Source organism: Sciurus carolinensis, chromosome 1, assembly GCF_902686445.1.
Source record: "Sciurus carolinensis chromosome 1, mSciCar1.2, whole genome shotgun sequence".
NCBI classification, from domain to species: Eukaryota; Metazoa; Chordata; class Mammalia; order Rodentia; family Sciuridae; genus Sciurus; species Sciurus carolinensis.
The window spans coordinates 206,953,498-207,512,225 of record NC_062213.1 but is presented as its reverse complement, the minus strand read 5'-3'; the positions used below and the strand labels follow the sequence as shown (position 1 = coordinate 207,512,225).

Genomic DNA, 558,728 nt, shown 5'->3' with positions numbered 1-558,728 from the left:
GCACCTCCTCCTTCAGGAACGAGGTCCTCCTTTCTGCTGATGTAGGGATACCCCTGTGGGGACCTGGGGGCCTCAGGACGACTCTCTAGTGGGGGTACTGGTGGGCGTTCCACGCTGGGCCAGATGACGGGGATCCGGCTTTGTCCCTCTGGGCACCTCCTACACCCCTGCGGGGGTGAACCCAGCTGCCAGCTGCTCCAGATGGGTTCCCTCTGTGCCTCCCAGGCCAGCCTCCCTGCCCTGGACGGAGCTTGGGGGAACAGGTAGGGTCAGAGCACACCCCTGACTGGCCCGAGCAGCCTGGGGGCTTACGCTGGGTCAGACCCGAGTGAACCTTTGCTTTCGAGGGCAGGGTAACCAACCTGAGCAGCCTGCCCTGTTCTCTTCAGTCTTCTTGTGTGTGTGTGTGTGTGTATGTGTACGCGCGCACACTTGTTTTCAGTGCTCGGGGCTTACAGACGAGACACCTATGGAGGCTGGAGTCGGAGCCTGGGAGCTGACTCCTGCGTCTCTCAGAACCATCTTCCCCGAGTCCTCAGGAGCGGGGAGAGCTGGGTGCTGGTGTTTCGTGTGAATAGATGAATAGTTTGCATGTAGGTGCAAACGTCAGTGTGTGTGTGTGCTAGCAAGTGTGTGTCAGCATGTGCACATGTTGATGTGTCAGGCACACATGCCAAGCGTTGGGGTCCTGCTCATATGTGTTAGTGTGTGCGTGTGTGCTGGTATGCGCACACACGTGTCAGTGCACATGTCTCTTTGTGTGTTTGGTGTGAGTCTTTTCCCATGGGCGACTCTTTACAACTGGCCCAGGCTCCCGACTATGCTTTGCCAGGACAGAGGAGCTGTGGCCAGTGTCAGGGAAATTTGGAACGAGAGACTCACCAGCAGATGCCCGGAGTCTGATAACCTGGCTCGAATAAAACCTTAATAGCTGCATAAAAGGCATTCACATTTCCCCCTAAGCTCGGCAAGTGCTTTGCAGGGAAAACGTGGCGTGTGCCTCTGCGGAGACATGAAAGGGCTTGGCCTTTGGCTCCTGTGGGCAGCGGTCAGGGACTTGAGGAGCTGTAGGCCCAGGCCTGTTTGGGAGTGACCTGGCTCCCACACGGCCAGCTTCTGGCTGACCCTGCCCATTCAGGGCAGTTGACCTTGAGTCAGGGTCCCTGACCAGCATCGGTTGGGAAAGCCATCTATCCGCCCTCAGATACCCATCCAAAGGGTAGGGGTCTGCATGGGGTGAGTCTTCCAGGTGCCTGGGGCAAGCACTCAGCCATATGGGGATTCAAGGCCTCACCCCAGATGAAAAGCCAGATTCTGGGGCTGACCAGGGACAATTTCAGATCTGTCCACCACTGCACAAGTGCCAGGGCTCCTTTGGCATCCATCAAGAAATGCCCAGGCCTGCCACACCCCATCCCCCCGCCCTCACACCCCAGCCTCTGCAGCACCTTCGGGTCTACGGAGCCATGTGCCCCTCCAACTGAGGTCCTGGTAGAGTAGACGGGTCCCCTGGCCACTCCCACATTGTTCTCTGACCACAAGAACCCAACTGGACACATTGTTAAGGAATTTTTTTGAACAACATCCTTTAAAAAATTGTGCAGACATACAAAAGAGTCCCCCAAACATCCAAAGTCAAGCCAAGTTACATGAGGAAAGGCCAGATCTCTGTCCAGCCTCCTACCTGGAGTCTGCCACGTGGTGGGCGGTCAGACGTTTCTGTTGTATTTTCAAAACTGAGCAGCTCCGTACACCTTTTCTGGACGGGGGTCCTTCGCTTGTGCACACTGAAGGCCTATGGCACCTGGACACACCCTGCAGGAGGGAATTGTTGCTCTCAGGTGTGCTGGAAGGCGATTTGTGTCCTCAGGCAGGCCACAGAAGAAACCCCTGGAGTTGGGAAAGGCTCAGTTCCTGGGTGAGGCCACAGACTCAGCACTTGGGTCTCCTGGGAATCCAGGTATGGAGGTGACACTCTGGGCAGGATGTGGATGGCCTGGTGCAGCCCACAGCCCAGTCGTGGCCCCTTGCCACCCTCAGGCCCTGGTTCCACTGCCTCGGGTCACTGCTCAGCCCTCTGCATAACCCCAGAGGGGCGGGTGCAGCGGCCACAGCTTCTGTTTCTGATAGAGCCCTGGGCACCGAGGTTTAATGGATTAGTTAAAATGATGTGAAAAAATGGATCTGATTTATGACCTGCAAGTTTTTGCTGACTGCGGCGTGTTTTTTCCAAGGCCTGCATTTTAAAATCTCGGGAGCTTAAGGGTGAGGCTGTTTCTCCACTGCCCTCCGGCCTCATCTTGGACCCTTTGCCCAAGGCCCCACCAGACCTTTAAACCAGGAAGTTTAATTTTATAGAATTAAAAAAGAGAAAACGGTACTTAATTACCTGGCTGTGAAACAGCACTGCCCTTTCTTAATTTTAGTAGCTAATAAAATGCCGTGCCTGGAGTTAACTACTTCTGGTCCGAATGCCCTCCAACTTGGGCTATTTGGATAGAATATTTTATGAACTGTTATATATTGCACTACGGTTTTTAAGCTCTGCTATGACATATTTCTCTCAAGATTTATTAGGATTTTTTATTTAAAACAATATATTAAATAGGGGAGAAAAAGTAATCTTAGGTAAAATTCAAATATTAGCAGAACACAGCGCAGCCCGAAGCCTCTCATTGAAGTTCTGCTCCCGCCCGCGCCCTCCCCGCCCGCTCTGCTCATAAAAGCGGGACTGGGAGCAGCCCAGCTGCGTCATTGATTCAATATGTCTGCCAACCCGACTCCAATCAGGGGAGCAATCTCAAGGCCAGTTGCCACTTGAGTGACTTTATGGAACCAGAGCCCTGCGAGGGAGGCCTGAGCACTAGGCCAGGAGCCCCAGGCACCTCCGGGGTCCCGGCAGCCTCTGAGGAAGGTCACGCAGGCCACACGGGCACGCACCCCAGGGCCCCACCAGGGGCCTGGCCCCTCAGTTGGCCTCTCAGGAGCCACACCTGTGCCTGCCCGGTTCCCAGCGGACACCAGTCCACCTGGGGTGGTCTGTTCTCTCCTGTCCTCCAGGCGACTCTTCCTCCTTACTGCGGACCCACTATGTGTGAGTGCAGGAGATTCCACCTGGTGAAGTTCATCCTCAGGGGTGGCAGCCTGAGGCTGGCTGGACCTCAGGCCCCAGGACGGTGGTCGAGAACCCCTGTACCCGGGAGGCGGGAGGTGGGACTCGGGAGCCCAGGCTGTTGCTGCAGGGCTGCACTCAGGCTGCGGGGACAGGTGTTGGCGTTGAGACTGAGGCGAAGTATGTGGAGTGTCACACTCGGTGGCTGCAGGCCTGCGTTTGTCTTGTGCTTCCGGAGGAGAAAGCCCAGGGAGGGTTGGCAGAGTCAGGTGCAGGGAAGCCTTGGAGCTGGAGGAGATGGGCCCTGGCAGGACAGAGTAGTCCCTGCCAGCCCATGTGCAGGTGGGGCAGGCTTGCCATCCCAGGACCTCCCGCCTGCACCCTCTGCCCACCCAGTGGCGGTTCCTTCAGCAGTAGCCAGGAGCGGGGCTGAAGATGGCCAGGGAGCAGACAGGACAGGCCCTCCCTCAGGGCTTGGACAGTGGACAGTTGACATAAAGCAGCACAGTGTCGGAAGCCAGCAGTTAGGCATGGTCAGGAAAATGAGCAGGGTCACAAGGTGTGGTCACCATGGGATCCCTGGCCTGAGGCCCAGGGTCACCTCTGACCAGGGAGCGCCCCTGCAGAGGTTCCAGTCTCCTCCGGGCTGGAGACCCAGCCATAGCACATGTGAAGACCTGGGGGGCAAGGGGCAAGGAGGCAGAGCCTCTGAGGGGGGAGGCCGGCTGGGGTCTTGCAGGGGCTTCAGGCTCAGCCCCTCCAGGGCCAGCAGGAGAGGCCTCCCGCCAGTCGGCCTTTGTGAGGAAGCTCTCGTTGTTGGCAGATGGCCACCCTGGAGGGCATCTGCTGTCTCTCTGGGTCACGTTGTGCGGGGGAACGCAGGGCCTGCCCACACCTCCCAGCTGAGGGCAGTCAGGCAGGAAATCCCCGTCACCAGGGACGGCCATTGGCGCATTTGAGAAGGCCCTCCCGTTGTGGGCCTACCTAGCCATGTGCAGTCGCTGATTTGTGGCCATCCAGGGCTTCAAGCAAGTATCAATAGCTAGGGCCATAAGGGCCCCTCACATCCATCCACCAGGTTTTATTGGACCCCCGCCCCTGCCTGCCCGGGTCAGCCCGGTGCACCGTCTGCACGCTGCCGTTTAATAGGCAGCAACAAGGCCGTCTTTGTGTGTCAGGGCAGGTGATGGCAGCTCTGGATGGGGACTGGGCTGCAAGGTCAGGCAGCCTCCTGCCTGGGGGAGGGCACTGGGCACAGAGTGGGCCACACCTGTGCTGAGGGGGCCATTCTAGAACCTCCGTAGGCCTGAGGACTTCCAGAGCCATAGCGACCACTCTGCTTGGCCACTGAGGCATGTTAAGAACCAAGAGGAAGGAGGGTCATTTTGGCTGGTCCCCCACACCAGTACCCTTGTCCAGTGACTCCAATGCCTGCAAACCCGGCGGCCTCTCTCTTTCCTTTCACCCGTCCACGTCTTCCCTGAAGACAACCCTGAGCCACGAAAGCCAGGACATCCCCTCTCTGGGAAGAGCCGAGCATAGTCAAGCCTTGCTCCCACGGCGGGGCCGGGCTGGCAGCAGCACCAGAGCACATGGCTCCCCTGGGGGGTGAGCAGCATCCCCTCAAAATGCCGGTCCACTTAGAACCTCAGAACCGGGCCTCACTGGGAACCTGGGTCTTTGCAGATGTGACCAGTTAAGATGGGGTCAGAGCGGATTAGGATGACTCCTAAATCCAGTGACAGGGTCCTTCTAGTGAGTGGACGCAGAGCCAGACTAGGAAAGAAGAAAGTGCTCAGCCATGCTGGAGGCAGAGAGCGGCCGGAGGCAGCCACAAGCTGAGACTGGTCTGCAGCCACCAGAAGCTAGAAGCAGGAAGGATCCTCCTGACTCTGGAGTGTGTGGCTCCAAATCCAGACTCCCTCTGGGCTTTTCAAATCTACTTGAACATGATCTGCATTTTATTGCAAAGGAGGAGTGGACCCTCCCTGGAACTTCAAGTGCAATCCCCAGGACACCCCTCCTGGGGCGCCCGTGGGCTCTGACCCTCCAGCCCAGGCCCCGGGTCGCACGGGCTTCTGCAAGCCCAGCAGCGTGCACATCTGAGCTCATGGCTTTCCTCTTGGGCAGAGCTGCCGCCCTCCCTGCCTGCGGCTGGGGTTCTCCCCTCCCACAGGCTGCCAGGAGCGTGAGACCAGCTCACCATAAAGACAGTGGCACAGGGCCTGGTGCCTAGACAGGCCACTGACTGTTCTGCCCCAGGAACAAGAAAACCTGGCCCCAAGCCCACGTAGGCAGCCCTGCCCATCACCTCTCATCCCCCGGGGGATGAGAATCTCAAGGAGCTGTCCAGAGGTCGGGTGGCAGGGAGAGCCCTGCAGTTATACATGGTTTCTGTTGTGCCATGGGGTCCTTGGGCCTCCGGGTTTGGGGGCTGGGAACTTACCTGGCTAACCGGTTGCTGGAGGAGGAGGAGGGCTGAGGACTTGTCCCCAGGAGGAAACACATGCAGAGAGGAGAGGGGGAGCAGAGTGGGACCTGGAGGAGGCAGCTGCAGGGCTGGGGAGCAGCCGGGTGAGGGAGGACCAACCTGAGCCTTCCTGGGCTCCCGCAGCATCCAGGGGACGCCTGGAGAGAGGAGCCCCCAGCAGCCAGTATGAGGCAGCTCCCACACATCCTGGCACTGAGAGGGCTCCCCTTTCCTGCCTAAGTGCCCCCATGCTCTCCCCGACCCCCAGGGATTCCCCCCAAATCTCAGTAAGCGCTGTGCTTTGTTTGGGCCATGCTTGGGGTGGGTTTGCGGTTCATCCACGTCAGCTTGGCCATCTTAGCAGGTAAATGGAGCCTTTCAACATCTATTTCGGGTGACCTCTGGGCTGAAAAATCCTTCTGGGTGATAAAAGCCTCGTGGCGAGTCCTTTAATGCCGTCTTCAAAGGCGGAATTGGAATGGAAATAGGATCCGCCACCCTGTGCGGGGTGGGCAGAAGGAGCAGGCCCTTAGCATGAAGTGAGGAAGACAGACCAGAGCAACTGGGGCTGGAATTCTGACTGCGGGAGAAGCCGAGGCCCAGAAGTGTCCCCTGAGATTAGGAGTTTGCAGAGAAATCAAGGCAGCTGTGGAAAAGTGTGCTTGGCTGGCCCCTGCTGGCTCCTCCACCAAGATCGGCCTGTCGGATGGGAGGGCGAGTGGGCTGGGCAGGAGCGGGGCCTGTGGAGGCGGGGTGGGGCCTGGAAAGCAGGGAGTGAGGGGCTGAGTGGGCTATTTGTAGCCATGAGCTGCAGACAGGCCCAGGAGGAAGAGCTCCGGGCCCCAGAGTCCTCCGCGTGCCCCACGGTCGTGTCGAGAGCAGCTGAGAGGTGTGCGGGGCAGTTACAGTGGAGATGCAGCCGTGTCAAACCCACATGGAGGTCATCACTGGCCCAGGGAAGCTGGATTGGGACTTGAGTATTCACGGTGACACTCCTATGGCTCTGAGGGTTGGGGCGGGGTGGGGGAGGATCGAGTGGGAAATGACTGAGGCTGGTCAGGAGCCCCAACGAAGCCCAGGGTCCAGGCCCAGCCTGGACAGAGACCGGGGCTCAGGGGAGAGGAATTCTCTATCCTGGGTGCCCAGGATGCAGGGTCTAGTCAGTGAGGTCAGATGCCCTGAGCAGAAAAGGATAGGGACTCAGCAAACAGAGACACCTGGAGTCCACCTGTCCAAACCTTGCGGTGTATGTGGCCTTGCCGTCCCTCTGCCCCCTCCCTCCCTGGTTCTGGTTCCTCCTCCCACACCTCTCCCGCTCTAGACCTCCCTGCCTCCTTACTCAGCTTCCCTGACCCATCCCATCTTTTCCTCAACCTCCACTGTGCCTTTGACTGTTCCCTCCCTCTGCTTGTCTCTCTCTCTCTCCTCCTTTCCCCTAAGCCCCCTTCCATCCCCACAACCGTGACATTCAGACAGGCATCTACTGATGACCACGGGATTATGGACAGGAAGGCTGCAGCAGTGGAAGGTCGGAGTGAACGGCTCCAGACACGAGAGGCTCTCCTCCACGTGCCACTTCTTTCCACCGGAGTCCAGGGTAGGCTCCTGACCTCCCTGACCCTTCCCAGTGGTGTCACGAGGCCTGGACCTGGAAGGATTGTCGTCCTTCATCATCCAGCAGTCCCTCCGGCTTTCAGACCACGCCTTGGGCTTCACGTCTTTTGTGTCTCTGCCCCAGGAAGTGAAAAATAGACAAGAGAATGTATGATAATGACAAAGTAGATAATTCAGATCAGCTCATCTCCTGAGGACAACTAGGAAAGACGGAGAGAACCAACTTGAAAAAAATGCAATAAGGAAGTAAAGATTTAGAGAGGAGCAAGACAGAAGATCAAGGCCGAGAGAAGGGAACTGAGGATGGTTTTTTCCCTAAGTGCATCCACTAATTCTGGAGGCATCACCTGTCTCATCTGAGTGAAGCACCATTTCCACGCCTTAAACCAGGTGTAGGTGGTCCTTAGTTACTGGGGTTTCCGTCTGAGTGCCAGAAGCAATGTAACTCTTCTCTGTACAGTATTAACACAATTCTTAGCTTCAGATTGTTTTTGTATATTTTTAAAGTGATATATGATGTCTGGCTCTCAATAAAAAAATAACTAGGTATACAAGGAGATAAGATGATGTAAGTGAAAACAAAGAAAGAAGAAAATACATGCAGACCTAAGGAACCCCAAATAATGGACTCATCAAACCCAGGCATTAAAATACCTGTGATTACTGTGTTCAAGGATATAAAACAAATGCATTAGAATTCCAACAGAAAACTGGAAAATGTAAAAAAATACCTAATGGAAAGTCAAGAACTGAATAATTTAATAATCAAAATTAAGTATTTAGTAGATATGTTACTCAACAAAGTAGACATAGATGGAGAGAAAATTAAAGAATTGGAAGATTGGTCAGAAACAAATCCAGACTGAAGTATGGTGAATGGAAACTATGGAAAGCACAGAGGAGAACTTGAGACTTATAAGGGGTAAGGTGGAAATTTCTACAGACTTCTAGAACCACAATAAAGAAGAGAAAGAAGACCTAGAAGAAGCAATAGTCACATAGGTAATGGCTGAAATCATTCTAAAATTGATGAAATACTTCCAACCTGAGGTTCAAGAAATCCTACAAATTCCAAAGAGGCCTGTGGATGTTGGGGTGCAAACGGGAGAAGGCTAGAGGAGGAGGGAGAGAGGAGTCGTGGTGACGAGGACCATTTCTTACGCAGGTTCACTGGGCGAACGCTGCCTTCCCCAGCTCTCTACTCTTCTCTGTCTCCTAGCTCCTCTCTCCTGGGTCATCATAGTAAACTGCTGAAAACCAAAAGACAAGAGGACAAAGTCAAACAACCAGAAGGCAAGAACCCTGACTTTCGAAGGAGCTACAATCAGACTTAAACCACGTCCGCAGACGGAAGCCAGAAGACAATGAAATAATTCCTTTACGCTCTTAAATAAAGTAGCTGTGTAGAACTCTCAGACCACGGAAGTATATTTCAAGAAAGAAGATGAGAAAAAGGCATTTCTGGACAACAAAGTCTGAGAGGCTCCCATCGGCAGATGCCCACTGACCATCGAGAGCTTCAAAGAAAGAAAAGTTGAAGGAAGGCCAAAGATGCACGTACAGTTTGGGTGCAAGGGGTCCCCAAAAGCTCATGAGTGAGACACGCAGGCAGGCTTTGAGGTGAAATGACTGGTTATGAAAGCCCTAACCCAATCAGTGCATTAACCCCCTGACAGGGATTAATGTGTGGAGTGCGGCTGGGGGGGGCCCTGTGCCTTTGGGATCTGCATTTTGTCCTTGTGTGGAAGTCTCTCTCTGCCTCCTGATGTGGTGTCCTGAGCTGCTTTCCTGCACCACAGCCTTCCGCCACGACGTTCTGTGTCACCTCAAGCCCTGAGGAATGGAGCCCGCTGTCTGTGGACTGAGATCTCCAAAATCCTGAGCCCCCAAATTAGCTTTTCCTTCTCCAACCTTGTTCTTGTCAGGTCTTTTAGTCACAGTGGTGAAAAGCCAACTAAAACAACGCGGCAGGGACACATGATAAACACAGATGCAGCACACATAATAAACACGTGCTTCAGTTTATATGAAAACGACTCAAAGGAAAGTTTTCAAAGGGTCTAAAATATATATATACCATTAAGATAGATAACATCAATAGTACGTATAAACTGGGGGCATCAAGTGAATGAAGGTGCTCTAACATACGTGCATCGTGGCAGAAGAGACTGGAAGTACCAAATAGCATCACATTCTGTTAAGACAAGAATGCACAGTGTCTAAATGAGTAGAAATATACATGTAACTGAATTTGTATAGATAATGGGGGTAGAGTAATAACACATGGACCCAATCCAGAAAAAACAAGAGTGGGAAGGAAAAGAACATAGACTATAAAGACCGAATAGAAAATAGATAGATTTAAGTCCAAATATGCCACTGATAATAGTAAATGTAAGTAGAGCAAATGATTTAATTAGAGACAAGGATTTCAGGCTCAATAATGATGAAATCCAAATACATTTTATTTATAAAAGCTGGACAAACAAAACCCACGTGTACATTCCTTATAAAACTGACAATCTAAGCATAAAGGTAGAGAAAAGTTGCAAGAAGAGAATGGGAAAGATGGCAGTGGAAAGCAGCTACACGGAGATGAGATCAAGAAAACCCCGAGGCCGAAAACAGGCTGAAGATAGGTACTGCACGCGGCGAGTGTCCGCCTCACCCCGAAGCCGCCTGAGCCCGGGTGCATGTGCGCCCAGGAGGCCTTGAAGTCCATACAGTGCAAAGTGACAGGAATTTTAGAATTGACAGGTGCACAAGGACAGTGAACGATTTCCAACACAAATTTCTCAATGACCAATAGGACAGGTAGACAAAAGGCCATTGAGGATGTGGAAGATTTAAACAGCACCATCTGCAACTGGACCTGACGGACGCAGATGATGTATTCCAGAATGGCAAAAGTTCTTTAAAAATAAAACCACACATTTACAAAATCAAACCTATACAGGGCCATTAATCAAGTTCCAAACATTTCCAAATATTGAAATCATAAAGAGTTTGTGGTCTGATCATGGGAAAGTAAGTTAGAAATAAAAACAGATAACATTCACAACAGAAATCTCACAAGTTTGGAACTGAAGAAAGGTATTTTCAAATAGCATAAATCAAAGAAAGCAATCATTTTGGAAATAAAAATATTTTAAATTTAGATAATAAAATCACTTCATACCAAAATAGGTGGGATGAAGCTCAAATATTGTGAAAAAATTATTAAATGCACTAAAATTAAACTATTAAATGCACTAAAAAAAGGAAAAAGACTAAAAATAAATTATAGAGACAATTATCTCAAGAAGTCATTTAAAAACATCAAAGAAAGTAAAAAGAAGAAAATGAGAAAAAGAATAAATAGGTTAAAAATAGTGATTTTATAACTATTAAAAAATCAGTTTGAATGAAAATCTTTCCCATAAAGAAAACTTTGGGTTCAGATGAACTTTTTGGGTTAAGTCTATTGAGCATTTGAGAAATCACACAAATAGCCCACAAATTCTTTCAGAGACTGGAAAAAGAGGTCACTCTTTCTGATTTGGCTTAGGAACCCAGCATAATCTTGATATCAAAATATGATGTAGACATTCCCAGAAATTTCATACAACCAACCTGTTCACCACTTCTGAATAGAGATGCAAAGACCCTACATAAAATACAGACAGATCAAAAAATCATCAATACACCAAGAGAATATCAAATAAGGTTGATGTATTCCAAGAATGCAAGATTAGGCCAGCATTCTTAAAATTAATCAAAGTGGTTAACCCCCTACAGATGAGCATAAAATTATGTGATGATATCAACAGGTTCAACAAATGTGTTTGGAGAGAACATTTATTCTTAGTAAAAACATCAAACAAACATTTAGTGAAGTAGGAATACAAGGCAGTCTCCTTAATCTGACAAAGTAAATGTACAAAAACCTACAGTAAGTATCACACATGATAGTGAATGACTATTATTATTATTATTATTATTACTATTCTTTGGTACTGGGGATTGAACCCAGGGCGCTTAACCACTGACCATATCCCCGGCCCTTTTTGTATTTTATTTAGAGACAGGGTCTCACTGAGTTGCTTAGGGCCTGGCTAAGTTGCTGAGGCTGGTTTTGAACTTGTGATCCTCCTACCTCAGCCTCCCAAGCCACTGGGATTACTGGTGTGAGCCTCTACCCCCAGCCAATAGTGAATTATTAATCGTTCTCTGAAGTGGGCCACTGCACGTTCCATTCGTCCTTCCAGCAGAGACCCCAGCCAATGCAATGATGTAAGAAAAAGTAGCAGAAGTCATAACTGAGAAAAAGAAGAAGAAATACTATTGTTATGATTTACAGATGATAAGATTATTATAAGTAAAATACGCAAAAGAACCTACAAATCTATTATAATAAATATACAAATTTATTATAATTAATAATAAATTTATTATTAAAATGGGTAAGTTTAGCAAATATTTATATTTATTAGCAAGAAACAAGTAATTAAATCTACCATTTACATTGGCATCAAAATAACAAATGATCAATAATGAATCTAGTGAAAAGTATACAGACTAATGATAGAAAAATTTAAAACTTTAGAGAAATAAAACATAAATAAAGAGGTATCCCGTATTCACAGATTGGGAGATCCAGTTATGCAAAGATATCAGTCCTTTACAGATTGATCTATAGAGTTAATGCAGTCCTAATTAAAATCCCATGTAGTTTTCTCTGGGACTCATAGGCTAATGTTGAAATTTATGAAAAATCAATGGATCTGGAAGAGCCAATCCATTCTTAAAGAACAAAGAGGTAATTCTTGTTACACAGATAAATGTCTTACAAAGCTGTGGTAATTAAACAGTGTGGTATTGGCATAAAAACAGACAAAAGGACAAATGTCGGAGTAGAGAAACAAAGTCACATTGGATGGACACGTGGTGTGTGGCACCATCCTTGGATCCTGGGACCCGGGGGAGGAGACCCTGGTCTGTCTACACTGTGGTAGGGGACGCGCTTGCATCTCCAACACTGCGTCCGGTGTGTGGTTGGGTGAGACGGGGTTGGACACAGCACTGGCACTTCATGTTGATCCTGGGGTAACTTGTGGGCTTGAACCTGCTGGAGAGAAGCTGTCCTTCCCAGGGGATGCCCCCAAATGGCACTGTCACCTGCCCTCGGGGAGGCCATCTACTGAATTGTAAGAGGCGCCTCTGCCACACACTTGGCTCTGCTGCCCGTCTTCCAGGGAGCGCTGACACATACAGCGTCATGGTAGGCCTGGCACCCAACCGCCGGGCCCAGGCCCAGGCTAGCCCTCTGGGGGAGGACTGGACCCAGAGAATGGCCAGGTGGGTCTGTGGGCAGTGCTGGGCCTCCCGTAGGAAGCGCCCTCCTGGATACCTTCCGCTCTATTCAGGGGTGGTCACCGCGGGAGTGCTGGCTTGAGAGGGTGCTGGCTCTGGGGACTGAAGCCTGGAGAGGGTGAGCAGGAGTGGTGTCCCCTTGTCCCCAGTGGCTGGTGTCCCAGGTGAGCAGGAAGAACTGCATGTGGCGGCTCCTGCGCCCCAGGTGAGAGTGGCCGGGGGGACCCTCCGGGGAGCAGAGGGAAACCCACCTAGAACCCTGGGGACAACCTACCACCACGGGACTTTCCTACCTTAACACGAGAGAAAATGCTGGTTAACAAACATTCCTCAAAGGTAGGATGACGGGCCAGGTGACCCGAGGTGGGGAGCGGCCCCAGCAGGAGCCCCGTGCACACCTTGCCACGGCCGGGGAGAAGCCCTGCAGCGCCCCTTCCCAACCGCCCAGGACCTCAGAACAGAACTGAATTTGGAGACAGGGTCTTTGTGGAGCTACTTAAATTAAAAAGAAACCCTTACAAGAAGAGACCAGGACACCCACACAAAGAGGGACGACCCTGTGAGGACACAGGGAGAGGACGGAGTCTGCAGCTCAGGAAGAGCAACCTGCGGCACCTGGACCTGGGACTGCAGCCTCCCGGTCACGGGAAGTCAATGGCTACTGTCTGGGCCCCAGTCCGAGGTGCCCAGTGGACAGATACCGCCCTCCCGGCTGGACCCGGCAGAGGGTGTCCTGATGCTGGGGCTCTGGCTGCTCAGCATGGCTGTGGCGGGCGCCTGGGGAGGCCAGCAATGGTGTTGAGTAAACGGGTCCCAGACACGTTTACTGGTCGAACAAATATTTGCTCAGAACTTTCTAAAGGTGAGCAGCACAAACACGGCCCCTGGCCGTCGAGCCAACGGGCTATTAGTGGAATTAACAGTCACTTAGAGAAGCTCCCGCGAGCATCTGTGATTGTTTGCACTGCTGCTCATGTTTACGCCCGCCTCCCGAGGCCTGGGCCACCGCCCTGCCGTGCACCTCGGCTGTGGCACTGGGACTTCTCTGGCCAAGGGGATGTTGGTGACTTGACAAGATTAGAGTCCTGCTGCCTACTGGGGATGTCCCCTGACTGGAGTCCTGCAGCCCAAGCCGCAGCTCACAGCTGGGCAACCATGGGGCAGTCACGGCCATAGGCAGAGCCACCGGGGCAGCTGGGGCCATCCAGGGCCAGCCAGCCCTCCACCTGCTGACCCTGGTGGGAGGACCAAGGCCTTTGAAGGGAGGCTCATGGGAGCGCTGTGGCAGGGGCAGGCTGAACAAGACACAAGTGATTGTAATTTCAACCAGGAAAGGGGACGGCAGGAGGGGACGTGGGCAGCATGAGAATCTGCAGGTTGCTTGGAGTGTAGCAGGTGCACATTGCCACGTGGCAGATCATGGGATGGCGACGGATGCTTCCCGGGGATGCTTCAACCTGCAGGTGCCCCCAGCACAGTTCTGAATGGGCTGAGGGCTAAGCGTAGTTTATGTTTTCAAGAGGTTGGAAAGAAAGTCAAAGCCGAGCACGTGAACTGATGTGGAATATGGTCCCAGTGTCCACACGGTGCTGTTGGCCTGCCGCCACCCTCGGCCCCGCAGTCTGTGGCCACCTTCATGTGGTGGCAGAGGAGGTGAGCTCAGGCCCAGGGACCCTGCACTGGCCCTCCTGGGCCTTCTGCAGTAGTGTGCCCCCTCCTCAAGAAGTCTCAGAGCAAAACACAAAGTGTCCCCTTGCACAGTGCACAGTGGGGTGGCTACCCTGGGGAGGAGCAGATTGGGCTCCAGGGCCTCTGCTGCACCTTGTGTCTGGGGCCTCCCATGTGCCAGCTATGAGCAGATGCCCTTCATGGCACGAGGAAGCAGCAGACTCCACACCTCTTGTCAGGGAGGATGGAACCTTTCCCTCAGCCTTTACCCAGGGGCCATCCCTGGCCAACTCACCCGCTGTGCACCCTCCTTCCCTTCACTCACCATTCCCTTAGCACCTTCCAGGGGCAGCCTTACGTGCTGAGCATGAAGACGTAGAACTGAGTAAGACAGTTGTCCATCGTTCTGTCCATCCTTCCATCCATCCATCCATCCACTTGCTATCTGTCATTAATCTACTCACCACTCACTCATCCTTCCATCTTTCATTCATCTGTCCATCCCCCACCCACTACAGTCACTCATCATCCATGCATCCCTTCCCCCACCCATCTTCCATTCATTCACTTACTGTCTACTCACCATCAATTTACCCACCATTCACCCATCCCCACCCACCCATCCACTTGTCCATCTACCCATCCATTAACTGCATCCATCTATCCATCCACCCTTCCATCCATCCACCCATCCCTCCACTTACCCTTCCATCTATCCACCCATCCATCTCCCTGTCTGTCCATCCATCCACATGTCCATCCATCCATCCACCTATCTAGTCATCCACTCATCCTTCCACATGTTTATTCAATGAGTATTTCCCAAGGGTCCATTTGCCTAGTGCCATGTTGGCTCAGAGACACGGTGGTGAAGCAACACCTCAGTCTGGACCTCTGTGGAATGCACCGTCTTGTGAGGATAGAAACAAACGAACGTATTGTCTCAACCTCTGAGGAGAAGAGGGAAAATGGGCAAGGGTCCTTGTGGCTGCAGTGGAGGTGGTCTTCCTGAGGAGAAGGCGTTGAGCCAGGACCGGGAGAGGAGAGGACGTGAAGACGTGAAGGCTGAGGCAGAGGGAGTGGCGTGTCCACAGGCCCAGCCTTTCAGAAGCCCCCCAAGCTAGGGGAGAGGAAGGGGCTCCCTGGGCCCTCGGAGGGAGCATGGGTCTGCTGCCCTTCTGGTCTCCAGGACTGAGAGAGGACAAATTTTCTTTGTTCAAAGCATCCAGTTTGCAGGTGCTTGCGAGGGCAGCCCCAGGAAAGCCCTGGCCGGCCTCCCTGTCCTGAGCTGCAGGTCCACGTGCCTTGAACACCTTGGTGCTGGCTCAGGACACAGCGGCCCACAGAGCAGGGAAGTTCTTGTCTCCCACCCCAGCGTCTCACCTTGAGGCTGAGCAGCAGCCCTTGGGGCCCCGCACCCGCCTGGCACTTCCTGGTTCGCCGGCTGCTCCGTTTCACGGGAAACAAGGACACGCTCACCTTTCCACTTTCCACATCTGCCCTCAGGGCTCCGGGCCACGCTCCGCCCTGCAGGCCAGCAGCCCTGGGTCCCCACATGGGGTCATGAGGACTCGCCTTCACCACGTGTGGAAATGACAAGTCCCTGCACAAGACATCCGGATGCTTTGGGGCTGAGACTTGGGCGGAATTCGGCTTCCCAGTCCCAGGGAGATGATTTGTAAGAGGTTCGAGGGCCAAGGCGGTGCGCCTGGAATGCCGGCTAGACAAAATAATTCATCAGAGAATTCCAAGTGGCCGTCTGTAATGGCCAGAACGCCGCCTGGCGCGGGCCTTTCCCAGCTGGGACAGACCCTGGGGGCCGCCCTCAGGCTGGGTCTGCCCAGCTGCACCCCCTGGTGGCCCTGGCTCTGGTTTGGCCCAGAGCTGAGCAGGTGACGGGACAGCAGCGTGTTGTCTTGGTGTGGCCACCACTTCCACAGTCTGGAGGCACCTGCCCTTCAGGACGTCTCACCTCATGCCCACCTGTCCTACCTCTCAGGCCTGGGGCAGTGGGACACCGTGGGGAGGGGCCGACAGAGAGCAGCCCCTCATCCTGGGGAGACGGGGACGCCTGGGCAGCGGACTGTGGCCAGCCGTGGCGGCATCTCCAAGAGGCAAGTGGGACTGACTCCCAGGATGGCCAGGCTGTGAACAGACGCAGGCAAAGGGGACGCCCTCGTCAAACCCTCTGATGACTGGCCTGAGACCGAGGCAGCTGGAACCCGCAGGCTGCCTCCGAGGCTCTGAGTGGCCATCTCTGGGTGGCGAGGCTGCCACCTTACTGGGTGCTTCATGAAATGACCCAGGGCACAGCTCAGCTTGCTTCCTCCTGCCCGAACCAGCCCAGACCACGGCCACGCAGCAGAGAGGCCTCAACCTTGGGGCCTCCTGGGCATCCAGGCCACTTTTGGATTCAGGATAGGAGCTGGGATAAGTGTGGTTGCGTCGGTGACCTGCACCCCGGGGATCTGGGAGACTTTCTGATAAAATGGGACGGCAGAGGGTGGGCCATCCCCGGGGGAGCCATCTACGTAGCCCTGTGCAAGTGGACACTGATCACACTCAAGGTCAGGGGGCTGACTGAGCCCATGACAACCCAGGGACAGGTCTCGTGGGCATCCAAGGGACCCCGCTGCTGCCCTCTGAGGGCAGGGAGCTGACCTCACTGCAGAAAAAAGTGAGCACGTTGTCCCTGCCCCACTGGGATACTCTGACATGGACGCTGACTTGGAAACCACCCGAGCAAGACGGGTGGAAGTTTCGGTTTAGGAAACAGGGCTGTTTCTTCTCTGCACGAGTCTCCCTCAGAGCGTGGAGAGATGGCCAGGCGGTTCTTATCTTTGAACCCCATGTACTTAACGCTTATTAAAATCAATACCATCCATTAGCCAGCAACGTTTCCATTTTTAATCATCTATTGATATACGGCCTGTGCTTTTATAGGACTAAACAAATTTCCGCTCCCTGCCCCTCTGCAGCCCGGGGGCAGGCGGTGCGCGGCCGCGGGACGTGAATGTTTATTTACGGCCTGCTTCCTGATTGAGAACATACCTGGTCCACGGCTTCAGATGGCTTTTACACGGGGGACTTAGGGCCACTTCCTGTTCTCCAGACACAACGCCGTTTTTAAGGAGTGTAATGAATGCGAGGTATTGTGGGCGCAATCAGGGCCCGGCCAGCCCGAACGGGAGGCAGCCGGACGGGCAGGGCTCATTATTTGCTTACTCACTCGCTCCTTTCTGGGGGGCAGGGTGAGCTGGTCGCAGCTGCGGCTGCCAACACCTCTCTGTGTTTCTGCTGCTCCCTCCTGAGCTCTGCCAGGTTCCTGTCCTGTGCACATTTGTCTGGGAAAGGGAGGTGAGCCCCAGCAGGGCCAGGGGTTCTGCATGGCCCTGGAGACCGGGCAGGGGACGGGAGGGGAGGTGACGCCCACCTCCTCTCTTCCCGCCTTCCCTTGGCACACTCGCCAGGGCCTTGTCCTGTTTGCAGCACTGATTTCGTTGAGCTTTGGTGGCCAAGAGGCAGAGCTGCGGCTGTCTGCAAACACCTCTTCAGCCCAGGCGCTCTTGGGCACCAGACTCAAGGGGTCTGCAGGGATTTCTCAGGAGCCGCCCAGGGGCGGGGGAGGCTGTCCCGCGGAAGGTCCGTCGAGGGTGCTCTCCTCCTGCCCTCCTTTCACGGCTCCTTTGAGACGCAGACCTTGCTGTCTGAACGCTCCCGGGGGCAGGTGCGCCTGCCTCGACCTGCCCTGCAGGCGGTGGCTTCCCATCCTGCAGACAGCACTCGCCGGTTCGTCACCGCGGCTGGGCATGGGCTCAGGTGCCGGGGGTGGCTCAGAGGACACGTGGAAGGTGCATCTCGGAAGCTGGGCTTCCAGTCTCTGGGATGAGTCCCTCCTCCTGTGGGCCCCTCAGCCCGGAAGCCCGAGCTCTGGCAGGACACCCAGTCCACCTGCTGGCACCCAGGTGCCTGAGGCTGACCACAAGACAGGGCCGGTGCATCCTCAGTGTGACAGAGGTGGGGTGGGGTGGGCAGGGCACGGCGGCATGTTCGGCACCTACAGAATCAGCTTTGTTTCCGCCTTTTGGGGTTTGTTCTCACACTTTGTGGTTTGCGGGAAAACAGAGCTCCTGCTAAGACAAACCAGGAAGCACTTGTCGATTGAGCTGTCCCACCCGGAGGCTGGGCCCAGAGGAGGCGGGATGCCCTCAGGCCCCGGCTTCCCGCATGCAGTGCCCAGGTCCCAGCCCTGCCTGCCATGGGGTGTCAGGTACAGGCGTCATGGCAGCCCCTCTATGGACGCAGTGGAAGAACACCGCTGGCCACCTGCACAGGACACCAGGCCCCAGCAGGCGCGGTCGCGGGTTGGACGCGCATCTGTGATGGGAGGCTTCATAAAACGCCTTCTAATGAGACTAGCGCAGCGGAGGCGGGGGCGCGGGACGAGGGCTGCGTGGGGAGAACGCGCTTGTTAAAACGTGTAATGAGAGACAGAGCAAATCCCCAATATCGGGCAAGGCTGTCGTTAAAGCCCTTAATGATAGTGGTATTTTCTCTGGTGCGCCGCACGGTTGGTTATAAAGCCTTTGGCATGGCGGGTGGGGGGGTGGGTTGAGAGTGTGGAGTGAGGGGCTGTAAGGGTCCTTCCTGGAGGCTGAGACCGGGGTCTGACCTCGCCTTCCGTCCCCAGTCCTGCCCTGGCGGGTGCCCTGGGCTCTCCTGGGCCCCCACCAGGCAGGATGCGGTGCAGCCCGTGGTCCTCAGAGCTGCATTGCTTGGTCCCCTCTGGGGCTCACCGAGCACCTGCTGGGCACTGGGTGCTGGCCTGGCCCTGGGGTTGTCCTGGGCTTTCCCTTGTGGTTGCTCAGAGGGTGTCCAAGGGACCTGCTCAGAGAGGGTTCAGATAGGGCTTGAGAATTAGTTGCGACCAGAGATGCCCTGCCCAGAGTGCCCCATTTGGCAAAGGCTCTCCTGGAGGGTGCTGGCCATGGGCTGCAGGTTGGGGATGATCAAGTGTCCCACGGAGGCCAATGGCTACGGTGTGGGTAGAGGTTCGAACCTTGTGGGTCAGTGCGGTGTCCAGTCTCTGAAGCCCACTTTATCTACTATCATGACGTGTCTTCAGGGCTGTTCAGGTTCTAGGAGATCTGGGGGGAGGCGGGGGGCCCACGACCAGCCTTTTGGGGTGGGGGCTGGAAGGCCTGGGGGCTTGAGGGCCGTGACCTTGAGTACACGCAGCCTCTTCCTCCAGCATGTTTCTGCCCCTGGGCAGGGCCCCGTGCCCTGGGGGGTCACCCCTGCCCATGCCCTGTCCCGTGTCTCCGCCCTCACCCCTAGGGGCAGAGGCCAGCCCTCCAGAATTCTGGGCAGAGCAGGGGCAGCCAGGGCCAGCCAGGGCCAGCCTGCTGCCACCGGAGCGCAGGTGGAGGAGGGGAGCAGAGAGCAGAGCCTCGTGTGGCCCAGAGCCGCACTCTGGAGTGGGCCCTGCCTCGGCTGCTCTGCGTGCTGGTTGGCGCGGGCTGGTTTCAGCTGCTGGAGCAGCTGCTGTCTCTTGCCATCCCGGGAATGCCCCTCACCTGCGGGGAAGCTCCTCCCTGACAGCTCTGAGGGACAGGCTTTCCTGGGGCGACGCTGGACCCCTGAGGACTGGCTGAGGCGGTGTCTCCAGACCAACAACCCCCCCGAAGGAGCCCACCGTCTCCTGAGCCCTGGGACAAACCCCAGGCCCTGGTGGTTTCAGGCGTCGAGTGCCTGTCAGAGGGCCAGACCTGGTCTTGCTGGGCAGCCGCATGGTCACAACTCAGGGACTGATCTCTGGCCAAGCTGGACCACTGCAGCTGGCCCTCGCCCAGAGGCCACTGTCTGGCCTGGAGAATGGCGTCCCTCGGCTGTGTGCCTGGGAAAGTGGGTCCTCCTCCTGGGGGCGCTGGGGTCCAGGGCCACCAGAAGTCTTTGCTTTGCTTGTTTGTGAGGTGGGGTCCCCAGCTCAGGGGCCAGAGTCCTCCAACTCTGGAGGGCACTGCTCTCTTCTGGGCCCTGGACTGGAGTTGCCCAGGGGTGTTAGGCCGCGGGGTGCCCTACTCCCACTCCGTCCCCAAGAAGTTCCCATCGACACCTTTTTATTCACCTAGAGAGTAAAGCCACCCACAGGCTCAGTCTCCTGAGATTCAGGGCCTGGTGTTCAGACAGCAGGCAGCCCCAGAGAAAGGGTCTCCATCCCCCTAAAGATCTCTCCTGGGGACCAGGTGGCTCTGGGATGCACTGGCTGACTTCTGGGGACCCCGCCTGGATGTGTGGGACCTGGTGTCCTGGCCCCAGGGCTGCCACCCAGCAATGGCCCCACAGACCCCAGGGCTTAGATCTCTCCAGGTGGAGTAGCAGCAAAATCCTCCTGGCGGGGGGCCAAGGCAGGACCCCAGAGGCCACATTCCAAAATCTGCAGAGGAAGTTCGGGGGCCGAGCCCTGACGGTCACTGTGAGGGGAAGGTCAGGCCAGCCGAGACGGCCCTCCCCTGAGGGTGGGGTGTGGCTGCCTCTGGCACCTCAGTTTCCCTGCTTGAAGGGTGGTATGAAGGGCAACGGGTCCCTCGGGCCACCGAGCAGGCGGGAGGCGCAGGGCCAGCTGATGTTCTGCGAGGGTCTTGTTGATCTGGAGCTCACGAGGACAGGCGGTGGCAGGGCCACTGCGGGGCCCCTTGGTGTCCATACCAGTCACCTTTCCAGGAAGACTGACTCAGCTGAAGCTCTGCAGCAGACGCCCCAAGGCTTCCCCAGAGCGACTGGGGTCACAGCCCCACCCCAAGGACAAAGAGACCCTCTCTGTGACCTGGGTCCGCTGCAGTAGGTGAGTCAGGACGCAGGGTCCCGGGGAGACAAGCAGTGGCTAAGACCTGCCCTTTGTCCATCTGTGGTGGGGTCGGGTCCCTGTGGAGAGTGTCCCCTGGCAATGCAGGACACCCCAGCCATCCTGGAATGGCCAGCGACGCCTGAAGCCTGCGCTCGCCTCAGCTGTCTTGGTGACCCTGGGGGGCCTGGGGGTGGGCATCCTTGCTCAAGCCCGCGAGCACCAGCGGAAGGCTGAGGCCATGCTGGTGGCAGAGGAAGAGACGGTGGCAGGGCCAGGCAGGTGTGGGGCGGGCATACCCTGGCAGGCACAAGCAGCCCTTGGCTGGTCTCTGTGCCCAGGGCAGTGGTTAAATGGCCGCCAAGGGCCCAGGTGTGGATATTTTTAATAGTCTGTGACCTGCCATCCACTCTTGGCTGGGTGTTAATGGCCAAATGTTTTGCAAGTAAATTACCAGAAAGAATTATTCCTGAGAGGCGGGGATTTGTGAGAAGGTGTTAGAAAACCGGACAACCGGCAGGCTTGCCTTTGGCACAGAGGGCTGGCCAGCCACGGCCAGGGGGCCAGCTTTCAGGCTGGGGCGAGGTGGGGGCTGAGAAGGAAGGGCGGTGGTGCGCGGAGCTCCCGCTGCAGGAGCCGCTTCCTCCGAGGGGACCTGGGTGAGGACGGGACCTGGGGCTTCCTCGGGGGCTCCTTGAGGTGGGCCGGCCACAGCCAGGCTTGGAGTGGGACAGCTGTCCTGCTATCCAGTTCCATCCCCAGAAGAGTCCTCTGACCACACCTTAGAGAATGGCCAGGAGAGCCTGTTTGGCCTCCCTGGAGCTGCCGAGGCTGCCCAGATAGGCCCCCAGGACCCCAGAGGCAGGAGCTGACAGGATGAGGGGTGTGCCTGGAACCGGGCTCCCCTGGGGGGACAGTCAAGAGGGAGCGACGTTCCACTCAGCCCAGTGCACACTGTGCCCAGACGGCCAGGGCAGCAGCCCTGGGCTGGGGGTGCCTGGCTCCTATGGGACACGTGGGAGCCCCGAGAGCCAAGGTGGGGCTGCAAGGCAGCCGAGGCACTGCCCTGGGAGAAGGCCCTCTGAGGGCCAGCAGCCCACCCCGTTCTTGAATGTCAACAAGGCTTTGTCCCTGGCCGGGAAGGAGGAGAGCAGTAGGCCCGGGGCTTTCAGCTGGGGATGGCAAGGACACCTGGTACTCTCTCGGGTGGGGTGGCACCGGGGCTCCTGGCCAGGCACAGTGCTGGCACCCAGCTGGCACAGTAGCCCGTGACCTGTCACGGCTGGCTGGGCTGTGAGAGCCTCCACGGATGCCCCAGAGAGTGGTCACCCGTCCCGAGAGCTGCAGCAGGGAAGCCCCCTCCCGGGCACTGGGTCCCCACCTGTGCCGCACCCAGGAGCCCTGCTCCTCCCAACTTTCAGGCCCAGCCACAGCGGCCCAAGTGGTGAGGCCAGCCCTGACACCTCCTGCCTGGGCTCTGGGTCTCCACTCAGCTCTGGTCTGCTGCCCCTGCAAAGGAAAGCCAGGCGTCCTGCCAACCCAAACCCAGGGCCCACAGGGGAGCCCAGACCGGGCTCTGCAGATGGGCTCCACGTGCCCGGTCAGGCGAGCCTTGGCAAGGCCTTCCATTTGGGGCCACCCTGTGTTGCCAACTGTGAAATGGGCAGCACCCACCCCAGAGTTTAAGCTCCAGGACCCCCATGGGACTGCCCCAGGGCCAGCTCCCTTTGGTGCCCTGGTGCTCTTGGGGGCCAGGACTCAACACACCTTGGGGGTCTCTTCTGGGGAGATGCATGCAGGCCCTGGGACTGGACAGTGGGCATCATGGCCATCCACTGGGGGAGCACTGGGCCCTGGGGTGAGGGTGCCTGAAGGGTGCCTGGGCCATGGGGCAGGAGAGGGGGTGTGGGAGGGAGCAGCTGCGAGGCGCTTTGAACAAACCCTCTGCCCTCTGGACGCGGCTCTGTGTCTTTAAGACACTAATGGGCCCTCTTAAAAAGTGACAGTTTGCTCTGCACACTCACAGGTTCCCGTCTGACATCAGCAGGGAATCAAAGATATTTTATTATTTGGAAACTCCATATAGGGAAAGCAGCCTTGAGGGTCTGTCATGGCTCCAAAACCCACACCTCCCCAGGGAGTTAATTATTTTCTTAAAATGCAACTTGCACTGTTAGTCTAAAACATTCCAACTGTGTTCACACTCTTTAAATCTTCAGTAAACCTTAGAGTTTAAATCACTTGCAGATAAGAGTAATTCTGTTGGGGAGAGAGGAGAGCCAGTGCTCGGCAGAAGTGGGATCGGATGAAAAGAAAAGGCCATTGATCGTGGGATCCTCGGGCACCTCCCGCCTCGCCCCTCGGGACGCGGCAGCTGCAGACGGAAACCTGGCACGGCCTGGACCCTGGTGCCCTGGCCAGGACTGCCCACCACCCTCTTGGAAGGCTGGACATAGGCCCTTTGGGTTGGAACGGGGACAGCTGTGAAATGGCCAAGACTGGGCCATCTTTGGGGGAGCTGGGCACTTGCCTTGGTGAGGGGGAACCTCTGGCCTCCAGGCTGGAAAGTTCCTGGGGCCCAGTGCCACTTGAGTCCTAGTGCCTACCTGTGGCTTAATGTCCACCTAGGTGCTAGGTGTCCCCTGGGGCCTTGATGTACACTGAGGCTTAGGTGTCCACTGGAGCTTGGATATCCACGTAGGGCCTGGTCTGTACTTGTGGCTTGTTGTCCACCTGGGGCCTGGATGTCCACCTAAGCTCTGATGTCCTCTGGAATCTGAGCACCCACCTGGAGTCTAGGTGTCCACCTGGGGTCTGGGCATCCACTGGGGTCTGGATGTACAAAAAGCCTACTGTCTCCCTGGATCCTGGGTGTCTACCTGGGGCCCGAGTGGGTACCTGAGCTCCAAAGTCCCCTGGGGCCAGAGTGTCTACTTGGAGTTTGGGCTTCTACCTGGAACCTTGGTGTCTACTGGGACTTGAATGTCCACCTGAAGCCTCGATGTCCACCAGGGGTCTTGGTATCTCCTGGGATCTGGGTGTTTACCTGAGGCCTGGTGTCTTCCTGGAAGCTGGGAGTCTCCCAGGGACTCAGAGTCTGCCTGTGCTCTGATGAACCCTGTCTCCCGGGTGTCCACTTGGGGTTGGGGTGCTCAGTTGTGGGGTCAGCACAGGCTCCCCTCTTATTGCCCCCAGCCCTTGAGGCTAGCCTTTGCCTCTGGGCACCTGGCTGGGGTCAAGACCTCTGGGTCATGATTGGGGAGCAGCTTTCCCTCCAAAGGACCCCCTGAGGTAAAGAAAGCAAGGTGGCAATGAGCCCGGGAGAGCGTGAGCCTGGGTCAGGGGTCCTGCCTGCACTCCCCTCCCAAAGCCCCTGGACATCTAAGGGCCCCAACTCCCATTGCTTCCCCGTCAAAGTCAGACCCCACCTCTGGCTCAGGGCTGTCCACTGTGCTCAGGGTGAGCTGTGGGTGGGCGGTCACCCCAGCCCTGAATCCTTCCCTCACCACCAGGCCCTGCCCAGGAGGATGTGTGGTGGGGCTGCTTCTCTCCAGAGTCATCCCCCACCCGTGCAGGACCAAGCAGAGGTGTCCGGGCCCCCCAGGTCCTGCACGAGCCAGGCCGTGGAGGTTGGGGTATCAGGTATGCTTCTCAAAGGAGCCACCCAGGTGTGGGAGGGCAGTGAGGGGCTGAGTCCAGTGCCCCCTGCTTGACAGGCTCCTTGAGGTGGGTGAGAAGGTCTGAGCACACCGGGGGGCGGCAGGCCCTGGTCAGACCCTGTCTGGCCTGGGTGAGACTCAGGTACCATCCACCACCCGAGGGCATCCCTAACCCACCTTGTCAGGGACGTCACTGGGCAGCAGGGGTGGAGGACTGGGCCGCCAAGTAGGCTGGGAAGGAAGGAGGTGCAGAAGTTCAGCCTGTGTCTCGGGGCTTGCTGGGTCCCCTGGACTCCTCAGGCCCCGGCCTGAAGCCCTGGGCTGACCTTTCTACCTGAGTCAGGGCAGATGAGAGCAGGGTCTTTGGGCCTCCACTGCCTGCGTCCTCCCTGGGGTTCCCAGCCCCTTTGCCTCTATTGTGGAAGAGGATGATGAAGCAGGAAGGTCAGCCAAGGAAAGGGTGTAGTGACCACCGAGGCCCCAAACACGCCTGTCTGAGTGTGGAGGGCTGCTGGGTGAAGGTGGGTGCCCCTGGGTGTGCTAGTGAGTGGGCGGCACCCACACCTCCTGTCCTGCACCTGCTGGGGTGTCCAGGCTGGACGGGGCAGGCCTGTCCAGAAGCCACGGGCTTCCCGGCCTCTCCTGGCCACGCTCAGCGGATCTGGCTGCCTGACCTTCCTCGCTCCTCGCCACACACAGGGTTCTCGGGAGCCCCGGCCCCCTCCCACCTCTGCTTGCAAACGCTTCGCGCCCCATTTCCAGCAGCTTTGCAGCTACTTTGGGGCAGGGACGTGCTGGTACTCTGCTGCTGGCCCGTGTCCCTCCGTTGGCCACTCACGGTGTCCCCTGCCTTCTGGGGTGTGGTAACGCTCTGGCTGCCCCCTCCTCATCTGGGGGCCACACTGGACCTCTCCCGGGAGAAAGATGGTCCATGGAGGCAGACTTCTCACAGTGCCAGAGTGTGCCCCACGGTGGACACGTTCTGCACACACAGCCAGGGAAACAGGCCGCCTCGGGAGCGGCAGCCATCGCTGGACACCAGGGACCTTCACCAGCTGGCTCTGCCTACTGGTGCTCCAGGCTGGGATGTGTAGGGCCACATCCTGCCTGCCTCCCTCCTGGGAGGGTCTGTCTCAAGGAGGCTGTCTTGGGGGGCCATCGGGAGTGTTAGCCAGCCTCCTGTCTCCCCTGTCTTCTCAAACTGGGGGCTGGACTGGACTTGGGCTCCAGCTGAGGAGGCAGGATCCAAACTCCAGGACCTCTGAAATTCCTGATGGGAAGAGGGACCCCAGCAGAGCTGCCCGCGGCGGGGGTCAGCTCCACAGAGGGCATCACCCCGTATGTCCTTTTGAGGGAACCCCTGGCCAACCTGCCCAGCCCTTCTGGACAGACTCAGGAGGTGCCCTTGGTCTGGTCCTGCTCTCGCGAAATAGCATTTTGATGAGTTAAGTGTGAGAGAATTAAAAACAACCCGATTGAATTTCCTTTATAAGTGCACGTGGGCTTGGGGCTCAGGGAAAGCAGCTCCGGCTAATGAACGCCGCGTGCACTTTCCCCGCAAGTGCCGGGGAGGGTGGGGCGTGTCCTCAGAGCCGGATGCCCCTCGCTCCTCCCCGGCCACACCGAGCTGACCTCGGGCTGAGTCTGAGGACAGCCCTGGCCTGCAGACCCTGCCTCTCTCCCCGCACCACCCCAACCACAGCTGTGTCCACACCTGGCCAAGGCCAAGGCGCAGTGCAGGAGGGAAACCGAGGCAGGGGTTGCCCAGCCAGCTGAGCGGCTGCAGCAGCCCTGCTCTCTCCCCTGCACTGAGCCCTCGTCACCCTGCCATCACCGAACCACTGCTCAGACGCCAGGGAGCAGCTGGGTGCAGAGGGGACCCTGGGCCTTACGCCTCCCTGCCTGCGGTCTGGGCTGGGGGAGGAGAGCCGGTGGCTGGGCACACCCGCGGGGGGAGGGGTCCGGCCGTGGAAATTTGAGGTCATTGGAAAGGCAAACAGAATCATTAACAGCTTCCAAAAATAACCCGGCAGGAGTGTGGTTCCCAGGAGGCTCTTCAGACAGCGGGCTTGGACGGGGGCACCGCGGAGGGAGCTCTTGGCGGGCAGGTCCAGGGCAGGCCTGGGGTAGGCCAGGCTCCTGCCTCAGGCTGCCTGAGCTTCACTGCAGGATCCTGCGGAGGAGGAAGCTCTCCCACCACCCATTCCTGGATCCACCCCTTCCTGGAAGTGTCTTCACAGCGACTGACTGAGTCCCTGTGGATCAGGCACTGACGTCTGATCTCTTTCTAACAACTCAATCGGGTATGGATGGCACACAAGGGAGGGCATCACTGAAGCGTGCTGTCTGGAGGGTGGGGTGTGGCTCGGCGGTAGAGCGTGTGCTTAGCGTGGCAGGGCCCTGGGCTCCATCCCAGCACCCTCCTCCACAGAACAGTTCACACCGCAGTGACCAAAACACCTGACAAGAACAACTTAGAGGAGAAAATCTACCTGAGATTCAGTTTCAGAAGTTCATCCCATGGCTGGCCGGCCGCATCACTCTGGGCCTGAGGTGAGCGGAACGTCCTGGTGGAGGAGAACTGCTCAGCTCCTGGCAGCCAGGAAGCAGAGAGAGAGAGGAAGGGACCAGGGACAGAGTGGTCCCCAAACCATGCCCCCAGAGACCTGTTTCCTTTGGCCACACCCCGCCTGTTTACAGTCTCCACCTCCCAGTAGTCCATTCAAATGATCGAAGCATCAAATGGATTAATCCACTGACGAGGCCAGAGCCCTCCTGATCCAAGCATCTCTTTCTCTGCGTGGCCCTGGGGGCTGGACCCAGGGCTCAGCATGCTAGGCTTTATCACAAGCTACTTCCCCAGCCCGTGATCCAATCGTTGGTTAAAAACCCCTAAATCTGGCCACATTGGGAACCATGCTTTCTACACGAGTTTCTGGGGCCTGTCCACATCCAACCACAACAGTGTGCCGTTGGGTGACTGGGCAGAGCATTTGCCTGCCAGGCCCGCACTGTAGTCGAGTTGTGAGCACATCCACTGCCCCCCAGGCCTTCTCCTGCTAACGCTTCTTCTCGATTTTCCACAACCCAGGGCAACCAGGAATCCGTTTTCTGTTGCTAAAGATTAGTTTTCATTTCCCAGACTTTATAGAAATGGGCTCAGCTGTCCTTCCCCCTCTATCCATCAGGGACATGCTCCAAGACGCCCAGTGCATGCCTGAAGCCACAGAGAGCACCAAGCCATGTTCATACATGTTCTCCTGTGTGTATGTACCTATGACACACTTTAGTTTATAAATTAGGCAGTAAGAGATTAATAACTAATAATAAACTATGACAAATATACCAGTGTACACTGCAATAAAAATGAAGTCAAAGTGGTCTCTCTCTCAGAGTGTCTTATTGGACTCAGCTTTTCGCCTAGAGAAAGCACTTCGTGGCTTCTCTTTGGCATAAGCAAATTGCACACACTATTCTCGCACTTCAGGGCTGTTATTAAGTAAAATGAAGATTACTTAAACTCAGGACTGTGATACAGCAGCTGTTGATCTGGTAACTGAGATAGCTTCTGTGTGACCAACGGGTGCATAGTACATATGACATGGACGCATAGGACAAAGGGATGACTAACTCCTAGGAAGGGCAGAGGGGGTGGCAAGGGATTTCACCATGCTGCTCAGAGTGGCCTGCAACTTGAAACTCACGCACTGTCAGAGAATCAACATGGCGAACCTGAGGCTCCTCTGTGGTTTGGAAGGAAAGCAGCAAGAGAACAGCTGATCATCAAGGTGGCGACAGAGGGAGCGCAGGGAGACGGAATATTAGGCTGTCTAATGGAGACTGGGAGAGACTCGGGGAATTCTGGTCGCAGAACAGAAGGCAGAGGGGAGCTCCTCAGCCCTGGCCCTGCACCTAAAGCTTGGGAGCAGGTCTGGAGGGAGGATTGACAAAGAGAGAAAGAAAGAAGCCAAGCTGAGGAGCTCGCTTCAGACACAGGCGGAGAGCCAGGCGGACCGCTTGATATGAGCAGGAGCTGCAGAGCAAGCTGGGGTGTGCGAGGGGCTCCCGTTCTCGCCAGTCATTGGTGGAGAACTTGGCGGGAGCCATTCTGCAGAGACCACGCCTACGTTGGCAGCTCTGGGAAGTATTAAGTCCCCACCACTCCCTCACCTACAGACACCAGCAACTATCACCACAGGGAAGCCACCGCGGGCAACAGAGCTGAGCAGGACAGAGCGCACGACACAGCCCAGCAGCGTGGCGCCCAGGAGTGAGCTTCCGCCGTGGGCTGTAATGCACCGGAAGCTGCATGTGAGAGCACAGACCTGCCACAGCCCAACACGGCTTATCCTCCCTATGCAGGTGGATCTCGAGCACTGGGATTCATCATGGAATGGTCACCAGGGGAGGGAAGGCCTGTTTTGATAGCCCTGGATGTGTGGTGTTGTCAGATGAGCACCGAGGCTGCAGTCCCCGTCAGGGAGAGAGCTGGCTGCTGGTCACTGAAAATCAAGGGCCATCCCCTCTGACCATTCGGAAGGCTCTTAGGTACCCAGGCACACCAAAGAACTTCAGGGACCCCTAGTTCATGCCAGAGGTGGGCAGGATGAGGCCTGTGGATAGGCACCGGGGCCTCGGTCTGCACAGGTTTTGAAGAAGAAAGCGGAGCCGGACAGGGGAAAACAAAATATACAGTTCTCCAACCCAGCATGGAGTCAGTTGATGACATCCAGAGAAACTTAGAGGACAAACCGAGGAAGGGTGGGCATTGAGTTTGCCTCCAATACCTAATGGAATCCAAGTCTGGAAAGCCCAGTAAGAAATCTCTCCAGCTCAAACACCTCAACAAGGAGAGATTTTAGGCTCTTCAGTGTTAGTTTTTTATTTCACTGGTATTGTTTTCTGTGTTGATTTGATAGGTCACCCCATTATTTGATATTATATACTCTAATCAAATTTTACATATTTTAAAGTTTTGATGTGTTAATTGGATTTATTCTTTCCCCCTCTTTCTCATATTTAATCATTTCTCCTGTTTTTTCTCTCTTGCTCTCCTCACATTTCTGCTTCTTCCCTCCTTTTGACTTCTTCTTTGCTTTTTATTTTTATACTCTATGTAGTTAATAGAAATTTTACTTTATTTGATACCTAAATCTCAGCCTATTCTAGAGTAGTACTCCCATTATCCACTTTTGAACTAAAAAAGTATTTCCAATATTTTTATGATTTTTATTAGTACATAGTTTACTCTCAGGGGTCACAGTTATGGGTGATTATTATTTTCTCTCAGAGTGGTAATAGAGATTGATCATGGTAGGTGCTTTGACACTCATATATACCCCCTATCTAAGGGCACAAAGTAAGAAGAAAGGAGCTCACTACAAACACTGTCACATAACAGTGGGAGAGACATCCATCCCAGCAGATGTGCAAATCTCAACATAGAACTATAGGAAACATGATTAAAAAGGTAATAGATGCCTCAGAAAGTTCATAACATTCCAATAACTGAGTCCATAGATATCAAAATAGAGGAAATGCTGGCCAAAGTATTCAAAATTTTGGTTATTAGAATGATCAATGAGTTAAAGAAAGATCTAAGGAATGATTTAATGAAGAAAATATAGAATATGGAAGAGCATTTCAGTAGAGATAGAGATTCTGAAAAAGAACCAAAGTGAAATCTTAGAAATAAAAAGCTCAATTAATAAAGTAAAAAATTCAGTGGAGAGTCTGACCAACAGACTAGATAAAGCAGAAGAAAAAATATCAAGGCTCAAAGACAATGTCAGGGGATTAGGGCATTTGGTAATAAAGAAAAAAGGAACTATAAACAGAATGTACAGTGCTCAGGGACATTAAAAGACCAAATTTAACACAAAAGATCTTGAGGGAGGAGGGCAGATGCAGACTAGTGATGCAAAAAAACTTATTCAGTGAAGTAATAGCAGAAAAATTCGCTAATCTTGGGAATGAGATGGACGTGCAGGTAGGAAGCATTTAGAACTCCAAATAGAATAAAAAAAGAACTCTCCATGACATATAATAGTTAAAATGTTAAAAATTCAGAATGAAGAAAGACTTTTAAAAACTGTAAGAGAGAAGCACCACGTCACTAATAAAGGCAAATCCAGTAGAAAAACAACAGGTTTCTTAGCAGAAACTTTTAAGAGCTAGGAAGGCATAGAATGATGTTTCGAACCCTGAAACAACTGTCAACCTATAATACTATAACCAGCAAGGCTATCCTTCAGAATCAAGGTAGAAATAAAAAGCTTCCAAGATAAGCATAAATGACAAGAATTCATGATCACTAACCCTGAATCAAAGATAATACTTACAGGAATCCTACACACAAAAGAGGAAAATAAGCACAACCAAACTAGCACGAAAAAAAGAATAAATATCATTAGAAGAACAGATAAACAAATGAGAATTAAGAATGAATCAAACAGAAAATTAACAAAATGACAGGAATTAGTAAATGCCTTACTGTAATAATCCTAATGTGAATTCTCCAATTAAAAAATACAGACTGGCAGAATGGATTAATGAAACAAGACTCATATCTCACAGGCAAAGACATTCACAGACTGAGAGTGAAAGTATGGGACAGGAGGTTCCATGCAAATGGAACCTACAAGTCAGCAAGAGAAGTCAATCTCATACCAGACCAAGCAAACTCAAACCAGAATCAATCAAAGACAAGAAGGGTATTATACATTGGTAAAGGGAGTAATCCAACAAGATACAGCAACTGTAAATGTTTATGTTCCAAATGTCAATGTGCCTAATCTCATAAAAATAAGCATTACTTGACATAAAGGAGATGACAATCCCTAATACGATCATAGAGGAGGGACTTCAATACATCGCTCTCACTGATATAAAGTTATCCAGAGAGAAAATCAACAAAGACACATCAGATTTAAATTATATGATAGATAAAATGGACTTAATAGACATCTGCAGAATATTTTATCCAACAACAGCTGAATATACTTTCTTTTCAGCCAGTCATGGATCTTTTTCCAAAATTAATCATATATTAGGCCACAAAGTAAGTCTCAGCAAATACAGAAAATATTTGAATGTTCTCTTGAATATTGTAATATCATAATGGAATGAAATTAGAAATCAACAGTAAGAGAAACTACAAAACGATATAAATACATGGAGATTGAACAATACACTTTTGAATGATGAGTGGGTCATTGAAGAAATCAGAAGAAATTTAAAACTTCTTAGAATCAAATCTAAAAAGTAATAAACACAATCTGTGGGATACAGTGAAGGCTGTTCTAAGAGGGGAGTTTATAGTAATGAGGCTGACATCAAAACAAACAAACAAACCAAAAGATCTCACATAAATTAATGATGAATCTTAAAGTCTTAGAGAAACAAGAACAAAACAAGTAGAAAAAGAAGTAATAAAGATCAGAGATGAAATTAAATAGAGACTAAGAGAACAATACAAAGGATTAATGAAACAAAGAGTTGGTTCTTTGTAAAGATAGAAAAGATTGATTAACCCTTAGCTAAACTAACTAAAAGAGAGAGAGAGAATACCCAAATTAATAAAGATACAGTCAAAAATGAAAGATTAAAATGGACACAACTGAAAACTGGAGGCTCTGTAGGGACTATTTTGAAAACTTACATTCCAAATAAATTGGAAAATGTAGAAGAAACAGGTAAATCTCTAGCTATATATGATTTACAAAAATGGAGCGATAGATAAAATGTAAACAGACCAATATCAAGCAATGTGATTGAAGCAGTAATAAGAGCCTCTCAACAAAGAAAGTTCATTACTAGATGGATTCACAGCTGAATTCTACCAGATCTTCACAAATCTTCAAAGAAGAACAAATGAAAATGCTATTCAAATGATTCCTTGATATATAAAAGGGGTAACACTCATTTTATGAAGCCAGTAAGACCCTGATACCAAAATCAGAAAAGACACTACAAGAAAAGAAAAAGATAAATACATATACCTGATGAATATAGATGCAAAAATCCTTCCAAAAATATTAGCAAATTAAATTCAACGACACTTTACAAAAATCATACACCATGATCAAGTTGGTTTCATTCCAGGGATGCAAGGATGGTTCGACATAAGGGAATCATTAAAAGTAATACCCTACATAATTAGGATGATCGCAAAAACCACATAGTCATCTCAATAGATGCAGAGAAGTCAGAGAAACTAGGGATAGAAGGAAGCTAATCAACATCACAAGTGTTATATGCGCCAAACCCAAAGCCAACATCATATGGAGTGGAGGAAAAACTCAAAGAATTTCCTGTGAAGTTAGGAACAAGACAAGGATGTTCATTCTCACCATTCCTATGCAATATGGTATTTGAAATTTTAGCCAGAGCAATTAGACAAGAGAAAGAAATAAAAGAGATACAAGTAGGAAAGGAAGAAGTCAAATTATTCCTGTTTGCAGATGATATGATCCTACAATTAGAAGGCCCTAAAGGTTCCACGAAAAGACTTTTAGAGCTGATGAACAAATTCTGCGTGGTTGCAGGATACAGAATCAACATGTAAATATCAATGGCTTGTCTATACACCAATAATGGACCACTGAGAAAGAAAATAGGAAAACAATTACATTCATAATAGCTTAAAGACCTGAACTGAATATAACCAAGGAGGTGGAAGAACTCTACAAGGAAAATTACAGAATGCTTGAAAAAGAAACTGAAGAAGACACTTGAAGATGTAAACACCTCCTGCCATGTTCTTGGACAGGTGGAATTAATATTGCTAAAGTGATCATATTGCTAAAAGTGAGCTACAGATTCAATGCAATCTCCAACAAAATCCCAATGACATTCTTCACAGAACTAGAAGAAACAATCTTAAAGTTCATATGGAAGAACAAAGACCCAGAATAAATAGCCAAAGCGATCCTGAGCAAAAAGAGGCCTTAAAATTCTTGACTTCAGATTTTGCTGCAGAGTCATAGTTCAGAAGACAGCACAGTCCTGGCACAAACACGGATCCACAGGACCAGTGGAAGAGAAGAGCAGACACAGAGACAGGCTCACAGCTGCAGTTGTCTGATTCTGGATGAAGGGGCCAAAAACATTCTGTTTAAAGTTTTTGTTGGTGCTGGGGATTGAACCCAGGGCCTTATGCATGCAAGGCAAGCCCTCTACCAACCGAGCTACATCCCAGCCCAAGATCTAGGCTTAAGCCCAGAAACCTTGCCACTGTTAGAAGGAGACGTGGAGGAAAACCTCCAGCAGGAACAGGTGGCTGTGGGTTAGGGAATAAGAGCAAGACCCAAACTGGGGCATCAAATCCTACAGGAAGCGGCTAACAGTGAGGCACAGCCTCTGGAGGAAATCTGCGCCAGGCGCTTTTCCGATGGAGAGTGTACACATATCCAGATTACACTTGGTGCAGCCTGGACACACACGCCTGTAACCCCAGCGACAGGGGAGGCTGAGGCAGGAGGGTGGCCCTGAGGGCGGAGGGGAGCTGGTGGGAGCCTCCAGGTTCACAGCAAGGCCACCTGCAGACTGGAGGCCTGCGGGGTGGCTGGCCCTCCAAGTAGCCAATCTGTGCAGACGTTTTTAGTTTTTACACTGATGTTCTCTTCGGCTCAAAGTCTTTCCCTCTCTGTGTCTGGTCATTCTGCTGGCCTGGTCAGGTTGCTGGACAGAGGTCCCACAGTATTTATGTGTAAAGATTCAGAGCCAGGCTGATGCCCAGTGGGGCCCCCACAGACTGGATCCCCTCCCCTTCCTGGCTCCCTCTAGCCTAGGGGCTGGAGAGATAAGCCCAGGGCCATCAAGGCGAGCAGGACTCCTGGACTGTGTCCCAGGCAGGGAAGCCTGGTGGTCAGGCACCACCTGCTCCGCCCTCTTGCCTGAGCTTGTGGGGTGAGCTCTCACCTGCTCCTGTGTCTCTGAGCCCGTGCAGGTATTGTGTGACCCAGCAGGTGTGCAGCTGAGAGCAGACTGTGAAGAGGGACCTGCAGGCCCCCATGCTTCTGGAGCGTCCAAGGCCTCCAGCCCCCTCACTGGGTGCTTCCAGAAGGTCAGTGCCACTCTGGACACACAGGGCAGGGTCGGGTCTGCTCTGGGCACACAGGGAGTCCTGGCCCTGAGGGACAGTCTCTGCACAAGGGACCTTGAGGCCAAGCTGGTTCTTTACGCTAGAGTGCCTTCACAGACCTGCCTGGTGTGGGCACTGGGTGGGCAGAGGTCCGAAGCCCAATGAGGGGCAACTGCAAGGTCAGGTGGCCAGGTCGGCTCCCACGCCCCTTTCTCCATGACCTGTCACTCACCAGGGCCAGAGTGGTTGCCCTCCTGCCAGCCCGATTGGCAGCTCTGGGAGAGCACAGAGGCTTCCTCTGGCTGCGTTTCCTTGCCGCCCTGCTGGCCCTGTTCCGGGGGCTGCGAGCGCAGAGGCTGGACCTGAGAGGCATCTTTGTTTCCTTACTTTTGCACGTTGGAAAACTCCAGTATTAATATTTATGAGAAATGACCTAATATCCACGCCGCCTGCCGTGTGTTTGCTTAACATATTTAATGTGATTTGGGGGCTGCGTTGGCTTTTAACTGCCCAGCCAGGGGGGCCAGACCTATCTCCTCCCCTCCCCGGCCATCGGGAAAATGCGAGGTCCTCCCCGCGGCCTCCACGTTTTTAATGGTTTCAGGAGGGTCCCTGGGCTCCCTGCTCACCTCTGCCCTGGACAGGCGGCTCTGCTGGGGGCCCGGGTTCCGCAGATGGGCCACCCGAACCCCCGCCGGCACACACAGGGCGGGGTGAAGGTGCATTTCTGAGGGAAAGGAAGGAAAAAAACATTTGAATGGTTTCTGAAAATAGCTCCTTGTGTAGTTGTAAGACAGCAATTTAAATAAGTGCTTTCTCCCGTTTCTCTTGAACATAAGGTAATTGTTTTTGCCCTGAAATAGATGGCCAGTTCTCCTGCAAATCCATCTCTCCTAGCATCCCTCCGTACCCCGCCTTGGCTAATGCCCTGTGGCAGGCCAGCCCCTGCCTTGCGGCTGGCCTAGGCCTGTGTCCGCCCCTAGGAGGCCGCAGGCTGGGCAGGAAGGGCCGCCAGGGAAAGGCCTGCTTGAGTCTCAGCACCGCGGTCTGGGGCTGTGTGACTAGGAGCATGTGCCTTACCTCTCTGAGCCACGGCTGCCCCGGGGGTGACCTGAGACTGGGAACGACAGCACTTTCTAGGTGAGGAAATGTAACCGGCCCGTGCTCGACCCTCCTGCAGGCAGCCGGCCCAGCCGGGGCGCAGCGCGGCACCCCTGCGGTACCCAGGGTGCCTCGACCTCCTGACCAAGCAGAGGTTGCTCTGGGCTCAGCCACCACAGCCACCAGTCACTGGGAGACCGGGAGGCGAAGGACGCTGAGGACTCTGGGCTCCGAGGAGCGTCGCCAGGCCAGGCGTCACCCAGCACCCCAAGGTGGCAGGTGACGCGCGCGCCACCTCTGGGGCTCTCCCTCCGTGGGGGGCTTGGCCGCAGCAAGGCGTCCACACATCGTTCTGGCCAGGAGACCCCGGCACAGAGAACTCGAGAACTATCAACAGGACTGAGGCGAACAGCTGTGTCCCATCGCAAGGGGCCGCGCCCCAGAGACAACACGGCCCTCCCACGGTCCTAGAGGTCCCCACGCAGCCTGAGAGCCGCCAGATATGGGGCTGTGTCTGGCCATCGGGAGCCCTGGCCGTCCTCTCCTGGTCCAGCAGCGAGCTGGGCACACGCGAGGCCTCCCTGGGAGTGTCGCTGCCTGGCCTGCAGTGGCAGCCCGAGGCTGAGGGACGGAGCTGCTGAGCCAGGGTCGCCCTGGGTGTGGCCAGCCTGCCCTGGCCTCTCCTCTCGGATGGAGATCTGGCCCTGATGGCAGGACATCTGACAGCCAGAGGTGCAGCCTGACCCCTCAGGGGTCCAGTCCAGCCTCGCTCCCAGGCCGCCGGCCCCCAGCCCTCTCCACCTCTCTTCCCTGAGAAGGGGCAACAACTGCAGCCCACCCAGGAGGCCAGGCAGGGCCGGAGGCTCCTGGAAAGGGAGCCTGCACACGCGTCTGCTCTGGGGACCCGGCAGGCTCTTCAGAAACGTGACACCCACGGCGGATCGCCCGGCTCTGCCCCGCGGGACGGAGACGCGACTCCCAGGCTGAGCACTGGTGAGAGACGCGACCAGCTGCCTTCTCGCAGGCCCCTGGCCTCCTGGGAGAGGACGCCAGCGGAGGGATCAATCAGCCCCACTTTCCCCACGCGCCGCTCGAGTTACACGCCACAGGGGTGACGTCATGGCGGTCACGGCCTGAGCCGCAGAAGAAAGAGGCCCCTCTGTTCCAGGCCCCGGAGCCGGGACAGGCCGGCTTCTCGGGCTTCGGAATTCCTCTCCCCCAGCTTCGGGAGGACAGGGCTCATGCTGAGCCCTTCTTCTCCCCGGATTTTGGAGACTGTGTGTGCTTACTGTAGAGGATTGAGAAAACACCGAGGAGCAAGAAGAAACAGAAAACATTTAAAATGCTTCCCGATCGTATTTTCTTCTAGTATTTTCCTATCACATATCTCTACTTACACACTCAGCAGCTTAGCCCTCCATCCACCCTTGTTCCTCTCTGTCCTTCCTTCCAACCGCCCTCCCATCCACCCAGCCAGCCTTCATTATTCACCTCTCCTTCTCTTCTTTCCTTCCTCCTTCCTTCCATCCATCTACCATCCATATAGCTCTCCAGTCAAGTCATGTGCAATCGCTGATATTTCAAAATGGAGTTTTAATAAGGCTTATTATCTGTTCTATTCGTCCTTTGTTTTTGAAAAATTGGGGTGTCATACGCATTAGTGCCGTCATACCCTGCCTCTGCCTGTAACAATGTTTCTATGGCAATCCGAGGACCTTGGACTTGGAACCATGAAGTGCCCGTCTGGCAGCCAGGTGGGTGTGAGGGTCCCAGTGGGTCAGCAGCGTTCAACCCGAAGCCACTGCCACAGAGCATGGTCATGGAGGAAGCAGTGTCCACACATGCTGTCACTTCCTCGCTGCCGGGAGTGCCCGCACCTTGGCAGCAGGGTGGCTGCAGGGAGCACTGCTTCCAGTGTTTCACAGTGACAGGAAGAGTAACTTGTACGAGGAGTGACCTGACAGCCCAGGACACCTAGGAATCCAGAGCTGGGACTGATGTTGATGGATGGAGGTGGACTCTCCCTTGGGCACATCCTGCTGTGCAGTTGAGGGTGAATGACTCAACCTCTCTGGGCCTCTGTGTGCTCGGCAGTGAACAGAAGCCATAGGAGGCAGCCACCTCCCAGGGGAGAACAGGTGTGCAGCACAGGCTGGGGTTCTCAGTGTGGGTGGTCAAGGAGAGCTCTGTACTTCTTGCTTTCTCCACCAGAGGGGCAAAAATCACGGCCAGTCAGCTGGAGGAGGACAGAGCCCAGGCGCCCTCCCACTCCCGGGGCCTGCCAAGCTTGCTGCAGGTAGGTGCAGGCGGAGAAGCCCAGTGCCAGGGAGCACTCAGCTGAGCCTCGTGCAGGCACTCTGCGACTCAGCAGGGTCACTGGCAGGTGGGAAGGTCAGGAATGGTCGCCTCGAGCCCTGGGCTGTCGTCCGCTGCGAGGACCCAGGGAAGTCCTGGGGCTTGCCTCAGCTCCGTCCTCGGGCAGAACACCCAGGGAAGACCTGGGGCTTGCCTCAGCTCTGTCCTCTGTGAGGACCCAGGGAAGTCCCAGGGCTTGCCTCAGCTCTGTCCTCTGTGAGGACCCAGGGAAGTCCCGGGGCTTGCCTCAGCTCCGTCCTCTGTGAGGACCCAGGGAAGTCCTGGGGCTTGCCTCAGCTCCGTCCTCTGTGAGGACCCAGGGAAGTCCTGGGGCTTGCCTCAGCTCCGTCCTCTGTGAGGACCCAGGGAAGTCCTGGGGCTTGCCTCAGCTCTGTCCTCTGTGAGGACCCAGGGAAGTCCTGGGGCTTGCCTCAGCTCTGTCCTCTGTGAGGACCCAGGGAAGTCCTGGGGCTTGCCTCAGCTCTGTCCTCTGTGAGGACCCAGGGAAGTCCTGGGGCTTGCCTCAGCTCTGTCCTCTGTGAGGACCCAGGGAAGTCCTGGGGCTTGCCTCAGCTCTGTCCTCTGTGAGGACCCAGGGAAGTCCCGGGGCTTGCCTCAGCTCTGTCCTCTGTGAGGACCCAGGGAAGTCCTGGGGCTTGCCTCAGCTCTGTCCTCTGTGAGGACCCAGGGAAGTCCTGGGGCTTGCCTCAGCTCTGTCCTCCGGCAGAACACCCAGGGAAGTCCTGGGGCTTGCCTCAGCTCTGTCCTCTGTGAGGACCCAGGGAAGTCCTGGGGCTTGCCTCAGCTCCGTCCTCCGGCAGAACACCCTGGGAGGCACAGTGGGGGCCATGCCGATGCTGCCTCTGCACACCTGAATCCTCATTTCCAGGCAATGGCTCTTGGACCTGATGATCAGGGGCAACTGTGGCTGGACCCAGGGACCAGGCCTTGCCTGTCTGCACACGTCCCTAGGCTGGGCAGTGGAGCAGGGAAGAGGCAGATGTAAGGAAATGTGCTCCTCATGGGGATGTGCACGTGTGTGTATGTGGGCATGTGCATGTGAGAGTGCACGTGTGTGTGTCTAAGTGTGTGCACCTGTGAGTGTGCAAGTGCGGGTGTGCCTGAGTGTATGCATGAAAGTGTGTACCTGTGAGTGTGCAAGTGTGGGTGTGTCTGAGTGCATGAAAATGTGTACCTGTGAGTGTGCCTGAGGGTGTGTTGAGTGTGTGTGTACCTCTTAGTGTGCAGATATGGGTATGTCTGAGTGTATGCATGAAAGTGTATATCTGTGAGTGTGCAAGTGTGGGCGAGTCTGAGTATGTGCATGAAAGTGTGTGCCTGTGAGTGTGCAAGTGTGGGTGTGTCTGAGGGGTGCATGAATGTGTATGTACCTCTGAGTGTGCAAGTGTGGGTGTGTCTGAGGGGTGCATGAATGTGTATGTACCTCTGAGTGTGCAAGTGTGGGTGTGTCTGAGGGTGTGCATGAATATATGTGTACCAGTGAATGTGCAGATGTGGGTGTGTCTGAGTGTGTGCATGGTGTGTGTACTTGAGTGCAGATGTGGGTATGTCTGAGTGTGTGCATGAATGTGTGTATATATGTGTACCAGTGAATGTGCAGATGTGGGTGTGTCTGAGTGTGTGCATGGTGTGTGTACCTGAGTGTGTGCATTGATGTGTGTATACATGTGTGTACTTTGAACGTGTGTGTGCATGAATGTATGTGGGCACATGTGAGTGCCTGATTGTGCAAGCGTGGGTGTGTCTGAGGGTGTGCATGAATATGTGTGTACCAGTGAGTGTGCAGATGTGGGTGTACCTGAGTGTGTGCATTGATGTGTGTGTACATGTGTGTACTTTGAACATGCATGTGCATGAATGTATGTGGGCACATGTGAGTGCCTGATTGTGCAAGCGGGTGTGTCTGTGTGTGTACTCCTGTGGGTGGGGCAACCTTGGTGGGTGTGGCTGGCAGGCGTGGGTGTGAGCCCAGCCTAAGCCCCTCCTGCCACACCAGTGCTGGGCCCCACAGGCCGCTGCCCCTTCCCACTTGGCCACTGTGCTTGGGCAGTGGGCGCCTCAAGATGGATGAACCTCGTCCTGGCTAGTCCGGGGCTGGGACCGGCCTGCTGAGGCCGCGCTCCCACACATGGAGTGAGTTAGCCGCCCTCCCCCGCCCCGCGTCCACACAGCACTGTGCCCTGGTGGTCAGCCCCCGCCCCCACCTCCAGCCCACCTCCACTTCTAATTGGGCCGCAAAGCCATTTAATGGTGTCTGGTGCGTCTGCAGGACTGCTGGGGCAGAACAATGCCCTATTCATGTCCCAAACAGAACGCTAGTGATCGGGCTAATATCTTCAAGCTAAAAAACAAGACTTAATTGGGACAGATGCTGCAAATTCCAGTGCCAAAGGCCAGCCCAGTGTGATCTAAACCAGGTATGTGCCAGGGCTTCGATTTTAATAGCGGCTCTTATTTTTTTATTGGCATATACAAAACTCGCTAATACTCCGCACAACAGGCCAGTGGCGGTCTCTGTGGGAACTCCATGTGCGCAGGCCTGCAGAGCCCGTGGTCGCCCTGTTTGGGTGACAAGGAAAAGGTGCCCCCCACGTGGCCAGCAGTTTTGCCATGGATGATGGTCTCTTCCCCTCTGGGACTGAGGCCTTTGAAGCCTCTCCAGAACCTAGGCACTGAGCCCCCTCCCTGGTGAATCTGCTGACCTGTTCTGCAGCTGCTGGTCCTCGTGGACATGGCTGTCCTTGTCAGGAAGCTCCCACCGCTGGTCCGCCCCCACAGGTTCTCCTGCTGTGGACAGGCCACTGCCTGCGTTTCGCCCTGAATTATTTAATCTATGAGCCCAGGCCTCCGGCCTTCCGAGGGGCTCGCCATGCTTCGTGCATGACGTCTTCTACATCGCTGGACAAAACGGACCTCCTTCCCACCTTCCACATATTCAGAGTCACTGGTACCTGGAAGCAGCCCTGCCCAATCCAAAGCCCACTGAAGTTAATGCCTTTGGCCCTGGTTACTGAGGCCTGGAAAGTGCCTCAGGTACCTAAGAACATTGCTGCTTTTGCAAATGGTAAAAGGAGTATGTTTTTCTGGCCAGCAAGGGAGCTCATCTGCTATAACTCCTGCGCCCTCAAGAGAACTGGTGGCAGGATTTATCAGAATAATAAGTACTTTGGTGAGAACCTCAGATCCAGGGGCAACCCATTGCCCACCATTCATTCATCCTGCATTCTTTCATCCATCCATCCATCTATCCATTATTTATCCATCCATCCACCCACACACTTATCTCCCTATCTATCCATCCACCATTCATTCATCTGTTCATACACCTGTCCATCATCTACCCATCTGTCCATCCATTCATCCACTCATCCATCATCCACCCATCCATTTGTCCTTCCACCCGTGTATCTCCCTAATTATTTATCCGTCCACTATTCTTCCAGCCATTCATCATCTACTCTTCTGTCCATCCACTCATCCACCCAACCATTTTCCACTCATTCACCCAAGTATCCATTCATCCATCATCTGCCCCTCCATCTATCATCAATCATCCATCTGCCCATCATATATCCACCCAACGATCCATCATCCATCCATCCATCACCCATCTATCCATCCATCCATCCATCCATCATCATCTATCAGCCTCTGCTAAGTGCCCGCCTATTCAGGGACAGTCTTTCCTCCTGATATGCAGCTGCACATATTTTGTGGGCTGTTAGAAGGACTCTGGAACAGGCTGGGGGCCTGAGCAAATAGCAGAGGTCCTGGGGAGGAGGGAGGAGGGCTGGGAAGTTGGGGATAAACTTTGCTCATGGTCTGGAACCACACCTAGCACCTGGAGAGTTCCTGCGGAAAAGGCTTTCCTTGCACAACTTCAATTCTCTCAAACACCCTTCGGGGCTCTTGATGACTAACGGGCAGGAGTGGGGAGCTTAGCACCAGGGAAGTAAGAGTCAGGGTCCATTAACTGGGGCAGGCTGCCCTCGCGTGTCCTTCTGGGTGACCAGGTGCCTCTCTCCTGCCCTCCACCAGCACCACAGGCTAGGGGAAGGTGGAGGCCCTCCCTTGATCCCTACCTGTGGTCCTCGATGCCAGAATCTGGGCCAGGCATCCCACAGGCTGCCACCAGTGCAAAATGTGTCCAGGGGCACAAGAAGCCATGGCCCTTGGTCCAGCCGAATGAGATCTCAAGACCCCAGCCCTTCAGGCCAGCAACCCTTGATGGTGGGCAGCAGATGGCCCAAGCCGGTCTCCAGCAGGGCCTGTACACTCTGCCTGCTTGACTCTGTGGAGTCTCTCAGTGGTGGCAATCGGGAGGGCTTTGGGTAATTGCTGGAAGCTAGCATGTGGTTCATGGGGCTGGGATCAGAGCTCAGGTGTGTCCCTCTCCAGCCAAGAAGTTCCCCAAGGAAGAGAGACCCACAGTTTATGCCACACAGAGGTGGCAACAGACATGGCCAGTTGCCATGGTCCTGAGTGATTACAGACCCCGAGGCTGGAGGCTCAGGGCCCCTGTGGGATGTGAAGGGAGGACAGGGCAACAGATGGAGCCATGCTGGCTCTTGGGTCACTCAGGCTCCTGAGCCTGTGGCCTTCTTTGAGGGACTTTTATGAACTTGGAACTTTTGATCCTGGAGACAAACATGGGGAATGACCAGCGGGTTGCTTGTGGACTCCTACCCACTTGTCAGTCATCATGTGAGATGGTAGTTGTCCTCCTCTGCTCCCCCTGGAACCGCCACCTTTGGGGTCTGCGATGTTCCTCCTGGTCTCCGTTCCTCCGTGCTGGGGTGCTGTGAGGGCCTCCTTCCTGTGGCTTCGTGCATCCTGCTCTGCACCGAGTTGACCTGCGGTCATTCAGCTCTGCACAGGTGCGACATCCAGCCTGGCGAGAGCTGGGACTGGCCTTCCTGACGCTGGACGCTTGGGGCCTTGTGGGTGTCTGCTGCTGCAGTCCCCGTCTTTCCTGTGTGTGGGTGAGGGGCTTCTCAGGGACAGGCTCAAGCAGGCTGTGGCTGGGGCATCTCCCCTGGCGGAACGTGCCCCATGACAGGAAGAGGTCATGCCAGTTCTATTGTCCCTGCCCAGGGCAGTGAGGTGGCCATCACTCTGTAGGAGGCCTGTGAGGCATAGGCTTCCCTTGCAGAGCTTCCCTCCAGCAGGTGACCCCTGGGCTCTGCAGGTGTGGGGCATTTGTGTCCCCGCCCCTGTGAAGCTCCCCTTACACATCCACCTGTCTTTCCACTGGGATGCTCCCTCCTCTGTTTTTCTTACTGTGGTCTATCTGTTTTGAACGAACATTGTGTTAAAAGACAACACGTGTACACAAAACATGTGACAGTGGCAGGTGGGCAGTGGGTGACTTGTCACAGGAAGGCCACACCCACCCGTCCAGCACTGAGCTCGAGACGTCCTCAGGTTCTCCCCATTTGCTCTCCTGCCTTGTGTTAGGCTGCTTTTTTTGCTATGATTGAAACACCTGAAGAGAGCAACGTAGAGGAGAAAAGGTTTATTTGGGATCGTTTTCAGGGTGCAGTTGATGGTGGCCTCATTGCTCCAGGCCTGAGAGGTGGGGCATCATGGCGGAAGGGCATGGTGGAGGAGAGCTGCGCAGCTCACAGAGGCCAGTGGACAGGAGAAGGGGGAAAGAAAGGAGCCAGAGCCAACATATACACCCCGAACTCACGCCACAGTGACCCCTGCCTCCAGCCTCGCCCCGCCTGCCTGTGGCTACCACCCAGTAGTCCACTGGAGTTATTAGTCGATTGATTAATCCAGGCTTGGATATAGCTCCCGTGGTCCAATTGCTTCGCTCTGAGCACCCTGCTCTGATGCAGGAGTGTTTTCGAGGGACACCCCTTATCTGAGCCACAACCCTAGTGATCCCGCAGTCTCCTTGGGCATCTGCGAACCTCACGTGGGCAGAATCCCACGTGCGCTCTGCGGAACTGCTGGTCCTTCTTGCTCCTCCATGATGCCCCCTGTGGACGGGCCTGTTCCACTCACCTTTCTAAGGTCCAGGGACCTTGCTCTGATCATAGGTCTGCAGGACAGACAGTTTTAGAGGTGCCTTCAAAGCCCCTGGGCCACTTCTGCTGAGTTCCCATCCAGATGGACTTCCTGGCCACGGGCACTCTGGATTTGCAGGTGAGATTCCCCACGTGTCTGCTCCAGGAGCACCTCTTGCAGTCCCTAGCTGCTCACGGCTCCTCGCTCCTGCCTCCCGAGACTTGCCAGGCTCTCAAATGTAGCCAGCGGATGTGGTGGCAGCTCAGGAGGCCCTCACTGCCTTTCCTGGGCACCTGTGTGGCGGGGTCTCTTCCCACGTGTGCCCACTTGGCTCTCTCCACGAGAAGCCTGGTGGAGACTTCTGATCTGCTCCCGGTGCCGGCGCTCCCCAGACCCTGTCTCCTGCTGCACATTGCTGCCAGGTCCCCACCCACACTCTGGTTGGCTTTCTTCTCTCATCACGATGGTTTTAGTGGGTACGATCCATTCATTGCCTCGTAGCTTGATGTGTTACCTTAGCCTTGTTGGTGCTTTTGTGAGTCATTTAAAGTCTTGGGGGCCCCAGGTCACGAGTATCCATGCTCAGCGGGCAGCTGTGCCCCTTTCCTCCCACATTTGGAGCCACAATCCATCTGGAATGTGGTTTCTGCCTGCGGGGAGGTCAGGGTGATGTTCTGACCCTTCCTGCGTCTGTGCAGTGGACCCAGGAGGACTTACGAAAAGCACTGTTATTTCCCAGGTACTTTGCCCTGCAGCCTTTGGTGGAATCCATGTGTGGGTGCACCTGCTCTTGGATTTGGTTCTGTCCTGCCTCTGGAAGGACAGGCCCAGCTTGGAGGAGCCGATCAGCTGTGAGTACAGAGAAATGAGCTGGTCTCCATGCTGCCTAACAAGCCGCCCCGCGCTGCACAGCTTGGCAGCCGTCGCCATCATTTCACGGTTTCTGTGGCTCAGGAATCTGGCTACCTTCTTGGCTCAGCATCTCCAGGGGTTGCAATTAAAATGTCAGCTGGCTAGTGTCCCTTTCTGAATTTCAGGATCCTCTTTCAAGCTTGGGTGGCTGTTGGCAGAAACCAGTTCCTTGTGGTTGTAGAACTAAGGCCTTCAATTCTTGCTGACTGTTGGCCAGCTCTGTTCTTAGCTCCTAAACTGTTCTCAGGGCCTTGACATACGGTCTCTTCCATCTTCAAGGCCAGCAGGAAAAAGGCTATCTCTCATGTCTTCTCTCTCCTACTCCAGATCTCTTCTGCACCTCCACCCTAAAGGCTCATCTGCTTAGGTGAGACCTACCAAGGACATTCTTCCTATCAACTGATTGGGCACCTTGAGGGCATCTGCAAAGACTTTCCGGTTCCTCTTCCCACTGCCATGTGCTAGATGAGTTGGGGTGGATAACTCTTCCGCTGGTCTGCAGAGAGCCATTTCCAGATCCTGGGGGACCATAGACTCTGAAATAGCTAGATGGAAATTCATTCTCTCAGAGCAATAGAAGCTCTGGCCATGAGCTCAGTCTATGGTCATCCAGAATAAGCCCACAGCCCAGCCCTAGAGAAAAACTATTTTTAGTCTCCTCACTCTCTAGCATCACAAGATGTTCCAGGTTCTGCTGGCAGCTGGTGTGCTTATGCTGAGAAGTTGGCCACCCGGGGACAGGAAGTGCACAATTCCTCACCTGTGTGCGTCTTGCTGTGTGCTCCAAACTTTCTTGATGCCCGTCCTACATACTGACATAAGGCTGTAGTTGTAGAGCATCTTGGAGCAGACAGCTGGGGGTCACCACCCAAAGGCAGTGAGGATAAAACAGGAAGGAGTTGGCTCCTCGAATGACTTCCTGAGTAGGGCACCATACTAGGCAGGGGGCCTGTCCGATGTGCTAGGTGAGGGAGAGTGAGACCTCATGTGTTTAGGCCATTCAACTTCCCCTGTCAACTGTCTTCAAACTAAAGTTAATAGTTCAAACTATAGTTAATACATATGGTCAATGACCTGAACCAAACTTTCCAGGATCAAACTATCCTTGCATTACTCTGATAAACCCATTTTGGTCATGCTTTATTGTGTGTGTGTGTGTGTTTCCATGTTTCACATTCCTGGATTTAATTTTTAGCTGTTGTATTTATGACTTCAAAAAAAAATCTATGGCCAAGAATAAGGTTAACATGTGATCTCCCCTTTTTGTTTGACCTTTCCTAATCTGAACATCAAGGTGATTTTAGCATCATTAAGTGATTTGGGAGCATTTCCTTCTTTGTAGTCTTTGAAATGGTGGGTACAGTTGGGATTTTATACTTGTTAAATATTTTAGAGACTAATGGTTTAGATGTGAGGTGTCCCCCAAAAGCTCATGTGTGAGGCAATGCAAGAAAGTGTAGAGGTAAGATGCCTGGGTTATGAGAGCCTTAACTTAATTGGAGCATTAAAAGAATTGACTGAATGGTAACTGTAGGCAGATGGGGTGTGGCTGGAGGAGGAGGGTCCCTGGGGGAGTGTCTTTTGGGTTTATTTTGTCCTTGCTGAGCAGAGATCTCTCTCTGTTTCCTGGTACCATGTCCTGAGCTGCTTTTCTTCTCCACACCCTTCTTCCATGATGTTCTGCTTCATTTCAGGCCCTGAGTAATGGTGATGGCTATCTATGGACTTGGACCTCTGAAACCATGAGCCCCCAAATAAACTTTTCCACCTTTAAAATTGTTCCTGTGGGATCTTTTAATCACAGGGGCAAAAAAAGCTAACTAAAATAGAGACTATCCTCTAGAATGTGCTGAGTTTGAAGGGGTATATTTGGAATCATCTCTAAAAAAAAAAAATTTCCAGATATTTAGATTTTTTTTTTTTAGTCAATTCTTTTGAACAAAATCATGAACTTTGCAGAAATGTCTTCAGCTTTCCACTGACGTGCTTCTCTTCCAGGGTGTTTGGTCATCACTTCCTCCCAGTCCCTACCATCTGAGGCAGCAGCTCTTCAGTCTGTCCTCACTGTTGATGTACCCACATTTCTGAAGACCACAGGACAGGGGCATAAACCTGAGTCTGCTACGTTTTTCTCACGAAAAGGTCATGGTATGAACTTGGGCAAGAATGCCTCAGAGCCCGGGATCATATCTCACTCAGATCTCGTACTGGCGGGTTGACACCAACCCTCGAGGGTGGTGTCCCCCAGGATTGTCTGACATAGCACTGGGGCCATTCAAGTATCCAGTTTCCCATTAAACGTCTACTCAGTAATCAGAGTGTTCATCAGTGGATATCGCCCGCAGCAATGATCACTGTGGTGATTTAAAATTGCCCATCAATTTATTTTACATGTATTAGGTTGAAATGTTTCTGTACAAAAGAATTGCTCATTCTCCCAAATTTACTTATTCATAATTTACTTGTGGAGTGTTTGATATCTTTCTCCTCTGAGTTTTAGTCCAATATTATCAATATTTAATTACTCCAATTTTCCAGCTTTGACCAGTGAAAACCCCTTCTGATTGGTTCCTGGGTCCTTCAGTCATGCTCTCCCCATTAAAGAGAAGAACTATTTTTATTCTCCTCACTCTCTAGCATCACAAGATGTTCCAGGTCATTTTATATGTCCCCTATCTGGTCCCAGAAGAAGCCACTTTTCCAAAAAAAAAAGAAAACTTCCCTTGACTGATGTTTCCATAGGCTGAGGACTTATATCACTATGGCTTGAAAGGCTGTGTGCTGGAATCTTGGTCCACAGAGTGAGTATTGGGAGGCGGTGGGCCTTTAAGAGGTTGGCCTGTTGGAAGGTCTTTGGGCCAGGGGCTGCATGCCCATGGAAGGGGTTGAGGTGCTGCTCATGAGCCCCTGGTTGGTCCTCAGGAGAGGGTTGCATAAAAGCCTGAGCCAGGCTTTTACTCTCTGGCTTCTTGCTAGGAGGCGTGAGCCTTCTTCCTGTCTGGGCCCCACCATCTGCCACCAGGTCTTCATCTGTGCCAAGTCCTTGTCCTTGGTCATCCTAAACTGTTTGCTAAGTAATCTCTTTTCTTGGTAAAGTGGGCCACCTCAGATGTTTTGTTAATTTGTTTTCATATGTTGGAGAAGCCCTCATACATTCTTGAATAAATTCCACTTGGTCAAGATGTATGAGCTTTTTATGTTATTGAATTTGAATCATTAGTATTTTTGAGGACTTTGGCATCAACACTGTTAAAGGATTCTGACTGGAGCTTTTTCCCCTTTAGAATGACTTGGTCCAGATGCCAGGATGAAATTGCCTTCACAGAATGAGTCCCTCTACTTTCATCTCTCTGTGTTTGCCTGTTGACAAGTCGACTGTGAAGCACTCAGGTGTGGACCTCTTGGGTTTATTCTATTGGACGTTCATTGAGCTTCTTGATTAGTAGATTAATGTTTCTCATCAAGTCCGGGCAGGTTGGGTCTCATTTTACCCAGCTTCAAGTTCACCAGTCTGCTGTGGGTTCAGATATGTTCCTAAACTCTCTATCAGGTTTTTCATTTCAGTTATTGTGCTTTTCAACTCCAGAATTCCTATGTGATTTCTTTTGATTTCTGTGACTCTCTGATATTCTCTGCCTGGCAAGACATCGTTCTCACACCTTCCTTTGTGGTTCTTTGAGCAAACATTTAATGGCTGATTTGAAGTGTGTATAATTAAGTCCAGCACTGGGCTTCTTGCAAGGGGCGGTTTTTACTGACTTCTTTAAAATCTTATGAATGTGCTACACAAAATTTCTTTGCATATTTTGTACTTTATTTTAAATTTTTTTGACTGTACTGGGAATTCAACTCACGGTTGCTCTGCCATTGAGCTATATCTCCAGTTCTTTTTTTTTGAGACAGGGTCTTGCTAAGTGCCCAAGCTGGCCTTAAGCTTGCAGTCCTCCTGACTCAGCCTCCCATCACTGGGATCACATGCATGCATCATCATGTCTGGCTCATATGTCTTGTAGACATTTTGAGTGATATAAAGGTGGTGACTTTGGAACTTAGATTCCCCTCCTCCACTCAGAGTTTTTGCTGCTGTTATTTGTTTTTCTGCCTTTTGTTTATTCAGTGAATTTTATTAACTCTTCCTGTAAAGTCTGTATTCTTTACAGTGTGGCCACAGAAGTCTCTGCTCAGCTTGCTTCGTGGTCAGCTAATGTCTAGAAAGAGATTTCCTTGAACCAAGAAATCTCCCAAATTTTGCTGAAGGAGACTTCGATATTCCCACAGTCAGGTTGCAACTCTGCCTTGGCCTTGGATTCCTGCTTTTGCAGTCTCCAGGTCAGCCAGAGCGGGGAGCTTGGGCCTTGGTGGGTCTTTCCTGGGCATGTGCATGGCCCTGCGCATGCATGACCTTCTAGAGTCCCAGGAATACGTTGGAACTTCCCTGCCATGGTCCTTAGTGTGTGTTTTCACAGCTCTCGTGATGAACGGGCTGTTGGTTTTCAAGGTCACTAGGCAACTGGGGAGAGTGGGAGGGTTGGGACAGGGACTGCCACAGAGCTCTCTGTTACTGAAATTCAAACTGCTCAGTTTTTAACAACTTCTCTTCAAATCGTTGGAAGCTTTCTATGACTTACCAGAGTTGTAGAAGAGTTGATTTGGACAAGTTCTTTCCAGTGTCCTTCCTGCTTTTCTAGAAAAGTAAAATTTGGAGATCCTTACTTCTTTGTTATGGAGATGCTTCTTGTCAGCAATGAAAAGGAGAAACTTTCAAAGTTTCCTTTTGCCTTAGTCAGCTTTGTATTACAAAAACAAAACACTCTGACAACAGTGCGATAAATAGGAGTGGTTGGTTTGGTTCTTCAGTCCAGGTCGGGGCAGCCCCTGGGCTTGGACTCTGGTCAGTGCACTAGATACAATTGCAGGACCGTATGTGAGAGCAAGCAGTCACATCCTGGCTCAGGATCGGGGGAGGCTGAGCCCAGGTCCCACAGTCTCTTTGGAGAGCAGGTTCCCAGTGGCCCAATGAACTTCCACCGGGGAGGGGTCCTAAAGGTCCACCTCACCTCCCAAGACCACCACCTTGGGGACCAAGCCTGTGCTTGGAGCCTGGGGGAACACCAAATCACACCCAAACTGCAGCCTCACCTCCATCCAGACCCACACAGGAGCGTCCCTGCGCCACCCGAGCAGGTGGGCTGGTCTGTTTATAGACGTTCCTCTTGCTGAGGCCATAGCAGGAGCCTGGCTTTATGCAGAAGGCTCACCTTTGACTCTCACCCCTTTGGGGTCACAGGGCGTCAGTCCCTGTCCTGGGAACCCCTTCCAGGCCCCTGGTGTTGAGGTGGCTGACCGGGAGCCAGCCCGGCAGCACGGTTTGCCTGGCCACAGTGACCACTTTGGAGGGTATAGATTTCCACTACTCTTCCGCAAGCTCAGCCCTGCCTTTAAAGGAAATGCATCTACTTCACCTGGCATTTCAAGACTTTTCTTTTCTAACCAGGAATGTTCTTAGGTTGTCTTGATCACAGTATTCCTGGTAAAAGGAGGCCGCTTTCTGTCTACCCAAAAACACGTAGCCACCGCCAAGATGCACACAGAGGAGCAGGAAACATCAAGCACGGCGAGGTTCTGTATCTGGGTTCACCGTAGGAGAGCCTGACCCAGGTCCGGGGTCTCCAGGCACTGCCTCATCTACTGAACGGCACGGCTGGGGTGTTAGGGCTGCTGCCAACGTCCAGAGCCAAGGGAGCTGCTGCGGTCCCAGAGCCTTGGCCGCCTGGGTAGGGGCCTGTGCTTCACCATGAGTAGCAGGGGGGTCCACCAGCGTGCAGAGGGCGAGGTTCACAGACCAGACCCAAGGCTCGATGGGGAGACGGCTGGCCCAGGGCCGCAGGGCCAGGAGAGTCCATTAGAAGGAGGGGTGCTGGAGAGGACCCCAGGAGCAGGCCTGTTTCTCTGAGAAGTTTCTGAGCTGGGAGTAAGGGTGGGGCAGGAGGGCAGTGCCCAGGGACTCCCAGTGTGGTGTGAAAGGAGTGTGTCCCTCCGACGGGGTTCATCAGGTAGCCCAGGGACAGAACGGGTGGGGTTCCCAGCTCTGGGGTGCTGGTGCCACCTCTCACTCCGTCGGTGCTGAGCATGGTCACCCTCCTGCGTCTGTTGGTGGCACAGCTCTGCCCTGCTTCCTCTCCTGCTTTCTGAGCTTTCTGAGTCAGTTTCTCAGCTGTAACCCTAGCCGCAGTTTGACGGAGACAAAGCTTCAGGCCTCCAGGTGACAGCGGCCCTGTTTGTGCTGACACCTGATGGCTGGAAAGCCTGGTGGGGAGTGCAGTGCCGGAACACATTCCCCACCCCCACGTCACTGTGGCCACCAGGGCACCTTCTCCGAGCACGTCCCCTGGCAGGCCCGGCCCAGGAGCTTCACGGCACCAAGCCGTCAGCCCCTGGGGTCCCTCCGCTCCCTGTCCTTTACAAAAGATGGATCTCAGAGGTTGGGCAGAGGCCTGCGTGGGTCCTGGAGCTGCCAGGGTGAAGACGTGGTGTGCGCACAGGGCCTCATTGCTCTGGATCCAGTGTGGCTGATTTCAAGTTTGTCCCCATGTCCTGCTTGGAGGGGACATTCCAGGCATCTGACCGACAGCGAGGATCTATGCTCCAGACCCAGGGTGTGGGTGCAGGTCTTGTGCCCAGGGTAAGACCAAGAGGGAGGCCCCCGGGGAGGAGGTGAAGCAGGAGAAGGAGGACTCCCGAGCATCGTGACCCGCGTCAGCAGAGGCCGGCCGGGTGTCAGACTGCTTTGGAAAGGTGGCTAGCCGTCCAGTGAGTCCGTGATGTGACACCCTGCTCTGGAGCCGGTGGGCCCTCGTCTGTGGGGGCCTCCTGTCCTCCCAAGCTTGGCCTGCTGGGCAAGGGCTGAGAGGCTGCTCAGACCTCCTCCCCAGTGTCCCTGGGCGCTCTTTCTGGCCTTGGTCCCCACTTGGCAGTAGCAGGTGTCCCTGGACCTGGTCAGCGGGCCAGCTCGTGCTGCTGCAGAAGCCTTTCCTGGAGAGCACGGCAGGCTGCCGAGCCTGCGTTTCCTCCTTAGTGGCAGAAAACCCAACACCCAATAGCTGGATGGGGTTGCCTGACTTGACTGCTCCCCTGGCAGCCATGGGCCTCCATGGGGCACGCAGACTGTCGCCATTTTGACTTGCTAGCTTCATCTGCATGCAGCTGGAACAGACCAGACCAGCAGGATGCTCTGCAGAACTTCAGGCTGCTCAGGTGCCCGCGATCTAGTCAAGCCAAAGAGCAGAAGGGTTGCGTATGCTATTGTCCCCCCACGTGACTGGGAACTGCTCTGAGCCTCACCTTGGGATGGACGTGTAAACAGACTCGCTCCTGGGACTGACGACAGAGTGTGCAGCTGAGGCCGTGCCTCCAGGCCCTGGTGAGAGGCCCCTGCTGCTTCCCGCTGCCCCTGGGGCTCTGGCCTCTGTCGCTCCCCACGTCATGCTTCCAGGCCCGCCTGGTGAGACGGGGCTCTGCTGGGCTTGTGCAGGTGGTCATGCCCCCTGCTCTGGATGGGAAAGGACAGCTCAGAAACTGCAGGTCCCGCCCTGTCCTTGACCAGCTGAGTGAGACCTGTGGTGGAAGCAGGGCCACGTGGAAGCTGTTGGAAGAGCCGCCCAGGCCTGCCCTGCCAGGGCCAGCAAGCTACAACAGAGGAAGCCCTGCAGGGCCTGGAGGGGCCAGAGCCCCTGTGCAGGAACTGAGGGTCGCACGCAGGAGGCCCTCTGCAGCCAGCAGCAGTCAGCGTGAACTCGGACTGCGCTTCAGCAAGGGAATGGAGATGTGGGGTGCAGTGGAGTCTCCAGCGTGAAGTGGGGCTAAGAGAAGCTCTGACCCCGGAAGCCCACCCGCGGGACACTGTACAAGCTCTGGTCTCCCCCGAGGAAAGTTACGTGCTCCTAGGAGGCAGAACTGACCACCCAAACCAGTTCCACCCAGGGAAGACCCTGCAGGGGCTGTCATATAGCCAAGGCTCTCCCGGCCCCGGGCAGGCAGGTGTCCACCAGGAGATTCCACGTGGGGACATGCAGCTCCCCTCCAGCTTGGCCTGACTATATAGCCACAGTAAGGAGTAGCCAGAGGCTCATAAACCTTGTTCCTGAGCTGGGTGGGACCCAGGCCAAGGTGGGGACCACTTGATAAAGTGGCAGGCCATCTGCCATCACAGAGGGGCCGGGCCTCTCTGGGGGAAGGTCCTCTTCCCTGGAGCCCCCTCCATGCCCCAGGCTATGCCACCGTGCTCTGGTGTCAGGACTGCACTGTGGCTGCACAATGGGCAGCAGGAGGAAGGGTCACAGAGTGCGGGGACCTGTGCCCTCCGTGTGGGTGGCAGCAGGGCCTGGGCACTGAGCTTGCCCTGACCAGGGCATCTGTAATACCCTGGGTCCAGACTGTCCAGAGAACACCCCAAACCAGAGAGGCCGTCTTGAGAGGGGCGGACCACCGGGGCTTGTCATCCTCCCTGCCCAGGACCTCGGCCCGGGCGTGCTGGAATGTGCCTGCCTGGCACCTGCCTGTCCCTGGGGCTCTGCTCGGTGGGGAACCTGGGGATAAGACTGGCGCATGGGTGACTTTACCCTCCGCGTGTGAGAATCGCAAGGCGCTGAGAAGGCTGCCGTTTCTGCCAGCCAGTTCTCCAGCGGCCCCTCTCCTGGGAGTCTGGGCCGCGGGGCGGGAGCATGGGAGAAGGAGGCCCGTCTCCATTTTTAGGTTGGAGAAAACTCCAGGCCTACCTTGGCACAGACACAGGGAGGGCAGTGGAGCCCCAGGCCCAGCGGGGCCCATCGGTGATGACATCTCCCCATGGAGCTCCTCTTCCTTGAGGGTGTCCTTCAGCCCAGGGTGGGGGAGCAGCAACCTGGCTGCCCAGCGACCTGTCCTTACACACCCGTGTTTGGAAGGCATCGCCTGTGTGGACCGACGTCATGGTGCCCATGGCGTTGCAGAGGGGTTTGGGGGCCAGGCCCACGCGGGTGCACCGGGGAGCGGGCAGGGGCGATGCCCAGTCAAGCTGGCTTCCAGACGTTGGAGGACGGCTGAGGCACAGGCACGCCCCATGGCACCGGGTGAGCCCAGAATTCTCCCAGGCCCTCCGCGGTTCCTAGGCAGCAGGCTCTGACCAATGGAGTGAGCAGCATCCTCCATGTCCTCTCGGTGTGAGGTCCTTGCAGGTGGCCAGCGTGGCTGCTCCAGCCTCCTCCCCCTGGGGACTCTGCATCTCTCACGAAACCCCAAACCCACCCCCTCAGGAGGCAGAGCCATGGCCTCCAGGGATGGCTGGCCTCGAGGGCCCACAGGGAGTCCTGAAATGTCCTGCTCTACCTCCTGAGCCCAGTGGTATCCTTGTCCTAGAGAGCACGCACCCTGCTCCTCTGGGTCCTAAAGCTGCTGCGATTTTCCAGAATCTGGAAACCCAGCTCTGACACCGACGGGCACCCTCTGAGACCTCACTGGGGAGGCCGCTCTGGATGCTGCCTCCTCTGTGGGCGCCCCCAGGCCTTCCGAGGCCTGTCGCCCACACAGCAATAGACTCTGAAGTCAGATGTCACCTTTGTGGTCCTTCTAGGAGAAGGTCCTGCAGAGTCTCCTAAAAAGGAAAAGAGGACCCCCAGGAGGGAGGATGCACGGGAGTGGAAGGGGGGCTGGATGTGCTCTCCTCCCAGAGAGGCTGCAGGGGAGCCTGAGGCAGAAGTGGGGCTCCAGGGCCTCCCAGGGGCAGCTCACAGGGAGATGCTGCCCATCGCCATTGAGCTGTCTGCACCTGCTGACCAGCAGAGGCCTGTGCAGCCTGGAGCCCAGCTGTCCTGGGAATCTGAGGACACACATGCTCCTTTCCCGAGGCTTCGTAACTGCGCCACAGCTGGGCAGCTTAGGACATGGAAATCTGTCTCTCACAGTCTGGAGGCCAAAAGCCCCAAATCAAGGTGTTGGCAGGATGGTGCCCGCTTGAGGGCTCTGGATGAGTGGCTCCTGCCTCTGCAGCATCTGGTGGCAGCTGGCGACACTTGATGCCCCTGGGCACAGCCGCATGGCCCATTCTGGCCCCCTTCTCAGGTGGCCTCTTCTCCATGGGTCTCCTCTGAGGACCTGATCATCGATTTTGGGACCCACTCTAATCTGGTGTGACCTCATCTTAATTTACCAAATTACACCAGCGAAGATGCTATTTCCACATGAAGTCACTCCCGAGGTTCCCAGTGGGCGTGCGCGACCCTGTAGGTGCAGGCTTGCGAGCCTTGGGAACGGAGCGTGGACCCTCAGCCAGAACCAGCTGCAGGCCTGGCTCAGGCCCCAGCCCGTCCGCATCTGGGAAGCGCAGGCAGGAAGGGCAACCTCTGCACGGATGGCCCTGCAATGTGTGGCGTCTGGTGGCCCTGGGGCCGGCCCCAGTCCTCTAGGAGGGGGCAGAGCACGCACAGCCTTGTCCTGGGCACGGCCGAGGGCCTGCTGTGAACCTTCTGCATCCGGCACTCCTACCTAGAACCCCAAGGCTTCCGGGGCCTCCAGGAGGGTGCTGGCCGGCAGCTCCCGCCCCTCCAGGCCCCGGGCTTGTCAGGCAGCCACCCTGCCATGGACAAGTCTTTCCACCTGAAGCGAACTCCACGCAGATGATCCATCTCCCGGCATCTGGCTTGCAGAAGGTGCTGCCGTTCATAACACGCAGCGCGCCGGCGTGCTGGCTGGAAGCGGCGGCACGTGGTGAGGAGGTGACTTCTCATACCTCACCCGAACACAAAGCCTTTTCTTTCTCCAGCTGGAAGCGCGTACAGCCCATGAATGCAAAGAGCTCTTTCAACATTAGACTTTAAATTATTTGAATTAAATCTGGAATCCTTCCGGGCCCTGCGCTCTCTCGGTTATTTATCACTGGCTAAGTGTGGAAGTCTGTTCGGCATCTCCAGGGACTGCCCCGACTTCGAAGCCGCATCTGAAATGCTATAAACTATTTAAAACCAAAAGCTGAGCTGTGTCCGGTTGGAGGGAGCGCATTAGCACGCGGCTTGGAGGAGGCTCTGTGGGGAGCGGCCGCTGGCCGGCTGCAGGCTGGCTCGCGGGTGTGCTGGGGCTTTCCTCTGGGTAATCACTGTAATACACTTGAAAATAAACCTCTCCCCACTGAGGCAGGGTGGCTCTCCCCCCTTATTTAGCAAACATTGATTTCCCCCTGCTCTGGTGTCCTATCTCACTGTGAAATTAACAAGTAGCTCCCGTCCCAACACTGCACCCCAACCCTGCCCCGGTGGCAGTTCTGCCTGGGCGCCAGCAGGGGGCGGGAAGTGCTCTTTGTTGAGGGCCACACAGTGGTGATCCCTGGACTGGCCTGGGATCTGGGGCTCAGCCTTTCTGACGGTCCCCCGCCCCGCCCCAGTTCAGGATGGGTGGACTCCCCTGGAGACTCCAGGGCTTTGCTCCCCAGATGCCAAGGAGAGGAAAGCCCCAGTTTGTTTGGGATACCTTAGGTCAGAACATAACATCTCAGAGAACTCAGAACTGGGCAGCTGTCGTGGTTTAACTAGGGGCCACAGGAGGGCCTCAGAGACCAGAGGCAGCTGAGCCCAGCCAGGGGCCCCTGCAGCTGACCTGTGCTCAGGGCCAGACTCCGGAAGACTGTGCTCTCCTCTCAGACTCAGGGGTGCCCTGGCCCTGGCAGACGGGCTCTTCCTGAAGACAGCAGAGGAAGCCGAAGCCCAGAGTGGCTCTGAGTGGGTTGGGGTGCTTGGAGGGACCCTCTGCCCCCATCCTGTTGCCCCACCGAGGTGGCCCCTCCTTCCTACATAGCCCCTCCCCCCTTCTGGCAAATAAACTGCACAAGCAACGGGAGGTCCCTTTCCGTCAGGTGAGGAAGCACACGGCCGCCCTGGTGGTTCTTTCTCTCTTAGGTTGCTGAGGTCAAGGTAAGCCAGCCGCCACATGTGAGGCCCTTGCAGAGCCTCACACGGAAGGGACCCAGTTTGGAGGCTGACTCCCCCTTGCCTCCTGTGGAGCCTGCAGAGACCCCCACCCCTTCCAGCAGCTGAACCACAGCCTGAGCAGAGACCTGAGCCAGGACACCCTGAGGGCTGTGCCAGATTCCAGACCCTCAGAACCTCCAGACAATAGCTCTTGTTGTCAGCTGCTTAATCCGGGGGCGACTCTGTGCAGCAACCGAGAGTGCACCCCAGTTCTGCAAGAGAGCAGGCTTCTCCTGCGGTCCTGCTGGGCTTCGCCGTCTTCAAGAGGCCACGCTGGGGCTGGGAGCTGGAGTCGGAGCCCTCGGCCTGGGCACACTGGTGCAGCTGCCCCCGGGCAGGTGTCGGGACGGAGTCCTGCGGAGGACCTCGCCCCAGCGCCTGTGCCTGCCGTCTTATTTGGAAACAGGGTCTCAAGCTAAGATGAGGTCATCAGGGTGGGTCCTAATCCTGGAAGACTGGTGTCCAGTGAAGAGGGGACATTCACACAGACAAGACCATGGGAAGAACACAGGAAGAGACTGGAGCCATGTGACCACAAGCCCAGAAGGTGCCAGGCACCAGGGGAGATGCGGGGACAGACCTCCCTGTCTACACCTTGACTTGGGACTCTGGCCTCCAGACTGTGGGAGAATAAGTCCCGTGGTTGAATTTACTGTTTGTGGTGTTTGTCACAGCAGCCCCGGAGGCTGACACCACGGGCCCTGCAAGTCTACGCCCCGCAGTGTTTCACTTGGAGGTTTCCTGACAACTAGAAAGGAAAGAGACCCTGAGCAGTTGGCTGTGACCCTCCAAGAGGGGGTGTCAGATGCTGGGGAGGGAAGGAGGAGATGGAAAGGTGTTTTGTCACCAGGGAATGGTGGTCTCTGGCTCTCTGCCTCCACCCCTGGAGGAGCAGGGTCCGGGGCAGCTCAGCGGTGTCTGGACTCACTCCCAGCTCCCTGCGCTCAGGGTCAGACTCACCTGACACTGGCCAGCAGTCAGGCTCTGAGCCACCACCAGGCCTGGCCCGTGGTGGACTCAGCCAGGGAGTTGCACTCTGGTCCCTGCCATGGGTATGGGGAAAGGTCAGTTCCTTGGACTGATCCTGTGTCCTCAGTAGATCCCTAGGTTGAGGCCCGACGCTCAGTGCGATGGTATTTGGAAGTGGGCCTGGGGTCAGTAGGTGATGAGGGTGGTGCCTCACGGAGGAGCAGACTGGAGCGTCCTCTCCCTTTGCCATGTGAGGACACAGCAGGAAGACAGCTTGGCCCAGGACCTGACCATGCTGGCATGCTGACCTTAGATGTCCGGCCCTGGCCTGTGGTCCACTCCACCTGTAGTCAGCAGCCCGAGCTGGCTGACACTGTCCACACCCTGCTGGCAGCAGCTGGGGTCCTGGGCCAGCACGTGGACGGTCCCCACCCACTGTCTATGCTGTGGCTGCATTTGTGCGAGGGGCTTGCCTACCGTGTCTGACACCCACCCCCACAAGGAGAGGACCCCAGGGGTGCGTGTCCCAGCCTGCAGGCCGTCAGGGGCCCGAGCCGAGGCACAGAGCCCTGAGCCCTGCTGCCAGACCCGTCTTGCTGGCATCTGGAACCTGGGACCTCAAAGCCCAGTGCCATGGTTCCAGCCACATCCATCCCAGGCAGGGTCTACCCTTCGTCCTGGAGCCTCCACTCCTGCCAGACCTCGGAGCAGTTCCTCGAGGTGCTGATTCACACTCCCAAAAGCAAACAACGGATGACAGGCTAGACCCAACCCCCTGGGGGGACGCCACGGGCGGGGGAACTGGGGTGCCCTGCTGATACTGTAACAGGTGCTCCTGCACCCAGGCCACACCGGCAAGTGAAGGGCCTGTTCTTGCCTGTCCACATGGTAGAGACCGCAGCCCCCAGGGGAAATGGAGCGGTACAGAGAGGGTGGGACAGCAGGAGCGCGCAGTCACCGCAGGACACCTCTGGAGGGGTCAGTGGCCCTGTCCTTCCAGGGTGGTGAGGGCCAGGAAGGTGCTGGGCACACAGCAGCAGGGTACTCGAGCAAAGGAAAAGATTCCCAAGAGCGTGGGATAAAGGGCAAGGAAAGCAGAGCTAGCCTCAGACCACCTCTCTCCAAACAGGCCTGCTTCCCTTTGCCCACCCGGGGCCTCTGCAGAGCCACGTGGGCATTTGGACAGCCTCCCCAAGGGCCGTGGCTCCCCAGTAGGTCAACCCTGTGCCAAGCACTGCCTCCTGGTCCTGGAGGCTGGTTTGTTGGCTTAAGGGGGTCAGGCCTGCCCCATCTAGGCCCATGTCATGAGCCTGCCTCGGGAGGCTGAGGATGTGTGCCTGAGGTGTCACCCCTGACACACTAGCTGAGGAGGAGCTTCAGAACAGCGGGTCTCTTGGGTGCTGTGTTGGCAGATGTGGTTACCCCACAGACCCTGCTGGGGCTGGAAGGTTCCCAAGGAAGGAGAGGGAGGGAGACAAGAGGGGACAATCACTTCAGTCATGAAGGGAGGAAGAAGGAGAGAGGAAAGGAAGGAAGAGTGAGAGGATAGAAATGGATAGATGGATATAGTTGTAGGTGAATGGATAGGTGGGTGGATGGGTGGATGGGTGAATGAATGGATGGGTGGGTGGATAGATAGGTGGGTGGATGGATGGATAGATGAATAGGTAAATGAATAAGTGGGTGGATGGGTGGATGGATAGTTGGATAAATGGATGGATGGATATTTGGGTGGATGATGGGTGGATGGGTGGATGGATGGGTGGATGGATAAGTGGGTGGATGGATAGGTAGATGAATGGATAAGTGGGTAGATGGGTGGATGGATAAATGGGTGGATGGATAAGTAGATGAATGGATGAATGGATGGATGGGTGGATGGATGGGTGGATGGATAGATGGATGAATGTATGGTTGGATAGGTGGGTGGATAGATGGATAGCTAGATGGGTGGATGGATAGGTGGGTGGATGGATGGGCGGGTGGGTGTAGGGATATCTGAATGAGTAGATGAATGAATGGGCGAGCAGGTGAGTGGATGGGTGGATAGATGGGTAGGTGGGTGGATGGATGGATGGATGGATGGATGGATGATTAGGTGAGTGGATAGATGGGCAGGCGGGTGTGGGGGTGCACAATGTTACAAGTTCCACCTCAGAGATTCAAGGGCCAAGCTGCCAGGGAACTCAATCAAGAGCTTGGTTTCCTGTAGGGTGACTGGAGCAGAAAGGCACAAGAGCTGCCACCACAGAGGGTGTCCTGCAAGAAGTTATTGCCTTCAGACTCCCCCTGAGTCTCCTTCAGACTTGCACCCATTCTCTCTCTTGCAAGGACAGTACACATCCTGCCCTCTGAATGGTCTCTCTCTTCCTGTGGGCTGCCAACAGCTGGACCAGACCCTCAGCAAGAGGATGCAGCTACCTGGTGTTGGCAAGCACTAATGAGCCCAGTCTGCTGGTCACTAATTGACTGAGGCTCTGGGTACCAGTGACAGAATCAGAGATGATGGGACAGATAGGCCCGGCCAGACCTTTGGGACCTAGACACTCCAAGCCAGCCAGTGTCCAGCAGACCCAGGGCTACCCATTCCCAAGTCCATATGTATGGCAACTTCCCTAGGGACCCATTTCCCTGTCTAAACTTGAAGAAATTCATGAAGCGTGGCAGCTGGGGGCAGGCAGAGGAGAGGGCCCAGGCTTGGTGGCCACACACCTCCTATGACTGCTCCCGGTGACCGTGTGTCTGCCCAGCTGCCAGTGTTTCTGTGGGGCTGAGCTTCGCATCCACAAAGCAATGGGGAAGGCCTCAGCTGCACTGAGATGCACGTGGCCCCTCCAGGCTGCCAGAGGGTGGGCATTTCCGCAAAGGAGCTCCCTGTCCCATGTGGAGGACTTGGCAGAGGACTGAGGCGGCTCCCGGCACCTGAGGACCATGGGTGGGTTTTCCTCAGGTAAGGAGCTTGGGACGTCATGTCAGCCATGGCTCAAAGGCCCACTCAACTCTCCCGACATCCCCGTGGCGTCTGCCCCAGGGAACACCTATGGGCTGGGGGGGTCCTCAGAACCCTTCCTGCTTCTTTGGCCTCTAACTGTGCACTGAACGGTCTGTGGGCCCAATTTGACACTTGGCAATCAGGGTGGGCTCTGAGCTGTACCTTGCTGGGGAGGCTCTGGGTTCCCTTGGTAGATCCAGAAAGGACGGTCTGGAGCCAGCCTCATCCCCGTGTCCCAGACTCCCATTAAGTGCCACAGCTGGTGGCTAACTGCTTCCCCAAGTGGAGGAGAGATGTGGTAGCGGCCCCTGGGGCCACTCTGCCAGGCACTCAGTGTCCCAACCGCAACAACCTCAGGTTGTCCGGACGGGGTGGGAAGAGCAGGGCAAGGCCGGCCCCTCTCCTGGGAAAAGGACCAGGGACGCCCAGGCAGCTTCACTCAGGGCCACAGGCCAATGCCCGGATGGTGGCCTGTTTCCCCAACTGCCAATTCCAGGGAGGGCTGATTCCTGAAAGCAGGGTCTAGCGGGAGTCGGGAAGGGACCAAGAGCAGCCAGCGACAGGTGGAAAGGCCCCAGGCCTAACGGGGAGGCTGTGGGAAGCAGACCGAGGGTGTCTTGGGAGCCCTGCACTTGCCTAGGTAAGTGGCAACCCCTGGGACCCCGGGCTGGGTGTTGTTACAGCAATGAGGCACCTCACACAGAGAAAGGCAGTCCAAGGTTTGAAATCTAAGCTTTCTCTCCGTCACTACCGCACATGCCAAAAGCTTCAGCAGGCCCAGGGCCACAGGGACACGCCATGTGCCCTGACCCAGAGCCCTCTGCACCGGCATTGTGGTATCAGGGCCGCTGTGCATCAGGTCAGATCGAGGGCCCTCGGTGCACACTTCCCATCCAGCCCGAGCGTTGGGCAACGGCGGGAAAGGCTGGCGACGCCCGAGAGGGGAGCACGGGGCCCCGGGTGACGGGAGCAGCTGGAACCCACCGTCCAGCACGTGCTCTGCACCCCTCTCCCCACGGCAGCCTGCCTGACACACTCCCCCGAGGTGGACGCCCGCTCGGGCGGCAGGTGCGGCACGTGGGCCGAGCAGAGCCACGGTTGCCCCACCACCGTGCAAGGCACGGCCCCTCTGCCGGGCGCAGAGCAGAGGCTCAGCCAGCAGGGGCTGCTGTCCTGAACGGGTGCTGGCCCTGGTCATCATGGTGTCCCTCAGAGCCCCTCCTAAACACGTGCGGCGTGCTGGCAGCGTGGCCGCGCCCCTCAGCAGTGCTCTGGTGCAGGACTCGGGGCTGGCCGTGTGCAGCACAGGTCACGACGCGGGCTCTTTAGGACAATGGGGATGGGCTTGCTCTGGCCACCCCAGCTTCCAGGGCTGTTGCTGGCTGCCTCTGGTCTCCCGTCCCGGCCTTGCAGGTGGGGCACTCCAGGGGACTCCTGCAGGGCTGCTGTTGTGACCAGGGCTGATCCAGAGGCCGGACAAGTGTTTGGGAACAACTTGGCCTCAGAGCCAGAGACCGTGCCTGGGAACTCAAGGACACAATGCCCTCTGTCAACACGTGCTTCCCCAAGCTCCCCAGGTCTTGCTCCCTGCTCCTGAGCAGAGGTGGCCAGGCCCTGGGCCCACAGGATGACCTTGCCTGCCTGCACTCTCACTCTGGGCGGCAGCCCCCATGGGAGCCCCCTGCTCCAGGGCCTGGGTCCACCGGTCCTGAAGAGGGTCCAGTCCCAGCACCCCAGGGCACGCCGTGTGTCAGCACCTCTGTTCACATGGCCCTGGCCTCTTTGGTGGACTGTGGGTGACCAAGAGGGACCACAACGTGCTTGCTGGGGTTGAGCAGTGATCACCCATGGTTTCCGTGGGCAGCAAGGAAGTCAAGCTTGTTATCAAGCCCACCCTGTGTCCGAATGGGCTTCCTCCTGGGGGTCCTTTTGAGCAAAAGCCTCCGATAACGACCACATTTTCATTGACTTCCCAGGGCTTAGTGGAGCCCACAAAGCCCTGTGTCGGGGCCTCACACTTTTAGCATGCGTCCACGCAGCCAGTCCATAGCCCGTGTCCACAGCGAGTCTATAGGACACATCGCACCAGGCACCTGCTCCTCAGGCCCACACCACTCGTCTCAGGCCTGCTGGTGGAGCAGAAGGTCAGCAGAACCCAGAGAGGACCGTAGCCTCAGGAGCCCAGGGGCTGCAGCGACGGGGAAGGACACTCTGAGGGGGCGGAGCTGGCCTGCAGGGTGGCTTCGGACACAGCAGAAGGGGAATGTCAGAGGGGCCCCTTTCCCCATGGCCACGCCACCCAAGGAGCAGGGCCTCTGTGCCCTGGTCCGTCTCTCCTACTTCCTTCCCAGTGGAACACCATGGCAGGGCCCAGGGCTCTGTGCGTGCTGCTGTGGGTCCTCCAAGAGGCCAGGGCCAGCGCCTCTCAGCCTGGCCCTGAGCCACCTTCCTGCCTTGCCCTCGGGCTTCATCCTGAATGCCTGGCCTCTCCTGGATGTCCCTCAGTGGGCTCGGCCTACTGTGCAAAGGTCCCTCCACACACAGTTGTCCCAGGCTCCCTGGGGACCAGGTCTTCCAGGTCGCTGGGGCTTCCAATCCTGGGTGCCACTGAACTTGGCTCTGTGCCCGTGCCTCAGGGCTGACCTGAGTCAGAGCAGGGACAAGTGTGCCTGGACAGATTCAGTAGGCCCGGAGCATTTGCTAGGTGTCTGCCACAGAGAGCAAGAGCCACTGAGATGGAGGGAGGGGACTTCCCTGAAGGAGTTTGCATTACAAAAGGATGTTCTGGGGGCCCAATGGCCACAGTATAATCCCAGCCACTCAGGAGGTTGAGGCAGGAGGATCAGAAGTTCAAGACCAGTGTGGGCAACTTAGCAAGACCCTCTCAAAATAAAAAAATGAAATAAAAAGAGTTGGGGATGCAACTCAGTGGTAGAATGCTCCTGGGTTTAATCCCTAGTGCCAAAAAGAAAGGAAAGGAAGAGAGGGAGGAGGAAGGGAGGGAGGGAGGGAGGGGAGAAAGAAAGGAAGGAAGGAAGGAAGGGAGGGAGGGAGGGAGGGAGGAGGGAAGAAAGGAAGGAAGGAAGGAAGGAAGGGAGGGAGGGGAGAAAGAAAGGACAGAAGGAAGAGGGAGGGAGGAGGAAGGGAAGAAATATTCTGCGTTCCTGGAAGGGAGAGCTGCCAGGCCACACACTGACTCAGGGCGGGAGGAGGCCTGAGCTCCGGGGCTGGGCCCTTTGCTGGCTTGGAGGCGAGGCCTCTGCCGCAGGTCCAGGGCTTAAAGACCGGCCCAGGCCCACCTGCCCCTTCCCCGGGGTCCGCCCTGCAGCAGGCCCCGCCCCCGCCCCGCCCCCCGCCCCGCCCCCAGGCTCTGCCGCTGCCAGGGCGATTGTTACCTTGGCCTGATTGTTACCTAAGCCACAGGTTCCTGAAAGGGCCCAGCAGGCGGGCCCCTTAGTGGGAAAGCAGGCGCAGTGGAGGATGGAGGTCCCTTGGGCTCTGTGGGTGACTTGCTAGCCCTGCTGGGAGGTGGCCCAGAAACGGTGGGATCCTGGGAACTTCCGGAAAACCTGCTGAGACTCCAAGAGGCCCCTGAAGGTCCTGTCTTTATTTTGGTGACGCCCAGAAGAGAATGCTGCAGACATGTTTAACCCACACATATTAGATTCTCCGGCCGTTATTTTCGACAATGGATCCGGGCTCTGCAAAGCAGGGCTGTCCGGGGAGATCGGGCCCCGTCACGTCATCAGCTCCATGGTGGGGCACCCGAAATTCAAGACGCCCAACCCAGGAGCCAATCAGAAGAAGTACTTTGTGGGGGAGGAAGCCCTGTACAAGCACGAGACCTTGCACCTGCACTCCCCCATCGAGCGGGGCCTGATCACGGGCTGGGACGACATGGAGAAGCTCTGGAGGCACCTCTTCGAGTGGGAGCTGGGGGTGAAGCCCAGCGACCAGCCGGTGCTCATGACGGAGCCCTCCTTGAACCCCAGGGAGAATCGAGAGAAGATGGCCGAGGTGATGTTCGAGAGCTTCAGCGTGCCCGCCTTCTACCTGTCTGACCAGGCTGTGCTGGCGCTCTACGCCTCGGCCTGCGTCACGGGCCTGGTGGTGGACAGCGGGGATGGGGTCACCTGCACCGTGCCCATCTTTGAGGGCTACTCCCTGCCTCATGCGGTCACCAAGCTCTATGTGGCAGGCAGGGACGTCACAGAGCTCCTCACCCGGCTCCTCCTGGCCAGCGGACGGACCTTCCCATGCCTGCTGGACAAGGCCCTGGTGGACGACATCAAAGAGAAGTTGTGCTACGTTGCCTTAGAGCCAGAGAAGGAGCTGTGCCGGCGGCCCGAGGAGGTCCTGAGGGAGTACAAGCTCCCGGACGGGAACGTCATCTACATCGGGGACCAGCTGTACCAGGCGCCCGAGGCCTTGTTCTCGCCTGAGCAACTGGGCACCCAAAACCCGGGGCTGGCCAAGATGGTTTCTAGCAGCATCACCAAGTGTGACGGAGACATCCAGAAGACACTCTTCGGGGAGATCGTGCTGTCCGGAGGCACCACGCTGTTCCAGGGGCTGGATGACCGGCTGCTGAGGGAGCTAGAGCAGCTGGCTTCCAAAGGCACCCCCATCAAGATCACGGCTCCCCCCGACCGCTGGTTCTCCACATGGATCGGGGCCTCCATCGTCACTTCTCTGAGCAGCTTCAAGCAAATGTGGGTCACCGCTGCAGACTTCAAGGAGTTCGGGACATCCGTGGTCCAGAGAAGATGCTTCTGAAGGGCCTTGCGCGTCAGGCGGCCGGGGCCGCTGGCGGGACACTCCTGGGAAGTGAGCTGGCCTGCGGCCTGAGCAGGATGTCCAATAAAAGACACAATGTGGATGTTTGGCTGTGTCGGCTCTGTTCATTCTCAGCGGCAAGGGGTCCTCCTGCCCCAGGGGTTGGGCTGTCAAGTTGGTCTGTCCACGTCCCCTCCCTCCCTCCCGAGAAGGCCCAGGGTTGTCGGTTGGGGCTAGAAACACCTGCAGAGTTTGTTCTGAACGTGGGGCTAGAGCTTGAGCCGGTGGTTTTGCACCAGGGTCTCAGGCGGGTCCGAGAGATGGGGCAGGGGGCAAGGGACAGGCAGGAACGCTGCTCCACCTGAGGTCTCCATGAGCCCTCACCTGGGTGGGCCCTAAACTGATGGCTGTCCCTCCTGCCAAGGACCCAACTGCACCCTGCTTCGCCGCCTGGCCTTGTGAACGCAGAGCACGCACCCAGGGCGCTCAGTCCCTCTGTGGGTGACTGTAGTTTTTCAGTTTGTTTCTACTCTCAAGGATATTTATAGGATTCTTGTTGGGGGACAAAATACTGGGGACAAAGCCAATGGTTGAATAATGGATGCACGAAGGGAAAATTTCCACATGGACTCGAGGCAATTCTCCCAAAATATTATTGGAAGAGAAATGGAAAACTCAGAGGAGTCCTTAAACGATATTCTCCTATAGTCTCCTCCTTTATTTTGGTTAAAAAAGAAAAGGCCCTTCGCCAGATGCTGTAGAGGGAGGCTTGTTTGAGTGCACGTGTTTAGAGAAATGACGTGCGTGGTGTGGAGACGAGAAGGGAGGCACTCACCTTGAGTGCTGCACCCATCTATCCACTGGAGGGAGGGAACGAATAGGACTTTGGTCCAGGAGTGGGGCTCCAAGGGCACGAACCCTCTGTCTGCTCCTGGGTGTTCGTATTTCCTGAGCGTCCAGGTTTTCACATCATTTCCCGTCCCACCTGCGTTGTAGTTGAATTGAGCCTTTGGGGATCTGAAGGCAGCACATAGTTGGGTGGTTTTTCAATCCGCTCTTGGTCTCCGTCTTTGACCTAGTGTATTCAGGGAGCCTACGATCCTCTGAAATGTCAAAAGTGGAATCTTCCTGCCACCGCTTTGTTTGCTTCGTCTCTCATTCCTGTTTCTCTCTTTCCTGTGGGTCATAAACCTTTTTTAGTAGTCCTCGCGATTGACTTCTGGTGTTTTTGAGTGTTTTGCTCGGTATTGTGGGGGGCCCTGCCTAGGTATCTTGATGCATGCAGGTATGTGCGTAAATAGATGGCCCCAGCATCTGCAGGGAGTGACATTTTATCACGAGTAAAATCCCACTCTTTTTAGGACACTGATGCCTCCTCATTTTAAGTCCCATCCTCTTGTTTTCTGTGTGTACACTGAGCACAGCCTCAGCAGTGTTAGTATTTTTCTTCAACCACTAAACATGATTAAAGAAACTCATGAGAACAGTCTATTTACCTCTCTCTAACCCAAGCTGATGTTCTTCTGTCCTTTCTGAAGTTCCAAGCCTCCTTCTGCTCTTATTTCCTTTGTGTTTAGAGAACTTCCATCAGCCCTCCTTCAAGGGTAGCTTTGCTAGTGACAAATTCCCTTGGTTTTTCTTGTCTTCTCCATCCTGGAAGGACATATTTGCTGAAGACTGAGGGTCTTACTGAGGGTAAGCCAGAAGGGTGATCGTTTACCCTTGCCCATGTATTTGCAGCTAACACCTTTCTCTCAGCATTTGAAAAATGCTTTGCCGGTTCCTTCTGGCTTGTGCGGTTTCAGATAGAAAATCCTCTGTCATTCCATCCGTGTTCCCCTGCAGGTAATATGTCATTTTTCCTTCTGCTTTCAAGTTTTTCACATCTTTAGCTTTCAGAGTTTCAATTATGACATGGATTTCTTTGAGTTTATCCTGTTACCATCTTGTAGCTCACTACGGGGTGGGGCTGAGGAACAGCTAAGGACCCTGGCCACGTGGCTTTGTCCGGTCTCATTGCAGTGGCTGGGATGGGGTTATAGTGGGGTGTTGGTTCGGCTTTCCACGGCACTTGGCTTGAGAAGGGAGGGTAAGCCAGAAGGGTGATCGTTTACCCTTGCCCACGTGTTCCCAGCCTTTCCCAGTGGGAATGGGCTTTTCTTGGCACTTTTCTGGTCTACCCTGGTTGGAAATCTTGGGTTAGAGGCTTCTGAGCTCTACGTGGAAAACTACGGGAGAACCAGGGAACTCCCGAGGCTCTGGGTCCCCGGGTGCTGCCTGCCTGTCACCGCTCAGTCTTCCTGCTTGCTGGGTCACATCCAGAGCGGTTAGGTGGTAAGAGGGAGAACTTGGGACTGGGATTCTTGAGTGATGATTTTGTGTTCTCTGTAATGCCTGAAGGTTACAAGGGGACTTAGGGCCGGCAAGTGCTGTCAGGGCCACTGAGTTTTATGGAAAGTGGGACTTTCCAAGGCTCATGGGTGAGTTTAGAGCAGAGCTCAGCTCAGAGTTCCAGATCAGGACTCTCTCCTTCATGTTCCTTTACCCTTCTCTGCCTGAGATTGTGCCCATGTTACTGAATTACACTGCCAATAAATGGTGCCTAAGACCTTTTGTTTCTAGATACTCTACTCTTATGCTGGCTGCTGCTCTGGCTTCTACCGCTATGGTGATGGTTTCGGTGGTGATTGTGATGATGATGGTGATGTCGATGGTGATGGTGATCATGGGAGTGGTGGTGAGGCAGTGTTCGTCCTCAGCACTGTCCTTCTCAGGATGTGCCACATGCAGTCCTCACGTGCCCAGCAGAGTCCATGTAGGAGCATTGTGACTAAGCTGCCTGCTGATTCTGGCTTCCTGGAAAAGGAGGAAGTCCCAGAGAGTGTCTGGCAGGTTGGGCTATTGCTAGTGAGGGGAAGAAAGCATCAGGAGCTGTGGGGTCATCCCTCACATCTGCAGCTTGACCCTGCTTTAGCCTGGGGGTCTCTAATGTGAAGGACCAGGGTTGGGGCTTGACTGGGTTAAATCTGGGAAAAGAGAGAAAAGCCGCCTCTGGCTTTGAACTACTCCAACCTTGCCTGCAACAATCCACAGGAACTCCTGGAGCCCATCTCCCCACTCCCAAGGAAGGGACTCCCAAACCCAAAGCCATCCCACACCTCCTATCCCTCTGGTCCTTCCCAGCATCTTTCTGTGAAGCAACATTTGGCTGCTTTTAGACCATGAGCTTCGCTTGAGAGATTCTTGGCTCAAAATTAAACTCAAGGGCAAGAAAAGGAAGAACAGCCAGGCAAGGTGGCACACCCCTGTAATTCTAGTGCCTCAGGCAGCTGAGGCAGGAGAATCTCAAGTTCAAAGCCAGCCTCAGCAATTTAGTAAGGCCCCAAGCAATTTAGCAATAAATTGTAACAAGGGCTAGGGATGTTGCTCAGTGGTTAAGTGCCCATGGGTTCAATCCCTGGAAAGAAAGAAAGAAAGAAGGAAGGAAGGAAGGAAGGAAGGAAGGAAGGAAGGAAGGAAGGAAGGAAAGAAGGAAGGGAGGGAAGGGGAGGGAGGAAGGAAGGAAGGAAAGAAAGGAAAGACAAGACATAGAGAACAGAGCCAGAGAACCCAAGACTATGGTGGAGTCCAGGTCCCTTCATGGTTCATAGAGAGTGTCCACTGCTACCCCAACCCCACACTCTATATGTCCCCTGCACTGGGGCTTGGCTTTACCCACTCCCAAATCCCTGCTACCATTCTGGACAATGGCTGAGGTTTCTGTACCACAGACTCTCAGGAGCAGATTCCATGAGAGACCTCAGAAGTCCTGCCTCATGCCAGGGACCAGACACAGGAGGTGTTACGTTGAAGCCGGCCTCAGGACACCTCACAGGCTACCCCCCGGCACGGCCACCTCTAAGACATCATAGAAGAACCCTGAAGGCACCTCCACCACAAGGGCTCCCACGCCTCTGCCCTTGACGGAGTGCCCCTGAGAATGGTCCTGTGATGACGGAGTTCCTGGAGGACCTGGCGCTTCAGGGCCCTAGACACTTCCAACCAAACCCCAACCTCACTGTGGGAGACCACTCTGGCCACTGTGCATGTCCGTGAGGGCACTACTTGCCCCATGGCACATCTGGAGTCAAAAGGCAAGATGTCACCTGGCTTCTGTGAGAACAGGGACCCTCCCAGGGGGCTCCATGCTCTTCTCAGCCCTGAGGATAAACATGGGCAGGTTCAGAGGTGCCCTAGTGCTGTGTGTCTCTGCTCAGCTGTTGTCCACCTTCCCAGGAGATGGCTCATCTGTCCACTGCAGGGAATCCAGAGCAGTTCCAGGAGGCATTGGCAACTCTGTGATCAAAGTTCAGGAGGTCCTTGATTCTTTGGGTGCTGCTGAGAATGAGGTGGTCCTGACTACCTAAGGAGGGTGGAGGCCAGAAGAGTTGATGGCACCTGTGTTGCTCTGGGACTGTCCTCCCTCTACCACTCCACAACTTCCTGAGATGCTAACACCCAGCCCCAGATTCAAAAGGAGACTAGAGAGGACAGGTCTCCTGCCATCCCACCAGAGCAGAACTGGGGATGCCTAGCTGCAGATGCCAGGTCCTAGAGACCAGGGCCAGGGCAGCCTGCATGCGAACACTCAGGGGCACTGCATGAGGACCAAGACAGACACAGAGAGGAGAACAGCTGACTGCCTACAGCCATTGAAAGCTGTATGAGGCACGATCTTTCCCTGCACCTCCAGAGGGAGTGGGGCCTTGCTGACATGGTGACCCCGGACTTCAGCTTCCAGACTGTGAGGGGTCAATTCCTGCTGCTTTAAGCACCTGGTGTGTGGCTCTTGGTTTTGGCAGCCCTTGGAACTCACCTGTCCCTCCTTCCCTAAGGATAACCCTCTGACTCTGGGAACTTCATTCTCCCAGACTCTGCAGACCAGGAATCCCAGTACCCACAGCACTCATTGACTCTCTCGCTCACCCACTCACTCACTCACTCTCTCACTCACTCACTCACTCACTCATTTACCCACTCATTGACTCACTCACTCACTCATTCATTGAATCACCCACCCACTCACTCACTCACTCACTCATTCATTGAATCACCCACTCACTCACTCACTCATTTACCCACTCATTGAATCACTCACTCACTCATTGACTCACTCACTCACTCACTCACTCACCCATTCACTCACTCATCCACTCACTCACTCATCCACTCACTCACTCATTCACTCACTCACTCATTCACTCACTCACTCATTTATTCACCCATTTATTCACTCACTCACTCACTCACTCACTCACTCATTGACTCATTGACTCATTCACTCACTCACTCTTTCACTCATTCACTCACCCATTCCCTCACTCACTCATTCATTGACTCATTGACTCATTCACTCACTCACTCACTCATTCACTCACCCATTCCCTCACTCACTCATTCATTGACTCATTCACTCACTCATTGACTCACTCACTCACTCTTTCACTCATTCACTCACCCATTCCCTCACTCACTCATTCATTGACTCATTGATTCATTCACTCCCTCACTCTTTCACTCATTCACTCCACCCATTCCCTCACTCACTCATTCATTGACTCATTGACTCATTCACTCACTCACTCATTCACTCACTTGCTCATTGACTCCCTCATTCATCCACTCACTCACTCACTCATCAGGTATTTGCAGACACACAGCTGGAAGGACAAGACACTGTTCAGTTGTCCCTGGTCTCCCTTGACTCTGTCCTGAGGTTTGAAGATCTGAACAGGATGCTCCCCAGGGAAAAGGGGTTGTCCATGCGAACTCCAGGGAAGGCGGTCAGCAGGATAGAAACTGAGCTTGCAGCCTGTCCTTCCCCCACATGAGCTGGGTGTCAGCAGCAGGACAGCACACAACCAGGGGATGGAGCTCTCCCCTGGAGCTAGTGGGCAGGGCGAGCCTCCAGGCCTGAACCCCATCTACAACCCCCCTTACAACTCCCTCAGGCCCCACCCTCTGTCTCCAAGATGGCAATGGCAGGGTGGGCCCCTCCAGGGACACTTAGGACCCAGCCCTGTGTCACCCTGGGAATGTTGTAAGCGTCCCAGTTACACAATGTGCAGCTGGCCCTGAGAACCTGGACTGCTGCTTCATGACCCAGCACAGACGAGGCCAGGAACTGCTTGCCCAGCCCACCTCACCTGGGGAGAGCTCTGGGCCCAGCACTAGGCCCAGCACAGTCCGTCCTGGCCACCTCTGCCACTCCACTCTGACTCAGAGGTGACGGCTGTGACTTCTGAAGGCACGGGCACTTCGAGGTTCCCTGCTTCTCCTAGCTGGTAGTCGGGGCCCTCGGAGCAGAATGGGCACTGCAGACAGACCAAGAGGACCTCACGTTCCTTACCGAGTGACTCTTTCTAAGACTACTCAGGTGAGGAGGGAATGACGGGGGATCCCTGGATGCGAGGGGACCGGGGCCCCATCCAGGCTGTGCCCCTCCCAGCCCCAGGTGTACGAGGGGGAACCAGGTGGCCCCCCCACTAACTCCGAGGTGGGGACCCCACCCTGCTGCAAGATTGTCTTTCCTCAGGGCAAGACCTGGGCAGCAGGCCTGTTCTTGCCCTAAGGACAGCCCCTGAGGCAAGCCCAGCACCCCTCGGGAAGGAACCAGCCCGCCCGGGCCAGGTGAGGAAAGTTGAGCTGGTTCCAGCCCAGGTTTTGTAAGAGGGGAAACCGCCACACCCCTAAGCCAGCGGGCCAGGAGCCCCAGGGCCCCTTCCTGCTGGCCGCTACTGAGGCAGGCAAGGCTATCACCAGGTCGTTTGTGCAGGACCATCAGCCACAAGTGGAGATTCCCTCCTCCCACCCGCTTCCCGGCTGGCTCCGCCTCTGTCTTCCCTGTGGATGTCCAGGTCCAGCCGTGCTGCTAATCCGTGCAGTTTGTCGCAGGGCGTCCTGGACGCTGTCATCCGATGACAATGCCCGGGCACGGGGAACAATGTGGGTATTGTCACGCCAGCCCTGGCTCAGAGCAGGGAAATGTAAGACGTCCCCAGTTATCGCACCCGTGGGGAGCGGGGCTGGCCTCTGGCTCGCACGAAGACATAATAATTTCCCCCATTATTCAAATCTCCTGTTTCTCTCGCCCCGCCTTTTGGCCACAGCCACTGGAGGGAGGGCCGCTGGGCCGCAGGTCCAGACCCTGGGACATCTTCTCACCTGGGCCAGCTGGGTCACGTCCAGAGGCCCACGGGATCCAGGGAGCTGGGCACTGCTCCCAAAGGTGCCTCCAGGGGCCTGGGCATGAACAAGGGCACCCAGCAGGCCATTTCCTGTGGCTTCCCTCCCCGTGGCTGCCTCTTGACCTGAGGCCACAACACTCTGGCAGGGCCAGGGATGACGCTGACACTGGGGAGAGATGTAATCAGAGGGTGGAGGCAGCCCCTCGCCCGCCTACGCCTGAGAGGGCCAACTCTGGACAGAGGTGGCCGCTCCTGGCTCCCAGAGACTGAGGCTACGTGTGCCACAGTCAGCCTGCCCGGTCAGGAGCCACGAGAGAGCCACCCCAGGCCTGGCAGGGCTGGTGCCCCCAGAGGGGCTGTTCCGCCCGCTCGGGTCTTGCTGTGAGGCGCGAGCCAGCGTAAGCAGATACCTCACGGTTGTGCAACCCGGCCTGTGAGGATGTGCCGGCCGGGGCCCAGCCAAAACAAGCACCGAGGGGCTGCAGAATGTGAAACCCTCAGGCCAATTACCAGGAGGTTCAGGGAGGCGGGCGGGGGCTGGACACGCACCGAAGCCTTCCCGGGACGGGCAGTGTGCCCGGAGCCTGGCCCACTCTGAATCTGGCTGTCCCCTTCCACACAGCTACCCCAGTGCACTGGGGAGGACAGGAGGACACGTCCAGAGCCTTCTCCCTTTTCCCCACTTAGGCCGGACGTTTCACACACACACCCCATGGAGAGACTTTTGCTCTGCTTCCGTGTCTGCAGGGCTGGCGGGGACTGACCAGCAGGGGACACTGCCGGGGGCAGGTCCCTCAGATCCCCAAGGCACCTGGGCAGATCCACAGGTGCTCCCAGCCTGGTGGTCTCTGGGCATCTGTAATGCAAAGTTGAAGCCATGCACATTAGGAAGACTGACCCAGTCACCCCACTGGCTGGGGCATCCTGGGGCCAGCCAGGGCTGGAATGGTGTGGACACCCCTGAGTACTGGGGACAGGAAGGACCAAGCAGGAGTGTCCCCGCTGCCATGAGGTGCTGGCCCAGGCCTTGGGGGAGAAGTGGATGGGGAGGCATGGCCGGGAAGCAGAGCATGACGCTCTGTAAGGTGGAGTAGGGGACGCGAGGCCTCCCAGCAAGGAAGTGCTCACCTCCCTGGAGCGCAGAGATGGCTTCACATGAAACTCATCCGGTCGCGGCAGAGGGGCAGTGGGACCCACGAATACCTTAAAACTCTGACCTTGGCCTGCGTGAGCGAGGCTGGGACCTTGGCAGGAGGACCTGCTTACTGGGCCTGGGGTGTGAGGGAGCCACTCGTGTGCTGAGCCTGCCTGTGGACACTCGGGCCCGCTCTACTGCTCGGGAACCAGGGATGGGGCCACAGAGCCTTAGCCGCTGAGGTTCTTGCCCTAGAGCTATGGCCTCCCTGAAGCCCCAACCAGTCGCTGGTGGGGAGGGGCTCAGGGCAGAGCAGCAGCTGCTCCCAGGCAGAGCCCTCCCAGCAGGGGACAGATGGGCAGAGGGCTCTGATCCACCACAGGCAAAAGCCCTCCCAAGAAGAGCAGCCTGGCCCAAGGTCACACTGCCCCAGGCCCTGCGACCTGTGTTCATGGATGGCAGCCGAGGCAACCCTGCTCCCGGGAGCCACCAGGCGCCACGGCCACAGCATGCACTCCCCCAGAGTCCTTGATGTCTTCCTGAAACTCCTGCTGTGCGGCACAGCCCACAGGGCCCTCAGGATCATCTTCACCTCATGTGGGCAGATCTGCAGGGACGGGGGGGCTTACTTCCAGTTTCGGTGGAATGTGGTCTAGATGTTGCTTTGGAGGTACTTGTTAGTTGTGGTCACCACTTAGATCAGTGGGCTTTGAGAAAGCAGTGGTGGCCTCAGCCATCAGCGGAAGGTCTTAAGGGAACAGGCCCCTCAAAGAGGAGAGGACTTCCCCTCCAGGCTCAAGACCACAGCATTAGGCCTTCCTGGGTCTCTGGCCCATCAAACTTGCTGGTCCCCTCAGTCCTGTGACTTAACGAGCATGCGTGCACACCAGGACGGTGTCTCTAGATCCCAGCCCGTGTCCTGTGGGTTCTGTTTGCTAGAAAACCAGCTTGCTGTTCCAGAAATGGGTGGATAAAAGGTCAGAGTCGAGCTTTCAGAATACAAATACGCATTTTTAAATCCCCGTGCTGAAATCACAGCACAGCCCAGACGTAGGAAAAGGCATCACTTCCTGGCCAGTCCTGAGCCTGCAAGGTGTGAGTCAAGGAGCCAGCGCGGGGCCAAGAGGGCTCCTGATCCCAAGTCCCTGTCCCTGGGGTCACTGCCTGCGTCTTAGGGACACTCTGGAGGTGCGCAGAGATGCAGGGCAGGCCTGGAGCAGACATGTCGCCAGGCACACGCACACCTCTTCCATGTGCACACACACGCACACACCAATGTGCACACAGACACACACACACACCAATGTGCACGCATATGCACACACAAAGACACACAACACAGACACACACACACCAATGTGCACACAGACACACACACAGAGACACACAACAGACACACACACGCACACACGCACACACAAAGACACACAACACAGACAGACACACACACATACACCAAAGTGCATGCACATGCACACACTCAGACACGTACACACCTGTGTGCACACACATACACAGACACACATAGACACATACACACCTGTGCGCACACACCCACCCATGTGCATGCACACACACATACCCTCATGCACACACATGCACGTGCACACAGCAAACACACGTGTAGGTGCATACAAGCTGAGTGAGGCACCACAACCTGCTCTGAGACAAGCTGCCAAACCGCCCAGCTCTGCCCAGCTCCGTCCCGCCCCCAGGACAGCCACTTCTCATGTGCAAGAGCCAGAGGCCTCAGGGAAGTCTCCTACCAGAGCATCCAGTGACAGCAAATATGGAGGCCTTGGCCTGCACTGACCCTGCAGAACTGGGGTCTCCTGGACAAGCCCTGTGTGGGACGGGGCTGCCTGGGGCGGGAGGAGAGAGGCTCCTGCGAGGGAGGAGGCCAGCTCTGCCTCTCCTTGCTGCCCCCAGAACAGAGCACGTGCACAGCCCTGTCCCATCCGGGTCATGCCCTGGGGAGGAGCCCGTCCTTGCTCCCCATGCCCAGGTGTCCCCCAGGAGACTGACAGGGGACTCGACTGCATGTTCCCTGCTCAAACGGCCCAGGTGCAGAGATGCCAGGAGGGCGGGGGGGGGTGTGGTGCCGATGGACAGCCACGCCCGTGCTTCAGTGGGGACAGGGAGCTGCTCCGGGAAAGAGGACCCCAGGTGACCTCCCGCAGCCGTGAACACCAGGAAGCTGTAATCCGACAGGGACCTGCTCTGCAGGTGGAGGGGATGTCAGCCATTCCCAGCCGGACCCTGGACTCCTGGCAGGAAGCAGCTCCCCATGGCCAGGCCAGGCAGGAACACGGCAGTGAAGACAGGCAGACCCCTGCTGTCTATTCTCTCGCCTCCAAATGTTCCGGGAGGCGACTGGAAAAAGGCATGGGTTCTTGTGACAGATGCAGAGAGTGCTGAGCCTGGGCTGGACGCTGCTCCTGACCCCAGCCAGCATGTGCCCCATGGGCAACTCCCCTCAAAGATCTGAAGAGGAGAGTCCCAGTCCCTCCACCTTGCAAAGAGCATCTCCTCCTCGGCAGGGCCTACGTGCAGCCTGGTTGGCAGGGTCCAGGGTGTGGCCTCCCTCCTGACCCTGACTGGCATCCAGAGCCACGCAGGTGCCAGGAGCAGGCTTCTCTGCACACTCCTGCTGTTCCCGAGAGGCCAGGGGACTCACTTCCAGGAGCCACCTACGTAGATGGGAGAGAAAGGGGCAGGCCTGCCCCGTGAGACTCTTGGCGCTTGGTTCCTCTGCAGCCTCCTTGGTCTTCTGCTCCTGCTCCCGCCCCCCACAACGTGGCCCCCGCGGAGTCTGAGGTGGCCACAGCACTTCTGCTGGGGTCTGCGAAACCCGGATCACTCTTTGCACAGGATCACTTTTACTTAAGTATTTCCCCTGTTATGGGGATAAGAGAGACCTTCTGCCCCTTGCCCAGACGACAAGAGGGGTCCTTTCTCAGGATGAAGCCAAGGCACAGATGAAGCCTGCCCCGTCCCTGAGGGACTGTTGGTCTCCCCATGGGGCCCTGAGGAGCTGCAAGAACTGGATGTGGGTCTGTCCCTCTGCAAGGAGGCTGAGTTCTCAGTGCCAGGGTGTCTAGGGGGCAGGAGCACAGAATGCAGGCAGAGTGTGTCCAGGTGGTCAGCAGCCAGGGATGGACAGAGGTGGCTGGTCGGCCATCCGCACAACTCTCTGGGCCCTGGGCGACGCTCGCTCCAGGCAGCCTGGGTGAGCACCCGAGTGGACAGGGCAAAGTGAGGTTCAGGCTCTTTGGAGGAACAGGAAAACCACCCGCTGTGGGACCAGAGGCCTGGGCAGAGGGGTGTCAGCTGTTTGTGGTGTGGCCAGTCAGGCGTCCCACTGCCCTGGGTCTTAGCAGGACCAGGTCTAGGGTCTCTTCCTGGGTGGGGAGGGAAGCACTGAGGGGCCCCTGAGCCTGGTTCTGTGGAGCATTCTAGGCCATGGTCGGAGTTGGTCCCCCCCTGCGGACGAGGGCTCTGTCCTTGGCAAACTGACTTGGCCCCTGAGCCCCCAGCCTGTGACCCTGGCTGCTGAACCTCGTTTTCCCAGAACCCACGGGGCAGTTCAATGAGTGCGGTGGTTTGAGCTTGGTTAGTCCCCCTGAAACTCACGTCCAGACTCGGTGCCCTGTGTGGGGCGTTGGGAGGGCCAGGAGGCCAGGCCTTAGAGGTGGAGCGATGCCTCTCTCCAAGAGTGAGGCCCCACTCAGGACTGGACGAGCTGCCGCGCCGCAGGTTGAGAGACCCAGACAACCCCTAGTGCTCTGTCCCTGGCACCCGTCACTTTCCACCCTGGGCAGGAGCAACGTGAGGGCCTCGCCAGAAGCCAGGCAGATGCTGGTGCCACGCTCTGGACTTTGGGCCTTCAGAACCCTGAGTCAAACAAGCCTTGATTCTTTCTGAATCACCAGTCTCAGGCAACCTGTTCCAGCAGCAGAAGTGGAGCAGGAATCCCCAGCCCTCCCCCTAACTGGCTCTGCCTGGTGGTCTCCACCAGTGCCTGTCCTGCCCGCCCCTGTGAGCACCTTGGGGAGGAGCCGCTCCCTGCTGCAGGAGCTCCTGCCCTGTTTTCCATAAGTGTGCTGCTGATCCTCTTTGGCGTCACCCAGAGCCTGTCCCTGTACACCTCTCACCCAAGGCAGCAGGGTCCAGGGCACCTGCTGACTGTCCCCGAGGGTCAAGCCTCCTTCCAGTCCTGAGTTCACCAGGATGGTGACCCTGGCATCCACACCCTGCCATGATGAATCGCCTGGTGTGACCCTTACTCATTCCTGCCCTCATTCACCTGCTTACAGGAGGTGCTCGGGGGGCAGGCGGGGCTCAGACTCTAAGGCCGGTCCACTTGACCTCAAACCCACCCTGCCCTTCCCTTGACCAAATAATGATAAGGACAATGATGATGAGAATAGTGATGGTGATGATGGTGAAGGTGATGATTGGTGGTAATGGTAAAGGTGATGTTGATGGTGATGATGATGATGGTGAAGGTGAAGATGAAGGTGATGATGGTGAAGGTGATGTTGATGTTGATGGTGATAAGGGTGAAGGTGAATGTAATGGTGATGATGGTGGTGGTGATGATGGTAGTAATGGTAAAGGTGATGGTGATGGTGATGATGGTGATGGTGATGATGATGATGATGGTGATGGTGATGGTGATGGTGATGGTGGTGATGGTGATGGTGATGATGGTGAAGGTGAAGGTGATGGTGATGATGGAGATGGTGATGATGGTGATGGTGATAATGGTGGTAATGGTAGGTGATGGTGATGGTGATGATGATGGTGAAGGTGAAGGTGATGGTGGTGAAGGTGATGGTGATGGTGATGATGGTGAAGGTGATGGTGATGGTGATGATGGTGAAGGTGATGGTGATGGTGATGGTGATAATGGTGAAGGTGAAGGTGATGGTGATGATGGTGGTAATGGTAAAGGTGATGGTGATGGTGATGGAGATGATGGTGATGGTGATGGTGATGGTGATGATGGTGAAGGTGATGGTGATGGTGATGGTGATGATGGTGAAGGTGATGGTGATGGTGATGATGGTGAAGGTGATGGTGATAATGGTGAAGGTGAAGGTGATGGTGATGATGGTGGTGATGGTAAAGGTGATGCTGATGGTGATGGTGATGATGATGATGGTGGTGGTGATGGTGGTGATGGTGATGATGATGATGGTGGTGATGGTGATGATGGTGATGGTAAAGGTGATGCTGATGGTGATGGTGATGATGATGATGGTGGTGGTGATGGTGATGATGGTGATGGTGATGATGATGGTGATGGAGATGGTGATGGTGATGATGGTGATGGTGATGATGGTGAAGGTGAAGGTGATAGTGATGATGGAGATGGTGATGATGGTGATGGTGATAATGGTGGTGGTGATGGTGATGATGGTGATGGTGATGGTGATGGTGATGATGGTGAAGGTGAAGATGATGGTGATGATGGAGATGGTGATGGTGATGATGATGATGGTGGTGGTGATGGTGATGATGGTGATGGTGATGATGATGGTGATGGAGATGGTGATGGTGATGATGGTGATGGTGATGATGGTGAAGGTGAAGGTGATGGTGATGATGGAGATGGTGATGATGGTGATGGTGATAATGGTGGTGGTGATGGTGATGATGGTGATGGTGATGGTGATGGTGATGATGGTGAAGGTGAAGATGATGGTGATGATGGAGATGGTGATGGTGATGATGATGATGGTGGTGGTGATGGTGATGATGGTGATGGTGATGGTGATGATGGTAATGGTGAAGGTGATGGTGATGATGGTGAAGGTGATGGTGATCATGGTGAAGGTGAAGGTGATGGTGATGATGGTGAAGGTGAAGATGATGGTGATGATGGAGATGGTGATGGTGATGATGATGATGGTGGTGGTGATGGTGATGATGGTGATGGTGATGGTGATGGTGATGATGGTGAAGGTGATGGTGATGATGGTGATGGTGATGATGGTGATGATGGTGAAGGTGAAGGTGATGGTGATGATGGAGATGGTGCCTGTGAGGGTTGTGGAGAAGCTGGCTGAGCTCAGACCTCCATTTCTTCTTTAGCATGATGGGAGCAGTGATAGCTTCTCTCTCCCCTGGGCCACAAGGTGTGTAGCCTGCAGCAGGCAGTCTGTCCTCCACCCTCGCCATCCCCCCGGCACACAGTGGAGAGGAACACACATGCCTGCCTTCCCAGGGCCTTCCCTATGGTCAGGGTGGGCAGGATGACCAGGGTTCACCCAAGGTAATGGCTGCAGTCATAGGTGTCATGGAGGAGAGGTTCAGGGACACGGGAGCCTGTCAGGAGCAACTCTAGCTTCGAAATGGGCAGAGATGTCTGGGTGTTTTCAGGGCTGCTGCTGGGTAGGCCTTCCTGGCTTATCTGGACAGTGGTCCACACCTTTCCTTGTCATGAGCTCTTTCTTAACCCTGTCATTTGTAGGAGATGGACAGTGGTACCCAGGAGTCTTGCCCTGGAGGGGCAGGGATCACTGTCCAGAGGCTGTGGTCGACCGTCACCATGGGTACCCCCTGTGCTGCCTCTGCAGCAAATCCCTCTTAGAGCTCCTAGCTGTCTACAAAACGTGACTTGACTGAATTCTCCTTCAGTTAGTTTCTTACACTCTACTGGTTCCTGCACATATTGATGAATTAAATAAGATTGTTGGCCTGCATTTAAAAAAATATTTGTCTCAGAATATTCCCTCGGGCAGGGAGAACCAAGCTGCGGACAGGGACAAACAGGAGCCCTCTAGGTGACAAGCAGAGACAGTGCATTTGCCAAGGGCCTCAGCCTGGGGACAGTCTGGGGTCCACCAAGCCGGAAGCCTGGCCAAGTCTCCACACATTTCCTCCGCCTTGGCCTACACTTCAGCGAGTCCTGTCCTTGTGTCCTGGCAGTGACCTGGCTCCTGAGAGCCTGTCCCCTACTCCAGGCAACCGAGAGGGTCCAGCCATCACGGCAGAGCAGTGGCCAGCCTTGGTTCGCAGTTAGCTCCAGCTGTGATCTCTGCACAGTCCTGCTTGGGGAACTGGGCTCAGGCCGGCAACCTGGTCAGGCAGGGGAGGCGAGCATGGGCCCACTGTGGACAAGGCGAGGGGCAGCCTCCCCACTGTGGAAGCTGCCCGCCACTCAGCAGGGGCTGGAGTCTGCCAGGGACCAGAGCGGGCATCAGAGCAGGATGGAGTACAGAGTGGAGGCAAAGTCCCCTCCCACAGCTCTGACCCGAACTGTCCTGCTGAGATACCGCTGGGATCAGTGGCCTCAGGCACTCGTCTGCTGCTGCATGCTGCCAGCCTGGAGGGCACCGTGCTGCCGAGCCGCTGGTCCCTCCAGCTCCGCTGCCAGGGACTGGCCCCCTGGGCAGGCTGCGCTCTACTCAGCCGGACCCCATGGACAGCCACACCAGGTGGAGGACATCAAGTTGCTCAGGAGCTAGCGGCCACCCACGCGATAGTCAAGTGCTTTGGCAAGTCCTCCCGTGACCCCCACCCAGGTCCTCCCTGGCAGAGGAGCCCGGGAAAGTGAGTCCACCTCTCCCAGGGCCTCTGTGGCCTGTGGCTGTCTTGCCCCTTCTTGCTCTGTGATGTTTTGTGGTTCCTCCCCTTGCATGGTGGGAGGGGCTTTGAGAAAGGTGCTGCTGGCCACTGCCACGGGGTGGCAGCTCACATGGTGTCACCTGATACCCTGGGGAGCTTGGTGCTTCCTGCACCTGACTCCAGGGTGTAAAGTTATTTGTCCCTGGATCCCAGGAGTACTGGAAGGACTGGGGTGATTGCTGTTGGCAGTGGGTGTGTGTGTGGGTGTGACTGTGTGCTGTGTGTGCACACTATGTGTGTGCATACGTGTTCTCTGTGTTTGGGTGCACATGCATGTTCTGGGTGTGTGTTTTGCAGGTGTTCATGTGCGTTGCGTGTGTGCATGTTGTGTCTGCGTGTGTCTGACTTGCCCCCGTGCTCTGGCTTCACACCATTGCCAGTGCTGTTCCCTGGGCCAGGAGTTCTTCAGACCTGTCCACCTGGCAGTGCTGGCCCCCAGGCCTTGCTTCTCACTGCTGCATGGTGTGTGTGCCACACTCTGCCCACCCAGGCAGAGCCCCGTGCCCCACCTGCGCAGGGGCGTCTGGGCCAGGCCCTCTGGCCTGCCTGCCTGACTTGGGGGCGGGTGGTGACAGGAAGCTGGGTGAGCTCCACCCAGCTCTGCAGGGTCCTCTCCAGTGCCTGGAGAGGGAGGGACCCGCTTCCCCAGTTCACCATTATTATTTGACTTTCAATTTTTTGCAGATTGGTTGGGTGTGAGGTGGAAAATCATCTCTTACACGTGCACGTCTCTGGTTGCTGTCCAGGTTGGCGGTCTCGTGTGAGTGTTGGCCACAGGGTGACCCTGCTCTGGTTGTTTCAGGGGTCCCTTATCTTCTGAGTTGTCATGAGTAGTTTCTGTGGACATGTCCCCTGTAAGTCTGCAGAGTCCTGGTGAGTGGACATCTCTATTCTGACCTCGCCAGGCCGTTGACCTCCAAGACAGGGATAGCGTCAGGGACGCGTCGGGTCCTCCTCGGGAAGCTCTGGCCTACTCCAGGATTGCAGGGATGCCCCCCACGCTTTCTTCCCTCAAAAACCATTGTGGTTTATCCTTCATGCCTAGCCTTCATCCAAAGTTCATTGGTGCAAAGAATTGATTTGTTGTTTTTTAAAGAGCAAGTCTGTCTTCCAAACAGACACTGAACCACCTCCGGCTCTTCTTTTTCTAGGGGCAAAACCTCCACTTCTTTCTGAACTCTGTTCTCTGCTCTGCAGCTTCTTGGGGGTCTAGTGCTTAGGCTGAGCCTCAGCTTTGCTCTTCTCTTCAAAAGGTCTCATCCGTTGGCCAGCTTTGTCAGCAAGCAAATGCAGAAATAAGCTAATTACCATCCCTAAAGCGCCGACGGGATTGTGATTGGAAGTGAGTGACTGTTCGGTGAAGAACTGCACTAATTTAAATGTTACCTAGGTGGTGTCTTTCCTTCCGTCCATCTTGTTTCGCGTTCTCTGACAGAGGTAAGCCTGCTCACGAAAGGCTTCGCAAGTTCTCTGACGGATGGATTCTTATCATTTTAGCTGTGTGACGACATGAACACCGCCGGACCCTCCCCAAGGGGCGTGGGTGAGGACATACCTGCTTTTTGTGCACAGTAGGCAGCACCTGCTCTGTCTGATGACAGTTGCTGAGGTAGAGGAACGCTCACGTTTCTGAAGTTGATCTTTCCTCCAGAATCACGCTGACCCCTCCCAGGATGACCGAGCTGCTGCGGTTGGTCTGTTACTCACCTGGGATGTTTGTAAGGGTGACCACACTTCCTCGCCACAAGGGAGAGGCTGATTCCCCCTTTCCCTCCAGGCGGCTTTTGTCCTGCTGTGCATCCGGCTGGGGCGCTGCCATCCCGCTTTGCTGGACAGCTGTGGGGCAGTGGATCCCCCCTCCTGAGCTCCACGAGAAGCTTCCAGACTCGAGTGAGTGACAGGCCTGACCTGGGTTTGTTGAAGATCACGCTTCCCAGGGTAAGGAAGTTTCTTATCCTAGTTTTTTGAGAACTTCTAGAAAGATAGTAAACACTAAGCTTTATCGAATTATTTTTCTGTGCCAATTTAATTTTTTCTTAATCTGCTAGTGTGGATTCTTGAATTTTTTGAATTTGAAACATCTCAGCACTCCGAGGATAAACCACATTCGATCATGATGCATCTTTCCCCAATGCTTTCTTATAAAAAATTCAAACATAAAGAAAAACTTGAAGAATTTTACAGTGAACACCCACACATAATCCCACTGTCTAAATAAATTGATTGCTAATAAAATTGACTAGTATTTCTCTCATTTACATTAACATTCCACTAACCATGCCATACTGCATATGCATATCCACCCATCCATCCATCACCTCCATTCATCAATCTCCTCCATCCCTCCATCCCTCACCTCCATCACCTCCACCCATCTATCCATCACCTCACTCCATCCCTCACCTTCATCCATCACTTCCATCCATCCACTCATCACCCCCATTCATCTATCACCTCCATCCCTCCATCTCTCACCTCCATCCATCACTTCCATCCCTCTGTCCATCACGTCCCTTCATCCCTCACCTTCATCCATCACTTCCATCCCTCCATCCCTCACCTCCATCCATCACTTCCATCCCTCTGTCCATCACCTCCCTCCATCCATCCCTCAACTCGATTCATCCACCAATTCCATCTATCTGTCCATCACTTCCATCCCTCTGTCCATCACCTCCCTCCATCCATTACCTCCATCCCTCCTCCATCCCTCACCTCCATCCATCCATCACTTTCATCTCTCCATCCATCACCTTCCTCCATCCTTCACCTCCCTCCATCCATTACCTCCATCCCTCCATCCATCACGTCCATCCATTCATCGCCTCCATCTGTCTGTCCAGTCATCCTTTTTTAAAGGCATATAGAGGTGAATTGTAATAAACTCATTTTCTCTAAATATTTCACTAACTACATTTCAATATTTCTGTACCATTTTGTTTGAGGTAAAATTTATATACTGCGAGAAGTCCAGGTCTTCAGTGGCCGTGCGAAGAGCTTTGGCGAGGTGCACACTCTGGGTTCCACCCCAGTCGAGGTGAGGACGTTCACTCCAGAAGCTGCCCCCAGCCCTCCCAGCCCCCACCTTCCCGGGGTAAGCACGGTTCTATTATCTCCCCACTCTAAACTAGTCTGTCTGTTCTAGAACTTCATGTGGTTTGGATTACATGGCCTGTACCTTTTTGTGTCTGACTTCTGTCAGTCGACATAAAGATCTTGAGATTCAGCCATGTCTTCGTGAGGGTCAGCAGTCAGATACTCTCATTGTATGCGGTTTTGATTGGCTCATGCCGCAATAAGAAAACACCTCAGACAGGGCCACTGGAGAACAACAGAAATTTCCTGCTCACAGTTCTGGAGTCTGGGGAGTCTAAGATCAAGCGCTGGCAGACTGGGTGTCTCGTGAGGGCTGCTTTCTGCTTCCAAGATGGCCCTTCTCAACCTGACCTCTCGTGGCGGAAGGGGTCAAGGAGCTTGCTAGGGCCTCTCTAGCAAGGGCACTGACCTCTCATGAGGTGCAGCTCATGATTTAACCACTTCCTACCTTTTAATCTATCAAGCTGGGCTTTAGGTACCAACATATGAATCTGGGGAAGACATAAACCTCAAGACCACAGAACATGCCATTGCATGAACAGACCAGTTTGATAATCCATTTTCTATTGATTGACAAGTAGACTGTTTCCATTTTTAAAAAATATTATGAATAAAACTGTTATGAACATTCTTGCCATTTTCTGGACATAACATTTTTATTTCTCTTGTGTAAACATCTTGGAATGGTATTGCTGGGTCATGGGGTAGTTGAATGATTAGATTTATAATAAAACACCAAATCTTTTCCAAAATACTCTACCAACACCAACGTAGGGAAAGTGCTTGTTACCCTACGTTCCTGCCACCGTTTGGAGTTTTTAAATCTGAGCTGTTGGCCAGGAATGGTGGCACCTGTCATCCCAGGGACGTGGGAGCCGAAGGTCAGAGGATTAAAAATTTGAGGCCAACCTTGCCACTTAGCGAGACTCTGTCTCAAAATAGAAAATAGAAAGGGCTGGGATGTGGCTCTGTGGAGGAGCACCCAGCGCCACAACCAACAACAAAAACCCCAACGCTTGTTCAAGACTTTCCTATCAATGTCCATAAAAAAATGGGCTATGCTTTTTTTTCCTTCTCTTTCTTTTTTTTCTAACCCTTATCTGGATTTGGAACTGATATGATCCCAGTCTTTTAAGGTGAAACTGGGCTTTTCCCGTTCCGTGATGCCACAGGAAGTCCTGCCCGAGGTCAGCAGATTGTGCCTTCGCCAGCTCACCTGCAGACTGTGTGGCCATGGGGTTCTATGCAGAAGGGTGAGGTTTTCCACTTCCGTTTCTTACACACTTGCGTTTTCTATTTCCTCTTGGGCCAGATTTACCACTTTGTATTTTTCCAGAAATTTCTGGGAATCTTTCATCTCAAAGTCTTCCTTAATGTCCTTACCTGTCAGATAAAGATAGACCTGGGGGTTCCCCAGGGACCAGAAGACCCAGGGGATATCTCCAGAAGCCAGACAGGCAGCGGAAGCCAGCACCTGACCCCAGGAAGCAGGGGGTCTGGGGCTCGGAGTGCAGGATCCAGGGCACCTCCACATGCTCCTTCTTCCGCCAGAATTGGAGGCTCTGACCTGATTGCAGAAATGGGTGGGCAAGTTTCCCTGGGGGGAAGCTCCATGAGACATTTGCACTAGTAACTCTGAGATCTGTGTGAACACTGCAGGGTGGGGGGGAACTTAACCTGGGGAGTGGGTAGGACATACCTGCTTCAGGTGTGTGTCCAGTATGGCAGCACCTGCCTCAGGCTGTAGAGGATGCAGTGAATGCGGAACCTGCCTCAGGTAGAGGATGGAGTGAGGGGTACCTGCCTCAGGTGTGGAGGATGGAGTGAGAGGATACCCGCCTCAGGTGTGGAGGATGGAGTAAGGGGTACCTGCCTCAGGTGTGGAGGATGGAGTGAGGGGTACCTGCCTCAGGTGTGGAGGATGGAGTGAGGGGTACCTGCCTGAGGTGTGGAGGATGTAGTGAGGGGTACCTGCCTCAGGTGGAGAGGATGGAGTGAGGGGGAACTGCCTCAGGCGTGGAGGATGGAGTGAGGGGTACCTGCCTGAGGTGTGGAGGATGGAGTGAGGGGTACCTGCCTCAGGCGTGGAGGATGGAGTGAGGGGGTACCTGCCTGAGGTGGAGAGGATGGAGTGAGGGGTACCTGCCTCAGGTGTGGAGGATGGAGTGAGGGGTACCTGCCTCAGGTGTGGAGGATGGAGTGAGGGGGACCTGCCTCAGGTGGAGAGGATGGAGTGAGGGGTACCTGCCTCAGGTGTGGAGGATGGAGTGAGGGGTACCTGCCTGAGGTGGAGAGGATGGAGTGAGGGGTACCTGCCTCAGGTGTGGAGGATGGAGTGAGGGGTACCTGCCTCAGGTGTGGAGGATGGAGTGAGGGGTACCTGCCTCAGGTGGAGAGGATGGAGTGAGGGGTACCTGCCTGAGGTGTGGAGGATGGAGTGAGGGGTACCTGCCTCAGGTGTGGAGGACGGAGTGAGGGGGACCTGCCTGAGGCGTGGAGGATGGAGTGAGGGGGTACCTGCCTGAGGTGTGGAGGATGGAGTGAGGGGTACCTGCCTGAGGTGTGGAGGATGGAGTGAGGGGTACCTGCCTCAGGTGTGGAGGATGGAGTGAGGGGTACCTGCCTGAGGTGGAGAGGATGGAGTGAGGGGTACCTGCCTCAGGTGTGGAGGATGGAGTGAGGGGGACCTGCCTGAGGCGTGGAGGATGGAGTGAGGGGTACCTGCCTCAGGTGGGGAGGATGGAGTGAGGGGGACCTGCCTCAGGTGTGGAGGATGGAGTGAGGGGTACCTGCCTCAGGTGTGGAGGATGGAGTGAGGGGTACCTGCCTCAGGTGTGGAGGATGGAGTGAGGGGTACCTGCCTGAGGTGTGGAGGATGGAGTGAGGGGTACCTGCCTCACGTGTGGAGGATGGAGTGAGGGGTACCTGTCTCAGGTGTGGAGGATGGAGTGAGGGGTACCTGCCTGAGGCGTGGAGGATGGAGTGAGGGGGTACCTGCCTGAGGTGTGGAGGATGGAGTGAGGGGTACCTGCCTGAGGTGTGGAGGATGGAGTGAGGGGTACCTGCCTCAGGTGTGGAGGATGGAGTGAGGGGTACCTGCCTGAGGTGTGGAGGATGGAGTGAGGGGTACCTGCCTCAGGTGTGGAGGATGGAGTGAGGGGTACCTGCCTGAGGTGTGGAGGATGGAGTAAGGGGGTACCTGCCTGAGGTGTGGAGGATGGAGTGAGGGGTACCTGCCTGAGGTGTGGAGGATGGAGTGAGGGGTACCTGCCTGAGGTGTGGAGGATGGAGTGAGGGGTACCTGCCTCAGGTGTGGAGGATGGAGTGAGGGGGACCTGCCTGAGGTGTGGAGGATGGAGTGAGGGGTACCTGCCTGAGGTGTGGAGGATGGAGTGAGGGGTACCTGCCTGAGGTGTGGAGGATGGAGTGAGGGGTACCTGCCTCAGGTGTGGAGGATGGAGTGAGGGGTACCTGCCTGAGGCGTGGAGGATGGAGTGAGGGGGACCTGCCTCAGGTGTGTACTGGCGACCTGATGGATCGTGGGTCGCTGGTGCTCCATCAACATTTGTTTCCTGCCATGCTTCCCTGGGAAACGTGAGGTCTTGACGGCCATGCTCCTCCTGTCGAGCAGTCGAGCAGAGCGAGGCCGTGTGATCCTGGCGGACGGGCTCACCTGGAGCTTGTGGGTGTCCTTCAAAATCACAGAGGTGTGGGCCGGCCAGCAGGCCTGGGGCTTGGGACCCAGCCTGCCCGGCATGCAGCCCCTCCTCCCTTCCTGGCCCTGCTCTGGAGCTGGAGAGCCTCTGGGTGCCGTGCAGGGAGAGCTGCCTGGTGGGAGCCCGGAGCTCTCAGCGCCAGGAGGAGAGCGGGTCCAGAGTCCCGCGGGGCTTCACAGCGAGTGGAGGTCAGATGGTGGACCAGTCAGTGACATTGTGCTAGTGTTGATTCCCCGGCCTCCGCAATGGTGAGAGGGTTCGTGAGAAGTTGGCATTCGCAGCAGCTGAGGGAAGCACCTCAGCCTCAGCGTGCTCCTCGCCAAGGGCAAGTGCGAAGTCATCACCGGACTTAGAGAGAGGAAGCAGGAGCCTCCGCCTCACAGCCAAGAGGAACACCATGGTTAGAAACAGATCCAGCAACGACACCAACGCGTGAATGACAGAATACAAGAAGAGATGGCACAGCAGCTCTTACAAGTCTAGTCCATGTCATCAAAAAGCCGGAGGAAAACAAAAATCCCTTGAGGAGAGAAACAGAAGACATTTTAAAAGACCCCAAATGACCTTTTTAAAAAATTTTTTTCGACAAATATTGTTCATTTTAATGAAACTAGTACAGACAATGTCCATTTCAAACTGTGGGTTTTAAACCAGGACAAAAGTACAAAAGGATCAAAGGAGCGCTGTTCTGATGTGAACCCTGCAGGAATGACTTTAACTGCTAATGAAAATTAGGGCCTTTCTGGGATCTTTGGACAAGATTTTTTTTCCCATCTTCAAATGTTTTCTCTTCGGTGAAGCCATCTTTGGAGTTAGTCATTACTCTCACCATGTCTATGTCTGGACTCCGAAGCTGCTATCCCTCCTCTTTTGGTCCAGATTTTAAAAGTAGCATCAAGGTAAGGAAAGGTCATTTTCCCACAGTTCAGTTCTCTGAAAAACTTCCATCTCCCACTGAAGTCAGAGTCCAGGGGTGAAGCAGTCACATGGTAGAACTTCAGGGCCAACTACAGTCATGAGTCCTTGGTCGATCTCATCCCAAAAGCCTGAAAGTGCACAGTCCTGGAAAGGGTGCCTCTCTGTGCACACATGTAATTTTTTAAAAGGAGAGGGCAACAGGAAGGGAGCTGAGGTTTGAGCACCAAAAAGTCACACAATGAAAACAAGCGATCATGAGTAACAAGTGCTAGAATTCAAATCACCAGACGTTTTAAAGAGGTGAATGCCAGTTTCCAATTCCATTTGAACACCACATTACAGAGGAACTCATTTTAAAAATAAAAAAGGATAAAGAAAAAAAAATCTAAACCATTGAATGACCCCATTTGTTCCTGATAAACTTCAATCACATCTTCTTCCTTCATTCCCAGTTCTTTTGGAGTATGATTATGAGCAGTTCTCGAGAACCCGGAGTGAATTCATTGGAACTCTGTCTTTGACAGTGTGAATCTTTGAGTTTCTTTTTTTTTTTTTCTTAATTTATTTTTATTGTAAACAAATGGGATACATCTTGTTTCTTTGGTTGTACATGAAGTAACAGCATACCATTTGTGTAACCATACATTTACATAGAGTGATGGTGTTTGATTCATTCTGTTATTTTTTCCTCCCCCCCACCCCTCCCACCCCTCTTTTCCCTCTATACAGCCCCTCCTTCCTCCATTCTTGCCCCCCTCCCACTCCCCATTATGTGTCATCATCTGCTTATCAGCGAGATCATTCATCCTTTGGATTTTTGAAATTGGCTTATCTCACTTAGCATAATATTCTCCAATTTCATTCATTTGCCTGCAAATGCCATAATTTTATTATTCTTTATGGCTGAGTAATATTCCATTGTATATATATATATACCACAGTTTCTTTATCCATTCATCAATTGAAGGGCATCTAAGTTGGTTCCACAATCTGGCTATTGTGAATTAAGCAGCTATGAACATTATGTGGCTGCATCTCTGTAGAATGCTGATTTTAAGTACTTTGGGTATAGGCCAAGGAGTGGGATAGCTGGGTCAAATGGCGGTTCCATTCCAAGCTTTCTGAGGAATCTCCACACTGCTTTCCAGAGTGACTGCACTAATTCGCAGCCCCACCAGCATTGTATAAGTGTACCTTTTTCCCCACATCCTCTCCAACACCTATTGTTGCTTGTATTCTTGATAATTGCCATTCTAATTGGGATGAGATGGAATCTTAGGGTAGTTTTGATTTGCATTTCTCTTATTACTAAAGATGGTGAACATTTTTTCATATGTTTGTTGATTGCTTGTAGATCTTCTTCTGTGAAGTGTCTGTTCATATCCTTAGCCCATTTGTTGATTGGGTTATTTGTATTCTTGGTGTAGAGTTTTTTGAGTTCTTTATATATTCTGGAAATTAGTGCTCTATCTGAAGTATGAGTGGCAAAGATTTTCTCCCACTCTGTAGGTTCTCTCTTCGCATTGCTGATAGTTTCCTTTGCTGAGAGAAAGCTACTTAGTTTGAATCTATCCCAGTTGTTGATTCTTGCTTTTATTTCTTGTGCTATGGGAGTCCTGTTGAGGAACTCTGGTCCTAAGCCGACATGTTGAAGATCTTTGAGTTTCTTGAGATTGTGTTGCCATTTGCACTTTGCAGTAAGTCTCACTGCATCCTGCCTGATGATGCTGAGTTTAAAGTATTCTCCTTCTTTCTTATCCCCCAAATCCTTGGTTGAAGGTTTCGCCTCCACCCAGGGGCTTCCACAGCAGCCGCCTCAGGTAGGCAGAACCTGGCTCCGCGGTTTACGAATCCATCTCCCTTACCCACAGCACACTGTGGCTACAGCGACTTCCGCTATGCCCTGCAAGTGAACTTCTTAAGATTAAAAAAAAATCACCTTATCTGAAATGAAAATACATGGAATGGGGTTAACAGCAAAATAGACACTGAAGAAAATAAAGAAATATCAATGGGCTTTAAGATGGCCATAGAAATTATCCAAAATGATATGCAAGGAGAAAACTGAAAAAAACGAACAGAACGGCAGGAATCAGGACATACAAAGCAATCCTGCACACCTCAGGGACCCCTGCGGGAAAGCCAAGAACAAACAGTGAAGTCTGCGAAGACACACTTGGTGAAATGGTTCTAAATTTGATGAAACTGTAAAATAATAGATAATAATAGATCCAAGGATCTCGATGAACCCTAAGCAGGAAAAAAGTAGAAAAATCACGCTGCATATGTTGTATACAAAGGAACAAAGATAAGTAGAGTCCTCATTTGGGACATGCAAGCCAGAGGACAGAGGAGACACTCAGGTATGAAAGAGGAAAACTGTCAACCTAGATCTCCATACCTAACAAAAACTGTCTCTCAAAAATAAAGACAAATAAACTTTTCAGAGAAAGAACAGGTGAGAGAATTTATGGTCAGTAGAACAACAACTATAATAAATACTAAATAACATTCTTCATGCAGAAGGAAAATTATAGCAGGTGAATAGAGAAATGAAGAAAACTGGAAATGACAAAGAGGTGGGTAAATGAGAAGCACTTAAATTAATTTTTAAAAAGTTAAAACACAATTAACCTCTCAAGGGAAAGATATAACAGTGTACTAAAAGGTCATAACATACGAGGAAGTGATACTTATGACAACAGCCTGAAGGACAGAGAGGAGAGAGGAGCATGCTCTTGAAAGGTCTTCACCCTGGATGGGAAACAGCCTATTGTTTGAAGGCATGTCATTCTGCACAGTTACTACATTGTACAGAAATATAGTGACTCTACAGAAACCACTAACGGGAACGCATATAGCTAATAAGTCCATGATTCAATCATACCTATAATCAATGTAAATGTCCAGAGCCCAAACATCATAATTAAAAGGCAGAAATTGTCAAATTGGATATAAAAAAAATCAAGGTCCAACTATATGCTGTGTACAAGAAATGCATTTTAACTACAAAAACACAGACAGGTTGAAAGTAAAGGGATGAAAGAAGATATACCACGTAAACACTCATCTTTAAAAAGCTGGATTTGCTGCACTAACACCAGTAAGGATGGATTTCAGAATAAGAAATGTTACCATGGGTAAAGAAGGATACATCACAAAGACCAAGGGGTCAATTCTTTAAGAGGATATAGTGATCATGAACGTGCATGTGCCAACAACTGCAGAACATAGTCTTTCTAAGTAGACATAGAACTGTCTCCAAGAGAGACTGTGTTCTGAACCACAAAACAAGCCCAAATATATGTAAAAGGATGGAAATCATTCCAAGTGTGGCATAGCTAGATTGTGGAACCAACCTAGATGCCCTTCAATAGATGAATGGATAAAAAAAAAAAAAAAAAAAAAAAAACTGGTACATATACACAATGGAATATTATTCAGCCATAAAGAAGAATAAAATTATGGCATTTGCAGGTAAATGGATGGAGTTGGAGAATATTATGCTAAGTGAAATAAGTCAATCCCAAAAAACCAAAGGTTGAATGATTTCTCTGATAGTTGGAAGATGATTACATAACAGGGGTGAAGGGAGAGGGGGTAAGGGAAGAATGGAGGAAGGATGGATTGTGTAGAGGGAAATGAGGGCTGGGGAGGAGGCAGGGGGAAGCAAAGACAATGGAATGAGACAAACATCATTACCCTATGTATGTGTATGATTATACAAATGGTGTGACTCTACTTTGTGTACAACCAGAGAAATGAAAGTTGTTCCCCATTTGCATACAATAAATCAAAAAGAAAAAAAGAGAAATTAATAACAGAATGATAACTGGATATCCTCATCTAAAAACTAACCAACACACTCCTAAATAATTTATGGGTCAAAAAATAAATCACAATATGTTTTTACCTGAATAAAAATGAAAACAGTATTTTGAGACTTGTGGGATGCAGTTAAGCAGTGCTTAAAAAAAATTGTAATGTTAAATTCTTATGTTACACTTTAATATACTTTTATATTAGAGAACTACAAAATGAAAAAGTAAGCCCAAAGTAAGCAAAATTATAAAGGTAAGAGCAAAAGTGAAAAAAAAAAAAGAAAAGAAAACAGAAAAATAAGAAGAATCAATAAAACCAAAACCTAATTCTTAAAAAGTTCATTGATAAACTTCTAGCCAGATTAATCAAGAAAGAAAGAAAGAGGACCGAGTCACCCATGTCAGAAATGAAGGAGATATTACTACCAACCCTACAGACAATGGAACTATGGCAGAGAAATGGCATGAGTATCCCACTAAAAGATGGGATACATTTCCTGAAATACACAAGCTATCAATGCTCCCTCTAGAAGAAGCAGGTGAAGATAATGTATATTTTTATGTAAAACAAAACAAAATAAAAAACCCCAACCCCAAAGAATTACAAAAAGCTACAAGAACTAATAAGGGAGTTTAGCAAGATAGAAGGTTAATGTAAAAATATTAATTGGACTTGTGTCTGCTAGCCATAAACAATTGGAAACTAAAATTTAAAAGAAAAAAAATCATGACATATTTAGTGGTCAATTTAAACAAAGAAATGTGTAAGGCTCATTTCATACATGTAAAAATAACAAATATCACCAATGCACAAATTAAAGGATAAGGATACTTAAATAAATCGGGAGATATACTATGTTCATGGACTAGAATGTTCTCTATCATTAGAATGGCAACTCTCCTAAAATTATGTAGAGATTCAATGTAAAAACAATAGAAATATCCCAGAATGCTCTCTTAAAGAAGTTGACAGGTTAGTCTTCATGTTGACATAGAATGAAAAGGACCTAGAATTGCCTGAAAATTTTTGAAAAGACAGCAAAAATTGGAAGATATACAATGTTCCCGAGTTTATTGTTCAAGCAATAGTGATTAGGACACTTTGTTATTGTTGAAAGGATAGATACAAAAATTGAAGGAACTGAGGCAGTTCAGTGGGAAAATCCCAGACTTGCATCAAATGATCCTAAAACAAGTGAACACAGACCTCAGGTGCCATATGAAAAACTAGCTCAAAATAGATCCTTGCTCTGGTTTTTAAAGCTGGCGCCTTGCTGTGTTGTCCAGGCTGGCCCTGAACACATGGCCTCGGGTGGGCCTCCTGCCTCAGCCTCCTGGGCAGCTGAGACTAGCTCTAAATACAAATCTGTAACGTTTTGGAAAAATCATAGTAAAAAATTTTGGTGACCTTAAGTTAGGCAAAGATTTTTTTAAACAGGAAGAAAACAAAAGCATGAATCCTAAGTGAAAAATTGCAAGACGTTGCTAAAATATGACTGCTTGTTCCTCAGAAGACACTGTCAAGAAAATACAAAGGCAGGCTGGGCTGCAGCTCAGCGGTAGGGTCCTTGTGTAGCACAGTGAGACCTGGATTAGATTCCCAGAACCCTGGGGCTGTGAGGGGCAGGGGGCAAAGCAAGGTGTCTGCACACCACAGGCCTGGGAGCCCCGGTGACCCAGAGCCTGGGGAGGGAAGCCGCCTGGCCCTCTCTGGCTGCTCAATGCAGGATTCTGCTGTGTCCTGAGCACAGCTTCCTCTCTTAATGAATCCCGCTTCCAGACCTTCAGCTTCTCCAGGCAGGTCCTTGCTGGGCTGGGCTGCCCTCCCTGGGCCATGCTCATCCGTGGGGAAGGGCCCTGCCCCCCGAGGCGGGTGGTCAGCTCCTCTGTGGTTTGCAGACCTCACCGTGCACCCTGACCTCCAGATGTACCACCAGCTGGAGGTCTTAGAGGGGCTCTGCTGCCCGTGGCTGCCCGGGGCTGGCTGGGGGGCAGCTGGACCCAAACCAGAGGTGCCTTTTGGAAGAAATCCACCTTCAAGGCAACAGGGCGACCGGTCGCGGTGTGGTCATGTTGGCAGGAATGGGAGAAAAATAAAACTGCCTTTGTAAGGGACTCAGCTGGCCGTTTTCATTCTTCCCCAAATCGACTAAGCCATTTTCACAACATAAAATGAGCAAAAAATGTAATTATTTCAAGGTGTCCTTCACCTCGAACTCACTCAAGGCCCACAGCTAAGGGGTTTTTAAAAATACATATATTTAAAGCAAATATTATTGCAAATGACTACTCTGTAATTTGGATTAATTGCTTTTGGTTTTTTCTGGAATAAAATCTTTAAGGCAAACCCATAAAAACCCTGGAGCCCAGACCAGCTGTTCCTGCAACGGCTTGTTTGCAGGGAGTCCAGTGCCACCCCACAGGCAGCCGCGGTGGGTCAGAGTCAGCTGTTGCGCCAAAGACGCACACTGGGCAGAGGCCACACCACGGAAGCCCCGGCCTTCCTGTCGCACCTGGCTGGAGTCAGCCTGCACCTCGGGTGACCTCAGCCCCCATCCCAGGGGTCTAGGAAGGGCCTCCCAAATGCACGAGTTTCCCTCTGTAGGATGAGGTCAGTGGCTCGGCCTCAGGGACCCACCTGAGGGAGAACCAGTGCTGGGCTAGGAGAGCCACCCTGGCTGTGACCCAACTCACTGTGAGGCTCAGCAGGGGGCGGAGAAGCAGGCGGGCGGGAGCCCCCTGGCTCCAGGCAGTTGTCCTGGGGCGTCCCGCCCTCCCTGGGCCTCCAGGGCTTGAGCCCTTCCTGGGCTGGCCTGGCCTGAGCATGGCGAGACCCGAGACCCGGTTGCAGGAGGGGCCTCGGGGGCTCCGTCCTCAGGACCCTGCTGCATTAGCAGGTGCAGTGCAGCAGGGGACATGCAGATGCCTCTGGGGACCCTAGGGAGCCACTTCAGCAAGAGGGCCATGGGCAGAGTGTCCGGCAGGGGCCGGCACGTTGTCAGCAGCCCACCGTTCTCCCGATTCCATGAGCTCATACTTGTTCCGTGTGGCGGTGGGCGTCATGCTCCCATGTGGCCAGGGAGTGACCGCAGGGAGCCTCCCACAGCGAGGTGAATGGGAGCGTGAGGACATCCCACCCCTGAGCTCCACCCTGGTCGCAGACTCTGCCAGACCGCTGGCCACGGCAAAGCCACCACTGCCGGTACTCCACACAGAGGTCAGGGATTGGGAGTCCTGGGCCAGCTCTGTCCCCTGTGTGCATGCAAGCTGGAATGATCTCCATCCCTAACTAGGCCTTGGTCTCACCATCAATGAATGGGGTCGCAACCAACCACCCCTCCACCCACCCACCCGTCCATCAACCATCCGTCTGTCATCCTTCATTAATGTGTACACCCCCCATGCATCTATCACCACCTGTCTTAGGCAGCTTTTTCACTGCTGTGACCAAAGGACATGACAAGAACAATTTTAAGGAGGAAAAGTTTATTTGGGGGTTCACGGTTTCAGAGGTCTCAGTCCATGGAAGGCCGGCTCCATTCCTAGGGGCTCAAGGGGAGGCTGAACATCATGGCAGGAGAGGGTGGAGGAGGGAAGCAGCTCACATCATGGTGATCAGGAAGCAGAGAGAGACTCCACTCTCCATATACGAAGTACAAACCCCCCAGCCAGGCCCAGGTTCCCACCTCCCCCAGCCACACCCTACCACTTCAATTAGTCCCATGGGGATGAATTCACTGATTGGTTTAAGACTCTACAACCCAATCATGTCTCCTCTGAACCTTCCTGCATTGTCTCGCAGGTAAGCTTTTGGGGGACACCTCACATCCAAGCCATACATCATCCATCCACCATCCACCTATTGTCCACCTATCCACCCACCACCCAGGTACATCCATCCATCTGCTACCCAGCCACCCAGCCAGCAGGTACTGGAATGAAGGAAATCAAAACAAGCATGAAGCCCACCCCTGGGCGACACCCCGAGGGTGTATATGGGGGACATTCAAGGATCAGTCACCCTGGAGACCCCCTGCCCCTCGTGGTGGGGTGGAATGCTTGCATCCTGGAGCCCCCACCAGACCATGCAAAGGGGCAGGGGGCAGAGTCAGCTCACCCTGGTGTGGGAGGCGAGGCTGACCTGGTTGGCCCATACCTGCCGAGAACCAGGAGTGTCAGGTCCCTGCGGGCTGCAGGGACAGCGGAGCCCCCAGAGCCTCACCCTGGAGGAGACGGAGAGCCAAGGTACACCCCAGGGGAGTCTGCAGGGAGGTCACAGTGACCCCAAACATGTCCCAGGCGGGCTGGGGGCAGGAAACTCATTCAGCCCCCAGCCGCCCCCTCCAGCCCACCTCCAGAGATGCTCAACTTCGGGGTGCGAAGAGGTGGCTGGGGGAGCCGCGTGGGTGTGCTTCTGCACACAGGGCCCTTCTGACCACGTAACTCCACATGGGGGTGCTTGCTGCTGCCCCTCCTCTGTGCTGTGACTGCAGTCCACATGGGTCCTGGGGACACAGAGCGAGGGGGAAATTCCACTGTGCTGGAGAGGGATGGGGCAGTTCCTGGAGAAGGTCACCTTGCAGCTGTGACAAACTCCCCTCCCTCCATGCCTGAGTGGCCACCCCTCCAGGTCCAGTGGGGGAGGGCTCCCCTTGTGGATTGGAAGGAGCGGGAAGGTGGGGCTTTCCTGGATTCATGACAGAGCTCCCTGAAACTCAGGATCGGCCATAAGAAGAGCCCTGCGGCCAGGGGTGGGGGTGGCTCCCATCAGGAGCCAGAGTCGAAGACGCCCTCCCCTGCTGGGACGGCTGCTCCTCTCCCAGGCCAGCAGAAGTCTCAAGGTTTGCTCCCTGGGCGCAGAGCTGCCAGCAGAGACCCTGCCTTCAACCCCAGCGTGGCTCCCGGACGTCCCCCTGGCTCTCTGGGAGCCTCCTGGGGGACCCAGCCAAGGCTCTGCAGATCCTGGTGTCCAGGGCTTCCAGCATCACCCGTGCTGCGTCTCAGGCATCAGGCCTCCTCCTGGGATCCTCCAGTCATTTCCTGGGAACAGGTAGGAACCAGCAGTCCACGCCCGCAGGTGTCCGTGGAAAGAGAAAGACCAGAAAGAACAGAAGGCGTCCGCTGAGGGGACGCACAGACTACCTGGAAGAAGAAAGTCACCAACCAAGTGTTTCAAGAAAACTGCCCAGAGCTGACAGCTCCAGGTCACACCCTTGTGAAACACTGGAACCCTCCGGACAAAGAAACGATTCTTTTCTCAAGTCGGAAGAGGGCAAATGAGTGATCTCCCCCGTATTTTTATCGGTGCCTCATAATTGCACGCGATGGTGGGATCGCTGTTACGTATTCATGTGCACACAGGACACAGCGGCGTGGCTCATCCAACGTCACTCTGCAGCCCTCCCCCTTCCTTCCCACCTCCCCCCTGGTCCTTTCCTCCTCTCTACCCAGGTCCCTTTGGTTTTCATGAGATCCACCCCCCCACGTTCTTCTCCCTTTTCTAACTTCTTCATATGAAAGAAAACACATGACCCTTGACCTTCTGAGTTTGGTTTATTTCACTTAACATCATGTTCTCCTGTTCCATCTATTGTCCTTCAAATGACATGATTTCATTTTTCTTTATGGCTGAATAAAACCCTTGAGGGATTAGGAGTGCGGCTCAGTGGCAGGTGCTTGCCTCGCATGCTGGAGGCCCTGGGTTTGTATGTGAAGCATAACAACAACAATAACAAAACAAAAAATGAGGTAGATACCTCATTTTTAAAAATGCTTCATCCACTGATGGACACCTGAGCAGGTTCCACGGTCTGGCTGCTGTGGACAAAGAGAAGAGTCTATAAGATTCTAAGGGGAAGAAGCCAAAAGCAACAGAATCTCCCCCCAACTTTTAAACAGATGCCCTGGAACCAAGAAGGCGATGGGCCAACGCTTGCAAAACTGAACGACAAAAAAGAAATCCCCTCTCGTTGAGGACTCTCTACCCAGCCCCTCGTCCTTCCACAAAGGTGGGAGAATAAAGGCATTTCCAAGTCCTGGACAATGTAGGTCCCACGCATTCTTTATCAGAAGTTAGCACAAAATGCACTCCAAAGCATGAGGGAGGAAACCCAGAAAATACACACTGAAGGCGGGAGGAGAGCCGTGGGACCTCCCGGAGGGCAGACCACCGGCGTCTGCAGTGGTGGCCACAGATGTGATGCAGAGCAGCCCGGCCCTGTGCAAGCAGGTGAGCAAGGATGCCATCGCCTGCCTCTCTGCAGTCATTTCTGTCCCTTGTTTTCATTTTGGGTTGACTCCAGTTCCGAGCTTGCCTGACTGATCTGCACCCTGTGCAGACCAAGTTCCTGTTTCCTCTCTGTATGAGTTCCCCGTGGCTGCTGTAACAAATGGCCACAAATCCAGTGACTCCACACAACACACGTCTAGGTTTACAGTTCTGCAGGCCCAAAGTCCAGATGGGTCTCCGGGCTCTAGTCAAGGGGTTGCCTCTAGAGTACATTTGTCTTGTGTTCCAGTTCCTAGAGACTTCCCGTGTTCCGTGACTCACGGCCGCTCCCTACTCCAAAGCCTGCAGGTTGGTGGGACCCCCTCATGTCTCTTCATTTCCACACGGACTGCTCAGCCTGCCTCCACCACACGTAAGGTCCCTTGTGATTATGCTGGGCCACCCAGAAAATTCGGGTGACACTCCCCACTTTAGATCAACTGATAAGAAACCCTAATTCCTCTTAGCAGAATTTGCCCCACTGCCCTTCTACCCTCAGTTACTCTTCTTCTCCAACCTTTGCTCCAACTGAGGCGGCCACTTCTACCTCAGGGCCTTTGCACTGCTATTCCCTCTATCTGAATGCTGCTCCTTAGACCAGCACTGGCTCTCTCCTCACTCATTCATGTCTCTGCTCGAATGTCACCAGCCCAGGGAGGCCTCGCTTGAACACTAGCAGGGAAGCCTGCTGGAAACTGAGTTCTTGACGCTCTGTGCCAGTGGCACTTAGATTCTTCTAGGCTGCCTGCAATGATAAGTTTAGCTGGTGCTGCCTCCACCATGAGCATTGGCTCAAGGGGCAGGAGAGGCTTTGGTCTGGTTTGCTCCCTGCTGCCTGCTTGGGGCCCATGGCCATGCCTGGCACAGAGTAGGTATGCAATCACTCTGCGTCTCTTGAACAAGTAAGGCTCACACTGCACCTCGGCAGGGTCAGCTGATTCCCGCTGGCTCCATCGACTCTCCAGTGGGTGCAGGGGAGACTCACCTGCCAGACTCTGGCTCACCCACCAAGATGCCTGCCTTTCCTTCCACCAACCGACAGCACCAACCTGAGTCTGCCACATGGGTCTGCCAGTGGTGGACATTTCATAATTCCACACAGTGCGTGGCCTCTGTTTCTGGCTCCCTCCACTCAGCAAGGTCTTTCCAAGGTTAGCTCTCAGGGCAGCGGGTAGAAGCTTCCTTCCCTTTAAGGCTGAGTGATGCTCCGTGCTGGCTGGGACACATTTCACCTACCAAAGGGGCTGCAATGCTCAGTGGCTAGGCTCGCAGCCTTAGGGGTCTGTCTGTGTGAGGCAACAGGACTGGAAGGCAAAGGAAGGGAGCGGTTGACCCAACACCTCCCCAGGGGGGTGCGCTTGTGGGAGGCGCATGCACGTGGGGGGCGGTCGCACGGAGAGCTTCCAGGACTTCAATGGCCGGCCCTCGCTGAGCGGCCACGGCGCCGCGTGCACACTTGACTCGTTTGCGGGTTCAAAAGTTAGAAGACTTTGAAGACTTTTGAAATGTGAATGCTGAGTAGTGCTCTTTAAACAGCCGCTTCCTCGGGATCTAACTCCGTGTGACGACCTCCGCCTTCATTCAAGGATGGAGGCTGTGGTGCTCAGTGCGCTCGCCACTTCTGGAACATTTCATCACAAGGAACCCAGGCAGCAGGCATCCCCTGCCCGCCCCCGCCCCCAGCCCCCACCCCCAGCAACATCAGTCTCTTTTCTGTACCTGGGCATTTTGTGATGGGAATCCTATAAGACGTGGCCTTGGATGACGGGTCTTGTCCACTTGGCCTCATGTCCTCTGGGTTCACCCGAGCAGAGTGTGTGCCAGAGCTCCATTCCCATCTGTGGCCACACGAGTCTCCCTTGCGCCTGCCTGTCCCTTCATGATGTGATGCTCCTCACTCGCTCCTTCGTGGGATTCAGCTCCTGCGGAGGAGTTGGGGGCATGGGCTCCTGCCGGGCGCTTCCGGAACTCTGAGGGTGGGTTTCGCAGTCTGCCAACCTCAGGCTGACCTTCAGAAGCAAGGGCTTTGGAGGCAGGCTGCAGCGAAAGCCAGTCCTCGCCACTGAGGCCGGCTCAGCCCAGGGCAAGGCCTCTCTGAGGTCTTGGGACAAGACAGAAAAGCAGCCTGGATTCCAGAGCGGGTGTTCTTCCTTAGCAGAAAGCTCACACACACAGGGAACGCTGACCTGATGGAGAAGCAGCCTTCAATGAATGACATCATCCAGAGAACATAAATCTTGGTTTGTACGATTTATTTATGTTAAGAAAGCCGCATACAATGCTGAGTTTTCAATGGCTTTGTTTAAGTGATAGTTTTGCCTCTTTAGTGAAAGTTGGAGCGATGATAAACAGCTCCAGCTGTAAAAATTAAAGGCGGAGGGGAAGTCAAGGTGATTACAGGAAAATGCTGAGTGGGGAGGGGACTTGGCCCTTCCATCCTCTAAAAATTACTCTGCACCACGACGCGCCACGAACAATTACCTGCTGTTTATCAATTAACCTCTTTAAAAGTGCCACGTTCCGAGGAGGAGCTGTTATTTTTCTGATGTGAAAACGGACTTATTCGTATTTATTAGAACAACATTGTCCCTTGTGGTCCAGGCTTCACGGACACTTAACAGACACTTATTTTTTTTAATGACACCTTTTAAGGTTGGAAATGTGTTACTAGAAGCTCAGATACTGAGTGTGACCTTCACATGTGTTAGTGAGCCCCCCAAACGAGCCCCAAACCACTGGCCAGGGTATGGGACCTCCCCTTGCCCCCAGGGAGCCACAGCCCAGTCCTGGGGAAGTGTGGGGAAGAGGGGGACTCAGGAAGCACAGACCCCAAATGGCTGAGTCTGTCTGGACCCGGGTGAACACACTGGCATCCAAGATGCCCTGGGACCAGACTCAGGGTCTCACGGCAGAGGAGCCAGGAAAAGGTCCTGGGCAGAGACCCCTCTGCGGCAGTGGTGCACAGCGGCTCAGGAGGCCCGGGTCTTGCAGGTCCTTGTAGCTAAGTCCCTGGGACGAGAGCTTTGCAGTCGGGAGCTCTCCGTGGGAATCCCACTCTTGCCTCCGAGGACAGATCCTTGCGTAGGGTGCTGAGGTCGGCAATCTTCAGGGTCTCCACCTGTGAGGTGGGAATAGCGCATCCCTTGTCACGTGGGATCCTTGTGATGGCCATGCAGCACCGCGCTGCAACCCAGGAGTGGGAGGCTGGCCAGCACCTCCCAGGACAGCAGCTGGCCCCGGGCTCCCCATCCGGACCTGGGTCTCCCTCCCAGGACGTTCTTTCTGCCCAGCTTCTCACCCCTGCTCTCCTGCTGAGCTCCACACTGGCAAGCCGGAGGCCCTTTCTGCTGGGCCCTGGTGACTTGCTCCCTGCTGGATCCCCAGTCACATGTGCTGGATGCTGGGCAGCCAGTGAGAGCCAAAGCAGAAAAGGGAGAAAGGGCTCAGCCTCCGCATGCGGAGGTGCCCTCCTTTCCCGTCTTTCTCTGGCTGCCCCTGCTGGTGGACCCAGGAGTCGTGCTCACTCAGGACCTGACACACTCACTCACCACTCACTCCTCCACTCACTGAGCACCAAGCACAGCTCCAGCCTGGGCCAGGTGCCAGGGCTTTGGAGGTGGCAAGATGCCCTGGACATTCCAGGTTGGGAGGAGGAGACACCCTCACCCGGACAGGAGCCTTCAGACTGCGCTGTAGGACCCTCTGCCCTGCAGGGTCCGCTCAGAGGTGGATGACAGAGCCCTGGGCCTGAGGCTGAGCTAGACCTATGAGGAGCATGGAGTGCAGCTGCCAGGAGACCCCTGGTCCTGATGGCAGCTAAGGGCAGCTCCAGAGGGCTCCAGACTCTCAGACCTCAGGGGCAGGGGACCAGAGGAAACTCGAGCTCCCAGCAGGCGGGTCCTGAAGACTGGCCTGTTTTGCCCTCTCTTGTCCAGCCAGGCAAGCCTTGGGGAGTGGCGTTGGTTCTGGAAGAGGAAGGTTTGAGGGAAAGGCCTCCCTCCCCTGCAGGCCTCCGCCGCAGTGGTGTTCTCCCAGGTTTTCTAGGGAATGGGAGCTCGGAGGGGCCCACCAGGGTCTCAGCAGAAGTGTACCAAGGCTGGTCTGACTAGGGAAGGAGCCTGCCCGCCCCCAGTCAGGCTGCTTGACTCTGACTGAGCAAGGGCAGCCCCGGCTCTGGGAAGGGAGGAGCCAACCTCCTTGGCAGACTACCTGGGTCCTCCCTGTTGCCCACCAGCAGCTGTGTTCCCATTATGAGTCACTGGTGTCACAGGAGGTGTCTCCCTGTGAGTGACAGCTGCTTCAGGCTACACCCTGCCATCTCCACCCCATCTCAAGGGTCCCAGCACGTAGTAGGCCCTCATTGAGGTAACCTATGGGGACGTCAGGGGCACCATGTGGAGTGCAGTTGTGTCCCTTGCCACTGGGCTACCTTCCTTTCTTGGTGGGAGGGAAGGGGGCAGCTTCAGGACTCTGGGATACAGGAGGGAAGGATGCCCCATGAGCTCAGGTCCTGAAGCTGAGAAGGGTCCGGAGTCCTGCAACCACCTGTGACCTGCTGGATTTTTCGAGCCCCCGGCTGTGGGCGCCAGAGCCCTGTTGGGGGGCAGGGCGCCTGTCATGGAGGACACTCTGCCTGACTCTATCACCTTGGGGTCACTCTGCAGAACTGGTCATTTTTTCCCTGCCTGGGGATGTCCTGGTCTCTGGCTTTTTTTGCTGGCTCGGCTCAGGGAGCCGCATCTCCACCGCCAGCCTGCGAATATTGGTTTAGTTGAAAGCAGAGAGGGAGGGCAGTCTGACTGGGTGTCCCCATGGCTGCCCTAGTCTCTTCTCTTCCCCTCCGACTCCCACTGTTCTGCTCAGAGGGTGCGGGTTGGAAGTTTTGCTCAGGCCCAGTTCCTCCCCCCTCTGTTTTCCCACCTCCACCTTCCCCTGAAAGGCAGCCGACTCCACAGTCAAGCTTCGGGACCCAGCGCAGACATGCCCTACGCCCACACCCAGAAGACAGAAGTCCCTAACACCGGGAGCAGGAGGGGTAGTGTGGAGGTGTTCCTCCCTAGGACCTTAGCTGGGTCCCGGTCTCCATTGCCAGCTCTTCCTCCCCCCTGTTCAAGCCTATTGTGTGATATTTCCTGCGGAGCCCCAAAGGAACCTGAGAAAACAGCCCAGGACAGGCGAAACCTGCCCAAGGGTGGAGGAGACCCCCACGCTCCACCCTGCTGAGGAAGAGGTGGGGGAGGGGGGAGGGTCAGGGAGGAGGGAGCAGGCAAGGGACAGGGTGGGCAGAGAGTGCCCCCCAAGCAACCCTGGGATTCAGGGCACTGCCTCTGATCTACACCCAGAATCCTGGACCAAAGGGCGCAGCGCTGGGCCTCCTGCTTGGCTGAGCCTGGCACGCTCCCTCCTGGCAACCCCACAATAAACCCGATAGAACAGGTGTGGCTGGCCCCGTGTTACCCAGGGGAAACCGAGTCGGCGCGGCGGAATCCACCTGGTTCCTCCTCGACCTGCCGGGTACAGAGCCCACAGACAGAATCTGGTTCCCAAACGAAGAGGGTGGGCGTGGTGGGACGGGTCCTCGGCCGGGAGTCTCGGCGACTTCGGACAATGTGAATTCCAGCGTGAGTTGATTTGGAATCAGCTGGGTGACCCGCTGCCCAGCCGCGCGCTCCACTATGGGCTTCTGGGGACGCGGAGGGCGAGCTCCGGGAGCGGGTCCCCGGGAGCGACGCGACGCGCCGTTTTCGTTGCTGCCACGGCCCTGCCCGCGCGCTGACACCGAGCGCAGGCGGCGGCCGCGTCTACGCGGTCAGCGATCTCCAGCGCCGCCTGGACCGCTCGGTCGCGCGCAGCCTTGCGAGCGCCGCAGGCCAGGGGGCCGCGGGGAACGAAGTTCCTCCTGGCAAGCGCGGGCGGGAGGCCCTGGGGATGCGGGCGGCGGGAGGGGACCTCCTGCTCCGCAGCTCGAGAGCACACGCAGCGCAAACCAGACAGCGGAATTCGTTGACGGATTTTTAAAGGTTCTGGGAACGAGAGAAAAACCTGGGGAAACAAATTCCGTTCATGGCTCCCTGCAGCCAGAGCCTGTGGCGGTTGCTGGAGGCCCGCGGCTTCTCCGCCCTTCGGCCTATTCTACTGAACTCAGCTTGCGGGAAGGAGGCGCTGGGATCTTCCAGCATCTTCTGGAGAGCCGCTTTGGGCGGGATGTAGGAGCCAATCCCCTCCAGGGCTCCAACCGGGAGAGGACCGCAGAGTTCAGACCCAGTTTCGATCTTATCCCTTAAAACAAAAGCACTCCCTGCCGGACCTCAGTGTGCACGGTGGCAAGGGCCAACACAGGTGGCTCACCCACGCATCTACACTCTGGAAAGCCAATCACCTGCAAGGACTGGAGGACCCCAGAATGCCAGGCCGCCAGGCAGCCACAGCACAGGAGCCTGGAGCCTGCAGATCGCCCAGCAAGGCCCGCCCTGGAGGCAGCCCATTGCCCGGACAACCATTCTTCTGTGCTCCTAAGACGTCGGTTTCTGAGCATCGGGGTTTGTTCGAAATCAGCTCCGTTCACATTCCTGGGAGGTCTTGGGGAGCATCCTGACTCTCCTGGCAACCCACTCTGGAACAGGGTATTGGTGCTGAGAGTGCCGACTGCATAGCATAGGGGAAAGCCTGGGCTGGAAATTGGGAATTGTGTCCTTTGGTCCTCAAAATCATTCAGGTCACTGCAAAGTTCCCTGGGGAGGGAAGAGGGGGAAAGGGACCTGAGATACTAGTCTCAGTGTTGGGGACTTCTGTGACCCCAGTGTAGAGCTGAGGCATGGGCTGGGAGGCACTCACTTTGGGTAGGGGAAATAGCCCTTCAGATCTGTTCTTCACCCCAATCACGTTAGACTGAACTCACCGGCGGGCCAGCCTCCCGCCCCAGGTCCCCTGAGTCCCCACTGGGGTTGATCCCAGCAGACCACCTCCATTTTCCCTTCTGTGTAGTGAGAAACAAATTGGCTCATCCCCAAGGACTCCTTGTGGCCTCCAGACCGCTGTTGATTAAATCTGAGACACGTTTCCACCAAGGGTGGAGCAGAGGACACACCTAGAGAGCAAGACCCTAATGTCACTCACTCTTGGCTCACATGTTGGGGTGGGGTCAGGTCTGTCAGTCTCAGTCCAGGGTCAGGGGAGACCCCTCCCGCTGCAGTTCCAGACTGTGGGTGGGGGAAGCTCTATGTATTTTATTTTCTACCCAGACAGGAATCAGAGGGTGAGCAAAACTTGGAATTCCATAGAGGCCAGAGACTGAGTGCCCAAAGGCACTGGCCAACTTTGGCAGGCACGGAGGAACAGGGAGGGAAGGGGCAAGAAACTGGCAGGTCAACGCATCTGGCCAGGCAGCCTTTTCCTTCCCAGCACATGGGCTGCAAGAGGGGACCCTGGGGCCTGAGGGTCTGGAAGGGGCAGCGGGGCCAGCTTTGACCCCACGCCTCCATGCACTGCCACTGCTGGCCTCCTCCCCAGAGACCTGCCTTTCCCGGGAGGTGGGGGCACAAGGCCAGCGTGTGTGTGTGTGTGTGTGTGTGTGTGTGTGTGTGTGACCGCCAGGAGAGCAGGCTTCCTGGGGACCCTCCTCTCTGGCTGTCTGCTCTGATGCTCACTCCAGCACTACAGGAGCAGCTTTCCTCGTCCCCCCACAGGCACACCCCCCCCATGTCTCCAGCTGTACCTCTTGGCTTGCTGGAAAGGCAGGGTGTCCATGAACTCCTTCCCTGCCCCAAGGGAGCGCAGTGAAGGTTGCTGCCCTCCTCCCTTCTCTAGCCCCCAGACCCAGCTATGAAACTGGTTCCAGAGCTTGACAGAAACCTGCAGTTGTCTAGGGTACAGATGCCCTTCAGCCCACCCACACTGGGCTGCCCTCTGACAGCTAGAGGAGGTCATTGGGGTCGGAGTGGGCAGCACTTCCACCCCCAATGTGGGGTCCCCAGGTCAAGATTCATCCCCCAAGCTCAGAACTTGGCTCAGATTGAAAATTGCCTTTGAACTTTTCAGTAGCAACCTTTCCCCCCTGGGGCCCCCACTTGCCCCTAAGTCCCTAAAGTTCCCTAAAAGTCTTTGCCAGGCTGAGATACAGAAGGCCTCGGGCCTCCAGGGCCTCTGGGGTGGAGCCACATCTGACTTTTCCTGCGTCACCCTTTCTCAATGCTTGCCCTGCTTTCCGCTTCTAAGTCTGGCCACGCGGGGGCAGGGCCTGGCCAGGCCAGGACCCAACCCCAGCCAGGGCCATGGCCTTGGGGATAGTCTGCCTGGGCCCCTCCAGCGTACTGGGGAGACACTGCACCTCAGCATCTGGGGGCACCCAGCAGCTTAGCCATCTCACTGGTCAGCCTTGGTCCCCAGATCCCCAGGCAAGCCCATAGTGTCCCTCTCCCACCCCCAAGGACTCTGAAAGAGGACAGGGAAGAGAGACAACCTTGCCTACTCCCTACACCTCCTGCCAGCAAGGGTCAGCCCCAGGGATGGCTGTCCTAGGTCAGCCTGGCCAGAGTTCTGACACCCCTCCGGAGCTGAAAAAGGAGGAAGGAAGAGGGCTCTGGTGAGCTGGGGCACCCAAGAAAAAGGCCAGGCCTTCCTAACCTTGGGGCCTGCTGGCTGCCTCCAGGCAGGGGAAGAGGCCAGTGCTGCGGTGGGATGGATGGGGAAGGGCGGCTACTTCCTCCAGGTGAGAGCACATCACAGGTTCCATCCTGGCTCCCCAGGCTGCACGCCAAACATCCTGAGGAGCTCCAGGCAGGCAAGGGACACCTGGGCTGCGTAGTGAGGGGGTGACCTTGAGTCCTCTGGCTAGCAGCCCCAACCAGGTTAGGTTCTGGGTCTGGAGCCTGCCCTTGGGCCAAGGCTAGGCAGCACAGCACGTGTGATACTGGGCTTCAGCACACCACATCCCCATGGTTGTGAACAGGTTCAGCGGCTGCACGGATAATCAGAACTAAAACAGTGCCCTAGCCTGCCACAGGAACTCCCCACCCAGACCTACAGAACCTGGCCCTGTAAGCCGAGCGTTTCTGTGGCCCAGTCCAGGGGACAGGTAGTCAGTGTGGGGAGGGTGAGTAATGGGCTGATAGACCCTCTGCAGAACCTCAGGGAAAGGGCTTCCCAGCCACACTCACCTAAGGCCAGAAAGAGCACAGGGGACTGTGGCCAGTGAGCACTTCCTCCATGTCAGGCAGAGAGTGGGGTGCAGGACTGGGCAACCCCTGAGCCCTGGAAAAGGGGCAGGAAGCCCAGCAACTGGGGACTGCAGAGACTGGAAGATGGAAGGCCCAGCACATCACCCAGGCTGGGTCCGCTGGGCTTTTCCTTTGGGGTAATATGGGCCTGTGTGCCTACGCACCCTCCCCCCATCGGGGTGTCGCTGCTAGGGCCCCCAGCTCTTGGCTTATCTCTCCAGCGGTGGCCAATTTAACGCAAAGGGCACAGACGCAGATTTCCGTGTGGAGGTCTCGGTGCAACCGATACTGGTTTCATTGCACAACAAAGAGGGGGGTGGGCATGGGCAGGAGCCCCACCCTGGGCAGCAGAGAGACCTGGAACCGCCGGCACGACCCCTGCCCCGGGCTCGGGTGACGCAGTGACATCTCCAAGTCTTGCTGCCTGGCGGAACCTTGATACTCTGGAAGGGCGAGAGGGGCAGCGAACCAGTCAGGGTAGCGCCTCTGTCGGCTTCCAATTCACTTCTCGAATCCAAGCCATACTTGAATGAGGAATCCGCACTCACTCCATCAGGCCCCGGGGCTGGGACCACCCGGCGGGTGCCCAGTCGGACCCCTCCGCCACCGCGCCTCAGTTCGAGGGCTGCAGGGGCAGAAGCAGCGCCTGGTCGGCTCTCGCCCGCACTCCTCCACCTGTGCCGCTGGGACGCATCTGGGCCCCCGAGAGGCCAGCGGGGTCCGCAGAGGCCCCGGGGCCCCGAAAGTGTCTCAGCTCTGGCGCTCGCGCACCAGGGTACTCACCTGGGGCCGCGGCGGCAGTCGAGCAGGGGAGCGGAGGCAGGAGCGCGCGGATGCGCCCCCGGGGCGGCGAGGTGCCGGACGGGACGCCGGGGGACGCGGGGCGGAGGACGCCTGGTGTTCGCACGGCTGCCCCCAAGCCGCCCCCAACGCAGAGTGCGCTGCCCTCGGTCGCTGGGCGCCGTACCGAGACGGCGGGTCCGAGGCAGCCCGCCGGCCGGGGCAGTGGCGGAGCGCGGAGCTGGCGGCGCCTCGGCTGTTGTTTTTGAGCCGAGGAGCCCGAGCAGCAGCCGGTTGGGTGGGGGCGAGGGGGAGGGGCGGGGGCCCGGAGGCCCGAGGGCGGCGGCGGGGCTCCGAGGGGCTTCGGAGGAGCCGGGATCTGGCGCGCGGGCCCGGCGCCCCCTGAGCGGCCGCGGGGCGGAGGCGGGGGCCGAGGGCAGAGTCGGGAGAAGAGCGGGCTGCGGACGGCGAACGCAAGCTTTTTAATTAGTAATAAAATGCAATAAAACGAAGCGAGATCAGCCCGGACCCGCGTCCGAACTATCCGCGCGTTTGCCCCGAGATCTAAGGAAGTCGCGCGAAAAACCGCAGCCGCCACCCCATCTTCGGCCCGGCTGGGGCGGGAGCTGCAGCGCGACGCGACGCAGGGGCAGGGCGGGGGGACGGTCACCTCGCCTCCAGGGCCACCTGGGTCCTTTTAAAGTGTCCGGGGTGCGGGCCCCGGGCGGGAGCGCAGATCACGGAATGTTTTCTTAAAGGGCCAGTTCCGAGCTGCGCTGAAAAAGGGGGGGGGAGGGGGCAGAGAGAAGTGAGGTGAAGACCGAGAAGGCCGAGGAGAGCCCCCCAATCCCGCGCCGAGGCGGCGGCGGCGGCGGCGGCGGCGCGACGATGAGGATGATGAATACATTGCAAAGTTTTTTTGGCCCCGGCGAGGGGTGTCAGATTGAGTGCTCTGTGCGCATGTGCGAAGGTGTCCAAACTGACAATGCTGGGGAGATGAAGATAGTGTGTAGCTGCTTCTGGGCTCAAGGAGGAGGAGAGAGATTCCGCGAGCCGACACCATGCGATCCAAGGCGAGGGCGAGGAAGCTAGCCAAAAGTAAGTCTCCCGCGCTCAGCCGCGCCGCGCTGCCGGGCCCGGGCCGCGGGGCCCGGGTGCCCAGGCCAGGGGTGCGCGTCGGGGCGCGGTCGGCGCGCCTGCCGCTCCGGCCCCCGGCTCGGCCGCGCGGCCCGGGGGCTGCTCCGCCTCCCGCGCTCCGGGGCGGCCGGGCTCGGCGCGGAGGCTCGGGGCGCCCGGGCCGCGCGCTCCCCGAAGGCGCCGGCCCCCTCCCCGCCGAACCCCCTCCCCCCCACAGTGTCAGGCGCTTGGGCCCGGGAACCCGAGGCGCGCGGTGGGGGCCGGGGAGGGGGGCGGAGGGGGAGGGCCAGGGGTGGAGGGGAGAGAAAAGCGAAAGTTAGCGAAAAGTTGACGAAAGGGGAGAGCAACTTTTCCTCCTCGCTCGCGCTCTCCCTCTCTCTCTCCGAGTGGCTCTCAGTCCTGGTCAAATCATATTCCGGGCTTTTGAAATAGTGGGCGCTAGAGCACCGCCTTTGGCGTCCGCCAGCCGGGCGCAGAGGAGGGAGACCCCGAGCCGGGGAGGGGGCGGAGGAGGGGGCGCGGGCCGGCGCCCACCCGGCTCTCCCGGCGCAAGAGCAGGGGTGGCAAAGGCAAGACGGCCGCAGCCACTTGGGGAGCAAAATGGAGACTTTCTTTGAGCTTGGAACTGTGGTCGTGAAGTTTATTCCCAAGTGGTGCCCCGCGTGGTGGCGGGCGCTCCTCTGTGACTCCAGCAGCCCGCGCGGGCCGCCGCGGCGCCGGTGCCTCAGGCAGCAGAGTCCCCACCGGCCGCCTTCCGACTCGCCGCGGCCGCCCTCGGTCTCGCAGACCCTCCAGCACTCACTCTCCTGGCACAGCCGCGAGGCCCTGGGGGATGGAACTGCCCCGGCAAGGCTGCCGGGTCCCGGGTCTTACTTTCTCTTTCGCTCCGCCTCGGGCCGAGGCCGGGGTTCCGCGCGCAGCCTGCGGTCGGCCGGTCCTTGCCGCGGGCGTGTGCTCCCGCCGCCCGCGCCGCGGCCGCCGCGCCTCCGAGCCACCCGTGCGCCCTCTGCGCCCGGCCGCCGGCGCCATCCCCCGACAGGCCAGCGGGCCAGGGGCTGCGGCCCTCGCGGCTCCGCAGCGGGCAGGTGGGGACCGGCGGCGCCGCGGCCGGGCCAGCGCAGCTCCCGCAGCCGGCCGCGGCCCGGCTACAGCGAAGCAGTGAGCGCCGCGCGGAGCAGAACCCCGCGCCGCCTGCTCCTGCCGCCCCCTCCTCCGCTGGCCGCCAGCTCGCGGAAGGGGCGCCCCGGCCCGCCGGGCTAGAGATTCCCGCCCGATCATCAGGCTGTTCCGTCCGCGCCTCCGGCCCGATCCGGCCGGCCGGCTTCGCAGCACCCAGGGACAAGCCCTCAAGCGTGAGCCCAGTGGGCACGGGACTCGCAGCAGTTTTCAGAAAAAGCTCTGTTCTTTCGGCTCGGGACCCGACCGAGCTCGGTCCCGCTGCGGCAGCCGTAGGCCGCGCACCCAGCCTGCAGGGAAAAGCAGCTCCCACCTTCTGCCACAAGCCCCTGGGCTCCTCCGTTGGTCGATCGTGGCTCCTCCTGAGGCGCCCCCTTCCCGCTGGGCTCCTCTGCGGGCTGCCCTTGGCCTCGGCCTGCCGGGCCGCCCATGACCTCTGACCCCTCTTGGTGCGAACAAGGCCAGACAGACGTTTTGCAGCGGGCATGAAGGAATTGTGTGCGCGCTGCGTGCCTGTCCTCGGCGCGTGGAGCGTGTGTGTTGTGTACGCTTTTGGGTCTGTGTGCAGGCCTTCTGCGAGTGTGGACCCTGGCTGCAGGCCGCGCTGATCAGGCCCTCACAGAGGAAGGGCCCAAAGCAGGAGCTAAAAAGAGTAAAGCTGCTGCGCTGGCTTGGCCTTCGCTGGAAGCGAGAGGCTGGTTTAGCGCACCCCTGCGCTGCCCCGGAAACTTCCCAGAGGCCCGCCCCGTCCAGGCGCCTGCCTGGCCTCAGCCCTCAGACTTCTCCTCAGTCAGGTGGGTAAGGTTGCCTGGACCCCGGTTCTGCCCAGGACTCAGAAAGGGTGCCTGGCAGCTGATCTGAGGCCTGGCATGGAGGCCAGAGAAGCGGAGGAGCTATCCGATGGGAGCACAGCATGTAGGCATCTCCTCTACTTGGGCACCCTGAGTGCCAATCAGCGCAGGTGATTTTCAGGCCTGGCGGAGCCCAAACTGGGACCAGCTCCTGGACCCCCTCCAGGCTCCACTGCTGGGGTCACTGCCCCATCCTTCCCCAGGAAGGTGGCTTAGGCAGGTTCAGGAAAGCCCTGCCTGCCCCACGCTGCACAGGATCTGCTGAGGAATTTCATTTCATTGGACAATATTTTAAGCAGATGTGAAAGTCCCCTGGGACCTGACTCCATTACCTGAATCTGAGCAGCCTGACCAGCACTCTCAAGCCAACAGAGCGTCTTTCTCCCTACCACATCCGGACCAGCATCAGGTGCTGGGGAGGGAGCGGGTCATGGTCATTCAGGGCTCACCTTGCCCGTGCATTTGGGCCCTGGGCTGTGTCTGAAAGTGCACAGGGGACAGTAGGACAGCCAAGCTAGTGGATGTGACCTTGTGATTCCAGCTTGGAGGGGCCACCCCTGAGGGTACATCTGGGGCTATAATTTCGTTTGTGTTTCCCTGGGACCCTCCTCCAGGACCCAGTCCAGGTGGTTTGCTTTGGCTGTGCTTTGCTAGGTGGCTTAGTTGGTAGCACTTTGGGGGACCTGTAGTGGAGGCTTGGGTTTAACTTCTTAGGCAAAGGACAGTGAGGCACCTTAGGCCAGGGCTGATGAGAAATCTGAGCCCAGGGACCAGGGGTTAGAGTGGGGATGGTCAGGGAGTTCCCCTTACTCAAGCTGGTCCAGTTTTGGCTATTGGGGATGGGGGCTGTCCTGGCCCACATTTAAAAATTAAATTCCTAACAATAGCTTATTGTTTTTGCCACTGCTGTGAGCCAGGTGGGCAGGTCGGGGATAGCACAAGCAAGATGCCCTCTTGACCTCCACCTTCCTTGCAGCACCGCTGGGGACCTTTTGGCAGGAGTGATATGCCCTGAGAGACTGCAGCCAGGGCCCCCACCAGGGCTGCCCTTTGAGGCCTGATCCCTATGCAGGTGAAAGAGCCCCACAGTCCTAGAAACCATGTATCCCAGGACTGGAGTATCCTCACAACCACCATGTAGCCCCTGGGGTAGGAGCTGCTACCCTGCTAGCTATGAAACTCTGCGTGTGCACGTGTGTGTGCATGTGTGCTACACGGTTAAGGTAATGTGTGTGTAGAAGGTATGTGTGAGACAGGGTGGGGGTGAGCAGACCTGGAGGCTCTGCTCTCAGCCTGGTTCCTTCTTTCCACTATGTCCCCTGCCCTTCCCCCACTCTCCCCAGGGAAGTCTGACCCTCCCTGGCTGCTCTACCCCGAGCCTGCAGGGCAGCCCTTTCTTGGGACAGCGGTTAGGGCGGGCAACACCAGGCACTCTCCGCCAAGAGTCCAGCGTCTTGCCCCGCTTTGGGCGAAAATTCAGAGGGGCGGGGTGTAGGGCTGCCAGCCAGGGCCTAGTGCCCCGCCTCACTGTGCAGTGTGCCCACCAGCCCTTGGTCCGACCCTGGCTGGAGGGCGTGCTGGTGCTGAGGCCTGCTGCAGGGGGCTGACTGTGGGTCCCCTGGAGGGGAGCTTCCCAGGAAGGCACGGGACGGGTCCCACCTGGACAGTCCTGCTCCCAGGCCTGGGAATTGCCTTGGGGAGCAGGTGCAGCCAGACCTCCTGGCCCCTCCCACCCCAGGCTCCTGCCACTCTGAATCCCTCCTAGGCAGTGCTGGGTCAGGGGACAAGGTCCCGCTCCTGGGCGAGGCTGCTGGGGCATCTCCCCGTGGCTCCTCCAGGGAGGCACAGCCAGCTACAGCTTGCTGGGCCGTGGTGGGCTCGATTAGCCCCCTGTTTTATTCAATTAGGAGGCAATTAGGGATCCTTGGGGGGCTGTACTGGTAATTAAGGTGATGTATAATTAGAGTTTCAACAAAAATTATCCAGGATTAAAAATCTTTTGAATAATTTCGTTTAAAATTTTCAAATAGCCCTAAATACAATTTATCAGGTTTTGAATCAAACCCGTGTATCAAGTGTTGGAAGCTGCAGCTCACGTAGCAGGCGCCGGAGGACAAGGAGCGGCCGCGGCGCCTTCCCGGTGCGGGAAAGAAACTTCGCGATGAGGAGGGAGCCTGCCGCGGTGCAGCGCTCTGCCGCGGGCGCAGAGTCGCTACCTGGGGGCCAGTAGGCGCGCGCCCGCCGGGTCGCGGGGCGAGGGGACTCCGGCCCCGCCGGTGGTCGCCGAGGCTCCTTGTCCTCCGCACACAACATCGCAGCCGCTACAGCCCTTGGGATAGCGCCCGCGTCTACAGGGCGCAGCCCGGCATCGCTGACCCCGACCCAGCAGAGCGGTGCCCTTCTCCTTCGGGTCCCTGGTCTTGAGCCCCAAGCTCCCCACCTCCTGGCTTCCGGGGTGGAATAGGACCGTGTCTGCGCTTGAATCCCCAGACCTTCGCCCCCGGCCCAGACTCTTCGGGTGCCAGTCCCGCTCCAGGGCTCCCTTCCCTGCCGCTTAGCGGACTTGTGCCCAGAGAACGCGGGAGTGCGTGCAACCTGGTCCGAGTCAGGCCGTGGGGGTCGACATGGTCCAGGGAAACTGTGAGGGGCAGGGGTCGGGCTTTTGAGGATTCAGGAGGATCGAGGAGGATCGAGGATCGTCCTGGGCCCTCCGCCCTTCTGAACGTGATCCTGAGAGATCCGGGAGCCCAGGTTCAGCCCAGGTGGTGCGTGTGCTGCAACTTGAGCCCCTACTCCTGCCTGGGGCAGCTTAGCAGGCGGATCAGGGTCCCTGTAGGGGCGCCCCAGGTACATTACTCCACTCCCCCTTCTTTGATTCTGGGAAGCATGGAGCAGCTGGCTCATCTTTTAGGGGTAAAAACACAGGCACAGGAGAGAGTAACTCGGGCAGCTCCACAGCAAGTTCAGGGTTCAAGAGGTCATTTCTGTGAGGACCTCCAGGTCTTCTTGTGCAGCACCCCAGCCCACAGGGTGCCAAAGATTGTAGTTAATTCCATAGGTGTTTTTAATTTTTTAAGAAAATTGTGTGTCCGGATCTAAGGATTTTCTTTCAAGTCTGGTGCTCAGTTAACAGGTCTGTTTAAAAGGCAAGACAGACGTCCATGTGCTACTGCTTGTGAATGCCGCGGGAGTGAGCTCCTATCTCTGCAGGTTGGATTATTTGCTCAGGGCTGGACTCTCTGCTCCAGGAAACCGTGACCCAGCCTCTCCTGGCCTGGCTGTGGTGCCCTCTCCCAAGGGCAGCTGCAAAGCAGCCAAAGTGTTGATCAGGGAGGGCATTCTCTGCCCCCCATCATCTGCCTTCGGCCCAGAGCAAGCCCAGGAGGCTGTGCCCTGCCCAGGAGGTGTGGGAACCTGTCTGCTCCCCCCACCCAACCTGGAGGGAAATAATCAACCTTCCCCTGCTCCAGGCAATCAGGGAGACTTGGAGTGGCTGCTGCTTCTAACGCCAGCTGCTGCTGCTTCTGCTGCCACCACTGTGGCTGCGTGGACCTGAGCGGCAGGGCCAGAGTGAGGTAGCTGGGCCAGCTTGGAACCAGCCGTTGTTCCTCAAGTCTGTGACCTCATGGGACCACAGTGTCCATCGTAGGCCGAGTTCCCCAGCTCTAACAGCCCGAGCAAGAGAGGGCTGGCCTCTTCCTGCTCCACTGTTGTTCCCTTCTCCGGGTTTCAACACCAAATCCTTGCCGCCTGGAGGTGCCCTGGCTGGCCCACGGGCCAGCCTCTCCTGACTCTGAGGAACAATGCAGGGGCTGGAAGACAGGAGAGTCGACCACTCGAGATACATATTTGTTTAATAGTTAAGATTTTGTGCAAAAAAGGAGGGAAGTCGGATTCTGGTGAGGGCTTTGCTTATTTTATATCCACTATAACTATTTCTGTCCATGAAAATTGGCTTAATTATATCAATGGAATGTTTCTTTTTCAATTCTGTATGCAATTAGTCCATCTTGCCGGCTGCAATTTATTTTAATAAAAAAATAAACCAGTGGTGTGTTCAGTTCCTCGTCCCCTGGGGACAAATGCGATTGGTGTGTTTAATTTCATTAACTACAATGCGGCCTACTGGAAAAATGTATAAAATCAGCTTTATACAGCTTAAACACTGGCATTTGAAACAAATCATTATTGCATTAGCTGTCACACTGGTAATTCTAGAATCTAAGGAAAAAAATATATTATGGCTGTTTTTATAACCCTTTGCAAATGCACTGTTAAAATAATTTATAATCATTTTAAAACATGGCTCAGTCCTGGTGAATATTTCATCTCCTCTAAATAAGGCTCTGTATTATCCCATGCACAGTCTACATACGGAGGCTGTGTGTTTCCTCTCATTGCCCATCTCTCAAGGTGGAGGCCACGGAGTCTGTCTTTAAGTAAACCTGATGAAAGATGGGGCTTCACTTTCATTCTGGCCTGAGCCCTGCTCTTGAGAGGATAAGGTGCAGCTATAGAGTCATTTTAAACCCACTATGGGTCAGAGGGGACCCCCAGAGGCCAGTGCCATGGAGCTCTTAGATCGCCAGTCTTCCTGCTCAGGTGGGAGGAAGAACTGTCGAACGTCTGCTCCGGGCTTTGCAGACTTGCAGCAAACCACCCCATGCACAGTGTTCTTGAGCTCAAAGCTGGGGATCCAATACGCAGTCCTTATTTTGCTAACCCTGAAGCCCTGCTTAGGAAAGTGAAGCCTCCGAGGTCCTCACACATCAGCTTTCTAAACTCAGGGCCCAGATCCTGCAGGATGAACTCAGAAAAGCCACCTGACTCTTGCTGATTCTGGGTGGAGAACGTGTGTCAGGGAGTGTTGTCCACCTCCTGTCTGTACTCCAGTGAGCGTGAGTGTGAGGAGGGTGTCCAGTCCTGTGTGTGTCTGTGAGATCCACGTTGCCTGGGGAAGTACTGGCTGTCTCAGCTGAGTTTGCAGTTGCTGGGGGGACTGAGGGAGGCTGCTGGCCCTCATTCTAGCCGGTGAATAGTGAAGGACCATCAGGCCGACCTGCAGGGAGGGGTGGTAGGCAGGGAAAGGCGCCCTGGATTCTGAGATACACTCTGAGGAGACCTGAGCTCTGCTGGGCACTCCCCTGCCAGTGGTTGCTGCTCTTTCCAGTGTGGAGGTGACTCAGGGAACAGGTCTGGGTGTGAAGGAACGGGTGGGCCTCAGTGTGCCTCAACACCACTGGGAGAAATAAGGAAGTTTGCCTTCTTATGGGGTGTCTCCTTCTTGCCCCCAGGAAGTGCCAGGAGGCAGTGTCAGGAAGAAAAGACCTCAGACCACTCAGGTGGAGACCAGGGCCCTGGGCTGCTGGGAGGACAGGGTTTCCCAGGTTCTACTGGGGTTCTTGGGTAATTTCAGAAATCCATGTGGGCTGTCCTGGGCACATTAAGAACTGTTTTCTCTTCCTTCTTAGACTTCTGACTTCCCTGGATGGGTTTAAGTCATTTATTTTTCTCCTTCGGACTCAATTCATGTTCTAGATGAATTTCAGTGCTGGATGATAAGGAGGCATCTGAGGGGGACACAGGCATACCCAAGCATGGGTCACCTGGTGGGGCTAGGTTGGGGGTCTGGGTCCGTTCTCCCCAGAGCCCTGGCTCTCTATGTCTGCAATTTGCTTTCCATTTGGTGTACTGTCGGGTTGAGAAATAAGTGGCTTTGTCTACTCTCCTACTTTAGCGAGAATAACGAGCTCAGTGCTCCTGCGAATAAGAAGCCTGGGCCACAGGCACCCTGGAGGCTGCCTGTGTGGGGGCACAGGCTTGGGGGGCATGGCTGGGGCACCCTTCTCTCCAACTTTGTGCTGTGCCCACAGCGGCTGTTCCTTGATCCTTAAGCGGCTGTAGCTTGACCTGCCAGTACGGAGACCCTCACCTGGCCCGGGTAAAGGTGAGGGTGTTGTGGAGAATGAAAGTGAGTTTGAACTTGGTCCAGCTGTTGCATTATTCACATGGGTGGGAGTCTGTTCCCCACTCACTTCCGTCCCTGACCTCAAGCAGGGGAGGCTGCACAGAGGATCTGGAAGAATCCGGCCTGGTGTTTGTGGTGCTTCTGCATGGAAGCAGGGGTCCTGGAGCTGCTGGGTGCAGAGTGACTCTCCAGTCAGACAGGCTATCGGAGCTGCTTGCTCTCCATCTCCTTGGCCTGTTTGGAAAACTGCCCCATCCATCTCCAGCCTCCCACCCTCTGTGGGGGTAGAGGAGGAGTGTGTGGCTCACCAGGAGCTCAACGTGGCTGTAGGTGATGTGTCACAAAGCCCTGCCTACCATGGGCCTCTCCTCTGCCCCAGCAAAGACCAATTTTGATGACTGCCACGTAGCTCTGTCCTGAAATAAAATGCATGCCTGATCATTAGTCGGCTATTTTATTTCCAAACTCTGGGGTGCCGGGGTCTGGTCTGTTGTGGCCCTGTGTGTACCGCGGAGGCTCTTCATGCTCAAAGCTGGCCACACCCCCTGCCGCCTTCCCACCCTCCAGCCAAGCGGGCGTTTTCCACCCTTGCACCTGTCTTTGGGGCTGAAACAGCTGTTGGCATCTGCCAGCTCTCTTCTTATCAGAGGCCTCCCAGTTCCTGCAGGGCTGGGGTCTTTTGCTTGCTTTGGCGGCTTCATTCCCATGGGTCTGCTCATCTTTCCCTGGAGCCCAGCACATTCTCCATGGGCCCACTGCATGCCAGGCTCTGGGTCATGCTCATCTGGGGGCAGAGACTCCCCGCAGCTGCAGGATGCTGCCCAGGAGAGTCCACCCGGAGGAGGATGTGGTGCCTGAGCTCTGGGGGCGGGGTGGCTGTCTCCAGCTATACTCTGTCAGTGGCTACAGAAAGTGGGGTTAGCTGATACCCACAGACTCTGCATCCTTGCTGGGAGCAGGCCCTTGCTCTGGGCCTCTGTGTTCAAACTGCTCAGATGGGGACAAAACCCGAGTCGGACCCTCAGCCCACCAATGGCAGTGGTCTTGCACACCCTGCCTTGCCCTGGCGCCAGACCCCAGCTCTGTTGCACACTAGAAAGGAGAGAGAAGGAGAGAGAGAGGGGCTGGGAGGATTCCACAGCCTCTTTCTTTTTTACATTTGGTGGTTCACATGAAATCTGTTTCCCTAGTACCTGCGGCAGGCAGGGGCCACTGTGCTTTAGCAGAGGGATGAAAACACTGGGCTGGCCATGAGGAATGGGCCCTGGTACTCTTTCCTGTGACGTGGTTTAATCCCATATCTATATTCAGAAGCTGGCAGTCAATATTATACCAAAATATGGATTTACATAATGGACTCCGATCGCTGCTGCTGGCGGGTCTCTGGGGGAGAGCGGTGTGCTAAGGAAAGTGCTCACACATCCATGTCTGCCCAGGGGCTGGAACGGCCTCCTTGGAAGGAGGTCCATAAGACATTTAAACAAAGACTGAAGATCGTGCTCACCAGAGGAGCCCGATGATGACAGGGAAGGTGGCAGAGGGTCCCTGGGCAGGAGGCAGAACTGTCCTGGAAGGCACTAAGCACTAAGCACTGATCCTCACTCCACTGCCTCCTCCCTGCCTGGGAAGTCCCCCTGGGAGTCTCCGGGGAAGGCCAAAGTCATTCACTATATTGAAAATCCTCGGCTTTGACCTGATGGTCACCGCAGCCCACACCCAGAGTGCCGTTGGCCCTGGCTGCCTAGCTGCCCAGCCCCAGGGGTCTTTGGGCCACAGCACACAGGTGCATTATCTGGGGTGTCAGCATGCAGGAAAGGCCCAAGCTGGCTACAGATTCCAGGGTCCCTTTTGGAGGAAAGCCACAAAACAGGACCCCTAGTGACCAATAATATTGTGACTCCAGGCAGCAGCAGCAGCGGGGAGTGTGGCCTGGCTTGGGGGCTGTGCCCTGTCCCTTTGCCACCTGCGTGTCTGAGGAGATGGCTCCCTGGAAAGCTTCTGGCGCTCCTTGCGAATCACTGGCTGCCTTATTCCTGGAGTAGCCGACGCTACTTGAATATTCAGCTACTTGAAGACCAGAGGGTGTGTCGCCTGGAGCTGACACTGCTGGGGAGAGAACTGGCCCCTAACGGACCCTCTGCCTGCCCATCCCCTGGAGCTTATCTCCTTGGAGCGGGCAGGTGTGTCCCTGTGTGCGCCGTGTGCTGCGTGGGCACCTGCGTGCAGCCCAGTCTGACATCTGTGTCACCTTCGCCCCTGAGCAGTTTGGGCTGGTGACGTGGAACAGTAGTGCTTTGAAAGCCACTCCATTTCTTGGGACCCTGTGCCCTTAGCTCTACATGGTGTCAGAGACGGTTGCCATTAGCAGCCGGTGCCAGGCCGGGCCTGGAGCTGTCTTGCAGCTGGTTGTGGTAGGAGAAGGGACCCGGCAAGTTCCGAGGTGGAGAGGTGGCGGCAGTCCGCGAGCGCTCCTCTGCACGCCTGTAACCCCCGAGAGGAAACAAAGAGGAGACGGGGCTGTTTAGACAATCCTGGGCCCTGGTGCTCACATTTAGAAAAATTAGACCTCTTGAAAAATTACAGAATTATGCTGCCAGTGTCAGGTTGCGAGATAACGATGTGTCTGTGTGTGAAAATATTAAATTGCAATAACACGCCGGGCGAGTGCCTCTCTGAATGGGGTATTCAGTTCCCAGTCGGGCTGCACATAAGCTAGTGACTGACAGAATACGAATGGTGTCCTAAGCGGGGGGCGGGGGTTACAGCCGTCCTCGGCCTTTCTGATCCGTCTCCCTGCCTGGGCCCACCTAGCCATCCTTTTCTTTAATGAAAAGGTGGTGTGGCTAATTATTTATTTATCACATTAGCAGGAGGAAAAGCTATCAGAGACGGATCAATTTTTCCCTGAAAGTGATTTGACATGACTTTAAAAATAAGGCCTCCTTCGCTGCACTGGGCAGTGTCCTCAGACCCCCAGAGCTCGTCCCAACAGTGCTGCTTACAGTCCATTTTGTGAAAAAGGGAGAGCTGTTCCCAAGCCTGCAGTCTGCACGGGCAGACCCGCTCTCTGGCTGGAGGACGCGTCGTAGATTCCGATTCTGAGCGTCGGAGCGCCCGGGATGGCTTCTTCCAGGCGAGTGAAATCTGAGCAGCAACAAGTAAACGTGGACGATGGGAGACGTTTAGTGACTGCAGACCCACAGAGGCTCGGCATCTCTGCTGTGAACCCACGTGAGAAGCGCGTCCCGGTCCTGAACACGCGGGCTCTGCAGCGGTTCTGTGCACAAGGCTGTTGGAGATGTGGGTCGTGGGGATGTGGTCTGGTGGCTGCGTGTTTGGCCGAGGGTCTTTAAGAACAAAAGTCCCTTTAAAAAAAAAAAAAAAATCTGGAAAGTAAGAGAGCTCAAAAGTCCTGGGGCCAGATAGCAGGCCCCAGGAGGAGCGCTCTGGTTTCAGGTCTGGGAATCAGAATTGCAAAGCAGAGAGCCCCCGAGTTTTAACTTTCTCTCCATCGAAGGTGTTAATCTTACCTTCCAAAGGTTAGATAAAGCTGCTGAAAGCAGCTGTTTGTTATTGAATCTCATCTACTAATTACGCCAGCGCTGGGACTTGGGTTCGAGGCCCCTCTCCCCACGCCGGGGCTCCTGGTGGGGGCTGCTGCGATAAGGAGCCATTCTTTGCTCCTGCCCAAGTCCTCTCTCTGCCCAGGGTTTTAGGTTGCCTCGATCCTGACAGACTACCCTGGTTCAAAGGGGAACAGGGGGCTGGCAGCCACAGGGGTGTGAGAAGCCCACGCTCGAAGCCTGGACCTGTGGCCCTGGGATGTGCCCTCCCTGGCCACCGAGGCATGGCAGTGTAAAAAAAAGGGCCGAGACTGGAAGAAAGCCACCCGTCAGCCTTCAGCAGGACCTAGATGAGAGTGTGCACCCACGCTCGGCCGGGAGGGGAGGCAAATGGTCCCGCTTAGGTAAGAAGGAGGATGAGCCAAGGACAGTAGCATGAGCCTGCAGTGGACATAGCAGGACACCTGGGCCTTAGGCACCCTGGCCACACAGCTGGTTCTAATCACCTGGTGTTGTTCACTGGGGAGTGAGTGCAGCTTGGCCCTGGCCACAAGAAGGGACACTTTGGGGCCAAGGACATTCATGGCAGGTCAGACAGGCTACCTCCCTGCAACCCCTGGTGTTCCACTGAACCTGGGCAAGCAAACCTGAGAGGTCCCCTTCCCTGCTGCCACAAGGCCCTCCAGGCCTGTGGGAGAACCTGGGGATGGAACCAAGCCCCGGTACCTGATGGTGCTGCTGGAGCCTCCGTGAGTGCCACCCCAACTCTGGAGCCACCGCCATCCCTGTGGCACCTCTGAGGTGAACATGCCAGCTCCTGGCCTTCACTTCTGGGTCAGGTGGGCTCCAGTACCTGGCCTGACCTTGGAACATACCACAGGAACTAGATGGGCAAGGGCTGGACCCGGCTCTGCATGACCTAGGTGGGGCCTGTTGAAGGCCCCAGAGCCTGATTCCCGGGTGGCCAGGCTAGCCTCTGGGGGCCTGTAGGGCCTGTCCTCAGGGGAATTTCCTGTTCTCAGTGACCTTCAGGAGTGGGCAGCTCTAGTCAGAGCCCCTATGGACTGACTTGCCCAGTGTGTATGGGGCCCACCTTGATCCAATTTGGGACCCAGGATGCCTGGACCTCAGCCTCCATTCCTGAAGAGGCCTCAGGCTGGGGCTGGATCCAGCAATTAGAGATGGGGGCCCTGAGGACATATCCTTTATGCTGACAGGGCTGAGCAGGGGACATGCTTGTCATGGTCACCAGTCGCCGGGCCCTGGACCTTGCAGATCAGCTCCTGCATGGAGTCAGGTCAGAGCAAGAGGCCAGTGACCAGTGCCAAGCATCTCCTTCCCCAGCACCCTGAGCTGGGCCTTCCAGACGGAAGGAGCTGGGGCCCCTCTGTTCCTGCAGGCCACCAGGGCTTGAGGGCCTGCCTCCACTCAGCTGGTGCCAGGCACCAGTGTGGTCAGGGACGGCGTGAGGGCTGCGTGACGGAGCTGCCCGGGCTCCCGGTGGAGTGAGCAGCGAGTCCCCAGCTGCCATGGCCCACTCTCTACTTCCTCCCCTCCGGAGCAGGATGCCCCTCTGCACCTCCTGACCCGACATCGCTGAACGATGCCGAGGAGACAGAGGAAGCGGCCAAGCTCCGTGGGGGAGTGAACACAGCCCAGCCAGGCCCTGCTGGGAAAGCCACCCAGAACTCTAGCTTGTGGCCATTACTATTGCTATTATTGTCTCAGGATCGAGGTTGTTATTGTTAGGAGTTATTTTGGGTTTCTGGAACTTTCTCTGGCTGAGGGCAGATTTATGTGTGAGCGAGGAGAGCCAGGCAGTCTCCCCTGGGGGTCCCTGGATGCAGCCTCCAGTCCGCAAGCTGGTCTGAATCGATTGGAGGGGTGGAGGCAGGACCCAGCTCTGCTCCACCGGCTGGCACGGGGTGAGCTTCGCTCTAGGGTCAGTGCTGTCCCGGTGTGGAGGGGAGTGGTTGCCTCGGAGGCTGCCGTCTGGGCTGTGGACAGCAAGGCACGTCCCTCTCCATGGGGTGTGCAGGGGCAGCATGGTGTCCAGGTTTTCCACAAGTTCCCATGAGAAGAGCCACAGGGATGTTGGGGGTGCCCAGCTGCCTGCGGACACCTGCGAGGGTCAGAGGTGACATGGTGTGCAAAGGCAGGGGCCCTGCGGGGAGGGGTGGGCAGAGCTCTGGGTTCTCTGCTCCCGTGTTCCAGGGGCTGGGGGTGCCGCTTACTTGAGCAGAAGTTTCTCCCTGCTCTGCCGTCACCCGCGCTACGCTCAGACCTGAGTGTGCGCCTCTGATGTCACTGAGTGGACACGCTCCGGGCTGGCTTGGGAACTGCAGGAGGACGAGCCATCAGGCTATCCTCACACACTGCACGTACGTGTGCCCAGGCACGTGCTCGCACACAGGCACTGAGCACACACCCATGCACACACGTGGGGCGCGCCTGTGCACACGCATGCACACAGCACTCTGCTCACACAGATGTGACCGCGCGAGCTGGACCTGGCATGGTGGCAGACTGGTTTGGAGACTGGGAGACATGCTCTCTTTTTTGTGTGTGGTCTGGGGATTGAGCCCAGGAACACTTTGTCACCGAGCCACATTCCCAGCCCTTTTCTGTTTTAGTTTGAGACAGGTTCTCGCTATGTCGTGGGGCTGGCCTTGAACTTGCAATCCTCCTGTCTTGGCCTCCAAAGTTGCTGGGATTACAAGCGTGCACCCCTGTGCCCAGCTTGGGAGACCATCTTGTCAGGACAAGACCCTGTCCAGGAGCTGTCCCCGGGTCTCTCCGGGCCTGGAGGCTTGTGGTGGGAGCAAGAGGGGAAGGAAGACAGGGACGGTGGAGTGCCCAGGCTAGTGGAGGGCCGTGCAGGAGGGACCGTGAGCATCGTTAGGCTGTGCTATGGGCCTTTCCCTCCTCGTCCCTCTTCTCCTCACCGGGGACTGTGGTCCTGGCAGGCCCTAGGGTGTCAGAGGGCCGTCCCCCTCAGCTGGGGCAGGACAGGCTGGAGCCCCCTGGATCTGGTGTCAGACAGACCCAGAGCAGGGCACAGGGGCTGCCTCTGGCCCTTTCAAAGGGACATTCGATCTGAACACTGGGGCCCAGTAAGAAGATTCTGGGGAACCTGAAAGCACTTTCCAATGTCCGGACTCTGGCACGAGGCCCTTTGTGGGATTATCTGCCCCCCTGGGAGGCACGGAATGCTGGGGGTGAGGGGCCACAGCAATATAGAGCTCTCACAGGCTGCCGATAAAACGGGCTGCTTTCTGTGGCCGCTCTGTCGCCGAAATTTGAGGTGCAGCCCCAGAATGGAGGCTGCTGTCTCAGGACATTTGAGCCAGGGAGGCACCGTCCATTCTGCACTTGCCCTTGAGAATTTGATTCTAAGCCACATCTGCCTGTACCTAGAGCTCCTGCTGCTCAGGAAAACAAAGTGGGGTAGAGAGACATGCAGAGGGACTGGCCAGCACCTCACTTCCCCACCGGCTCTCTTGGGTGTGCTGTGGCGCACACGGGCTGGGCTCAGTGGCCAGTGTGGCTGGGCAGCCTGTCCCTGAGCTGGTGGCCTATGTGTCCTGCTGGAGGCCATCGGGGAGCTGTGGCTCGTGGGCCAGTGTGCATCAGGCTGCAGGTGCTGACGTGCTCAGGGTTTGTTCCCAGAAGCTGGACAGTTGCCACACAGCGTCCAGCCCTTTCCTTCCACCTTTTGGTCTCCAAATTGGACCCACCTTTGTCAGTGGATATCTTAAGGGCACATCCAGCTGCTCTGGGGGCTGGTGCCCAGGACCTGCCTGACCTTCCAGAAGGTGCATCCAGGTGGGAGCTGGGCAGAAGCCACATGCTGGTGGCACTGCAGTGAGAAAACAGACGTCGCTGAGGCTGCCTGTGACCAGGTGGGGTGCCTGGGAGGGCCTCAGGGTCTCCTGAGGCCGCAGCAGCTGAGGTCCCCTGCAGAATCATCCTGCAGCTAGGAACCAAGCTTCTCCCTACCCCAGGGCCTGGAGGACCACAGAGGCATCAGGTTCTTCCCCGCTGAATCTCTGTAAGCCACTCCGGGGAGCAGAGCAGCGCAGGACTCCCCTCAAGTACTGGCCCTCCTGTGCAGCATTGCTTCCACGCTCTGTTAGTGGGCTGCACAGGCTTCGGGCCCAGACAGATCCAGAGGCTGAGTCCCCTCTGGTTCGTACACACTAGGTCCATCCCTTCCCCTGATGGCGGGACAGGTGGGATCGGTGCCTCCTCGGGGCTTGGGTACTTGGTCTTTTTAAAGCTGTGTTTCCTGCCTGGGTGAGGCTTCATTCTGACTGTCCCAGCCAGGGCATAGCTGAGCCTGGCCCCAACTCTGGGTGGGACCCCATGCTCTCTGTCCATGTGCAGCCAGGGAGGGAGGGGCTCTGACTTTCTGGGGCTGCTGCCTGCATACCCTCAGGACCTGCACCAGAGAACGCCAAGGGGGACAACCAGAGACGCTGGTCTGGTTGCAACCTCCCTTGGCCCCAGGCCTCCCCGCTGCATTACATTTCCATCTGGATATTTCCCTGGGCTTAGCTTGCAGAGCTGCGGTAGTTCTGATTGAACCCAGGGCCTCCCACGGTGCTAGTGTGCATGTGGTGGGTGTCTGCTGACCCCAGGCCCAGGCCCAGCACCCCTGCCTCCACCTGTGGCCTCCTGGGTGAAGCTTTTACTGAGCTTTCTGCAGTGGTTTTCTTTTTGGGTGAAGGAATGACTTTGGTTTAATCTGTTGGTGATTGCCTTCTTTATTTTTTATGAAGTAGGCCATTAATTAGGCTGAAGAGCTGCAGAAATGTGCTAGGGCCTGGAGATCTCCAGGAACAAGATGAGAAGCTTCTTGAAGTTTCTAGTAGCGAAGCAACGGGTGGAATTCCACAATCTAGACAGTGTCAGTCACCGCCAACAGAAGTTTAGAGAGATGGAGGAAGAAAGGAGAGAAAGAAAAAAGAGAGAAGCTGAAGTCCAGGGACTGGTCATTCTCAGGCCAGGACTGAGAAGTTTATGGTTTAAGTGGAAGTCCACCACTGGAGACTCCACTCACGTTTCTGTCCCTCTTCTTGGAAGTCCCAGTGCCTTCTAGATGGAGCGGCTGGAACACTGGTACTGTGGTCAGCCCCCCTTCTGGGACCAGAGCTGGGGCAGGGGCAGGTGCAGAGAGAAAGACTGGGCTGGCAGCGGAAGGTGCCAGAACCTGGGCTTCCCCAACCTGCAGCAGAAAGAGACCCCTGCCCGCCAGGGCTGGAGGAGCGTGTGAGGAGAGGAGGCGCAGAGGGCCTGGGCTTCACCTCCTGCCACAGCTGATCCTGGTGAGCCAGGGCTTGTCAGCAAACTGCTTCCCACAGTAGGTCAGGTTAGGGGACAACCCAACCCGAATGAGGAAGTGCATGCTTCTCGGGTTTGTCAGAGGGAGTTTTTAGGTCGCGGGAGGGAATTTAGATGGATTTTGATTTCTTTGTCTGCAGACACAGCCTTTGTCTGAAGTGCCTCATGTGCCCCGTTTCCTTGGACCCCGTGCACCTGACATTTCCAGATTGTCAGCCTGGGCGCTGCTTGGACCACGTCAGAAATCACTTCTCGATCGTGTGCACCCACGCCGGGTTGTTTCCATCTTGACTTTTTTTTAAATCAGCCTCAGATGCCTTTGGACAAGCGCCCAGTTATTGCAGATCAACCCTCCGTGAGGCAGAGGTGTCTCTGTGTGCAGCTGGGTGCCACCTCCCGCTCCGGGTTGGGGAGGTTGGACTCAGCCTCCCAGTGCCTGCTCTCCAGCGTCCCCCACGTCCCTCTGGGCCCCTGCCGCTCGCTGTCCTTTGCTCCTCCTTCCCTTCCTGATGCTGTTCCTCTCACCTTCCAAAGCCAGTCGCAGCATGGTGGAGATTTATGAGCTCTGAGTTCCTACCCGGACGGTCCGTTGCGTACATTCTCCCTGCTGCTCCGCCGTGTGACCTCAGCCATGGCTCTGGGCGCAACATGTACATGCTGGGGTTTGGTTTGACTGAGAAATCTCCTTCAGGAGGAGGCGAAGGCAGGGCTCAGTTGGGGCGCAGGGGCCGGAATCCCTGGGCATCAATACCCAAACCCCAAACCGGCTTTCCCTTCTTTTGCATTAAGAGGGTAAGGGCTGGGGCCGAATCTCTGTGGCAGAGCACGTGCCTGGTGCATGCAAGGCCCTGGGCTCCATCCCCAGCTCCACAGAAAAAGAGAAAAGCAATCAGAGCTTGGGGCTTGGTCACTGAGAACAACCCCCAAGCCAGTAACAAAGTCAGGCACTCCTTTGGTGTCCCTGCGTGTTTGAATAAGCCTAAAGCTGGGCCCTGTCAGGTGGCTGGGAGCAGGAGGTAAAATGCCTTTCTAGAACCTCCTTCCCTCCACATGGTGTTGTCTGTCCCCCTGCTGAGGACCAACACGGTCAAGGTTTGCCTGGAAGCAATGGAGGTGTCTGTTGGCTTCCAAGGCCGGGGCCAGGGTTGGGGTTGCTCACCAGGAGAGGCTCCGTGGCCTTGCCTTCTGCCCTCTCCCCACTGCCAGGGGTCCATTTCCACTTCAGAACCCCAGGCCCACTGCACAAGGACCCCCAGAAATGCCTGGGAGGTGCAGGTGCTTCTGAGAGCAGCTTGCCCCCCCTGCCCTCCCACTGTGAGGGAATCTGCGGGCTGTGGATGGAGGTGGGCACCAGCAGTGCCCCCTTCCCGGAGAAGAGGTGTGTGGACCCCAGAGCCCTTGGCACTCCAGCTGCCTGCATGCTGGCACCTGGCTGGAGCCAAGGCCGAGCACAGATTTCTCAAAGGTGTGGGCCCTGGGACTGTCCCACCCAGCCCTGGGTTCGTGCCTACCCCAGCCACTTCCTCTGGGTCTGGGCTACTGCCACAGAGAGAAGTGGCTTCTGTGCTGGGAGGGACAGAGCTCAGCAGCTTGTTCATCTTCCTGTTCCAGAAAACTGAACCGTGTCAGGGCTTCTCCGGGCCACAGCACATGTATGGTCCCATCGCCTCTTCAGGCAATTTCTTAGTTTAAACAGAAATGCCCCTGCTGGGCAGGGGGTCCCCACCTGCTCCACCTGGGGCATTCCCCTTCCTGATAACCTGCAAGGGAGCCCCCCGGCCTCCCTCCGCTGGTCCTTGCAAATTCCCCTTCTGCCTGCTTCTGCTGGGGCCTGAGCCTAACGCAGGACGGTTCCCTGAGGTCCGAGTTTGCACACTCCCCCTGACATTTCTTTTGATTTAGTGACAATAGGGACACCAAATTTGTTGACATTGTCCCCCAGTAGACCCATCAACGGGAGGTTGGCTCATCCTATTGCCTGACCCACTGGTCAACATCACTCTCTCTGCCTTGGGCTGTGCCAGCTGCCACGGAGAACTCCGAGAAGCTCAGTTTCAGCTTTCCGGGTGCTCCTGGTCCAACTGTGAATGGACATCAACATCTCGACTCAATAGCCACTTGGCGGCAGGTGAGCCCAGGATCTGGCAGCGTAAGTGCTACCCTGGCGTGCCACAGACCTGTGAGAACCCAGACTTTGCACCCCTGGGCCTGGGTCCCACCAGCTGCTGCACTCCTGAGCGACTCTGATCACATCACATAACCCTCCTCATCCGTTGCACAGGGCGGGAGTAAAGGTTAGTGAGCTTCCTGACATTCAGAAAGCCACCCAAATGTCATCACCCAAGGGGACATGGGGATCCAAACTGTGCTCAGAACAGCCAGGCAGGGTGACCGCAGCAATCACTTGCCCCAGAAGCCGCCAGCCTTGGGATGGAGTTCAGCCAGAGGACTTGAGTGCTGTACCTTGCCCTGCGAGAAGCACCAGGCTGGGTGGGGAGCTTCCTGGAGCTCCTGAGACCTTCTGCACACCCACTGGGCCCGAGGTCCCCAGGGCACAGGATGCAGAAACTCAGGGGCGGAGTGGCTGCTTTCAGCCAAACAGAATCAGAGTCCAGACTCCTGTGCTCCCCTCAGAGATGCTCCCCTGTGGGAACGGACCGTGTGCCCACCCTGGGGACTGCTCACCACTGTGACTCAGCCCCATGCTGTGACAGAAGCAGCCTTCGGAGACCCCAGACCCAGCTGCTGCTCCCAGCGCTGATCACACCCCAGCTCCCGCTGGAACCCGAGGCCTCTCGACTTCAACGCCGGCGGTGTGCTTCCAGAGCGCCCTGAGAGAAGGGAAGGTCATTTCTCAGAGCACTGTTCCGTGGAGAGTAAGTGGCTGCAAGATTCAGGTTTCCAGAAGTGCATCTGGGTGGTGGCCCCAGACCCTCTGCTCTGAGCCTCCAGGCCAGCTGAGAGCAGGACGTCTGGACCTGCCCGAGGCTAACGGGAGGGGCTCCCACCAGGCCCCTCGTGTGATGCTGTGGCGAGACACTGAGAAGGCGTGGCCCTCAGGGGGCTTCCAGAGGCACAGTCCGTGCTGGCTGCTGGCCACCCCAGCGGAGCCCACAGGTGCCCTGCAGCAGCACAGCACATCTGGAGTGGAGATGCTCTGCCCTTCGTCTTCCCTGGAGACCCACAGTGGCAAGCCGACCCCGCACTCCTGCTCTGGGCCAGGATGGGGACTTCTCTAAATGCCAGACACTGCCCAGAGACTTGAGTAGGAAGAGGAAGGACTGTGAGCTGTGACCTCCAGTGCAGCCCAGGAGGCGGCTGAGGTGGGCCTTCCATAGCTGGGGCCAGACAAGCACTAGGACCCTGTGACTGGGGAGACCTAGGCCCCAGGGCAGGATGGCGGGGAGTGGGGTCACGGGACGCCACCCCTGCCCAGCAGCGCCCAGCTTCTCCTCCTCCTTCCAGGGCCAGCGCCGTGGGGCTTTCCAGATAGCCTCAGCACCTGTGGGAGTTGCTGAGAAGGACCAGGCTTGAGCCGAGTCCACGCCTCTCCCCGTGCCCCACTCACCCTGTTCCTATGGGATGGCCTACGACCCTCCCAGGCTCCAGGAGTCAGAGAAGGAGCTGGTGGCCTCACAGCCTTTTTGGTATTCCATTCTGCAGCACCATGGGACTGTCCCTGCTGTGGAGGGCACAATTGTCCTGCAGAGGAATCAGCCCCCACAGGGTCCCTGGACAGGGTGCAACTGGCCCTCACTGGGCACTCACTAGGACCAGGAATTCATCCCACAGACCCAGGGAGAGAGGACAGCAATGGCCCCACTGTGGACACACAGTGCCCACAGGTAGTGCCCCTGCTGTGGACACACAGGGAACCTGAGGGAAGAACTACCTGCTCTCCATGGACCTGAATGGCCACCATGGTGTGAGCCACAGAGACCCAGCTGTGGGCAAGCTGTCCTGAGGGGCCACCTTCTCCCTGGAGGGCACATTACAGACAAGTAGCCAGGTGGGAGAGAATTCAGACCACAGAAACTGAGAGAAAGTCCAGTGCTGAGGGTGGGCTGTCCCTCAAGATGTGCTGACCAGGGTGGCCTCCTGAGGAGGGGTCCAGACTGGGACCTGAGGATGAGACTGAGCCGACCATGCAGGACGCTCCCCTTAGCCCCACAGTGAGGCCAATGGCGGATGCACCTTCTGCCTGCAGAGGAGGACACAGGCTCAGAGAGCACCCGGGACTGTGTCAGGGCTCCAAAGAGCAAGTCGCATTGTGTGGCCCTGGGTTCAGACCTGAGGGGATCAGGGAGTGGCCCCAGGGGAGGGCCTTGGTCCTGAGGCAGGGCTGCTGTGGGCTCCTCAGGGGCTGCTCCTGACCTTGCGCTGAGCTCTGTCATGCACATCCACACCCTGTGAGTCCAAGGTGTGTGGCCAGCCCCGCCATCCAGGCCCAGAGCAGGGCAGGCACGGAGGTGCTAGGAGCCTTGGCTCTCTTCTCATTTCCGTGGTCAGTGCACTGTTTGGTATAGAGTCCAACACCAACTATAAGCAGCTGGGGATGCAAACCTGTCCCACCAGGCGCTGGCAGCCCTCTCTGAGCCACCAGGCGGGGCTGCTGCACCCTGGGGCCTCCATTGCACCAGTTGGGGGCCTGGGCTGGGCTGGGTGCTTCTCAGTTGTCTCAAGGGGGCTGTGAGGTCTCAAGGCAGAACTTTCCGGACCCAGGAAAGGTGGTCAGCCAGGAAAGCTGGTTTTACAGCCGCGAGCTGACGGGAGGACTGGTAGTAGCGGCCAGAGGTTCTGCTCAGCAGGCCTCCCCTCCTGGGACCTACTGCAGGGTCCCTCTGGATATGGCCAGCGGGCTCCTTGGTCCCACATCAGGTGAGACATAGCCTAGACAAGGGCTGGGGGCTGGGGCTGCTGCTAGCCCCCAGGAGTCTCCTGGAACAGCTGCTTGTGCTGGCTGGCTGGACAGAGGATTGTCACCCCCAGCCCTCCCAGGGCCTAGGTGAGGCCGAAGTCAGGGGTAGGGCCCAGGCGGCTCTTGTGACCGAGGCAGAGCCCAGGCCAGCCTGCCTGGGGTCTGAGTCCAGCACTGTCCAACAGGGTTGTCTGAAAGCTCAGGGCAGATGCCACTGTCCTCCTCACCTGCTCAGCCCACCTGCAGGGCGAGCAGACCAAGTCTGTCCTGGCCAACACCAGCTGCCCCGCACTGTCTGCTCTTCTTCGGTGATTTCTTCTTGCTCCTTGGGATTTGGGGACTCTGAGTGAAGTGGGGTAGGCAGCCAGAGTGCTGCAGGGTGCGTGTCCGCTGCCTTGGCGCCTTGGACCCTGGCATGTCTGCTGGTGGACAAGCCACTCCCAGAGACCTGTGCAGCCTGCAGCCTGCAACTGAGCCTGTGTCGGCTGAGCCACCAGTGTTGGCTCTTACCTGGCCATGGATAAGCAGTGGCCAGTGGCCCCAGAGTGCAGGAGAGGACTGGGAATGTGGGCGGCAGGCCTGTGCACCCTGACCTACCTAAGTGGACAGCAGGTGAGACCAGGAAGGAGTTCCTGGCAAATTTCCCTGAGCTCTGGAAATTTTCTAGAAGTCACCTCAGGCGTGTGGACCTCTGCGACTTTGCGGTCAGGCTACCGTGTTTCAGGAAGTGCCAAGCAGAAGTGGTGACTTTGGCCATGACCTTGGTCTAGGGAAAGCAGTGGCTGTAGCCAGTGTGGTCTGCGGCTGCCGCCGGTGACCCAGAAACAAACCCCTGGGTGCACAGGGCGGGGAGGCACCTTGCTGGGCAGAGCTGGCCACAGGACAGTGGTGCTGGCTGTGCAGGGGCCAGCAGCAGGCCCCAGAGGCAGGCCGTGGGCAGCCAGGACAGCCGGAGCACTGTGGGGAGGAGGAGGAGCATGCACCAGGATTCCAAGCTGCCTAACAGGGTCTCTCCAACTTCCACACGGCCCCAGGCCCCCTGCCTTCTCAGGTGGAGCGACTCAAACATGAATCCGAGGTCAGCCCAGCCATGTGGCCGTGCGGAGCGGGGCTCATGTGGACCCGTCCCTGCCCTCTGGCTACTGTGCCATCCTGCTCAAGTGGGCCTGCATTGGACAGATGCTCCCAACTTCCCTGGGGAGGCTTGTCCCTGTCACTGGCACCAGGGACTTCAGGTGACGCCCCAGCCCTGGGGCCCAGGTGGGAGGCAGGGGCTCCCCTTTTGTGGATGGAGCTGCAGAGGCCCGAGACTCTGGGCTTATGACCCAATGTCCTTCCACTGCAACACGGGAAGCTCCCACGTCAAGCGAGACAGCCTAGCCAGGGCTGGGGGCGGGGCTCCGCTACCTGGCCTCCACAGACCCCTCCACAGCCCTCCACGCCACCACACACGGCTGCCCACCACGTCTGCTGCCCTCACCCATTCTCCAGATGTGGGGACTTGATGACCTCAGGGCCATGGGGTCCAGGCTCCTTCTAACAGGGCATGGACCAGAGTGCTGTGGGTGTTGATGCGCGGCCAAGGTCCTCCACCCTGCCTGCCCGCCAGAGAAGAGAGGCCCTGCTCTCTCTCAGGACATGAAAGACCAGGCCATGCCCAGCACTCCTGACCACGCAGTTTAAAATGTGACCAGCTCTTTACTGGTAGGATCTGTCCAGCAGAGCTGCAAACTGGGTCAAAGTGGTCTGAAAATTCCCTTCTTCCCACCACCCAGGACTGTCCGGAGAGGCAACACACAGGAGGCCTGAAGTTTGCAGAAAAGAGGGAATAATTAAGTCCCAAGCCTACTTACAGTGGTTTGGGGTGTGGAGCAGTGTGCAGCTGAGGTCTCCCCTGCGCTGACTCAGCCCATCCTCTGCGCCCTTTCCCTCTGGGCAAATGCAGGGATGGTCCTGTCCCCTTGTAGGAGAGCACACCTAAGGTAGAGAATCCTGAGCAAACCAGAGCCCGTGCTCAAGAGAGCCAGCTCTGTCCTCCAGGGAGACTGGAGGTGACAGGTCAGAGAGATGGTGGGAGATGACACAAGGTGGGGGCTGGCCCTGCTGGTGGACTATGGGGTTGACCAGGATGACCATCATGGTCCTGCTTGCTGCCAAGCTCCAGGGTGACAAGGCAGCAGGTGCATTCTGGACGATGGGTTGGGTCTGGCCTGGTGCAGACAGCCCTGGGACTCCCGTGGGCTGTGAGCAGCCTTGGACTGAGGCAGGAGAGCAGGAGGTAAGGCGGCAGGACCGTGTGGGGCCGGCTCTGGGTCAGGGGTGACTTGTGGGAGCAGGTCTGCCACCCAGGGCCTCTCTGGGGTCTGCTCAGGGCCTCCCTGGGCACATTCCCGGTGCACATCCATGGTTTGAAGTGATGCCTTGTCACCCCATAGCATGGACCCGGTGGGAGCCGCAGGGTGCCTGAGAGGGGCCCAGAGCCATGGGGCCCCCTCCCTCCTTCCCTCGTCTTCTCCCCACCCTGCAGATGGCCTAGTGATCCCGGCCCAGGATGTCCCCGTCCTGCGAAGCCCTGGAGACCTGCCCTCCTACTTGGCTCATCTGTGCATGGGTGGCCGTCCATCTGGAGTGTGGCACAGACCCCCTGGGAAAGCCCAGGGGCCCCTGGAACCACCCAAAGGGAGGGAAAGTGGCTTTCCCCCTCCTTTTCCCAAACTGGACTCCTTGGGTTCCCGCAGTAGCCCTGCCTGGACGTTCCCAGGCTGCCACCTCCTCTTGGTCCTCTTGCAGGTCCACCTCCTCTTGCAGCCCAGACCACAAGCCTCTGTCCTGGTCTCCCCCTCCGGGCGTCCCAGGGCCACCTAACTGCCTGCATTTTGGCGCCCTCCCTGGGTGCGTTGGAGGCACAGGGAGTGAACGAGGTCATGGAAGGAGCGGCCAGGCCTGCGCAGGCCAGAGGCCTATCTTCAGAGCCCACCCCTCTCCTGCTGAAAGCAGCCCAGGCCCTTCGCTTCCCCTCCTGCAGCCTCTTCCTCTTTTGTGGCACAGGCCCCTTCCCTGCCCAGCCCGGGCCTCGGGCTGCCGGCCCTCAGTCCGTTGCTGCTTCTGCTTGGAGCGTCCTGGCTGGCACACCCGGACTGCCTCCGCTCTTCATCCCAGGGCTGGCTGGCCCCTGGAACTTTGGGGCCAGGATGATGGGTGAGTGGACAATATCTCCAGGCAGGAGCCGGGTGGGCGTGCTGGGCCTTCCTCCTTGGCCTCCTGGGCAGCCTTTCCTTGGAGCAGTCAGGAGGCTGCTGGCTTCTGCTCTGGGTCCCTTGCCCCTCCACTAGCTGAGGTGGCCACCATCACTGTGGGAATGGAGGGCCAGCAGGCTATGCTGATGATGCTGTGTCTCATAAGTGCCAAGAGGCTGTCCCCTGCCACTGGCCCATTTTTCAGACTTTCCTGTTGGGATCCCTGCTCCCTCCAGGTTCTTCCTTCCAAGAAGGGCCTTTGGGTGCCATGGTCGGGTGTGGGGGGTGCACCTGCTCCTTGGGGACACCAGTCGGGGGTCAAGAACATTGCCAGTCCCCCAGGTAGGGAATGAGCAATTCGGAGAATTCTTGCCCAAGCTGCCAAGGTCACGGGAAGGTTAAGGGCAGGGCTGGGCCCTCCCTAGGTGTGGGGCAGAGTGAGGCTGTGGGTCCACGGGTCCTTCACTGGTGTGTGATCTCGGGCACATCCTGGCCTCTCAGAGTCCATTCCCTCCTCTCTAGAGCAAGCATGGTGATGGCCACATGGCAGTGAGCCAGCCATCCTTAAAACAATCCATCATGGCGGCCAGGCTCCCTCTCCATGGCCTGGCCTGGGTCTCCATAGTTCAGTGTTTGTAGGAGCTGGTCCAGCACAGTCATCGGAGACGCCAGAGCCGGAGCAGCCCACTCCACAGCCAAGTGCTCCTGAGCCTGTGCTCTTCCTCCACATCTCATTCACGCTGGGCACTGTGCTGCCTGGCCCTGGCCTCCCCTCTCCAGCCCGAGATTCCTGCCCCAGGGCCCCCAGGCCTGGCCAAGTGTCCTCTGCCCTGGAAGGGAGAGCCACGGTGTCAGTGGGGCTGCAGCGCCTCGTGCTTGGCCCCTAGTCCTGAGATCCTTCAGGAGGCCAGGCACACTTCTCCAGGGAAGCGGGCAGGTGTACCGGAGCCCACCTGGGTCAGGTGGCATGGGGCCTTGGGGAAGAGCCGGGAGGCAGATGGAGGTTCCTGCAGCACCAGGGCCCGGGCCCCCTCATGCCATCGTGTCCATGCAGAAACCCTGCCTGCAGCGGAGTTACTACCCCCGTCCCTGCCTCCAAGGCAGGGGCTGACCAGGTCCCCCAGGCCCCCGGCAGCGTTGGAAACTGCACCCTGCCTCAACCACCTATGGGAAAGGGCTTCACTGCAGCTCAGGGTCCTCCCGGGACTGGGTGTGACCGCACCGGGGTTGGTCTGTCCTGAGCTGGTGGGAGCAGCAGCCCTGTCTGCCCAGGGTCTCCCAGTGGTTCCAGCATCCTGGTCCCTGACTGGTTTCCCGAGCCAGATCTGCCAGCCTGGCCGGGGAGATCCCTTTCTCAGGCCCTGCCCCTGCCTGGGCCCTCAGGGCTGGTGTTGCCCTGAGATGGAGCAGGGCTTGCTCTGCTGTGTTCAGCTTGGGGCTCTGTCTTTGTGCAAGGTCACCCCCTCTGCCAGCTGGAAGCTCCATCAATGCCTGTTGGGCTTGGGCCAGGGTCTGTTGGTTGACCCACTTCCACTTCTGCCCAGGCACCTCCCCGAGACCCTCTGCTACTGGAACATGGGGGTCCTGGGATGGGAGCAGCGTGGGTGCCTCCACCTTCCCAGGGTCAAGACCACTTCTGAGCTTCATGACAGCCCCCGACTTCATCCTGGGTGAGTGGCCAGGCTCCCACCTGCTCAGGCCGCTAGAGTGATGCTGCAGGGCTGGGCTTCCCAGGCGTGGGACACGTGCAGGCCCACAGTGGGGAGGTGCCTGCCCAGGACAGGAGCCCATGTTTGCAGCCCACCCTGTAAAAATTAATCTGATTTTTGAGGCAGTGAAATCCCTTCTCCCAAGCTTTTGGCAGGTGCTATTAATCTAAAAGACACAGGACTTCCCAGTCCCAGGGCAGGATGGGAGCTTCCCTGCCAGCCCCTGGCAAAGTTGGCCACTCCCGCTGACTCCTGGGCCCTGCGCACTTGCTGGGGATGGGAGAAGCTGAGCTAGGTTAGTGTCCTGCCCCTGCTAGCCCTGTGGTCCTGGAGGGCGGGTCTGTGTCAGTGCTGACCTTGCCAACGCCCCAGGACCTGGCAGAGAGAGCTCAGCAAATGCTTGTTTGAGGGCTGAGGGACCTCATGTGGGGAGAGCAGAGGGGACCCGCCGTTCGCTGATGAGCGTGCTTGGTCTGGCCCACCCTTCCTGAGCCCCAGCAAGCAGCCCCAGAAGCCCTGGGACGTGGAGTGCCAGCTACTCTGGTAGTCAAAGCCACCTGTGAAGGGAAATCCAAAACGGGATTTCTCATGGTTTCTTCATGGCCCCGGCAGGAGGCAGCACACGTAGCCCTGCAGCATGTGGACCCCATCCGGTGTCTGGGTGGGGCCCAACCTGGCTCTGCCACTTTCCCCTGTGCGGCCCCACATTCTGAGTTTCCATAAAATGCAGATGCTGATGCCCAGTCCAGGCTGCCCAGGAATCCAAGATGCGTGAAGGCGTTTGGCTTTGGTCACATGCAGCCCCAGGAGACTGGCGGGGCTGGCTCTGGGTCCACACACCCACGCAGAACCTGGAGCCCATTCACTTGGTGCTGGGTCCCCAGCACGACCAGAGGTGGATGGGCATCTGGCTGTCAGCTCCCAGCCACTGTGGCTGGTGTCAGGGCGTGGAACCTGTGTCGTGGCTCTGCTCACTCCGCTTCCCTGGATGTTTGGGGTGCCCGAAATGTCCCATGTGCATCCCAGAGAGGGGCTTCTCCAGACGGAGTGCTGAGCCGGAACAGGGGCCCAGAGACGGCTGGCAAGCTCTGACTCAGGCAGGAAGGGCCTTTCTCTGCCACCTTGGTGCTCTCTGACCAGGAGGCTGGGCTGCTCCTGGGAAGGGGTTCCCAGCCTCACTGCCTCCTTGTCTCCTAGTTGCTCCCCTTAGGGGTGCAGCCAGAGGCCGCTCTGCTCCCAGGCCATCCCCAGACCCCGACGGCCCAGTGTTTATCAAATATTCTTGGAGAGAGACGTGGGGCGGAGGGACCCCGATGGCCTCACTCTCTGGTGGGAGCAGGGCAGCACAGCTCTGTCTGCTCCATGACCGGGCCTCCATGCTTTCCCTGGGGGTGGCACAGGTGGACGTGCCCAGCCAGTATCTTTACAGTGGAGTTCCGGGCAGCAGCTCTTACCTCCTGGGGGTCTCTGGGCATGATCTGGGGCTCGCAGGGCTGCTCTGCTGGCCCGACTGGCCTGTGGTTGGGGCTGCACCCAGGGCTGATCACACTCCCCCCCGCTGCCACGTGCCCCAGTTTTTCTCTTCATCAGTCGGATCCCATGGCTGTGCCACTTGCTCTGTGCCGGGCAGGAGCCCAGATGCCCTGAGTCAGGTACCCCAGCCTGGGGACTGATCAGCTTGCAGGGAGCCCTGCTGCCCCAGTGGAAGAGATGGGCTGCAATGGGGTGTGGGGGCCCAGAGGACCTGAACCCCAGCCTGGAGGGCAGGGGACCTCAGGGGAGCTGTGCCAAGCTGCATCTGCTAGGGAGGGGGAAGCTGGCCATAGGCAGGTGGCCGTGGGGACAGCAGTACCCCTTTCTCCATGCCATAAAACTGGGCTTAGTCCTGACCAGCAATGGTCAGTAATGATCACTGTTTTCTTGACTCATTTCTTTAGTTCAAAAGCAATTTACCTTTAAAAGAGAAGAAGTTCCCATTTCCCAGAAAATTTACACTTTCCATACAAAACTACCACCCTTTGCATTTCTACCCTGTCTCATGCTTTTAGATTTTAAACTGAAATGAACCCCCCACGTGGTCATGTAGGATGGCAGAATCAAAGGCTTCTCTGTCCTGCAGGGTGGGGATTGGTGCTGATGCCCGCCTTCGGTTTGGGCATAGGTGGCAGGGAAGTGGGTCCCGTTGTGGGTGCAAACCAGTTAGAATGCTTGGACTTGGTGTCGAAAAGGGGTGTGCAGGGCAGGGCTGTTCCACGTGGGGTGAGCCCACGTCTGGGAGGTGGGGAGTTCCCTGAGGCTTCAGGCAAGGTGGGGAGAGGAAGGAGGGTCAGTGGCAAGTGGTGGACTCAGGGACCCGTCGGCCCCCGGGGGAGCACGTCCTGCTGACACCCTTTGGAGTCCAGAGCCTGTGCTAACAAAGAGCTACTTCGGTGACCGTCCTCCCGCCTGCTGCTGGGTGCCTGCTGGCTGGTCCCCACCTCAGGTCACCCTGCCTTCCTGGTCCTGGGTGTGGTCTGGGAGGTGCCCGAGTTAGCAGAGTGGGCCGGGGGCAGAGGGCTGTCCTCTGCAGAGCCGTGCTCCCTGGGTCACATGGAATCTGGAGGAGCTCCCACCAGGGCTCTGTGCAGGGCCAGGGCAGGGGCAGCCTGGTGCCCCATGAGGCCTGACTCCGAGAGGCCCAAGGGCTTGTTGGCCTTGAGGTTGAGGCCCTGGGTCCAAAGAGAGTGGGTGCCAAGGACTGCAGCCCAGGGAGGTCAGGTGAGGAGGGAGCCCCAGGGGCCCCAGGTGAGGAGCCCCAGTCTCCCAGGTAGTGGGTGAGGACAGCGGCTGCTTCGATTCCGGGCCGCTCCCTGACTCCAGGCACTTCCGTGAAGGGTGACGGAAGCTCGGCCCTCACCGGGGTGGCAGGTGCCCTGCAGACCCCACCGCCCCCTGCCTCCGAGGATGGGGCTTTCCTCAGGGCAGCGGAAGCGTCCTGTGGAGGACCCGCCCCCTGCAGCCGGCTCTTCTGGCAGGGCGCTGCCTTCTCACGGTGCCCTGCGGCTGGGGCCCACCCGTCCCTCTAACTTAGGGAGAAGGTGCCCCTCCTAAAGTTCCCATATGGGAGAAGGTGCCAGCACATGTCCACGTGGGACGCAGCCGTCTCAGGAGCCTGGGGGTGTGGCGACCCCCAGAGTGGCCCTGAGCAGTGGCACGTGGAGAAGGAAGAGTCAGCCTCCCTGAAGGGGAGAAGTGTCCCGAGCCGTGAGGACTGCGCTGACATCCCGCCTCAGCGTGAGGCCTGTGCGGGGAGGCCCCAGGGGAGCTTGCTTCCAGTGACCACGGTCACCTGGTCACTCGGCTGCCATTCTGGCTCGGGGCCTGGAGGAGGGGGCGTCCGCCAGGGCAGGTGTTGCCTAGGGAGAGTGTGTCGGGTGGGCAGGGCTGTCCCCCTCGGGGTGGTGGGTGTGGGCGGGGACGCGGCCTCCTCAGGTGCGGCCAGCCAGCCGCTGGCACCTGGAGGGCTGCACGGTAGCCTCTCCACGAGCCCCGTGGGTTGGTGCGTAGAGATGGGCCCAGAGCTCAGCTTTCTCTCCTCCTCCCGCCAGCCCTGGGCAGCCGAGCAAACACTCTTCCTTGAGAGATAGTGGCTCCCATCCAATGTACCTCGGCTAATCAGCAGCCATCGTGGGAAAGCCGAGATGAGGGCCGGGAGGCAGCGCATTGTCTGGTGAGATTAGAGCCCCAGGGCTGTATTGTCTGGCCAGGGGATAAACCTTCGCGCTGTCACTCAGGCGCTGAATTAAACTCCCCCTCGATTCTAAAGGGGCTTATCTGTGCTGAATGGCCGGCGCACCACGAGCTCCAGCGGACGTCCCCGCACCTTCGCATTGGGCCAGGGAGGCAGCGGCGGACAGGAAGGGGCCACAGGGAGCCCGGGGAGCGGAGGCCACCCTGTGAAGGAGGCGGGCCGGCCTGAGCCCCGTGCCTCCGTCTGCCCCTCTGAACGCACGTGAGGAGGCCAGGAACGTGGGTCTCCACTCCAGGCCTGCAGAGCCGGAAGTGGCCCAAGGGAGGGGCCCAGAGGGCACAGCACTTGGCCGGCCAGAGGGTGAGCACAAGCCCTCGGGGCAGCTTGAGGCCAGAAAGGAATGCTGGCCCAGCGCACAGAAACGATCTGGAACTTTCTATGTGGGGCAGCGTCAGTGCCAGGGCAGAGCTGGGGAAACCACCCCAGCCCTGTCCCCTTCAAGCTCCCATGTCCTGGCTGGACCGGCGTGGGAGACCTGTGCTGGGCACAGTGGCTGCTGGCTGGGTGCCCTCTGGGAAGACAGCTCTCCCTGGGGTGCTGCTCCTTGCCCACCCGCTTCCCCCGGGGAAGGAGGAGTTTCCGGGGTGGTTTTTCAAGGCTTCTAGCAACAGGACGCCTTTTCCATCCCAAACTGGTCTACAGAACAGAGGAAGGCAGAGCTGGGAGGACCCCCAGCATGCAGCCTTACCCAGGGTCCCCAGCTCAGGGGATAGGCAGCGATTCCAGGCCGCACAGGTAGTGGGCCAGGAAGGCAGGGAGGGTGTCAGCACCGCCTGCCTTTGGCTGTCCCCGGGTTCGCTGGGGAGCTCGGACCAGGCCAGCTGCTCCCAGAGCAGGCTCTAGGATGGACGGATGCCCAGACGTGGGCAGAGCAGAGTGTCGCGGGATGACTGGTGGGCAGCAGGCTGGGCCCTGCGGTGTGGCCTGGGTTGAAGGTGTTGGGTGAGAACCCTCAAAGCCCCACCCCAGCTCTGACCAGCCGGGGACGTCTCCTCCCCACTCTGAACTGTTGGATTCAAAATGCCCTGGATTTTGGCCTTGGGACGTTCTGGGGGGTGCTTGTAGTGTCAGATAATTTCTGTGCTATGTGCGGAGTTTCCTCTGGTTGGTGGGGTTCACCCCATTTTCTGGGGGGGGTGCTCCTAGGGTCAGATAATTTCTGTGCCGTGTGCGGAGTTTCCTCTGGTTGGTGGTGTTCACTCCATTTTTGTGGAAATCTCTGTTTCTACACATACCTCTAGTTATTCTCCTGAAGGACCCAAACTGCTGCTGGATCTGGGAGACTTGTGCCTGCTGTCGGAGTCTTAGTACGTCCAGGGTGGAGCAAAAGCTTGACAGAGTGCCGAGGGTGCCACACCCCCACCCGGGACCCCGTGGGACCCTCTGGAGGGTCAGGACTCAGCCCCGTGCTGTCCGACTTTCTGCCTGGCTTCGTGGCCACCAGCAGGACCTGAATGTGTGCCTGTGGGGTGAGATCAGAGCAGCGGGTCCGTGTGGACGTGAGGACACGCGACCACCTGCATCCCGGTCTGGGACGTGAACTGCTCGCCAGCCTGACCTGGGCTGCAGCAGGGTGGTGTTGAGAACAGAGCCTCCTTCGTGCCTCCACGCCTGGGCGAGGGCCGCCACAGCACAGCCCCACAGCCCGGCGGCCTCAGCACAGGAATTACCGCCAGTCCTGGAGGCGGGAAGTCAGAGGGAGGGGCAGCCGGTCCTCCTGAGGCCTGTCCTTGGCTTGCCGGTGCCATCTTCCACTAGTCTTCCTAGGGCCGTCCCTCTGGGCCTGTCTGTGTCCTTTGGGATTTGGGTGTGCCCTAACATCTCATTTGAACTTAATCACCTCTCTAAAATCCCTGTCCCCAAACACGGCACATCTGAGGACCTGGGGTTAAGGTTTCAGCACAGGACTTTGGGGGTCCGGGGGAGTCCTGACAGCCCCCTTGCTGCTGCCTGCACTGGCCTGTGACTGCACCTCCTTTTGGCCCTCGGAGCATCCTTGTCTGTGACAGTCCAATGCACTCCCTGAAACCCGATGACCGAGGGGCCCTGAGGAGAGGTGCAGAAGCACCTGGGTGTCCTGCACACAGATCCCCACAGCTTCCCTGGGGCAGGCGTGTCCGGTGCACAGGGGCAAGAGGCCTGCAGTTGGCACCAGGGCCCCTTTCTGCTTGGCTGCTGGGCTTAACCTGAGCCCTTGAGCCTGGGAGCGTCCATGGAAATCAGGGCTATGCTGGAGTGCACAATTTTTTCCCATTTTTGTGGGGTTGATCCTTTTCAATAAGGTTTCAAGAGAATACAATCAACAGGCCCCAGGAAATTTGCATACGGCTACTTAACATCAATTCTGTATTTTTTTTAAAAGAAATAAACACATCCACAAACTTCCCCATCCGCAGGGCGGTACTACCCTGGGAGTTAACGGTTCAAACCTTTACAATTTTTTAAAACCCAACAGCTTTCCATAACAAAGGGCAAAATTCACAAACAAATTGCCTTCCTCCTGAAGTCCCCGCTCCGCGGCCTGGGTAAAGGCGTGTTGATAACACACAGTTCCTCAGGCCACCACTGAATGGCGGATTCCCACGGAGACAGGGTCCCCCAAGGTCTGCAGAGAACAGCGTGGTTCAGAACCTAAGTGCACACTCCCCTTCAGTCTTTTCAAACTCCAGCTAGCAAGCAGCATTGTGGGGCCCCGGGGTGGGGGGCAGACCCAGAGGGCTGTGCAGCTGTGCAGAGGCCGCTGACGGGCTGCTGTCCCTACTGGAAGGGTCTGGAAGGGTCTGGAAGGTAGTCTCCTCCATGCACAGAGACTCCTGTAGAAGTTCCTGTGTGTACTGTCCCTGTGTGGCCAGCCCGAAGGGGACAGGGTGCTGGGACAGAGTCGGGGTCTCCAGCAGTGGGGACACTCCAGAGGCCGCCTCATTGTCATGGGGAGATGCCCAAGCTGGCCCTCAAGAGGTCTAGTGGGGGAGAGAAACCAGCAGCCCTGGCCAGGTGAGAGGAGCCATGCTGCAGGTTCAAGGTTCCCAGAACTGGTCCTGTGAGCTGCCTGCCCAGCTGGGGACATGAGCTCAGGTCTCCCTCTGCCTCCTGGGTTCTGGGCTGTGGCCTCCCTCTCTTCCTGGCTCCCTGACCCTGGCAAAGCCTTCCTCCGAGCCCCTCATGTGTCGCCCTCTCCCTGGCTGGGCATTTCCTGGCAGTATCTGGTACCCAGCAGGCACTCAATAAGTGCTCACTGAACATGTGAGAGACGCCGGTCCATCAAGATGGGAGGGGGGTCTCGGAGGACAGTGCCCTCAGAGGCGACTCTTCCAGACCAGAGGCTCCCGCAGGGCTGGCCACAAGTGCCTGCAAGGGCAGAGAGGCAGCCCCAGCCCTGCCCAGCAGAGTGAGGAGGGCTCACGCTGCCCTGAGGAGGGGGCCTCCGCTGCCTGCCTGGCTGTGGAGGCCTCCACAAGAAGGCACTTTCCTGCCCACTGACCTCCCTGAGCCTCAAGGTCAAGGGCCCCTCTAGACCTGTTCAACAATCCAGGTCATGGTGGCTGGCCTGCATCCTTCAGGCCCTGGCCCTGAGCATTGTCCTGGCTCTGACCGTTGTCCTGGCTGTTCACCTCTGGCCTGGACCACTGTCTCTTGTATTCCCTCTTGTGGGGACCACCGTCAAAGGCCAGGGCCCTCCCCCCTCCAATGGCGGGTCAGCGAGCTCCTCTGGAAGCACAGTGGCAGACCTGGTGCTTGTACCCAACCACTGGGAATGGGCCCTGAGATGGTCACCACACTGGACCCCAAAGGGTTAAGGAGCAAGTGCCGGGGGCTTTGTTCGCGGGCATCTCATCAGATGTTAACCTACAGCCCAGATCCTTCCTTATGACTGTGATTAGGATTGCGGAGATGAATAGGCCAGCAGATTCCTATGGTAACCTTCAAAATGCATTCCTTGGGCAGGCTCTGCCTCCTGCAGTAATTACATTCCTCCTCGGCCCACAGACAGCATGCTAATTAGCCGCTCAGGAGCTCTGGCTTCGTTCCCTCTGAGAAAGGGGCCAGAGGGGGCCACTTCTGTTTACAGCCCCTGCCCTCCTCTTCCTCACCCAGGACAGGACACTGGGAGATGCCAGGGCCGTGGGGCCCAGGTGGCCCAGGGCGGGTCTTTAGGGGGTGCAGAGCCCCAAAGCCTCTCCGGACCCTCGTGAGGCTGTGCTTGGTGAACCCAGGCCCCCTGTGCTCCCAACTTAACTAGGGCAGCAGGGAGGGCCCCGCAAGCCCCGCCAGGCCTCCAGGAGTTGCTGTCCCCAGTTTCCTGTTGACAGACCCCTGGGTGCAGGACCCAGGGCCAAGAAGGGGCTGGGGTAGAGCCTTCTCTCCCCGAGTTGTCCCTGTTCAAAGGATGCCAGCCCTGTTCCTCCCTTAGCCCTTCAGGGTGGGCCAGGGCTGCCGGGAGCTCATCTTCCAGGGAGAGCAGCCCCAGGGCACAGGTGACCAGTTGCCACTGCTCATGTGCCAGAGGTGTCACGGTCTGTGCAGAGAACAGCTGGGCTCCTTGTGGGGGACGTCCAAACTAGAGCATGAAGGAGGGACTCGGCCACGAGAGGCAGAGACGCCGGGCGAGTGGGTGGGGCTCAGCCTGACACCGAGAGGTCCTGCTGCACCCAGACCAGGGCACTGGAGTGGAGGCCAGAGAGCAGGACTGAGGGCAAGGGCCAGCTTGGAGGGGCAGTGGCCACGCAAGGGTACAGGCTTTGCTCCAGGTACACGGAGGGCGCTCCGTGAGGGAGGAACGCCAGCCCCACTTTCCAAAGATCATCCAGGTGCCGGGCTGGAAAAGACTCGGATGTGCCTGAGTGGAGCAGGTGGGGCCCCTGCCAAGCCTGGAGGGCGGGGCCAGGGGGAGGCTGGGAGGTGGAGGGAGACGGCATACCTGGAGGGGGAGCTTGCAGGGTGTGATGGATTGCGAGAGGAGTTTAGGATGTGGGACACCCCCAAGTCTCTGTCCTGAACACCTAGGCCAGTGGCCATTTGGCCAGGGCCAACGCAGGGGGAGCTGATGCCACTGGACTGCCGTCAGGTGGGCGTCAGGGAGACTGTGCTTGGTTGGCACAGGTGGGCAGCAAGGGTGTGGTGTGCTGGTCCTGGCTCAGCACTGTCTCCTGCGGTGCTTGTTCCTGGGGCCCATGGAGAATGCTCACATGCTGTCAGGTGGGGACAGTAGGTGCCATGTGCATGTCTTGTTCTGCTGTCTGGCCCTAGGGGAGGCCCAGGACCCAGGCTGCCTGTCCTCAGGCCTGGGAAGGGCAGCCTTGAGTTGACTCTGTGCCCAAGGGCCACACTGCTCACCACGAACCTCACCGTGCCCACGTCTCCACCCTGCTGATATCAGGGGACCAAGTTGGTAAAACACAGTTCTGCCTGTGTCCATGTGGTGGGGACTGTGGCTTCTCTGCAGGACAGGCTGGGCCTAGAGGGGCCCAGGCTCGTGACTCTGCGCCCAGGTGGTTTAGCTTGTGGGCTCAGGAAGGGATTACGAGGCCCAGGATTTGGAAGCCAGCAGTTCCTTGGTGTCAGTGGCACAGCTAATTCTAATGTAAATAGAGCAACCCCCTAAGCAGATATCACTCCCTGCTCCACAGGGAGCACACAGACCTCCCCAACAGCAGCCTCCTCTCAACACACCTGCTGGTCAACTTTCCTGGTCTCAGCCCACTTCCTGGTGGCCTGTGTTTGTGGTGAGCCCTGTGAGGCTATCATGGTAATTATGGAAAGCATCTTGGGTAGATTCTCATCCCCCATTGTCCTCCCTACTGGACTAACACCTCAGAACCACCTCCCCTTTTCAGGGAAGACACATGATCCCTGAGAATTCTGCTGGCAAAGGAGGCCACCTCCCCAGGTGCCTGCCCTGGGCCCAGGTCCTGGGTAACTTCAGTCCCAGGCCTTAACCTTGCTCCACTAGCTGTCCCCAAGCCCCCCTTCAGTGGTTGCTGGATGTCCAGCACAGGGCTGTGTTCTCCTGAGTGGCCCTAAGCAGAACACAGTGTGGGTCCTGCCCAGCGGGAACCCGACAGTCAGGGAGCGGCCTCAGTGTTGCTGGTGTCGGGGACCCTGGCTCCATGCCTGGACCAGGTACGCTTGCTCCTAGGGCCAGACGAACCTGTGAGTGGGGGTTTTCACCATCCTGGTTCTACAGCCTGGGAGACAGTCTCACTGAGCTTCAATTTGAAATCTTAAATTTGTGGGATGAGAGGAACACAAATAGCCAGGAGCGATCTGTCTTGTCTTTTGTCCTTGGTGCTTTCATGTCATATTTAGTAAGTTCTTCCCAATCCCTAGGCCGTATTCTCCTATGATTCCTCCTTGAGATTTTGAAGTTTTGCTTTTCACGATTAAATCTCTTAATCCTCCTATTATGAATTCAGGTTTTTGGTGAGAGGTAGTGATCTAACTTTGTGAATCTGTGTGTTTGATGTGAGGTAGGGATCTAATTTTGTGGATCTGTGTGAGGTAGGGATCTAACTTTGTGAATCTGTGTGTTTGATGTGAGGTAGGGATCTAATTTTGTGAATCTGTGTGAGATAGGGATCTAACTTTGTGAATCTGTGTGTTTGATGTGAGGTAGGGATCTAATTTTGTGAATCTGTGTGAGATAAGGATCTAACTTGGTGGATCTATGTGTTTGGTGTGAGGAATTAATCTAACTTTATCTCATGCACCACACAGGTAGCCATGATCCCATGATTTACCAAAAGGAAGTGCTGGCCTTTTTTATCTGAAATGTCACCAAGTGATCTGCACTGTTGCGTCTGTGATGGTCCAAGTTACATACGATTGAGGGTTTGTTTCTGGGTTGCTCTGACCTCCCCCAGCAAGTTGACCCATGCCTGGGCCAGGACTGCAGTGCCTGGCACAGCCGTCGCACTACCCGCCACAGGTGTTACCTGTGGGTTTGCACTGTGCCCTGGAAGGACAGTAGAGGAGACCAACGTACAGAGAGTTCATGGCGCTGCCTGAGACTGGAACCCAGAATGATACGCAGCCTCACTGAACTCTCGCCCACCTGCAAGCCAAGACACATTTGGGAGCTGCTCAGGCCAAGACCCAGGAGAAGGCCCGGCTGCCACCAGACTTGGGACAGGGTGTAAGACACCAGTTTTCTGTGTATACCTCACAGCCTCTTGCAGCTCCAAGATGACCCCTTCCAGAGGGTGTTGGGAAGCTTAAAAAATACTGTGAAACAAAGTCATGTCGAGCAGGTGTGTGTCGCGTGGGGGACTTTGCTGGTCGCTGGGTGTTGTGGGGTCCTTGTCCGGGGGCTGAGTGTGCTTATCTTCGTGGTGGGCAAGCTGCCGGCTCCTTCTTGACTGAGTGCTCTGGATTCTAGCTTGTGTTCACGGTCCTTGTTCTACCAATGGCCAGGGACCGCACCCTTCCCGGAGGCTCCGGCATCCACAGAGCCCCCGGGTAGCGGCTGGAACGTCCTCCTGTGCCTGCAGCTCAGGCGGCAACCTGCACAGATGCTAAATGGCTCCTCTCTGCGGAGCTCCGGAGTCAACTGTCTTTTAATAACTGTCTAATACTTAGCGCTCCCGGGAGGCCCTAGTGAAGCATCACAAACCATTAGCCAGGGGCTGTGGCCAAGAGTTAACGAGCAGCCGTCAGGGACAGCTTCATGTTCGAGCAGGGAACGCAGGCTGTCGGGGAACGGCATCCAGGTTATCTTGGGAGCCAGGTGGGGAGAATTTCCATCCAGAGTGAAGGAAGCCTGGGGTCCTGGCTCTGGGCAGGCCTCAATCCACCCTGTGTCCTGGCCCTGGAGCCAGGGGAGTGGCGGTCATGTGGCCAGTAACAGTGCGCCCCTCCTGCCTTGAAGGAGGACCCTGCAGGAGTCTAGCCACTTGTCACAGCCCAGGACTTACAGGTGAGTTAGGGGACTGCCCAGATGTGACCTGCTGACAGGCTGCTGGACAGGCGCTGGGGGCCCAGGCCTGGCTGGAGCCCCCACAGCTTCCCAGTGGCATCAAGGGCTGCCTGTTCCTCCAATGGTCAGCCTTTCCTTTCCCCTTACTCTGGTCAGGGCCCCAGGGAATGCAGACACCCATGTCCAGCTTCTGTCCTCAGGGCTATGAAGCCTGGCAGCCTCAGAGATCATGATCCAGTCCCCTTCAAATCTGGCTGTGGGCAGCAGGTGGTGCAGAGGACCACCTCTGGGCCCTGGTCTTCAAGATCCTGGCTTCCCTAAGAACATCTGGCTCCAGGTCCCCTGTGGGGCGAGTCCAGGGGTGCAGGGCAGGATGGGATATGCTAGAGTCCTCTCAGGGAGCATGCATGTGCTGGTGCCCTGGACAGCTGTGTCCCTGGTGTCTTTTAAGGATCAAAGTCCTATCTGCAGTGCGTCTTCTCAGAAGTGCTTGTGCATCAGCGTCTGAGGCGTGGCGTACTTCTGCTGGTGTCAGGACCCACTGGTGCCAAGCTCTTTCCGCCGGCCTCCTCTGCAAAGGGTCTCTGCAGGGCACAGGGGGCAGTGGAGGGCACGCCTGGGCGGGAGCTTGCAGGTGGAAGCAGGTTGCTCTTCCCACAGGAGTGCATGGTGCCTCACTTCTGCTGGTGTTGGGGGTCTGGGGAGCAGGAAACCAGACTGACCAGGTCTGAGTGAGATGGGAGGGCAGCCGGTGCCAGGCTGGCATGGGGGCTGAGAGGACAGGCATGTGCAGAGCATTCGGGGAGGGAGACCCCTGCTGCCTGGTTTGTTGGGGTCTGGGCCCTCCTGGGAAGACCACCTGGGCCTATGTCCTTGTACCTCCAACTCCTGTTGGACCCCAACACTCCTCTGGTGGCCCAGCCAGGCACTCGTGCCCATGATCCCAGTCTACCCTGCCACGTATCCCCCAGAGGCACAGAGGAAGGGAAGGGCTTTGTCGTGTGCCACCCCCTCAGTGGGGGTGGGTCTGCACAGGTCTCTGTGCTCCCTGTCCTCAGGGGTGTGACAGAGAAGAGTGTCCCTCTTGGAGGGAGAGGCTGCTACTGAGGGAGGATTCCACACACAGAGGTGAATTCTTATGGAGATCCAGGCACTGGTGAGGGATCCAGGGTGCAGGGATTCTGTGGAGAAAGGAGGAGGGCGGGGAGGAGGGGGAAGAGAGACAGGGAGAGGAGAAGGGGAGGAGGAGGAGGAAGAGGAATAGAGGAGGGGAGGAGGAGGAGGAGGAAGGAGAGGAGGAGGAAGAGAGGATGGGAGAGGGAGGAGGAGGAGGGGAGATGGAGGAGGAGGAGGAGGGGAGAGGGAGGAGGAGGAGGGGAGAAGGAGGAGGAGGAGGGAGAGGAGGAAGGCCAGGAGGAAGAGGAGGAGAGGAGGAAGGGGAGGAGGAGAAAGAGAGAAAGAAGGAAGAGAGGAGGGGAGAGGGAGAGGAGGAGGAGGAGAGGAGGAGAAGGGGGAAGGAGGGGAAGAAGGGGAGGAGTAGAGAGAGGAGGAGGAGGAGGAAGAAGAAAGCAGGACAGGAAGGAGGGGAGGAGGAGGAGGAGGCAGGGGAGGAGGGGGACCAGGAGGAAGGGGAGAGGGAGGAGAAGAGGAGGAGGCAGGGAAGACAGGGGTCAGGGGAGGCGGAGGCCAGCTAGTGGGGCAGCGGCCTGGCTGGGCCCACACCCCCGGGCAGGGCCGGTCCGGCTTTCAGGTGCGGCCTTTTGTCTGCTGCCCCGAGCTCGCCTGTCAGCCCGCTGTCAGAGGCCTAATCTTTTTTTCTTCCGGGCTGAAAAGGCCCAGCATCACATCAGGCGACCCACGGCTGCCTATTCTCCTTCCCCACGGAACCCAATCACTGGACAGCGCCGCTATAATTCACTCCCAGCCCGCCCTTTGAAAAGGTGGGCCGCCTCGGAGCTGCTCCCCAGCAAGATAAATCATGTGCTCGAAATTAACTTCCATTGAGAGGGAGGGCAGGCAGAAAGGCTGATGGCCCCGCGCGGGCGGCGCGGGTGACGGGCGTTGATAAATGTCAGCGCGGATAATTTGGGGGCTGTGATTAAGATCTTATCTAGGTGGGAAGTAAGTAGAAAAGACTTGAATAAAACTCCTGTGCTTCCCAACTCGAGAAGTTCCTTTCTTCCTGTGTTTTTTGGGTACATTTAGAAAGGAAGAGCAAAAGCGTCCAGCTGGAGAAGTTGGGTTCAGCATTGGGCCAAGGATGGGACAGCCCTGGAGAGGCCCCGTGTCTCTCCCCTGGGGACGCAGGGCAGAGGAGCTGAATGAAGCACCTCTTTGTCTGCGAGTTCCCGCTCATGACAAATGTTGAAGATCCCTCACTGGGCACCCATAGAACCCCCGGCCCAGGGACCAGCCTCCTGCCTCTGCATTGGCTCCTCTGCTCACAGATGCGAGTTCGCGATGTTTCCCTCACACAAAGCAGCACCACCCACCCTCCTGCCCTGCCTGCAGACAGGGTCTGCTCCTAAGCGCGGGAGGTGCACTCTGGAGCCTCGCTTTATAGGCCTAGCCCTGTGGCTTCGCTGGGGTGTTTATCTTTGTCACTAACAGTTCCAGCAGCCCAGCTGAGCTTACTCCAGGAGGGTGTGTCCCTGGGGCCCGACCCAGCAACTGCAGTGGTGTCAGGGGCCCCGTATGGAGCAGATGCTGCCAGCCTCGGGAGGGCAGAGGGGTGGGCAGCTCACCCTCCCATGGAGCGAAGTCAAGAGCCAGGCCTTCCCCATGAGCAGAACCTGGGCCAGACGAATCACACACGCAGAGGGTCCAGCACTTGTTGGGAACTGGGCCATCTCAAGACCTGGGCAGCATCAGCCCTGGTCACCCAGCACCGGGAGTGCTGCCTGGACATGGGAGCCAGTGTGCTCTGTGCCATTGGAGGGAAATGTCTCAGGCATGCTTCACGCGATGCCCGCAGGGCTGAGGTGTTGGAGGGTGTGGGAGACCCCAAGAGAGTCTGGTGTCCCGACCCCACAGAGGGGCCACATGTGGAGCACCTGGGGGGTTCTCCTCTGAGCGTAGCCAGCTGATTCTCATGGTCCTGCTGTGGACTGGTGGACCAAGGTTGGGCAGGGCCTGGGAAGAGGCTATGACTCAGCTCTGTGCCAGAGGGCTTGGGGCTCCCGATCTGGTACCGAGTTGGCTCAATCAGCGTGTGTGAGGAAGAAGGAATGGAGGGGGCAGGGTCCCCTGAGGACCAAGGTGAGAGCCAGGCTGCCCTGGGGGCAGCACTGCATTTACAAGCAGGGTTTCTCGGCCTTGGCTTCATTGACAGTTTGTTCTGGAGAATTCCTTGTCCTGGTCAGGGCAGGATGTTGAGCTGCATCCCTGGCTTATGCACCAGCTGCCACTGGCATCCCCACAGTGGTGACGATCACAGATGTCTCCAGACACCTCCAGAGCCCCCAGGAGTCCCTGGTCTGCAGGTGCAGAGGCCAACGCTACCAGGCTGCCCTGGTGCTGTGAGCACCAAGGTCCCAGAAGCAGAGCAGAGCATTTCCTTGAGGCTGTTTCCCATTTGTCCTGTTTAGAGACGACCCCTTGTTTGTTCTCTTTAGAAACAGCTCAGGATGGGGACAGGTGCTGGAGCAGTCCCGTTCATCTGCCAATGTCGCATTTGACTGCTTTAAGCTACCAGTAGTGGGGGAACTTCAGGGGCAAAACTCACATCTTTTCAAATGTGGGTTCGCGTTTTGCTGCGTGTTCGTTTGCAATGCCCTGTTGCTGCGTTAACCTGTGTGTGTGCAGACAGCAAGCCGCCCTCTCACTGTGGCCAGAGGTCAGGTGCAGCCCGGAGAGAAGCCCACACCCCGAGCCCCACTGACCAGACACCGCTTGCAGCCCCACTGGAAGCAGCCCCCATCCAGCCCTGGGGACGCTCTGCCGTCTGAGGTGTTGGCTGGAGTCTCTGCAGAGAGGCCAGACTAGGCCCTGGGCCTCCCTTCCACACAGCCTGGCTGCACCCCCGTTCCAGTGCCTGCCCTCCAGCACCGGCCTGGGGATGTCCTCCCGCCTCAGGACGTAGCCTTGGAGTCCAGTGCATTTGATTTTCAACCCCAGCCTGAGTGCATCCCCTCTGTGGGACCTTGAGTGAGATGCCAGCCCTCCCTGTGCCTGCCTGCTCACTCCAGTAACTGGACGTGCTTGGTTGAGTGGTCAGGGGGATCCTTGCCTTGGATTGTCACAGCACCCAGCCTGCTGGGCCCTGGTAAAGTGGAGCTCACAGGACCCTGGGGCAGAGGCCCCTGCTCGCCAGCTTGAGGGTGCAGGGACTGTGGAGTGAGGGGACTGCGGGGGCCTCGGGAAGTGGCAGGCAAAGCAAACACATCTCCTGACAAGCCCAGCTGGGCTGGGAAGGTGACAGGTGATAGGATTGTGTCAGCCCAGAGCAGACCAGCCAACCTGTGCTGGACTTTGCACTCTGGATCGATACTCCTCCGTGCAGGGGAGCCGCCTGCTGAACAGCGTGCACATGGGCCAAGGGGGAATCTTCCATCTTCCATGCACACCCGTCCCATGGCGCCGGCCTCTCCTCTGAGCTGGCATCCTCCAAGGGGTGGGAGCAAAGGTCCAGCTGACCCAGGGCTGTGTCCAGCCCCGGGTCTGCCCCTGCCCACAGATGTGTCCCCAACGTGGCTGCGGGGTTTTAGGCTGAGGGGCGCTTGGGCAGCTGACACGGTTTGGGATTGTGTCCCACAAAGCTGTGGCTGCTCCACCTGCCTGCCTGCCTCTTCCCCTCCTCTCCAGCTGCCTCCTAGTGGGGAGGCTGAGCCTATGGCCTCTTTCCCTGTGTCGGCACCTGGAACAGCCTTCCTGCAGGACCCCAAGCAGCTCCTGTCACCCCTGCAGCCCTTGGGGACTGAAGGTGTTAGCTCCAGACAGGTGCTGGGGGCACTCACACAGAGAGCCAGGTAGGTCCTCCTCAGGGGCCAGGGAGGACAGGGCTGTGCCTGACCGAGGCGGCCAGAGCTATGGGTCCTGGTGGCCACCTGGCCACACAGCTGATGGTGTCGTAAGGGGTGGAGAAGGAAAGCAGATGACTTTCAATGCAGGGGACGGCCCAAGGCCCCAGGGTGCCATATTTGGGGATGGAAGGGATGGCAGTCTGGTCCACCTGCTGCCTCCATGGCTCAAGCCCTGAACACCTGCTCTGTACACGACCAGAATCCAGCATAGACGATGCAGGTGCAGGACTGCCCCACGGGGCCAGTGACCCTGGCTGTGATCACAGGCACCATGTGGCCTGTCCACCCAGTGTCTGTGCCCTAGCTCTGGCCATATAATGGTCAGGGTCTCCTTGGTATGAGGCCAAGCAAGGTAGGAGTGAGAGACCAGAAGCCACGGCTTGCCAACTCTGGCGTGCTGCCCAGGCCTTACACCCCAGCTGACTTCTGCTGGTGGATATGCCCTAGCCGGTGACCCTGCCGAAGGCTGTGGACCTCAGTGGGCTTCACCTCGGAGCCCAGGAAAGACCCACTTGTCCTCCACCAGGTCATACACACACAGTGACCAGCAACCCTCAGCACCCGGGCCCAAGCTCCCTGTGTCCAGGGCACTCGCACCCAGGGGGGACCAGGAGTCCCAGGTCCGCGTCTCTCCTGAGGTTCAGAAAACGGGCGAGGAGCCGCCACCCCCGAATGCTGGCCCTGGGGTGGCAGGTGGGCACAGCTTCCCTGGCACACACGGAGACCATGCCTGGGGGCTGCTGTGGGGGCACGGCGTCCGTGGGGCAGACCCCCCAGCCCCTGCTCTAAGTTTCTTAGCTACGGCTTTTTTAGCGAACATCCTCTGGAATAATTCATTCCTGGTTTCTGGTCTCCACTCCCGCCTAGGAGAGCTGCCCCGGGCTGGCCCAGGTTCAAGGGCACTTTAAATACAAGTATGGCAAGCAGGGGCCAGGGGCACCGGCACAGCATTCCAGCGGTCACGGCCACGGCCCTCGTTAGGAGTAGGAAATCGGATCAGACCGTGCAGGAACAGGCCAATTGAAACCAGGGTCTGAGGGCTGCACAGAGGGGTCAGGGTGGCTGGTGCACGTGGAGGGAATGAACCTCCTTCCTGCTCTGGCCGCTCCCTCGTCCCAGGAAAGCTGGTGAGACACCGGCCCAGGGGATCTGTCTGGAGCGCAGGTGGAGAGGGTGCCTTGACACCCCCAGTCACCGAACGGGCCCTGCCTGTGTCACGTCATCTCCTGGGCTTCTCCTGTGTGACTCCAGGAAGTGACCTCTGCCCCCAGGGCCTGTCTCCGGTGTGTGGAGCAGGGCTTGGGGTGAGGGCACCTGACGGAGCCCCGTGCTCTTGCTTAGCCTGGGGTGGGTCTCAGTTCACCTGGTTCTGACCACCAAGGCTGAGCCGCTGCCCAGTAGCCACTCTGTCCTGTGTGTGAGCTCTACGGCTCTCTTGCCAGAGGGACCTCAGACCCTGGGTGAGGGGTTCATTCCTCCTCAAACACAGGAGGAAGGGCCTGGGTCCAGGTGGTGCCACAGAGCCCTCAGCCCCTCCCGATTCACGTTTGGAAGGATGGTTCCTGCGAGAATGCACACGTGTGCACACACGCACACCCGTGCACAGCCCTCTCCCTATCCCCGTGAAAACAGGGATTCCAGAAAGGTCTCTTCAGACTTGCTCAGAGAGCAGGAGACTAAGACTCTTCCAGAGGAAACTGGAAGTCCCAGGGGCCCTGAGGGCAGCTTACACTGCTGTCCCCGCCTGGCCCTGAGAGAGAGCAATAGTCCTTCTCAGGCCATGCTGTCATGGGGCAGATCTGGACCAGAGGAGGCCAGATAAGGAGACCTCCCCAGCCTGATGGCATCTGCCCCCAGGTCATGGGCCAGGCCTCTGCCAAGAGATGAGCCTCCACCAGAGGATGGGGAGGTGCAGCCTCTGCCACAGGCCCATGATCCTGGAGTGACAAGGAAGGCGATCGGGAACCCTGGAGCCAACCCGACCTCAGCCTGGGGCGCTGCAGACCCAGGCCCGCACGCACGGGGCTCTGCTGGCTTGCTGGGTGTGTGAGCACAAATGTGCCCCTGTTAGCAGACCCGGGGACTCGAGGGCCGGGTCACTGAAGGCTCCCATGACAGCAGAGGCCCCTTCCGACCTCCTGAGACACGTGCACAGGGGCCAGGGTGTGGGATCCCAGGTGAGGGATCACTTGGCCTCCAGGGAGGGGCCCACTGCAGTCCAGGGGCAGCCCAGGTGGGTCAGGGTCCTCAAGCTCTCATGGTCCACCTCCCCCTGCCTCTGTGCCGCCTGCAAGCGGAGGGCCTTTGTGGTCAAACTCTGCTGGCCTGTGACTTCTGGCTGGACCGGGGACTGGTGCGGACGCCCCTGCTGGAGACCCTGGCTGTTGGCTGTAGGAGCGGCCCACCTGCACCACCTCTCTCTGCTGTGATGGGGCTTCTTCGCGGGGCCTGGTGGAGGAGAGGTGTCACCTGCCTCACAGCTGTGCTGCAGTGAGGTGACCCAGCCTGGCCCAGGGGTGGCTTTTTGTGTGGCCAGGCAGGTGACCCACCCACAGGCACGGCCCTCTGGGGTCCAGTTAATTACCTCTCTCCAGACCCAGTGTGGAAAGTCATTTCCCTGAAAGGCTGTGGAGGGGCCCTCAGGGTCCCGGCCTCCCCTGCTGGGGAACAGGAGTCTGAGTGTTCTCGGCATAGCGTCTGCGGACTCGGAACTTGGCCCCGGGCTGGGGCCACTCTAGGGTCCCCTCCCTGTGGCTGGTGTCCAGGAGGAGTGGGGGCACTGCTTCCCGTTTCCCCCCACTCGGGCTGGGGTTGACTGGGCTGGGCCAGCACACTGGCGAGAGGGTTCTTGACGGCTGTCCGCGGGCCGGTAGGAAACTGGGGGCTGAGCAGGGCGTGGGAGCAGGGCTGGGGGTGCCACGTTTCTGCATAATGATATTTTTGTGACAGATCCTTTTTCTTCACGTAAGTCAGGGAGTTAAATGTTTGGAAACCACTACAGAAGCTGAGAAGGCCCAGCCTCTGCCCCGATGGATGAGACGCAGCGGCTGGCGTGACCCATCTGTAGAACAAATGGGGTGTGGAGAAGGCAGTGGGGGCAGCCTCGAATCTTTGCAGCCCTCCCCAGGCCCTTTCCTGCCCAGAGGCCATTTCTGGAGAAGGCAGAGGGCAGGGGTCCCCACTTCCCCTGGCTGGGCAGCTTTGCACCTATGTGGAGAATCTGAGTCCCCCAGGTGGTGGATCTGACTGGTCCGTTCCAAGGGCTGAGACCCAGGGATGGGCCAGGGTGCTGGGCCTCGTTGCTCAGGGGCAGGTGAAGGTGACCAACGTGCCCACCTTGGGTTCTGGTTCTGCAGGTGGCCCTGGGGCTTCTGTGGGGAAGGGTAGGAAGGGACTGGGGGGCCCCAGCTACAGTGCTGTTGTCAGTTTGCAGCTTGAAATCCAAATAATTAAGGGGCCAGAGCAAATCCATAGGGTGCCTCTGCTCTGGGCCCCGTGTTGTGTTGTCCCACAAATACCACGTGCCCCTCAGGGACCCGTCTCCTGCACCACCCCGTCCCCTGTTCAGCAGCTGCTGCTCCTCAGGACTGGAAGCTTCCAGGGACGCAGCTGGCTCACTCTGGCCTGGTGAGGGTTGCTACGCCATGATCTAACTGCCAGGAAGTGGGGGCGCACGGAGAAAGCCCAGGGTGTCTCTCCATGTGCAGTGGCACCCGCACTGCCCGGGGCTCGGACTGGAGACTTCAGGGGGGCTGTTCTTAAAATGGGGGAGTGTCACACACAAAATGACCATTTCAAGTACGCACCTGGTCATCTACTCGAGGAGCCCCAAAGGGCATGCCACCAGCCTTCAAAACTCCCCCTGACCAGAGGAGCCCAGGAGGCCCTGCCCGCCCTGGCCCGCAGGCCTCGGTGAGGAAAGGCAGAGAGTGTAGGGGTGGAGGGGTCTGGAGCAGGGGGCCTCGGGGAGTGACCCCAGCAGGCAGAGCCCAAGCCCTGGGCAGCCAGGAGAGCAGAGTCCCAGCCAGGAGGAGGGCGGCTGCGGGGGAGAGCCGTTGGAGGCTCACTTCCCACTCGGCACAGAGCCCCCGCTGTGCTCAGCTCAGAACAGGATATCATGAACTTGTCAGCACGTCAGAGCCTAGTGTTGGGGCGACATAGTGGGTGTTTTCTCCTCTTTTCTTTCTGTCGCACAGGAAAATGCTACAATTAGTGCCCAGCTCTGAAGCAGGGCCGGGGAGATGAGGCGGCAGAGCCGGGGAGGCCTTGCCCTCCAGATGCCACTGGCCACAGGGCTGGTCGGGGCCCTCCCGCCTGTGGGGTCAGCTGGCCTGGGCAGGATGGGGCCACCTTCCAGCACGGCCTGGGGACAACAGGGGCTCAGTGCCAGGGACTACCGTGACAGTGGTTCTGGGGGTGGCGGGAGGGGACATCATTGTGCTTTAGAGCAGTTTCTCTGTACTCAGCCTTCTGTCCGCTGCTCTGTGCAGGCTGGACTCAGGGAGGACCAGCCCTGACTGAGACAAGCACAGGAGGGGCAGCAGAGCACATAGGTGCCAAGTACCCAGCAGGACGGCCTTGCCTGGGAGACCCTAGCAGCTCGAGCTGCAGCCCACGAGGCCTGTGGCTTTGGCCAGGACGGGGAAGCGTGGGACAAAGGGCAGCATGAGAAATGAACAGGCTTCCGAATGCAGAGAAACAGATGTGAGCCCGCGCCCACAGTGGGCAGACAGGGAGCTGACGCGGGGTCCCAGGCAGGGCCAAGTGCAGCCTCGCAGCCCCAGAGGCCGGTGGCCCTGCTGGCTCTATTCTTGCTGCCTGGTTCTGTTCTGCGTCCTTCCCGGAGGGCCTTGCTGCAGCCAGCACCCCTTCTGAGGGGGTGAGACCCCTGGAATGTGTGGCCAGGGTGGGACGTGGAGGGGAGGAGGGGCTGCAGCCACGTCAATAACCTCAGTGATGTAGTGAGTGAAACATCATGAAAAATGAAAGCAAATCCTGCTCTAATCTCCTTGAACAAAGGCTTTTCAGTTGGACCGGAGCGCCGGGTGCGGGCGGTGGGTATCGCCAGATCTTTTATATTAAATGTGCACCGGGCGGAGTATGGATCTTATTAGGGACCACGCTGCCCGAGAGTCCCTTTCCTGCTCACAGTGTCTGGGAGGTCAGGCGGGAGAGGCCCGAATCCCTGCCGCAGCCCAGCCACAGGCAGCCCGAGCTTGGCATGGCCAGGACCGCCTGCCAGAAGCCTCCTCCTGCCAACCTGCCAGTCCCCTCCCAGCCTCTCCATCCACTGATCCCGAGGGATCCCGGCCGAGCACCCCTGTGCAGACAGCCCCCTTTCCTAATGCTGCAGCAGCGTGTCCTCCAGGCAGTGGCCGGGACTCCTGGCCTCAGGGAGCCGGAAGCCATCCACCCCGGAAGAGACAGGCCTAGCAGGTGTTCTCACAGGGTGGCCATCTGACCAGAGGGCTGGCTGTCCTCTGTGTCTTTAAGTTTGTCACGCCTGACATCTTTTAAGGACTCAGTCTGAGGCCGTGGGCTGCTCCTGTGAGGAGGTTTGGGGTTTGGGCAGAATAAACAAAGCTCAAGACTCTGAGGGGAAGAGAGGATCATTACAGGAGCGGAAAAAAGGAACCTGCTGAGCTGACAGGCATCAGGCCCTGCCCTTCCCTAGGCTCAGCCCCCACGCCAACGCGGACCAGCAAAGGAAATCGAATTTTGGGTTTTCCTTACTGGCCAGAATTTTTAATTTAATAAGGGGTGGAGAGACGCTGTTGTATTTTATTTTATTTCTACTTTGAACAGGTTGAATCTTCCCGTAGGGCCCTAGGAAGGCGGCTGCCTGGGAATGAAAACCAGCCCCAGCCTTGCAAATTTGAACCAGGGCTTGGAGAGTGAGACGGGCACGTCTGAGAAAGAGGGGTGCAGGCAGACAGCCCCTCGCAGGGAGCGCAGGGCCTGGGTGCTCCAGGCAGCGGGCAAAAAGCGCCCGGTGGGTGGGAAGTAGATGCCCCTTGCGGACCCTCTCCATTACACAGTGGCCTCTGCTCCTGGTGCTGAGGCGGCCCCGCAGCTGCGCCCCATTCCGCGGCAGAGGGTCCCCGAGTCTCTGGAGCGCCCCTTCTCTGCCACCCAGAACCGGCATCTCTTGACTCAGGCCTGCCCTTGGGCCTGGGCTCTGTGGCCCTCACACAGGGCACTACCAGGTCCCTGGGAATGTGAGTCTTGGCAGAGGACAGGCCCCAGGGAAGCTGGCCTGATGGTGGTAGGAGGCCGTCCTCCGTGGAGGCCGAAGCAACGCACCTCTGGGCAGCTGCCTCGCTCAAAGCCCCAGGAGAGAGCCGTGTCCAGTGGGGAGTGAGGCCAGAGAAAATGCTTTCCCCAGATGCAGGTGGGGAGAGACTGCCCGCCGCAGCCTGGAGGCCACCAGGCCTTCCTGGGGCCACTCTGAATAGACAGCCCCTTAGTCCCTGCAGGGCAGAGCATGGACGCTCACCCCAGCTGTGGGGACCCAGGTTCTCAGGTAAGGCCAGAGCTGGGGACCCTGGAGGCCAGGGAGGGGAGACTGGAGGGTGAGCCGCCTGCCCTCTGCTCCCATTCACCACTCGGACGGCCCTGGGGGGCGATGACAGCCTGAGGGCCTCGTCCAGGTGGCCAGGACTGTGGGTCAGAGGCCCAACCCCGAGGGTATGAGCCGCCCACACAGGATCATCGGCCTGTCCTTGTCCTGTGAAGATCGTGTCTCTGGGCCTGGTGTGGGCCATCTGGCCACTGAGGAGGCTTGTCTGGAGGTGCCCAGTGCCCCTGGTCCCGTGTGACAGGGCCTCGGGCCCTCCTCTTCCAGGCTGTTTTGGTCCCGAGGATGGGGGACTCTGCCATCTTAAATAGGCCCCGTGTCCTCTGAGAACGGCCCAAACGTGGGGGCTCAGGAGGCAAGAGCCAGCCTCGGCCAGCACAGGACTGGGGCAGGGGTGGGAGGAGGCGTGGACTCCTGGTCAGGCTGGGCAGGGCCCTGCGAGCCTGGCCCATCATCCAGCACCCAGCAGTGGGCAGGGCAGCAGCTGCCCACCACGTTCCAGGCCTGGTCACTCAGGCCTCTTCAGCTCTCCTGCTGGACCCTGGAGAAGGTGGAGCTGGGTGGGGTCAGCCTGGTAGCAGAGCTGGATGGGGGACCCTCCCAACCTGGGGGTTCCAGCACAGTGGGTGACCTCACTGCCCTTGAGGCAGATGCAAGGGCTCGTGGAGGGACATGCCCAACTCAAGGCCAGGAAATGTCCTTGACCCCAGCCTCCTTCCTCCTCCGACGGACAGGCCCTGCGGGGACCCAGGCCTGAGGCAGAGCCCCGGATCTTGGGGATGGCTGAGGAGGCCGCAGTGGCCTGGGGGCACCACCTCTCCTTGGTGCTCTGGAGAAACCCGCTCAGTCTGCCCAAGCCAAACTCACTTAGGCCGAGTTTCTCTGCCTGGTGCTCCGACATTTCTGCCTCGCCATGGTTGGCCAGCGCCAAGGGCGACGCCTCCTGGGATGAGCGCGTCCGGCAGCTGTGTCTGCCTGAGAAGGCCTGGCCCTCCTCATGTCCTCCAGCCAAGCCCAGCGTCCTGCCACGCAGCCCTGCGCCTGGCAGAGTTGGCTGGGCCTGGTGGGAGGGAGGACGGTGCCGGGATGGGGTGCCCTCCTGTGGTCCCCAGGCTCGGCCTTCCCAGTGTGACCCTAGTGCAGGCATCTGCTAAGCCCCTCTTGCCTCCTCCGAACCCCCTTCCCCAAGTTACCCGCTGTCATTGACAGGTCGCCCGGGGAAACTGAGGTGCAGAGGCACGACAGCTCGCTCTGGGCGGCTCAGCTGCTGCCCTGGGTCTCGGCGGCTGAGCAGCTGTGCGCCAGGCCAGACGCCTGCTCTGGAGATGCAGGCGACCGGGTGCTGCCGCTCTGGCTGCTGTCTGCCCAGGTTCCGGAGGAGCCCTGAGTTCAGGAAGCGGTTGTTGGGTCCTTCGCCCCGGCTCCGCCGCTTTTCTAAGGGAAGAAAGAAAGGGCCCTTTTCCTCAGAGCTTGGCCACTTGCTGTCCGTCATGGCAGGCTGGGGCATTTGTAACGTGCTTGGTCCGCTGGAGGGGCACTGACCCCACTGTGCCTGGCCCCTCGGAGCAGAGCGCAGCGCAGGCGAGGCGCAGGGCCAAGGGGAGCGGTGTCCCCGCGCTGCCCCGATTCATTAAGGGCTCGGCTCCTTTGTGGGCCCCGAGCTCAGGCCCATTGCTGTCAGGCGGGCTGTTACAAGCATAATGACAGGGGCATTGGAGGCCCGGGAGCAATTAACAGGCTGCTTAATTAGCACGAGGAATGAGAGTGTGAGCCCCGATCTTCCCGTGAAGCCGGGCGGAGCGCGGGCAGTTATCTGATTATGCATTGATCGCCGGGCTAACCTCGTCCTTAGGTAATCGTCTCCGTCTTGCAATCTGTGAATATACAACTGTTTAAATATTCCAAACTGAACTGTCTCAATAAATAAGGGGAGAAAGGGGCCATTGTGGGCCCGGGCGCCGCTGGCCTCCCTTCCCGGCCCAGCTCCTCTGGCTTGCAGAGGCGGCGACGGTCCCTGCAGCCCTCGCTGCTGCCCTGCTGTCCACCAGCTGCACCTGGGAAAACGTCTGTGGGCCGTGGCACCCTCGCCGGCCCTCGCCTTGCCTGGCAGCTCCATCGCTCCTGTGTTCTGGAGGCAGGCAGGACAGACCCAGTGTACAGATGGACATGGTGAGGCCTGAGAGGCCGTTGGCAGCCACACAGCCAGTGCCGGCCTCTGGGTCCAGGCGGCAGGGCCGCGAGGGGCCGCGAGGGGCCGTGAGCAGCGTATTCATGGCTCCTTCAGAAACCGGCTGGTGCGGCACCTGCTGGGCTTTCTGAAAGGTCCCACACTGTGGGGCAGATGCTGTGGCCCAGATGATGGGCTGACAGGCAGAGGCAGAGCTGGGCTCCGGCAGCGGGAGGAGCACACGCATGGGCACAGGGCAGGCGGAGTTCCAAAGGGCCTGGGTTCCAGGTCGTGCGTGCCCAGGGCAAGGTGGTGCGTGGGCCCTGATGTCAGGGCCAGACACTCTGCAGGCTCAGATCTGCTTCCTCAGGCTCAGCCAGGAGGCCCTGGGCAGGCCTGTCAGTCCCTCATGCCCAGGAGCCAGGCAGGACTGCCACTCGGGCCTGGCCATGTTTGCTGGGTCCTCCTTCCCACCAGGCTTGGCCCAGCCTGGGTGGAGCTGGAGGCTGGTGGTGGGAACATGCTTTAGATGCTAGTTTTAAAACGAAAAGGGAAAGGCCCAAGTTAAAAGAGAGAGAGAGAGAGAGAGAGAGAGAGAGAGAGAGAGAGAGAGGGGCCCAGACAGTCTCTTGTTTTGCAAAACTCAAAATAGATTTCAGCACTGGGCTTTTTAGAGACAGATCTTTGCACTCTTCTGTGGTCCTCGCTTGACCTAGCCCAGTTCCTGGCAGGGGACCCTGTTGTGATTTGGCATGGAGTTGCTTTGATGCATGGCGGGTGTGCACGCTGCGCCAGAAGCTGATGTGCGTTGGTGCCGTGAACTTTGCCTGTCTTGTTTGCTACTTCTGATATCATCTTACTCAGACGACGCCCTCCCGAGATAGGCCCCCACCCTCCTACTCTGTGGGTGCAGCCAATGTGGTTCGTTTTGGCGCTTGCACGATCCATGCGTCTGGGGAGAAAGGAAACGGGCTACCCGCGGCCCAGTCCCGGCTTCCCCGGGCACTTGGGGAATCTTTATCGAGCTCGCATGATTAGACCTGGTTTCTGGTTTCATTTTGGAAGACCGGCTGCTGAGCAGATCCCTTCGGCCTGTAAAACGATCCAGATGCTCTGGGCTGCCGGGCTCCCTCGGTGCTGGGACAGTAGGCCGGGGGTCGGCAGACGGCCCTTGGCCATGCCACTGCGGGGCAGAGGTCACGCCTGCGTCGTGAGCAGGAGGCCAGTTTGCCCATGTGTGTGGAGGTTGAAGGGTCTGTGGAGGCAAGTGCAGAGGAACGGGGGAGGGGCCTGCCACAAGCTCAGGGCAGGGACCCCAGGCCCTGGCTGCCTAGAGCGGAAAGCAGGGTGGTATAGCTGTAGGGGCAGCGCCATTGGGGAGGAGTGCCCAGGGTCAGCCCCGGATATGGAGAGGCACCTGGTGCCTGGGTACACTCCTGAGCCTCCAACCAAGTGGCCAATTCCTGAGCAAGGGGCCAACACGTTTCCCTCCACTTCAAGTCTTGAAGGGAAGTCTGTCCCCAGGCAGCCTCACCACTGGAGTGTCACCTCCCTGTTCCATCGAGAGACCCCTTGCCAGTGTTTTGTCAGTCCGAATACGTGCTCTGCTTCGCTCTGCACAGGTCATCTTCTGTGAAAGGGAAGCAGAGCAGGAAGTCTGAGGAGGACCCTTCTGGCAAGGAGGACGTGCTGCTGCTTCAGCCCTGGGCACCTGGTCCTAGGAGCCTGGGGCTCAGGAAGTCTGTCCTGGTTTTCTATTTCGCCCGTGCAGCGTGGGTAGGAAATGTTGGGGGTTGCTCCTGGACCCCTTTAGTTTGGATGTGATGTGCCACTCACGCCCTCAGAAGCTGAAAACCAGAGTTTCAGGTCCCCAGCCCTGCAGGTGGCCCCGGTGTGGTGACTTCTCTCCCAGTGGGCCTTGCACAGGGCCAGGGCTGTGGGGTCGCCTGCATGTGGGGAGCTGGCCGTGAGAGGGAGCGTGCTGGCCATCCTGAAGCTGCACAGGTCAGCTGTGTGGAGGGTCTGGCTGGTGTGGGGGCAACGTGTGGTGTGCACAGGCGTGCCCAACCGCTCAGGAGAACCCCTGTGGCACAGAAGACACCCACAAGCCCGGGGGCCTTGCTTACAAGCTGAGCCCCGGCCTCCTCCAGGGCCTCCATCTGATGTGATGGGGACACCAGAGTCTAACCCCGAGCTTGGATCTCTGGGCTGACGGATGCCACCAAGGTGGCAGATGTGATCAGGGAGGAAGGCCCTTACGGCCACTCCCGTGGACGGTCCTCTGGGCCAAGCATCCAGAGGAGAGGGAAGCACCTGCTGTGGCCCACAGCTTCCCCAGGATCATCTGAGATAAGAGCTCAGGTACCTGCAGGTCCTGGCTGTGTGCCCATCACCAGGTATCTTCGGGGAGCCCAGGATCTTAGGGTGGGTGCTCATGAGGCTGCTGTTCTCAGTGAGATGCCAGCAGATCCCTCTGTCCCTGTCCTGCATCTGGCCTGGTTCTGAGGGCTAGGCGTGAGCAGGTGTCCCTGGCAGGGAATGAGGTGGCATGTGGGCCTTGGGGTCTCAACCTCCAGGAGGCCTGGCCAGCCGGGTCCTAAGAAGAAAGGGGGACTCTGGAGCCGGTGGCAGCTGGGCCTCTCCACAGAGGCCACAAAGGGCCAGTCTGGACCCGCCATTGTGCCCCACATCCCAGGGTTGCACACAGCCCCAACCCCACAGTGACGGGCGGGCCCGGGAGGGGCGGCTCCCGGCCTGCGTGGCCAGGTTCTTCCTGCGCGGCTCCCTCTGGCCGCTGAAGCTGCCTTCCTCCAGCCTCCTTGGAGCCGTTCACCCGTTTGCTCCTGGGGCGGCTGAATTTCCTCTGGCCCCTTTATCTCAGGGCCAGGGCCCTCTCCTTTTCTCGGGGGACTGTGTTGTGATGCGGGGGCCTTTCCTGCACTGGGTGGAGGGAGGGCCCAGGTGGTTCTTCTGGACCTGAGCTGGGGAGCGAGTGCTCTGGGGGTCCCGGCCCCTCTCCTTCCAGGACGCCACCCTGTGTGGTGCCTGGGGCGGGACTCAGCTGCCCCCCCCACCGTCACTTATTTCTGTCTTTATTATCTTGTATCTTGTGCTCCGCGGCAGGTATCTGAATTCGGGGGGAAGGCAAGGGCCCTTCTCTCTCTGAAACATTCCTCCTTGTTGTCTGGTTTCATTTTTTTCCCCTTCGAGAAAAACTTGGAAGTCTTTTTTTTTAGTTCCAGGGGAGAAGATGTTCGTGGCTGACGGTTTTGGATTTCTAGGTTACAACTGGGGACAGGGGACATTGTCGTTTTAATTCTTGAAGGAATTGTCTTTAATTCCTTTAAGGAATGTGATCTCTCTCTCCAGTTAATCAAGATTTAAAAAAAAAAAACAAAACAAAACAGTTTTCACTGAAATTTTGTACTTCTATTCATACAGATTCAACACATTTTTCAGTGAGTTTTACCTTAAAGGATTTCTTTTTAAGCAGGAAAGGAAAAGAGAGAAATGTTTAAATGGAAATGATTAAAACTCTTACGTCCCTCTCCCTGAATGCCTGCAATATAGGGACAAAATTTTAATGTGACAATTCTAGAGACAATAAGGAAATATGCCCAGGCCTCTGGAAAGGTGAGGGTCCTGGCTTGTCCTGCGCTGGCTCCCGCGTGTCAAGACAAGTCCTCTCGTCAGGCCCGGGACCGTGGGCTCTGCTGGGCTGCGCTCTCAAGTCCACAGCCCCACCGGGCGGCTGCTGCCCGCGCCTGGGCCTGAGCTCTCTGGAGCTGCCTGCTCCTCCTGCAGGCAAGGCCCCTGCGCTCCGCCCTGCCTTCCTCCTCTCCCTCCCGGCCTATGTCCTAGATAAGCTGTTAAATTAGCCCCATAATACTTAAAATGCAAGTCCGTTTAATATGTAAACAATGACAATTTTTTTTCAAAGGGTTTAGGATTTAAATTAGTTTTTTAAAAACCCAATTACTGCCATTTAATTCGGAGGAGAGAGTTCTTTATGTGCTAATTATATAGTTGGGAAGTGGGCAATCAAGGGCACAATGGGGCATTAAGGGCACTTTTTAAAGGTCTAAACTTATTTATCTGAGTTTGGTGTTTGGAGGGTGAGTTCTGGTCTCTGCAGCCAGGATGCAGGCAGGGCGGGGAGGGCGGGTCCTGAACCCGGGCGAGAGGCTGCACGGCAGAGAAGGAAATGTGGTTCTTATAGGGTCTTATTATTTTTATGGTGTCTGGGCAGAGGAGAGGAGGCTGCAGGGTGGAGGAACACTGGGACTTGGGCCTTGCCAGCCCCTAAGGGGCTCACCACATGGAACCCTCCAGAGCCTTCTGGAACCTTCTGGGACTTTAGAGAAGCTTGAAGAGGGAGCACAGTTGTTATGCTAAGTGGTTGAACTGCAGGAAATGGTCTCACCCCAGGTAGCTCACCATCCCAAACCCTGGGGGCTGGAAGGACTTGTGGGGTAGGGTTCTTCAAACTGCTTACAAGCTCCCTCCTCCTTTGCTCCTCCCTCCCCTCATACATTACCTCAACAGATCCGGAGCCCACACGAGGCCTGGAAGGTTCTAGAGCCACGCTGACTACACTGTTGCCTGGAGAAGTCAATTCCTCTAGTTCCCGAGAGAGTGGACAATTTGTGTGAACCAAAGCGACCCTTGTTTGGTCCAGACTGCTTTGAGTCCGTCTGTTTGGGAATTCTGGAGTTGGGATTGGAGTCCCGGGTTTTGCCAGGGCTGCCCAGCTAGGCCTACTCCCCGACCCGGGCGCCAGGCCCCTGTGGTCAGCGTCTGTGCTTCTTCCCCGACATGGAAAACAGGCCCGCATGGACACCACACTGTGGCTGACTCTGGGTTGCAATGCTTGCAGGCAACACCCGTGGGGTTGGTGTTGGACGGGTTCCTGTGGCAGGTACACAGCGTGCTGGCTGGCAAGTGGGCCTGTGTCTGACAGGGGGGACAGTCACTGCTGGTGACTTGGGTAGGTGAAGTGGCCCTGGGTCCCAGACGTCATGTGGTACATATCGTCCACCCAGCCAGGGGCTCCATGGAAGACTGACGCCCGAGGCCCCGTGTGGTGCCCACTCAAGAGGTTTTCAGCTGCGTCTTGCAGTGGGCAGAGCAATGTGGCTTGGTCTCTTGCAGACACTGTCCCCAAGCACCTGGTTGTCAAACCAGACCTTCCCTGTCCCCACAGTGGTTCTTGAGTGGCAGGGTTGTCTGCAGCGTCTCTGTGGTCGTCGGGGCAGGACTCTCCAGAACCGGTCCCCCAGGCACCATCCACCAGCAACAGAAGTGAGTCTCAGCGGCCTTCCCCACCCTCACAAGGCCCGCCCGCAGGCCCTGGGCAGCGCGTGGGAGTGTCTCATTTCTTCAAAACACCCGTGCGGAGTACTCCGGCCCCAGGTCACTCAGCCTAGGGCTCGCAAAGCCAGCCAGACAAAGCCAGCCAGACACCGTGTCCCCGGGGCAGAGGGAGAAGCCCCCTGGAGGAGGAGGCGATGCTGCCCGCTGGGGTCAAGGGTGTCCGGCCCGCGCTCCCGTGGGGGAATTTGCAGTTACTTTGCACCAGCCGATCGCTGCCTCCTCCCCTGTGTGCAGGCCGCCCCCAAGCTCCCTGCGGGAGGAGGGGGTGGGCCCAACTGCGGGGGAGGCCGGAGGGCCACTGTTCCCTGGGGAGCCAGAGCCCGGGTCCCCAGGATCAAGGTGTCCCTCCCAGTCCTGTGGGGTGGACGCTGAGTGAGGAAGGCAGCCTCTGTCAGAAGGTCCTGGAGGGCAGGAATCCTGCGGACTGGGCCTCAGCTGGGGAAGCCTGGGAGTCAGAAAGGGGCCTGGAATGTGGCACTCGTCTCGAGTTCCGAAGGGCGGAATTGGCCAGCGGCAGAGGGGCTGGCCCATCAGAGCGTGCTGGTGGCGGGCGTGGAGCGAGCCTGGGCCCGGGCCTGGAGGAGGGCTGGGCTGGGAAGGGTCCTGAGACGGCCCCTCCTCTCCACGCCTCCCAGGGCGGCAGCAGGCTCCCTGTGCACCGAGAAGTCAGGTCCACTCTGAGGTCAACTGCACAGGCGTGTGGGGGCCTGCCGGACCCGCCTCCCTGGGTGAGGAAGCAGACCAAGAAGAGTGGAAAGGCCGGGAGTCCAGGCCCGCCTTGGAAAACCTTGACCTGAGTGGTCCTGCCCGTCAGCACCAGCACCTAGAGTGTTCGAAGAAGCCGAGATTAGGCTTAAAGCGATTAGACAACTTACTTTTCTTTTTCAAGACATTAGCTGGTCAAAAATGACAAAAATGTCCTTAAGCCCAGACTAGGCAGAGGCAGGAACAGGCGGCCTTTTGTTTGACCAAGGGGCCTGACCACCAGAGCCTGTGTGGGGCACCCAGGAACCCACCTCCCCGCGAGCCAGCAGAGGGAATCGCCAGGAATTAGCTGGGGATTAGCCGGCCAAGCTGCCAGTGTGGCTGGGGAGCCACTGGCCACCCACAGGTCGGGCCTGGGAGGCTGGGACCTGTGTGCTGGCTGCCCCTGGGCCAGGGCTTCCTGGGGAAAGGACATCTTTCTCATAGTGCTGGCTGCGGTATCCCTGGAAGCCTGTGAGGAGGCCCCAAGAGGCCTGGTCAGATCCCCTGGGAATGGGGCAGAGAATCCAGCCGGCCCTGGCGGGGCCTGGCTCTCGGTGTGGGAAGGGTGGGCCTCACCAGCTCTTCCTGTCTTGCAGACGCCATCTACGGCGCGACATTTTCTCAAGGAAAGAAAACACATGAGCCCACATTTCTTATCTGAGGGCAAACAATGAGATCCCGCCGTCCCGGGAAGGGGCTCCACAGCAAGACCTAAGCACCAGGAGCCCTGCTCCACTGCCAAGGCCAGACAGGGCCCTGCCCAGCCTCACAGCTCTGCTGCCCCAGGGCTGCCACGGAGCCTGCTCTCTGTGCGGGCAGGTGACACACCAGCTGTGAGCCTGGAAACCTGAGCCCAGGGACTCAGTGCACCCGGCGTGGCAATGACAATTAAAGGGTCTCCTCACCCGACTCCCAAGCATGGCATTGTGGGCCCAGCACACCCTCCTGGGGCTTAGGCATAATTACAGGGTCCGGTTACCCAGAGAAACAGGTATTCACATTGTTCAGCCCAAACCTCTACCCAGCTGGACCCTGGCGTCCACACCCGCCCTTCCTGTCCCTGCTGCCTCGGGGCTACATCTCCCTTGCCCTTCCCTGCACCCCTCCCTGGTGCCCCTTCTCAGCCTCCCCCTGTCTTGGACTGGGACTGTGGGGCCTAGGGAAGGGTAGGGCCACCCTGTGGAGTGCAGGGGCTGAGCTTGGGGGGCCAGGGCATCTGCTTCGATGTCCCCAACAGCTGACAGTAGAAGGTCCAGGTGCGGGAGATTGTTTTGCTTGCATTGTCCAGAGCCACAGGACACCAGGCAGGGGGCGGGGCAGGTCCTGAGATCCGCCCCACCGGGGGAGAGAACAGGGTCCTTACGGCCTAGCTATGGACCGCCCACCCCGGGGGCCTTCCCACTGTGCCCAGTGCAGGGGCCATATAAGCCTGCTGATGGATTTGGGGACCCAGGGAAACTATCCCTCAAGATGCAGCCCCAGCGAGGGCAGCAGGAGGCAGAGGAAGGCCTGGAGGCCACCAGCTGAGTGGTGTAGAGGTTCTCCACACGAGGAAGGCCACGAGGGAGGCTCTGCAGTCCATTTGACAGGCAGGAAGTGGAGACCCAGGAGGAGGATGGAGAGGCTCGGAAGTAGCTAAGCCGGTGCTTGGACCCAGGCCTAACCACATCCAAGGCCCTGGCCGGTCACCCTTTCCCTGACTGGAGAGCAGGGGAAAAGCAAATTTGGAGGCACAACAATCCCCCAAGTCCTCGTGTCCACCAGTGCTACTGGGGTAGCTCTGGGACCTCTGAGGGCATGTGACTTCCCTTGGGGAAGGGGAGTTTCTCCTACCCTTGACTCTGGCTTCCAGGTGTGCTCAGAGAAGGGGTTTATCAGGCAGGTCCTGCATAGCCCCACCTCTCTGCTCTCTAGAGACCACAGCCTCCTCCCTAGCATGCCCCCCCATCCATATTTTATCTGTCCCTTGCTGGGTGATTGGGGTGACCCAGGATCTGGGATGCTGGGAGCTGACCTTGCTACAGTCCCCAGCCCCTGAGGGGCCTGCAGGAACTCTGGGCTGGGGAGAGGCTGCCGTGGAAGGAGGTCTCAGCTCTGGGGAGCTTATCCTTGGGATTGGTCACCAGACACTTGGGGTGGACACGGAGGGCTGGTGGAAGGAGGCTTTTCCCACTTTACAGATAAGGAAGCTGAGTCGGAGAGAGGCAGTGTGGAAGGCAGCATTCCACCCGGCCTGGCTGTCTGCACAGCGCCTTCCTGGCCCACGTGTCCAGGGCACCAAGGGCAGGGTGAGTCCAGCAGCAGTGCCCTCAGGCAGCCCCGTGCCTCCCCACCCCTGGCTGCCGCCTGGCCTGAGCAAGCATGTGAAGTGGGTCACACGGTGCAGATTAGACGCAAGCCGGTCGTGTCTGAGAGCCGGATGGGAAGTCACCCATGCTCCTTCCCGCAAAGCCTCTTCATGTGCGTAGGAGAAATTCTAGGGACAGTGGCCAGTGCCGTCCTCAGCGTGCGCCTGTCCCTGGAGCCCAGGGCCTGCTAGCAGGGAGAGCAGGGTTCAGACTACATGTGACCAGGTCTGAAGGCCACCTGAGAGGATCCCCTAGGGGAGGCGTGTCCGTGTGGATGGTGGAGGGTGGAGGCAGCCTCTCACAGTAAACCCCAGTTCCCTTCGCCCCTGGTAGCTGGGGACCAGGGTTCCCACCAGAGGGCTAATGAAATGCCTGGATGCTAGAATCCTGCTCTGAGTTCCTAATCGTCCTTCCCGTGAGCCCAGCTCCAACCAGAGGGGCTGCAGCACTGGTCATAGGGAGGACTGGCTTGTCCAGAAGTCCGACCACGCGGGCCAACCCTCCTCTTCCCCTGCCTGCTGGTTTCAGCCTCTCTGCCTGCAACCAAGTGCCCCAGGACCCCTGTGGAACCAGCTCACAGTGGCTGTCCCTGGGCCACATGGGAGGGACTAAAATCCATGTGCTGATCCGGCCGGGGCAGTGGGGAGCCTGCCGGGACTCGGGGTCCCCCCGAAGGTCACCCCAAGCCTCCGCCCCTGTCCCGTGAAGGCTTACACTGCTCACAATAAAGGATCTGTCGCTCGTGGGGAAGGGAGGGGGCCGACCCTCTTTTCACATAACTTTTTACGTCCCTTGCCATTGCTTGCTGCGGCCTGCCACCCGGTCCTCTGCATCGTGAGCGTTGGGGAGGAACAGGGGAGCACACGCAGCCCATCAAGACCACTGGGTATCACTCCGTGTGAAAACGAAAGGCTGGCTCTAAGTTCCACTTCTGACATTGAAGCCTTTTGCATCTGTCTCTGAGCGAGTTGGAGCGAAACCCACCAATTAGATACAAAAGCTGGCAGCCAGGTCTTAAAGGGGCAGGTCCGGGGACTGCCAGCTAGTGGAGGTGCGTCTGGGGCTGGGCCAGAGCCAGTGCCGAGGACTGGGACCCCGTGCACCCCCACCCTGGTGTCACCTCTGCGTCTGCAGTGCCAGCTGGGGGTGCCTGTGCCCGCTTCCTGAAGGTTTACTCCCAGTGCCTGTGGTTGAGTCCTCCGCCCCTGCTGCGGAAAGCAGACTCACTCACTCACTCACTCACTCACTTCCAGTACTGGGGGATGCTCAGGAGTGATGGGCTAAGTTTGGCTAGAAAGGGACCAGCACTGCAGTGAGTGGGAGAATATGGTCCTGGAAAGATCCGGAAAGTTCCCGAAGGCTTTTGCCGGCCCAGTGGGTGCCCAGGCCCAGGCCTACCCGCTGTGGTGGAGTTAGGCACGAGTTGCTTCTGTCAGGAGCTGGCTGTGGTGCCAAGCACACCTTCCCTGGGCCTGGGGTTGACTGGCAGATTTGAGAGCCGCCTGGTTTGGATGCCGGTTTCGGGATGCGTGAGTAGGAGCGTGAGGACCTTGCTCGGGCTGCACGCTCACCTCCCCCTCGGCCGGTTTTCCCATGTGCTGCGGGCGTTCAACTTCGCCCTTTGGGATGAGATAATGAGGCTTCTGTTGGTGGCGGAGGTCTGAGTGAGGGCTTCGGAGCCCAGCCCTGAGAGATCGTTTCTCTGTGACTTTTCTGTGCAGATACAATGAAACTCAGACGCCCTCTTACTTTTTTGCGTGGTCTTGGAGGTGTGGGGCACAGCTGGCTGTGTGGTTGGGTGGATGGACCCAGCTGGGTGTCCGTTGCCCCCTGTGGAGCGTGCCCACGCCCCAGGGCCCAGCGTGTTAGAAACAGCACACAGGAATCCTTCCAGCCTCGCGCTGATCCGTGCCTGCCTCGCTCCCAGGAGAGCCGGGCGTTTGCATGAGGACCTGGAAGCCGCAGGGCTGGAGGCGCTCTCCGTGACCCTGGGGTGTGGGGACCCATGTTTAAATAATGAACCACGTGCCCCTTTGCCCAAAGCGGGTAGTAGATTGATGTAGGCCTCTTGCATTTGTGAATGCCGATCACCCACAGGAGAGCCCCTGGATGGAGCAGCTAGCAGGGACAGGGGCCAGCTGGGGCTCCAGACACCCAATATCCCACAGGGGCTGGGCCAGCAGTGCTGTGTTTTGGGGGCACTCAGTATTGCCAGCTCACTGCCTTTATGATGCCTTTGCAAATAACAGTGAGCTGCTATCTGCCTGGCTGCCGCGCTTCCTATCTAGGCTGAGCAATGTCCTCACCTCTGTATGCAGAATAACTTGAGAGGTGGGGCCTGCTGGCCACCAGCACACCCACCTCTGAAGTGCGGGCACTTGGTCCTTTTCCCCGCTGTCTCTGGTTCAATCGATGGAGGACCGAAGGCTTCGGCCACCTCTCCTTCCTCATCCTGGCTCTCAGAGCTGTCCCCTCTTCTGCCCCAGCCTGCCTCCAGCCCTGACAGCCCACTTTCAATCACATCTGCTGGTCGAACAGGTCAGTCTCGAGTTACTACCATCAGCCCCGCCGTGACTCTCCCTCCGAGATGGACTGTCGGGCTCTGTCTTAAAGTCATCATGGAGACGGCATTTCAGAGCAGTGCGTTAGGACCGCAAGGCCCTGGGAGCTGATTATTTCTTTTATTTCAAACCTGACATTGGCAGCACCCAAAGTGGCCGCTCTCTTGGCGGATGCAGTCTCCGGATGGCCGCGTTGGCCATATATCTTTGTTTAGGAACCTGGTTTTTATTAAATTTAATTGCTTCCTTTTCTGGCCTTAAATCAAGGGTGGCCTCAAAACAGGGACAGCATCAATTTAATTTAATTACTCTGCACTGCAGCCTCCTGAGCCGAGATGTGGCTACTGGGGTCTCACACAGGGCCCCAAACTCAGGACGAGCCCAAAGGCCTGGACAGGGCTGGGGGAGAGGTTTGAGCCCTCAGGGAGGGTGAAGGAGAGGGGTCTGGGCTCAGAGCCCCAATCTCTCTGACCCCCACTGGTCCCTGCCGAGGATGGGCCCTGGACCCCAGATCTCTTGCTTATTGATGTGTTTACTTTCCACTTGCCATTAAGGCCATGTTGGTCCCTAATCAGGGGCAATTCATTAAAGGCCATTTATCTTTTGCAGCTGTATTTTACACTCAGAGCCCAGCTCAGGACTGTAAAACACGGGGCAGCCTAGCCACTGGGCAGCTCCTGAGGCTCGCCACCTCCAGCGTCTCGTAAGGCCCCCACAGCCAGTGCCTGGCCTCGGCACGGCTGAGCTCAACAATGACCCCCACGGAGGAAGAGTGGGTGCATCTGTGCAGGCTACTGGCAAAGTGGTCAGCCTGAGCCTGCAGCCCGGGTCGGCTCCCCTCCCAGCACAGATCCCTTTTCCCAGAGTGGCCGTCCTGCGGCAAGGGCAGCCCGGCAGCCGTCTCCGGCAAGTTCCACCAGACATCTCTCGGGCAGCAAGATCCATCCTGCCCGTAGGCTCCCCGGAACTCCGAGGAAAAACACTGGAAATTATTAAGATGATTTGTTAAATAATAGAAAATGTTTTTCATTTCCCAATTCCCAGCTCTTGCTAAACCATCCTCCAGCTGCCTGCTTCTCATTCCTTAATATTTAGACTTATGGGCCAATTTGAGGGCATTTTCTCTTTCTGCCGTGATTAATGCTTCTATGAGGTAATGTCATCACAAGTCACCCACCTGCCCTGTCAGCTCGGCATCAATCTCGCTGGGCTGGGCGGTAATTTATGACTGGTGCCGGCAATTTGCAAACCTAATGGGGAGGAGGGTACGGGCACCGGCTCGGAGCGCTGTCTGCGGCCTCGTCAGTCTCCCCCCCATTAGCAGAACAAATGGCGCAGAGATCAGACATCATCTCCAAGGCTCGATAAATATTTTATCAGCCATAATGGAAATTGTCAAATTGATCTAATTGTACGATACGTTATCAGTGAGATATCAAAGGCGGCCTGGCCTCTGCCCGGACCCTCTCCGGCTGCCCGAGCGGCAGGGATGGGAGTGGGAAGGAGCCGGCCACCGCTCCTGGCATGGTGTGAATAATGCCCTGGCCACAGCGGCCCGTTAAGGGGATGATAAATTTTGTGGAAATAAATGGCTTTCTTCTGTGAGCTTTGCCAGGCTTGGTTTTTGAGAGAGAGGAACAGAGAGAAATAGAGAAGGTGAGACAAACTCGGAACTTTCCAGAAACACTGGATCCATCCCACCCTCTTAGCTGGGGACCCGGGGGACACACAGCCCTTCAGTTGCTCACGTGGACGCAGATGCCAAGCAAAGACCCGCCTGACCCAGGCCGTCCTGTGCGGAAGCGTGTGCGCCGGCGGACGGGATTTCCTTTCAGGCCCTCAGGGTCCGGTGGCCCTCGGGCTGAGGGGGACCCGAGCGTCTGGTCGCACACACGGTGCTTCCTTAAAGCGTGGGGTCACGTCGTGCACTGCCACCCGTGGGGCACACGCAGTGGCCGAGCCGGGCGCAAACCTCCCGCTGCAGGAGCTGCCAGTGCCTCGTAAAGCTGAGCTTAGAGAAACCGAAAGCGCCGCGGCGCCCCCTCCTCCGCGGGGCTCCTGGGGTCTGGGCCTCCAGCAAGGGCGGGGGAGGCTGGGCCCCGGTCAAGCGTGTTTCACAGCCAGGCAAGACCTTTTGATTTCTAGAACAAACAGCCATGTATTAGGCCTGGAGCAGATTTGCAAAACCGAGTGAAAACATCTGGGCGCGTTAATGACGAGCGGCCCAGCTGAACGCAGGAGCCCTGTCCCCGAGCTGGGGCAGGGGCTGGCTCTCCTGGCTCCGGACAGAGAGAGGCCTGCACGGTGGACCTCCTGCCGCGTCTTGTGCTGCTCTAATAAAGCCTTTATCTCACTTGCAAAATCGCTTGTGTCTTGGGGTGGGTTCAGTTTAGGGAATGCGTACAGACACCCGATGCTTCTCGCTCCTCTTCCGGGCAGACACTCAGGCCATGTCTAGAGGTGAGGGGCTCCCAACCTGGAGGGTGTGGGGAGTTGGGACAAGCAGCCTCCGTGGGTCTTGTGTCCCCCGCGTGAGCACGCAGCCAGAGGCGTCCGGATTCCCACGCTCCCCTGCGAGAGGATATTCTCCTGGCGCAGCCTCATGAGCGAGGAGGCCCAGGAAGTTCATGGCAGCACCTGCCAGCCGAGCCGTGGTGAGCAGGGAGCCTCCAAAGGGTAAAGGGTTCCAAGCAGAGGAGACTGCTTTAGCTCCTGCTGGGACACTGGACGTTGTGTGTGGACAGGCTTAGCCCAGGGCACAGGACCGGATAGCTGCTAGGGCCCGAGCGGACTCTGCCTGCCGCCCCACACACTCCCCAGGTGGGTTTCCTCCATGGGCCCTGAGGCGGGACGCAGACCCTGAGGAGCAGCTCTTGGGTTGGGGTCCTCAGCGTTTCCTGGGAGGCAGGCGTTCCTCACTGGTCACACGGGGCTGGTGAGCACACTCAGAGCTTGCCGGTCCCAGGGCCTGTCGTTTTAAGTACTTGGAAGGGACAGTCGTGCCAGGGTGCCCTGTGGGGTGTCCTCCTTCAGCGTCCACCAGAGCCGGGGCCTGGGCGTTTGGCTGAGGCGCTCAGTCGTGCTGGTTGGCCTTCCACCTACGGGCAGTGTGGGTGGCGTGGACGTGGGTCTGGGCTCAGGGCTCAGGTGCTGCACTGCTGACCCAGCAGGGCATCAGGACCCACAGCCTCGAGGTCCTGGGTCTCCTCTGTCTTCTTAGAAAAGAAAAAAACTAATAATGTGTGAAACTATGTTTTATTGTCTTTTTGACACATGAGTCCACGGAAAGAACTGGGCCGTGTCCTCACCTGTGTCCCCGGCCCAGCCTGGTCTTCACCCTGGGGAGCTGAGACCTGGTCCTGCCTCACAGGTGTCCCGGCCCAGCCTGGTCTTCACCCTGGGGAGCTGAGACCTGGTCCTGCCTCACAGGTGTCCCGGCCCAGCCTGGTCTTCACCCTGGGGAGCTGAGACCTGGTCCTGCCTCACAGGTGTCCCTGGCCCAGCCTGGTCTTCACCCTGGGGAGCTGAGACCTGGTCTGAGCAGAGTCTGTGTGTCTGGGCTTCTCCACGTGCGTCAGCTGGAGGAGAGGAGCCAGAGGCCCTCCAGACTCTGCTCGAGGACCAACACTGCCCCCCTGGATTCTCACCCCCCACCTGGCCCTCTCTCCGCCCCCACTGTATTGCTCCTGTTTCCTCACCGGGGTCCTCTGGGCTCCCTCCCATGGCTTGGCAGGCCTCTGTGTACCCTGCCCTGTGGAGGATGGTCCCCTTCTGTCCCTGGGCCCATGCATGGTGGGAGGGAGTCTGGGAGAACCAGCTGCAAAAGTTGGCCTCCACTGCCCATGGAGGAAGGCCCTGGGCCTTGAGCCACTGTGGCCACCCTGCGCAGTAAGTGGGAGGGAGCCAGGCCCTGGCCGCCCGTGGAATGGGTGCAGGTCTGGGCTCCTACGTGAGTGCCCACTCTGCAGGGTGACTTTGGGGATGCCTCTCCCCGCCTGCCCCACCCCACACGGGGGGCCACAGTGTCCACGGCCTCCGCTCCTTCAGGCAGCGCTGCCTGCATGGCCTGGCCCCAGGGCAGAGCCAGACTTCTCCTTCCCAGACTGTGTCAGGACACAATGGACAGACCAGCGTGAGGGGAGGTGTCCACTAAGGGTGGACAGGTGGTGCGTGAACTGAGACCCGCCATCACCGTGCCAGATCCTTGGCACCAGCCAGCGCCCGTGTGACCTCCCACCCTCAGAAGAGGAAACCAAGACACGGAGGGGCTGGGGCTGGGATTCTCGCTGGCCCTGGCTGCCCCCAGCAAAGGACATTTTTTGTTCCCCAAATGTCATAGCCCCAAGGCTATGCCCGGGACCAGAAGGCTGAGCCTCAATGTGTCTGCGTCACCTTGGGTCCAGGCGTGCATTCTGCAGGCGGCACGGTGAAGGGAGGGCCAGCAGGGAACCCAGGACACCAGCCCTCCTGGCATCTCCTCTGATGAGCTCGGGTCAACCCCTCTGTGACATTCCTGTCACCAGCTGCACACGTACTGGGCCGCCTGCCCACCAATACTTCCTGTCTTGGAAGGAGCTACCCGGAGCCCTGCCCTTGGACTCCGGGGCTGACCTCGCAGGACTCTCCCTACCACTCTGCAGATGACAGTGCTCTGCAGCACAGAGCTGGGCCCAGAGCCCGTGGCTGGCCCTCCCAGGCGTGTTTCCACCATGGCCCTGGGGCTGGAGCAGTGGCTTGTGGCCATGGGCCCACCTGGGTGAAGTGGCCAGGCTGTGTTTCCTGGGTGACTCGCCAGCCTGGGCTGGGATCTGCAGGAAAGGCCCCGGGCTGTTCTGGGACTTCTCCTGCTGGAACAGTGAAATTCTGGTGAACGGAAACCTCTGACCTCTGTGGGAAGCCACATGTCCTGGGCCACTGTGGGCTCAGGAGGGGCTCCAAAGCAAGCCCCTCACTGCTCCCTATCTTCCAACTCCACCGCATGAAAAAGAGATCTTATCAGTGGGGCCGTGCGACTGTCACCAGGTCTCCAGGCCAACAGCAGCGCTGGCCAGACAGGGACTCGTCCTTGCCGGCTTGGCTCTGGGCTACACAGACGGTGAGGTCATTGCTGCCCACTGAGGGCCCCTGATAACCTCATTAAGAAAGTGCAATTTATCTAGCTGGATTCCATTTAATTATCTAATTTGTCTGAGTGACCCTAGCTCCCGATCGCCCCAGCGTGTGGCAGCCCATCATCCGGGGGTCAGGCTACTGTCCTCCTGGTCCCCAGGCGTCCCCGTGGGTGGGTGCCACAAATCGTCAAGGTGTGAGAACGACCTGGGGGGACTCACGTGCCTCCCCCCAGCATTGAGGGCCCCGGGGCCCTCTTAGGAACACCCCACAGAATGGGTGTGGCCTGCTTTAGAGAAGGTGGAACTGAGACACCCCCACCGTCACGCCACCTCCGGTGTCCCGGGATTCTGGGCTGCACGTTCTCCCATTCCTGCTCTGTGTGTGTCCACTCCACTCCTGCTCTCCCACCCTCCTCTGGTGGACACTGGGCGTCCACTAAGCAGTGAACATTACTGACTTCATGTGGAGTCCAGAGCCTCTCCCAGGTACCTCCACATTCTCTGCAGAAGATGACCGTCTGTGAGACAATGGCCTAAGTCACTCAAGCATCCACCTGGAAGTGATCCACAGAAGTGAGCTGCTCCAGCGTCGCAGGCCTGGCTGCTGCCTGTTGTGGGGGAGAGCCCGTGCGTGTGCGTTGACTTCCAGCAGCGACCTGAGTGTGCACGGAGCTAGTTTCAGACCTGGAAGGAAGAGAAGACCTTGCATACTGGTGCCAGGGACGTAGGTGCATCTGGCTGCTTATGTCCCCGCTGTCCGTTTCTCCAGCAAATTGTCCTCAGGCAGAACTGAGAATTACACAGGAGAACCTTGGAGCCAGATGCTGCTGGATCAAGAGCATTACTGATGGCTGCTCGCGCCCAGGGTCAGGTGACCAGGGGCTGCACCTGAGCGGCAGGCTCCGAGGCCGGGCTGCCTGTGTGTGGGTGGTGGCACTGCGCTTGCTTCCGCTGTCCTCTCTGCTGTCCTCTGGTTGAGAAACTGGCCCTCGTTGTCCTATGGTGCCTTACAGCGTGAGGGTGAGAACCCAAACCTAGAGCTCGGGCTCATCACATGACACAGCACTGCTTCTAAGCCGGGCCAGCGGGTATGGAGAGCCGGGTCCCCTGAGCGGCAGGCTCCTCGGTCCTCACCCGTGAACCTGGGGCAGGGGCAGAAGCCAGCAAGGGGCTTTTCACAGACAGGATCGAGGTTTTCCGGGCAGCGGACAGGCAGGGTGCCCGTGCTGGTCTGGCTCCTTCCCAGGCCACTCAGGTGCACCCGGGTCCTTGAGTCCCAGCTGGGTGGTGTTGCAGCCTGCCCTCTGGGCCTCCCCTGGCCCTGTCCTCCTGGGCGTTTAACGTGGATCCGTGTGGTTGGAGCCTGTGAGCCTGGACGCTGCCTGGGAGTGGCCTGTGGGACTCAAGGACCTGTGGAAATGTGGCGTCCGTTTCCAGGCCCATGGCGAACATGCTGTGGCTGGCACCACTGGGGGAACCGGTGGGCTAGGCGTGGCCTCTGTCAAAGAAATGGGGAGACAGGGGTTTGTGGGAAGAGGTGGGGGCAGGCCAGGTGGTGTTGGAGGCCGCAGGGAGGGCCGGATGCACCCCGGGAGTGGCCTTCCCTCCCTCACTCTTCGTGACCCTCATGGACGTTGGGGCCTTCAGCTCTGAGGCAGCTGCCCACAGGGTCATGTATGGAGCAGCTCTTGGTGATGTCATGAGGTCCTCAGGTTTTCCTGTCCCTACACAGGGGCTGTGGGAAGGGTGGACAGGGGCAGTCTGGGTTGGCCGCAGTGTGACAGAGTGTGGGGTAGGGTGGGCTCCCTGCAGTAGCCTGCAGCCTCATCTCAGCCAGAGGCTGCGCGGGCAGCTGACGGCAAAGTGGGCGAGGTGGCCCCTGGTCTCAGGTGTGCCCGGGCTCCCGGAGGAGGCGGGGCTGCCTTGGGCAGTGTGGCTCTCAGGCTGCTCCTTCCCTTCAGGACGCACTTCCTCGAGGTAAGGCTGGCTGCCGTGCTCGCTGGTTTACAACCCCGTCTGTGTCCACGGAGTGATGCAGGTGGTCTGGAGGAGGCGCTGACTGATGGGAATTCCAGGCCTCTGTCCCTCTCGTAGGTGTTCTGACGAGTAGTTCCGAAGGGTTCCGCGTTGGGTGCTGGGGATAGCAGGCTCTGTGAGGGCTGCCGTGGCCACCAGGGACTGCCCAGAAGTTCCACCCCCCGGGAGTGTCCCCAGCCTTCTTCCCTGGCTTCCAGTAGTGGCCCAGATGGCTTTGAGAGGCAGAAGGGCCGCTCATCTGGCCCGCATGAGCAGGAGGGCCTGTGTGTGGCTTCACTGCTGGCACGATGGCTGTGAATGACCTTGGAGGCTTCGGTAGGAAGGGGTGGCCTGGGATCTGGGGCCCCGGCACCGGAACGTGTGCCCCTGCGGAGGGCACCCCGGTTCCTGGGGCTCGGCCAGGTGGCCTGCTCTAGGTGGCTTCTCTCCAGAGACTCTGAGCTCGGTTCCCAGAGGCTGGAGCGCCTAGGACGGCAGCAGCCGGAGGTCTGACTCTCCCGCTCTATTTTCGTCTGTGACCGTGAGTGCGGAGCCTCGTCATCCGGCCGAGCGTGTCTGTTGGTGGTGGCTCATATTTGGGAATGTTCTGGCTTCTGCTGTGGGATGATGTGACCCTTGAGAGGCAGGAAGGAGCTGCCGCCCATTTCTTCAGAAGCAGACTGGTTGGGGCAGGGCCACCAGAGGAGTTGGTGGCACTGTCTCTGCACACCCAAGTGGCCTCACAGGATCTTGCCCCGTGAGCCCAGCAGGCCTGCTGTCCTTGGCACGGTCTGGCCAGCTCTGTCTTCTGGCCAGCACACAGCAGAGCCTGGGGGACTCATCCTGCTGTGGTGCAGAGGTGGTTCTGGGCCTCTGGGCAACCACTCACAGGAAGCCATGGAGACCCTCACTCCCTGCCGCTTCCCGAGATGCCAGGGTCCAGCCCTGCTACCTAACTCGGGCGAAAGTCCTCTGGAAGGCTGGGCCTTGCTTGGTGTATCTCCTTAGCCAGTGGGCGTCAGGAGCACCAGTGGGGGGCTTGATGCTACAGAAACAGCTTGGGTTTGGGTCCAGTGGGAAAGGACTTCAGCCCCAGCTCTGCTGGCATTTGGGGGCCACTCTAGTCCTTGGCATGTGAATCCCTCCTTGCGAGACTGGCGGGGAGTCGGGGATAGGAGGGTGGGGAGGGTGAGAGTGGCAGAGGGCTGCGTGGGGGTGGCTTGTGGCGAGGAGCAGAGGAGGATGCTGCCAGTCTCACCTTGAGGTCCAGGTGCGGGGATGGCCTCTCGGGACAGAGAAATGGGTGAGAGTCAAAGGCCAGAACCTGGGTGAAGCTGGCTAGATCCCTGGCCAGAAAGGATGGCTTCCAGTGGACTCAGTGAGCCCCCAAACAGGCTGGAGATGGAGCCAGAGCCCAGGCAGAGAACAGAGCCTGCAGAGGCACAGACAGCCCAGGGCCCACTCAGGGGTGGCCAGTTGGGTGCTGGGTTGCCCTGGAGCCTGGCTGAAGAACCTTGCTCACGGGAAGGTGTGTGGGCACCTGGATGACTTGGTTGGTGTGTGTGACTCACCAACCAAGAGCCTCAGCTGGACTCTGGGCACCTAAGGGAGCATCCCTTTGTGCCTAGTCCTTGCTGGATGCTATTTCACTAGAGAGACACTCACACATCCACTCACAGAAGTTTTCATCCACCATGGTGGATGGAGAGGGAGGGAGGTCCCAGGCTGATTCAGAAGCTCCAAGGTAGAGTGGCTTTTCTGAGATGCCACTCTTTGTTCCCTGGGACCTGGCACAGGTGCTCCTCCCTGCCACCAGGGAAGCCGGGAACCCAGGCATTTTCTAGGCTCTGCTCCTGTGGTGGACGAGGAGGCCAGAGCAGGTTGAGGCTGTGCTGGACAGGGAGAAGCCAGACGGAGCTAGCCAGATCCACTGGCCAGCCAGGCAGCAAGGACAGTGCCCAGTCTCCATGCCCACATGGGATTCCCCCACATGATTCTGCCCCAGAGTGAGCACAGGCACCGACAGCCTCTCTAAACCTGCAAGGACTCAGTGCTACAGGAAGACGCAAGCTGGACAAGGCTTGGGTGCCACACTGGGAGAGTGGCTTAGGGAGAACCACAGAAACTTCCAGAACTTGTTTCTTTATTTGTAATGAAAACCTGGATCTGGACATGGCCCCTGGCTGTGCAAAGAGACAGGCTTAACTCTCTAGCCCCTCAGCACACAGTGCCTGGACTGACAGTTCCCGCTTCAACTTCTCTCACCAGAGGGTACAGCGCAGGGAAATACTCTGTATGCTGTCCCACCTGGACCTGGGCACAGGTCAGTGAAAAGGACGGGATCTAACTGCAGACCCCTGTCCTGGGGGCCACCACGGAACAGGCTCAGCCAGCTCGTCTGAGCAGCAAGTTATGCATTGTACCAGAGCCGTCTCACCGAAGGTGGCTTGCACTCCTCAGTCCCAGGGAAGAGACAGCCCAGCTGTGTGGGCTGTGCGTGAGCTTCACCCGGGCAACGTGCTTTCACAGGCCAGAAGTCAGGTTATCCCCCCGCTCTGCCTCTAGAGAGTCTGCTATGTGACCCACTGTGGCTTTTAAAAACCTTAGAAAAAGGAACATGGCTTGGATCCAAGATGCCCCACTCTTGGAGAGAAAGTCTGGGTTTGTGAGAGTCTCCTCTTCTCTCCTGGCTTCCCCCTCGACCCAATGAGGAAGGCTTCATCCTCTCTGCAGGAAATCAAAGCAAGGCCAGATCCAGACTGTGTGTGGACTCTGGGTTCGAGTCCTCTCTCAAGCTGGGAGGGCCACTGTGTGGGTGCAGGAGAGGAAGGCAAGGGATTCTTGAGGATCTCTAACAGAATCTGGGACAATGTTGTGTTGGACTCTTGTAACCAAATAAGCAAGTCCTTTGAGCTGGACGGCATGTTTATCCATCCATCCCTCCATCCCTCCATCCCTCCATCCCTCCATTCATGTGTCCATCCATCCATTTATCCGTCTATCCACCCATCCACCCATCCATCCATTTGTCAATCCACCTATCCACTTACCCATCCATTTGTCTATCCATTAATCCATCCATCCATCCATCCATCCATCCATTCATTCATTCATTCGTCAACCCACCATCCATCTACCCACCCATCCATTTGTCCATCCACTGGCCACCCACCCATCCGTCCATCCGTCCATCCACAGAGGTGTGCCTTAGCCTGCGAGGTTCTGTCTGTGCTTGGCTTGCTGGTCCTCTGAGCCTGCCCTGTTCATTAGCTGCTCATCTTTCAGTAAAGGTAGGCTCAGGAGAGCCATGGCCTTTCCCAGGGCACCTACTGTGCTGCCTCTAGGGCGCTGAGCACATTTCTCTAAAATGCTGCACTTCCTCCTAGGATCTCGGCCTGGGCTCTTGAGCACAGTACCGTGCTGCTACCCACCTGCCTTGGACCTTGGAGGCTGCAAGAACTCAGTCCAGACTGACACCACCTCAGCGAGGGCAGGGATCCTGTCCTCAGAGAGGAGGGCTTTACCAGAGGCTGACCCTGCCTTTCTGCCGGGCTCCCTTTGCCCCTTCCACCCTAGGACTGGAAGACAGATGGGCGATTTCCGAAGGGTCTCTATCAGGGAGGTGTAAAGGGAGCTAGCCAGTGGTCCTGAGGCCAGTGACCAGCAGGCCAGAGTCAGCTTCCAGAGGCGCTGGAATCTGCTTCTCTTCTTCCGAGGGGAGAAGGGGCTGGTCCGCCCCAGGACTTTCCCTGTGGCCTGCTGTGCCTGCCTTCTCCTTCCTCCTGTCTGTGCAACTACACGTTCATGGGTGGGGGGCAGTGGAGGCTGAGGGTCATGCTGGGAGGGTTGAGGCTGGGCCGACAGTAGGCCCCTGGGTTCTGGGCTGGTCGCGTGCACATGTGCCCTGTGTTGGTAAGCAGGCAGGTGTGCGTGTGTACACGTGTGTGTGCAAGGTCGCGTGCACATGTGCCCTGTGTTGGTAAGCAGGCAGGTGTGCGTGTGTACACGTGTGTGTGCATGGAGGCTATGTTGGTGCTGTGCCTGTCCCGCCGCCCTTGTGGGGAGCATGGCCCATGCGTGGCTGAAGGCATGCTTGCTGTCCAGGGAGCGGAAGCTACATGTGCCCTTGCTGGCTCCTTTACATGGTGGCACCAGGCTGGACCAGACTGGGGCTGGTGTGGGAGTGGCCCTCACCCGCGGGGAAACGGGGCAGGAAAGTTCCCGAGCGTCCGTTTGGAGGCCGCTCGTCAGTGCTGGCAACGGCTTCTCGCGCTACCGTTTGGTCCCGGAGAGCCCCGATTCACCCTTCCGGAAAAGGCAGTCCTGTTTGGATCAAAAAATAATTAGCTGGGCCTTAAGTGGGGGTTTCAAGTACACATTTAATTTACTCTGATTAACAGTCGTCTGCTCTGTAAACACCAGCTGAACGTTACACGCGTACCACGGAGCAGCACGGGCGCGAAGTGATGCCGGCAACGCCGTCAAGGCTCCGTCCCTGCAACTGGCAATTATATTAATAACACGCAGCACTTGTCTTACAAAATCCAAATTAATACGTGCACATCCACCTCTCGATCCGGACCCGGCAGCTTTGGATTCGGCGTGTTACCGGGGAGTCTCCCTCTGCAAGCTCCGCTTTACAGGAACCCACAGCTTCTGAAGCAATTAGGCTGATGAGTGAAGCACAGAGTAGATCCACCCCGGGACTCCTCTTCCGTTCCCCCGCCATCCTGAGCCCTTTTGTCTGTGACTTTCTGATTTAGAGCCGCGGGTCCCCCTGGGCCCTGCCACTGTTTTCCCGTGTGTGCCGCTGGGCTGTCACCAGGACCTGCCAGGGCCAGGCCTGTGATGAGTCATTAGGAGCTGCACGGCGAGCCACCACCGAGTCCCTAAATGGACTGGCGGGGTTGTCACTGCAGGCTGGCGCACCCTCCCTCAGGGAGGATGGACACTGTGGGGCGGGGGAGCTCATACCAACCCCTGGTCGGGGGGGTCAGAGCTGTCTGCTGCCTGGGGGTCTTTCTCATGCTCTGGGCATGGCCTGGAGCCTTGCGGGGAAAGATGCTGGCCAGGGTGACATCAGAATCAGGTGGGGCTGAGAGCAGCTGTGGGCATGGCTCTGCCCGGCTCCGGGCGGCCCCCATGCCCCAATCCCCCCACCCGTGGGTCCAGCCCTAGGTGGCTTGCAGGGGCCTTCCTCCCACTTCCCTCTCCCCTGTGGCCCTGTGGCCCTGACGGTGCTCCTCTGTGCTCTAGAGGCCCGCAGCTCGGCCCCCCAACAGCGTCCTGTGACCACTGGCCATTCCCCAGGATGACCTCGGGGCCTGGGAGAGGAGGAAGGCTCAAGTCCAGGTTAGGTGGTGCACAGACCCCTGCTGGCCCCCAGGCCACCCCTGGACATGCAGGGGACGAGCATGGTTGGGGAGCCTGCCAGGGCAGTGTGGCACTTAGAGAGACGGCCGGGGGAATGGTCTTGCCTCACACGAGGGGAAGTCAGTCTGGGCGGAAGAAAAAGAAACCAAGTTCTGTCTCAGAAAACAAAACACACCCCAGAACCAGGCCTTTCATTGGTGCTGGTGAGTGGAGCCTCCGAGTCGCTCCTCCATCCCTCCTGGACATTGCGCTGCTTCTTCCTGGACCCTGGAGCCCAAGGGGTCTCCTGTGACCCTCAGCAGTGGTCCCTGCACTGCTCCAGAGCCCTCGGGCCAGGCCTGACACCCCCAGCCTCTCGGGGGCTCCTGGCTCTTCCCCAGGGACCCCCAACCGGTGGGATGCTGCCGTCCCTCCGGATTTCCCAAGGGAGGTCCCTGGGAGAGACTTCCGGAGCTGGCTCGGTCCCACCGACAGCTCCCCAGCCAGCCAAGGCAGGCAGGTGCTGGGACCCGGGGCCCACGGCTCCTTTCTTGGAGGGTTTTGAAAGAAAAGAAAATAGGGGGAAAGGAAATCCAGGCTGCGGGCTTGGCCAGGCTGCGGCTGGGCTGCTCCTGATTAGCGTCGTCTCTGCGGGGACCTCGGGCTCAGGTTGGCAGCATGAGCGCCTGTTTTCTGTGCTGTTGTGGTCGGGCAGCACTCGGAGGGACGCGGAAGCAAAGGGCCCTCTCCACTGTCCCGGCGCCCCCGCTCCTGCGCAGCCCCTCATCCACCGTGCTCCCTCCTTCCTCCACGGGAGCAGCGCTTCCTCTTCTCTCGCTGGGGAGTTCGAAGGAGGAACCCGGCTCCCCGGCACCTTCGGGGCCTTGCCTTCGCAGTTCCTGAAAAATGAGATCATCTCAAACCCGGGGCTTCCCACGTCGAGGACTGTGCGTGCGTTGGGGCAGACGTTTTGTCCTTCGCGTGGATCTCGGTGACGGGAGGGACTCCGTGGGAGCCAGCGACCTCCGCTAGGGCGACGCTGACTTTGCCTTTCCTTTCTCCGACCCTCGGCGGAAGCCATTCCCGCGCCACCCTGGTCTTCCTCTTCAGAGCTGCTGGGTGTAATGGACTTCTTTAAATTAATAATGCGTAGAGGGAGATTTACAATACGTTGCTAAAATATTGTCTTTGCCTTTTATTCATGCATTTGTCACCGTGGCCTCTAATCGAGGTGTGCAGGGAAGGGGTAAATAATGAAGAGAGAAAACAGCTGTCATAATCCAGGACCATTTGCAAATTCATCACCAAGATTCTTGGGGAAGGAAGGACAGAGGGGATGACAAATATCCCACAGCACCAATCTATCTCCTTGATTTCCTCTTCCATTTATTCCGAGAGCCTACTTGCAGTGTGACAGAGTGCGGCCCCGGCTGCCCCGGGCAGCTCACGGCCTGGGCTGCAGGCTCCCAGGCAGCAGGGCCTGCCAGGCACTTGGTCACAGCCCTGAGGGTTTTTACTGTGGCCAGTTTGATTTTAGGTAAACTTTGGGGGAGAGGATTCTGGGGGGCTGAGATGATCGGAGGTGACTCCTCCAGCAGCCCCCTCTCTGTAGAAGCGGCCACTGCTTCGTTTTCCTGGCTGGATTTGTATGTCAGTGGCCATCGTTCAAAGATGTGTTGGCTCAAATCCAAATCAATCCCCCAAAAGAAGGACAAAATGTCCTTCTAGTTTGGAAAGGTTTTGGGCTGGCGACCCCTCCTCCTGGTGACGGCAGGGACTATGCCTCTCTCTCTCTCTCTCTCTCTCTCTCTCTCTCTCTCTCTCTCTCTGGTTGGTTTTTAACTGACAGGAACTGGAAGGGAAAAATACCAGTCTGCTTTTGGAATTTTGTTTTCCCCCCTCCTGAATCATTGAACGAAGCCTCGTTCCTTCAGCTGTGGGCAGGGCTCACGGCTGGGGCTCCTGCCTGGCGCAAGCTGGGGCAGCACCGGGGACTAGATCCTCAGGGCCTGCTCGCAGCGTCAGGCTTGGCACGAGCCCTCGGAGGGACGCAGAGAAGGTGGCTTCTGTCTGCGTCTCTGCATCAGCACCTGTCCTCCAGGACCCAGATGGAGTCAGCTCTGGGGAGACCTCCCGTGTAGCCAGCCGGGAGTCCCACTGGTGCCTCCCCAGTGTTGTGGGGGAGCTAAGGAGATGTGGGGTGTGCACAGCATTGTGGGACTGGTCTATGGGTATCCGGACAGAACCTGGAGTTAGGGATGAGCAGGAGACCCAGTGCTGGCCATAGTGCCCAGTCCCCCATCAGGGGCTCTGGCACCTGGTTGGCTGGGCCTGCTGTGCCCACAGGGCAGGACGTGGAGAAGGAGGGTCTGCTGGCAATGGCTGGGTCGGAGCAAGCTCAGACCTCAGGGAGGGCGGTCAGGGCACCGATTCACATCTGAACTCCGGGCGAATAACCAAGAGTCTTTCAGTATGCATTCATCCCCCAAATGACCCTCGTTCTATTGTATTTATTGCACTTACTCAATTTTATTGATCGTATTCATGGCATTTTTACCTAGCTGCCGTGTTTCTAAGCTCCTGTCCTTTTTAACCCACTTGGGGAAAAACACCCAGACTTCTTTGTGGGGCTCTGACCTCCCCTGGGAAGCACATCAGGCTGGTTCAGTTTGGTAGGATAAGGTCCTGGACAGAGAAGGGACTGTAGATGAGAGAACAGGCTGCAGGTGCAGAGAAGTCTCGGGTCCAGGATCACTGAGGACGTGGGCGGGTTGGGCCATGCAACAGGAGGCCGGAGCAGACTCCTGGCCACTCTAGGCATGTCCTGCAGGACAGGGACTGTGGTCAGCCCTGCCTCCCTACAGGGGGCTGTGTTGGCTGGCCGGGACCTCAAGGACACAGGGATGGGGCCAGTCCCTGAGCTGGTGGTGCTGCTGGGAGGTCCGGGGACTCCTGGGGCCGTGCCCGGCTCCTGACAGATGCAGCCCACCCTGTGGACACATCAACCCCAGCTCCTGGACTCCTGTGCTCCATGAGCACCTTTCCTCGACACGGCGTAACTGACACACGCTGGGAAGGGAAAAAGTATAATACAGAAGTAACAGCCACCCTGTTCTGAGAACGAGCTCACGTCTGAGTCAAGAGGCAATGCCGGGCACGCTTTGGGGTCTGTGTGTGTCTCACACGCACATAAAGACGTCTTCTTTCCCGGAAGAGCTGCCAATCCACACGGAAACCTGGGTGGCAGCTCCACTGCCCACCCCCACCTCCAGTCGCGGTTCCGGTTGGGATCAGTGGCCCCCTTGCCTTGATCAGCCCAGGTCCTCTGTGGACAAACTGGACGGTGGGCAAGATGAAACCCCGCCTGGATTGCAGGTCTTGCTCTCGGGAAGTCTTTTTCCAAAGGGATTCAGACCTGATTTGAATTCCAGAACGCGTCTTCGGTCCAACACAGGCTGCGATTATTTAAATTAGAAGCACCTAAACTTTGTTTACGTCTCTTTCTCCACCGACACCGAAGCCCCTGATATTTCTTACAGTGCTGAGTCATGTGACTTTCATAACTGGCATTTTCTATAAATGCCAGGAAGGTGGCTCCGTTCTCAGGAGGTCTGGAGGAAGCCCCGGCTTTGCAATCTGATCGTAAGGGGTCCACTGACTTCCATTGTGGAGGGAGAGGGGCCCTGGCTGAGGGTTTGTGGAATAGTTTTCCTTAAAAAGTTGCCCCCCCCCCCCCACAGGGCCCCTGGGGCAGCCCCAGCCTGGGGCCAGAGTCGAACTAAAGGCCGAGCAGGCAGGAGGTGAGAGGCGGGGTGATAAAAGCCCAAGCCAGCTCCCGTTTCCTACCTCCAACACGGTGCGGATGCTGCGTGCCAGGCTCTGCACCAGGCCGCTGTCGGAGCCTTTGGTGGCTGCCACCAAGTGCCCCAGAGGAGCATGTTGAAGAGCACTCTATTTGTCCTCCAGAGGCCTCCGAGGTCAAGGTGGCAGTTCCGTTCTGCTGAGGCCTGGCCTGGGCTTGCAGATGGAGTCTTCCCTGTGTCTGATGTGGTCACTCCCCCATGTGTGTCCGAGTCCTGCTGTCCTCTTCTTTTAAGGATGCCAGTCACGTTGGAGCAGGGCCCAACCCAGTGACCTCACATTACCTCTTTAAAGACTCCATTTCCAAACAGAGTGGCAGTCTAAGGCTTTGGGCTGGAATCCGGCATGGGTTCCCGGAGGACGCCATCAGCCCGGACACTGGGTGGGGGAAGAACTTGACCCAGAGTCTGTGGCTGTGACCCACTGTCCAGGAGGGGTCTCATCAAGGTTGAATGCTGGCTACGGGGTCAGCAGGGGCTCCGAGACAGCTCAGAGGGCCGGGGAGAGCATCGAGACAGGCTACCAGGTGAGAGGCAGGCCCGGTTACAAAAGTCTCAGATGAGCTGCAACTACTTTTTGAGACTTTCACACACCCTGTGCGGGACACGCTTATGGTAAACAATTCTTTGTTGCTTTTCAGAAATTCAGAACTAACAGGTGCCTATCTCTTTATTTCCCAACCTGCTGCCCAGTCTGGAGAATCCACATACTCAGCGCCAGGTGTGTTTGGGGGGCCCTGGCCGAGGGCATCCCTGTGTGTCCGTGTTCCTGTGGCGGAAGCTCCTGCCTGTGGCACACAGAGCCGGTGGGTCCTGCAGGGGTGGCTCCTGGGGACCCCCAGGTGAGACCTCCTCCTTGCCCTGGCTCCTTTTGGAGAGGTCAGGAAGGCAGGATGGGGTGGAAAGAGGACGTGAGGCCAGCCAGCCCAGGAGCAGCCCTCGGAACCACCCCCAGGGAGTGCTGGGCCCTGGGGCCCTCCAGTCTGATGGTGTCAGCCTGAGATGCCACCCCACCCACCCCTCTTCATGAGCACAGTTCACCGGGTGCCCACTGTGTGCCCAGCAGCTGCTTGACATTGTGGAGGAAAGGAAGGGACAGTGAACTCTGGGGGCTGCTCTCCTCCCTTGTCCAGGGCAAGGACAACATGAGGACAGGACACAGAGAGCCACTGGGGACCCAGGAGTGAAGAGGGCCCACGTTTCCTGGGCAGGAGCTGCAGGGGGCACCCCTGGACAGCACTGTAGGCTCATTGGCATGTGAGGGCCACTCCCCAATCCTCCGCAGATGACAGCACCCTGGTCGTGCTGGTCAGCCTTGACCCCCAAGGGTTTTGCCCAGGTGTCATACCAAGACGACCCAGGAACGCCTGTTCTCCTCTCCCAGTGCGCTGAATGGGGCAGCTTCCCTCCTGGACCTGCAGGTGGCACAGCTGAGACTCAGAGAGGTTAAGTACCTTGCCTAAGGCCACACAGTATGAAAGGCTGGGTCTGGCTCTGAGCCCCAGGGTGCCATTTCTGGGACAAGATGCCCCACGGATCTGTGGCTATCCTTCTTTGCCTTCCCTGTCCCTTGACTGTACTGGCCATCTGTTTTGCCTTACAGTCCCAGAAAAGTGCAGAGAAAATGTAGAGAAGGTCGTGGCTCCGGAGGGGCCGGAGTGCTGCTGGTGTGGACTTCTGTCATTTAAACAGAGCCCCCTCCCTGGTTCTTTGCTGTTCATAGGCTGACAGTGGTTTGCAAGAACAGCTGACAGGTGAGGGCAGGCGTCAGGACAGAGGCCAGGGCGGAATGTTCCGGCAGAACAGAGCAGCGTTCAGAGTTTTTCAAAAGCCGGCAGAGTAGCGCTCAGATCTCACCAGAAAACACACAAAAACACGCTCGAGAGTGCTCAGGGAAGAGTTTACTTGAGACTTGGCCCCGGAGCAGGCCAGGGTTCTTTGTTTGCTGGTCACAGCCGCACGGAGTACCAATCGAGGTGGTTTCCCACATCTTGTCAAAGGATGGCATTTCCTCTTTGCTTTCTCCTCGAGCTGATTAGCGGGTCGGGCAATGGCGTGAGGAGATGTTGGGGGTAGGAAAATGGGGGTCATTTTGGAAAACCTCTTTGTGGATGGGTCGGGAATGGGGAGAAAATGAATAGTTATAAGCTCATTTCCATAGAAACTGTCTCATTATCATGCTGCTGCCCGCTGGACGAGGCAGGGCTTTCTGCCAGCAAACGGGCTCCACAATTAAGTGTCCCCTGCCCGCCCGGCTGCGGGAGAAGCCGGTCAGCAAGGATGGCCCCCACTCCAGCTCGCCCCAGGCAAGGAGGGACGGGACCGGTTCTGGAAACGTCGGGCATCTGTGTGGGTTTCTACCCAGCAAGAGGTGATAAGCAGGGCCTCTCCTTTCCGGCGAGCTCAGCCGTTGGGCTCCTGTTTACGAGGCCGGCTGTGTCCGCCTGAGCACGGATTTTTGCCGAGTTCCCTGTGAGCAGATCTCCCAGGAGCCCTAAAGACGTTTAACAAAAGAAATGGGAACAATTAGGTTTGAAACCGCTTCCCTGGCAGCGCCCTCTTTGTTCCGAGTGACACGCTCGGGCCCCTCTCGGGAGGCACTTTGTCACAAGCCGCTGGAGCACGCGGGGTCTCTGCCAGCCGCCCCCTTTCTGTCCTCCTGAGGCCCCAAGACCCCAGCCCACGCGGGAGACCTTCCTTTCCTGGGCAAAGTCACTCTGTGCCGTACTCGTCACCAGGAATGAGTGTGGCTGGGGCGGGGAGAGCATGTGACCCGAGCAGGGAAAAGGTGACCCTTAGAGGAGACGGTAGGGCATTGGCGGCAGGGGGGAGCCTGTCCCCAGCACCGGCTCGTGTCTTTCTGAGTGGCGGTAAAATGCGCGTGGCGCGTGGTGCGCGGCACTCGGCGCTGTGAGTGCTGTGACCCTCCCCGTCCCCGGCGTGGAGTTGTGGGAGGGGTCCTGCGGCCATTACTGCTGTCTGCACCACACTTTTTTGTTCCCAGCAAAACCTCAGTACCCCTGAGCTGCGACCCCAGCCACCCCTGCCTGGCAGGCTCCATTCTACTTTGTCTTAACGGACTTCCTGGCGTGTGTTTTTGGATGGAAAAACTTATCTCAGGGCAGCCAGCTGATCTGACCCCAGCCCCTGTGCCTGGCAGCCTGGAGCTCCCTCGTGCCCCGTCCTCTGGTCCAGATCACAGACCTGGGATGCTCACTGCTCTGGGCTTGTGAAATGCCCCTTTCCCCTGACTCTGTGAATGGCCTGGTTTGGAAAATGACCCTGCTGGTGGGAGGCGAGTGACCCAGGATGACAGCAGCCAGCCAAGCAGGAGGCACACAACAGAAATGTGTTCTCCCAAAGTTCTGAAGGCTGGAAGTCCAAAGTCAAGGTGCGGACAGGGCCACGGGCCCCCTGAGGCCTCGAGAATCTGCGCCTGGCCCCCCTCCTGCCTCACTGCGGTCTCTGGCGCTCCTTGGCCTTGCAGAAACCTCACCCGGCCCTGGCCTTTTATTCAGCTGGGTTTCTACCTTGGTACCTGTATTCACGTTTCTCTTTCTGGAAGAACACGGCCACATGGGATTAGTGGCCACCCTACCACAGTATGATCTCAGCTTACTGCCTTCAAGGCCCTGCTTCCACATATGCTCATGTTTGGAGGTGCTGGGGAACGGAACTCTAATATATAAATCTGGGGGAGCAGAATTCAGCCCTTGACAGTGAATGAGCAGTCTTCCATGTTCATTGCTCAGGGTAGGATCATCCCAGGGAGACTGGGGAGGTGCCCACTTCCAGGCCATGGCGTCCACTGTCCAGGCAGATGTTGTGGCCAGCATGGGCCATTTGTGGGCATGCTTGCTCCCTCCCAGCTCTCCTGCCCTTCTGGAGCAGGTTGTTCCTGGCTGGACCACCGGCCGTGAGACCCTAAAGCCCAACACAAACTTTAAAAAACCATTGCCTGGTGAGTTACATGCTTCACAGACGTCCGGCCAGAGGCTTAAGTATAATGTGTGATAAACAGAGGAGCTCATTCCGTTTTCGTGGTTTTCCGAGGTTCGAAAAGTGATTTAAAATAATTCTAGGCTGTCTGGGGTTGGCGAATAGCGTAACGGGCAATTTGAGAAGACAGATTCTGTAGACAGAGGGTCAGTCTCTTCGTTTTCAGGAGCGCAAGGGGGTGTGGGTCTGCGGGGCTGGGCTGACCGCTTCCAGGAGAGCCTCCTGCGTCCTCAGTGGTGGCCGTGGCCGGCTTGGGCACCGCTGCTGACCCTGGCTGAGCCAGGATGGCCTCACCTCTCAGGCGCTGCTGTCTGGACAGAAAGCTTCCCCTGTGCGTGTGGGTCTGGAGACAGGGCTTGGCAGCCTGAGGGATTGCTCACTAAGTGCGGGCGGCAGGCGAGTGGCCTGCGAGAGGCACGGCCAAGCGAGTTGACCCGTGAGGGAATGAGGTCAGGCTTGCCTGATCATGGGATGAGGGTGAGGTGGTGTTTCCAGGGAGGGGGCTGTGTTGGGTGGGCAGCTGGGAAAAGGGTTCCTGGGGTCCTGCCCACTGAGCCCCGAGTGGCCTCTGCTCCCAGATGGGCACTTGGCTCCTGTGGGGCACTTTAGCTGGTGGGGCTGATTCCCTCCCCCAGGTGCTTTGGGCCACGTGCCTATTCCCCAAGGCATGACCTCCTCCACCCTGTGTGGTCCCCTGTGCTCATTCCCCTCCACTATTAGTGGGCACCTCTGTCAGGTGACCCAGCACTTGGGGACCTGCTCAACAGACCAGTTCCAATCGATCATGGAAGCTCCCGCCCATTCTCCGCCTGGCCTTCCCGGCATGCACACCTGCCTGCATGAGGGACGTAGAGCCACCTGGGCTTGGGGACAGGCACCCAGTCTTCTTTCCCAGGGCCTCCCCACCCATGCTGTCAAATGCTCATCAAAACAGCAGCTGAGCCAATGCCTCAGAAAGGGGCAGCTGCGTTGTAGCAGGCTGGCAGGATGGTGGGCGAGACCCTCGGGCCCCTGCTCCTGCCTGTACCTGGCTCTGAGGGCTCAGGTGCAGCCCCTTGCTCTCTGCTTGCCTGAAATTCATTCCCTGCTAGGAAATCGTGGGTTTCCAGACCCAGCTTTTCCCAGAGCCTCCCCTCAATGGAGAACTGCAGGCGAGGCTGAGGAGCAGCCCAGCCCAGGCACGGCCCCACAGAGGCTGCCAGGTGCCGTGACCAGCGTCTGGCTGTGGAGCAGTGCTCTAGGGCTAGGGTAGCCCCAGGCCCTCAGTCACCCCAGAAGGGAGAGGAGTTTCTGAAAAAGAGCCACTCAGAGTCTGGGCAAGAACCGCTCTGCTAACCCTCCTGGTCCACGTGCCCTTTAAATGGTCCTTCCCAGGACACAGCCCCAGCCACGGGAGGAGGTCCACTGGCAGCCTCAAAAGAGAGGACTCATGAAGTGGACACTCCTGGAGCATCCCCAGTGACCACAGCCTGCTCCTGTCTGGCCCAGGCCCAGCACCCCCACCCGTCACTAGCACCTCCCGAAGTTGAAGCGAGGTGGGAAGAAGCTGGAGGTCTGACTTGGGCTGTGCTCCTTGCCCCCTGGGTGAGCCCACACTCACCGTGGAGTGGCCTTGTCCTGAGCTGACCCATTCTGGGGCTGGCTCCGTGTCAGGTGGTTGGAAGCCTTTCATCCTCCTGGAAGCCTGCTGCACGGATGCCACTCTGAGGCCCACAGACCTCGAGGCCCTTGCCTGTGGACACAGACCTGGACCCCGCAGGGAAGGGGGAATGCTCACCTTCAAGTGCCCTTGGTCCTGCCTCCCCATCCCCCATAAGGACTCCTGGGAGACACAGCGGCCAGTGCAGGGGAGACCCGGGCTCCTGGTGCATAGCGAGGGCTTGCCTGTTGCTCGTCCACCCTGCCGATGCCACCGCCAACAAGCTTGAGAAAGAGACCCTTCCAACAACACTGCGGAGGAAACAAGGGGGCAGGAGGGGAGGGCATCGGCTGCCAGCCTGTGCACAGGCCCCAAAGTCACCTGGAAGGGAGAGGAATCTGAAAAAGAGCCACTCAAAGTCCCCCCCAAACTGGCAACTAGTAAAGCCCCAGGCTGCTCCCAGTTCCCTGTGAATTCAGGCCCCAAGACAGATGTAGGCCACGGGTGCAGGGCAGGGAGCCTTCGGAGGTCGGGATGCTGGCCGTCAGGGTCACACGGACATGCGGGTGTGGCCCATGCGTGGTCTCCGTCTCGAAGGCCCCGGGGACCTCTGGTCCCCAGAGGACCCTGCATCACCCTGATTCCCGGAAACTCAGTGCAAGCACCACATGGTCAGCGCGTGGCCATTGCCAAGCTCACGGCATCCTGGTGGGAGGAACAGGTGGAAGGTCGTGGGGACCGGCGAACGAGTTGCTAATGAGGGAAATTGGGAAATGTGCTGAGGCATAAAAAATGAGAAGTTTAGAAGAAGACAAATGGGTGGGAGTTGCCCACCCGCCCCTCGCTCTTTCAGACTCTGGTTTAGACCAGACTGCAGTGCGGATCTGGTGACTGGGTTAATGTGAAGAAATTGGTTTAAAATGTAGAGATGATTAATTGGATTAATGTGCAAAAAAAATGTTGAAGGTATGTCAGGGAGGAGTGGCCAGGACGACACTCGCCGAGCCCCCTGCCCGCTGCCCGCTGTGGCAAGTCTCTGCTGACGTCATTCCAGAGTCCTTGGAGGAACCCCGCAGGGGGCTCTGCCCCTCCCTTCCCAGGGTGAGGAGCGGTGGCGTCCAGCAGCAGCTCCTGCCTGCAGCTTTTCCTTCTGCAGCTGGCCCTGGCCACACCCAGGATGCAGGTTCAGGGCCAGCACAGGGGGACATGGGTCTGCAGCCTGGAAAGAGTTTCCAGAGGTCAGTTCCCATTCCTGTGAGACAGGAGCCCTGGACCCAGCCTGCGAGGCGGGGGCTGGTGTCTCCCTTGGGAGGGCCTGGGCTGGCCTGGTGCCGGGCCTGTCACACCCCCCCACCCCTCACTGGGCCCTGAGAGAGGGGCTGTGCAGGGCACAGTGTGAGGGACCCTGTGCTCTTTCTCCAGCAAAACCCCTGGTTGGGGCCTGGAGACCAAAGGTCCAGGGTTGAAGGGCAGCGATGGCCTCACTGTTTGACAGCCCAGCACCTCCTGCCTCCTCTGTGCCTTGGTTTCCCCGTCTGTAAAACAGGGTGACAACAGGCCTTTCTCCACAGTTGGGTGCTGAGGAAGAGATGAGGTGAGAGGTCTCACGACCTGAACAGGGAGGGCCGACAGCAACTCAAAGAAAACGGAGCCTGCCGTCCCTGTGGCACGGGACCTGGGCCGCTGGCCGGTGCGATCTGGGGACCGGCACCGGAGGCCCCAGGCAGCCCCTGGCGCCTCCTCCGCGGCTCGGCCTCTCCCCTGGCTGCTGTGTCCGCAGGCCGAGCTCGGGTCAGTGGCGAGCTAACGCCTTTGTCAGGGTGATTAATAGTGGTGGGGACTGTCGTTAATTCACTGCCTAATGACTGGGGCCGGCGCGCTCCGAGTAATCGGGTGATGTATGTGGGGAGCGCGCACCTCGTGGCAGAGGTGAAAATCATTTCGACAAGTCAAATATTGTCACAGGGAACAAATGGCTCTCCCTGTTAATAAAAATTAATGAATTTTTTTCTTTCTCTCTTTTTTCCTCTCGCCACTGGCCTGCTAAATGAAGCTGCAGAGCGGTGGGCAGGGAAGCTCGGTGGAGTTAAGCACTTTATTTGATGGTTAAAACTATAAACGTCTTTATTAGGGCAGAATGTGGCCAGAGGGCCGGGGCGGCTGCTCACCCACAGCCATTCCTGGGCAGCGGCGGAGCTGTGAGCTGGAGGAGCGGACGCGCCCAGCCCTGAGTGGGAGAGGCTCCTAGGCAGGGGCTGTGGTGGGCAGGAGGCAGGGGGCACCCCCAGGCTGACTCCACTCCTGGGAACAGCCCACACTGACTGCAGCCCCTGGGCAGCACGGGGGAGGGAGTCCAGTGAACGAGGAGCAGCTGCCCCTGGACAGTGCATCTACCCGGGACGGCCTTCCTGGACCCCAAGAGCCAGGTCACAAGGGGGCACCACTTTCCTGTGGAGCATCTTGGTGGTCCCCGGTCCGGGCTGCAAAGGGGCAGACTGTCGTGCTTCAGAGGGGCTCAGCCACTGTAGCCCTCACCCCCAGTTTGGTGGGAGGACAGGGCAGGGCAGGGAGCCAGCAGCCTGGTGCCCAGAGGAGGTGGAGCCTGGGAGGGGGCGGAGGGCCGAGGACCCGAGTCCGCCAGGGCAACAAAGCCACTCTGGCCTCGCCCCATCTCCACGGCTGGGAGCACATGACAGGGTCGATCCCTCCTCTCCCCCCGCCACAGACCCCAGCCTCATTCAAAGCAGCCAGAGCCGTCTGGGAGCTGGAGTCCTGCTCCGTCTGCAGAGGAGGCAGCAGCAGGAAAGGCTCAGGCAGCGTGGCCTCCCTCTGCCCACCCTGCCCAGGGAGCCTGCCCCTCCTCGCTGCAGCCCCTGACAGGCGCCAGGGCAAGGGCGACCCAGTTCCAGCAGGACCCCCGTGCCCCAGCCTCCCACAGGAAACTGGGCCTTCCAGGGTTGGGGACTGGCCACCAGGCTGCTCTTCCTCCTGAAGTTTTTGTTTGGGGGCGACATTGGTTTGCGCCTCGGTGTGCCTCGCTCTTGCCTGTGAACCACAGCCACAGGCCCTGCCGGCTGGTAGGAGCTACAGAGATAAATATGTCTATAAATAGTGTGGCGGGTTGTCACCGTGCTGGCTCAGCATTTAACCCCTCGCTCCTCCGAGCACTGCCCGGCAGAGGGAGGGGAGACAAAGGGGAGAACAGAAATCACAGCAGGCACTTTCTCTTCTGAATGTACCCTGGTGGATCACGCTTTGTCCTTGGGCAGCCTGGTCTGCAGAAACTCCTGCAGGGTCCTTCCACAGACAGATGTGGCCCTCCGGGGCAGGGAAGCTTGTCTGCCTTGGCCTGTGCCCTCTGAGCCCCCTGAAAGCCTCTGGATTTGCAGAAACACAGGTGGGTGGGACGTGGAAGGGGCACTCTTTCAGATCCACCCTGGCCATGCCCAAGGCTAGCCTGCCCCCTTCAGCCCCAGCAAGCCCGCGTCCTTCCAGCTCTGGTTGGCTCCACAGGAGCCTTGCTCTCCTCCCTTTGAAAGGATCCAAGGACTCCGAAATGCCTAAGCAAGTCTGACTGAGCCTCTGAGGGGACCAGAGGAAGCCTGGAATTGGAGAGATGCCCTAAGGTGGGGCCCGCAGGTCCTGCCCAGCTGGAACCTCCTGAAGCCCAGGTTGGATCAGGGGCCCCTTGGGCACAAAATCCAATAGCTTCTCGGTCCCAGAGAGCAAAGTCTGGCTTCCTAGGGTCCTCCAGGGCCCTGCCCTCCACCAGAGCACAGGGGCCTTGCTCCTGCAGAATGTGTGCCCCTCGTTCAGGGGTGCACCTTGGCAGCGAGCGAGGCTGGAGGCTGGACGAGGGCATTGCCCAGAGCTGCAGTGGTCCTGCCTGAATCACAAGTGCGGGCTCCTGGCAGACTTGGTGACAGCAGCACCAAGAACAGTCACTCCAATGCCAGGGCATCGCAGCTCTGAACGTCCTGAGAGTCGTCAAGGCTGGGTTGGTTCCTGTTTGCAGAGGGGTGTGCAAGGGCCCCCCCAGGCCCCACGCTCTGTGTCTATGTGGTCAGCTGGAGGGAGGCAGCTCCACCTGTAGGAAACGAGAGTCAGCCAGGGGTGAGGGGAGGGCAACCTCGCCTGCTTCCAGAGGCCCTGGCTCTGGGCAGCAGGCTGTTGGGGGGACCTGGATTTCACTTTGTTGAGCAGCTGGTAAGGACCCTCCTCCTGGAGCAGGGTGGTGTGTTGAGGCTGCAACACGCTGGGGATAGGAGGAGGCTGCACCCCCTGCCCATCACAGATCACTCACCCAGCCTGCAGGAGCAGTGTGTCCGTCAGCAGATGAACAGGCAGAACGTGACTTGTGTACAAGGGAATATTAGTCAGCCTTAAAAAGGGATGAAGTTCCAACAAATGCCACATCAACTGCCTTGAGGGTGAGATGCCCAGTGACAAGCCTCTGGCCACAGGGCAAATTCTGTGGCTCCACTTCTATCAGGTTCTTAGAGGAGGCAAAGTCCCACAGACGGACAGGACTGAGGGTCCAGGGACTGAGGAGGGAAGATGGAAGTCACCGTTTAGGGGAGAGCTTCAAGGTGGGGAGAGGAGAGTTCAGGAGATGGACGGCGGGACTCTGTGTAGCAGGGCTCACCGCCCGGGAAACGTGCACCTAGAAACCACTAAAGCCGTCGAGGGATCTTGCGTGGGTCTCACGGCAGTCGCTTCTTGTACTCGGGGCGGAACCCATACTCACGGGGCCACACCAGCCCCACCGAGTGCTACTGGGCACTACCCTGCTGGGGGGGCACGGAGCCAGTGCCTGGAGCCCCCACCCCACACGCATTCGAGGGATCTGGCACGTTGACAGTTCAGGAGGCAAGGAGTTAAGGACGCCCCCGCTCAGCCTGCCCTCAGATAGTGCTTAGCGGGGCCGGGGAGCCTCTGTGTGATTTAGAAGAAAAACAGTGAGATTTGAACAATCTGTGGGCTACCTCGCTGCCCCCGGGGCTCGGGGAAGTGGGATATTAACCAAGGAATAAAGGAGAGGAAGAAAAAGGCCAAATCACATCTCTCTGAAACAAAGAGGCTTTTTACCAGGAACAAGCCTTGATAAAAATTACAGAGGCACCGCAAGTCATTCAGTGCCTGCCCGGGGCGATGGAGGCGGCCAGGAAATGGAAGATGCGGGCCTGCAGTCGGGGCTGGCTGTCCCCAGGGCACTGCAGGACAAATAATCGTCTTAGAATAATGCATCAGCTTTAAGTAGGGCCAGGTGGCGGACCAGAGCCTGCCATGATCCTAGGCAAGTGCCCATTCGGCTAACTGGACACAGGACCTGGGGTTGGAGGGGGCATTAGCTGGCCATGAGCCCCTGGACCCAGCAGGCCTCGGTGGCCTGGGCTGCGTGGACTGGAGAGAAGGCTGGGGCTGCTGCCCTGTCCCCTCTGGATGACTGAGCCACGACTGGTCCCTGGGGGGGGGGGGTGACCTGGCCTTGAAGTAGACTGAGGGTGGGCCAGTGAGGGGCTCAGAGGCAGGCACTGCTCCGTGGTCAGCAAGGGGCTCGTCTGGCCTCTCGTCCTCTTGGTGCATGGATTCTTCATCTGTGAAATGGGTCGACCAACCTCCTGCTTCAGGGCACTGTGGGCAGACAGGACGAGGGGCAGGCTCCCACCAGGACCTACCATCGCGGCCTTTGCGGAAGTGTCCTGGACTGCCGAAGGACACATCATACGCCGATGGTTTGAGACGATAGGAGCATGGTGTCACAGCTCAAGAAGTGTCGGATCAAGGTGTCCTCAGGGCGTGCTCCCTCCCAGGGCACTGGGGAGCGTCCCTCCTGCCTCTCCTAGCTCCTGGTGCCCCCAGACATTCCTTGGCTTGTGACTACGTCACTCCAGCTGCTGCGTCTGTCCTCAGATGGCTCTCTTCTCCCTCTGTGGCCTCTTTGAAGGACATCAGATAGGAGTGGGGACACCTAATATCTTGGTTCAACTTGTTAGGTCTGGAAAGAACGAAATTCCAAGTAAGACCACACTGCCAGGCACTGGGGCGAGGACTTGAGCTCATCGGGGGGCAGTCACGGGAACTCAGGATGGAGGAGGCCAAAGGAACAAGCAGAGACTGCCTCGAGCCAGAGGCTGCACCTGCCACCAGGAGGTCGCTCTGACCCCTCCCTTCATCCACAAAGAGGAGGCGAGCTGTGGGCTGTCCTGTGCCCCTGGGTGTTCATGGAAAAGATGGGCATGCGTGTGGGGTGACCAGTGGCTGCGTCTGGCCTCGGGGACCGGGGAAGCAGCAGTGACTTGGTCAGTGTGGTCAGCCACAGTGAGGCACCCTCCCAGGTCCCCCAGGGCTCCATCGGCCCTGCAGCCGGGGCCGTCTCTGTGGACCAGGTCCCTGGCACAGGTTTGGGAATATAAACGGCAACTGATTACATGAGTACTTAGCATGTTTGTGGAATCTTCTTTCCTCAGTGCTATTAGCCTGCTGTTAATAACAGGCAGGCTCTGTCGGGGCCCAGGGCTCCACCAGGGGAATGCCCATGAGTCGCAGTGCTGAGGGCGCCTGCAGCCCCGGAAGCCCTGTCAGGAGGTGGCAGCCCCAGTGCCTCCCTTGCAGGGGCATCCGTGGCAGTCACAGCTGCCCTAATGCCGTCGAGGTCCAGACCCAGGGCGGCGAGGATGCCAGCATCTATGTGGTGTTGGTGTTTCAGAAGGTCACAAACAAGATGGCGCTGCTCAAAGCTGCTTCCCTCTAGCAAACCGTTCTTTGCAGGAAGCAGGTCTCCAGGAAGGCCCTTGTAGCCCAGGAACCCCTCCACTGAGGGGGTTCCTCCTTGCCAGGTCACAACCACAACAGCGTGGCTTTGCAGAGATCCTCCATTTGAAACAATAACGGCTTGCTTTTCTCTAGGAATTGCCTGTGTGTCTGCTCCCAAACCAGCTCTGTAGACCTGGTGAAAGACAGCGCACCTCTCTCTCCCTCCATCTGCCCCTGTGGATGAGCGGGTCCCAAGATACCCGCAACTCTTGTGGATTTATAGGCACTGAGGCAGAGAATGTCCTGGGGTCCTGAGGGAGCCCGTGGGCAGCACACTGTCCGACTTGGCTCTGGGAGGGAAGAGGGCTGGGGGATGGAGAACCAAATCCTGTGTCTTTTCTTCAAAAGGCTCCGGTGGGGCAAAACTCCCTGTGAGAGTCTGGCAGGCCTTGGGCTGAACCCCAGAATTCAAAAGACATGATCACCCTGTCCTGGGAACGCTGCAACAGGCAAGCCACCCCACGTGGGGGAAGGAGGACAGCAGAGGGCTGACCCTGAAGGAGAAGCAGAGAAATCCAAGGGGTGGGGCTGGGCTGAGAGAGCCTCAGGACCTCCCCAGATTAAGCACTTGGAGTCAAAAGAGCAGGAGAGCTGTTAACAGGGATTCTTCCCTAGGGAAGGAATGTCAGGAGGGGCAGTGAGAATTCTGAATTCCTGTTTTCCTGTTGTGAATTGCCCTTAGGTTGCTCTTACCACTGTTCACCAACCTGTCCCCTCATCCACTCACCCAACCACTGATTCATCTATCCAGCAATTTCTCCATCCATCCTCCCTCTACTCATATAATCATCCATTCACTAATCCATCCATTCACCTACCTGTTCACCTATCCATCCATCCATTCAAACTAATCCGTCCACCCACCATCCATCATCCATCCATCATCCATCCATCCATCCATCCATCCATCCATCCATGCATCATCCATTCATCATCCATCTATCCATGATCCACCTATGCATTCACCTATCCATCATATTCATGTTCATATATCTATAACCATCCATTCATCCATCCGTCCATCTACCCATCTATCCATCCATCCATTCATCCATCACCCATCCACCCATCATTTGCCTATCCATCTATCCATTCATACTCGTCTATCCACAACAATCCATCCACCCATTCACCTATCCATGTGTTCATTTACACCTATCTATCCATCCACCCATCTATCCATTCATTCATCCATCTCCTACCCAATCACCTATCCATCCACACCCACCCCCCACCCATACTCCATCTGTCTGTTCACCTATCCATCTACTCATTCACACCTACCCATTCATCTGTCCATCCATCTGGCTATCCGGCTACCCTTCACTTATCTACTCTTCCTCCCAGGTCCTACCCCTCTTCTGCTGGACAAGAAGAAGGCTATCAATAAACATCAGGTCACTCTTTCTGATGGCTTCCCACTGGGATTGTTAGGATGGCACTGGATTGTTAGAATGAGGGCTGTCTGAACAATTCCCAGGGGGGCCCAACTAAGACCTTGAATAAGTTGTTCGTTGCTCAGGCTTCATGTCCTTGATGTATAGGGTGAAGTCACACGCTGCCAGCCTTGTGGCTACTGGGGGAATTCAATCAAGTGCAGCGCCGGCCACATGTTCTGTGGGCCCAGTCAGGACCCAGCGGCATCTAGTCCTTGAAAAAGCAAGCCCACCTTGGCGTACAGCCAGGCTCATGCAGACTTGCACAACCAAGGAGAGAGCCCCCTCTAGACTCTGGCCAGACACCTGCCCCAACTCTGGCTGATTACAGAGTTCTAAAATTGAACTCACTGCTGGTAGGCACTGACTGTGCCCCCAAGCTCAGGGACTGTTTCCTCAAAGTCTCAGAGTGACCGAGGGCTCTCTGTCCTGCAGTGTGCAGCCACATGTGTTGTAGAAACCAAACTGAATGATCAATAGGTTTTAAATACAGCTTTGAACACACTGATGAAATTCAAGGCTACAGCAGGCAAGGAAGGAGTCTTGAGTTGTCTTTGGGGAGGGGTGCCCCTGCTTGGTCCTGCTGCTCAGGAGAGCTCGGGGTGGGAGTCTTTGAGGCTGCTTTGCATGGTGGAGACTTTGGACCACCACAGACCATGGAGCAGAAACTCTTCTGGAAGACACGGGGCTCGTGGTGTTGGACAGCCTCTATGTTGGAGGTTTGAGAGGCTGGGCTAGGCCCAGGTTTTCTGGAAACATAATGCAGTATTTTGTGGAGGGAAATGCAGGTCCCTTCCCTGCCTGCGGTATGGGGAGCAGGAGGAACCCTGTAGACGTGGCAGGCTCTGGATTCCTCCTGCAGAGAGCTCCTTCAGTGACACAGACCTGGAGACTGTGGAGGCCTGTCCATTCAGCCGGGCAGGGGAGACTGGCCCAGGGCCCTCTGCAGTGCCTGGAGCATCTGCCCCATGTCACGTCCACCCTCAGAAGCTGCCCGTACTGCAGCCCAGCCTCTCCCGGTCTGAGGTAGAGAATGAGCAGGAGCAGCACCCAGCTCTGCAGAGACCAGCCGTGACACCTTCAGCAGTGACAGTTCTTCACATGGCCCCTGTGAGAACGGCCCCCGCTCCTCTTCTCGTCCTGGAGAGCAGGGCTGTTGGGGCACGCTGGCCGTCCACTGCTGTTTTTCTCTGGATGAATGGCGAATTTGCATATTTACCTGAAATACATCAGGGCCCATTTTGGTGCCCATCCAGGCTTTCGGGATATCCTTTGGATGTTTGGGGGCTCTGGGCCCCTTCTTCCCTTATCACCTTTTCACTCGCTGCTTCCTGACATGGCTTGGCTGGTCAGCGGTAGCAGTGGTTCCAGCTCTAGGGCACTGACTTGGGGCGGAGCCCACGAACGGCAGCTCATGCCTGTCCCTAGGGGTGTGACACTGCTAGCTCAGGGACCCAGATCAAACTGCTGAGCGACAAGGGTAAATGTACCCTAAACCCCCAACACAGCCTCATGGTCCACATTACCTCTAAGCCTCATGGGTGGCCTCACCTCTAAGCCTCACCATCCCTTTGCCCAGGACATGTCTTTCCTGTCCTCCCCTCACCTGGAGAGTGGCCCTCTGGGAAATCAGGTCCACCCCAGGACTTGGGGCGGTGGGGCCTGAGCCGCTTGTGCTGTACTGTGGTGTTGGCCTCGGATGAGCTCAGACAAGCCCCGGCTGTGGCGCTTCCCCTGCGAACTGCAGCCCTGCCATCCCCTCGGGTCACCTCCTGTGCCTCCCAACGACCTTGGCCTGCCCTAGTGGTGCTGGCCTGCCCTGCACAGGGCATCCTGCTCCTCCTAGGAACCTGCTGGGCCTTACACAGACCGCACTAGCCGGTGGCGTGGACGCTTGGAGAACTGGCCGACCGTTGGTCAGGGTGGCGTTCTGGGGCCAGCTTGGCTGTGGCCAGCAGACACAGGCTCCTCACGCTCTCTGGTGTGGGGCTCCCAGAGCAGGCGCCTGACCCACAGCTGGGCAGCCCCTGGCCAGGGGCTTGGTGGCCATGCCAGTGCAGGGGTGCTAGACTCCTAAACACACCGCTGTCTTCAGACCAGAGCTCCCGGTTCAGTGCAAGGTGACTGGTTCTCTTTGTCCTGCAAGTTCTGTTTAGCACCGGCCCTACGTCCTTGGGGTGGCACAGACCAGGGGCTGCCGCCTCACCCTGCAGGGGCAGGTCACCCACGAGGCCTTGCAGCCCTCTGAGAGGCACAGCCGTAAGCTCTGTGACAGAGGATGGGTAGGTCACTGGGCGCAGAGCTGCTGCCAGCTGGGGGCACCTGTGGTACCTCACGGGGTGCAAGGCGGGGTGGCTCGCATGCTGTGGCTCGGAGACAGGAAGGGCCAGGTGTCTGCTGCTTCCTTCAGCCCAGAGGCGTCCCTGGTGGGGGCGGGAGGGCGGTCTGAGCAGCTGGGAGCTCTGAGGGAGCCAGGGAGCTGGGCCTGGCCGTCACAGCCCTGCGTGGATCCAGGGTGGCAAGTTGGTCACCATTGTACAGTGGACGTGAGCTCAGCAGAGCCTGGCCCCCTCCCAGGGTCACTGCCAGGCTGCCAGGAGTCCTCCACGGATGGACAAGAGGGAGGCTCCATCCACCCTGCCCCCTCCACTGCACCTGCAGGGTCTGAGACAATAGGTGACGTTGGGGGCTCCATTCTACGGGGTGCACTGGGACAGTGTCCTTTCAGGGTCTCCTCAGCTACAGGCTTACAAGGGGCTGCCAGGGTGGGGTGTGGTCTGCCTGCATGTCCGAGTGGACAGTGAGCTGGCTTGCTAGGCCTGGGTAGGGCTGGGACTTTGCCCTGCCCCGCAGGCGCCCAGCAGGCCTAGCTCAGGCCTAGCTCAGGCCTAGCTCAGCCCCACAGGGGGTCGAGACGGTGTGCCACGGAAGCCCACCCGCAGCTGCTGCGTGCATTCTGGGGTCACAAGTCCCTCTGCTGCCTTCCAATGTTCCCTTCTCCTCCTTGTTGGGGGACAGCTGTACCCACTCAGGGTCCACATCCAGTCAGCTGAGGACAGTTGCGGTTGAGCCTCAAGCCTTGGGACAGGGCCAGCTGAGGACAGTTGCGGTTGAGCCTCAAGCCTTGGGACAGGGCCAGCTGGACCATGACTGGGTGGGCTCAGGCTGCCTCATCCCCCTTCACCCCCGCCAGCCTGTGGCCCTATGGGACCCTCAGGGGCACTGTCCCCTCTGCTGACCTATGGCCACCTGCTTGTTTCTAGTGCTGAAAGATGGGGTGAGCACAATAGGACCAGAGGAGAAAGCCCAGTCGAGGGCCTGCTTTGTCTGCCCAAAGGCCACCTGAGGGGCTGGGGGCACGTGTCAGGTGGGGCAGCGCACCTACCTGTGATCGCTGAGCTGTCGGGCAGCCCCGTCTGCTCACCCAACGTCCTGCTGGGAGGGGGACTGCAGGCACTGGTCAGCACTTCCCCAGCCTCGGCATGAAGGGCAGAGTCTCTGGACGCTCGGGCCATGTGTGGCAGGTGGGCAGGGGCCTGGAGCCTCATGGGCCAGAGTGGGCTGTGCCTTGGGATGGGGACCGGCAGTGTTGGGTCTTCCCCAGGAGAGTCGGCGGTATCGGGGGTGGGCCCCAGGAGACTCCCCGAGCTCTGGGAGGGACGTGCTGCTTCAGGCTTCAGGGGGCTCTGAGGAGTGTGGTCCAGCAGGACTGAGTCCCCCATCTGCGGCATCAGCGTGTCCCCGGGGGCCCCCAGGGCCCTGCTGGGCACATCGTAGGGGCTGCCCGGAAACAGCTCTTCCTCCCAAGGGACCTCCTCTCCCCGAAGCCTGTGACGGTGCCTTCGGCGTACTTTTGGGCTCCCAACGGCCCCTCTGCCACACCGCAGACCCACTTCCACACTCCCATCGTCTCCTCTCTCTCTCACACACACACACCCCCCTGGGGCCACGGTCCTTGGCGCCCACCCCCCTGGTGTTCAGACCCTCACCTCACCTGCAGTCCATGGCACTCACGCTGGGCTCAGAGCCCATGAGGAGGCAGCACTTGACCCTCTGCCTGGGCCTGGGGCCAGTGGCCCCTCCCTGGAACCTTACCACCTGCCAGACACCGACGACCGAAGGTTCCCCAGTCTCCCTCTGGCCTCCCATTGGGGCTCCCATCCAGGTGACAGCAGCCGGGAGCTCGGTCTTCAGGAGAGGACCTGGGGGGGCGCGGCCCTGGTGATTGCCTGCCCACCACAGGGCCAGAGTGTAGTGGGCAGGAGGGAGGCCCTCCAGCCCTTCAGTCCCTGCCACCCTCTCAGCACAGTGGTCCTAATTCAGGCCTCCCCACCTGGTCTCTCCAGACCCCAGAATCCTGCCATGGGTTTGCTTTCTTGGTGGGGGTCTCTGAGAGATGGTAGGGGCTTTGCTCAGGAAGCCGTCCCCACAATCTGGGTGAGAAGGGGCAAAAGCCTCCCTTTGTGAAGCTAGGACGCAGTCCTAAACTAAGGGTTGGGTGGATCTGGGGACAGAGAGGCCCGAGGACACGGTGGCTCCCAGCCAGTGCCTCCAGGCCCGGGAGCAGCTGGTTTCTTCACAAGTGACCAGGCTCACAGGTTCACACCGCGACCCAGCGAGTCCCACCCAGTCCTGTGTGAAGTTCTCCAGGAACAGGCCCAGTGGGGACCCAGTGGTTCCAGCAGGTAGCTCTGCAGAGTGTGAGGCCTTGGCTCTGACAGAGGCTCCGCTCATGGGTGGCTGAGACCAGGCAGGGTCCCCTCCTCCTGGACCTCTGTGCACCCTCCCCTCCTGGCTTCCATTGTTTTGGTAGCTATCCCAAAAAGAGTTTGGGGAAGATGGCCCCAGTCATGAGCCCCTAGCATGAGACCACCACAAAACCCAAATAAAGCATCTGGGGCTCCCAATAAGTCAGTGGCACACATGTTCACAGCCAAAGTCACAAAGAACTTGTGTTCTTGGCACCAATTCCTACCTGCCAGAGGTCAGCAGCTGAAATCGAGGCCACTGTCACGGAGACCTGGGCTGGGCCAGGCCTGAGTGGAGCAATGTTGGCTTCAGAACATGCCTATTGGGCACGGGCAGAGGGACCTGGCTGCTCCCTGCCTGGGCTGACCATCCCAGGGGGCATCCTTGTGGCCGAGGAGAGCTGATCTTTGAATCCAGGCCTCGGGTTGCCCGGGACCCGGGGAGCAGAGCCCTTTGTGCTTGGCTCCCAGGGCTCTGGGCTCTGCCAGCAGGCCTCTGCCTTCTCTAGGGCCATCAGGGCTGCTCCTGGCCCTTCTTTTCTCAAAATGTTTTCTGCACCCTAATTAGGCCTCTGCGAGGAGCTCTCCCCTGGGCAACGGGGACATTGAAGCAGAGAGCTGGGCTCTTCCCAGAGGCTGCAGGCAATCATTTAACCCCGGTGACCGGCGGGGACTGGAGGCTGGCCAGTGCACAGACCTGCCTCTAAGCAGCAGGAAACACTACCCTCCTCTCCTGGACGTCTGCCGTCCCAGGGTTCAGAACGCCCGCGAGCCTTGATTTCCTCCTGGGGGTGAGGGGTTTGGGCGAGCAGAGTTCAAACAGGAAAAAAAATTCACGAAGGGCCTGAGGCTCACTGGACAAGGGCCTCCCCCGCGTGGGGTGCCCTCAGCACCACGGGGAGCCAGCCTTGCCGGCTTGCTGGCCCTGCCATGGACAGCGGCAGCCCCGCCCGAAGGAGTTAAGGAACAGCTCGGGGACCTGGGCTTCCAAGGCGATTTTGTTTGTGAGCTCTGCGCTGTTACCAGTTCCAAATAATAAGGTGGCATGTTAATCGCCCCCCTTCTAATTTACCGTCATGCCGCACACAGTCAGCGGGAAGGTTTACGGGGGTGTTCTTTCAAACCTAAACAGCGTCGGGCCTTGGGGTGGGGGACAACGGCTGGAGTTCTGCTGCTGAATTTCTGAAAGGATCCTACCAGCCAATTAAAAAGGAACCGTTGGCCACTTAAGACATAATCATTACTTCTGTGAATGCTGCTAAATTAAATAAGTGTTATCCGCATGACTTTTTTTTTTTTTCCGAGACTTTGGTTTCTTTTGAAAGAAAACATTTTGTTACTTCTCGAGCGGATCTGTTTGCAACCAGCGTGAGGAATCTGAAATCGGTTTTCTTGTGCTTCAAAGGCCCCCGAGGCCTCCACTTCACCCGCCGTCGTCAGGGAGCAGGGAGGCCGCACCGCCTGCCCGCCGTCACTTTCACGGGGTTCAGACTGTCGGCAGAAGAGGGCCGGGCCGCAGGCGCCGAGCCCCAGGTCTCCCACCTTGGCCTCTGCCGCCGGGCTCTTTCCTGACACTTGACCAGGTGATGCTCACGTTGACACGAGAGCCACCACTTCAAAGTGAGCACCTCAGGGCACTCGGCACAGTCACCAGGCCCCTCAGCCACTGCCTCCACTGGCAGCCTCCAGTCTGTGTGCCCCGGGACCGTCTCTTCTGGCAGAGAGGGAAACGGGCAGGGGTCGGCTTCTCCTGCTTTGCTTTTTCACTCTGCATAATATTTTTTTAAAAAAAATTCTTAACGGGTAGATAATGATCGTCACATTTACAGGACACAGCGGGAAGCGTCCGCACGCACCAGCTTGGGGAGACCACATTGGGTCTCGGGCAGAGCCGCTGCCTCGGGGGAGGGGCCAGGTGCCCACAGGAGGACCAGGCTCTGGCGCGCTGTGGCGTGGCAGGATCCCTGCCATTCCTGGTCGCGCCTTGTGTGTTTCCAAGCAGCTGCTGGAGCCTGTGGCCTGCTCTGACCCTGCACAAGGCCCTGGGGTCAGTCCAGGTGGCGACATGTCCATGCGTCCCTCCTTCTTGGAGGACCCTGTTCCCCGCACAGATGGACTGCGGTGTTTATTGGCTTCTCCGCTGAGCGGCGCTTGGGCTGGCTCTGCCTTTTGGCTGCTGTGAAAACTCCGAGTCCCTGTTTTCGGTGCAGGAAAGGGGTTGCTTTCTCTGCTACCAACCTCCTCCTCACCCTCCTGGGCTCCTCGTGCCCACGGGGCCTCAGTCTGCCTCTACAGACTTCCGGTGGCACTAACCCTCTCTTAGGGTGGACCTGAGCCCTGCCAGAGCCCAGCCAACCCCAGTGGGATGTCCAGAGTGGCCCACCTGTCGCAGCAGCAGCTCTGAGCAAATTGCATGTGAACCCAAATTGTGAGTCCTCCCACGACTCAGGCTGCTCCTCCATTACTGAGTCTCCCCACGACTCAGGCCACTCCTCCATTACTGAGTCCTCCCACGACCCAGGCTGCTCCTCCGTTACTGAGTCCTCCCACAACTCAGGCTGCTCCTCCATTACTGAGTCCTCCCACGACTTAGGCCGCTCCTCCGTTACTGAGTCCTCCCATGACTCAGGCTGCTCCTCCGTTACTGAGTCCTCCCACAACTTAGGCAGCTCCTCTGTTACTGAGTCCTCCCACGACTTAGGCCGCTCCTCCGTTACTGAGTCCTCCCACGACCCAGGCTGCTCCTCCGTTACTGAGTCCTCCCACAACTTAGGCAGCTCCTCTGTTACTGAGTCCTCCCACGACTTAGGCCGCTCCTCCGTTACTGAGTCCTCCCACGACTTAGGCAGCTCCTCTGTTAACTGAGTCCTCCCACAACTTAGGCAGCTCCTCTGTTACTGAGTCCTCCCACAACTTAGGCAGCTCCTCTGTTAACTGAGTCCTCCCATGACTTAGGCCACTCCTCCGTTACTGAGTCCTCCCACGACTTAGGCAGCTCCTCTGTTACCCAGTTTCTGGTTCCAAGAACCACGAGGGTCTGCAGCAATTATCCCGTCATCCTCTCTGGATAGGCCACTGCACTTGAGGGCTTCTCCCACTGTCCCCAGAACAGTGGGGGCAGTGTCCCTTCCCTGCTCCCCTGAAGCAGGAACAGTCATCGTGTCCCCGGGGGGCCGTGGGGGCCTTGGGCCACCAGGGAGAACATCAGCCCTTCAAGGAAACTGGTGGAATCTTCCCAGAGCCAACTGCTTGGTTCAGGACGGTGTAGAGGAGGCGTGGGCCGGACAAGGGGTGGCAGCCAGGGCCTGGAGGGCCTCTGGTGCCCCAGGTTCCTCTGAGGGCCCATGTCACTGGGAGTCCCTTTGCTGAGGAGGTTGACACTGCATTATTTCCTTTAGGTGACGGTGACGTTGTAAATAATATGTATGAACCCGACCCGGACCTGCTGGCTGGCCAGAGTGCTGAGGAGGAGACCGAGGACAGCATTCTGTCTCCCATCCCCATGGGGCCACCGTCCCCCTTCCCCACCAGCGAGGACTTCACCCCCAAGGAGGGCTCGCCCTACGAGGCTCCTGTCTACATTCCCGAAGACATTCCGATCCCACCAGACTTCGAGCTGCGGGAGTCCTCCATCCCCGGGGCCGGCCTGGGGATCTGGGCCAAGAGGAAGATGGAGGCCGGGGAGCGGCTCGGCCCCTGCGTGGTGGCGCCCCGGGCGGCGCTGAAGGAGGCCGACTTTGGATGGGAGGTGAGCATTCTGAGTCTGAGCATGATGGATCACGGCCATTTATCTTGTGTTCAATCTATTTATAAAGCCGGGGAGCAGCCACTGCCCGAGGCGGGAGGCTCGGCGGGTCAGAGAGAGTGTTCGAATGTCGCATTTCCCAGGGTTACTTCACCCTGAGCTTTCATGACGCGACTCGGAAAACATCGCTGTCCTCGTGGAGGCCGGTCAGCCCCCGTGGGCCGCAGCGCTCTCTGCCCGGAAATGTGTCTTTCGTGAGCTCATGTCTTGACACATCCCATGCCTCCCGCCAGACCATAGGTGCTGATGTGCCACTGTGGCAGCAGGGCACGTGGACCCAACGTCCCAGAAAAGCCAGCTTGGCTCTGGGGCCTCACCCCAGCCCAGCAGCCGGGGTCGCTCCCCAGACATCTGGGGTCGTGCATGTCCATCTCTGCCCACGTCTGTGCCCAGGGCCTGCCGCCCAGTTCTCAGAAGGGGTGGGTTCGCAGGCCCAGAGCCATTGCCTCTTCCTGCCAGGGAAGCCATCCTGCTCTTTAGATTTCCCTCCCTTGCTCGCTGGCCTGGATGGTACCCTCTGGGCGAGTCAAAAGCAGAGGGTGCGTTGGGTGAGACCGTGTGGATGGTCTCCCACAGCATCGCCGGGCTGTCTGAGCCGGAGCATCCCAAGGTGTCCTGCTCAGGCCACGGGGGACACTGAGCCCTCTTTTGGGGGCTCTCCAGGTGGGCTCGTGGGAGCTAGAGAGCTGCAGTAGCAGAATCCTCATGAGCCCTGGCCGGTTTTGTGGGGTGTTTTTGTCAGGGATGCTGCAGATCCAGGTCCCTCTGGTGTCCACCACCTGCACAGGTGCTTAGGCTGAGGCTGTGTGGGAGCAGTGGACGTCAGGTGGCAGGGCTCTGCACACTGTGCCCGCCCTCTGGGGACTTGGAGAGTTTTCCACCCTGACCTGCACCTCAGAGGTCTCTGCAGGGTGAGGGAAGACTTTGGCCTGAAGTTTTTCTTTCCCGTGACCCTTGTGCTCCCAGACGTGCCCAGAGACTCCACCTGCACAGTGCCCTCTTCTGGCCCTCTCCCCTGGGCCTGCAGCACTCAAAGCCCCTGCTAAGGACATCGAGGAAACCTGTGTGCTGATGTGCTGGGGTGGTGGCTCGTGGCTGCCCGCATGGCCCCAGAACTGAGGGGTGGGTTCTCCTCACTGTCCTGCAGGCAGGTGGGAGGTGACCCTGCCAGCACAGGATCGCGTGGGGCCCGTTGTTGTGGACCCTGGGACCAGGCAGGGGCCACCTGCCCATCCGCCTAAGTCCCCACCACTAGAGGGCTTTCAGGTTGCAGGAGGGGGTCAGGTTGATGGAGGGATGGCGTGCTGGGCGCCCACCTGTTGGGGATGTGGCCCAGGAGGCTGGTGAGGGGGGCCGTGCGTTGCGGACACTGGCTTCCTCAGGGGGGTCACCTTCAGGGTTAACTGGCCAGGGGCCAGGAGCAAGGTGGGCAGAGGGGAGGGAGTTTGAAGTCACAGCCACGTGGGTGGGCGGTATACCTGGTGGTGACCCACAGGCCGGTCCTTCTGGGCCAGGACAGCCAGTTCCACAGAGCGTGCAGTGATGTTTGGGCTGTGGTTGGGCGTGGCCTTGCAGGGAGGGGTCCCAGGGTATTTGTCTGACATTCTTAAAAGGCCTGGCTGTTTAATCAGGAGGCGGCTTTCAGGTGCTCGAGGGTCAGCTGCCCTGCAGGTAGCTCTTTGGATGACCTTGAGGTGACTTTGTTCTTGTCTGCTCTGATACGAGTTCTATTTGCTTTATTTGAAGAAATGGCCTGTATCGCAGTGACCTGTGGGGCCAGGGCACACAGGCTGTCCCTGTCTCCTGCCAGCGCCTGTTGTCGCTGCAGTGTTTGCTCTTCGAGTAGGTGAGGGAGCCTTCCTGCTCGCCGTCCTCCCCCCTCTGCAGAGAGCCCTGTGCCCCGCCGTGACCCCACAGCCTCCTTTCATGACAGTGCTTGGGGAGATCTGCCCTCAGCCCCCGTCCTCACAGGGTCTTCCTGTCGCCGTCCTGTCTTCCTGTCGACCTTGATTTCTGGTAGCTCAGGCACCCATTGCTGGGCGCACCGATCCTCCCTGGCCTTCCCTGCCTTCCACCAGCGACTGAGCATGGTCTGTGTCATTGATACCGATGGCAGAAGTGCACGGGGGGCCACTGTCTCCCTCCTCCCGGGAAGGAAGGAGGAGGAAACCAGCTGCTGAGGCTCAGGGCAACCCACCGTCCCCCCGAATCAAGGGGGACACTAGAGCCGGCTTCTTTCTAGCTCCCCAATCTCAGCTGGGCCGAGGTGGGAAAGCTACCCTGCCCCCTGGGCAGCCCGACTAGGATCTTCCCTGCATGTCCTGAAGCGGTTGGTGGCTGCTTTGCTGCCTCCTTGTCTTTCTGGAGGTCTGCAGGGCTCAGGAGAGACCAGCCCCTGATTGCTCGGCTCCCGTGCCTTATCTCCCAATTGCTGGGAACAGGGACAGAAAACCTGGGACCCAGTGCCGGGTCTGTGTGGTTCCAGCAGCAGAGAGGCGTCCTATCAGCCACCCACTGCTCCACACCAGGCGGCCCTGACCTGCTGGCTGCTCTGTCCCGTGCTTCTGCAGATGGAGGAGGTGGACAATATGGGGACGTGTCTGTGTGTGAGTGGGCACCCGCAGGGAAGCCAGGGCAGGCCCCGACGGTGCCAGGCACGCGAAGGCCGATCCCACGATGATCCAGACTAAACGTGACTGCTCACACGCTGGCTGGGCCTTAAGTTTTGTGAATCAGCGTAATCGAGTTTTACCCCTGTTGACGCGGTGTTCATCCACTAAAAAAGAGTAAGTAACATTGTAGCAAAGATGACGACAACCCCTGAAAAAGAGTAAGTAACATTGTAGCAAAGATGACGACAACTGGAAGCCAAGGAGGACCAAGATGGCTGTGTCCCCAAAGGGTGGCCAGTAGCGCAGGATGGTGGCCAGTCTGAGCCATCGAGAGACACAGGGCCAGTCGACGTGAGGTTTTGGGGTGACTCAGACCCAGGTGGAGGTTCTCCTCTCGCCAGGTGGCAGGGGCACCTTCCTTCAGCAGAGCAGGGTGCAGCAGAGCGGGGCCGGCCTCTCCTCCCATCAGTCGCCTGCTCTCCCAGGCCCCCCCTTCCCTCCAAAGCTGGCCCCTGAAGCTGTATCCCTCCTTCCCTCTCCACCCGTGTATGAGGGACATTTGGTGAATCTAGGGACCCCCCCAGGACATGACTCCTTGCCATTTTGGAAGGAAACACGCCCGTGTGGGAAGCCCCTGCCTGACCTGGCGGGCCTGTGCCTGTGTGGGATTGGGTGCCTGGAAGTGTTCCCTGGGCTCTTCCCCATAGTGGGGCGTCTGTCGGGAAGGTGCCCACTTCCCATTCCCCTGCCGCAGGATGCGCCGGACTCAGCCGCCTTCCCGCCGCTGACACAGCCCACCGTTCACCCTCCCAGAATAAATCACCCCATGATTGCGTTTTATTGCCCTGGGGTCTGCAGAAACAATGATCTTGATCATCTGTTGAGTAAATCGTGACATTTATCATCGTGCTGTTTATTTTGCTAATTAAGAGAGGGCTGCAGTGACAGCCCAGAGGGAGCCGGTTGCGGATGGGCTGCCGAGAGGCCACCTGCCCCAGGCAGGGTCTGCAGCTGCGCCAGCCCGCTTGGGCAGGGAACGTGGGCTGGACACCAGGGCAGGCACTTGGGCAGGTGTCCCCCAGACCTCGGCCACGGTCTCTCCCAAGTCCTGCGGGATGCCTGCTGTGGGTACCCCAAAAGCGCCTCTCAGGGCCTCCCGGTGCCTGCTGTAATTGGCACTTGAGCGTCTTCTGCTGAAGGAGGGCGTCTGCCTGTGTTACTGTAAACCAATGGGGTTTCAATTATCTGGAGAACTTACTCAAGTGGACCACCACATCCCCTGGCGCGAATGACTGAATATTAATAGACATGTTCGTTTGTTCAATCAACAAACAAGCTGGGCCTGGGCCAAGGCCCATGGGAAGCTGCAGGGTTCCTGGGAAAGCAGCTTGGAGCCTTTGGGCTTCCCCAGTTCCCCAGTACCACAATCTCAGGGGCTCCTCTAGGGTCCTTAGGGCCCACACTGATCTTCAACAAGGGTCAAGACCCGTCGGTCACCCCCGGGAACCCCAGGTTACTCTGATGGCCAGAGATGCTAGGGCTGGGCATGACACCATGGGCAAAAGCTACGCCAGCCCCGTCCTCTGAGATTCTGAGAAACTTCTGCAAATGTAACGTGAAGCCGTTATTGAGAACACCAGCCTCCGGGGGTGGGCTGGAGAGGAAGTCCCACCCAGGGCTCCCGCGCCTCGGCTCGTTCTCAGAAAAGCAGGGCTCTCCTGCTCCTCAGAGGGCAGGGTGGGGATGGAGGCCCAGTCAGCCTCCGGCTCCGGGAAGGCAGGTGTCTGGCAGGGTGGCTCAGCCGGCAACTCCCCAGATGCAGGTCCTCCAGCAGACGGCTAAAGGCAGCGTGGCTTCGCGCCGGACAGCCTGGAGGGCCACTTCTCCAAGCACCAGCAGCATATCTGAGTGGCCAAGGGCTACAGCCAAATCCAGTCTGATGGCAGGTGGGCAGGTGGGGCGCCAGTCCTGGTCAGAGTGGGTCTTGGCCTCAGCTCCAGGCCCGGGGGCAGCAGGGCCTCCTTTCCTCTCTTCTGGGACCTCACACACCCTCACCACAAGCTCAGCGTGTTCCTCCTCCCTGAAGGTCTTCCGCCTGCCACACTGGTGGGGACGGGGTACCCCGTTGGCAAGGCCTCCACCACTCACGGGTGCAACCTCCCCCTGAGATTTGCCTCTGCCTCCCAGGACAGGGCCTCCCATGCCTCTGCCCTGCCTGGGCTTGGGGGTTTGGGGAGCAGCCTCAGCGCTGGTTGTGTGGGGTGACTGTGCTTCCTCTGAGCTCTGAGAGGATCCTGAAGAGAACTTCAGCCTGTCACCAGGGACTCAGGGCCTTAGAGGAAACCCTGAGGAGACGCCGCTCCCCCTGGACCTGGGCCCCGTCCAGAGCTTCATGCCGGGCCTGCACGTTCAGATGGGGCTGTCCCTTGTTGCAAGTGGGGCGTTGGGTGAGGGTGCAGGGTCAGAGGTGGAAGACATGTTCAAGGCTGCCCCTTTGCCACAGTCCTCTCAGGCGGGGTCTAGGTGCTGGGGCGGGTCCTACCCAGAGCCTCTGTGCACTCAGGCCTGGGGGTGCCGGCCAGGTGAGTTTTGTTGCAGGTCTGTGCTGGGGCAGAGGCGAGCCCCATGCACTTCCTTGGCTCCTAGGAACCTGCTTCTTCTTTTGGACCACAAGGGAAATAAAGGTCAGCCAGAAACACACTGGCGGGTGACACATGGCCATGCAACCCTGGAGGCTCAGTGTGGTCCTCCAGCTGGCTTCCCATCCCTGAAGGCTTGCTAGAAATGAGGACTCTCAGCCCTTGTACATCTGGACAAGATCCCTGTTGTGTGCTCAGGAGCCTTGGAAGGACAGGCCAGAGAGTGAATGCCCAACAGACATGGTCAGCTTGGGAAACGGGCAGTCTCAGGGCTTGTTGACAGCACACAGGTCATTGGACGTTCCCCTGGTGGCCCAGGAGGAAGGAGATGCCTCCCCAGCTCCTGGCCCAAAGGGGCTGGGCAGCAGCTCCAAGCCCGTAGTCTTAGCCATCCAGGAATCCCCAGGCTGCCCCAAGCAGAACAGAGCTCTTGTGTCCAGGGCCTGCTGGTCAGCAGGCCGGGGTGCTTCCTCTGAGCCCATGGAGCCTTCCACAGCCACAGGGCCTCCACCTGATGCTCACCCAGCTCTGGGGGACCTGCAGGGGCCCCAGGATGGTGGAAGGGAGCTGACTTGGGACTTCCTGCTCGTGCGAGTCCACACAGCCTGGAGAAGGTCCAAACCCATGACCCTGACAATGTCAGCCAAGTTTGCTGAGAAGATGGAAGGGTACCGCACCCACAAGTGTCTGTGTGCTTGAGGGTCAGAAACGTTCCGTAGGGTGACTCCTTGGTATCTGAGCTGAGGCTGTGTTCTGGGGCCACAGCTCTCCCCTGGCCAGTGCTGGTGACTGCCCGGGGATGCCAGAAGGGCCAAGCTGGGGGCACCCATGTTTGCCCAGGAGTATGCAGGCTCCGGGCTCAAAGCCCTAGAAGACCTGCCTAGGCACCAGGCTATGACAGCGCCCAGGAGATTCGGTCTGGAGTCAGCGTCCAGAACAACCGACTGGAGTGAAGGATCGTCCTCCACACCTCGACCCAGGCCCGGGGTCCAGGCACGGGGGGGCCAGGCATGGGGGCCAGGCACGGGGTCCAGGCACAGGGGCTCAGGTACGGGGGGCCAGGCACAGGGGTCCAGGCATGGGGGGCCAGGCATGGTAACCCAGGCATGGGGGGCCAGGCACAGGATCCAGGCCCAGGGTCCAGGCATGGGGGCCCAGGCACGGGGGGCCAGGCATGGGGGCCCAGGCATGGGGGCCAGGCACAGGGGCCCAGGTATGGGGGCCAGGCACAGGGGCCCAGGTATGGGGGCCTAGGCACGGGGGGCCAGGCATGGGGGGCCAGGCACAGGATCCGGGCCCGGGGTCCAGGTACGGGGGCCCAGGCACAGGGGGCCAGATATGGGGGGCCAGGCATGGGGGCCCAGGCACAGGGGGTCAGGCACAGGGGGCCAGGCATGGGGGCCAGGCCCAGGGGCCCAGGTATGGGGGGCCAGGCACAGGGGGTCCAGGCACAGGGGGCCCAGGCACAGGGGGCCAGGCACAGGGGCCCAGGTATGGGGGCCCAGGCACAGGGGACCAGGCATGGGGGGCCAGGCACGAGGGGCCAGGCACAGGGGGCTAGGCATGGGGGCCAGGCCCAGGGGCCCAGGTATGGGGGGCCAGGCATGGGGGGCCCAGGTACAGAGGGCCAGGCACGGGGACCCAGGCACAGGGGGCCAGGCATGGGGGGCCCAGGTACAGAGGGCCAGGCACGGGGACCCAGGCACAGGGGGCCAGGCATGGGGGGCCCAGGTACAGAGGGCCAGGCACGGGGACCCAGGCACAGGGGGCCAGGCATGGGGGGCCCAGGTGCAGAGGGCCAGGCATGGGGACCCAGGCACGAGCAGAGCAGGGCTGAGGGTGAAGGTGGCCCCGAGAAGCCCGAGTGCGGTCAGTTCCATCCACTGCAGGCTGGGGTGTCCCCAACGACTGGTCCGCATGGACACAGGTCCGCTGCCCCCAGGAGCCCCTGGAGGGCCTGGGTGCTAGCGTGCTTGCTCCGGTCACAGGCAGACACACACAGGTGCACACACAGGTGCACACACCGGCTCACGCTCCTTGGCTCTCGGACCCACGCACGCCCTGGCGATGCACTGGCGCCCGCGTGCTCACGCCCCGCCCGTGCGCGCCCTCAGGCCCCGGCTCCGGGCTCGTCCCCTCTCCGGCCCTCCGCCCGCCGTGGCAGCATCCTGTTCTTCCCTCAGCTCTCAGGCCGGCTTGTGAAGTTTTACCTTTAGCCTCTGGCAGTGGAGAGGGGCAGCCTGGGTGGGACCAGGCAGACCCGCTGCCCACGAACCACCCGCTGCGTTGGAGCCTGGATCCTTGGTGCCCAATCCCATTTTCTAGACGGAAGCTGACCCTGGTGGTACCTCTCTCAGTGGCTCTGGGTACGCGCTTGGTCCTGGGGCCCAGAAGGCCAGGCTCAGAGCAAGCTCAGCTCAGATCTCACAGGGCTGACCCTCCTCTGCCCCCATGGCTGGGGTACCCTTGACCCTGGGGGGCAAGGTCTCTGGTTGTCAGGGGAATTTTTTTAGGGCAGAGAAGCATGGTGGGGCTTTTCCCCGATGATGTCTGAAGGTATCTGTGGAGGCATAACGGTACACAAAGCGTCCAAAACTGTTAGGCGTGCCCCTCGGCAACAGTGATGGTTCACCGGGCGGCCGCCCCTCGACAGCACCCAGTGACACTACAGTGGGTTTAGGACACTCTTTGGGGGCCGTCATCTGGAACGTAGGTTCCAGGAGGGCCGCGTTCTGCCGGAATGAGCTGGCCTGGAGACACAGACGCTCTCGGGAGAAGCCCACCCACCGCCCCGTGTCCCCAGGGTGGCTGAAGGAATCCATCAAAACCCTGTCCCCTTTCTCCCAAGCACCCTGACACCAGCCCAGACGCTTTTAGCTCAAGAATGCCACGAAATCCTGCACTATCTTGGGCCCGGCTCTGAGGCCGGGTATAAAAGGAATTTCAGAAAAAGGGGAGAGGATGACTAAGAATACCTCCCAGTGGCTCTCCTTTACTTCCTTAAGGGGTAATAACTCAGGCGCAACCCGGCAGAGGGCACTTTCTTTAAATAGAGCTTTCTGATTCACAGGCGAAAAAGGGAAATAAATGTTTTCTCTTCATATTTGAGAGAGGGCTCGAATGCCAACTTCTTCAGTGGCATTTCACCACCGCGACCCTCACAGCCCGGTGACGGGCAGACCCATCCTCCTCCAGGACGGCGCTCCCCTGGGGCCCGGCTCCGCCTGCAGGTCAGCCCGGCCCCTTCTTCCTCCCCGCTCAGTCTTTCTTTTTCCCTTAAGGAAAATAAGGACTATCACTCAGAATCTACCGAGTCCCCGGGCCCGCCGTGCTGCAGCCCGGTGAGCCACCCGGCCGTCGCCTCGCCAGTGACCGAGGGGCCCTGGCTGGAGGAAAGGCCCGGCCCTGGCTGGGCACCTGCCAAGGTCTGCTCCACAGTCTTCCCAGCAGCGCTGCCACGACGCGGCCATCCTCACTTGGCCGGAGGAGACTGAGCTGAGGCGGGCAGGATTGGGACACTGCGGTCAGGAAGGCTGTGCTCAGCGAGCGGGCAGCTTGCTGTCTCTCCCCGCGAGCCTCCACCTCTGCTCCTGTACCTGAGCCCGCCCCGGGGACAGGAAGCCATGACACAATGACATCAGTGGAGAAAGGAAGCCAGGTGTGCTGACCGTGTGGACACGTGGTGCTGGGCTCTGGGGTGGCATGGCCTGACCTGATGACTGAGGCTCAGGTGGACCCCAGCAGACCAGAGCGGGGCCCAAGCCTGGCTCCTGGCTCCTTGGGCCTCACTTCTCCCAGGAGCTGTGGCGTCCTTGCTGTGGTGTCCCCAGCCCCTGCCCCCTGTTCACCGTGTTTATGACATGGAATTCTCCAGACCCCAGGGAGAGCTGCCAGCTGTCCTCAAGACTGGACTGGGGGCTCTGCAGGGGCCCTTGAGGCACCCCGCATTCTGCTGGGTCAGGGGCCTGCAAGGACAGAGAGATGTCGGCAGGAACCATGGGGAGCTGGGGCTGGGAATCAGCCTGGGAGGAGCAGCGTCCACCCCCAGCACACCTCAGCCTTGGGGTCACTGGAGTGGAGGTCCCCAGGTGCACCCCACCTGCCAGCATTCCTAGGGTGGGTCCAGGACTCTGCCTTCTGACCAGACCGAGGCCCCTTGGAGGCCTCCACCCCAGGACGGTGGCCTGGAGCAGGCCGCACGGGGTATACCTCCCAGCCAGGACGCTTTCTGCCCCGTGGCTCCCGTCGCCAGCACTGGCAGGCAACGCTCCCTCCAGTGTCCCCTAGCCCATCAACAGGGCATTCGTCAGCACAGCCACCGTGACACGGGAGCTTGGTGTGCGAGTGGAACCAGGATAAGCGGGGCAGGAGGGGCTTGGTGGGCCGGGCAGTGTGGGCCCCTCACAGGTCTGACTGCACCGGCGCGTCCTGCAGGCTGGCGATCAGGGTGAGCCTTGTGCTAGTGCCTCGGGCACAAACGCCCTCTGGGCTCACCTTGCCTCCCTGAGGGAGGCGGGAGCCGCCAGGCCAGGAGAATCTGCAGTGTCCGTCATCTGTGCTTGAGATGTTTCCGTGTTGAGTAGTTTCCCAAGGGCAGGGTTCACAGAGAGCAGGGTGGGTCAGGAGGGCAGCCTTCCTGAGGGTGGGGCCATGACTGGCCGGTGGCTCCCTGGGGAACCCCAGCAGTGCCAGCCGTCCAGCCCCGAAGAGGGCCTCCCTCCCTGCCAACAGGCCAGACAAGAGCCCCAGGCGTTCCAGGCCATAAAAGGTCTCCCTGGACATAGGCCGGGACGCGGGCCCAGGTGCTCCCTCGCAGGCAGGGGACGGCAGATTCCGCCCTGCCCCGGCCAGGCCTGGCCTGCTTATCAGAGCCCCTGTGTGGGGGAATTCTTGTGGCCATCACCCCGGGCTAGGAATGTGCTCCTACATGTCCCCGCCAAAGGCCAAGGTGACCCGGCAGTGCACCAGCTGCTGAGGGGCAGTGGCTTGCAGGAGGGTCCACCTGCAGTCACCCACTAGTGGCCTTGTGCAGGTGGACGCTGCTGGGGCTCCCGTGGGGCACCCTGCTGCCTTCCCTCCACTGAGGCAGCCTGGTGTTTGCGCTGAATGCCTTGGGGAATTGGCAGCAAGCAGCATCTTCCCTGCAGGCACACGGTCCGTTTGTCCCCGGGAGCCTGGGGGTGCCTTTCACACCTTGAAGATGCATGAATGAAATGACCTGAAGGTAACTCTGGTCCACCTCCAGGGCGCCAGCCAGCGGGCATGGGCTGGGCAGGCTCATCCTTGCTCACTGCCAGGCCCCTGCGGCCCTCAGCAGGTGCCCCTCGGACCTTAGCTTGGCCTCTGTGTCCCAGTCACCGGTTCTTCAGGTTGTCCCCACTGTGTGAAGAGGTGAGAATGTGCCCGGCCTGCTCCTCCCGTCCCCAGCTGCACCCCGTGCTGGCCAGCGCTGGCAGGGGCAGCGATCAGGCCCCAGGCAGCGCTGCGCCGCGGGATGGTCCTTTGTGTGGCTCTCAGGGTGCCTCTCCTTTGGGCTGAGGCCCAGTTAACTGTGCATCCCATTGTGCCATCCCTGTTCAATCATGCTCAGAAATACCTCCATCCGCTCCTTCCCCATTTAGGTCTCTCTGAAGTCCATTCTGGCTTATCAGCACAGTAATTTCACGAGCAGAGCTGAGATTTCTGCCATTTAGGCCCCAGGCATTGTCTGTCGCGGCGGCAGCTGAGATAAACCCTCACCCAGAACAAAGTCGAAATGACCTTTTACAAGTAGAGGCGGCCTTGTTTCCCTCTAGACTAATTTATCAGCCTTCGTTTCGGCCCCGGCGCTCAGCAGAGGCCCGAGAGCGCTGGGAAGAGTAGGGGGGCGGGGGATTAGGATGCTTGGCTGGTTCCTCATTTTCAACAGGCACCTCTGGGGCCGCCGACGGCCACGGGAAGTGTAGGCGCCCGGCGGCAGGCATGCAGGCCAGGTGTGCACCGAGGAGCGGGGCCTTCGGTCCCAGACCCTGCTCCTGGCCTCCTGGGAGGTGAAGCGACCCTGAGGGGCACAAGCCAGGCTGGAGACCTGGAGACCGCGGTGGTGGAAGGGCCCTGCCCTTGGGGCCCCTTGCCCGGGTCTCTGTGGAACTCGGGACCGCCGCTCACAGTGTGGCTCAGAGAGCCCCACCGGCTCCTTCGAGCCGCCCGCTCCAGGAACCAGGTCTCTCAGTGGAAGGATGAGGACAGTGGCCGCCAGTGCTTCCTGACCCACCGAGGTCATGTTTCCAGAGGCTCCAGCTGCCCTGGCTACGGGGTGGTTCACGCTGGAGCCGTGGCCCCTCAGAACCACAGCACGTTGTCACGTGGCAGGACGTGTCACGAGCCTCGCCTGCCTGAAGATCCACGGGGTGGAGAAGCCCAGGAAGTGCTCGCAGGTGCTGCAGGCCTTGGGGACTCGGAGGGGTCTCTGCAGAACTGGGCAGCACACGCTGCACTTTTGGTCCTGGACGCCTGCCCGCCTTGCCGCGTGCCCCTTGCTCTCTCTTCGGAGGACCAGGCCTTGCTCTCCCGAGCCTTGCTGCCCTGAAGGGTAGCTGAGCTGTCTCCCCACCCAGGAAGACACTGTCCCCGACCTCCAGGGCCTCGCTGGGGAGGAAGCCCTGGGGACATGCCAGCTGGAAGCGGCCCATCTTGACTTCTCTCTGCAGAGGTGAGGGCTTCCAGGAGAGACGCCACCATGACGCCCGGGTCTGGGAAGCAGTGTGGCCATCACCCAACTGAGTAGGTCCCGGGGAGAGGGCTGTGGGGCCTGGAGGAGGAGGAGGACGGACGGATGCTGCCCCAGGTCCCGCCCAGCCTGCGTGCCCGCAGGAAGCCACGGACTGCGAGGCGGTGGTCAGGGCTTTCCTGCAGACCTAGGGTCAGTGCATAGATCTAGAGGTCAAGGGTGGCCCTGAGGAACAGCTCCAGTGTCCCAGCAACGAGTCTGGCTCTCCAGGACATGTGGCAGGAGGCGAGACCTTGACCTGCACTTAGCTGGCCTGGTCAGGGCTCTGGGAGGACAATCCCCAAAGGTCCACGCATCTCGGTTTTGACTTCCGCTGACCAGAGCACCCTCCCTGAAAGCTCAGGGCAGATCTTCAACTTCGCCCAAGGTGCCCAGGGAAAGGGCGGGAGCAGGGAGGGGCGGGAGGAGCCGGAGGAAGAGGCAGAGGTGGAGGAGGGTCACAGGCAGCTGCCGCCGGGGCGGGGTCTCGGGGAGGCAGGCCACCCGACCGCCCGGCTTTCCAGAGCAGAGGAGCCTGGCTCTGAGCTCGGGAGCAGAGGCCTGGTGTGCTCATGGCAGGAGGCGGCCTCTCCCTTTGAGCAGTCTCCTACTCTGTCAGCAGGATCAGGAGCTACTGCGCTGCAGGACACCCTGTTTCCTCATCTCTGGGATTTTCGTCATCCGGGGACTCTAAGGCAGCTCACTTGAGGGCTCCACGGGCTGGACCAAGTGTCCAGCGTCACTTCCAGGGGACACTGCAGGGGAGGGGCCGCGTCACGCTGCCTGGGTGCCTCCTCTGCGCCCAAGCCTGGGCCCGGGGTTGTTCTGAGGGAGATCTGGGCTCTGCAGCTGGAGGTTCCAAGGCAGTGTGAGGAGGGGGCATGGCCGCCCAGGGCTCCCGAGGACTCATCCACCTGAGGGAACGGCGGGCAGGGCTCCAGCCGCGTCAGCACCCTAGGATGTGGGTCCTCTGTGCAGCGACAGTGGGGACTCACAGACCCCACCTGCCTCGCTTCTGGTCCTCCAGGCCTGCATCTCCCCCTTCTTCTGGGTCCGCCGGTGAGTGAGTGGCTTCCCTGGTAACACTGGGGCCACCGTGTGGTTACCCTGCCTTCCTGGGGGCTCCAGAGGCCCCTTCGTGCAGAGACCAGCCCCTGGGGGTTCTGGCTCCAGCAACACCTGCTCACACGTCCCCCGAGGCAGGAGGCACCCGGCAGTGAAGGGGCCCACCGTCCTCTGGGGCTGAGGTTGAAAGGGCCTTCCAGCTGCCCTTGGCTTCAGGGAAGAGTGCACTTTCTGGGAGTCACCCTGCCGTGGCTCTGCTGAGAGGTGGGGTGGGTCACGCTCGGTTCTGGGGCCCCTGATTGTGACCCTCCCCCTTTAGGGTTCTCAAGAACTGGGGAAACCGAGACCCACCGCAGTCCCAACTGGCCCTTTGCATTTTAATTACCCAGACTGCCTTACAGATGCCCAGGGACAGCGGTGAGGGGCAGTGTGGACACTTTGAGCTCTTTTTATTGGTTCCTTTTAAACATCAGATTGTTCTATGAGTTTTTAAAAACAGCAATGTCCAGAGTTCCAAGATCTCGAAGTCACAGAGGGACTCCTGGGAGGCTGCCTGTCCAGAAGGGCCTGTGTCCAGGTGTGGGACGGATGTCCAGGTGTGGGGACGGATGTCCAGGTGTGGGACAGATGTCCAGGTGTGGGGACGGATGTCCAAGTGTGGGGACGGATGTCCAGGTGTGGGGACGGATGTCCAAGTGTGGGGATGTCGAGGTGTGGGGATGGTCAGGTGTGGGGACAGATGTCCAGGTGTGGGGATGTCCAGGTGTGGGGATGGTCAGGTGTGGGGATGTCCAGGTGTGGGGACAAATGTCCAGGTGTGGGGATGTCCAGGTGTGGAGATGGTCAGGTGTGGGGACAGATGTCCAGGTGTGGGGATGTCGAGGTGTGGGGATGGTCAGGTGTGGGGACAGATGTCCAGGTGTGGGGATGTCCAGGTGTGGGGATGGTCAGGTGTGGGGATGTCCAGGTGTGGGGACAAATGTCCAGGTGTGGGGATGCCCAGGTGTGGGGATGCCCAGGTGTGGGGATGGTCAGGTGTGGGGATGGTCAGGTGTGGGGATGTCGAGGTGTGGGGATGTCGAGGTATGGGGATGCCCAGGTGTGGGGATGCCCAGGTGTGGGGATGCCCAGGTGTAGGGATGCCCAGGTGTGGGGGATGGTCAGGTGTGGGGATGGTCAGGTGTGGGGATGTCGAGGTGTGGGGATGCCCAGGTGTGGGGATGCCCAGGTGTGGGGATGTCCAGGTGTGGGGATGTCGAGGTATGGGGATGCCCAGGTGTGGGGATGTCCAGGTGTGGGGACAAATGTCCAGGTGTGGGGATGTCCAGGTGTGGGAATGTCCAGTGTGGGGATGTCCAGGTGTGGGGACGGCCAGGGATGGGGACGTTGAGGCAGGTTTGTTCTCGGTGAACCTCAGTCTCTTTGGGGGCTGGGCTGACTTTCAGAAGCTAGTGGACCTTTAGGATGGTGTGGTCACTGTGCTGACCGGCCCCTGGCCTGCAGACCCGTGGCAGTGGGGCGCTTGCCCTTGAAGGCCCTTGGATGCTAATTCAAAAAGGAAATGGTTAAAAAGAGGCAGGCAGGACAGGAGTGAGAGGGACGGGCCCAGCGGTTGGCTAATTGGAGAGTGGGACCCCGGCGTAGGGGGGCCGCCGCGCCTGGACAATGTGCTCCGGAACGGGGTTGTGAGGGAATTAGCTGCAGTCAGCTGCTGAATGGGGTAAGGAAGGGAGGGGAAAGGAAGGGCCCTGGCGCTGCCCAGAGGAGGCCCCATTCACAGCCATGAAAAGGCCACTCCCATCCCCACTTTTGTGTGGCTGGGGGTGGGGCTCCGAGGACTACTTACCTACAGCCACCCGACAGAGGGAGCCCCAGTGGGAACGCCGCAGAGAGGATCACCAGCATGGCCGTCGCTCCTCGGAGGCCCTCACGTGCCCCCCCGTCACCCGTGCGTGCCGGCCAAGGGGATCTGCCCCCCGTCTTCCATCAGGTCACTCAGTTTATACCACGTGGAATTTGAGGTTTAGCATGCACTCATGTGGCTGGTTGCCTAGGAAAGGAACATACCTTAATAGCCGAATTAGAAAGAAATGACGTCGCTGGACACCATGAGCCACAAAACGCAGAAGTGGACAAGCCAGAAACCTGAAGGAAAAGAGCAGAGTAAGCGGTGGGGGACTCCAAGAGGACATGAAAAATAAATACTTCACAAAGTGCTGCGCTCCGTAAATGTTTGTTGAATTCATACGTTAATTAATTTTCCAGATGAGATTTGCTTAATCCATTTTTTAAAGGAAATCGGGATTAAGGATGAAGTGGAATCTGACGATTAGGGCCGACCTGCTGGAGATGAAAGGCGGTGTGTGTGAGGCTGAGGGCTGGGCCCTCCTGGGGCCGGGCGAGGTGCCCCAGCCTTCCGTGGCCGCCCCTGCCCCTGCGCTGGCTGATTCCCTCTGCCGTCTCCGCCACAGGGAAGGGCACGGCTGCCCTTGCCACCTGCCCCCTGACGCATCTAACCGCAGTGTCTGAACACTGCACCATTAACCTTCTCCAGAGCTCTGGGTGTTGGAGGGTTCCTGCCCCCACCCTGCCTGCTCCCTAGCGGGGGTCTAGCACGGCCCCCCTGGCTGCTTCCCCGGGGTGACTGAGCAGGCTCGGGGCTGGCAGCAGACCCTGCACTCCCCAGCAATGCTGAACTGTGTTCCATGTTTTTTTCAGATAGGTCTCTTATTGGTGCCCAAAGAGTGATGCGTGAGGACCTTCGAGAGCCAGCACCCTACACTTGGATCAGTGACCTACACTGGCCCGAGGGTACCCCACCTCAGGCCTGTGCAAACCCCTGGGGGCTCAGTGAGCCCCTATCCAGGAGGGACCGTCCTAGGTATAGGCCAGCATAGATGCTTAGTCACAGGTACACTGGGCCACGGGTGTTCACTGGCTTGGTAGGTGACCACCCAGGCAAAGGAGCAACACAGACCTGTTGGAGGAGCGAGCCCCTGGGGAACCCCTTGCTCGCCCGCGAGCTGGAGCCCGGGCTGTATGGGGAGTGGCACGTGGCTGGGCTCTCAGCACTGTGACTCTGTTTCCCTGAGTGGTGGCGGGAGCTGACTCCTGGGAGATGATGTGGGTGCAGTTCCGGGTCGAGGTCCTGGTGCCTGAGCAGAGACAGGAATGCAATCTTGGAGAGTGAATTTCAGACACATCCTGTCCTTTCCAAGTGTACTCATGACTCCATGCGTGCACACCCAAGCACGCCTCGGCCACACCCCCGCGGGGCTTCTCTGTTGAGGTCTGCATAGGGAACCAGCAGCCAGTGGTGAGCTGGGCCCAAACACTTTGGACTGAGGTCTGATGTCCTGCATGTGGGCCTCTGAGCAGAGAGGTCAGGAGTCCAAGAAGTGTGGAGCCTGCACACCAGGAAGAACATGTCACCAGTCAACCAAGGCTCCCACTGATGCTGCCTGGACCTGAGTGGACAGGGACCTGAGTGACTGGGACCTGAGTGACCTGGGACCTGAGTGACCTAGGACCTGAATGGACAGGGACCTGAGTGGGTTGGGACCTGAGTGACATAGGACCTGAATGGACAGGAACCTGAGTGACGTGGGACCTGAGTGACTGGGACCTAAGTGACTGGGACCTGAGTGACCTGGGACCTGAGGGGACAGGGACCTGAGTGACTGGGACCTGAGTGACTGGGACCTGAGTGACAGGGATCTGAGTGACCTCGGACCTCAGTGACCTAGGACCAGAGTGACTGGGACCTGAGTGACTGGGACCTGAGTGACTGGGACCTGAGTGACCTAGGACCTGAGGGGACAGGGACCTGAGTGAATGGGACCTGAGTGACTAGGATCTGAGTGACCTAGAACCTGAGTGACTAGGACCTGAGTGACTAGGACCTGAGTGACTAGGACCTGAGTGACTGGGACCTGAGTGACTGGGATCTGAGTGACCTAGGACCTGAGTGACCTGGGACCTGAGTTACTGGGACCTGAGTGACTGGGACCGGAGTGACTAGGACCTGAGTGACTGGGACCTGAGTGACCTGGGACCTGAGGGGACAGGGACCTGAGTGACTGGGACCTGAGTGACTAGGACCTGAGTGACATAGAACCTGAGTGACTAGGACCTGAGTGACTAGGACCTGAGTGACTAGGACCTGAGTGACCTAGGACCTGAGTGACTGGGACCTGAGTGACTAGAACCTGAGTGACTGGGACCTGACTGGCTAGGACCTGAGTGACTAGGACCTGAGTGACTGGGACCTGAGTGACTAGGACCTGAGTGACTGGGACCGGAGTGGCTAGGACCTGAGTGACTGGGACCGGAGTGACTAGGACCTGAGTGACTGGGACCTGAGTGACCTGGGACCTGAGTGACCTAGGACCTGAATGGACAGGGACCTGAGTGGGTTGGGACCTGAGTGACATAGGACCTGAATGGACAGGAACCTGAGTGACGTGGGACCTGAGTGACTGGGACCTAAGTGACTGGGACCTGAGTGACCTGGGACCTGAATGGACAGGAACCTGAGTGACGTGGGACCTAGTGACTGGGACCTAAGTGACTGGGACCTGAGTGACCTGGGACCTGAGGGGACAGGGACCTGAGTGACTGGGACCTGAGTGACTGGGACCTGAGTGACCTAGGACCTGAGTGACTGGGACCTGAGTGACTGGGATCTGAGTGACCTCGGACCTGAGTGACCTGGGACCTGAGTGACCTAGGACCTGAGTGGACAGGGACCTGAGTGGCTGGGACCTGAGTGACCTCGGTCCTGAGTGGGTTGGGACCTGAGTGACATAGGACCTGAATGGACAGGAACCTGAGTGACGTGGGACCTGAGTGACTGGGACCTAAGTGACTGGGACCTGAGTGACCTGGGACCTGAGGGGACAGGGACCTGAGTGACTGGGACCTGAGTGACTGGGACCAGAGTGACAGGGATCTGAGTGACCTCGGACCTCAGTGACCTAGGACCAGAGTGACTGGGACCTGAGTGACTGGGACCTGAGTGACTGGGACCTGAGTGACCTAGGACCTGAGTGACTGGGACCTGAGTGACTGGGATCTGAGTGACATCGGACCTGAGTGACTGGGACCTGAGTGACTAGAACCTGAGTGACCTGGGACCTGAGTGACTGGGACCTGAGTGACTGGGACCTGAGTGACTGGGACCTGAGTGACTAGGACCTGAGTGACTGGGACCTGACTGGCTAGGACCTGAGTGACTAGGACCTGAGTGACTGGGACCTGAGTGACTGGGATCTGAGTGACCTAGGACCTGAGTGACCTGGGACCTGAGTTACTGGGACCTGAGTGACTGGGACCGGAGTGACTAGGACCTGAGTGACTGGGACCTGAGTGACCTGGGACCTGAGGGGACAGGGACCTGAGTGACTGGGACCTGAGTGACTAGGACCTGAGTGACATAGAACCTGAGTGACTGGGACCTGAGTGACTAGGACCTGAGTGACTAGGACCTGAGTGACCTAGGACCTGAGTGACTGGGACCTGAGTGACTAGAACCTGAGTGACCTGGGACCTGAGTGACTGGGACCTGAGTGACTGGGACCTGAGTGACTAGGACCTGAGTTACTGGGACCTGAGTGACTAGGACCTGAGTGACTGGGACCTGACTGGCTAGGACCTGAGTGACTAGGACCTGAGTGACTGGGACCTGAGTGACTAGGACCTGAGTGACTGGGACCGGAGTGGCTAGGACCTGAGTGACTAGGACCTGAATGGACAGGAACCTGAGTGACGTGGGACCTAGTGACTGGGACCTAAGTGACTGGGACCTGAGTGACCTGGGACCTGAGGGGACAGGGACCTGAGTGACTGGGACCTGAGTGACTGGGACCTGAGTGACCTAGGACCTGAGTGACTGGGACCTGAGTGACTGGGATCTGAGTGACCTCGGACCTGAGTGACCTGGGACCTGAGTGACCTAGGACCTGAGTGGACAGGGACCTGAGTGGCTGGGACCTGAGTGACCTCGGTCCTGAGTGGGTTGGGACCTGAGTGACATAGGACCTGAATGGACAGGAACCTGAGTGACGTGGGACCTGAGTGACTGGGACCTAAGTGACTGGGACCTGAGTGACCTGGGACCTGAGGGGACAGGGACCTGAGTGACTGGGACCTGAGTGACTGGGACCAGAGTGACAGGGATCTGAGTGACCTCGGACCTCAGTGACCTAGGACCAGAGTGACTGGGACCTGAGTGACTGGGACCTGAGTGACTGGGACCTGAGTGACCTAGGACCTGAGTGACTGGGACCTGAGTGACTGGGATCTGAGTGACATCGGACCTGAGTGACTGGGACCTGAGTGACTAGAACCTGAGTGACCTGGGACCTGAGTGACTGGGACCTGAGTGACTGGGACCTGAGTGACTAGGACCTGAGTGACTGGGACCTGACTGGCTAGGACCTGAGTGACTAGGACCTGAGTGACTGGGACCTGAGTGACTGGGATCTGAGTGACCTAGGACCTGAGTGACCTGGGACCTGAGTTACTGGGACCTGAGTGACTGGGACCGGAGTGACTAGGACCTGAGTGACTGGGACCTGAGTGACCTGGGACCTGAGGGGACAGGGACCTGAGTGACTGGGACCTGAGTGACTAGGACCTGAGTGACATAGAACCTGAGTGACTAGGACCTGAGTGACTAGGACCTGAGTGACTAGGACCTGAGTGACCTAGGACCTGAGTGACTGGGACCTGAGTGACTAGAACCTGAGTGACCTGGGACCTGAGTGACTGGGACCTGAGTGACTGGGACCTGAGTGACTAGGACCTGAGTTACTGGGACCTGAGTGACTAGGACCTGAGTGACTGGGACCTGACTGGCTAGGACCTGAGTGACTAGGACCTGAGTGACTGGGACCTGAGTGACTAGGACCTGAGTGACTGGGACCGGAGTGGCTAGGACCTGAGTGACTAGGACCTGAATGGACAGGAACCTGAGTGACGTGGGACCTAGTGACTGGGACCTAAGTGACTGGGACCTGAGTGACCTGGGACCTGAGGGGACAGGGACCTGAGTGACTGGGACCTGAGTGACTGGGACCTGAGTGACCTAGGACCTGAGTGACTGGGACCTGAGTGACTGGGATCTGAGTGACCTCGGACCTGAGTGACCTGGGACCTGAGTGACCTAGGACCTGAGTGGACAGGGACCTGAGTGGCTGGGACCTGAGTGACCTCGGTCCTGAGTGGGTTGGGACCTGAGTGACATAGGACCTGAATGGACAGGAACCTGAGTGACGTGGGACCTGAGTGACTGGGACCTAAGTGACTGGGACCTGAGTGACCTGGGACCTGAGGGGACAGGGACCTGAGTGACTGGGACCTGAGTGACTGGGACCAGAGTGACAGGGATCTGAGTGACCTCGGACCTCAGTGACCTAGGACCAGAGTGACTGGGACCTGAGTGACTGGGACCTGAGTGACTGGGACCTGAGTGACCTAGGACCTGAGTGACTGGGACCTGAGTGACTGGGATCTGAGTGACATCGGACCTGAGTGACTGGGACCTGAGTGACTAGAACCTGAGTGACCTGGGACCTGAGTGACTGGGACCTGAGTGACTGGGACCTGAGTGACTGGGACCTGAGTTACTGGGACCTGAGTGACTAGGACCTGAGTGACTGGGACCTGACTGGCTAGGACCTGAGTGACTAGGACCTGAGTGACTGGGACCTGAGTGACTAGGACCTGAGTGACTGGGACCGGAGTGGCTAGGACCTGAGTGACTAGGACCTGAGTGACTAGGACCTGAATGGACAGGAACCTGAGTGACGTGGGACCTAGTGACTGGGACCTAAGTGACTGGGACCTGAGTGACCTGGGACCTGAGTGGCTAGGACCTGAGTGACTGGGACCTGAGTGACTGGGACCTGAGTGACCTAGGACCTGAGTGACTGGGACATGAGTGACAGGGATCTGAGTGACCTCGGACCTGAGTGACCTAGGACCTGAGTGACCTCGGACCTCAGTGACCTAGGACCTGAGTGACTGGGACCTGAGTGGCTAGGACCTGAGTGACTGGGACCTGAGTGACCTGGGAACTGAGTGACTGGGACCTGAGTGACCTGGGACCTGAGTGACTGGGACCTGAGTGGCTAGGACCTGAGTGACTGGGACCTGAATGACCTGGGACCTGAGTGAATAGGACATGAGTGACTAGGACCTGAGTGACCTGGGACCGGAGTGACTGGAACCTGAGTGACCTGGGACCTGAGTGACTGGGACCTGAGTGGCTAGGACCTGAGTGACCTGGGACCTGAGTGACTGGAACCTGAGTGACCTAGAACCTGAGTGACTAGGACCTGAGTGACTAGGACCTGAGTGACTAGGACCTGAATGACTAGGACCTGAGTGACTGGGACCTGAGTGACTAGGACCTGAGTGATGTAGGACCTAAGTGACTGGGATCTGAGTGACTAGGACCTGAGTGACCTAGGACCTGAGTGCCTGGGATCTGAGTGAATGGGACCTGAGTGACCTGGGACCGGAGTGACTGGGACCTGAGTGACTGGGACCTGAGTGACTGGAACCTGAGTGACCTGGGACCTGAGTGACTAGGACCTGAGTGACTGTGACCTGAATGACTAGGACCTGAGTGACTGGGACCTGAGTGACTGGAACCTGAGTGACCTGGGACCTGAGTGACTGGGACCTGAGTGACTGGGACCTGAGTGGCTGGGACCTGAGTGACCTAGGACCTGAGTGACTGGGACCTGAATGACCTGGGACCTGAGTGACTGGGACCTGAGTGACTGGGACCTGAGTGACTAGGACCTGAGTGACCTAGGACCTGAGTGACTAGAACCTGAGTGACTATAACCTGAGTGACCTGGGACCTGAGTGTCCTAGTACCTGAGTGACTAGAACCTGAGTGACTGGGACCTGAGTGACTAGAACCTGAGTGACTAGGATCTGAGTGACCTAGGACCTGAGTGACTAGAACCTGAGTGACCTGGGACCTGAGTGACTGGGACCTGAGTGCCTAGGACCTGAGTGACCTAGGACCTGAGTGACTGGGACCTGAGTGACTGGGACCTGAGTGACTAGAACCTGAGTGACCTGGGACCTGAGTGACTGGGACCTGAGTGCCTAAGACCTGAGTGACCTAGGACCTGAGTGACTGGGACCTGAGTGACCTGGGACCTGAGTGACTGGGACCTGAGTGTCTAGAACCTGAGTGACTAGGACCTGAGTGACTAGAACCTGAGTGACCTGGGACCTGAGTGACTGGGACCTGAGTGACTGGGACTTGAGTGACCTGGGACCTGAGTGACTGGGACCTGAGTGACCTGGGACCTGAGTGACTAGGACCTGAGTGACTGGGATCTGAGTGACCTCGGACCTCAGTGACCTAGGACCTGAGTGACTGGGACCTGAGTGACTGGAACCTGAGTGACTAGGACCTGAGTGACTAGGACCTGAGTGACTAGGACCTGAATGACTAGGACCTGAGTGACTGGGACCTGAGTGGCTAGGACCTGAGTGACCTAGAACCTGAGTGACCTAGGACCTGAGTGACTGGGACCTGAGTGACTGGGACCTGAGTGACCTGAGCCCTGAGTTACTGGGATCTGAGTGACTGGGACCTGAGTGACTAGGACCTGAGTGACTGGGACCTGAGTGACTAGGACCTGAGTGACTGGGACCTGAGTGACTGGGACCTGAGTGACTAGGACCTGAGTGACTAGGACCTGAGTGACTGGGACCTGAGTGACCTGGGACCTGAGTGACTGGGACCTGAGTGACCTGGACCTGAGTGACTAGGACCTGAGTGACTAGGACCTGAGTGACTGGGACCTGAGTGACTGGGACCTGAGTGACCTAGAACCTGAGTGACTGGGACCTGAGTGATCTGGGACCTGAGTGACTGGGACCTGAGTGACAGGACCTGAGTGACCTGGGACCTGAGTGACTAGGACCTGAGTGACGTAGGACCTGAGTGACTGGGACCTGAGTGACTGGGACCTGAGTGACCTGGGACCTGAGTGACTGGGACCTGAGTGACCTGGGACCTGAGTGACCTGGGACCTGAGTGGCCAGGACCTGAGTGACTGGGACCTGAATGACTAGGACCTGAGTGACTGGGACCTGAGTGAATGGGACCTGAGTGACTAGGACCTGAGTGACTGGGACCTGAGTGGCCGGGACCTCTGTAGGCTGGTACCTGAATGACTGGGACCTGAGTGGCCGGGACCTCTGTAGGCTGGGACCTGAGTGGCTGGGACCTGAGTGGCTGGGACCTGAGTGGCCGGGACCTCTGTAGGCTGGGACCTCTGAGCTGGGACCTCCACAGGCCAGGCCCTGAGAGTGCTAGGCAGGCCCAGGGGATGGGCTGGTGGGAAAGGAGGCATTGGATGTGGCAGGATGAGGCAGCCTGCCTGGGAATCTGATGCTGCACGAGGGCCAGGAGGACCCCTTCCCTGCCGCAGCACGGCCAGGCGGAAGAGCAGCCTAGGCTAGGGTGCAAAGGACATTACTGCCATTGTGCCCTCCAAGGCCAGCTCCAGGGAATGTGGACACAGCAGGAGGAGGCCTGGTGGGGTGAGGCCAGACCTGAAGGTGGTGGCCTAGGCAGAGGCCTTCAGGAAACATGTCCTCGGGACCAGCCCACCAGCTCTTGGACTCACAGCCTCCAACCAGCCAGCAGCCAGAGCTTTTGCCTGTGACCCCTCCCCTCCTTTATGACCCGGCAGGAAACCCGCCATCGCAAAGCCCAGGTCTTTCCCCTGGTTCTGCCATCCTTGCTTCCCCTGAGCAGTCTGGGTCCACCGGCCCACCCTGTTCCGGGCCATCCCAGTGGGTCGACACCGTTATGGCAGGATTGGTGACGGGTGGCTTCCCTGGAGGGGGCTTCCTTGGAGGCTGTGATTGGCATGGACAGCACTGAAGGCACAGCAAGGGCGTCTGCCTGGATGGCCAAGCGGCCCTGGGAAGGAGGGCCCTGTCTCAGGCGTCGCCCCCAGATTCATTCACTGTCTGTGCAGAGCAGCTGCAAGCCCTCTGCCCGCCCTCCGGCCTCCTGTCAGTTCTCCTTGCCCATCTGGCCCTGCTCACCTGCGAGACTGTCACTGTGGACCGGGACTGCTCCAGCCACACCCTTGGTGTGGGACAGCCAGGGTGCGCTGGGAATGGCAGGGCTTGGAAGGCGCTGGGGCTGGCGGAGGGACCCCTTCCCTGGAAGGAAGCATGATGGCCCCTTCAGGGACACCCCTCCCGAGGGGCAGAATGTTCTGGACTCTGCTGTTCGCTGCCCCTGGCTGTGTGCAGGGCTCCTGGTGGCACAGTGCTGCCCACGGCCCTGGAACTCCTGGGGACCCGAGGAGCCACAGGAACCCTCTGGCTCTGGGAGCAAACCCCTCTCCCTGGCTCTTCCTGAAGAGGCAAATGGCAGGGGCTTGGGAGAGCTGTTTCTAGAGCCCTGGATTAGCATCCAGACTGCCACCTGTTGGCTTGGTGACCCTGAGGACATACTGCGGCTAGTGCTGAGTTTGCTGGTCTGCAGAGTGCTCCTGGCCTCCGAGGCCACCGTGAGGATGCCTGAGTCACCCCTGCCCAGAGGGTGTGCAGGCTTGCTGCAGTCCCACGGTCTAGCCATAATTCCACAGGACACCTCCCTGGGACCCTCACACAGATGGCAGGGGCCAGCTGGAGCCCCCCACCAAGGCCTCTCTTAGCTGGGATATTTCTCACTGTGGGTTGGGTTTGGTTTTTTGTTTCTGTTTCTGTGGTGCTGGGGATTGAACCCAGGAACCCTCTACCAGAGCTACATCCCCAGCCCTTTTTATTGTTTGAGACAAGTTCTTGCTACTACTTGTGATCAGCCTCATATTTGTGATCCTCCTGCCTCAGCCTCCCCTGTCTCTGGGATTAAGAAGTTCCCCACTGGTTCCTCTGGCATGTGGTCTGCAGTTCTCCATGCTGTGTGTTGCTGGTGCTTGGCCACCCGAGTGCCAGTCCCACTGCCCACACCATGCTGTGCTAACCAACTGCTTCTGACCTTGTCAGACATCTGCCAGGCTGTTCTGATGGGATCCGCTAGGGCAAGGGCGGGGCCAACCTCCTTTTCCCTCCCACAGGGGATCTGCATGTCCCTGGGACCCAGGAGTGGGTGGAAGGTCTGTCCACACAAACTGACATGGATGGTCTTGCTTGGTGCAAAAGCCAGCACTTCCCCTCTCCCAGCTGACCCCCCACCGCTGTCTGCTTCTCGGGGAGGGGTGTACATCCCAGGGTGTTTGTGCCCACGGGGGCGTCCTGGGGACAGAGCCAGTGATTCTGAAAGTGATTCTGAAAGGGCCGAGGAGGGAACGCTTGGTGCTGCCCTGGCCCGGGCAGGGCAGACACCGGGCAGCCTTTGAATGTACTTGTCAAAAATATGGGAAAGCTTTGGCTCCAGGGACAAGAAAAAATTAATCATTTATCTGGTAGAAGCTCAAGCCTGAGTAGGAAAGATAAGAATATGGCATAAATCACAGGTTGGGCTGTACCCAGCACAAGCACCTCAAAAACAACTGGAGCCCAGCAGAAGACCCGCTTGTGACATCAGGGAAGGGGTCCGCCGAGGCTCATCCTGACCACTACGCCTGCCCCAGGGCCACCTCAGACAGACTGGGGCTGGCCCACAGGCCCTTCTCCCTGGGGAGGCCTACGATGGCCGTGTCCATTCACATCCGTCCTGGGAGGGCCAGGCAGGAGGCAGGAAGCAGAAAGCTGGGCATGGGGCAGGCTTTAGCGAGGGGCTCTGATGCTCTTCCTGCAGATTCTCAGAGGAAGCTCTCAGCAGGTGCCTGTGGAGCTGAGTACCTCCATGGAATGTTCTGGAACTTCAGCTTCATCAACAAATGAGACCTCCTGCTTTGGTGCGGGGGTTGAGTCTGCAGCTGACCCCAGGAGCCACAGGCCTCCCTTCCTCTACGGGGCCTTTTCCTCAGTTGGGGACGTGCCTTACGGCTTTGTGAGCGCTGTAACCCAGGGCTGTGTTGAGTGTCCAGCCTGGCAGGGTCAGGGTCTGCGTGAGACAGGTGGGGATCGAGCACAGCGCATCCAGTGGCCTCCGGGGTTTAACCAGGGGCTCCAGACGCTGCCTGTTGTTGCTTGGTCTCACATGGTCTGTGGGCACTTTCTAGAGACCTTTTCAGGGAGACAGCAGACCCCTGACAGTCTGTGACTATTAGTACCATCTTGTTTTTAAGTTACCTAGTTGTGGATGTCCTGAGACTGAGCATGTTGAATAAACACCTGCACTTAAAACCGTACTATGAGAAGATAGCTCTGTCCTGTGGCATGTATTCCTGTGGCTACTCTGACTGCATGGGCTTTCCAAGAGACCCGAGGGCACCAGTGGGCAGCTGGCCTCCCTGCAGCTCTGGGAAGTTCATAGAACCCACCACAGGCACCGACTGTTCGTCCATCCTGCTCTGAGCTTTGGGTGTGAGGAGTGTTTTCCGTGTGGTAGGCAGGGAAACTGAGGCCCAGGGGGTGCGTATCTCACACATCTGTGAGGGGCCACAGCAGGCTCAGAACCCAGGCCCCGAGCCAGAGCCCAGCCTGCAGTGGGTGGCATCACGGGAGAGTTCCAGCACGGTGAAGCCCCCGCTGGAGGCTGGCAAGGTGCTCCAAGGCACTCTCCAAAGAACAGGGCCCCTCTGATCCGAGTGATGAGGATCCAGGAGAGGGGGAGGGGGATTGAGCCTCAGCGTCCCCAGGTTGCCAGGCCACTGGTGGCCCCTGGATGGGCATTGGGTCCCTTGGGCACTCTGAGATGTTGACACCTGTTCACAGTGGTTAATTCCTTCATCTGCTGCCTACTACCCTATTCACTCAGGGCGCGATGTTCCTCGCATTCACTAGAAATGCCTTGGTTTGCTCACAGGGTATTGACGTCTGCACTTTCCCTACATATTTTGCATTAGCCAGATAGTTATTTGTTCATGCATTCACTGTTTATTTCTTCATTCATCCTTCAGGTGTATGTTTGTTCATTCATTAGATAGCTGCCTCTTTGCTTACTTCTTAGATATTCGTTTGTGTGCTTACATAGACGTTGCTTATCTGCTCCCCAAGGTATTTGTCACCCCTCAGACATTTATCATCCCTTTGCTACTACATATTTGTTGATTCACTGGATGTGTATTTGTTGGTCCATTAGACATTTATTAATCGACGCATTAGAGGTATTTGTCCAGTAGATGTCTCTTTGTTCGTTTGAGATATTTTTTGTTCACCCACTCTCATTGCGTGTGTGTGTGTGTGTGTGTGTGTGTCTGTGTGTGTGTGTGTGCACTCTTCCCTTGCTGGTGGTTTGCTCCTGCATGAGTCGGACGTGAGTTTGTTTGGGCCTCTGGTCACCCAGAGGTTGTCTGGGCCAAGCAGCCAGGGCTGCTTCTTTCCCTCTTGCTAAGCATTCTGGCCTTCCTGGAACCTCGGCCACCCGCACTTTGAGATGAACAACCTATCGAGTCCGTCTCCACGAGGCCTACTTTTCCAGTCTGAAGAGCCACAGGCGTGGTCCAGTTGAAATCAGAGTTTGGGTGGGGGCCTCCTGAGCAGAGGTGGCTTTGGCTCAAGATGGAGTCTCTGGTAGAGCTGGGGCTTCGGGGGATTCAAGCCCTGAAAGCAAATCAATCCAGCCCCTTGGGCTCCGTGATCTGCTGCCGTGTGGCTGGACTGTCCCCAAAGCTCGGCCTGGTCCTCAGTCCTCCAGGCCCCTGGCTGCCCCGCCCCCTCAGGCCTGGCACTTGTCTCTGCAGGGTTGGGCTGTCTCGGTTCTGGAGAACAGTGCCCCACGCTCCAGCCCCGGGCTCGGCGGCCCTGTGGCGTGGGAGCATGTGGTGGGCGGGAGAGGCTGCGGCCGGCGGCCTCTGCCCCGGACGCCTTGACGCAGCGGGCAGAAGGGGCGAAACTTGAAAGAGGAGACAATAAATAGTTTCCTACCTTGCGTTGATAATGGCGAGTTCTTTGAATTGATTAATCCTCGCGCTGCCTTTGGCGCGTCCGTTTGGGAGTGACAGTAACAAGGCTCCCGAGGACTCCGCTAATTTGCACTCCATTCAGCGCCTCCTGAAAACCATCAGGGCTGCGGCCGGGCTGCGTGGCGCTTGACCTCCCTCAGTGGAGAGGAGAGGCTGGGAAAGGGGCCAGCGCGCACAATGCCGCGGCAGATTGGCGGCAGCTTTGTTCTCCCTTCCTTCCTCTTTCAGGTGGCCCTGAGCGAGCTAAGCTCCTGCTTGTCCACAGGGTCTGGGTCACCCTGGGGGGCTGCCTTTCCGGGTGACGATGACACCCCTGCCTCAGCTGAGTGGGGAGTGCAGGGCGGCCCACGTGGGGTGCCTCCGGGGCTCTGGGGTCCCCTCACGCCGGTGCACACCCCTCTCAAGTCTCGGGCCTGCTGGAAGTGTCCCCAGGGAGGGCCACTGGCGTGTGCTGGGCCCTGCTTGGCTGCTGTCCTGTGTCCAGGGTACACGTGCTCACGATGTCAGCATCAGGGTCAGTGAGGCAGTGTCCTCCGGACTGTCTTCCTCTCCAGGGCCACAGGTGCCCAGGAGCCACTGCCCCTACCTTGGATGGAGTCCCTGAGCCCTTTCCTTGCAGCCTTTCTTGGGAAGCCCCGCAGGGACCTGTCTGGAAAGCACCCTGCTGGGTGGGCCGCAGGGGGTGGGGGACAGGCGGGACCTCCCGTCAAGAGGACAGGTTGTCTTCAGAAAGAAGAGTGGGTCCCACCCTACCTGCCACGTGCCTGAGAGGCCACACTGTGGATGTGGCCTCAGGTCATGTCCTGCAGGATCACAGTCCCTGTTGCCTGCAGTGGCCACTGCCAAGCACGCACTGGTGAATCCCCAAAGTTGCCCGTCCACGCGGCCCGTTCCGTGATAAGGCGGGAAAGGAAGCTCAAGCCGCTCTCCCAATCTTTATGAATTAAACATGGAGATCCATCAAGCCACAGATACAGCCATTTTTGCTTAATTTGCTGACATAAATAACCCTAACTATGTTGTTGGGGAGCAGGGTGTTGGGGGTGGGATGACGGGTCCCCAGTCGTCTCTGCTCAGCCGTTGTAATTATAAAATTGTGATGACTGTAATTTGCCACTCAGGCTTGTCACCACCGGGAGCCACACGTGCTGCGTGGGGTGGGCACACACTGCAGCGTTGGGGGTCTGTGCCGTTTGGTTTTGCTGCAGTGCCCGGGGGCTTCCCTTGGTGCTTGGGCAGCTGGTGGTCACTCTCCCTGAGGAATGGCTGGTGCCTGTCAGGGTGTGAATGGCCAGGTGTCCTGAGAGATGCGCTGAGCACCTGGGGGCCCAGTTCTCTAGGCCAGGACATCCAGTCTCCCTGAAGTCACTCCCAAACAAGGTCACAGACAGGACTCCTAGGAGGCCTGGCCACCCCCCATTAATCCTGCAGCTCTAGATCCTTATCCGGGCCGTGCTTCCTGGGACATTAACTTGGAAGCACGCGGGTGAGAGGGTGTGGCTACCAGCCAGATGGGGCAGCCACGTGAGCTGTGCGGGCAGGACCCACGTCCTGCTCAGTGGTGGCTTGGTTGCTCTGGGGCGGGACCCGCAGCTCCTGCCCTGCCGTGTCCCAGCTGCCTGGAGGGGCGCACCGTGCAGGAGGCAGCTTCCTGGACACACAGGGGTCTTCCCGTCGTGCTCCCGCGGGACACCACCCAGATCTCCTGCAGCCCAAGCAGTGCTAAGCTACCTGGAGCCACTGTGAATTGCAGGGACTGGTTTCCAAAGTGACGTCCCATGTGGGACCCTGTCGCGGAGACCTGGCCCCAGGCAGAAATCCCCGCCACAGCCTCTCTCGGGGGAGAGAAGGCCTGCGTCTTGCCAAGGACGCCTCCTCGGGGCCGAGGTGGCCCAGCATTGTTCTCCATCCACACGGCCACTGTCCAGGCCGGGGTCAGCCTGTCCCACTCAGACAGGACCCCTGACCCCGCCCTGGGCAGGGCAGAACTCTCTGGTGGACACGGGCCTTTGGGGTGAGCAGGTCCTGATCCCCCTGGTGCATGGGCGTGGTTCCCACCTTCCTTTCAGGGCCCTCCGATCTCGGAGCCCACAGCAGCAGGCCTGGGCTTGGCCTATGCAGCCAACAGGCCCAGCTCAGGGGCTCTCAAGGTCGTGGCCACTGACCTGTCCTGCTATTGGTCCCAGTGGTCAGTCCTGAGCCCCAGATCACCTGTGGTGAGGATCTGTCAGAGCCAGAAGAACACCTGGAGCAAAAATCAAGTCATTAAGTAGGAAGGATAGGCTGGGCTGGGAGGTGGGGCAGGATACTAGAACCCAGGCCAGCCCTGGGGGACGCAGCAGGGCAGGGGACACGGGGACTCCATCAGGAAGATGTGCCCCCTCTCTGCAGTCTGGCCAGGCCCCAACCCCAGGGAGAGGAAAGCAGAGCCCCTGGGGGACCGTGGTGGACGCGGCCCGCGGTGGGCAGGGTGGGGCCTGGCGGAGGTGGTGTGGGCAGGGGGCTGGGCAGTCGCACCTCCCTCTGCTGTGCAGGCGCCTGACGGCAAAGTGGGCATCAGCCCCGGGACCCTGGCCTGAGCCCCACCTCTGAGGACCTGCTTGCCGCCCGTCCCTCCGTGCGGGTGGCTTCGGGCTGTGGCTCCCCCTGCCCTTTCCCACTGGGTGTGGAGGGACGGCGTGGCCTCCCTGCCAGCCCTGCCCGCCTCCCCGTGCCCTCAGGTCCTGAGTCCCCCTCGGCTCTCACAGATTCTGCCCGTGTCCGCACCCTCATTAATCAACGTCAGGGCACGGCGACCGCAACAAGGGCTGCATTCTTCCCGGCCCCCGGCCTCTTACATCCCATTGTTCGCGGCCGATTCAGATGGCAAGAGAACAGCCCATGCAGCACATAAAAGAGATGAGACAGAAATGAAAAGAATCGAGGGAGAAAAAAGAGGAGGCATTTTTCCCCCTGAAACACTCGAATAAATACTCGGCAATGATAATTTAAATTATTCATACATTTATGAAAACATCCATTGAAAGCCCGAGTGTATGATGCTCTTTGTCTCTGTCTCTTGTCTCTTGTTTGGGATTAATCTTTACTGTAACTCGGGCGGGCCGTGCCCCCTCACAAAGGCCACACTCTCTTTCCATGGGAAAAATGTGTCGACATATCCCAGGGAAAAGTTGGGGGAGAAATTTGCGCTGATGTGGCAGTTGCCAGGCCCTGGAGATGCGGACCAGCCATGTCCAAAGACTGTCCCATCCACAAAAAGCACGGAGTGTCTCACGTCATTGTCACGCCGGTGACATTTGTGCCTCGGGGCTGAGAAACCGGAGGAACTTCCCAAGGAGCCTGTGAGCCCCTGGGGCCCCTGGGGCTCCCCCCAGGAAGGAGCATCCAAGTCCCTCCCCGTGTCAGCCTGCCCAGGAGGGACAGGCTCAGCCACGCTCCCTCCAGGGACCGGGGATTGGTGGGCATTGGAGCGGTCCGGGTGGTTCTGGCCATCTGAGCTTAGCACGCTGCTGCAGGCAGCGTCCTGTGGGAGGTGTCCCTGGAGGCCGCAGCTGTGACCTCAGGGCCTCCCAAACCCGGAGGAGGAGCCCCGAGCGCACTGCCCTCAGGCGGTGTCCGGCCTTGTGGAGAGGAAGGCCAGGGTCCAGGCTGAGGCCTCGGATGTGCATCAATCTTGAGGTTGGAGGGTGGGACCTCGGCTACGGTCAGCCTGCACGACTCCTCCTCATGCACCTCCCTTCCTCTCTGCCTCCCAGGGCCACTGCCGCCCTGGACAGCCTGAGGCCACCAGCTGGGATCACAAGAGGCTGCCCTTGATCGATGTCCCTGTCCAGTGCTGTTCCTTGCTGGAACACTGCAAGGGCAGAGGGAGACTGCCCACCTGTGCCAGAAAGGCCCGGTCTCCGGGGTGCCTCCATCCCGCGCGGCTTGGCCACAGTGCTGGTATTTCCACACTCGTTCCAAGTGGGATTTAAAAGCCCAGCGTGGAATTCTCTCCCACAGCCCATTCCTCGGGGAAGCTGGGCTTATCCCTGTGGGCTGTTGGGCAGCGATTCTCCTGCCCTCGCTCGTGTGGGGTCTGGAGGGGACCCATCCGCGGGCAGCATGGAGGCTTTCGGGCGGCTGTGCCGGTTCACCCGGACTTATTTGGCCTGGAACAGGAGCAGCATCTCGTGGGAATGGCCGCCCTGCTGGATTTATGGCCTCCCTGGCTTGGGCCAGGTCAGAACCCCTGAAGGAAAACCGCTCCCCTCTGCTCCTGACTCCAGAGGAAATGAGGCTCAGCAGCACCGGAAAGTGTAATCCAGCCCCTTTGGAACTCGGCAAGGATGCGGGTCCCGCCAGCCTAAGTTTAGGGTGAGGGTGAGGGAAGCTCCCAAGCACCCGTGGCCACATCAGTGACTTCCAAAGCAATTTGCTCCCCTCGAAGTCACTGTTCCCGCTGGGACCAGGACCCCCGCACCTCAACCTGGCATCTTTCTGTAACATGGTGGGGAGGGTTCTGGGACTCAGCCTGCTTTCCTGAAATCCGGGCAAGCTCCATCCTGGGTGGCGGGGGCCCTGCCCTTCTGCCCAGAAGCATTCCAATGCTGGGTGCTGCATGGTCCCTGCCGCGGTGCCCCGTGGTGCAGTGTGGGGCGCCTCCCTCTCCCAGCCCTCCTCGGTCACCAAGGTTGGGGTCTGGGAAGGTGGCCAGACACAGAGAGGACACAGGAGCATAAATCACCTCTCATGCATCTGCAGCGGGGTCTCCTGCTTACTGCCCACCCCCATTTTGCACCCTTGACAGAAGGCTATTGTCACGGCCGAGGGAAGAAGACTCGATCCACTTACAAAGGGCCTGCAAGGCCAGGCGTGGGCTGCCGGGGAACTGTGGGGTCTCGGCGGGGGTCCTGGCACTCTTTCTTCCTCCCCAGTTCCTACTTTTCCTCTCTCGTGGGGGTCCCCTAAAGCCTTTCATTCCAGCTTCATATTCACATAAAGACATCAAGAGAAAACCTAGCAGAAAGAATTATTAGGCATGGCTGTCAAATGCTTTATCAGAAAAGGGGAGCTCAGTAACCCTTCCCGTGCTGACCCCACAGCCCCCGCTTCCCGAGTGACCTGGGCGTGCCAGGCATCCCGGGCAGGGGATGGACAGGCGTCATGAGTGTGTGTACACCACCCGCTCGGCCCTGCACACGTGCACAGGGGGCATATGCACAGGTGTGTATGGACTGGACCGATTTATTTGCAAATTTCAAAAATGCTGCTCTCGGTCCTTAGGCTCCGGCCCCTCCTGGGCAGGGATGCTCTTGGCCTCTGGCTTCTTCGTTCCAATTAGCAAACGGCGCTCATCCTGTTCTCCTGGCAGGTGCCTCCTGGCTTCTATCCAGGAGGTGACCCTTCTCTCCTTAGACCCCCGGGGAGCCGGGTCGGGCCTCCTGTGCCGTGCCCGAGGCGGGGCAGTGAAGGTGGGTGAGAGGGTGCCTGCTGACAGGGACCCCGTCACCCACGGGCATTTCTGGAGATGTCCTCGTGCTCAGGACTTGCCTCTCCCCAGCTCCCCCCAGGCGGTTTTGTCACCTGGTACTCGAAGGCCCACAATGGCCCGAGGGCCCACTCCTCCTCCCAGGGGTCCCAGGGACAAGGGACTGTTGGGGCTGGGGACGTCCCTACAGTGCCACCAGGAGGCCCCGGTTTTGCAGAGGGGACCCCCGGGGTGCGCAGTGCCTTGGGATGCGTTTTCAACGCAGACTCCCGGTGCTCAGAACCCGAAAACCGCATGCCGATGAACGGCTCCCTCGACAAACATTTTTATTTCCAATTAGCAAAAGAAAAATTGCTAATTTGCTGCAGTTGGACCCGGCTGACGTCTCAATCTGCGGAGCGTCAGTGCAGTGAAAGAAATGTTTCACACTGAGCCGGAGAGAGCCAGCAGCTCTAAAGAGGGTCAGGGCAGCCGGCCCAGAAACCAGATTGACTGGCCACAGCGCTAAATTACTCACACAAGACACACATTGTCTGCCTTGCCAGCTCCCGAGGACCTGCCTGCTCATTCTTTCCCCTCGCCGCGGAGCTGGGCGGGAGAAGGGTCCGGCGTGGGAGGAGAGGCCGGGGCTGGCGGGCCTTGGGGGGGACCATCTTCGGATGGGAGTGAGGCAGAAGCCGGGTTAATGATTACCCAGGCCTGTCTGCAGTGTTTGGAACAGGATGATAAAATTCTCCCCAGCCCGGCCGCAGCCCGACACCCCGGAGATTCAGTGCAGATAAAGTCATGTGGGAGTTAATGGCTGGCGGGGGTGGACCGCGGACCACACTGCAAGTCCCTGTACCCCACCGCCCTCCCCGTAGCGCCAGCCCGGAGCGAGCCCTTCGTGGCTCTGGGGCAGCCGTAGGTACAGCTCCCGGCAAAGCAGAGCGCTGCAGCACCCGGGCCTAGGATCCACAGAGCTGGCGGGACGAGGACCGGAACCGGTGGGGTCTCCCTGGGGACACTCGGGGCAGCGTGCTGGCCACAGATGTTTGGCATTGAAGCCATAATGAGCCTCCCCTGAAAACCACTGACCACGTAACCTCAGACAGTGGGAGCTCCGGGTGGGCTCTCTCGGGAGCAGCCAGCTGGCTGCTCCAGACAGACCCTCGCCTGCGCAGACATCCATTAGGTGCCCACAGGAGCTGCATGAAAGCATCCTGTCCCCGCTCAGCCCACGCCGTCTGTCCATCTGGTGTGCCTCCCTCCACGTGGCCCTGCAGGTCTAGAGTCTGCCCCTGCCACCACGGAGTCAGCTGTGGCCTCTGGGTGGCACAGGCTCCCGGCAGGGTAAAGCCAGGAGGTCCCGGGACACCCCCGTCTTCCACCCGGTCAGCTCAGTGGGCCTCGGAGCAGGTCACGTGGGACCCGGGGCCGCAGGGAGCAGCTCCAGTCAGCAGGGACAAGGCCCTGGAAAGCTCCAGTCCAGGAGCACCTGGCCCCACCTGCCCCGTCCCGCCCCACCAGGGCTGCTTGGGGCTCCGCTCTGTGAAAGCAAAGGGAAGGTCACCGTTGGTGTGTTCTGGAGGGGCCCAGCCCGAAGGGCAGCACTCAGCCCCGCTCCATTCCCCGGTGTCCAGGACCCGGGGCGCTCCCTGGTGCTCAGGTGGGTGGGGACTGCAGCAGCCTGACAATCGGGAACCCAGACAGAGGCAGGGCACAGACTCAAGCAGCCTGCTCACCTTCTCCAAGGAGATTCCTGCCGTGGCCTGGGAGGGACAGGCGGCTTGGGGGGCAGGAACACCGGCCCAGCCCACTGTAGCCTTGGAAGAGACCTCACCTCAGCAAAAATGCCTACACCTGCCAGCCATCCACACAGCAACCGGAGCACCCAGGCAGTGCCAGGCTGCTGGGCACTCAGACCTTGTCTGGGGAGCATGGCATTTTAGAATTCAGGAGGGTCCCGAGTGGAGATCAGTGATGGACATGGCAGGGTCAGGCCCTGGAGTTGGAGTTGGCCACTCTGATGTTTGGTCGAGGTCTGCCCCGTGCAACTTTGGCACAGCATGTGACTTTGGAGAACATTCCATTCTTGGGCAAAGGCCCTGGCAGGCCCAGCTCTGTTACCTCGCTCTGATCTGCAGGGAAGCAGCCCTAGACCAAGAAAGCAGAGGACTGGGCAGGGCCTCTGAGTGCCAATGTTCAGCTTCCTGCTGTGCATCTTAAGCAAATCACTTAGCCTCTCTGGTTCACAATGTGACAAAGATGAGCAAACCAGAAAATGTATATGGAACTTTCCTCCACAGGTGGGAAGAGCAACTTGGGGTGTTGTCTTTATGCAAATAAGGGGAGAATGGAGGCACCTGTGTTGAGGAAGTCCTTTGTCCTGAGTGGCACAGTCTGTGATCACTGTGTTTTCTTTAGTAAAATTTTAGAGGTTCTGCCCAGCTGTCAATCACAGGAGGGTCTGTCCTCAGATGTACAGTCCAAGCAGCACTGTTCCCAAGGGCAGAGGCCAGTTGGCGACGTGGCACCCGGGGTCGGGTCCTCGGCCCCCTCCTGCCTGGCCTGAGCTGTCCAGAGCCTAGCATGTGGTCCACATGTGCACACACATATGCACACACAGACATAGGCAGGAGCATACATGCTCACAAAACACATGTGTGCATGTGCACGCCTGTTCTCCTGCGAAACACACGTGATTCCCTTGTGAAGAACTCACTGTCCTCCCGAGGTCCAGACCTTGGATCCTCACTCGGGGCTTGCCTGGTGTGGAGCAACCTGTGCAGAAAAGCCCTGAGCTTAGAGTGCACAGAGGAAGCGTGTGGTTGCTGCCCGCCTTCTGACAAGCCCCGGACACCAGCAGACCCCTGCCGAGGTCTGCAAGCCAGTGTTGGCAGGAGGCCAGGAGGGCACAGGGAAGGCAGGGCTGTCCCAGGTGCACCCTGGGCTGGCTGTCTGCAGCAGGTGCTGTGACCTTGAGCTCAGGTCCCCTCCCGCCCCGTCTCCAAGGCAAACAGCCAGAGCAGAAGACCCCGGTCACCTTCCTAGAGGGAGAGCCCTTGACAACACACTAACCCCCACCAGAGGTAAGCTGCCCCAGCTGCCTGCGGCTGGGGACGCCCCGGCCTGGGATGTGCTTCCTGGAGTTCTGAGTTGGAGGAAGCCGAGGCTCCGCACAGGGCGAGCGCCGACCTCTCTGCCTGGGAAGGCCTCTCCTCCACCATGAGGGTGGAGTTCTCAGCCCGGTGCCAGCAGGCCCACCTTTGTTCCCTGAGGAAGCCTCGCCCTTGGCCTCTGGCGGGCTTCAGATGGCAGAACCTGCCAGGCCCTGCCTCCACAGGATGCCGGCACGTTCCGGGGCGCTGCCAATCAGTCCGCGCTGGTCGCTACCGTGCAGGGCAGGGCCTGTGTTCTCTGCTGGCTGCGCTCCAGAGTTGCTGGTGCCTGGGCCCGCCCACGCCCAGGACGTGAACTCTCGGGTGGCCGGGCAGCTGTGAATGCAGAGCTGTTTCCCACGTGCAGCCAGGGCTGAGGACCAGAGGCCCGTCCCCATGCTGTGGCCGAGGCTGAGCCTGGTTCTCAGCCTGCCACTCCCTGCTCACAGATTTTAAGCCCCAAGTTTTGTGCACTTCGCAGGTGAAGGAGGCCGGGTCAGGGTGCAGAGGCCGGGTCACTGCAGCTGGGCCGGCGTTGCTTGGGAGGGGGTGTTCCATCAGCCGCGGAAGCCAGAGCTCTGGAGACCGCTGGAGGGAGGGGTGTTGGGCCAGTTTGGCTGACAGAGCCAGCGGCCCTCAGGTGCGTCTGCGGAGTGCACCATGAGCCCAGGGCGGCCCTGCCTCACCGTGGCCAGAATAAAGGCTCCTTTCTACTGTTAGGAAATTATCAAGAGAACACGGCCTGGACCCATTTTAACGAGGGCATAGCTGATCACGGCCTTGATTATGGAGGTGCTATTGATTTTTGTGGTGAACAAACTCTTTTTCTTCGCGTTTATAACACCTGTTATCTTTCGACTAATAGAAGCGGTGCTGGTGAGCCGAAGTTCAGGTGTCTGCCGTTCAGGGCGCCACCGGCCCCCCACACCCCACACAGGCGGCCAGCGCCACGCTCGCTGCCCTCGCGCAGACGTTGTTCTTTCAACTGAGACAAAAGGAGGACGTCTAAAGTATGGCCAAAAATCTAGAATAAAATGACTTGGACTATTTTTAGGTCAGATGAAACTCATTGAAAGCCAGCTTCTCTCCTGGGCCGCAGGGAAAGAGGGCAGAGTTGGTGTAATTGGACGGTACACGATCATCACAACTTGAGAGAAAGACTTCTCAGTAAATCAGCGACCTGGTGCCAGAGGCTGCGGAGGGGCCAGAGTCAGAGATCAGCACCTGTGTCGGGGGGGAGGGGGGGCTGCCGAGTAAGGACACCCTGACTGAGGAGCCTTCCGGCCACTCTCAGTGACTGACCTTGCTTTTCTCAACTTCAAATACTGTGAACAGGTGAGAGAGAGTGCTTCCCAATTCCCTCCCCTGCCTCCTTGCTTTCAAATATTAAGATAAACGGATGTCACTTTGGAGAATGTTAAATATAATAGAAAATCCATTGCTGCGATTGAGGGGTTTCTCTTCTCGGGAAGCTATTGTGTCAGGTAAAGAGGCTGCAGTATATCAGTCTGCTCCGCCCCTCAAATAGATAATCAATTTTCCTGAAAGCATCAATAATCAGAGTGGACATTTATTGCCCCTCGAATGGTTTATCTCTGGGGCTGGGGACAGCAGGGCCATGATGAATACCAAATCTGCCAGGGAACACAATTAAATCCTGCAAGGATAAAGGATTTTATATCGTGCACAAAAAAAAAGCAATCAAATTCATAATTGAACTCCATTGCATGAAATCAGTCAGAAATAAATATCACACCCCAAAGCATATAACTCGAGCCCCGTGTTATAGGTCAGGCGACAGTGTTGCCAATACCCCGTTGGTTTACGGCCCTCCTGCAGGTGCCCCTCTTCAGGCATTCGCTCTGGGCTGCGGCCGCAGCTTCCTGTTTTCTTGGAGAAAACATTTCCCTGGTCTGAATCAGCTTACGCACGCGTCAGATGGCACGCACCCACCTGGCCCCCTGCAGCAGGCAGTTCCAAGAGGGTGGTGAGCAGAGGGATCAGGTCTGTGGCTGGAAATGGACAGGCTGCAAGCCCCAGAGGGCCAGAGAGGAGCTCCACGGGAGCAGGGACTCTCACGGGGATTTCTCTCCAGTCTCCAGGTGGTCCTGAGCTGGCTCAGACCTGGCTCCCGGAGAGAGAGTGAGATCCTGGCTCTGGGGATTCTTGTCCCCAGAGAGGTTGCTGCTTCCCACTGAGCACAACTTCTGAGGGTCCCAGTGGCACAGAGGGCAAGGCCCTTGCGTGGGTCTGAGGCCAGGAGGCCAAGAGTGTCTCCTGGGGCAGAGCTGGGGGACCCAGGTTCCAGTGCAGGTCTGTTTGGACGTCATGAACTTGATTTTCAAAAGCGCCCTGAGAATGTTGGAGTTTAAGGTCATGTACGCTTGGCAGAGTACAACTTTTAGTTTGGAAGGGGGGAAAAGCATAAAGGGCATTTTGGATACAAAATAGCTCTTTAAAACAGCATTTTGATGAGTTAAGTATAAATAAATCAGAAACACACGGATTTCATTTCCTTTAAAATACCCGCGGGCTCAAACACTAGCGGGAAAAGTGCCTGGCAAGCGGCGGTTTGGGATTTTGACAAACCCAAATATTTTGGAGAGGTTTCTAAGCTGTTTGCACCCCCTCTCCTCTCTGCCCTGCCTTTCATGAGCACCCTTGGGGACGGGTCCCTGCTGCCTCCAAGGACAGGTCCAGTGGGTGGGGGAGTGGGCACTGCTTCCTGCCCTCTGGGTGCCAAAGTTGCAGCCGGCCAGACGTGTCGCTCTTGCGTGTGGGCGTGAGCCCGTGGCTGGGTGCGTGTGCAGAGGGAAGCTTGGGACAGAGAAGCCTGCAGCTCCGGGCACTCTAGCTCGACTCTGGTGTGGGATGGAAACAGACGCGCACACAGGATTCCTACTGGAAGGGTTGGAGCAAGGCCTTGCCTGTCACCAGCACTGCGAGGAGGCCAGAGGAAGCTGCCTGCTGCCCGAACATCTGGGCTCTGAGCAGGGCTCAGCCCGCCCAGCAGCGTGGGCTCTCAGGACACGGATCCTGGGGGCCGGAGCAGGGTGCTGAAGGACCCTCTGTCCCTGCAGAGCAGAGGTGACTGGGCCAGCCGTCTGCCTGTGTCTGTTTCAGGTTGAGGGCTGAAGTCGCCAGCCCCATTGTGCTGCTTCAGGGCAGCCTTCACCTGGGCAGTGCCCGAGATGGGCAGGGCAGGGCAGGACCCAACGCTGGCCTTGACAACACCCAGCAGGCAGCCAGCCACCCAGGACACCGCCCCTCCCCTCTGGCATCCCAGGTGCCAGCAAGTGAGGCTGGGAGCAGAGACCAACTTCCTTCCTGTTCACAGCTAAAATCTGCCAGGGAACCCGGGGCTGCTCAGGTTTGAGGGGCTGGTTCTGCAGGTTAACTAACCAGAACAATTTGGAGACATCCAGGAGGGCATGCGGACTTGTATCCAACACGGGGCCGTCTGGGGAGCCACCTGGAGCCCGACGGTCACACGAGATCTCTGCACTGTCTCTGTGCGGCCCCTCTGGGGCCGTGCTGTGAACATGGGGCCCAGATCCTGCAGGCTGCTCTTATCTGCAGCATCTGGCCCCATCCCGGCAGTCTCTGTGTCTCCGAGATGTAACTGCTCGCTTGGAGACATAAACAGAAACGCCGTTTGGCGAGGGCGGCCTGAGACATCTCTCCCCACAATGTTCCTTTTGGCATCTGATTAGAAAAAAAATCTTGCAATCAATACGCAAAGTTGGATTTTGAGATTTTCTGCAGAATTGGGCTTGGAGCATTTAATAACAAGGTTCCTTACTGTACTCAGCCTCTAAATTTATAATGAAAATAAATATTTCCCCTCCTTGATGCGGAAGGCCATGCCAACTGCAGAGAGGAGTTTGGATGCGAGAGGAAGCAATTGGATCCGCTTAAACGCCACAAACATAAACCCCTGTGAGTCTTAGCAAGACCGGGTCCCTCCAGGGGGACCCCAGGGAACGGAACATTCCCGGCTAATCTGCGGCCACTTCTCCTAATTGTACAGTGTTACGCGCTAATCAACAGCCAGTGCCGTCTCTTTAAGACCAGGACAGAACAAAGCCTCAAATTACTAATTACACAAATACAGTGTCTTTTGCTAATTGGATTGGTTAATGTTAGTTCATACAGCTCTTTAAGGACAGGCAACGTGGTATGAAAGAGGCAATTCATAGGTTTAATAACGGGCTAATAACCGTCGGCAGTGAATGCTCGTGCGCGGGCCGCGCTCTTTCCAGCGCTTTGCACGTCGGTTACAAATTAAAGCCTCGGAGGGAGCCGGCTGGTGTGCCAAGCCCCCGCCCGGCTCGCCTCCGTGCCTACCTTGCCTCCAGCAGGGCGCACAGGCCAGAAGCAGGCCACAGCCTGGTGGCCGCGGGGGTGTTGGCTCCCAGGGAGAGGAGCCCTGTTACTTCCATCATTTATGAAGAACCTCGGGAGGAGGGACAGGAAGCACGGTCCTGCCTCCCGGCCAGGGCCAGCGGCTTTGCTGCTTCACTCAGTGACCCCAGGCAAGCGCTGACCTTCACGGGCCTCAGTCAACTCAGCTGGAAAATTGGGTAAAAAGGTTGTGGTGTCTCTGGGAGGCGGAGCTGCCGTGCGAGGTGCCGGAGGGCGGCAGTGTGACGGTCCCCTGCACAGAGCGGCTGTGGTGGGGGTCTACCTTGCTCTCCAGTGGCTGAGGCCAAAGGTACCTGTGGGCCCAGACCTGGACTGGGGACCTGAGACACAAGGCCACTGCGGGAGCCTGTCCTGGGGGACGCAAAGATGCGTCCTGAGCCACCTGCTTGGGCTCCCAGGGCTGGCCGGCCTCCCAGCCTCAAGCCATTCTGTGATGCTGAAAGAGCGGGACTTGGAGACCCTGGCCAGGAGGGTCCTCTTGGGGCCACTGCTGCTCCTAAGCAGGACTCCACCTGAGGTCCAGCTCTCGGGAGGGCAGACTGACCAGGGGCTGCTGGAAGAGCCCCAGGGCTCTGGCCTAGGATGCAGGGTTGCTCCTGGGCCTGCCTCTGCTCAGATGTGGGGTCTGTACTGTACCCCAGCCTGTCTCGTTCACGAAACTCCACTTCCGTCAGGGAAAAGCGACATCTTTAGGACAAAAGAAAGTCTTCAGCCAGTTGGAAGGCAGCTCCCGTCAGCTGGAGGTGGATGTAACTCTGGTGTGATCAACAGCAGTCACCCCTTCTACATCCACCAGGGAGGAGGGCACAGACTGGCCCCTGCGTTCCCAGGAGGACAACTGGACAGCGGCAGGGCCTCCGGGGACAGAGACAGGTCAACAGGGCGGGGCTTGCTCTCCTAAGGCAGGTGCCTCAGGCTGAGGCGAGTGGAAGCAGGACCCAGGACTTCCGCTTTAATTCACAGGCAAATCTGCAACCCCAGGCAGCCCCAGAGGGTCCTGTGTCAGGCACAGAGGTCCTCCCCTTGATGAATTTCCAACTTGAATGGTACAAAATGATATGCGCTCAGTACAAACTCCGCTCTGGAGTCTGAATTCCGCTCTTTCCTGGGTGGTATTGGTGGGTTCCTGTGGAGACAGAGGCAGCCGCCCCCAGCCCGTGACCATAGGGGCCTGACCGCAGCGGTTGGCAGGGTGGGCGCATCGGATGCTCTTCAAGCTTTCAGGGTCTGACAGGCTTGTCCAGAGGTGACCCCACTGTTAAGTCCAGGAGGGAAGCATCGTGATCAAAGCAGACCAAACCAAGCACAGGTGCTGTTCATGCAGGGGCCTGGAGGGACCCTGGCCAACCTCCAGAAGGAGGCTCAGCCAGGCTGAGAGGAGTCCACGGGGGGCTAAAGCTGCTCCCCGCTCCTCCACCCCAAGTGCTTAGAAGTCACAGCTGGCCCGAGGTAGAGCCACCCAGGCTTTGGAGGGCCTCTGTCGTCCTCAATGAGCTGGCGTGTCCTTGCCGTTCCTCTTGTTAGACTCCTGTCCATGCCTCTGCCCAGCCCCTCCCATGGCACTGGGCGCCCTGGCCTCCCCTCCCGCTGTCTCCCGTTCCCTCTGCCCAGGACGTGCTGGGCCCTTGCCGTGGGCCACAGTAGGGTCCACCTCAGCTCTCTCTTCAACCTCTGGGAACAGCAAACGAACCAGGGGCCGAGCAACCCTCCCCGCTCCCCGACAAAGTCCGGCAGCCTCGGGGTGAGCCTTGCTGGCTCTAGAGGCACCCGTTTCCACAGCCAGTGGGTGAGCCTCCTCCCAGGCACCCCATGGAAACCATGCTGCCCAGCTTCTGAGGACGGCAGGTGAGCAAGGAGCCCCAGGCCGGGAAGGTGGCCCGCGTTCTCCCTTGTCCCTCGTCCTGCTGGGCGCAGGCCGTGTGGGTAAGGTTCCCTGCTGGCTCTGAGGCCCACACAGCAACCCAGACGCATCCGGAAGGACCTGGAGGGGAGCGGGGAGCACACCCCTCCTGTGTGTCCCCCTCAGCTGGGACCCAGCTCTCTGGGCAGGTCCTCCTCCTGCACCAATGGGGGTCTTTCTTCTCTGTCCGTCAGTGGACAGTTGGTGGCCTTGTCCTATTGACTGACAGCCGCCCTGTGCCACGCGAACACCCGTGTGCCCCCTCCCTATCGGGGTGCGGGGCGCCGGCGGGAACAGGCTCCTTCCCAGTCAACCGAGGCTTCGCGGCTTCCAACACAGCAGTTCATCCCAGGAGACAAAGCAGGCGGAGGCGGGAGGGTGTCCTCCTCCCTCCAGGCCAAACAGGAAGAGGCCATCTGAAGTGTGTGGCAGGCCCTGCCCTCACTCCTGGTGACAAGGCAGGAGGGGAGGGGACGCGGCACGCAGGCGGGAGGAAGCCCAGCGCCCTGTGTCCGTCTGGGTCAGCACAGGAGGCCTGGCTCCCTGCAGTTATCTGGGATCCCTGGACCTCAGCGTTGTCCTGAAAGTAAAGCCCTGGAGGACACTTTGGGCACCCAGTGAGCTTTCTAGCTAAGGTTCTCGAAGGGACAGACCAGTCCTCATGTCGGCCTGCCAGCTGGCTCTCCAGCAGGGCGTCCATTCGAAGGACCGCCAGGGCCTCCTGGAAAGAGTGTCCCCGAAGACGGGGGCCCAGCCCCCAGGGACCCTCCTGGGTTGGTGGGGAGAAAACTCCTCGCTTCCTCAGCCACGCAGACCAGGCGGGCAGCCAGACTGCCCACTCGGCCCCAGGCTGCCCTGGGAATGGGATGCTTCTCCTCAGGGGGAGCCAAACACCCCAAGCTAGAAACTCCAGCCAGCGTCTTGGGATCTCTTGTGTGACAATTCCGTGTGCGTCTCCCTGTTGGAAAATAAACAGGGAAAAAAGAAAGGAGAGGAAAGGGGAGAAAGCGTCTCACCGTGCTGCCCCTGGGGGAGGCCGCCACTGGGCAGGTGCCCTCGGGTCCTGTCACGGAGGCCTGGCCGTGGGACGGGGGACCCCACAGCCCTGCCCACCGGTCCTGCTGGCTGCTTGGCCTTGGCCTCCTCCCTCCCTCTCCCGCCAAGGCCCTGGACCTGCCAGGTGCTGGAAGCTCAGAACTTACGGTGCTTCTTCTGCTGGGAATTTTGCCTTTGCCATTTGGTATCAGCAACGATGGGGACAAAGGGACCTAGGGACAGCCGCCTCTGCCCATGTGGCCTTTCGTTTCTGAAGCACGGCCAGAGAACAGTCTTCTGCTTCTCGGCTTGCCGCTGCACTGGACCTGGGACACCCACAGCTTCCCGATGATGCTGGAGGAGGCCCACACGCTCTGTAAAAGGCCTCGTGTGCCACGTGCAGCCTTCACCTGGACTCTTGTCTATTCTCACAACCTTTGAAAATGTGGGAACCACGCTTAGCTCAAAGCCCTGGCCAAGCAGGCCACAGCCTGGACTGGGCACAGGGGTTGTGGCGTCACTGAGCCTGAGGGTCCAGGCCAGCAGAGATGGACCATGCTGACCGTCTGCCCTGGAAGCCTTGGCATCTCACAAGCGAGAGATTACGTCCTTAGTGGCTCCATGACACGTTCGAGTCAGGGCTGCACAGCGGGCGGTCACCGTTGGCGTCTCCTCACGCCACCCATGGCTTCACCACGGCTTCCGGGCATCCGCCCCCCACTGTGCAGGTGGGCACGCCTGCGAGGTAGCCAGGGTGCCGGGCGCTGAGCCGGCCGCTGGGCCTAGTGATGGGCAGGCGGCCCCGAAGTTGGCATCCCTCGTCTGCTCCCAGCTCGGGGAGGGGACACCACTGCCCCCACGGTGACCTAGACGCACCCAGGGGACTGGACGGCCTGGCCCTGGGCAGTGCTGTGGACCTGCAGAGTGCTCCCTCAGCACCTTCAGCCACCTGGAAGGGCAGACGTGGGACCCACAGGGTTTGCTGGGAGCCAGAGGCGGAGTGGGGCCTGGGTTGCACGGCCGTCCACCAGGCCCTGCCTCGCTGGTGGGGCTTGATTCCCCCACCCCAGAACGGCCAAACTGAGCCGGGGCTCCTGCTGCAGCCACCGTTGCAAGGATCCCAGAGGCTGCCCGCGTCTCACGGCGGATCAGCACGGAATTCCTCGGCACAGCTGTTCCTGTAATTGGGTCCCCTCGGGCGGGTGTGCGGTCTTGTTTGGGCTCTCAGCTCCCACCACCCTCACGCACGGTGGTCTCCAGCTAGCACAGCAGCTGTGACCAAACTCAGGCACCCGGTGCTCTGCTGCCGTGCCCCCTCCTGAGAGAGCGGGAACATTCGTCACGGGAGGGAGTTCAGCTCCTTTTGTCACCTCTCCCCCTCACACATTGCCAGCCACGTCTCCAAGTGGAATCAGTTCTGCAGAGGCCAAATAAACTAATGGCTCAGGGCATGCCCTGCAGTTGGCTGTGTGACATTGGCAAGTCCCTCAGCCTCTCTGAGCCTCAGCAGTCTCACTGAATAAGATAATGCGATGGTGCCTGGCCAGAGCCTACACAATACTGGCATCAGGCGTTCGGTTATTTTACTACATACAAGAATGGAAACAATTGTATGTCTGGCTTGCTTGGCTTAGAATTTGTGGAATCCATACTGAAAGAGTTCACAGACTTCTGCTGTGTGAGTAAGTGGGATAGACAGCTGAGAATTAGATGGTGAAGGTGAGCGGGAAGGCCTGAGGGGGACGGCAACTGCCGGCACCACCTGCTTCAAGGTGCATTCTGCCAGTCCCCAGAAAGCACTGCCCGCCACTTTTCAGGGAATTAAAACTGAAATCCGCTCGGGAACACCAGGCGATGATCTCCAGCCCTCCCAACTCCAGCTAGCTGAAGGCTCCAGGCAGCTAGCTGAAGGCTCCAGGCAGCTAGCTGAAGGCTCCAGGCAGCTAGCTGAGGGCTCTAGGCAGCTAGCTGAAGGCTCCAGGCAGCTAGCTGAGGGTTCCAGGCAGCTAACCGAAGGCTCCAGGCAGCTAGCTGAAGGCTCCAGACAACTAGCTGAGGGCTCCAGGCAGCTAACTGAAGGCTCCAGGCAGCTAGCTGAAGGCTCCAGACAACTAGCTGAGGGCTCCAGGCAGCTAACTGAAGGCTCCATGCAGCTAGCTGAGGGCTTCAGGCAGCTAACTGAAGGCTCCAGGCAGCTAGCTGAGGGCTTCAGGCAGCTAACTGAAGGCTCCAGGAGCTGAAAGTTGCTGTATCCCCAACAGGAGAGCTTGTTCGTCCAGCCCAGGAAAAGCCCGATGCCAGAGACCAAGGCATTTCCATCTGTGTGACAGCCATTGCCAGGAAATCTATGGCCCTTTTTACTCACTTAGGATTATTAAAGTTCACCCTAAACAGGTTATCAATAGGCAGGGTCAGGCTGAAGTTCATCAATGTGATTCTGTCAATATCAAGGTTATTTTCATAACTAAAAAGGGTTGAGAATAGAAGACAAATGTTAATATAGAATCGATAATTGACCCTATGATTTATATTGCCCTGGCACGGCCCCCCTGGGAGGCACAAGGCACAGAGTCCACGGGGCCAGGCTGGGGTCCTGAGGGGCTGTCACTGAGGACTCCCGCAGTGCCCCTTCCTGGGTGGCACCTCCCCTGCCACGGGCTCGAGGGACCTTGGGGCTTTCAGAGCAGGTGGGAATGGCCACCAGGGTGCTGGCCGGATGCCTTTTCCAGACGCCGGCCAGTTGGGAGGGCCACCCCGGGTGCAGCTGGAAGAGGCAAGTGTTGGTTTACTGAGTGGGGAGCGAGCAGAGGACAGAGGCTGGCGTGTCCCCCACCTGCACTGACATTAGGAAACCCGCCGTGGGCAGAAGAGGTGCCAGACAGCAGGACCTTCCTCTACAGGAGGACACTGGCCTCTTGGAACCTGTGAGAACATTCCACAGCAGAGTTCCACTCCTGCTTCTGAGTGTGGCCGTCTGCGGCTCCTCCGTGCTTGTCCTGGGTCTGGGATGATGTCCTGCGGGCTCAGCAGGGCGCCTCTGGGCCGTGTGACCGGTGGCTGGGAGTGCAGTTCCCGTGGAGCGCTGGCGTGATATGACAGACTTGGGGAGGCGGTGGAGGGCATGGCCCGGGGCCGTGGTCCTCAGGGGCCCGCTGGCCCCCAAGCTCGACTGAAGAGGTGAGCTTTCTGCTCGTCGATCACACCCGAAGAAAGTGGCTCTGAAGGAAGAGCTCTCTACAGCCACGGGGGCTGCGTGGCCGGGGCTGTGTGGCTGGGGCTGCGTGGCCGGGGCTGTGAGGCTGGGGCTGCGTGGCCGGGGCTGTGTGGCTGGGGCTGCGTGGCCGGGGCGGTGCTGGGTCTCGGCTCCTGCACGGCTCACTCATCCTGGAGGCGTGGCCAGAGCCCAGGACCTGGGGGGGGCTCTGCCTTTGGGGGTCTCATCCCTGACACATCCCCGCCCCCAGGGGTCCCCCTCTGTGGTGGCCCTGACTTCTCCCCTCCTTTCTGTCAAGCCCAGAGAGTCCTTTCCCAGATCGGCTGCAGTGAGGCTGGTAAGAGCTGAGGAGGAGGAAGGAGCAGGGGAGTCTGTGGGGTCAAGGGCCAAGGTCACCTTCCACTTATTTGGAATCGCCAACTTTGGTCAATACCAGTTTCCAGCACAGGAGCGTGTCTTGTGTGTTGGGGGGACTCCTCGCCATCAGTCCTGCTGGTGGCTGGGCTGGAGCCCCGCCCAGGAACAGCGTCAGCCCAAGCCTGCCCCAGCTCCGCCATGTCACAGAAGAGTTAGATGCAGGGACCAAAGTCACGGCAAGATGGCCCTGCTCACTCATCTCCCACAGCCCCAGGAGGAGAGGGGGTGAGAGGCAGGACGTCCCCCAAGAGGGCTGCACTGCCCAGGGACCCTATGACTTCCAGGTCAAGGACCGTGAACTTGCAAACTGCTCAGGGTGTTCCACAGATCTGTGCTGAGGTCGTGAAGGAGTGGGAGGGTCAGCAGGGTGGCCAGCCGGTTGGAGCAGCTTGGGGAGGCAGGGCCTTTGTTCCCATGGGTCCTTTGCGAGGAGATGCAGCGTTGCTATGGGAACCCTGCTCTGGCAGATGTCGGGTGGCCTGGGTTCAGAGGCCAGATTCATCCACACCTTGCTGCTTCTGTCTTCCCCCAGGGAGAGGGGCTGTCCAGCCCTGCCACCCACCAGCACTGCCCCTTCTGGGCCCTCGCCTTGATCCTGGCAGGTCCCACAGCCTCCACGTGAATCTGGGTGCACCCCAGGCTGCTGTGCAGATGTGGGAAGGCTTCGGGACCTCTCTGAACCTCTTCCTCCTCTGGCAATCACAGCTCTTCCTCAGAGACCCACTGCAAGTTTTCACTGGGTCAACGCGAGCGGAGTCCCCGGTGCGACTTTAGCACTCCCTGTCCTCCCTGGGCTCCACCTCACCTTTTGCTGGTGACCCTCTTGTCCCTTGGACTGCCTCCAATGCTTCCACCAGGAAAGCTGGACAGGTCCCAGCTGATGCAGAGGAAGGGGTGGGGACACAGGCCACAGCCCCCTGTGTCATTCTGTGACGCTGCCTGCCCCTCAGAGTGGCCCCAAGCCACCTGGGACCAGATGAACACAAGCAGGACCCTCCTGCAGACCCTGCTAGTCCTGCCCCGTGACCACCATCCGTCTGTCATGGGACATCAGCACCTGTCCATATTGACCCTCAGTCAGGCCCAGCTCCCTGGGCCGGGCCCCAAGGCCTCCAACCCGGGAGGCTCCCTGTCTTGGGGGCACGCTCCTCCACGTGGCTGCCCCTTTGCTGGCAGCCCTGCAGTGCCCACCCTCTGCCCGCCTCTGGCCCCACTCCCTGCCCCAGCACTGAGTCTCCCCCTGAGGCGCTCGGCTCCTCTGGGTGGCCTTCCCTTTCCTTAATGTCCACGTCACTGCAGGGCGTCCATCGTCAGCCCTCAATCACACGCTGCTAAATGTCCCAAGGAGCCTTTCCCAGGGCAGTGAGGACCAAGGGTGCTCAATATCTGCTGTGGGATGAGGATACGGAGGGACAATGACCCAGAAAGACGGAGGCTCTGTCACCTGGAGACCGGCTTGCCCCGCATCAGGAAGCTGCAAGCACTGGGCTGGCTCCGCCTGGGCAGGGCATCCAGGCAGAGGGGCAGCGCGCTGGCAGCGGGGCACGCCAGCGAACAGAGTGTTCTTGGAACGTCTGAGAGCAGGCAACCGTGCCCAGGCGCTGGGTCTGCACGGCTGTGCCAGCCGGGCAGGGCAGGGCAGGGCAGGCCTGTGTCTGAGGAAAATTGCCGGGCGTGTGGTTGAAGCCTGCTGGCCCGTGGTGAGCTCTTGTGACCAGAGCCCGCAGAAGGCCTGGCCACACCCAGACAGGCCCCAGGAGGGAGGTGGTTGCTGGGAGGCCCTGAGGAAAGCAGGTCCCACCTGAGGCTATTCTGGGGGCCTGGAGGCAGAGCAGCCTGGGGCCCTGGTGGGCTGGGGAAGGCAGGAGCCTGCAGGCGTCCACCAAGGCCACTGCCTCCTCTCACACACCATGCGGGGTTCTCCAAAAGGAACCCCAGGACAGGGTGTGAAGCCAGCAGCTCGGAAGTGTCCCCGGGAAGGGCGGCAGGGCGCGGGCGGCAGGCGGGAGTGTACACAGGCGTGGAGACCTCTCTGTGTTCAGGGACGGGCTCCCTGGGGCCCAGGTCCTCTGCGTGCGGTGCTCGACTGTGTAAATATTTTTCTTAGGAGTGAAGAGAGAGCCCCATTCATTGGCCGGCCCTCACTTGAAAGAACTGAGAAGTATCTGTTTAGGCATAAAAGCTAAAAACAGTGTCCACGGCTCCTTAAAAAATCATTTCTGCAGCTCAAACATGGCCAAGCTGATTTTTTTTAATGCAGAAAATAAATAAATGTGACCCCACTCCCAGTTGAGAGCTCGAGTTTGTGTCAACACGGCTGCAGCCTTTGCTCTGGGAGCCAGGGCCCGGTCGCTGGTGACTCAACCCTTTCATGGCTCCTGCTCCAGCTGCCAGCGGGACACCACCCAGCACAGCTTCGCCAACACTCAGGCCTCGGGGAACGTCCCCCTCCCTGGCCAGTGCTGGCCAGGTCAGGTGTGAGTCCAGGTCGGAAGGGTGGGGCATGTGACTCCTTTCCACCCAGGGTCCACCAGCAGCCTCTGTCCCTCCGTGGCCCAAGCTTAGGATCAGATGCCAAAGTATCCCTGCTGCCTCGGTGGGGCTGGTGTGGGAAGTACAAGCAGATTTGCATCCCAGGCGCCTAGGACATCCCACCATGTTGCAGCCCCAGAACGGAACCAAGCTAAGACTTTAAGGCAATAAAAACACCAGAAAGGGAGGAAGTGCCTACTTTAGGGCACTGTTGAGTTGGGAGTAAAGCCCGCAGAGAGACCACACGGTGTCTGCCGTGGTCCTTCACAGAAGCCTGAGCGCCTGGGGCCCCCAAGGGCAGCAGAGTCAGGCTCAGAGCAGGACAGGACGCCTAGGGGTCCCCTCAGCCTCCCCCTTATAGCACCCTGTGCTCCAGCTTGGACTGCGCAACAGCAACCACAGCAGAGGCTGGGTACCGGCTTCCAGCAGGTTGGAGGCTCACGCGCCTCTCCGTGGCTGCAAAGAAACTACTTCAGAAATGGAGAGGAAGGCCTGCAGGTTAGAGAGGCTGGAGCAGGGGGTAGAGGGGCCGAGACTCGGGGGTCTGTGCGGGCGGGCGGAGGGAGGACCAAGCACCCACTTCGTCCTGGGTTGCCCTCTGGATTCCCCCGCGGGCACGTTCTTGGCCTCTGTACTAACAGACCTTGCTGAAGGGAGGGCGGGCTTCTGAGAGACCCCTGCGGCGGAGCAGCTGCAGGGCTGGGAGCAGGAGGTGCGTGTGCGGCTCTACTCTCACTGACTTCCTGGAGAACAGAGGGTATTTATTTTAAGTCCAAAAAGATATTTTGACCAACCCCACTTAGCTAAATCCTGGCACTGACACTCGAGAGAGAAGCTAAATGCCGGAGGTCAGACCTTGCTTTTTTGGCTAAAATACTTAATCAAAACACACCTAATACTTCTGCCGGGGTGCGGAGAAGTGGAGAGCCCGAAGCCACTGCCAGCCATCGACAAGCCAGCGGTGCGTGTGCTGAGGCTAAGCTAGCAAAATAAAGAGGGTTTTCAGCGGGCAGCAGCCCGGCCGGGGAGGAAGCCAAGGCGGAGAGGCTCCGGGAGAGCGTCCGGCGGTTTTTCCACCCGAGGTCAGCAGCGGGTGAGGAGGCCGAGTTAATGGCCTTCATACCTGCCAAGGCGGGCCATTAAGTAGGGGCAGGCAGTTCCGGAACGCGCTCCAGCTTGCCGTTCCAGGCTGTGCTTCTTTCTGGAAAGCCACCGGTGCTGCTTCCTCCGAGGGGACGCCAGGCTTGATGCCCACCTCCAGGCCTCGTGGGACTGAGGAAGGCCCAGGGAACTCTTCCCTGGCTCTTCCCTGCTGCCTGGCAGTCCTACAGCCTCGGGCAGCAGCCCAGCTGAGGGACCCGGTCAGGGATTTACAGAGAGAACCGAGACCCCGGGGCCCCAGCACCTGTCCCCAGGAGCAGGCCTGGCACGCACGGTCTGTTTGGTCTCTTGCTTGGTGCCTCCTGAATCTTAGGCATGGTGTAGTTCAAAGGTCCTTCTGTGTCCTCATCTGATGACAAGTTCTGGGTGGGGGCAGCCTTCCCTGAGTCGACGCCAGCTCTTCTGGGTATGGAGGAAAGGGGTCCGGACAGGGTGGACGATGGATTCCCAGGAATGCTCCATCCTGTTTGAAGGGTGGCAGATGTGGTCACTCTCAGCTCCAGGTTTGTGTGACACACTGTCCCTTAATCTAAGCTTAGGGATAGCAAGATGGTCCTGGAGGCCACCGGCAGCCTGTGACATGCCTTCTGTACCCTGATGCCGTGCAGAGCGGCCCTGCTGCAGGACTGAGCTCTCTGGCTCTCCAGGGAATGGTCCTCATGCTGGCCTTTGACACAGGCTCCCTGACTGAATTAATGACAGTAGACATGGGTGACAGGGACACAGGCCAAGGGGTCTGCGGGAGCAGACTGCAGGACCCCACCAGGCCCTCGGTGTAGGGCCCCCGAAGGTTTGTCAGCAACCAGAGCAGATGGGCCCAGCTGCCCTTCTCTCCAGGCGAGGCCTCAGCCCTGACAGTCCCTGAGTCCCCAGCCTGGGCTGGCTCTGATTCACCAGGAGCTAGGAGCCACGGCCGAGGCCACCCAGGATGCAGCCCCCGGAGTCTTCAGAGGAGAACTAGTCCCACCTCTGCTCTGCTGCTGCCTGGAGCCAACCTAGCTCCTGGGCACCTGTGACCCCCATCCACCAAGTGGCCACATGCCTCGTGTGCCTCGTGAAACTCCAGAGGCTTGTGCAACCACCGGGGTGACGAACATGCCCTGCCAGCCTTGGAATGGGGGGGCCTTGCCCCACAACTGCCTCTGGCTGAGGTGGCCTGGGAAGGGCAGGAAGAAGGGAAAACCAGGGCCACCAAACCCATGGAGAAAAGTAGCTGGCCCAGTGGAGAGAGGGCAGTGGGCAGGGAGGCCAGAGAGGGTCGCCCGCACCCAGGCGGCAATGTTGGCAATCGGGCACGTGAACTCTGGGCCGTCTGGCTGTGGGCGTGCAGGCTGGGGGCCTCCCTGGCCACCTCTGCCTCCAGGTGTCACTGGGAGACTTTGCTGCCCACCCCAGAGGTTGGGCTTTCTGCAGGTGCAAGTGGAAAGAGCCCGGCTCTGACTTGACCTGGGGGAGGGAGCCACCCTGAGAGAGTCCACCAGAGCCCAGCAGGCAGCGCGTGTGGCCAAGGCAGCACCTCGCGGCTCCGGGAGGCGTGTGTGAGTGAGCCGGGCAGCCTGGCCCTGGGCAGTGCTGGCCGAGGCGTGCTGGGGGTCTGGACAGGCTCAGGGAGCAGGCAGGCTGGGGCCGGGTGGGCCTCAGCCCCTCACTGCAGCCTTCACAGTCCTCATGCTCAGGAGGCTCGGCTGCAGCAGCTCCCTGAGGCGCCCGAGGGCCGTGCAGGCTGGGGCGTCCCTTCACCAGAGCTGGGGCGGCCCAGTTCCCCAACAGCCAGAGCCAGCCGGGGAGGCCCCCGGGCTCCCCCTGCAGCCAGCGCTCCAGGCCTGGCCACACCCCTCTCAATGGGGCTCCTCTTCCATAAGGCTGACCTTGACAATGACCTTGACGCTTGTGTGGTATGATGGCAAAGCGGGACCTTGCTGCCTGGAGGAGGCAGCTCGTAAATGGTTCCTAAATGTCACGGGGCATTCCTTGACAGGCTCAGCGGTGCTCGGGGACATTGCAAAGCTCCATCCCTGGGAAGGGTCCCCAGCAGGGACCTGGCAGGGAAGGCGCATCCAACCAGGGTGGCAGCTCAGGCTGTGGGGGCGTCTTTGACCAAACTCGATGCAGGAGAAGTGGGAGATGGGTGAGGCAGAGGTGGCCGTGTCCCTGTCCAGCAGTGTCTGCGCCTGAGTTGAGGCAGTATAGGATGTGGGGCTGAGTCGGCTCCAAAGAAGGGCCCTCCCAGTGACCTCTGACTCCACAGCTGTACCTCGTGCCCCGGGGGCACCAAACACTGCTCTCCTCGAGAAGATGCGGATTTTGGTTTTCTCCTGGAAAAGCCAGGAGGGTCGATGGACCACAGAAAGCCCCCAGCATCCCTCTCGTGGCTGCGCTCCTCTCCTGGGGCTGTAGCACAGCCCTTGCCCTGTGCAATGCAGACCCAGGTCTCCGTCCTCGCTGGGGACGTGTCCAGGTGCAGGTCAGGGCAGATTGTGTCCATCTCTTCTAGGGGCCTCTGGGGAACATGGCCTTACCTGGAAGCCAAGGCTTCTCTGAGATCTGGGTGGTCAGCTTCACTCTTTCCTGTTTTAGCAGTGGCCAAGCCTGTGGCCACCCTTCCTGGCCCAGAAGTGAAGAGCAGGCAGACAGGAGGGCAGAACAGACTTCTGCAGCTCCGGTTCGCCCCAGCCTCCCTGGCCGAGCCTCCACCTGCCCAGCTGGGGCCCAGGTGGGGCACCCTGACTGGGCTGGGGTGATTCCCTGCTGGAGACGTCCCCAGAGCCTCTTTCGTGGCGGTCACCTTTCTCTGTCTCCTCTTTTTTCACTTACAGTCACTTTCCAAACCACAATTTCAGAATCTGTTAAAAGAAGCATAAAATTCCCAATTGGTTGGAATCCCAGCACTTGGGAACACGCCTTCTTGTTATGGCAGCTGAGCCGGACTTGGAACTCGGCACCCAGGTCCTCTCCCCACCTGCGTGAGCTCCGGTGGTACCAGGGTGACCGCCAGGGGAGGGGAAGAGACCCTTCATATTTGACCCTTTCCCGTTGTATGTTTCAAGAATAAATTTCAGACTTGTTTCCGTTCTAGTTTACGTATGTGCGTCCACGGGAGGCCCTTTTGACCAGGGAGATCCAACAGCTAAAGCTAATGCGCTGTTGTGCTCAGCTTAGAAAGCACTCTGGGATGTGTCCCCAACCTTCTGCCCTCCAGAGTGGCGCCTGGTGGTTTGGGGAGGTGATGCTGGGCGAGGTGCCACAGCTGTCCTAGGCGGGGCCAAGGAAAGCTGTGTGTGGAAGATCTGCGCCGGGAACAGCCAGGCCCCTTCTCTCCTCCCGTGCAGCCTGCAGGGAGGGTCCTCGGGGACGTGCAGGGTGCTTCTGGGATGCCACACGGCACGGCTTTCTGTCTTAGCCTGGCTTCCCGTGAGAAGGCCCTCCAGTCTTCCCAGGGACCTGGGGCGTCCATGAAGGGCGGGATCAAGTGCTGCCCTCTGACTTGCCAAGCAAAGGGAAGCAGAGAGAAGGCACCCCCCCCAGTGACCTCTGCCCTCGCTCTTGTCTCCCCGAGTCCATCTGCTCTCCTCTCCCTGAGCTCTGCTGCCCAAGCCAGACTGGACGTGTCTCCCCTGCTGCCCCTCGGCTGGGCAAATAGGCAGCTGGCTCTCAACATACCTTGCTGGGTTCGTGGGTGGAACGTGGCTGAAACAAGGAGGACATCCGTCACACGTTCCAGGTCTTCGTGCTCCCTGTTTATATGATGACATGTGGCTTGTCTTCGGAGGGTCCTTGCCCAGTTCCTGCAGGGCCACGGTGGAGCTACACAGTGGCTCCTTCTCTGAGGTGCAGCCATCCAGAACCAGTGTCAATGTTTCCAGGAGGAGAGGTCCCCTTGAGGGCTCAGAGTCCTCAGCAAAAGGGAAGCTGGGTTGGAAGAAAGGGTCCCAGTGAATCGCAGGGCCCTTTGTGGACTGCTGTGGAGGAGGCCCTGGGGTCCACTCCCGTTACTGCAGAGGACATTAGGACCTGCCCCATGACTTGTAACCTTCCGTAGCTTGAGATCGACGCTGCCGGAAACTAACAGCCCCTCTCAAACTTGTTTTGCAGCAAATGCTCACGGATCCGGAGGTGTCGTCCCAGGAGGGCTGCATCAGAAAGGTAGGAGAGCTTGTCCGTCCTCTCCCCAGCATGTGCGCCCGTCCCCGGTTAGAGGACTGCGTGGTTCAGCTGTCCCTGGGACACTGAGTGGGTCCTCCGTGCCGCCCTGCCCGTGTCCAGGAGCACTGCACCATCAGGGACCCACGCGTGCGCAGCGCAGGGGCTCGGGAACGTAGGGCAGACGCTCCTTTTCACTGTGTAAGCAGGCAGGGGTCACTTCACAGAGCCGGCCTCCATGAAGATGGAGGAGTGCGTCAGGCCGGGCAGATGGTGCCGGCTGGATCAGGCAGGTCCTTCTACTTAACGGTCTTCGCTGGATGCTCTCGAGGAAAGAGCATGGGGAAGGCGCTGGCTGCAGAGCCGGCAGAGCCTGTAGTCACTGCACCAGCTTCCCAGATGCTCCCCCATCGCTTCACATACAAACCACTGGCAGAAAGGAACGGCGTCGGCGGGCACTCTCCGCTCCCGGCTGATGGGGGGAGATAGAGCTGGTTGACAAGAGCTCTGAAAGACCCCAAGGAAGCGGGCGGCAGGGGATCACACCCAGGCGCGCGCACCGCCTCTGGACAGCGTGGGGGGAGCTGACCTCTGAACCCAAACCCACTGACCAGGTAGAGTCCAGCGTCCACCCAGGACGAGCCCCCGCGCACTGCACACTCGTGCACATGCACAAGAACTCGTGTGCACACGCTCACGCCTGCTGCTGGTTCACATTTGGGGTTTCCAGTGACGCTGCGGTGGTGTCCCCTCCCTGGGCATCCTGGCTCTGAAGGGAGGCATTGCAGAGCCCCACACTCGAGCTGTGCCGGGCAGTGCTGGGCAGCTCAGCACGGGCTGCTGAGGAGGCAGGGCCAGCACTGACCGCCAGCTCCCAGCAGGTGCGTTGCTTGCTATCGAAACCACCAGGGGGGCCTGCCGCCCAGGACAAGTGCTTGAGAGGTCCTGCTGACCCTGTGGGCGGAAAACCTGCCCTCACGACTGGGCTGGGCTGTGGGCACAGGAGAAAGGAAGGTTGTGCCAGCTCTGCCAGAGCCCCAACCCCCCGACGCTGACTTAGGAGTCCACGTGGTGACGGCAGGTGTTCTGTGGCCCTGAGGTGGCTCCTGAAGGACCTCCGGCCCTGGCCATACGTCTCACCTTGCTCATCCCCATTACTGTGGGCTGTGACCTCGCAGGGACACTTCCGGGGACAGGGAGTCTGTGCTCGTCCCTCGCGAGGCCCGAGGCCTCCTCTGCTTCGGGTGTTGCCCTGGGGCTGGATCCTGGCTCGTCCTTTGCTCGTGCTCCCTCCTTTCCTGCCTCTTTGAGAGAATCTGTCTTTTCCCAGAGGACGGGGCAGCAAGAGTGCTGCCTTCCTTCCTGGAGAGCAGGCTGCCATCCACTCTGGCCGCGCCTTCTCAGGGGCAGAAACCTTGTTTCCTCCCCACCACTGCACAGGGGCACCACAGGGGCACCACGAGGCTCGGTGAGACCCCTGGATGTCAGTGAAGGCAGCTGGGCCGAGGCCCACGGTGGAACTGTGTGGAGGGGCTGCCCAACCCGCGGACGGACGCGTCAGGGCAGGAGGTCAAAAGGTTAGGTCTAAGTTGGAAGGGCCACTTTTGACCCAAACAAAACAAGACCGTATAAGAACAGGAGCCGTTTCCCTCCTCTGTCCTCCCATGGCATTGTCTGTGATCTGCCTTGTGTTGTCTAAATGTTGGGACCCGGGTCTTGTCTGATGAGGCCTAGGTTTGTTGTGCTGCCATGGTGCAAGCTGCTGAGTGGCCAGGGACCCACCGGCGCCTGCCCAGTGTGCTGAGTGGCCAGGGACCCACCGGCGCCTGCCCAGTGTGCTGGAGTAACCCAGCAAATGCAGGTCCCTGTGAAGCTTACTGCAGCTCTGGTCAGTCTGAGGACCTGCTCAGGTCCCGAGCAGACCCAACCCCAGGGCAGCTGGCGCCGGAGAGGTCACCGATGGGCACCAGAGCCCGGGGCCGGTGGGCAGCTGGCTCTGTCCAGACGGGCTCCTGGTTTCCTGCTCAGCCCTCTCCCTCCCACTGTGCTGCAAGGGGAGGGTGGGGACCGCTGGAGGGGCGTCCTCACCCACGTCTGCAACCACCTCCCACCAATCTGAGAAGCTGCCACTCAGCACCCCACGCCCCAGGATCCCATGAGTTTCCAGCCTGGGCTGAACTTAGCCATCAGTGGCATTCTGGGATCACTTTGGTGGGATGATCAAAAACCCAAGCTGGGTGCTCAGGTCTGGGAGGGACAGAGGGGACTAGGCTGAGAGAGTGATGGGGTCAGAGACCAGGGCCATTTGAAAGCCAAGGAAACATGGCCCCATTTGAGTCTTTTTCCAAGCTGAAGGACTGGCCTTATGAAGAGACATGTCACTTACAGCTCTGGGTAACTCCTGCATCGACACGGTTTGTTTATTGCTAATGTCACAGCACGTGCCCTAGTGTGCTACTGTAAGGATGAATTCAGTGACTTCCTGTAGTGGGGTCACCCAAAGACATTCACACTTGCACTAAAAATATAACAGGGAAGCATGGAAGTGGGAGGCTGTGTGACCTTGGGCTGTTGGACTGACATCTCTGAGCTTTGCTTCGGCATTCGTGGGAAGACTTGTACTTCCTGTCTTCCATCTGCTCAGTGAGAGGCAAAGGAATTAATTCTATAGGGGCTTGACACTGTGATGCAGAAAGGGGGCATTTTATGAGTAAGTCGCTGTTATGAAGTCTACGAATTGGAGAGCAGGTTGCTTGGGGGCTGCAGAGCTCACGGCAGGGGAGCCCAGCTCCCCCCCCCCCATGGGTAGGTAGCTGCGCGGACCTGCTCAGCCGGAGCGGGATTCGAACCAGGTTCACAGCGGGGTGTGCAGCTGGGGGCGGGGCTCCCGTCGGAGCGACAGCGGCCGCAGCCAGTGAACGACGCCTGGCTTGACCCCGCCCACAGCCGGGCCCAGTACCCCTCGCCCCTCGCCCCGACCCCTCCGGCTCTGTGCACCCCCTTCGTCCCCCCAGGCTCCCTCGGCTCAGCTTGTCCACTGCTCCCTCGGCCGCCCTTCGTCCTTCATCCTCTTGCGTCTCAGTCCCCCTCCCTCCCTGTCCCCCGAGCTCGCAGACTGGTCGCAAATACTCCGACCCTGCTCCGCTGGTCCCCGTGCCCTGGCCATACCCGCGGCGCGCTCCTGCGCGCCCAGGGCGCCTCGCCCGCGCTTCTCTAAAAGTCACTTTGGCCGCGGTCGGGCTGCGTCGCGCCCTCTCGGCGCAGTGCGGGACCTTGGGGACCGCCCCTCGCCGCCGACTCTATTTAGTCTCTGTTTACTTAGAGGGAAAGCCCGGGGCTCCTGGAGAGCAAACATCTGCGGGAGATAATCTAGCGAGTTGTCCATCCATCACTCGGTCGCGCGGCTCCCTGGAGAGCGCGCCAGAGCCCGTAATAAAAAGGCCGGGCGAAGAGGCTTTGGGGACGAATAAAGAGCCGTGTTAAGGGCTCGCGGAAAATGGATGGAAGACGTTATTAAGGCTCAATGGCCGTCTTATCAAAATCCAATAGGATAGACATTTGGCAAAAGGCTTAAATTTATTCTTTGACTTTCTGGAGGGCTTGAATTTATCCGTTAACAAGAGTGTAGTCCACCCGGGGTGATGGTATCAGCCGAAAGAATTTTGATTCAATCTCTTTGGTGATATGAAAAGGGGAAACACAGCCCCCGGCCTTTCCCTTTGTCCCACTTTATCTTGTTTTCTTTCACCGTTGTGAAAAGGAAGGTCGGTTAATACAGTGCGACCGGGAGAAGGCGCACCGAGGAAGTGCCCTTTTCCTTTTGTGTTTTTATTTTCTCTTCTCCTCCCCTTCGCTGCTCCCCCCACCAAATAAATACTTCATCCCGCTTGCATCATTGCGACCTGGGTTAGGGACCTGGGAAATGTACCTCTTCTGAAGCTGCAGGAAAGGAGCTGCCCAGCCAGCCAGCCCCCAGGGTGCAGGGCAGGAGGCAGGAAGAAGCAGCCCTGATGGGTCCATAAATCTCTCCCTGTTGTTATTACCTACAAAATGCTACAGGTCATGAAAGTCATCTGATGGCCCAGCCTCCTGTCATCCAAACAGGGTGATTGATTGATAATTATAATTTGTGAGATGATTATTTGGATGTTAGAACCGTGGCCTGTCCCACCGGGTGGCTCTCTGGATGTTTGCTACTGTGTGGCCCCAGGCGAGATGCCTCTGGTAAGGGGACTCCCAAGGGTCCCTGGGTTCCCAGGGAGGGACTCCCTAAGCAGGGTGACTCCCGTGCCTTCCAGGGAGGTGGGAGCAAAGACAGGCAGCTACTCGGAGGCCACAGCCCACAGGCTTGGGCTGTCGCAGGATGAATCTGCGGCCTTGCCAGGCTAGTTTAGCTCAGCACAGCACCAGGTAGCCAGGGATTTGTGATCAGCTTGGTGGCAGGGTGTGTTTTGTTTGCATGGTGGCCTCTTGGGGAAGCAGAGGTATTTTCCGTGCATTCGGATGAGAGCTGGGGAAGGAGGAGAGGGCAGGCAAGGCATGTGGCTGGAGCCAGAAACGGGGAGGCCTGCAGCACTGGGGCTCAGATGGAGAGGCTGACCTTCACACATGGACCTCGGCTGGTATTCCCGGGAGCTGGAGGCACTCTGTCCCTCCCCTCCCCTGGATGTCCTTGGTGATTTTGAGGTCTGTGCCTTTGAGGTGAGTTCCCAAAATCCTTTTCCTTGGCAGCCCCCCTAACCAGCCAGCCTGCCGTACTCAGACCTGGAAGCTCCGTAACCAAACTGCAGTTTCCCTACAAACGTACTTTATTAAAAAAAAAAAAAAATCACACCCATCTCTAACCCTAAGAACCCTGCAATCAAAATTATTAATTTGCATGTAGGATCAGTTATGTCTTTATGAAACCAAGTGTGTTTAGCTGCCCCGGAGACAGCCCCGAGTTGATTTTGATAATCTCAGGCTGAATAGACTTGCCTCGTCGCAGTAAGCCGGGGACAAAGGGCTGGACAGTGTCTGAAAGCCCTTTGACGACGCGTCTCTCTTTCCATTGTTCGGGGGCTGCTGATAAAAGAACCGGGAGTCCATTAATTCAGTGAATGAACATATAGTAAAGTCAGTCCCCTCTTGAGAACAATAATGTTGAGGTCAGCTCCGGTTGCCATGGGAACTAAGTACTCCTAAGAAGTTCGCATCCTTGATTTTGCTGAATCAAAGGCTGCAAAGCGGAGAGGTGTAATGCGGCCAAGACAGCAGAAAGTCGGCAGTGCCGCCTCCGCGGGTCCTTTCCCAAGAGAGCGCCAGGTCGCGGCCCTGGGACCAGCCCAGGCCTGGCTGCTTCTCCCTCCCCGGGAAAAGGAGGACCAACCCCGTTTTCACCGCTGATTTCACAGAAATCAGGTGGAGGGAGGGGCTGCGCGGGAGCCTCTGCAGGCCCAGGGCCTGGTGGACTCTGCCCCCTCCCCCTCACAGCCCCTGAACTTGCCTTCTGAGGCAGGGCCTTGCTCTGTGGCCCCTTCATGTGCTGATAAGGGTGACAAATGTCCTTCTGGCGTGGCCACGGTGAGTTATGGGCAGCCCCGGGCTGGGCGACCACTTTATAAATGTAGCCTCGTTGCCTGTCTCCTCCACCGAGTGGACGGGCATGCCCCCACCCCCACCTGCAGATCCCTTAAATCAGCCTCAACATCGGATCAGGCTGGCCAAGGTGCAGCTAATTAATTTCCTGCGAGGTAATTTATTACCTGCCGCCGTGGTGTCGTCTCCAGGGCCTGCGTGTCAGAGGAGGCCGAGCACAGGGTGCTCAGGGCACACAGGGAGGGGCTGCGGTTCCTTTTCCCATGACGCATCCGTGGCCAGCATCTGAAGGCCCTGGAGAAGGAGGGCCAGCACCTGGCAGGCAGGCAGGGCTCTGCCACCGGGGTCACTGCAGGGCGCCAGAGCAGTGGCCCTGGGGACCTTTCTGTCATCTGAAGCCTCACCCACCCTCCAGACACTTTCTGCTGAAACCCAAACCTCAGCCGCAGACAGACCCTCACCTGTGGGGACAGACACAGAAGCCACCAGGCACACAGCCCACAAGGTCAGCCATGGGCTCTTTTCCCTGGAGGTCCGGCGAGCTGGTCAGCCCATTGCCCTCCCAGTTGATTCTGCTTGGGACAGTAAACTGTTGGCCTTGAACCCTGGAGTTGCACCTTGGGTGTTCTCTCCTGCCTGACAGAGATGAGCCCAGGTCCTGGGCCCTGTGTGGTCCAGGGACAGACTTGGGTGAGGAGGGTGCAATACTGCTGGGCTCTGGGGGCAGCGGAAGAGGAGGTACCCTGGCTGTGCTTGGGAACCAGGGAGCCAATTCCGCTCCCCAAGGCCTTGGCCTCCTGAACTCAGTGGCTGAGAGCACCAGGCCTCTTGGAGTAGGAGTCCCACACCTGCCGAGGGCCAGGTTTCACAGGTGCCTGTCTGACCTGCCACCCTTTCCTTACTGAACTGCTGTCTTGGGTGCCTGGGCAGCCCAGCGGGGCTCTCGGACCCCGTCACCTGAGCCCTGCAGGAGGACGCCTCTCTGGCACTGGCTTCCGCGGCAGGATTTATTGGCAGTATTATCGGCTTTATAGGAGCCAGATGGAGGCGTCAATAAACTTGGCCTGTAATCTTCAGGTGGGTGCAATATTGAGTTAATTAAATCGTGCCACACTATTAGGGGAGAAATATATATCAGCTCCGAGTTCTGTTTCTCCTCCTCGGCTCTGGACCTGCCGACACCTGCCCCGGCCCTGTCGGCACCGCTGGGTTTGGGCAGGGCGGCCTCTCCTCCGCAGGACCCTGGGGTTTGGGCAGGGCGGCCTCTCCTCCGCAGGACCCGGGCCTGCCAGGGCCTCTGCTCTGGTGGTCGCCTCTCAGAGCACCTGCCTCATTTGCTGTTGAGAGTCCGCCTCACGCGCGTGAGATCTACTTCTTTCTGTGCAGGCGTGTGCCAGGTGTTCGGCACCTCTGCAGGGACGTGAGCCACCCACTGTGCGCTGCAGACCCTTGGGTACCTCCCTGCAGCCTGGTCGTGGGCTTTTGGCGATGGCACGTGTACCCCTCCTCTCCGAGCCCAGTGTCCCTGAAGGTGCTTCTCCAGATGCACAGCCATGGGGGGGAGCAGGCTGCCTCCTCCTAATGCGGGGCGCAAGGCGCAGGCCCGAGGTCCCAGGTGGTGTTCCCTGCAGGGCACCTGGGAGCCAGCAGCTCAGAGCCCAAGGGCCAGCACTGTGGTGGGCTTGGCCTGCACAGGCCGTTGGTGCCTGGGAGAGAGAGGTCCTTCCCAGCTCCCTGGGCACAGCTCTGAGCCCAGAAGCCTCCCCACAAAGGAGGGTGTGAAGGCCCGGCATGGGGAGGGTGGGCAGGAGGGGCGGCTGCACCAGCAACCTGGGCTCAGCTCCCGCCGCCGACCTCTCCGAGGGGAAGTCCTGACTTCCCACAGTCACTGCTGACTCCACGGGGTGGTGTGGGGCCCCAGGTGGGGCCAGTCAGCAGCTGCACTGAGTGTCTCACCCCTGCCCGTCTCACGGCAGTTCTGGGCTCTTCCTGGGCCGAGGTGTGGGGCCAGGAAGGAGGAGAATGGAGTGGAAAGGAGAAAAGACAGATGGGAGAGTGGAGCAGGGGACACCACCCCCTGCCCCAACGCAGGCCCCACGTGCCAGCGCGACACAGAGCTGCACTTCCCACTGAGCTGCACTTCCATCCCAGAGTGCCCGGCCCAGGACGTGCAACCCGCCAGCCCATGCAGGCATCGTTACCCCACTTGACTGCCTGCAAAACAGTTCTGGGGGTGGACCAGGCTCTCCATTGCTCCAGGGCTGCTCTGCAGGTGACCAGTCCCGCTGACGAGCTTTCAGAAACCAAGTTCAGAGTCACTTAAGTGCTGTGGCCTTGGTTCAGGGAAGTTCAGGGCAGAGCCAGTCCAGGCCAGGTGGAGGCCCTGGAAGGAGGGGCATGCCTCAGCTGTCAGCACGAGCCGTCCTGGAACTCAGTGGCTGCAACTAAGCAAGTCACCGATGCTGGTTGCTCCCTGGCCTGGGTCCCTTCCCCAAAGATCCAATGACCCCCTTGGGGCTGTGGAGGGCATGTGCTCCCTCAGTCCAGGGCACAGAACAAGCCCCTGGCCCTTCTGCCCATGCCAGCCCAAACCAGTGGCCCACCATGGTGCCCAGGACCGGGTAGAAAAGTAGCTCTGCCTCTGTGGGAGATCCACACAGTGAGCACTATAGACCAGGGGACAGCGGGCTTTTGGGAGGAGGTGGCATCTAGGCTGACCCCGGGCTCGCTCCCAGTCACATTCTCAGTCACAGGGCATTCCTGCAGGTGTGTTGCTAGAGAATGAAGCCCCAGGGCAAGGCAGAGACACTGTGAGCATGTGACAGATGAGGAGTGAGGGACAGCCTGTCCTTCCAGCACTTCTGTGTCACGGCTTCCCTGTTCCTGCCTGCCTCAGGCATCCTGGGTGACCTGGAGGACGGCCATCTCTGTGGCCATGGATCCAGAGTCACCTGGAGAAAGGAAGACCCTCCCAGGAGGTACAAGGCACATCACAGGAGGCGTCCCAAGACGCGTTGCTGGGAGCTTTGCAGAGAATGAGTGCGGAACTGCGGTGGAGCAGCCCTGGGTGGCACCTTGCTGGTCGCCGTCACTCACGGGCAGTGAAGGCACCCAGCACAGGAGAGGAAGCCTCAACCCAGTGCCCAGTACCTAAAATGGCATTTAGGTGATCCAGCATTAGGTAGAGGCTCTGCTATCAAGCTGGGACTGGGGAGATTTAGACACCCAAGAACCTCAAGTGCTCGTTGCTGAGTGAAAGAAGCCAATCTAAAAACCATGTCCCCCGTGGGACTCCAACTGGATGATATTCTGCAAAAGGCAAAACTAGAGGGAATAAAAAGACCACAGGTGGGGCCAGGGGTGGGCACATGGGCAGAGCAGAGGGAGCTCAGGCAGTGCAGTGTCGGGCACAGCTGTGGTCTGTCCAAGCCCGTGGACGGTAGACACCCAGGCCCTCATGTGGGTGCAGCTTCCTGTTGACGTGTGGAAGCTGGTCCCCAGCCCTGACAGGCCCAGCGCAGTCCTCAGACTTGCTGGACATTGGCCATGGAAGCCTGTGGGGCAGGGGGAGGGAAGGAGACCCTGGGCCTTGGCACTGGCACGTGATTTCCATAAACCTGGAATCGCTGTGCAGATTGGAGGCTGCTCACTGCCAGGTTTGCAGAAGGCAGCCTGCTGTGCACGCGCATCTGCTGTGCACACACGCATTCATGCATGAGCAAGAGGGCAGCCAACAGCATCAGCAAAGCCACCTCTTGGGACGTCCAATGGTTGTGTCCAGTCTGCTGTCACCTGGGCACTTTTGCTGTTGATGTGACGCGCTGGGTGCTCTGCCCACCACAGCAGTACTGTGGATGTCCTGCACTCCTGACCCTGCTGCTGGGTTGTCCCACTGGCTTGCAGACTTCAAAGTTCTTGTGAGTCAGGTCTTGCCTTGGTGTGGGACCTTCAGTCCAATGGCCGGGGTTGAGGCTCTCTTACTTCCAGGACCCAGGATGGGATGGGGAGAATGAGGGCTGCAGTCTGTCCTGCTCCTGGGCTGAGCAGTCGGGCACCTGGTGATGCTCTGTGGAGCTCTCTGCTCCGGGGCTGCAGAGAAGTGCAGAGAAAGCTTACCTGCTGGCTGTAGCAGAGCCATCCTGGGCTTCAGGAAAAATAAAACTTTGGTGTTTTAAGTTCCTGAAGTTTGCAGTACTAGGAATTTAACCTAGGGCTACTCTACCACTGATCCATACCCCCCAGCACCTTTATTTTTTTTTTTTTAATTTTGACACAGGGTCTTGCTAAGTTGCCAAGGTCTGGTCTCAAACCTGCAATCCTTCTGCCTCAGCCTCCTGAACCATTGGCATTAAAGCATGTGCCACTGTGCCCAGGAAGTTCCTGAATTTTGAAGACTGTTTGTTACCATAGTATAACCCTGCTCACCCTGACTGATGTGCTTGGGGACTTTCTTACATTTTGTTCAATTCTCAGAATATCTGATGATCTGTCCTTCCTGCCGTCCCTCATTCGTTCACCCATTAAATATTTACTAAGCACCTACTGTGAGGAGGAGCTGTCCAGGGTGCTGGAGACCAGAGGCTGGATTCTTTCAAGTCTCCTGTCCTCAAGGGTTTGGTTTCTTCTGAGTCTGCAGTCACCTGCACAGAGGAGCCTCTGTGGCCTTTGTTATCTGTGTCCCAAATTCCCCGTGGGCCCTCCTGGAGGGGCACACTCCCAAGACCCCCGAGTGCCGCTGCCTCTGTCATCAGGGCAGTCCTGTCCCGTCATGCCATGGCGGGCTCGGCCACGTGCCTGCACGCTGGGGACGTTAGGAGGCCCTTTCCCGGGCAGCTCCTCTGCTCCCTCTGTTAAACACAGGGGAAATTGTGAGGATTACAAATTGATTTTGGCCAGAAAGAGTGGGATTCTTAATTCAACAGATTCAGCGTGAGTGTACCGTTCTCTTATTTAATAATGTTTCCTTCTTAGAATAATGCCCTCCTTCAGCCTTGGCCTCTTTGTATGCTAACGGGGTTCATTATTCCACCTGACACCCACGTCCATCAGTGGGGCCATATCGGTGAGTGGTTTCTTCTCACCCAGTTAGCAGGATGTTTCTCCAGCACGGTGTTGATAAATGAAGTAATAAAAAGCAAGACACATTATTTTATGTTGGAGCCTTGCCTGTTATTTCTGAGCAATGGCTGAGACTCAGAGGATTAGCCACAGAAATGTTTGCGTTGCTGGGGACGGAAAATCATCCCATAAAAAGAGCCTGGTACGTGTTCATCATCGACTAGCCAGGAGCGAGGGATGGTTGAGCGCAGAAACCCTGCTTTGCAGGACTGGCCAGGCGAGGGGCACGGGTGCGCTCCGCAGCAGGTCAGGGCTTCCTGCTCACCTCCCAAACTCAGGCCTCTCGGTTACCACGGCCCCGAAAGGGCAGATAATTATCGGAAGGGAATCTGAAGCACGGGTGCCCCAGAGAGCTGTGAAAATAAAGCGAGGAGGAGGAAGCGGCAGGTTTCCTCCCTTTGTGTTTCTTTTTGGACACACCGTGCAGGGCAGGGGTGGGAGAGCGCAAGGTGAGCAGACGCAGCGGAGCACCGCCGGCCGGCCCGTGGCCACCCGCCCTCGTCCAGGCCTCCCGCGCGTCACTCAGGAAGTGCGACCAGCCCCGGGGAGCCCGCGTCCCTCTGCTTACCCCGGGGAGGGTGCAGCCTGGGCCTCTCTGTTTGCAAGGCCACCTGGGTCTAGGACCAGGGTGCAGGGTGCACTGTGTGTCACGGGGTGATGCTCTGAGGCCACCTCTGGGGACCTTCGGGGGCCTCACAGCTACCCTCCTCTGTACTTCTGTGAAGTTTCCATAGTCTGGACAGGTGTGCTCCCTCCCCTGAGACCAGGCAGGCAGGACTCAGCAGCCCTCACCCTCTGGGCTCTGCATGGAAGTGGGTGCTCTCTGGAGCCCAGCGCCCAGTGAGTGGCCCCTGCGGGAGCCTCCTTCCCTGGGCTGGGGCGTCCCACCTCTTCTGCCTCTTGGGGTTTGGCAACTGCTGGCCATGACCCTGTTTCCTCTCCCCTGTTGGTGCAGAAAGTGTTGTCCCTCACCTGCCTCCTCACTGAACGCCCAGCATTGACCTTAACAGATTCTGGGTCCCTCTGAGTGTCGTGATGCCCCTCGAAGCTCTTGCCCTCCTTGGACCCCTGGTTTCCAAGCACGGCATGTCATCTGGGCCTCCTTGGGAGCCCCTCCTCGTGATGATTCCATGCGGGGAAGCTTGGCTTCTCTTCTGGATCCATGCCGGGAGTCTTCCCAACCCTTATTCCCCCAAATAGGCCAAAGTAGGCACCCGGGTGAGCCCATCAGGTGCTCCTGTCCTGCTCTCCACAGGAGGACGTCCCCAGCTGTCTTGAGCCCTGTGGTTCTGAGGACCAAACTCCCAAACACAGCTTCAGGACAAGCAGGGGTTTGCTCAGCTCTAACCACATAGGCTGCCTCAGCGAGCTGCTCCGGAGAGCCCACAAACGTCTGCCATGGGCACATCTGTGGGCACAGGAGGCTCAGTGGTGAAAAGAGCTCTTGGAAGACCAAAGGCTCCATAAGAGAACTTCCTCTGCTTTCACAGGATTCCCATATGTAAAATGGAGATGATAGCAGTTTCTGACTCAAAGTGGCAGTGATTACATGAGTTTCTGGGCAGAAGCACACGTAAAATCATACCTCGCTATGGCTGGGTGCAGAGCGAGAGCTGGGTGATGAGAATGGAGTGGTGAAGATGGTAGTGATGGTGGTGATGATGGTGGTGGTGATGGTGATGGTGATGGTGGTGGTAGTGATGGTGGTGGTGGAGGTTGTGGTGATGGTGGTGGTGGTGGTAGTGGTGATGATGGTGGTGGTAGAGGTTGTGGTGATGGTGGTGGTGGAGGTTGTGGTGATGGTGGTGATGGTGGTGGTGGTGATGGTGATGGTGGTGGTAGTGATGGTGGTGATGGTGATGGTGGTGATGGTGATGGTGGTGGTGGTGGTGGTGGAGGTGGTGGTGATGGTGGTGGAGGTGGTGGTGATGGTGATGGTGGTGGTGATAGTGGTGAAGGTGGTGATTATGGTGGTGATAGTGGTGATGGTTGTGGTGGTGATGGTGGTGGTGATGGTGGTGGTGATGGTGGTGGTGGTGGAGGTGGTGGTGATGGTGATGGTGGTGATGGTGGTGATGGTGGTGGTGGTGATGGTGGTGATGGTGATGGTTGTGATAGTGGCGATGGTGGCGATGGTGGTGAAGGTGGTGATGGTGATGATGGTGGTGGTGGTGGTGATGGTGGCAATGGTGGTGATGGTGGTGATGGTGATGGTGGTGGTGGTGGTGATGGTGGTGATGGTTGTGATAGTGGTGATGGTGGCGATGGTGGTGAAGGTGATGGTGGTGATGGTGGCGATGGTGGTGGTGGTGGTGGTGATGTGATGGTGATGAAGCTGGTGAGGCCAATGATGACGGTGACAGTGGTAGCAATGACCATGCTGATAATGATGGTCAGGAGACCTTAGATCCCTTCCAGTCACAGTCATCATGTGGGGAGCCATGGAGCTAGGAGAGGACATCCATGGAGGCCTGAGAAGACTCAGGAGCCACCATCCTGGCTCCGCCATCAACCAGGGTTGCCAGGGTCGCCAGGGTCAAGCCACTTCACCTCTCAGGGCCTTTGTTTCTGACTTGGCAAGCCAGGGCCGACGCCGTGCCCGCTGCAGTTCCTGGGGCAGCAATGGTGGCAGGAGATAAGGCCCGGAGCTGCTCTGTGGAGGTGCCTCACAAACACAAGGTATTAAAAAGAAAAGGCAACAGGAAGAGGTGGAAAGAGAACTCATAACGTCCCTCCTGCCCTGGCCCTTGCAGATGACCTCTCACACAGAGAAGCAGGCCTTGGGGAGTTAATAAGAAATACAGGACTTCCTGCAAGATAGCTAGTGAATTGTGAGCCGCGAATTGCTTTTTTCCTTTGAAAAATGATGTAGCCAGGTCAAAATATTTTTGCGTTTCAAGTCCTTGAGTTCCTTTGTCCTCGGCTGATATGACTTGGTTTCCACGCAGCCTCACAATGCAGGGAAACATCCTTAAACTGCCAGACGGCCCTTCCGATAAGCCTGCCCAGCCAGCGCGGGCTCGGAGGGCTGGAGGGCAGCCTAGACGCAGGCCCAGGAGGGGTCCACACAGGCTGAGACACGTCCACCCCTGCACACAGGCCAGGGAGCTGGGGCCAGGCAGTTCTGTGCCCCCACAGCCTCCCACCATGCCCCTCACCCACACACCAGGCCTCGGGCCTGGACCCCCGGTGCCTCTTCTCTGGGCCCCTGTGCCTGGCTGGGGAATCAGCACATCCTTCCAGCCCTACTCACCCTTCATCCTGTGCCCAGGTAGAATGTCCCCTGTGGGCCACTGGTAAAGGAGCCACGAGGCAACGCAGGGGGAGGGACGCTGCTCCAAGCCCCACTATTCCTCTCCTCTCCAGTCCAACACTGAGGGAAGGCTGTTTTGAAGAGAAGGACTGAAAACTAAGTCCGCTGTGGTTTTGGCTGTCGTTTATGCTTGTAGCAAAAGGTTGTCCAAGGAGCCAACACGTAGATCAGTCCATGCCTGTTCTACAGATGAGGCAACCAGGCACAGAAAGGTTAAGTAACCTGTCCAGGGTCACACAGCTCTGAGGGACTCTGAACCCAGGAGCTCCAACTCTGTGCTCCTAAGGAAGAAGACATGAGGCTCCTGTTCATTCATCCAGTTGGGCCCTGGACTCTGAAGGCCCAGGGCTCCCTTCTCCTGAAGGGGCTCCACGTTATTCTGTTACCACTCAGGGATGGGGGCCAGACTCCTCCTTGTGAGTTGCAGGACTCACTGAAAGCAGGACCAGTAGCAGGTAAGACCAGCCAGAGGAGCCCCCAGCAGTCTTGCCACAATGCTCGAGGCGACAGGGACTCGCGTGTTGCTCTCAGATGGTGCCCAGCGTCTCCTCAGGGGCCCCCACCCCTCTATGCCCAGCAGGGGCTGCTGTGGCCAGCCCTGCCTGAGAAACGGGATCACACAGTCAGAGGGATGGCCTCCCGTGCAGGGACCACGAGGAGGGGACACAGGCCCAGGGCCTGCACCCCTCATGGAGAGAGAGCCACAGTGTGGTGACAGTCACGTGTCCACAGCAGGGTGCCAATGTCCCTGTCCCACCCACTGTGATCCCAGAGCTACACCAGCCCAGAGGCCGCAGGTGCCCTGCTGGGGCGTCAGGTGGCGCCTGCAGCCCTTGGCCCCCTGGAGGGTGAGCCCCTCTGGACTCAGCACGTGGTGGGGGCATGGAGGAAGGCCAGGTCCTCTGGGCACGGTGGGGGTTCCTGGCCTGGCCCAGCCCAGGTGCGCCTGCACACAGGGCCTCTTCTGCTGGTTCCCAAGGCGCAGGCGAGGAGGTCTGTTCTGAGAACAGGCTGGTCCAGGTGGAGCAGCTTTGCTCCCTGACTGGATCTGAAGTTGGGTTTCCCTGCGCCACCCACCTGGAGGCCCGCCCGTCCCAGGTATGGGAAAGCAGGTCTAACCCCGGATTCTGGGGCCATCCCGGGACGTGGGTGTGCAGCCTCCCGCTGGCCTGCGACTGTCCAGACGGACCACCTGTCAGTGCTGGTTCCCACAGCCCGGGCCTCGGCTCCACCAGGGACCTGGGGAGTCCAGCCTGAGTGCCGGCCCCATGGTGCCGGCTCCCTGCCCTGGAGGAGGTGACAGCTCTCCCCCAGGTCCTGCTCCCGCTGCCTGCGGCGAGGGCCTCTGAGCACACTCAGACCTCACCCTCCAGCCCGGCCCGGCCAGCCCCGCCCAGACGGCGCGGAAGGAAGAGCTCTTCCCATAGTTCAAACGGGAAGCACTGCATCCTGGGAAGGACCGCTGGTCGGACGGTGTGTGGGCGTCGGGAGCAGCCGCGTCCCTTGCTTCATTCAGTTGATGGATCTCCCCACGCACATCCCCAGCTGGCTGAACCCACTTTCCTGTGGGGCTCCAGGCTGGGGAGGGAAGACTTTGCCTGAAGCCCTTTGGTGGCTGAAGTGGCCTGTGACCTGCCCGGCTCACTCGCCCAGACCAGTCCCTCTGTGTGTGTCTGTTGAATGCACACTGCACCTGCCCAGGGCTCTGTGTGGTCAGCCCCCTCCCCAGGCACCCACTCTCCTGGTGGACGTGCGTGAACAGTTAAGGGCAGGCCATGCCTGGAGGACCGGACTGGGCTGCGGGCAGGGCAAGGGGCTTGAGGGGAGGGGCTCTATAGAAGTCCCGGGCCGTGGGGCACAAGCCTCAGGGCAGAGTTGAGCCTCCAGGGAGGCCTCGGGGACGGAGGGCCTCTGCCCAAAGAGCCCTGGGTGCTGACAGTGGGTGGGCCAAGGGGGTCAGATGTGGGAACAGGGAGGATGTCCATGCGGAGGCCCCTCAGGCACAAGCCTCCCCATCTCAGAAGCCCATGAGCGTGGAGGACGGGTGAAGAGGCAGCTCTGCCCCTGCCCCCAGCCCCAGCCCAGCCATGCGGCAAGGCCAACGCCAGCCCTGTGACTACTGGCCACCGGGAGCCACACTCACTGCCACAACCCAGCACCAGGGGAGTCACGCCGTGGCACAGCAGCCCTGAGATCGAGCACAAGGTTCCAAGCGGGTTTTCCCTGAGGATGGCGTGCTTCCGTGCCCAGGCAACGTCAAAATATCCCAGGCGGAGCCACCATAAGCTGGGGCCATCTGGGCACAGCGAACAAGGGGCCAAGGGCGGTTGCTGGCCTTCCACGAAGAGCTGCCGTGCCGACGTTGTGCACACTGCACCTGCCCAGGGCTCTGTGTGGTCAGCGTGAGGGCATGGACTGGGCTGGAAGATCTTCCCCAAGGGGCCCCTCCAGTATCCCAGAAGGGTACCGGGTGGCCACGGATGGAGAGGAGTGAGCAGAGGACCCCCATCCTGGGAACAGGAATCCCAGGCCTCTCCAGGAGGCCGGAAGAAAGCCCAGCGCATGAGCTGCCACCAGGAGCCAGGGGCAAGAGGAAGGTCCCCGAGGATCCAGCTGAGGGTGGATGAAGATGGAAGGGCCAGGGGCTGGCAGAAGCCTCCTGAGTGCAGGGAGAGGGAACAGGGAGGCCAGGGCTGCATCAAGAGTGGCAGAGAGCGGGGACCAGAGTGGAAGGGGAGCTGGTGAGGCAGCGCTGCTGGCTCACTGGCAAGCTGGGTGCCCACTGGGAAGTGGTCAGGGTGCAAGAGGAGGCAGGAGGGCCACCCTGGGGCCCAGTGGAAGGAGGGCGGGGAGGAGGGACAGAAGAGGGCAGTTCCTGGTGGCAAGGTTCGTACCCTGCATGGTTTTCGCTGTGCAGGACGCAGGTGCCAGAACCAGTCTGAGTTTCTTGGAGGAAGTACTAAGGGCCACCCTGGAGGGAGCCTGCCACTGGCCAGAGGCCTCTCCTGGGCCTGGGGGTCTCCTAAATTTGCAGCCCAGGTAGGGGCTGGGTGCATCCTGGGGATTTGAGGGTGGGAGGTGCAGGTGGTTAAGGTGAACCACAGGACTGGACAGTCCATCCAGCATGGCACACTTGGTGGCCAGTGCCCACGTGGACCCCAGGACTCTTCCAATTAGGATCAAGACCTGAGTTCTCCACGGCCCCCTCGCCACCCAGCTGGGGCAGCGGGACGGCCAGGAGGCCGAGGCTGAGCCGAGCGCCCTCCTCCTCCAGGCGCCCCCGCCAGGCAAGGCAGCACGGTCCCTCTTTTCATTAAGTCCCCATTGTCCTGGGTCCAGCCAGGGAGACGTGCAGTCCGCTTGCTTAGTCAGCAGGACTGCCAAAAGCGCCAGTCATCGTAAATGAATATTTAATAACCATTTTCTTCTCGGGAAACCGCGCTGCTTCGGAAGTTCAGCTCTTTGCTGGTAACGAGAAGTTAATAAAAGTGGGATTTGTGCAGCGCTGGCCCCTGACATCTTAATCTTCATTAAAGAGACGCAACTTCCAGGGATCCGGCGGGCCTGCCTTGCACAGTCGCACACCAGGAGAGGGTGGAGGTGGCCAGGTACCTTACTTGGCTGTTGCTGGAAGCTTCTCTCCCCGGCTCTGCTGATGCTGACTTCAGCAGACGTGAGTTAATCACCTGCCCCCAGGAGAGCCGCTGCGCGGCAGGGTTCACCCTGGGCAGAAGCTAACAGATGACTTGAGCTGAGGTGCGGCTGCTGGTTTCCTCCAGGGGGAGTTGGATGGGCCGAGGGCCCAGCTGTCCCCTTGTGCCAGCTGCCTCCACACACAGGAGCTGGGGCCTGGGCGGCATGGGCAGTTTTTTATATTTATGATCAGGTTGAAATTGACAAAAGGTGCAGCTCATCATTTTAAAGTGAGCAACTCAGTGGTGTCGGCAGATTCGCCTGTGGTCAACTCCCTCCGTCTGGTTCCAGAGCGTTTTCATTAGCCCAAGTGAAGATCTGGGCCCCGCCCAGCACCCCTGCCCGCGTCCCCTGCCTCCGGCCCTGGCAAGGGTAGGTCTGCCTTCAGTGCCTCTGGACTCACCTGCACTGGCGTCTTCCAGAGGTAGACTCAGGGCGGGCAGCTCCGCGTCTGAGTTTCTACACCAGCGCGTGTTCCGGAGGCTCGCCCGCATGGTAGCCTGCGCCCGTGCGCCACTCCTCCCTGAGGCTCAGCAGCGGCCTGTGTGTGCAGGGACCTCAGCTTGTCTGTCCACTCCTCCGTGGGCGTGTCCCCCTGCGGATTGGTAGATGAGGTCCTGTGTCCAGTTCTCTGGCTGGGGTGGGCCTGCTGGGCATGCTTGACCGGGCGTGTCATCTAGGGGCCTGGCCTATGCTGCATTCACACCCAGGGGTGCTGTTCTTTGGACTCCGAGGGGCTCCGAATGAGAAGGGGCTGAGTGCCCTTCCTGCCTGTAAGCTGGGGTGGGACACAGAGCCACCCCCTCCAGGCACAACCTCTCCATCCGGAAGCAGTGAGTGGATGTGGCAGCAGGAGAGGGCAGGACACTGTGGGGGCCCTGAGGGGTCTGCCTCAGCTCACCGTCCACGGGCAGGACGGGTGCAGACCTCAGGCGCCCCCAGGCTGTGAGATGCCCAAGCCAACCGCGGTTCTCGGTTGCATGTGGGCACGGAGGTGCATGAGCTGACTGGGAGGCGCCAGGTTCGAGCCCGCGGGGAGGCAGGCCACGCTGGGCGAGCGTCCGTGGGGTGCCCGTGGAGGGGCGTCAGTCATCCACTAATCCACCAGGAAGGAGAAGGGCAGAGTCTCTGTCAGCCTCCAAGCAATTAGGATAATTAAAAAAGAAAGCTTATTGGGTAAACACGCTCTGGGATTGTGACCCCTTAATTAATGGACCACGGGGAGAAATTACTGCAGTGGCAAGATAATTAACACATGCGTGCGGAGGAGACCTGCCAGACGCGGTGTGAGAGGACAGGGCGGCCGGCTGGGGCAGGGCAGGCCGGTGAGAGCCAGTGGGCCCCTGCGAGGGACGCACGCTTTCTGGGTCCTGGCCCTGCAGCCGCAGGCCGAGCCCGGCCCTGGTGCTGCGGCAGGTGAAGGGAAGCCCTCTCCTGTTCCCGAAGTTTGCTTGCAAAAAGCCCATGAGCCTCAGCAGAAACCATGGCCGCCTCCACACACCGGGCTGCCCCCAGCCACTCAGGGTGCGAGATCAGGAGAGGTCTCCCCGGGTGGGCTCCCTCCTCACACCCAGCCTGGAAGTGGGGTCACCAGGAGAGTCTAACATTGCTAGCATGCTAGAGGTGGGGCCGCCCCTCCACACGTCCCCAGCGGATCCAGACTGTGCTCCACCTCCAAGCCCAGGATCCGGGCTGCTGTCTCTGTACCTTGCTTTCCCTGGGGGTCCTCTGGTGAGTCCCTGGGGCAGGGGGCCTGCTTTATCAGGTGCAAAGGCCCCTATTCTTTAGACCCTGTTGGGGGCAGGGGAGGTTCCAAAGACTCCTCCCTCCAGCACCCAGGCCCTCACTGGACACTGTGTGATAATGTCCAGAGGGAGCGGAAGACAGGCAGGTATGGCAGCTTTGGGAGACCGTTCCAGAAGTAGCTGGCAGGACCACGGGCTCTCTAGAGGGCATGGCAGCTCCAGCCCCACTCTGCCCTGGAGTTGAGCCTTCTGGACAGTCCTGGGAGGCAGCAGTGTGGCCTCCATCCTGAGACTACCAGGGCCTCCGAGGCTGACCGTGGGCGCAGGGCTGGAGGGAGCACCTGTGGTTCTCAAGGGCAGAGACAGGACACTGGGCTCACCTGGGGTCCTAGAGGTCCTAGGCTCAGAATTAGAAGCCCCGAACCTTTCCCCAAGTCAACCAGGCTGCCCCCCAGGATGAGCAGCCTGGCTCCTGGGGCATTCCAGGCCTGGGATGGCCCTGGGGTCCCTTGGCAGAGGACTCCTGGAGGTCATCTGGTCCTGTGTGGAAGGCCTGCTCCTGGCGGAGCACCACCAAGTCGCCCAGCCACTAAGGGAGTCTGCGGAGGAGCCCTCACTCCGGTGGATGGCTACCCTTGCGTCCAACTTCGTGGGAGGCCATCTCCTCCTAAAGTCCATAGCCAAAATGGGAACCTACTCCAGAGCTGGCCTGGGGCTGAACAGCTAGTAGACCCAGTGGACGAGCTGGAGACTGTGGTCAGTCAGGCATGGCAAGCCCACACTCCCTGTGGGCCCCGTGCCAGTGAGGACCCAGGGGTGTTCTTCAGCTTCAGCCTGGGGGCACTCGGCAAGATCAGTCTCAGAGGCCAGGACGACCCTGGCTTAATCCAGGCCGGGGTTGGCCCTGCTTGGGCCCCAGGCACAAGAAAACACAGGCCCGATGGGGAGTCCCCAGGTACAGTCCTCTGCAGCCCTGGCCACTCCGGCCCCTCCTGCTTTCCCAGGACTCCTCCCATGCACAGGCACCCTCGTCTGCCGTCCTGACTCACCACCTCCCCATTCCTGCCCCAGGTGCCGGCCACGGGTCACCTTGAGACGTGGTTCCCCTATGATGGAACAAACCCGCCGGGCCCCAAGTCCCCTGCCAGTCATCTGGTCAGGCTGCCCAGATTGGGGCACAGTGCCCTCATAGGTGGCCAGAGGATGACAGCTTCTGTCAGTGTCCAGAAGCATCCAGAGGTGGCCGGTGGCAAGGAAGTGCCAGGCCCTGGGGGCTCTGTCTGGTTCCATTCGGGGCAGGTCGTGAGAACCGGAGTCCTGGGCCTGGAGACGGCGGGCCTCTGGTGTCTGCAGCACTGTTCTTGGGACCAGGTGCACGGTGGGAACAGGAGGCGAGGCTGCTGTGTGTCATCTGCAGCGATCAGGCACCCTGGTACCACAGGAGCACCAGGCTGTGCCGTCTCTGCCACCCAGCTCCTTCCAGCACCCCTGCAGTTCCGACCTGAACCCACAGGGAGGCTGCCGTGGTGCTCCGTAAACACCTGCTGGGACGCCACGGCGTAGCCTGGGCGTTCCTGTTACACCTTGACTTGCGAGTGTGGGTTTTAGCTGACGCGGGTGTTGGTGCTTTAACTCGGTTCTGCACCATGTGACCATGATCTCTAAGCTCTGTGAGGCCCACGTCTCTGGGAGGAGCTGAGCTGGCATTTCTCAGTCTTCCTCAAACCCAGGCTGGGGCTGGCATTACAGGCCTGGGACAAGACGACAAGAGGGACAGGCTTCAGGCCCTTCCTGGCCCTGCCCTGTGCCCCTGAGCACGCGGGCTGACTCCTCTGCCCTGTGTCAGTGAAGGAGACAGGAGGCAGGTGGAGTCACATCTGCCACCCGGGGCTGGGCCCTGAGGTTGGGGCCATTCTGACTAGAGTCACGTCTGCCACCCTGGGGCTGGGCCCTGAGGTTGGGGCCATTCTGACTAGGGTCACGTCTGCCACCCTGGGGCTGGGCCCTAAGGTTGGGCCATTCTGACTAGGGTCACGTCTGCCACCCTGGGGCTGGGCCCTGAGGTTGGGCCATTCTGACTAGGGTCACATCTGCCACCCTGGGGCTGGGCCCTGAGATTTGGGCCATTCTGACTAGGGTCACATCTGCCACACTGGGCTGGGCCCTGAGGCTTGGGCCATTCTGACTAGGGTCACAGGAGTGTCCTCCTGAGTTTGCTCTGAGGATTGAGGGACATGAGACCAGTGCCCCAGGAGTTTCCCTTTGAGAGGATCCAGATCCTACAGTGAGCAGATGGGTGGGACCCACAGGGCGCTGGGGACTCAGCCAGGGCTCACCCACCAGTGCCAAGTCCAAGCTGTGGGCAGTTCTCATCCGTGGCCACTGCTCCTCCTGGGAGTGCTGGCCCTGGAGGAACCAGGACTCTGGTCCCCTGCTGAGACCTGCTACAGGTGACAGAGCCACGAGCTCCACAGATCCTGGGTCCGAGAGGCCCAGCCAAAGTAGGACAACCCCGGGAAAACCTCTCCTTGAGAGGAAGGCAGACATGGCACAGACTGTGCAGGACGGCGTCCAGTGTCCATGCTGTTTTTTGTCTTCAGATCCCTCAGGACAAAGCGACAGGGCACCAAAGACATTTTTGGAAGAACCTGGGGGGAGAAAACCTGCAGAGGCTGACCCCTCCCCTTTCTTTGGGTGGTGATCCCCCACTCCTTTGTCCCAGGAGGGCCAGGCTGTCCCCAGCGCCTGGTGGCTGCCCCGGGAAGCTGTCCACAGGGAAGGGGTGCATTGGAATCAAAAGACCGCACACAGGCAGAAGTGGAGAGGACCCGGGGCCGTGGGAGTGGGAGTGGGCGCACCAGACGCCGTGGCTCGGCAGGTCCTCTCCAGCTCCTGCTCGTCCGCCATCCTGGGTTCTTTGTGGCGGGTCAGGCACTCCTCCCAGGGCCCTGCAGTGTGGGTGCCCGAAAGGGCAAAGGCGCCCTGCCATTCGAGCTGCCTTTGGGGGAAAGCAGAAATGGAGTGAACCCCTCCCAAGTGCATCATGGCCCCACCCTAAGCATCCTCTGATCTGCATGCATATCTGTGGGGTGCAAGCCTGTGTGTGCATATGTGTAGGAGTGTACGTGTGAATGGGCACACGTGTGTGCAACATGCACGTGTGTGCACGCGTGGTCATGTGTGTGTTGAGGGCATGCCTGTGTGTGTGCACACTTTTATGTAACTGTGTGCATGTGTGGGGGTGTGCGTGGGGTACACTCTGACGCGTGCATGCGTGTATGTGTATGTGTAGGCGTGGGCACCTGAGGCTGGGGCACACATGTGTATGGTTCATGTGTGTGGGGGGGTGGGCGTGTGCATGCATGGCGTGTGGGTGCGTGTGCTCAGGCGCTGCTCCCTCGCCCTGGACTCAGCATGGGGAAGTGAAGAAAAAAGAGCCTCTGTGCGTGAAACAGTCATCCGGGTCTTTGATTAATGAACCAGGATCCAATTTTTTAACTAATTGAGTACATTAAATAGAACGTCCCTTAAAAAGGAGGGGAAAAGACTAACACAAGACACTTTTCAAAGCTTCTTTAATAAAAAGTGTATTTGGGGTTTGACCGTAATGGCCCTCCTTGCTTGCCAAAACCCGACGCCCTAGCAGGTAACTTTCACCAGGCGGATCTGAAATGGTACCTAAATGAATTAGCAATAAAATGGACTTAGGCCGAGCAGTGGGGGCCTCCATTAATCTCGGGTTAATCACTAAAGAGGTGCCATTCACTTTTCTTAAGAAGTCACATTTTTCTCCCCTCGCTGGCGACCAGATTTCATAAAGTAACATATTTCTAATGAAAGGTCTCTGCTTGAATTAAACCCTGAAGGTTTATGCAGATTTCGCGTTTGATTACTGCTGGCATGGGCTCTTAGCCGGCTGCGGAAGGAAGGTCCGTTCTGAAAGGGCCCCAGCGTGCAGTTCATAATATTCTTTGAAATAAAATAGTGCACTTGTGCTTAGTGGCTTTAATCAGCCCTGACTTTTGATAGTCAAACAATAGCTAATTACAGGAGCACCTGCCTCCCAGGCCCTGTCACGTCGGCTCCTGGAGGAGAGAGGCCTTGTCGCGAGCTGCGTGATCATTACACACTCTCTCTGCACAGAGACAGAGCAACTACAGCCTGCGCTCAGCAAGCCCGGTAGCCATTAGCAGATCTTTATTTGCCGCTGCAGCATTACCCGCTTTCCATTGCGCCCTTCTCCTTTGTATTTTGGGGGCTGAGGTGGTGAGGGCGTGGAGCCAAGAGAAGGCACTTGGGGTGTGGGTCCCCAGTCCCAAGCCCCGGGGCAGCCAGCTTGCCCAGCAAGGGTGTGTGCTCAGAGCTGCAGGCGCCACCACAGGCTGTCAAGTGACCACTTGGACCTGGTACTTGGAACTGGGTGTTGTGTATGCTCGGGACCCCAAGAGCTGATCCCGCGGAGACGGCAAGGGGAGCCCATCTGCTCCCTGTGGCTGCTCCAGGCGGGGACCAGGATCCGCAGGCTCGGGGCACACTTGGCCGAGCCAGACTGGTCTCTGGCGGGCGGAGTGCTTTTCAAATGAAATGTCTCGGTCCACAAGGGAGACCCGTCCAGTGGAAGTCATAAATTACTATCTCGCTTAGCTCTTTCTTTTCTCATTAATTTTGCCTGGCAAATGAGCCCGAGTTTTCCAGAATCCAGTCAATGAGTAACATCGTCATGTCAGCCCTGGGCCTGAAAGGCCCGGCAACACGTCCTGGGAACCAACAAGGGTGCTGGTGATGACGGGCAGCGTCATGTCATCCTCGGTACCAGTGGACCTGGCCCTCGCTCCTGCTCACAGCTGCCTCTGCTGCCCACCCCTGTCCCTTCCACAAGACCCCCAGAAAGGTAGCAAGGGGAGGAGGTTCTGGCCAGGCCTGTCCCCGGGGCTGGGATCCAAGCAGGGGCAACCCGTGGGTGCTCCTGGTGGTGTGGGCAGGCTCCCTTCTTTGGGGGACCATGTTGGGCCCAGTGGTCAAGCAAATGCCAGAGCCAGTGTTTCCTCAAGGACTCCACTGGTCCTGCGGGAAGCACCTCAGAGGATTCCACGGGCCTGTGCCCAAACTGACATGGTCTAAGCACTACAAGGCCCAGTCAGTGGCTGGAGGAGGACTGTTTGTCCACTCTCGGAGTCATAGCTGGCCGCTGTCCCTCTTGAGTAGGGGTCAGAGCCCCAAGGTGCCCTCCTGAGCCTCTGCACCCTCCCCTAGAGGTGAACTCACGTGGGCACGTGTGTGCCTGCCTACCAGGCCTGCCAGCCAGCAGCTGTCCTGGGTCCCTCTCACACTGCTGGTGCCATTTCTGCTGTGCCGGTGGGTCTCTGGACACTGCACTCTGCTGACCATGACCTGCGGCTGGGACATGCCAAAACCTGGAGTCAAAAAGGCTTCAGGAGGGACAGTCCTGGAAGGCCGCCTTCTCTTAGAGTGGCTTTGTTTTTCCTTACAATCGTGTCTGACCCAAATGCCTTGTGCAGGGGTCACTTCCACAAGAGAGGCCTGATCTGTTCTGCCCTGAACAGCCCCCTCCTGCCTTCAGGGTCCCCGCCAGGGGTGTTCTAAAGTTTGGTCCATGGTGGAGAACCTGGGCCCAGGGCGGCCACCTCTGTCAGGGATCTGGCCTTGATGGAGGGCCCGCTGGGGCAACCCCAGAGGGAGGCAGCCCCAGGACCTGCAGTTCAGGAGGCAACACAGGCTCTGTCCATGCCCAGTCCTGTGCCACCTTGCTGTGGGAGCAGCCCTGCCCATTGGTACGTGAGGCTGAGAACAGCCAGGGAGCTGGACTCACCCTGGCAGGAAGTGTTGGAAACCCCAAGCCCCCTGTCTGACCACACGGGGTCACCAGCCCCTGGCCTGGGGAAGATCAGGGCTCATGTCCTAGGGAGGCTGCTGGGTTCTAGGGTGGCTCCCTGGCCCCAGGGGCAGTGAGCAAAGCCTTTGCCGGGAAAGGCCCCACTTTCCTGGGGGTCTCCTCTCCCGTGGCAGAAGCAACCCCACCCACACGTAGTTGTGGCCTGCTGAACAGGCACTGCCCATCACCTGAGGTCTCCCCAGCCAGTGCCCAGGCATCCTGGCAGTGGAAAGGGCTCTGTGCACAGTGGGGCTGGACCAGGGTCAACTCCAGCTTGGAACCAGCGCCTTCTCCCCACTCCACCCCTGAGGCCGGCATCTGCCTCTCGTCTCTCTCCGCCTTTGCCATCACCAATCAGTGTGATTGATCATCTCTGCGGCCACAGGTTGGTAATAAAGCTGTTCTGAGAACCTCTCGTGTTTCCCCCGGGACCTCGTTGGCACGACAGGACTTGACACCGGCCATTCGTCACTCGCTGCTGTGGTCACCGTGAGACCAGCAGACAGACAAGAACCAGGACGCCAGGAGGCTCCGGGAGGCCAGCACAGTCAGGGCATTTGGGGACAAGTGTGCTAAGCCAGCCCTGCTGCCGTCTGCCCACCTGTGGGCCCTCCGGAAGGTCCAGGCTGGGCTCTGGTTGCAGTGCCGGTGGGGTCATCACCATGCCCGGTGCTTCACTCTCCCAGTGTGTGCAAACCTCAGCCCTGCCCGCTGCAGAGGCCAGCAGGCCTGTGAGCACTCCCTGAGCTTGACCATGGTCCTGGACCTGCCACAGAGTTCACCCCTGGACATGTGGTTCCTAAGTGCCTCAACAGAGACCCAGGAGCCAGCAGAGGGGCCCAGCCCAGCCCACCGACCCTGCCTGGGGAGAAGAGTGTAAATTTGCTTCTGCTTCCATCAATGTGGCCCAGGGATGGGGTCAGAGAAAATGTCTCCAGTATTGGGCTGAGGCACAAAGAGACATTGGCCCAGAGCCAGCCATGAGCTCCAGACCAGAGGAAGGAAGTCACCTGTGGGACGCGACGCATGGCACGCACCTGGCACATCAGCTGGAGGCCAGCAGCTCTCCAGCTCTGGAGCTGGAGGCGACTGTTGTTGGCAGGCCATGGATCCTCTTACCACAAAGGTGGGAGGGTGGAGGGAGGACCAGGAGACCACAGGCCCCAGTCTGGGGATGATCCTGGTTTGAGTCCAAGATGGAGCTTGAAGACGCCTCCCCCTGCCCCCGCCATTCCTGGATCCCCTCTAGGCCTCGAGGCGCCGGGCCTCCGTGTCCTTGCCCAGCCCTTCACACCCCGACCTGTTGCAGAGAAACCTCCCGGGTCCTCACTCAGCCTCCGCTGACACCCCAGATCCTCCCACCTACCGCTTCCCTGGGGGTGGCCTGGCTCCTGCACCCAAAGACTCAGGCTGTGCGCAGCAAACAGGGGGCTCACTAAACCGCTGTCACGGAGGGGACCCCGCAGCCTGCAGAGCTGGGCGGGGCAGACTCCTCGTCTCAGCAGGTCTTCCCAGCAGCTGTGCCTTTGCTGATGGTGGTGGCCCAGGTGGCACGGAAACCCCTTTGCCAAGTGCCCACGTGAAGCATGCTCCTCAGCAGACAGACACCAGCAGGGACCTTCCCTGTGCTCAGCAGGAGACCTGGGCTTCCACCTCAGCCCCCGCCCCGCCTGCAGGGGCTACAGAGAGCGTCGCCGTCACTCCCTCTCAGCTTGGGTCCGGGGTTGACAGGGGCACACTCACAACCACATCACCAGCCACCCTTAGAAAGTGGCCATCGAGAGCTCTTCTGGTGGCCTTGACAAGTTGGCTGGTGATGCGTTTCTGGGAATTGTATCTGGACGCGGGAAACCGCCCTGGTCTGAGGACAGGAATGGCTGGAGGAGTGGGGGGACCCTGCGGAGGCGGGAAAGGCCCGCTGCCCCTCACAGGGCAAGGCCCCTCCCAGGCACTGGGGCAGGGGGCTCTTCCAGCCCCTCCCTCTGCTGGCCAGTCTGCATGCTGCAGAGCTGAGCTCACCGTGTGCTCTCTGTCTGTCATCATCCGCCTGCTACCTCCAGGGCTGGGGGCTGGGCTGGCTCCAGTTTCTCTGTCACTTTGCAAAAAAAGTGAATGTGAACGCTGCTGCCAGGGGCCTCCAGAGTGGCTCTGGCCTGCGTCTGCAGTGCAGTGAGGATTTCCCCCTTGCGAAGGGCAGATGGTCAAGGGGCCTCGCAGTGTGGTCCGTCCAGAGTGAGGCAGGACCTCCCTGGCCTGACCAGGCCTAAGCCAAACAGAAGCTTGGGACTGAGTCGCAGCTGCAGTTCTGCAGAGCCTGATGTCAGGCCCGAGACACAGCTGGCTCCAAGGGTGCTCGTTTCAGACCTCAGAGAGGCAAGGAAGGTTGGGGCCAGTAGCATGTCCCACAGCAGGGTGGTGAGCAGCCCAGGGAAGGGCCAAACCTGGCAGCCTCAGAGCAGGCCACCCTTGCACACCTGGCCCCTGGGCCAGCGTCCTTCCAAGCTGCCCTGAACGGAGCCCCCAGTGTCAGCCTCCCTGTGGCCCCCTGGGGGGAGAAGTGTGAGCAGGAGACTCTGAGGAGACCTCCTGCCCCTCCCCAAGGGACTGGGCCATGTGCTGGGGACCAGGCAGCCCACAGGGAAGGTCAGTCCTGCTAGAGGGCCGGGGCGGTCTGGGTGAGATGTGGGGCAGAGATGAAGAGGATGGTAGAGGGAGGAAGACTGGACAAAGCGGGCTTTGCCACCTCCTGTGCCTGCCCCAGCTGCCCCTGGAGGCCAAGAGCACACCCAGAGTGCAGGTGGGCCTGGTAGCTGGGGGAGAGCTGGCAGGGAAGCTGACTGCGTCCAGTGCATCCCTGGGCCCTGTCCCTCCGAGCGCCAGCAGGGTGGAGAGCGGTGCCCTCCCTCCTGCTGCTGGCGTGGGCCAGTGCCTCTCGGTGACGTCACCGGGGAAACGTGAGCTCGGCTGGGACAAAACCGTGTGGAATTCCAGCCTTCTATAAGGAATATTGATTTTCCCAGTCATGATAATGATATATGTTCTGTGTGAAACAATCAGAGAAAAAGACCAAGAGCATTTATAGGAGGAAGTCAGGATTACCCACAATTCCCCTGGTGACCAGTAGTGCCGAGTTGCAGGTGGGGGCCAGCAGACGCCCTGCCACGAGCAGAGTGCCCCCTCTGAGTCCAAGGCACCATCCGTGGCCGGCATAGCTGGCGCCAAGTGCATACTTGGGCGTGTGGATGTGTGCACACGCATGCACGTGTACCTGGGCGTGGCGAATGCGGCATGGAGCGCAGGCTTCCCTCCGCCTCGCCTGGGCCGCTGGCCCTTGGGGAGCAGTGAGCGCTTGTGCAGGATGAGGGAGGGGCTTCCTCGCAGCCTGCCCCCCACTGCTGGCCTTCAAAACTCCAAGCCCTCACCAGGGAGGCAGCCTTCCCAAAGGGAGCCGGGTTTGCCAGGGGCGAGGGTTTGGCAGCAGAGGGAAGGAGCCGACCCCAGCATCAGCATCTGGGCTGTCGGTGATTGGCCCTCAGTCTCCCCTCGTCCCCTTCTGTGGGTGGCTGGGGCAGCCTGGCCTCTCACCCCAGCTCTGGCCAAGAGCCTCAGCTTCAAGAGAAACGTGCTGCTGCCCCCTGGAACCCCCTCTGAGGTTCCTCTCTGAAAACGAGACATGCCAATCAACAGGAACTTGAGAGAGGCCCCTGCTGGGTAGGTAGGAAGCCATGATCAGATTCCTTGACCAGCTGTGAGTGGATTGATGCGTTAAGATGGGATCAGTTGATTAGCTACAATCAGATCGATCAGCTATGATCACATTGATTGATTAGCTGTGATCAGACTGATTGATTAGCTATGATCCAATGGATGAGCTGTTCTTTTGGAATAAGAAGCCAGGGACAAGGGCGGGAAGCCTCATCTTCCCCTGTGGGATGAAAGATAGGAGGGAGGAGAGAAGCCAGGCCAGTTTCCAGGGCTGGCATGGGCTGGCATGGGCTCCTCAGGGCCCTGGGTGGGTGGGGCATCCTGCAAGGAGCCCTAGACTGGAAGAGGATCTCAGGCTGTGGCAAGTCAGCTGTGAAGCCTTTGGTTAAACATGTGACATGAACTGGGGTCCCCTGAGACCCAAGAATCCTGACTAGCTCTGTGACAGACAAAGTCATCTCTCTTAGGACTAACACCCCAGCCCCCAGACCTTGGCCTGACTTGCAGCAGGTGCTCAGTGGATCCATGGAGCTGGGACCATGGGAAACCAGGGCTGGGGCTGTGTCCCCTGGAAGGTGACCCTGGTGTACAACATTCCTGGCATGTTCCCAGTTACCTCCAGAGGCAGATTTGGTGGCTGTATAGGGTCTAAGTGTCTTGCCTCCTTTGTGACCAGGGCCATTAGAGGTGACCCCAGAGTCTTGTTGCGTAGAGGGATCCGCTTTCTAATGGACATCACCTATAGCTGGTCATGTGCATTCAGCCCAAGACCTTGGTCCAGCCTGTGGTGGGAGCCACATCTCTCTACCAAGGACGCCCTTTGGCCTTGCAAATGAAAAGCTGGTGTCCAGCCTGGCGCCACACTCCTACCTATAAACAGGGCTAGGCATGCGTTCTCAGAATGTACTAGAAGAGGAATGTGCTTGGGGCTGTGGTGACCAAGCGTTGGCATGCAGACCTTTCCATGGAGAGGTCAGGAAGTGCCAGGCTTGGGCACCTACTCTGGAGGAGCACAGACTGGCCCCGCCAGCAGGGTATCTCTGGAGCTGTTGGAGTGCAGAATGGAGGCAGGAACACTGCCTGGCACCTGGTCCTCAGCCCAGAGACCCTGTCCCCAGCCCTGGGGTTCAGGACGCACTGTTGACTGGCAGTGCGGAGCCTGGTCTGGACAGCCCGTCCGTGGTCTGCTCCTTCTCTGAGGAGAGGGTATCAGTGTGGCTTCTGACACCAGCAGACCAAGCAGGAAGGTGCTTCCCAGCAGGACAGGGAAGGGCTCTCTTGTTGCCATGGTCACGGGGTCTTCCTGGACCATAGTCTGTGTCTAAAAATACCTGCAGGAAAAGCGTGTTAGCCTGGGTGCCTCTGTGCAGGGTCAACGGCTGGGGGTCATTGTCCCCACTGCTGCTGGGGGGACCCTTGGTGCCTGTGTTTGCTCCTGGGCAGGAGATCTCTTTGTCACCTGCAGCATGGGTTCTCTGGTGCTGGGGAGGAGGCTGGGGCCCTGGGCTGGTGAGCGTGGTGGGCAGCCTTGCTGAGAGGCCAGCTCCTGGAGTCAGCCTGAGAAGGCGCTGACGTTTCCCAGAGGCTCCGGCGAGGCCTGCCAGCCAGGGCAGCTCCATCAGCGCAGGGTCCCTTTCTGCTCTGCGTCTGACAGTGCGTCTCTGTCAGTGAGCACGGCCAAGGCTTCAGAAGGTTCCCTGTGAGACAGAGTGAGGACACATGTAGCAAGCTGTCACAAGTGGCCCCTGCTGTCCCTCCACACCTCATTCAAGGGGCGTCCGCCCAGGGGCGGGCACGTGAATAGGCACTGGTGACGTGGCTGCTTGTCACCTGCTCGGGACTCACTGCTGCTCCTGAGGTCAGATGTCAGGTGCTCAGGACATCTGACCAGGGCCTTGCCTAGGGCCTGGGGTGGTTGGCAAATGGCTGCAGCAGATGGAAGGCTCACCCCCAGGACGCCACCTCTGGTCATTCTCTAATCCCCCACCCCTTGTCCCTGGCCCCTGAGAAGGACTCCAAATGACCCAGGACAGCCCCAGGCCAGGCCACTCCAGGCCATGGCCCCTCTGGCAGCAGGGTGCCACGGAGAGAGGGGGATAGGGCGGAAGGCCTTTCCCTCGTCCTCCCTCAGGATCCTCCGGCAAAGCTGGAGGGGGTGACTGTCACTCCATCCTCCCGGCACCAGTCAGGCAATGCAGGAGGCGAAGTCTGGCAGAGCCAGGAATGAACTCCCATCCCCCGGGCCATGCCAGGCTGGAAGTGGGCTGGCGATGAGACGTTAGAGACCGTGTTCTCGGGGCCTGGGGGTGCTCGCTGGCCAGGACACCCCATCTTTTTCTGGTCAGCAGCCCGGCAGCCTGGGGAGGGCCCAGGAGCCATCAGTTTCCCTCTGGCAGGGCTGCTCCCTGGGCCTGGGCAGGGGCTGCCGCCCACGCCGGGGACGCAAGGGTGCAGGCGCCCTCTATCGCCTGAGCCGGGTACCTCTCCACTCCACTCCACTCACAAGCCGGCACTAAGTGTCCCTGTTTCCCTAGACGTTATCTGCCTTTGGGGAACCTTTAAAATAAAGAGCCCGGCGTTTCCAGCTCCTGTCTGACTTCTAATGTAAACCGTGTGGTCGCTGAAGCATGAGGACTTCTTAGAGCGTTTAAAAGGCAGAGAGGCAAGGGGCATTCTCCTATTTGGCCAATTTTTGTAGGAAAAAACTGAAGAGGGAGCCAAAATGAGGAGTTTGCTTCCCCGTGGCCCGGGGCTCCGTCAAGAGCAGAAGCACTTTGGAAGCCTGTGGAGATGACCCAGAGGGGACAGGCTTCCCTGAGGGCTCTTCCCTACGCGTCCCAGTTCAGCCTTCAGGAGGGGCTGGGCCTGCTGGCTCTTCCCTTAGGGCTCCACAGCAAGCCCTGCCAGCAGCCCGAGCTGAGCCCTGCAGCAGGGGTGCCGGGGGCTTCTCAGATGCAGGTGCAGGGCTGCGGATCTTCCTGCCCACTAGTGCAGCGTCTCCTGCTCGGAACCAGGACACTCTCTAAGGCACTGGGACTTGGTTTCCCTTTTCTCTGCATCACAGGATCACTGGGGTCCCAAGTTCAGAGCCCCAGAGCAGAGCTGGGGCACAGAGTCACATGGGCCGCCAGGGGTGGCTGCGAAGCCCCTTCCTCATGACTTCCCCCTGAGAGATCTGGCTCAGGCAGAAACTCTTCCTCCCCAGGTTCCAAACTGGCTTCGTGTGTTCAAACCTGATACTAATCTCCATCTTTAAAGGCCTTAGGGAGTTTTTGTTGTTGTTGTTGTTTATTCCTAAAATGTCAATTTTCCACCTGGGGCCAAACACAGGCATTTTTCCTTCTCTGCAATTTGTTTATCATTCAGTGGCTCGCTGTGGGGACAGTTCTGCCCTGGAGCGCTGGTCTGGATTTCTTCACCCGGCGGTGGACGCCTGCCCTGGCGAGGTTCTCACGGGGAAGACAACACGTGGGTGGTGCTGGGGGCATCACGGGAGGGAAGGCTGCTTGCCAGGGTGGGATCCAAGGGCAGACTCCTCAGACAGGCAGTGCTGAGCTCTTCCGCCAGCTGGACAGCATGAGTGACAGGCATCATGGGGCTGACCCTTCCAGCAGCCGCAAACCCTTCCTCAAAGTCTGGGCTGGCTCTGGAGGGACAGCGCTGGAGGCTTTCCAGTGGCCGAGGTCTGTTTGCCAGGGTGGGATCCACAGGGCAGCCCCGTCCTGCACTTGTGCCGAGCTCTGAGTCCAAGACCCCCATCTTAAAACCACGTGGGTCCCTGCAGCCTCTGGGTGCGTTAGGACGGGGCCACAGCTGGGAAGAAGCCACTGCAGCACCTCGGCAGCCCGGCAGCAGTCCCACAGCCCTGCGACCCGGGCCACCGGCTAGGACTCTGAGTTCGGTGCTGGGGATTCCTTTATGGAGGGTGGAAGCCCCCATGGGACTGTGGGGTGCTTGGCATAGCCTCCTGGAGCACATGGGCAGCCTGTGCGGGTCCCTGCAAAGGGACACCTGAGAGGATCTGGGATTGTCTTAAAGGACCCTGGTGCAGCTCCTGTTCATGGTTTATCACCCAAGGGTGGGTGTACAGGGGAGCCCCTGGGGAACCCTCTCATCCCCTGGTGCCCCAGGGAGCCCCCCCGGGGCGTGCAATTTGAATGGTCTCTGGATGGTGCTGGTGGCACCATGATAGAGGTCTGTGGCCAGCAAGGGGATCGCTGAGCCTGGCAGCTGTGTTCCTGAAAGGGCTTTGGTATAGATGGCTTCAGAGAGCACCAGTGAGCCAGAGTACAGCAGCGTCCTGCCCAGGGCCAGCAGTCCACTGAGGGGCTCAGGCTGAGCCAGGAGGTGGGGCTGTCCCAGGTGGGCTTGTGTCATTCTTGTCACCGAGCCCTTGTCCAACTGTAAGACCCGGAGTGACGTGAGTCTTAGGAGGCAGGTGGTGGGGTCCTCCTTCCAGCACAGTCTGCAAGTGTGGAGCTCCCAACCTAGGGAGCTCAAGGGGCCTCGGACGGGGTACAGGGAGACTGGCACTCTCTGGGTCCCCAAGTTCTGTGCCAGCCCAGAGCGTTCCCTGGTGAGATGCCTGAGGTCCTTGGCAAGGTTTCAGAGCCCACAGGGCACACATGGGGAGCCTGGCATGCATGTGAGGCGTGTGGACTACATACAGCCAGGAGCATGGTCTAGCTGGGGCCCCCTGGCCCCTGGAGGGCAGGTGCCCCTCCCCTGCAGCTGACCACCTGGACCACATGCCCTACCTCCAGGCGCGGTCGGAAAAGCTGCTCTGCTCGCCTGGCTTCGCACACTGGTTTCAGGCTCCCCTGTAGGTGACCTTATACCCGCGGCTCTGCGCAGCGTTCCCAGGACAGAGCTCCCTGTCGCACTTGGGGCTCGGCCCCACTCACGGGCTCCAGGCCTCATTCTGCCTGCCCCCCTGAGCTCTTCCCGGGTGCTGGCAGGTAGGGCAGGCCTACTGGGGTCCTCTCCTCCCCGGTGCCTGGGACGTCCACAGAGTCACAGCCAGCCTGAGCCCAAGGCCCCTCCAGCAGTGAATGTGGAGACAGGTGGAGGAGGATCCACTTTGCTGCCCCCACCTTTGCAGCTGCCCGTGACAAAGGAGGAGCGTCCCCACAGACTCTGTCTGTTCTGCTATGTGCCCAGTCTGGAGAGCTTCCTGGGGGAGGGGAGAGTCTGGGACCTGAGGCAGGTGGACTCGGCCATTCTGTCTGTGCAAAACCTGATCCAGGATCCACACACTGCCGCCACAGAGCCCAGAAAGGCCCTGCAGCGTGACACACAGAAAATAAATATCAAAAGGACATTTGAGGAGCTCAATAAATTGATCATATTCCTGAACCTTCACCCCATAACGACGGGACCATTTAAATGCTAATGCCATTTTCTAAAAGTCAATTACAGGAGTTTGCCAGGCCGGAGTCCGCCTTCTCCCCTCCCCTCCCGCCCGCTCCCCCGCCGTCCACGGGCACTGGAGCGTTCGCTGGGCCCCTGGAGGGAATATTCCCTCACAGTGGTCCCAGTAATTGAATCAACTTGATACAGACACCAAAAATATTGTAAGGCGTGTGGGTAATGGGAGGCACATGTTGGTAAGGGCGGCAGTGTGTGGGCGGAGGGTGGCAGCTGCGGTTAACCCTCGAGAGGGCACAGCCTCACCCCTTCCCACAGGCCCAGCGCAGAGGCCCTGACCCGCCTGGAGGAGCCTTCCGGAAAGTTCCAGATGTGGGTTCCCGGTTCCTCCAGCCCTGCTCTTGCTTCCCTTCGGAGACAGCAAAAGGGCCATTCTGTCCCGCTCTATGTGGCCCTTCCTACCCCTCTGGCCCCTACTGACCACTCTGAGCTCCTGGGTGGGATGGCCAGCTCACAGGTAGCTAGGAGGGGAGAGAAGGGGTTGTCAGATCCACGTGAGGGAACTGGACGCCCAGAGACCAGGGGCTTCCCTCTGAGGGTGCTGAGGGTTGTGTGCAGGGTGAGGGCCTCCGGAGCTCCCAGTCCGCGGCTAGCTAACGCTGCGCTGCTGACCAGCTCCTCGCTGACAACCTCGTGTGTGCTGGCCACTGAACTCACAGGAAGTCCCCGGGCACAGAGGGGTGAGGAGCTGCCCGGACCACACGCCAGGGAGCAGAAGGAACCTGTACTCAAAGCCAGGTCTGCCCCTCCCCAGTTGCTGGGGGCACTGGGTCCCAGAAACCCTTTCTCTTGGTGCAGTGTGGGCCTGGAGTCCTCCCTGGAGTTGGCAGGAGGACACACAGCACCTTGGACATGGGGCTTGGACGCCTGGCCTTCCATGCCTCAACCCACTGCGCCTTCCCCGGCCACGCCAATAGGCCCAGGCATTGAGGTTGTGGTGCACCCCGAGTGGGCCCTGCAAGAGGCACCACGCACACGCTGTTCAGCCAGGCCTGCAGGAGGAGCCCAGCACGGGGCAGTGGCACCGCTAACGCTCCGCAGGGGAGGGGCTCAGCCTGCCCACTGTCAGTGTTGGGACCCCGACCCACAGCTAAGTGGGGAAGCCTTAAAAACCAGGTGGACCAGTCAGCTGCTCGGACAACAGGCCCTGACCACATGGCTGATGATAGCCTATGTCCCCAAGAAAACCTGCAGGAGAAGCCCCAAACCTCTCTAGCACTTTGAGTTTGTGGCCACTGATACTGCCTCTGACCTCACACCTCAAGACCCAGGCTCCAGCAAAGCAGGCTGGGCACCCCTGGACAGGTCCCAGAACACCCTGTATGTCCCAGGACTCAGGGAGGCTGGGCAGCCAGGCTCTGCTCCCTGCCCCTCCCTCTGTCCTTGTCTCTTGTGCTGGCTTCTGGTTGATGGCATGTCCCAGGCCCTGCTCAGCCCAGGCTGTCAGAGAAAGTTCACTCCTGGGTCTCAATTGCTTTCCCGAAGCCCAGGGTCCTTGCTGGGAAAGTCCTGATGATAAGCCCCAAGCCTGGGGCACAGGGGTGGCTGCCGATAGCTCAGCTCTGCCGAGAGCTCATCTAGTGACCAGGCCGGACCTTGGTGGCTGCTGTCACTCTGACCTCTCCCCAGCCACGGTGCAGGGGACTCAATGCCTAGAACCTTACAGCTGTAGATGAGAGGCTCCAGGGCCATGAGGGCACCCGACCCTTTGGGAACCAAAGAAAGAAGGTCAGAGCTGTGGCAGCCCCAGGAAGGGCCAGGTGCCAAAGGGCAAGGCTGCCTCCGGGGATGTGCAAGCTGCCCGGTGTCCTCCTTGCGTGTCCTCCCCTGCCAGTGCATTTGGAGTTTTGAGGCTTCAGAGGCCCACAGAGGGAGGCCCTGGGGAGAGTCAGTACATTATCCCTGGCACTCACCACCTCCCTGCCGGCCGCAGGATGGTTACCTGGCTGCCCGTCGGCTCCCAGATGGAGACCCCCAGTGGGTAAGCTGCGCTGCTCTGGGACTTGGCAGTGACTTCTGCCCTCCTCATGGGCTCGCCGCCTAGCTCCCCACAGCAAGCTCAGGGGAGTCCCACCTCTGCAGCCAGGTGGAAGACACCCGAACTGTTGGTCACAAGCTGGGGAGGGCAGGGTCACTGAGCCTGTGGCCCAGGCCCCCACCGAGGCCCCCAGAGCTTTGCATCATGCTCCAGTCCCTGGTGTCTTGTCCGGGAGGGGCTGACCAGGGCACTTTGGCGCACCTGCTCCCTGTGCCCCAGGGTCCACCCAGAGTCCAGGGCCAGCTGTGGAGGCAGGAGCTCTGTGGAGGCAGATGTGCGCATGCCAGAGCCCGTGCTGCCCTGGGCTGGAGCTCATGAGCAGGAAGCCCCATCCTGGTGTCTGCAGCCCCCGGGGCGAGGCAGACACTCCAGGGCAAGCCCTGGGACGCGGGGTTGTGCTGGCCCCGGGGAGCCCCGGAGCTGCCAGCAGTGTGAGCACAGGCCTTTGAGTGCACGTCATGGACAGGAAAAATGGGGGGGCTGCTACGGGCTCCCAGAGCAGCCCCGCCTGGGGAGGGCTCTCGGTGTTCCCTTTTGTAATCAGGGAGGTGGAAGCTTGCTGGACTTTCTCAGTCCTGGGGAGGAAAGCCTGTGTCCTCAAGCTGAGTCTGCTCACCCAGACCCTGCCTAGGGAGCCACCAGGACCCCCACCCGCCATTCCATTTCTGAGCCCAGAACAGCCAGAGTCTGGCAGGCCCTGCCCCATTCTGGAGACAGGCAAACATGTGGCTCCGGCCTCAGATGGCCATGGCCGAAGGAGGCCCCTCCCCAGGACATACAGGTGGGCTCCTGGAGGATGCACAGGGCAGAAGAAACCCAAGAGGGGGGCCGTGGGTCTCAACATACCGCACAGTTTCCCGAGGCAGGCCCTATTAGATCCTGAAACGGGATATGCGATCTGAACTTGGCCACATAATACGGCTCTGTCTGGGAAGGGCTGGCGCTCTGGGGACCCAGGCTGTCTGTCAAAGAGTGATAGTTACGGAAATTAGTGGTGCAGAAACGCACCCTCGTCATTCATCGGGGACCTTATTAACTGTCTCGGGTGTGATCCGAGAGGCTTGGCCTCCTGACTTCAGGGGCCTGGGAGAGGCCATCCTTGTCCGGGAAAGGTGCTGGAGAGGCCTGGGCAGCAGCAGCCTGAGCCACAGCCTGGGTCCTCGAGACACAGGAACAATTTCCTTCTGTGAGTGGGAGGCAGGTGAGGACCAGGAGAACAGGCAGGCTGCACATCCTCTTTGGGGGGCAGCACTGCCCGGCCTGGGAGGGCAGAGGGCAGGGAGATGGAGACCCAAGCCCAGGAACACCCAGCAGGTCGCGGAGCCCAGGACCCTGGAGCCCACCCTCTGGGGCCCCACCCCCTGAGCCTGTCCCTCCATCCCACCATGGGATCCCAATAGCTGCCCTGGGCCCCCCCCCCCCCTTTTCTTCCTTTTGCAGACTGACAGAGGAGCAGGGAGGACACTTGGCCCCTGGAAGACAACCAGGAAACAGCACCTTATCAGTGTTCACGCTGTCACACCAGAGAGCCAGCCCTGGGGTCCGGAGGTCCGCACTCCCTCGTCCCTGCCCAGCTCCTCCTAAAAGTTTCTCAGAGGCCACAGGCCGCCTCTTATTAATCACATCTGTGCCAACTTTAAATGTGTTCTAAGTACTAAAATGACCGGGTGAGAACCCTATCAAGGCTGTGGTGCTCAGCATCCCAGGGAGCATTCAGAGAGGTGGATTCTCTGGGTATACACACACCAAAGCATCACACTGTACCCCACAAACGTGGCTACTTATCGTCTTTAAGAAAGAGGTGCAAATTCTTTAACTAGGACCTGGGTTCCACCTGAGACCCGCTATGTGGGGTGTGGGGATGAGCATGTCTTCTAGCCCCTATGCCCTGAGTTCTCCTCCAGGGGACAATGGCAGAGGGTCTCCCGCTGCTTGGGAGAAAGTCCAGAGCCCCTCCGGGCCTGTATCCCCCACAGGACGGGCACCTCTGCTGCCCCCTGCCCAGCCCCTCCAAGATGGCTTTTCCTCCCACCTGAACTTGACACAGCAGAGGAAGCTCAGTGAGAGGCCTGTGATCCCTTCAGATGGTCCAGGTCTTTGGATCAGAGAGCCCTTGGCAAGATGTTCAGCTTTCAAGGTCGAGTTGAGGACCTTTTGCACATGACAGATTTATTGCGGGGAAGCTTTTGAGTTTTGTGTCTAATGGCATCACCAGCAGGGTTCCGCCTGGGACTCAGTCCTTTACTCAACACTTGCCTTATTGCACCGTGAAACCCAGGGAGGGAGAGGAGGTGATAACATGGGGCGGGCTCTCTGCCTTTCCAAACCCGTTCATTTTTAGCCCCTGGGAATCAAAGCAGTGTCCAGCTCCGTCCGGCAGCCTTTGATCCTCTGCCCCCGTGTCTCCAGCTCGGGAGAAGCAAAGAGTGTGCTAGATAAACACACTTGAGCGCCTCGCTCCCATCCCTGGCTGCCCGGGTCTGGGGCCAGCAGCGAGGCCTGAGTGCTGAAAGAGCGCTCTTGGCGGGCAGTGCTAGTAACCTTCACCTTGACCCCACTGTCAGGGCAGATGAAAGTGGGGTGTCAGAACAGAGGAGGGGAGACCAGAGATCTGCCCCCTCCTAGAGAAAAGACCAGGTCTGGCAAAACAGACCCTCCAGGCTTCCTGTGGGGTAGGGGGGACCCTGGGGATCAGGGACCCTGGAACTCGTGCCAAGATCAGGATGGGAGCCCAGACTGAGCATCCTTCACCCACACCCTTGCTGAGCACCTTCAGAAAGGCCTGGTGGACTCCTGGCCACTGAGGAGAGCCCAGCTTAGCCGGAGGCCCGGTCTTTCTGCTCATCCCAGCTAAATGGTCCCAAATGGAGGCGTTGGGCGTTGGCGTGAACTTGGACTCTGGGCACAGCCTCAGACTCTGCAGCTATCAGGAGGGTAGAGGGGCTCCTCCAGGCTCAGCCTTTCTTGAGAACGGTCACCCACAAGGATGGAGAGGGATCCTCCTGACCCTGAATCGCACCCTGGTGTCTGGCACATGGCCAGAGCTCCCAGACATTTGTGGAATGAAAAACTGGCAGCCGGGCAGACGAAGCAGGAAAAACCGCCTCTGTGGAGGGTCTGGCGTGGGGAGTGAGAGGCCAGGCAGGTCCCTCTCCACGCAGAAGAGGGCTCCCGGGGAATTATGGTAATCACAGCCAGCATTTGCATCCGGTTCCGAGACCATCCGCTGTGTCGGAGTGAAACCTTTGGAACAGCCATGGACACTGGTTTTGATAATAGTGTGGGCGAAGGTTGCATTGCTCTCCGGGCCGTGACTCATCCATCTGTGAACCAGGACAAGGCGGTAATAGGCAGGAGCGGATCGCCAGGGGCAAAGTTGCAATGCAAACTTATCAGAGCAGCGAACTCTGGCGCTGGGCTGTTAAATAGAATTCCATTATTGTTTCATAAATAGAGAGATTGAAGTGCCCAGGCCAGGGACTGATGATCATGGAGGAACGCGTTTTAGCTGAACTCGTGAGTAGTGTTTGTTTTGAGTAAGTGGTTGTCTTGGCTAATAGTAGGGTATTTCATTGTTAAGAGCTTGTTGAACGGGATTTATGGAAGGATCCTGCGCAGCTGTTTATGCGGATGCGCAGCCGTTGCTGGGAGGTCAGGAGGTGGCGGCTGCTCCATCTCTCCAGGTTTCTCTGCGTCTCTGGTTAATATTGCCCTTGGATATTTGCTAGGAGGTCCAACCCCGCAGGCCTGGGAACTTGCAGGGCCCTGCCCAGAGCCGCAACCTGGATCCACCTGGGTGCCAGCAGGGATGCGTGGGGACAGGGAGGGACCCGGGTGTCTGGTTATCTCCAGGTCTCAGCAGGGCTGCTTCCCTGTGGCATCCCCTGTTTCCCTAGGGGTCAGATGTCCCCGCTGAGTGTCCACCTGAGCTGAAGCAGCCAGTGATGATGGATCTGACCTGAGACTGACTTTCAGGCAAACAGGTGAAGCTGTGTTAGGAGGGAAGCGCTCCCTGTGGGTCAGAATCTGCTGGCTGGGGACACTGGAGGGAGCTGGTGATGGATGAGCCCTTTCTCCCTGTTTTCTGAGCAGCCATGGTTTCAGAAGCAGTTTCCCAACATCCCCACACAGGTTAGGTGTTCCCTCCCAGATCAGCTGTAGGATTGGGGGGACGGGGCCCCGGAAAGCCTCTCAGATATCCCAGATGGCCAAGCAAGCCCACAAGGTCAGTCCCCAGCCCCTGTGCTCTGACATTAGCACCACAATCCCTCCTGCCCAGGGTCACTATGTGTTTCCTTGTCCCCTCCCCCAGATATGGAGTCCCCAGAGCAGCCCCACAGTGAACCTGCAGGGAAAGACCCACACACCAGCTCAGGAGCGGACAGTGGCATCTGCCGCTACCGTGGGAGAGAGGAGGCCATTGGGCTTCTGTGTCAGGGCTAGGGCTGGTCTGGCCTCCGGGAGGTGACCGTGAAGATGGCTGCCTTAAATGGGCATAGGGGCCGCACACCTGGGGTCGGCGGACAGGCCTGCAGGGAAAGACCCACACACCAGCGTGGCTGCCACTGTCCCTGGGCCTCACCTCTCAGGGCCCTGTGGAGTCAGGAAGTGGCAGAGTGACTCCTGGTTTTCCATAAGAGAGGCCCACGCACAAACCCAAGCCAAGGCAAGCAGAGATGGCCATTTTATTCCCCTCTGTTGAAAGAAAAATGTGGGGTGCACTCACAAACCAGAACTGACCCTACCTGCTCTGAAACCAGGAGTGAGCGGCAGAACACAGGAATGGCCTGCCCTGGCCTCCGTGTCCCCTCTCTAAATGACAGCAGTGTCAGTCAGGGAGCTGGGACGGGCTGCCGGCCCCCCTGCGTCCCCTGCTGACCTGGGCCTCTCCTGAGCCTCAGCAGCAGAGACCTGGGGTGGATGACAGCACCTTCAGTACAGGTGTGCGACCCCTATGCCCATTTAAGGCAGCCATCTTCATGGTCACCTCCCGGAGGCCAGACCAGCCCTAGCCCTGACACAGAAGCCCAATGGCCTCCTCTCTCCCATGGTAGCGGCAGACGCCACTGTCCGCTCCTGAGGCCTGCCCGCCACGGCTTGCCCACCGCCAGCTTTGTTTAGTCTGGGGGAAGCTCTGTGGGCAGGCTTCTGGACTTGGGCTCGTTTTCCCTCTCAATTCTCCTGCAGACTGAAGATCCCCTTGTGCAGCCCACAGACGGTCCATCCCCATCCTAAATGGAGAAGTCCCTATCTCTCTGGTGGCGAGAGCGGGCGCAGCTTTGCCTGGGGTGAAGGGCACTGAGGCATGGCACCCTGTCCCACAGGAAGCCCACAGGCCAGAAGGAGCTGCAAAGCATCACAGTCCTGGGGTCAGCGGACAGGCCCCGGCAGCTCTGCCTTAGTCCTGAGCTCAGAGGCGCGTGTTCGAGCCACAGGAGGCTCCCCTCGGCCCTCTCTTGCCTACATTCTGCGAGACCCATTTTGGAGTGGGGCAGGCAAGCAGGGAACAGCTCTGGCCTGCTCCACCATCCCTGGCTGGCTTTCAGGTTCATGCCCAGCGCCCTCCATGGGTCACCATCCTGTCCCCCTTCCCCCACGTCTCTGGCAGAAGCAGTGTCCAGGAGGCCTGCAGGGAGCCAGGAAGGCTACGGGCCAGGCCGCTTGCTGAGCAGCCCCAAGAGGTGAGACTGCAGACCCATCCGGGGGGCCCCCAGTACTCTTCCTCCGTAGGTGTGGAGCACTGGGCGGGGCGGGGAGGTTCAGTCACAGCCTTGCAGGAGGAGCCTGCCGTGGAGGTGAGCCATGAGGTCCTAAACGCCACTCAGCACCTCGGCTTCCAGGTTCGTGTGCGGGAGGAGCAGGCTGGGAGGTGGCTTCCAGCAGGGCAGCCGAGAGAAGCTCTGGAGCCACCCTACAGGAGCGCCTGACCTCGGCTCCTGCAAGTCCTTTCCTAAGCACTCACCGTGCCGGCTGTCATGGGCACTGGCCCTGCTGAGCTGGAATGAGACAGGGACCCTGGTGCTGCAGCGGGGGACAATTCCCACTGCCCTCCATGAAGGGAGCTGAGCCTGGCACCAGAGTTTCACTGCTGCTCCTTCGAGTCCCTTTCTTTCTTTCTTTCTATCTCTTTTTTGGGGGGTACTGAGGATTGAACCCAGGGGTGCTCTTTCACTGAACCACATCCCCAGCCCTTTTATTTTTTGAGACAGGGTCTCACTGAATTGCTGAAGGCCCGCTAGGTTGTGCAGGCTGGCCTTGACTTGGTTCTCCCGCCTCGGACCCCCGAGTCTCTGGGACCACAGGGCTGCACCACTGCTCCCAACCTACAAGCCTTTTTCAGATTGCACATGTCCGCCTGTCCAAGGTGGGGGAGGCTCCCTGCAGCTGGGCAGCTGGGCAGCTGGTGTGGGAGCCAAGGCTGGCAGCCACAGGGTCCAGGAGGCCCATGCGGCAGCTGGGTTGAGAGGTGGCTGCAGCAGCCACCATATGGGTGGGGAAGGAGCCCAGGGAGTCTGGGTGCCAGTCCTGTGTGGTTTCTAAGTATAGCCATGTGCCCCTCAGCAAGGCGCAGCCAGCAACGGAGCCTGTGTACAATGGAGGTCTCACGAGGTTGTGAAGGAGCTGGAATGTTCTGCCTAGTGACATCTCGGCCATTGTATGTTGCAGTGTGGCATCGTGGGCTGTGGTGACCCAGGTGTGACAAGCTTGCACGGCCAGTCAGGAGCACAACCTCACAGTCAGGCATGGCATCATCTGGGGACAGGTGGCACATGACAGGCCCCCGTGCTACCTGCTGCCTGCTAACAGCGTCTGGTGCGCGCCCTCACTTGCAAAAATGGTTGCACAGAATACTCTGCTATCTTTTGCAGAATCAGCAACGAAATCAACCGGCAATGCCCTTCTCAGGACATGTCCCCTGTTCCATCACAAAGCGACCTGTGACTAAAGGAAAGGAGGGTGGCTTTGGACTGACCCCGTGCCTGCCCTCGGGCCCCCACACCATGGCCTCCTGCCTTCTGGGTCCCTGTGGTGTCCCGGGTGCCGTCCACTCTCCACCTGGGGCCTGGTGCGTGTCCAGCCCCACACCCCAGGGTTTCTGCCCATCCGGATGTGCTGAGGCCTGTGGGAACCGCGCCAGCTGCTTGCATCTCCCCGGCACCTGGCATGGTGTCTGCAGCCCAGTCGGCCCCGTCCACGTCTAGAGAGAAAGAGGGGACTGTGAGGGCCGTGGTGGCCTGAGGCCGGCAGGCAGCTGGTGGTGGCAGGAAGGACGGCGCAGGGATGAGGCTCCTGGCAGCCAGTTGCAGCCAGCCACCTTCTGGAGCAGAAGCAGAGCTGGGGCACAGAAGGCAGTCACAGGAGGGCCACCCAGAGGTGGGAGGGGACCAGGAGAGAGAGCAGAAAGGGAGTAGGAGTCCAGCGCTCCAGGAGGGCAAAGGGTCGAGCCCAGAGGGAGCTCCAAGGGACCCAGCACCCCTCCAGACCACCAGAGCCATCCAACACTGGGCAGGCCGGGTGGGCGGCAGGCAGGGCTCTGCCCTGCAGAAGGTTCCAAGAGCGGCAGCCCGGGGCCGGGAGCCAGTGAGACCTTCACTCAGCCGTTGGAATCAGCCTCGGTCAACCCTGAGCGTGCGCGGGCCTTCCCTGGAGTCTGACTCCTGTGCACCGGCCTCCTCTGTCCTGCTCACAGGCTCTGAGAGCCAGTGACTTCAGGAGGTGACAGAGCCGTGGCGGTGGAAGCCTAGAGCTGCCCGGTCCCCGGCTGAGCCAGGGGCTCCGAGGGTGTGTCTGATTTCATTGTGACTCAGGTACATTTAGATGGCGGCCTCCTGGGCAGGGCAGCACTGGATGATGGGCATGTCGTGAGCACTCCGCTGGCAGGGGACCCTGCTACTGGCCTGGCTCACACACGACGCGCCCCTTCCACCCAGAGCTGGAGAGTACTGGCAGCTGACCCCGGAGGGCCCCTTTGAGAGAGGTGGGGTCCACACGGGGCTGACACTCACACAGAGCCAGCGTGGCTGAGGTCGGGGACCTGCTGGGAACCTGCCCCCGGATATGGAGTGAGAATGGGTGAAGGAATCTAATGGAAGCCAGTCCTGTGCCCCCGGAGCCTGGAGAGGGCACTTCCACACTTCTCTGATTATGTTTGGGCAAAGAGGAATTTTCCACTTTTGACTGCTGGGGTGGAGGACTCTTTCCAGCCCCCCAGGGTTCTCTGGGTCCAAGGGTCCCCTGTGTGATGTGTGTGCCCCTGAGGTTCGTGCCCCAGGCTGCCATCACGGCTAGAGACGTGGCTTCTCTCCTGTCTCGCTGTTGAGAATGTGGTACTGAGCTTCTGGCCCCCATCGTCACCCTCTGTCCGGGGGAGCCCTTTTCTCTTCCAGCAGGCACTTGCGCATCGGTGTCCCTGAGGTTACTGCGTCGCTGGGTGCGTTCTGCCCTGGGGAAAGAGGACTCCTGCCGAGCTCCTGCTGCCCAGACCTGCGCGGGATCACCAGCACTTCCCCTAGTTTCCTCATCTGTCTTTTCTGCCTCACGTCCCCCTTTGATGCATGTGAAACAGTAGCCCATCAAGCCAGGAACGGCCCTGTGCACGGGAACGTCTCCCTGCCCAGCGTGGCTCTGGGTCCTTCGGTGCTGCCAGGGAGGACTTTGCCCTGTGGCTGCTGGTGTTGTCTGTTTGCTCTTGGCACTTAGCATCTGGAGCCACGGTCATCTTTCGCTCTGCGAGTGAGATAGCCAAGGGCAAGGCTGTGGTCAGCAGGACTCCACCCCAGCCGACAGGGTGTGTAGGTGAGCCTGTGGTTGGGACCTGCCTTCAGGACTCACAGTCTGATCTAGCTGTCGGGGTGGTGCTCCGTCAAGTCCTGGGCGGCCTTTGGGGCCATCCTCTCCCTCAGGTGGCAGGGGCTTCTCTAAGGCTCAGCACTGGGCCACATCCAGAGCTCGGAAAGGCACCAGGTCAGGATGGGGTGTGTTTGCAACCAGAAAGAGATAGAGGAGGCCTGTGGGAGACCCAGCTTCCCTGTCGTGTGTCGGCTGGGTCACCTGAGAAATCCAGCGCCCGGGCTGGCCCTGACGCCCAGGGTGCTCTGGGGGCACTCGAGCTCAGGCCTGAGCCATGTTTGGTGTTCCCTCCAGGGCACTTCCGTCTCGAGCCTGTGGGCAGAGGCCCACTCAGCTCTGGCCAGTTCCAAGGTGCTCTGGCCACGTGAGGTGCACCCTGCCCATTTCCCTAGGTGATGCCAAGTGGAGCTCCTGGGGCAGGGGGTGCCCCACGGGACTCTGGCCCAAGCGTTTCATCCACCATGTCCTGAATGTCTCTGGTTGAAGACGCCTTTCCTAGTGCTGTCCTGGTCTCTGTGCTTGAGGGACACTCCTCTGACCACGTCACGGCCTCCTTGAGTTAGGACCCCCAGACAGCACTTCTCCCATGCTTGGGACTATTTCAAAAAGGATGATCAAAAAACCTTTTAAACCTGCAAAACGTGAGGAACAGGACCCTAGAAACACTGTGTCGAGGGACGACCCAGGCGGGGAGACCTCAGCCTGCCACATGCTGGCAGGAGGGCTCTGGACTCCCCCGCAGAGTCCAGGGTTGTCGCAGGGGCACCAGAGCCTTGACTAGGGTCTTGAGCTGAAGTCCAGCGGGGTCAAACTCTCCAGACCAAGCCTGAGGAGGCGAGGCTGCGGCCAGCGCACAGACGCACGCACGGCAGCTTCACCGAGGTACGATTCACCCCCTGGGTGCTGGCTTTTGGTTCGCGCACAGAGCACTGTGGCGGTGGCCACCATCCGATCTCACACACATTCGTCCCCCTACCAGCCACAGTCGCCCCTCCCCAGCCCAGCACACAGCTCCCCGTCTCTGTGGACCCGCCTCTCCTGGGTGCTTCGGAAGCACAGCCTGGGCGTTCCGGTCTGGCTCCTTCCTGGTGCGCAGTTCGTGAGGCGCACCGGTTGTGGCCGGCGCCCGCTGACACCTTTGTGTAGCTCGTAACTTCCCCTGGCGTGAGTGGGCCATGCTGCTCGCCCGAGCATCTACTGATGGGCACTCGGGTCAATCTCCTCCTCGGTGGTCATGCGCCCTGCCATGATGTTGTCTCTGGCAGGTTCTGGGGTGGACTGGTGTCTCTGTCCCTTGGGGTGCACCCAGGAGGGATTCTGGGCCCTGAACGCTGACTGATGTTTTGAGGGGCTGCACTGTGCTCCCTTCCCACCAGCAGCATGAGTTCTGGTCTCCCCCCACCCTGCTGATGCTGGGTGTCCATCTCTCGAGAGGACTCCTGGAGGGTGCAGAAGGAGGTCGGCCTGGGGGTGCCTGGAGGACAGGAAGGCAGGAACCCAGCAGAGGACCCATCTTGGTGGCCACGTGTGTGCAGGCTGCTTCTGAAACAGGGAGGAGGGAAGCCGTTTCCCTGTGAAACGTCCCCTTGACAGATCGTCTCGGTCTGTTGAAACCAAACCTGTGATCCATGACCAGTGCTGGCCCACCGGCCTGCGCACCTCCATCCCGCACTGACCCTGCCGCCGGGGTCCAGCTGCAGCCCACTTCCTCTGTGAGTGGCCAGTGGCACCGAGCACATGCTCCCTGCCCTGTCCCTCCCTCCAGGCATCCAGTGAGCTCCGGGGTTCTCAAGGAGCACAGGGGTGACTGGAACACCTGGTGGCCCTGAGGCCCCTTCCTCAGCCACAGCCTGGGCTGGTGGGGACCTGGGAGCTGGCCACCCAGTGGCCCTCAATTCCCCTGTGGCCCATCCTTCTGTATCCCCATGGCCCACGTCCTCTGCAGAAGTGTCAGCGTGGCTGGCCAAAGCAGGACAGTCCACAGCTCACCTCTGCTCTTCTGACCAGTGGACTGTGCTGGGAACAGTTGTCCAGGCCCAGTGTCATGAGGTGGTGAGCGCACCGGGGAGAGAGACTGAAGGCCGCAGGGCAGGGGGCACAGGAGGAGGCCGGGCCCCTGGGCTGACAGCCGGGAGAATGTCCCTGTTGGGATCTGTGAAGGACCTCTCGGAAGAGGTCCCCAATCCCAGAGTGCCAAAATGCCGGCAGAAGGGCAGCAGGCTGCCAGAACCAGGGTGAGAGGTGCAGACGGACAGACAGCCGAGCCTGCCACCCTGGGAGGGAGGGGCGGGCCCAGCCTGGCCTTGCATCCTGCCCACAACTGGCTTCTGCTTATAAACACGGGCTGATGGTGATGACCACCCAGCCCCACGGCCGGGCTCAGGGGCCTGCCGTGTCCTCCAGCCAAGTCCTGGCTGCCACTTACCTACCCCTAGCTTCTCACCTGCACCTCCTGATTTTGAATGGCGCTGACTCTTTGAGTGGAAGGTGGTCAGTGGGTAAATCCTTTGTGGCCGATTGTCACCACGGGGAATAGGCAACCATCAGGCACTAGAGCCTCTGAAAGTGCCGTGAGGGGACAACATGCCAAGTTCTGTGAGTGCAGGATCCACATCACATCCATGCCTCCTCTGTGCAGGCCATGGATGGCCTCGCCTATGGGGGCGGCCAAGACCCAGAGGAGCAGGAAGCCCTTCTGGGTGAGGCGGTGCGCCCACTAGCTCGTCCCTCTCCTTGAATGCTGGGGCTTGCCTGCCATGCTGGCAGGGGCAGGCCCTAGACAGCTCTGTGCACCCCTTCAGCCCACATGCTGGATGCAGACACAGGCTCCGGTCACTGGGCATGGCCCCTGGCATGGAGTCCATGGTGGGGATACCCTTGGCACAGTGCCCTTCACCCTGGGGATGGCCAGCATCACAGTCTGTTTCCCCCAGGCTGCCATTTCTGCCCCTGTGGTCCCCACTGCTGTTTGTACCTCCAGGGAATCACATCCCTTCAGCCAAGTACAGCAGGGACGTCACCACTGTCCCAACAGCAGGGAGACCAGGCCCCAGGCCCCAGCCAGTTCTAAGGCCTGCGGGGGTCCATCGGAGCAGAGAGCGCCAGGTTGGGGACATCACAGCCTCAGAGCACAGAATGTTGGTTCCATGGCAAAGGCACTCTGCAAGTGCTTCTCTTGTTTGGGAAGGTCAGGAGATGGCACAGGTTGAACGAGGTCCACCCCCAGACGGAAATCTGGACCAGCCCAGGTGCTGACAGACCCGGATGCCACCACCTGGCAAGAGACGCCCTAGAGATGGAGGTCACCTCTGAAAACCTGCAGTGCAGCTCCTCTTGCAGACAGGGTTGGATCATATCGGGGACACTTCAGGTAGCCTGGGAAGTGGGAATGCTGCAAGACGCTCGCCTTTCCAGAACAGCGTTCTGAGAGAGGTGCACAACCCTGACGCTTCCCCCAGCTGAAACGTGCAGTTCCATGGTGTCCAGCCCAGTCAGCAAGTGGGGTGGCCAGCCCCACGGCAGAGCTCGGGACACTCGTGCCCACAGAGTGACCCTCCTCCCAGGACAGTCACCTCGCCCCTCAGCCCCAGCAACCTGATCTGCTTCCTGGTGTGGTACACTGCTCTACTCTGCACGTCCCACACAAACAGCCGTGTGTGGGTGGCCTGTGTCCAGCTTCTCCCCGAGCATCCTGCCGTCGAGGTTCCCCATAGCATGGTGCACATCAGCACCACGGGCCTCACAGGAGTGGGGGTCCTCCGCCGTGTGGATGGTCCACGTTGCTGCTGCCGCGCCTCCACAGGGACACGGGCTCGCCACCGTCCGTGTTGTGGATACTGCCACTAGAGCAGTTGCATCCAAGTGTCTGCCTGGACGCTGGTCTTCCTTTCTTCTGGGTACAAACCAAGAAGGGGAGTTTCCGGGTCCCATGTAAACCCCCACACGAATCCTCCAGCCTGCCGCGCCTGGCACCTGCACCCGGTTCCGCTCCCGCCAGCTGTGTCGGGGGCCCAGCCCCCACGTCTTTGCCAGCACTTGGCATTGACCTGGCTGCCTGTTTGAGAGTCTCCCTGGCCCACTGGTGATTCTGATGGCCGGTCCTTGCAACACGTAATATTATGGCTTCAGATAAATCTGGGTGTCCACTCGCATGCTTGGGCTTCAGGAATAAGAGGAAACTGAAGATCAGACTGCGCGGAACACCGAACCCTTCTTCCTGTCCATGGCACCTCCCACCAGGCTGTGGAGGTACGTCCATCAGGGCCAGGCCAGGGTGCAGTTCCAGTCGTGGGAGCCCAGGGGCGTCCTTCCTCCCACGGGGCCTGTGTCTGCAGGCTGGGTGTGCGACCGACGGAGCTGCTCTTTCCAGGGCTTCCCATCCCACAGCCTGAGACCGGCGTGTGGCCTGCAGCCTCCTGACCCATGTCTCTGGCCAGACCCTGCACTGACCCTCCTTGTTATCACAGAAGGGTGGCTTCCCCACAGAGCTGGAGCACAGCCTGGAGCTGGGTGGGCACTCAGGAAGCCTCGCTGCCCTGACAGAGCAGGCCTGGCCAGCCTCCACGGCCACCGCCGTCTCCACCAATGTGTCTTCAGCCCTCGGAATCGTGTTTCCTGCCCACACTGTCCTCCACTTTAAAACCTCTGGGACATGCAAGGACACTCAGCCTGCCAGAGTTCAGCCAGAGGAGGGCTGGGGGGCAGAGCCCACCGCTCATGCCACACTGCCCTGGTGCTGCCCTCGCTGGGTCTGCTGAGACCCTTCCAGGGCGGAACCTGATGGAGCCGAGGGCTCTCAGAGGCATGGGGGAGGCTCAGGCTGGTTTTCTGTGATTGTCCTCACTCCATGGTCTAGCTAGGTGGCTCCCCCCAAAGGCAGGGACAGCTGGGTCCTCGCAAGGAGGGCAGCAGCCACGAGCATCCACCACCAGGCCCTCCCCAGGGTCCCGAGCACCTCCTGAACTCCATTTGCCCGGTCCTGGGGACCCTGTCCCAAGGCCCTGGGCACCTTTCCTGGAGCTCCAGGCAGTAGCGTCCTCGCTCCTCCAGTCCAACCTGCCCCACTTGGAACTTCAAAGCACTGTGCGTGGTCTCAGTAGGGGAGCCGACCCTCCCGATTTGCCCAGGACTTCCCAGGTCAGTACTGGAAAGCCCATGTCCCAGGAAGCCCCTGTACCCTCTGCAGATAGGCAGGTGGGTCACCTCGGATATGGCAGTGTCTCCAGGCCAGGCCCTACTGCAGCCTCCAGTTCCTTCCGTTTGTCCCACCAGGAGAAGGGGTCTTTTGGGGGTGGGGTTCTGCCCATTGTGTTGGAGACTGGTCGTCTGTGGTACAAGGAATCACCACCCGCCGATCCAGGTTGGGACGCCCGTCCTTCGGCCTGGTTTCTCAGGTAGCAGCACACCTGCAGCCCCCAGCGCCTGACTCAGGGTGTGACTTTGTCCTGTCTCCGTGCCATGCTGCGGAAGAATCGAACACTGACCCCAGGCCCCAGGAGGGGTGACTGAAGAGGTGGGCTCCAGCAGGCAGTTGGTGGCCTCCAACTTTGCCACACCCTGGCCACAGAACCTGGTTTCCTCTCTCAGAATGGCTAAGAGAGTGCTGCCTGGTGATGCGAGGAAGTGAGTGCACTGTCAAGACCGGCCATGATGACCATCCGCCATAATCACCATCCACCATAATGACCAGCCGCCATAATCACCAACCACCAGAATGACCAGCCACCATAATCACCATCCACCATAATCACCGTCCACCATGATAACCAGCAACCATAATCACTGTCCACCATAATGACCGGCCGGGAAACCCTGGTGCCTGGGGTGAGGAGCAGGGAGTCCACCATGATGACCAGCCATGGGACCCTGGTGCCTGGGGTGAGGAGCAGGGAGTCCACCATGATGACCAGCTGGGGGACCCTGGTGCCTGGGGTGAGGAGCAGGGAGTCCACCATGATGACCAGCCATGGGACCCTGGTGCCTGGGGTGAGGAGCAGAGAGTCCACCATGATGACCAGCTGGGGGACCCTGGTGCCTGGGGTGAGGAGCAGGGAGTCCACCATGATGACCAGCCAGGGGACCCTGGTGCCTGGGGTGAGGAGCAGGGAGTCCACCATGATGACCAGCCGGGGGACACTGGTGCCTAGGGTGAGGAGCAGGGAGTCCACCATGATGACCAGCCATGGGACCCTGGTTCCTGGGGTGAGGAGCAGGGAGTCCACCATGATGACCAGCCATGGGACCCTGGTGCCTGGGGTGAGGAGCAGGGAGTCCACCATGATGACCAGCCATGGGACCCTGGTGCCTGGGGTGAGGAGCAGGGAGTCCACCATGATGACCAGCCATGGGACCCTGGTGCCTGGGGTGAGGAGCAGGGAGTCCACCATGATGACCAGCCGGGGGACCCTGGTGCCTGGGGTGAGGAGCAGGGAGTCCACCATGATGACCAGCCGGGGGACACTGGTGCCTAGGGTGAGGAGCAGGGAGTCCACCATGATGACCAGCCATGGGACCCTGGTGCCTGGGGTGAGGAGCAGGGAGTCCACCATGATGACCAGCCATGGGACCCTGGTGCCTGGGGTGAGGAGCAGGGAGTCCACCATGATGACCAGCCATGGGACCCTGGTGCCTGGGGTGAGGAGCAGGGAGTCCACCATGATGACCAGCCATGGGACCCTGGTGCCTGGGGTGAGGAGCAGGGAGTCCACCATGATGACCAGCCATGGGACCCTGGTGCCTGGGGTGAGGAGCAGGGAGTCCACCATGATGACCAGCCAGGGGACCCTGGTGCCTGGGGTGAGGAGCAGGGAGTCCACCATGATGACCAGCCGGGGGACACTGGTGCCTAGGGTGAGGAGCAGGGAGTCCACCATGATGACCAGCCATGGGACCCTGGTGCCTGGGGTGAGGAGCAGGGAGTCCACCATGATGACCAGCCATGGGACCCTGGTGCCTGGGGTGAGGAGCAGGGAGTCCACCATGATGACCAGCCATGGGACCCTGGTGCCTGGGGTGAGGAGCAGGGAGTCCACCATGATGACCAGCCATGGGACCCTGGTGCCTGGGGTGAGGAGCAGGGAGTCCACCATGATGACCAGCTGGGGGACACTGGTGCCTAGGGTGAGGAGCAGGGAGTCCACCATGATGACCAGCCATGGGACCCTGGTACCTGGGGTGAGGAGCAGTGAGTCCACCATGATGACCAGCCGGGGGACCCTGGTGCCTGGGGTGAGGAGCAGGGAGTCCACCATGATGACCAGCCAACAGACTCCAGTGCCCCATACGAGGAGCAGGGAGTCCACCATGATGACCAGCCAACAGACTCCAGTGCCCCATACGAGGAGCAGGGTCCCTGCCTCTGCCCTGCAGGACGGTCCACCCCCAGTTCCCCCACACCTTCCCTGTGGACAATGAGGTGCGCCCAGCCCCCGGTGCCCAAGCCTGCCTGTGTGCCTCCCGCCCCTCACCCCTCCCCTCCCTGGGCTCTGCCCAGTGAGGAGTGGGGCCTTCTGCCTGCTCCCTGTTCTGGAAAGACGGCTGCTTCCCTGCAGACAGGTGCTCCTGGCTGTGCCTCCTCTGCGCTGCCCAAGGCTCCCTGGAGCAAGATGGCAGGGGTGGTGGGGAGAGAGGCCTGGCTCCCATCCTAGCACGGTGTTCCTGATGTGCTGGCCAGAAGTTCTGCCCAGGGTGTCGGGTGCAGGCCACACCACTGCCACGCTGGGAAGGTTTGGATGGCTCCACGGGTCTCTGTGGAGACTCTGCCTGGCACCTGCCACCTCTGTGGCCTTGGGCATGTCCATGCCTCTCTGCTTCATTTCCCATCTGTCAATGTCATAACCCCGGAACGAGAGGTGAGTGAGTAGAAGACAGAGCTGGTGAGAGCACGTGAGTGTCAGCAGACAGTGGCCATCGCTAGAGCTGGTCACTCTCCGCATCCCTCCAGGGCCAGTCTGCTTCATCAGGGCTCACCCTTGAACAGGTGCTGTGGCTCTGAAGGCTGAGTATACCAGGCGGGGCCAGGGCTTCTGGAAGCATGTTCTTCCCCATGGTGGCCGGCCCTGTCAGGGTCCACACAGGGGGAGGCCTCAGCAGAGTGGCCAGGACCCCAGGAGCTGAGTGTGATCCCACCGAGGGGGAGGGACACAGTGCTGGGTACAGAGGGTCCAGGCAGGCCCAGCCAGAGCACACTTGACCCTGCAGGCAGAGGTCTCCTTGGACCCCCATCTCATCCAGTCTGTGTGCATCACACAGATTTGGGTTTTATGTGAAAGTAAAATTTAAAGTGAGGAAAGTCAGGTGCAGTGACATACGTCTGTGCCTGTCAGCAGGAGGCTTTACCAAACAGCAGAGGTGGGGCGTGGAGCACCCCACCTTCATCTCCTCTTCTGTGAGATGGGTGTGGGAGGGCAGTGCCTCCTTAGTGGTCCCGGGGTGGTTCACAGATAATCCATGCAGAGTGCACGCTGGGGGGGCCTTCAGTGGGCCTGTGCTCCGCACCCCACGCCCCAGGAAGCCCAGCCACACTGGCTCACGCCCTCTCTGCTAAGCATGTGACCCTGGGCGGTCTTAGGGATGTGGCCGTGTGGCCATGGCCCCTGCTCCTCCTCCTTGGTACTCACACCGCAGCTCACAGGCCCTCGGAGCTGCCCAGAGGTCCCAGCCAAGCCCTGCCCTGGGGCAAGCCCATGCCGGTGGTGACAGAGCAGCGGTCTCTCCAGGGAGCCTGTGCAACTGTGAACCAGAGCTTACCTGGTCCCCAGGGACCCCCACGCCCAGCCAGCGAGGCCCCGCCCATCCCAGGCTCCCAAGGCCCTGGCCCCGCCTTCCTCCTCTGCCCACTCTCTCACCTTCTAGTTGGCGACTCTGTGTGGATCCTCAGATGAGATGGCCCCAGGGGGAGTACTGCTGTGTGCGTGTGCACGTGTGCGTGTGCACGTGTGCGTGTACATGTGCCTGTGCCTCTGTGAGAGCAGCCTGCGTGGTGGCAGGTGCATAGTCTACCGCCGAACCTGGGCCCCAACACCCCTGCTCCAGGTGCCCCCCATGGGGGGGCGGGGCAGATGTGGGGACCAGCCTCTGGGTTGGAGGCCGAGCCCTATCCTGGGACGAGCACCACTTCGCACCCAGGGAGCCCGGCCACCCTGGTGGTGAGGGCCGCGCTGTTACTGCCGCTCCCGGGACTCGTCTTCGCCGCTGTTCCCAGTAGGTGCTCAGCTGTGTCTGGATTTGCTCTTAGCTCTCTTTTACTTTCAGAAGTAAGCATGAGGAGCCAGGGACAGACAGACACTCTTGGGTAGAATTTCGTTTCTGCCCAAAGCTACCAGGAACCCTGCTGCTCCGGTGGTGCTCACTGGCTGTCTCCTGTGCCCACGGCCCTGGGGACAAGCCGAGCTCCTGGAGAAGCTTCCAGGCCGCAGCACGGCCAGCCCAGTGGGCAAAGCCCAGGGCTGCAGCAGGAGAAAGAGAAGCAACTACCCAGGGTCCCTTGTGGGACAAGGGCCAGGCCAACCACAGCACATAGCCCTCACTCTGACCTAAGTGATGGGGGAACTGAGTCACAGGGATGTTCAGGCATTGGCCCATGGCAGAGCCAGGAAGGCTGAGAGCCCGTGACACTCAGGCCTGCCTGACCTCACAGGCCCCATAACTGACCCCATCCCTGGAGAAGGGTGCAGGCTCTCTCCCACCTGCTTTCCCAGGGAAGGAGCAAGATCTAAGGGAGCCCAGGTCCACCTGGGTCCTTCCAGACAGAACTGAAGGGCTGGATGCTCTTGCTGCCCCTACCTCAGAGTCCAGAGGGGCTGCCGTGCCTCAGCTTTGAGGATCAGCTTCTGGGCCTCATCCGGGTGGTCTGGCGATGTTCAGGCCAGGGGCTTGTGCTGGGAACCAAGTCTGAGAAGGCTCCAGAGCATGAGACCCAGAAGTCGGTTCAAGGACAGAGAGCAGGGCCCACGTCCCACCTCAGCCACGCCCTGACAAGGTGCCCGGCTCTGGTCTTGGCTCCCGGTGGCCCCGTGTGACGCAGTGACACACAGGCAAGGTTGCCAGGCTCCAAGGAGACAGTGCTGGAGTCGAGGGCAGAGCCGGCCTGGCCCACCGCGGGCACTCAGCCGCCAGCGCTCTCAGAACCCATGGGCAGAGCGGGACCCAGAGAGGAAGCCGTCCCAGGACTCAGGAGTCCACGGCTGGGCCTATGGCAAGCCAGGCCACGTGGGGGCAGTGGGCCGGCGGGGCGTGGGACCGCAGACCCCCAGGGCTGGAGGCCACAGCTCCTCCCTCCACTGGACCTGCCACAGTCAGCCGCCCTCCCCAGCCGCACCCCCACGCCCGCCTCCCTGGGTTGTCGTGTCTGGCATCTGCCTATCCTCCCCACGGGGAGGCCAGGGCCAGCAGGTCGGGGTCACCCCCAGGGCCAGCCTGTGAGGGGCTTCCAGAAAGGACCCTCCATCCTCTCCTCCACACCCGGCGAGAGCCAAGCTGCTTTGCGCTGAAGGCTGGAATTTCAAACTGACAGGAATATTCCGATGCTCCTCGAGCACATTCCAAATAGACATTTATGTTGGCTCAGGCCGTGTTTTCCTTTTATTGCTGTTATGAGATTCAACATTTCTCCAGAAATAACTTCTGAAAAGTGTGCCTGGATTTTGAGCACGCGTGATCCTAACATGCAGGGAAAAGACTTTTGAAAACACCGTGTGCACACACGCAGGCACGCACCACACCGTGCCCAGCCACGCCTCACTTGGACGCGTGTAAAGAGCCAGGGTACACTCATCCCGGGAGGGCTTCCAGGAGGACCCGCGTGTTTCCGTGCAGGGCCGTGTGGGGGGCACATGGGTGCAGGGCACGCATCCCCTCAGGGAACCGGCAGACTCGGGCCCTCCTACCCACTGTGGAGGGCTCTTTCTAGCTAGCTCCTGATGAGGAGGATGTGGTTTCTGCCGACTCTTCCAGGGCCTTCTGCCCACAGAGGGTCAGACATAAAGGCGAGAGCAACTGTCGGAAGGAATTTAGCTGCTTGCTGTCTCCACGGCTCTGGAGCCCAGGAGCAGATCTGCACTGGGGAGAATTGTCGCTGAGGTACTGAGTCAGAGTTGGGGCTGCCCCGCACGGGGCGAGGTTCACCAGGAACCGTAGTGAGGAGAGGTCAGGCGTGGGGTGTCCGGACAGATCCGGGCGGAGGAGGGCATCTCAGTGGGTCACAGCACGATCCCATGCTTCTCGGCTGCTCCTACCCGCCCGGGTCCAGATGAGAGGAACCAAGTGGGAAGAGAAACTGCAAAATGCACAAAGACGTTTCAAAATGAGAAACAGCCTGCGGGGCCGGCCGTGCACACAACCGAGGGCCCCACGTCCAAGCCCCCCAGGCTCAGGAGGCCGTGCAGGCCCACTCCGTGTCCCCCTGTGAGGGGCCGGGGTCGCCTCCCAGGGCTGTGGGGTGCTGCAGTCCCTGACCCCGGGCAAACCTGGCGCGGCCTCCTGCGCCGGCGAGTGTGGGATCCGCGAATGTGTGAAGGTATTAGCTGCCAGTTAGGACTGGAACGCAGCCTAGAGGCCCCGCGCTCCAGCGGGGAGCTTGTAATGCAGCGGATCTGGCCCCTGCCCAGCGTCCAGAGACAGGAAGCATTAATGGGAGTAAATGTGCACGCTGTTAGCACTCGGCCACGATTTATCGCCGACCGTAGGGGAGCGCAGCCGGCTGCAGAGATTCGTCCACTGGAAAGTAAAACGCAATTAATGGAGCAAGTGTCGGGTTGGGAAGGAAGATTCACTGACCACATTTCGTCCCTGCAGGGTCTGGAACACAAAGCAGACCCAAGCTAACGTCTCCGAATCGGGGACAGAAAAGCAGGGCTCACGGGATGGCCCAGAGAGTCCAGGGTGTGTCTAAGGCTGGCTGCAGGGGTGTCTGCAGATGGGGCCAGTGTGGCCAGAGTGGGGCTGTGCCACTCGGTATCACTCCAGGGGCCTTTCTCGACACCCTGCTGCCAAGCCTGTTTTTTAAATGGTCCCTGGAAAGTGAAGAGAGAGAAAAGGAGAAATAGGGACAGAGAGAGAGAGAGAGAGAGCAGGTGGCATATCTGTGAGGAGGAGGAAAGGTTTGTCTTCCCGGGCTGATTAGATGACCAGATACTGGATAAGTGGAGCTGCAGGTCAGAGGAAGGCCAGGAGGAGGACCAGGAGCACTCAGGAAACCCTGCCGATTAAACGCCTCCGCCCCGTCACCCCTCGACCCGGGCCAGCTGCATCTGCCAAGCGTGCGTGGTCTCCCGGTCTGTCTGTCTCTCCGGCTCTTCCGTCAGGCAGGCTGGGGTTCTGGTGGCTTCTCGCCCCCGTTCCCCTGCAGCCCTCCTGTTCCCAGAACGGTCCCTCCCCTTCTCCTCTTCTCCTGAGTCTTTGATCTTCCGTTCAGGTTCAGTGGCTTCATTTTTTGCAATTACCAGCCTGGAGGGAGGGTGCCCCTGACCTATAGCCACAGTCTGGCAGACAGATGGGACAGGAAACCGGGAGTTTACTCCAGCCTTCGCCCCTGTTCGTCTTGGATAGATTACAACAGTAGCAGCTCCAAATGTCTTCATAGCCCACTTATGATAAAGCGATGGTAACATCACACGAGAAGAGAAATGTGCAGATTAGCCGCATCCGGGGGAAGATAGATTGACTGCATGCGTGGCTGCCCTGAGCAAAACCCTCTCCCTCCCCAGAGGCAGTGAAGCCCCTCCTGGAAGGCGAGGGGACAGGAACCCCCAGCCAGGAGAGCAAGACACTGGACAGCTCCCCTCTCTCCTGCCCGTCCGTCCGTCTGTCCGTCCATCTCCCTCCCTCCTCTCTCTCCTCCCTGCATTCTCTGCCTTTCCAAGTTTTTGAAAGTCTACAGAGCAGCCCGCAGCAGCCCAGGTAAATCAAGCTGCCCTGGGTGCTTTGCAGAACGCAGGGGCTTTATATTTGAATTTCAGAAGGAGGCCAATCCATCACCCCTGAAGGCTGCATCAGTGGATGCTGAAGTTTGCTTGAGTTTCTGGGGACCGTCTGGCAAGGCGGCGGGGGATTCCCAGTAAAATCCAGGAAGCCTGCTGCCAAAGGACAAGGACTTGGTGCATTTAGGAGCCTTGGAAGAGAACCTCCCAGACCCTGGCTTCCCTTTGTTCTTTCTAAGAGGAAGCACTTAACAAGTTGTTGTTCCTTGTTGTACTTTTCTAATGAGCCGGGAGAACAGAGTCGGGCTCCAGGGCCGGGAGAGGAGGGGCCTGAAAGCTTTGGTCGTCTGCATTTTTCATCGTTTGACTTTCCATGAAAACTGACAAGAAATTCCCCCGTGAAGGAAAACTGATCTGCCCGGACTGGTTTCAAAGAGCACCAATTTAGAGCACCCCAGCAACTTCATTTCTAATCACGACTGTCCCCAGCCGGAGCCTCCCCAGGTCACTCCGGTTTATATTGATTAGAGCTGTGCTCGGAGGTGACGGCCCAGGACGAGGGGAGGGGAGGCGCAGGGATGCTCCGGCCGACCGTGGCCCTGCCTACGGAGGTATCTGGGAGTTTGAATGACATCTCAGGGGACAGTATCGGGCTTCCAAATTCCTTTCATCCATCAGATGAGAGAACAGCAGCGGCTTTCAGCGGGATGGGGCGGGGCCTTCTGCTCAGGCCACACAGATAAAGAGCTGCCCCTGCCTCTCATGAAGGAGGGCAGGAGTCATCTGTCACCGCAGAGCTGGTGGGGGTGGAGGCACCTTTCAGCTCTGATTAAAGTCGCAAGTCCAGGGCCGCAGCCAGGCTTCCCAGCTCCCCCCGCCCTCCTCCCGCCTCTGGCCAGGTTGGCCCCAGGCCGCTCGGGCAGTGGGGGTGGTCCAGGGAGCCTCCCCCTCCCCCACGGGGTCCAGCTGAGGACCCTCAGGACTCAGTTGCAGGTCCAGCCAACCTGCAGGGAAGAATGGTGCTTTCTAAGTGTCAGTGACGTGCAGGAAGTGAGGAGGGCACTGGGCTGCGAGGACCTGAGGACCCACGTAGCTGGGAAGCAGAGACCTGCCTTGGCCTACTCGCCAGACAGAGGCCACCATGACCTCCTGCCCCAAAAGCACTGGACGAGTGTTTGCCTCTCACGGTCTGATGGTGTGGCCGACCTCTCCCCGGCCCCTTGAGGTGAGGAACATGGGCCCCTGGGCTGCCTGCTCCTGTGATGTAAACAGGTGTCCCGGGGACACTGCCAGCCCTACCCAGGAGAGCCGGCAAGGAGGAGATAAGGACAAGGACATTCCTGGCTGGCCCTCACTGACCCCACACAGGCAAAGGGCAGCATGTCCTCCAGGCGCATTCCTTGCGGCTGGCTCGGTTACTGACAGGAGCAGGAGCCCCGGCCACAGGTGCAGATGCTCGAGTCTCCAGGTCTGGGTCCCTGGGCTTCGGTGATCACACCCAGATCCAGTTTCCACTCAGGACCCGGCGTCGGGGTGGGTGGGTCCTGCCTGGCTTCTGACCACTCTGGCCGCCACACACAGCTGCTCCCAGGAAGCCCTCTGAGGGCAGCCAGCAGGGCTCACCAGCATCACCCTGACCGGAGCCTGCCCACAAATGTCACCACCAACTGCTCCTCCTCCGGACACCCTGCAACTTGAGGGATGCACATTTCTTACAGGATTATTTCCTTTAATAAAGACCAAAAAAAGTTTCCAAAGGCAAAATGACAGGCTGGTTAACTTTATATCCCAACTCCAAAAAGATACATTTTCCTCTTTGTAATGCGCTGGTTAGTGGTTACTGGCACATTACATTAACTAATTTGAGATCGAATTATCAAATTTGCTCATTGCTGCTAGCGCTAATTTGAAACCTTACAATAAAGAAGGGTTTGAGAGGCACATGAAAGGGCACCACCCACGGCGGCCCCGAGGCCCGTCCCCAGAGCATCGCAGTGAGACTCGCAAAGGGTTCGGGGTAATTGCAGTCATGAGCCAGAGTTGATTGAAGAAAATTACACCCCGGTTTTTCACTACAAGTTTTTTTTTGTGTGGCTTTTCTTAAATTATGCGGTGAAACTCAATTATAAGGGAAGACACATACGGGACTTTAATAACTGTATTAAGGGTGTCCTTGGAGCTGCTTCCTGCTCCGTCTTATCGGATTGTTGACCTGCAGCTTCTCAGACCCGTTCCTGCACTCCAGGACTCTGTGGGTTATTGGTTGGTTGTTTTTTAAGAAAAATATTATCTGGTTCAAATTCACTTTTTCCCAGATCCCTTTTCTTAGTCTTTCACAATTTAGACCAGAAAATGTGGGTAAAGAAGACAACCCGTGGTAGACGTATAAAATTCACTCTCCAAGGCAAGACCACTCCCTCCCTGCCTGACAGGCCCCGGAGCCTGTGAACCTCCCCAGCAGGTGGCAAATCTCGACGGCCGCACCTCCAAGTTGCAAGTAACAGAAATAATTTATAAATTCCGAGCATCATCTGGATATTTAAGGCATGCCAAGAGGGAAGGTCTCCCCTGCTTATTGAAAGATTTGTAACAATAAAAAGTCAAAAAAATGCCAAGAGAGCCGAGCTTGCCACAGCCTTCTGCCCACTTTCCCCGCAAACAATGTGACTGAGTGAAAAGAGAAAGGTCTCCAGTCTCTATAATTAATTCATTTACATTTTAATGCTGTAAATGGCTACAATCGTGGCGTGACATTTGGAGTGACACCAAGGAATTCCCACCAGGAACACCGCCCGACCCTGCTGGGAGGACGCTGTCTGGAGGTCCATTCCCCAGGGCCTGTCCTCCCGGCAGCCCACAGGGACCAGGAGCCAGGTAGCCATGTGGGTCTCAGCTCAAGCCGGCATCCCTCGCTCCGAAGGGCAGGGGAGGGCTTGGGAGCCGGCAGAGATGCTCGGCATTCAAAGGGCAGAAGGGTCACTACTTTGGTGGGGCCTGTGCCTTGGCTCCTGGTCCCAGCGGAAGAGAGGCAGAAGTCTGAGGTTGTCAGCCAGGCTGGGGAGGTTTTTGGGCAGACCGGGAGAGAAAACCTCCCAGGACAGGCAGGGAGTGGACATCTCACTGACTGGCCCGGTCCTGGTGGGAAGGAGGGTGGGGAGGTGTCGGGTGCTCATCTGACGGACAGCTTCTCCGACTGGGGAAGCTGAGGCCCAGGGTCCTGCCGGCTTCCCCATACCAGGGGCAGAGCAGAGGCTCACCCATCACCTGCTCCCAGGCGGGTGCCTCCTCTCTGCTCCCCAGCCCACCCCCACGCCCTTCACATAACGCTGTAGTCACAGGCAGGGATGTGATTCTCCCAGGCTTTACCCAGCATCCCCACACGGCCCCTCTGCCCACATTTGCAGGAGGACAAGCTGAGACCAGCCACGTTAGACTAACAGGGCTTCTGGCTCCTGGGGGACACAGCTGAGGGTGCCAGGGGCAGCTGTTGACCCAGTCAGCAAGACACACACACGTGGCCAAGTAACTGAAGGGAAAGAGTAGCAAAGTCATCCCCTAGAAAAGGGGCTCCAGACTAGCAGTCATGCCTTCCAGTGGCTTCAGAGAGACCGACTTCCTTTTCCTGGAGGCAGAAACAGGCAAAGGATGCAGCAGTGCCCTCTGCTGTTAGCTCGCTGCATTGTGGCACCATAAGAAAACAACATGCATGTGCCAAATAACACAACCCACAAACTGGACCAAGACAGGAAAGCAAATGTCCGTCTGTTAAGGACCAGACCCTATGGGAATTTGAGCGTGAGGCCTTGGGATTTGTAGGGTTTCACTCAAAATGGGTGGTATTGTGTGTGTGTGCGTGCACATGGATGGGTAGGTGTGAGTGTGAGTGTGGGATTTTTTTCTGAAAGGTGGCCTCCAGTGTGCAGGAAGCTGCTGTGACAGGAAGCAGTTGGGCCCAAGGGCCTGGGCTGGCTGTGACAGGCCCTCCTGGAGACAGCCTGGTTCTTCCAGGCAGCCTGGGACATTGTAGTCATTGTCTCAGGGCACGAAGTCTGCAAGGGTTCCCTAGCCCAGAGCCGGGAAGAGAGAAAGAATGGATAATGCAGCCTGCCTCACACTCTTAGAAAGCTCCATGCCTTCCTGCCCAATCCATCCCTGGCTCTGCACAAAGGTCCTGCTGAGATAAGACGAAGCTCTTTGATCTCCATGGATCCCCAGGTGACTCAGGCCCTACCCACTGCCCAGCTGCCGCAGTGACAGGAAGGGCTTCGGAGCCACACCTGCTCTGTCTCAGCTGCAGTCAGGCCCTGGGAGGAGCCAGGCCAGACCAGGCCTGGAGTAGATGAGGCTTTGAGGGGCCTTGGTTGGCATGTCGCCGTATGCTCCCCTTCCCCAGCAGGCAGCGTGACTGAGTCAGGTACCCAGGGAGATGCCCCCTCTCTCCCCTTGCTGCCTGTGGCATCCCAAGAGGGGTGAAGACTAGACACTGGCTCACCCACCTCACATGCTGAGCACTTGGGTTGTGTGTCTAACACCTGGGGGTTTTAGGGATCTGGGGAGAGCCAGGCGTGGGAGCGTGGGAGCATGTCCACCCCTGCACGAAGCAAGCCAAGGCTAGCGGAGGGCAGCTGCATGTGGGTGTGGGCATGCGGGGCACACACGCATGGAGCGTGGTGTGAGTGTATGCGTGTGTGTGTGCATCGCTGTGTGGCAAGTGTGGGTGACTCATGTGTGTCGTCTGTGCATGGTGTGCTCAGGTGTGTGTCGTCTGTGCGTGGTGTGCTCAGGTGTGTGTTGTCTGTGCGTGGTGTGCTCAGGTGTGTCGTCTGTGTGTGGTGTGCTCAGGTGTGTGTTATCTGTGCGTGGTGTGCTCAGGTGTGTGTCGTCTGTGCGTGGTGTGCTCAGGTGTGTGCATGTGTGTGTGCATTGCTGTGTGGCGAGTGTGGGTGACTCATGTGTGTCGTCTGTGCGTGGTGTGCTCAGGTGTGTGCATGTGTGTGTGCATCGCTGTGTGGCAAGTGTGGGTGACTCGTGTGTCGTCTGTGCTTGGTGTGCTCAGGTGTGTGTTGTCTGTGCGTGGTGTGCTCAGGTGTGTCGTCTGTGCGTGGTGTGCTCAGGTGTGTGCATGTGTGTGTGCATCGCTGTGTGGCAAGTGTGGGTGACTCGTGTGTCGTCTGTGCTTGGTGTGCTCAGGTGTGTGTCGTCTGTGCTTGGTGTGCTCAGGTGTGTCGTCTGTGCGTGGTGTGCTCAGGTGTGTCGTCTGTGCATGGTGTGCTCAGGTGCTGGGTGGCATCTGTGCGTGGTGTGCTCAGATGCGTGTGTGTCTGCGCACAGTGGGGCAGCTGGCTCTCTAAGGCCTGGCATCAGCGTCTGACTCTGGACTCGGATGAGGAACCAGCCGCAGGCACCTGTCGGTGGTCTCAGGTTTCACCATTTTCGTCCCCTCCAGAGCTATAAATCTCACACTCCTTGTAAAACAGAATTTAAAGACAATCAAACCTCCTGGGCGGCCCTTGTCCAGCCCCTGGGGTGTGGAGACAGCCTGGAGTGCTACTGGGCGGGTCCCTCTCCATCCCTGTGCCCCAGGCCCCTGGTGCCCTGCCTGGTGAGCGGGTGGGGTCCTTCCCACTGCAGCCTCTTCCCAGCAGACAGGAAGGTGCCTCGCACGGCGAGCGTCAACCACACTGCCCTTTGATGGTGGCTCTCTTCAGCCGCCCTTGTCCTGGGCCAGATCCCACTCTGCTGGACCCGCCTCCCATTACTTCCAGTGCTGTTCCTGGCCAGGCAGAGAGGAGAGACCTCTGGCTCATTCTCCAAAACCAGCGACCCGAGGTGTTCAACTTGCAACTTTCTGGCTGTGGTTCTGTTGTCTGAGTCCCTCGGTTTCTGCTGTGTCTGATAAGCAAAGCCTGCTCCAGGGGTTGGTGACTTCGGAGACGGGGGCTGCTTTGAGGGGTCCTGTCATCACTGTTGGATAGCACCCAGCTCTCTTGAAATCCGACTCTGACCCAACCTCTGGGCCGAGCTTGGCTGCTGTGGGGCTTGGGTGGCTTCCTGGCATCTCATGGGTCCGTTTCCTGGTGGCCGAGTGCCTCCGTGCGCACTCTGGTGAGGGAAGGACATGCTAACACCTTCTGTCTGGATCTGGGATTCCATGCAGCTTGGGACCAAGCACTCGGGGGCAACCGGGACCCAGTCCACAGGTCTCAAGGACCTTGCTGGTCTTGGGGTGGGCCCAGAGGGGAAGCAGCAAGGCACCTGCCATCTTGCAAGACCAGCTTGACACTCTGACCCTGGGGCTTAGAACGACCTGGGGAAAAGTGGAGGCTCAACCTCTGCGGGGTGGAGGTTCTCCCAGAATCCCACGGTCACACCACACACACAGAAGCTGAGTGTGGCTGCGGCTCTGGGTGGACAGCAGCAGCCCCAGTCTGCTGCCCAGGAAGGCATGCTCCTCCTGCCCCCAGGACTCCCCAGAAGTCCCAGGTGGAGACTCTTTGGCTCCCCAGGCCCATCTGGGAGCCAATAAGCACAGTCACCTAGTCCCTCTCAGCGGCACTTTCCAACAGACCTGCTCACCTGACCCTGAGTGGTAGGCCCTGCAGGCCCTGGATCCCAGAACCTCTGCCCAGAGAGGGCTCCCCCCGAGTACCCGCAGTCTCTGGCCACAGAGCAAAGCAGGACAGCTCATGCAATGATGGCACAGAGGCCTCTGCCCTGCGAGCCTCCATAGCCAGAATGGCTCCCTCGCAGGGAGAAAGAGAAGAGCAGCTCTGGGGCAGGTGGGAGGAGGCCCTGGCCGAAGGAGGACTGTCCAGTCAGACACGGACAGCACGGCCCCACTGCTGCCAGCCTGGGGAGGGGAGGGGCCTGAGACGCACGTGCACTGGCTCATTCCTTCCTGCTGTCCTCCTGCTGCCCTGCTGAGAGGCCAGGATACTCAACACGCAGGAGCCCTGCGGGTTCACATCCTGCCCCCAACATGGACAGGCCCCCCTGGGTGGGGAAGCCCTGACCACCCAGCCCCACCTCTGGCTCAGGAACTGGCTTCCTTCTGAGGGGGCTCCACAGCCCCGGCACCCCTCAGGGACACAGGGCCCCTGCGAGAAAGTGTCATGGCCTGTGGGCTGTGAGGTCCCTTTTCTAATGAATGCCCCACAGAAAGGAGCCAGCATGGGGTAGCCCTGGGCCCAGGATGGGGTGGCCACTCAGCCCTGTAGCTCCCTCTTCCCAAGAGCGGGAGAGGCTCTGTGGTGGAGGCAGAGGCCTGGCCATGCTCCCAGAGGAAAGGGACACCACTGTCCAGCCAGGTGGTCCTGGCTGAGCCCCTGACCCCCAGTCAGTGCACTTCCCAGCCGGAGCCTGGACAGTGGCAGGGACGGAGTCAGTGTCCTGGGGCGTCCCTGACAGCATTGCAAGCTGGGGCAGAGGCTGCGATGCTTATCAGTGCCCAGTTCTGAGGCAGAAGTCAAACTCAGGTGTGGGCAAGCCTCGCCCAGGGCCCCAGGGAGCCTCATCCTGCTCCTGCTACTCCTAACAGCCCCTGGTACTCACACCCCACTCCTGCCTCTGTCTCCACCTTCTCCTGGCCTTTCCCTGTCTGTCCTCACCTGTCCCCTTTGTGTGAGGACAGCCGTTGTCAGGTGGGCCTATCCTGTTCTGGTATGACCTCATCTGGACCAATTACGTCTGCAAGACTCTATCCCCAAAACAGCCACTCCTGAGGTTCCAGGAGGACAAGAACTTCAGGGGGATGCTGTTCAGCCTGCTCCCCAAGGTCAGCTCAAAGGCAGGACTGTGGTCCAGGACAGAGCCGGCTCAGCCATCTCTGACCTGCCCCATGGCCAGCCAAGGACAATGGCCAAAAGGGATCTGTCCCTTCCTGTCAAAGAGCCTCAGAGCCCCCGTCATCACCCAGTCCTGCACCCCTGACGCCGGGCACAGGCACAGCCCCCAGTGGGACTGACCAGAGGATGTGGGACTGGAACGAAAGGCACAGGAGGGAGACCTCGGGGCAGCGGCCACCCGCAGGCAGCAGCTTCAGACCTTGGACAGTTGTCTCTCCTGGAGGCCTGGCAGCAACTGGAGGCTGCTTTGTCTTGGGTGGGGACAGAGAAGGTGTCTCCTGCCCCCGCAGGCCACTCAGCCTCCCTGGGCACAATGTCTCCTCTGTCTCCAGCAGATAATCACTCCTGACGGGATCGGGCATCGTCTTTCAGCCCCCGCCAGCCTGAGACCCCACAGATAACCTGCCCTGGGAGGAGCCTGTGGATGAGGCCCAGGTGGCTGGGTGGGCCTCGCATCTTCTCGGAGTCCCATGGAGGACCCTGGAATGTGGATGAGGCAGGAGGTCCCTGTGCGGTCTTGGAAACACGGGTTTGAAGTGCCTTTGCATCTACAGCCTGGTCCTTCTCCTCTAAATGGTCACTGGGCAGGGAGTCCCCTCAGCCCCTTTCCTCCTAGCCTCATTGGGCTTCAGGGACACAGACCACACCCACTGTGCCAGGCGGGACTCTGCATCTGAGCCCTCTGCTTGAGGGGGGCCAGTGCTGCAAGCGGGGTGGAGCCTGGAGCCCCGCGGAGCAGCTGGGCCGAGCCCCCTCCGCCCCCTCTTCACGGACGGGGTCTCCCGGTCCTCATGCAGCACCCCCATGGGGCACTCAGGAGTCATCTTTCAGTGACCTCTCTCTGCAGTCAGGACCAACAAGTGTGGTGGGTCCCCGGCAGGGTCGTCATCCCGGCAGGAAGTCATTTGACCCTGCGCTGATCCGGTTACTGATGCTCAGCGGATCTGCCGCTGCACACGGCTGCCACCCGCAGACATCTGGGCGGGAAGCTGAGCCGCTTCTCAGAAGTGGAGGTCACGGTGGCAGGGAGAGACACAGCAGAGTGGACACAGGATGTCCGGGTGGCTCCAAGGCCCCTATAGTGCTGCCTTAGCCTCAGGACCACCTGCTGGGGAGGAGGGACAGCAAAAGGTTCCAGTAACTCCACAGGGGTCTTGGGGCCTCAAGAAGAGGCAGACAGCATCCTAGAAGCAGGAGCACTGTCCCCCAACTTCACAGAGGGGGCAGCGGTCAGGGGGTGCATGCCTAGCAGAAAAACAAGTTCTCTGGAAAAAACAAGTGGGGTACTGGGTTTTCACAGAGACTCCCTGGGAGGAGGGCAGGGTCTCCAATCCACCCTTGGGAGGGGGAGGCTAGGCTGTGTTTGGCAACAGTGATGGTCCCACAGCAGGGCTCTCGCTCGGTTGGGTGGGGAGCTGGCCAGGTGTAGAAGATGTTCCAGGATGCCCAGCGGTGTCCCCAGCTGTCCTTGGCCACGGGACCCCAGTGCTTCCAGGTCAGGACCTTGTAGCCTGGCAACTGCTGACCTCTGGGGTGGAGTTCCATTGTGGGGAATTGCCTTGCTTCTGCCCACAGTGACACCCCAAATTCTGGCAGGATGGTCAGTTCCTACCTGCACTGGTGGCCTTCCTGGTGGCCAGGGCCTTTAGTTGTGCGCCAGCAGCTGGGTGTCTCAAAAGCCAGGCAGGGACATGCATATGCTCTCCTGGATCAAAGCACTGGGCTCCTGTCCCTGCAGGCCAACGGGTCCTGTCTGGGCCAACTTGGTGGACCTCAGAGCAGGACCTTCCTCTCAAAGACAGAGGACACGGCAAAGGCAGGTTTGTGCCTGGAGCCCGTCCAGTGTCCAACCCACGGCGCCTGGCTCAGGCCTCAGAGCCTGCCAGGAGCCTGGAGCCCACAGGACCGCGTCCAGACCTCGAGCCCAGTGTCTGAGCCTCCGTGCCTCAGTGCCCTTGCTGCAAAGAGAGGCAGGTGGGAAGCCTTCCTGGGCCTCCTGCTCAGAGTCCACAGGGCTGAGGCGAGGCCAGCAGGCCCACTCCACAGGAGCCCGGGTGCTGGAGGAGTGGAGCTGCACCCACGGCCCAGCGAGAGGCACTCTCCTGCTGTGCCTTTCTCCAGGTGTTGATGGCAGCCTCTCGCCTGGGGCCCCTGCCCAGGGACCGCTGCAGGGGAAACTAGGAGGCTCCAGCACACCCCCAGCTGCTGGCTCTTCTCCCAAGGGCTCTCAGACTGTCCCTGAGGCACCCAGACCACACTGCTCCAGACGGGTGTTGGGGAGCAGCCAGGGGCTCCAACTGAGCCAAGGCAGGCAGGACCCAGACAGACGCTGGTCTTCCTGGGAACTCGGGGCCCACACCAGACCTCGAAGAGACCCGTCCTGGCTCCTCTTCACCCAGGGACCTGTTTGTGACCCCATGGGTCCTCCCGATCACCCGGTGTTCAAGGCGGTCTGTGTCTCAGCAGCAGTGGGAGCTCGGGGGGAGGCCCCTGCTGTGCTGCAGGGCAGGTGGAGGTCAGCCTTGGCCCAGGGCCCAGGGTGAGAGGCAGACATGCAGCGAGCTGGGGCGGGCTTTCTTCTGGCTTCTTCTCCTGGGTTAAGCATCCAAGCAGGACACGGGATCCCCACCACTGCCTCTCCCTTCCTGGCCCCAGGCATCTGGCTTTGCAGGAATGGGCTGGACAGACCCCTGGATATGAGCCAAGAGGCCATGTCCTGGCTATCTTCTCTTCTCCTGGCTGCACCACTGGCCAGGATAGGTGTCCACCTCAGCATGTGGCCAACTGATGGGGCAGAGTCCCCGCACCGCCCTAACTCACTGTAAAGAAAACCAGAGGACAGGCCATGGGCTCACAGGAGATGACCCTACTGGTCCAAGGAGGCTCCAGGGTGGGCTGGTCTCAGGCATCTGAGATGAGCAGAGCTCGCAGGACAGAAGCCCTCCCCCCTCACTTCCAGGCCCCCCGCCCCTGCCCAGGGGGTCGGCAGTGATTTGGGCTGCAGGAAAAGAAGACTCAGGGAAATCGGAGAGAAGTCCTATTGCTTGCAGGGACCACCCCAGCCCTGGCCCCAGCTGCGGCCCCACCCCGCAGGCAGCTGGACCTGGAGCCCCGAAGTCCTCAGCTGAGGAGAAGGCCCCTGAGCCCGGGCCGGGTGGCCGCGCTCCAAGGAGGAGGCTTCCAGAAGGCAGGTCGGCGCCGGTACCTCTGGTCCCCTCCAGGTGGTGGTCAGCCCAGCCAGGGGGCCGTGAGAGCCCAGCCAAGAGGGTCAGGGCTACGGCTCCGCCACCACTCCACCCTGACCGTCAGGTGGAGCAGCAGCTCTTAACCTCACTCCTGCCTGGCAGCTGGTGCAGTGGGGGCCGGCCACCTGCTGACCAAGCAGGCCAAGCACCTGTGACCAGCGGCAGTGGCCCTGAGCAGAGAGCTGCGGCCGGTCCTCCCCTCACCTCCTCTGCCTCTTGCTTCCCGGCCCTCCGCACTCCAACTGTCCTTTCAGGGCAGAGGGGACTCCTGGCCATCCTGTCCCTCCTGCTCTAGGGGCTTCTGTGCGCCCGTGGCCCCAGGGGCAACTCCCGGGTCAGCACTGCTCATTTGTCCCAGCCCTGCACAGTGACAGTAAGTGTCATTACTACGGAGCCCAGGGTCCATCTGGAGATGCAAATGGCCTGAGAGGAGGGTCTTAGAGGACCTCTGCAGCCCTCCAGCTGGCTGGAGAGAATCACGCAGGGAGCCTCAGGTGTCTGGCCAGGCAAGATGGTCTTCAGGCCTCCTCCCCAGCTGTGGAGCCCCAAGCCCCTGACCACTGGCCTGTGGGAACACCCTGGGGTGTGCCCGCCTGGGGTCAGGAGGTGAGGCAAAGTGCAGCTTTTGTTTCCAGAGCTTAGCGTTCAGCTCACAGGAAGTTGCTGAATTCAGAGAATAGCAGCAGATCCGTCTGAGAAGGCAGGAGCGGGGCCCACGCTGAGAGTCTACTGCCTACTTGGCACCAGGCCCTGGGGACTGGCCCTGCAGCCTGCCATGGCCCAATGAGAGCAGCCTTCCCTGCAGGGTCATACCTGAGTCCACCTGCGGGCAGTCCTGCTGCCCGAAGACCACCTGCTCAGGGGCACCAGTGGGTCCCACCCCTTGGGCTCAGCCCCATCCCCTGCCCTCCCTGCAGGACCCGCCCAGCCCCTCTCCCAGCGCCACGCAGCCGGGGAGGGGTGTGCGTGTGGAGCCCGTAGAGAGAGCCTGCCTCACATTGTGCACTAGTTCCCAAGAAAACCATCTATTAATTGATTCCAATTACTCTTAATTGTTTCTCATACATTTCAATTAGGGACCCTGTTGTTTCCCAGGAGCTGGATGAGACAAGCCGTCCGCGCTTCCAATGTTGGGGCGGTGCCACCTGCGGGGGAGGGGCGGCAGGTGATTCAGGGGCACAGCCGAGCGCAGCCCCTGCCCTGCACAGAACAGGCCTCCCTGTCAGGGCTCCTCCCTCCACCTCGAACAGAGGCCGCCTGAGCCATGGCCTTCAGGCTGGCCGGGTGAGGCCCAGGGGCAAGAACGCCGGGGCAGGCAGAGCCAGGCCCAGAGACCAGCCCTGAAGCTCGTGTGAGGCGCGCCTGTGTTCATTTAGGGTCTCCCCATTCCAGACCGTCTGAGCATTGAGCATCGACTTTTTTTTTTAATGGCAAAATGCATACACTCACCCTTTTAGGCAGAGTCATTCGGTGACATTCGGAACCTCCAGAGATGGTGTGGCCACCTTCTTGCTGTGAACCGAGCACCTGGGTCCTCGGGAGCCTGCGACCCGGCCCAGGCCCTGCCAGCCTGCTCTCAGCTCTGTCCCGCTCCTGGGCCGCGCCTTGTCCCTAGGCTTCCAGTAGTCAGGGTCACTCCCCGCGTGGCCTGTCAGAGCCCCGTTCCTTCTCAAGTCATGCGCCGGCACGCTGGCCCGGCTGGCCCGAGGCTTCGCGGGGGCGTTGGGGCTGTTTCCAGCCGGGGGAAGGTGCACAGAGCTGCCCGAGCACAGGTTCTGCTCTGTGGACTCTGCTTTCTTCCCGTCGGGGTTCCACCTAGGAGTGAGATCGCGAGACTCGGGCCCACTCGTCTTCCTGCCATGGTGGCAGAAAGCTGGCAGCAGGGTGTGGGACGAAGCGCCGACATGCCCTGGAAGTGGGCTCCCGTCCCTCAGGGCCACAGGCGTGCAGCCCAGCGCCTGCTCCGTGGAGTGCTGTGTGAGCCCAGGCAGACCCTGCCGTGGCCCAGCGTCCTCGTCACCCCCCATCTAGTGCAGACAGGGTCACAGAACAGCCCGACCCAGGGACAGGCATCCGCACAGCCCCTGCCTGTTGGAGGGGAGACTTCAGGAAACAGCAGGGACCGAGCAGACGCAAGGAGTGACCCGTGCCCAGCTGCTTCCCAAGGGAAGGACCAAGGCTTGGCCTCCGGGCCAGAACACTGAGGCAGGATGGTGGGTTGCTCCTGCCTCTCGCTCGTGCCTGGGGTCAGGGAAAATAGCTCTCTCATTCTCTGAAGGGCGCCCTGTCTGACCCTCAGGTCATTTCCTAAGTCAAGAGGGAGTGGGGCCAGGTCCTCAGGCTCCGGCCGTCACAGGTCTGAGGTTCCCCGTTGTGCCTGGCACCTCACTGGCTGGAGTCGCTCGTTAGCTCTTCTTGAAAGGAAGGAAGCAGACATGAACCAGCCCGTGTTGGCCAAGGTTCTTTTGGCGTGGAGAAATTCCACCATCCCAGGCCACCACCCACTTGGAGGCCACCCAGGTGACCACTGATGCCAGCATGCCCCTCTGGGCTCCCCCACTCCTCCCAGCATCTCTCTCTCTGCCCATCATTGATGCCCACTAAGTGTCCCCAAGAGCAGAGACCCCTCGCAGCCCACTCTGAGCTCACTGCACAGGTGAGACGAGTCTTTTCAGGTGGTCACCTAGGATGGCCTGCACCTTCACCAACCACCTCCCAGGCCCCCCCTGGGGCATGGTGCATGTGTGAGCAGCAAAGGCACCACCCCCATGCTCAGGGCCACCGTGACCAGGCCTGGTGGGGAGGAGGAAGTGACGAGGAGACCTCCCTGTGGGAGGCAGGAGAACCAGCCCTCCTGAGCCCTCTGCTCCGTGGCCTGAGAGAAGGCCAGAGCTGGGGAGGCCAGGGGTGGCCGGCTGCCCTAGGACCAGGAATCCAGGGCCAGGAGGACACCAGAAAGAGCCTTGACACAGACCTTCCTGTTAGGAAGTGAGGGAAGGACATCAGGGACGGGGCAGCAGGACGCGGGAAGGCCTCCGCGGGGCACGCGCTCATTCGCAGCACGCAGGCAGCACGTCCCAAGTGCGCTGAGCAAGGTCCTGAGACGAGCAGAGTTTATTTATGTTAACTTTCGCCTGGCCAACCCAAACAAATAAACAGGCCTTCAAACAGGCAGAGTCGGTTGGAGGATATCTGAAATCTAACCTTTGGCTGAGGTTTTAAAAAAACACACCCTTGGACATAAATCTGCAAATAAACTTCCAAAGAAAAGCATCTACTTCTTTCAGAATCAGCCCTTAGTGTACTTTCCATCCTGCGTCCTGGTAGATGGTGCCCACCTGGCAACGGAGGGGGACTCACGGGCTGGCCAGGTGGACCCATAATAGGCCGTGCCTGCCCATCCCTGGCTCACAGGGACACAGCAGTCACAGGACCTGGCCACAATGTGATGGGGTAGCTCCTACAGCAGAGTGGATGAGGCTCAGCCTAGTCCCCATGACCACTGTCCCTCTCAACCTCCAAACCTAATGTCAACTGGTAGTACATTCCTGTAGTCCCAGCTACTTGGGAGGCTGAGGCAGAAGGATCATAAGTTAGAGGCCAGCCTCAGGGTCTCACTAAGACCCTGTCTCAAAATAAAAAACAAAAAGGGCTGGGGAGGTACCTCAATGGTAAATCACCACTAGATTCAATTCCTTGTACCAAAAAAAAAGGCAGAAGAATTAAAAAAAGAACTTGATATCACCATAAGTCCCCTCACTGGGTTCCAGATCCTGTGAGGCAACAGGAGAACCTGCTCTGATGTCCCTGTGTACCCATGTGACCGACCCTCTGCAGAGGGGCCCGGGGCAGCTGTGCCAGGATCACTCAAGGGCAGGAGGAGTGAAGTCTGAGGGCAGGCCAGGCCCCCTGTGCACCGGGCTTGAGGCCCAGTGAGATGGTGGGCAGGTGTGTTTGCATCTTGTGGACATGTGTGCACGGGAATGTGTGTGTGCCCGTGTGGGAGCCCGTGCTGTGTACGCGTGTGCATGGAAGCGTGTGCGTCCTCGTGCCTGCCAGGCCCTACTGCCTCCTTCTGTGTGCACGCAGCCCACCGTGAGAGCTGACTGCGGGCAGAGGCCGCAGGGCCTCAGCGGCCACGTCCATCCCCAGGGCTTTGAGCCTCCCAAGTCCCCCTGGCTCCCAAGCACAGGATGGCTGGGCAGTGCCAGAGCTGCCTCCAGCCTTGCCCCCAGCTGTGTTCTTGGAAGGGCCGATGGCAGGGGCTGCAGTTGCAGGGGCAGGGCAGGGCCATCGAGGTCACTGGGCAGGACCAGCATTGATTCAGAAGTCTTTCATTGACGTGGTCATCGTGTCTGCTGGCTCGGCCTGAGGACCCAGCTGTGTGTGACGGGCAGGTCCAGAACTGGCACTTACTAGTTCTTGGTGCTGGGAACAGCAAAAGCCTGTGTCAGGTGTGGGAATGTAGTTAGCTGTCACCAAGCCTGGCTGTCCACTGGCCATGGAGCATGCGGAGCTGCCCCTCCCTGCAGGCCACACTGCCCCCGTCCTTCTCCCCAGACCACCTCGCTTCCCAGCCTCCTATGAGGATAAGCTGCTCCTTAGCTTCCACACACCAGGGAGGGTGTGGGGCGCTCGTCTTCCTGGGCTTGCTCGTTGCGCTTCACGCAGTGTCCTCTGGACGCATCACGTTGGTGCACACGGCAGGAGTCCACTCTCTTCAGGGCTGAGTAATAGTCCCAGTTTGTCTGAAGCACATGACCCTTTCCTTGTCCATGCGTCTGCTGGTCCCCTGCCTTGGCTCTTGGGAGCGTGCTGCCATAGAGGTGGGATTGCGGTGTGTCTTGGGCTTGCTGATTTCAATGCCTCTGGGCATGCACCCAGCAGTGGCTGCCTGCGGCTCTATTCCTGGTGTTTTGAGGAAGCCCGGCTCTCCTCCATGATGGCGGCCTCCTTTCGTCCCCAGCAGGGCATGAGCTCCCCTCTTCACACACTCCAGCAGCCGCTGCTCCTTGTCTTTTTTTTTTTTTTTTTAATTTTTTAGATGCTGATAGACCTTTATTTTATTCATTTATTTATATGTGGTGCTGAGAATCGAACCCAGTGCCTCACACCTGGTGGGTAAGTGCTCTACCACTGAGCCACAACCCAGCCCTGCTCCTTGCCTTTTTGATGATGGGCGTCCCCGCTGGGTGGGGTGCTCTTGTGCTGCTTTGATCTGCATTTCCCTGATGACTGGTGACGCTGAGCGTTTTCGTATGCTTGGGGACAGTTTGTATACCTTCTTTTGGAAAATGTCGGTTCAGACTCAGATAATCTGCCCGTTTTTAAACGTCACTATTTAGACTTTTGCTGCTGAGCTCCTTGTACAGCGCAGCTCTGAATCGCCGGCTGGCTGAAGAGTTTGCGGGTGTTTTCTCCCGTTCTGTGGGCTGTCGCTTCCCCCTGCTCAGCATCTCCTTTGCCCTGCAGAAGCTTTTAGACGTGATGCGACGCCCTTTGTCAGTTTCCGCCCGTGCTTTCAGGGTCGTATCCAAAACTCCAGTGTCCTGAAGCATTTCCCCTAGTGTTTTCTCCTAGGAGTTTCGGGTCTGAAGTCTGAATCTGTGGTCCACCCCGAGCAGACTTGGTGACGGTGAGAGCCAGGGCCCCAGTGTCCTTCTGGAGTCTGGCCGTCCAGCTTTCCCAGTGCTCCTGCGGAAGACACCTTCCGTGCGGGCGCATTCCGCTGCCCCGTGGGAAGCCAGCGCTACAAACACGTGACTCTGCTTCCGCTGCTCTCCTGCCATGGTCTTGGGCCATGCCGTGCGGTGTGGGCATGAGGGCTTTGACGTGTGTTTTGCAGTGGGTCTCATGACGCCTCCAGCCGTGTTCTCGGGATTGCTCTGGCTCTCTGGGGTCTGTTGTGCTTCCACGTGAATTTTAGGAGCTTTCATCCTATTTCTGTGAGGAGTCCTTGGACTTCAGTAGGAATTCAGCTGAATCTGCGGGTTGCTTTCTGTGCTGCAGACATTTTAGCAAGACGAACCCTCCCAACCCGTGAACATGGATGTTTCCCAATTTTGAGCGTGCCCTCTTCCCTTTCTTTCACCTGTGTTTTAAGGTCTTGGTTGCTAAAGTCTTTCTCTTCCTTCGCTGAGTTTGCTCCCAGGTATTTGCATTTGTTTGTGGCTATTGTATGGGATTGCTTTCCTAATTTTCCTTTTGGCTAGTTGGTTGTTGACATATTTGAATATCACAGATTTTTGTGTGTTAATCTCATGTCACGCAATGTCACAGAATTCATTGGTCATTTCTAGGTTTTTGGTGGCGTCCATGTCCTCCCATACATTCAAGACCATGTCATCTGCAAGCAGGGATCATTGGTCGTCACCTTCCCAGTTGGATGCTCTTATTTCTGCCTCTTATCTAATGGCCCCGGCTAGGACTCCTGGGATGGTCCCTTCTGTGCAAGGGCCTCTCTGCTTGAGGCCTACGTGGTGGAGCTCTCGGCTGGGCACGTGCCAGTGAGGCCTGGGAGCTGCCGGGAGAGCTGGGCAGGCTAGGCTGAGCCCCAGCAGAGGCTCTGGTGGGCTCCATGCGGCCATCCCAGCGCTAGGCAGGCTGATGTGCCCTTGCGTCCATTTGATGTGCCAGGGTCCATTTGCGTTCTCTGCCTGGGGACACCCTCTGACTTCCATTTCTAGCCCCACCTCCTTGACCTGGAGCCTGACACGCTGGGAGAAGCCTGGAAAGAAAGAGAGAGGGAACAGAAGTGAGCACACGTAACAGACCCGCGTGCACCCAGGCACGCACACAGACACGCAGGACACACGTGCAGCTTCCTGAGGGCCTGGCTTCAGCTGTCATTCCCAAGGAAGGAGCAGAAAAGTTCCCCGTCGGGCTGCACGGACCTGACCTGGGCCGAAAGGAGAGCTCTGTGGAGAGAGTGGGATGCTGGCGGCCAGGGGAAGAGGACCTGCAGCTGCCCCACCTTGCTGGGAGGACCTCCGCGTCCCGCCAAGGCTGCTCTGACCCCCGTGGTCCTCAGGGGACTCGCCACCAGGGCCAGCTGCTACTGCCCCTCCCTAGGCAGGGGAAAGAGGCCTGTCTAGTGCCCCTGGACCTCCAGCCTGTGGACTATACACGTGCACTGCCCCCCAGTGTGCTCCATTTATGCCCAGTTGTCACAGTGACCGACCAGGAACGAAGCCCCAGAGCCCCACCTCGCTTCCGAGACAGCTTCCTGAGCTCAGAGGCTCCCTTCTGAGCAGGGGAAGGGAGGGAGCTGCCTGCCTTCCTGGGTGCCCAGGGCAGGCAGCCCTTGACTCTGTCCAGGGTGTGGCCTCTGGCTGCTCAGCCCCTCCGTCTCCAGCCTCCATCTCCAGGACACACGAGCTCAGTCCCTGGTTCCAAGCAGCGGAGGTTCCAGTTGACTATGGCAGACAGGTCCCTAGGTCCAAAGGGACACTTGCCGTCTGAACCATTTCCACCCCTCTTGTGGGACTGTATTGAACCCCAAACCTGGGAGCACAGGAATGGCCCACTGGAGTGACAAGCAACCCCACAGCCAACGTTCAGGACAACATTCAGGAAGAGACATGGCGCCTTCTCTGGGAAAAGCCACGGAGCTTCTGGGCCACTCTGCCCCCGCCCCGTCTCTCCCACTCTCGCCCTTGGCAGGGACTAAGGCACCCCCTGGCTTGTCGCCCCCACAGCAGTTTCCTGACCACACTCCCTTTGACCACTGAGAGCTAAACCACGTTTTATGGGACCCTGCCTGCTGACCATCAGTTGCCCCTAAAGATCAGGGGCACAGGGGACTTGCCTCCTAGGCCCTGCCCAGGGCAAGGTACGGGTCAGCCTGGGGGCATTAGTGCATGGATGGGGACAAGTGATGACCATCCTGGTGGCCCAGGGGCCTGAAAGTGCCCGGAGCCAGGGGAAAGGAGGCGCACCCCCACCCTTCCCTGGGGCTCCCTGCCGCTGCGTGAGCAAGAAGCTTCGTCCCTTCGGAGGCTTCCGGGGAGGAGAGGCAGGAGAGGCTCTTTGCAGAGACCATCACCTGGTTTTGCAGCCCCCAGCCCCTCCTGGGGCAGTGAGGACCTGTCTGCAGAGGGGAGCCCCAGGCTCAGACCACTCCCTGCCCTGGCCCTCCCGAGAGCTGTGGACGATGGGGTTGAGCCCCTCAAGCTACCCCACAGCCCCCCGGGCTGCCAGCGTCTGCGGGACCCGTGTCTCTCAGAGGGAAGAACAGACCCCCCGCTTGGGGGCCGGAGCCAGGAGCACCCTCTCCACCCCAGGGAAAGCAGCTCTGCAGACTCAGGTGCAAGCGCCTTCCCACAGGGCACCTGGGTCCTCCCCCTCTGGGGCCTGCACCGGCTCCGTCCAATGCCCAGGGACGGATTTACTGCCTGGCTTGGCAGGTCCACTGTGGGGATCTGCGGTCACACTGCCTCGTTGCTGAGTGACCCTGTTCTCTGGGCCCTGGGCGCCCAGGCCTGGGCTTCCCCCGGGCCTCTGGCAGTGCCTCTCACCAGCCCCGTGAGAAAGTCCCAGGCCTCCACGTGCTTGGGGAGGCCAGGGGAAGGGGTGCAGGTGGCTGCTGTCCCGCCCACGCCCGTCCTGAGCCAAGGCAGGGTAGGCAGCGAGCAGGCGGAGCCCTACCTGACGAACCTCTGAGGACGGCGTGGATGCCGCCCGCGCGCCCGCCCCCCAGGGCCCGCGCCACGGATCAGCGCGTCCGGGGGTGTCTGAACACTCCCAGCGAAAATAAAACAATTATTTTTGACAACGTGCATCAATACCCCTCGGCTCCCGGCGCGGCGCCCCCTCCCCGCGCCCAGGCTGGCTCCCTGCCCTCCCGGGATCTTCAGGAAATGGAGCTGGAAGCTCAATAAGCCAATTGTTAGCTCCATCGATCTCATCTGGGGGCCTGAAAATTCAGCAGACAGCACAGTGTTAAATTATTAACTAAATGTTTCCACTCGCCGGGGACGTGCTTCCAAAGACCATCTAGATGAACAACGGCCTCTTTATGAAATTAACAGCCGCGGGGGTCGGCGGGCGAGGGGCAGAAGTCACGGTGCGGCCGAGGAAGGCGTCCGTGCCCGCCAGGTGGGGAAGCGGGGCGACGCCGATCCCGGGGGCTGTGCTCGGGGGAGGGCTGGCCTCCGTACCTGGTGACCCTGGCCCGGGCACCTCCGCAGGGCCCAGCTGCACCCGAGGCTCCTCGCAGGGACACGTGCCGCCGCACACCTCGGTGAGCCAGGCCGCGGCTCTGTGAGCCCCGCTGCTCCTCCGTGGCCGGGGAGCCAGCACCAGGCTGCACAAGGACATAGTGAGGACCAGACCAGTGCAGCGTGGCCATGTGGTCCAACGGGGACGCCCACCGACTGCCTTCCCAGCCCGGCTCCAGCAAGCGGGGACCTGCACACACTCACCTTCACGCCGGCAGGCGCAGAGGCATGTGCAGGAGGCTGCTCTCTCGGGAGCTTCCTGCCAGAGAGGGGGGCCGAGCTGTGTGGCTCGGGAATGGGAATCAGGGAAACCCACAACCAGGACCCGTGGGTCAGGCCAGGCGGGAGACAAAAATGAAGACCCAGGCGATCCGCGAGCATCAGACTTTTTAAACTGAAAGGTCAGAAATGTCATAACTGGGGTCAGCGTGCACGGTGATCTTTTCAGCCCTGCCCGGCTCAGCTGGAAGAGGCAGCCTGGGAAGCCCGCCGCACACAGTGGCCTCCGCCAGGCCCAAGCCGCCACACTCCCCAGCAAACCCAGACAGGACCTTGAGGTCCTGGCTCCATGCCAGGTCCCTGGGGAAGTCCGTGGGCGTTTCCACTGGGGCCTCCTCCTGGTCTAGGTCTTGGGCTTCTCTGCAGGACGTGCCAGGAGAGGCACTCACCCCAGGCCCAGGCTCTCTGCCCGTGGGGAGGGCCTCCTGCTGGCTGCGAGCAGCGGCTGTGGATAGGACGACAGGACGAGGTCCAGCCCTCAGTCCCACCGCCAGGCACTTCCACCGCTCCGACCTCTTCCGGTCAGCATCCCCAGGCAGGTGGGCAGCCACCGTCACCTTAGGTGGGTCCCAATGCCTGTGACCTTCAGTAGAGGCTCACTCGGCTGTGCTGCTGCTGTCCCCTGCTCCTTCCCAAGACATGAGCTCGGGACTCCTGCACCACTGCCTGTGCCTTAGCTGTTCCTTCTCACTGCGGAACAGCGCGCCCCCCCCCCCCCGTATGAGCACGTCATGGGGGGGGGTTCCAGATTAGGGCTATTAGGGTATTAGGGATACAGTTGCTGAGAGCATCCCCTCAGCAGCCTTTTTGTGGACCTGTGTTCTCATTTCCCTTGCCAGATCATCTATGGTGGATTGCTGGGTTCCAGGGTAGGGTGCGTCTACATCCCTAAGACACTGATTGTCCCCAAAGTGGGGTACCGTTTTGCATCCCTGAGAGTTCCATTTGCACCCGTCCCCACAGTGCCGAGAGTCATCAATCTTTGGTGTGGCTGTGTGACAGGGCTCTGAAGTAGCCGTGGTGTAGGGAGCATCTTCCCCTCCAGTGACGTCGAGCCGCGCGCTTGTCAGCCTTGGCGTGGCTCTCTCCAAGTGTGTGCTTACCGCTTCTGTCCACCTTCTGACCGTGGGTTGGTTTTCGGGCGCGTGTCCTGATTCCAGGCTTGAGTCCTGGTCCCCACGTGCACCGTGGGTGCCTCGCCCAGTGTGAGGCTGGTCTGTTTGTTTCCTCACCTGAGTCTCTTGATTAGGGAATGTTTCCGATTTCTTTCTTTGCCTTCAGTTCTCCTTTCCTCTTTTTCCTGCTCCATTTCTCGTGTTTCCCTCCTGGATCTGCAGCTGGGCACACAGATGCTGTCCTGCGGGCTGCCGAGGGTCTCTTCCTTCTGCGCCCACCTTCTCCCTGTTGTTTCACCAGGTCTTTGTGCGGACTTGCCTGAGTTCCCTTCCACCACCTCCACCTTGCTGATAAAAGCCCCTGCAGGGACTGGATCTGTTTTAGGATTCTAGAATTTTCAGTTTGGGGATTTCCGTTTGATTCTTAGCTGTGGTTGCCGTCTCTCTGCTGGCCTGTCCCGTCTGTTCGTCCCTTGTGTCACCTTTCCTTTGCCTCTGGATGTCCTTATGATGGCTACTTTAAACGGCTAGCTCCAGCATTCGGGACAGAGCAGAGCTGGTTTGCATTGACTAACGTTCCCCTGACCGCCAGCCATGTTCCTGTTTCTTGTATCTCCGGTGATTCTGTAATGATGCTTGGCATTACAGTGGCACCGCAGGGGACCCTCTATGTAGGAGACCTCCGCTAAAGCAGGCGGCTTTCCTTCTGCAGGCATCCTGGTCCCGAGCTGCTCACCTTGGCTTTGCAGAACTCCATGTACTTGACTAGGGTGGGTCTCCTTCAGTCTCCTCCTTCCCTAGAATACGCTCTTAAAGAACAGCCCTCTGGGGTTTGGATGGGAAGCCCAAGGCATTGGCCAAAGCTCCTCCAAGTTGACAGGTCTCAGATCCCAAATGTCCCTTCTCTGTTCTGGTGAGTAGCAGCCGAAGCTTTGCCTGGCTCCTTTAGTCCTCCAGCTGTTGCTCTCCCTGGGCTTCTTGCAATCCCCCCGCATATGAGCCAGTCAGGAGTAAGGCCCAGATTTGAGGGTCCAGGTCCACATTGAGGGACCACCTCCCTGCGGCTCCTTCCTCTCCCGACTTTGCCTTGATTTAAGGCACGGAGGCAGCCTCCAGCTCCTCCTGGGGCATCTCAGTCCCACGAGACTGCTGGGCTGTGGTCCAGCCCTGTGCCTGGAGGACTAGGTGGCCACCTGGGGGAAATGCCAGAACGTCCCTTCTGCCAGGGATCGAGCCCCTTCTGTGTCTACCTGGCTTCTTACTATTCTCTAGAGCCTTCGAATAGTTTTTAAAAGTTTGTGCAGAGCGTGTGGGCGTTGTCTGCAGGAGAGCAAGACCCCTCCCAGGGGCTCTGCCATCGCTGGATGGGCCGCTCCGAGCGCCTGCTCTTGGCTGTGCTGACGAATGTCCACTGTGTGAGATGATGGCCCACGGCTCCCCTTGTTCCCTCATTCCTGCCTCTGTCCCTGTGAGTGCCTCGTGGGCGCTAGCCCATGTCACAGGTGTCGGTAACGAGGTTCAAATGGGAAGTTCCCGCTCACGGACAGCCAACTGGCGGGAGAAGGGTTCAGACCCAGGTGTGCCCGCTGCAGACCGTGTGCTTCCAGCTGAGCCGCGCGGCTGCAGCAGGACCCCTCCCAGCCGCTGCCCAGGTCTTCCGTGCTGCCTCTGAGCCCTGAGTTTTTCTTGGCGCCCTCCTTACTCCACCCAGCACTGGCTGGTCCCCCACCCTGGCTCCTGGGAGCCAACAAGAGCCCCAAAGAGGCCATGTGGCCGTGGGCCAGGTCTCCACCACGCAGGGCAGTCTGAGGGGCTGCCTGTGAGCAGCAGTACAGAAGGGGGCATTGAGGGGCGGGCTCCAGGGAGACGCGGCCTCTGTCAGCACCCACAATGCGGGCTTTGTGAGGCCTGGCAGGGCCGAGCTGAGCGGGGACTTTCCTTTTTCTCCTAGGGAGAGATTATTTAATTTAAAAATAATTGAATGTGGAAAATGTTGGAGATGGAAACTGTTTATCAGGTTTCCTTTTCTGCATCTCCCCTTGGCTGTGCCCATGGCTGCGGCGGCATCTCCTCTCCCAGCGTGTCCGCGGAGGTGCCGGTGCTTGGACTGCTGCACCAAGTGGCAGGGGCTCGGGGTTTCCGCAGGGAAGCCTGAGGCTGCTGACGTGGAGCTGTGGCCAAGGGAGTCTCGGGAGAGGCAGGGCCTGCCTGACGGGAGGGGACCTCCCTCTAAATGCACACGTCTGACACACATCTGCACACGTCCCTCTAAAGGCACACAGTGCTGTCTGGGGGTTCCTCTCGGGAGCACAAGGTTTCCCCCTGACCCACTCTGCTCCGTTCCTGTCCTCTGTCCTCCTTTCCTCCTCTCCGCCTGGCGCAGTCTGCGGGGGCCTCCTGCAGACCTCCCCCGATGGCCCCATCCTCCGGGGAACCGTGAAACAGCATCTGCCCCCCAGGAGCACAGCAGAGGTGCCCGCTCACCCTCGCGGCCCCAGGCAGCACCCTCTCCCCTTTGCAGTGCGACTCGGCGGCTCTGTGGGGAAGAGGCTCCTGCACACATGCTGCCCGTGCCCGTGCCCGCCGATGCCCTGGTAGATCTGTTGAATGGCTGAGCGAACGAAACAGTTGATCAGGTTCCAGGCAAGCTCTGCGCCTGTCTGCGTGCTTTGCTCTTCCTTCGTCCATGTGTGCACTGTAAAGGGAGGGGCATGGGCCAGGCAGCCGTAGCACCCAAGGCTCAGGGCTAGCTCTGCAGGCTCACCCCCTCCTGGAAGTCCTCAGCACTGGCCTTGGCCGACCCTGGGCTTGGAGACAGAGGGAAATACTTCATGCTGAGCACCTTAATCAGATGGTGCTCAGAGACCCAGCTCTCAGACTTTCCGGGCAGGGTGGAATGGCTCCGAGGCAGCGGGAATCTGGGAAGGGACTGGGGACTGTTCCTGCCAGGCCGTTTGCCCCGATGATGATCTTTCTATGAGGGTCCATGCTAGGCAGACAAGCAGAGGACCCATGGCAGCCCAGGGAAAACCCAGATGCAGGGGGGGACCTTGGCCCCAGCCCAGGGAGGGAGGGGCCTCAGAGACTCCGCCCCTGCCACTTTAGCCCCCGAGGAGCCTGCGCCCTGCAGCTGCCCAGTGACTGTCCCTTGGGCTGGTGCTGTCCGCCTGCTCAGGAAGGCCTGCCTTGCCCCGCTGGTCCGGGGTGGTGGAGGGGTGCACGGGATGAGGGCAGAGCTTAGGGCAGCAGTGAGTGAGTCGGAGCAGTCTCTTCTGCTGGGCAAGGCCAGCTCTCAGAGGACCTCAGAGCAGTCACGGGAGGGGCTCAGCCCTGCCCCGGTCCAGATCCTGTGTGAGTCACTCTGCTTAGACTTCTGGGGATGCCCATGACGGGTAGCAGGTTGTGGGCTGTGTTGCAAACCCCAAGCCTGGGCCATGGTGAGAGGGAGACCGGGTCTCCTCCGACCTGCCTGGCCCAGCCTCATCCCTGAGCGCCCCAGACTGGGTGGAGCAGGGAGTTCCAGCTGCCGGGTGGTGTTGTTAGAAGGAGGTTCCTCCTGCACAGTGACCACCACGGGTCCCTTCGGTGTGACTGTGCGGTTCTGGCACTACCTCTGGGCATCCACAGGGTCAGCAGCAGACACTGGGTCCCTGTGAGCACCTGGACACTGAGACTCGAGCCAGTGGTTCAAGCTGGTCCTGCCGAGGCCAGAGCCGGTCAGGCTGCTCAGGCCTCTGGCAAGATCACCTGGCAGTGAGACCCCACCAGACAGCAGGAAGCGGACCTGGCCTGGGCACAGAGCAGGTTGAGTCGCCCAGGCCCGGCCACAGTCCACGCCCCGGGGCTCGTGCCTGCCTGGGCTGTAGGACCACAGGGACCTCGACACGTGCTGCCTTCAGACACTGGGCCCGGGGCTCTGGAACTGACACTCAGGCGATACCCGACTGGGTCACTTTTTAGTATTCGTGTGTGAGGCCCTGGGACCAGCAGAGGGTGCAGAGAGAGGCGAGGGCGGGGCTGCTATTCAGCGCCATTCCCAAAACCCGCGGCCAAGGACATTGGGACAAAGAGCTGTCTTCATTCAGACAAGTGGCACAGCCTCCGCTGCCCACAAAGGCAGCTTGAATGTGCAGGGGCTGCGGAGGCGGCCACAGCTTCCCAGAGGCACCCCCTCGCGGGCGTCCCCAGAGCCTTTGAACTCAAGGAGCCCCTCTCGGGGTGACCTTGAACGTCAGGTGCCACTGAGCCCCATCCAGCCCCATGCTGACCCAGCCCTGGGCTCTGGGACCTGCCGTCCTCCCTCCTGCTCTGCTGCAGAACCCCCTCGCCCCCTGTGGGCAGCGAGCCTCTCTTCTCCACTCCGGTCAGCCAGCAGGGAGCAGCGCGGCCTGGGAGAGCCCGTTGGGCCAGGCACACTGGCAGAAGAGGCGGGGGCTTCACACTCAGGGTCTCCATACGATGCCTGGGTCTCAGAAGCCAGAAGTCACTACTTCTGCACGGTTTTGTCAGCAAGGAAGTCCAGCCCGCCCCTGCCCCGCCCTGCGTGTCAGCGCCGATGGCCAGGCTGTCCGGACAGCATTCCTGGACCTGCTCTCTGGCTCCTGGCAAGGGTCTCCGCCCCCGAGAGATAAGATAGAGCCGTGTCGGGGAGGAGGTGTGGACGGGGCCGCACCGGCACGCTGTGAGTGATAAAAGGGGCTTGGAAAGGTGCTGACGTGGCCACCGTGCTTAATGAGGTCATCTCCAAAGCTGCTGCCCGATAACCTGGAGGTCAGACTCCCAAGGTGGCGGCAGCGGGAAGGGGGCGTCTGCTGCTGCCTGTCAGCGCCCGGTGCCTGCAGGGCTTGGCTCCCGGCTCATTTCAGGGATGTCATCCTGAACCCCGGGGTGCCCTTGTCCTGGGACAGCAGAGGGGAACCCCAGGCCCATGTGCTGATGGAGAGGTCAGGGGAGCCCGGAGCAGCTGTCAGTCAGGGGGAGCCAGGGCCTCCTGTCAAAGCCAGCCTCAGACGGCCCTGCTCCTGCCCCCTACTCCAGCGTCAGCTTCAGGGGTCGTTAGAGCTCCCTGGCCCAGCCGCCCTGTGGGACTTCCACTGTTCTGAATTCTCAGAGGCTTGGGTATGCTGGTCACTGTGCTGCGCTTGGGGACTTGGGCCTGACCTGGGCTTGCTTGGGCGCCCTCTGCCGAGAACTTCAGCTCCGTTCTCTCTAATCATTCCAAAGGGCATCTTCCCTGCCTGGGGGAGAAAACACAGCCAGCGCCTGACCCTGCCAGAGTGCCGTCTTCCAGGGGGAGAAACGGCTCAGGCCTGAAGGGGAGGCAGGTTCTGCCACCCAGCTGGGGTGCCTTGGAGCTGCTGCCCGGCCCTCCTGCTCTGTTGCTGCTTGTGTAGCCAGAAATGTGGTCGGGGCCCAGCGTGTAGAAGCTCCTTCCCGTGATGTGATGCCAGTTAAGATAAAATTCTTGGAACCTGGGCCCCATGCCTAGGTCCCTGCCAGGATAAGGGGAGGTGATTGGGGAAGCCAGGGCCTTGGGGTGGCCTCGCCTGGGAGAGCCGGAAGCAGGGCCCTGGCATCGTGTGGCTTTCCAGGTGGCCAGCTTGTTCGTCCTCCCTGGACAAGAGCTCTGGGTCTGTGAAGCTCAAGGCAGCGTCCAGGAGCCCTTTCCAGCCTCAGCCTCCCCTTGGGTACTGGGCCCGCTGGGTACTTCTGGGATACATGAGCCCCAGCTTTGCTGAGCCCACCCTGAAGGCCATTCAGGCTCCGTCACAGCCCCCTTTTTGCTATGGAGCCTGGGAGAAAAGCAAATCAGACATTCATTTCCAAAAACAGCCAGCGGAGAGTGGGACCCGTCTGCATGGTGGTTCACTGGCAGCCCTCTAGGTAGGGCACAGGCTGGTCAGGCAAGCCCTGTCCTCTGGAAATGGCCCTCAGCTTGCTGGCCAGGCCGTTAGGGGTGCATTTGCTGGCGTTGGAGCTGAACTTGAACAGAAACACCTGCTTCCTTACCACAGGGTCCAGATGGGTCCTGGCCAGCACCAGCCTGTAACCCTGCTGGGCACTAAGGCACACCAGATGTCAGAGGAACCCCTGCTGGGACTTAGTCACAGAGTGCCACTCCTGGCCTCTCTGGATGGAAAGGACCCTCCTTCATGCAGGTGTTCTGAAGACCCTGGAGATTTCTGGCACCAGAGCAGAAGTTCTCCTGGGCTGTGCAGGGAGAAAACTCTGGGAACTACTTGTGGGCCCAGGTATTCTGTAGAACCTCTGAGGAAATGTAGAGGACACAGGGCTGGGCACGGGGGCAGGACTTCACAGAGGGGTGGCCTTTTCCTGGTCCTGAAGCAGGTGCCTGGGCTGGCACCACCCTCCTTGCTGTGTGGTGACCACAGGGTTGGCACAGGCACCTCAGACTGAGCCGCACTTTGACATCTGTTCAGACAGGCCCGGGGGTTTATGTGAAAATCCAGAGGAATGTGTTTGTCTTTGATAAGTTTCTCCCCAAGTTCATAATAACAGCTGCGTCGACCCTGGAAGGTCTGCCCCCTTCCACATACCCTCTGAGAAGGACCAAGCTGGGGCTGGGAGTCTCTTGCCAAGAGCCACGTGACACTGGGCAGCAGAGCCCTGGCTGGCTCCAGAACCTCTCCTTCCCCTGAACTGCGGTGCCTCCTCCCAGACAGACACTCTGAAAACTTTCCCACAAAATTAAGCCTCCTGGAACTTGGCCTTCTTTCTAAATCCCAGGAGGGGAGCCTGTTGGGTTCCCCAGCACAGTCCTCAAAGGGACATGGCTGCTGCCGGGTCACCAGAGCTGGGAGGGCTGCCTCCAGCTTGTCCCCTGGGCAGCAGAGCCCAGGGCCACCCAGGTGGCTCCCCTGGCCAGCACAACACCTAGCTGTGCTCCTCCCTCCCTCCCCCGCCCTCCTGCCTTCACCAGGGGCCTCCTCCTCCTCCAGCCTCGGAGGCGGCTCTGATCTAATTCTGGAGGTACCCTGCATCAGGTCTTGACACTGAGCGCAGAGAGCTGGCAGCAGGGCGGGGTCTACGCCAGGGGGTGTCCAGGCTACGCCATGGGCTGCCAGGGCAGGGGTCCCCTTTCCAGCCTCCAAGAATGACCCCAAAGAGCAGGATAACACAGGCTTTTTCTCCAAGAGGTGACCCTTGGGAGGGACGGGGAGCATGCTCCATGAAGGACGGCACTGGCTGCAGGCGAGCCCAACAGCCTGGGCAAACAGGGCATGAGGTCACCCTTGGAGGGGACAGCAGAGCGTGGGGCTGGTAGCTCTGTAAGATTCACGCTCTGCCTCCAGGCCCCGCCCCCTTGTTCAGGCTCTGCCTGGGCTCCAGGCGCTCCCCTCTGCTCCCCACCCTGCCTTGGTCCACCCCTGCCCAAGGGCTGGTTTATTTCTGCCTCCCGACCCCAGCAGCGCCCACCCCTCTCAAGACTTCCCACGGCAGAGTTGAGGTCCTGGCTGCTGGCTGCAGGTTTTAATTGTTTTTCTCCCCTCTAAATTCTCTGGCCTGGTCCCCCTCCGGGCCTCCCCCGCAGCAGGACTGGGGGAGGGGCAGGGACTCCAGTAGCATCTCCGCCCTCTCTGCTCTGTGGTTTTATTTGTTCTCCTTCCCTTTTCCCTTTCTTCTCCCTGCACGGCCGGCCTCTGTGATTAAGCCTCCAGGTCTCCTGCTGCTCCTAATAGGCCTGCGGGCTTGACCATCTGATGAGAACCGCTGCGCAGCTAGCTCCGAGCTTGCGCTGGAATCTCCTAGTGCACGGTATTAATCATCACTGTCAGGCCACTCGGGCCTAATACGTCCACCCAGCATAAAATTATACCAAACAGGAAAAAAGAGGCCATGATTGGCCACATATTGAAAACAGACATTAGACGCCCCTGCCCTCAACTTGTCCCCCACACGCCAATTTCAGGGTCCCCACCAAGGCCTCTGCCCAGTTTAACGAACAGTAGATAGCTCGGGGTGTAGGTCAGATCACAGTTGGTACTCATAAAGTCCTGCGTCGTGTGTTCAAGTGACGCAGTGAGCGGAAGGGGGCTCCGCTCTGCCCTCGGGGCCAGGGTGCCAGCAGGAGGCGTGACTCAGAGGCTCCTGGGCCCAGCTGAGGCTGCTTCCAGGCAGCGCTCCGGTGGAACAGGAAAACCAGAGCCCGGCTCAGGGCTCCCAGAGGCAGCCCGAGAAGGCGGCAAGAGCAGCCGTGAGCCTGGAGCTCTAGGAAGCTGGCCCCAGGCCCAGACGCCCCGCGCCCCAGGCTGGCCCCTGGTAGCTGGGATTGTCTGCTCCCTCCCCTGGCAAATGCCCCCCTGCTCCCCAGCAGGCGGAGTTGGTCATAAAAGTTAACCGGGTGTGAAATGCATGCTGCCTGAGGGTGGTGCACCTTTACGAGGGCAGATAATCTCCCTGGGTTAGCCTGTTCCTCACCTGCATGGTTCTGGCCCCCACACAGCTGCCTGCAGCAGGGGGCTCTCCGGGCAGGCAGGGGAGGCCAGGGGTGTTTCTTGTCACATCTCAGGGTGGACTCAGCCCCAGCATGCCTGTCCCAGAAGCCACCCAGCAGCCCTCTGGTGTGTCCTTGAGGTCATCCCAAAACACCTGGTTGAGGAGTCTGAGTACTGAGCTCCTGCATCCCTACTGGTCACCCACTTGTCTCCCCTGTGAGTGCTGGACTATCCTGGCTGATGTCTCTGCAGGGGATGGGCTGGACCCTGGGGCAGCCTCCTGTGGGCAAAGCTCCTCTCCTCCCTGGCTGCCCCTAGGTGCGTTGTAAAAGGACTGGCTGGCTCAGGTTGGCGGGGCCTGGGGACATATGGTCATGCAGAGGACTGCTAAGCTGGTGAGGCCCTGACTGCAGTCCATTGTCCTCCACACTCCAGGACCCCAACCAGATGGCCCCAGAGCCTGGCTGGCACTCACTGCAACAGCAGAAGAGCTGTAACGCTCAGAGGGCCTTCCAGAAGCCGTGAGAAGCCAGAGCCGCCTGTCCCATGATGCTTAGCCTCCTAAGGCTGCGAGGAAGGGGAAGCAGAACCACTTGCAGCCCCCGGCAGTTCCCTGCAGCCCCCAGACCCACAGGATGGTCCTAGTGGGGGCACCCACCTCCTGTAACCACGTGACCTGCACCTTAAATCAAGACTAAAGATTTCTATTAAGAGTTAAGTGCCAAGGCTCTCCGGTCGCACAATAGTGGAGGACTGACCAATAAAGGGTCACTGCCTGCAGCTGGCATGTGGCTCTTCGTTCCTTGGGTGTCCCGGGCCCCTTGCCTGGACCACATGCATCTACCAGAGGTGGACCAGGTGGTGCGGGACCTTGGGACCCAGAGCCACCTCCTTAGGTCATGTGCGTGGTATCAGGGAGGGTGGCACTGGACGTTTGCAGAGGGCGCCATACATATTGGGGCAAGAGAACCATTTCCTTCCCATCTTAGTTTGCTGGGTAGATACCGGTTGGTGCTGTGGCATCAGTGTCTGTAGTCCTGCCTGCCCCTGTCCCCGCAGTCAGGGTTACACAGGCTAGGCGACTGCCCCTGTCCCCGCAGTCAGGGTTACACAGGCTAGGCGACTGCCCCTGTCCCCGCAGTCAGGGTTACACAGGCTAGGCGACTGCCCGTGTCCCAGCAGTCAGGGTTAGCACAGGCTAGGCGACTGCCCCTGTCCCAGCAGTCAGGGTTAGCACAGGCTAGGCAAGGAGCTGATAGCCCAGAGGCAGTCTCACTGCCTGCTGAGTGTGGGCAGGGCTCCATGTGCACCCAGGCGCGGGGCAGGCCTGGCCTGCACCCTGAAGGCCTTTGTGGACAGGGCCAGGCAGAGAGGGTGGGGTCACTCCAGAGCTTGGAGGAGGCCAAGGTATGAGCACAGGCAGAAGGCCACAGTTGGCCTCTAGACCCCTGCGCTGGGATGGAGGCATGGGGAGGTCCGGGGCCACCCCTGGACCTGGCAGGGGTGGGGCGCCAGGACCAGGCTGCAAAGGGCCTTGGAGCAGAGTGGGGGGCTGGATCCTGCGCCACAGAACCCCCAGGCCCGCAGGTGTCGGGGGCACATGTGCCACAGGCCCTGCAGCTGCACGTGGCTCAAGGGGCTCAGGGAGAGGATCCCACAGTCCTTCAGTCAGACATCGGTGTCCTGCCCATCAAGCCAGGGGTTGATCTGGACAATCCAGCAGAGCTTTATGAAGGGCATGCGTGAAGTGGCTGGGGGGTCTGGGTGCTGTCACCCAGGCAGCCCCTCCCTTACCCAGTGTGACATCAAATATGTGTTCTCTTTGGGTAAAAATGAAGAAAAGGCTAGCGGGCCCCTCAAGAGAGGGTGCCATGCCCCATGTTAGTCCGTTGGTCTCTGAGGCTTCCAGACCACAGTCCTGGCTTGAAGGAGGGTGTTTGGGGTCCCTGAGTGTGAAAGTGGGCTCCACAGTGTGCGTAGAGACACCAAGAATGCAGATGGCTCTGGCCGAGCAGCGGCCCGCAGGTTGAGGCCCTGGGAACACCACCCCGGATCCCTCAGCAACTCTCAGGCCACAGCAAGAAACCAGAGCCCAGAGCAGCTCCGCCACTGCCCTGTGAGCCGGAGCTGGGGGTACACAGGGCCCAGGGCTACCAGCAGCTGCCGGTCACACCCCAAGATGTCTCTGAAAGTGGGTGACCCTCCAACCCAAACACCCCTGGCCTAAGCTCTGCAATAAGTGGGGTGCAGATGCTGCAGCAGCCCCTCCAGGGGCCCTCCGAGGAGACCCAGGCCTGGCCTCACCCACCGCGAGGCCAGTGCAGCGTTGGCCCAGGACCCCTCCGAGATCTGGAAACAGCGCCATCCGCTTTTCCCATGAGTCCCATGACGGTGTTAGTAAAACCTACTTAATCTTAAAAACACACCACCCTCATCCGCATTGGTAGGCGGGCGTTTGGGTGAGCCACAGAATCTGGGACTGGCGGAATTGTTACAAAGGTCGCAGCCCCCTGTCCCCTGCACCAAGTCCTTAGCTCCCAGCCCAGAGGCCGAGGGAGAGCCCTCGGTCCAGCAGCCACTCAGGCCAGGGGGTGACCGGCAGCTTTATGATGTGTGGCAGTCGTCTGATCAGCCCAAGGGGGCCTGCACCTGTGTTTGTTCCCCCCCTCCCAGGAGACGGGAGTAGCGGGCAGCTGTGGAAACCCCCTCTCCAGCCAGGGAGAAAGCTACAGGAAACTGCCCTGCTGGCCCAGCCGCAGCTGCCAATCCGGGCTGCAGAGCATCTGCCGAGTCCAAGTACACGTGTGTGGTCAGGTCGTACCTCATAGAGCCGCTCCCAAGGCCGGGCTGTTGAGCAGCCGGTGAGCCCGTTTTACAGATGAGCAAGCCAGGGAGTTCCCCAGCTGCAGGGACACAGGGAACCCAGGTGCCTGCCTCCCGCCAGGCAGCTGAAGGGTCCAGTCTCCTGACTGAAGCAATTTTGCTTTCAATTTTGCAGAATTGGAGCAAACACACCCGCCTGGGCTTTGTCCAGACACTGAGTCAGTTTTCCCACCGCGGCCGAGTGGGACCCGGGAGCCCTTCGCCCTGTGAGAGCCACAGCTGTCCTCACTCTGGTGGGCACGAGTGGCCTCTGCTGTGTAAACAGCCTGGCTCATTTCTGTTATCCGAGGCCAGGCACTGGGCTGCCCAAGGGGCCTGTCCACCTAAGACAGACCCAACTCCCGTCACCCCAGTGTCTGAGGACTCCCACCTGGGTCAGGTCAAGAACCTTGTTCTCAGGCTGGGCAAGGCCTCCCTGGGTCCCAGGTCTGTCCCCAGCTGCACATGAATGGAACACTTTCCTCCAAGTCCGGGTGACAACGTCACCCCTGGGCGGGCCAGCCTGTGCCCAGCTGGAGAACCTTCCACAGCCCTCCTCCCTCCACCCTAGAGTCCAGCTCCAGCCCAGGGAGAAGAAGCACTAGCTATGGTGGGACTGGGAGATCCCGCCCAGGGGCTGGACAGAGCCCCTCCAGAAGCTCACATGCACCCTTCAGAGACCTCCAGACTGTGGGCCCTGCCTCGCTCCTCCTCATCTGGACCAGGAGGCGCCGTCTTCCCTAGAGGCTGCTGGCCTGTGCTGAGCAGATGAGGATGGCTTGCTGGGACATCCTCCCAGTCCATGCCACCATGGACCCGTCTCCCATTCTGCCTCCCGGCACAGCACTTGACAGCAACAGCTGAGAATGCCCTTCATCTACAAAATGGCCAGGGGTCCTCACTCTGTTCCCCTGCTGGGACACTGAAATAGTTGCAGATGGTTGTGGTTTTCTCTGCTGGTTTTTCTTCTGACATCTGATGGGTAGAGTCCAGGGACACTGCTGGACACCCTACAGTGTCCAGGAAGGACCCCTCTGCCCAGAACAGAATGACCCAGACCTTAAGGTCCCTGGTGCAGGTCCCCTGCTGGAGGCCACAGTACAATTCCACAAAGCTGCTGACATCAGTAACAGGGCAAAGATGGCCCAGAGGAGTAATGTTGCCACACTTGAGGGTAACATTAATGATTTGAGTGTGCGTCCGCCATTAAAGGAAGATGTGCCAGCCATGATCATGGGGTTCATATCCTGGCCCTGTCCATCTGTGTCCATCCTCAGAGCTAAGGACAGGGGCATTGGCCCAGGGCAACATGGACAACACAGACGTGGTGCATTGGGCCAGTCTCTGGCCTTGGGGGACAGCTTGTCCCTCAGTCTTGGACTTAGACAAGACCCATTGAATCCCTGATTTCACACCTCACAGGCTCAGCCCCGCAGCCAGGGATCTTGAAAGGGGCCTTCTCTGGATGGAAGAGCTTCTCCCTCACCCTAAGGGTTCAGTGGAGGGTGAGACCAGGCAGTGGGTGGCAACCAGGAGGTGGGGGGCGAAAGACCTGGCGGCCGTAGAGAATCGCCTGCAGCCCCTGTGGGCAGGGCTTCCCCAGGTGGGCAGCCTGCTTGCTCCACCCAGGCCCGGCTGCCAGCAGCTGGAACACAGCCTGAGCCTTCTGGCTCCTCCCCAGTCAGAATCTGGGTCTCCCACGGCCCTGGAAGGGCAGGGTGTCGACCGCCTCCCTGCCCCAAGCCCTGCTTAAACGTCTGCGACATCTCTCTAGCGTGCCCGCAAGCGCTCCCGGAGCAACTCGGCAGACGGCCCGGGGGCCGGCGATGAACACCCAGGCACTGGACCCGGAGCGGGAGGCTGAGCCCAGTCCCCTCTCATCCCGAGGCACCACAGTCACAGTGCCATGGGTCATGCCAGGGGCAGGTGTGCCACTCTCTGCCAACTCCTAGGAGAGGAGGGACGGCCGCAGCCGCAGCAGCCAGGTCGTCCTCTGTCCTCCCCCAGCTGGTCCACGTGTGGAGTCGGGGGCCCCTGCAGTCTTCAAAGATGAGAGAGAGAGAGAGAGATTTTAAATTCAGAATTGTTTTCTAAATACAGAGAATTGGGAGCTGCACAGCCAGGCCAGTCCCTCCTCCTTCTTGGCTCTAGGTTCACAGAAACAGCTGCCCCTGACCCTTCTTCAGGGCGACCCCCGGGCGGCTCCAGGAAGAGGCCCCACCCTGCCTGACTTGGGGCCCCAGTCGGAGCTCGGCCGGGCTTCCCCAGTGAGCCCTCGCGCCATCTGCAAGGCATCTCCCGGTTACCGGGCAGCTCCGATTTCAGCCGCGGCTCCACCTGTCAGCGGTGTTTATCCTCATCCACGCTCGCCGCTCCCTCTCGCCGGCCTTCTCTTAAGGGGTCTTTAGAAAATTGTTGGCGATCTTCAGTTTTCCCCCTACAAAAAACAGCGTCCTCAGCGTGCTGCAGAGAACATGCGGGGTCTGTCCATCAGCAGCCCAGAGCTGGAGGCCCGGGGCCCCGCGCCCAAGAGATGCTCCTGTACAACTGGCGTCCCACGAGGGCTTCGCGTGTGTTCACTGCGGGGTGCTCAGCAAACCACACGGCGGCTGTAGCAAGTGTTTGGGCCTGTGGCACCCTTGAAGACCCCCTCCTAGGTCAGGTCCCTCCAGCCAGCGTGGTGGCCAGGGAGAGGAACACAAGCAGGACCAACCACACACCCTTCTGGCAGGCCAGGGTCCTTGTCCCTGACTGTCACTTGGCTGGAAGCTCTGGTGAATGAATCAGCCGCTTCTTTTATCTGTCATCCTGGACATGACGCTGTAATGTCGACCATATGTGCGGAGCTCGTGTATTACTGATCGGGGACTTCAGACCAGGGAGCGGGGTCCCCTCTGCAAGATGTAGACGCCTGGATCCTGAGTGGCAGGCTTGGCTCTGCTGGGACAGATGTCCCCATGCTCCGTGATGACCATGTGCCCCTTCATCAAGCCACAGGTTCCCAACCAGACCACGGGCTCCTCTTCGTCATGGTCAGCCAGGACCAGTGTGCTGTCCTCGGCACCAGGACTGCCCACAGGTCCCCTCGGAGGCCAGGACCATTATTTGAGAGACTCTGGCACGAGGTGCTGGGGAGACATGCCCAAACCTGCCCCTGCCCCTCGCGAGGCCCCCATCACTGAGCGGGAGAGCCAGAACCCACCGTGCCGAGGTCCTCCTGGGTTCTCTGGGAGGGAGGGAGGAGGCCAAGTGGCCTCTGGGCAGATCTTGTGAGACAGCGGTGTACCTGGCAAAGCCACTGGGACCAGGGTCTAACATCGAGTTCCGTGGTCATCATGACACAGGAGGAGACAACAGGAGCTGGCAGAGCCATCTCCCCCGCTCCCAGCAAGGCCCCTCCATTTTTGCTGTGTGGAACCTGCCTGGAAAGTCACCAAAATGGAGCCAGATGTGCGGGTGCCGGGCTGCGGCAGGAAGGAGGGGCGCCGGCTGGAAGCTGCGCACTTCCATTTTCTCCAGCGGAGCCACTTGTGTGTGACGGAGCGAAGACACGGGCGTAACAATCAGGGCAGTGTCTGCAGAACAGTGTTCCATTGAGCGGCCGGGGAGCCCTCTGAAGTGGGGGCGGCCTCCGAAGTGCATTCCTCGCCCCACGTTGCGACTCCAAGGGGCGAGGGACAGAACCTCAGGGGGCTGCGGAGGCCCCAGGCGGCCTTTGAAGCACGCATCTGCTCACCGTCCTGGCTGTGTCCTCCCTGCACCCCAGTGCCCAGCCGGGACTGGAGACGGTCTCCGTGGATGCCGTACGGAAGCCATCTGCAGCCAGAGCCAACACTAGCGTGAATTGCCAGGAGCCTGCCCAGTGTCTGGAGGCTGGGGTGCCTGCTCCCCACCAGCCGTGTACAGCAGCCCCTTCGAGGCTGTGTGAGTCCAAAAGAAAGGGTGTTTTTCAAACAGACTCGGTGTTCATCTATGCAGCTGTACAAAGCCTACTCGACTATAGCCCTGAAGCTCATGTGGGAATAATAAGCCAAAACCCTACCAAACCAGAGGGTAACTGGAGGATGTGTGTCCTGGGGCCTTTGGGAAGGAGAGTGACCAGCCCACCTAGCACTGCCACAGAGGGAGTACCTATCTGCTGGTGGCAGGTCCCTGGACCATCTGGAAGCAGAGGAAGCACCCCTCCTGACTCAGTCCCACCTCCTGGGCAGACTGTTCCCCATCAAGTATGGAGGCCACACCCACCTTTGTCCTTGTGTCAGCTCTGGGGACCTGGCCCTTCTTCCAGCAAATGCCCCACCCAGTGTAGGTAGAGCAAACCTCGAACTCAACTGAAAACTCTGAAGCCAACAGGGACATGGCGACCATGGGCTCATCTTGGGCACCCCCAGGTCTTCCCCTGAGGCCGAGGTGCCTAAAGGAGACGCAGGCTCATGGGGCAAGGAAAGAAGAGCTAAGGACTTCAGACAGAAGTCCTCACAGCCCGGGAGTTCAGGGAGGCTCCTGGAAGGGAGGCAGATGGGTCAGCAGAGGCCAGGACCATCATGGGCGCGGAGGCGTTGCAGAGAAAGGGTGGGGGCTGGGAGGGTCACCTGAAGACCAGCCGGCGCCACTCTGGGAAGCCAGGCAGGCTGTGGATTGCTGTGGGCATGAGTGCCAGCCTGCATTTCACGGGAACGCCCAGGAAGCAGGTACCACGGATTCTACAGGGGCACGTCCTGGAGAAGGATGTCCCTAATCAACCCCACACAAAGTCAGCGGGTCCCCTCACAGCCTCGTGGCTCCTCACCTGGCTGGGACTACTTCCTGTCGACGTCCTCAGCTGCACCAGGTGTCAGGGACCCGTGGCCCACACAGCTTCCCTGCCAGCTGCTCTTGGCCAGCCCCCTGGGTCACCAGGTATTTGCACAGAGCCGAGCCCCCACTCCAGCTCCTCCGTTAGCTCAGGATCACCAGCCTCATTACTTAGGGACCAGTAAATCACCCCTCGTTACTGCTCCCCAAGGAGCAAGAGGGACCCTGGGATCTGGGAGGCGGTCAGGGGAGGACCTCTCTGATGAGGCAAGTCTGGGCAAAGACGGCCTCTGTTCTGGGGCCACTTGACCCTCAGTCAGGTCAGATGTCAGGTACAGCTGTGGGACCTCCAGCCCCAGGTCTGTGTCTGCAGCTCCCCCCACGGGGCCAGCGTCCCTTTAGCATCTGTATGTCCACTGCTGGGCTCCTCCAGCAACTGTGTCAGCAGCAACCCCCCACGTGACATGACCATATCACGTCGCCCTTAATTAAACACTCCGCGGGAAGGCATTCATCTCTGGGAACCCCTCCTGCCGAGGGCCCTGGAATTCAGAGGAATCTGGCCAGCCCAGAGAAGCTGTGGTTCCCAAGCACTTTGCAGAGACTGCGTGGGCTGCTGTCTCCAGCAGGAAGCCTGGCTTCCTAGGGTCCCCTGAGTGTCGTTCATAGATGTCTTCGTTGCTGAGAATCGGATGCAGCCTGAACCTCCTAAGTGTGAAATGTGCACTAAGCTCTCTTAGCTCCGACCACCTTCCAAGCCAGTCCTGCACGCTGCCGAGTGAACACACAGCTCGCAGCTGCCCTCCAGGCTCAGCCGCACAGCATCCGCCCGATAGCTGTTTCCACAGCATGACGACCACCATGAGGAAGGAAGCCGAGATGTTAGGAGCAATACCCTCCCAAAGAAGGAGGAGGAGGAAGGAACGGAGCAGGAGGAAGAAGGAGGTGGGAGAGAAACCCAGTGCCAAATACACCGGCTCCCACCTTCCTAGAAACACCTTCAGCGCCAGGGCAGAGGGCCCAACCCGGCCCCTTGCGCTGCCCGGCCATTTAGAACTGTGACGAGCGCCTTCAGGTACTTCTACCCATGCTGTCCGCTCGCCTCAGAACTGGCCGATGAGATGCAGACAGCATCCCAAAGCTCGCTGTGCGCTGGCTTCCCAGATCCTTGGGTTTCTGGAAGAGCACGGGTGTCAGACAGGCCAGCCCCACCCTGCTCTGGACGCGGTGTGGTAGGTGGTGCCGTAAGCCAGGAGCGACGCTGCCCACCCTGGGCAAGGGCTGCATTGCAGGCGGTTTCCAGGTTCGGCGGGGGTGCCTTCCTGGTTTTGCCGTGAAGTGGATCCCGAGTGGCCCTGCACAGCAGCCTCACCCTGACTTGGTAACTTACAAGCCCAGAATTGCCTGGCCTTGGCTACAGCCTCACAGGGCGCCCGCAAGTGCAAGAGGGCCCCTCGCCCCACTAGGCCCAGCAACAGTCATTCCCTTGCTGCTCAGGCCACCGCCTCCACGTCCAGGGTCCCCACCACCCAACCCACACTCCTGGCCACAGCCTAGTAATGACCCAGAGCGCCTGCACGTGGCTCCTGGTGTGAGGGAGAAATCAAGCCAGGATGGATGGCAGTGTGCTCGTTTGCTGCCCACCAGTTACCTCCTCCCCACTTGGCTGCCCAGGGACAGATGGCCCCACAGAAACCAGAACCAGAGCGATTGAATGATAAGGCCAGCCAGGGTGACCAGAGGTCTGTGCATGGGCACTGGTCCCTGAGCCCTGAGCAAGACATGCTTACTTCTTTGGAGGACGCAGCCTATCTTGGGTGGCCCTGCTGTTTCCAAGCCTGCATGTGCCACCAACAGGACTCGGCCCCTTCCCTGCCCCCAGCGTGGGGAACAGGTCACCAGAATTTCCCTTGGGAGATCCGGAGGGAAGAATAGAGCCAGGGACCCCCAGGAAAACACTAGGTTCGCCTGAGCCAGGGAGTCGCTTGGCCAGCGATCGAGGGCAACAACCTGTGGGGTCACTGTGCCTCTACTCAGGAAAACAGGAGCTGGCTGCAGGTCTCCCAGGCCCTGGCAGGGTCCAGGAGGCCTCGGTGGCTGCTCAGGTGGGGCTGCTTGGGTGCTGCTTGTCCAGGTCCCACACCAGGCAGCCCTTCGCCCACTCGCCCAGCCCGCCGTGAAGTCCAAAAGCATCTACCAAGCACCGCGAGCTATGGCCCTGGGGTCACGGTGGTTAGTGCCTCCACCCAGGGCTGGAGGCTATCCGTCACCTTAAAGATCAGGAGAAAGGGGTGTGCGGGCTCCTTTTTGGAAAGGAAGGTGAGGCAGAGAGGAGAGGGTCCTCCTGGCCAGCATGAGTGTCCCCCATCCTTCCTCCTCGCATCTGGAGCAGCAGCCAGACTGCAGGGCCACCCTCCTCCCCCACCGGACCCAAGAACCTGCCACTTTCCCAAACTCGGGTAACAAGGGTGCCAGGAGCTACTGGCGTCCCCCAAGCCAGATGCTGGGGCACTCTGGGCGGCTGGTGGCCCCAGATGTCAGCCCTGATTCACTCACAGGCAGGCCAGAGGTGTCAGGCCCCGGCGCTGCCTCTGCACACACAAGTCATAAATACCGCCTAAGTGGCTCCTGTCGCCCGACCGCAGCCTCGTTCCCACTCTGCAGCAGAGAAGGTGATTAATGAGAATTATCATTAGCACTAATCAGAGCCGTTTGGAGGAGGCGGGTGGAAGGAAATGCCCTCCTGTGTGGCGCAAGCACACCTTTGAAGGGTGTGGGTTGTGTGTGTGTGCACACGGTCACGCACAGGCCCTCCTCTCACAGACACAGGGCCCGACTGTGGGGCTGGCCAGCTGGAGAGGGTCTGGGCAGATGGGGGAGGAGGTGAGGATAAAAAATGGCCCTGTCCTGTCTAAGGGGACCTAACGAGGCCGCTCGCCGCCCTGCATGCCAACAGCCCGAGAACACAGGCTCCGCACCAGCTTGGCCCGGCTGGAATGAATTCTCTCCTGCCGCCAAACACGACCATGACTTAATGCGCTTGGCGGCTGCTAGCAGACTGGACGGGCTTGGCCAGAATTAGAGCTGGGCTGAGGGCTGAGGCCCTGATGGAGGTGGGCATTCTCTGTGGGTCCGTTTCCTCCTTCCCACAGGCGCGGCCCTGACCGCTGCCCCGGGCCTCCTCCTGCTGGGGACGCCCTCTCCCTCCTGGCCGAGGAAGTGGCCGACCAGGGCCGAGCACCAGGCGTCCTTGCTCCAGGATGGGGGTGGGGGGGCTGGAGTGGCTTCCAGATACAAATGTCCTTTTATTGGAAATATCAATTCAGAAAGGGGCTAGTAGTAAGCCGAGAATATTTGGATAAACTTCACAGCCCCAAAGCCTGAAAAAAGACCTTTGTTCCCCCAAGAAGAAGGCTGGCCGTCCCACCCTGGGCACCTGGAGCCACTCCAGAGAAAACTGAGGTTTGGAGCAGAAAAATGATTAGGGGCGTCTCGTGAAAGATCTGTACTCTCGGTCCAATGTTTATTATTATTTATTTTATTTTTTATTAGATGTGTGGTTAACATCCTATTGCGTAATACCACACTGTAACCGTGTCCGCAAACACCACGGCCAGTCTGCCCGGGTCTGCGGGCAGACAAAGGGGACTCTGTGGTGCTCCCAGGCAGGGCAGGGGCTCGCCTGTGTTACGTTTTGCTCAGCTTCGTTTTTGAGATGTCGATGACCTGTTCCAGAAGGTGCCAGCATCTTCTAGCGCTTGCACTCTGATCAGAGAAGAGGCTGCTGGGGCACAGCTGTCTCCTCTCAGTGCAGGGACAGGAAGCCGTGAGCACGGTGCACGGTCCTAGCTGGGAGGGGTCCCCTGCAGCCCAGAAGGAAGCTGAGTGCAAGCTCTTTGCTGTGGCTGAGAGAGCTGTGCACCCCTAGAAGCTGCCTTTCCGCTGAACCCAAGCCCTAGGCGCCAACGGCCATGTGGCTCTTGGGGAGATCCTGGGGTATGAGGGGTGGCAAGTCCTTGCACCTCCCCAGAAGGGCAGGCCCGGGATCCTATTCCCAAAGATACACACTCAGTGTCGCCGTTCTTCATTTTCTTGACAGAATTTCTGCCTTTGCTATAGAACATGGTCACCTCTTGGAACACATGGGGGGTTGGTTCCGGAATGCTCCTCAAAGACCAAAATCTGCACTGCTGGGGTCCCTTAAGTGAAAAGGCCTGGCATTTGCTCAGAACCTCTGCATCCTCCCACGGACTGCAACCCATCTCTAGATGACTGGGAATACCCCAGACAAGCTCCAGGTGTGTGAGTGGTGGTTACACTGTGTCATTCAGGAAATAATAGCAAGGAAAGAAGACTGAGTGACTCAGTGCAGATGCCATGTTTCTGGAATGTTCTCAACCCCAGCTTGGTTGAATCCATGGACACCATCCAAGGATACGGAGGGGCTGAAAAGTAGAGGAAGTATATTTTAAAGTAATTACATGTGAATTCATTTTTTGAACTGATATACTTTTCAAATGATAATAACAAATTACTGGAAGAGATAGTATACTTATTTCAAAGACTATGATTCCATTACAATTTTCATTAAATTTTATAAATGTTAAATTGGATATTAAATTGAAAAAACAAGCTTGTCTTCAAATCAAGGCATGTGATCAAGATTCAAAGTGATTATTTTTACTTAAAAAATCATTAAAAGCTGGGTGTGGTGCCACATGCCTACAATCCCAGAGACTCAGGAGGAGCACAAGATTGAGGTCAGCCTGTACAACTTAGTGATACTTTGTCTTAAAATAAAACATAAAACAGGCCTAGAAATGTGGCTCAATGATAGAGCACCCCTGGGTTCAATCCCCAGTATTAAGAAAGAAAAAGAGAGAGAGAGAGAGGGAAGGAGGGAGGAAGGGCAGAAGGAAGGAAGGAAGGAAGGAAGGAAGGAAGGAAGGAAGGAAGGAAAATCATTTAAAATGTCATTGTTTAGACAGAAGACTAAACTAAACAACAGTAACTTAAAAGTAAAGTGATGCGTGTTGAGAAAAAGGTTCAGAAGAGAAAGGTTCAGGACCCATGGTGCCTCTGACATGCCAGAGAGCTGAACCTGCCTAAAGAGTTAGAGAACCTTCTAGAAAACAGTCCATTCATCCCCCAGCCAGGAGAGGTGTATACAACATACTGAAACCACCTGCTTGGTGACATTCCCAACCCATCAGGAATCACCAGAGACCTGTTCTCCTTCCACAGCAGTGAGGGCTGTCTGCTCAGGTCACTGCGTGGACTCCAGGATAGAACTCCTAACTCAGGAGCCACAAGTTCTGCTCTGACACCTCCCTCTGGAGGGAAGTCTGGGGCTCTGGTGAGGCTCTGGGTGGGGTTGCCACTAGGTCCAGAAATCCCCAAATTGAGCAGAGACCATAAACTTGCCTCTCCTCAAAAGGTCATCTCACCGCTGCACCTGCTCCCACCCTGATGGGAAGGATCCACCTTGGCACAGGGCCCCTCTTCTGGGGAGAGCTCAACCCAGCATGAGGAAAGGGCCCCCAGTCAGGACAGCCAGCGAGCCAGGTCTGCTGCTCTGCCTCGCAGGAGCTGCCCTCCGTGGGCTGTCACGCACACCGTGAGGCCACCCACAGCAGCAGATCTGCCAGAGCCGGTTCCCACTCCAGCTCCTCCAGGAGAAGTCTCACAGGGGGCCTCTCACATCTTTTTCCTTTTCAAAGGAAAAAGTAGAGTAGCAGAATCCACAAAGGAAGGTCCCGGTTCAAATGTTCCATGGCCCCCCATTCAATGTCTGGGTGGTTGGCTGCATCCTGCCCCTCCACCCTGTAACCCCTCCACTGCGGCTGGTGGAGGAAATTCAGGGTCCTCGGTGACATATAGATGCCTGTGATTAGATTTGTAATAAGCTGCTTTGATTCTATTTCCGGGGCTTGAATAGATGTTGGAATGCAGCTGGTGAAGACCTGAAAGGGGTCTAGGCAATATTGTTGTGGGGGACACGCTTGGATCCTTTGAAGCATTCTGTCAACAATGACTGACTGGCACATGGGGAAAGAGGGACAGCTTCTGGTTAATTCCACCCACCACATATCTATCTATGAATCATTTCAAACTTGCTGATTTGACCCATCCTGCCCAGTTTGGGAAGGAAGTCAGCTTTAGGCCCCAAGAGAGACATCACATCCAAGGGTGAACCTCACAGAAAAGATCATCACCAGGACCCAGGTGGCCTCTGTCTGGGACGATGCTGCCTGAGAAGCTGATGTGGCAACACTGTTCCTTTTGTCTTGGCTGCTCCTCATCTGAAGCTGGGAAGAGGCAAAGAGAAAGGGTGGGGCCACTGGATTCTAGTCGACAGATGCTGGGTACCATCTTCACTCCAGAGCTTGGCTCCAAGACCCCCGGGAACATCAGACATCCTGGGAAGTGGCGTCATCACCATAAACCACTTGGAGAGAAAGCTTGCTCCTATCTCGATAAAGCCAAAGAAAGCCCAGGCCCCAACATCGCTCTGTGCCACATACCTGGGCCCACGCTGGGAAGAAACCAGAGTTGGCTTTGCGCAGTGCCTCCAAAGCCAACATTGTCTGCACCAAGACTCCCTTGCCAATGACCATTTTTGTACTTTGAAGAGCAGCGAGAACTGTTTCTTGTGGAGATTGGCAAGGTATTTGCTTGGACTTGGCCTGTTGAGATTTGAGCTATTTGTAAGAGCTGACCTCAAAGCATCAGGCTGATATGGAAAGCGGTGAGTCGCCGGGCTACCCCGTGCTAAGAAGGACGAGGGATGGGCTCACAGGGATGGAGTGAGTGGCAGGGAAGCCACAAAATACAACCTGGCCACCCACCAGGTCTTTCCTAGACACCTACTGTGTGCCAGGACCTACCATCCAGCCACAGCCTTGCTCTGGAGAAACAGGCCACCCCAGGAAACATCACAGCCGTGACACTGTCCTCAGGACAGTGACCTTGTAACTCTGGTCCAGGAAAAACTGCAGCTCTGATTCCCAGACCGAGGGTTTGTAACTCCTTCAGCAGAACACAGCAGGGATAAGAAGGAAAAGGGCCCAGACCAAAAAGAGATGAGGAGAGAAAGACCAGTGGACAAAGGAGGGTCTGGGGAATAGTAGGGGCCATTCTTAGTTGTCTTCAAGTGCCTTAATTCTTCCATTTGCTTCCCAAATATTCACGCTGTCTACCTAGCTCTTAGAAACAACAAAATAAACCCTGGAGGTCCTCACCATCTGTGAGGGGCAAGCGAGGTAGGCCCTCATCATCACGGCCCAGAGTAGTCCTTCCTTGTGATCAGGAGCCTACTGGCAGAATATTCTTTATATCTCACTGTGGGAGCTAGGAAGGTTGTGGGGGACACTGTCTCACCCAGCCAGCCACTTATCCACACATCTGTAATCTGTCCATCCAACATCCATCCATTCACCCATCCTTCCACCATCCATCCAACATCCATCCATTCACCCATCCTTCCACCATCCATCCAACATCCATCCATTCATCCATCCTTCTACCATCCATCCAACATCCATCCATTCACCCATCCTTCCACCATCCATCCAACATCCATCCATTCACCCATCCTTCCACCATCCATCCAACATCCATCCATTCATCCATCCTTCTACCATCCATCCAACATCCATTCACCCATCCATTATTCATCCAACGTCCATCTAGTCACCCGTCCTTCATCCACCCTCCATCCATCCATCCATCCACTATCCATCCAGCCAACCAGTCAGCCATCATCCATCCAAATCCATTTGCTCATCCATGCATTCATCTACCCATCATCCACTCAACACCCATCCAATCCACTCATCCATCCACCCTCTATCCATCCATGCACACACCCATCTGCCCATCCGTTCATCTGTCTGTTCATGGAGAAATTCAGTCAGCCTCAGTGGACACTTGTTACAGGTGAGGCTTTGGGGGAAGTTCAAGTAGAGGAGAGGTTACCAGGGGAGGACAATTGGGATGTATGCTGCTGGTCCTGACAGCATGAAAGTAACCAGGTGGGCAGCCAGCACCCACTGCCCAGTTGTCCACCCCTTTTTTGCTATGCAACCTCTGGTCAATTACTAAAATCCTTCATGCCTCAGTTTCCTCGTCTACAAATGTGGAGACAACAGTGGCTGCCCCTGGGTGGATGCAAGCATTCTGTCACTTGATGAGGGTCTCAAGGACCACCCTCAGCTGAAGCAGTGTGAGCCACAGCATCTGCAACCTTCAGGGGTGCAGAGATATGGTGGCTCTCCTCCTGCCCAGCAGGGAACTGGGAGAGCCGCTGGGACAGTCAGGGTGGCCTGGACTCTGCACATGGCTGCCCTCTCTAGGGAATAATGGGTAGGAAGACTCGGAGCCACACCCAGCTGAGATGCATCTGGTTCTCCTGAAGGTTCGTCTGGAAGTCCCTTCCCATGTCAGCCTGTACTGGGGACATATGAGAGAATCTGCGGGCCACGAGCCCCTCCCTGCGGTTGTGTGCTGAGTCCCACTGGTACCAGCAAGAGTGCTTCCCGGAAATGGAAGAAGCTGGCTGGGGAGGCCCGGGTCTCGGGCGGGCTCCTCATTCTGGTACTCGGCTCCCACTCGGTTTTTGTCCAGAAAGGAAAGGCCCTGCTTCCATGGTGCCAGGACCCCACATGCCCACTGTTTTCAGAAGCCCCCACCCTGGTGACACTGGCTGAGCTGGTTGCAGGGAACCCCTCCCGCCTCCGCTGTGGGGGTGGCCAGGTCTGCAAGTGCTGCAGCTCGTCACCATCAAAGAGGCAGAGAAAGGTCATGCGCACGACGCTCCCTGAGCTCGCCCACCCCGCGCCGGGGGTGGTTTCCTGTGGCAGCCCCAGCCCCGCTCGCCCTGGGCACGGTCGCAGCCACAAGCATTTGGTTTGGGGTTGTGGGACCTTTTCTTATTAATCTTCTTTATGATCAAAAACCAAACCAAAGCAAAAGTATCTCACTTTATAATGTCAGGGCTGAGTGCTGAGGGCCTCCAGGCCCATGGCGGCCGCCGGTCCCCACCCGACTTCCAGCAGACTCGAGTGTGAACCGCTGATGGGCTTGTGGCGTCTGTACGCTAGTGCTGTTCAGGAGAAGCAGCGCAGAGCTGCCTGTGGCCCTCCCTCCCACAAGGGCCTGGGTCAGGGCTCTGGGCCTACCCAAGACCTGCTGCCGGGGCAGGGACAGGACCGGCCCTACTGAGGCCCCCACACACTGGGGGAATGCTTTGCAAACCAACTGGGGACTTGGGGGACTCCCGTGGGGCAGTGAGGAGGGAGCCCACAGCACCTGCTGCACCCCTGACCACCCGTGTGGACGAAGGCCCGTCCCAGGATGCCCTGCTGAAAGCTGTCTGCAGCAAGTGATCAGAGCAGGGTCGGGACCAGGGCTGGTTGCTGGAGTCAGCGAGTCACCCAAGCGGCTTCTGCTTTGAATTCCGGGTACGGTCTGAGCCACTTGTGACCTACTGGCCTTTCACATGCACAAGCCGAGGACCAGGCAGGGCCCTGCTCTGAGCATCCATGACCCGCGTGCTCCTGATGCAGATGAACGGGGCAGGAGCAGGAGCCACAGCATCAGCAGCCAGCTAGTGGTTGATGCACACACGCGCCCGGCACCCAGGGCCCTGGTGGGGCTGGACACACAGGGTCCTGTTCTGGATGCCTTCGGCAGGCCGCCGGGCAGACTGGGTGCCCCTCAGAGCTCACCACACGTGCAGCACCTCTGAGCGCTGGAAAGCAGAAGTGGGGCTTTCTAGATCCCAAAGGGTGCAGTGAGGCAGGACCCCAGGCGGGCCTCACAGGTTGAAAATGACTGGCTCTTGAGGATGGCCCCCTGGAGGAGGGGACAGCCACTAAGGCTTCCTTGTGCTCCCAGGGTTTGGCACTCACCATTTCTAGAAGGTTCTTGTCCACCCCACTGGCTGCCAAGGGAGACATCTTGTCTGCCATTCCCAGTTCTAACAGACCCTGTTCCTCCTGGTCATTGTCAGTCATCCCAAGAGGTCTCTGCACTGGCACTGGTCTGTGTCTTATTCCTCTGTACTTCTCGCCAGGTGAAACACCAGTTTACCCTTCGATTTCTGATAGGCTGAGGCTGCAGCCGTGGAACCATAGACTCGCCGTAGTGGACAAGCCGCATGCTAGGGAGGAAGCCCCACCTCCAAGATGCCTGGCTGAGGCCACGGGGGCATGGTGGCAGGGTGGAGTGGGCACAGCCCTGGAGCATGCAGTGTTCAGGCCACAGGAGGGGCCTGAGAGCCAGCTTCTGCGGCAGGTGCTGAAAGCAGCTCTCGAGACCCCAGGTTTGCACAGCCCCGCTTCTTGGCCCCACCTGCTCTTCACCTGGGATCAGGGTGTGGCTCAGGTGACGCACACAATCAGACCAAAAGCACCGCTGCCCTGCTGCCCGCCCTCTGCTCTTCAGCAAAGTCCATGACACTGGCAAGAGGGCCGCTCCTCCCAGGTGTAGCCCTAGCCCCAGAGGAAGAGCGAGAAGTACAGGTAGACTAAACTAGAAGGGCTGGAGGGGACCCAGCGATCGGAGAGGTGCCCTGGGGCACCGGCTCAGGGACTCGGCATTGGTGGGGCACACAGTGTGTCCCCCTGGGAGCTCCCTGGCACCCAGAGTCTGAGAATTTGGGGGAGCGATCCTTGAGCCTGAGATGCTTACACAACACCCTGGAGTCTGAGGCTTTTGGAGGAGAGTATCTGAGAATCCCAGAGTGTTCACATGCATTTTGGGGTCTGAGCAATTGGGGTCTGTGGCTTTCATCAGCTCGAGTGTAGAATTTGAGGCTCTTTTTCCAACATGTGTATTTCTTGGCCTGGCTCTGGACAGAGAGGCTCTTCCCTCACAAACTCAGGAGCAAAGCCACCAGGTGAGGGCTCCAGGGTCCCCCGTGCCCTACCTGTCATCAGACCCCACCCCTGCCACCAGGCAGTAGGCTCTCCTTGCAGCATCTGAATCCAAGGCCTGGGACTCTGGCCTTCCCTCCCCGACATATACCATGGCCCTGGGAACTGTCCAGTGGAGACTAAGGTCACCTGCGGCCTAGGAGGTACAGCCAGCCTCTTCTAGGAAATGTGCCCTCTCTCTCTCCCCCTCTGTCTTTCCCATCCATCCCTCCTCCACCCACCTCCTCTCAGCCTGAGCAAGGGGGCCCCAGGCCTGGACCCCACCACGAGCTCCCGTGTGCTTTGCAGCCCTGTTCTGCCAGCCAGGCTTCTCCCCAGCCTGATTGTGTCACCACTGAGCCCATGAGCGTCAGGATGGGGATTTATGAGCTCGTTCAGGTTCCGTGTCCACACAGGACAGAGGTGTTTCCAGAATGCCTTTCCCTCCTCCTTCCGTCACAAGAATGGACTTTCTGTTTCAGCCCCTGTGGTCGCCATAAATCGTAATCATGGTGTGTGTGCCCGTGCCTGTGTGTACAAGCACGCGTGTGCTGTGTGTGCATGAGCGCTGACCTTCTGGAAAGGACCCGCCGGGCCTCGCAGCCGGGCCATTGCTTTGAATGATCTCAGGTCCTTCAAGGAGGGGTGGGGTGAGAAGCAGCTTCCCCTGGCTCCCGCTCGTCCTGGCCGTCAGGCAGACACTGTACGGCTGCCCCTGGGAGGGCGGCGCAGCCACGGCCCGCAGGACACAGGCCCAGGGTTGGATGCCGGGGCCTGCTCTTCCGCATGCTCAGAATCCATTAGGCGAGCTGACGACAGATGCCTCAGCGCTCCTGCCTGTGCGCACGCCCCAGAGGGCAGCCACTGGCCATGCCCATTAAATGTGAAAGAGCCAGCGCAGCAGAGAGCCACAGCTAGAGGCACAGGAAACCTCAAACGACGTGCAGAAAACATTGTCAAGGTTAAGAGAATTTTCCATCGCCTCGCTTCATAACTCAGCATTTCTGATGGGGGTGATTTATGAGCTGGGGAGTTGGCAGGGGGTTGGGGGACCTGAGAGGCCAGGTGGGGGTGAGCGGGCAAGAGGGCAGCTTCCTTTGGAGGCTCTGGGATTCCCGGGGCTCAGCCCAGACAGCCCAAGAGCAGGCTTTTGAGTGGCTACCTGGGCAGGGAGCCGGATTCCAAACCAGGAGGAAGGTTCTGTGCTGCAGTCACAGAGGCCCACTAACGCTGGCCAGGAGGACCCCGTGGCTGGTCTGCCTCCCTCCTTCCCACCTCCTCATCTCATGCGTGAGCGGAACCAAGCACCTGCCTCCTCTGTCCTCTCTCCCACCCACTTTTTGTCTTCATCCACCTCCTGTGAGGCTCCCAAATGGCCCTGAAACTGTCATAGCTAAATGACTTCATGCTAGAGCTTAGGCCCAAGCAGTGGCCTGGCTCCCAGGCATGGCTGGACATATGTGCCCCAGCTGGGAAGGAGTGGGCTCCCCTGCCAAGGACAGGTGGGCACTGTTGGGCAGGCATCAGAGCCCCACCTGGGCAGCCCCACCTGGCCAGGTGAGGGGCACCTGCTGGGTGGCACGTGTGTGGCCTCCAGCTCCCCTACCTGGCCCTCCTCTTCCCAGGCCTTCCTTGCAGTAGCTCCAGAGCCCAGGAAGTCCCATCAGAGACAGCTGGGGTGGCCTGAGGTCCACCAAGCTGAGGACTGGCAATGGGGCTCTGTCACCATGGGTACTGGTGAGTCCTGCTCCCGAGGCAGCAGGGACAGGAGCTGTGACTGGCTGGGCCTGCTCTCTGGATTCCAGAGCAGGTAGAATCCTATGACTCCCTGCATGGGCACAAAAACTATCCTTCTGGTCCTCAAGTGGACTTCAAAACAGTCCGGCTGGAGGGGCATAGGGCCACCCAGGCTCAAGCCCCTCTCCTCTCCCATAGTGTGGGGAGATACTGGGCAGCCGCACACCAGTGTACCCTTTCTGGAAGCCAAAATGGTCCAGGCCTGTCAGCAGCCCCATCAGGAGGCCGGCCAGGAGCCAGACCTGCAGCAACCCCAGGCCAGGGCCACCTTGGGCACATCCCCTAGCTGGACAGAGAAGTTGCAGCCCAAGACCCTGCCCACACTCCTGCCCCTCCTGCATCTGCCAGTGTACCCAGCTGGGCCTGGCAGTGCAGCTGTGGGGCTGGGACTCCATGCTGGAAGGGGCACTGGCATCTCAGGTGAGGCCAGCCACCAACTAGCTCATCCATGGCTAGTCCAGGGCCCTGAGACGGAAGCTTCTTGGGCCTCCCCAGGGGAAGGGCCACTAGTTCACTTGGCTCCACTCGGCACTGCAGCTCTCAGTCTCTGGGCAAAAGGAGGTAACCAGCCAGGGTGTCCACCCTGGGAAAACACCTCCTCAGATCTTTAGGAGCCACCAGGAAGTAGCTCTGCGCTGTAACAGTGCCAGGAGGCGAGGGCTGGGGAAGCAGGCCTTCCAGGTATGAGGACAGGCCTGGGAGACAGGAGTGGCCGGGAGGGACAGGCTGTCAGCCCAGAGAGTGAAGCCTACCTGCAGGGCGGGGAAGGGCAGCCTGGCACTTGGGGCCAGTGCCCCAGAGGACTCGTTGGCTCTGGGAAGTGGATCTCTGCACCCAGGAGGGACAGAGACATCCCAGAGGCTCTGGAACAGTGCACCATGCAGAGGAACAGCTGACCATGTCCATGTCCACACACACTCTAAAGAGCTAGAAATGCTGGCTGGGGCGCGGAGAGAGCTGGAAGGACTTGGGGCCGTGTCCAAACCCCTGCAGGGCGTCCCAGGAAGGAAGCCTGTTCTGTAAGGTGGGGGGACATCATGGGAAGATGAGCGGCCCACTTGCAAGGATTCCCAGCCACGCTGTGCACACAAGCACATGCTGGTGTATGCTGGCGCTCCATTGGCCTGCTGTCCAGGTCATGGTGGCAGAGAAGGACTTGATGGCTGTGTCCAGGCATGGACTCCAGGAGGAGCCCGGGTAGTCGCAGGGTCAGGGTGTCAGCCATCTGCCTTGGGTCCCTTTCCACTAGGGCTGATTGGCCTCTTCTGAAACCCGCTGGCTCCCGAGACCCAGCTGCCGGCACCCGACACGTATGCGCACTCTGACAAACACATGCACACTCAAGCACACACACAGGTACTCGCACAAGCCAGATGCCACCCGGCTCCCAGCATTTAAAACAGTTTGGTCAGCCAGTTAACAACAGGGTATCCTTGCAGGGATTCCTGGGAGAGACAGGCCCCAAGCCTGGGAAGCCAAGGCAAGACCGTACCCTGGAGTCAACCAGCAGATCCCAGGCACCGGGCTCTGGGCCCCACAGAGCCAGCAGAAGCAGTGGCCCACAGGAGCTCAGCCCCACAGTGGCAGGGAAGGTCCCTCTGTCTTGACCTCTCCTCCCTGTGGGCCTAGCAGAAGACCGGGGCTGCCTGGCAGATGGAGGACACTAACCAGGCTGGCCACTTGGGTCTTCTTAGCGGCTGACTATTGGGAGAGGAGTGTGAGGGGTCTTAGCGCTGGGGGAGGTGCCCCCACATGGGGCTGGTGGCCCTGGGATGGCTCCCCAAACCGTAACCACCACCGGCAGCCCCTGTGGCCTCCTCCCCCACAGCACCCCCAGGGCTTCCTGCATCTGTGGTGTGAGGGTGGAGCAGCCCTGGACTGGGCAGAGCAGGTAGTGGCTCCCCAGAACCTGGTAAAGACCCTGCAAAGCTCCAGCTAGCCTTGAGGGGCTAGAACTTTGCATGTCAGGTGAGATCTCCAAGACCCCAACTCTGAGCCCTGGACAGGGGTCACAGAACCCCCAGGACAAGACCCAAGCCTGCCATAGGGACCCCACAGACAAAGATGCAGGCCACATCCTTGTCCTGGAGTGGAGGGTCCTGCTCCCAGGAGGCATCCGAAGCCCCTTCCTGGTCACTGGGCTCAGGGGGCATGGGGGCATATGCCAACAGGATGTGCCAACCTGGTGCTTGGTTTTGAGGGGGAAGGTTGGGAGCCTGTGGGGAGGCTCTGTCTGCCCTGGGTAAGGCCTGGAGCCGAGCTGGCTCTCCCCAGCCCCCTGGGTGCTCAGGGTCCAATTTCTGCCAGAATCTCAGGAGAAGAGGAGCGGGTACACAGGCACAGGGCATTTGGGTCATGGGTCTCCTCCTTGCCTCTGGCCAATGTTGACCATTTTATGAAAAAAGAATTGTAATGAGTTCCAAAAAGTTCCAGTGAATTCACAGGGGCTTAGAAATCCAGCAAAGCACCCGCTGGGCAGTGGAGTGTTGTGTACCAGGCCCAGGGGTCTGCACGCTTGGGAATGGACACCAGCACCAATGGTCAGGAGTGTGGCCTCCTGGGGCTGGACACCGGCAGCTGAGGCCTGGAGGGCCTTCTCTGCCCTCACGCTCTCCCTCCACCCCATCTTGTCTGACACAAGGTCCAGAGAACTCTCAGAACCGAGGCCCAAGGCCCATTCTGGGTTGGTGTCTGAGGTCCAGCAAAGCCGGGCCTGAGCGTTTCCACTCAGAGACTTGCAGATTAAAGCAAAGCATTGCCACAGGGGCACCCCAGGGCTCCCGGAGGGGCTGTGGTTTTGGGTGAACAGGGTGCAGTGTGCAGATGGACCCAACAGCAAGGTCATGCACCAGCAACCCTGGGCACAGCCACGTCCTGCGGCCTCATTTCCTCACCGACGCTGAGGCCTGCCTGGCCCAGGCCATCGGGAGGGGTCCTCACACGTTTGGGGGCATCTCGGCTATCTTCAAAGCACCTGACTGTGGGTGGAAGTGGGCAGTTCAGCTGGACAGGCCCCTTCACAGGTCCACTACTCACAACCGAGTACCCAGTAGGACACACAGCACCAGAGGTCATGGTGCTGGAGTCAGCATGCACTGTTCCACCTGAGTGGTCACTGCCTTCCTGCCCTGACTGGTTGGGACACTTTGGACTCCCCATTCCCATCACCCCTGTCCACCAGGGCACACTGCCCAACTGAAAACCCCTGCACACCTGGACACCATGATACATCTGTCCCAGAATCACTGAACACCTGGGCACATATGCACACTAAGCCCAGTACACACCTGCACACCTGGACTCAGCCTCTCTACATCCAGGACTCCAATGTGGTAGTGGCCTTGTCCCCTGCTCACCAGCCTCCCTCCCCGACTCCTGCCCCCTCGCATGCCCACAATGTGGGTGGTTCAAAGGCTCTGGATCCAGAACCTGAGGGAGGCACTGAGCGCAGGGAGCAGGGGAGGCTGGACTCCCCTGCAGCTGCCACTGTGGCCCAGCAGATCAGCTCAGACCTCTCCTGTGAACAATGCTCTCAGAGGCGCAAGGGTGACCCAGATCAGAAATCAAGCTGAGAAGCTGCTACCTGCCCATCAGGAGTGGAGTTCTGAGGGCAACAGCAGCCATGGAAGAAAGCAAAGCAGAGCCGTTGCCCTGAGAGCGTGGGAGAGAGCCGGGCACTCACCTGCCACCGTGTCAAAGGGAAACTTTCCAATTTCAAGGAAAGGGAATGGTTTTCTGACTTTCGGGCGATGTGCAGGCTGACGTGGGCACAAACACGTGGACGCAGGCGCACACACCGGGCGACATGCACACACCAGGGCTCAGACACAGCTGCACCCCAGTGACACCTTTACCTTCAAAAGCGTCTTTTCTAGCCCAGCGCTCGGCTGTCTTCAGTAGAAGGCTCTGTTCTTTTAGACACGGTGGCCTCTGCTCACTCACACCTGGGATGGCCTGGCTGGGGAGATTTTGCAATGCTGGAGACTCATCTTATTGCCTGGCCAGGGCAGTGGTCTGCTGGTGAGAAAGGGAAAGGATCCCCCCTCCACGGTTGCTGGGCTCAGGCAGCTGGGCAACCCAGGGCCTGGCTGATGACCACGTGGCTGGCTGAGCCGGGTGCTCACGTGCCGTCCCATCCTGAGCCTGCGGGGCCAATGCAGCATGCAGCCTGAAGCACATGGGTGCCTCTGACCTTCGGTTTGCTTCCTCCCTGGCAGATCTCCGAAGACCTGGGCAGCGAGAAGTTCTGCGTGGATGCTAGCCAAGTGGGGGCCGGCAGCTGGCTCAAGTACATCCGTGTGGCGTGCTCCTGTGATGACCAGAACCTCTCCATGTGTCAGATCAACGAGCAGGTAGGTCCAGGCCGTACGTGGGGGCTCTGCCCCTCAGAGTCGTCCTGGGGGACGAGGCTCCAGGACGGTTGGAGGTGCCGAGGTGAGGGACAGCTAAGCCCATGCCAGGGCCTTCTGTCCTGCTTTGGAGGCAGCTTTTGACTCTGAGTGCTTAGCTACCTTGGGATGCTCCCCTGGAGCCTTCAGTCAGCCATCCTGCCTGAGGCCAGCAGCACTTGGGAGCTGAAAGGTGGTGGCCTTGGGAAGAGCAACAGGCAGGCAGGGTCCCAGCCATAGGACCCCCTCCCTGCAGAGACTGCTGCCCACGAGACACGAGAGAGGTAGGAAACGGAAGCCAACAGTAGGAGCCCTGCCTGAATGGCAGCCTTTCACCAAGTTCTCCAGAAGGGTCAGCACTGGCCAGCAGGAAGCTGCTGGGCCACCTCCCAGCCCAGGTCAGGCCAGGCAGGGTGCCCTCCCAGAGCCTCAGCCTGCTGTGGGCACGGCCTTGTTTTGACGCAGTTCCTTCCCGCTAGGAGCGAGCTGGGATTCTCCTGAGCTCTGCGGCTCTCTCGCTGGCCTCAGCCCCTCAGGGTGAAAAACCCCTTCCCTTCTGTTCCCGGCCCGCGGGGACAAAGGCCCTGGAAGCTCGCTGGCTCCTGGAGCCATGGCGTGTTGAGAGTGCCCAGGGCAGTCATCCAGGCCACGCACTGGCCAGGAGGGAAGATGTGCACTTTCTTTTGACTCCAGAAGGCAGGGTGCACCGTGCGAGGGCCACCTCACCCCCGCTTGCCCTCCGAGCTCACAGGTGGGCCTGGGGACGCTCCACAGTCCAGACGGGCCCCAGCACTGGCTTCCATCCGGTGCTCCCAGGGCTCGGGTTCCTCTGGGGTGCTGAACCCCAGCCCTTCCCGGCAGGCTGTTTGCCTGTCCTGAGCCTGTGTGTGAGATTTCATTTGCAAAAAAGCTCCTACAACTTTAAACGTATTCATGGCGACCACATGACAGAGGCCACACTCTTGCATAGACTGTGCAAGCTGTTTGACGCGCTTCCAGGCTCTTGACTGTAAAGGAACATTTAAGAAACAGCATGTGAGCACAAGGGTGGCCGGGCCCACAGGCTGCCGCCGGTGCCCTCCTGACTTGGTCTCTCTCTCGACCCAGACTCAGTCTGGACCAAGCACTGCTTCCACCAGACACCGGTACCAGCTGGTTCCAAAGGGATTCATCTCTTTACCAGGATTAGCATTGGGCTAGAACCCAACACTTTGAAAACAACTTTTTCTGGACTACAAATAATAATAATACAGAAATAAAGCAAAAGAATAACCATGAGCATTAAAACAGAACTAAAAAAAAAAAAAAAAGAAAACCTCTCCTGCCTCCAGATGAAAGTGAAATGTGAGCGAAGCTTTAAGTCACCAGAGTTTACACCCCCTGGAGCAGGTCCGGGGACGCTCTTGCTGGCTTGTCTGAGTGACACCGAGGGGCAGTGGCAGGTTCACCTGAGCTGGGCCAGGGCTGCATCTGTGAGGAAGAGCAGGGTAGTGAAGGAGGCCAGCTTTTATACTAAGGGAGTATATGTTTTCTAGAACATCCAGGTAAACTGAAGCGGTAAGGTGGGCACTCACTGGGAGGCCAGCCCTCTAGAAACCAGACTTAAAGGGAAGTTGTCTTCAAAACCCTTCTTTATGGGCAGTGTTTCAGGGACTCGTTTATTTAAGCTCCACACGGATCCCCATGGAACAGGCTGCACTGCAGTTCACTGTCCTTCTGCTGTAGGGCCCAAGGACGGAATGACAGACCTGACCCTTCCTGCTGGCCTTTAGTAGCCCCGCCTCAGTCCCAGGACGGTGCTGGCTCTGAAGCTCTGTGCTGGTGTCAGGAGCTTACCAGACTCTAGCACCTAACCCCACGTGACACCGAAGCCCCTCGGGATGCCACTCTGTCTCCCAGGAATGGCTCTCCCTGCTTGAGACCCATGGCCGATTGGCCGCCACCCCTTAGAAGACATCAGGGTGCGTGATTACCCAAACCCAACCCCTAGTGGCCTACAGAGAGCTCCTCCGCCTGGGCCTGTCCAGCATGCCCAGGCTGATAGAGAGAGGAGCCCTTGGCCCCTACAGTGACCCCTCACACTGCCGCTCATTACAGGGCATCCAAAATCCCTTCCAATGTCTCCCAAACTGTGCCATCGAACTGGACAAACCACCGGGCACTGGTTCCCAGAGCGCCAGGGAAGCAGGTGCAGGGGACAGCTCCTGCCAGGCTCTGAAGGGACTCCCAGGGGCACTGGGCGGGAGAGCCCATCCTGCAACCTCAGCTACCCAAGGAAAATGCTCAGCTATGGGATGCTGCCTTTGCACAGTAATGCGAAGCTATGACAACTGAAAAATCGGAAGCCTCGGAAACTCATGGACTCCCAATAGATATCTGAAGGTTGAATGAAATGACTTTTGAAAACATAATAGATTTGAAAAGAAATAGTAGATTAGAAAGGGAGTAATAGATTTGAAACTACGAGTAAAGTAGTCTCCCAAAAGCCGAGCTGCTCTCTCTCAGGACAGCTGTGACCTCAGCAGCAAGCACTTCGGTCTCCTGGTCCCATGGAGACACACATTCCCTCAAGTAGCCTGCTTTGACTCTGTGGAGCTAAAATAAAAACCTCCCTCAAATATTAGCAATAAAAAGGATTTTGAAGGCAGGCTTCTCTTTGAGAAGGAAACATTACTCAATATCAGTGGGGTTTCTCAGATCTCCATGAGCTCAAGGTTTCCACCAGGATTCCTGGGCAGTCACAGACACCACACACTGACACACACATGTGAGCACACGTGTGCACCCACACATGCTCACACACATGAACAACACCCCCACCTCCACTACAGCGTAGACACTGGTGGAAGGAATCCCAGCTGAGTTTGCTCCATGGCACAGGAGGGACACTAGGTCGGACAGGCCTGAGCCTTGTTTCAAAGTTCAAGATGCACAACCTCAGCCCCAATTTTCAGAAGATAAAGGAACCCAGCGACAAGAGGATGTCAGCATCCTAACAGAAAGTTCTGGAAGCTAAGCCCCCAGAGGAGACGAGCCTTCCAGAAGTAGAGGAGCCTTCTGAACCGAAGGCCAGGCTCTGTTTTTCCACCTGAGTCTCTTGGTGGTGGTCAGGAAGCCTGGCCCTTTCTCTGGAAAGTGGAAGGATCATCCCTGGGTGGTGAGCAGAGGGCTGGTTGGGTGTGGCTGGGGGGACAGGGACAGGCCGTCCTGATGCCTCGACGTCAAGAGAGGAAACAAGAGCTGGGAAATGCGGGGTGCCGGCAAGCGGCAGCAGAGGCCTCCTGGCGGTGCGCTCGGTTTCTCTGTCTCTTGGTTTGCTCTGTGGCAGGACTTCCGCTGGCCAGGAGGGGTGGAGCACGGGCCGAGGCCACTTTCCTCCGCACTCCTGGGACGGGCCGTGAGGCCAGCTCTCTGCCTATTTACAGCACCGCTGGCCAGGAAGAGCAGCCCAAACCTGCCCTGCCTGGACACCCCCAGGGCAGCACCAGCACATCCCAGGGTCAGGGCAGAGGCCCGGGTGCTGCCAGCCTCCGCCGAGGCAAGAGCAGCCTAGCACAAGCCCAGGGAGCCAGTGCTGGCCTTGAGGGGACATCCTGGTGCCTCTTAGCAAACACAGCCTGCTGGCCGAGGGCCGACGCTCTGACTTTGCTCCGCTGGCCCAGCCGGGACCTCCTTTCCCATCAGGGCACATGGTGCCAGAGCAGGAGTCTCACACAGGTGTCTGAGGCTCACAGTCCTGCTCTGACCTCCTGACTTCTTTATGTCTTTACTTCTTCTTTTACATCCATTTCACATCTTTTTAATTAAAAATCATAAATTTTTCCTTTTGGTCAGTTCCAAAGGCAGCCTCCAACAATTGGGTGCAATTTTCTCTTTAAAGATGGGGAGGTTGGAGTTGGAATTCTGGGATGCTCGTCCAGCTTACAAGACTGTTTTGATTCAGAAAAACTGCTGCCTGTTCTGGGGCTCTCTTTGGAACAAACTGATTCTGAGAGCATCAAGGTTAAACTCAGCCACCCAGTTGCAATGATCGGTGACCAGATTTTACTTTCTGTTCTTTCTTAATCAAACTCAGCATTTTATTAGAAGAAGTTGCTTAAGAATGTTTATAATTTAACTCTGGACTAATACTTGAAATTTTTACAAATTGTACAGAAGGGATAAGTACGTAGATCTTTTTTTACTGTTCAAGCTGCTGGGAAGGTGGAAGAATATACAGCAACCAAATACTAATAATTTAGGCACAAATAAAATTGCTTCAGTCTTACATGGGAAGAGAGGAATATGCAAACCCCAGGGACACTGATAAGCATTTTCCTCTTGGCCAGAGGAAGGAATTGTCTGCATGTCCCTGGAGCCTGCCCAGGATGCTGAGCCCAGAATGCTGTCTCCTTACTCCTGCCCAGCTCTGAGAAAGCAGGCAACAACACAGACCAGAGGAAGGCCCCGAGGTGACAGTACGCATCCAGGGAAGGAGAAACGAAGACCCTCCTCAAACCTGGGACAACTGCAATTGCTGCTCCTGCTGGATCTTGAGACATCTTTTAAAGTTGGCTTTTCAATACCAAATGCTCAACCGTCAGCTGGCCTCAGCAGCCTGGCCCAGAAGGTGACAGTTCAGTTTGGGGCCAGCAAGCAGTTAAAATACACAGCGAGACTTCCAAAGTCACCAAGACTACGAGACAGCACTGGGACCCACCAAATCTCCCAGAGGTCTGAGAGACTCCCTGGAAAACCCCCGGGGATGACCCAGTCTATCTCTTGTGGGACTGTAGGTGAATTTGCTTTTCAGCAGTGATTTTAAAGGACTTCACATTCCACTCACTGCTGTGTATCATGGTGAGAGAGGCCCTTGCCTATGTGGCACCAAAACCTTTGAGGGTGCAAGTCAGGGGAGACTCCCAAGTCAAGGATGCCGGGAGACTGGGTTTTCTTTTTCTAAGATGAGCACGGGGAAAGACATTTCCATCCCCTTAAGGTTTCTTATAACTAGTCAAGGAAGAGGAAAAACTCAGTTGCCCAGGAGTTCACTTAATAGACTGAAAAAAATCAATGCTTCCAGGGAGATGACCGCCTGTCTTTGATCCACTGACTTTGAACCTGCAATCTAGTCATTTACACCAGCACGTAATCTGGATGGAGTTTCTCCTTTATTTAAATGTTAAAATTCTTAGATTAAGCCCGAATGAAACTGTGGCACTTAACTCTTCAATCCAAAGGTGGGGACTTTGCTTGTGAATTGATCTGATACTAAAAAATACACTTCAGGAACTCTACTGAGAAAGTACCTCCAAGCCTAGGGCCACTGTGAAACGTGCGTCTTCCAGAATGCTGCTGGGGGCCACTGGCACTCAGGGTGGCATGAAGCTGGTCCCTGGGGGGAGCCTGTGCTGCACCCGCCTTCCTGAGTGATGGCTCCACCTCTGCAGACCTCGCTTGCAGTTGTTGGTCCCAGACCTCGCTTACCCCCAAGGAGCCACCCTCTGTCTGGAGAAGGACAAAGGAGAAGGAAACAGGCCAGGTCATGCTAAGCATGGCTAAATCCGAGGACCTGTGCTGCATGCTGCTCCCCAAGTTCAATAAAGGCCTGTGGCTGCAGAGAGAAGCTGAGGGAGGAAACAGGGAACCACTTCGGGCAGTTCTGGTTGGCATCATTTCTTAAAGCCTCGTTCAGACAGTTACAGGCACTAGTAACCTCAGCTGTCGGTGAGAAGCCCCACCCCATCCTCAGAGAAGATTCCAGCCGGCACACCCCAGGACATACACCCACCTAAACAGTGCAGTGGGTGGGTCCAGAAAAAGACCCTATGCTTGGACGCAGTCAGCTGAACGAGATGTGGTCTGGTCCCTCACCTGTGCCCAGCGCCCTCCCACCCTCCCCTAAAAGACAGCGTTGGGGACTAAAGGATACCAGACTCTGGGGCTTCCTTTACCCTGAGCAAACTTTTTTCCTTCCTGCGAAAACTTCAGTCCCAGCCGCGATGCCAACTTGGCACCGCACAATAAACAGTCTGCAGGAATTTTTAAGGGGCTGCAATATAATTTATTACGCCCTGCACGGAAGGGGCCCGAGGCGGTACAGTACGTGGCAGTGCGTAGCGCCCGCCCTAGAAGCGGGAGAGGCCCAGCCCCCATCCCGCCACGCCGGGGGTTCCCACCGAAGCCGGCCTTTGTCCCGGGGAGTGCCGGACCGCGGACAGGAACCGCGGTTCTCCAGCGCGCCTGGCCGATAACGCCTTCTGTGCCATTTGGAACAGGCCGGGGAAACGCGGGCGGCTGTTTCTTGTACCTCGGCGCAGCTGGCAAAGGCGCGGTCGGCCGAGTTTGGAAACGTTCGCTCCGATTCCCGTTCACCTCCATGCCCACCTCCAGGTGGAGGCAGGTCGGGGACACCCGCGGCCCCGCCCTGAGCCCTGCGATTAGCGCTAATAGCGATTAATTCCGTCTGTGGCTCAAAGTCCTTGCGGCCACGGCTGCCCAACCTGCCGCCTGGGTCCCCTGCGCGCCCCCGCCAGGCACCAGCGGCCGCGGTGTGGGTCCCGGGCCGAGGGACCAAGGACAGGGCGCCCGCGGCCGAGCGCGCTAGATCGCGGCCGCGGGCGTGGTGATCGCGCCAGCAGGGAGGGTCCCCCGGAGGCTCCCGTCCTGGGAGCCAGGATTGGGAGTGCTGGGTGGCCCGGCGATCCTAGGAGCAGCGGTGTGGAGGTGTGGGGTCCCGGGCGCCTGCAGCGCTGGGAGGAGACTGGAGGAGGCAAGTGGGCAGTTCCTAGAGCCAGGGTCGGGGACTAGGGAGGCCCGGCGGCCACAGTAGCTGCGATGTTTGAGGGTGGGGCGATCCCAGGAGGCCCAGCTGCCCTCGGAGGAGGGAGGCTGGGCGGCCCTGAAGCCAAAGTTGGGATTGAGGCCCCCCGGGTCCGGGCAGCCCATAGAGAAGGGGGTGAACTGGGGCGGGAGTCCTAGGGGGCTAACAAGCCCTCTCGACGGGGTGAAGTGGTTTGGGGTCCCAGGATTCCCGGCGGCCTGGGAGGGGTGCCCACCAAGCAGAGTCGCCGGAGGATGCACCCACCGCGCGGGTCACCGGGTGGGACCCTGCGGTCCTCGCGAGTACCGGCCCTCTAGGCTGGGGGGCGTGGCGGGAAGGGAAACCAGGCCCCTGAGCTGCGCCGCTCACCTACCTGCTGCAGCTCCCTCTTGTCGGGGGAGTGTGCAGCTGCCCCTGCTGGGTAAGAATGCCGACCCCGCCCTGCAGTTCAGGGGGTCCCCTGCCTGGCCTCGCGCAGAGGCTTCCTGGCATTCTGAGCTGCAGGTTCGATTCTGAAACACAGTGACTTCAGTCTGATTTTTTAAAAATATTCGGCCAACACGTGCTTTTCTTTTTAGATGATACAAGACAGGGATTTTAATTGGTTTCATTAGCAAAGTTAATTTGGTCCAGTTTCTATTCTCCCCTTTAAAATCTACTCATTATTTTATCAATCTACCTGAAAATAACTGCCAAATAAAATGACTACTAAGAGTGCCCGGGTGGAGGAACTTCACACACTGATAAGATACTGTGTGCACCTGTGTATTTTCTACCGGGTGCAGGCTCTCCGCTGGGAGTCCTGGGACTAGCAGCCAGTGAGTGCTGGGGACATGGTGAGCTTCTCTGTGCGTCCTGAAAGCTCAGTGTCCCTGTGGAGTTGGATGTGTAACAGAGCCCTCAGCTGGGGGGACAGCGGTACAGCCTAGTGAGGCAAGTGGCCAGCTGGTGCTCAGTTCTGTCTCTGCAGTGCTGACACATCCAGCCACAGACCCCAATCAGGGCCAGCTGCTATGGAGCCTAGACCCATAACGACTGGAGAGTAAGGACAGAAGTGCCACCCACAGCAAAGATAGCCACCTCTCTTCAACCCCTGGAGAGCCTGGTCTCACCAGCCCTGCCTTCCTGGTGAATGCTCCTTCCTCTACCCATCTGGCTGTCTCTGGCCCCCTCCTTGATGACAATGATGCTGAAGGCTCTCCCAGGGCAGGTGAATTTCTGGGTCCTCAGGCCTTCCAGCCAGTCCTCTGGCCAGGTGGCAGGTTCCCAGAAACTCTTGGTTCCTGGTATTGGCATAGAGTCCCCAACACCCCTGTGCCACAGTCAGGCAGTGAATTGCCCCAACAGAAAAGTGTCTGCAACCTCTACACTTCCAGCCTAAAGATGCACAAGTCCCGAGTCACTGTGCCCAGGGAGGAGTAAGCCCACACGGGGTCCCGTGTCCCTCTGTCTGCAGACTGGGTCCTCCCCCAAAGTCCCCCGGGGCCTTCAGTGACCAGATGTCCTGCCTCCCTTTCTAAATTGTCAGGGGTTTCTTCCTCTGTCCTTCATCTTCACCACCCCCAAGATCACTTTTCTCAGGAGACGTGGCCCAGGTCAGTGCTGCTGGGCTAGACGTTCCAAACATGGTTCCCCTCCACCCAGCTCATCCCAGGCTGCACTGTCCATCCTGAGCCCCACTGTGTTGTCGGAGGGACCCCATCTCCAGCTCACTGCCAGCCGTTGGGCACTAAACTTGCTGCAGGTACTCAGCCCTCCCACAGGAGCCCTTCCGGCTCAGGGCGGCCTTACTTCTGGGTCAGTTTCAGTGGTGTCCTTACCCCACAGGTGCCTGCTCCTGGCCACCTTCATAAGCAGCCAGGTGCACTCTGCACTCTGAGCAGCCCCAGCCCAGTAGCACGGGGCCTCTTGCTTCCACCCACAGAGGGAAGGACACAGAATGGACCCAAGCCCTGCTCCCGAGGAGAACTGCTCCCTTCCCAGTGTTTTCCAGGACACTTACTGATGGGGGACTATGTTTAATTTCTCACTCTCTCTATCAATATCCCCAAACAGGGTGAAACAAATTGAAAGGGACTCCATTCCTTTTGTGTGCCTGCTGCTGGGCTCCTGGGGGAAACCTCTTAGTGGCAATTAGAAGCCAGGTCAAGTGGCCGGCGGGTCAGCCTCCCGACAGCAGCCTCGACGGCCTGCGGGGCTGCGTGTGCACCGAGGGCTCTGCAGACAGCGGTGGCCGGTCGCTCACACCTTCTCTCTGGTCTCTGATCCTAGATTTATTATAAAGTCGTTAAGGACATCGAGCCGGGTGAGGAGCTGTTGGTGCACGTGAAGGAAGGGGCCTACTCCCTGGGTGCAGTGCCGCCCAGCCTGGATGGTAAGACCCCCTGGATGCCCCGCGGCCCCGCCCCGCCCCCGCAGGAGAGTGCCAACTGACTCCTTGCTGCACACCTGGCCCGGGCTGCCCCCCGGCCCCGGCTGCTGGCAGTGTCGCATGTTCACAGACCCAGGTCAGCAACAGGGTGCCGCTGACCCTTCAGCCTGGAGGCTTCCTCTTTTGTCCCCTGGGGCCTCAGAGTCTCACCCCAAACTTGAGAAAGGGTTAGGACACTGTGGGCAGATCCCACACTCCGAGTGCTATCTTTGTAGTGATTTGTATCTATTATCATTATTACTATTATAAGCTTTCCCCCTGAAAAAAGAATAGAAACCCTGTTTTGTGACTTGGAAGGCTGTCCCTGCCCTCTTTGGGGCTTTCTGTCATCTCAGGTAAGAGGGAGGATGGCCACCTATGGGTCTTTAGAAGTGATGCTCATTTTCAGTTTAAAGTTCAAGAGAAACAGTAGGGGAGCTTTTGCTGGTGGGAGGACAGCTTTACGTGGGAGTGGGTGTCCTTTCACTCTTCCCTGCAGGGCTGAGCACGCTCTCTGCTCTCCTTCCCTCTCTGTCATCAGTGGGTACCTGTCAGTGCTCCTTTCTGTCCATCTGCACCCAAGCACCCTGCAGGGGAAAGCCAGCCCCTCACAGACCAGGTGTTCCGAAACGCAGGTTCACGTTCCTTCCTCCTGCTGAGAAGCCGGGACTCCTGGGCCGGTGGTTTGAGGGGGGCCCACCCTGATCATGAGCCCCGGTCTATGGCCCCTGAGTGACATTGCTGAACAGACGTTCAGCAGCTTCCTTTTGGGTGAGACCCACCAGTGAACAGAAAAGCATTCTCTCTGTCAAGCTGTTTCCAGAACTAGAGATTCCTGTTCGTGCCAGAGAACAGAGGGAGGTTGGGCTTCTCCTCCCGGCTTCCTCTCCGCCCCTACAAACATACCAAGGTTTAATGATTAATGCCATTAACCCCAGGTTCCTCCGAGGAATCCCTCTCTTCCCAGTGAAGGAGCGGTGTGGCCGGCCAGGGAGCTGGAACTCACAGGGAGGCCTTAGGACTAGACCTCCCTCCCCCGAGAACTCTGCCTTAGTTTACCTTTCCAGCCGGCACGTGGGCAACAGTCTGTGTCCCTGACTCAGTAGAAGGGAAATTGCCACACAGGACAGTTTTACCAGCCGGGTGCTGTCTGTACTCTCCTCTAATGTTTGGTTTTAATTAGGCCGTTGAGAAAAGAAAAATAAATCTCCAAGATCCGGGTAGCAAGAGGGAGGTCTCATTTTTCCTAAAATAATTGTTGAAAAGACCTGTGAATCTTAGATGTCGCACGAGAACTCCAGGAGATAAATCTACTTAACTTAAGGAGAGCACTCAACTATGGAATTTCATTTGTACAATGAAATTTCTTTCTTCTGAAGGTTTTTTGAAAACCTTGATTCCTGTTCCCCACCTGCCTCCAACCCCTGATATTAAATAACTTGAGTCTACATTTTCCTAATAATCTATCAAACGTCTGTGGGCTAATTGCTTTCCACACACAATAGTCCAACATCAAATATTTGACTTTTCCACCCTCTGCTGTCAAGGTCGCTTCTTTGCCGCCCCAAAAAGCCACTCCCCACCCCCCCCAGTTAAATTCTGAATCCAGCAGAAAGAAAATGCAAAAACGTTCCTCACTAAGATAATTATCATAAAAACTCTTTTATGCCAGCCTGGCTAAATGCAGAGGCCCCTTATCACTGCAGGAATTTGGAGTCGGCTCCTGAGCTCTTTCGAGGCTAGAGTCGTAGATTAGCGTGTGGATGCCGCCTAATTGTGAACCCCTCTGTTCTCGAAGCCATTAGGCACTGATTTATTTTTCTGTTACGTTCCTGCTCGGCCATGAAAGTTGCTGATGGAACTTGAGCTAGACAAGGAGGTGCAGGTTTGATGGGCAGGACACAGGCTGCCCTGGGGTGGCTTGGTTTGGGTGGAAGTCAAACCTTCTAGCCCAGCCCAAGCCCTTCCGCTGCATTTAGATGAAGAAATCTCCCTTTCCAGTTGTTCTCTTTTGTGCTTGGGCTTGAGCAGGGCTTGGCTGGGGATCACGTTCAGGTGAGAAGATGAAAGGGAGCTTCGGTTTGCTGACCACGTGCAAATTCCCGGGTCCAGTGACCTTTCATTTCCTCTTAATGCTTCCAGTGGAGGGGAGAGGAATTCTTTCCCATGAGAACTTCTTGGTCTTGGGAGAAAATAAAGTCCTTTGTATTCAAATGCATTTTTCCATCCAGAGAGGCTCACAATAATGTACCGTCCCCTCCCCAGAGAAGGCCAGAGCTTGCTGTGGGTGTGGACACTGGGGCAGACCCACAACACGGGCACCCTGCAGGACATATCGGGGTCTTGTGCACCCTTTTAGCACTTCTTTAAAATGGGGTTTCTGTTGTTGGGGAAGGGAAACAGGTGTGCTCTGTGGGCCAGCCTCCTCTGCCTGCAGGAAGCCGGGAAACGTCCACACCACACATGTGGGTGGCGAGACTCCTCTCTGCCTTCCAGGGGCACACAGGGGTCCGCAGAGGGAGGGGGCTGAGAAGGATGGGGCACCATTTGTCACCATGGCCCCTTGCACTGCCTCCAGCTTGCCCTCAATCCAATGCCTTCAGAACGAGAATCTGGATTTTCATTTAAACCTCTTAAGTCTTTTATTTATTCAGCCGCATGGTTTTCTGTTAGCTTCTGCAGTACTGGGGCTTGAACCCAGAACCTCGTACATGCCAGAGCACCGTGCCACTGAGCTACATCCCTAGCCCCCAACCCCATTTTTATTTTAAATCCAAATTCCAAATCAAAAATGGGAAAATGCGTGAATGGAGCATGGGTGAATGGAGGTGGCATTTCTTCTTGTCTTTGTTTTCAAACCTCAACTTCTGCAATTGATTTTGGGGGGACTAGAAACACACAATAAAAATGTTGACTTAGTCCTGATGCGGGCGGTGCCTTAGGCTATTCAGTGACGAAGCAGGACACGCACAGCACGCCCGGCACTCGGGCTGGTGCGAGGCTCAAATGTATGAATTCCACTAAGCTCTCAGTACAGCGCCTGCCCCTCGGGGTGCCCAGGGACCCTCCAGTGTGAACGTCGCCGTGCACATGATTTTCATAGCAGAAGCCTCCTGGAAAGGTGCTGCACACCGGAATCGTATTTGATTCTTCTTGCAGACCTGGAGGGTGACTCTTCCCTAGAGTGAGTCACCTTTGCCCTCCTCCTCTTCCCCACTCGGTGGGTTCTGTTGGGGTCACCCAAAGGTGAGTCCAGGACCTAGGAGGTCCTGCCCACGTCCAGGAACGCTCCCAAGGTGGCCTTCCTTGCAGATGCTGGGACCGAGGCCTGCGTGCCCGGCGCCCAGCACGGAGGCTGCAGAGCAGTCCCCAAAGACCCAGTGTGGCCCCAGCAGGGCTGTGTGTGCAGTGGACCCGCAGACCCAGAGGTCTCCCTTCATTCTCCCTTTGTGACCTCGACCCCCCAAGCAAGTCCCTTGTTGGCCACAGGCTCAGAAGAGTCAGCAGGGCCAGGATACCTAGCTCCTGGTGACTCTGGATTATCTGAACTAGAAGTGGCATCTGCCAGGTGGTCCCAAACACACGCATGCCCAGGGCCCCTCTAGGCCTGGCAGCCCTTCCTTGTCACCCAAATGTTTGCCCCTTTCCAAAGATGTGACCAGGAGTCACAGTCAGTGGGCAGCACTGGTGACCTGGTAGGCATCACACTGTGGGCTCAGCAGCAGCATCTCAGAGCCCAGAGCTGTGGGCTCCACCTTGGGCACCTGGGACTTGGGTGCTGCTGGGTACCCACTATTAGGGGTGGCAGGTGTAGCCCAGTCCTCTACACTTGGGCTCAGGGGAGCCTCCAGCTAGCAGGAGGTGGCCCTGCCCACGGCCATCGCAATGCCCAGGCTGCAGAGCACCTCACCTCTTCCAGGACTCTGAGATGCCCCTGGTCATAGCAATCTCTCTGGCGGGGGCAGGGGGACCGTCTTCCTTTGTCCCATCTGTCCTGCCTCCTGCCTTGGTACCCCTGAGCTCCAGCCTTTCCAGTCAATGTCCAGGACGCTGCTTGGGCTGGGCACAGGCCCACTCATTAGACGTGCACAGCTGCACCCACACACTCACACACATGCAACCCCGTGACACACACACACACACTCATTTGAACATGTGCACACACGTTCACGCATTCACAATACATGCAGATGCATTGCAAATGTGCACACACAGTGTACACTCAAACATGTACACATGCACCTTAGCATTACCTACTTAACACACAACACAGTCATTGTGCGCACCACAAATGACACACACACATGCATAACCACCAAGACACATGCACACACATAAAGTGTACACACATGTGGACACATAAGGATGCACACAACGTGTACACACCCCAAATGCTAGCACACCTGCACACAGACACATGCAAACTACACATGCAAGCTTGGAAATATGGCAGCACACAAATATCCACACACGTTGCATCACATGTTGCATAGAAACCCACACACACATGTTCACTTGCACACACATGCATGTGAGCACAGATGCACACTCACTAATGTGGGTGCAAATACACAGACATACACACACATTCACATAGATGCACAAACAGCGTACGGGTGTGCCAGGGTTTTCACACTCCTGCAAACACATCCACACGCAGCTGCAAACCCATGCACAAAGTGTAGGCGTGTGTCTGCACACCCGCACTTGAATGCTCGAGCGCTCAGAGCAGGTGTCCTCCCTCCAGTCTGGGTGGCACGCGGGGTTCTGAGCCCTCCAGCAGTGCAGGCAGGGCCGGCAGGAGTGGGCCCAGTCCCTCCCCCGCGGGATGACAGCTCCCGCCTGATTGTTTGGGTTGGCAGCATGGTCAGGATGCTGCTCATAAACTTAGGAATAGCTGCCCCCCTTTTAATTTGTTTGACCTTGATGACAATAATTTATTATATGCACTGGAGCTCTGTCGTCTTTCCCCTGATTCATAAACACAGCCTGGGCCTGGCTTCCTTCTCGCTCAGAGGCAGGGCCTCCTCGCGCCCAGGGTGGCTGCCTGAGAGGTAGCTCCTGTAGCTCGGGTTTCCCATGATGCAGAGCGGGGGCCCCTCAGCCCATCCGGGCTCCATCCCTGTGGTCCCCTGGCTCCAGGGGGCGCAGGGGAGCCCCCGGGCACTCTGGCTCTCCTGCCACCTCCTGTCCTGTCTTGCAGAGGAGCCCACATTCCGCTGTGACGAGTGTGACGAGCTCTTCCCGTGCAAGGTGGACCTGCGGCGCCACAAGAAGTACACCTGCGGCTCTGCAGGGACCGCCTACGAGGGCCTGGGGGAGGGGCTCAAGCCTGAGGGCCTCGGTGGGGGCAGCGACCAGGCCCACGAGTGCAAGGACTGCGAGCGGGCCTTCCCCACCAAGTACAGGTGCGGCTCGGCCGGCCAGCGGCTCTGGGGACAGGCGGGGACCAGGCACCCATCTGGCACAGGGAGGGAACAGAGCAGGGGCAGCGGCAGCCTGGGCCGGAGCCTTGGGTATCGCCTAATTCCCACCGGGAGGGCCCAGCCCCCAGGAAGACCTGCCCACCCCTGCTAAGGAGGCCACTTCCCTGCTGTCCATGGCAGACCCAAGTCGTGGGGACCACCTGGGAAGGGTGAAGACCACAGGCGAGCCTGGGTGGACGTGCTCCCTGCTCAGCACCACTCTTAGAATGAGGCCCCAGTTGAGGCCGGGTTCCCAGCGCCCACTGCCAGGGCTCACGGGGCAGCTCCTGGACTCCTCAGAGAAGGGGCCTTTCAGGGCCCTCTCCTTCCCCAGACCCCAGGCTCTGCTCCCCTCAGTGGCAGCCACCTGTCCAAGAGGGACATCAGAGACGTGGGCAGGCAGAGTGCCAAGCCAGCTGAATGATGGCTGGACACAGCAGGAACAGGCCCACTGGCCCTCCCTGGACCTGAGGTCAGGCAGCATCAGGGCCCTCAGATGGGGCTTTGGGGACCCACGTGGAGTCCCAGGGAAAGGGCGTCCTGGGCTCTGTGGGGAAGCAGGAGGCCCAGTCCTAGCGCTCTAGGGATCCAGCAACTCCGCAGCCGGCCCCTCCGGCCTGGGAGCGCTCCCGCCAGGACCGCCCTGCACAGGGAGCAAGCCCGTCCAGTCACAGGCCCCGGGTGCAGACCGTCCACTCAGGCAACTGAGAAAGAGTGTGGGGGCGAATCCCGCAGAGGCCGCCTCGGAGCGCGGCTAAAGAGGGTCCCTGTTTTCTTTACATAAACACATAAATCACAATTAACAACAGGCAAAAGATACGATCTCCGGGTGCCGGAGGAGCTGGCGTGCCTGATCTAAATGGATGGCTGGGCCCCGTAATTAGCGGGCCGTGATGTATCACTGCTTTGCTCATGAAGATTAACGGATATCCCGGGGCCAGGGGCAGAGGAGGTCCCCCGGGAGGAGGGCCGGAGGCCGCACGCTCAGCTGGGAGGAGCAGGCCCCTCGGAGCAGCTGCTGTCCCCGCCCGGCACGTCACCCTCGCAGACCCTCTGCCGCTGCTCCCGTGTTGGGCCCGGCCAGCGGGCAGCCCAAGGCCACTCTGAGGGGAACCCTGGGTCCCTGCCCACCCCATGCTGGGCTCATGGTGGCACTGAAGCTCATGACTTCTCTCTTTGGCCTTCTGGAATTTCCCAGAAGGGCGTCCAGGGCATGGGGCCTGGGGTCCTGCCCTGCCCCTGGCTGGCTGGGGGTGGCTTGGGATGAAGGACGTAGCTCTGCGTGGATACCAGCTTCCTCCTGAGACGAGGGAAGGCTGTGTGTACCCCTTGGCCCACGGGCGACCCCCAGCGGAGGCGGCGGGAGGGACAGGCAGGGGGCGCCAGTGACCGGAGCCCTGCCCACAGCTTGGAGCAGCACATGATCGTCCACACCGAGGAGCGGGAGTACAAGTGCGACCAGTGTCCCAAGGCCTTCAACTGGAAGTCCAACCTCATCCGCCACCAGATGTCCCATGACAGTGGCAAGCGCTTCGAATGTGAAAACTGCGTGAAGGTAGTGCACGCCCCGCCCTCCTGAGAAACGCCCACGAGGGCAGCAGTGGCCCACCTGAGGTGCCCCAGGGCCGCTGTGGTCCTTCCTCGTTCCCGGGAGGGCGGGAAATCAGAGACCCTATCACACCACTCAGGAGGAACTGGCCAAATCAGAACCCACGTCCTCTCCAGAGCCGCCCTTGTCCTCCTGCCAACCCAGAGGCAGAGGCTGGTGAGGGCGGGCCTCCCTGACTCCAAGCCTTCAGGGTCACGGTGCTTTGCTGAAGTGCTCCCTGCGGGTGTCACGTGCAGCCTCATGGCCGCCATGACCACCGTGTCCTCAGGATTACTGCTCCCCTGTGGCCCCAGCAGCCCAGCTCCGGTAGAAAGGGCAGCACCGGAGAGAGGCAGGGCCGGCCTCCGTGCTGGGGATCTGCGGAGCCTCCCGCGGAGCTGCAGCCCCGTCTCCCCACAGGTGTTCACAGACCCCAGCAACCTGCAGCGGCACATCCGCTCGCAGCACGTCGGCGCCCGGGCACACGCCTGCCCCGACTGCGGCAAGACCTTCGCCACGTCCTCCGGCCTGAAGCAGCACAAGCACATCCACAGCACCGTCAAGCCCTTCATATGTGAGTCCCCCTCCCATGCCGCAGGGTCAGCCCGCCCTCCCCCCGCTCCCCGGGGCAGAAAGGCCTCACGGCCGGTCCTGGGGCCCTGCCTGTGAGCCGGGTGCCACCAGGATAGCCGCGCTGGCCAGCTGCTCCACCTGCCCCCCCCCCCCGTCCCCCTGCGTTTCCTCACAGTGGCTGGAGGTGGTGGGGTGGCCAGGCCTGGTCCCCTCGGGGTGCTCTGCTCATGACACCCCGGCTGAGCTACAGAGCACAGCTGGAGGGTCGCGCCTGCTCCCAGGGCCCGTCCTGCTGTCCTCAGGCTCATGTGATCCTGCAAGGAGACCAGGTGACAGGCGTCAGCCCGGCACAGCAGCACAGGGCTGGAGCCTCGGGGAGGCCAGGCTCGCACTGGGGTGGGCCCTGCCCCAGCACCTCTGTTGGGAGGCACCAGGCAGGGCCATGAGGAGAGCAGGTGCCCGCAGAGGCGGCTCAGGATAGGGGGAAGGGTCAGGTCACCAGGGACGGGTCCCCAGAGGCTTCTGAGTTCAGCTCAGAAGGGTCACGTCATTGCCATAGCCTGCCAAGTCCTGTGCCTTGTGCCGTCGGCACACACGCGGGCACACTTCCTGCTGCTGTCTCACCTGCATGCCTCGTGCAGAACCATCTCACGTACACAGGCATATGCATCCCGAAGCCAAGTTGTCTCACACGCACAGGTACCGAGTGCCAAGTCATCTCACACACACAGGTACTGAGTGCCAAGTCATCTCACACACAGGTACCGAGTGCCAAGTCATCTCACACACACAGGTACCGAGTGCCAAGTCATCTCACACACAGGTACCGAGTGCCAAGTCATCTCACACACATAGGTACCGAGTGCCAAGTCATCTCACACACACACACACAGGTACCGAGTGCCAAGTCATCTCACACACAGGTACCGAGTGCCAAGTCATCTCACACACACAGGTACCGAGTGCCAAGTCATCTCACACACAGGTACCGAGTGCCAAGTCATCTCACACACATAGGTACCGAGTGCCAAGTCATCTCACACACACACACACAGGTACCGAGTGCCAAGTCACCTCACACACACAGGTACCGAGTGCCAAGTCATCTCACACACACACACACAGGTACCGAGTGCCAAGTCATCTCACACACACAGGTACCGAGTGCCAAGTCACCTCACACACACAGGTACCGAGTGCCAAGTCATCTCACACACACAGGTACCGAGTGCCAAGTCATCTCACACACACAGGTACCGAGTGCCAAGTCATCTCACACACACAGGTACCGAGTGCCAAGTCATCTCACACACATAGGTACCGAGTGCCAAGTCATCTCACACACACACACACAGGTACCGAGATCCAAGTCATCTCACACACACACACACAGGTACCGAGTGCCAAGTCATCTCACACACATAGGTACCGAGTGCCAAGTCATCTCACACACACACACACAGGTACCGAGTGCCAAGTCATCTCACACACACAGGTACCGAGTGCCAAGTCATCTCACACACACAGGTACCGAGTGCCAAGTCATCTCACACACACACACAGGTACCGAGTGTTAAGTCACCTCACACACACAGGTACCGAGTGCCAAGTCATCTCACACACACAGGTACCGAGTGCCAAGTCATCTCACACACACACACAGGTACCGAGTGTTAAGTCACCTCACACACACAGGTACCGAGTGCCAAGTCACCTCACACACACAGGTACCGAGATCCAAGTCATCTCACACACACACACACAGGTACCGAGTGCCAAGTCATCTCACACACACACACACAGGTACCGAGTGCCAAGTCATCTCACACACACAGGTACCGAGTGCCAAGTCATCTCACACACAGGTACCGAGTGCCAAGTCATCTCACACACACAGGTACCGAGTGCCAAGTCATCTCACACACACACACACAGGTACCGAGTGCCAAGTCATCTCACACACACACACACAGGTACCGAGTGCCAAGTCACCTCACACACACAGGTACCGAGATCCAAGTCATCTCACACACACACACACACAGGTACCGAGTGCCAAGTCATCTCACACACACAGGTACCGAGTGCCAAGTCACCTCACACACACAGGTACCGAGTGCCAAGTCATCTCACACACACACACACACAGGTACCGAGTGCCAAGTCATCTCACACACACAGGTACCGAGTGCCAAGTCATCTCACACACAGGTACCGAGTGCCAAGTCATTTCACACACACAGGTACCGAGTGCCAAGTCATCTCACACACACACACACAGGTACCGAGTGCCAAGTCACCTCACACACACAGGTACCGAGATCCAAGTCATCTCACACACACACACACAGGTACCGAGTGCCAAGTCATCTCACACACACAGGTACCGAGTGCCAAGTCACCTCACACACACAGGTACCGAGTGCCAAGTCATCTCACACACACACACACAGGTACCGAGTGCCAAGTCATCTCACACACACAGGTACCGAGTGCCAAGTCATCTCACACACAGGTACCGAGTGCCAAGTCATCTCACACACACAGGTACCGAGTGCCAAGTCATCTCACACACACACACACAGGTACCGAGTGCCAAGTCATCTCACACACACACACACAGGTACCGAGTGCCAAGTCACCTCACACACACAGGTACCGAGATCCAAGTCATCTCACACACACACACACAGGTACCGAGTGCCAAGTCATCTCACACACACACACACAGGTACCGAGTGCCAAGTCACCTCACACACACAGGTACCGAGTGCCAAGTCATCTCACACACACACACACAGATACCGAGTGCCGTGTCATCTCACACACACAGGTACTGATGCCAAGTCATCTCACACACACAGGTACTGATGCCAAGTCATCTCACACACACACAGGTACTGAGTGCCAAGTCATCTGACACACGTGCTCCTCATGCGGTCCTCTCACCCGTGGACACCGGTCAGGCTGAGTCCTCCCAGGCAACCTCTGGCCAGCCGTCTGCCAGCCCCTTGCTCAGCCACACTCCCCACTCTTTACCAAAATGCTGCAGGTCGGGGCCTAGTGACCGAGGCAGAGAGCCAGGCCCCGCTCCGTGACACCCACCGTGGCCGTGTGTGTGCCTGTGTTCGGGGATGACTCGGGGTGCTGAAGCAGGCCTGGCCGGGGGAAAATGCCACGTGGGTTTAGCACGCGGTCCTTCTGGGTGTCAAACAAGCTTTTTAAGGTCCCGCTGGGCCATGTGAATGGCATGGTTCAGGACCCACAGCACGCTGGGCGGGCGGAGGCTGCGGTTCCCTGCGCGGCACAGGCTGCCTGCAGGGTGGACCTGTCACCTCGCCGATGTCCGGCTCGCCCTGTGCTCTGGCTCCCAGCAGAGGTGGTCTAGCTAGACCGCCCCTGCTTCCCGCAGCCCGCGGGCGGCGCACCTAGGAGCTCAGCTCGTCAAGGGGCTGCAGGCCTGGAGGGGAACCACGGAGAAGTAGGGGAGTCCGGGTGGGTCACCAGGAGGACACACGGGGCACAGGCGCTGACCACACAGACTGTGTCCTCCCTCTGGGTGGCACCTGTGTGCATGCCCCCAGCAAGCCACACCTAACGCCTGCAAGCCCCCAGGCTGCACGTCCCTGGCTGAGCTCACGGATTGAGGTGACGTCTCTCCCTCGGGGAGCTGGAGTGTTCCCGTGTGCCCGTGTGTGTGCGTGAAGGCGGGGGCAGAGGAGGCAAGGAGGAGCATGGAAGTGGGTGCTCCTCACGGGCGCTTTCCAGAGGAACATCCTGGGAATGAGTGGGCACCTGTGTGGGCACGCGCGCTCGTGTGGGCTTGTGAGTGGTCACGGGGAGGGGGTGGGGGTGACTGTGTGTGAGTGTGCGTCCACACCTGGCCGACAAGGGAAAGGCGCTGCTGACCAGGACTCGCACTGCCCAGGACCCCTGCCCTTTCTGGCAGGTCAGTCAGGCATCGGTCCCCATGTCCAGGACGCTGTGGCTGCCAGGCCTTTCTCTGCCCTGTGGCAGCCGCCTCCCTTGTGAGCTGAGCCCACGGTCAGCCATCCCGCATCCGGGACCCGCCCCTCCTGGGGCTGGGCCTCCCGGGCTTGTGTGCAGCACCCCCACCACCGCAGGCCCCGTCGTGTGAGCCGCAGGTGGGAACCAAGAGTGGGAAGCAGGGGTCCCTGCGCCAGGCCCGGCGCTGGCCAGAGGCCTTCCATGGCTGCCCTGGGCTGGAGCCTGGTTAGAAGCCTGTTGGCAAGCTGGGGGTGGCACAGCTCTCCCCACCCCACTCTGGGGGTGCAGTAGGCTGGGGGGCCTGGTGTCTGGCCCGCCGGGCCTGCGCTGAGATCCGCCTCCTCCCTGAGGGCCCGGCGGGGTCTGGGTACTCGCGGCCTATCCTGCAGGGAGGCGCCTCTCCCAGAAAGGGCAGACTTGATAAAACGAGGCAAAGTGTGTCCCTTCAGCCCAGAAACACCCTCCCTGCCGACAGTCAGGAAGGAGCGCAGTTAACCCCACAGAAGGCGCGGCTACAGAGCCCGGCAGTCTCGGGGAAAGACGCCCTTCTAGAGTCCCGTGAGACCAGGCAGCCCGGGACTCGTGGAGAGTGAGGCGCAGGCTGGAGTCGGTCTCCCCAGACGTGCTGAGGAAGCAAGCCGTCCCGAGAGACGGGGGGCTGCACGCGCTCCCCCTTTCTTGTTAGAAAGGCAAGGGGAAGACAAGCCGGTGCTTCACTGACCCCAGCACACGGGCCCCAGGGCTGACCACCCAGGGCCCCCATCCTGAGTCCCTGTGGGGAAGTGAAGAAGAGGCAGAGCCATCAGCCAGAGGGCCACACTGCCCCTGCCCTCCAGGGTGGGGGTCCGGGTGGCAGGACTCACTTTGCCCAAAGTGGACCCAGCTCCTCTCTGCAGGGCCCCAGACTGGCTCTCACCTCCCACCCACCCCACCCTCAGCACCCCAATGGCTGCCAGGTACCTGGAGCCTGCTCTCGAAGCCTGACCCCAGCCAGGGCTCCTGTGACCCCAGGAACAGTCGTGTCACCTGAGGCCCCCTCCATTAGGATGCAGGGGCAGAGCCGGGGACAGGAAGCCGGGAGGAGGGAGGAAGTGAGGGACCCGCGAGCCTCTAGGGAGGAGGAGACCTATCTGAGGGGCCGCAGTTTGCTCTCACCCTGTGGGAACAGCTGTGGCTGGAGCAGTGAGGGAGCTGGGCTGGCGTGCAGCCTGCACCCCTGTGGCAGCCATGGAGTCCAGCCCTGCCACGCACCCTTGCCCAGGCCTGGGGCCGGCGTGCCCTGCCGACGCTTTCCAGAGAGCCTGCCTCCGTGGGACAGTGCTCAGGGGCAGGAGGGTGCAGCGTGGGGCTCCCCACCTCCCACCACGGAAGGCTGAGGCAGGGTGGGATCTCTCCTCGGCCAGAGACCCAGGGGACAGCACAGTGGTCATCAGAGACCAGCCCCAGGGTGGGACACCTGTGCACACACAGCACACGCACTTGTACAGGCACATCTTCTCTACAGCACACACACAGACACGTGTGAGCACACACTGTGCACACACACGAGACACGGCGTGTCACACATGCCCAGTGCACCATGTGTGTGTACACATGTAAACACACACGCACGCCCCCACAATGTGTCACACACGCCCAGTGCACCATATGTGTGCACAGACACATGTGACCACATGCTCTCCACACACATGGGCATGACGTGTTACACATGTCCAATGCACACACATGTGTGCACACCCTGCACACATGCAGAGACTGCACATGCACATACACCCACACAACATACGCCCACATGCCCAGTACACCATACGTGTGCACAGACATGTGTGAGCACATGCTCTGCACACACACGAGACATGACATGTCACACACACCCAGTGCACCATATATGTGTACAGTCACGTGAACACATGCTCCACACACACACGAGACATGACGTGTCACTCATGCCTAGTGCACCCTACGTGTGTGCAGACACGTGTGAGCACATGCTCTGCACACACTCAGGGCAGGACATGTCACAGGCCGAGTGCACCATATGTGTGTGCACACCCCGCAGGACTGCCGCCCACCCCCGGGGCTGCCGGTCCCCGTCATTTCATACGTGTGTCTTGCCTTCTGCTGACGTTCCAGGTGAGGTCTGCCACAAGTCCTACACGCAGTTCTCCAACCTGTGCCGGCACAAGCGCATGCACGCGGACTGCCGCACGCAGATCAAGTGCAAGGACTGCGGGCAGATGTTCAGCACTACCTCCTCCCTCAACAAGCACCGGCGCTTCTGCGAGGGCAAGAACCATTACACGCCGGGCGGCCTCTTCGCCCCCGGCCTGCCCTTGACCCCCAGCCCCATGATGGACAAGGCAAAGCCCTCCCCCAGCCTCAACCACACCGGCCTGGGCTTCAACGAGTACTTCCCCTCCAGGCCCCACCCCGGGGGCCTGCCCTTCTCCACAGGCCCCCCGGCCTTCCCCGCACTCACGCCCGGCTTCCCGGGCATCTTCCCCCCATCCCTGTACCCCCGGCCACCTCTGCTACCTCCCACGCCGTTGCTCAAGAGCCCCCTGAACCACACGCAGGACGCCAAGCTCCCCAGCCCCCTGGGGAACCCAGCCCTGCCCCTCATCTCCGCGGTCAGCAACAGCGGCCAGGGTGCCACGGCAGCCACGGGGCCGGAGGAGAAGTTGGAGAGCCGCCTGGAGGACGCGTACGTGGAGAAGCTCAAGACCAGGAGCCCCGACATGTCTGACGGCAGCGACTTCGAGGACATCAACACCACCACGGGGACCGACCTGGACACCACGACGGGGACGGGCTCGGACCTGGACAGCGACGTGGACAGTGACCGCGACAAGGGCAAGGACAAGGGCAAGCCGGAGTTTGGGGGTGGCACGGCGCCCGCAGGGTCGGTCCCCAGCGGGGCCGAGGTGCCTGTCTTCTACTCCCCGCACTCCTTCTTCCCGCCGCCCGAGGAGCAGCTGCTAACTGCCTCGGGCGCTGCCGGCGACTCCATCAAGGCCATCGCGTCCATTGCGGAGAAGTACTTCGGCCCGGGCTTCATGGGCATGCAGGAGAAGAAGCTGGGCACGCTGCCCTACCACTCGGTGTTCCCCTTCCAGTTCCTACCCGACTTCCCCCACTCCCTCTGCCCCTTCACGGGCCGCGCCCTGGCCCACAACCTGCTGGTCAAGGCCGAGCCAAAGTCGCCCCGGGACGCCCTCAAGGTGGGCGGCCCCAGTGCCGAGTGCCCCTTCGACCTCACCACCAAACCAAAAGAGGCGAAGCCCATCCTGCCCGCACCCAAGGTGCCCCCGGCGCCCGCGTCCGGTGAGGAGCAGCCGCTGGACCTGAGCATCGGCAGCCGGGCCCGCGCCAGCCAGAACGGAGGAGGCCGGGAGCCCCGGAAGAACCACGTCTACGGGGAGCGGAAGCCCGGGGCCGGCGAGGGGCTGCCCAGGGTGTGCCCAGCTCAGCTGCCCCAGCAGCCCTCCCTGCACTATGCCAAGCCCTCGCCCTTCTTCATGGACCCCATTTACAGGTATCCGTAAGCTCCACCCTCACCCTCTCCCCAGAGCCCAGGCCGTCGGGGCGGGCCGGCCGGCTGGAGCTCTGCCTCTGTGGGCTTGTGGGGTGCCTCGGCTCCGGGGCTCCAGACCCCTTGGGAGGGGTATCTGGCCTGGCCACTCCAAGGGTTGGTGGGCCGGGTGGGGTCTGCTGGACATGTGCAGCTCCCTCGCACTGAGCGTAACTCAGACTTCCTCTGCCCTGCCTTGAGTATCGCCATCATCAGCGTCCACACCTTCCTTCCGTGTCCAGCTGTCTTTCCTAGGCCAAATCTCTGCTGCCAAAAAAGGCCTACATGGCTCTGAGCCTTGTCCACCTCCCTGAGGTTCTGCATCCCCCAGTCTGCCCCTGTGGTCCCACCCCACCCTGAAGCCACACGAGGGGGCCTTCTGGTGGCCCAGGAAAAAGCACAGAGGGAGCTGTTGGTCCCCAGCAGGGAGGAGGGGAAGGGTCAGGGAGTTCGGGAGGATCTGCAAGATGTCTGAGTCCCATCTTCCGGATGTCCTCCCAGCTAGTGGCCAGCTGAGTCCTGCTCCCCAGCTCCCTAGGAGAGGAACACATGGGCGAGCAGGACCCAGTTCCACGGCGGGTTCCTGCCCTGCCACCCTGCGTGCCCTCCTGGCCCTGAAAGGGAGATGCAGGGGGCCCTGAGCAGAGGTCGGGCCCTGGGCTGGCCTGTGCCTCTGAGGCACATGCACTAAGACTTGCAGGGAGACAGCACCCTTCCAAAGGCAGCGGCTACTGGCCCGCGGGTCAGCCCTGTTGTGGGAACAGAGGGACAGGCCACTCTTGGGCAAGGAGGTCTCACCTGCTGTGCTCTGAGTTGTAGGAAGACAAAGATGAGAAAAAATGATGCCAGGGTGAGGTGGCCAGAGAGCTGCCTGCCCTCAGGGCCTTGGGCTGGTCTCGCTTCTCTGCTGGGGAACGCCCGTGTGCCCACAGCACCCTCTGGGGGCCCAGACCCTCTCCCCACCCGACCAAGCAGCCTGTGTCTGGGGCAGCTCCTACCTGCTGCAGGGCACCCACGTTCCCACGCAGGAAACAGGAAAAGCGCCCTCGGGGTCTTAGAGAAGGCCTGTCCACAGGCTGCGTGGGACCAGCCCAAGGGTTGGCAGAGGGTCAGCAGCCCTGCTTCCAGGGCCCAGTGTGGCCAGCTCCCGGCCAAGGAAGCACTTGCCAGTTGAAACAAGGGTCTCGGGACGCCGGGGATGCCCATCCTCTGCCCGGTGCCTCCTTTCTCTAGGGTGTCCTGGCTGTCAGGGAGGCCGGGGTGGCACCTGCCATGATGGTTACATTGGCCACGTGGGCAAGGATATACAAAGGGCCTCAACCTTAGAAAAGAAGAAAATAAGTAAAATTGAATCAAACAGGGTCCCAGGAATTACAGACCACGGTGGCCAACTGCCACCTTGATGTGCATGGGACCCAGGTGAGTGACGAGACCAGCCGTTGGAGCACTCTGGTGAGACCCCAGGCGGGAGCAGCGGGGCTGTGGCAATCTGCCTGAGCTTCCCCTGGCCTCTCACTCCGTCCTTGGCCCTTCCCCTCCAGACACCTGCTCCCTCCACACCACTGGTTTAGGGCTTAGGGCGCGGGCTCCAGGGAAGCCGCAGGGCCACGGGCAGCCTGGAAGGTGGAACAGTGTACACACACAATTCCATATGCGCACGCTCACGTGTACACACATACACATACACTCACGCTCTCAGTTCACGCTCACCAGCCATACATGTACACACACACACATACACTCACACATGGATGCACATGGTCACACACTCACACACTCACACACCTCCATGCTCACACACTAACACACTCAATGGCACATTTACACACCCCCCACCCGCAAGGGCTCCTGGCAGAGCTGCTGAGACTGGCCATTAGGGTCCAGTGGCTGCTCAAGGGGCTGCCTGGAGAGACTTTGAAGGCAGAAGGCAGGAAGGAGGTTGTTCCCTGGGGAACGCCAGCCAGTGCCTGCGCCTGGGTCCCCTCCAGTCTGCCCCCAGGTACGATCGTGGTGAATGTGTGGCGTGTGAACCCCAGAGACCAGCTGCTATGAGCACACTGGTTTGGGGAGAGGTCCCTCAGCATCCTGGCCCCCTGTGCTTCTGGGTCCCCAGGACAACACCAGCAAAACTCCCAAGCTTCCCCTGGCCATCCCCCATGCGTGACCAACAGTCCTCCACCCCTGGCCAGAGGAACATAAATGTCCTCCCTGGCCACTGGCCCTCCAGCCCTCCTGCCTCTGCCGCTGAGCAGCGGCTGCATCCTTCAGGTTGGGCTGTGTGCCCGTGGGACACACCCATAGCACTTGGTTGCTCGCAGGTTCACCATAGTTGGCAGGGGTCTGCTGGCCGTGGTCATTCTGGAGCCAGGCCGTGGGGACACCATGCGACACAAGGTCAGGGAAAGGCAGAAGAAAGCGGCATCTGGGTTTACTAGGCAGGGCGTCAGCCCTTTGGAGGGCACGGAGCCGCCCCTCTGCCCTTGGGCTGAAGGTCAGAGAGAAGAGCCCGCGCGTCCTGATAGCCTGTCCCTTCCAGCAAGCCCTTCCCCTCCCAGTCCCATCCTCTGCTGACACACCCACCCAGTGCACCTGGTCGCAAGGCTGGTGAGGGTCCCCAGGCAGACCCTACCAGCCTGCCTCTCCTGGGAGGCCAGGGCCTTGCCGTCTACCCCGCCCCTGGAGAGGCATCTCCCAGCCTTCTTGAGGTCTCAGTTCTCTCTCTCCAGGGCCCTCCTCTCCTGGTGGGGACGCCTGTGCCGGGGATCTGCCCAGGGCTGGCTGTGCTGTCTTCTCTCTGCTCTGCTGTCACCTGGCCTGGCCTGGCCTGCGCTTGTCCACTGGGGGACGAGCAGCATAGGCTGCCCTTGGTAGAGCTGGAGTGGAGGCCAGGGCCCAGGGTGGGTGCCACAGGTGAATCAGGAACGGCTCCTCCCAGGTGTCTTTAGAGGCGCCTGTGGCAGGCCAGGTTTGCCACAGGTGAATCAGGAATGGCTCCTCCCAGGTGTCTTTGGAGGCGCCTGTGGCAGGCCAGGTTTGCCACGAGTGAATCAGGAATGGCTCCTCCCAGGTGTCTTTAGAGGCACCTGTGGCAGGCCAGGTTTGCCACAGGTGAATCAGGAATGGCTCCTCCCAGGTGTCTTTGGAGGCGCCTGTGGCAGGCCAGGTTTGCCACAGGTGAATCAGGAACGGCTCCTCCCAGGTGTCTTTGGAGGCGCCTGTGGCAGGCCAGGTTTGCCACGAGTGAATCAGGAATGGCTCCTCCCAGGTGTCTTTAGAGGCGCCTGTGGCAGGCCAGGTTTGCCACAGGTGAATCAGGAACGGCTCCTCCCAGGTGTCTTTGGAGGCGCCTGTGGCAGGCCAGGTTTGCCACGAGTGAATCAGGAACGGCTCCTCCCAGGTGTCTTTAGAGGCGCCTGTGGCAGGCCAGGTTTGCCACAGGTGAATCAGGAATGGCTCCTCCCAGGTGTCTTTAGAGGCGCCTGTGGCAGGCCAGGTTTGGCCAAAACACTGCAGTAAGGCTCACCACGGCCCCCACGGTTGAGCAGAGGTAAGGGCAGCCTACTTCTGGGAATCCTCAGGCTAAAGGAGGAGCCGCAGTGGCCACCATGACCACCAGGTCAATCAGGATGTTTGCTTGAGAGACTGTCACCAGCCTTTGGAGAAGATTCTAGAATTGCAATCTCCAGCAGCCGTCTAGGCTAGATCCCTGCCTGGCTGATGAACTTCCTCAGGACAAAAAGTGACCATGTTCATCAGCTAAAAATGGGCAGGGCACCCTGTGTCAACGTCCAGCCAGGAGAGGGAAGCTGGGGTGTAGGCCCTGAGCCTCCAAGAATGAGCCATACTGTGCTGTGGATGTGCTCAGAGCCTGGACAGGGCAGTCTCCCCACACAGCCTGGCCAGCCAGTGGACAGGGCTGGTGCCCACAGCCAGTGGGTAGGGAATTGGTGCCAATGACCAGTGGGCAGGAGACTGGCACTCGTGGCCTTCAGAGAAGTTTCTGGCCCCAGCACTAAGCCCCCATGACATGCCCGAGAGCTGGCAGCTGAGGTCGTTTGGGGTGACCTGGAGGAACTTGAAGGTGACGGGAAGCATGGGAGGGAATGGAGTGAGTGTTGGGTAGGTGGTGGGCTGGGGCTGCAGGCAGGTGAGCAGGCGGGCAGATTCCCACTGCCCCAAAGCCCACCAAGAAGGCCGTGAGAGCTGGCGGAGGCTGTGGGAGGCCCACACAGTGACCAGCAGGGCACAGGCCAGCTTCTGCAGAGCAGGTGGCTCAGGGGGGCACGTAACCCTCTGTGTTGCTGTCCAGCAGGGTAGAAAAGCGGAAGGTGACGGACCCCGTGGGCGTCCTGAAGGAGAAGTACCTGAGGCCATCCCCACTGCTGTTCCACCCCCAGGTAAAACCCAGACGGACGGGCGGGCAGGCTCCGGGCCACCATCCTCATCCACCAAAGGCAGGGGGTATCCTGAAGGGCTGGAGAGGATGAGGAAGGGTCCTCACAGTGCAGACCAGCGGGTCTCTTCAGGCTGTCACTCCAGGGGTCATGAGCTCAGTGCACGCTGGCAGGGTGGAGCCCAGAGTTCTGGACAGAGGGGAATAGACTGGAGCTGCCCAGGTGGCACGGGGTGGAAGCTGGTCTTCCTGGGATGGCACCCGAGCGGGAGGGCACGGGATGGCTGCATGCAGAGGGGCAGGAGGGTGCCTCCCCAAGAGCAGAGGCCCCAGCAGTCCTCAGGCAGCTGGGCAGGGGTCTGGAAAGCGGCCCCGCAGAGTGCTGAAGCCTGGACCCTGGGCACAGCCCCGCCAGCCTCTAGGCCCTCCTGCCTGTCCTCCTGGCCCTGTCCTTCTTGCGGAGGCACAGCTTTGGGCAGTCTCCCCACGTCTCACAGGCTGCTTCCAGCTGTCCCCCTTGTAAGGGGCCAGCCCCCTCCTCAGAGCTGCTGGCCACTGCCCCCCGGACTCCCCCACCACCCAGAGCGTCCACATGGGCATTGTCTCTCTGCCTTTCCCGCCTGGACAGCCCCCAGCCTGTGGAATCTGCGCCCTGGTCGAGTTCACAGCTAAACTTAGCGCCTCCCATTGTTCTGCTGGCCCCGAGTTTGGCCAACGACTTCCCCTGATTTATCCTGGGCAGGCTGGAAGGAGCAGACCGACCGGCAGGCACATCCTGTGTGTGTGTTTGTGTGGGGATCGCCGCTGGGAGTATCTACAGGGCACAGCATGCTGGGCAGGCAGACCCACCCAGACCCCAGGAAGAGAGGCCCGGCGGGGGCCCGGCTGCCCATTGTCCCTCCTGCCCACCCCCATGGGCCCCTGTGTCCCAAAGCCAGGAGGAAGGGGCAGGGGAGAGATGACTAATTAAATGGTCTGTGGTTGGGCTGCCACCCAGGGAGAAAGCTTGGTAGCTACTGGTCTCTACCAAGCGCAAGAGGTCACACTGCACCTGCCTGTGCTGTTTAGGGGCTCAGAAGACCCCTCTGCCTCTGAGGCCCACGTGCAGGTGTGCAGCCCCGGGTGCACAGGGCCAGGTCCTACACGGGCAGCCCCTCACCTCCTCTGGGGGTCCTGGGGAGTCTCTCAGTGGCTGAGAGTCAGGGTGTTCTGCCAGGGCTTCAGGCTGCCTTGGGGCCCAGGCCATAGAGGGGCCCGAGAAGGCTGGTCAAGTGGCCGAGAAACCAGGCGGCCTCCATCTGTGGTTCAGTGGGGACAGGCTGAAAGCATCCCGTGTCTTCACGAGGGCTGGTGCCTGCCCCATTTTGACAGTGCGAAGCTGGGATCCCTGTGGCCTTGGCTGAGCTGACCAGGCCCAAAGTAGCCTCAGGGTGAAGCCCCAGGCACAATCTCCATCCATCAGCTGCTTTCTCCATGGTTTCTTGGAACCAGTTGGTTGTTCCCCGAATGCCAACGTGTCTCCAGCCCTGGAGCATGTAGCCCTGGTGCACAGCCCTCTGTTCCCTGCCAGCAGGGCCCTGAGTAAGCACCTGGTAAACAGCACCCTGGAAGGTGTGTGCTGGGCACTTGGACCAGGGCCTGAGGGGCAGAGTGCTGGTGCTGGCTGAAGGCGCCCCCAGCTGTGTGGCGTGATGGTCTGTTCGCCCAGGGAAAGCCGGGAGAGAGGCTGTGCTATATTAAGCAAGCACCTCCTCATCCACCCACGTCCCCCTGTGGGTGCTGGCCACCAGGGCCAGTCTCTCCCAGTGGTCACTGCACTTTGAGACCAGGGGCTACTCCTTCCCTCTCTTTCTCCATCCACACCCCTGCCCTCCTTCACCACCCTCACCAGTGCCTTCTCTGCAACCTCTGAGCAGAATGGGCTCCTGAGGGTTTGTTGAACAGGGGTCTGTGGAGGTTCTGCAGGACCCACCTCCCAGGGCCTGCTGACTGCTGCTGGAGCCAAGGCATTACTTCCTGAGTCCACTCCTTAAACTGGGGGCTTTGGCTTGATGAAGCGCCTCCTTCCTGTGGGCCCCTGCACCCCGCTTCCCCTAGTGCCCACAGAAGAGCTGGGAGAAGCAGCACTGAGACCTGAGCAGCTCTGTCGGCCCCTCGCCTCCCCTGTAGCACAGTCTGGGGTTTGATGAGAACTCTGCCCAGCAGGTGGGAATGACCAATCCTATGCCTCCCTTCTTATTGAGCAGGCCCTTGACATCGCCGGGGAGCAGAGACCGTGACTTTGCCTGTATCAACTTGGCCTACGTTGTGTGACTTTTGGCACTATTGTTTTGAAAACGGTTCTCATGAGATTAGTCTTAGTTGTTGAATTCCTTTTCTGTACTTTGCCTGCAATTATGGGATGCAGCCATGCGGTGGCAGTGGTTCCTCAGGCCAGTGGTCTGGGTTTTAAACAGAATCAGGTAGCTTTCTTAATTTTTCAAGACTTAAAAACAAAACAAACAAACAAAACTAGATGTAATTCTATGTATAACCCAACTAGCCAACCAGGAGCACTGCCAGGGATACCCCAGCTGGGCATTGCTGGCCTGGGTCAAAATAAGAGATTGGGTAATCCTGAGCATGGGTGGTCTTCATGACTCATTTCCATTCAGAGCAGGCAGCAAGGCCAATTCTTAAGGGCCAGTTCCAGCTCCCTCTGGCTAGAGCCTGGGCTACAGCTGGGGTTCGGGGAAGGGACAGGGCAGGCTGCAGAAGGTGGGAGACACTGGAGGCCCCCGGTTCCAGTGACCACCTGAGAACCTGCCATGTGCTCACGCACCACGAGGGTGGTCCGTGCGCTAAAGACAGCCTCTCTCGTCTCATGCCAGCAGATGTCAGCCATCGAGACCATGACAGAGAAGCTGGAGAGCTTCGCAGCCATGAAAGCAGACTCGGGTGGCTCGCTGCAGCCCCTGCCCCACCACCCCTTCAACTTCCGGTCCCCACCCCCGACGCTCTCGGACCCCATCCTCAGGAAGGGCAAGGAGCGGTACACGTGCAGGTGAGGCCCAGTGTGCCCCTGGAGAGCTGGCAGGAAGATGCCAAGGTGCATACCTGTGCTTCTAGGAAAACGGCTGTGGTCCCAGTGGAGCACAGTGGCCGTGTCTGGCCAGTCGTCTGCTTGAGGCATCTTCTGCATCAAGTGACAAGGGTGGGCCTTCCCCTCCAGCGCAGCTGTGCTCCCATGAGCCCAAAGCACAACCTCAGCCCAGCCGCTGGAGGGGGACAAACTGGCCAGTGTTAGACCCAGCTGAGGCTCTGAAGGACCCCAGCACTTGGCCCTGCCAGTGTCCATGGGAGGACACAATCCCCAGCTGACCTTCTGGCTGGTCAGGCCTGTTTCCGACTCTGTCCCTCCACTCTGTGGCACTGTCCGTTGCTGGGCAGAGGCGCTGAGGCACTTCTGGGCAGGCACTGGTCCGTCTTTCCCGTGGCCCACGCCACGCTTCTCTGTAAGGCTGGGCTGGGCTCCAGGGCCGGAGAGGAGACTGGAGCCTGATGCAGAAGAGGCCCTGCAGCCTCTGGTGCTGGCCCTGTGTGGAGCGGGTGTCAGGAAAGGATGACCTGACGCTACCTTCACTCCTCCCCTCACCAGGTACTGTGGCAAGATCTTCCCCCGATCCGCGAATCTCACGAGGCACCTGAGGACACACACTGGGGAGCAGCCGTACAGGTAGGAGCCCAGCCAGGGGGTGAGCCAGGCTCCTGGTGGGTCTGCAATTTTGGCTGCCTGCTTCCACCTACCATTAGTTCCCCTCCTTTGAGCAGGGACCCCCTAACCCTGCCTCTAGACCCTCAGAAGAGCCACAGGCACTGGAGGGGCAGTGGACAGGAGCCAGGCAGCTCTCAATGAGTCCTGGGGTCTGGTCACTCCCTGAGCCTCTCCCTCCTGGGTCCCTGCTGTCCTGCTCCCTGGGAGGTTGTAAGAATGAGGCAGAAGGTGCCCAGGAAACTTCCAGAAGGCTCCTTCATGCTCACGAAGGTGGGTGCAGGAAGCAGATCTCCACCTGTGGCTGGACTGTCCACAGAGGCAGCGGCCCAGAATCAGAGTGTGTCCCCCTGACGCGGGGGCCCAGGTGGTCTGCGGAGAGGTTCAGTAGCGTTGCACCTGCAGCCCATCCCCTGTCACAGCTGCAGCTGCCACCCCGCGCCCTGGACCAGGGAGTGGGCGGTGCACAGGGCAGGAGCTCAGAGCAAGTGCAGGCTCCGTCCTGGCTTGGTCGCCCCAGGGCTTCACCCGGGCCCCCGGGCGGGCTGATGGGAGGCCACACACCTGCTCCCAGCTCGCTCCTCCCTCCTGGACGTGGGACTCACAATGGTCCCCAGCCAGTCTCACCACCCCCACTGCAGGACGGGGAACCCCAGGCTCAGAGAAGTCCCTCTTCCGGGGCCAGAACCCATACCTCAGCCGACTGTTGTGTCCCCAGGTCTCTGTCCTCTGTCCCTGGGGCCTTATGGGATGGAAGGGCTGAGGGTGGCGCCCTGACTGTCCCAGAGCCCTGTCCAGTCAGGGAGTGGCCCTTTTAAATAGAGCCCAGGAGATTGTGACCCCAAGACAAGGCGGGAAATGCCCGTTTCTCTGCCAGAACCAGTTTAGTAACATTGGGGTGTGTCCAGCTAGCCGAGCCCTTGGGAATAAAGGGATCTTGGCACAGTCTTAGGTTGACAGCATCAGATTCCTGTACTGTGACCACACAGAGCTCGGGGTCACCAGGAAGTGACCCTATGATGCTGTGGGCCCCGGGAAGTTGATCTGTGTGCCCATCCCTGGGGAGGGAGGCCACAGGGGCACTGCATGTGTGGTGGTCCCCAAGCCCCACACAAATGTACAGAGCACCTCCAGTGTCCATGGGGCTGTGTCCCCCTGCAGGGTAAAGGACAGCCCCGACCAGTTCTGTGTTGCGTGCCCCATCCCTCCCAACACGCCAGCCCCTGCCCACTCTCCGAAACAGTGACTTACAACCTAACAAAGGCGAAGAGCAGGAAGGTTTATCTGGCCTGGCCCCTCCCTGAAAACCAGCGCTTGTGTTTTCTGTAATGAGAGCCGACTTTTGGACAGTGTTGCGTGCTAGGAGCCCCCAGAGGGTCGAGCCGTGTTTATAGAAGAATTTAATTATCATTGATTTCTTTTGCTCTCTCCAATCTGAGAGTTTCGACTTTGGTAACAGTAATTGCTTCGCAAGTTTGTGCTGCAAATCCTGGCTGGATCTGGCTCAGGCAGACCTGCTCTGAGGGCAGAGCTGGCCGCTTCCCGCTGGCTGGCACTGGTGGTCTGGAGTTTGCTTTGGTCATCACCGGATTTTAAGTTGGACAGGGAAACGCATGGCTCCCCCAGAAGTCCCTGGGCAGTACACAGGCCCGCCAGGAGGCACTCGGCCCCAGGCCTGCCCAGCCCCCGCTCAGTGGCAGCACCCAGTGCGTGCCCGCTGCATGTCAACGTCACGCGTGTGCACGTGTGCCTGTGTGCCCGGGGGAGGCCGGCCCGTCCCCAGCAGGAGGACACGGGGTCTTGGGTGGGGGGATCAAAGCAGAGGACCTGGGAAGTCTCCTCGGATTTTCTAGAGGCATCAGAAAGTGTTTCAGCTCCCGGCATGGGTGTGACTCCCTTCCTGGAGGGAGGCTGGCCTCCCACTGTCCCGGGCGAAGCTCAAGGACAAGGTGAGGTCGAGGACATGCACTTCCTGAAGCTCCAGCAGTGGGTTTGGCAGGATTTGGGTCGGAGAGAGACGAAGGTTGACCTGGGATTGCGGAGGCCACCCCGGGGTCCTTGCTCCCAGCACGCTGAGCCCGCCTCGCCCTACGGAGGCAGCCTCTGCAGGCTCCCAGGCAGCAGGCTCCTCTCTTCCTCCAGGAACCCATCCTGTTACCTAAGCAGGCAGGCGGGTTTCTGTCGTGGGCTCGGGGGCCTTACGTGTCCTCCTCCTTGTTCATTTTTAGTTTTAGGACTGGGTTTCGCAATCTCTTCTTTTTTCTTTCACTTTTAAAGTGACCAGCAGCAGTTCCCTGGTGATGGCTGGCCATGGCCCCGTGGGTCCCAGGGAGGTGCCTGCGTCTGGGGCCTGTTTCAGCCTCCACTGCTGAGACCTGCTCTGAGGGCAGAGCTGGCCGCTTCCCGCTGGCTGGCACTGGTGGTCTGGGGCTTGCTTTGGGTGGTTTGGGGCTGCAGGTGGCGTGGCCAGGCCGGCCTCTCCGGGGCACACAGGCGCATGTGCACACGTGTGCACACTGTGGCTCCATGGCACTTGGTGGTGTGTTACCTAGTACAGCGTAGCCACCAATGCCCTAGCCACCTGTCAGCCTGCTCAGTGCAGACCGCACTGTGGGGCAGCTCTTCCCTCACAGCCCTGGGCTGGCCGCCTCCCTCAGCCTCACATGGATGTCTCTGTCTGGGCCATGATTTGGAGGAGAGCCAGGAGAGGTCACGTGCAGGACCCCTAACCCTATGGATGCAGCCCCTCCCCAGCCCCCAGAGCTACTCAAAGACCCCACCCCTCCATTCCCACTTCCACCTCAGGCTCCCTCCGTTCAGCAGAGCGTCCCCAGGTTCCCAAAGAACCAGGAACTCGACGGGCAGGGTGTGAGCGTGAGCTCACCTGCAGACAGGGAGGCCCTCAGAGCCAGGCCCAGGAAGCCCTTGCCTTTGCCAGGCAGGCACCAAATCAAGCTTGTCCTTCCTGAGTGTTGGCCCCAAAGAACTGGAAGGCTGGAACCTGGCCCCCACTGGGGGTCTGCATGTTGAGGGTGTAGGGGCCACAGAGAGACAGTGCACTGAGTATGTAAAATTCCTCCTTCCTGGGCTGTTTTGTGGGTGTACTGGTTGGAGGCACCTCAGCCTCTCTGGCCCAGCACTGAGAGAGCCCAGCCATGGCCTGAACAATCTTTTGTGGCTCAGGCAGAAAAGAACAAGGCAGCCAAAACCTCCAGGGCTCCTCAGATGTTCACTCCCCGTCAGGTTGCTGAACCTCCTCAGGCAGAGGAAGGAGAGGCTGTGACCAAGCCCAGTGCTCCCTGGGGACATCCACCTGTCCAGAGGCCACTCTGCAAAGGCAAAGAGGGGCAGGGTCCTGCAGAGAGGCGCAGCCAGGGCAAGACCCAGGGAGCCAGGAGGCCAGCTGGCTGAGAAACCAGTGCACAGCCCTGGGGCAGCACTTGGCCGTCAGCTGTAGAGAAGGCTGGGGTGAACCTGGCCTCAGGCAAGAGCAAGAGAGCCCCGCAGAGCACCCCAGGAGCTGGGGTAGGGCAACTGCTGCCACCTGGACAGAGGCCTGGGCACACGGGAGCCACTCCTGTCAGCCGCCCTGCCCCCCATTTTCTGGGCGACTCCTATCCAACCTGCAAGGCTGCATCAGGTGGCTTCCAGGCTGGGGCACCGCAGGCTGAGTCCAGGGTCATCTCGTCTACTTGCACCCTTCACACAGGCCAGCAAAGGCCCTGGGTAGGGCCTGCACCAGCCTCTGATGTCATCCCAGGCCCCTCCTGTGGGTGGCACAAGGCTGTGAAGGTCACTCTACAGAGACCCCCCCTGCTGTGTCCTGAAGTGCCCTTGGGCAAACATCTACGTGAGGAAGGCTCGTGACCAGCATGCTGGACTGGAGTCTCCGCCAGCACAAATGTGGGTGAGGTGGGCCCCACAGAGCCCCAGCCCACGAGGTTGCTGTCTTACAGCAGCCGCACACGCGGCAGTGAACAGAAACCCCACCTCTGCCCCCACCGAGGCCGGCTGCACAGGCCGAGTCCCGCGAGACTCCGCCAGCCAGGCCCGTGGCCGGGAGGTTCTGCGCCTCGCACGGTGCTCACAGCAGAGCTTGCTTGACAAACATGAACACGCCTCATATAAACAAAGTGGCCCGCGCCGCTGCGCCCGAGACGAGCCTCCTGGAGGTCCTCCGAGGCCAGGAGCACGGGAGTGTGCCATCGCACACAGCATCCCCACAACGCCCAGCGCTCGTGGTGTGAAAACCACGGCACGGGGCTCGCACTGGCACCTGGCCGAGAGGCTTGTCGGGGCCCCCTTCTCCTGGGTCTGGGCTTTCTTGTTGCTCAATGCACAACATCACTGAGGGAGAACAGGCCTCCCGTTCCCTGCCCTCAGGACCACGAGGGCTGTGCACAGCAGGGACCCTCGCTGGGGACAGGGTCCACAGGTGGGCTGCCTTGCTTGTGCGTTAGGGCTCTGCTCTGAGGACCAGGGTATTGGGCAGGCAGCTTCTCATTCTCCAAGTGCAGAGTGCAGGCTGGTGAGACCCTGCCTGCCCCGAGGGGACATAGAGGAAAACCCAGCCAAGGGTCTGAGGAGGCCGGCGCGGCCCCAGGCCCTCCTCAGCCCCGCAGGCTGCAGATCCGGGAGCCACCCACCGGGGCAGCTAAGCATTAATGGACCATCACACTGAGGCCCAAGTGAGACAGAGGTCCACTCGGAGGGGACCTGTCCTTCCCTGCTGGAGAGGAAGTTTGGGGGAGGGCTGGCCTCCACCTGGAAACCTGGGGGCGGCTCTCAGCTCTTCTATGGTGCAATGCTGCCCTCGAGTGGCTGCTGGGAGCATGTCGCCCCAGGCTATGGACCTGCTGGGCTCCGTCATTCACAGTACCTGCTGCCTTGGGCGGTGCCCTGGGGTGATGGCCGGCCCCTTCCCACCGCGGTGCACCTGTCTTCCAGGTGCAAGTACTGCGACCGCTCCTTCAGCATCTCCTCCAACCTCCAGAGGCACGTGCGGAACATCCACAACAAGGAGAAGCCGTTCAAGTGTCACCTGTGCAACCGGTGCTTTGGGCAGCAGACCAACCTGGACAGGCACCTCAAGAAGCACGAACACGAGGGCGCACCAGGTGGGTGGCTGGGGCGGGCGGAGGGGGCCGGCGGGCGCAGGCCTCTGGGGAAGCCCTCAGGCCGCACTCTGAGAGCACCCCACGGCCGCCCTGCCCAGGATGCCCCTGACACCCGCCCCTCCACAGTGAGCCAGCACACAGGGGTCCTCACGAACCACCTGGGCACCAGCGCCTCCTCCCCCACCTCTGAGTCGGACAACCACGCACTTTTAGACGAGAAAGAGGACTCCTACTTCTCTGAAATCAGGAACTTCATCGCCAACAGCGAGATGAGCCAGGCATCCTCAAGGACAGACAAGCGGTAAGGAAGGCACATCCAGCCGGAGAGGCCTGACCCTGGCTACCCTCTGCCAGTGCTCGTGACCTCCACCCTGGACAGGGACCAGGCCCTGGGGCAGAGGAATCCCCCATGCCCCTGCCTGGCTCAGTTTCCCCACCCCTGAGCATTGCATCTTGGAGCCCACAGGTTAAAGTAGCGAGGTGCCTGGCACACAGGCCGAGTGGCAGCTCTGGCCACTGTCGACAGATGCGCGTGCAGGGCTCCTACCACAGCCCAGCCACGCCCAGGGCCCAGGGCTCTTCTGTCTAATCCAGGCACTTGCTAATGGTTTCTAGGCAAGTTACTGCCCCTTTAAACACCATGTACACACACGCACACACACACGCGCGCACACACACACGCACACACAAACGCAGGCACATCTTGACTTACGATGGGACCACATTCTGACAAAAGGTCCTGAGTTGGAAGTGTTGTAAGTCCAACCTGAATTCTGCAGCCTGACCTCTGAACTCCTCAGTGTGGATGAGCACCTCAAACCTCAACCCCAGGTGGTCACACCGGCCAGCATATGACCTGTTTTGTGATAATGTCGAATTTCACACAGGAGTCCCTATGTCCCGCACTCTGCAGGCCTGGCCATCCCTCTGCCCACAGGGCTGACGGGGGCTGCAGCTCACTGTCACTGCCCAGCATCATCCCCTGTCACCAGCATCATCCCCTGTCACCAGCTCAGGGTATCAAAATCCTAAATTCAAAGTAGGGTTTCCAATAAATGCAAATCACTTTCATTCCACTGTAAAGCCGAGAAATCCTGAGCAGAACCTCTAAGAGACCATACACACAAGCAGGCATGTGACGTAAACACATGCACGTGCATGCATGTCGCACAGGTGCACACACATGTGCTTGTGCGTGTGTGTGTTCATATGTACCATGCATGTGTGTGGGAGTGCACTGCACATGTACCATGAACGCAGTGCAGGCATGTGCACACACAGAAGGGCAGAGCCGTGGTGGGACTCGTCTTGGGGTCTGGGCTGTTCCGTGCAACCTCACGTCCAGGGCTCTGTGAGTGGCCTGCGCAGGGCCCTCCCTTCCAGAAGGGCAGCCTGAAGCCCCAGGAGACAAGAGCTGATGCAGAGCCCCTGCAGGGCAGCAGGCTGCCGATCCCGGAAGGCCTCAGAAGGGATCGCCTGGTGCCGCAAAGAGAGGCAAGGTCCGCAGAAGGGGTTCCTGACCCAGCCTGGCAGCCAGCCCAGGGCCTGCAGCCAAGCCCCAGCCTGCATCCCAGTGGCCGTGGGGGTTGCAGCTGGGGTGTGAGGAAAGTTCCCTGGAGACCTGGCTGCTGTTCCAGGGCAGGACTGCGTCCTCCTGTTCTTGGTGCTCCTGGGGACCTTGGGGAGGCCCTCTGAGCAATCAGTGACAGAAAACCCAGGCTCTGCTTCTGCCCCTTGACAAGTTGAGCCCACCTGTCGGGCCCTCTGACCCTCATCTGGGGCCCAGGCGCAGCCCCAGTGTCCTGGTGCCCCACCCTTGGCTCCAGACACAGTGACCTGCAGGGCTCCTCCTGCCACTCTGAGACCACCTCCTCACTGCCCTGGAGGCCCCAGGACAGAGCCAGGTGAAGAAGGAACAAGGACTCGCCCTCGGCATCCTCACTGGGTGACCTGGGACCAGTGCACATGGGCCGCCAAGGTCCTGGGCAGCCTGAGGACAGTAAGACCCCATGAACCACAGCAGCAGGCCAGGCCTCTCCACCTGACCACGGGTCTCCTACTGCCGGACCCCACGGCCCTGAGGGTGAAGAGCCCCAACCCCGATGGAGCCGGTGAGGCTCAGCCCAGGTGGACTTGCTCCAGACCCCACAAAGTCCCAGGCTGGGCCTCACCCAGGCCCCGACAGCCTGTCCTGCTGCAGTGAGCCCCAGGGCCCAACTGGCTTTGCCCTAAAAGCCAGGGCACCCCTCACTGGTCCCTGTCCCTGTCACCAAGGATGCGGGGGCAAGTGGACTTTAGTTCATCTGCTTGCTGGGGACGGTGGCAGTCCCCCACAGGACCAGAAGTAGCCGACCATCTGGCTCTCAGGCAGTGGGTGAGATCAAGCCCTGCCAGGCTTCCTGGCCCAGCAACCCCCTGATCCCCTGGGTTGAACTGTGTTCCCAGAGTTCATCCGTGGAATCCTAACCCCAGCACATCTGAGCATGACCATTTGGGACAGGGTCTCTCCAGGGAGATGGAGTTCAGGTGAGGTGTACTGGGCTGGGGTGGCCTCTGCCCCAGGATGGCTGGGTCCCTCTGAGAGGGCAGCATGGGCACCTAAGGAGAGCCCGTGTGGTGACAGGGGCAGGATCCCCGGGATGCCAGCCGGTGCCCAGGGTTGCCAAGAAGACAGGAGCCAGGAGCCAGGTTCTCCCTCAAGTTTGGAAGGAGGGTCCCTGCTGCACCTTGACCTTGGGACACTGCTTGACTCTGGAGTGTCATTCCTGTTGCCAGGAGCCACGCTGTCACGGAGCTGTCACACCACCAAGACGCCAGCTCGTCCCCAACCAGGGCGGCTGCCCCCCAATAGCAACCTGCTGGGCCTGAGTGGCCCCTGCTGGCCCCACACACACCTGTAAGCATGCAATCTGTACAGGGAGCAGGCAGAAGAGTGTGGACCCCGCTTCCCACACAGCAGGGGCTCTGTGGACCTACTCAGGACCCACCTGCCTGCGAGATTTGCACCTGGCCACCTGGTGCACGTGAGGAGGCGTCCACCCAGCTCTCCACCTGCCATGCGTCCTGTCTGCAGAGTGGACTGTGAGGGCAGAAGCCAAACCCCTGCCTAGGTCACCCCACTGAGAGCCCCGCAGAGGGCAGGACCCAATCCCCCAGCACCAGAGCCCTCCCTCTGAGCACAGGATGCTCCTGGCCGGCCAGCCAACACAGGGGACTCAGGACACGTCCCTGAGCTCCCTGACCTCTGGAGATTCTGTCCACATCAGAAGGCAGATCAGGGGACGGCTTCTCTAGCCCCTTCCCAGGAAGACAGGAAATGCGTGAAGTCTTCACAGAGCTGGCCATGGAGGGCCCCCTGCCCAGCCAGCAGGCGTCGCGGCTCCGCACGGCTCTGCATGTGGAAGTCAATCCCATGGAGACGCCATCTTCAGTGCCAAGGACCGAACCCCTGGTCTCCCCCGAGACCACGGGTGCTGCCAGTGCCGCTGCCAACAGTCCCTGGGGACCCAGGAGGATGAGGAGTGGGGGATTGCCGCTCTGGAAGCCACAGTCACGTGCTCCTTTGTCCCTCGCTGAGTCCCTCTGCCAACAGGAATGCCCACCCAGGTGGCCGCAGCCGCCGGGCCCTGCCGGCCGTCCTGAGCTTGACAATGAAGTGCTCTCTGGCGGTACTTTCTGGGGGCCTGGCCGCCCACACCCTCGCCTGGCTCTTTTCTGTCTTCTTTAAATTGAGGAACCAGAGCAGGAGCCTCGTGCCCAGGACAAGGGTCCCAGGTGCAGGAGGGAGCAAGGCTCTGAAGCAGGCGTGGCCTGCCAGGTGTCCTCCATCGACAGCAGGCAGCCCGAACCAGCCCTCGCTGTCCGGAGCCCGGCATCCCAGACGCTCCTCAGGGCCCCCTCGGGGCCTCGAGTCCCCGTGTCTGGCTGGGGGAGCACGTGCAGATGGACATGGCTGGGCTGAAACCCCCGGAGGGCGCCCCTGGGCAGTGCCCAACCCCCACACGCGCACAGGACTACTTCTCCAGGCCCAGCTCAGCGTTCTCCCTGACCCCCATCTCACCCCGAACCCCTGGATGGCCTGGGGTCCACTGCCGGGGGACCCGTTTCTGTCCCTGTCAGCCTCCCCGTGACCTTCCCACCCGCTCCATCGCTCTCCCACCATGGCAGGGAGCATGGCTGGACCTAGGGAGGTAACCAGCTGCCCAGCACCCAGAGCTCTATGGGCTCCGACCACAAATGCCAGCTCTCTTGGGAAGAGCTGGGGGCCCCAGGAAAGGCCACCAGGGAAGAGCCGAGCTGAGCAGAGCTGCCAGCCTTCGGGGTCTGGGCAAGGCAAGGGCCCCTGGGCACAGCCAGCTTCCTCCCCTGTCACTTCAGGCCAGAGATCCAGGAGCTGGGCAGCAACCCCCAGTGTCCAGGCTTAGCCAGTGAGAAGCCGGAGGATGTGGAGGAGGAGGAAGAGGAGGAGCTAGAAGAGGAGGATGAGGACAGCCTGGCTGGGAAGTCGCAGGACGACACGGTGTCACCCACGCCCGAGCCCCAGGGTGTCTACGAGGATGAGGAGGAAGAGGAGCCACCCGCCTCCCTGGCCGTGGGCTTTGACCATACCCGAAGGTGGGGACGGCTGTGTGCCGGGGGATAGCCAGTGAGGGACTGGGCATCTCCAGGGCGACCTTCCTCTTCAGACCACCCAGGAGGCCCCTCGTTTAGGGCTTCTCCCGCCCAGCAGGTGTGGCTTCTGCAAACCTTCTGGACAAAGGCCAGGGTGAGGCTGGGGTCTCCTAGAGGCTGGAAGCAGAGGGCAGGAGGGAAGACATCCCTGTGGGGCAGGCCTTGGGAGGTCCCTGTGCCACCATGAAGCCGCTCACTGCCCCGTCCACCCCAGCAGTGCTGTCCAGCCTTGAGTGGGGCAGTAGGTACAGGGGCTGGGCACCCATGATTTTGGGAGTCCTACCAACCGACCACCATATCCCCCCCCGTCCTGACTGCTCACACCTACTTTTAGCACTGGGGTGACGCTGCCAGCATTCCAAGATCCCCGGGGAGGCCCTCCAGAGGTGGCATTTCCTTTACAGTACTGGGTCCAGGAGGGCAGCCTGGGCCCCTCCAAAGCTTCCTGGAGTCTCACAGAACTAAGGCCTCCTTCCCAGCCCCCACCTCTAGACCAGAGCCCACACCTGCTGCCAGTCACACGTGTCACCCACTCAGCCCCACGGGGCTCTGTCCATCTGCTCTCCTGCATCGTGGCTTCTGTCTTGTGTCTGTGTGTCCATGTGTCTGTCTCCTTGTGCACGTGGCTCGTGGAGACCCATGCATGCACGCGGCACACAGCCAGCCCCGCAGCATCAGACGGGCGGCCGGCGGTCTGACCAGCTAACCCGGCCCCCTGGTCCTTGGTGCAGGTGTCTTGAGGAGCCAGAGGGCGGCCTGTCAGCTTTGGAGCCGACGCCGGCCTTTGGGAAGGGGCTGGACCTCCACAGAGCAGCTGAGGAAGCATTTGAAGTTAAAGATGTGCTTAATTCCACCTTAGATTCTGAGGCTTTAAAACAGACCCTGTACAGGCAGGCTAAGAACCAGGTAGGTACCGTCAGAGCCCCACCCTCCCTCCCGTCTCCACCTGGCTCCTCTCCAAGGGACAACCTGAGCACTCCCCTCCTGCTGTGGCCACCCCTTGCCCAGCGGAAGCTCAAGACACCTCCTCATCACGCCCATTGCCCTGGACTGGAGAGAAGCCCCAGAGACCGCCAGTCTCTAACAAGCCCGGGTGGAGCAGGGAGAGGTCGAGAGCAGACAGTCGACAGCTGGATCTCAGATGCAGGAGTGTGGGTCACTTTGGTCCCATGTCCAGTGGGAGCAGCTGCCTGGGTCTCCCCATCTCTGATCCAGCTTTTCCTGGGTGACTCTGCCCTATCAAGTGGTTACTGCCTCTAAGCTAGAGCTGGCATGGGGTGAGCAAAGGCACCAGGCTCAGCCTGGGCACATCCCAGCTCCATGCCTCAGGGAGTGGCCACAGAATGCTGCCCGAGGGGCCCCTGCAGTAGGAAGCTCAGGTCTGTCCACTCTGTGCAGCCCTCCTGCAGGGCACAGCCCCACGAGTCTCAGCAAAACTGTCTGCATGTCTGTCTTTGTCTTCTACTAATGCTGTGCAGAATGTTCGCTGGGGGGACCAGCACCAGCTTCCCCACCACCCCCACCAGGAACACACAGAGTATCAAGTGGTCACAGGCCCCGTCACCTCCTGCCCCGAAGCCTGGGGCAGAAGAACGTCCTGTTGCTAACTAAGGCCAGGAAACATGCACATTCCCTCAGCCTCGTCAGCTCGGAAATGCTGCCCACTGTGTTTCTAGAAGTAACTCTGTGAGGACACCACAGCCGTGTCCCCAGGCCCCTGCCCCTCCAGGCAGGGAGGGCCCTGTTGGCATGGGGTCTTAGCAGTATCTCCCACCAGTTCCCAGGGCCCTTCCAGAGCAGACACCTGTCACTAAGCTTTCGCTAATGACCAGGCAGATAAAGGGGGAGGGTGAAAAATGACTGCAGGGAGCACCCTCAAGACCCTCATGTGGGTCTTGTGCTCATCCAAGGCCCCTGGCCAGGGACACAGTGTCTTGGTGCCACTCTGGGCAAGACAGCCCCCTCCCCTGTCCTGACCACTCACATGCTCTGTCTTCCAGGCCAGGGGAAGAGTCTGGCCTCAGGCAGCTTTGCCCCTGTCCCCATCTGAACAGGGCAAGGCCAAGCCGTTCAGGGGCCAGTGGGAGGCCAGAGACAAGGCTCAGCCCTGCCTGTCTGTGGCGCTGCTCACCCTACCTGTGTCGTCCCCTCCCTGCCAGGCATATGCAATGATGCTGTCCCTTTCCGAGGATGCTCCTCTCCACGCTCCCCAGAGCTCGCTGGACGCTTGGTTGAATATCGCCGGAGCCACGTCAGAGTCCGGAGCCTTTAACCCTATCAACCACCTCTGAGGTCCCAGGGCCAGAGCCCAGAGTCGGGGCGCCAGCTGCGGAGGAAGCAGAGAGTCCCCAGAAGGCCCCGCCACCTGCCTTGGAGCTCGGCTCGGTGCCCAGCCCCCACCCTCCAAGTTCAGTTCTAACTTCTCCAATGAAAACTTGGAACCCACAGTCCCCAAAGCCCATCATGGAGCTTCCTGCCTCTACGCCTGGGAACATCAGTGTGGCCCACCACAGGGCCACGCTCACGCTGCTCATGGGGGCGGCCTTGAAGACCAGCTTGGCGGGCGAGGGTGGAATCTCAAGCCCGGATGAGAGCCCTGGGCCGCTTCTGGGATCCTGCGTGGCACCAAGGAGCGGACGGAAGACGCAGGCGTGCACTGAGAAGACGTAGCTCGCAAACAATTTTATAATGAAAATTACAAGAATGACCCTTTTGGTAATCTTATTGACTACAGAGTCTATTTAAGCATGTGGGTTTTAAAAATAGACAGTATTTTTTAAAAAAAAAATCAAACAAAATGACTTACAAATTGTTTTTTAAAAGTAATTTTGCATTGCTTTGGAATTTCAGCTTATTTGCCAACCCAAGCCTGCCTGGGCAGCCATTGCTGTGCTTGGGGTGTACCCTTTATACTGTAGATAATGGAGAATTTTCTATTGCCGACCCTATTTGTACAAGCCAAGGTGATTCTGGGTGCCCCCGAGACAGAATGAGGGGCATGAGGACTCTCCTTCGACCGTGCACAGACCCTGCTGAGGAATCCTGGACGTGGTGCCTGGCTGCAGGCCTGCTGGGGCCGGACGGAGAGGTCGCCTGCCCCCTTGTGGCCTGCAGAGAAGTCCACAAGCCCCCACCCATGACCCCCCAATTGTATGGGGATGTCGGGAGCCCGTGGCTCAGGGCCTCCACACAGAGTGTGGCAGGGCACCTGATGATCTTACCCTAAGGTCTGTGCCTCCACCGCCCGAGCGGGCCCCAGCTGCTATTCTGAAGGCCGGGCTTGTTGGGACTTTCTGGGTCCCCAACCTCCCGCCCTCACCTGACCCCCAACAGCTGGGGCGTCCTCCCCGCGGCTGCACAGTGGGGAGCCCTCCACAGCTGCACCACTACAGGACGCCGAGCGCTCCCTGTGCCTGAGACTCCAGATCAACCACCCAGCAGCCACTTCTGCTCTTCGCACAGGTTCTTGACCAGACAGGGTCAAGAGCAGAAGGGGTCAGGGGACCTGCTGCCAAGAGCAGAGACAGCACAGCCCCCAGGAGGGCGCCTCTCTCCCGGGGGATGTGTCTACTTCTCCATTCGGACTGGCTTTAAATTATTCCCATAGGGGCCAATTTCAATTAATTTTTTCCCTGATGGAATTTACCTTAATCTGTATATAACTTGTAATTTTTTTCTAATTCATTTTTTTTCTTATTTTATTTCTTCCTTAACAGTATTTTTGGCATTAGACATTCTTATTGTGAAGAAATAATGTTAATATAAGTATCTAGTGAAGGACCAAAACCGTGTAATAAGGTTGTGTGTTGTGTGGTCACTAACCAGGGAGTGGGGCGGTTTTTAATGTGCCAAATACCCCCGCGTCCCCCCCACGAATCCTGCTGTCACTGCTGCCCATTTACCAGACAATCATGTGTTTTGTTAAATTTGAGTTTCAGTTGCATTTAAGACGAGTGTTCTATTTATTTCTTTTATTGTTTGGAAGAAAAAAAAAAAACAATGAATGTCCCACCAAGAAGAGAAAAAAAAGTTGCCCAAGTTCCCCTTTAAAAAAAGAAGAGGGTAAATGCACAAAACCGGGGCACAGAGCTGAACATCTGCGTGGCTCTGTGCCCTGTGGGGACATCCCAACGGGCAGTATTTAAGCGGGCGTGTTCCATGAGCTTCCAGTCGCTCCAGGCCCAAGACGATCGTCCGCTGATGCCGGACAGTCCGAGTGTGCCCTGGAGACACACTGGGGAGGACCCTGCAGCCAGCAGAGACCTGTAGGTCACGGTGAAAGGGATTCTCCCCTTGCTAACTCAGAGCCAGAGAGCCGGCCTGCACCGCGGACAGGCCATCGCACCCACGGGCAAGCTGGAAAGAGGCCCTCAGGGGAGCGGGGAAGCGGGGAAGCCTGAACCCCAGCCACCCCACAGGGACTGGCAAACCCACCCGCCCAGGACCTCTCCTGGATGTCTCCTCCGCCAGACCCACCAGGTACGGGCACAGGAACTTCCACTTTCTCCTTGATCTAGATGGGACCCTTATAAAAATTCAACCTCAGATCCAAACACCCCATTTCTGTAAACCCAAATTATATGATTTCTTCTGCGAAAGAATAAGCTGTGTGGTTTTGTTTTTGTTTTTGTTTTTTTTGCGATACATGCTGCTCTCTCCAAGTGGGAAGCTTGGATGGAGGAGACCGAGGTGTGTCTTTTGGCAATGGCAGACAGAGAGGGCCTCCCCTCTCCTCACCTTGGAGTGCCCTGCCCAGTTCTGTCATCTGGGGCACATCTTCCGAGAATTTTCTCTTCTCTTCGTTCTCTTCTTCCCTCTTTCCAAAGAGCCCTGGCTGCACATTTTAAGTCATATACTTTTGTCCCCCCCAACAATGATAGCAAGTCCAGCTTCTCTTTAGCACTCAGCCCCCTGGGCCCCAGCACTTGGCATTTTGGGGGGCTCTGCCCTTAGACCCCCTGACAAAGAGCAACCCCTAAGTTGCCTCAGGGCTTGGCACTGCCCCACACCCAGCCAGCTCCAGGCTCAGGGCTTCTCTCTTCCCTGGTGGCAGTGCCAGCTCAGAAGTGCCTGCTCACTCAGGCCCAGTGTCCTCTGCCCTCAGAGACCCCCCGGGGGCCAGGGAGCCAGGCTGGGTGTGAGAATTCCAAGACCCGGCCCCCAGAGCACCAAGCCTGAACAGGAGCAGCGAGGTCTCTCTGCAGCATGGGCAGGAGTTCTGCCCAGCCTGCTGCCCTGACATGACTCCATTGGATGGCTGGCACTCATCCCCAAAGTGGAAGTTCAAGGGAGGCCCCAGCACCTTCCCAGCACAGTCCTGGGATGCCGGCCCTGGCGAGGCCACACCTTCACCCTGTTGCTGCCCTCATCCCAGGATGCTTGGGGAGGACACACGGGGCTGCCCCATCCTCCTGAACAGGCAGATCCTGCATGAGTGGGACCCACAACATCCCTTAGCAAACCCAGTGGACAGGGTGGGCACAGAGTGGCCTGAGAGACTGCCCAAGGCCAAGAGTACAGCTAGGCTTTCCAGACCCTGCTGGACCCAACCTCCTGACCTGAGTCCAGCCCTGGAGACCCGAGGGCCCTCAGCTTCCTCTGCCTCTGCCGCTTCCCCAGTGAGCAATTGCAAACACCCTCCTGATACATATCACGTGTTTAGCACTGGATTGTGGTCCCCGTCCCCTGCCCGAGTGACTGAAACCTACTGAGCTATATTCACTGTGCTGTTCCAGGGAGGGGAGAGGAGGGCGCACCCCTGCCACAGGATGGCCGACGGGGGTCGGGAAGCCGGGTCAGCGCTCCCTCCCTGCTGGGAACACCGGACGCAGTTCCTGGCCAGTGGAGGTCAGCTGGGTGTCCAAAGCCATGGAACCGTCTGCCGCATTGAGTGATACTGTGACGACGACGTCTTGCGTCATTCCGAGAAGAGTCCCTTTCTCTCTCATTCCATTTTTTGTTTGTTTGTTTATTCTGTCACTGATTCGTATTACCACTTTTGGAAAAAAATCACAATACGTAAAGGCAGCTTGAGTTTCCAAATGTGCAATTCACCTGTGAACAAGGTAACTCTAGAGATGTCCTTCAGCGCCTCTGGCCTCGCCACTCTGTTCAGCACAAGGGAAGCGGAGCCCTGGTGTCGGAATATGTAATTTAAAGTGTGTATATAAATATACTTTGTAACGGAGGGATCTGCGTGCACCTCTGCAGGTGCGTTTCCCCAGCACGTGCGGGCGCGAATCACCGCCTGTGCGTCCACGCCATTGTTACATTGCAGATTTGGTTTAGTTCCGCTTTGGGTTTTTTGTTTTGTTTTGTTTTGTTTCCTTTAGAAATGTATAGTGTTGAAAAAGAAATCAAATGTAAATGTCTGGTTATCATATATTGTTTAAAAAAAGACAAAACCATTGAGAGGGAGGGTGGAGCTCGCCCCACGCCCCCCACTGTAAATTGCTTCTGTCCTTTATGAGCAAACTGTGCATGACTCGTGCTTAGCGGTCATTATTGTGTCTGTTCGTGAAACTTTATTACAAGGAAAATTCTGTAGACGCACTTATCGGTATGTGGGTAGGGTCCACGTCCAGCATAGCAGCCAGAGCCGCCCACACGGAAGCGGGCCAGCTCTGACTGACCCAGAAGTCGCCGCAGGAGGGCGAGGAGATGAAAAGACATGATGGGTAGTAAATAATCCAGAGCGATTTTGCAAATTTCATTTTGATGCTCGTGATGAAGACAAATGTACTTGTGTAGAGAGATCTCTTTAAGGTGAAACCTAGCAGAAGCTGATTTTGAGGTTAATGCTGTAGAATAGGACTGTATACCAAATGTAATCTTTCCAACGCCACAATGAATTTATACATGAGATTGATATGCAATAAATCTGTGTGGTTTTCTAAGCCTCACTGCCTCCAGCCTCACTGGGGGAGGGACCCAGACCTCTGGGGGGGAGGGGCGTGGCTCAAGCTGAGGTTCCAGCCACGGAGGAGTCTGGTGCCCCGAGCCCCTTCCTTGCGCCTGACAGGTAAAAGGGGATGAACAAAGGCCCAGGGGTAGCTGAGGAGTAGATTCCACCTCCTCCAGGGACCTTTCTAGTGTTGCCCAGGCTGCCCCTCCTCTGGGAACTCTTTCCTGATGCCCACCTACCTCCAGGCCCAGCCTGATTCTGCTCTAACCATGAGAACTGTGATGTGCATCCCTCAGAAGGCCAGGGCCAGCCCGTCCGAGCCTTGCTGGACCGCGGTGGGCCTCCGGTTGTACCAGAGCTCTCCAAGGCCCTTTCCACAGAGGCCTCCGCTCTAACTTCCTGCTGACTCCCAGGTTAACTTGGGTTCCCCACAGCCAAGCCTTGCTTCCGGCGGCCCACCCTGCCTGGGTATCTGCATTTCTCCTCTGCTCCTCCCACAGACCCCAGGCTTCTGGGCAGAGCTCCTTCTTCCCACCCCTCCAGCTCCTCCAAGGTGGGCTAGCCAGGGTCTGAGGGGCAGATGGCCACTAGTCAGCTGCGCTGGGTAAGCGAGATTGTAGGCTGGCCCCCTGGCACCTCGTCTTCTTGAGAGACCCCTGTTCTTAGTGGCCTAGGCCAAGAGGAAAATCAGCCTTGGGGTGCTGACACCCACTCCTCCTCACCATGCCACCCCAGGGCTGCCAGACCTGACTCCCACCGGTAGCTTCCTACCTGCAGGCAGAGTCGGGCCTTGGCCTCCTCCAAGCCCTTTGCCTGGCTCCCCCACCCCTACACTGCCACCCACCCTTGGCCACTTGCACCACCGGGCGGCAGCTCCCAAAGTCCCAGGACTCTCACCAACCACCAAGTCTCCCGGCCTCGCCCCTTCCACCATACCTGAGCTGGGGCAGCCGGGCACCATAGCCTCCCTCCTGACGCCACAGGTGCCTGACCCACAAACCTCCCAGCCCACCTGAGTGGCGCCTGGCCCTCCGGGCGCGTGTCCAGGGCCAGGCGGCTGCAGGTGGTGGTTTTGCAGGCGGGAGCAGCTCTCCTCCAGCTGCTCTGGATGTGCTCAGGGTGTCCAGAGCCCAGGATGTGCAGGGGCCCCTTTGCCTCCGTTCACTGCCCCAGCCCTCAGTGCCCAGGGCCCAGCTCAAGGGCACTTGCTGTGGAAGGTGCTCATGTGGATGGATAGACAGGCGAACCAGGGGATGGGGGTCTGCTCTAAGAGCCATCTCTCTGTTGGATTCTGGAAACACTAGGGCCTCCAGTGTCCACTGAGGGGCCAGAACATGCACTGATGGAAGTCACCAGAACTGGGGGCCTGGGGTCCCCTGAACAGTAACAAAAGGGAAGAGGTGGAAGTTGATCTTGGTGCAAGGTCCCCAGACCCAAACTGGGCACTGAGCCTTTTTATTTTCTCAACTCCATCAAGTGAAGTTTGTTTCCCCAGCGCAGGGCTGGTGGAGGGGAGTTCCTGCGTTCCAGGGCTGTTCACCTTCCTGACGTGATTAACACAGCCTCGTGTGGCCTGAAGCCCCAATGGTCAGATGCGGGTTTGTCTTGGAGCCCAAGGCCCAGAGGCAGCTGGACAGGCCCCTCGCTGGAAAATACGCTTCCGTTCTCAGAGGATAAATGGTGTGAATCACAAAACCAGTGGATGGCTGTGCTCCCAAAAGTCATTCCCAGCGATCGAGTGACTGCGTCCAACGTCCCCCACGAGGGCCCCTCTGGGAGCGCGCCAGGCTGGGGCTCCAGCAAGTGACACCCTCCCACCGTGTCCAGCCTGGCAGCCGCTCCCCGTTAGCCCTGGAGGGGAGCGCAGAGCCCACGGGGTGGGGGCCTCTGATAATGGCCCCATTGTTGGGGACCCAGAGGGAAGGAGAACAGCGGTCGCAGAACACTGCTGACAAGAGGACTCTGTCTTTCCACGGCCTGCTCCTGCTTAAAGGACTGCGGGAAAAGGCCCCGTTTTGGAAACAGGGAAAAAATCAACGAGAGGAAAAAAAGTTGTCAATGAAGAATCTGTTTTCTGGGAAGAGAAGTGCTTTTCATTCCGCCGCAGCCTGCTGGGGCCAGGCGAGTCTGCCGGCCATTTGTAAGGGAGCTATTTAGGGAACCATCAACCTTATTCTCAGGGCCACAAGTTTCCAGTGACCGCGATGGGTCCCAGTTCAGTGTGCAGAGGCCGGGGCCGGGGTGGCTTCCTAGCAGTGAGAGGACAGGGAAGTCCCCCCACAGTACGGATGCTCCAGAGGGCGCGGCAGGCATGGCGTCCCTCTGCCCACCATGCCAGGCCACGTCCCCACACAAAACTTGACCCAATTCAGGAAAGGGAGGCTGGATCGAGCTCGCTCTCCAGCTCAGGGTGTTAGAGGTCAGGATTCTGTGGTTTCAGATGGAAACTAACAAATTTTAGGGGGTGGCCTGAGGCCCTGCCATGGGGCCCCAAAGGATGGGAGGGAAGGCATTGGTTCCTCTTCTGTCCTGGGGTAGGTTTGAGCCCATGGATTCCCGAAACCACAGGGACACTGGAAGGTCCAGGAAGCCAGAAAGGTGGGACAGAGCTGGATCCAGTCTTTAAAATGCAGAGCCCTGTGTGCTGCTGGCTGTGCGTGCATAGAACCCCAAACTGGAAAGACCCTGGTGTCAATCATCCGGCAAGCAGCAAATGAATGAAGACCCAGAGTGAGGTCACTCGCTCGCTCAGAGTGAGCAAAGGTTGCCACACGCCCTAGACAGAGGGGACAGGGGCAGCCGGACAGGCAGGGCTCCAGGTGAGGCCTGGCTGCTGGGGTCCACCAGGACATCCCGTGGGGCCAGCTGGCAGCATTGTGGCTTCTGACGTGGAAGCAGGGACAAAATGCAAGAAGCGATGGTCCAGTCCTGGCCACTCGAGGCTTTGAGCTACAGAGTTCCTGTCTGGCTTGCCGGTTAGTTGCCAGACTGCGGGTCACAGAGCTTTTTAAAATATGTTTGAACAGACTTTATTTTTTAGACGATTTTAGGTTCAGAACAAAAGTGAGCAGAAGTCAGAGGATTGGCATGGACCTCGACGAGGGTCCCCCACCAGAGGAATACGTTTGCCAGTCGACAGGACTAGGACGGCGGTGGTGACGCTGTGGGCCAGACTGCAGTGGGGTGTGGGGCGGACTGCTCTGAGCCCCGCGTGCGCTGGTCGACTGGTGCCCCAGGCTGCAGCACCAGAGCATCTGTGGCCACTTCTCTCTTTCTCTTTCTTTTTAAATGTCCTCTTCTGAGCTCGCGTTTTCTCCCGGTGAACTCACCTTTGGTCCCGAGCACCTGAACCAGTGTTTTTGCTTGGATTGCTCTCGTTTGGTCTCACTGGAGTTTCCGGCCCTGGTTTGTGTGTGTGTTTGTTCCTGCTGCCTTTACTCGGGGGCTGCGCTGGTGTGACTTCCACGAATTCTGAGGAGTGGACAAGACACGTTCGCTCAGGTATCAGGCACCTGCTCTGTGTCCCACCTCCTCGCCCACCGGCCTCCGAGCCCCAGCCTGTGCCTCGGAGCCCAGCACTTCCTTCCCTCTGCACACGTTCTGCAGCTTTTTCTCACTCACCGCACTTGCTGGGACCCACATCAGGGTCAGAGCCCAAGAAGGCCCCCCGACTGTCACTACCAGGCCTGACGTGAGCTGTGGAGCAACCATGTTAGGCTGTTTCCGCACTGCTGAGCGCAGGCGTGGGACTGGGTCAAACACTTTTCTCCACCTACTGAAAAGAGGGTAGATTTTTTCTTCTTTATTAATGTGGTGAACTTCACTGGTTTTCAAAGATTAAACTAACCTTGCATTCCTGAAACAAACCCCACTTGATTATGATATAATCTATTACATGCATACCTGCATTTAATTTGTTAATGTTTAGCAAAAGGTTCCCGCCTACTTATGTCTGCAATTACTTTGCAATTTTATTTTTTCTTAAAATGTGTTTGACTTCGGTGTTAGGATAATACTGGCCTCATAAAACGAGATAAGCAATGTCCCCTCTTCCTCCATTTTCTGAAAGACTGTACCAGACTAGTAGTATTTCTGTCTTTCAAAGTAACGTTTCACTACACTCACCATGACATCATCAGGGCCTGGAATTTTCTTTGCAGAAGAGTGGGGTTTTTGTTTGTTTTAGAAATTCTATTTCTTCAATAGCTAGTGTTATTTAGATTTTCTCTTTGTTCTTGGGCCAGTTTTGATGACATTTTTCAAGAAACTTGGTCATTTCACTTAAGTTGTTGAACCTACTGACAAAGCTCAATGCTGTAAAGTCTGTAGTGACAGCTCTCTCTTCCCTGATATTGGTTATTTGAGTCTTCATCTCTTTCTTTCTCTGGCAGACTAAGATTATCAATTTTATTTTCAAACAATAGTTGTTTTATTGATTTGTTATGATATGGATTTCTTATTGCAGTGATTTTCATCAACTTTTTATATCATTCCTTCTATTTACTTTGGCTTTAAGTTGCACCAATTTTTCCAACATTTAAAGATGGAAGCATAGGACAATGATTGTGAACATATCTTCTTCTGTAATATAAGCATCTGAAGCTATAAATTTCTCTCAAGGCCCTGCTATAGATGCATTCCACAAATTTAGATTTTTTTCATTATAATTCAGTTTAAAATATTTCCTAATGTTTCCTATGATTTATTCTTTGACCCTTAGGTTCCTTTAAAGTGCATTCATTAATTTTCAAATATTTGGGAATTTTGCAGATATCATCTTTTTATCTGTTCCTACTTTAATTGTGCTGTGGTCAGAGAACATGCTCTGTATATTTCCCGTCATGTTAAATGTACGGAGGTTTGTTTTATGATCACACATGTCTATCGTGGTGAATGTCCATGTAGTCCTGAAGAGAATGTGAATTCTGCATTGGCTGCACACAGTGATTGGCAGGGTCGGCCAGGTCAAGTTGGTCAGCTGCACTATTTGAGTGTTTCACGTCCTTGCTTATCTTGCCACCTACCTGCTCCATCCATTGTTGAGAGAGTATTGGAATTTCCACCCAGAGCTGTGGGTCTCTTTTTCCTCTCATTCTGGCCAGTGCCCATGTGTTCTTGCATGCACTTTGAACCCGTTGTGATGCAGGATCACTGTCTTCTTGGTCAGTGGAACTCTTTATCATTATTATAAGTCCCTCTTTCCCATGGCAATATTCCTGTCCTGAGGTCTACTTGTTCTGACCCTAGTAGCTATTCCTGTTTTCTTATGACAGGTGTTTGCATGAACATTTTGTATCTTCTTTTGTTATTTTTATATTTGAATCACCACATCTAATAAGCATGATATATTTAGGTCTTGTTTGTGTCCAGCCGATAATCTCTAACTGGTGTTTTTAATCCAGAATCTTTAACTGGTGTTTTTAATCCATTCACATTTGATATAATTATTGATTGGGTTGAATATAAGCTACCATCTTGCTTTTGTTTTCTAGTGGTAATATCTGTTGTATTTTTTTCTCTTTATTCTATTTCCTAATACTAGAAAATATTAATCATGTCTTCTTTTGGATTAATATTTTCCAGTGTTCTATTTTATCTTCTCTGTTGGTTTACTAGCTATAACTCTTTGACTTAACTTTTAGCATCTGTTCTAGGGTTTTCAGTATTTGTCTTTAGTTTATCATTTTCTGTCTTTAAGTGATATTGAACCACTGTATGTAAAAGTATGAGTTTTATGACTGTATATTTCTATTCTCTTCTTTTGTCCTTTGTGCTTTTATTGTAATATATTTTACTTTACATATGTCATAAATTTCAAAATGCAGTTGTTATCTTGGCTTTAAAAATATATTATCTTTAAACAATTTTGAAGCACAAGAAAAAAGTTTCTTGTATCTAGCCACACACTTACAATTTCCAAGGGTTCCCATTCCTTGACTGAAATTACATCTGGTATCATTTTCTTACAGCCTGAAAAAATTACTCTGACATTTTTTTGTAGTGCAGTTCTGTTGATAATGAATTCTCTCAGCTTTCGTCTTAAAATGTCTTCATTTCATTTTTGAAGGATACTTTCACTTCACGATGAACACCGTGGTTGAGGGTCCTGTTTACTTTCAGTGCTTTGAAGACTGTGTTCTGGCTCTCTCGGCATGTGGCACTTCTGATAAGCCGGAAGATGTTCTCATCTTTGTTCCCTTAAGACAGACGCACGTGCTCTCTCTCTCTCTCTCTCTCTCTCTCTGTCTCTGTCTCTGTCTCTCTCCCTGGCTCTCTCCCTGGCTCTCCCTCCACCCCCTGCCGTGGGTTCCCTGCCCCTAGACAGTGAGGTACTCCATGCAGCTTGCCTTGTACTATGGTGCTTTGAGGCTCTTGGCTCTGCAGATCTATGCTTCTGATCATATTTGGAAATATTCCAGCCATTATTTCCTTAGCATATCTTCTCCCCCACCCCTTCCTGGACCTCCAACCACGCACACTGTTCCGGCCTGTCTCCTGGGCCATAGCGCTCTGTTTATGCCTCCCCGGGCCCTTTTTCTGGGTGTCAGTGTGGATGGCTTGGATCATCCTGGTTTTGGCCTTATCGATTCTTTTCTCCCTGTAGCGTCTAAACTGCCGCCGAGTCCATCCGCTGGCTTCTGATTTCACACACTGTTTATTTTCCTCCTTAGGAATGTCCCTTTGATTCATCGTTACACTCTCCATCTCCCTTTTGGTTATGGTCCTGGCTTCCTTTAAATTCCTGGACAGGGGCCAGGGTGTGACTCGGAGTTACAGAGCTTGGCTAGCACGGTGAGGCCCGGGTTCCACGCAAAACAAGAACAGAAACAAATCCTGGGGAATGTTCATACCAGCCGTTTGAAGGGCCGTGCCTGTGAGTCTGCCCTGTGTCATTTCCGGGTCTCTCCTGTGGACCGGTTCCCCCCAGCCCTAGATCACGGCTTCCTGCCGCACACCTCCACCTCATGCTGCGTGCTGGAGGCCGCCAGTGGTGCTGGGTTCTGCATCTCCTTGCCTCTCCTTTCACAGCTCGGGCACCTCGTGTACTTGCAGACCAGCCTGGCCCCTCCTGAACTTGCTGTGAGGCCCTGCTCCGGGTACAGGACGGGGCAGCTGCCTGAGATGGGGCTGCTCTGGTGAGGGCTGGTGAGCAGTGAGGTCTCCTCACTGAGTGGCTCCTGCCCACGTGAACGCAGGGGTGTCTTGGTCCACAGAGCTCCGCGGGGTGGCTACTGCTGGCCTCGCTTCGTGGTGCTCAATTGAGCACGTGGCCACAGCTGCAAGGGGACTCCAGCACTCCTCCTCCACCTTGCTGCCCCTTCCGGGGCTCTGTCCTCAAGTCCCAGGCCCCCAGCCTCCACCTGGCTCTGCCTCTGCTCCAGCAGAAAGCCACCTGCTCTCTCCTCCAGGGTGGGGCCTCCACCGCCTGCTGTCCAGGTCACAACAGTTGTAACTGCTTTGGTTCAGCTTTCCAGTTGTCATGGTAAGAGGAGAGTCTGGCACCAGCTGCCTCATCGTGGCCATGGTACCTGAAAAGCTTAAATTCTCAGTTGGAGGGAGATGTGTGGGGTTTTGATTTGCCTGTTTTTAATCACATGCACTTTTCTGTCAGTCTGGAAGAGTCCCTGGTCATTTCCCGGGTCCTCCCAGCAGATGGCGCAGCTCCTCTGGGTTCGGCCTCTTGGGCAGGTCCTTGTAAGCGGCAGGTGTGTGATTCCACCATGCACCACTGTCTCTGACCCATGGGGAGCCAGCGGGGGCCCAGTCTGGAGGCAGAGCCCACTCAGGGTGGCTGAGGAGCCCGTGGGAGCGTGAATGGCCAGTGGCACAAGGTGGGGCAACCCTCAGGGACTGAATAGAGTTCTGAAGGAAGGTTCCACAGGACAGTACCAGAGGGCAGGGGCCAGGCCTCAGTCTCCCTCCTAGGCCTTGGCCTCCCCTCCAGGCCTCAGCATCCCCACCAGGCTTCGTTGCTCCATCTGGCCTCTGTCTCCAGTTGGCCTCAGCTTCCCCACTGGTCAGGATGCTCCAAGACAACCTAATCCCCAGTTCCCTCCTGCAGGCTGGGTCTTGAGGAAGCAGTACCCATGATGACCACCAGGGGGCAGCAGCCACCAGCCTTTCCCAGGAGCTGCCTAAAGTGAAGGGTCACCAAGGTTGCTCCAGGGCCCAGGGAACCCAGTAGGTGAGTCTCGGCCCCTCCTCTCCTTCCAGCAGGGCTGGTGGCCAGGCTTCGTCATGCCCAGGGGACAACCACGTACGGGGAACTACGGAAACCCAAGCGACTCCAGCCTCAGTGCAGCCGTTGGGGAGTGGGGGATGGGAAGGCCAGTACAGGGCCAGGGAGTGGGCGGGACAGTGGAGTGACAGGCAAGGCCACACCTCAAACCAGGACCCCTAAGAAAACACCGAGCATGAGCCCCAAGGGCCTGGGGTAGCAAGCACATAGGGGCCAGTACTGGTCAGTGGGAAGGTCAGGGCTCTGGCCAGCTCTGGCCAAGCAGTGCCCTGCTTACTGACCACACCAAGGCCTGGGGACAGTGCAGGACTGTGTGGAAGCCCAGCCAAAGCATTCGAATCGGATCCTCAGCAACAGCCTCTCCTAAAGAACAGGTCAGAAACAGACTGGCACACCTGGCAGCTCCTCGGCTGTCCTGCGACTTCAGGTCCTATCTGTGTGTCACCAGGCCCTCACTGTGCCCCTGCCACACACAGGGCCCTGGGCTCTGTGCTGTGGGCTGGGCACAGGTAAGAGCCACAGCAGGAGGTGGCTATATTAATAGAGGTATAGAATCCGAAAGAGAGGAATGAGTGTTCTCCCTTAGCCTAGTGTGGTACTGGGTCTGCTCTGATGACCATATTTTGAGGGGGATTTGGGCAGAATGAAGTATCTTGAAGGTGACAAAGAATCTGGATGCAATGTCATATCCAGAGTGACTGAAAACGTGACAACAGGGACAAGGTAACCATCTGACTTCACAGGTGGTAAGCCTCCCAGCCTGAGGGGACAAGCAGGGGCAGGGCAGCCAGGCTGTCTCCCTCTGCTTCCAGACACGCCAGGTCTGGTCACATGGCCCCAGTGCTGGTCCCCAGAGGCTCCTGCCACTCTCAGGATGGGACTAGCCCCATGCTCCGTCCAGCCTGGTCCCCACCTGCCCCAGCCTCTCGTCTGGCCTGTTACCTCCACCTGAGGGCTTAGCTCCTGCTGGGACCCTGGGACCCAGTACTGGGTCCCCACCCAACCTCCAGGGCTCTTAATGGCCCTTCTCAGGACAGGGCGGCCCGGCCAGCCCGGGGAGCAGATTCCTGCACCTTGTGCTGTGGCGCTGCTGAAGGCTCTGCCCTGGACCTCGGAGCCCCGGGACCGGAAGGCCGGGCTTTCACACGCGGGCATCGGTGTTCCTGAAGGGCTGGATGAGGAAGCTGCCTCACCAGCACGGAGGCCAGTGCCCGGGCGCCCCGGAAGCCGGCCTGGGCCGAGGGCGGGGCCTTCGTGCGGCCACCGGTTCCCGCCCCAACCTCCGTCCCGGGAGGCTTCCTGGAGGAGGCGACCGCGCAGTTGGGAAGGCGGCGCGGACGGAAGCCCGCCTCCCAGCGGGAGGGCCGGGCGCGGGCCGGCGACTCGGCGGGTCGGGAGTCCGGCGCGCGCGTCACGTGGGCGCAGGCCGGCCAGGTGCCTCGACGTTGCCGCCGGCCAGCAGGTGCCCGCGCGCCCCGCCCCCGCCGAGGCCACGGCCCCGCGAGCAGCCCGCCCGCGGCCGCACAGGAAGTGGGCGGGACGGGGAGGAGCCGAGGCCGGGCGCCCGCACGCTGGCCGCGCCGCCGCCGCGCGCCGCTCCTCCGCCCGGCGCAGGTGAGCTCGGCAGGTGAGTGGGGGCCGCGCCTCGGGGCGGCCGCGACCCCCGCGCCCTGCCCGCCGCTCCCCGCGAGCCCCGCCCCGGGCTGCGCCAGCTGTGCGCACCGCCCCGCCGCCCCGGCCCGGACCCTACCGGCGCGGCGCCCTGCCCGCGCCCCGCTCCCCGGAGCCGCCGCTGCCCGCGCCCTGCCCGCGTCCCGCTCCCCGGAGCCGCCGCTGCCCGACTACAGGGAAACTTGGGAGGGCGGTCGGGCCGGGCGTCGGGGCGCACGACCCGGGAGGCGGACCAGAGCTGGAAAGGGGCGGGAGGCAGGGGGCCTCCGAACCCGCTTTGCCCGATTCAGAGTGACCCCAACAATGAAGAACCCACCTCCCGTCCCCTCCCTGGCGGCCTTGGTGGCAGCCACCCAAGGGTCAGCCCTGCTTCCAGGTGGGAAGGTGGGGAGGGGTGGCCTCACAAAGCCGTCTTAGCTGCCCGGCCTCCATTTCCTCCTCCGTAAAATGGGCACAGAGGTCCCTTTTGAGATTTGAGTGAGTGCAGGGGCCTGTGCCCAGCACCTGACAGGTGGGCGGGGAATCAGGGAGTGGCTGCCATGTCAGGTGTCCCGAGGCCTCTGCGTCCCACCTGGGGCCCAGGAAGGTCTCTCTTCCTTATGTCCTTGTAAACAGTCCAGGCACTACCAAGGTGGGGGTTAGGGATGCTCTAGCGGACACTCAGGGCCAGGCCTTGTGTGGGCCCTGCTGGCTGGGTCAAGCTGGAGGGTCCCAGACAGCACCCCTGTCTCTCCACCCGTCGGCTCTGGTGTGGTGCCCGGTGTGTTTCCTCTGGGGTAAGATCCTTGCTGGGTGTGAACTAAGGCAAGCTACTTAAGCCTCTGAGCCTCGGATTCTCATCTGTAAAATGGGATGATAGACACATCCCTTGGAGGGTGGCAGCTGCAGAGGTCCTGTTCTGGGGACAAGTGCACAAGACAGTCACGGCCCCTGCTCCCCTCATATGCATAGCCTGGAGAAGAACGTGAGCAGTAGCAGGTGCTGTGGGCTGAGAGGAGGCACCCCTAGTCCTGGGGGGAGGTGGGGGTACTGGGGACTTCCTGGAAGGAGTACAGTATCGGTGACTTGGAGGCATCTCCCTCGCCCGCTCCACCTGGACATCTCTGGGGGAACCTTTGCTGCCAGGGTGTGCGGAGCTCTGATTCCACAGGGGTCCTCCCTGGCCCACGTGAGCCCCTGAGGGCAGTCCCTCTGCACCCTGGTGATGAACCGAGGCACCCAGGTGAAGCAGCTCGTTGGGGTCCCTACGGCTTGCCCATGGAGGCCCCAGGCCTTCTGCCCTGAGGACGGCAGCCTGCCTGTGTTGGGAGGGGGCCCGGCTGCTCCGTCTGGGGTTTTGGTTTCAGTTTCTGTCGACTTAGCCCGGCTCCTGTGCTCAGGTGACCATCCATCTGCAGCAGTGAGGACGAGTCCAGAATCCCTGCTCCCCAGGTTCCAGGTTCAGAGACAGCCATCTAGGTCAGAGTGGGGCCTGGCTCCTTGCCTAGCTCTCGCTGACCCGGGCAGCTCATGTTCTCTCTGCACCTGGTCCTTCACCTGCCCGAGGGAAGAGACCCACCTTCCAGAAGTTTAGGAGGGGCTGGACTGAGTGGGTGAGAGGGCCACCAGAGGCACCATCTGGACAGCTGTTTTATAGCTGGTGACCGGGGCAGCAGGGGACCGGTCAGGGTCAGGGCTCTGCTCCATCCTGTTCCTCTGGGGATCCCTAGGGTACCAGCCAAGTCTGGTACAGGGCCTAGGTTTATGGATGTGTGGAGTTAAAGATGGGAGCCACAGGGTGGCAGCTGGGTGCTGTGGACTGAGCCAGGCTGTGTGCAAAGCTGGGCACACTGGGTGGGCTTCCCCACCCCACCTGAAGTGTGACCCTCTGAGTCACCATGAGGGCTGTCTCCACCTCAGTGCCTGTGCCAGCTGGTTGTGGGGCTGCCCCCGGCACTGCAGATGCTAACAGCATCCCTGCCTCAGCCCACAGGACTCGTGACCACCTGCAGTGTCTCCAGGCATCGCCGAGCCTCCCCTGGTGGGCAGAGCTGCCCCCCATTGGCCCCAATCCCCTGGCCACTCTGCAAATGGAACTCTTTGCTGTGTGCTGTGGTTTACCAAGCCAAATCCTGTCCCTAAATTATGTGGGACTCCAAGTCCCAAGCTTGGCCAGGCAGAATTACCCAAGTACAAGGGCATCATTGTGGGCTGATCAGGGTTGGATTGACAGATGCTAGAGAGGCCCCACCCTGCCAGATAGGGTGGGGGCAACTGGACTGAGAGGCTAGGATAGAAGGGACAGAGGTTTTAGTGTCACACATTCACCCATCAATTCCAGGATTGAGCCCCACTGTTTGTGAGGGCATGAACAGGAGGTTGTTCCTGTCCCCCAAGGGCTCACAGCCGTGTAGGCAATCAGGGACAAGCAGCCTGAAGCTTTTGCCACAATGTGTCTTTGTAAGAGCTTCCCTGGGGGCTCCCTGCTCAGAGAATCCTGGCTGCCTTTGCTGGGGAGCAGATCTGCCTCTGTCACTCTTGTGGCCTCTGGGAAATATGTTTTGCAGACTGTGTGGCCAACTTCTGCTCAGAAGGCAGCTGAAAGGAGGGTCTGAGCTCTTGGCTCCTGAGATGGCCATCCTGGAGGAGGATGCTGGATACAGACATGGGATAGGACTGGGTGCCAGAGAGCACTGCAGATCATGTGCTCTCCAGTGTGTGCACTGAACACATTACCTCCGGCTAGCCTGATGCCTCTTCCCTAAAAAGAAGCAGAAGCTGATGCAGATGTTTGAGGAGAGCCTTGAGTGTGAGAGTCTGAGACAACCAGGGACTGAGACACAGGAGGAGAGCATGTGTGCAGGAACAGCTCCAACCGCCAGCCAACAGAAGAAAATCTGTCCAAAGAACAAGTGGTCCTGTCCTCTAATAGAAAACATTGTATCCATAAAACAAGAACAGGCTGCTGTGAATGAAGAGTAATGAGAAGGCAATAGAGAGATCTCTGGAGGACATGAAAATGACATGGAAGATTAAGTAGGGGGATTCTCCCTAAAGGAGAACAAAGAGATGAAAAAAGTGAAAGACAAAAAAAAGGGGGGGAGAAAATGTCAGAGGTTTCAGTACTTTTTAATGGGTATACCTAAGTCAGCATGTGGCCAGCCCTGCCCTGCTAACCTTCAGGGAGAGATCCTGGCAGAGGCTCAGCCCCTGAGGCCAGGGGCTGTCAGTGAGCATGTGAGGTAGACTGGGCTGGGACCCTCTTGGTGGCTGTAGGGTGTGTGGGGCTCTTCCTGGGTCCCTGAAAGAGAAAATAGAGTAGAAGAAATTATCCAAAACATAATACCAAGCCACATGCAGACCCCAGAGTAGGAGCAAGCAGATAGGAAGTCCTACCAGGTACCTAACTCAGTAAATGAATTTGGGGGTCCCAATACCCTCCACGGGGCTAGGACCGAGAGAAGTACAGGTCACAATTCCAAAAAGAGAAATCGGAAGGGTGTTGGGATGCCTTGCCAGCAACAAAGACAAGGGAAGGAAGCTCCGTGATTCTGGAAGAAGATAATCTCCAAGGGAATCTCTGAGCTCATGCAGTCACAGGTGAGGCAAAGGCAAAAAAAAGACGTTTTCAAGCCGTGAGCGATCTGCCCCCCTGCTTCCTAAGGCCAGGCCTGGGCTCTGCTCTGGCACAGCGTGGGAGGCGGCCTGGGGCCAAGGGTCCTGCGCACTGAGAAGTGGTCAGGGGCGGCCCCGGATCTCCAGGAGGCCTGCAGAGTCCCCAGCCCAGATGGTCTGTGGGAACCGGGAGTGGTTGCTGCTTGTGGGGGCTGTACTGTCGAGAAGCAGCAGGCCCGGACGCTGGGGCACGGGCTGGAGGGGCAGTCGTGAACAAGGCAGCTGCAGGCGGCGCCCTGTGCGGGCCCACAGTGGCGGCCCCTGGGCAGTAGTGCAGTAGCCTCTGGGCAGGCAGGCTCTGGAGGTGCGGCCTATGCCCCTGAGGTAGCTGAAACCAGAGCACAAACTGCCAGGGGGTGCCCGTGGCAGCCCCTGCCCCGAGCACTCCTGCCGCAGGGACCGCTGCCCTCACCCCTTGGGGACACTGCTGTCCTTTCAGCCCTGGGTTCCAGGCAGGCAGTGCCCCAGGCCTGTGGGCGCGGCTGCCTTGCTGGGAACGGAGGTTACGGCCAGCAGGGCCTCACCCGACAGGTTCCCGCCTGGGCACCTTCTGGACCTGGAGCGGACTTTACCCTCTGTTGGGAGAGGCTGCCACTCGTCAGGGACTGTGCCACCCGCTAGCAGCCGCCCTGCCTGCCAGAGCTGGGCACCGGCTCAGGAAGCCGGCGGATACTTGTGTGCCCTGCGGTGCTGCCCCTCTGTGGCCGTGTGGAGTGCCCCGGGGTGAATGGAGCACACAGGGCGTGAGCGCCCAGCCACAGACCGCCGGGCGCTGATGGCAGTCTGAATAAACGGACTTTCTTCCCGGCCTGGGTGCGTCGCAGCAAGTTAACGTGGGGTGTGATGCTGGCCGCACGGCCCTGCCCAGCTCTGCCCTGCGTCATGCATCAGGGCCGGTCACAGCTCTGGGGGAGGCCTGCTGCTGCTGTCCCGGCTGGGTGGTCAGACGCTCTGAGGAATGTGCCCTCCCTCGGGGGCAGCCGGGGCTCCGAGGCCGCCGTCCCCTCCCTGGGGCCCAGAGGTCGCAGCACTGCCTTCCTGGGTGGCTCAAGCAGAGCACTTGTGCCTTGGGAGAAGCCTGCTGTCTTCTAAGGGACAGCCAGCTTCCTGGTGCCCTGCAGTCGCTCTGACAGCACTGACCTACGTCAGCCTGTGGCCAGCTCTGCCCCACTGCCCTTCAGGGAGGGATCCTGGCCAAGGCTTAGCCCCCAGGGTGGGGCAGACAGGGTGGGCTAGGGCTGGGACCCACCCGGTGGCTCTCAGGCCAGTGGTGGTCTTCCTGGGGCCCAGGGAGCCCACCCCAGCCCCGCGCCTCTGGCTGTGAGCTCCCTCGGGAAGGAGAGCTGCTGCTGGACCCCAAGGGCAGCACGGGGATGGCAGGGGACCTTGTGGCCCAGCTCTGAGCCCAGAGCCTACCCCCATGGCATGTGGTCCAGCCTCATCTTCCTGCCCGTCACCAGGCCGTCGTCCTAGGCGGCTCTGGGAATGGATCTTAGCACACTCCAGGTTCTGGGCGTGCAAAGCCCCCTTGGCAGCAGCTTCCTTGCCTCGTGTGGCCTCCTGCTGTTGGTGCAGCGTGGAGGGTGAGCGTCCTGGGCCCAAGGCGGCCCCCGTCACACTGGAGTGGCCTCGCGGCTGCAGGGCCCCATTTTAAACAGGACCCACCCCAGTTGGTGGAGGCCTCACAGTGCCACAGCTGGGGACACCCCTGCTGTGCCCGCTGTGCGGATGGAGCTGAGGCAGAGGCCATGCCCTTGCTCCTGAGGACAGGATTTCCAGGCCTCTGCAGGGCAGCCCGAAGCGCGTGCACCCTGTGCAGGGAGGGCATGGTCAGGGCCCCGGGGCTGGTGCCATGAGGCCTGCCCTGGGAGTGAGGGGCCCACCTGGCTGCATGGGCGCGACCCTCAGGTGAGCCTCGCACCGTGCGTCCACACAGGCCTTCCTCCTTCCCAGCTTCTCCTGGGTCGGTCAGGGCACTGCACATCTTGGCCACGGGTCTCAGGCCACTGGGGCTCCTCCTGGACATGCTTGTGGTCACTGCATCCAGGCTCTGAGTCTCTGCCCGGGAGAGGAAAGTGTGTCTTCTAACTGCGTCTCTCCTCGCTGGCCAAAGCTGGTCTTGGGACTCATTCCCAAGGGGGCAGGAAGGGCGACCCTGCCTCATGCCCAGAGGAGGGACCAGCGCCATGGCCGGCAGGTCAGTGACCAGAGAGGACGCAGGCTTGGAGAGGGGCTCGGGTATGTAGAGTGCCCCAGGGCACACCCTAGGGCTCCTGGCCTGCGTCAGGCAGGGTGAGGCCCAGGGCTCTGTGCCCTGCTCCCTCTTCCGACTCAGACCTGGCACCTCCTGAGCTGGGATTGCCCACCCCTCTGCAGTCAGGAATGTGGGAGGGCAGAGCCCATGGCCCTTGTGTGGACAGGGCTCATGGACAGCCAGCCGTGGCTGCAGCATGAGAGGCAGGGTCACACAGGCCTGGGCCCAGGTCCCGGTTCTGCTGCAGCCAGTGCTGTGTCCCCAGCAGGTCCCGGGAGCCTTGAGCAAGGAGGGACTGTGGTCACTGCCATGCAGCCTCAGGAAGGGTCCCAGGATGAACAGTCCCTCCGTTCACCATGTGGATGTGGCTCTGGGAGACCCAATGGCCATGCCACCAGGTGTCCCAAGCATAGTGAGGCCTGAGCCAGGTTCCAGTCCTGATCTGCAGGTCCCCAGAGCCAATGCACCCAAACTGTGACAGCTCAGGGCTTGGTTTTTGCTGCCATCGGGGGAAGCAGGGTGAGTCCAGGGTCCATCCTGGACCGTGGAGCCTGGCCTGGCCGCCTTCCTCAGATCAACCCCTGAGCAGGAGCGGGTGCGAGGCTGTCCCCACCCTCCCTGCAGGCCCCTGGGGGAGTTCGGTGCCTGGGCCTGGCCGGTGACCTGCCCTGCTCCCCTGACCTCATCACTGTCCCCTGCACCCCCGCTGCCTCCGGAGCTGCTCCAGGGCTCTGGCACACCGGGCAGATGTCGGTGCATGAGGCTGCCCCCCACGGGGGCCTGGGGAGGCCCTGGTGACCCTTCTCTGCCTCTACCCAGGACCTGCGGCCACCCAGCATGTCCCAGCGGCACTCAGACGGCTCCTTGGAGGAGAAGCTACTGGAACACCGCTTCCACTCGGAGCTGCAGCTGGACGCCAACGGCAACCCCGCCTCCAGGCTCCCCATAGTCCGGGGCTCCCTGAGGTCCAGGGTCAATGCCGCCTTCGAGCCTGAGGCCTCGTCACCCCCAGGGGACAAGGAACCCCGGAACATCGTCCTAAGCACACAGAGCCCTGCAGCCCTCAAGATGGGCACCCAGCAGATGATCCCCAGGAACTTGGCCGTGGCCAGCAAGGCCAAGACCCCGGCCCGTCACCAGAGCTTCGGGGCAGCAGTACTCAGCAAGGAGGCCTCCCGGAGGGATCCCCAGCTCTTCTCAGCCCCCAACTTTTCCTTGGATGACATGGACATGGACACAGGCTCTGGGGCACTGCTGAAGCGAAACCTGCGAAACCGATCCTACCGGGCGGCCATGCAGGGCCCGGAGATGCCCCGCAGCAAGGGGGAGCCCCTGCTGCTCAGCCCCAAGCTCCAGGCTCTGTCCGAGGAGTCCAGCCAGCCTCCTGCCCGGTGCCCAGCCAAAAATAAGGTAGGGGACTGCCCCCTGGGTGGTGGGCATGGGCGGTACTCAGGGCTCAGGAGCCCCCGGGCAGGAAGGTGGCCTGACCCTCTCAGTCTCCCTCGTCTGCATCTATACCTGAGTCACCGATCTGCCGTTTCGTGACCCCCCAAGTTCATTGAGCCGGGCCCATGATCAGGCCCACAGCCAGGCCCTCGGTGTGAGCGTCCTGTCCTGTCAGGCAGCGGAGGCTCCGGAAGCTGGGAGTTTTGCCAGGTCTCAGGCTGCAGCATCCCTACTCCCACCCGAATGGACAGCAGAGGCCCAGAAGGGACCCGCCTGCTCGGCTGATGGCTTTGCAGCAGTGACCCTCCTGGCTCAGGCTGCCTGAGAGGCCCCAACAGGCTCAGAAGGGCCAGTGGGCAGGCGCCCATCTGCCTGCAGCGTGGGAGAAGCCCAACCACTGCTGAGTGCCCGCCCCACCTGTCTCTGTGGCCCTGGGGCTGGGCCGGCAGTGCTCGCTTCCCTGCTCAGGCCAGGCTGCTCAGGTCACTGCAGCCAAGAGGACAGAGGCACCCAATGGGGCTTCTGGACCCATATTCCTTGCCCCTCGTGTCATCGTCCCCCCCATGGCTGGAGGACCAGGCCTTTGTTGCAGGTAGCCACAGAGCAGGAGGCATGTTCTGGGAGAGCTGCCCCTGGCCAGGACCTGGCTCTGAAGGCCTTCAGAGCCCGCAGCCCGGCTGCTTGGTCTGCTCACCCAGTGGGCAGGATCCGGCAGGGGCTTCTCTTTTTCTGAGTCTTGCCGACTCAGGACCCTTCCCTCTGTGGGACAGAGGTGTCTGCCTGTTCTGGGTGCTTTGCTCGAACTTGTCCAGAAGTGGACCCAGGCTTGGGGACAGACAGACCTTTTTGAACGTCCTGGGGCGGGGCTCTGTGGCTGTGTGGCCCCGAGCAAGTAGAACAAGTTCCTGGGCCTTGGCACCCACGTGTCAGTGAGAGGACAGCCCTCCCTCTGTGGCATGCTCCAGAGAGCCTGCGCCTGGGTGCCAGGAGCGGGCTCAGTGTCCCTGGGAAGGGCACGTTCGCTCAGGGGCATCTGCTCCCAGCTGCCTCCTGCATCCAGGCTCCTGCCCCGACCCTGAGCTGCGCCCCAGAAGCCAAGACCGCCTGTCAGAGCAGTGGCCCCAGCACACAGCACAGCCCACTGGGGCCCATGGTGACTAGTCAGGTCCTCCTGCTCCTTCACGGCCACCCTGCTGTGCCTCCAGGATGCCCAGACCCTGCGGGGCCTCTGCATGGGTTGCTCTACCCAGGGGCCAGAATGGGGCCCTCCAGGCCTCGCCTCCGGGGCTGCTTCACCTGCCCTCTGTGGCCCCACACCCAGACTCACTTCCTGAGGACCCCTCACTGCTGGGGCTCCCAGCTGGGCCACAGGCACGGCCCCTCCTTGCAGTTCCCTGGGCACAGGAGGTGCAGTGTGGCCCCAAGGACTGGTAGGGGCTATGGGGCCCAGGAGGACAGAAGGAGGGACTGGAGAGACCGGGGTGGGGAGGGAGCAGGCCAGGAATGGCTGGGAGCACCCCCACCCTGGCCTGTAAGGGGAATTTTCAGGCCCCAACCAGTTCTGAGAGCCCAGAAACCAGCTGGTGTTCCTGGAACCAGTGCACCAGCCAAACTCTGTGTCCCAGCCAGAAGTGTGGGCTCTGAGTGGGCAGAGGGCAGGTACTCCCTAAGAGCCCCGTCCCCCAGCCACCTCTGCCATCCCCACTGCGGCTTCTGGGGCCCTGGCAATTCCAGTCCTTACTCTTCCTGCCACACCAGATCCTCATCTCCAAGGCCTGGGGATGAGGCAGCTCCCACCCTGCCGCCCCTTCTCTGCCCTCTGCCAGCCACACCTGCCCACCTCGGCTTCCCCCCAAGCCTCCCTGGACTCCAGCATCCCCACCCCACTCTCCCTAGCAGAGACTAGCTCAGCTCTTCCTCCATGCAGTCCTCCTGGACCGGGCCAGCCTCAGTCCCCTGCCTCACCTGCCCTGGGCCTTCCTGCCTGTCCAGGCCTCTGCTTGGTTGCTTGGCCTTCAGTCTTGCCCTGAGTCTGGGTCCCCGAGCAGAGTCAGCGTAGACCCACACCTCCCTCTTCCCTGCTGACTGCTGGTGTTTCTGTCTCTGGCACAGAGGACTCTGGGACGGAAACGTGCACACAAGGGCTCCTTCAAGGATGGTAAGTGGCTCCCAGAAGCCAGTCTCACTGGGCTTTCCTAGGCCGGGTTGTGGGGTGGCTATGGTTTGATGGCTCAGAGGATGTTCCAGGCCAGGGACTGAGGTCCCGGGGGCTGATCTGACTGTGCAGCTCTGATGGACCCAGGAAGTTCTCTTAGACTCCTTTTCATGTGACCCCAGGGACAGGGAACAAACAGAGCCCCCACACTCACCCACGCACCCCACCTGGCCAGATCAGAAGGCACTAGCCCTAACAGGCACAGACTCCTGCCCACTGTGCTCTGCCTGGAATCTTCCAGGTGGGAGGGGAGCCTGGCAGATGTCAGGGCCCAGGAGGGAGGGTGATGGTGTCACTGCAGAGACAGTGAAGCCCAGCAAAGATAGGGGCTCAGGCCCCAGACCCAGCCTCTGCTCAAAGTTCCCCCACCAGGAATTTCCCCGCCCCTCCCCCCAGCCCCTGGAAGCTTTGTGGATGGCCACAGCCTGAGAGCAGGGACCTGGGCCTCCGGTGTGATCACCTCTCAGGAGAGATTGTCCCCAGGAGAGTAGCAACAGCACCCGGGTCTCAGGGTAGGGTTGATGCGCAGCCTGGCCCAGGTGGGACTTGCAGTGTGGCCTGGTCCTGGGAACTGCACCTCAAGCCCAGCCTGCCCACCCCTGGGCACGCACAGCTGACCCCGGCAGGCCTCTGATTTGTCTGCTGACCCCTGGCCTGGAGGTGCCACATTCTGCACGAGGCTGCCACCTGCCTCCTCGCTGGCCACACTCAGCACGGGAGCCGGCTGGCCAGGGGGAAGCCTGTCCCGGGGGCCTGCACTACCTAATGCTCTCAAGGGAACTGGGGGCCCGGGAGGGCTTGGCCTGCCCCAAGCCCCCAGGCATGGGGGTGACTCTGCTCCCCTCTCCAGACCCCGGGTTCTACCAGGAGATCCGGGAGCGGGGCCTGAACACCAACCACGAGTCTGACGAGGATCTGCTGGATGAGCCCTCCAGCCCCGAGGGGACACAGAAGGTGGACGCCACCATTGTGGTCAAGAGTTACCGACCTGCCCAGGTCACCTGGAGCCAGCTCCCAGAGGTAGGGCCAGGGCAGGCTGAGGCTGGCAGGGCGGCTGCAGCAGGACCCAGGGTGCTTTCCTGTCCAGCCTGTGATGGCCAGGTCCTCACAGGCAGTTGGAGCTGCTTCCCCAAAGCCCCTGCCAGTGCCAGGCCTGCCTGGGCTGTCCTTCCCATGAGGGGCACCTTGAGGGTGGTCCCTGGGGAGGAAAGCCCTGGGGACACGTGAGCTTGTCGCCGTGCGTGTGACGGGCATCCCTGTTCAGGCTGACTTGCAGGGCACTGTGGGTGCAGGGCCCCCTCCCAGCCCTCCTGCCGGGTGAGCACGGCAGGGGCTGGTAAGAAGGCGGCGGGGAGGGGCTGCAGGGCCAGGCCGCCCCTCCCTGCCCACATGACGTCCCTGCCCTACTGGGCTGTGGGCTCACTGGAGAGCAGGGCTGGGAAGCGATGCTGGTGCACGAGGGTGGGGGGCACCGCTGGTGCTGGACAGGCTCGAGGGCCCTGGGCACGATGGGCAGTGGGCGGGTGGGCCTGGCTTCCCTTCATCTCAGAACAGTGGGACTCTGTCTGCCACCCCTGCGGCAGGGACCCTCCATGCATTGCCTGCCAAGGGAACCCCAGGGAGGGCCCAGCACAGGGGCGAGGCAGACGGAAATGTCCAGGAGTGCGCTTTACTCCCCTGTGGGGTCGAGTGTGAGCAACCTCCCGCCACACTGCGGACATCCAGACCCAGGCTTGGGAGGAGGTGGCGTGGGGCCCTGGCGCTGCGATGGCCTCTGCCAGCCCCGTGGGCGGAGCGCATGCAGAGGCGGCACCCCAGGAGGGGTGGCAGGCTGGCCTGTCCTGGCACGCTTGCAGGGACAGGGTGTGCCGTGACTTGAGGGAAGCACACTCCAGCCGAGGCAGCCGCCAGCCATGGCCCTGAGGGCGGAGCGCCCCTGCAGTGCCACCACTGTGGCCCCACGTCACCCACCTGCCTGTCCTGCCCCCGTGCTGCCCCTCCACAGGGGCCCTGCACTCTCCCCAGCTTGCCCACCTGACCTATCCCTCTGGTCACCCTGGTTGCTCGGGGGCTACCCCAAGGCACACAGGAGGCGTAGGTGTCTTGATGGGGTGACTGTCCAGGCTCCTGCCTGCTCTGGACTGCTCTGACCCCACATTGGCTGTGGGTAGGACAGAAAGGGGGACTTTGGCTCCAACTTCCAGGATGCACAGCCCCTCCCCATGCCTGTGCCCCTCAGGTGGTGGAGTCGGGCCTGCTGGACAGGCTGTCCACGGAGGAGCGCAAAAGGCAGGAGGTAAGGCCACAGGCAAGGGCTGCTAAGCAGAGGGTGCTGCCCGGCCACGCGTGGCTGCACGACACCCTGGGGGAGAGCCACGGGGATGTCCACCCACCCACGGGCCACCTCCCAGGCCAGGCACAGTCAGCCCCTTGGGTCACCTCATGCATCCTCAGGCGGTATCCGGGGACTATCCTGTCCCCGTCTCGGACGAGGACAGGGGCCCTTGCCTGTTCTCCTGCAGCTCACAAGTAGCCCAAAGGCAGACCCAGGGAGGTCACTCACAACTCGGGAAGGCCATTCTGACGGCCACACCCATGGTGCCAGCCAGGGCCCCACCCACCTGTCCGGCCTTGGTGGCCCCCTGCTGTGGGCGGCAGCTGACCGTCGGTCTCTCTGCAGGCCATCTTCGAGATCCTCACCTCCGAGTTCTCCTACCTGCACAGCCTGGGTGTCCTGGTGGCAGAGTTCCTGCAGTCCTCGGAGCTGCGGGCCACCATGACCCAGACGGAGCACCACCACCTCTTCTCCAACATCCTGGACGTGCTGGGCGCCAGTCAGAAGTGAGCCCCGCTCACCCTCCCCACCGGCCTCCGGGCCTGCGTCCCCCTGGGTCCACCGTGCCCTAGCTGGTCACCACTGGGATGCTCTCTGCAGGCTGTTTAAGCCTGGCCTGCATCCTGTGTGTGGGACAGTTTTGGGACAGCTGCTGTCTGGGATGGAGGATGACAACCTCCATGGGCCCTTGAGGCCACCGAGAGCTGACCGTGAGGACAGGTTGAGCACCGGGATGTGGGCGTCCTAGACTTTCTCAACAGGTGGAGCACCCAGGGACACAGCCTGGGTCCACGGGGTGGCCGTCCCCACCCCAGCGCTGGGCGTGGAAGGTATCATGGGAGTGGGTGCCAGGGGCCTGCCCAACACAGCAGCAGTGCCCACGGCGCTCACCGGCCAGCGCAGCCTCAAGTTGCAGCCCCAGGTCGGGTTCTGCCCAGAAGTGTCTGGTGGCCGGGCTGGGCTCTGGTTGCAGGGCCCGCGGTGGGGAGGGCCGGCCACAGAGGTGCAGGTCCGTGAGGCCTGCATGCGTGCCTGCATCCAGTCCCTCAGACTCTGTCCCCCTGGCCACGATGCCCCAGGAGACCCTGGGCCTCCTGCTCCTTGCCCCTCAGCCTTGTGGGCCTGACCGGCCTGGTGCCTGCTGGGCCTGTGTGGGCTGGATGAGATGGCAGGTTGTGTGGTTCCAGCTGGGCCCTTGGAAAATGGCTGCTGACTCCTTCAAGTCAGAATTAGCCCGGCCCTTATGAGCCCCACGCAGTCTGCTGCCTGTGGGTACCCTCCCCCAACAAGAAGCTTCAGGGCTGCGGGGTCAGAGCACAGGGGACTGTCCTGTCCCTGGAGACAGGGGCTTCCTGTAGAGTGTCAGTGACTGCTGTGGGAACCAGCCCTGACTTGGCAGAGGGGGAGGGAAGGTTGGGTGGCAGCTGCCCCTCCCCAGTGTGACCCCCACCCCCACGCAGTCTCCTGTCCCCCAGTGCAGCCCCCTCTGTGTTGAGCGGTGTTGTATTTACTTCTGGTCTCTGGAGGGCTTCGGATTGGCCGTTGCTGGGATGGGACTCCCCGGCCACCTCCCCCAGCCACTCACTGTAGCCTCTCCTGGGAATCGGCACTCTTTGGGGTCACTGTCTGATGGCCGTCTCTCCCAGACTTCTCTGAAACCTTGGACTCAGCCTCCCAGCCTAGTGGACGTGTTCACCACCCACTCGTCCAGGCTGTCCACTCCTGAGCCATTGTCCTGTCTGCCCGGCTCCCATGGCGAGAGGCTCCTCATGATTCCTGCCCAGAGGAAGGGAGGCCCCTGTGTGAATGGAGGGTCTGGCCGGCCCACATTCAACCAGGAAGGGGGTCCTCAGGGGAACGGAGGTCTGGTGTGGGAGGACGCCCCACCTCCTTGGCCAGGGCGGGGAGAAGTGGACCGGCTCAGGGTCTGGCTCTGTGAGCATCCGAAGGGTGGACTGGAGGCCCACACGCCAGACAGCCGTCACAGATCCAGCAGAACCGGGTGGGCCATGGGCCAGCTGGTGGCAGATTAGCTCACCTGTCGTGGCCATGGGCCAGAGTCTCCTCCTGGAGGTCGGGGCCTGGGGGTCACCTCCAAGGAGTCGTTCAGGAGCCTGGGCTTGCCCCCTGCTCTGGCCTAGCTGCCCACTCAGAACAGGATGCGGCTCCTTGCAGGCAGGTGGACTTGGACGCCTCACGTGCCCAGCTCCCAAGTGGCCTCCGGCCAAGTTAGGGAGCTTGGCTGGCCGGGGCCTACCTGTCCCTCCAGGCTCCAGGGCAGCCCCTCTGTGTGCTGGGGGGCTAGGCGCAGTGCCTCTGTCCCAGAGCTGGTTCCCAGGGGCAGGCCCAGGGCCACGCGCTAGGGAGGCCTGCGCGCTGCCGGGCAGCCTGCTTCCTCCCACCCCAGGCCCCGTCAGGCTTGGCCTCCGGCCTGCTGGGCGGCACGCGTGTGCACACCTGTGTGCGTGCGCATGTCTGTGTTCCTGTGCGCACCTGGCAGCCATCCCCCGACGCCCTCCGCCCTGCCTCCCTTGAAGGTTCTTCGAGGCCCTGGAGCAGCGGCACAAGGCGCAGGTGTGCGTGGAGGACATCAGTGACATCCTGGAAGAGCACGCAGAGCAGCACTTCCACCCCTACGTGGCCTACTGCTCCAACGAGGTCTACCAGCAGCGCACCCTGCAGAGGCTGACGTGAGTGGCCGCCGACCCCACACGGACCGCCAGCTTTCCGCCAGCAGCTGGAGGGACCGCTGTGTCTTCTATTGCAGAAGCAGCAACGCCGCCTTCCGCGCGGTCCTGCGGGAGATCGAGAAGCAGCCGGCCTGCGGGGGTCTGCCCATGATCTCCTTCCTCATCCTCCCCATGCAGCGGGTGACCCGGCTGCCGCTCCTGACGGACGTGAGTGTGCAATTGCCACCACCCCTGGAGCGCCCACGTGCACCAGCGAGCACACCCCGCAGTACCCAGCTGAGCCCACGGCTGCTCGGGAGGCTCGGAGGTGGCCTCAAGTGGCGTAGACACGGGGCTGCCGGGCCTCCAGGGGCCGCTCCCCAGGCTAGGGGGAGGTGGCTTGGGTGGGGTTCCAGCTTCCATTCTCATCAGCCTGGCCTGGCTGAGCCCCAGGGGCTGTGTCCATCCGCAGGGACCCTCTGGGGCCCTCGACCCCCCTGCAGCCCACCCAGAATGGAATGGGGGAGCCCCCCTCCTGCAGGCCTCCCAGAAGGGCCTCAGCACCTCACACACTCTGCCTGGTGTCTGGTGTGTTCCTCAGACACTCTGCCTCAAGACCCAAGGCCACCCTGAAAGGTACAAGGCGGCCAGCCGTGCACTGAAGGCCATCAGCAAGGTGAGGGGGCCGGGCAGGGAGGCGTGCACTGCCCAGCTCTGCCCCGCTCCACCTGGTGGCACAGACCCTGGGCAGGGAGGGTGCGGGTCATCCATCCCAAGCTTTCCGTGGTCTTGATGGAGAAACCAAGGCCTGGAGCCGTGGGACTCACAGTCAGCAAGACCACAGGACGAACCAGGCCCACCCGCACCACCAGAAGGGGAGGGCCGGCATCAAGAGCCGCAGAGCCAGGCGTGGTGGGCAGCACCTGCCCCGCCTGCTCACGGCCTGCCCACGCCTGCAGCTGGTGAGGAAGTGCAATGAGGGGGCCCACACCATGGAGCGTACGGAGCAGATGTACACGCTGCACACGCAGCTGGACTTCAGCAAGGTCAAGGTGGGTGCTGGGCCGGCCCAGGCCCCCGGCCACTGCCCACCCCACCCCTCTCCCCGCTGTCTCCGTCTCAGTCAGGGCTCCCACCTTGGGGCCTGAGCTGGCGAGAAGCCTTGGGGCGCCTGCTGAGGAGGCCTGGGGCCAGAGCAGGCCCCTTACGGCCCTCCCCTCAGCTCAGGACCCCTGCCCAGGCAGAGTGGAAATGGGCCCCTCTGGCCTGTGCACACAGGGGCGGGCTCCAGCCCCAGGGGACTAACGCAAGCAGCAGGCAACAGGCCTGGCCTCCGGCTCATCCTGGGCCAGGGAGGGCCTCACTGAGGACCAAGGGGCAGGGGTGACCTGAGGCCAGCCCAGATCTGTGTCCCACGGGGATTACACTCTGGGAAAGGGACAGATGTCCCATCCTGGGCCTGGGCAACCCTCAGTGCCCTCCCCGCAGGCAGGGCTCAGCCTTAGCCTCCACTGAGCACCCCTGAGCACCCACAGCCTCAGCAGCCATCCCCCAAAGTGGACCTGTGTGGGTCTTCAGTCCTGGTGTCCAGTCCACCTTGTTCATTCAGAGGTATCCTGGCTTGGGTGACAAGTCACGGGCCACCCAGGTCAGGGTCATGCAGTGGAGCCTCAGAGGTCGTGCCCAGGGCAGGAGGCTCCTGGGGTGGTTGGGGTGGGCCTCATGGAGGAGGTGTTGGGCAAGGGCCACCCACTGCTGCCCCCGTGCCCTTCCTGTGCTCAGCTCCGAGTCCTCTCACGTTTGGGGCACGGCACACCCAGCCTCAGCAAGGGCCTGGTCATAGGCCTAGCTGACCCTGGGTGGGGCTCTCATCCCCACCCGGTCTGGTCTAGGCTTGGTGGGGGCAGGCTGTCCAGGTAGGGGCCAGCATGGCAAAGGCCCAAAGGAAGAGGTGCTGGGCTTCTGTGGGTGTCCACAGGTGGGAGGAGCTGGGGCTTCTGTGGGTGTCCAGCAGGAGACCATTTGGGCAGGAGGTGGGAGTGGCCTTGACTGCCAGCCCAGGAGCAGGGCCCAGCCAGCAGAGCGCCATCTCCTGCCCCCTTTTATTTGGATCCTTTGGTGCCCATGCCCCTCCACCCAACGTGGCCCCGGCCCCAGGGTTGGAGGGAGCTGTTCTAGTCAGGGTCAGGACAGGCCCCAGGTGCTAGCATGTGGCCCGACCAGGTCTCATTCCCAGGGGGCACAGAATCTGCATCAATGCCCAGTGCCATTCCCTGGGCTGGGCTCTGTCCCCAGCTCAGGTGGAACACTGGGCAGTGCCAAGTGAGCCTGTGGGCCTGACTGGAGGCTACCCAGGACTGTCCAGGGCTGCAGGCAGGGTCAGGGCCCAGGCCCAGGACAGCACCTTTATCCCAGGCCCAGGTACATCTCGCCCTGTGGGGGCCAGCCAGCTGGTCAGCCAGTTTTCAGACAGGGATTGCCCCCCATTCCACACCGCCCGTCTTGTCCCCCCAAAGGGTCCTGCTCATCTGTCCTCTCTGTCCCCAGTCCCTCCCCCTGATCTCCGCCTCCCGCTGGCTACTGAAGCGTGGGGAGCTCTTCCTGCTGGAGGAAACTGGGCTTTTCAGGAAAATCGCCAGCCGGCCAACCTGCTACCTGTTCCTGTTCAGTGATGTCCTGGTTGTCACCAAGAAGAGGAGGTGGGTCTGGCCAGGAGCCTGGGGTCTAGGGAATGGGCAGGGTGAGAGGACCAAGAAGAGGGGGACCTGGGGAATGGGCGGGGCCGGGAGGGTCGGGGCACAGCCCTGTGCCCTGGTCTCAAGACTTGTACTTCTTGCCACGTGACAGAGTGGCAAGACGGGGAACAGCCCTGTGCCCTGGTCTCAAGACTTGTACTTCTTGCCACTGGCTCCTGCCCGTGGGTAGGGCTTCTTCCTGCCAGCCTGGGCGGCCGACCAGGCCATGGGGAGGACTCCAAAGCTGCGGTCTCTCACTGTGGGCTTGGGAGGGAGGCAGCTCTCAGGAGTGCCTGTGGGCAGCCTGACCCCAGCTCTAGTAGGGAGCCTTCTGACGCCTGTGTCCCACAGCGAGGACAGCTACGTGGTCCAGGATTATGCCCAATTGGACCACATCCAGGTCAGGAAGCTGGAGCCCTCGGAGCCTTCTCTCCCCGGGGGCGGCAACCGCAGCTCCTCCGTGCCACACCCCTTCCAGGTGACCCTGCTGCGTAACAGTGAGGGGCGCCAGGAGCAGATCCTACTGTCCTCAGACTCCGCGTAAGATGGGAGGGTCTCCCTGGGAGGGGGCGGCATGAGGTCCACACACGGGCGTTTCCCCGGTGCAGAGCCCTGAACAAAACGCACAGCCCGCCACACGGTGCTTGTGTTCCCGGGAGGGCGCATCAGCAGATGAACTGTCCAGTGACCAGGAGGGGTGGATAAGGGGAAAGCAGGCAGGGATGGGCCTGGGTGAGGTTGGTGAGGAGGCCTCTTATTGACAAGGTGACATTTAGGTCAAAATCCCAAGGAGCGGGGCAGGAATGCTCAGTAGGGGGCCCAGCCCTGCAAAGGCTGAGGCAGGAGCACCTGTCATGGAGCAGTGAGGTGGACGGCCAGAGCTGGAGCCCAGTGAGCTGGGGACAGTGGGGCAGGTCAGCACTTGGGTGGCCAGCACAGAACAGGCACTGGCACCACACGGGGGCTCGTGGCACCTCGTAGAAGGGAGGAAGCAGGCCTCACTGGCACTCTCTGGCCTCCAGAAGTGACCGGGCCCGGTGGATCACAGCGCTTACCTACAAGGAGAAGCAGTGGAAGGGCCTTACCAACAAAGGAGGTGAGCAGAGCTTGGCCCTGGGGGGAGCCAGCTGAGGAAGGAGAGGCCCATCCGGCCCGTGGTGCACACCACACCGCCCTGTGGCAGCATGCCCAGGTGTGTGTGTGTGCGTGTTCACGCCCGTGCGCGTGTGTGCGTTTGTGTGTGCACCTGAGCGCACAGACCCAGCTCCGTCTCCCGCTCACCCCTGCAGGAGGCCTTGCCTGACCCCATAACTTGGGGAACTGAGGCCACAGAGCAGGCTGGCAGCCCCCTGGCACTGCCCTGTCCCTCGGGGGAGAGAGCGCCTCTGCACGCGCTGGGTGCTTTGGCCTAGGCGGAGTCTGTTCAGCCTCTGGAGGGCCTGTGGTGGCCCGGGGATGCTCCCCGTCCATGTGCTGGGACTCCTGGCGGCACTGTTGGTGGGAGTGGGGAGTCCTGCTTCAGCCTCGCCTGGACTCCCTGGCCACTGATGCCCTCTGCCCACCAGAGCTGCCCCAGGTGGAGGTCACCAAGGCCTACTTCGCAAAGGAGGCGGACGAGATCACCCTGCAGCAGGCGGACGTGGTCCTCGTCATGGAGGAGGAGGCGGGTGAGCGCGGGCGGCCACGAGGACACAGGGACACGTGCTGTGGCTGGGGCCGCGGGGCGCAGGGGTACTGCTGTGGCCGCCTCCCTCCAGGCAGGACTGGGTCAATGGGAGGACTCTGTCCCCAGGCCACGGGTGGAAAGGAGCTGTCACTCCGTGCCCTAGGTGGGGGGGGGGGGGCCTGCTCTCCTGGGGCCCCCGCTCAGCCAGGGCCCAGAATGCACCTGTGGAATGGGACAGGCACCTCTCAGTGGGGGGCCCGGGGCCCAGGCTGCCTCTCAGCGCCCCGCTCCGTCTGTGTCAGGGTGGCTCTATGGAGAGAGGCTGCGGGACGGAGAGACGGGCTGGTTCCCCGAGGACCTTGCCCGCTGCATCACCAGCCGTGTGGCCGTGGAGGGCAACGTGCGCAGGATGGAGCGGCTACGGGTGGAGACCGACGTGTAGGCGGCAGCCGGTGACTGGAGAGCCAGCCCGTGGCATCTCAGCCCCAGCTAGAAAGCAGCCCTGCAGGTGCACAGTGGGATGTCCCAAGGGCCCCACAGTCCCCAGCTGGGGACACTGCCAAAGGAAGAGCACACCTTCCAAGGACAAGTCCTGGAGGCAGACTCAGGGGCCGCGTGCCAGCCTGAGCCCGGCCCCTGGCCACCATGCCTCCCACCTGCTGGGCACCCGTGGCCGGCCACACCCAGGCTCAGTGATAAAGGATGGCCACAGCCCTCAGTGGGGGTGACTGAGGGCCACCGCCCGCCCACACCCTCCTGTCCCCTGGTGAGACAGAAAGGCCCTGAGTACCCAGGGGCGCCCTGTTCTGACAGGAGGGCTGCCAGCAGGAGGTGACCTACAGGGCCAGCAAGGATATTGTGACTAAGATTTTAAATGACATTAAAGTTTTTCTTTAGAACTTCCATTTCTGCAGTGAATCCAAGTCCAGGTAAAGGTCACATGTGTCCCTGTGGAATTCCCAGTGCTCTGGGTTGGGGCTGGCCCCTGTGCAAGGTCACCTTGTGCTCGTCCTTGGCTCTGGCCATCTGTCCACCAGCTGGAGTGTCATGGACAAGGCCTGTGGTGAGGGCCCAGGGGTGGCGACAACAGGGCCTTGCAGGGCCTGTCCTGGCTGGGGCATCTGAGGACTGGGGTTCGCAGGGAGCCCTCTGGGTGGCCCTGCGGTGAAGGTGGCCCTGGTCCTCAGGCTTCCTCAGGCCCTCTGGGAGCCCCCTGGGGACCTGCAGGTAGGAGGCTGGCCAGGCGGGGGCACGGCCCCTGCATCCTGTGCTGATGTGCCTCGCCTTTCTTGGCTGGGGTGCCGCTGTTGTTGGGTGGGGGCTCCGGCACCTGCCGGGGAGCCTGCCCTCATCCTGCAGGGAGCCCCGGCTCCTGTGTGAAGGTCAGGGGTGCATCTGCCCAAAGTGCAAACCAGCGACAGTGACAGGGAGCCGCCCTGTACCCTGCCAGCCCTGGGGCAGCTGCGGGGGAGGGGGATGGCCTGTGGGAGGGGCCGAGTCAGGAGCTGCTGCAGCAGGACGGAGCCAGCTCCCCGTGGCCCTCATGCCCTCTGGCAGCTGGAAGGACCGTCCTGGGCAGGGCTGTGGTGGGTGGCTGCACTGCACGAGGCGGAGGGAGGCCTTGGACAGAGGCTGGGTCTGGGGCTGACCCACTGGCGAGAGGCCCCACTGCCCCTACTCCCAGACACATGGGCATCTCAAGTCTCCATCCCGCCTGAGGCTGAGCCGGGCAACTTTCGCTCTTCCCTGCGGCTGCTGTGGGACGAGGTGACAGGCATGTGCACCTGAGAGCACCTGAGTGCACACACGCCGCGTGCCCGCACTCCTCGGACTGCCCCGCGGTCCTCCTGCTTGTCCTCCCCACTGACCCCCAAACATCGGGGTCCAGCAGGGGCAGGCTGGCCTAGCACTTGGCTCCCCAGCCACAGTTCAGGAAGCAGAGCCAGGTGGGCTTCAAAGACCATGAGGCTGGAGCTCTGACCCTGGAGCCGACCTTGCTTGTCACTTGCAGCAGGTGGCTCAGCCCCTAAGCCTTTTGGTCTACAAGTGGTTAGGGCAGTGTGGCTTCATCAGCTGGTGAGGACACTAAACCAGGAGGAAGGACAGCCCAGGGCTGTGGGGGGCTGGGGCGACCTGGGTCCAGCCCAGGTCTGCTCAGGACAGCAGACCCTCCTATGGGTCAGGAAGGACAGGGCCTGGGCTGCCAGCAAGACAGGTGCAGATAGGACCCACCAGTCCCTCACGCACCTCCACAGCAGGAGGCAGCCTGAGCGCACGTGACCCCTCGCTTGGAGAACCCTCAGGCCTCGCCCCCCGTGTGTCAGGTTCCACCCCCCATAATGGGGTCCTGTGGGGGATCCTGCCATACCCACCTGGCTGGGGAGGGGCAGCGGCACCAAGGGCAGGCCTGCCTAGCCGCTCGTCCTCCTGTCCAGCTGTGTGACCCAGGCAGGCCCTTGGCTGCATGGAACCTCTACTGCAGATGGGGAAACGGAGATCCCAAAACTCCCTACCCACTGCTGGGGTCATTGGGCTTGCAGGGGACCATCAAGGCTTTTAATGACACCTGCCAACGTCATAAGACCTATGCCCAGGACGGAGCCGAGTGGGACCAGACAGGTTCCTGGTGTTCCAGCCCACTGCAGGGATCTGGCCAGCCTGGGGTAACCTTAAGCCTGCATATGAAGGGCAGTAGGGACAAGGGCTGTGGTCCATCTCAGCAAACATCAGCGCCCAGCCCCGAGAGGGCAGCATGGACTCTGGCAGGATCATCAGCAACCACAGTGAGGGCCGCCCTCCTCCTCCTCCCTTGCGGAGGTGGCCCCGTGGAGGAGGCCTGTCCACAGGGCCCATTCTCCCGGCCCCACTTTGGGATCATCTGGGCTGCTCTGCACATCTGGGTTCCAGCTCCTCCCTCTGCCCTTCACACTCTGCCCGCCAGGCAGGGGATGCGACCTTGGGCGCCCCTGCTGGCCAATAGAGGTACTGCTGGTCAGACCCTTGGACACCAGCCCAGGGATCCCAGAGACACAAGAACCCAGCTTCCACTCGGGGTCAAGAGCACATCAGGGCTTCCACGAGCAGATGTCTGGGGGTAGCCAGACTGCCCTGCCCCACATGTACATTGGCACGTCTGTGAAACTCAGCTCATTTCCTCACCTCTGCCTCTGTCCATCTGCCCTTGACATCTGACCCTGGACCATTTTAGACACCGCAGGTGGCTCCTCCAGATGCCAGCTGTGTACTCTGTTGCCGGGTGGAATCATGTCAGGTGTAAAGGACTAGGAGGTCACCTCTGTCACATCAGTTGTCCCTTGCTGACGTTTTTCAGGCCTTCTTTTTAGGTCTTTAAAAACTCTACCAGAGTAGAGATCCTCGTGCCAGGCACGTGCCCACCTACATGTGGGCTTGTTGCCATGGCGATGGTGTCCTGAACTGTTTCCTACTTGGCCATGATTTATGTTGAAAGACTGGTGACTTCTGAAGGTTTTATAAGTCGTACACGTTTATTTGACATATGGCTTTATTGCCGACCTTGATGAGTCTTATTAACTGCACCCACCTGCTGGCCCTTAGGGTTTTCTAGAAAGACAATCCAGGCCCCTGAAAATCACAGCAAGTTCGTCTCACCACAGAGCCTCACACCTGGCTCATCTGACCCTGTTGTCCCGGCCTCAGCTCTGGACGGGGCAGGGTGGGGATGCAGGCTTTGTTTTCTAAGTCTTGGTCCACGTCCAGGGTGTCCGGCACGCAGCTGGCAAGCCCCTTCCTCCCCAGACCTGCGTTGTGGTGGGGGAGGTGGGACGGAGAGGTGGGAGCTGAAGCAGATGCCATGGTGGTCACGGGGGCGCAGGAGGCCCGGGGCGGCGAGTGGGCAGACCCAGATTCATTCATTTCTCCACTAACCATGATCTTGGCACATGGTCACCACCATCAGTGTCCCTTCTGAACCCAGTTTCCCAAGAGCTGGCGTCAAGCAGGTACTGAACAAATCTTCTCCAACACTGTGGCCTGAGTTCTGCCTTTGCACCTTACGTTGGATCAGGACATTGGCTGGTTTTGTGTTTGTTTGATGGTACTGGGACTGAGCCCAGGGCCCCACGCAGGCTCGGCCAGTGCTCCGGCACTGAGCCACGCTCCCCGGCCCTGACGTTGGTTTCGAACACTTGTATTTGGATAGCTGCTGCTCACTGAGGATCTCGTGAGCTTTCCTATCCCACGCTCGCCTGGTTTTAGAGTCACTGGTAAGAGCCCCGGGAGACTCCTCTATTCAGAGTCCCTGGAACAAGTCACGTTCAAGAGTCTGGGGTGTCTTCAGGTGTTCATGTGCCAACGTGTGTCAAGCATGGCCCAGGTGGTGCGGAGCGAAGGTGCCGGCTTTCTCTCCACGTGTTCATGCCAGTGGCTGGTGTAGCCCCGCTTGCCTCCCCTTGGCTCCCCGTCTTCCCGTCTTAAAGACACTCACTCTTTCGTAAGCTTTACTCTACCGCGTGTGAGTTCATCCCCTCCTGCATTTCTTTTCTTGTTTCATGTTGGTCTTCTACGTTTTTTTATTAGTCTTCAAAGAAGGAAATTTTGTTTTTCTTCAATGTTCCATTTCCCTTCATTTGCTGAGCATGATGTTCACAAGAGGAAGCACGGATGTGCACGTGTCTGACATGAAGACCCATCGCCTAGCTACTCAGGTCGCACCCGCCCTCCTACTTGCTTACACTATTGGTTTTTGTGAAGAGCACATTAAAACCACCAGTTAAGAGGCATTTATTTCTTCCTGGTCTATCCATCATGGCTCCGTGAATTTCCGAACCTCTCTTCTGTATGCGTGTGTGTATAGAGATACAGATTTATAGACAGTGCTTGTCACCTTGAAATACTGAAACTCTCCCAGCCTTTCTCTGCATGACTTTTTAGAAATGAAATGGATCGGTTGGGTCTTTTTTCTCCCCATTAGTCAATTAGTAGGGTTTTTTGTTTGTTTGTTTGTTTTCTGACACTGAGGATTGAACTCAGAGGAATCCACACTTTGTCCCTTGAGACCCTGTGCCCTGGGGGTATCGATGCCTCGGCTGATGGCAGAGGGAAGGCAGTCGGGCTGCAGCCCAGACCTGCAGGGGCCTTCTCCAGGTGAGAGCAGGGGAGGAGACTCGGGGCAAGGTGTCCTTTCACAGTCTGGGTCCCTCCCCACCAGCTGCCCCACCATCTGAAGGAGCCACCGGTCCATCTCTGCTTTGACATCCGCTGGTGAGCACTGTGCCCTCAGGGGGCCTGTCCCCCGTGATGCTGCCCATACCTCATGCCCACCGGGACCTGGGGAGGGCTGGGGGTGCGCTCGGCCTCCACCCAGGATCCCCTCCACACCAGGCCTGCTCTCTTCCCTCCAGGCCACTCTTCCTACACACAGGCTGTAGGACGAGTCACCCTCAGGTTCTGAGAAGGCGCCTTGGCCAGGAGCATGCGGGCCTCAGCCTGAAGCAGCCCAGCGTCCTCTACAGCTCTGGAGCCTGGGAGGGGCCCCAACGTGATGCGTGTGGCCCCATCCCCAGGAAGGGTCTCCTGTTCAGGGGGAGGTTCCTGTCCAAGACCCTCATGCCACCTGGTCTGGGGAAGAGCCCATCAGAACCCACGCAGGACTGGCGGAAAGCAGCAAAGACAAAGGCCACAGAAAGCCACCGTTACCTTAACTCACCGGGCTTTACACAGAACCTGAGCACATCTGCTGGGGACCCGGGGCCCTGCCAGCTGAGTCCAGGCTTCCTGGGATGGGCAGCTTCCAGCTGACCCAGGGCAGCAGAGCCTGTGGCACTGCCCATAAATACCTACACATAAACACAGGCCAGGCCACACGTGCAGGTGGACAGTCAACCAGGCTGCAGCAGTCCAGGGCCTAGCACCAGAAGGACCTGCGGAGGGTAGCCCAGGCTGCAGGGAGGGTCAGGGTGTCCTCGGCATAGTCTGCCAGGTGCCTGATATGGACGATGCAGCCTGAGGTCCAGTCCACTGCCCTGGCTCCTTGTGGTCACATGAGGCTTCCTCCTCACAGACACAGGGCCCTGACTGATTGAGAGGCTGTGCAGCTGTCCACAGCCCTTCACTGAGGCCCACAGCTGTCCACAGCCCTCTGGGGAGGGCCAGGAGTCCTCGGTCCACGCATGTCCTCTTGTATCACCAAGGTCTGGGTCCCTTGGCTGGAGCTTGGTGGCAGGGCCTCCATGCCAGGGGCCGCCTCAGCTAGTGCCTTGTGGCCCTGCTGTGGAGCCGGGTACCTGTCTGCTGGAGACTGGCTGTGTGGGCACTGGGGTGTGAGGAGAAAGGAGGGTCAGTCCTGGGGGTGGCAGCTCTTGAGACAGCCAGCTCCCCACAGGCGCCTCCCTCCCCTCAGAGGAGAGCGGCCAGCCTCCAGCTCAGGTCTGGATTCTGAGGCCCAGACGGCAGGATGTCTGCTGCCGGGTCAGGCCCTCCTTGGACTTAGCCACAACACGGCCCCCTGGAAAGCCCGTGGGCGTTCCCCAACCCTTTACCTGAGCCCTGAGCTGGTGACCAGCTCTCGAGGAACTGGGGGGGTCCACCTGTGAGGGGACAGACAGCAGTCCATGTTCATGCCCCGTGCTCGGGTGGGCAGCTGTCACAGGGCTGTGAGGCCTAACCCCACTCAGGCCTGCAGGGAACCCCCATCCCTAGGCACGGCCTTTTCCCCTCACGCCTCCCAGTGAGCGTTTCCAGCCCTTCCTTTCCAGTAGGCATGGGAGGCAGGGCTGGATGGGGAGGGACTCACCCAGGGCTAATCCAAGCCCGCTCCAGGGCAGTGGCTAGAGCCCAGGAGAGGACCTGCCCAGAGGGGCCCAGCTTCCAAGACTGCCAGCTAAAGGTCTGGGCTAGGGTGCCCTAGGGTGCACTACCACACCTGGCCACTGGGTGCCGCTGTGGATGCCGTCATAGGCAAGAACCAGCCTACTAGTTGTGGCTGGTCCCCAGGCCCCACCCCCCTGTGGGAGTGGGGCTCCCTCCTTCATGGCTCTTAGGGGTCTGAGGCCAGGAACATCTTGGAGAGGTTCCAGAAGATGCACTCGGATCAGGGGTCTCCAAGCTGGGATCCCGGCTCAGTCATACCAGAGTCCTCTGCAGAGACCCTGCCGACACCTGCTGCAGACCAGACCTGGGGAGCCAGCCTGGGCTGGCGGTGGGTGTGGGCACCCCAAGCTCTGCCCACCCGCACTGCATGACCCAGCCCTGCCTGTAGGGCGGGCTGTCTGGGCCCCCACTGGGTTGGCAGCTCACCCTGGACGCTGCTGGGCGGGGAGGGTGGGCTGCTTCAGGCTGGCAGTGTAGCCCACCCTGACCCATGGCGAAGTGGCTGTGAAGCTCTCGCCTCGCCTGTCGGAGCCATGAGGACGCAGGCTACTGGGCAGGGATGTTGTGGTCCCTCTGGCTGGCCGCAGCCCACTCCGTGGCATCAGGGCAAGGGCCAGGTCCTCAGCCCAGGGTGGGGCCCAGTGTCTTCCCCTCCCTCCCTGGGAGCCCAACTCACCGTCCCGGCACGTGGGCCCCAGGTAGCCGTCCACACAGTGGCACTGGCCACTCACGGGGTCACAGTCAGCCCCAGCAGCACACTCACAGCGCAGAGCACAGCCGGGCCCAAAGCGGCCCCCTCTGCAATCTAGACGTGACGGAGGACGGGGAGCGGCCTGAGCAGCCCTGCCTGCCCGGCCGCGGGCGGAGAGCTCGGAGGGTGAGGGCCCCACTTCCCGGGGAGACAGCCCTGCCCGCCTTCCCAACAGCGCCCTGCATCTGTGGGCTCCTGCATGGGAGGGGCACCCTCCAAGTCCACTACCCACATTCCTGCCCGGGCTCTGGGTGGACAAAGGGGGACCGGTGGCTGTGCTGCTCCCCAAGGCTCGACAGGCCCAGGAACCCCCAGTCGGGCTGGGCAGTTGCTATCCTCAGGAGGCCCTCCTGCCCCTCAATGCCCCACCACAGCCAGCAGAGGGACCACCTTCCACCTAACCGGGGCCCCCTGGCGCCTGTTCCCATGGAGGACCGGGCCAGCAAGAGCCCGCGGGGGCATGCTGGCCAGGAAGCACAGGAGGTGCTCAGCCAGAAAATACAGAGACCTACCCACGTCCTCCCGGGCAGGTCCCCCACTCACCCAGGTCACACGTGGCTCCCGAGCGCCCTGGTGGGCACAGGCAGAGGCCGCTGACGGGGTCACAGGGCACCCCACCATCACAGCCACACCGCTGGTGGCAGCCTTCTCCGAATGAGCCCGGCTCACACCCTGGAGGGGGGCAGCTGGCTCAGTGTCCCTGTTGACCCGCACCCAGACTGGACAGGGACAGGGTTGAGGGGCTGCGTGGGGAGCCCGTGGGGCACACGATCACTCACCCCTCTCACAGAACTGGCCATGGAAGCCGGCTGGGCAGAAGCACTGGCCACTGACAGGGTCACAGGGGGCTCCCTGCTGACACTCACAGGCCTCCTGGCAGCCAGCTCCACGGAAGCCGGGGGGACAGGCTGAGGAGGGACCCTGGTTAGGGAGCCAGGGGCCAGGGCAGCAGAAAGCTCCCACATGCGCGGAGTGAGCAAAGGACCAAGTGCTTGGAGCAGAGAGAAGTCCCCTCCCATGTGTCCTTATGCACCAGGGCCTAACAGCCTGGCGGGGCTCACGCGGGAGAGTGGGAAGTGTCCAGCTGGGTGAGAGCCCAGCTCCCTGCTCCCTGAGTGACCCTGGGCAGCCACCTCTGGTGTTGGAGCCCCGGTCATGAGTCGGGGTCAGCCTTATCTCCAGGACTCCCCAAGCAATGACCCAGAAAGCAGCCACTGCCGTTGTGAAGTCAAGGCCGCCCACATGGACCACCCCGGACTGAGGACAGCCACGGGCAGCAGCCCAGCCAGGCGGGGCAGGGGTCCCGCCCCGGGACTCACGGTGCTCGCAGGCCTGGCCGTAGAAGCCAGGGCCGCAGTGGCAGGCGCCCGTGGTGGGCTCACAGGTGCCGTTGTTCTGACAGGAGCACTCTAGGAGGCAGGCAGCGCCATAGCGCCCTGGCGGACAGGCTGGGAGAGGGCAGGACGGTCCCTCAGGACGATTCAGAGGGCCCAGCGCCTTGTCCGGCCCTGTGGCAGCCAGGCTCCCCCCAGGGGCCCTCAAGCCCTGCTCCCACATGGGGCACACAGGCCGCTCCTGCCCACGGCGGGGAAGGCCGCTGTCCCCGTCCTCGGATGCCAGCAGCCCTGGCCACTCACGCTGCTCGCAGTGCAGCCCCGTCCAGCCCGGGCTGCAGGAGCAGCTGCCGTTGGCGCTGTGGCACAGGGCTCCGTTTCTGCAGGTGCACCGCTGCTCACAGCCCACGCCAAACCGGTTCTGGGGGCAGCCTGGGGGCAGAAGACAGGGGCTGCTTGCAGCGCTGGCCGGGCTAGCCACGCTCAGGCCCATGACGCTGCACTGGCTCCTGGGATGTCCCGGGCCAGCCTCGCCCACCAGACACACGGTGTCAGAGTGACGGCAAACGCCAGGCCGGGTCTGGGGGCTGAGGGGACTCAGCAAGCAAGGGGCTGGGGTGCTCCAGAGGCCGTGAGCACCTCACCATCAGTGAGAGGGGTCAGGAGGGCTTCCTGGAGGTGGCAGCCCTCCACACAGCCATGGCCAGCCGGGAGCAAGCGCGCGTGGTCCAGGCCTGGGCAGCGGTGCTCGCTGTGGGCCTCCCGCTCACCGCAGAGCGCTGCCTGAGGGTGGCCAGTGCCCAGCCCAGAGGGGAAGCGGGCCAGGCTGCATCTGGCTGGAGCTGGTCCCTGGGCTTCTGACCTCTCACCACACAGGCTCCCAGGGAGCCTGAGAATTTGGGGTGAGGCTGGCCCCTCAGTGAGGACCAAGGGGGCCAGGCCAAGGGGCTGCAGATGTGGCTGGGGACTAGGCACATTGCTGAGAACACAAGCCACTGCCACCGTCCCTCTTCCCTGTCTCCACAGGCCTGTGCTCCAGGCCTCACCACCTACAGCCCTGTGCCTCGGCCTAGAGACGTGGCCAGGAGGCTGGCCACCCCCAGACAGAAAGCAGCCACTAGTCTCTCCTTCCAGGAGGGGCTCTGGGTCGGAGCCTGAAGCCCCCACAGCCACAGGAACATGGGCAAGTCACTAGGTGGCCTGAGCCTCCAGCCCAGCAGGGGAGGCAAGGGCTGGGGTGGGTGGGACAGGGGCCCTGTCTCCCCAGCAGGGCAGTGTTGGCCACACAGCAAGGGTGCTGCCCATTACCACAGGGTCCCTTAGGGAGCCCACAGTGGCCATGGGATGGATGTGCCCCCAGGATAGGCTGTCCCCCAAGTGGCCTGAGTCGCTGTCCCTCACTGACCTCCCATGGCTAATGGAGGGACACCTGTGTAGTGCCCATGTGCCACCCCCGTAGACACTCACCGTGCTCACAGTGGATTCCAGTCCTCCCTGGGGGGCAGATGCAAGCACCGGTCACAGGGTCACAGGCTGCCCCCTGTCCACACGCACACACATGGGCACAGTTGGGGCCAAAGTGGCTCGGTGGACAGGCTGCCAGGGAAGGACAGGTGAGTTGGCAGTCCCCAGCTGGGCCCTGCCAGTGGACTGCCCTTCTCTCCCTGTCATGTCAACACAAATCAGCATGGGAGAGAACAGGACAGGGTGGGGGAGGGGGTCCCTGTGTCCACCCCAAATAGGGTCAAGCCACCAGCTCCCATCTACTCCTGTACCTGCAGGCTCTACTGGGGGCCGGGCCCCAGGGCCTGCTCCATAGTGACTCACTCCATCCCTCCTGTCCCCAGCTCCACCTGGGCCCCAGAGGGGGAAAGTCCCCACACGACCCAGGAGAAAGGTCCCCTGCTCAGCAGGACCAGTGACCACAGCTACAGCTGCCTAGCTGGCCTCTGCACAGCTGTGTCCCAGCCCAGGTAGGTGGAGCTGGGCAGAGGTGGGTGGGGACAGTAGGATCACACTGATGTCCCCAGGGTTGCTGGCCCTCTCTGCCACCCAGCTAAGCTCAGCCCAAGCCCAGCGAAAGGGAGCCAAGGGTCAGAGAGGCGGTCATCCCGCAGGCGGCCAGCAACCTGCTCCCCAGGGAAGCAGGAAGCGCCACTCACGCAGACTGCAGTCGGCTCCGAGGAACCCGGGCGCACAGTGGCAGGACCCTGTGGCCGCGTCACAGGAGCCCCCGTTCCGACACCCACACACCTGTCCACAGCCTGGCCCGTAGCGCCCAGGCGGGCATCCTGTAGGGACAGGGGTCACCGCCAGGGGTGGAAGCTGCAGGCTGACCCCAGCAGCCCCGGACTCGGCGGGGCAGCCCCACCTCCGACCCCCTCAGCAGGCAGCCCGGGGGGCGAGGGTGGTACTCACGTTTCTGGCAGCTGGTGCCGTGGTAGCCGGCCACACACACACAGGCCCCCGTGGCAGGGTGGCAGGCCTGGTTCTTGCCAGAACACTGGCAGAGCTGCCGACAGTCCTCTCCAAAGGTGCCGGGCCAGCAGGCTGGGTAAGGGATGGGTTAGTCCCGACCGGCCTCGGGAGCGGGCAGCCTCTCCAGGGCGCCCCAGCAGGCGGCACCTACCCTGCTCACAGCCAGGCCCAGTGAGGCCGGGAGGACAGTGACACTCGCCAGTGACATGGTGGCAGGAGGCGCCGGGTGGGCAGCGGCAGCTCTGGGCACAGGCCTCTCCAAACCAGCCGTGTGGACAGGCTGCGGGAAGGGTGCGGGCTGGGAAGGCTCCCTGGCGAGGGGCAGTGGGGCTGGGGCAGACCGGGCTGCCCGCGGGACCGCCCCTGCCTTGCCAGGGCCCCCGGGGGCTGGCCGCACTGGGCACTGTGCTCACCATCCTCGCACCGCGAGCCCCTCCATCCTGGGGGGCAGAGGCAGGCCCCTGTGACGTGGTGGCAGGCGGCTCCCCGCCGGCAGGGGCAGCGCTCCTCACAGTGAGCCCCGAAGGTGCCCTCGGCACAAGCTGCGGGCAGAGACAGGGGAGGCAGAGCCCGTGTGCCCCTGCGCCTTGGCAACAGAGGGAGAAGCGCAGACGGGGACTCGGGGGCCCAGGCTTGGCCACAAGACCAAAGGGAGGTGTGACAAGTTGCTGGACCAGCTAAAACCCCGGGCCAAACGTGCCCGCCCACCGCAGGGCGAAGCGAAGCTCCCAGCCCCGCAGGCTGCCTCCCACGAGGCCTTGCAGCGCAGACAGTGGGCCTCCTCCTGACCACCTCGGTCGGGCTGAGGCTGAGACCATCCTTGGCCAGCCCAGCAGGGCCCCAGCCTCCCTGCCCCACTCACAGCTCTGGCACCTGACCCCAGTCCAGCCAGCAGGGCAGAGGCAGTGGCCCGTGTGCCTGTCACAGACCCCTCCATTGAGGCAGTTGCAGCTGAGCTGACAGCCAGCTCCGTGGCGTCCAGGGAGGCACTCTGCAGGAGGGGGCGAGGGTGAGGGTGCTGGCCTCCTGTGGCAGGGCACAGCCTCGACACCAGATCCCTGCTTCCCACCTCCTTGGGGACCGACCGGAGGAGGGGCACCCAAGACCACACCCAGCATGCTGCCCTCGGGCCAGTCCTCATGGCCACCCAAGCTCACCATTCTCACAGGCCAGGCCAGACCAGCCCTCGGGGCACGTGCAGTGGCCTGAGACAGGGTCACAGCTCCCTCCGTTCTGGCAAAGGCAGGCTTGTTGGCAGCTCTGGCCGTACTGGCCAGCGGGGCAGGCTGGGTGGGGAGAGGGGAGCCGCCTGCAGCCTCCCGTCAGCAGCAGCCCGGGCTCTGCAGGCTCCCGGGACCCTCACAGCCTGACAGCAGACTTGCCCCAGGCCCAGCCAGGACCCGCCAACCCAGCCTTGGGGGCACAACACTAAAGCAACCCCCTTTCTCTCTCCCCCAGGGGCCAGGGGCTTCCGGGGGAACAGGCCCACCCCTCCCTGCCTGCCATTGCGAGCAAGGGCTACGATGCCGGTGCCCCACACCCACCAGTCCGCAGGGACTCGGCAAGGGGCTCTCACGGGCCTGGTTCCTGGGTAGGGCTTACCCTGCAGGCAGGTGGGCCCCATCCAGCCGGGGGCACAGAGGCAGTGCCCATGGACAGGGTCACAGGAGGCCCCGTTGAAGCAGGTGCAGGCCTGGCTGCAGTGAAGGCCGTAGGTGAGGGCTGGGCAAGCTGCCGGGGAGAGGGGCGATCAGGGCTGAGGGCCACCAGGAGGACGTCGGCAGGCCCCAGGCGCCTCCCCTCCCTCCAGCCTGGGACACCCTCTCAGCAGAGTGGCCACAAAAAGGGGCAGAAACTCGGCCCTCATGAGCAAAGCTATGCTCTTAGGGTGGCTGCTGCCTGCCAGGGACACTGGCGGGGGACAGGGGGACCCGCGAGCCTTCTGCAGAGGTTCCGTGGCCTCCGGCGGTTGAGCAGGGCCTCACGCACTCTGGGTGCAGCGGGGGCCCCGGCGGCCAGCCGGGCAGATGCAGGAGCCGTTCACGCTGTCGCAGGTGGCCCCGGCGGAGCAGTCGCAGGGGCTGCGGCAGTCCAGCCCGAAGAAGCCAGCCGGGCAGGCTGCAGACAGAGGCAGTGGGCTGGGCCCAGAGGCCGGGGCTGCCCTCCCGCATGGCCCCCCACAGCAGCCAAAGCCGCTTACCACGCTCACAGAAGCTGCCCCGCCAGCCCGCCGGGCAGGTGCAGGCCCCGCTGACGTGGTCACAGGCTGCCCCGTGCTCGCACTGGCACCGCTGCCCACAGCCGGGTCCAAAGTATCCCTGGGGACACCCTGAGACACCCAGCCCCAGCCCTCGGTCAACCAGGGGCCAAGGGCCTGACCAGGCCCCCGAACGGGCAGCAGGGCCTAGTTGCGAAGGGGCCTCTCGCTCACCTGGCTCCTCCCGCCCTCTCCCAGGGGTGGGGTGGGGCCCCCAGAGGTCACCTTCAGGGCCCAGGGCCTACCTGGGGCTGCCTCTAGGACAACCTGCCCAGCGCCCTGGCCTGCCCACCTGGGGGAGCACACGTGCCATGCCAAGCGCCACCCCTAGGTGCCAAGGGTCCTGTGCAGGTGGGACAGGCCCTGCGGGCTGCTCCACGTGGGTCTCTGCCTGACACAGGCGTGTGGGGGGAGCCGGGCATGCTCAGGGGGCCGGCGGGTACTGTGTGCCCGTGTGAAGGTGTGCCCCTCCACGAGCACGCCAGGCACTGCACGCAGGGCACGGTCGGGCTGCCGGGACTCACGCTGCTCGCACTGCGGGCCCACGTAGCCAGCCTCACACAGGCACAGGCCGCGCAGGGCATCGCAGCTCCCATGGCTGCAGTTGCAGGGGTGGGCGCAATCAGGCCCCCAGTGTCCACTGTCACAGGCTGCAACAGAGTCCACGAGCACCCTGTGCAGGGCCCAGCACAGCACTCGGCTCTGCAGCCGGGGCAAGGGGCAGGGCGGCTGGAAGCACGGGCAGGGGCTCTGTACCTCTCTGGCAGTTCAGGCCGGTCCACCCCGGGGCACAGCTGCAGTGGCCGGTGGCCGGGTGGCAGTGCCCATCGTTGCCACAAGAGCATCTCATCTGGCAGCTGGGTCCAAACCAGCCTGCGGGGCAAACTGAGGGCAGTGGACGGAGGGTGAGCGTGGGCAGCCCAGCACACCACCCAGGGCTGCGGGCCACGGCTGACTCAGGTGGGCCACACTCACCGTCCTGGCAGCGGCTGCCCACGAAGCCAGGGAGGCACAGGCAGGCGCCCGTCTCAGGGTCACAGCGGGCACGGTGCTCACACACAGGGCAGATCTCCTGGCAGCCGAGCCCCCAGCGGCCCTCGGGACAATCTAGAGTCCCAGCACTGTCAGTCTCCCTTCCCGCCCTGGCTGGGCATGTCAGCGTGTGCCCGGCACAGCACTGACCCCCCGCAAGCAGGTCCAGGAGGGAACCGGGCTTCCCACCCAAGGCTGCCAGGAGAGGGAGAGGCTGTGGGCCCCAGGGCCTAGGCACCTCCTGGGGCTGCAGGGCACCACCCACAGCAAAGAAGCCCCAGCCCCAGGGATGGCTGAACAGACAAAAAGGGGAGCCTGCTGGAGGTGGGTCTCCACGCGGTGAGCTGGCAGCCTGGGCACACCGCAGGCCCCAGGCGCCTGCCCAGGCCAGACTCAGGCCAGCACAGTCGCGACGCTTCTGGAGAGGGCCTGGGATCTACATGGCCTGGGCCAGGGCCCCAAACACAGCCCAGCAGGGACCTTGGAACACAGCCAGAGCTGACCCCACGGACTCCTGCAGCCCAGGGAGGAGGGGCCTGGGGTGCGGCCACCACTTACCTGCCCCACAGTCCTCCCCGGTCCTGCCAGGTGGGCACAGGCACTGCCCTGTGATCCGGTGGCAGGGGGCACCCCCACAGGAGCAGGAGCCTGAGCAGTTCACACCAAATGTCCCCTCCGGACACTCTGCAGGAGGGAACAGTAGGTGCCTCAGCCACCCCATGAGGCTGCCCGGCAGTCAGGGAGACTCCCCTCCCATCTGAGGCTCCTGGCAGCAGTACCCACCACCCCTGCCCAGGTACCTGTCCCGGCTCCAGCAGGGGCTGCTGGACACAGCTGGGGAGCCAGGGTGTGGGGGAGAAGGGGAGGATGTTGGCCTCTTGGGCACAGACTGGGACAGGCCAGGTGGGGGCAGCTGGAGGGCAAGGTGGCTTGTCAAGGGGAAGCCATCCCTGTCCAGGACCCTGGACAGCGCCCAGGAAAGGGTGACAACCTTGCCCTCTTCCTCCCCCAGTGAGACCTGCCCAGGGGGTGCCAGTACATCTCTCCCATTTCCCTGCCCCACCCGGCGGGGAGCACCCCCAGGGACTCAGCCCCAGGGCTGGGGAGGGCTTGCAGGCACTGGTGACCAGGAGCTGTAGTCCTGTCCTGGAAGGGCAGGGCTGGGGCGGGAAGGAATAGTGACCAGGATGCTGTGCACACTGAGAGGGTCAGGGCCGCAGAGGCCTGGGGTCGCCATCCTACTAGTCAGTGAGAGCAGAGAGAGCAGCAACCCAGAGCCCTTGCATCCAGGACAGGATGGTCCCCGGCAGGCCCCCAGCGGGTCCCAGGAGGCATGTGGCACCACGGAGCCCAACGCTGCCCTGGGAGGCCTGCAGTGGCCTGCTCCCCACGCCTGCCCTGCCCTCAGGGCCCAACCCAGCCTCCTGGCCCAGGACAGTGCCTGAGTCTGGGGCAGGAACCCCGGAAGGTGCAGGCTTCCCACTGCCCTGGTGCAGCCACTGTCCTGATAGCACAGGCCGCGGGCCCGAGGCACAGGTGTGGCCCCGCACAGCACCCAGCAGGCACCAGGAGCGGCACACTCATGACCAGAGAGGAGGGCCCAGCACTGCCACTGAGGGGCCCCTGGGCTCAGGAGCCCTGCCCACCTACGGGCAGACACGGTTGGGCAGCAAGTTTCCAGATCCACAAGCGGGAGCCGCCATTTCTATAAAAGTGTGAGTCATTTCCTGTGGCCACCCTGAGGCCAGAGCAGGTTTTCAAACTAAAAAAGTTAAGAAAGCGGCAGGAGGTAGGCGGGGCCAGGAGGGCCCTTCCTCCTCTGAGCAAACAGGCCGGGCAGGGTGGGTGGAGGGCCCCCTCGCCGGGCCCTATGGAGGGGGCCCTATGCAGGTCCCTCCCGTAACAACAGGACCGAAGATCCGTTGGCAGCGTCTCTGACTCAGAGAAACTGGCCTGGGTCAGATGGAGATGCTGAGCCTCAGGTCACCAGCCCAGGTACCTGGATCCTCCAGTCACTGCAGCCAGGGTGGCCTGAGCCAGCTGGCTGCAGGTCCTTGGGTCAGCACAGTGCCCTCTGCAGGGCACTCTGTCCAGGTTAGGCTGCCCACAGGTCAGGGTGCTGGTTACGGGGCAGCATACGGCCCCCCAGGGACACAGGAGTCAGTGTCACTAGTCCCTATCCCAGCTGGCCCTTGTGACCTCCTCCAGCTGACACATGCCGTGGGGCCTCTGGGCTGTGTCCTCACACACCCTGGGCCACAAGACCCAGATGGCGGCACCTCCATCGTGGCCTCTGCGGTGGCCTCTGCGGTCCCCTGGGAGAAGGCTCCCTGAGTCCCCAGGAGCAGCGCCCACCCCTGCTCCCTCACATCAGGCCACCCCTGCTGCCCCAGGCTCCGTGCACAGTGCTCTCCCATGTCCCAGAGGAAGGGAGGACGGTGTGGGCGACTCTGGACCTGTTGACCCTTTCTCAGAGCCAGACAGCTCCTGCCCCGAGCAACCACCAGGACACAGACCCAAGGCCAGCTGCGCTGCCCTGCCTGACCAGGGTGGTGGCACCCGTAGGGAAAGGTGCCTGACATCCTCCAGCTGGGCAGCACTTCTGGGGCCCAGCCCCCACGCAGGCCAGATGGCTCCCACCACGGGTCCCTCAGGGGCCACTCACCTTGGCTGCAGTCCTCCCCCTGGAAGCCAGCAGGACACTGCTCCCGACACTCGCCGCTCACGGGGTCACAGGCCACGCCCGGGGGACAGGGGCACGCGTGCTGGCATCCTGGCCCGAAGAAGCCCGGCTCGCATTCTGCAGGGTGAGGGGCACAAGAGGGCGGGTGGGTCCAGCGGCCCCGGGGCCCCTCCCCCCCGTGCCACACTCACCTGCCTGGCACCGCTTGCCCCGGAAGCCGGCCTTGCAGAGGCAGCTGCCATCTCTCCGGTCACAGGACTGCGTGTGGGTCTGCTCGCAGAGGCACTCCTCGGAGCAGCCCGGCCCGAAGGCCCAGGGCGGGCAGGCTGCACCCGCACAGCCGTGAGAGGCCTGCCGCCCACGCACCCGCCCTCCCTGGACGGGGGACGACGGTGGGCCCCTGTGGCTGCGCCCCTTGGGGACCTGTCTGGGAATCGGGGCACCTCTTGGGGCACCTTGTCTCAGGCCCAGGGAGCCTGGGCCCTTGTGCCCATTTTACAGACAAGCCCAGGGTCTCTGTGCAGTTTAGGAACTTGCCCCGGGTCCACTCCCAGCTGGGGAGTTCAGCTTCCTCTTCTCCAAAATACTCCTTTGCACATGAAGTGGGGAGCGTCTCCTCTGCCTCTGTCAAGCCACCGCCTTCTACGGACTGTCTGTGGACCCACTGGTCCTGGGGAGGCCTGCCCCTGCGCCTGCCTGCTGCCCTCCCAACTCTCTGGCCCAGGGCTGGGGGTGCCATAGGGTGGGGCACAGCCCAGTTGCAGTAGAGGACATTGCTTGGCATCCACAGACTAGGAACAGACCCTGGGCCCCGCCCTGGCTGGCAGCACGTGCCCTGGCACAGGACAAGACTGCCCCTCCACACGCCAGTCAGCTCCGACATCTCCGGGGCAGCAGGACTCACCGAGGTGGCAGAAGCGGCCATAGAGCCCCGGGTCACAGAGGCAGGCCCCATAGAGGCGGTGACATCGGCCCCGGTTGGCACAGTGGCATTTCTTGCGACAGTGTTTGCCATAGAAGCCCTTGGGGCAGCCTGTGGGGGGAGCTCAGTGAGACCCAGAGAGAAGCCCCTGACCCCTAGCCACAGACGCTCAGGCCTAGTGTCCAGCATAAAGGCAGGAGCAGACCCGGCCAGGGGCATGAGATGGATCTCCCGGCGTCTATGGCAAGGATGGGCGGCCAAGCACACGGCTCAGCACACACCTGAGGCCAGAGCTCTTGTCCAGTGCTCCAGTACCTGGCCATACCTGGAGTGCTGAGTCCAACCTCCCTGCTGCAAAGCAGGAAGGACACGCGGCCCACCAGGCCAAGTGCCATCCCAAGCCCCGGGAGGGGCCGGCAAGTGCTTGAAAATCCCAAAGCACCTCCCTCTGGCTCTGCCCTGCCCATGTCCTTCCTCCTACTAAAGTGGCTGTAGTGGGTTAAAGGTGGGCCCCAAGAGCTGTGTCCATGTCCCAGCCCCCAAGTTTTTGAGATGAGACTGCCCTGCGTTGCCCAGGTGGACCTCAATCCAATGATGAGCATCTGTGTCCAGGTAGACGGGATTTGAGACAGGAAGAGGAAGGCACAGGGCCGAGGCACGGCCGTGTCAAGTCTCAGGCAGAGACCAGAGGGACACGGCCACAGGCCGAGGAGACCAACAGCACCCTGAAAACTCACCGCCTGGCTCCCGGGACAGCCCTCCTTCAGCTGACCTGCACAGGAGCATTTACAAGCAGGGCATCTGGCGACCCCCCACGGGGCACCCCAAGACCAGCCTCTGGGAAGCACGTGGATATCGCCAAGCAGAAGCTCTGAGGCTGATCCTCAGCCTGCCAGGTGCACCACCCACACAGACCTGGCGCACCTCCGGCCCCACCCGCTCCTGGGCTTCTCAGCCTCTGCAGGACAGTGACGGCAGATTGAGGGGGCAGGACAGCAGGGACACTGACCACAGGGGACAAGTCAGCCAGCCACAAGGCTGTCTGGGGACTCTACTGCCCCTGAGAAACCAGCCCTGCAGAGCCCAGGACGTGGCCACAAAGGCCGTGGGGGGCTGTCGGAAAACTGTGCCTTCCTCTTCCTCAGGCAGGAGGCTTAACTTGCATCATCTCCTCTCCAGCCAAAAGGTCAGAAGACCCAGAGCCAAAGCACCAGTCCCTGGGAAACTGAGTCACGTGGACTCTGACTTCTCCAGAACACTGACACAGCCGAGGTATCGCCCCACACAGGATCACCCCACGCAGACACCAGCCCAGGCCGAACACCTCCTTGCACACCTCAGGCAGCCATCACCCAGCTCTACTTGAATGCTTCCAGGAATGGGAGGCTCACTACCTGCCCATGGAGCCCACTGCAAACACACCATCCCTCAAGCCTCTATCATCTGCAGTCAAGCCCCGGAGGATGAACAACATTGAAAAATGAAGGCTGTCCCACTGGATGGCCTCGTTCCCTCCCAGGCTCAGCCCTTGAGGCAGGGGGCAGGGGTCTGAGCAAGGTCTGCGTTCACCACTCCTGAGCAAGGCAGGGCTGAGCAGGAAGCGGGGACCACAGGGGACAAGTCATCCCTGCCCCCTTGCCCCAGGGGCAACTCCAGGGGGCTGCAGGGGCTGCACGCACCGTCCTCACAGTGAGTCCCACTGACACCCGCAGGACAGCGGCAGGCACCCGTCACGGGATCGCAGGTCCCTCCGTTCTGGCAGCCACAGGGGGAGCTGCAGTTCTTTCCAAAGGTGTCTGGAGGACAAGCTACGGGAGGCGAGAGGGAAGCACAGGTCAGCGGCCAGTGGGACTCGGGGCCCAGAGCCCCTCACGGACACCCCAGCAGACCTGAGAGCTCTAACTCCTGTGGCTAGAGCGATTTGTGCCCTGTGCCCCCAACCACACGGAGCAGACATCCCCAGCCACCACCAGATCCTCTCCCGTGCCAAGACACACACTGGTCCTTCTGAACCAGCCCTTTCAAACCAGAGACCTCCAGCGCCACCCCGGGTCTGGGGCATGGGCAGGGAGTAGACAGCTCTGGACAGAGTGGAGTTTGCAAAGGGCTTTAGCTACTAGCTTTCTGCGTGGCCTTGGGATCTCTGCTCCCCAGGAGATGCAGGACGTCCTGATTTCCTGCACCACAGAAGCCCCACCACCAGCTCCCCTCCCAGACGCCCCTGCCCCTGGCGGCCTCGGGGTATCAGCTGCTGCCGAGCCCCGGAGACGGGTCTGGAGCACCACACCCCCCACTTGCTGGCCCCTGGGCAACCCATCGCCTAGAGCCAAGCCTGGCACGGACGCGGTCAGCGGAACTTATCAAAGGAATGACGAACACGTGGACGGACAGATCCACTCAAGCTCCCTGCCCCAGGCTCCGGCAGGGAACACCGAACGGGCTGCCCCCAGCCCCCGCTCAGAGGCCTCTGCCCAGCACCCAGGCCCTGCCCCATGGCCTCACTCTCATTGCAGACGAGCCCGGTCCAGCCCTCGGGGCAGTCGCAGCCGTCCAGGCCTGGGCGGCAGGTCCCTCCATTCCTGCAGTCATCGCAGGACAAGCTGCAGTCCTGGCCGAACGTGTCACCCAGGCAGACTGGGGAAGACAGAGCAGGGCTCAGCGCCTGGCCCCAGCCTCACGCCCAGCCTGGGCTTGGCAGGCACAGAGGCGGCCCTCGGGCCCTGGGGCCAGGGAAGAGGACCAGGCAGGTCCTTAGCCTGTGAGGACCCAGGAGCATGAGGGGGATGAGGCCAGGAAGGGCCCGACTGGGAGCCGGGGGCCCGCCCGAGCCCCGGGCTGGCTGTGCAAACTGCGTGTGTGGCTCCACCTCTCTGGGCCACTGCAGGTTCCGTCCTTAGGCCCAAGACCGCACAATGGTGCTGGCGGACTGGCCAGCTGTCCCTGAGGCAGGCGCTCCAAGGCCTGGCCACCTCACCAAACTTCTCTGTGAGCGTGTGTTCTCCCCGCAGCTCCGCCTCCTCCTCCTCGGCTCCATAGTCGTCCTGCAGGGGCCGCGGCAGCCCGTCCCTCAGCACCGCCACGTGGGGCAGGGGCCGCACGAAGGGCAGCTGGCCTTCCAGGTCCACCATGGGCTCCTCCAGGGCTGGGGAGGGACACAGAGGCCCATAGCCCTGGCTGCCCTCTGCTCTCCCCAGGGACAACACGTGTTGGGTGTGGCCCTTCCCTCACCTGGTCAGGGCCAGCGCTAGACCCCAGACTCCCCAGGCGTGAGGAGAGGCCTGTGTGGCCAGCTCCCCTTCCCCACAGTGGGCCACGCACGCCCAGCAGATGAGGCATGGGGCCAGCCGCAGTGGCACAGGGCCACCAGGAGTAGACCCGGGAAGGCAGGAACCAGAGGGACTCACGGGTGCAGCCCCTGTGGTCCTCGTCCAGCCGGTAGCCAGCCTCGCAGGAGCACCGGAAGGAGCCGGCCAGGTTGGTGCAGCGGTGCTCACAGCCAGCATGGCCAGAGGCGCACTCGTCCACATCTGAGGGAAAACGGGGCCACTCGGGCCGTGCTCCAGGGTCAGAACCCCAGGCCAGGCCCGGCCTGGCTCCCCTTGCTGGACAGAGGCGAGCAGCTCATCTCCTGAGCCAGCTGGTAAGACGGCCTCACAGACACAGCAGCCCCACCCCACGGAGCAGTGACACGGGTCACCCGCCTCAGGGAGGCCAAGCTGGGAGGGAAACTCAGGGCGCAGCCCAGGACTGCGGGTCCCGCCCCTTGAGAGTGGCCAGTGACCACTGGCCAGAGGGAGGGAAGGGGCAGGTCAGCACGGCCCTGCATACAGCAGGCACTCAATGGACGCCCAGAGGCAGAGCACAAAGCAGGCCGACTCCACATCGCCGTGGGGGGCCGGGTGCCCTGTCCTCCCGCAGCAGGGGCTCACCCTCGCAGCTGCAGCCGTCAGCACCAAGCCTGTAGCCAGCGTAGCAGCCGCACTCGTACCCGCCGGGGCTGTTGGCACACACCTGCTGGCAGCACGGGGCGTCGGCACAGTCGTCAACGTCTGCAGAGCACACGGCAGGCCACTGGCACCCGGGCCCCTGCACGCACCTGCCCCCACAGCCCCGCAGCACCCGGCAGTCACACGGCCCGCATCACACCACCCACACCCAACCACACACACACCTGCAGCCTCGTGCCCTCCAACAACTGCACATACAGCCAGTCAGCTTCACACGCCTGCAACACACACACCACCACATGCCTGCACACAGCTGCACACATCGCAAGCAATCACACACCTGCCCTGCACACACATGCACACAATCACACACATGCACATAATCGCACACATACACACACATGCACACAATCACACACCTGCACAGGACCACATACATGCACATGATCACACACATGCACATGATCACACACCTACACACCATCACACACCTGCATACGATCACAGACATGGACACACACATGCAATCACACACCTGCAATCACACACCTGCACACGATCACACACATGCACACACACACTCAATCACACACTTGCACACAATCACGCACAAGCACACAATCACACACATGCACACACACACATGCAACCCACACCTGCACACAATCACACACCTGCACAAGATCACACCTGCACATGATTGCACACATACACACATATGCACACAATCACACACCTACACATGATCACACACATGCACACAATCACACACCTGCACATGATCACACACATGCTCACGATCACACACCTGCACATGATCATACACCTGCACATGATCACACACATGCTATCACACACCTGCACACAATCACACACCTGCACACGATCACACACTTGCACACAATCACACACATGCACATGATCACACACCTGCACATGATCACACACATGCACACGATCACACACCTGCACACACAAACATGCACATGATCACGCACACCTGCAATCAACCACACACAACCACACACATGGAGCACATTTCACAGCAGGGCCACAGGTGGGGCCAAAGTGTCTGACAGGTGGTGCCCTGCAGGCAGCCAGGCCCTCTGCACTGTGATGCTGCCTCTCCTGGTCAGCCCGCCCTGGCCTGGCCCGGGCAGCAGGGAGGACTCGGGAGCAGAGGGGGCCTCAGTCCTGGCATCACCCAGCCCCAGGAGACACAGAATGCCGGTGTCCAGGGGCAGGTGGCGTGCCCTGGACGGAACCGCTCGCACCAATGCAGGTCTTCTGGTCCTCGTCCAGCTCATAGCCCTGGGGACAGGTGCAGAGGGGCCCTGCGCTGGTGTGGGAGCAGCCGTGGGAGCAGCCGCCATGGCCCGCCTCGCAGCTGTTCACAATCTCCATCTCGATCCCTGCAACAGGAAGGCCAGCCGGCATGGGATGGGGCCAGGAATCCAGGGCCACCCCGTGGACCTCAAAGCATGGTGGATGCAAGCCCCAGGGTCCTGGGGAGCTGGCAGCCGCCCTTGGCACCCCAGCCGCTGCTCGCTGCCCACTCACGGTAGCACTGCCGGCCATCGGCGCCCAGTTCGTAGCCTGCGTGGCACACGCATTTGAAGGACCCCTGAGTGTTGAGACAGCCGTGGGCACACTGGGCCAGCCCCGAGGCACATTCGTCCACGTCTGGAGGGCAGAGACCGAGGGCAGGGCTGGCGGAAGATGCCTTTCACCCCCCTTTCAACATCGGGAGAAAGCTCGTGACTGCTGGCCCCCGGGCACAGTCATGCTGGCCTCGGCCACACACGAGTCAGGACCAAATCCCCTGTCCCAGGGGCTGCCACAGTCACACCCTGGCAGATTCCTCGGATGACACTGACCCTGAGCTGGGCGCACACAGCCTGCCGCAGCCCCCTGCACTCAGAGTGACAGGTCAACGTCACACCAGTAGCAACTTCCTGATGCAGATGGGGTGCAGAAGCACTGGCCTTCCAGACTCTTTGGGCACCTGGCCATCTGGCAGGACACCTTGGAAACTGACCACGACCTCTCTGGACACCCCTTGGCTTGTCACTTGCCCAAGGGTCACTGGTCCAAGAACAGCCCCCATGCACCGCACACCACAGGGCTGCTCTTCCCAGCCTTGCTATCTACAGGCAAGAGCCAGGGACATCCTGACACCCAGGGATGTGGTCCAGCACAGGCGCAGCAGGGTTGTGACCTGACACTAAGTGCCATTTAACAAACCCCAGAGAAATAGCGCCAGGGAGCGGACGTCGGGATTCTGCCGGGGCTCCTCCGGTGACCTGACACTCCCTCTTCCCCGTTCCTAACGGCAGGTTCTGCTGCCTGCTACACCAAGCAATCCAAAATAAAAGGAAGACCTCGGCTGTCTCCCTGACGCCCCCAGAACAGTGCTCGCTGGAGGCCGCTCCTTGGGTGCTCCCCACCCGACCTCCCACCCACTCCAGGGAGAGGAGACCCAGCGGGATCTGGGCAGCCCAAGGTGGTGAGGTGAGCCACCTCTCAGGGGACACTGCAGTGGTAAGGGCTGGGCGGAGCACGTGCGGGGAGTCCCACCTTCACAGGCCTTGCGGTCTGCAGCCAGCTGGTAACCTGCGTGGCATCCACAGTGGGCGTGGCCCCCGAGCACCTGGCACGTGTGCATGCAGCCGCCACGCCCATCCGCACACGGGTCTCTCCCTGCAGTGTGGACCCAGACAGATGGAGCGGAAGGGATTAGGGTGGGGAGACAGGCCTCTCGTGAGGCCCTGGCCAGCACTCCTGTCCCTCCCCACTCCAGCCTGGGCTAAGGGTCCCCCCAGATGCAGGAAGCCCCAGGACCCCGGAGAGGACCCTACGGCCTCAGGACAGGTCAGGGCTCCCCTGGGCATCCACTGGACGACTAGCTGCCTGCACCCCATGAATACCCAGGAAAGAAGTCTTAGGATCCCGGGATCCAGTGGAACACCAGGAAGCTCTGAGGCCCAAAAGACGGGGGCCTCCAGCAGGGGCCGACCAGCCCCGACCTCTCAGCGGGCACTGGCCAGCTCCTTGCAAACTCTTGTCTTGGAGGTGCTAAAGCAGGTACCAGGGCTGTGGCCCCCGGCTTGGTGACACCCCCAGCCCCTGTGACCTTCTAGCTCTGTGACCCCAGCCCTGTGACAATCAGCTCTGTGACCGCCAACCCTGTGACCCCCAGCCCTATGACCCCCCAAACCCTGTGACCCCCAGTCCTGTGACCCTGAGCCCTGTGACCCCAGCCCTGTGACCCCCCAGCCCTGTGACACCCCAACCCTGTGAACCCCAGCCCTGTGAACCCCAGCCCTGTGACCCCCCCAGCCCTGTGAACCCCAGCCCTGTGACACCCCAACCCTGTGACCCCCAGCCCTGTGACCCCCTCAACTCTGTGAACCCCAGCCCTATGACCCCCAGCCCTGTGAACCCAAGCCCTGTGACCCCCCAGCCCTGTGACCCCCAGCCCTGTGACCTCCCAACCCTGTGACCCCCAACCCTGTGATCCCCACCCTGTGACCCCCCAACCCTGTGACCCCCCAGCCCTGTGACCTCCAGCCCTGTGACAATCAGCTCTGTGACCCCAGCCCTGTGACCCCCCAACCCTGTGACCCCCATCACTGGGACACCCTAGCTCTTGTGACCCCCAGCCCTATAAGACCCCCAGTCCTGTGACCCCGCCCCATGACGCTCAGTCCCAGGACCCCATTCCACCTGTCTCCATGGCTGGCCTTGGACCCTCGAGCCCACACTCACTTCCTGCCCTGCAGGGGAAGCCTGGGGCTGGGGCGGCACCTGCCCACTCCTGTTTCCACACCCGGGACTCTCAAGCTCCCTCCTCTCCGCACAGCAGCTCTGAGGTCCCAGGGCCACAGGTTGATGGGGCCTGGCTGCCTCTTCTGCACAAGGCTTGGGCCCCAGGCGGGCATCCAGGGAGCTGGGGGCCATCCCTACACTGGCTTCCTGCCCCGCTCCCACGTCCTCCCTCCAAGACCAGGTTCCAGCCCAGCCGCCAGGTCCAGGGCCCCCGCCAGCCTCTGCCTCGCTCTGAGCACAGGCCTCGGGCACCCTGCAGCCTCCCAGGACGGTGGCACTCACGGACACAGCGCCTGCCGTCCTCCTGGAGCTGGAAGTCAGGCCGGCACTGGCAGCGGTGCCGCGTCACTGTGAGCTGGACACACTGGTGCTGGCAGCCGCCATTGCCCAGGGCACAGGAGTGGACAGCTAGGGACACAGAAAGGAGCCCAGGTCAGCTCAGGAGGACAGCTGCTCAAGACCTGACCCCAGGCTGGCGCAGCAGGATGTGGGGCCGCCTTCTGCAGCCTCAGCCGCTCTGCCTTTCCGTCACTGTCCTGAATCAGGGGCCTTGGGAGCAGATGTGACTGGCTCACAGGCCTGACTTGGAGCTGTTGGCCACCTACAGGTCTGGAGGACGGTGGCCGTTGCTCAGAACCCTCCAGTCCTGGTCCTCCTGAGGCACTGTGGACCATCCAGCATCAACAGAGTCTCTGTCCCCACAGCAGAGAACGCAGAACACCCGGGCCCTCTGAGAAGCCCGAGTGGGCAGGCTGGGCCCGGAACAGCCGCATGCTCCCTGGAGGAGGGGGCGGCCTGGCCAGGGTGGTGGAGGGGCCAGTGTGGAGCCCCTGTGGATGGCCACCAACTCCTGGGGCCAGAGCAGCTCCCTCCCACCCTGGCAGGGCCACGCCTCACTTGAGCCGGATCACAGTGCCCAGACCTCTGAGGCCACAGGATGGCCCCAGGGGAGGCCAGGAGGCATAGGCTGCCTCAAAGTCCTTCAGGCTGGAACCCCACAGGCCCTGAGGGACAGTCGGCCTGGTGGGGAGCTGTGCCGCCCACCGAGGGACGGCAGGCGTGGCCTTGGCCAGCCCGGGTGGGCACGGCGCCTCCACCAGGAGCGGCAGCCAGTGCCTCGGTGCGGATTTGGTTACAGCCGAGCCTCTGGCAATCGCCTGGTGGTTAGGGAGGGACTGGCCCCAAGCTCAGGAGGGAAACCACAGCGATGTGCTGATCCTCCCGCGTGGTGAGACTGCCTCCCCCTCGCTGGCCGGGCCAACGAGCCCCGTGACCAAAGGCTTCACCCCATGGTGCTGCCTGGGGGGAGGGCAGCGGGCCTGGCCCGCGTTGAGGGAAGCAGTGACTGTCACTGCGTACAGGTTTGGGGTCCGGGGCTGGCACCACGGAGGAGCAGGCTCTGGAGGCCAAGGTGCTGGCGGCAGCGTGGGGCCGGTGAGCTGGCGGCCAAAGCCCAGGCTGCCCCTGGAGCCAGCATGCTTAAAACCACAGAACCGCCGTCTCCCCACGGGGCGTGCTGGCCGCAAGCACGTGCTGAGGGTCCCCCACCACATGCACCCTGGGCAACACCGGCTGCAGGGGAGGCCGCTGTCACCTGCGGCCATGGCACGCTCCAGCCACTCTGCAGACCGAGGCGAGCCTCTCAGCTGCAGCCCCCTCCCCACGCCCAGCCCACCTCACCTCGCCAGCTCTGCTCAGCCCCTGGCCCTGCCTTCAGGGCTCCCGAGCACACGCGGCCTGAGCTGGCCCCACATTCCTGGGGACTCTGTTCATCTGTGTTCACCACACCAACTGCACCCTCCTCGGGAGCATAATGGGAACCAGACGCATCTGGCAGACCGGCAGGCAGACCGGCAGGCAGACCGGCAGGCACTGAGGGCCAGAGGCTGCAGGCAAGCAGGGAGCGGGGACCAAGGATGACGAGGCCCCGGGGGCTGTGGCAAGCCTGGAAGGGGCTTCCCCTCACTGCCCCCAGATGGGCACAGCCCCTGAGGTGGGCCCAGGGATAAGCCCAGTAGGGGCCGACGTGGGGGAGGGTCCCTGTGCAGCCCACACCCTCGGAGTGTGGTTCTCTGGTTCTCTGCTGCACAGAATTGTGACATCCCAGATGCTCCCAAGCTGTGCACACCAGGGAGCCAAGCCAGTGTCTCGTCCTGTGTGGGAGATTCCCGGAACGCTGAGAGAGGCAGATTCTCAGTGCTGGACCTGCAGCATCCAGGAAGCCAGCCTGTGGGGCAGTCTGGCCATGAGACCCAGCCGTGGGGCAGACAGCCCAGGGATCCCTCACCAGCCACAGCCAAAGCCTCAGACCAAGCTCAGACCTGAAGCAAAGCTGGGTGTGTTCATCAGAAAGAGGGGATCGGGGACTGGCCTCGGGCACAGGCCCTCTGCCTCCCTGTGCCCAGGCCCACTTCCTCCCTCTTCTGCACTGTGGAAGTGGGTTTTCCCCAAGGACAGTGCACACAGCGGGATCTGCGCGCCCTGCAAGCAGGCCTGTCAGCTCTGCTTGTCCTGCCCAGGTCTGTCCCTCCACACTGGGCCTGCCCTGCTGGGGCCTGGCTTAGGTCCCTGCCCACTTCCAAAAAAGACACAAGTGACTACAGGGGGGACACGGTGTGTTAGGGACTTGATGTGGGTCCCCCAAAACGCATACATCGAAGCCCTAAGCCCCCATGTGACCACAATTGGAGATGGACTCCCCAGAGGTGAGGAAGGTGGAATGAGGTGTGTAGATTTGCCAGCACCTTCACCTCTGACCTCCAGCCCCCACGATGGCGAGAACATGAACCTCCGCTGTGTATGTCACCCAGTCCATCATCACGGCAGCCACACCGACTAATGTTCCCGGACTCCCAGTTTGCAGATTGGAGGCACTGTGCCCGGCCAGGGTGCCACAGGACCTAAGAGTCAGGCTGCAAATCCACCCCTGCCAGCAGGAGCCACCACCTGGGGACGTGTGGGGCCCCCACCCCTGCAAAGGGAAGTGGGGCATCATCAGTCAGTTTGCTGGAGCAAACTGGACACCCGAGAGCATGCCTCCTATAGGGCCGAAGACCTGTTCCAGCTCGTCTGGGCGAAGGGCGCTGTTCCAGTCCCAGGCGTCTCAGCAGGTGGGCAGTCCACAGTGGACGAGGGGCAGCTCCACTGGCAAGGTCTAGACCTCCAGGCCACCCAGAGCTGGCTGCCATGGGCCACACCACAGGAGCTCCTGCCTGAGCATGCCGTGCCCACCAGCTTGCTCTGCTGGAGCTCCCCACCCAGCCCTGTGGTTTGGGACTGACCTGAGGGCAGTTCTGGTCCTCACTGGAGTCATGAGGTTCTGGAGTCACTACCCTCAATGGGTGTGGTCTCCGGGTCCAGAGAAGCCCCACCACCCGGCCACCCCAGCCCTTCCTTCTAGGAAGCCCTCCGCTGGGGGCAAAGCCGGAAGGCAGGACGGGAGGGGCATTCGACACCCTGCCCTGGGTGTCCTGCCCCCACCCCTGCCCTCTGAAAGGAGCCTCCTGGCTGCCAGGGGACCTGAACATACCTGGAGCACCCACAGGCGAGCACACGTCTGCCCTTGCGCACAGGGACAGGCGGGTGGCACCAGTGGCCCCGCTACTTATGCCCTCCCTCCCCTTTTCTTTCTTTTCTTCATTTGTGAAAGTCTGGTTTGTCATTTAGATCAATCCTTGGTCTCATCCAACAGATGTTCCTGGGGACAGGTCACGTCCACTGGTAAGACTGTGCCCCACTGCCAGAGCAGCACCTGGCGTCAAGGGACGCTGCAGGCCCTGCGGCCAGCCCTCTCAGCTTCCCCCCGCTCCCTGGCCTCGCTGGGCTTGCTGACTCAGGTCTCCCCGGGTGCCCCCTCAGCTGCACCCCCAGACCTGGTGCTGACCTTCCCCATCCATTCTGCACCCAGTCCAGGGCCTAGAGCCTCTGGCCCTGGCCTCGCTGAATGGGGTGAATGGGGGTGGGGCCATTCCATGCCTGGCCCCTGCACCAGGCACCCCTCCTCTGCCTCAGCTGTACCACTGGGGTCACAGATTTGGCAAGGCCTGGGCAGGGGCCCACCACACAGGCAAGAGCCCAGGTGGTCTCACAAGGTGGCGGACCAGAGTTCCACGGAGTCAGCCACTGCCCTTCCCTCCAGGCCAGGCCTCATGCAGCCCCTGAGGCTGGGAAGCTCCACCCGGGTGCAGGGGCAGCACAGTCAGAGCTCTGCCTGCGGCCCTGCGGGCGGGTCCTGCAATGAGCCTGCTGTCTCATCCTTGGCTGTCCGTGGCTTTGCCCAAGCCCATGATGCTGCCGGTAGAAGCCTTGGGGGCTGAGGAGTGTCCCCAAGTCCTCGCCTCCAAGAAGGAGCCGGGGAGTGGGCTGCAGGGCCTGTGCAGCCTCGCAACATCCTCACAGGATGACCCGGGCCTGGGGAGGGAGGGCTCGGCCTGAGGTCTGAGCAGGAGTGGCAGAGCCAGGTGGAAAGCAAATCCCATCTCCCCCAGCCGTGCACCCACTGGACGCATCTGACTCTGGGGTTGGGGACACAGGATGGGGCAGCCAGGCCACCAGGGGTATGCATGCTGATAGCAGAACCCTCCTCAAGGGTGTCAATCCCAAAGTCTGTCAATCCCATGTCTGGCAGGCATGAGGCCGAGAGGAGGAGGAGGAGGACGTGGCGCCTAGCAGGGCCCCCTGCAGGTTGAGCCACTGACATCTGTGGATACTCAGACTGGCCCCATGCATACAGCTCAACACAGGAGACATGAGGACAGCCACGTCGAGGCCAGAGTCCAGAGACCCTGGGACTACTGGGCAGGTGGCATGCCGACTCAGAGCACCCTGGGTGCGCAGAGGCAGAGGGCTCTCCAAGCCACGTGTTAAAGATCTGGGGCTGTTTTGCACACTGTGCTCTGCAAGATGTCATGGAAACAAGAGTGACAGACTGTCAGCCAAACCACCCGGGCCCCCTTCCCGTCGCCGGGGAGAGAAGGCGTTGGCTCCGGCCCCTGAGGGTGGAAAGCCTGGACCAGCACTTGGGCTTGGCTGGGCCCCCGCTCTCCCTGCCCCAGAAATCGGGCACCCCAGGAGGCACCGCAGGCAGCACAGCACCCCAGGACATGGGCTCCTGGGGCAGGAACAAGGTGCTCACCATGACAGGGCCAACTAGCAAGGCCTTGTAAATTTCTGTTATTGAGAATGGAAACGGAAACCTTTGTGCTCTTTCCATAAAACCATCTGGAAGCAGGCACACAGGCGCGCCTGCGTTTCCTGTCCTCTGTCCTCTCCCTCCATGCCTCGGAGGTAAGTTCAGATGTGTTCCAAGGCCCCCTCAAAGGCCGCCTCCTGAGGTCTTCCCAGGTCACTCGGCCCTGGAGGGGCCTCCACCTGAGAGTTCCCCTTTGGTACCACAGGAAGATGGTCAGAGCCCTCGGGCACCTTCCACCCCCACCTCTAAAGTCCCCACTCTGAGCTGCTGGCAGGAGGGGACATCTAGGACATCAGGGCCTGGGCTAGGGGTGAGCTCCTACCACTGCCAAAGCTCCAGGAGAGCCCACAGTACCCCTTGCCAGGAGGGGCCTGCTGCTGCAGCTGAGCTCCAGCTGTGTAGCCTGCCGGCAGCTGGCCACAGGGAGGGCACGGCGCCTGTGCTAATTCTTCCGGTACAAGTCCACCGAGGACCTACTGCAGTGCAGGCAGAGGGTGCCACTGTGGACCAGATGGAGGCCCAGGGCTCTGCCCCACACCCGGGAGTCCTAGGGGACGGGAGGGCCGTGGAAGGCGAGGAAGCCTAGCCCCGTGCCCCGTGCCTGGGCAACGCCCTTCAGGACACAGGACAAGTCATGGCAGACTCCCTGGCTCCTGCAAGGAAGTCCCCCATCCATGACCTGACTGTGCAGCCACCCCCGACCCCAGGCCAGCATCTCAGGACAAATGCAGCCAGGGGCACCAATACGAAGGGACTTGGAGACACCCCTGAAACTCCCAGAAGACCCCATGTCCACTCTGAAAGCTTCTCGGGCACCCACAGGGAAGGCAGCTCCCGGTGGACCAGCCAGCGAACCCATGTGAACCCCGGACTCAGGAATTCCAGACACAGGAAACCCGCTGACAGCCAGATGCATGACTGCAGAGTGAGAGGCCACCACAGACTGGGACAAGTTCCATGTCCCAGGACGCCTGGGAAGGAAGGGGTCTGCATGCTCCAGGCAAAGGTGGCTTGAGAACAGGGCTGCTCCCACGTGTCCCAGGTCTTTACTGGGGCCTTGCCAAGAGATGAAGGAATTTTCCAGCTCAACTCGACTGAGGCCATGAGACCCGAGTCACCAGGGCAGTGCTTGTCAGGGGCGGGTGGCACCGTGCCTGGGGAGCCGGCCTGGGGAGTGCCCACCAGTGCCCCTTAGCAGCGAGGAGGGTCCTCATCTGCAGCCCTCAGACTCATCGCAGCAGGGACGTCCCATTGTACGAAGCTTCCATTAAACTACTTCCTGGGAGCCACAGACGGTCCAGCCCCAGGAATGGCTCAGATAGCAGTGGGCAGGGGACAGGGGACAGACCAGGCTGGGGACACGCTTTCTGGGCTGCCTGAGGCCAGCAGCTCACTCCAGCCCTAAGGTGCATCCCTCATTTCTGCATGTTAACGACGCCTCCCTCCCTGGTCCTGTCGCTTCCGGAGCTTCTCAGTGAAGGCCACCCTCAGACAGCGGAAACCAAGATGAGAGTGAGTGTCCCGGCCCCATGAGAGCATGGACTCAGCAGCGGGGAACCCCACACCAGACCCCAAAGGCCGCCCTTCTCTAGGGCAGGGGTGACATGTCCCTCCCAGAGCCTCTCTTCTAGGAGGCCTGGGTGCCAGGGTGCCCAAGGCCACTGAGCCCCTGCCAGGGCTCCCAGAAGCAGCAGCAGGCAGCCAGCTGGGCTCAGCCCGGCTCATCTGCCCCGAAGCACGTCAGAACATTCCCGCAGCTGCTTCTGCTCTCCCACCCAGGGCAGCTGCCTGGCTCCCGGAGCCGCGCAGGCACATGAGCTGCGTGTGGGGGATGGCCCCCTGGGGACAGAGGGCCGCCAGCCATGCAGCAGCCGGGACCAGGAGGGAGGCTGCCCGGGCTCCACTCTGGGTCTCCAGGGTGGAAAGAAGGGGTGTCCCATTCAGTCCCCTACAGGACAACCCCACGTGTCCGTAGTGCAGGGCAGGACTGCTCTTCCAGCAGACCCCGGGGTAGCACCCCCTTCACCAGCAGCTCCTGGACCTCCCTTTTCCTCCCCCCAGTGCTGGAAGCCAGTCTGTGTCCTCAGGTGTCACTGAGCTCAGGAGACAATGCAGAGGACCCGAGAGCCCAGGGGCTCACCCTCCTCCCCACCCACCAGCTGCAGTCACACCCCAAGCCCCGAAGAAGCCCAGCTCCACAGGCCAGGAGTGGCCTCACGTGCCTGCTTTCCTGCTGGGCCCAGGCAGCCTCCCCACCAGCCCGAGGATCCTGGATTCTGAGGGCAGCACAGCCTGGCCGATCCCTGCTGACTGACCACCGCAGACAGCCTCAGCCTTCCCATGGAACTGGCACGGCTGCGGAGGGTGTGCAGCCTGGGGTCTCGGGGACCCGGGTGAGCAGCGCCTTGGGACACTCTCTCACCTGCCAGAGCCTGGCCTCCTCACCTCCCTGTGGGTGGAGCTGCCACGTCCCACAGCAGGACAGGGCAGAATTCAGTGGCAGCACCGAGCTGCTACGGTGACAGCTGAGGCTATGAGGCCACACCCAGTGTGAGCCCAGTCAGGCCTCAGTCCCTGGGCAGGAGCAGGGGCCTGGCCTTCCCCAGACCTGGCACACCCAGGAGCACCAGGTGGCCGAAGCCAGGACCGGACAGGGGCTTCAGGTAACACTTACCCAGACAGGTCCTGCCGTCAGTGTGGAGTCGGAAACCGGGCTTGCACTGGCAGAGGTAGGAGCCTGGGGTGTTGACACACCTGTGCTGGCAGCCACCGTTGTGAGCACGGCACTCATCCACATCTGGGCAGGAAGGGGCAGGATCACCAGCCAGGCTCCCGCCAGGCCAGGCCACAACAGCCCTCCGAGCCCCAGCCTGTGCGTGCAGAGCCAGAGCGCAGAGGCAGGGCCCGTCCTCCCCGCCAGCTGGCATGCGTGGGCAGGAAGAGCTGCCACCTCTGGCCTGCTGAGATGTGGGGTGCAGCAGAGGGGAGCAGGCGGGGTGGGCACCCCAGCACCTCAAGGCTGAGCGCGGAGCACACCCTGTGCTCTGGAACCCAGATCCACACAACTCTTGGGGCGGCACCAGTCACTCCACCATGGCCCATGAGCCCAGAAGCTGATGACACTCGAGATGCCCCTGTCCCCACCAGGCTGGGGGAAGCCAAAGCAGAGCGGGTGGTGTCCTGGCTTAAGCGTGCCCAGTGCACGTCCATCAGGAACCTCGGAACACAGCCTGTGCTTTGCAGGTGAACGAAGGCAAGGATGGAGATGAGGTCATTCTGGGAACGGCTGGCTGGAGAAGGGGCAGAAATGCAGGGAGGAGCCACAGCAGCCGCCAGGGGCTGGAAGAGGCAGGAAGGACCCAGCTCCTAAAGGCTCTGGAATCCTGGACTCCAGGGTCTGACAAGGAACCTCAGCTGTCTTAAGCCACCTGGTGTGGTGTGCGGGGTTTTGTTACAACAGCCCCAGGACATGAATGCAGGGGAGTCAGACCTCACACCCTGCGGACAGGAGCCCCTGAAAGTGCCCCCAGAGCACCCTGGCCCCACAGGCCCTCCAGTCCTGCCTCTGCCTGGGGCAGCACCTCTGGCAGGCTCAGACCTGAATCTCCTGGGGACAAAGGGACAGAAGCAGGGGTGGGGGAAGAGGGCAGCCCTGACTTCCACATGGGCTGACGGACGGGTCTCTGCTTCCCATAAGAACAGGGTGGCAGATGGCAGCCCGGGACAAGGGCTCCTTGCAGCTCTGCGTCCTGCCCTCACCGCACACCTGCTGCTCAATGCCCCTCACCCCAGCACCCAGCACCATGGCCATAAGGCAAGCAGGCAGGACAGGATGTAAACTGGAGGCTTGGGAATGATCCTCCCCTGAGGCCTTCCCCAGGGCTGGAGGCCAGGCCTCTGCACCGCTGGCCTCATCGTCTACTTCAGGAAGGCTCAGGCAACCAGAAGGCTCAGGACCTGGCCTCTGGCCCTTCCCTCCAGACTTACTTGTGCCATGATGGGCTTCCAGGGAAGCCAGAGAGGGAGGCAGATGGAACAGAGCACAGAACAGCGAGGTCACCCCCAACACCAGTGTGAGCACCTCCTGGTGGGCCCCCCGCCCAGCCAGTGACCCCCTTAGTGCTAAGAATTCCAAAAAAATTCTCAGGGAGGCTCAAGAGTGGTACCCTCTGTAATTCCAGTGACTCGGGAGGCTGAGGCAGGAAGATCGCAAGTTGGAGGCCAGCCTCAGCAACTTAATGAGACTGGAGATAAAAACTTAAAAAAGGTCTGGGGATGTGGTTCAGTGATAGAGCACATCTGGGTTCAATCCCCAGCACCACAAAGGAAAAGAAAGAGAAGAATTCCAGGAGAGCTCCCCTAGAGGTCCTGGGCCTCTGGACATGGTGGAGGCTTTGAAGTGCCAGCCGTACCCTGGGCACAGCTGAAGGACAGTGTTCTGGCAGAAAGGCCATGTAATACAGCCGACTGCCTAGGTGACGGAGCAGCTGCCCTGGGTAGGGATAGGAACAGGGCTCGCAGAGCAGCAGACAGGAGACAGAAGCCCACACCTACTGTTCAGGCTACGTGACCTTCACCCGCCAGCCTCACCAACCCGGACCAGTGACCCAGATCAGAGGAAGGGACAGGCAGCGAGGGCCACTGGAGCCAGTGCCAGACACACGCTCTGTGCGTGAGCCACAGCTGGGTGGCTGGGGCCCCTGGGCCAGGCACAGCAGGCCCGACCTCTGCCGGGCCTCTGGAGGAAGAGAGGCGCCCGTGCTCAGCGGCCAGCGCTGGAGGATTTCCTCACGGAGCCAACGCCGGGAGAAAGTATGATATCCAGGGCAAGAGGGAGGCCGCTGGCAGGGCTGGCCCCAGAGCTGCCCGGACTGAGGGCTCTAATTCCACTCGACCCTCCAGCAGGTCTCAGTATCTGCTGTGACCACCCCGGCCTTCTGCCATCCTCTACCTCTGATCTGCGGCCATCCCCATTCAAACGCCAGCCTTGGAGTCTCCCACCCCAAACCCCAGCCATCTGAGCACGGTTGAGAAGGTGCTGAACCTAAAGCAGCGGCAGAGTGACAGTACCCACCACCTGCACCCGGGCCCGGCTGCTCAGCAGGCCGCAGATGCTGTTGCCCACACCCTCGGAACCTGCCTGGCCACCAGGAGCAATCAGAGCGAGCCCCAGCAGGCCTGCATCTCTGCCTGGGATCTCCAGATCCACCTGCTCCACACACAGCTCACAGGCACTCGGGACAGGACACAGGGTCCCTCCTAAGCCCGAGGCTGCCTACCCAGGAAGTCAGAGAGAGGCCAGGACCAGTCTCAGGAAGCTTGAAAACAAAGGGCAAGTGGCCCCCATCAGGACCCTGGCCCATCTATGGGAGAGTCAGTTGTGAGGGCAGGCAGTAGCACCCACCCCACCCAGGGGGCTCAGGAAGAAGCCCTTCCCCAGCCCGGATCCCTGAAAGGCTATGGTAAATCACACAGCACATGGCCAGGCATTCAATAGGTGCTTATTAAGAGCTGGCCAGCTCTGGAGGCTGTGCCTTCACCCAGCTCCTAGCACAGCATGAGGGAGGAAGTCAGCCTACACTCAGCCACAGGGTTCCGGAGGCTGCAAAGGCACCCAAGGCAAGGTCAGCAGGGCCCTCCACTGGCCCTCCACTCCCAGGCCTCCCTGCCCACACCCACCTGCACGTGACCAGCTAGCCTGCAGCCCTCCTGCAGCGCAGACAGGAACACTCTGTCAGCGTCCCACCCGGCACTCCCCTCTCCTAGCTCCAGCTCCCTCCTGAAGTACACAGACCCGGGTCTGCCAGGCACACGGCCCTAGCTCCAAGCCTCTCCTGACCACGAAAGTGCTGTCTGGGGGTTCAGAGCTGCCATGGCCAGGAGCCGGAGTCCATGATGGGGCATGCAGGGCGCCCTGAAATACACATGCCTTCTGGCACCAGAGTCAGCATGGGGACCAGGCGATGCAAGGCTGGAGGAGTCTGGGGTCCCCATGGGCAGGGCACCTGGCCAGACAATTTGCTGGGACCGCACAGCTCTCAGAACCAGGCCTCTGTGAACTGAGACAGTCCCCCTTACAGGAAGACAGATGGGCATCGGGTCAGCCAGGCAGGGCCCTCCACCGGCCCCACACACTCAGGGCCCGGCCTGACCCCTACCCCTGGCTTCCGAGGTGGACCAGCCCTGTGGCAGAGCAGAGCCATTCCCGGTTGCTAAGACTGCCCGTGGCTCTGGCTGTACCTGAGCAGACGTAGCCTTTACACAGTGTGGGCTGCATGTAGCGCAGGCCTGCAGTCCCACAGACTCGGGCTCGGCAGGATAGAAAGTTTAAGGTCAAAAAGTAAAAGGCCTGGGGATGTGGCTCAGTGACAGGGTGCCCCAGGTTCAATACCTAGCACCAAGGAAAGGAAACCAAAGAACCTCATCCCCAGAACCTTATGGAGACTTTGCAGACAGGACTAAGTGAACGATCTCAGTTGGCAGACCACCCTGGATTACCCAGGTGGGACAAAGCAATCAAGGACCCCAAGAGAGGGAAGGCAGGAAGGCTGAGCCAGCAAAGGGCCTGTGGCAACAAAAGTAGAGGCCAGAAAGACCAGAAGGCCTTTCTCTGTGGCTCTGAGGGTGGAGGAGGGCTCAGGATGTGAATGGTCACTACCCTTCCCTGCAGGCTCCAGAGGGACCAGCCCTGCCTGCCTTGATTTTAGCCCCTTTCGGATGCTGACCTCAGGGTTGTCTGTTGTTTTAGATCATCGAGTGCGGGGAAAACTGACGTTGCTGGAGGGATCCAGAGCACTGGCTGTTTGCTCAGGGCCTCTGCAGAGCAGCAAAGTGCAAGCCCTGGAGACAGACCATCCAAGCTGGGGAGCCACACTTCCCAAAGGTCAGAGCTGGGCGGACTCGCTGACCCCCAGAGTGAGGAGCTGTCTGCCCCCAGCACCTCGTGAAGCTGGGCTCCCTCAGCTCTCTGGTCCCACAGGCCTGCACCCCAGGTCCCTACCACACTGCCTACACCCACACAGTGCACGGGTCATGCTGAGCCATAGAGATGCCTGAGATGCCCCAGGGGCAGAGCCGACAGAAGGCGGGCACCTCGGCTCTGCAACTCCAGCAGGATGAGGGGCCCGAGCCCTGGTGGGCTGAGGAGCACGGGCGCGGCCCTTCCCATGCTTACCTGTGACTCAGGATGGAGCTGCTCATTCCAGGCCCAGGCTGGCCCAGGCACAAAGCCACTCTGCCCCATCTCCCTGAGGAGCGGCCCCAGGAAAAGGCAGGGAAGACCATCTGGAGGGGAACTGGTAGGGGTACCTGAGCAGCCAGGCCAGGACTCTGGAGATGTCCTGCGGTCTTGCTGCAGCCCTCAGTGGCTGTAAGTGACTGGGGACTTGGCAGCCTCATGACAGGATCAGTAGCACACACTGGCACGTGGTAACATCGCTATGACAGCCCAGGCTGGCTCCCCCAGGAGCTGGATGAGAACTTCACTGCCTGCCAAGCTGGGGCTGGCAGTGCCACAGGGAGCCCATGGCTGTGCTTTTGGGGGCCTGTGGAGCCTCCACCAACCCTCACCTAGGTGCTACCAGCTCCAGGCCCCACAACATACCAGGCAGAGAGGCTGGCTCTACAGAGACTATCCCAAAGCCCCTCTGAAGCTTTGCCAGAGCTTCCGGAAACACAGGCCCCTGGGGCTCTGCCAGCAAGCTTTGTCCCATGCACGCCACAGGGTCCTCAAAGGCACACCATCGTCCATAGGCCCTTCTCTCCCTGCCCTGAGGGCCATGGAGCAGGGCAGGGGTCCCGACTCCCCAGAGCCCGGCCACACTCGGCCAAAGACCTTCAGGTGCTCCACAGCCTCAAGGCACTTATGCCCCTGCTGGTTACTGACATGCCAGCCTGGTCCTGTCTGAGCCACCAAGCTGGAGGGCTGCCTGCAGGGTGGGGGTGGGGGATCTGGGCCCTGGCTGGGTCAAGTGGCCACGCCAACGGAGATGGGCAGGCTCCGTTCAGGGTTCAGGTTCTTTGGGCATGAGAGATGAGCTGCCCCAGGGGAGTCCTCTAAGAAGCCACACACAGGAGACGGAGGGCTTAGTAGGCAGCACTGGTGGCCCCTGGCTCCCCGGGTGCTGCCTCACACACCACACCCCCGCCTCGCACTTCTCAGGGTGCCCAGCTCCCAGCTCTGTGGAGCTACATGGAGGGAGGCTGCTCCAGTGCAGCAGGGGATCCCAGCTGCAGAGGGGCAGGGCAGGCCCTGGACAGGATGCCTCCTGCCTCCCAGCCCCTGGGGCTGCAAACCCAAGGCCTCTCCGTGAGGGTGCAGCCCACCCTGCTGGCCTATGAGGCCCGGGAGGGTGAGGGCAGAAAGGATGGCACCTGCCACACACCCACACATGGCCAGGAGGGTCCCTGTCACTTGGGACCCTGGAGAGGAGACAGCTCAGGGTCCCTGAGGGCCCCTCTCCCTGCCTTCTCACTTGACTCCCAGAGCAGCTGAGGCAGAGGAGGGGGAACTCCAGCGACTCAAGCAGGCTCAAGGGATGTTTTTCTTCCCTCTGGTCAAGTGACCTCCCTGTTGTCAGCAGCCTGAGCAGCCAGAAGGGATGGGAATGTCTCCGTCCTCAGGACACAGAGCCCCTTTCCCAGAGGCAGGGTCTGCTTGCCTGGCACTGACCCTTTCCTGCTCCCTTCAGCCTCTGCGCTGTCCGCCGCCTGGCGCAAACTTTGAAAAGAGGAAACAAAAGGAGCAGGCGACCGGAGCTGGCACCCTGGTCCCGCCCACCCCTGCCCATCCCGGCGCCCACCTGGCCTCTGGTCACCAGCGCTCACGGGGTAGCCGGCCTGGCCCAGGTGGCACGGGTAGCAGTTCCTCCAGAGGTAGCGGTAATGCGTGCCAGCGACGCGCGCCAAGCCCCCCAGGAGCCCCAAGCACCAGAGTGCGGCCAGGCCGCCGCAGCCCCGGGACGCCTCCATGCCGGTTCGGCGGGGCGGCGGCCGCCGGGAGCGCTGCGCCCTAAGCCAGCGGGGCGGGCGACTCGGGGCTCAGACCGGGCTCGGGACCGAGGCTCCGCGCTCTGGGCGCGCACACTCAGTCGGGCCGCCCTCTCCGCTCCGCTGCGCTCAGCGCTGGCCCGGAGCGGCTCCGGGTCCCGCGCCCCGCCCCTGCCTTTATGCTCTGGGTTTTCCCTCCGCCCCCTGCAGGTAAAGGCCAAATCCTCCGACGCCCGAGGGAGTCGCCCCCGCCCCCGGCCCCGCCCCGCCGCCCCCAGGGGGCCGCGGCGGTCCAGCCAACGCCCGCCCCGTGCATTCCTGCGCGCTCGCTCACAGACCAGACCGGGACCTAGACCCACGCACAAACGCAGACACCCAAACGCACACGGACCCACGGTGCAAACATGCAACACACGGTACACAGACGCGCAAACTCGGACACAGACACGCACAGACACACACTGGCGCGGACAAACACATGCACAGACACATGCAGCAACACGAGCTTGGCGCCAACACAGAAAGGAAACCAAAGCAGAAAACGAAGACATTCTGCAAGCGGGAGGCCCTGCAGAGGAGGCTCGGTGGGGAGAAGGGGTAGGTGGACAGTGAGAATCCTGAGATGAAGACACCCCTGCCCCCCAAGCACAGGGCCCAGTGTCCAGCGGTATTCCACTCTCCACTGGACCAGGGACCCATACAGAGGGAGCCTGGGAAAGAATCCCCCCAGCGAGGCGGGGTACTGCAGCCGCTGTGCACAGGTGTTGGGCTGCAGAGTCTCACTCTGCTCAGGGACCCAGCCCTGCCCCGCAGCTGCATGGGAAACAGCCTTCCCAGGCTGGACAGTGGCGGGGGAACCCTATACTCAGGCCTTGTGGGCACTTGACCTGCAGCCATGCATCTCACCTTCACAATGAGAGCCAGGCTGCTTGGATGGGAGACTCCTAAACCCCCACCCTCTCCAAGACCCCTCTCTCACTTATACCTGAGGGTTACCCACTCCAAGACTCCGTGAGGATGGAAAAACCGTACCCAGCCAGCTGGAGTGCTGAAGGTCTGGGTGACCATCAGCTGTGATCTGGCTGGGACGGACCCGGTGCTGAGTGGAAGGCCTTCCGCATCAGGCTGAGCTCCAGCACTTGGCAGCGGGGGTGGGACAGGGGTGACTGGACAGCCCGCACCTGCCCCAGGCCCTTCCAGAAAGCTGCACATCTCCCTGCAACATCCTAGGAGCCATCAGCTCCCTTAGAAGGGAGGAGCATCTCCCCTCTGAAGACTACAGGTGGGGAGTGGGCCCAAGGCCCTGGGACTAGGCACTTCAGAGGCATAAGGCTTGGGGCCACCACATATCCAACAGGAAACGAAGAGGATTCATGTTCCCTGGGCCCCCAGACCATTGATTGGAGAGGGGGACAGCTGCGTAGTCACTGAGTTATTTAAAGCCTAGAATCTAAGGATCCACCCGCCCTCTTACCATGTCCCTGGAGGTTATGGCCACTGTCTCCACTTTAGAGATGAGGACACTGGGGCTAGGACACCTTAAGAGACTGTCCCCGTGACACCATATGAGCAGAACCCCAGCCCAGATTCAGGTGAAAATGAGCCCATCCCAGAAGAGCCTTCCCTTCATAAGAGGGCCATGCTGTCCAAGACCCTGCCTCAGGAGCCAGCCCAGTGCCAAGATGTGGCTGAGGGCATTCTCTCCTGGCCAGTGGTCTTGCCTGGCACCTTAAGCCCATGGGAGAGAGATAGCCTCCCCCAGGCCTGCATTTCCCACCTTGCTGGGTCCTGTCTGCAGCCCAGGGCACAGCCTGCCAGGTCGGGCTACCAACTGGCCCCAGCAGTGCGGACATGGGCCTGTCTGGTGGGGGAGCCCCCCTTCCCTGAGCAGCACGCCCCTCGCCCTGGAGCCTCGACAAGCCCGCCTGGTGGACAGAACGCTGTGTGCATGGCGCCCCCTGGAGGGTGGCACTGCTTATCTCAGTGAGCACCTCCTTTGCAAAGGCTCCCCAAGACAAGCATCCCCCCCTCCGGCCATGGGATGCTGGGGCTGAGAGGCCAGGGTCCATGGGGGCCAGGCCTGCAGGGAGATAACAGGTGTGTCGAGAAGTGCAGAGAGACATGGGAGGAACCTGCCAGTCAGGTCGTCTCCCCAACAGCCGATGGGCTGGGGAACCCTTGGGACTCTCCTCGTCACTCTAGAGGGCGTGGGGGCCTGAGGCTGCAGGACATGTTCAGGAAGGAGAAGCAAGGCCGAGTGTGCGCAGCGGTGTGCCCAGGTCCAGGGAGGAAGTGGGCAGCCCACCAACCAAGCCCAGCTTCCAGGAGTGGCTCCTCAAGCAAAGCTAGGCCTGGGGAACATGAAGGACAGCATCTTGCCCTGGACACCTGCAAGAGCTCTGTGCGGCCTCAGGGGTCCTGCCCAACCCTATCCTCAGGGTGGACCCGGTCATTCTGGCAGAGGGACGCCCCCATCTGCCCACGCCCTGCCGGCCCCACACCAGCTCTGCAGCCCCACAGCCTTGGATCCACGTGCTTCCTGCCTCCATCATCCCCGCCAGCACCCCTCACCTCTCCTCTCTGCCCCACAGAGGCAGGTCCATGACTGAGGCCTCTTTCTGCCCAGAAGGAACCTGAGAGCAGGACGCCTTGCTCCAGTGGCCCTGAACCCTGTGTTCTGCAAGTGAGGTCCTGGAACCAGAGGTGACGTGAGATGCTCAAGGTCACAGAGGGCAGAGGCGCCACCCAGAGGGTCCAGGTCTGACCCCGGCGCCACTACTGTCCTCACCAAGCCACCGTCTTCAGCCACCTCACTCAGAAGAGGACGCAGCAGAGGTCTCCCATGCCACCCAGCCGAGGCGTGGTTTCACCCGCTCAGCCACCTCCAGGCCACCGTCCACACAGGGCCCCACAGGCTGCGGGTCAGAGCTCAGTGTGGTAGCCGCGGGCAGCATCCAGAGGCTGGCTCTGGCTTCAGTCCTGGCCCTGCTGACCTGCTCTCCCTGGGCCTACACAGCCCCCACTCCCTGCCTGATGGCGGTGACCTCCCGGGCATCCTTCAGAGAGCTCTGATGCAGAGATGGCCTCTGCGAAGCCTCCTGGCTGGCCCTCACCACGCCACACTGCCTCGGCTGCCCCCAGCCGGTCTTCATCCACGGTCCTTCAGCCCATGTCACTCCCTCGCCTTGCCATTCAACAGTGATGCCTGTGCCCACTGTGAGCAGGACTTGGTTCTTGGGGGGCCGTGACAGTTCCCACCTGACTGAGGCGTACACCCCAGTCCAGAGCCCAGGGCGGCTCATGGTTTGGGAGCCTCCAGCAGCTCCGTAAAGGTCCAGGGGTGTGATGGCTGTGGGCCCTGCACCCACGTGGTCTGGTCCAGGAACTTGGTCCAGAATGCACCACAGCCTAGCAGTACCCAAAGCCCCCAGGGGGAACTGGCCCCCAGTGTCCCCACTCGGTGCCACCAAGCACACCCAGGCCGAGGGCTGTGGGTCTGGCTGCCACTTGGGAAATGCTTTCCCGATGCGGAAGCGCAGCTGGGCGTCTCTGCCCGCCGGAATGTCTGTGTCAGCAGAAGGGGCCTGCTACCCAACCCCCACCAGCTCCAGCCTCCTCCCCAGGCTGGGCGGCCACCAGGCCCCTTTGCCAGGATGGGAGGGCTGGCATGGGAGGACAAGGCCCAGTGCCACCTCCCAAATGCCACAGCTTCCCCTTAGTGCTGGGCCAGTCCCACAGGAGGCCCAATTCCAGGGCTGTGGGGCAGAACTCCCATTTCCCAGGCCAGTGGGAAGGGCCCAGCCAGCTGCTGCAAGTGGCGTCTGTCCCTCAGTGTCCTCCTCGGACATCCACCTGTGAAACCCTCTCTGTGACCACAACTCCAACCTGCCATTCAGGCACCTGAGCACGTGCTACTAACTCCCCAAGAGGGTGCGGTACCCAGGTGGTCCGGGCTGCCCCAGCCTCTGGGAGCAGAGCAGTGTGGGCAAGGTTGGCTGGGCTGGGAACACAGGGCACCTGTGGGCACTGGGGTCTGCCTCACCCTCCCCTAGGCTCCTAGGAGTTAAGGCATGGGGTGGGGGCCGCCAGGGAGACCCCAGGAGGCCAGAGCACTGGGCTCCCTGTCCACAAAGTCCATGTGCTCACCAGGTGCCTTCCTGGGGAGGAACCTCCTACCTGGTGCCAGGCAAGGGACAGGGGAGGGAACTAAGCCCCTGGCAGGCAGGGGTGGGGACAGGGGCATGAGAGAGAACAGTGACACTCAGAGAAGCCCCCAGAGCCCACCACCCAAGATCCTAAGGTGTTCCATCCGGGGATAAGTTTCGTACGGCTACCCAGGCAGAGCCATTGACAAGAATCCACTAGCATCTTCCTGTGCCCTGTGCTGGGTTGGACCAAGCACTGACAGGTGGACAGGACAGGAGGACCTAGTGAGTGGGTGGGGGTGTGTAGGCCCAGGCGCTACTGCCTGCTGTTGCCCCCACCCCTGCAGCTGCTCCCTTCTCCTCCCCCCTCCGCTGCAGGAGGCACCGTCACATGACTGGTGTCAGTGAAGACACAAGAGCAGGTCAAGCCGTGGTTTCTAGCGGAAGCCATGAGGAGCAGCCTGAGACCCTGGCTCTTGCCCACCCTTGACCCCCATGGCTCTGGACACCCAGGGGGGTCCCTGTGGTCTGAGGTCTGGATTAGATGGAGGGCCAGGGACATGAGGAAGGCAAGGGCATGCATGGCCCAGCCTGGCCAACACAGGCGAGGGCTGACAGGTGGAAGGGGTCGAGAGGAAGCTAGAAGACAGCAAGAGAGGACAGGCTGCAGTAGGACAGCCAGGTGCCACCCGCTGGGCCCCACCTGCAGGGAGAGGGCCAGGAAGGGGCCAGGAGGTTACTCCACAGCACGCTGGAGGCCTCTCAGCCCTGGAGCCCTCCCTTGCCACCCCACCCTTGGGTGGCTGTTTCTGACCCTTGACCTCCAGATAAGGAGGTCAATCTGCAGTATGGGGTCACACAGTCCCACCTGCTCCTCCACAGAGACCAGTCTCCATAACTTTCTTCCCAATGCCTCACCTGCTGCGGCAGAGTTTATTTCAGGACGAGAATGCACCTGGGCCCCTACCTGGCCCAGTACAGGAGCCCTGGCTCGGCCTCCCAGCAGGGTCTCCACCTCAGCCTCTGGTAAACCCAGAGGCCACCCAGGCCGATGGAAGGAGAATGAAACCCACAGGTGTCCCTGCCAGGCCAGATGCCATCCTGACTGCGCCATGCCTGCAGCGGCCAGCAGAAGCCAAGAAGCTCCTTCCCTTTGCAGACCAGGCCTACTGGGAGAGCCCCAGGCCACAGCCGTGACCCACAGCCCTCCTCCAAGACCAGACAGCTCGGGGGCAGCTGACCCGGCCACAGCACCTGAGAACTCGACTCCACCTGTCCCAGGGAGGCAGCCCCCGGCCCAGAACAGAGCCATGGCAAGGGCCTCCTGCCCGTGTGCAGGGGACCAGTCCCCTGTGCTGCCTGATGCCAGACCCCCCTCCCCCGTGGTGTGTGAGGCCTGAGCATTTGGGCCATGAGTGCTGATGAGCACCCCAGGAATGTGGCCCTCACCCCAGGCGAGGCCAGCCACCCGGCTGGTGCCAACTCATGGGGAAAGGAGAGCTGCCAGGGGAAGTAGCGACCACAGGATGGGCCCATGGACGCCCAGGTCTCACTGCACTCAGAGGAGAGGAGCCAGGTTAGGGACAGTGACTGGGGGGGCTTCCTGGGAAGGCAGGCCTGACCTGGCCTCTGGACATATTCAGGGACAGGAGACTGGTGTGTCGGAGGATGTGGGGCGGGTGTGGGGTTGCTGGGCAAGAGGCAGTAAGGGCCAAGAGGGGACTCAAGGGGGACTGGCTGTGGAGGGCGGTCTGGCCCACCTGGGCACACCCCATGCAGCCCAGCCCCTGGCCACAGCAGGCACCAGCTGGCCAGAATGAACTAGCAAGTTGGTGGCCTGAGAGCAACACCAGGACGTCACCAGCAGCTCACCCAGCCTGGGGCCTGTCAGTCGCTCCTCCTCCGCCCTCTGCTCTACCTGCGGGACACCAGGGTTGGCCCCAGCTCCTGCCCACTGCCTGAGGCCCAGCTAGCTTACTGCCTTCCGAGGAGCCCCTCACCTCTGAGACCCAGATGCCACCCTTCCTGCCCCGCACACAGGGTTTGCTGCAGTCCACCAGCCCCTGTTGGACCCCACCCCAGGCCACCTGCTGCACAGGCTGAGATGGAGAACAGCTCATGTCCACATAAGACGCACAGTAGCCACTGCTAATCTCCAGGGCTTCTCCGTGGCTCTGAGGTCCACATGCTGCCCTCAAACCTTTACGCTGGAAGACACTCAGGCTCCTCAGGTCACATCACATGGCCTGTCACCAACCTTTCCCGCAAACCTCTCCAGGAGGCAGGACGCTGCCCCTCATTCCTTCCAGCGTCCCATCCCCTGCCCCTGGAGCTACTTCCACCCAGAAGTGAGGCAGGGGTGCGGTGAGCATTCGGGGATCTGGCTAAGGGCTCAGTGCAGTCAGAGGCCCAGCCACACCCCAGGGCGCAGAGGGCCAAGGGCCAAGAGGATGGAGGGCAGGGGTCTGGGCTCAGAGCCACTTCTCAGGATGCCCTGGGGAAGAGATGGGGTGTGGCAGGGTTGGTGCCCACAGGGCTGCTGGGGACACAGGCATGAGCCACAGCCAAGAGACGCAGGCCACATGAGGCCCCAGGGGGAGGCCAGAGCTCCAGACAGGCTGGACGAGAGGGCATGCCCAGCGAAGGGAACCAGAGCCAGAGGCAGATGACGACTCTGGAAGGAAGACACCAGTCCCCTAGCTGAGGCCTGCCCTCCAGAACTGGCCATGAGGGGCAGCCCTGTGCCTCAGCCCTGCCAACAGGGGCCTGTGGGGTCCACTCTCAGGAGGCACGCAGCGGGGACGCGAGTCGCTCCAGGTCAGGCACGACATGCCCACCCTCTCTGAGGCATCCTGGGCTCCTGCAAGCCCAGCCACTGCCACCTGCCCCCGTCACCCTGCCTTCCAGGGAGGAGATCCTCAACCACTAAGCAGGCCAGTTGAAGTTCCAGGAGGATGGGAAGAACAGGGCCTGGACCTTCCCTTTCCAGGCCAAGAGGCTCCTGGCTCAATGGCGGAAGCTTCCAGGACCAGGGCAAGATCCCACCCAAGTCTTCTGCCGTCCATCTTACCAGCCCAGGGCTTACCCTCTGCAGGGGGATGGATCCACCAGGCCAGGAGCCCCAGGATGTGCTGGGTTTGTCATTTGGGTGTCCACCTCCACTCCCTGTACCCTGAGTCGGAGGAATATGGCCTCTAGAGTTACACAGCCTCAGGTCACACGTCCTTAGTCAGTGCCCAGGGACTCAAACATGGGCCTTCCAGCACTTTCCTGCTCCTCTGCCTAAGCCTATATACAGGTCCTTCTGCCAGCCACAGGTGTCCAGGGGTGAATACCCAGGGGCAGCAGACTCGCACCTTGGGGTCCTCCAGAACACTGTGCTGGTGTCCTGGACTTGGGGAGGATGGGCAGGCCTCTTGTCCATCTGTCCCTGGGCCGCTCTCACCACTGACATTAAAAGCTACCATTTCCCTGCCTTGGCCTCGACTAAGACTACACCTGCCAGAATTTGCTTAGCAGAGGAATGAGTGTGAGCCAGCGACGGGAAATAGACGCTTTCAACTCAGCACCTCTGATAGAGAAGGCCTCAGCGGAAATGCTGCCATCCAGAGGCCAGCAGCCCGAGAACGCTGGCCCAGGAAGGGAACGAGGCTCTGCCATGGGAATGCCAGGTGCACGCCTGGGCTCCGGGGCCTGCAGGTGTGAGGCTCTGAGGCTGGCCACACCTCGTCTGCAACCTCCATCTCTGCAGGGACAATGCACTCAGCGGATGTAAGTCTGTTCCTGCGGCGGTAACACAATCCCTTCATCTGCATGACTTACAGGCAGCAGAATTCATTCCTCACAGTTCTAGACGTTGGACGCCCAAGATCGGATGCAGCAGATTCAGTGTCCCATGAGGACTGTCCCTCCTATGTGGGCTCTCACATACGGTCACCCTCAAAGGCAGACGCTCTCCTTCAGTCTCTCATAAGGGATTGTGTCCTTACAAGACCTCTTAAAAGGCCCCCCTCTTACTATTACCACCCTGGGGACTCAGTGGAACCCAGAATTTAGGGCCCAACACAGACATGTCAAAGGTGCTGCTGAATACAGGCCTGCACTGCAGCAGGAGGGGTAAAAGTGGATGAGAAGCCCCGGAGTGGGGCAGAGGGGGAGAGATCCGCCCCAGGTGGGGGCTGGGGCCAACTGTAAACAGTCGAGCCCAGAGCCCAGGAGGTCTGGGGCTGGCAGAGTCCTGGAGGCTGCTTTGGACTTGCCCGAGGGCTGTGGGTGCTGTCCTTCCACAGCCCCCTGCCTGGGCCTCTGTAGCCACAGCACAGACCCACACAGCAGGTACTAGCTCAGTACCTGCTGTGTCACCACAACTGCCCTTTCAGTCCACCAAGGCCAGCTGACCCCAAAACTGAGGCAGTGGAGACTCCTGCAGGAGAGCCACCTGCTGGGAGATCAGGCCTTGCTGGCAGGCAGGCAGAGAAACTCCCCACCAAGGACCCTGAGCTGCAACAAGGGGCCACCCAGGCGCCAGGCGCCTGCCCCTGGCACCAGGACAAGGGTTTGATTTAGCTTCTCCTGCCCCTTCCCTGCCCAGGCACCTCGGAGGACATTACAGCTGGCCTGGGTCAGCTGCTGGACCTATTCAGCGCAGGTCACTTCCCACATTCTTTCCTCTCCCTAGGGACAGCGAGGTTTGGCGGGGGTGAGGGAGACGGAGAGAGCCCAGTGACAGCCCAGGGCAGGCGGGCCTGACTCCCTGAGAAGGCTGGGAGGCCAAGTCTCCTGGAGGGGACATCACGTGTCCTCCGAGTCCTGGGGGCTCCTCACGGGCACTCAGGTGAGGACCCCAGCTCTACCCAGGAAGCCCTTGCAGCTGAGCCAAGAGGGGCAGGGCTGGGCGGACCTGGACTCCCTGGAACAGACCGCTGTCCCCTGAGAAAGGCCCGTCCAGCCTCCGTGCTGCCGGCGGACTGGCGGCCCCTTATCTCCTGGCAGGAGCAAGGTCAGCGGGGCTGGAACAGCAGGGCAGGCTCAGGGCGGATTCCCACCCCCGCTGGGAAGGCTGGCCTGCAGCCTGCACGGGGGAGCCCACCCAGCCGCGGAGACCAAGGGCCCCTGAGATGCTCGCGTCCCCCATGGGCGAACTCAGGTTTCTTCCTCCTGGAAACACTGATTTCTCAGAATGGACAGGACGAGTCTCCCCATCACACGTCACTATAGCCTTCAGACCAGACTATCGGCCTAATGCCAGGACTGGACCCTTTCTGCAGCTGGGAACATCTATAGAACTGGACCACAAACCAGAGGCAGTGGAAGGAAGAAGTGACCAGGGGGAACTGTGAGGGGCCGGGGTTTGCACAGAGACCCGCCGGGGTCCCCTGCACCTGCAGGTAGGGTGATGACCACCCCTGCTCTGGCCCAGTGAAGGGTCCTGCTCCCCAAGAGTCTCAGGTCAGGGAATGTCAAAGCTGGTGAGGGGCCTGGCTCAGGAGGGCAGCTCTTCTGTCCACCCACTGTCTACCCACAAAGCCATTCTGGGGGCTGGAGCCCACACAGGGAGTATTTCCAGCGGTAGACCCTGGACCCCAGGCCTCAGGGCAGTTCCAAGAGGTGACAGCATCATCTGTCCTACTTTACAGAGGAAGACTGAGGCTCAGAGGGGTGGAGTTACTCACCCAAGGCCACACAGTGAGGACCGACGTGGAGGCTGAAACTCGGCCCTTGGTGGCACCAAAGCCCAGCCCTGGGGTGGTCTTTCCAGAGTGGCTGACACAGGAAGCCAGAGCCACTCTGGAAGTGAGCAGCCCAGAAAGGACCCTCACAGCAGAGCCCGTTTCCCCAGAGCCTGCCTGTCCCACATGCAAGTCCACCTGCTCACAAGGACCAGCACGCGGCAGTCACGCCCTGCCAGGAAGCGGAAGCCACAGCTGGCGCCCACCTAGCTGGGAGGTTGTCCGCTCGGCCCACCCAGCCCAGCCAAGTGAACTCGCTCTGCTCCAGGACGGTCGCCTAGACCATGACACAAGGGTCTGGACGCCATCCCGGGCGAGGACCGAGACACCTCAGCCGGGCCCCTGCGCCAGGGCCTGGGGTTTCAGGGTCAATTCATCATGCTGAGCGGTTTCTGGGCTCACCTGCCATTGCCTGGTGCACACTGCCCTGGGAGTGAGCAGGGCAGCCACCCTCGCAGAGGCTCCATTTCCCGCGGTCGGTCACATGTGGTCGGCCAGCACCCCAGCCTCCCGGCAGCTTCTCTCCAGAGCTGCGACTGCGGGGAGGCAGGACTGGCAGGGGGACAGAGAAAACAGCAGGCTCTTGGCTCTCAGCAGGGCCCCTCAGCCACACGGTGACTTGGAGCCACAGCCATCCCAAACACGCAGAACTGGGGCAGCAGACTCCCAGGGGACGGAGGCCAGGGGAGGGGCAGCGGTCGGGGAAAGGCCAGCATGGGTCTGAGGCGGGATCCCTGGCCAAGCCTGCAGCCAGCCTCTGGCCTGAGCCCCTGATCACCTGTTCCATGACCTTGCTGCTTGCTGGATGGCAAGAACCTGGCCTGTCCTTAGGGACCCCCAGCAGAGACGCCAGTGACCCTGGGCAGCTCAGGCGGAGGCTGGGGCTGGATCTGTTGCCGACACTGTGCTCAGCTCTGGTGTAGACATGTCCCTGGCCAACCACATCTGGATGGTCATCAACACAGGACCCAGCCCCAGAACAGGTCACAAGTCCCCCAGTTTTGGGAAGCCCACCCACCCACAGGAGCAGCTCTATCCTGGGAGAGCCTCATCTCCACCCACTTTGCAGAAGCAGGAGACAGACTCAGGCAGGCTGGAAAGGGAGCAGCTCTGACCCTGGGGTCACGGGCCCTCAGGGGAGCCCCTTGCCCAGGCCTCAACACACCTGCCCAGAGAAGAGACTCAGGGAAGGCAGAGGCCCGGGTCTCACCACCTGAGCACTGCAGAGCAGCCTCCTGGACCTGGAGCCCAGCTCTGGGCAGGCGGGCCCCGGGCCCCAGCGCAATACCTCTCTGGTCCCTGAGCAGTCTTCTTCCTCAACGTGAACTCTCAAGCCCAGAGCAAGGTCCCCGTGCAGGGCCTCTGGGGCCTCTCCACCAGCTGTGAGGGCCAAGCCAGGAGCTCCTTCCAGGAGGGACCCCAGGCAGCAACCCAGTAACTGCCAAGCCTGGGAGACAGTAAGAGCCCCCAGCATCTGCCCGTGACAGGCACAGACACTTGCAGGGAGGGGTCGGTGGACCAAGCCAGAAGCTGGCTCCTCTCTGGGGACCGGCACACACTCCAGCTGAGAGCCAGCCAGGAACCTGCCCTGCAGAGCAGAGCTTCCCAGGGGCCCGGCCCCTCACTCACCTGCAGGGCCTCCAACTCCTGCTCTGCCTGTTTCTCACCAAGGGTGTGAGGCCACCATGGCACCCCCTGCCCCAGGCCTGGCACAGCCCCAGTCTAGCTCCCTGGACACCATCAAGAAGCCAGGGTGTCGGACCCCTCGGCACAGGTGCAAGCTGACACCAGTTCACGGCAGAGCAGGGAGGGAGCCTGCCCAGGGCCAGGGGAGTATCCTCAGGGGGGAGGGGAATTGCCCAGCCCGTGGCTGATGGGGCCAGCTATCCCTGACCCCACGAAAGACCCATCAGTCCTACCAGGGGAGTCTATGCCCTCTGAGGTCCTGGGCGATGCCTCGCCAGTGGCTCCCAGTCCCCCGACCCAGCCCTGCGAGTGACACCAGGCTAGGAGAGGAGGGCTGCTCTCAGAGTGGACCTGAAATCCGTTTGGTCATGAGCCACCCACAATGCCAGAGGCAGGCAAGGGGTCTGGCCCTGAACCCTGAGTGTGGGGGAGGAACGGGGGGCCAGGGGACAGAGGCTCCCCAAGGAGGACACCACCTTGGAGGGACTGGCTGCCTGGTCAGCCCGGGTGGAGAAACAGGAGTCCCATCCTGAAAGCCCCCCCCACCTCCCACCTGGGCACCGAATCGCCAGCCCAGGGCTGGGATGCTCGCGGTGTGTCCAGGTGGACAAGCGGGCCTCAGGGCATGGCGGCCGGGCACCCTCCTCTCCCTGGACTTGGGGAGGAGATTCTCCACGTCCCACCAGCACTCACCCTGTCCTGAGTCGGGGTTTTGGTGTTACCCCATGGAGCCCATTTCAGAGAAGGGGAAACCAAGACAGAGGCCAGGGCAGGTGGGTTTCTGGGAGCTGGTGGAGGCGGCATGGGTGAGGCCATCTCCTTTCCTCACTGAGCCCAGAACCCTGGGCCTCCTCAAGGCCCAGTAGGTCCCCAGGGTGTGAGTGGGGAGGGGGTCCCAGCAACTGCTCCCCTCCCCAGCGCTGCTGGCCACAAGAACATGCCATGAGGGAGCACACGGAAGTCCGTCTTTCCAGAACATCTGCAGAGGGCAGACCCTCCTGCCTCCCCTGAACCTCCACCCGTGGACAGGCAGCTGGCAGGTGCACATCTGGAGACTGCTGAGCTCAGTCGAGCGTGTCCCAGGAGACCAGACTTCGGGAGAGCAGGGCAGGGGCCGGCGGACCTGTGCTCAGAGCCCTGAGCTGACCACCCCTCTCGGAGGGCCAAGCTGCCCCTGCATCGGGGATCCAATGCCGCCGCACACCAGCTGGAGCAGGCCAAGGAGGGAGAGGCAGACGGGGATGGCGTGGGGCACCTCCTTGCCTCCATCCTCATCTGTCGCTGTCCTTCGGGGATCTTTGTCTGGTCTTGATTTTACTGACGGATTGCCAGGGCTGGAGGGGTGGGGTTGCAGGGGCACCCAGTGCTGGTGAGCGCTTCCAGCCCTGGGCCTCCGGGAGTCCTTGCCAGGAGCACCCCCGGGCATGTGGCCCCCTCCCTCACAGGGACCTGGCTCCCTGGCACCCCTCCTCCCCTGCACAGCCCCAGGTGCCTCCCACAAACATCAGTTTCTGAGTCCCTGAGGCAATTTTGGGGTGGAGATGAGACATGTGAGGCACACATGGGGTAAAGAATACCCTGAGGACCTGGGCACCCACCTAGGACCCGGGGTCGACCCCCCCAGAGCAGCCAGGGGGCTGGGAAGGAGAAGCCTAGCAGATGAGTGGGGCGGGAACTCGAGGTCGGGAAGGCGGTGGGCCAGACAGGCCTACCTACCTTGGCAGGTCCTGCCGTCCCCCCGCAGCCGGTGGCCAGCGGGGCAGCGGCAGTAGAAGCCACCCACAGTGTTGCAGCACAGGCCCTCACAGCCCCCGCCTGCGCCAGCACACCCGTCCACATCTGCAAGGGGAGAAGCCAAAGAAGCTCAGGGAGCGCAGACCTCAGAGGACACTGTCCAGCAAGGCAGGCCTCATGGAGGGACCCAGTGTGCAGGCCATGAGCCGCGCTGCCAAGCAGGCCAGACGGGGCAAGTACTCGGATGCAACCTGGTTTGCAGGTGCCATCTGCAGCTTGGCCGAGAAGGGTCCACCCTGCAAGCAGCCACACAGGGGCTGAGAATCCCAGAAAGCAGCCCTGGGTTCTGGTCAAGCTGTCGGCTACAGTTTCAGGTTCTCCAGGGAAACCAAGCTGCCCTCAGCTCTGAGGCCAGGAGGGGTCCCACACGGTCACACTCACAGCTGCCTGGGATCCATCATGAGGGCCCCAGGCCCTCACAGTCCAGTCCTTCAGGATCACAGGGCATTGACTGGGTCAGGCCTGGGGCAGGCCGTGAACCCTGAACACCCAGCCAGGCCTGCCAGCTGGACAATCCCAAACTGCCTCCCGCTCTGGCGGGTTCAGAAGGTGGGCAGTTCCTCTGAGGTAGGCATCTGGCCTGCTGGGATGCAGGGCTCAGTCCCGGGCAGGGGCAGCACCACCATGTCCCCACATCTCTAGCTCAGTCAGTCAGGAGTTAAGAGGACTGAGGCTGCTGAGGGGGAAGATCGGGGTCCCTAGGGCTCCTCACACCTGTATAGACCTCATATCTGTGTAGACCTGCCCAACTCAGGGTCCAGATACCCCTGCCCACCCATGCTGCCAAGCTACCTTCTCCAAGGTCCAAGGTGCTGAGCTTCCCGTGCCCCCAGCCTCTAAATGCCAGAGGCCATGGCTCTTCCTGGCTGTGGGGGGAAAGTAACCTGAGTGGGGCTCGAAGCAAGTGAGGACCCTGACTTGCCCCAAGCACAGATGGCAGGCATGTGTCCCCTCATCAGGAGCTGCTAGGGGTGAGCCAGACCCTCAGGGCCACACATGAGGGGCAGACAGAACTGGGTACCGGCTTCCCAGGCCTGAGCAGCCCAAGCAGTTCTCCCAGCACCTACTCAGAAGGCTCCCAGCTGGGCTAGGGTTCAGGGGCGGCCACAGTCCTGTGAGAAAAGCCGTGGTCCAGACAGCAGGGCAGCTGTGTCTGGGTGGCTGAGACAAGCTGCCAGTCCAGCCCTGCAGGGTTAACAGTGGGAATGTTCTGGGAATTCCTAGAAAGTTCCACAAGGCAAGACAGAGGCCAGCTCAGTACAGAGGTCAGAGCCAAGCTGCTCAGGGAGGGTTCCATCGCCCTGCCGGGGGAGGCAGCACAGAGGTCAGCCCAGCAGGCTGGGTGAGGCACGCACACAAGCTCCTGGGCCTGTCCTGACATTTGGGCAGCCACGGAGGGCACTTGGCCAGGCGGGCGAGTCAGGTACCAGGAGATTCATCTCAAAGTGCTGGCACAGCTGGGTCCCTGCAGGCCACAGGAGCACTAGGCAACTCCGCTAGGGTGGGACAACCCCGTGAGGCCCTGCCACGATTCTGGGGGACGCCAGGGTGAGAGAGACTGCAGGCCAGAGCCTCGGGGTTCCCCTCACCCACTGGAAAAGTTCCTAGCTAGCACGACTCGGCGGGGCTGCAGGGTCTGGTACGCAGAATGAACACCCTGCCCGTCACCATCAGAGCTCCTGAGTCCCCTCCTTCCCTGGCGAGGCAGCTCCATGCCTGGCACCCCCAAGCAGCCCCTGCACTCCTGGCTGGGCCGAGCTCTGCCCACGGCCCCCATGACTGCTCAGGGTGATCTGGCACAGATGGACAGGCAGGCCCCAGGGTAAGGATGGGCCCACTAATCTCAGGAGGCTGGTGCCCAGCCCAGGCCATGGGGGCCGCAGGGAACATCTGTGAGTGTGACGCAGTTCCACACATCAGGGCCCCCAGGACAGAAGCCAGAGCAGCCGCCCCCGAGCCCCACCCCAGCAAGTGGCAGCCTCAGCCCAAGCTGGGGGCCACGGTGCAGGGCAGCACTTTCCCTCTGCCAAGCACCTGGCTGGTGGGGTGGGGACACAAGGAAGCCAAGCTGCCATCAGGGCACTGGGAAGGGGACTGAGAGGGAGCGTGGGCACAGGGGATGGCCTCAGAAGGGCCCACACTGCACCTCAGGCTCAAAGTCCCCTGCTCGGGGGGCACGCCTCCTGCACCCCACCCCACACGCCTTTCGAGGCCCATCCTTCCCTCCAGGGCACCTGTGCACACGGTCCTTCCATCGCCTGATCCCCAGAACGTGGACCCTGCAGGGCAAGATCTCCCTCTTTGGCTTCACTCCAACACGACGGGGTTGCGTGCCGGGCCCTGACAAAGCTGGGAGGTGGCGAAGGAGGGGACCTGGTAACAACTGCTGCAGCAGAGGCCCGGCACAGGCCGGCTGCCTGGTGACCGCCACTCCAGCCTCGGGCTGGCACGGGCCCCGGTTACTGTCTGAAGACCCTGTGCAGTCCTCTGCTGTCTCCTGGGGACGCTCCCTCATCTCCGCCTCCCCGAACACACACAGCCACAGAGCACAGAGCACGTTCCTTGAAGAATCTCTCAGACTGTGCCAAGCGCGAGGAGCCCGTCACAAAAGACCGCATACCACGCAACTGCACGGGACGCCCAGGAGAGGCAAGTCTGTGGGGAGCGCCGGCCGAGGTTGGGCTGGGGAATGGGCTGGATCTGCAGGACGCAAACGCTCTGGGACGAGAGAGGGGACCTGACACCGCACGGAGGATGTGCTGAAGACAGCCCGGACCGTGAGGCGGCACAGAGGCTAGGCCAGCAGCACGCGCACACACACCGAGACCAGCCCTACCCACGGGATTCCACCTCGGTGTCAACAAAAGCCCCTTGGACAGAGCCACGCCCCACCTCTCCAGGGGTCTCGGTGCAGAGGGAAGGGGTGCCCAGACCCTTCCAGGCTCACTCTGGCCACATCACAGGGGACCTTGCTTAGGGGCCGCAACTCCACAAATGTCATTAGTACCAGCAGCCAGCAGCCTGGGCAAGGGCCCCAAAGACACTGCCCTCAGCTAATCCGGGAGCCACAGGAATCCTGAGGGGGCAGGAGGAGGCCCGCAACCCCAAGGTCAGGGTTCTCACCCAAAATGGGTGCCATGATGGGGTCCTCGGGTCAGCTACCTGGTAGGTACAGGGGCCAGGATTTGAGGGACCCGCTCTCCTGGCCTCGGCAGGTGCTTGTGGGCCTCGGAAGCCCCTGGTGGAGGCAGATGAGAAAGAGCCTGCAAAACCCACCTCAGAGCAGCTGCCTAGGCACATGGCTGGGAGGCCCACCAGGTGGTGCCAGCCTCCTGGTTGGCGATCCCAGACTCAATTCTGCCAGGCTTGGGCACAGTCCCTCCACACAATGAGATGCTGTAGGGCTCCTGTTGGGGTGCACCCCTCCTTCTGTGCTGGTGACAAAGACACTTCCAAGGCGAACCGAGCCCAGGACGAGCACAGGGCCAGCCAGGGCCAGCACAGGCCGTGGGAAGAGGCCAGAGCTTGCCCCACTCAGGAAGGATGCTGGCGTGCCAAGCCTGCGGGGGGGTGCAACATGGGAGCCCCTAGAGACAAGGGCAGGATCAGGCCCTGGGTGGGGACCTCTGCTCGGGCCTCCGCCCCAGACAGTGTTCCGCAGGACAGAGGCCAGCATGGAGCAGTGGAGCTCCCCAGTGGGCCAGCAGGGGTCCACTCAGAGGAAGGCCCACTGAAGGCAGGCCTTCCCCCTCCCTCCACCCTGACCCTGAGTCGGGTGTCACAGCTGGCTGACTTGACACTCCAATTCCAAGGGACCTGCGTCACCATGGCCCACCCAGGATAGGGGACAGTGGCTCCCACCCCCCCCCACATACCTGGCTCCCCTGCGGGCGATGCACCCCCAGACACACGGGCCTACAGGCAAGGCTGCAGCTGCCCACCAGGAAACAAGCCACAGGGGAGACGCTTCTCCTGAGGCCAGGCCTGGGAGCTGGGGCACTCCTCCTGACCCCCCACTCCTCGCTCGGGGCAAAGTCCTGAGAGCCAAGCTCCCTCCCGGGTCCGCGTCCCACAGAGCAGCCCTGGGCTCTGAGCCAGCCACCGTCAGGCCTCCTTCTCTGGACGGAAGGGCTACAGCTCATTCCTGGGGACCCCCCTTCACAGACGAGAGCACAGCCTCTCCAGGCGCCCAGCCGTGCTGGGCCAGGGTGTGAATCCAAGCCTGGCCACTCGGCCTGTGCACCTGGGCCACCGGGGCTGCCAGGCAGGCGTCCTCTCCTGTTTCGGGCTCTGGGGATAAGGACAGCGGCCACCAGGCCCCCGGAGGGCTGTGGAGCATCGAGTGCCTGCTGCTGGGTCTGATGGCAGGAGGACGTGGGACTGCAGTCTAGGAGCCCAGAAGGCAGAGGAATCCGGAAGAGCCTGCTGAAGCGGCTCAGGGGGAGCAGGCAAGCTTCTTCACCTCCTCCCCAGCCAGCTCCTCTCCACACAGCTTTGCACCCCAAACCCGGTGGGCTCTGCGGTCCACCACCATGCAGAAGGCCACCCTTCCCCGGGGCCAGAGGACAAAGCAGAGGCAGAGACCCGGCTGCGCTCTACAGCTCAGGCTCATCCCAAGGACGGCGGCCAGCCCCACCCCGCCACCCTCAGATAGACCCAGAAGCCTCTCAGAGTCAGGTGGCCGAGGACCTTAAGGAGGAAGCCCAGCCCCACTCCAAGGGTACAGGATACAAGGGTACAGCCAACCCCCCACCTGAGGCCAGGCTTCCCCATCACCTGCCCAGGTGGGTCCTGCTCCCGCCCAGCATGCCCTCCTCCCAGCCTGAGCGAGAGGACCCACGGCTGGCTGGCTGGACTTTCCTGCCTGGGACCTAAGCCGGCCCCGGCTCCTCTCGCCCAGGCCACTGTGGTGACCTGATGATCCGGAGTCCCTGAGAGACTCCTGAGCACATTGGGCCTCCCTTCTGGTCGTCAGAAGAGGCAGAAGGGGGAGGGCCTGGTCAGGGACGAAGAAGGGCTGCCTGGACGGGGCTGGGGGTTCACCCTGCAGAACCAAGGCCAGAGCACCGCAGGAGGGCGGAGCAAGCCCACCAGGCCGGGGCCATGGCCAGGCCTCGACTCGCTGGGTCTGCGGGAAACGCTGTCCCTGATCCATCCGCCCACCTGAAGCCTCCGGCGACCTGTCAGGAGCCAGGATTCATGAGTCCCTGCCTGCTCGCGAGGCCAAGAATCCCCCTTCCGTAACCAGGTGTCACCCAGACAGGCCAGGGCTGCTCCCTAAATCTCAGCCAGGAGGCTGACAGAAACCCGCCAGACCAGAGTCAGCACACGGGGCCCCGGAGAGGACAGGCATGGAGCTGCAGGTACAGGGGCCTCAAAGGAGCCTGGGCGAGGGGCCTGGAAAGCCAGCCCCAGGCATGCGGGCACCCTCACCCTGCTGTGCCCTGGAGAGGAACAGAGGGTGCCGCGAGGGTTCCTCGGCCAACCCGCCTGAGGCCCACGTGTGGGCATAACCGGGGCCTCCTTGTCGACCTCCCCCAGCACACTCCTCCCCAGGAATGTTCTGCCTCAGAGCCCGGATGGGCCCCTCCTTCCCTCCAGGGGCAGCGAGACAGTTGGGGCTCCCTGTGTGAGCTTGCTCTGCAGGACCGGCGTGCCCGTTCAGCATCCCAGGCAGAACAGGCTCAGGGGCCCGCTGGGTGGGGCTGAGCATGTGCACCCCACTCCCACCCCAGGAAGCCTGTCACCCCCTCCCCTGCATCCCGCATGCTGGGGCAGGTGTCTGGCCCCCAGGGACAGGTACGTAAGGCCTCTTAGGGGGAGGGTGGTGCCCACCTTGGGGACACACGGTGGGTCAGGCTGGGAGCACTGCTGCCTGGCACGGTACCAGGACCCAGCCGAGGCCAGGGTGCGGGACGGCAGTGAGCGCCCAGGGTGCCAAGCAAGAGTCAGGGGCAGAGCTGCCATGCTCAGGGGCCGTGCTCCCCGCCGAGGCTCCGGGGCAGGATCCTCCCAGGCCTCCGAGCTGACCTGCTTTGGCAGTGGAGAAATCTTTCCAACGTCTCCCTCCAGGGTCCTCCCCTTGTGTCCATCTGCCACAAGGACGTTTGTGATGGCACTTAGGACCTCTGGGCAATCCAGGACAGCCTCCCACCTCAAGCCCCTCAAGCCGGCCATCCTCTACGACGCCACCACACAGGTTCGCGTTGTCATAAGAAGAGGACACAGACGCTTGGCTGACAGCTGGGTGGTGGCAGCCTAGCCCACTGGCTCAGCTCCCCACATCTCAGCCTCTACCAGCCTCTACCAGCCTCTTCAGAGCAGGGAAAGGTGCCCTTCCTGCCCACCCTCTCCTGTCCTGGGGAGCGGGGAGGCAGAAGGGACCAAGATGGGCTTCTTGCCAGGCACAGGGTCTAGGGGCTGCGGAGACGCCAGCCTAGACCCACAGGCAGCCACACAAAGGAGGCCAGAGAAGCAGCAGCAGAAGGCAGAGGTCACTCATTTGCCCAGCCCCTTCCATGACAAAGCCACCAGGGCCCCAGCTCAAAATGTCCCCACGCGGTTCCCAGGACCTGTGGCTGGCCTGCAGGAAGCCACCGTCCAGGTGAGGCTCCTGCTGAGGAGCCCTGGAGCTGAGGGCCATGGGCCCATGGCCTCAGAACCTGCCCTCCAGGCTTCCTCCTGAGTAGGGGAGACCCCTACGTCCTGCTGTGTCCTGGCATATCCCACCAGAGTTGGCACTGATTCCTCTGAGCTCAGGGCCCTCCCAACTTCGGGCAAAAGTTGCCCAAAGCGAGCTCCACTTCAAAACTGTCCCCCTACCACCCAGCGAAGGGCCTTGGCACAGGCAGCCTGGGGGCAGGGACCCTGAGTCCCTGCTACATCTCACCCTCCCCCAGGACTGATAGGACCCCAGCTGGCCCAGAACCAGAGCGACACAGCAAGTCTGTGGCCAGCATTGCCTACACCAAGCCAGGCGGACTGTGGGCCCCCTGGGCTGGTCCAGCCTGTCACAGAAGTGGCCGCCATGACCTGGGCAGGGTGACCAGCTATAGCCACAGGACATTCGAGTCCACATGATGCTTCCCCAGCCGCCAAATGGACTCCTCTGGATGTGAGGGGTGTCCAGTGGCCCCAAATAACCTAGAGGCCTAAGTGAGGCCCACAGTCTTGGCCCAAGACCCCCATGAGTCTGCCACTTGGGGCAGAAAAGCTACACTCATTCTATGGTGACGGTCACAGGCAGAACTGTTGGTCCGATGGAACTAAGAGTGCAGCTACCTCCCAGCACGGCCGCAGCCAGGCTCTCTGTCCCTGAGCAGGGGAGACCCCTGCATCCTGCTGTGTCCTGGCATATCCCACCAGAGCTGAGGGGCTGGTCCAGCAGGTGTAGCACCTGCACCCCAATAGCCTGCAGCCCGGCCCGTGGCCCCAGGGCCACACCATCTGACCTTGACCTTGACCACACCAAGGGAAGGGGGCAGAGGTGATGCTACACAGACATCCGTCAAGCAGCGAGCCCCAGTGAGCACCACCTAGAACAGGCAGACGTGGTGCGGCTCCCTGAAGCCAGGCTTGGGGTGGGGCTGCGGCACTGCAACCCTGGCTCCGACTCCCAGCACTCAGTGCCCACCGCAGGAAGGACGCTGGACACGCACATGCACCCCCACCCCTCTGAACGTCAGTGCAGAGCCCAGGAGAGCTGCAGGGAGGAGCGGGGCTGCCCGCCAGCTGCCCTCGGGCAGTAGACAGCCCCATCGGGCCACACCTCGTAAGTGGGGGAGGCAAGAGGAGGAAGTTGGCATCAGAAAGAGGCAAGGACTCGGGAAGAGACACAACGGGCTCTGACCACAGGCTTCGGGGCTGGAGGAAGGGCCCCTAGCCGAGGTGTGCGCCACGCCTGCGGCAACTGGGGAAGGCCAGGAAACGGGTCCCGCCCCGGAGCCTCCAGAGGAACCAGCCCTGCGACACCTTCCCTCTAAAGCCCAGGAGACCAGGGAGACCCGTTGGGATTCTGGAAGGTAACAAATCTGTTGTTTCAAACCATTAAGTTTGTGGTGACTTCTCATGGCAGCAAATGAAAAGCTCATACTGTCAGGAGACATGTCACCTTCAAAATGGAAAATGACCCGACACTTGTCTATGAGCACTGCTGGCTGCTCCAGCCTCAGCTTGCCCTTGGCCCCCAGGCCAGCAGGAGGCTTCCAGAACATTCCAAACTGAGTCCCATCAGACCCTGCCCACCCGAGCACAAACCAGGGACACTCAGCACTCACTCCCCACAGCAAGCATCTTGGAGCCGATGACATGCCCAACTCCACCCGAGGAAAGCCATGAATTCCAGAGGGCAGGAAGTCACGAAGTAGGGCCAGCGGTGGGATCCCAGGGGCGAAGCTCGGAAGTGCACACCTGGCAAGAATTCCTGGAGAGAGGTCCCTGGGACAGAAGCCACGCGTGCGCCCAGAGGAAACAGGCGGGCAGGTACAGTAGACCGTGGGCTGTGCTTCCCCCACTCCCAGGAGACAGAGGTCCAGAGCCCGGCCTCGGACGCCAGCAGACAGCTGGTCTCTAAAGGCGTCAGCAAGACCCTTCTGCAGAGCGACCGGCCCACCTTCCTGCCGGCGTTTGCTGGGCCTTGCCTCTGGGCTTGCTCAGCGCGGGCCTCTCCTTCAGACCTCCAGCACTGTCAGAGACACCGCCATCCTGGGGGCCGCTCCACAGTGGCCCAGCCGTCCTACCCACTGTCGCCGCCCGGTGGCAGCTCCGGGAACAACCTCACAGCCTCCCACTTCATTCCCTGAGGCGTGAGCAGGGCAGCCCCTTCCTCCTGAACACCAGGGGCCCTCCCATCCCTTCTGCCTCTGAAAGGTCTGGGCAGCCCTGCAAGGGCATCGCTTGGGACCCAGCAGAGAAAGCCCCCAAAACCACTCTTCCCCGAGACTTGCGCGCAGCTGAAGCAACCGACCTCACACAGGACAGCTTGCTCCTGTGGGCTCGCTCCAATGGCCAGGGTGATCTAGCTGTCCTGCTGGAGAGGCTGGGGCTCCCGGGGCTCTGGAGCGCAGGGGTCAGTCCTTGGCAGAGGTGGCTCTGGATAGCCACCCTGTTTCCAGCAGGAGGGGCAACAGAGGAAGTCCTGCCCGGTGGGACAGGCACATCTCAAGAGGACTTGGGGTCCTGTCTGGTACAGGCTGCCACTGGCTGTGGCCACAGGACGTGGAAAGAGGAAACACGTCCCAGCCGAGCTTTGGGGGCAGCAGAGGGTGGGGCACAAGGGCCAGAGGGGACCTGGGGCTTCCAGTTCAGCCAGGAGCTGAGACCCAAGACGGTGGGGCCAGACACCACAGAAGGTCAGGCCAAGTGGGCAATGGGGCATCAGGAGAGGAAACCAAGTGTCCCCAGCAGGGCCCAGGGCTGCCAGAACAAAGACGTCACTGAAGGTATCCAGGAAGTGGAGCCCAGACTGGACCAGAGGGCTCCATCAGCTTTATTTCGGGGTGGGGTGGTTACCAGGGATTGAACTCAGGGGCACTTAACCACCGAGCCACATCCCCAGCCCTATTTTGTACTTTATTTAGAGACAGGGTCTCACTGGGTTGCTTAGCACCTTGCTTTTGCTGAGGCTGGCTTTGAACTCGCAATCCTCCTGCCTCAGCCTCCCTAGCCGCTGGGATTACAGGTGTGGCCACCGTGCCCGGATCCGTCACCTTTTGCCACCAGCCCAGGAGCCAGTACCCAGATGCCCAGCATGAGGCAGTGACAGCCGCTTTCCTGGGCAAAGGCCACCAAGTGCCAAGGACAAGAAGGTTTCCTTCGTGCAGACACGGATGCCCTTAGAGGGGAGGCACAGGGCTCTGGGGGCCAGGGAGCCGCACCTGCATTCAGCAGGTGCTACAGGTGGGCAAGCCTGCTCCCTCCCATGCCCTGTGGCCACCCTGAACGAGGCCACTCCAGAGGCCCAGGGCAGCAACAGAGCCACTGGGGGCGTCGCAGCCAGCGCGGCGTGCGCCTGGCCGGGCCGGGCAGGCCTCCCTCCCCTGACGGTGTTCTCTGCTTGCTCGGAAAGCTTTCAGGTTCGGCCTGTTTATACACACCAGCCTCCAAAAATGTGGGAATGGGCTTTTTTTAATTTTCCATTTGTTTCTCAGAAAACAAGACAAGATGTAAAAGGCCCAGAGGAAGCCAAGAACATTCCTTCGTTCCCCAAACATCCAGGTCTCACTCCCCCGTGGCCGAGGTCCTGGGACCTTCCAGCTCTCTGGCAGAGCTGGCCAGGCTGCAGGGGCCAGCTCGAAGCAAGCGCCAGCAGGGCGGGTGGGCCAGCCAGGCAGCCCCGGCCCTCCCGGCCTGTGCCCCTGCCTGTCTGTCTCTGTTTCAGCCACAGGACTGACTTCTGCCCTCACATGGGTCCCCCAGGCCTAGGAAGGTCCCCACACAGTGTCACCCTCTAGGTGGACGACAGGGTATGACAGGCTCCGTTTCTTGCTCAGTTTCGGGGACTGATGCAGGAGAGCGGGTGGCACTTCCCCACCACCTTCCAGTGGAGCTACGAGCCCTGCAGGGAGGGCCGGGGCCCCGGCTGGAGCCGGCCTGGTGGGAGCGCTTGCCAGGCCTGGCGGACGGTCCACTCGCAGCTCCCTGGGCTGAACCAAGGGTTGGGCACACGAGTCACCGGCCAGCCAAGCACCTTCTCCACCTGTCCAGGACACACGGCCAGGTGGCAGCGCCTCCCTCGGGGCCCCTTGGGGCCAGCACCATGGTGAGAGTGGAGGTGAGGAGCTGGCCCTGCAGCCCGGGGCCGGGCCCAGCTCTCCAGGCAGCCCCCAGCCCACCCAAGGCAGCCCACCCTTCCGGGAAGCTCGTGCCCACCCCAGCCTGTGCCATCCACAGCCCTTCTTGGTCCTCTCTGACCAGCTCAGCCCCAGCGTCACGGGCCAGCCTGGCCCAGTCCCTGCACGGTCAGTACTGCCCCTGGCCTCGCTTATGCGACAATTCTGCAGGTGGCCCGTCCTCCCCACAGGGCTGCAGGTCCCTGAGGACAGGACACATCTCAGAGCCAAGCCCCAGGCTGTGCCTGGTGCCCAGCAAAGGTCAGCAAACATTTGCCGGGAGAACGCTGGCTGGAGGGGGAAGCTGGGCGGGTTATTCCCAGTGGGCCCGGGTTTGAGCCTAAGTCCTGTTTTAGGCAAAGCGCCCGCCACAGAGGAGCCGCGAGGCCGATGCTCGGATTGTAAGAACAAGGGACCCTGGGGGTCGGCGTGTCCTGCCCGTCTACAGATGGGAACCCCGAGACGGGGAGAGGGCGCACTGCCTGCATCCGTGACAGGAGGGCTTGACCTTGCCAGCGTCCCAGACAGGAAGGCTGGCACTCCTCTGGGCTGCTCCTGCTCTGGCCCTCCCTGCTCCAGACAGGCACATGAGCCCCAGAGCCCAGGGCCCTCTCTCCCTCACACCTGCAGAGCCCATCAGCGATGGGCACCTGCCCTGCCCTCACATCACCAGGCTCCGTCTCTGTCCTAAAGACTTCCTGGTTACCAACCCAGCCCCAGTGCCAGCCACTATCCCACCAGGCAGCCCATGGCCTCCTCCCTGGGCCTCCTGCCTCCACCTCAGCCTCCAGTGACCAGAGGAAACCCCCAAAGCAGATGTCTGACCCCCTGTCCCCAGCCCAACTCTCAGCAATCCAACAGGGGTGAACTCCGCAGCCCTCGAGTGGTCACCAGACCTCTGCCTGGCCCTCCCACCACACCAGCCACTCCCTCCAGGCTGCAGTGTCCCCCACCTGGACCTGCCCACGTCAGACCAGTGTCAGCTCCTCCAGGCCTGGCCACCCCACTGTCCTGGTTTATGTGCCTCACAGCCTATAGCTGTGGTCATGACCCTGCCTCCCGCTGCCCCCAGGACACGGCCCCCAGCACAGGTGCCTATTGGCCTTGGTGTACAATCCCCAGCATGGGGCCTGACACACAGTGGGGGCCAGAAGTGAACTGCTGGCTGGCTGGATAGATGGATGAACCTCCACCTCTTCTTGTCCAGAACCCTCTGCCTGGGGGTCCTCTCTGCTGCTGGCCCTAAGACCTGGGCAGTCAGCCATCCCCAGGGTGTTCATGTGTCAAGCTGTCACAGAGGTGTGTCAGGCGTGAGTGACAAATGCAGGAATGGAGGCTGGCAGGGAGGGGAGCCGACCTCAGACACGCCCCTTGCTCAGGCAGTTCACCTCCTTATGCACCAAGAAAGTACTTGCAGGAGCCTGCAGTGGCCTCTCACTGCCACCAGGGGGTGCTGATGCCTTGCCCTGGACCTGAGGCAGGATGGGGGCTGAGGATCAGGGCGGCAGCAGGGGCCACTCCCAGGAGGGGGTCTGAGCCCCTAAACCTGCCCTGTGCTGGGCCTGGCTGCTTGGGGGCCCTTCTCTCAACCCTTTCTGCCACCAAGGGAAAGACTTGGAATCACAGGGAAAACAGGGAGTCCTGACCTTGGGTGCCCCCAGCCAAGGAGGGGAAGCTTGTGTGGAGTTGCAGGGTCTGGGCCAGCCCCTCGCCTTCCCTCCCACCCCCAACCCTCAGGGCACCAAGGGCACCGGCCAGGACCACCCCGGGGCGGGGGAACGCCAGGCCCTGCCCTGCTCCGCATGGAGAGGTGAACGAGGCAGCAGCCGTGGTGGGTGATCACACGGGCCTCACCTGGGGTCGAGCTCAGTGGACATGGTTGGGTGGACAGGGGCCAGCTGCCTGCCCTCCTGCTCTGCAGGCCTGTGCCCCAGGCCAGCTGACTCTGCTGGGGCATCTTCCCATCCCCTGCAGCCTCGGCCTCCCAAGGGTCCTCAGGCACAGTTGCCCCTGTAGGCAACAGTCCTGGTGGGGCTTTGGCCAGACAGCCTTCTGAGCCCTCTGACCATGTGTGGTGCAATCTGGGCTGCCCCCCTGGCAGAAGTGCCATCTCAATCTCAGGCCAGGGAGAGTGCCCATCTGTGGGGAGAGGCTGCTCCCCACCCTCCAACAGCCCTGGGCCCTCAGGCCACAGGGACCACACTGCCCAAGACCTCTCCTGAAAGTGGTGCTCAGAGGCTGCTCACTGGACCCGAAGACCAGAAGCTTCTGCCTCCCCCTGGCCACACCAGGGCCTGTCTTCCCACCCCTCCAGGACAGCCCTCTTTGTTCCTGAGGATGTCACCACACCCAGTCCTTGTAACCCTGATTGTGGCCAGTGCACATCATGAGACAGAGGGACACAGGACAGACCTGCCTCGCTGGCCAGTCTCTCCACCCCCAGCTCTATGTCTCACCCTGCATCCTGCTACCCCTTGGGCTGCAGATCCTGTTCCCTTGTCATTAGGGGCACTTGGGGACACCACCCAGGGGCTGTGCAGCTGGAGAGGACTGGGGTGGACAGGTCAGCACAGGGCACAGGTGCAAAAACCCTTAAGAGTGGGAGGCAGAGCTCACCCTTGAGTGTCCCCTTGGCAATGTGAACACGGGGCAGAGGCACACCTAGCTGTTGGCCATTTGGAGGTTCTCAAAGCATCAGCAGCCACAGCCTCCATGTGGACAAAGCTGCGATCCCAGCCCTGGACCCAGAGTCCCCCAGAAAGGCAACTGGCCAGCACTGGGCCCTCTTACTTGGCTGGGAACAGGCCTCCTGGCCCCGCCAGCATCACCTCCCAGGACTGCGAGCCAGTGCACAAAGGGAAGCTTCCGGCGTGTGACACTTCCTCCTTGCGTGAGGGAGGCGACCGTCCGAGGGACACATCACCGAGCACATAGCGGAAAGGAGCCGAGGGCCAGGCCTGTCGTCCTCAGCCAGCTGGCAGCCAAGCCCCGCCCTTCCCTTTCCAGAAGCAGAAAGCCACCCCCAGGGAGCAGAGGACAGCAGGCTGGCCTGGGAGGAGCCTGTCACAGCCCACCCGACACGGGACAGCCCCCTTGGCTCAGCAGAGGCACCCAGGAGCCTTGTGAACTGCCCGGTTAAACCAGGTGGCCTCAGGGCTGCCCAGGTTTCTCTGCTCCAGACTGGTAACTGTGCTCTACACAATCAAGACAGCCACCTCACTGAGGGGACAGGGCTGCCTGGGCTGCAGCCACTCTGCTCCAGCAATGCCCAGGCACTCCATCCTGGCCTCAGGGCCAGCACTATGGAAACCTGACACCCAGCAGGACAGGGAGGCTTCCAGAGACTGTGGAGGTCAGTCTGCCTCCTGAGACCTCTGAGCAGGGGGTTGGCTACTGGGTGGCCCCGCTGTGGACAGTGGAGGGCCAAGCTTCCCCGGCTGCTCCTGGCTCCCCTGACACTGCCCTGGGCAGCAGCTCCCCTGCAGCTGGCAACAGCTAGAGGCCACATACGAGGCCATGGGCCTCTGGCTGCCACCTCCTCCCCGCACCATCCTGTCCTGTTATCAGCTGGCGGCTCCTTGTGATGTTGCACAGACCCTGGTGCAGCCGGGCACAGAGGCCAGGCCCTGCTCTGGAATGCCTGCAGCCAGTCCCAGGAGCAGCCAGCGCCCTCCTCGCCGCCCTCGTTGATCCTCCTGCTGGAAGCGGGATCGCAGCACGTGCCCCCAGAACCCTAAAAGCCAGGGAGCAGCAGGCTGCCTGGAATTTGCTTTCCTGAACAGCTACAGCTCTGGTAGCTGTCATTTGGGTAGAGAGGACAGGAGATGCCAGCCAAACTCTGGCCCAGACCAAGAACAGGAGCAGCTCACAGGCCACCTGGAAACCCTGGCATCTTCTTGCTGGAAGGATCCTGTGGCTGAGTCCCAACCCTGGCCAACCAGAGTGGCTGGAGACGGCAGTGCTGCCTGAGGGCTCAGCACCAAGCCGGTGTGGCAGTCCCAGAGATACCTGGGGGGCCTTAGCTGCAAGGCGGGGTCTGCAGAGGTCCAAAGCAGCTCAGGCTCCGAGGGAGCAGGTGCCTCTCCCCCGACCTCTGAGCCACTACTCAGTACTCACAGACTGAGTGTGTCACAAGTCCCATCTGACACTGACAGTGGCCTCCTATTTCCCAAGGAGGAAATGGACATAGCAAGCGGTCAGACACCCTGGGCAGGATTTAGTGCCAAACCCCACAGGGATGCCACACCAGCAGCTGGGGCACCTGGGACCTGCTGCTGTCCTGTGATAGCTGGCAAGATGGTACCATCTCCATACCTGGCATCCCACCAGGGCCAGGGGCCAGAGGTGTGAGAAGGACCTGCCACACAGCAACTGGACACCCAGTCCCTCTGGAAGGCACACAGGGCAGAGCCTTCCCCTTCCCGTGCAGGGCTCGCCCAGTCCAAAGCTGGCCCCTTCACACACGCACCCCGAGTCCCTGCCCAGGACGGGCACCAATGTGGGACTGCGGGGACTGCCCTCTGGGGTCTGCTGCGGCGGCACTGACAGCAGGGTGCAGGGCGACGGCAGCCCTCCCCGTCCCTCACTGGAGCCAGCTCCACGGCAGCGGAGACCCTCCAGCAGACCAGAGTGGGCTCAGCTCACGTGAGCTGCTGCCCCAGGGCCCCTCACCACCACTGCCACGCTGGGGACAGGGACACTCAGATGAGGCTCCCAGGCGTGAGACCAGCAGCCTCCTGTGTGCTCACTCTGCGCACCCTACTGACTCCTTAAGGTACCTGCCGCACCACCCGCATGACCACCGGCATGGTCGCCGGGCAGGGGCTCCTCAGAGACTGCTGGGCAATGAGGACACAGTGCACGGGACAGCAGAGCCAGCTGGCCAGGACACAGGCCTCTGCAGCGAGCACACACTGTGGAGCCCTCAGGTGGCACCAGGCCTCCGGGGCTCAGACCTCAAGAGGCCCTCCTGGCAGGGGCTCAGCACTTGGCCCCGGTCACCCCTTTAGCTGGAGCAGGACAGAGGGGCCTCGAGAGCACTGGTTCAGACCAGCAGGTGGGTGCACACATGGCTGACGGGTCCTTGGGTGGAGTCTTGGACACACGGGGCATCTCTAGGGCACCTGAGGGGCTGACTGCAGCCCAGGCCAACTGCCCTCCAGGTGAGCAATACAGACACACCGCGGTCCCCTCCCTGGCCCCGTGCAGTCAGCCCTCTGGGCCGACCTGGATGCTGCCTGCCTGCGCCCTGTGACATCAGTGCCCTCCAGCCCCTCCCGGCAGCACGCTCCCCGTCGGCCAACCGCAGGGCTGTGACACGGTCCTCCATGCCCTCTGCAGCCCCTGGACTGGGACGGACCCTCTGCCACTAGAGGAAGCCTGAGCCTCGGGGTCTGAGAGCCCAGCAGGGGAGAGCAGCCAGCAGCCGAGGGCATCTCCACGCGGCGCCAGGCTGCCTCCGGCCTCCTCTGCGTGCCCAGCCTCTCCTCTGCTCAGAATAGAAAGCGCTCACCCTCAGCCCGGCCAGCGGGGGCTGTTAAATCTGGCTCCGCAGCTTCTTGGCGGGTGGGCAGAGGCTGGGCTTCATGGCCAGGGCTGCCAGGAAAAGGTCTGCCAGAGGCCTGGGCGTGGCCCTCAGCCCCAAGCGCTCCCCGAGAGCCCTCCTGCAGCCACGCCCCCGAGGGCAGGACGGCGGGGACCAGCACCAGGCGCCCGGCCACACGGTGGCCCCAACCCTCCAGGCCCCTCCATAAGCCTCTGGCCCTGCACTGGGGGTGGAACGTGTCATCGAGTCCCAGATACTCAGGCAGCAGGGGGCTCATGTCCCAGCGGTGAAAAGGGACAAGAACCTGCCCTGCTTGGGCACACTATGGTCAGCACCAGGGCACACACCCAGGTGCCCTGTCATCCAGGGAGCCTCGTTGGCCCCAAGGGCCGTGGACAGGACACTGTCTCAAGGCAGGGCGAGGGCAGCTTCAAAGGACTTAAGAGGCCAAGGGACAGCTGGGGAGCACTGTCCAGTCAGACCACCTGGGAGGAGGCAGAGGCCCAGGGGGATCCAAGCCCAGCGCAGCCCAAGAGCCAAGGGGCCACAACCTCCTCTGAAGGCAGAGCCGTCCACTCCTGAGCCTCAGCGGCTGCTGGACCATTGTCCCAGCCCACTGAGCTGCCGGAGGCTCGGGCCGTGGGGTGAGCTCACAGATACCCCCCCCCCCCCGCCACGCCTGGGAGCACCTGCCTCTCAGCGTCTCTGTGTAATTACGTCATTAAGAGACCACCCGTCCCTGAAGCTGGCCCTGGGAGAGGCCACACAGCCCCACTGCGCACAGAGCCAGGCCAGGCTGGACCAGCCATTCTGGAGAGAGAGACAGAGGCGCTTTGTGGGTGGCAGGGGAGGGGACAAACCTGCTGATTAAACGATTCACTGGGCCAACACGTGTCCTCCCAGTCAGCCTCTTGGATGGGGGAGTTCAGCAGGTCTCCATTCTCTCGACTGCCTGCAGAGGACGCAAGCCACCTGCCCAGCCCATGCTCCCCACAGCAGCCACCATGCCCTCTCCTCCACTCCACCCCGGGCAGCAAGGGGCCATGGCAGGCTCCTGCAGGGCCTGGGGCTCTGGAGACGTGGAGGAGCCGTCCCCCAGAGGAGAGCAGCTAGTGCAGCTCAGGCAGGCATGTGCGGACAAGCAAAGGCCATGGCCACGCTGTCCCCTCAGGCAGGCAGGCAGGGAGCAGAGCAGAGCCAGGGGCAGCTCTAGCTACTCTGTGGTGGAGGGGGTCACCACAGGCTACTGCTCTGTGGGGGTTTTGCATCACCCAGAAAGGCTTGGACCTGTGGTCAGAAACCAGGAGGGGTCAGGGCCAGGGGCCAGGGGTCAGGGGCCCCTGAGAAGCACAGCCCAACACTGAGCCCAGAGCCAGCCTCCCCTGCCCACAGCCGGCCCCGCTCTCAGGGGTCCTGCACCACATGAAGCACCTGTCTCCTCAGGGTGCCCGTCACATATCCGGTCAGCACCCTGCGACTGCCTGGCCCACCCTCCTCCATGGCACAAAGCATCCACACCAGCTATGACCCCCGACCAGAGGTGGGCCCAGAACCACCACCAGCCCCTCCACAGTGCCAACCTGGCCTGCAAATCCACTCGACTGGGGGAACCCAGCACTCAGCAGAGACCCAGGCCCGTCTGCCTGGGAGCCAGGGAGCAAGGCCCGTGACCAAGTCCTGCGGGTGTGTCCAGCTCCCCAGAGCATGCTGGGATCCCTCCCCAACCAAACACAGAAAGCCTCCCTGGACGGGCCTCCTCACAGCCAGCTCCAGCCCCAAATGGGACACCTTCAGTTCTTCTTAGCCAGTGGACAAGTGAAGGGAACAGCGTGGACGCTGGGAACCACAGCCCAGGATCCGAGTCATCTCCTGAGACCACATTCAAAGGACAGAAACTAAGCGGCTCCCTAAGGAATCGGCCTGGGTCAGGGCCTCTGCAGCCGAGGGCCTCAGAATAGTGACCCTGGGCAGGTGGCAGGTGGACCAGCCTCAGCTCCAGCCAGGGCAAGATTTCTTTCACCGGCAAGATGGAGAGGCCTGCCAGGGCCTGCCCTTCCAGGAGACACCAAGGGGAGACAGGGTGGCCCCGGGTCCCTTCCCACCCTCGCAGAGGGCCAGAGTCCCAGGGCAGCAGCGTCTGCCCCAGGCCTGGTGGAGGCTGGTTGCCAGAGCAGCACTGGCTGTTGTCTGGACCCAGCGTGGGGATCAGACTCACCCTCAGACACAGGGCAGCATTGAGGGCAGCTGGCGCTGACCTGTTATTCCAGTCCAGAGCAGTGCCCTTGGGTCAAGGCCAGGCCTAGACGGTTGCTTGGGACCCACCCAGCCCGTGGCAAGCCCAGCGCCCCCCTGGGGCTTCTTGTGGGGCCTCCCAGCTGCCATAGCTGCCTCAGCCCACTCCATAGGGACCCCCGCCAGCCCGCTTCCTGCTCAGGCAGGACAAGCAAGGCCCCAGGAGGGACTGACTGGGCGCGGAAGCTGCAGCAGGACTGCTCCTGCTGGGTGGGGCGGGGCAGGGCAGAGACACCAGCACCCAGGCTCTTGCCAGGCCAGCCCCTGCCCCACCCCACCCAGAGTGGCTGGGACCACAGAAGTCCCGGCTGACCCCTGCCCGCCCCCCGGCCAGCTCTCCAGGTCCAAACCACTTCTGCTCCCCATTCCCCTGCTCCTGCCCCCATCTGGAAACGGCCTGATCCCCACCCTGCACCTTCCCCTCCCTTCCCTGGCCCACAGGCCCACCTCCTTCAGGAAGTCCTCAGGACCACCCAGTCTCTCCTGGCCGTGCTGCCACACTGACCACTCTCCTGCCCAGGAGTGAGCACGCTGGCACTCTCCCATAGACCTGCCTCAGAGACCCAACCAGCCTGCCCATTTCACAGGGGAGGAAACTGAGGCTGGGGGGATCAAGAGCCAAAGAAGTGCCCAGCCAAGCCTGCCTGTCCTACAAGGTCAGCTGAGACTAAGACGGAGAGGACCAGTGGTCACGTCACCACCTACAGCACAGAAGACAAGCGTGGCAGCGGGTCCTGGGAGCTGGAGCTCCTCTGACCCGGCCTTTCCTTGAAGACTCAATGCCAGCCAGCCCCGCAGAGCGCGGCTCGCCTGCAGGTCCTGGGCTGGGGCAGGGCACCTGCCGGCTCTCAGGAGCGGCGGCAGGACAGAGTGGGTGGCTGCCTGTTGAAGACCCTCCTGGCGGGTCTGAAGGAACGGGTGTTTGGAGGGGCCCTGGAGGCCTACGAGGGGCAGGGTATCCCAGGGTCCCCTCCCCAGTTTGATGACCCAGTTGCTGACCTGCGGAGTACAGTCTGGCTGTCCTGAGGCGTACCTCACCCAGGTGCAGGGGTGCTGTGTGTGGTTACCCCAAGAAGGAGCTCAGCCCAGCTGTCCCCACCCCGTGGCCCACCTAGAACTTCGTCATCACGTCACGGCAAAGCCACAACCCCTCCCCCAGCCTTCCACCAGGCCAGCGCTGGGACTCACCTCCACTGGCTTACCTCACGCCCCCAAACAAGGGGCCTGGGCCCCAGAGGCTGAGCAGGCCACTCTGTCACCGAGGCACCAGAGCTAGTCCCGAATGACTAAGCTGCAGGCCACTCCTGGGACCTGCCCCTCCACCTTCTGCTTCGGGGACTCTGCTGCAGGCCGTGCCTGGGATCTGTCCCTCCACCTTCTGCTGTGGGGACTCTGCTGCAGGCCACTCCTGGGACCTGTCCCTCCACCTTCTGCTGTGGGGACTCTGCTGCAGGCCGTGCCTGGGATCTGTCCCTCCACCTTCTGCCGCGGGGACTCTGCTGCAGGCCACTCCTGGGACCTGTCCCTGTTCTTGACCACCCAGCACAGCCCCCTCCGTGCTGAGAGGCCCCCTGCACTTCCGGCTGGCCTCCGACAGTGGGTGGGTCAATGCGGCTAAGCCTGACTTGGGCTGGGGTGGGAGGGGAGCTGAGCTTGGAGGGGAAGGGCTCCCGGGGCTCCCTCCTGCGCACTCCCCACAGTCACCAACTGAGACCCCACCTCCCTCCCCCACTCTTCGGTCCACATGAAAGCATTTGGGGGAACCAGAAAAATACGGCTTTTATTTTCAAAACTGGAGCCAATCATAATTGCGGGGTTGGTTAAATACTCCCAACTGTGTCTGGGCCCAGGTCTGCGGTGCCCAAACCCAGCTGAGGCGCGTGGCTGGAACAGTGGGAGTTTTGGGTGGGAGAAGAGGCAGAGGCTGCCCCTGTGGGCACGGGGCCCTGCACCCCTGGATCAGCCCTACAAACCCAGCCCTGCATACCCTCCCTTCCCAGGAGAGAGAGCAGCCACTGCCACTTCTCCACCCCCTCTAAAGGTTACTTTTGCCCCGACTGGCCACTCTCTAGGAAGCCCACCCCAGAGAGCCACAAGCTGGTCACAGGTCCTTCTAGAGCAGATGTCCTGCCCCTCTCACCTCCAGTGCAGATCTCCAGGGGCCCACCCCCACCAAAGTTCAGTCCCGCACTGGAAGGTTCCAAGTGCCCACTGGGACAGACCTCTCTTCAGCCCCAGTTCTCCACTCATGAAGAGTGGTCAGCACCTGCTGGGCCTCTCTGACCTCAGTTTCCTCTTCCGTGAAATGGACACAGCAAGGTCACAGCCAGAGCTCGGAGAGAGCCAGAAAGGTGTCAGACCTGCAGGGCCTCCCTCCCCCATGGCCTTGGTGACCACAGTGGGGACTGCTCTTCTGGGAGCCAAGCCCAGAGTTCAGAGACCTGTGAGTCTGTGACACCAAAGTCGGGGCCTGAGCGACTGGTGGGCACCCACAGTGACTGCCCAGCAGCTGCAGCCCTGCTTGTGGACCACTAAGCACACTCGGCAGGTGCTGCCTGAGCCTCCTGCTGGACTCTGAGCCCTCGGTAGGTGCCAAGTCCCCAGCTAGGTGCCTAGTCCCTGACAAAGAGCCCCCTGCAAGCCCCGGTACCCTCTGGTACCCAGGAGGCCACTCCACTGGCTTACCTCAAGCCCCCAAGGAGGGGGAGGCTGCTCAGGGCAAAGGAAGCCCTGGCCAGCAAGGCTCGGAGCTGGGCAGCCATGAGAGGCCAAGAGGAAGCAGAGAAGCGGAGGGGGACGGGGCGTGGTGGAAGGTAGCCCTCACCCCCTCCCAGAGGACATTACCAGGGCAGGTCAGACCCAAAGGTCCTTGCCCCCACCCCAACCCTGCCAGACCCAAGGCAGCTGCCAGGAGTACCCCCACCACTCCCCACCACTCCCCCCCAGCCCAACAGCCATGGTGCACCCCAAAGCTCAAGTCAAGAGCATGCATTTCAAAAAGATGACTGGACAAAGGAGTCAGAAAGGCCCTGGAGTGGGGCCCTGTGTCACCTGGGCCACAAATTTCCTGGAGGAGGCGAGGTGGACTCCAGAGTCCCTGGTCCTGCTAGACCCAGTCTGCCACTGGGCAGGGGTGGGCACCTCTGGCCAGCCCACAGAGGGTTACAAGGCTACAAGGCTGAGGCCTCAGGCAGCGAGAAGGCAGGGGACCTGCCCTCCCCAGCACTTAGAGACAACCTTGCAACTGCAGTGAAGGCCCTCCTGCTGCCCAGAGCCCAGGAGCAGCAGCACCTGAGGACGGCTGGGCAGGGGCCCTCAGCCCCGAGTGTGGTCAGCAAAGCCCAGGCTCCCCGGACCAGAGGGTAGCCAGCACAGAGCCCCAGACCAGGCTTCCCAACAGTGCTGAGCGCCCCAGGACCTCACCAGAACCCTGTCCTCGGGCAGACACTCAGGGGAGGACATCGGGAGTGTCCCACACAGGGAGTGGGTGGGTCACCTTCACTAACATAGGGACCCTGATTTCCTTCCAACTTCCTGGGCTTGCCCCCGAGGGAAGCCCTGGGGCAGCGGCCGGGCCCTCCCAGGCAGCAGCTCCACACACGGGCGCCGCAGGCCCAGGCCCCAGACCCGGGCAGCAGAGAGCAGGAAGCTGAGGAAGAGCAAAGCCACGCTTCTCGTGGCTCAAGGAAACGACGGCCGCTTGCGGAGGCTCGGCAGGCACTTCTCTTCCGCGGTGCCCTGTGGCCCTGCAGCTGCTGGCAGCCCTGCCTGCTTCAGCCACCAGCACGCCCTGACCGGCACTGGGGCTGAGGCCCAGTGTCCACGTCTGTGGGCTGCGGGCAGGCAAGAGCCGGGGGTCATTCACCCATCACCTCGCCTCACCCGGGTGACGGGCACCCCCATCTTTCCATGGTGACGGCAAAGAGGGCTCTGGTCAGGCGGCGTGACCCCGGGCCCCCCACTGGCCGCCCTTCTCTGGGCCCTGCACTCCTGTCCTGTGGCTGCACAGGGCAGGCTGAGACCAGGTGGGGCAGAGCCATCTGCTGGGGCCTCTCCTCCTCCCACCAGCCCCGGACAGGCTGCAGGGAGAGGGACTGGCAAAGGTCCCCACGAGAAGGCCACTGCCCAGGAGCTTGTCCCGCATGGTCGTGCCGGGACAGTCAGCCCCCAGCTTCCCCTCCCTCCACCCGCCGGCTGGCCACACGCAGGGCCTGGTGCCTCCAGGGGACTCCACTCACCATACTGGCAGCGGGGACCCTGGAAGCCTCGGGGACAGTGGCAGAGTTGAGCTGAGCCTGGCACACAGCGGCCGCCATTAAAACAGAGCCCTGCGGTGCATTCAGCTGTGGAGAGGACAAAGACCGTGAGGGGTGGGGCGGCCCGAGACCCAGTGGACCCCCCCAGGAAGTCCCCCATCCAGCTCCAGTCCTGTTCTCTGCTTCCGAGAGCCGGGGGCTCCAGCCCCTCCCTGCCCTGCAGGGAGCGGGAGGGCAGGGACCGGAGCCTGGACAGAGGGGAAGCCTCCCACATGGCCATCTGAGCCCGAGACGGCTCACAGGTCACAGCCCTGGCCCAGCCTAGGGTCACTAGCCTCAGCCCACCCTGTCTTGGGTGGCACACAGCTGCTCCCCCAGAGCTGGCCCCATCCCCAGGGAGGGACACTTTCTGGATATTCCCACACTCAAGAGTGCAGGGTGGGGTGGGCGGGCTGTGCCCCACTCTCGTGGGGTGTCACTGGGTGAGCAGACACTCCAAGCCCTGGATGAACCACCATCACCCCAGGGCCTCCCGGGCCCAGCGAATGTGGATGTCAACGACGACATTCCTGCCAGGAGCAAGGAGGGACCCTCTTACAGAGAAGAGCCCTCCAGCAGCCAAGTGAGCAGCCCTGGGGTCCCTGGAGCACAGCAGAGCCCCCCCGGGGAATGACCAGCTGTCCACACATCTTCCCTGCCCCATCCTAGTGGGCCAGAAACAAGGTCCAAACAGCCCCCGGGACCATGCACTCTGCCTGATGAGGAGACAGAGGCTCAGAGACATTCCATGTTGGTCCCGGGACACACAGCAAGGTGTGATCGGGGCCCAGGCCAGTCCCCAAACCCCAACCTCTTCAGTTTAAGAGCTGTGTCAGCACTGGGTGGAGACACAGGTGTCTCCTGCCATCAAATACGGCCCCCCACAGAACAGTCCCTACAGGACTCTCCCCGGTGGCCCCCCAGGCCCAGTCCACACTCCCACTCAGCTGGCCACACTCGGCTCCTCCCTCCAGCCCAAGGCCTACAGCCTGAGGCTGTGTCCCAAGTGGGGGAGCACGGGGTGGGAGCCACGGGGGTGCTGGGGGAGTGGGACACAGGGACCGGGTGCTGGGGCACCGGGGTCCGTGCAGCAGGAGAGCATCAGTGTCCGAGGCTCTGCGACCTTCTGGAGAGAGGCCACTGTGCCTGCTCTTCACCAGGAAGGGCTCCACTGCCCAGAGGCCACCAGAGCCCAGCAGCCAAGACGGCCACCCTCAGTGGGAAGTTGGCTTAGCTGTGAAGCCCAACCCTGGGGCTTTGCCCTGCCCATGCTGTCCCCGGGCCCCTCTCCCTCCCAGGCTGGGCACGCACCTCCGAGGTGGGCAGAGACCCGTGCCCTGCAGGTGGGTCCCACCTCCCTCTTCTCAGGCCCCACCTCGGTGGGGGTTTATGTCCCCTTGGGGGACCTGTGCCCACCCTGTGTCCTCCAAGATGCCACCACACTGGACAGCATGTGGGCCGTCCATCATGAGGAATGTGACACACTGCGGGATGGCTCGAGCCTCAGGCCTCGCTGCAGCAGGATGCTCAAGAGAGGAGTCCATGTGTGTGGACAGCAGGCAACACGGCACTAAGCCCAAGCCCTGGGCCCGGGTGCCAGGCGAAGCAAGCGAGGGTGCCCCATGCCCTCCAGAGGCTGCCGAGGGACAGCTTGGCTTCACACTTGGATCCTGCGAACGCCAGGTGGTGGCTGGGGACCTGCCCGGGGACCCCCAGGGACCTTCCCTCACGGCTGTCAGCCTGGCCAGGCTGCACCCACAGCACCTGAGAGGCCCTGGGAGAAGCTGTCAGAAATGCAAGGCCAGGTGGAAGTGACCGGGGCCCACAGCCCAGCAGGGCCTGCAGCGAACGCCAGGTGGGTGGAGGGAAGGCTATGGTTGGGGGAGGAGGACCCATGCAGCAGGGGACTCCCTGATGACCAGCGTCCACACCTCCCCCAGCGCCTCCCTCAGTTCCCCTGTCCCCGAGCCCAGGCCAAGGCCTATTGGGGTTCCAGCCCTGACGTTCAGCCAGTGAGCCCACCTGCTTGCACCTTCGGGAGCCTCAGTTTCCCCCTCTGAAGCTCCCCACAGGCGACGTCCACGTATCTAGCATGACACGCTCGAGGGCCTGGGGCTGCAGGGCTGAGCCCCCGGAGCTGAAGACACATCCCCCCACAGCACTCCACTTCCGGGGCCATCTGAGGACCGTGCCTCCCCCTAGTTTACAGGTGTGGGACCGTGACCGCTTGCCAGCTGTCCCAGCTTCCCTGGGCTAGGTACTTGCTCTGGGGTGCAGCTGGCCAGGGCTGCCCCACATTCCTACAGCCGAAGCTGGGAGGGGTCAGGGACCTCCAGTCCCGAGGGTGCTGGCAGATTTGGAGGCCGGATTGTGGTCACTGTGTGAAGGCAGAGTATGACATTTCAACATCTTCCGCACAGCCGGGTGCTGAGGGCCAGGTCAAGAGGTCTCAGGGGGCCCGGGGCTCTTCCTACCCACCTTGAATTCTCAGAATGTTCCAGATGTGGAAGCAGCCCCTCCCTCGGCTGGGCCTGGGCCCCTCACTGAGACGTGGTGGACGGGAGGGTGAAGGAGATGGCCCACGGGTGCTCCCAGCCAGGCCCAGCCCACACGTCTGGTGAGCCCGCAGTTTGGCTAGGATGACCCAGGAACCCCACAGGTGGCCCTGATGAAGGCCCAGTCACCCATGGGTGGACAGAGGTGGGGGTCCTGGATGAGGACAGGTGGCACGGATGCAGGGTGACTTGCAGACCTGGAGAACGAGGAGGGCCCATCTCCACGGCACGGCCTATGTCTGCCATGGACTGATGCCACGTGCTGACAGCCAGCTCTCCAAGGTGCCCTTGGTGGAACGGGAAGGTCCACTTCACAAGGGGTGGAGGAGGGGCCAGAGCAAGGCAGGACCAGGGACACAGACACCAAGCCCACAGGGCCTTGCATGTGGCAGGCAAAGTTGATCCACTGCAGCAGACGTGCCCTGCTGGGCTCTTGCCCTGCCCAGGATGCCCCGGGTGGTACATTGAGACCCCCCACCAGCTCCTCCCGGGCTGGCGCGGGCAGAGTCCCTGGCAGCAGGTGGGAGCTGGGCCAGCAGTGGTCACCATCTGCTGCCACCCACATGGGCTGGGGAGCAGGGCACCTGAGACCAAGGCCCTCGCTTTGAGGAGTCAGTGCGGCTGCTCCGTGCTTGGGAGGATTCTTGGGGTGCCCAGCCCTGCCACACCACAAACGCCTCAGGAGGAGGGACCAACGCCCCCTCCCAGCTCAGAGCTCCCAGCACCCCACATAGCTGCCGGGCTGAGTTGAGCTGGCTGCGCCATGTTTGGGGGACTGAGTCCTATTGTCAGGAAGGAGAGGTGGAGGCCCAGAGGCCTGAGGACACAAGAGGGCCATGCCCCCAGGCCCTCAGGTCCTTCCTGGGCTGCTGGACTCCTGCAGGGTAGGCCCGAGCAGGCCTTTCCTTCCTCCATCTTCACCCTACCACGCTGGCTCCCCAAAGCCAGTTGATAAAGCAGAGACTATGCACCCAGAACCTTCCAGAAAGAAGGGCTCCCTGTGGCACTCAGGATCACCCTGGACCCAGGGCCATTGCTACCTCCTGCTCTCCTAGCCTGTGCTCCCCACCACACTACAGCACCAGGGCAGCTGTCCCCAGAGTCCACAGGGGACCAAAACCAAACATGATTAACGCCTGGCCAGGGCTGGCAGTGAGCTCAGTGCAGAGCACCAGCCTATGAGCGCAAGGCCCTGGCTTGCGAAGACAAGTCCCCTGGATAGATGGACATGTGACGGCCCCCCAAGCCCACTGAGGTCACCAAGCAAGTCCCCTGGACTGTGCCTGAGATGGCAACAGCACAGAATTCTGGGTAGATCCCAAGCACAGGGAAGTGCAAGGGAGGTGATAAGGCCATTGCCCCTGAGCCCCTGAGCATGCCCTGGACAGATGGCCTTGGACAGGTCCCAGCTGCAGAGCTGGGAAGGGAAAGGAGAAGCTCTGGGGGGTGTGGGCACAGGACTGCATGTGGGTGTGGTCAGGCGTGGGCTGAGTGTGACGGAGAGTGCACTAGCATCTGTGCGCACGAGGGGATCCAGGAGCATGAGCCTGTGACTGAGATGTCTGTGCCTGTGCCTGTGAGCTGGGCACTAGTGTGAGCACAGGTGTGCAAGGGCAGGAGTGTCCCAGTGCAGGTGTGTTGCTAGTGTGAGCACAGGTGTGCAGGGGCAGGAGCGTCCCAGTGCAGGTGCGTGTGCTGGTGTGAGCACAGGTGTGCAGGGGCAGGACCATCCCTGTGCAGGTGTGAGCGCTGGTGTGAGCGCAGGTGTGTGGGGCACAAGCGTCCCAGTGAAGGTGTGTGCGCTGGTGTGAGCACAGGTGTGCAGGGGCAGGAGCGTCCCAGTGTAGGTGCGTGCGCTGGTGTGAGCACAGGTGTGCAGGGGCAGGAGCGTCCCAGTGAAAGTGTGTGTGCTGGTGTGAGCACAGGTGTGCAGGGGCAGGAGCGTCCCAGTGTAGGTGTGTGCGCTGGTGTGAGCACAGGTGTGCAGGGGCAGGAGCGTCCCTGTGCAGGTGTGTGTGCTGGTGTGAGCACAGGTGTGCAGGGGCAGGAGCATCCCAGTGTAGGTGTGTGTGCTGGTGTGAGCACAGGTGTGCAGGGGCAGGAGCGTCCCAGTGAAGGTGTGTACGCATGGTGTGAGCACAGGTGTGCAGGGGCAGGAGCATGCCTGTGCAGGTGTGTACGCATGGTGTGAGCACAGGTGTGCAGGGGCAGGAGCGTCCCTGTGCAGGTGTGTGTGCTGATGTGAGCACAGGTGCAAGGCAGTGTGTGGCATGAGCGAGCACAAGCTGCCCGGGCTCAGGCCCTGTGAGCCAGGCTGCCCACAGCTGGGAGAGACCAGGGCTGCTGGGGGACAGTGATGAGAAAGCATCACCCGTGGTGGGACAGCAGGATCCTGCGGACTTGTGGACCTTGCACTGTGTCCCCTGGAGCAAGCGAAGCCCAGGGCCTGGGACACAGGCTTGGCCGATTCCCACGCTGGGGCGCAGGGCTGACGGACCTGTGGCCAGAACGGAAAAGGAAAAGCGGACGGCAGAGGCAGGAAAGCAGAGGGCGGCCCGGCTTTCCTCGGCCTTCCTGCAGCCCCTCTGGCATGCCGACCAACAGGCCCAATGGGACAGTGGAGGGGCAGCCTGGCCCCGAGCGTCCCAGGAAAGGAGGAAGGAGGAAGCCTGCAGGGCCCGCCTGCCACACTGACAGCTGGATAGGGCTCCAGGTCCAGGCCTTGCTCCTGGGCACCCCACATAGACGCCCAGGCCACTGAGGTGCTGGGCCCCGTCCAGGGCAGTGTCCAGTAGCATGGTTCTCATGCCTCCAGCCAATACCACCTGCGGGCAAGGTCCCAGGCACAGCCCATTCTGGTTCCCTCGAGGACAGCCTTCCGATTCCGCTCTGTGGATGAGGAGGCCTTGCAGGCCGCGGATGTTTCTAAGAAGGTGTGGCCTCTTCCTGACCGTCCAGCATCCCTCAGGCACCAAGAAGCCAGGACAGGCCATGAGGAATTCTGGACAGTGACGCTGCAGTGTCCTCCCCAGGCTATGGTCTCCTGACCACAGAGCTGAAGGCCAGGCTGGCCCAACTCACCCATGCTGAGCACATGCGGGGGACCCGGGCACCAAGGTCCTGGGATCCCGGCCTCCTCCGAGACATTCCTGGACTCCGCTCCCCCCCCATCTGCAGATCCAGACACAGAGCGCCCCCAACCAACCCAGACCAAGCCCACCCCTCTCAGCACCTCCCTCCACCCAAACTCAGGACTGGCCCCCAGTGCTCATGAGGACCCAGGGACCTGCGCCCCTGGGGTGGGTCGTGTCCTACTGAGACCCGTGCCTGCCTGGACGCTAGACTAGGACTTTGCTTGAAAAGGGTTTCGTAGGTGAGATTTAGATCAAGATGGAAAAGAGGACGTGCTAGGTTAGGGTGGACCCTAAATCCCATAAGAGTGTCCTTACATGAGACAAAAGAAGGACACAGAGTAGAAGGCCACCGAAGGCAGAGGCAGAGACCCCCCAGGGTGGCCAGGGAGCCAGGAGCTGCAGGACACAGGACGAACCCTCCCTAGAGCCTCTGGAGGGAGCGGGGCCCTGCAGACCTTGATTTCAGACGTCCAGCTGCCAGCACTGCGAGGGCCCAGCTTGCAGGCCTTTGTCGCGGTGGCCCTGGGGACACGGTGGCCCTGGGGAACTGCCCTCCCTCTGGCCTCACCTCCAGCTCCGCCTCAGTCTGCACCTGCTGCTCCCCGCCAGGGCCTCCTCCCCAGCTCCTGCGCCCGCGGGCGTGAGCCAGCCCCCTGCCCCGCTGCCTCAGGGCTCTCCGCAGCACTTACCAGCAGCAGGGAACTACCACTTCCCAGACCTGGTGCCACCTAACCCTGGTGACCTCCGCCCCGCAGATGGCCGACTCCGTGTTTCTCAGCACATGCATGAGGGTCGTGCTTTGACTTGGTTGCCTCCGTGTCTTTTTGAAAGAGCCCCAGGGTTTCTAGTTTGGAATGCACTAGATAGTCTGTCTCAGGACTCCACAGTGATATCGGCATACTAAAGGCTCTGAGAAGTCCTGAAAAACGAGTCCACTTAACTCTGCTCTGTGAAGAGCGCAGTGGGCTCTCCTCACGCCCACGAAACTCTCCGGCTCTGACGCCCTCCGCAGGCTCCGCCCCGTGGCCTGCTCAGCGGACCTGGCTCCCCAGGGCTGAGTCCAGCCCAGGAGGGGAGGTAGAGGAGCCACAAGTAGGGTCTTCCTGGTTCCTCATCCCTGTGCATCCAGTTCAGGGTCTGCGTGCGGAGGGACTGGGGAGTCCGCTGTTCCCCACCAGGCACCTGGCCCGCCAGACATGAGGGGCCCAAGGTGGTTCTGCCAGGACCCAGGGTGACCCTGAAACATCGGGGGTGGGCGATACACAAACCATGTCACCCGACTGGGAAAGGGTGGGGCCAGGGGACCCCCAGCCGAAAGGACCCGCCCCTGAGGTGGCAATGCCCTCAGCTGCTCCACGGGGCCACACAGCTCTCGGGAAGCCCCGACCTGGGCCCACACCCGGTACCCGCCCACGCTGTCTTTCTGGTCACCCCCTTAACCCAGTGCTGCAGTGATCGGGGAGAAAGCGCCACACGATTAGCAGCTTCCTGCCATTCTCTCAAGCGTTAGGGTCCTGCTATCGCCTCCTCGCCCGCCTGCACAAACACATGGGGTCCACGCCCACCCGCCGGGCCCTGACACCGTCCCCCGCCAGCTTCCAGGTCACACGAGCAAGGAAATTTCACAATGGCCGTGGGGGTGGATGTCAGCAGCTCGGGGGACCCTGCCCTTCCCCTGCTGGCAGGGGCTGCAGGGGTGACGGAGAACTGAGGAGAGGCTTGCAGCCAGAGTTGGGGAGTTCTGGGGACCCCATCCTGGCTCCAGCCCCGATGCCCATGGCATGCCACTGGGAGGGGACCAGGGGCAATTGTTTATACTGTCACCTGACCCCAGGGAAGCAGAGCCCCCACGGGACAAGGGCTCTAGGCACTGCTGGACCCAAGACTTCCACCAAGACAGGAGTCCCTTGGTCTGAGCCTGCACCTGCCCCCCCTCCTTACATGAGCCAAGTGATGCTGCAGCCTGGGGTCCCCAACCCCTAATCGGAGTCCCCCACAGCCCAGCTGGCTGGGTCAGACCTCCCCCGACAGACCTGCTTCCATGGTACCAAACGCCAGCACCACACAACCAGGTGGTTGATCATTCAATCTGTGCCTATGAGTTGGGGATTGTCACACCCATGTCACGAGCCCAAGTTGAGTGCTGAGCCCGAGACTGGGCTGTGATTTTCTCTCTGCACTGCTGGCCTCGCACAGCGTGAGTGCCCAGCTCAGCAGTGGGTGCTTGCTCACACTCTTGCCGAGGCCAGGACAGGGTCATAGCCCTGCCAGGGCCCTCCTGTGGGACCCAGAGAAGCCCCTAGCCCTGCCTGGCCCGGAGACCTCACAAGCAGGACCCAGAGAGAAGGGAGAGCAGGGACCCAGACTTGCAGTTCACGGCAGGAACCCCACTCCCCAGAGAGGGGCAGTTTGAGAGGCTTCCTGCAGGCTTCCGGACAGCCTGGCCTGGAGGACCCACAGCTCACAGAGCTCCGAACTCTCAGCCATGCCAACCAGCCTCCATAGGTCCCCCTGCTGACCCAACCAGCACTCACCTCCCTGACTGGCTGGGGCCCCAGCGGGCACCCTGGACATTCCCGCCATCCCCAGAAGCTCCCCTGACCCAGCTGGCCCTTATCTGCCTGTCTTCAGCTCTGCACTGGGTCACACCCTGGCCACAGGATAGGCGCCTGCTTAGGTCTGCTACCCACCAACTGTAAATTCCCCAGGGGCAGGGGCTGCCCCACCAGGTCCCCATGAATCCACAACACATGGTAGCAGAAGGGCAAGGCCAAGGAAAACAGAGGGTGAGTAAGAAGGTGAGTGAGCGAGTGGGTGAGTCAATGAGTAAGTCGAGTGAGCAGGTGAATGGGTGAATGAGCGGGTGAATGAGTGGGTGAATGGGTGAGTGAATGAGTGAGTGAATGAGTGAGTGAGTGAGTGAATGAGTGAGTGAGTGAACGAGTGAGTAGGTGAATGAGTGAGTGAGTGAGTGAGTGAATGAGTGAGTGAGTGAATGAGTGAGTGAGTGATTGAGTGAGTGAGTGATTAAGTGAGTGAATGAGTGAATGAGTGAGTAGGTGAGTGAGTGAGTGAATGAGTGAGTGAGTGAATGAGTGAGTAGGTGAGTGAGTGAGTGAATGAGTGAGTAGGTGAGTGAGTGATTGAGTGAGTGATTGAGTGAGTGAGTGAATGAGTAGGTGAATGAGTGAGTGAGTAGGTGAGTGAGTGAGTGAATGAGTGAGTGAACGGGCGAGTGAACATTTGGGAATGAATACAGGTCACCACAGGACGCGCTGGAGCCCTCCAGTCCTGGGGAGGGACGGGGCGCATGTGACCCTCCGCTGCCCTTCTCCAGCCTCACACACTGGGGCTGCACCTCTGGGTAAACTGGGAGCAGCCAGAGAAGCCAGATCACAGGGCCGGACTGGGATTATTCAAACAAACAAAGTAAAACACATAAATAAGTAAATCCTGCGCTAAAAATGGACTTTCAAAGACAAACAGCCAGAAGGCCGGAGCCCCAGGTGGGCACCCTGCTGCGCTCACATCCCACACAGCAGCCTGGAAGCCAGGGCGGCCCAGCGGCCGACCCACCTGCTTCCCTGCCGCCCAGCCCAGCTCCTCCCCTGCTGCAGCCCAGCTGCCCTGGGCCTGGCAGAGACCCCCCCCTTGCCAGCAGTGCTGACATCCCTGGGTGGTGGCCACTGCCAGTGCCATGCCCACTCCTGCTGTGTGTTGGACTGGGACAGGGCCGCTGACCCCAGAGCCTGAGGGTCCCAGGTCGGGGGAGCGTGGCAGCGGGTGCAGGCACAGGCCAGCAGGACTGTGGGCACCTGCCCTGAGCTCACGCCAGCCAGACGGGACAGGACAGAGGGATGCAGTCACCAGGACCTGCCACACCCACCCCATGATGGCCTCACATTCCCAAAGAGCTAGCTCCCGCCCAGCCTGCACTAAGGGGTTGGCCCTGGCCCCACTGGCCTCTGACCCCAACCTTGGGCGGGTCACTCCAGACAGGTGAAAATCAAGGGTTCTCGGTCGCAGCCGGGGCTTCAGGGACACCTATGGCTGAGCACTGCCCTGCACAACAGGCTGGGCCTGGCAGTCTCTGCCACCCTCCAGCCCAGGTCGGCCCTGATCTCCTCCAGTGCACCCTGGGCGACACAGAGGCTTCCTCCCCCAGCCCTGCCTCTGCCCCAGCTTCCCTTAGTGCTTTGCCATTATTAGAGCCAGCTCCAGCAGGCTGAGGAGCCCCGCCTCCAAGCGCAAACCCAGGGGGACGCAGCTTTGATGTCTGCCCCACTGAGCAGATCCCTCTATCCCTCCAGACACCAGAGCAGGACCGACAGGCATGGTCAGAGAGCCAGAGAGAGGGTGTCCACAACTGTCTCCCAGGCTGGGACCTCCCCACCCCGCTCGGGTGCGCTGGCCGGCGTCCTACCCTGTCCTGTCCCCGGAGTCAGCCCCTGCTCCCTCTTTCCTCTGCTCATGTCCTGGAGAGTGACTCACTTCCCTCCTGGAAAATACCCCCATCCCTTCCCTTCTCTTTATCCTGCTGGCGTTGGGCTCAGGACCAGTGGCTCTGTCCCCGGGAGGGGACTCGGAAGGAATCCAGGAGCCACGGCCCACTACCCTTCAACTCCCAGCCACCCAGCAACCTCTGCAGAGGAGGGTGAGGAGCTTCACCTGCCGGGCAGCTGTTCCCACGCCCACCTGCCTCCCCTGCCCCATGCCAGCAGGTCAGGAAGCCTTCCCAAGGGGTTCCTGTGGCCAGGTCCCAGAGCCACAAGCCACATTCCTTTTATAAAACAAGCTAAAGAATCACGGGTCTCAGACGACCCCATCCTGGGCCCGGGTATGGTGGGAGGGTGCACAGCACCCTTGAAACCACGCTGGCTGCGAGGCCCTGCTGGATGCTGTGCCAGCAGCCCAGCCCCCTGGCCATGCTCCTGCCAGCCACAGCACTGGGAGTCACGGCCCCATTTTTCTCTGTTATTTGCTTTAACAGCCTCTGGCAAGTCGAGTTGCTGGACCAGCGACCCCCGATGGCTCTGGCACTGCTGTGGGAACTTGTACCCGGTGCAGAAGACCCAGGCCTGCATCCCCCCGGCACCCACCAGACGGGCCTCTCCTGGGTCTGCTGAAGCAGCAGGTGTGGAGGGACGGGCAGCACTCACCGGAGAGGCAGCCCTCCTGGCCGGGCCGCTGGCTCCATCCTGGGCAGCACCGGAACACCGTGCGTGCCTCCACAGCATACACTTGCCTATAGCCTGTGTAGTAGAGAGTTCTGGAAAAGAAGAAGGACACGTGAGGAATCTCAGGAGCAGCACACCCTGGCTCCTGCCATACCTGGGAGACTGGCTCTCTCACCACCCACAGAGCAGCAGGTGCTCAGGTGGCGTGGCTGCCGCCTACACCCGTGTTCCTCTGTGGCTGGGTCAGGGTGCACCGTGCAGCAGGGGCAGTGTGGAGCCAGCAAGTGGCCTCAGGCTGTACTCTGCCTGCACTGTGCACCCCACTACCTCTGCCCAGCCCCCTGCCCCCACGGTGGGCCTGCTCCAGCTGGGTCAGTCCACCTGGCCCAGGTCCTGGTTTCCAGTTCCCTGCCAGGCTGGGAGGACTGGGGATTTTAGTGGATGCACCCAGTTCAGGGGAATGGTTTTTGGAATAAGCCTCATGCCTGAGGTGCCCAGTGCTGGGTCACTGGGCAAGGTGGGGCCAGGTGCCAGCCCAGGTGGTACAGGTGTCCTTCCTCAGGGGCGACCCACCCACACAGCCTCTAGCTGCAGTCAGCAAGGCTGCTCACAGGCCATCTGCCCCGTCCACTCCAGTGCTGCCCCCTGACGCCTGTCCTGGGTGGAACGGAGCTCCCAAGCTCTGGAATGGGCTTGATTCAGAGACAAGGACTTCGTTTAACATGCACTTAGTTAAGATGAGGCCATAATAGATTAGAATGCACCCTAATCCAATGACTGGCGTCCTTATAAGAACACGGGGAGAGAGGCAGAGACCAGGGACAAGTCTGCAGGCCAGCAGTCGAAGCCCCAGAGCAGGAGCGGCCAGGGCGGGGCCCCGCAGCTCTTCCAGGGGAACCAGCCCTGCCCACACCTGGGCTGGGGACTCCAGCTCCTGAACAGGGACAGGGCGAATTCCTGGTGTTTTAAGCCACCTGGTTTGTCATGATTTGTTGTAGGAGCCCCAGGAAACACTCGGCGCTGAGCTTGGCACACGCCCCGGGGCCCTGGGCTGGGGGGTCTTTGTGCTCACAGTGACGGAGCTGGGCCAGGGAGGGTGGAGACAGACAGACGAACTCGGAGAGACAGAGAGGAGGAAAGAATAACCAAAGGAGGGAAGACGGGAGACCCCAGCCCCAGCACAGCTGCCAGGCGACAGCACAGCACCCACCCGGAGCCCCACGGTCCACAGGGATGGCAGCCAGGGGCCAGGCAACAGCCATGGGCTGGGGCTCTTGAGCCTCTGGGAGCAGCCAGGCACCCTGAGTTGTCATCTCCAGGTGACAAGCCACCTCCCCTCGCTGGGGCTGGTGCATGGGAAGCCGAGTTGGCCCAGGCCCCAGCCCCAACAACAAACAGGGCGGGGGGGCCGCTTCCTGGAAGCGCACGTCCATGGGCAGGAACTGCACTGGGAGACGCTGGGAGCGCCTTGCACAACCCCACCTTGGCCCGACATGAAACCCTTGCCTGCACAGAAACCCACCAGCGGCAAACAACACCCAGCAGAGCCTGCAGCGCTTGTGCCGTCCAGAGTAGCAGGGTGGCTGCAGCAGGCCAGGACACATGCTGCCGTCCCTGGCCACCAGTCAGCCCTTCCCACAGTCCCTAAAGAAAAAGACCCTTGGAGAGGGACAATCGGTCCCCTGAGGACTGACCCTTTTCCCCTGCAGTCAATGCCACTAGGGAGCTTATTCCCACAAGGTGGGGGCCGGGGACGAGGCTGCGGGGAGTGTCACAGTGGAGCCACAGTGCTGCAGAGTCTGGGCCTGGCAGGAGCACTGCAGGGCCGTGATCTGAGTGCCACACGCCTCCCTCCTTCCTTTGGAGGACCGCTCTCCTCTCTCGCCCCTCATGCAGCCTGGGGTGGCCTGTGCCAGCTCTTGGGTTTGCTGGGGAAGGGCCCTCGCACACCAGCTGGATCCCCTCACCTGTTCTGGGTCAGGCCGGGCGCCCTGTCACCCACACAGCCCTGCCTGTGGCCAGGCACAGGTTCAACAGCCCAGACTGAGACCCAAAAGCCAACTTCTGACCAGAGGCTGCAGGAGCCACCAGGTAACAGCCACTGGTGGGGCCTGTGTGTGGTCAATGTCCTTAACCCAGGTCAACCCACATGGGAAACTGAGGCCCACACAGGCTCTGAACCTGACCTAAGGACACAGAGTCCGTCCTGTGACCCCTGGCCCTGGTGGCCACCCCCACAGAGCTTGAGAGGAGGTGCCCCTCATCTGTCCAGGGGCAGTTGGGGTGCAGTTGGTACTTGGGTGCATGACCAGTCCTCCCCTCACTTCCCAACCCCTTTGCAACCTGCTCCAACCAACTGGGTGGTTCTCCACGCAGAATCACCAAAGCCAGTGACAAAGCCCATGAGCCCACAGCACCAGCCCCTATCAGCACTGCTCAGTGCCCACGTTGCTCAGGGTCCCAGCCAGGGCTCCCCCAGGCTGGGCTGCAGAGCCAGGTGCCTGCCCTGGCTCGAAGCTCTCCTCCAGGCTGGGGGGCTTCCTTCCCCACCCTGCCCAGGACCCAGCTGTGGCTCTCCACATGCAGCATCTGCTGTCCCTATAGAAGCAGGAGGGATGGCCTGGTGCCACCTGTCTTAAGTCACCCAGAATCCACCTGGGACACTGGAATCAAGACCAGCTCCTCGTAGACATGGGAGTCTGTCCTTAGGCCCAGGGTTCTGGTCAGGGATGGGAACTCAGGTAGCACTGGAAGGAGGAGGAGGAGGTGTCCATGGAGACGGCTCACTGGACTGGACTGGGCAGACTGGGAGAAGAGGGCAGGGTCGGGTCAGCTTCAGGAAGGTGCCAGCAGACAGACGGCTACAGCTGCTACCACACGTGCTGGACAAGGCCTGTGGGGACACGTCCTATAGCCCAGTTACACTCAGTTCCTAGAGGCTTGGGAAGGGACACCCAGAGGAGGGGCGAGACTGTGCATTCCATGCACAAGGAACTGGGGCAAGCCTGGTCACCACGGCCACAGGTGACAGTGCCCACAGGCCAGGCAGGACCCTGTCCCCCCTGGCACCGAGACAGTGCAAGCACTCAGGCTATCAGGAGTGGGTGTGGAGCAAAGGTAGACCTCAGTCACATCCCAGAGCCAACCACACTGGACAGCTGCCCACCCACGGGGCTGCCGCATGCCCAGTAACCCAGAAACTGCTTGCACTGGGAGAGAGGGTTGGGGAAGGGTCCCGACACCGCTCACTGAACGGCACTACACAGGGCCTGAGCTGCCCGGGAGCCCCAGACAGCATGGCCCACGCTCAACGGTGACAGAGCGGCTGTGCTCCCTCAGCACTGACTCAGGCAGCCCTCCAGGAGGCTGGGACTTCCTGGACACCTTGCCAGGAGCCAGCCACCTTGGGAACACGGGCCCCTGTGTCCAGCTGCCTGCAGGTCACAGTAGGGAGGTCATGGAGAATCTGCCAACTGGCTGCCCACCACATCCCCAGTCTCGGGCCTCAGTGCCTTCCACTGCTTCCAGAAACAGCAGCCTCCAGGGGTTGGTAACAGGGACATGAGTTCATCCTACCAAATCCCTGGTTTTTAATGCACACACATCCACACCACAGAAGCCTGCATGGCACAGTCTCTGGAGAACAATGGGCCCAGTCCACTCCTGGGGAGGGTTGTGCAGGTGAACAGTACCAGCCTACCTGCTGGACGCCCCGCTCCTGTCCCCAGAGCCGCCTCCCAGCACCGGTCCTGCCTCAAGGCACTGCAGGGCCAGGCGGCTGGAGACAAAATGGCCCCAGTTGAGAAGCAGTTACACTACACTGCATTCCTTCCTCCTTGCCTCTGCACATGCGTGGACTGTACAGCAAATATTCAACACAAAAACAGCAGCTCCAGCCGCCCCAGAGCAGGCGGAGCAGGCGTGGTGCCCACACCCCCGCGCCCCAGGAGTGCAGTGCAGAGCAGGGCCAGACCCAGGGACCCCGGCAGAGTGGCTGAGCCCTCCCCCCAGGACTCGGACCCTGCCTAGCTCCCCCTGTGGGGGCCGGGCCAGTCCCCCCAGCTCTGCACCCAGGCAGGTTCCACAGTGCCGAGTTCATAAACAGAGGAGAGGCACACGAAGAACTTCTTGAGCTTGATTTTGAAATAAAATATTGAGCAATGAAAGGCTTCACGTGGGCTTGGGAAGAGGCCCAAGGGTCAGGCGGCCACGGCTCCAGCTCGAGCCCAGCAGGTGAGCACGGGCTCTCCACCGGTGCACCCAGCTCCCCTCCCTGGTAGGACCCCCGCCTCTCCAGAGCCCTGCCCTGGGGCCTCCTGGGACCTCGTCCCCAGAGGGGGCTTCTGGAGGTCCTGAGGCCAGGACGGGTGCCCCCAGCCCCTGCTGCCAGCCCCGGGTCCCCAGCACCTACCTGCGCTCATGGCCAATGCACCAAGCCTGCGGCCCACAGCCCGGCTTCCACACCGACACCACGCGACTGAGGGCCCTCACGCAGGGCTGGCGGTGGCCCACCAGGGTCAGCTCCTGCTGGGCACACACGTGGGGCCTGGGACAAAGACAGGGACGGTCAGCGTCCACCATCCATCACTGTTCCTCCTACACGTGGCCCTGGGAGGCCAGGCCTCCAGAGCACAGCCCACCCAGGCTGCAGGGTGAGGGGCTGTGAGGAAAGAACCAGGGCCACAGCACCGCCCACCCACCGCCCACCGTGCTGCCTGATCCCCCAGGAACCAGCCAGGTAGACTCCACCACCGCCTTCCAGACAGGAGAGGGGTGGAGAGGTAGAGGGCCTTGCCCAGGGCCCAGGGTCGCCACGTCCATCCAGCCCCAGGGCTTCTGTTCTTCCCACCCCAGCCCTCCTTCCTCCACCCCTGTGATTGCAGTGGCTCCCAGCACCCTCTGACCCACGGGGGTTGTTGGTACAATGAGCAGGACATCCCCTCAGAGGGGCAAGGACCAGGAGATGGAAACGCGGAGCCCCAACCCCCACCCTGCCTTTCTGTAGTTCCCCACCCAGGGACTGCATGAACCAGGCCAGGGAAAGCCAGCCCCGGGGACGGGCAGCCTGACACCTTCCAGACCACCCCCCGCCCCGGTCAGGCTCAGCAGGTGGGGAAAGGTCAGTGGAGGGACGTCCCTAAGTGCCTTAGCGAGACCCTGTCTCAAAATAAAAAATGAGAAGGGCGGGGGAGGTGGCTCAGTGGTAGGGCATTTGCCCAGCCTGTGTGAGGCCCTGGTTCAAACCCAGCACCACACACGTACAGTCCCCACTCAGCAGGCAGTAGATGCCCAGAGCTTGGGCTCCCCCAGGCCAGGTGGGCTCCAAAGGCAAGTTTTGGAAGGAGAGGACAAGACTTCAGTGCTAGCAACCATGTCAGACCCAGTGGGAAGCCAGAGGATTCTGGGTGACCTTGAAGATGAGGCTTGTCCGGCATGGCCAGGCTCTGGTGTGATCCCCAACCTGAGGGGCAGGGCCTGTGCTCTGTGGACCAGACTGCGGTAAGCTGGCAAATCCAGCACCTGGGCCCCCACCACCTTCTTGGGGAACCAGAGCAGGCAGGAGGCCACCTCTCTCCCAACCTCCCAGTGGAGGTCCCTGCTTGGCAAGGGGACACAGCACATCCCTGGCCTCTGTTCTCAAACCACGCACGCACTGTCCTCCACACCACGCCTGGGCAGGAGTTCCTACTCCCCATACAACCCCAATGCTCTGTTTGGTCCACTGGGGCTCCCGGCTCAGCACTGGGAGACCTGGCTGCCCTGTCCCAGGACCTGGCCCAAGGCCAGCCGCCCCCAGGCGGATGCTCTTGCAACTGAGGACTCTACTTATCCTCCTCCTCCAGCTCATGCCGGGTGGGAAACCCGCCCCTGTGCAGACAAGATGAAAGCACCAAGGGGCTGGCCTGCAGCCTGGCCAGGTCGTAGCACCTGCAGAGGCCCTCAGCCTCCAGCTGACCATCAGGGACGAGCACTGCCGGCCAGGGCAGAGCCAGCTCCAGGTCCCGAGCCAGGTCTGCGGGACCAGGGCTGCCCGAACATGTCCCATTCACACCCCTCCCGCAGTCTTCCGTGGCAGAGGCCAGCCAGCCCAAGTCTGGGGTGACTACAGTGAGGACCCTCGAGGGACAGGACAGGGCAGCCCAGGAGCAGGATCCAGGCTCTCCTGTGAGTTCCCAAACTGCTGCTCCAGCCACGCAGCCTCCACACCACCTGGATCCCCCAGCCAGGAGGAATGGACCAGGTAGGACATGTGTCCCCAGCACTCCTGGAAGGGGACAACAGTGGCTCCCTGTAAGACCTGCAGGTCAGCCATTAATGAGCTATGGAGCCAGGCGGCTCCTGCCTCCCCTGCTGCTAGGGTTCCCTGCCTCTCAGATGATAGACGGAGGACACTGGGCCCCAGCTTCCCGGGGCTGGGAAGAGAGGGCAGGCAGGGGAATGGATCAGAGATGGGGTCCCCTCACTGAGGAAGGGCTCTCATCGGCCTTCCTTGGGCTGGGTCCTGGCCAGAGGGCCTTATGGCCTCCTAGGACCACCCTCTCCCTTCACTCTGTGCCCCAGGAAGCCCACCTCATGGACCACACACCCCAACACACGGACACACACAGCCCTCTGGCGGGTGGGGTTTGGCCACTTAGAGGACCAGCAGATTGTCCCTCTCCTGGGCAGGGCGGCTGGCAGGGGCTGCCTCCTCACCTTGAGCCACAGCCCCACCCTCCCACCCCTCGTCCCCAGGCCACAACTGGGGCGCTTCTCGCCCCTCACTATGTTCCTCTCACTGACTCCTTCCTGGGAAGCCTGCTCCCATGTCCCTCTGACAGAGGCACTGTGTCCCCAAATGTCAAAAAACCAGGCTTTCCTGTGACAGTTCCAGGTTTAGGTTATGACAGTTCCAGGTTTCGGTCACCTTACAGGACTTGTTCATCTTGGAGGACAGAATTGGTGGGTCCACCCATCCCACCCTGGTACTGGGCTAAGGTGGTGGAGCTTCACGCAGTGGTTCTCAAAGCAGGGTCCCTGGGGAAGTGTCCCAACCTCCAGGGAACTTGTCAGAAACACACATGCTCAGAAGGTCATGATGGAGCACACCTGTAATGCCAGTAATTCAGGAGGCCGAGGTAGGAGGATGGCAAGTTCAAGGCCAGCCTCAGCTACTTAGCAAGACCCTGTCTTAAAATAAAAACTTCAAAAGGGCTGGGGATGTGGCTCAGTGGTAGAGCATTTGCTTAGCATGTGTGAGGCTCCAAGTTCAAACCCAGCAACACACCTCCACGATTCAAGATCCACTGAAGTGGGGACTCCGGGCGTGGAGCCCAGTGTTCCTCCGGGACTCAGCAGCTGCCAGTGCTGGACGGAGTCCTCAGATTCTGAGGCACACTCGTGTGTGAGCCCTGGCCTAGCACAGAGGTCGGGACTCCGGGCCGCAGGGCAGGTGCCGGGTCTCCCCCCAGCTCCCCGTTCACACCTTCAAGACGTACAGGTTCCTGAGCCTCTGCCTCGGTTTTCCCGCCTGCAAATGAGGACTCACAGCTGACCCTGCCCACTGTGGGGAGGGGAAATGAGCCAGCCTAGGAGGGGACCCCTGATGTTCCCAGGAGTTAGCTGGGGTCCCTGGACACTGGGGACCCCACGTGAGGCCCACCAATGCAGGAAAAAGCATCATCTGCCAGCTAATGCTGGCCTGAGAGCAGCTCCAGGTGCCACCCCCCTGCCTCACCTGCACGTGTCCCTGGCCACCAGTCCTCACCCCAGGACTGAAGTGGGGTGGAAGTGGGGGAGGAAGGGGGACAGCTGAGGCACAGGACCTCCGAGCTTCAGGCTGCAGGGCTCCAATGGGGACTCTGAAACAGCCCCTGTGCTGCTGGAGCCAGCAACTCCACCCGGGTGAGGGGAGGCCACCCTAGGGCAGTCAACAGCCTAGGTACTTGGCCGGGCAGCTCCTTCTGGGCTGCTGTGCAGCTCGAAGAGTCACCAGCCCTCTTGGGGCAGATCGCAGCTCAGGGGAGATCAGGGCTTCCAGAGGCTGGCAGCCTTCATGCACAGCTGGAGGAGAGCGGTGGGCAGCACCAGGTGAGATGGGGTCACAGAGCGGCTCAACATGCCGTCGGGGACGGCTGGCTTGCAGACGCCTCCTTGCATCTGGCTCCACAGTTCACCTCTGAACACACGTCCCCTGCCTGGGTGGCACAGTGGGCAGGTGGGGAAGGGTGAGACCCGGGTCGGAGGCTCAGTTCCTGCTGGGTCTGTGAGTAGGCAGCAGACCCTCAAGTGCCCCCCCACACAGGCAGGGCCAAATGGGCCACCCACAAGGTGTGAGCTCTGTCCCTGCCCCACACCCCTGCTCACAGCACCCCCACCTGCTGGGACAGCTGAGTCTCAGAACAGCCACCACAGCGGTTCACAGCACAGTTCAGCTTGCTGACCCCCTCAGGTGCGGGCAGCGGCTGCCTGAGAGCCAGGTCAGTGGGGCCAGCCTGGGAGATTGTGGGCCAGGTCCAAAAACCCACACGCAGAGGGAACTTGAGCGTGAAGGCGCCAACCCACTGCAGGAAGGAGGGTCAGCATCCTTAGGTGTTCCAGAGCCAGAGCTGCCCAGAGGGGACTCCAGCCCTGGGAACCTCGGGCCATGGAGCAGATACACATCCTGGGACAGGGAGCTCGGACCCCGTGTCTGGTCAGCGCTGCAGCACATGGGCCATCAGCCTCCCCACCCAGTACCCCGCTCAGGGAGCCCGCTGGCCGTATCACCAGCCCCACGTGTGGTGGTGCAGTTGCTCCAGGGCCCAGGAAAGAAAGGCCAGACATTCATGAGTCACAACACTCACTCAGAGGCAAAAAACAAGCAGACAGATCAGTTCTGCCCATTCCCGGGATGGCTCCAAGTAGGCCCGCTTAGACAGGAGGACCAGAGAACATTGTCCCAGCAGATCACAAAGATCCAGGGTCACCTGGGGCTGGTCCATGAAGTAGCCCATGGCTTCTAGCACCAACCCTGGGGGCCCTGGGTAGCAGGTCACAGTAGTTTAAAGGGAATCGCTGACAGTCCAGGAAGACCAGGCAGACGGGCAAGGCCGCCTGTGCCAGGCCCTCCAGCTCCCGTCAGGGGAGAAGGAGCAGCACTTCACTAGCCCCGCACCCCCCCTGCTCCTCTGGGGGCGAGAGCGAAGGGCCTGGAGCCTGCAGGTTCCCCCCTCCTCCGGTTCAACAGGTCAACGGCTCCTTCTCCACAGCCCAACAGACACCTCCTCTGGTCTAAATGGAGCCCGCCCCCACTGAGGACCTACTGTGCGTCCAGGCACACACAGATGCCAATGAGACAGGTCTGTGAAAGATGTGCAGCAGCCTTGGCCAACCTGGAACTCAGACCCACCTGTGAGGGGCAATCTGAGAACAAAGGCCTTACGGAGACATACCAGGGCCAGGAAACGGTGGACAAAGGCCCCCAGGGTAGCAGCCACTGGATTTGAAGAACAGGGAGAAGCAGGGAGGGAGGATCTGGAAGAAGCTTCAGACACTCTCTCCTATTATCTCATTCAACAGCTCTTCCCAGCCTTGCTTCAGGCTTCCCAGAGGCCAGGTGAGCAAGTCGGACCCCAGAGAGACCCCTGGCTCCACTTCCGGAGAGATCAGCAAGTTTGGGCAAGTCAGATGGGGACCCAGGAAGACAGGCAGCCAGCAGTTTTCCTGAGTGCAGCAGGGCAGAACAGAAACGGCCACCAGCCCCCACGGAGCAGCTGCCCCCCAGGATCAGTGCCTGGGAACTCTGGGGAGCCTGTGCCCCACATCTGCCGGGAGCAGTGTGAGGAGCAGGCAGTCTGAGTGGCCCGACGCCTCCAGGCTAATTCCTTCTGGGCTGCAGCTCCACATGGACAAAAGCACTGGGATCACAGGTAAGAAGTGTCCAGCAGAAGTCACCTGAAGTTGAGACTCAGGTCTTTCAGTTTCTGGATTAAAGGAGGCCACAGGAAATCTTCCTTCTTGGAGCAAAGCAAGACCCAGGGCAGAGGTCCCGAGGGATCGAACCTGACCTCATCCCCTCCATCCCCTCCATCCCCAGGAAGCCACATCTTTATCTTCCACAGCCAGGTACATAGAGTGGCCATCAGCGCCAGGCCCTCTTCCAGAGTGCTGGACAGAAGGAGCCTGAGAAGCCCCTTCTGTGGCCCCTGAAGGGGGCTTTAGGGTTGTCGCTGGGAGGCTCCAATGTGGATTGAGCCGGGAGCCCAGGCCCCTTGCCAGCTCCTCTGCAGCTGGCAAGGGTCTTACCGGTTCCATAGGCCCCAAGCCCCGGCACCCTGCAGGGAGGGCTGGAGTGGGGGGCAGCCAAGAGGCCCCCCTCCCCCTCCTCCACTTTCCTTTGAGGCCAATACAGGGATTGCTTTGCTGTTTAGAGAGACCGCTAAATGGCCCGTTGGGGAATCATCTTTCAAAATTAAATTCATCTCGGCTGGCTCCCTGACCCTCTCTTCCTGCCCGTTCTGGTACTGAATTCCTTCTCCCTGCAGCTCCAAAGCACACGTGTTTAACACACAAACCAGCTCTGCAGCCCGGTCTGGGCACACCCCGCCCCTGCGAAGGCCCCCAGACCCCAGGAGACAGGCTTTGGAGGAAGTGGGAGCAGGCTGCTTCCTCTGCCGTCCAAGACGGCTCCCCGGCTAGACCCTGCCGGGCAGGGGGCCCGGATTCCTCACCTCCCTCCAAAGTTCAGCATCTGCCTGAGCAGGCAGGACCCACATCACAGAGGCGCGGAGGGAGGAGGCAGAGGCCTGCCACAGGGGCGCCGCGGACCCAACCCGGGAACCCTCTCCCCGGTTAAGGCAAAGAGCCCATTGTTCTGGGGCCCCGGACAAAGCCCAGGAGCTCGGTCCCGGTCTCCGGCGCCCACGCGGAGCCTGTCCTGCTCCCGCGACTCACATGCTGGGCTGCAGCGGCAGCAGGGGTCGCGGCGGGGCGGTCGCACGCACAGCGGAGAGCAGCAGCAGCAGCAGCAGCAGCAGCGCCAGGGCCACCGCGCGCCCCGTCGCCCTCGCTGTCGCCCTCGCCTCCGCTGGGGAAGTCATCGTGCGCGCCGGGTGCCTCCTGGGATGCGAGGCTCACAGACCGGCCCCGTGGCCCCGAGCCCCCGCCTCCGCGTGCGCCATGCCGGGGAGGGTGCGCAGGGCGCAGCACAGGTGCGGAGGGGCCGGCTTCCCGCCCGCGCCCGAAGGGCGGCTCGGAGACCAGCTCGCCCAGGTCCGGCCGGCTGTACGCTCCCGGTGAGCCGCGGGCAGACTGCGCCCAGCCCGGCGCGGGAGAGGCCTGCCCCGCCCGCGACACGCCCCGGGCCGGGCCGACCCCAGCCCCGGCCCCGCCCACAGCCCTGCCCCCAGCTGGCCAGGACGCGCCCGGGCCTAGGCCCCGCCCCACACGCCCTCGGACCCGCCCAGACCCCCCCACCCCTGCACGGAGCTCCACTTCCAGCAGGCTCCCCTAGCCTCTGCCCTGGCAGCTGCCAGCCCTCGGCTGCGTCCCCAGACCCCCACCCCGCG

General features: G+C 59.7%; 5 protein-coding genes across 18 annotated transcripts; 3 read left to right on the top strand and 2 right to left on the bottom strand.

Moving 5' to 3' along the window:
* Positions 1 to 64,719: 64,719 nt before the first annotated feature.
* Positions 64,720 to 65,991, top strand: Actrt2 (actin related protein T2). The gene has a single exon (XM_047565970.1). The coding sequence runs from the start codon at positions 64,804 to 64,806 to the stop codon at positions 65,935 to 65,937; it is 1,134 nt and encodes a 377-aa protein (XP_047421926.1). The 5' UTR covers positions 64,720 to 64,803; the 3' UTR covers positions 65,938 to 65,991.
* A 33,033-nt stretch (positions 65,992 to 99,024) lies between these two features.
* On the bottom strand, positions 99,025 to 110,654 carry LOC124967869 (wiskott-Aldrich syndrome protein family member 1-like). Its single transcript, XM_047530321.1, has 5 exons — positions 110,603 to 110,654; positions 109,751 to 110,434; positions 109,325 to 109,410; positions 101,472 to 101,674; positions 99,025 to 99,301 (listed from the first exon to the last, which is right to left on the bottom strand). Exons 1-4 carry the CDS (start codon positions 110,652 to 110,654, stop codon positions 101,630 to 101,632), a joined length of 867 nt encoding a protein of 288 aa, XP_047386277.1. The 3' UTR covers positions 99,025 to 99,301; positions 101,472 to 101,629.
* On the top strand, positions 110,188 to 430,814 carry Prdm16 (PR/SET domain 16). 6 transcript variants are annotated; one of them, XM_047541028.1, is made up of 17 exons: positions 110,188 to 110,845; positions 212,520 to 212,869; positions 268,385 to 268,435; positions 381,452 to 381,586; positions 390,696 to 390,798; positions 396,038 to 396,242; positions 397,707 to 397,854; positions 398,308 to 398,461; positions 404,602 to 406,003; positions 410,352 to 410,436; positions 413,306 to 413,475; positions 414,070 to 414,147; positions 419,131 to 419,300; positions 419,427 to 419,601; positions 423,678 to 423,914; positions 424,703 to 424,877; positions 426,131 to 430,814. In XM_047541028.1, the coding sequence occupies exons 1-17, from the start codon at positions 110,809 to 110,811 to the stop codon at positions 426,260 to 426,262; spliced, it is 3,807 nt and encodes a 1,268-aa protein (XP_047396984.1). In that variant the 5' UTR covers positions 110,188 to 110,808; the 3' UTR covers positions 426,263 to 430,814. The 6 variants fall into 6 exon arrangements, with proteins under 6 accessions (XP_047396984.1, XP_047396979.1, XP_047396974.1 ...); XM_047541023.1 differs by having other exon boundaries at positions 413,303 to 413,475; XM_047541018.1 differs by having other exon boundaries at positions 410,349 to 410,436.
* A 9,750-nt stretch (positions 430,815 to 440,564) lies between these two features.
* Positions 440,565 to 460,664, top strand: Arhgef16 (Rho guanine nucleotide exchange factor 16). 2 transcript variants are annotated; one of them, XM_047558920.1, is made up of 15 exons: positions 440,565 to 440,728; positions 447,513 to 448,103; positions 450,252 to 450,297; positions 451,205 to 451,374; positions 452,594 to 452,650; positions 453,035 to 453,195; positions 455,227 to 455,379; positions 455,457 to 455,586; positions 455,960 to 456,034; positions 456,318 to 456,410; positions 457,906 to 458,057; positions 458,445 to 458,633; positions 459,116 to 459,189; positions 459,659 to 459,760; positions 460,062 to 460,664. In XM_047558920.1, the coding sequence occupies exons 2-15, from the start codon at positions 447,531 to 447,533 to the stop codon at positions 460,199 to 460,201; spliced, it is 2,115 nt and encodes a 704-aa protein (XP_047414876.1). In that variant the 5' UTR covers positions 440,565 to 440,728; positions 447,513 to 447,530; the 3' UTR covers positions 460,202 to 460,664. The 2 variants fall into 2 exon arrangements, with proteins under 2 accessions (XP_047414876.1, XP_047414868.1); XM_047558912.1 differs by having other exon boundaries at positions 440,565 to 440,741.
* Positions 460,665 to 462,366: 1,702 nt separating this feature from the next.
* Megf6 (multiple EGF like domains 6) lies at positions 462,367 to 558,455 on the bottom strand. 8 transcript variants are annotated; one of them, XM_047565612.1, is made up of 38 exons: positions 558,115 to 558,455; positions 551,612 to 551,746; positions 547,183 to 547,292; positions 536,278 to 536,382; positions 493,706 to 493,828; positions 486,123 to 486,248; positions 484,590 to 484,712; positions 483,573 to 483,695; positions 483,287 to 483,424; positions 481,995 to 482,114; positions 481,470 to 481,592; positions 481,040 to 481,207; positions 480,568 to 480,699; positions 479,745 to 479,873; positions 478,048 to 478,176; positions 477,335 to 477,469; positions 477,126 to 477,260; positions 475,019 to 475,144; positions 474,404 to 474,535; positions 474,185 to 474,313; positions 473,953 to 474,078; positions 473,372 to 473,500; positions 473,161 to 473,289; positions 472,774 to 472,902; positions 472,329 to 472,457; positions 472,034 to 472,162; positions 471,585 to 471,713; positions 471,323 to 471,451; positions 471,112 to 471,243; positions 470,856 to 470,984; positions 470,161 to 470,289; positions 468,997 to 469,125; positions 468,679 to 468,807; positions 468,139 to 468,267; positions 467,903 to 468,031; positions 467,285 to 467,413; positions 466,278 to 466,325; positions 462,371 to 466,051 (listed from the first exon to the last, which is right to left on the bottom strand). In XM_047565612.1, exons 1-38 carry the CDS (start codon positions 558,258 to 558,260, stop codon positions 465,984 to 465,986), a joined length of 4,767 nt encoding a protein of 1,588 aa, XP_047421568.1. In that variant the 5' UTR covers positions 558,261 to 558,455; the 3' UTR covers positions 462,371 to 465,983. The 8 variants fall into 8 exon arrangements, with proteins under 8 accessions (XP_047421571.1, XP_047421572.1, XP_047421570.1 ...); XM_047565615.1 differs by lacking the exon at positions 473,953 to 474,078 and having other exon boundaries at positions 462,367 to 466,051; XM_047565616.1 differs by lacking the exon at positions 473,161 to 473,289 and having other exon boundaries at positions 462,369 to 466,051.
* Positions 558,456 to 558,728: the final 273 nt, after the last annotated feature.

What these genes read in the sequence shown, in the direction of transcription:
- Megf6 (XM_047565612.1), bottom strand. Translation starts at nt 558,260, where the DNA reads ATGACTTCCCCAGCGGAGGCGAGGGCGACAGCGAGGGCGACGGGGCGC. An exon ending in GGGGGAGGACTGCAGCCAAG is followed by an intron (nt 475,145 to 477,125) that starts GTGAGTGGCCCC and finishes TCCCTCCTGCAG; the next exon opens with AGTGTCCGGAGGGGACATTT. An exon ending in GGGGCCCACGTGCCGGGACG is followed by an intron (nt 466,326 to 467,284) that starts GTGAGTTGGGCT and finishes GTCCCCTCACAG; the next exon opens with GTGGACCCCCCCAGTTCCTC.
- Arhgef16 (XM_047558920.1), top strand. Translation starts at nt 447,531, where the DNA reads ATGTCCCAGCGGCACTCAGACGGCTCCTTGGAGGAGAAGCTACTGGAA. An exon ending in AGGAGCGCAAAAGGCAGGAG is followed by an intron (nt 452,651 to 453,034) that starts GTAAGGCCACAG and finishes GTCTCTCTGCAG; the next exon opens with GCCATCTTCGAGATCCTCAC. An exon ending in CGCACCCTGCAGAGGCTGAC is followed by an intron (nt 455,380 to 455,456) that starts GTGAGTGGCCGC and finishes CTTCTATTGCAG; the next exon opens with AAGCAGCAACGCCGCCTTCC.
- Prdm16 (XM_047541011.1), top strand. Translation starts at nt 110,809, where the DNA reads ATGCGATCCAAGGCGAGGGCGAGGAAGCTAGCCAAAA. An exon ending in AGTGCCGCCCAGCCTGGATG is followed by an intron (nt 390,799 to 396,037) that starts GTAAGACCCCCT and finishes CCTGTCTTGCAG; the next exon opens with AGGAGCCCACATTCCGCTGT. An exon ending in GGCTTTGACCATACCCGAAG is followed by an intron (nt 423,915 to 424,702) that starts GTGGGGACGGCT and finishes TCCTTGGTGCAG; the next exon opens with GTGTCTTGAGGAGCCAGAGG.
- Actrt2 (XM_047565970.1), top strand. Translation starts at nt 64,804, where the DNA reads ATGTTTAACCCACACATATTAGATTCTCCGGCCGTTATTTTCGACAAT.
- LOC124967869 (XM_047530321.1), bottom strand. Translation starts at nt 110,654, where the DNA reads ATGTATTCATCATCCTCATCGTCGCGCCGCCGCCGCCGCCGCCGCCGC. An exon ending in CCGCCGCCGCCGCCGCCTCG is followed by an intron (nt 110,435 to 110,602) that starts GCGCGGGATTGG and finishes AAAAGGACCCAG; the next exon opens with GTGGCCCTGGAGGCGAGGTG. An exon ending in GACTGCCGCCGCGGCCCCAG is followed by an intron (nt 109,411 to 109,750) that starts GTGAGTACCCTG and finishes TCGCCCTTCCAG; the next exon opens with AGTATCAAGGTTCCGCCAGG.